We start from the raw sequence: 545612 nt of genomic DNA on the forward strand, positions 1-545612 counted from the left end.
GCTAAGCTGTGCAGGACATGGGCACTGATTCTACCCGCCCAAGCCTGGAGCAGAGAAACAAAGGAAGCCTCTGGAAGCTGAAAAAGGTCTACCAAGAGGGAGCAAGGAGAGGACTCCTCCATCTGCTCAGCTGGGGCTTCCATGGGCCCAACCCTCAAGAGGCTTCTGGGGTGGGTATCAGTGGTGGGCCCAAGGTGGGCTTGGTACCCACCAAGGCAACACTGGTGGGCTACAGGGAAGGAAGGGTCAGCTAGGACCCGTCCTTAACCCGAGAGAGAACTCCTGGGCAAAACAACCCCCTCGACCGCGATCCACCCAGCGTGGTCTTGTGGCACCGTGCCAGGTACATGTCCTGGTTTTGCCAACTTCCAGCTTTGTGACTTGGGGCCAGTGTGTGAACCCGCTGAGTCCCCTCCCCCACCCAGAGAACTGTGGAGCTATTTGGAGGAGGGAGACAGCTCTGAGTGCTGGCGGAAGTGCTCTGTGAGCCCGACGCCACGGCTGACACACGTCATCCTACTGCTCATAGCGACACTGCCAGGCAGACATTGCCGTGCCCACTTGCCAGGTGAAGAAACAGGCCTGAACATTTAAAATGTCATGGCCAAGGGCATAGCTGGAAAGCAGATCCAGACTCAAATCGGCAATTTCCCTGACTTCCCCAGGCCTAACAGGACACTGTCCCCTCAGGCATAGCTACTTGCTGTTTCCTCGGGGCCAAGTCCCAGGTCCCTGGGTTCACTAAACATCCTGCCTCCTGCCCACAGCTGTCCCGGTCTCCTCTCTAATCCTGCTCTGGCCAGCTCTCATCAGGCGAAGCGTGCCCTCCCGCTCTCCCTCCATCCAGACCCCACCCCAGCCCCATAGCCACCCCTTCCAGACCCGGGGTCCAGGACACAACCCAAGCTGGCCCAGTGTGACTCTGTCCTGGAACTTTTCTCCAGCCTACTGAGATAACACGCTCTCTCTTGCCACTAAAGTTGCCAAGCCTTGAGGGTGCAGTCAGGGGCTGCCAACCCAGGGGAAATATGCACAGCTCAGAGAAGGCGCCAGTGGGAGCCAGACGCCCTCCTGACATTGCGTGAGGACACCCAGGTGAACCAGTAACTCCCCCTTTTATCGTCGTACAAATGGATTTGAGTCGAGTTTCTCCCACTTCTGATTGCAAGAATCCCCATCCTTTGCAGGCCTGTTTCAAAAGCGCCGTCCTCCAGAAAGCCTTCCCTTGTCCTCCTGAGGCCTTGCAGACCTCACATGTCCCAAGTCTTTGCTCTCTATTTTTCTCCCAGCAGATTTTTCTTCCCAGGATTCTAACTCCTTGAGGGCAAGGCCCCTGCAGCAGCCAGCAGCGTGGGACCGACACAGGCTGCGATTTCTGGAGCGGCGGCCTGAGCTCCCTCCCACACGGATCGTCTCTGGCCACCCGCCCGTGGGAGGCAGGTGTCAAGAGCCCAGGTCAAGGTTTCCACGCAGCACAGCCATTTCCTAGCAGTGTCATCACGAGCGAGTCTCGGGTGCTCTGGGGCTCCCTCACCTGTCTGCGAGTGGAGACGATAATACTTGCCCTCTGACCTTGTGGGTAGAGCACTGGGACGAGTGAACGTCAGTTGACAGTGGACTGTGGAAAGGGCAGTCTGTCCGGCTGTCAGTCAGTCCGGGAGTCCGATTCCTGTCTTCCTAGCTTGTTTCTGCCTCCATCTCCCTGCACTCCCATCCTCCCTCTGAGAAGCTTCTACCTGGAGTTGGTGGCAGAGACAAGGCTGGGACCCATGCCAGCCACAGAGATGCCTGGCTGCCAGTTGGTTCCCCACTGACACAGCCCCTGCCCCCAGTCCCAGGCTCCAGCTACAAGAAGGTGGGATCGCAGCGGGAGGGCTCCTCCGTTGAGCTGTGAAGGACCTGGGGCTGAGCTTGTGGGACCCCAGGACCATCCAGCTGGTACAAAGGCTTTGAGACCAGAGAGGCTAGGGAACAGGCCCAAGTACACATAGCAGGGCTGGGATCTGAATCCAGGCCCCGGTTTGTGCTCACATGTGGCGTGTGCTCTCTCATCCAGCCCTAACAAGTCCACCTCCTGAGGGGTTCACTGCCCATTTCAGTCACAGACGAGGCAACAGAGGCTCATTAACGTCCCTAAAGTCAAGCCTAAAAAGTGGCAGAGGCAGGATTCGGGATGGGTCTGTTGGAATCCTCTTTCTAGCACACAATGTTGCAGCTGGATGGTGGACAAGGGGACCAGGGATACCCAGGGGGTGGTGGCTGTGTCCTCAGGGGCCAGAGAAGTAGGCATTTCCAGCAACTGGAGCGTGCCAGGGACCCCTGGGCACACCTGGCCAAGACACATTGCTCTGCCAGGACTGGCGCTGACTGTGCCAGACCCTGCACAGGCAGTGTGGGCAGGGTGGCCAGGCACAGCAGCCAGCCCGTCCCGAAGGAGAGTTCATGGCCTGCTGGCCACAGTCACTTGGTACCTCTCTGCCTCACGGGACAGAGGGCCCCCAGTGTCCCTCCCAAGCGGAGCCATCGGTGGGCTTACTGGCTTCATGAACACCTACTATGTGCCGTGAGCTGCAGTGCACAACCCTGAGCCTCTCCATTCTGGGGAAAACTGACAGGTAGGAGGGCCCAGGCCCTGGTTCTCCTGCTCCTCCGCAGACGGAGTCCTCAGAGGGGCCACGAGCTCCTGAGGGGCGCTGGGCAAGGGGGCCGCTGCTCCCTGTATCCAAGGCCTGGCTGCACCTACCTCCACACCCTGCCCTGGAGCCTCCCCCCCAACCCCACTGCCGGCTCACACCTGGGGTGCCATCTGAGCGGCACTCGTCCCATCCCAGCGCCCCCGCACAGCCCTTGGGGTCCCCACAGTTGCCTGTGGACCCAGCCAGGCGAGGCTCCTGCAGCGTCGGGCTGCACACCAGGAACCCTACAGGCCTGAGAGGAAGGCAGGACACACACAGCATCCTCTTCGCCCCCTCCAGCCCCGCGACAGGGCACAGGGTGGCGTTCTGACCAGCCTGGACCCCGGCCGGTCTCTGCCCAGGTGGATCCGCTGGCTCCTCAGCTGTGTGCCGGCGGCCACTGTGGGCCGGCGTGGTTGACGGGGTACAGCAGGGAGCCTCGCTGGGCTTACGTTCTGCAGGAGACCGTCACCAGGAGAAGGACAAACGGGCAAGTCCTGCAGCACGCCGGAAGGTGAAGCCTGCACGCCAGAAGGGGCCCGGGATGCCCGGAGCGCGGGGTGGGTGGGGTGGGTGCTGGCCAAGAATGGGTTTTGCTCCAGATCCGGGCTCCTCACCTCGCTGTGCAAACCACTAACCTCCCCGTGCCTCAGTTTCCTCACTGAGGTTAAAAGAGGGAAGCTAACGATAGGGGCGCTGCCTCAAAGGTGTGTGGGGATACGCGAGTGCTACCCGGAACGCAAGCATGGCACCGGCTCACGGTGAGCGCCGCAGGTGAGATGACACGGCGGGGGACCCGGGAAATGGGTCCCGCGCAGTCGGCCGCGCTGCCCCCCTCACTGCCCTCCCCCGCCGGGAGTGCTCACTGACAACCGCAGAGCTCACACCGCCGCCTCCGTCAGGCTGTTGCTCAGATCCCACCTTCTCCAGGGACCTGCCCTGACCTCTGTGTTCAGTGCCCCTGCTGCTCCCCAGCCCTGCGTGGGGCGTGGCATCAGCTGTCCCTGGCGGCCCCCTCCAGAGCAGCGGGTGCAGCCCGAGCCCCGGTCCCTGCCCACACCTGAGCTGAGGGCTGCCTTTCCCCCATTCCTGCCGGGCCAGCAGGGCCTTCCAAAACCGCAGGCCCAGATAAGAGCACAATCGAACCTGTTTTTCTCCAGGCCAGCTGGGGGGCTGGGCTACGGGGGGTGGGAATGGGGGTGCGGGAGGCCGCTGGCAGCACTCTGGCGCTGCTATCAGCAGCCCCGGCCCCTCCATTAGCCCCTTTGAAATTTACCCACCTTATCAAGGTGCGCTTTCCTTTCCGAACGGCTGCTGTGCCTTTGTGTCCAGCCGCTGCCTTCCGCCTGGGCCCAGAGGAGACCGCATCTGGGGGCAGGGCGGGTAGAGGGGCGGGAGAGGTGGGGGAGACCCCTAGGGAAGCAGGACCTGGCCCTCCAGCCCCTGCACCGCACACATGGACCCGGGGCAGCCCCAGTCGCTGCCACGTGGGCACCTCCCAGGCTGTCCTCCCTCGCGCCCCAGCACCCGCCCAAGCCTGCGGCGCCCCAGCCTCTCATCCCCTCTCAGCCGGACACAGCTCCTTCCGCTCCTCACGCCCTGTCCAGCGTCCTCAGCCACCCAGGCCTGCCACATGCCCGACCTTCCCTCACGTCACACCTTCAGCAAATGTTTATTGAGCACCTACTGCACGCCAGGCACTGGGGCACGGCGGTGAACAGGACAGACCAATCTTGCTCTCCCGTGGAGCTGACGTTCTAGCACTGGAGAGGGATGATAAATGAACACAGATAAGTAGGATATAGTGTCAGGAGGCGATAACTGCTGCTATGGGACAAAAGCAAAGCAGGGAAGTAGAATAGGAAATGTTGACAGCAATTTTAATTGTGTGTGTTGGGGGCGGGGGCTGGTGGCTGCCTTTTCAGGTGACATTTGCATCAGGACCTGAAGAAGTCTAACCCTCTCCCACTGTGGAGTTAGAATCACAAACACAGGAGGGCAGAGCCAGGAGATAGAGTTCCAGTCCAACAAGCTCTCTTTTGTACTGAGGCCCAGAGAGGGCAGCGAGCTGCCCAAGGGCACACAGCACAGTGGCAGCAGAGCCAGGCAGGAGTTGGAGCCCAGGAACTCTGGGGCCGGGCCAGGACCCTTTCCCCATTCCTGCTGCCCTTAGGCTGGGCACTGCCAGGGCCCTGGGCAGGACAGTTCTGGCCATTCTTGGGGTAGGGAGCAGGGGAAATGATCCGGGGGTGCAGATGTTCACAGCAATTTGACTGACTAGCTTTTGTAGCCAAGGATGAGGCCAGGACTTGTTTGGAGCTGAGAGTTGGGGCAGTGTCCAGAGGCCCTCAGGACGACGTTTCTGTGGAGCTGGAGAAGCCCAAGGCAGCCAGGCTGTGGGACAGAGCACGAGTCCCTGCTGCGCGTCCTTGGGCAAGTCATTTCCGCTCTCAGCCTCAGTTTCCTTTCTTGGTAAAAGAGGACCAAGGATCTCTTCTTCAAAGGGCAGTGCCCAGCACACAGCCCAGGCTCTGTCCGTGGTGGGCTCTCTCCTGAGTGGCCTTTCCGTCTCACTCTCGTCTAGTCTGTGGCCAGAGTTTGGGGCCATGCATTTTGGGCGTTCTTTAAAGGACCTCGGGTACACACTGGATGAACCATAACACCAGGTGTATGACACACACTTACCAGGGTCCATGTGTGGCCTTCTCTTAATTTTTAATAATATAACAAACACTGTGAGCCCACGGCCAACCCAAGGTCAAGATGATTACCAGTAATGTTACCTGTATCAACTCATTTGTTTCTCATGTTGATCCTACAGTTTTGACTCTAAACTGTCCCCACTTTCCAGATGAGGAAATTGAGGCATAACTGAGGGATCAGGGCATCCTCTCCACCGAATGACGCTGGAGATGCATTGGGCACGTTCTTCCCACTGACTCTTCCTGTTCTGGGTTTCAGGCAGACAGAGCCCTGGATGAGGATGGCATCATGTGACGCCACCCCACCCCTGCCAGCCCCTCTCCCCTGCAGGGCCCCACCTCCCACGCCCCTGCACCTGGGGTGGGGGCCTCGGCAGCAGCCTGCCTCGGCCTTCCGTGCTTCTCCCAGCCCCGCCGAGTAACGTCAGAGCTGGTGCTCCTAGCCACTCTCCGAGCCTCCATCCAAGCAGTGCCCAAGAACACATGAAAGAGATCAATAAATGGATGAATGAGTGAGGATGCTGGGAGGGGGAAAGGGACAATAAAAGAAAATCACAGAGCAGTTCTGAGAACTGGGTGTGGGGAGGGATGGAAGGTGGACAAGGTGGGACCCAGCACTGAAGGATGCCACTCTCGGGGAGGTCTGTGCCCCTTTGGTTGTGTTGACCTGACCCTCCGATGTTACTGCCCTTGCCCTGTCCCTGACCTGAGGCCTGCCCCACCCCCACGGTGACTTCCCAGACACAGCGAGGCCGCTGGAGTTCCCAGGAAGCCTCCTAAGCCGATACAGCTGAAGCTGCTCCGCAAGCCCTGGGCTGTGGGCGGGACACCTGCCGGGCAGCAGCACCCAGGAAGTGCCCAGTGCCCTCGCCTGCTGCCAGGAATGGGGCAGGGCTGGGGGAGGACTGAGGTTCAGATGCAACGCAGGTAAGTCAACTTACTTCCCCACAAGTGTGGGCTTGACCTGGATGGGGTGCTGGTCACTCCTGCAAATCTGCTAAAAGCTATAGACCCCCTACCTGAGCGCACGCGCGCGCGCACACACACACACTCTTACCTGAATGCATGCAGGGGCTCACAGAGCCCTTGGAATTGCACCTCCACAAACCCCAGATTAAGGGTCCCTGACTAAATCTTGGGTAATGTGTGAGCAAGACTGTTGGATTCGCCTCCAGCTACAGCAAGACATCTAGCATGCAGTAGGGTGCTCAGTATGTGCTTATTTAAACTGACCAACAGATATTATTTGATCAGGGAAAGAGCAGCTCGGGCAGGGCCATGCACTGGACCAGACGGTCAGAGTCAGGCGAGGAGCGTGGAGGGTGACGATGGGGTGTCACTCCACTAACACCCCTCCCATGGCTCCCCAATGCCCCTCGAGAAAGTACGAAGAGTTTGTGGGACACAGAAGGCCCCGAGTGACCCTGCCCAGTCACCCACACATTTTGCAACCTTGTGTGTTGTTGGTTCAGCCCTAGGAACTGCCAGAAGCGCTTCCCAACATTCACTTATTCTCACGTTTACTGAGCATCTTTATTGCATGCCGGGCTGTTCTAGACACGGGGATACAACCAAGAACAAATCAGGCCCTGTGTCATAGGGCTGACAGTGGCTCTTGCCTCCTTCCAGACTGTTCTACATGCCTCGTACGTCACTTTCAGAATCCAGCGTGGCCATCATCTCTAACAAGCCTTTCCAGGTCCTGCCGTCCTTGGGACCTGCGGCCACAGCACCCATCCCACGTTATGAAATAGTCCTCGTGGTCCACGTCCCGCACTGGGCCGGGAGTCCACAGACAGGGCTTTGTCCTGCGTGCCTGGCGTCCTGGCCCAGCACAGCGCCTGGCAAATAGCCGTGCGTGGAAAACAGGAACGAGCAGACGACGGAGGACTCGGCTGGGGCTGGGGCACCAGTGGGGAGTGGAGGGGACGGGGGCCGTGGCCGAGAGGGGTCTGGGCACGGCCCTGGGGAGGGCAGAGGGTGTGGGGCCAGGTTCCCTCCTCCTGGTTCCCGTGTGATCTGATTGCCCTGGGCAACCATGGCCACAGGCATGTGGGAAGGAGGGTCAGGGGAGGGGTGGCTGGGAATAGGATTTGCTTCCTGGTGCGGGGTTTCTGACTGCTCTCACCCCACCCTGCGTTCTAGTCAGGGGCCCCGCTCCCCCGAAGTGACTCAGGCCCTGTTAAGTGGGTGGGGGGTGAGGAGAGGTGGGCAATACAGACCCCCTGAGTCAGGGGATACTGAGCTCTCACCTCCCTGGGTCGGGACTTCTACCCCCAGCCCCACAGGAGGGGCTGAGACACGGCCTGCTCAGACCCCAAGACAGGCTCAGATAAAGTAAGGGTCTGCCTGAAGTCACGCAGCGGGGCCAGGACTGCACTCGTGGACTCTGCTGCCTTCATTCTCGGGCAGCACCTGCCCAGCTCTGCCAGGCCAGGGAGGGGAGAGGGCTTCTCTGAGTGTCCTCCCTCCTGATGGAGAGGTGAGCCAGGCCTGCCTCTGGGGGCGCCACCCAGCTGGAGATGAGCAGAGGCATGGCCCAGCCGCTCAGCCCTGGGGACAGAGGGCACCAAGGGGCAGCAAGGAAGGTTGGCAGGAGGAGATCCAGGGCCTCTCCTCTTCCCACTGTCCCAACCCCGTGACCAACATCCCCCCACCTCAGTTCCTTCACCATAGGGCTGCCTCTGTCCTTGAACTGCCACCCTTAAGGAGGGGAAAGGAGAGGGGGGAGGCAGAACAAAGGCTGGGGAGGGACCCTGTCATCAGGCAGGAGGGGACTGTAAAAATGGGAGGGATGCGAACCCAGTGCGACTCCCCTTCCCAGGACTACAGACCCTAGAGCTGAACTCGCCTCGTGATTCACTGTACAGGGATGCGATGGAGGCACAGAGAGGGAAGGGACTTGCCTGAGGTCACACAGCTCTGTAACTGCTAAGTTTATAGTGTTCTCTCTGAACAAGGCACTCTTTTATGCCCTTTACACATATTAACTCCTTTCTTTCTTAATATGAGGCACAAAGTGAGAAGGAGAGTTCAGTTTCCTGAACTTTTTTTTTTTTTTTTGAGAGTCTTGCTCTGTTGCCCGGGCTAGAGTGCCGTGGCGTCAGCCTAGCTCACAGCAACCTCAAACTCCTGGGTTCAAGCGATCCTCCTGCCTCAGCCTCCCGAGCAGCTGGGACTACAGGTGCGAGCCACCATGTCTGGCTAATTAATTTCTTTTTTTTTTTTTTTTTTAGTAGAGATGGGGTCTCACTCTCGCTTAGGCTGGTCTCAAACTCCTGAGCTCAAACGATCCTCCCGCCTCGGCCTCCCCGAGTGCTAGGATTACAGACGTGAACCACTGCGCCCGGCCTATATTAACTCCTTAATCCTTCCAGCAACCCTGTGAGGCAGGTGCACTATTATGTTGTTCTAATCTCTATTTTATAGATGGAGACACAGAGGTCAAGGGAGTTGCCTGAGTAACACAGCTGAGTGGGGCAGAGCTGACCGTGCACCAGGCAGCCAGGCCCCAGGCCTCGTGCATCACCCATACTTTGTCCCCTCTACCTATAGTCACCAAGTCAGAGTCTTGGTTTTGCCTTGGCTTCTGCCTGTTTGGCTTTACCTTGGTCTCTCATGGTCTCTGTGCCTTTATAACAATAAATATAATAATAATACTATTTGAATTTATTGAACCCTTTCTATGGTGCAGGCACTGCAGACTAATGCCTTTCTACTTATTCATTCTCTGCTTATTAATACTCATAATAGCCCTATGGAGTAGGTATCATAATCCCCATTTACAGCTGGGGAAACTGAGGCCCAGAGAAGTTAATTAGCTTGCTCAAGGACACACAGCTAGTAAGAAACAGCCAGGATGTGAAGCCAGCCAAGGCCAAGCTCTGATCACGACTCTGTCTTGCCTGTCCATGGCCAACCTAGATGAGGGGTCACAGGGTCAGTCAGTCCCAGGAAGGTTGTTCTGTACAGTCCCTTCCTCCACCTTTGGAGACCTCTTGCCACCTGTGCCCGTCACTGGACTTAGCAGCCTTGAGTGGCCCCCAGAAGCCACCCCGCCCCTGCCAGTGACCCTTAAACTCTTCCGCTCCCGGCACGGCTCCTACGTCATGTCAGGAAGGCCAGGGTCCCTGCGCCCAGTCTGGGACGCAGCTGGCAGCAGCTGCGGGAAGCAGGACCCGCCCAGCATCTCAGGTGTCACTCCCCAGCAGGCGAGGAAGCCCGTACCCCACCCTGCCCGGCTCCCTCCCTCAGTCATTCCCACTTCTTTACTCAGCGCCAGTTGTGTGCCCAGCTGTGGGCCCTGCCCTGGGAGCTCAGGCCTGCTGGGGAGCTGAGACCAGGGGCGGACGCAAAGACCCCGGGGTGGGAGGGGGGCAGCTGTGGGGCTGAGCGGAGGGCCAGGCCTTAAAGGCTGGGGGAGGAGCGAGGAAGGTGAAGGAAGGGAGCATGTGTTGAGCTCGGCGTGTCTCATCTGTGAAGCACATACATGGATGGGGTGGGCTGGACACCTTACGTGACTTCAGGTGGGTCCCTTCACCTCCCCAGCCTTGGTTTCCTCAGTCCGGGAGATTAACAACAGTGTTGACGCCTTGGTCGAGGTGGGGGACCAACCATGGCACTAACCCAGGGGCAGCAGAGAGCATGTGAGTGCCGTGAAGGGTGGGGAGGCCTTGGATGGCCTGCTGCTGGGTCCTCACAACAACCCATTTTAGAGACAAACTGAGGCAGGGCGGGGGGCGGTGACTCGCCCACAGCTGGGCAGTAGCAGAGCTGATTCCAGCGTGGGCCTGCTTGACCAGTCATCGCAGAGCATCCGGGGCCAGAGCGGCGGGAAGTCTGGGGACCAGAGGAGAGCTGGAGCTGGAAACCCTGCCCTGGCAAGGCCCCCGGCGGCCAGCCCAAGAGCCTGCACCAGAGGGATCAAGACCTGGCTCTAGCCCCACCTCTGCCTCCGACTTGCTGTGCAAACTCCACAGGTTCCTTTCCCTCTGGGTCTCCGGCTGGTCTTCTAGAGGCCAAGAGTTTGTATCAGACAGTCCGTCACAGGTCCCTGGCCGGCCCTCCCACCTGCCCCTCACTGCGTCTGCTCCCACCGCCGTCCCCAACACCGTCACACTGAGTGGGCCGGCTCTCTGCGTACGCTGTCGGCCTTCCTCGCCACACATCCCTGTGAGGAAGGTCTGGTCTCCAGATGAGGAAACAGACTCAGAAAAGGTACGTGGTCGGCCAAGGGCCCCCGGGGAGCAGGGGAGTGGGCAGAACGAGAAGCCAAAATCTCCATGCCGTGCCTCTCCTAGGTCGGCAGGGACCACGGGGGGGCTTGTCCTCCGGGCCCCAAAGACTGGGGGAGGGAGGTTTCAGCACTGGGGCTGCCTCCCACTCTGCCTCATGCCCACACGTCTCCCGGTGCTGCTCTCGCCTCTCTGGGAGCCTGGGGGCCGCCCGGTGCCGTCTTCCCACGGTTCAGCCCTTTCGCGCCACGGGGCTGACAGCGCGCACACGGTGGGTCACATCGCCGTGTCCTCTGCACTGCCCCGTCCGCGAGTTCCCTGGGCACCTCCACGAGCCCGAGCCCTGCCCTGCCCTTGGGGGGGGGGGGCCCTTCTCACCACGTGGACATCGACCTCACATAGATCCTACATTGTAGGCACTACCTCATTTCACACATGAGGAAACTGAGGCAGAGGGGAGGTTCCATCGCCTCTCAGCACAGTGAGAACTTGGGCTCCTCCCAACACACACGAAACAAAGGGGCACAATGGCAGACAGGCAGGCTGTAACTGGGAATGGAAGTGCACAGGGCAGACTCTCCCTGCCCGGGGAAAGCTGAGCACTCAGGGAGATCAAAGGTTCAGAGCAGGAAGCCTGAGTCCCTGCAACAAGGTGCTGGCGGGAGGCGGGTCAGGGTTGAGGCATTTGCTCATTCTGGCTCCTGCCTCCCAGGGCCAGGCACTTTACCCACCCCTCCCCATCCCCACCAACCCTGGGGCTCCCGTTGCACGGATGGGAAAACTGAGGCCCCAGCTCCATCCTCCAGGGCCCTCAAAGGCAAGGGGTATCTGGCCGAGGGGAGCCAGGAGGAGATGAGGGCTCTGCTTGCCCCCTGGGACCTCAGCTCTCCAGGCTTCCCACCCCTGCCCACCCCAGGAAGGATCACCCCTCCTTGCCCACACAGTAGGGGAGTCAAGGGAGAGGCCCGAGGCCGCCCTTCAGCTGGGGCCTCCCGAAGCATCCTCCCAGCCCTCTTAGCCAGCCCAGGAGGGGCCGCTGGTTCTCACCCCCATTTCAGAGGGAGAAGCTAGAACGCAGAGAGGGTGACTTGCCCAAGATCACACAGCTTACTGGAAGTGGGTCAGCTGGCCTGTCTTCAGATGGGGAGGAAGAGAGAGGAAGGAGGGGCGAAATAAAGGAGGAGGGAGGATGAGGAAGGGAAGGCGGAGAGGGTGGCCATGGTCTCTCACAGGGGCCTTGCCCTGGCTGTTTCCCCTCCCCCTCCCCAGAAAGGGGACCACCCAGCCCTGGCCCGAGCTGCTGCTCTCACACCTGGCCCCAGGCTGGGGGGAGCAGGAACGTGCTGGTGTGGTCTCAAGTTGGGTGTGGCCTCCTGGGAGGGGCTGTTTGTTCCCGGGCGGCCCAGGTTTGGACGGCTTTATGGTGCCATCTGGAAGATGAGGCACAGGCGGGCCTAGCTGGCACAGGACCAGGGCCAGGAGGGGGCACTGGGCACAGTGGGGAGCTGCCCCCCAGCTGTTGCTTGGCCCCCAGAAGAGGGCAGGGGGCCGCAGGTGAGCGTGAGTCTGGCACGGTCTGACAAAGACCCTGTGAAGCAGGAACCAGTCCCATTTCAGGGGTGAGGACGCTGAGACCAGCGGATCACCAAACTGCCCAAGGTCACACCTGGCCAGCAGTGGAACTCGGACTCAGGCCAGGTACGAGTGACACTGGAGGCCATGTCCTACCCACCTCTCAGCACTGCCATACGGTGCTGGGGACCAAGGGCAGGCCTGGAACAGAGGACCTGGCCCAGGTACCCTGAAACCTTGGGCAAGTCTCAACTTCCTTGGGACTCAGTTTCCTGTACTATAAGATGGGGATAATATACTACACCTTCCAGATAGATGGGAGAAAATTTGAGACTGTATTTGTGAACACTGACAGAAGAACAAAAGGACAGTAATCCCAGGGATGGACGTCAGGCTGTGTGGGAGGCGGCTGGTGATTTTTACCACGGGATTTATATGGCCTCACAGCGCTCACTGCTGCCACAAGCCAAAGTCCTTGCCTGGCATCCATGACCCTTGACCCACCCCCCCAACCACTACCCTCCTTCCCCTGGGGGAGTGGGAGCAAGTTCCCTCCCCTCCCTGGGCCTCGGTCTTCACACGTGTCAAGGGAGGGTGAACATTCTCCATGGTCTGTCCACGCAAGGCTCCGGGGAGCTGCTGTGTGAGAACACGCGTCACATGTACGTGGAAGGTGTCAGCACTTTGTAACAGCAGCATCCGCACCTTGAACTGTATCTCAGTGAGTGTTTCCTCCTAAGGGTCTCGGGGACAGTACGGGGAGAGACGAGGCCAGGGGCAGCAGGACTTGCAGAAAGAGACAATTTGGGGAGGCAGCTTGTGTCCTTTCTTCCTCGGCTCCCTGGGACAGCTTTCCCCACAAAGGGTGCTCAGAGGGTAGCAGCTGAGCCTTGGTGGCAAAAGGGCTGCTCTTCCCACATCTCTGGTTTGGGGGTAGGGCTGGCTCCCCCCAAGTCCGAGAGCTGCCAGGAGGGCCTGCTTTGGGGCCTGGAGGCGCAGGCCCTACCTCCTTTGGCAGACCTCACACCCAGGGCCCAGCCCACCAGGGAAGACCACTAAGAGGAAAACAGCCCTGAACCCTTGGCATTTGCCGGCTCTTGGGCCCAGCAGTTCCTCTTAACCTCAGTACTAGAGCAGGACTCGCCTCCACCACCTGTGACTTCTTCTTCCTTCTCCAGGCTTGGCGTCCCTGGGCCGAGGGCCCCAGCACCTGACACCTGCTCTGGAACTTTCCATCTGGAGCTGGGATCTGAGGCATTCTCACCTGCCCCTTGTGGGTCCACAGACCTGGGATTTGGGGCCACCTTCAGTGCATGTCTCCCGAGTGCCGAATGTGTTCCTGCTGCCCCCTGCCCTGATTTACCTTCTCGGCCCTCAGGGGAACCTGTGACGATTCCATTCAGGTTTGAGCCTGCGTGATGACTGTCTCCCTCCCCCATCAGAATGTCAGCAACTTGGGGTGGGGACTCGGCCTGGCTTGTTCATTGCTATGTCCTCAGCTCTGGGCAGTGCTGCCTCTCACGTCAGCTTCCCGGGGAATCCATACCTGCTTCCGGTCCCTGCTGAGGGGGAGGGGTGGTGGGCCGGGCAAGGCCCCCCCCTGCCCCGCTGATGGGCACCAGGAGCAGGCTGCTGTTCTGTGCTCTCTGCCCTCCCCCTTCACCTGAGGAGCCCTGGGTCTCTGCTGTCCGCAACCTCAGCAGGTGCTGATGCTGTGCTGCAGGCCTCTTACCTAGCTGGGGTGGGGGGAGGGTAGAGGGCCTCAGAGGTGGAGAAAACAGCATGAGTTTTTTAAGGCTCAGAGATGGAATAGTACAGGGCATATGTAGGGAAAAGAGTGCTAGTCGCCTCCCCAATATCTGTTTTTCTCCTTCCCTCTTATTAATGGAATTCTGATTTTCTTGGATGAAATAATGCTAGCATTCCTTGCAGATAGAAGGAATAAGTAACCAAGTTCTGGCCAATGGGATATATATGAAAATTGTTGGGTACAGATTCTAGGACAGTTCCTTCTAAAGGGGGCTGATTGAATCTTTCACTCGTCTGTGTCTGGCACTGGGATGTGATGACGAGCTGCAGCAGCCGCCTTGTGACCATGAGGAGGCTTTAAGGGTGGAAGCCGGCCCTGTACCTACCTTCAGAAAAATAAATCCCTGTCTTGTCTAAGCCACTGTCCTTCAGGCTGATGCTACCTGCAGCTGAACACAATTCCTAAGTGATTCAATAGGGTCTCTCAATATCCCCAGTATCTCCTTTTTTGCCCTCTCCTTTGCCAAGATGGTCTTGGGCGACCATTTCCCTTAAGGAGGCTTTTAAGAAGCAAAGCAAATGAAGGGAAGGGGATTGCCCTGGATATGGAGCCAACCCTGGGAAGAGGACAGGGGTACCCAGGACAGAGGTCCTCCAGAGACGAGCCGGGCCTGCCACTGAGTGCTCAGGGAGGGTAGAGTGTGAAGGGACCCAGGTTCAGCTCTCACCCACTATTCGCAACAGATTTGCGAACATGGGACATACAAGGCACATACAAATCTCTGGGAATGTCACTCCACCCTCCAAGTATACACGGCTAATATTTGAAAATGCTCCGCATTTGAAAACGTGTATAAACTATGCCAGGGTCTCCCCTACTGCCACCCCTGGCCACTGCATCCAGAGGGGATAAAGCCCTGGGTTGAGGCTGAGGCCAGCCCTGAGGTGAGGGTGGGCAGAGGCACTGCTGTGGAACTGTCAGGCCCTGCGGCCGGACCCGGGCTGGAGGACAGGCCGGTGAGGACACACAGAGGGCTCTGGTGGACAGGGCAGCTTCATCTAAGCCTCGTATCATGTGCGTGCAGAGACGGAGCCCAGAGAGGGTGAGTGGGCTCCTCCAAAGTTACACAGCACTAAGAGCAGGGCAGGTGCCAAAACCTGCATTGCACGAAATCTCTAATTGGCATTTGAATACAACAGGCACCTGCCTTTCTGCTTTGCTCTGGCTGTTCTCCTTGGCCGACATACTCCTCTCTCAGATATCCACGATAATCCCCCCTCAGCTGCTTCACAAACAGCACCTCAAACACCACCTCCTCAGAGCGGCCTCCCACCTAAAGTTGCACTTTCTCCTCCCCCTTTCTCATCCCGTTTCTCCCCGTCACTGTTCATCTGTTGACTGCACGCCAGCTCCACAGTACAGGGATGCTTCCTATCGGGCTCACTGCTGCGCGCCCAGCACCTAGAACACTGCTGGCACAAGGCAGATACGTGCCCAATACTTACTCACAGAACAAATAAGTGGATGTCAAGCTTTGCCACAGATGGAGGGCACGATGAAAATGCTTGGATGGCTTCTAGTGCAGAAGTGTCCCTGAATGTGTCCCCTGCCCGTGCACACGCTGTGCTCCGTGTGTCTTTCGTGTGTCCTGTGCCCATCGCCCCAGGGCAGGAGCCGCAGCTCCTGAGCTCACCAGAGTTCACTGACCCTTTATGAACCAAGACGCACCCTCATAAGAGTGTGGTTGACAACAAAGCTGAAATTTTCTCTGCTGTTCCCTTCATGGAAAAAACACAGCAGGCCCTTCCAACCCTTTGTGATCGTGGCCCTCTGTTAGTGTGAGGGCGTCCACACGCATGTTACTGGGTAACTACGTAACATCCTGGTCTGGAGTTGGGAGCTTCCAGTCTGGCTACTTCTTAGTTCGGGACTGTGGGACGGTGCCTCAGTTTTCTCACCTATTAAATGGGAATAACAATGGTACTTACCTTATCAGAGTAACGGCTCCTATTATTGTAGGTTGCTGACCAGGAAGGCACAAGTGGGAGCTCCTGGGGCACTGGAAACATTCTAGATCTTGACCTGGGTGACGGTTACACAGTCTGTGCATAAGAATGAGGTCATCAAGCTGAACCTGTAAGTTTTGTGTTCTTTACTGTATATAAATTATACATGAACAACAACAAAAAATTAGTACTTACTTCAGGAGGCTGTTGTAAGGAGGATGGAATAGAATTTCAAATATGCCTGACTTAAAGGAAAATTGAGTTTAAAAATGACTAGGAAGTATGAATGTGTGCATATGGGTGTGAGCTTCTGTGTGGCTGGTGTGAGACGTGACCCTGTGGGTGTAGTGGTGTGTCTGTCTGAACTAAGGTAATGCGTGAGCACCTGTGTGCTGTGTACCTATGTTCCTGTGTGAGCAGTACAGAGTGTCACAGGTATGTTAGATTGCATGCTTGTGAAAGGCTGCACGCACGTGTAGGTATACAGAGGGCTGTTTTCTAAACCTGCATGTTTTGCACAGAACAGGGCCTGAATCCTGAGCCAGCGGCCCTGGGATCCTGCTGTGCTCTGCATACAAGGTAAGACAGGGGGCGGCTGGCAGCGGGACATGCTCTCCCTATGCCCCTCACCCAAGAGGAGGCAGGAGACCAAAGGCCTGGATAAAGGCTCCCAGCTCCCCTTTCTCATAGCTACAACTTCTCAAAGATGCAAATTCCCCTAGCTCCATGCAAACCAGTCCTGAGAGCCAAGGCTGCCTCCCCTCGGGCCCAACTACCACCGGCTGCTCAGCTTGGGGATGGGAGCCAGCTGGAGTCAGTTCCTGTTTCCCAAACAACCACTGATTCTTTCTCTTCCCTGGGGGCTTTGGCTTTCCCCGCTGGCTCAGGTATCATAGAGAAAGCCTGGGAAAGACCATGGGACTTTGGGGAAGGCAGTGTCCTCTCATGTTTAAGGATGCTCCAGATGGTGGCTGTCTCGTCCCAAGGTGCTGGAAGGGGCCTGGCTCTCCCAGAGCTTCCTGCATGGCACACTTACTGTGGGCCCCACTCACAGGATCCTTAGCCTACCTGATTCCCCAGTGGTGCTCACTTTTACCATCTCCTAGGTCCTGTCTCCCCATCAGGGACATGTGTCTTTATCAGCCCTGGATGACACACATCAGGGGGCCCAGCAAGGGCCCAACACACAGACTTCCCTCCCAACTCACCCTGACAACTATCCTAAACCCACTCTCTGTGGGTACCCCCAACCCCAAGCCTTCACCCCCAGGGCATGGTTCCCTGGTTAGAACACACTCAACTATCAGAAATCTGAAATGTGTGGGAAGAGAGAGGTGGGAGAAAGCATGAAAGCAAAAGCTGGAGATGCTCAGTGGATTTGGGTGCCATCTGACACCAGCAAATGCCACCTTGGTGCCCACCTGTGGCCCTGGCCTTCATCCCTGGCTCTGATACTGATATGGGCCCTTGTGGGCAGCCAGATGCAGACGTGTCGGCCCCTGTACTCCACCCTCGGAAGTGGTAAACCACAGTGGCCAAACCAGTTCCCTGGCAAAGGTTTCTGGGCTGTCATTCTCAACTTCGGGCACATCTGTGACCCCTTACCCCTCTCCAGGAGCCTCTGCCACTGTCTGGGGTCTGAGCAGTGTCCAGCAATCAGGCCAGTCCCACACAAGGCAGGCCCACAGTCTCTCCTACATGCTTCATTTCTTCATCCGACACATGTGCACTGAGGGCCCACTGCATGCAGCCGCGGAGCACAGCCTCCTCTCCTTAGAGGAAATTAGGATCTCCCAGACCATCTTCCGGAATGGTCCTGTCCTGCATCCCAACTCCCACTCCAAACCAAGAAATATTCACAGGGCAATGGTTTGCTGGAAGTAAGAGCTGTGGTCCAGGGAGAGACCCCTGAGCAGGCTACGGATTTTTCGGACTCTGCCTCCCAAACATCCGGTGAGTGTCCCAGTCCCCTATCCTCCTCAGAGGCCCAGGCCTTGCCACATCCAGCGGGTCATAATAATATAACAATTGTCACCACATATCAAATACTTACCATGTGCCAGGTTTATGATGCTAAACATTTTTATGGTGGCTTTAATTCTTATGTCACCTCCGGGATAGAAACTCCTGGTTTTACATACTAGGACACTGAGTTTGAGTGCCTAAATAAACTGACCCGTCACGTAGCTGATAAGCAGCAGAGCCTGGATCAAACCCAAGCTTGCCTACCTGGGAGCAGAGAGCAGAAGCCACACTTGCCCTGGAGGAGTGGGAATTTGGAAAACATGCTTGCAGGGAAGGCCAGGCCAGGTAGTGTCCATCCTTTCCAGGTGAGGCCTGAGAAGTGTGGCGCCCTCTGCTGGCCTTGAGCACAACAGCTGAGGCGGCCACGTCCCAATAACCCTCATATGGCTCAGAGCAACCACGCGTGAGATGAGGATTTCCTCACAGCTCAGCTGAAATCCTTCCCTGGCCCTTGCTTTGTCCCACTGGCCCCCGAGTGGTGCTCAGAGGCACTGAGCGGTGACATTCCAGCCCACTAGGGATCTTGGGTGTCTTTGACTGTTGACCAGGGCTGGGGGCTCGGTGGAGGCAACCATGGCCCCCGCAGGACTTCTCTCCTTAGGCCCCCTCAGACACAGCCCCCCTCTTCTCTCACACTTCTCTCCCACAGCCCCGCAGGAGGTAATTCTAGGACTTGGGTCTCGGGCCCCAGACCACCCTTGGGGAGGACAGGACCACAGGAACCAATCTCCGACCTACTGGGGCTCTGGCTCTACTCTTCTGTGCCCTCACCACCTGGATCCGGGGTGGGGGCGCACCCAGCCCCTCACCTTATCTGCTGTGATCAGCCGGGAGAGGGCTGGGGCACAGGGGTCTGGGGACAGGATAGGGACTGCTAGGACAGGAGAAAGGTTAACTGCAACCATCAGAGCTCTGAGTCTGAGGAGGGGCCCTCTTGGTCAGAGAAGATCCTCACGGAGGGAGCTAGGGCCAAAAGCAGGCTTTTGAGGGAGTGCATGACTGATAAGGTCCAACTGTTAAGGACCAGTTTTACTCCTCTGATGACCTAAACCAGTCCCGAGGCTTTAAATTCCATCTCACTGCTGACTTCCCAGCCTTTCCCTCTGAACTGCAGCCTTGTATGGCCACCTGCTGGCCCAGCACCGTCCTTGGACGCCTAATGAGCATCTCACACTGAACAGGTCCAGAAAGGATGCCTGATTTCTCCCCTCAAGCCCACTCCTCATGTGCCTGCCTATCTTAGCTACGAGTGACTTAGACAAGTTACTCCAGACCAGTTAATCCAGTAAGTAGATTCTAGTTGCTCGGGCCCAAATCTCAGGAGTCATTTCTCTCCCCTCATACTCTACATCCAGCCGATCAGCAAATACTGTTGGCTCAATTTTCCAAATGTACTGAGGATTTGACCACTTCTCACCTCCTCCACTCACCTCACCCAGTAACCACCTTACTGTTAATAGTTTCCCTGTGTCTGCCCTTCCCCGCCTCCATCCCCCAGTTTATTCTCAACACAGCAGCCAGAGGGATCTTTCAAGGCATTCAGGTCCCTCCCTCTGCTCACAATCCTTCAATGGCTCCCATCTCACCCAGAGCGAAAGCCAAAGCCATTTCGGTCACCCCAAGGCCCCACATAAGCTGACCCACTCACCTCTCTGACCTCATCTCTTACTACTCAGGGCCTTTGCATTTGCTGTTCTCTCTGCCTGGAATGTTCCTACCCCAGATATATGCAAGACTTTGTCTCTGCATATGAATTAGGGCTTCCCTGCCCATCCTGTATAAAATAGCAATGCTCTCCCCTTCATCAGCACTCCTATCCTTCTTTGCTTTATTTCTCTCCATAGCACCTGTCACCTCCTGACGTGCTACACTGTGTTTATTGACTGTCTACTCCAACTAGAATGCAGCTCCGTGAGAGCAGGGGTTTTTGTCTCTTTTGGTCACTGCCACATCCTTAGCACCTTATTACCCGACACATAAGTGTTCACTAAATAAATGAACTGCAAAGGGGCAAGGGCAGCAGAGCTCTCCCGGGCTCGGCTGGGGCAAAAACTGGGAAGCCTCTATTCCCATAACCTTTTCCTCCTCCAGATACAGACAGAAGGAAGATTCCTCACAGAGGCTCTCATCTCCTTCCAGTGTCTCTAGCACACCACCCTCTCCCCATCTTCCTGTAGGCCGTTTCCTCCAACCCCTTCCCGTCTCCCCATTCTTTGGGTCTCAGCTTAAGTGTCACTTCCTCAGAGAAGCCTCCCGGACACCCCTGGACTAAGGTCCCCTTCTTCATGCTCCCCAGGAAGCTGCACTTCCACTTCCACAAGACTCATGACACTCAGAGGAGCTGGTCATTCATAAATCAAGCACCAGGCTTACCTGACCTTTATTGCCTCATCTGGATGGTTGTAGATTAAATGAGGTAATGCATATAAATAAATAGTTTTAATACGAGTTGGTCAATGGTCAGCCAATATTACCATAATTATAGTGGACAAACACTTGTAGTTTGTGACAGAAGAGCATCATACTAGAAATAATGTGAAGCCAGAAATCACAGCCTGAATAAACCCTAAGAAATGCTGAGGAGCCACAGCCCACACTTTTGAATATTACTGTTCTAGTTGACTGACGCTTCCTCAAATTCTAGTAGGTCTGGGCAACACACTGCTGGCAGAGCCTCACAGACTGGGTGGACTGGGTGGGGGTGTGAACCCCCTCAGGCCACGTCCTACCATCCTCACACGAAGTTCGAGTGCAGGGCCAGCGGCACCCATTCAGGCACCCATTCATCTCGGAGCTTGCTAGAAACGCGGAGTCTTGCCCCCAACCCCCAGACCTGTTATATTAGAATCCACACTTGAGAAGCACTGCCCCCCAGATCGCAGCATCTCAGAAGGCAGGGCTAAAAAAGATATCAAAAAAAAAATATTCATCTTCCAAGTTCTAGTTTCTAAACTAGTACCTCTTCACTTTACAGACGAGGCACCCGAAACTGATCGGTCACACGGCCTGGTCCGAATCCATTCTCCAAACACAACCCCACACACACTCGTCCGCCTGCTCCTTTCCCATCGGTGAAATCTGAGGCTACCATGAGTGACCTCCATGCCTATTCTCCTGGCAGCCACATAGGGCTGGACACCAGGTGGAGTCTGGGAAATGGCTGGGTCACAGCAAGCAGGTGAGGGAGGGGCCTTCTCAGGAACAGGGTGGGAAGCACCCAGGTACAACCTGAGCTGGGGCAGGGAGGTAGCTTGAGTGCCTGTTTGCTCTGCCAGGAGGGCTGGGCTTAGACCACTACAACTACCTCCCCCCATCTTGTAGGCCCAGCTGAGAGCCCCCTCCCTGTCACCTAGCCCCCGTGGGAATGGCTCGGGTCAGGAGCTACCATCAAACTTGCTCCTTTCTCCCAGGGCCTGGTGACTTCTTGACAGGTTACAGCCCCAAAGACAAACAGATTCTGCCAAGCAAATAACTGCTCGGCAGTGGGGGTGTTGAAGAAGGCCTGGGAGCAGGTCTGAGCTGCCAGAAGACACAGATGACAGGGTGGGAGCCCCTCCCCTGCCAAGAACAAACAGCTGTGGGCACTTGGAAGAAAGCAGGTGCACTAGCACGGTGGGGGCACTTGCCCCAGGGGTCTCTGAGCCAGTCTCCTTCACCTTAGGCTCTGTATTGGGCTGCTCTCTGAGAAAGTGTTGCATTCAGGCCCTTGGGGCAGCAGACCAGCTCTTTGTGGGACCTGTTTCTGTCATGCAATCTCTGGTCACAGGTTCCCTCACTGAGGGGCCTATAGGGTGGTGGCCAGGGGATCCCCTCCCCCAACTCCTGCACCCTAGATCCCCTGGCTCACAATCATCATCTAGAACACACAGCTTTTCCAGGCAGGGTGAAGGCCAAATTTAGGCATTTGTAGAAGAAAAGTTAGCTCTTCAGTTAAGTGAAAATAATGCTAGCACCTGGGAGGCCATGCCTGACTCACCCATTCAGCTGTGGCTCAGGCCACTGCCTTTCCTCTGCGATCTCACTCTCTTCAACACAGAGGGGTGATGACATGACCGAGGAAAAACTTGAGCTCTGACCTCTGAAGAGCAGGACAGATATGAAGGGACAGAGCCAGTCACCCCACCATTGCCCTCGTATTTGCCGTTTTTTTCTCAGGCTATCTGACTCCTGCTCAACGCTCTCTGAGCACCATGTAACACCTTCCCCCACCCCATCAAGGTCACAGGCTGTCTCATGTAAGTATGCAGGTTCCAAGTTTGTTTGCCAGCTGCCTGGCGTGTGGTCCCTACCTCTCAGGCTCCCAGTCCAGCTCACGAAAACCTACAATAAAACCAGAAGGAGCCCCCTGAGCACCCAGGAACTATACCTAACCACCATGGGAAACATAAGATACACTCCCTCTTCTAAATCTAGGATGCCAGGGGTCCAGAAGGGAATGAGTCCCCAACTCTGGCTCATCTGCCTTCCCAGCAGGAAGATGCCCGTGATGCTCTGCTTCCTTCCTATGGGATTCCTGTACTTGTGCTATGCACTGGACACACAGTAAGGGCCCAAACAATGCTTGCTAGCTGATCAACACTAATCTGTCTGGTGTTTCTTGCATGCTGGAGATAGAGTGGTGACCCTCAGAGGCATAGTGCCCTAGGGACCTACAGGTCATTTGAGTGCAGTTTCCTTACCTTTCTGGTCACTAGGCACATGACCCCATTATAATCCCAGGACTAATTTCCCAAACATATAATGAACCTCAGTGTCTCAGTTTTCCCATCTGCAAAAGAGAAAGAGCCAGAAACCAAAAAGCACATACCACAGAGCTATGATGGGCCATGCAGGTCACAGGAGGCTTGAGGGTGCAATAAAACTCACTGACACATATGAAAAAAATTTTGTGTGTGTGTTAATTTAATCATACAAATATTCATTTATACAGTAAGGAAAAACCTCCTCATCTTCGTCTCCTCCTAGGCACCGTGAGGCCCCACCGCAAACACCCACCCAGCTTGCTTGCTACACACACCACTGTCGAGGCGGAAGGGCAGCCACTGCCGCTCCTGCATTTACCCAAGGAAACCAAGGAAAGGCGGAGCGAGGCAGGGTGGGGTGGGTAATCAGCTTGCCCTTCTGAGCCTGGCAACTCTGCCATCCTCTCCTGCTGGGGCTCAGATTGAATTTGGGGAGGTATTTATTCTCATGCCCCCTTCCCACCATGGCCACCCTCAGGCCACACCAGCTGTTTGGTGAGGTTCTCTCCAGGCTGGAAGTGCCTTTGATGAACTTAAGGTTACAGCCAGGCCTTACTGGGGGAGAGAGGGCTGACAACTTCTAGAAAAATGCCCCAAATTCAACTGTCTCCACAGCAAAAAGAAAAAAGGCATGCACACATGCACACACATCCAAGCACACACACCTCACTCCATGCACACAGATACTTCCCAAGCCTGAGCCCCTGTCTCCCCAGCTGGGCTCAGACTCTGTCACCTAAGGATGGTGTCTGCCTCACCTCCTAGTGCCAGACACTGGTGGTCTTGCCCAGAGGCAGCCTGCCACGTGGTGAAGATTCTAAGAGGAGCAGGGACTACGGGGGCTGAGAGGTAGCCAATACCACCCCACTAGGCAGGGGAGCAGAGAGGGGCTTTAGGCATTGCTCCGAACCCATACTAGGGAGGAGGGGGAGAATGAAGGGTACTAATACCCTCTTGAGCCTGGGGAAGCCATGGGCCCCCACCCCTAACCCTACTCCAAGGCTTGCACTTGCTCTGGCCCTCTTGCAAGGAGCTCACCTTTCTAACGATGTGCACAGAAATGGTTTGTTCTTAGGAAGGAAGCCAAGGTGCTCAGGACATTTAACTTGCCAGGTGTTGATTGCCTACAAGCAGGAGGAGGAGCAGGATAATCTGGCAGGGCCAGACACACTAATGGTGGCCTATGAAATCCCTGCTGAATCAGGTCAGGGAATCCCTGCTGGGAAAACTGGCACCTAGTGTGGGGCAGATGAGGAAGCCAGGAAAGCAGGGGTTGTGAAGCCTCCCACGATCCTGCCAGGGGCAGTGGGGATGTGCTGCTTTGAGACTGCTGAGTGGGAAGAACAGCTGGGTATGTACGGGGTCCAGGGCGGCAGTGTCCCAGGAGATTGGCACCAACAGCAGCAGAAATCTGGGCCTAGTAAGGCCCTCAGACAAAAAGCCAACCTGAACCCTGTGGTGTGAGCACCCAGGAGGGACTCCCCTCTGCTCTGCTAGGGAATGGGGCACGCACGTGTGCATAGAAAGCAGGTATTCCAGAGTAAGCTCTAGTCTAGCCCCAGACCCAGCTGCTCTGCCCTGCTCAGCAAGCTACCTCCGCTCACCCTCAGGGCTTCTCCAGTGGACCAAAGTTCATTTCCCCTTTAATTTTTAAGGGGTGGGGAGGTAAAGGGGGAATTTCATACAAGCTTTTCTCCCACAATCAAGCTTTAAAAAACAATAGTCTCCAAAGAGGATGAGGAGGAACAAACAACACACATTTTTGGAACTCAGACACCCAGACAGAAACAGACAGGCAGGCAGACCTCACCCACACCCAGGCTATATGACCCCTTGCAGCCACTCATCACTTGGTCTGCCTGCTTGTCTCACACCCCTGGGGGGAGGGGGGTGTAATAACACACAGGTGACCCTGCAACCGCATGCTGGATCCATATCCCTGGCTCTCAAACCAACTAAGACTCGAGGGAAGGAGGGGGTGAGAAGAGAAGAGGGACTTTGCATATTCTTGTATCTTTGGCGGACAGCTGTTCTGGCCTGGTTCAAGCTTCCCATGGAGATATCCACAGCTCAGCCCACTCAGAATCCATAGGATGCCTGTGGGGACACCTGCCTGAGTAAGCAGTCAGCCAATGAGCCCCTGCTCCAGCTGGGCTGCTCCTTGCCCACCTCTTCAGCCGTAACCAAGCATTCTGATGGGGAGGAGGCAGGGGCAGTCCTCTCATTTCTATCTAAATGTGGTCTCCACGATCAAGTAGTCAGTGACTGTGGCCCTTCTCCATGACAAAGTCCTGGTTTGGGGCTGTATTTTCACACCTTAACAGCTCAGCCTCCACTAATCGGCTGTGAAAAAACCACAAAGGACAATTAACTGAAGGGAAATACAGGGAAAGGAGTTGTGTGACAACAGAGAAGCATGTGCCGCCGTCACGCTGGCCTGCTGCACACTTGCTGGTGAGCTACACCAACAGCCGGGCATGTGCACGGGGCGTGCACACATACTCTGCACAGAGGCACTGTTCCCAGAGCAAATGGGGAGCCGCTGCGTGAAGAATCCAAAAGAGCAGTAAGCATGATGGCATTTCTCTCTGCCAAGAGAAACATGGAAGAAAAGCAATCTGAATTGTTACAAGGGTGTGCAGAAGGACACCTCTCGACCTCAGAAAATCCCACGTCACCCGAGATCTGTCCTCAAGGCTTCCTCTGCTGGCCACACAGGGAAGTTTGGTCTTCAGAGAGGTTCTGGTGCTAACAAGCCACAGGGTTGACGAATACAAATGTCAAAGGTGTAAATCAACAGAAGATTAAAGAGAAAAGAGGTGATAACTCATTGGCTGATGCCATTAAAAACAAATGGGGTCAGAGATTTCTGGAGTCATGTGGCACAGCAGATGTACTCCTGTAGCACTGATCCGCAGAGTCCCCAAACATGCCACGCCAGCTTTTAACCTGAATCATTTCCAGAGCAAGCACTATTCTATAAAGAGTATGTTATCCCTTATTAAAAAAAAAAAAAAAAGTAGGGGAAGAGGAAAAAAAATTAACATGTGCTCAAAACTACAACCTCTCTGTAGGCAAAATAATTTTTGTTTAAAAAAATGGCTTTTTTCCCCCATTTTAAACTTTTTTTCCCTTCCCAAGTGACCTAAGGACTTGTTAGACTGACGCCTAATAAACAAAACCCAAGGTGGCTGCATGGATTTCTTCTCGGTAGCCTCAACACCATTCCTGCAATTTAGCATTCACACATGCATACTGAGTTTACTCAAAACTAGTCTGTTCTGCTTCTTCCTCTTCTTCCGGGATGGGGGGTCAGAGCCAGGGGTCCGTGCGATGTGGTCTGCAATCCAGAGGAACCCCTTGCCCCTCCCCCCCAGAGTCAGGCCTTCTGTCTTTTGTTAATTTTTCTTCTTGCTGACACCCGTTTAAGACTGGCCGAAGGGGTAAGGCCCGTGGAGCCCCTGGAAGAGAGTGAAGACAGTCAGTGATGGTAGACACAGCAGTGCAACTTGACAACCAAACCAAGTGCAAGAATCTACAGTTCCCAGTGAGCCAGAAGGAAACCCCAATGCACAGACAAGGACTCGGGGTTATCCTTGCCATACAAAACATTAGCAGGCTAAAGACACTACGTGTATCAAGTTGTTAACATTTCTCACTGAATCACACAATCCAAAGAGAGGGGAGGCTGGAGAGATATTCCCCATTTTTCAATGGTTAGATCAGTTGGCACCAACCTTTCTCCACCCAGGTCACAAAGCTTTCCTATTTCCTTTGCAACATCTCAACCTCTCTGCTAAAGATCCTCATATACCACTTTATGCGTCTTAATTTCAGATGTAGGCCGCTGCTACTGCAGGCTAACTACGTGTATATCAACAAGAGCACTGTAGTGGAAACAGCAACTACCTACTCAGCACCTAGGTCCCAGGCATGGTACTAGGTAGGAGCTTGTCCTACACTGTCTTTAATCCTCACCTCTGCCCTAAAGCCAGGTGAGTGTTACCAGAACTATTTCACTGATGTCCATTTTACTGCAGAGACTAAGACACTTGTTCAAGGTCACATGGTTAGTGAGAGGTAGAGCCAAGATTTAAAACCAAGTCTGATGGACTGCAGTGTTCTTCCTCCTCCCGGCTACACTGCCTCTGCCTTGACACATGAAAAGGTTTGTTTATTCCAACTTCTTATGCTGCTTGGCTGGGTGGAGGAGGCTTCATAGTCTTGCTTTCCCCTTAAGAATGAGACACTAAGATGTGCCAACACCAGAAGGAGCTACGTGAACACGCTGCTTGATGACGCGTGCTCCCTCTGCCCTCCCCCCATTCTCCTTGTCTGCGCTCCTTGATAGGACCCAGTCATTGCCAAGACATGGAAGGGCAAAGGTAACTAGCGACCAGCCTCACCAGGATCCTACACCCAAATTGGCCCAGGCAGCAAGGCCCCCGGCCCAGAGAGATCAAATGGGCACAGAGAACAGACACCTCAGCCATACCCATGACAAAAGACCAGAGGGGACTTTCCAATGCTTGACAACTATGTTAAAAATCCTCACTCTAGGCTAGGCACAACTTGGGACAGGGAGGCACAAGAATGACTGAGATTACATTTTCTATTAGTTCGATGGAATGTAGGCAGGGTCAGAATTGGATTGCTTTAAAAATGATACACCATTTTGAAAAGCAATAAAAGGGCTTGGTTGCAGGATCGTCAGTGATCAGAATCCCTTTTCAGTATGACTCTGTTCGCTAACATCGCCCCAGCATGGTACCTGGACCTTGGTAGATGCCACATAAATATTTGTTGAGTTAATCAATGAAGGAGGGCAGATATTTCTCAGACTACTACCTGGACTGTCAGACCTCTCTAAGTCAGGAATATTGGCCCTTTCAAACCCAAGGTTTTATTTTCCCTTGAATATGGGTAACCAGGAATCAAAACCAAGTTTTAAAGAGCTGGTTCGGCTTGGGGATACAAGCATCTGGGTCATGCCATCCATCTGGTCATAGCCTCCTAGGTCCCAGGAGAGGCTGGGCTGTCTGGAGGGGGTTAGCTGGACATGCACAACCCTCCCAGTTTCCACTGTAGTGGGATGCAGGACATGCACAGCTGGAAGGAGATGTGGGTTCTGATTCCAGCTTTGCACTCACTCACCGAGTTACCTTGGGTGAGGTCCCTTCCTCTCATAGGACCTTAGGTTCCTCCTTAAATCTTTCCAGACTTAAGGTTCTAGGAGTACACACAAGTGCCTGGCTCAGGAGGCTCAAAAACAGTATTCTGAGAAAAATGCTCTTTAGTCATGGTTAGGCCAGAGGTCAAGCTGCTAAGAATGGGGAACATGAGATAAAAATTTTCAGTGTTTTCCATAGAAAGCACTGAAATTGGTCTTACTTTTGGTTTTCCATATAAAGGCCCAAAGACCACAAGTATGTCACTAGCTGCTTGGTGGTATCACTAAACAAAAACATCCTGAGGTGGATTTGGAGGATGGGCAGGCCAACACTGATGGAGTATCAGCTAGGTGCCAGGTGCTGCAGTAGCACTTAGTATGTTCTCTTTAATCCTCACAGAGATTCACTGAGACAAGTATGATCTCCAAGCTCAGAGAGGTGAGGTAACCTGATTAACTGCACAGCACTGATGAATGGAGCAGCTAGTGTTTAAAATGCCAAAATGCCACATGCCTGCCAGCCCCTGAGCCATCCATGCCTTCAGCAGGCAACCTAAGGCTGCAACCACCTCAGTGGCTATAGTATCTACCCACTGAACCAAGTGTGGGCTGGGGCAGCAAAGGGCTCTCAGACTCCACTTTGCAGGGCTTGGTAGGGGGGGTCACATTCATCACATGCAGAAAGTAAAGCAGCTTGAAACAGGCTACTCTGACCCAGCACTTCCCAACAACAATCATTCATCCAGAATGACCCAAGGAAAGCTTAGATTCCCTTAAGATTTAGAACCAACACATGCTTAAAGTCTTTGTGCAGAAAAAAATGCACACAAAAAAACAAGAAAAACAAACAGCATTTGTTTTCTATGAAATATATTCCCCTTTACCCTAAATTTAACTGCTTGCTTTCTCGTCCAAAGCTCCACACACTTCATGTGGACCCTTATACAGCAAGTACTTGTGACTTGTCTGGAATACTTGGGGAAGGGAATACATGACTTAGCCAAGGAGCTGTTGTGGATTCCCATTTAACAGAAAAATAGAACAGGTTCTACGCAATTGGCAGAGAAAGAAATAAAGACGTGCATTTCCATATTTCCACTGGAGTGTCCTGGCCCTCAGACCATTCAGGGTGGCATTTAGCTTGTTATGGTTATCACTGATCCTTTATTTACTGACTGAGGTTCCATGCCTTTTGGGAAGAAAAATGCTACCTAATTCCCTTTCACCCAGAGAATGGCATATTGGAGTTGATGTTTAATTGGTGCAGAAAGGTGGCTTGGGGAAAAAGCTTTATTTATTTTCCTTGCCCCCAAATTAACTGCGATCATTTCAAGGAAGGGAGAGGAAGCCAACTCTATTTTGAAATCACTTTACAATCTAGACTCCCCACATGCAGGATTATAGGTGTCACAAGGAGATCACAGAACACGGGCAATGTAACACCAGTCATAGAGCAAAAGCCTGACAGAGATTGCAAGAACAGCTTGTCCAGGGTGCCCTGTGGCAGGAGGCCAAGCGGGAAGGGCCTTCCCTAACAGTGGGATGGAGGCACATTCAAAATGGGAGGCCCATCCACATTTCAGGTTCCAGTGGAGTTCCAAGACCTGGTGTAACAGGTTTTGGCGGCCAACCTCAATCCCAGCCTGAAAGTAGAGTTTAGCAATACAGATAACGTTCACTGATTCTCTTCTGGAGCCTAGCAACTCTAACTATTATATGTAGGAAAAGTAGATGCTAAATATTTTAACTAACCTGGCATCAATAATGGATCTGCTATAACAACTGAGCCACTGTGCCACCACTGAGGAAGAAAACAGGTAAGGGATAGATGCATCAGATGGTACCACAGAACCCTGAATTCAACTTTGACTCAAGCAAAAACCAAGGCCATCATGATTACAAAACCCAGAGTGAAAGCCACCCCCTCTCTATGAAGAATCATGTCCCATCACATAAGGACTAGCAGCAAGACTGATTTACCCATGCTAATAGACGGCATAAATAAACCCGGAAAAGAACTCCAGGTCTAAAGGCCAGTTGCCCAAAGCCTACCCAACTTGCGTAGAAATGAGTTTTCAAAGGCTACATTGCTTGGAGTAGTCCCACGTCTGCTAAGGGATAAGAGACTGTTCAGAGCCATAGGGGCTGAGGTGTTACCTGTCTTGCCTCAGCCTTCCCCGAAGCTTTGCACAGACCAGTTGTCACAGCTGTGAGCACTGGGATCTAAGTTAAACTTAGCTAGAGAGCAGGCGAGCCCTCTTAAAGCATGGAGGCTCCATGGTCACCAGCTAAGACAGAGATACCTTCCTGCTCACCAGTGTGGGGGATGAGATCTTTGCCTCGAGCCAGCTGAAAGATTACAGCAGTTGGGCCAGGTCCTGAACTGTATTTCCACAATGCAATAACAAATACTGCAGCCATTATTTGGCTGACTTCCTAAAATATTTTTTAGAGAGAACATTTATAGACATAAAAGCTCAGTCCCATCCATCACAATCTCCTGAAAGGACAATTTAAGATCTAATACTTATAATCCTGTCCTCAAAGCAAACTTGAAAATAACAACTGCCTCTCTGATTTGTTTTTCATGATAGTTTATAGTTGCCCCTGTGGAATAGCGAGAGTCACTCCTAGCCAGTGATTTTGTTATCACTGATCTTAAGTGAGGGTGCACCTGTAATATCTTAAGAATATTTTCTAAAATTATACAGAAGTCAAAATAACCTTTCCAAAAAGGAGTACTAAACATTTGTCACTGACAGAAAATATTAACTGTATGCCAATGTACTAAAAAACAGGCATTAGTTCTGTTTTAGCTGTTTTTTTTAACTTTTGATTTTTTTAAAATGCTTATTCACCAATTTTTCAGCAGTAGAACCTGTTCCTGACGCTTATTTCTGCCTTGTGCACAGCAGACTCAAGTATCGGTAAAATGAATGAATGAACTGTAAAACATGTTGCACTGGTGAGCCAGCTCTTCTTTTTCCCCCTTGTCCAATCCCTACTTGAGCAAACTCTCTGTTTTTTAATCTTCCAGGGGAAAAAAAGGCTAAAATTCCTAATGACACAGGATTCTCACTAAGAGGTTTTTGAGTTACTCTTTCTTTATACGAAAGCTTGTTTAGATAAACCACCACAACACAGAAACTTTCACATACCTGTCTTTATTTTGCTTTTATTTGTGATTTGATTTAAATAAATAAAAAGGTTCACAAAGGTTAATAAAAAGACAGGAGTGTTTGCTGCACGGCTGCGAAATAACATGCTCTCTCCTGGTGTACACTGACGGCAGCATCAGATAACACCACGAGGCCCTCCTTCTCCTTGTCATTTCCTGGGCCAGTCCTGGTCAGCGCTTTGCCCGCCTAGTGCTCCTTTTGTATCACTTATGTACACTGAATGCAAACACAGAAGAATACAGGGTTTAGTACTAAGTCCTGTCCAGATTCTGTGCCGCAAACACAGGCCTGGCCTGGCTGGCAAAGCCAGAGACTGCCTAGCCCCTGATCAAACCATTAGTCTCTCTAACTAGAAATGAAATGAAGTCTGTATTGGAGTAATAGGCAGGGCAATGGGCACTCTCTCAGGAATATGCAAACCAGGGACCTTTCCTTGGTGACAGTCAACTGCTCAGGGAGGCTTGCTGGTGGTATAGCAGAGCTACTTCAGCATGAAGGGGCTTCTGCACAGAATTTAACATTGCTGTTCAAGCCATCTTCATGTGACAGTCTTCCAAAATTCAAAGATATATTTGAGGCACTGGTGAAAATGAGCATCAGAAACAGCCAAGAATAGGGAAAAAACTTACTTTTATGCATGAGGGCAGATCACAGGGCAGGCTCACTTCATAGCCACCTAGTTGTGCCAAAACTGCTTAAAAGCTTAACTCAGTTATATTAATAAGTGTGCTAAATATATTTTTAAAGCCCTGTAAAATCATTTTTTTAAAGGAGACGGGGGTCTCGCTATGTTGCCCAGGCTGGACTCAAACTCCTGGGCCAGGTGAACCTCTCCCCTCAGCCTCCCGACTAGTTGGTACTACAGATTTGCGCTGCTGTGCCAGGCACGTAAAATCATTTTTTATACTGACCTCTGCAAGGAAGTTTTTCTGCTGCTCTTAACTTCTACAGTCCTGCTGGGGAATTTCTCATCCATCCATTCCTCCCCCATTCACCCACCCTTCCAACCACCATCATCCATCCCGCTCTCCTTCCTCTATCATCCATACTTTCATCCCTCCTCCCTCCACACGTCAAGTTCTACATGGAGATGGACAATCCTAGCTGAGTTTTGATGACTTCTTTCAGTAAAGACTGCAGAAAAAGCTATTTGATATCTGGAATTCTAACTGCAAAGATCTCATGTGATAGTAAGTGTGCTAGAATCGAAGTGGGACATTGGCAGACACAGCTCTCCCATGGCCATTTCCTAGGATAGAGGAAATTCCTAAAAGGAAGAAAAAACTGATAGAAGTCTCACTGGGTGGGTACACACAAACAAGAGAATCTTATCCAAGTTCCTAGCCATGTAGCCACTGGTGCTACACTGTGGGAGTTCTGCTAAGACATGGGCTGAGGTTGCTGGTCCTACTTCCTCTCAGAATTTCCATTGAGGCTCCTGTAGCCCTCTGTCAACCACCCCTTCCTTATAAGCCATCATCTCCCCTGTCTCTCTTAAAATTAATTCACAGGTGTCACCCTCTATAATGGCTGACTGATTGAGCAACCAGAATAAGTTGTCTCTCTTCTCTTTGGTTCCTTTCAGCCATATTTGGTTTCACCTTGCCATTTCCCTGCTCAAAAGCATTGTTGGCACTGTTTCCTTTCACATTAAATGTGAACTCTCCTTTGCTTGGCTTTCAAAGATCTTCCTCCAAAATTTACCCCACCCTCTTTAAGCACACCTCACTCACCACATCCAGGCTGGCCAGTGTTCCACGAACACACCCTGACTGTGGTTGCCTCTGGGCCTTCCTGCATGTGGTTCCTCTTCCTTCTAATTCAGTTCAAAGCCATCATCCATCAAGGTATCACTTTCTTGACTATTCCAAACCTTACTGCTTTCTCATTCTCCCAAATTCCTATGAGCACTTCAAAGTCAACTGGAACTCAACACACTCAATCTTTACGGGCTTTCATTTTTTCCTGTGGGCTAGTCACATCTATCTAATCAGACAGTAAATTCTTTGAAGACGGGGATTAGCACAAGCTGAGCACCCAGGAGACTAAATAATGTCAAAGCTACCTCTATGTAAAGCAAACAGTTTTAACTGACCCTTAGGCAGTGAAATCACAGCAAAAGGACCAAGACCCTCAAGCCTTTGAAGGGGAATGCCCACAGATTTGGAAAGGTTTCACTTTAAATTGAGCTCTAAGGAAGCCCACATCTTTCCCCTAGGTACCACAGCTCTTAATCTTACATCTGTGCCAATCCTGCTAGAATACAATGACAGCAGACTTGGCTGAGAACAAGTAATTTGAAACCTGAACATCTACACCAGGAGACAAAGTCTCACATTTTAAAATTAAACTTTGTCTATCTGAACCTATAATTTCACTAGTCTTACTTTCAGAACCTTCATCAGAAATTAAAAAGCTAAATTCAGAGTACAGAGAAGAGAGTAAGTCCTTACAGCCAAAATAAAATATGCTGGCAATCTTGGGAACATGAGCTCTGCTTCAGCTATAAGACTGCCCAGTATCAGAACAGTCTGAAACAATGTTCAAAGCCCCAAAGCAAACAAAATGGAGCTGAACAGCTTTGAAGCTGTTGAGGTACAAAAAGGAGAGTTCCTGGAGATACTTTTTATTCTCGGTCAGACAGTAGTGTTACAAACAAAGGACATTTTCTAAGGCCCATAGTGTTTGCTTAATTTATTTTTAAAATGCACACATGACCCATGCCAATGCAAACACCAACAAGGTTGGGAGGACTTTACTGGCTCCTCTGGGTTTTCAAAAGAGAGTCATCGTAACATCATCAAACCCAGAGTCTCTTGGCAAGACCTTCTGGTACAGAATGTGCTAATCTGCCAGCAAACTGGGGCAGGTTCCTCAGTTGCTCTGCGCTGTTTTCTCCTTGGCCACAAATTCTTTCGCAGCTCCTACAGATGAACAAGGAGGTCTCTACAACCAGACACTAAGTGTATAAACTAATAATATCTTCAAAGAATAGCCAACAAATTTCACTTGCCAACAAACCTCATTACAGTGTGGTCTAGAACATTAGATTCAAACTGGGTCCCTGAGTTCCAGACCATGGCTCACCCTCAATTTGCTGTATGAATGTGAGCAAGTCACTTATAATTTCCCTATTATTTTGTCAAATACGGATTGTAACTACAGGAGTCACAAGGGTGTTGTCAATTAATAAAAATAAATGCAGTAAAGTTGTTTTGGATAGTATTAATGTGAAGTGGTTTATGTGTTAGGTAGTATTAAGCTCAGTCCCTGGACCTCTTCTCTATACCAGTGGTTCAACAAGTGGGGAGATTATGTCCCCCGGGGGGCATGTGACAATGTCTGGGGACATTTTGGGGAGACATATGGGAGAAGGGGGGGTGGTATGAATGGTATCAAATGGGTAAAAAGCCAGGGATGCTGCTAAACATGGTATAATGCATAAGACACTGCCCCATCTCCTCCCCACCCCCAAAGACTCATCTGACCCAAAATGTCAACAGTCTTAGTCAGCTGAGAAACCCTGCCGTGTACTCACCATTTAGGGGATCACATCCAGTCTTACAGCATTAGATACCTCCCATGTGACATAACTCCCACATTTATATGTCTACCTAGACCTCTCTCCTACACTCCATATCTAACTATGCAACAGTCTGCTTAACACCTCCATTTGGATGTTTACAGAAATATCCAGTGACCCCAAGATGCAACCCTGACCTCTCCCACTTCTACCACATCCTTTCCCTCTCCACTGATGGCAGTTCCAATCTCTCTACTTGCTCAGGCCAAAAACCTTGGTGTCATCTTTTATTCTCTCTTATATCTCCTTCCAACCTATCAGCAAATCCTATTAGCTCTAGCTACAAAACAGATCCAGACCTGGACCACTTTTCTTACCTCTGCTGCCACCAGCCTGGTCTAAACCCCTCATTTTCTCTGCCTGGATGACTGCACTAACTTCACTATTGTTCCCCTGCTCCTACCCTGGTCCTCTATTTACCACACTAGAGCCAGGGCGATTCTTTTACAGCATGAGATCAGATCACACCACCCCTCTGCTCAAAATCCTTGAATGGCTCAGAGCAAATGCCCAAAGCTTTACAAGGGCCACAAAGCCCTCCACCATCTGGTTTCTGTCCTCTGACTTCTTCTCCTTCTACACTCCCTCTCCTTGCTCTGCTCCAGGCACTGGCCTCCTTGAATACAACATGCAACTTCTACATCAGGGCTTACACCACCTGTCCCTCTGCCTAAAATATTCTTTCTCCAGATAGCCTTTGCAGAAATAAAACTGAACTTTAAAGGAACAGTAGAACAGCCCCTAAGTATGTTTCAATTCTACAATACTCAGTATATTCAAATAGAGATTTTAAATTTAAAATAAGACCTCAGAGACTGTATCTTGTGGCCACAATCAAGGAATACAGGCAAGTTTTTTGTAACTTCAAGAGGTATAGGTGTTGCTGTCACAGAAGTCAGTTAACAGAAATTTCAATGTCAACAAAAATCCAAACGCAAGTGACTATGAAGGTTTCTATCTAAGGTATCTTTTCTCGTCCTGGAAGCTAGACAGAAAGTAGTAGCTTGTGGGGAGAAGGGGTTTAATAGCAGAGAAGTCACATAACATTTGGTTAATGACTGCATTGATCCCCATTTGAAATATAGCCGTATACTACAGAAAACCCATAGCTGTCGGTTGTTTTGTTTTGTTTTTGAGACAGAGTCTCACTCTGTTGCCCTGGCTAGAGTGCCGTGGCATCAGCCTAGTTCACAGCAAACTCCTGGGCTCAAGCAACCCTCCTGCCTCAGCCTCCTGAGTAGCTGGCACTACAGGCATGCACCACCATGCCCGGCTAATTTTTTCTATATATATTTTTAGTGTTCATATAATTTCTTTCAATTTTTAGTAGAGACGGGGTCTTGCTCTTGCTCAGGCTGGTCTTGAACTCCTGACCTTGAGCGATCCCCCTGCTTTGGCCTCCCAGAGTGCTAGGATTACAGGCGTGAGCCACCACGCCTGGCCTACAGCTCTGATTATTGCACTTTCATCAGACTGGAGTAGAGTATTCTTGTTATACCTGTCCTTTACCAGAGAACACAAGCTGGGTAAAATATCAAGGGACACAAATTTTCCTTCTAGCTTCTCTTTGAACCATCTTTAAACTTTCAAAGAAAAGCTCTGCATGTGCGAATGAATAAGAATCTGTGAGGTTTCATGGCAGTGGGAAGGTTACACTGGTGCCCTCTTAACACATCACATAACCATTAGCCCAGATGAGGACACCAACTATCTGCCTTTTGGTCAAACTCAGTGCCCTTGGAACTGAGCAATATGTTGGGCCCAATTCCACTAAGTCACCCCAAACTGGTCCCTTATTATTGTGTTAAACTTACTGACCACTTCAAAGTAGATAGTAAGATCTATAAGACATTTCATCTTCAGGCCCACAGAGCAAAATATTTGCCTTTCCCAAACCTCCTCCAATATCTCCTACTATTATTTCTAAACCCTCACTTGGATGGAGAGAAAGTAACTCTTCTATGTCTGAGTCAACAAACATAGCAGCAGGTTAGAAAAACAGCTAATTTCTGATGTAATCAAAGCAGACTGGCTCCTGCTCTAGCTCCAGATACAAAATGCTCCTACAGGGTGGCTGTCAGGGAAGGAAGGAGAGGCAGAGAGAGCGAGCGAGAATGAGCGAAAGAGTGCGTACATGGAAAGGGGCAGATGGCACTCAGCAGTGGCTGGTGCTGGAGGAGCAGGATGAATCTTCCCACAAAGATAATAACAAGTTTCTCCTTCTGAACCAGCACTCGGCAGAAGTAATATAGTGGCTCAAACTACAATCCAGTTTAAGGGAGGAGTATGTGACATAAACCAGACCCATTTTTTTTAAAAGTAAGAACAAAAAAAAGAGCCAAATAACAAAATTAATGAATTTAGCATCCTTTTCAGCTCCCCCAGTGTAAATTATTCCTTTAGAGAAAGAAAACAAAGCATGGGGCTGTCCTGAAGAACAGATCCTTGGTTTTTGCTCTTACTCCAGCTGTCCTGAATGAGATCATTTAGTGTCTTATTGTTCTGTAAAGCCTTCTTAGAAAAATTACTGGCACATAAGGAAAAGATGTCACTAATTTTAATAGAGCTTTTCTTTCTCCTTCCATACCTGTAAACTGTTTTTCATCATTCTCACAATGTCTAAACAGAAGCCACCCTGCCCCCAGAGGTGACTCAGAGTGCTAGAATTCACAGCAACACTAGCTTTGAGTCAACAGAGTTAGCACCCATCTTACCCTGACTGTTGGTCTTCAGCATCTCTTGAGTTAATCACATAAAAAAGGTTAATTGAAACAGCTTCTAACCTTCACCAGCACTTGATCTTACTGTTCACCTGGGACAGGTCAGCCACAACTGAGCTGACAACAGGGCCAGCTAATTTCTAACAAAAGCAAGGAGCCAGATTTATGAATCTTTGCAGCGGGTCAGCATATACTTATTTTTCTGACTCCCTCTGACAGCTCATACACAGGAAGGGGCCAGGCCCTCTGGGTTGTGGGATGCAGCTAGGGCAGGCACTCCCACCCAAAGCTTCTCCCCAGGGACAGAGCACTAAGTTCAGACAGCTTATGATTATTTAAGAGGAGCTGGGGAAGGACTCCAAGGTGTCCAGTTCCTGGCACTGACAGATGTGCCATTCTGTTGACATATCAACCCAGCCCTCATAGAGCAGGTGCTTACAGCAATCTTTTCATTTTATCCTACCAACCTTAGCAAGTTAAACTATAACTACAGAGGCAGCAGGAAACTATTCTACTAAAAGTGTGGTCACCAGCTTCCAAGAGCGTCATGTTCTTTCCCAACCTTGATGGCAGGCAGGGATTTCTTTAGAGTAAATCAAATCTATTGCCAACTCAGTGATCCCTGACACCAGCACATAAGGCACCCCTCCTACCCATCCAATAAAGATGGCACCTGGGGTGAACAGAAAATACTCCCCAACTCCAGAACCCCAGAGGTCTCTTTCTTCCTTTCCATTCATTCATAAACAAAAGGGTACTAATTTATTATAAACACCACATAGTTTGTGTACCCTGAGAGTTAAACAGTTTTTTTTTTTTAATTATTTTTAACAAATAAGAAAAGAAGTTACTACTTTAAAGAGCCAACAAACAGGGGATGCCATAGGCAATGCTCAGTTTACATTAGAGCTGCTTATCTTATTTAAACTCTGCCTCTTTTACGCCTTGCTGATATTGGTCATCAACTCAGTTCATGCTTTCCCTCAATACAACCTCTCCAGCCCAACAAAAGGATCTAGGGAAAGCCCAGGTTCACCTAGCAGCAAACACCTTTTAGTAATGGGGCACCTGGATTTGAATCCTAGCTCTGCCTCTCATTGGCTGTGTGATAATGGGCAAGTTACTTGGCCCCTCGGAACTTTTGTTTCCTCATTTAAAAACGAGATGACACATGTAAAGTACTTGGCAGCATGCCTGGCACACAGGGACAGTTAAAAAACAACCCTGATATATACCTGATCTCATCACTGTCAAGTATACACTTCAGAACCTCAAGCATGCCTGCCTTTAAAAATAAATAAATAAATCATTCTCAAGCCAAATATACATGTTTAGGATTATCTCTGCTTTTAAGGTTTACCTCTAGCAAAAATCTATAGATAGATGTCTACTCAGATCCATTTAAGTATAGTCCCCATTCTTTTCAAACTCAGTTGTGATTATTTCATCCCCTACTCCTCAGTGGAACACACTGAAACCAAATAAACCTATCTCCCATTGCCCATCACCCACACCTCCAGACCACAGGTCCCTTACTCATTCTGCCCTCAGCACTTAAACTATTCTCCATACCACCATCCTTGCTGTCTGTCCATCTTTCCAAATCTCACCCATCCTTTGAAAAGCCCTTTCCTTCAACTACATCTCCACTTCATCTCTGCCTTTTTAGCTCTTATTGCACCTCCCTCCCAGACATCATATTTTTTGAGACAAGGTCTCGCTCTTTTGCCCAAGCTATTGTGCAGGGGTATCATCAGAGCTCACTGCAGCCTCAAACCCCTGGGCTTGAGCGATCCTTCTGCCTCAGCCTCCCAAGTAGCTGGGACTACAGGTGCACACCACCATGCCTGGCTAATTTTTAAAAACTTTTTTTTGTAGAGACATCATCTCGCTATATTGCTCAGTCTGGTCTCAAACCCCTGGCCTGAAGTGATCCTCTGGCCTCAGCCTCCCAAAGTGCTAAGATTAAAATTATACATTTTTGACGGTGTTGTTCTCTACTGACCAAATTCATACTTCATCTTGACTGAACTGCTAATTTGCTTTGTGCATGTTTCATCTCTTCAACTGTACTGTAAACTCCTAGTGGATAGGGATCGCTGTTACTCTCTCGAGACTCCTAATGTACAATGTACACTGCTTTAAACAGTGCGAAGATGTGTTAATAAATACTTACTGATGATTATCTACACCCTATCCCATTCCTAAGGAGCCCTAAGAGGTAGAACTGACTCAACTTTAGGCAGAAATGCTTTCAGAGAATTTGCTGGATGCTTCATATAAATGCTTTCTAAGATTTTGCTTAGATTAAGGGGAAAAAAGGAAACCACAATTTCTCTTTGGGCTCTTAAGTTTCACATTTTCAATGCATTATAGTCAATAGTCTTCTTGCATATTATCTCTTATGGGACGCTTTTCTCTGTAGTTCTTGCAAATGCTACTTCTAAATGATCCTACAGAGTCCATGAAAATAATTAGGTATCATCCCATGAGTTCATCAACTTTAAGAAATACTTCAATAGCCTTACCACAGATCAGCTCTTCCAAAAGCAGCAACACTTGGTAGGACCTTAATTAAAGCAGGCAGAAAACACCAGCCCACCATACTCCCTTTGTGATAATTGTAGGCAATCATCACAGGGTCAGTTAAAAAGTGTCAGGCCCTGAAGGAGCGAAAACAACTAATGGGTTCACAACTCAGGGAGATGAGTGCAGTGTCCTGGAACACCAGCCCTCTCCTAAAACTACAACAATGGCTGAGCCAGATAGCTCACAGTAGGGTAAAGAAGCTTCCATTACAAAAATCACTGGAGTAAATGGTTTTCGTCTTCCCATTAAACTCAACTGCCTCCAGTTCCCCTTCTAACAAGGCATGCTTATAGCCTAAGGCTGGCTCATTTACAACCCAGAACAGTCACAGACTCAGGAGGGAGGGAGGGAAGGAAGAGAGGAGAGGAAGGGAAGGAAGGGAGAAAGAGAAAGAGGGAAAGAGGGAAGGAGGGAAGGAGGGAGGGAAGGAAGGAAAGAAGGGTGGAAAGGGAAGAAGGGAGGGTGGACAGGGAGGGAAGAAAGAAAGGAGAAAGGAAGGAAGGAATTAAGAAAAAAAACTAGAGAAATAGGAGCTTAGAATAAAATCTTTTATTTATTAGAGTGTTAAGATGTAAAAAGTTTTTCCTCAAATATAGGGAATTTACTCTTGCCAATTTACTTCTCTTGTAGCCTATACAACTAACAGGACTCCAAGAAAACCTTTTCTAATGACCATCCAATCAACCAATAAAACAATCCTTCATTGTACTACTACCACTGAATGAAGTCCCTCTGACTAGACAATGTGGAGAAAGAGGATTCACATCACCAGGTTTCTTTTCTCAAACCGTCACCATATAAAAACTAATGGTCAGAAAAATATCATTCTTGCAGAGAGCCACTTGCCCCTCAAATAAACATCAACTTTATTTTTTAAATTGAGGGTGAATGCCAACAGGAAGCAAGGAGAGACTTAACACTTTATATGATTATACAGGTGGGATGCTGGGCTTAATGCACAGTGTTAATCATCAGAGAAGAATGCACAGGAATGCTCACAGGACTCCGCCACATGAACCACCTACCACAATGAGCTGTCAGCATTAGGGCTTTATTCACCCAACCAAAACCAGTAACGAGGAACCACCATCACCTTAGCAGTGTGGAAGATGCTGTTTAATCAACTAGCATGGAGAGAAACAGATCAAGAAATCAAACACCTAAATGAATGTCTCACAATAATCAGAATATTTAAAATCATGGTTAACTCAACCAATAATTCTCTCACTTATTCCTCACATTTGAAAAGTCAAAATATAACTTAAGCCACTCTGGGTTGTGAGTGAGGAAGTCAATGGGCTATAATAAACTTAAAGGACATCCACAAGAAAACATGCAAACAGGGTAAATAACGTAAAAGCCCAACAACAATATTTAGGATAAATAATTGAGCTTGTCTTTTTCCTCACAAAAACAAACAAAAACCCCATCCAAAACCAAAAAACAAAGTAGGAACAATTTCCAAATGTGTGTGGTTGTTGCTCTAAGCTTAATATGTATTTGCAATGGAAGCATGGCTGATAATATTTTGACATTCTTTTTTTCTTTTAAATGCTAAAGGTAAAGAACTTCGCTCTTTCAATACCCAAACCAGAGCAGAGAGACAGGAGTAAATTATAAATGTGAATGCAGCAACATCCACGGGACATGAAGATTGGGGTGGGGGGGAGGGGAGAAGGGGTAGGCTTTTGCGTTGTTGTTGTTGTTGTTGGCAGGAGAGCTAAGCAGTCTTAAAGAACCTCCTCCGGGAGTGGCAGTGTTAGGATTGTAGGTTTTCCATGAAAAGGTATCACAATTCCCAAGGCCCACCACCTACCCCTTCTCCTCTTCTCCGAGGGCACCTACCTTACTGTAAGTCACTACTGATAAGTTGTTTGCGTGACTGCTGGGGGACAGATTTACAGAGTTCTGTGAGAGTCTATTCTGATCTTGCTCGGTTTGGTCAGGAGCAGGAGCCCATGTGTTTTTGCTGATCGAGTCGAACCCGGAACCCCCAGGGTCTTTTAAGTTGTTTTCATCTGATTGTCGGTTCTTTTGGGGAGAGGCAAACGGGTTGAAGTTTCCTTCTACCTTGCGATGCGGCTGTGTGTTGAACTCCGTTTCAAAAGATGACAGCTGCTGCGTTACTCCTAAAAGTCCACCCACCTCCACACTGAGAATCACCCAGATGACATCTGAAACAAAAAGGCAACTCGTATCAATACCAGCATATCCTTAGGGCCCAAGGCAGCCACCGCTGAAAACCCCAAATATCATCCAAACCACAGAAAGAAATGTTCTTCTATATGCTAGTTTTAAAAGCTTGCTAAAAAAGTTGTCCAGTACATTTGTATTGCGTGCATTTCTACATTTTTGCTAATGTCAAGTTCAAACTCTGGTATAAATTCAGTAGCGGTCTGTGGTGAAATCCACGAAACTCGGTTTCTGAAAAGCTTACCAGCTGATGCTGATACACAGCCATATTTGGAAATCATTATCCCAGAGAACAATGATCAATGGATAGAAACCTAAAAGTTACTGTTCCCAGAATTCACAGCTCTTTGTAGTTTTTGCTTTATTTTGCATGTGTTTAACTCAGAAAATTCAGGGCAGGCATAATTCTTGAGTCAAAAAATGCTTATAATTACTAAAATTGCAACTTATCAACTCCCCCCTCTTTTGGGTCAATTTAGAGTCCCAAAAGTGGTTGTATATTGTCCAAACTAGGACAAATGAGAGCAAAAGAGAGAGCTAGCTATTAATAATTACACCAGGACAAAAGTGTAAACTGGCACTAATCTAGACAAACTGGGAGATAATATCACCCTGGCTATTTTCTCAATATATACAATCAAAAGACACCAAGAATTTGGTATGCCTCAAACTTTCTAAAATAAACAATTTAATACCAACTTTGCTTTTCTGTAATACAGTCATGCACTGCTTGTTGACAGAGATATGTTCTGAGAAATGCATCATTAGGCAATTTTCATTGTTATCTGAACATCACAGAGTATATTTACATAAACCTAAATAGTATAGCTTACTACACACCTAGGATATATGCTATGACCTATTGCTCCTAGGCTACAAACCTGTACAGCATGTTACTGTAGTGAATACTGTAGGCAATTATAACACAATGCTTAGTATGTGTGTATCTAAACACATTTAAACAGGAAAGGTGCAGTAAAAATATAGTATAAAAGATTTTTTTAAAAGGGTATACCTGTATAGGGCACTTACCATGAATGGAGCGTCCAAGACTGAAAGTTGCTCTGGGTGAGTGAGTATATGTGAAGGCCCAGGACATTACCACACACTACTATTGACTTAATAAACACTGTATACTTAGGCTACACTACATTTATTTAAAAAAATAAAGTAACTGCGCTAATGTCACTAGGTGATAAAAATTCTTCAGTTCCATTATAATTTTATGGCACCGCCAGCATTGACTGAACCATCATTATGCAGTGCATGACTGTATAGGGAAACCCTACTTCTTCTCTGCACTGAAATCCTAAGTACTTTTTAAAAGATATCCCATAGGACATTTAGTCATAGTTCAGTTTCTGATTTCCTCAACTGCCAACACTAACAGTTCAAACAGAAAAATATAGTAGTGGTTCCCTTTGATCTTCAGTACCTCACTTCATAGTGAACAGTGGCATCTACACTCCTGCTGGAAGGTTTCAAAAAGCAAGCTACAGAAAGGCCAAGGAGCTTTTCATGTGTGAACCCTGCTAAAAACAAGTAAGAAAAATTGTCTAGGCGCCTAAATAACTGTTGAAAGGTTGACAGGAAAAGGCAAATACATTTCATCAGTTAGCCACCTGGAAATGTAGGTAATACATAAGCCTAGAACAAATATACTAAAAAAGACAGTGAAGGGAATTGAGGAAAACCCTCTTACGCTGTGTTCGTTCTCAAGTTTTAATGTGGGCTCTGTATTAAAAAGAGGAGATCTTAGAGTACCACATAGCCATAAAAACTCAATTTAAACTTACTGGTTTGGGAGCTCTGTGAAGAACTGGTCGTATCGGAGCAGTTAAGTCAGACCCTAGTAAGTGGAGATGTAGTGACATCTGCTGTTCACTCCTGGAATGAGCAACTCCCTCCGCCTCTGAGAGGCAGCTAAAAGCCACTCACTAGCAGCACCAGCATGACTCACACAAATGGGAATCCATTCCAGGCACATTTATCATCAAAGAAAATATAAATCCTCATGTAAACTAGCACCATAAAAGTTAAACCTCTCGATTTAACACTGTACATGCAATGTGCCACTTCACTTAGATCTAGGACAGTGCCAGGAATGGCGGGGTCAAAAGACTTGTGTTCGAGACTATAACTGAATCTCATAAACCAATATGATGTAGGCCTTAAAGAACAATCTGGTTGGGATCAGTGGCTCATGCCTGTAATTCTAGCACTTTGGGAGGCTGAGGCAGGAGGAGTGCTTGAGGCCAGAGTTGGATACCAGCCTGAGCAACATAGCAAGCCCGTCTCTACAAAAAATAGGAAAAATCAGTTGGGTATGGTGGTGCATGTGCCTGTAGTTCTAGCTACTTAGGAGGCTGACACAGGAGGATCACTTGAGCCCAGCCCGGGAGTTTGAAGCTGCAGTGAGCTATGCTGATACCACTGCACTCTAAGCCCAGATGACAGAGTGACACCCTGTCCCCCCAAAAAAAAGTTCATTTGTAAGCACATGGTAAGTTTAGCATACTCAGCTACAAGTCACATGCTTCTTTCTCTTAATCAAGAAACCAAATTCTTATGAGAAAGGTGTGTCTTATGAAAGCTATCAGTAAATAAGACTAATGACATTTTCCCCCCTGGCTTTGAGAACTAAAGTTTAATATAATTCACTGAGTTATAAAACTTTAATATAACTCACTGAGTCTTATCATATTTAAGCCTCCTCGCTCTCTTTGCTTTGGCTATTGCTCTGCACTGTTTACAGATTTTATATAATAGCTGTAAAAGAAAGGTCATTTGAGAAGCCACTGATTTATAAACACCAACAATAAATACCAGTTCTGACCCTCCAAAGTTATTACCATAATGGATCATCATGAATATGCCTTCTGCATGGTACAATCTCAGTCACCTAAGTATCACCTCTAGACCTCACATTCCAGAATGTGTTCATCCCCTGCATAATAATGGGTGTATTTTTAACCAAACAAATAAAGAGGTAAAGAAGGCCTGAAAAGCTTGTTTCATAGAGGTTGACCATTCCCAATTCTTACCAGAATGCCATAAATACTAAGGTAGGAACTGCTAGCCAGCTCTCTTACTATCTTGTGATAATAAAACCAAAACTGGAAGGGATCATCCAATGAAACTGCTTTACTTCCTAGATAAAAAAATCTGAGGCTGGGTCAGTGGCTCACAACTATAGTCCCAGCACCTTTGTGAGACTGAGGTAGGAGGATGGCTTGGAGCCAGGATTTCGAGACCAGCCTGGGCAACATAGCGAGACCGCATCTCAACAATGATAACAAAAAAATCAGACAGGTGTGGTAGCATGTGACTTTGGGAGGCTGAGGCTGGAGGACTGCCTGAGCCCAGGCATTTGAGGTTGTAGTGCACTACTGATTGTACCACTACACTCCAGCCTGGACAACAGATCAAGACCTCATTTCTTAAAAAAATAAAAAACAAAACAAAACAAAAAATAAGGTCTAGAGGTAAAAGTGACGGGCCGAAGGTCAGACTTCAAGGTAGAAGCAGACTGCCCAGCTCTTAGTATAGCTTTTTAAACTCACACCCATTTCTGCCCAACAGGAACTTGGGCACCCAAGTACTTGCGGAACTAAAGCTATGGTTAAGTCAGTCCCATTTCCCAGGCCACAGTATTAATATCTTTACCCATAGACATATTACCTTTGGCAACAATAATAAGAATGAGCCAACAGGACGTCCCAGATAGTAGCCAAGAAGGTGGAATCAAGTGCCAAACTAACACAATCAGGGCTTAGTAAGCAAATGGAGAACCTGATTTTAAAATGTCTGGCCTTAAGGTGATTTTTTGTTTTTTAAAAGCACCTGAGCCAGAACTTCAGAGCTAGAAAGTAATATAAACATTATCTCATTCAACTTGTCCCTTATTATTGAGGTATAAACTTCCTTTTGTAGAAATATATAATAAATTACTAAAGGGAAAACATAACCTTCTATTTATTTCTTTTTCTTCTAATTAAAAAAAAAATTTTTTTTTTTAGAGATGGGGCGTCACTATGTTGCCCAGGCTGGTCTCCTCGTCTCAAGCGATCCTTCCACCTCAGCCTCCCAAAGTGCTGGGATCACAGGCACGAGCCACCATGCCTAGCCTCTTTGTATTTCTTAAGCTTAAACTATCAAAAGTATAGAGTAAAAGGAAAATATTTTACTTAGAGCCCACGTCCATAATCTTAATGAATCACACTGACATAAAAAGACATCTCAGATTATGATAAGAATGTTAAAAAACATCTGCATCTCTAAAAGCTAGCATCACAGGTTAAATCTCATCATAATAAGCATAAACGTATATCCACAATTTGTCCGATAAAATAGAATTGTTAAAAATCAGTGCAATATTCTCAACTGGTAAATGTGTTTCTTGTGGTGCTATAGGTTAACAATTCTAAAAATACTGTACATATATACTGGGAATGAATAAGTAAACGGATGGTAGATGACAGGCTTCTCATTGTCCAAGAAGATATTACACATAAGCAAGAAAGGAAGGCATTCTAAAATGAACCCTGCGGAGGCCAGGCCTGGTGGCTCATGCCTGTAATCCCAGCACTTTGGGAGGTTAAGGTGAGAAGACCACTTGAGGCCAGGAGTTTGAGAACAGCTTTGGCAACATACTGAGACCCTGTCTCTATAAAAAATTTAAAAATGAGCCAGGCATGGTGGCGCATGCCTGTAATCCTCGCTTCTCAGAAGGCTGAGGCAGGAGGACTGCTTGAGCCCCAGAGTTCAAGGTTACAATGAGTTATGACTGTGCCACTGCACTCCAGCACGGGTGACAGAGCAAGATCCTGTCTCTAAAAATAAAAAATTAAATAAAATAATAAAATAAACTAAATAAATAAAATAAGCCCTATGGTATTGGATTAAAGTCAGAGACATCAATATAAACTCATGGTTAGCTTAATACACATTCTAATGAAGAAACACAGAAACAATTATAGATATTTCCATGCACAAAGATTAGTATGCATACATCTATTACCTAACTATTTGCTGAGAGGGCCTAGCAGTAATGACACCTCAGTAACAATGACCATAACCAGTGCCCAGATTCTGGTTTCTAAATACCATTCTCCAATCAATAAAAAGAGAACCCAGGCTCTTTGGATAAATGGCTGATTCCAGCCAGGGCTAGAGCACGGAAAATATAAAATGAACGTGGAGCATCCTATAGTATCAGCAAGCAAGTAATCAAAGAAAAAAAGGATAAGGGCATGTCACAGGGACATAGAAACCGACCTGAAAGAACTGCCTCTGTCCAAAGCTGGAACAATTTGAGCAACAAAATAATAACATAGTTTTAGATCATAACCCAAAGTATAAAATAAACGATTCCATAGTGATATACATAGATGACTAAATAAATGGAGGAGAAGAGACAAATTTCCTCACAGAAGAATTCCAAACAATTATGTAGATATTTCCGTTTCCAAGAGGTAGAGCTTATTTCTATACATTTCTCACACCCTCCTTAAGGGTAGGCTAGACTTAGTGATTTGCTTCCAAAGAATAAAGAAGGGAAAGGGAAAAACAGTAACCTTACAGTAGAAAAACCTGGCAAACACACTATTTAACCAAGTGATCAAGGTTAACATCACCAGTCATGTTAAGCAAATACCAGGTACCCCAGATACGGTACTTTACCTCTGTGGTATCCTTCCCAAAGCCCATAACATCTGTCTAATTATGAAGAAAGCATCAGACAAGCTCAGATTAGGAGACATTCTACAGGATATGCTAGTTTTCCCTAAAACTTTCAAGGGTCATGACAAACACTGAAAGACTGAGATTGTCGCAAGCCATAGGAGACTGGGAGAGACATGACAACTCTAAGTATAATGTGGAAGCTTAGAATGGATTCTGGAATAGAAAGAAGTCATTAGTGGACAAACTGGTGAAATCCAAATAAAGTCTGGAGTTAACAGTAATGTACCAATGTTGATGTCTTTGTTTTAACAAGTATACCATGGTAATGCAAGGTGCTAACAATGGGAAAAACTGATATGAGAACTCTCTATAATCTTTGCTACTTTTCTGCAAATCTAAAATTATTCCAAAATACAAAGTCTACTAAATTAGTACAGTTTTAGAAAATCATATTTTCAGAAATTAATTGCAACAGAGCCAACACAGACCACTCTATGGAGTGAATTGACTAGCCAAGGAAGAGTGTTTCCATCTAGTAAGGGGTGGAAAGAAGTTGCAGTAAGGCAGGGGAGAGGGGACCATTATGTGCTCAAGTTCTTCAGAAGCTTCAAAAAGACCATTTCATCAACTGTAGACACAGGCCAAGTTCTATCTGCAGATAAATGCTCCATTTTCCAGAAGATCAGTAAGGGCCAGTTAACAATCTTCAAACTGGGGGTACAGCAATGACTGCACAACTGAACCAACATCATCCTGATGTGGACATTGGGCTGAGGCTGCCTGCCCAATCCCAGAGACTGCCGCTGGCCAGCATAAGATGCAAGGAGAAACCGCTTAAACCAAGCAATAACCTGCTGTATTAAGAGGTTCCACTTGGTTCTGGGCATCCCAAGGGGAAAAGGCAGGAGACTTGGGAAAGTACCACTTTCAAAAGTTTAGTTTACAAAGACACCTCATAGTGGTTTAAGCTACAGCGAGGACTAAAATCTCGTAGGCTTCTGACCTTTACAGCAACCACTACTCTTCATCCCTGGGAGTTACAAGGCAAGAATACCCGGGCGTCGGGAGGCACAGCTGGCATTAGTCAGCATGCACATGAAAGATTACTGTGGAGGCCACCTCTAGATTTAGAGGTTGTGGATTCAAATCCTTTCTGAAGCTCAGTCCATCTTCAAAGCAGAACAGGAACCTCACATTTCCCCTGAGGATTAAAAAACAACAGTGGTATGGAGAAATAAATAGGCTGCAGTCAGCTACTAAGCTGCACCTATGGGCTTACATTTCATCTGTGTAAGAAAGCTGGGTATACCAGCCTGAGCAAGAGCGAGACCCCATCTCTACTAAAAAAAAAATAGAAAGAAATTATATGGACAGCTAAAAATATATATAGAAAAAATTAGCCGGGCATGGTGGCACATGCCTGTAGTCCCAGCTACTCGGGAGGCTGAGACAGGAGGATCCCTTGAGCTCAGGAGTTTGAGGTTGCTGTGAGCTAGGCTGACGCCACGGCACTCACTCTAGCCTGGGCAACAGAGTGAGACTCTGTCTCAAAAAAAAAAAAAAAAAAAAAAAAGAAAGCTGGGTATGTATCAGCTAGCTTCAGTTTAGAAGGCTTAAAAGAAGAAAGTCTGAGCATCCACAGCCTAGCAGACTAACACAAGGAGGTGCAAAGGTCAGTATTAAGAGCAGATCTTGACATCTCTGTGTCCCTCTCTTAATATTACCAAGGTAGCAGTGTGCACATATCACTGTGAAAAGAAGGCACTTCCAACTGTCCTTGCACTAATCTGCCTAGTCTCAACTTTTAGTCTGCATTTCCACATTATTTACTCAGCACAGTAGCCTTGTTCCCGTGACACATGCCCAGGCACTCACTGCATCTGTCAACACACCACCTACCTCAGCACTTAAGGGAGTAGAGACAGGCTCTAGCTCATCAGCTTCTCAGAGACAACTCCAGATTTCTAGGGCTTAGACGCCACAGACAGCAGAGTGACTGCTGAAGGACTGCCTCTACTCAAACTCTGTTCTCCTTCCCATTCTCACTCCCCGCCCTATCTTATCACAAATGTGCATTAGAAACTTGTTTCTTAGTATTTAGTATTATTCCAGGAATTTCCTCTTAAAATGCATGTGCCCCTCAAAGGAACATATTAAGCTACCTTAACCACATCATTAGAGGAACAAATCAGATCAACCAACGGACGCAAGTTTACAGAGCGGGAAGAGAAGCCTAAGAAAGGGCACTGAAAGGAAAGCTGAAAGAGAAATAAAAAAGCAACGATTGCTACTTCACAATTTTTCCAAATTATGCCCTATTCAAAAAACATGAGCTTTTCTCTTCAATGGAGGGAGGGAGTAGAGCAAACATTTAATCACTTATTTGCCTCAAGTTTTAGGAAACAAGAATCCCTGCTCCCCAAATCTAGTAAATCAGTGCCATGGAATTGAAAGCATAAAAACCTGTCTGGGGCTGGGCGCGGTGGCTTACGCCTGTAATCCTAGCACTCTGGGAGGCCGAGGCGGGAGGATCGCTCAAGATCAGGAGTTCGAGACCAGCCTGAGCAAGAGCGAGACACCCCCCCCCCACCTCTACTAAAAATAGAAAGAAATTATCTGGCCAACTGAAAATATATATAGAAAAAAAAATAGCCGGGCATGGTGGCACATCCCTGTAGTCCCACCTACTCGGGAGGCTGAGGCAGGAGGATCGCTTGAGCCCAGGAGTTTGAGGTTGCTGTGAGCTAGGCTGACGCCACGGCACTCACTCTAGCCAGAGCAACAGAGCGAGACTCTGTCTCAAAAAAAAAAAAAAAAAAAAACAAAAAAAACTGTCTGGGACTAAAAGATGAAAATCAGCTCAGAATGAAAAAGAAAAAAGCAATCCTCCCATTAATTGGCTAGGAGGACAGACACAGATAAGGACAAAGGCAAACTTGACAGGACAGATTATTTCTCCCAAGGTCATGCAGCAGCAGTAAAATGCTCTAATGACCCTTTTTTCATGTGGCTACTGTTTTCTTACCAGTAATGCTCCCAGACCTAATTTGCTATAGCCATTTATTACTGAGGATTCCCAACTGCTAAATTGCCCTTGCCTCACGATGACACCCAAACCCTAATTAATACTAGCTTCTCCTAATCCTGCCTCAGAAACAATAGCCAATCCAGAACTGACCCCCACATTCCTTAGAGCTTCCTCAGAATCCTTCAGTGAGAACGCAAGCCTTACAAAAGACGCTTCCCTCCTCCTTCCTGTTCCACAGCATGCCATAGTTCCTCTGGAGTGCTTTTCCTCACTGCACCGCATCAATTAAATCCAATTTTGTCAGACTATAGGCTTGTTCCTGGTGATCTTTGAACCTAGATGCCTTCCTCTCTTCCTCCTCCCAGCCCCAGCACCTAGATGCAGGGACTCCTACCAGTCTTCCCTCTTGTGTGACTGCCCTGCCCTAAAAAGGGCCCACTTGGCCTAGCCAAGAGCTGATACCATAAGGATGGAGAAGGGAAGCATTCATTCAATGATACGGGCATCAGAAAGGAGAGAGAAGGGGCAGCCCCAAAAGGATAAAGGAAAACCAGGAGTATATGGTGTTCTAGACGCCTAGTGACAAAAGTGTTTCAAGAACAGTCAATAATTGGGTCCAATAATTGGGTCCAATGCTGCTAATAAGTCAAGTCAGTGGAGGATCAAGGACAAATAGATGTAGCATCATGCAGGTCATTGGTCAGCTTGAAAAGAGCAGTTTCAGTGCAGTAGTGAGGACGGAAGCCTGAATAGAATTCATGAGAATAAAAAATCAGGAGTGGAGATAGCCATTATTGGCACAAAATTTGCTAAGAAGTTTCACTATGAAGGAGAGCAGAGAAATGAAGGGGCGAGAGGAGGAAAATTAAGAGCATTATATTATCTGTAACAGCAAGAAATTTAAAACAACTCAAATGTCCTCGAAGAGGGACTGGCAGGAAAAACAATGACACATCTACCTGAGGGAATATTCCACAGCCATAAAAAGGAATAAAGACTTCTGTTAACTTTAAAGAGTGATCTCTAGAATATATTAAGTGGAAAAAGATGTAGATCAATATCTATAGTTATGACACTTTTGTGGAAGAAAAGGGAAAATTTATATATGTTTGTTGGTATTTGCAAAAGGAAAAAACATTAAATGGATAAACCACACATGAATGAATACCTATAGCAGGAGGATGGAACTAGCTGAAGAAGGAAAGGGATACTTTTCTAACTATATCATGTAAAAGAGTTTTGAGTTAGGAATCAAAATGTTTTATATACTCAAAAAATAAAATTAGGTCAAAGGGCAACAGTAAAAATGGAGATAAAATTCCTAGGATGGTGATAGGCACAGGGTAGGGGCCCAATAAACAGCAAATTATTAATGCAGAAACACATAGCACCATAAGTGGTATTATAAAACTGGGGGGGGTTTTTTTTGGCTGGGCGCGGTGGCTCACGCCTGTAATCCTAGCACTCTGGGAGGCCGAGACAGGCAGATTGTTTGAGTTCAGGAGTTCGAGACCAGCCTGAGCAAGAGCAAGACCCCATCTCTACTAAAAACAGAAAGAAATTATATGGACAGCTAAAAATATACACATAGAAAAAATTAGCCAGGCATGGTGGCACACGCCTGTAGTCCCAGCTATTTGGGAGGCTGAGGCAGGAGGGTTGATTGAGCCCAGGAGTTTGAGGTTGCTGTGAGCTAGGGTGACACCATGGCACTCTAGCCCAGGTAACAGAGTGAGACTCTGTCTCAAAAAAACAAAACAAAACAAAACAACTGGGTTTTTTTGGGGGGGGGGGTTGGGTTTTTTTGGGGGGGGGTTTTTTGGAGATAGAGTCTTGCTCTGTCACCCTGGTTAGAGTGCAGTGGCGTCATCACAGCTCACTGCAACCTCAAACTCCTGGGCTCAAGAAATCCTCCTGCCTCAGCTTCCCGAGTAGCTGGGACTACAGGTGCGCACCACCATCAGGTGGAGAAAGGGTCTCACTCTTGCTCAGGCTGGTCTCAAACTCCTGAGCTCAAACTCAATCCTAGCCTCCCAGAGTGCTAGGATTACAGACATTGAGCCACTGCGCTCAGCCTATAAAACTGTTTACTGTGTTGCCCTGTTGGAAGTTAGAGTCACTGTTAGGGGTAATGTCTGATGATTGGGTATGTCTAACTTTAGCCAGAGGACAGTAACAATGACAGTAAATTAAAGGCAGAAATGACCTTCTTACTAACACGTTAACATCTAATGTTGCTAATTCAAAAATAAACTACATTGATAAGAACTTTAACCTTTGGTAAGATTGGACATGAACTTGTCAGTGGCCAACACATGAGGTAAGGAATACACAACACAACAAAATAGTAACTGGTTTTAAATCAATACATTACTTTACAGCAGTCTGCTCTGCAGACCTATCACCTGCATCAAGATCATGTGGGTTGTATGTTAAAAATAGATTCCTTGGCACCTACTGCAATGAACTAAAACAGGTTTAATACATAAAATTTAAGAGTTTTTACTGATACCTATAAAAAGAGGGGAAACAAACCAAATCTTTAACTCTTCTTCATTCATTAGTTTCATTGAACACAACAAATTTCTTACTTTAAAAATTCGAAATTAAAGGTAAAGAATTAAGCATTCAAATTAGCTGGGCATGGTGGTACATGCCTGTAGTCCCAGCTACTATGGAGGCTGAGGCAAGGAGATCACTTGAGCCCAAGAGTTTGAGGCTGCAGTGAGCTATGAAGATGCCATTGCACTCTACCCAGGGTGACAGAGTGAGACTCTGTCTCAAAAAAAAAAAAAAAAAAAAACAAAAAAAAGAATTAAGCATTCAACCAAGCTTTTTTGTAGAAACTGAATTTCAAGATAAGAAGTCACTGTTAATGAAGAAAAAGGTTACCCGCCCCCTCCCCCGCCATGAATTCCAGCTAATAAACATGAAAGAAATAACCACTTTGTAAGCTCTAATCAGGCAACAATCATCAATGGATGAAATCATGCAAAAGGTAGATTGATGAGGAGGACCTCTGCAACGGAGGGAATCAGGCTGTTATCTGAACTCTTTGATTTTAGCATCACTAAGAGCTAAATAATTTTGAACAATCAAAACACTTTTGAAAAAGAAAAAAGTTATTCCTGAAGTCAAAACTTATTACAATGCTACAGTTATCAAAATAGTGTGGTACTGGCAGAAAGACAGACGTATAGACCAATGGAAAAGAACCGAGAGCCCAGGAACAAAGCCTAACGTATATGGTCAAATAATTTCAACAAGGGTGCCAAGACCATTCAATGAGGAAAGAACAGTCTTCAAAAAACGATGCTGGGAAATCTGGATATCCACACATGAAAGAATGAAGTTGCACCCTTACCTTATACCATATGCAAAAATTAACTCAAAATGGATAAGGGCAAAAGCTATAAAAGTCTTAGAAAAAAACAGGGGAAAAGCTTCATGACACTGGACTTGGCAATAATTTCTTAGATATTACACCAAAAGCAAAACTAAAAACTGAACATTAAAATTAAAAACTTCTGTGCATCAAATGACACAATCAACAGAGTGAAAAGGTAATCCATGGAATGAAACAAAATATTTGCAAATCATCTATCTCATAAAGGTTTACTATCCAGAATATATAAAGAATTCCTACAACTCCACAACAACAAAAAATCCCAAATAGGCTGGGCGCAGTGGCTCACGCCTGTAATCCTAGCACTCTGGGAGGCCGAGATGGGAGGATTGCTCGAGGTCAGGAGTTCGAGATCAGCCTGAGCAAGAGCGAGATCCCTGTCTCTACTAAAAAATAGAAAGAAATTATATGGACAACTAAAAATATATAGAAAAAATTAGCCGGGCCTGGTGGAACATGCCTGTAGTCCCAGCTACTCAGGAGGCTGAGGCAGAAGGATTGTTTGAGCCCAGGAGTTTGAGGTTGCTGTGAGCTAGGCTGACGCCACGGCACTCTAGCCAGGGCAAAAGAGTGAGACTCTGTCTCAAAAAAACCAAAACAAACAAACAAAAAAACCCCCAAATAACCCGATTAAAAAATGGGCAAAGGACTTGAATAGACATTTCTACACAGATAGACAAATGGCCAATAAGCATGTGATACTCAACATCACTAATCACTAGGGAATACAAATCAAACCACAATCAAACCAGATACCACCTCACACCCATTAGGATGGCTACTATCCAAAATCAGAAAATAGCAAATGTTGGTGAGGATGTAGAGAAATTAGAACCCTTGTGCATTGCTGGCGAGAATGTAAAATTGTGGAGCTGTTATGTAATACAGTATGATTCCTCAAAAAATTAAAAATAGAACTGACATATGATTTAGCAATTCCACTTCTAGGTATACAGCCCAAAGAACTGAAAGCGGGGTCTCAAAGAGATACTTGTACATCCATGTTCATAGCAGCATTATTTACAATAGCCAAAAGCTGGAAGCAACTCAAGTCTCCATCTATGGGCGAACAGATAAAATATACTACATACATACAATGGAATATTATTCAGCTGTAAAAAGGAAGGAAATTCTGATACATGCTACAATATGGACGAACCTGGAGGAAATTATGTTAAGTGAAAATTAAGCCAGTCACAAAAGGACAAATACCATACAATTCTACTTATATTAGGTATATAAAGCAGACAAAATCATAGAGAGTAGAATAGTGATTTTTAGGGGCTGAGGGAAGAGGGAATGGAGAGTTACTGAGTTTTAGTTTTACAAGATGAAAAGCATTCTGGAGGTGGATAGTAGTGACGCTTGTACAACAATAAGAATGTAATTAATGCCAGTTAATTGTACACTTAAAAATTGTTAAGATGATAAATGTTACGTGTATTTTACCACAACTAATTAAAACAAAAATACCTGAGGCCCAGTGACTTTGTTACTTGTTGAAGGCCAATGAGTAATTTATTATGTGGTAGCATTAGAACTAGAAGTCAGATCTTTTTACTCCTGATCTAGTGCTTAGCAATGACACCCTGCAAAACTCCTGCAAAACTCCTGGTCAGTTTCAAGTGTTCCACCAACCAGGAGATAAGTAATACTTATGGAAACAACTTTTCGTGGTAGAAAAGATGGAAATACTAACATTCCAATAATTTAAACTTCTATAGCCAACTAATAAAGCATAATCTGAGAGGGTGATAGCACAATCGCAAAAACAGTAATATAGCATGAAACTACACTTAAGAACTTAAATTACTAATTTAAATTGCAAAGCACAATTATGTTTAAGGATAATGCAGGAAATCAAAATGATAGCTACAGCACATTAAGAACCAAATCTATGCAACTGGCATAAAATGCACAAATTAAAACTGTCATTTTAATAATCATTTTGGCATTAATGTTGAAAATCTCTTAAATATAACACTGGATTAAAAGACTTAACATTTAAAAGACTTAACATTTAAATATTGTCCATTTCATGTGCAAATAGAAAGAAATATGGCCGGTATTCCCACTCCTTCACCACTTCTGCTGAATTTCTTAATCTGTATGATTGGGACATACTTGGTACATCATGGTATCTGCAGTATTTTCATCAAAGGGCAATTTAAAATAAGATATTCATGCAAAAGTACTTCCATGGAAGTATTTAGTTCAATAACCAGAAAGTCAAATTCTGGACTAACAACTAATTTACCAAATTCAACTCCGAATGCCTTCATTTAAAAAAAAAAAAAAAAAAAAAAAAAACAAAACAGGCCAGGCGCGGTGGCTCACGCCTGTAATCCTAGCACTCTGGGAAGCCGAGGCGGGCGGATCACTCGAGGTCAGGAGTTCGAGACCAGCCTGAGCAAGAGCGAGACCCCGTCTCTACTAAAAATAGAGAGAAATTATCTGGCCAACTAAAAATATATATAGAAAAAATTAGCCGGGCATGGTGGCGCATGCCTGTAGTCCCAGCTACTTGGGAGGCTGAGGCAGTAGGATTGTTTAAGCCCAGGAGTTTGAGGTTGCTGTGAGCTAGGCTGAAGCCACGGCACTCACTCTAGCCCGGGTAACAGAGCGAGACTCTGTCTCAAAAAAACAAAACAAACAAAAAAAAAAAAAACCCATTCCTCTGGTACACAACCTTCCAAGGTAAGGTTTAAATTCTACAGAGCTTATGTGTTTGTTTTGAATAATTAAAAGCAAAATAACAAGATATAAGGCTCAACTGTCTTTTAAAAGAAACTCAAACCCTATCTTGGACATAATTATGAACAAAACGTGTAAAACATCATTTCTGATGGTTACATAATTTATAGTTACCCTTGGTGAAAGCTTGTGCTTCCTAGAAATCTCAGATAATACATTGTTAATTCTGCTCTCTCTTCCCCCTCCTCCTAAAAGAGGATGAGCTTTGTTTCTCACTTCAGGGAAACTGCTCCCATTCAACATCACAATCCTGGCTGGACCAATGCAAGAACTAGCAGAACAAATAAAATAGTAATCCGTTTGTTTTTTTTTTTTTTTTTTTTTTTTTGAGACAGAGTCTCACTCTGTTGCCCAGGCTAGAGTGAGTGCCGTGGCATCAGCCTAGCTCACAGCAACCTCAAACTCCTGAGCTCAAGCGATCCTCCTGTCTCAGCCTCCCGAGTAGCTGGGACTACAGGCATGCGCCACCATGCCCGGCTAATTTTTTTTTTTCTATATATATTTTTAGCTGTCCATATAATTTCTTTCTATTTTTAGTAGAGGTGGGGTCTCGCTCTTGCTCAGGCTGGTCTCGAACTCCTGAGCTCAAACAATCCGCCCACCTCGGCCTCCCAGAGTGCTAGGATTACAGGCGTGAGCCACCGCGCCCGGCCAAAATAGTAATCCTTCCCCTCAAAATTCTCTCCCAAGGGAACTACATTAGCTCCTCAGTCATCAAATTCACTGACAGAAGTCAGAATCAAAGACAGCAACAACGCAAAACTTCCTAAATGTCCCCCTTTCCTTTTTTTGCCCCCTACTTCTTCTTCACTATCTTTATTTCTTTGGTCTTTTCCAACTTTGCCAAGCACACAACTTGCTTCTGATTTCCATCACAAGCCCTTAACAGGCCAAAATATTTTCCTGGCTCAAATGTGAGCACAGAAGTTTGGGGGCATAATGCAGCACTAGACTGAAGTAGGTCTAGCAATATCTCACATATGGGTCCTTAGGGCTCCTCATATGGTCAATCTGGAAGTCTCAATTCTACAAAAGGCAGTCATTCTTACCACCTACTCATCTGACGCATGTGATGTGCAGAGCATACAGACCATCTCTTGATCAGACATGCTGTTAAGGTTGGGTGCCTTGAGCCATTACAGTCAGCTACTTGGTTCTCTTCCAGATGACCAGTGGGTGCAAATCTTCCTCAAACAGTATTATGGTCTCCAATCTATCTTCTACTCTCGCTCACACAGAACTCCCATTCATGCCCAAGTGCACTGGTCACGCTCAACCAGAGTTCATGCTTTTAGCCACTTTTGTTCAGTTTAGAAATGAAATGCCTTCTCCCTATCACCAATGTAAATCCAATTTAGTTAAATGATTGCATATTTGGGAAAGTCCTTCCAGCCCATTCTGCCAAGGTTATTATTTCTTAATGCTCATTACTTTTTCTCATTGAGAAGCGTTTTTTAATAGATTTTATTTTTTTATAGCCATTTTAGGTTCCCAGCAAAATCCAGAGGAAAGGACAGAGATTTCCCAGACATTTCTTCCCCCTACGTACATACCCTACCCGCCATCAACACATCACACCAACGTTAGGATTCGCTTTTGGTGTTGTACATTTTATGGGTCTGGACTAATACATATCAACCATTGCAGTATGATTTTATTTTATTTTATTTTATTTTATTTTTTTGAGACAGAGTCTCACTCTGTTGCCCGGGCTAGAGTGCTGTGGCATCAGCCTAGCTCACAGCAACCTCAGACTCCTGGGCTCAAGCAATCCTTCTGCCTCAGCCTCCCGAGTAGCTGGGTCTACAGGCATATGCCACCATGCCCGGCTAATTTTTTCTATATATATTTTTAGTTGGCCCGCTAATTTCTTTCTATTTTTAGTAGAGATGGGGTCTCGCTCTTGCTCAGGCTGGTCTCGAACTCCTGATCTTGAGCGATCCTCCCGCCTCGGCCTCCCAAAGTGGTAGGATTACAGGCATGAGCCACCGCACTGCGGTCTTGCAGTATCATTAACAATACTTTCACTAAACTAAACATCCTCTGTATTGTGCCTATTCATTCCCCTACCTGCCCCCAGCTCCAACAACAACTAAGCTTTTTACTGTTTCCATACTTTTGCCTTTTCCAGAATGTCATAGTTGGAATCATGCAGTACATAGCCTTTTTAGATCAGCTTCTTTCGCTTAGTAATGTGCATTTAAGGTTCTTCTATGTCTCTTTAAACTTAATGGCTTGTTTCTTTTTGTGCTGAATAATATTCTATTGTCCAGATGTACCACAGTTTATTTGTCCACTCACCTACTGAAGGGTATTTTGGTTGCATCCAAGTTTTAGCAATCATAAATAAAACTGCCATAAATAAATAACACCTGTGTAGGGATTTTTGTGTGAACAACACGTTTTCAACTCATTTGGGTAAACACCAAGGAGCATAACTGCTGAACTGTATAGTAAGAGTATGTTTAGCTTTATAAGAAACTGCCAAACCATCTTCGAAAGTGGCGGTAACATTTTGCATTCTCACCAGAAGTAACAGTTCCTGTTGCTCCAGTTCTCATTATCATTTGGTGTTGTTAGTGTTCTGGATTTTGATCATTCTAACAGGTATGCAGTGGTATCTCACTGTTGTTTTAATTTGCAATTTCGTGGTGACATATGATGGTGAACATCTTTTCATATGCTTATTTGCTATCTCTGTATCTTCTTTGGTGAAATGTCTGTTCAAGTCTTTGGCCTGTTTCTTAAATGGGTTATTCGTTTTCTTATTGTTGAGTTTTAAGAGGTTTTTATTTACTTTGCAGAACAATATTTTATCAGATGTGTCCTTCACAAATATTTTCTCCCAGTCTGTGGCTTATCTTCTCACTCTCGTAACAGTGTCTTTCACAGAGCAGAAATTTGTGAAGGGTGTAAGGTCTATGTCTAGATTCATTTTTTTGCATGTGGATGTCAAGTTGTTCCAGCACCATCTGCTGAGAAGATTATCTCTTCTCCAGTGTATTTCCTTTGCTCTTTTATCAGAGATCAGTTGACTGTGTTTCTGTAGCCCGTTACTGGGCCATTTTGTTCCACTGATCTATTTGTCTATTCTTTTTGCCAATACTATACTGTCTTCGTTACTGCAGCTTTATAATAAGCCTTGAAGTCAAGTGGTGTCAGTTATCTGACTTGATTTCTTCTTTTTCATTATTATGTTTGCTATTCTGGGTCTTTCGCCTTTCCAAATAAATTTATTTCACTTAACATAATATCCTCAAGGTTCATCCACGTTGCAGTTTATTGCAAAATTTCCTTCCTTTTTAAAGACTGAATAATATTCCATCTGTATGTAGATAGCATATTTTGCTTACCCAATCATCCATCAATGGACACTCAGAATGCTTCTGTGTTTTAGCTATTGTGGAATAATGCTATGAACATGAGTGTACAAGTATCTTCAGACCTTGCTTTCAATTATTTTTACTCCCTTTTTAATTGGTGTTAGCATAGTATATCTTTCTCCATACCTTTACTTCTAACCTGTATGTGTCCTTATAATTTAAAGTGGGTTTCCTGTAGACAGCATTAAAAAAAAAAGTTTTAATTTTACTTTCTGCCTTCACTTATTCATTCTCCAATGTTCTTCCTTTTGTAAAATTTTTCCTTTGAGACAGGTCTTGCTCTGTTGCCTGGGCTTGAGTGCAGCGTTGGCATCATAGCTCACTGCCACCTCAAACTCCTGGGGCCTTCCAAAGTGCTAGGATCACAGTCATGAGCCACTTTACCCAGCCTATAAAATTTCTTTTAACAATATTTGCAAGACAGGTCTACTGGCAACAGATTCCCTTGGTTTTTGTTTATCTCAGAAAGTCTATATTTGTCCATTTTTAAAGGATGATTTCACAAGATATAGAATTCTAGGTTGGTGGTTTTTTCTTTCAACATTTTAAATATTTCACTCCACTCTCTTCTCGATTGCATGGTTTTTGAGGAGAAGTCAGGTATAGTTCTTATTTTTGCTCCTCTATAGGTAAGATATTTTCCACCTCTGACTTCTTTCAAGACCTCTTTCTTTCTTTCTCTTCTTTCCTTCCTTCCTTTCTTTCTTTCCGAAGTTTAAATATGATATGCTCAGTGTAGGTTTTTGGGCATTATCCTCCTTGGTGTTCTCTGAGCTTCCTGAATCTGTGATTTGGTGTCTGACGTTAATTTGGAGAAATTCTCAGCCATTATTCCTTCAAATATTCTTTCTGTTCCTTTCTGTCTTTATTCTCCTTCTGTTATTTCCATTATGTGTATGTTTTACCTGCTGTAGTTGTCCCACAGTTCTTCAATACAGTAGTCCCCCCTTATCCGTGGAAAATACATTCTAAGACCTCCAGCGATGTCTGAAAGCATGGATAGTACCGAACCCTATATATACTATGTTTTTTTCCTACACATACATACCTATGATAAAGTTTAACTTAGAAATTAGACACAGTAAGAGTTTAACAACAGTAACTAATAATAAAATAAAATAACTATAACAATATGTCAACATCATGACTCTTGCGTTTAGGGCCATTAAGTAAAATAAGGGTTACTCGAACACAAGCACTATAATACCCCAACAGTTGATCTGATAACCAAGATAACCAAGTGACTGTTGAGCAGGTAGTGCATATAGTGTGAATATGCTGGAAAAAAGGATGACTCACATCCCAGGCAGGATGGAGTGGGATGGTATGAGATGTCATCACACTACTCAAAATGGCATGTAATTTAAAACTTTTGAATTATTTCTGGAATTTTCTATTTAATATTTTTGGACCATGGTTGACCACAGGTAATTGAAACTGTAAGAACGCAAAACTACAGATAAGGGGGGACTACTGTATTCTATATTTTTTCTAGAGAGTCTCATTATGTTGCCAGGTTGAACTAGAACTCCCAGGCTAAAGTGATCCTCTTGCTATGACTACAGGGCCATTGCACCCAGCTTGTTCCATTTTTTTGTTTTCGTTTTTGAGACAGAGTCTCACTCTGTCACCCGGGCTAGAGTGCAGTGGCGTCATCACAGCTCACTGCAACCTCAAACTCCTGGACTCAAGCAACCCTCCTGCCTCAGCCTTCCGAGTAGCTGGGACTATAGGCATGCGCCACCACACCTGGATCATTTTTCTTTTCTTTGTGAGACAGGATCTCGCTCTTGCTCAGGCTGGTCTCGAATTCCTGAGCTCAAGCGATCCTCCTGCCTCAGCCTCCCAGAGTGCTAGGATTACAGATATGAGCCACCACACCTAGCCTTTATCTGCTTTTATTCAGTCTTCTTTCTCTTTGCTTTTCAGTTTGGGAACTTCTACTGACATATCCTCAAATGCAGAGATTCTTTCCTCTGCCAAGTCTAGTCTACTAATGAGCGCATCAAAAGCACTCTTCATTTTTGTTAGTGAGATTCTCTAGCATTTTGTTTTCGTTCTTAAAATTTCCATCTCTCTGCTTACATTAACCATCTAACATCATGTTGTCTACTTTCTCCACTGAAGCTCTTAGCATACTATTTATAAGTTTTTCAAAAATTCCTGGTCTCATAATTCCAATCGTCCTGCCAAAACTGATTATAATGCATTCAATCTCTTCAAACTATGTGTTTTTGCCTTTTAGTATGCCCTGTTGAAAGGTAGACACGAGGTACCAGCTAAAAGGGATTGCAGTAAAGAAGCCATTGATAATGTAGTGGTTATGGTGGGAGGAGAGGGAAAACCTTCTATAGTCCTATGATTACTATAACTAGGTCTCAGTCTTTAAATGAACCTGTGCCCCTGGACTGTGAACTTCACCAGTATTTCTCAGATTTTTTCTCCCTCTTAAATAGGACAGATAGCAAGAAAGGGCTGGAACTGGGTATTTCTCTTCCTCCACAGAGAAGGCTAGAGCTGGCTGCAGTTGGTTTTCCCACCCCGCAGGTCAGTTAGGCTACAGTAGGTACTATTTTCCTTTTTTAATTTTTTTATTTATTGATTGATTAGAGACAAGGTCTCACTCTGTCACCCAGGTTAGAGTGCAGTGGCGCAATCATAGATCCCTGTACTCTCAAATTCCTGAGCTCAGGTGATCCTCCTGCCCCTGCCTCCTGAGTAGCTGGGATTATAGGTGCATGCCACTATGCCTGGCTATTTTTTTTTTTTTTTTTTCATTTTTTGTAGACATGAGGTCTTGCTATGTTGCACAGGTTAGTCTCGAACTCCTGGCCGCAAGTGATCCTCCAGCTTTGGCCTCCCAAAGTGCCAGTATTACAGGCATGAGCTACCACACCCAGCCCATTATTTGTCTTATTTTATAGGGGAACAAACTGAGTCACTGAAAGGTAAAATAATTTCCTAAAGATCACACAGTTATTATGTTGTTAAACTAGAAGTCAAACTCAGATAGTATGACTTCAGATTATATGCTGTTTCTCTATTGTCCTTCTTTAATAAAAAGAATGTTTAAGAACATAACTATAAATGAACCAAGTAAGTCATGTCTGTTCGTTTTTAGCTAGCAGTCCACATTCTGTTTTTGAGATGGCTAATACATTTAATTATCTGCTCATTATTTATATAACTTGCTCCATTCAAGCAAAAAGAAGTACCCACCCACAGAGACAGAAAGTACATTAGTGGTTGCCAGGGGCTATAGCATGTGAGGAATAGAGACTGACTGCTTAATGGGTACAGGGTCTCCTTTTAGGGTAATAAAAATACATTGGAACCAAATAGAGATAATGGTCGCACAACATTGTACATGTACTAAATGGCACTAAATTACACACTTTAAAATGGTTTATTTATTATGTGGATTTTACCTTGATTTGTTAAAAAAAGAAAGAATTATCCACAATAGTGTGGTCAATAGTAATCCAGTGGAATGGTATTAAACTACTGAAAACTGTATTTTTAGAAGTATTTAATGACAGACGGAAGGTTGTAAAATATTAGTGGGGGAAAAAACTATACTGTGTTATGTATAGTTTTTTGCTTGTTATATGGATACAAAAAACCATGTGAAAAATCATACATTAATAGTGTTCATATCTGGATGGCAGAGTAAATGCTTTCTTTTTTTCTTCATAGTTTCTGTATTTTCTATAATCAGTTATGTATTTATTTTATTACCAGAGCAAATACATTTTTTAAAGAATTTAATCACAGAGCTGGGTGTGGTAGCACACACCTGTAGTCCTCAGCTACTCAGGAGGCTGAGGTGGGAGGATCACTTAAGTCCAGGAGTTTGAGTCCAGCCTGGGCAACACAGTGAAATCCTGTCTCTAATTAAAATTTAACAAAAGAATGTAATCACAAATAACTAGTAAGTTTAGCAATGTGACTGATCTTAAAGTTCTCAAATAAGAGAACACACAGAAAAAGTGGGAGAATAAATTCAAATATTTCAATAATTACATTAAATGTCAATGGTCTAAACATACCAACTAGAAGACAGAGATTGTAAGAATGTAAAAAAAAGATCCAACTGTATGCTATCTACAAGAAACTCAATTCAGATATAATAATATATGCAGATTGAAAGTAAAAGGATGAAGAAAGATATACCATGTAAACACTAATCAAAAGAAAGCTAGAGTGGCTACATTCATACCTGACAAAGTAGATTTCAGAGCAAAGAAAATTACCAGGGAAAAAGTGGGACATTACAAAATAATAAATGGAGCATTCACCTACAAGACAACAATCATAAATGTTTATGCACCTAAACAACAGAGCATCAAAATAAACGAACTAAGAATTGATAACTGAAAGGAGAAACAGAAATCCACAATTGTAGTTGGACAGACATATCAACACTCCTTTCTCAGTAACAGAACTAGTAGACAAAAAAACCCAACAGAGATATAAAGGAATCGAACAACAGAATCAATCAGCTGGATCTAACTGACAATTATAGAACATTTCACCCAATAATAGCAACATACACATGCTTTTGAAGTATACATGGAATATTCACCAAGATAGACAGTATCTCCTGGGTCATAAACATCTCAACAAATTTAAAAGAAACGAAATCATACAAAGTATGTTCTCAACCAAATGGAATTAAACTAGAAACTAATAAACAAGATAACAGAAAAATTTCCAAATGTTTGGAAACTAAACAACACATTTCTATGTTATTCATGAGTCAAACAGGAAATTTCAAGAGAAACTAGAAAATATTTTGAGCTGAATGAAAATGAAAATACAATATTTCAAAAGTTGTGAGATGCAGCTAAAAGCAAGGCTTAGAGGGAAATTTATAATACTAAACATCTATACTGCAAATGAAGAAAGGTCTCAAATCAATGAACTCAGCTTTCACCTTAAGAAACTAGAAAATGAACAAAATAAACTCAAATCAAGCAGAATGAAGGAAATAATAAAAGATCAGAAATCCACAAAATTAAAAACAGAATAGAGAAAAATCAATGACACCAAAAGCTGGTTCTTTAAAAAGACCAATAAAACTGAGAAATTTATTAAGAAAAGAAAGAAAAAGAAGAGACACGAAACATCAAGAATGAAAGAGGGAATTATCACCAAACACAGAAGATACATTAAAAGGATAATAAGAGAATACTACAAACAAGTCCATGTACATAAATTCAACAACTTAGATGAAAAGGACCAATTCCCAGAAACGACCCAAAGTTACTCAAGATGAAATAGATTACCTGAATAGACCTATAACTATAAAAACTAACTGAATTAGTAATTGAAAACCTGAAAACCTCCAGGCCCAGATGGTTTCACTGGCAAATTTGTTAAGAGTAGTATCAATTCTAAAATTTTTTTTTTTTTTTTTTTTTGAGACAGAGTCTCACTCTGTTACCCAGGCTAGAGTGAGTGCCGTGGCGTCAGCCTAGCTCACAGCAACCTCAGACTCCTGAGCTCAAGCGATCCTCCTGTCTCAGCCTCCCACGTAGCTGGGACTACAGGCATGCACCACCATGCCCGGCTAATTTTTTTTCTATATATATTTTTAGCTGTCCATATAATTTCTTTCTATTTTTAGTAGAGACGGGGTCTCTCTCTTGCTCAGGCTGGTCTCGAACTCCTGAGCTCAAACGATCCGCCCACCTCGGCCTCCCAGAGTGCTAGGATTACAGGCGTGGGCCACCGCGCCTGGCCTTAAAATTTTTTAAAGAAAAAAAAACTGGAGCCGGGCGCGGTGGCTCATGCCTGTAATCCTAGCACTCTGGGAAGCCGAGGCGGAAGGATTGCTTAAGCCCAGGAATCTGAGGTTGCTGTGAGCTAAGCTGACGCCACAGCACTCTAGCCCAGGCAACAGAGCGAGACTCTGTCTCAAAAAAAATAAATAATAAAATAAATAAATAAATAAAATTGGTACAACATATTAGTTGGCATTCATAGAGCTGCAGTATCCAACAGAGCAGACCATTAGCCACATGTGGCTATTGGAATGTGGCTAGTAGCTAGAGCCATGTGTTCAAATGATAATATTTAGCTATATTGAGTTAAATAAAATGTAAAATTAAACATTTTTTAAAATCCTCAAATAAATCTTAGGTCAGAAATAAGATCTGCTTTATCATTTCTGATTTCTAAATTTAAAAGAGAAACTATAAAAATAAGCAAAAATGTCAGCTGAGCATGGTGTGGTAGCACATGCCTGTAGTCCCAGCTACTCAAGAGACTGAGGCAAGAGGATCCCTTGAGCCCAGCAGTTTGAGGCTGCAGTGAGCTATATGATTGCAACACTGCACTCTAGCCTGGACAACAGAGCAAGACCCTGTCTCTTTAAAAAAAAAAAAAAAAAAAAGGAAAAATGACTGTGAAGTGTGAAGTGGCTATTCAGCCAAAAGCCCACTCTAGAATTCAATTGCTTTCAAAAACATGTCAAAACAAAGTACAAGCAAAACTCTTAGAAATCATAAAAGGAAACTGAAGGACACTGATCACTACAAAGCAAAATCCAGAGGCTAGCAGGCTCACAGCATTTCTTTCTGGGGCTGAATGTCCAATGCTGACATTCCTTTGGTAAAGAAAGGAAAGCATAAGTTCTTTAAAGATAAAAGGAAAAAAGAGAAGAAAGATTTTGTGGGGTTTTTTCCCCCCAAAAATAAAGATTACAGAATGAACTAATTTCTAACTGAAAAATCTTTGCCATTCCAAGAGACAACCATTAAAGCATTATGTGGCTGGTATCAAACCATCATAACAGGCCAGGCGCGGTGGCTCACGCCTGTAATCCTAGCACTCTGGGAGGCCGAGGCGGGTGGATTGCTCAAGGTCAGGAGTTCGAGACCAGCCTGAGCGAGACCCCGTCTCTACTAAAAATAGAAAGACATTATATGGACAACTAAAAATCTATATAGAAAAAATTAGCCGGGCATGGTGGCGCATGCCTGTAGTCCCAGCTACTCGGGAGGCTGAGACAGGAGGATCGCTTAAGCCGAGGAGTCTGAGGTTGCTGTGAGCTAAGCAGACGCCACGGCACTCACTCTAGCCTGGGCAACAAAGTGAGACTCTGTCTCAACAAAAAAAAAAAAACAAAAAAAAAAACGCCATCATAACAGAACAGAATGCAATTTGCTTTTCAGTAAGAGATTACCCTCTTCAAAGATCCCCACCTTTTAACTACAAGGCTAATGGGAGGTTTTTAAAAATAAAGTTAGGGCTACATTCTGAGTAGTAATTAAGGAATGTAAACTGCATCAAAGACTAAAATATTACATAAAGTTTAAAAGCCCTACACATTGTTTTAGACACCAATCATCATTCTGTTAAAAAATAACCACACATTAGTTTTACAGTACATATCGATTATTTGAATGGAAGGTAATTATGCTGGCTTTCTTATTTATAAGAGATATGCTCTAGTCTGATCCAGGGGCAAGTATATACAAAAGCACTTACTAAAAACTCCCAACATATAATAATTCAGCAAAACCTTAAGAATTTCTCATCATATGCAAACATTTTTTATGAAGGGAAAATGTACATATCTCAATTTTATAAATCGTCTTACTTTTTTTCTTGTTTTTAATATTTCTGAAATCAAGATCAAACATATAATCAATATGTTCATTTAATATAATAGTGGCTCTACCCCTCCCCTGCAAGAAAAGTAATCAGTAAAACAATGATGCATATTCAAATTACTGTCACTTAAGAATCAAGGAAGTAAAGTTCTATTTATAAATGTTTTACTCTGACAGGGCTATATTCCCTAAGTAACAAACACTTTTTAACTAGATCCAGCCTAAGCTATAAGCCTTATTAATGCACATATAAAAAGGTAAGGATTATAGTTTTTTAAAAAAGTAAATTGTGCCTAAGTATTTTTTTTTCTTTTTTTTTTTTTTGAGACAGAGTCTCACTTTGTTGCCCAGGCTAGAGTGAGTGCCGTGGCGTCAGCTTGGCTCACAGCAACCTCAGACTCCTGGGCTCAAGCGATCCTCCTGCCTCAGCCTCCCGAGTAGCTGGGACTACAGGCACGTGCCACCATGCCCGGCTAATTTTTTCTATATATATTTTTAGCTGTCCATATAATTTCTTTCTATTTTTTAGTAGAGATGGGGTCTCGCTCTTGCTCAGGCTGGTCACGAACTCCTGAGCTCAAACGATCCACCCACCTCGGCCTCCCAGAGTGCTAGGATTACAGGCGTGAGCCACCGCGCCCGGCCTGTGCCTAAGTATTTAACCTTTAAAATGGCTGATGGTTTTATAACTATTTATTTTCCTTTTTAACAATAAGTATATTAATATTTTAATAAAGAATATTTGATTTCAAAAATTTTATACACACACAATTTAAAATCAGGCAACACTTTACTCCATAAAACAGAATAAGTGTCCCCTGATTTAAAAAAATTTTAAAGAAACTATCACTATTCCACTACTCCTTTATTCCAGACAAAAGATGTTTCTGTCAATAAAAGGGGTCTGGCTACCATAAGAAAGGTGTTGTTTTCAAATTATATTTTTGCCCTCTACCAAATCTTTTGATATATCTGTGTGTGTTTGTAGTCTGTCAAGAAGAAAACTAATTGTAAGGCAAAGAGCATTAGCACTAACAGCACACATTACTACTACTCTCAGCTGAATGACAAATAGTTAAAACCTTTGATGCTTTATTCCTGGACATGCAATATCTTGTTAATTACCACACTTTACAAAAGGATCACTATTTCACCTGATTTTTTATTTGTGATGGCCTGTTGCGGTTCAGGACCCACAAATCTGCACTTAGAGGCCAATCTGGACAGTATAGCCATTTCACATTGCCTTTGACTCACACAGAACTACCTGCACATGACCACCAAACGATCACCATCATCTGGTACAACCAATGGCAGGCTTCCTTCTTTGAAGCTGAAATAGCCTATCACCTCAGAACATAAAAACATTTTAGGATTTCAGATCTCATTTACATTTTGAAATGTCCCTTCTAAAACATTTCCCACAATCAGCTTAGGCTAGCATTTCTCTTATCAAAAATGAAATCTTATTTTCAAGGGCTACTCACATTTCTTTTCTTTTTTTCCTTTTGAGACAGGGCCTTACTGTTGCCCAGGCTAGAGTTCAGAGACATCACCATAGCTCACTGCAACCTCAAACTCCTGGGCTCAAGCGATCCTCCTGCCTCAGCCTCCCAAGAATCTGGGACTACAAGCTCACTCTACCAATACTGGCTAATTTTTAATTTTATTTATTATTTTTCATAGAGACAGTGGTCTTGCTATTGCCCAGGCTGGTTTCTAACTCCTGGGCTCAAGCGATTCTCCTGCCTTGGCCTCCCAAAGTGCTAGTATTTTAGGTGCACCTTGTCCATATTTCTGATATTAGAACTCTAGAGGTCAGAACTGAAACAGTGAGCATCTTATGGAGTATCTTCTAGAAGTAAATGAAATGGTCTTTTTGAGTTCAACATAAAAGAACAATGTTCTAAAGGTGGGGTTAATAGGCAAAAGGACAAGCGAACTGGGAGAAATGGCAAGCACAACAGCATCTAAGTATAAGACACTGTGGATTCTAGCATGAGGAAGTCTTTACAAAACCATAGCTTCTTTTATAATATGATCAGTCAAAACACAGGAGAGAAATAAGCAGGGAAAGTCCCACATTAGCTGGTTAGGGAGGACATGCTATAAAATGGAGAAACTGGAAGAACTTCCAAAAGTTTTAGGAAATAATTAATATGGCTCACATAGAGCACCCTAACACAGAGTTTCCTAACATGTGGAACATATTGTGGTTTGGGAGCTTGGTAAGGAGAGGTTCGTTTCTAAACTCTGAGAAACTAAATGAATAATGTATAAGTATTTAATCAACATGTGAAATGTCCCTAGGGACCCATGTGAAGTATTTAATAAGAACCACTTCAAGTGAGGAATTCCCCATCAGCACAAGATAACCAAATTATCGCTTGACCTTAGCTTACTTTACAGCTAGGATCCTGTGATTTAGAGGAAACCATTATGGTGCAGAAGTAAATCTCTCCTGTGGAATTCTGGAAGAAGGCACTCTGCTAGAAGAGAGGAGGCATGTTACTGTTGGTGCCCAGGCTAAAACAAGGACAACCACTCACGCTGCTTACTCCCTGCTCAGGGTTCAAGGTCCTATAGAACTGTTTATCTCCCAACAGGCAGGAACTCATTGGGGAACACTGATACCCAACTATCTAAGAGTAGCCCTGCCAATCTCACCCTAATGCCCACTCACTCTAGAAGTGGGGAAAGGGCTTAGGGACCATATACCACACACTCACTAAACCCTAACGAGTATCAACACCCTAGAGCCAAAGTTTCCTTCTGAACCCCATTTGGTAGTAAGGCCCCAATTAATCACAAAGATCATAAAATTAATTTTGTTAATTTACAACTATTGTGTATACCTAATTTATAACTTTTACTATAATAGATCTTAGGCAAATCACTAATTCTCTCTGGTCTTCAGTTTCCTCATCCACAAAATATAGCTAATATTTCCTTCATAAGGTAATTTATATGCAAAAAGCCCAATGCAATACCTGATACACAGTACTAGAATTTGCTAGTTAAGTACTAAAATTTGCTAGTACTTCCTACTATTTGCTTATAGTTGCTACTTAGAGAAAAGCTAAGAAGCAAATTTTATCTAAGAAGCTAATTCCTTTGGTGGGATAGTAAAGTCAGTAAAATGATGATTAAATGCTGGGGTTTAAAAATAAATCTGCCAAGAATCAGATACTTAAGAGTCCTCAACCAAGAGTTAAAACAATTTTTTTTTTTTTTTTGGAGACAGAGTCTCAGTCTGTTGCCTGGGCTAGAGTACCGTGGCATCAGCCCAGCTCACAGCAACCTCAAACTCCTGGGCTCAAGAAATCCTCCTGCCTCAGCCTCCCGAGTAGCTGGGACTACAGGCATGCACCAGCATGCCTGGCTAATTTTTTTTTTCTATGTATTTTTAGCTGTCCAGATCATTTCTTTCTATTTTTAGTAGAGACAGGGTCTCGCTCTTTCTCAGGCTGGTCTGAAACTCCTGACCTCGAGTAATCCACTCGCCTTGGCCTTCCAGAATGCTGGGATTACAGGCATGAGCCACCGCGCGCCTGGCCCAAGAGTTAAAAATTTATGTGGTGGTGGACAGTGTTTGTTGCCTGTATAAATTGGTGAAGCTACAGGTATTTAGTAGGAGGGGCCAGGGGTCTTGTAATATGCCCCACATAATGAACTATCCACACAACATGCCAACAGCCAGCACGCCCACTGGGAAGCTTGGAGAGAGTGCAACCAATCTAAAATGGGGAGGGAGGGTACCCACTTTGTAAAATATTAAATATAGCAAAAATTCCTTTTGAGGAAGAGAAATGGACTGAAACAACATAAGAGTTATTATAAAAACAAAGAGTGCCAGCCTGAGCAAGAGCAAGACCCTGTCTCTACAAAAAATAGAAAAATTAGCAAGGAATAGTGGTATGCGCCTATAGTCCCAGCTACTCGGGAGGCTGAGGCAGGAGAATAGCTTGAGCCCAAGAGTTTGAGGCTGCAGTGAACTATGATGACACCACTGCAATCTAGCCCAGGTGACAGCAAGACCCTGTCATTCATTCATACATACATACATACACACATAGAGTAGATTCTTTCTAGAGAAGACCATCTAAAGATTACAGAAGAGACCACCCTACCGAAAACAAACAAAAAGCAATCTTTGTTGTTAAAACAGAAAGATAAAGTACAGAGAAGATACCTAACTTGTCCAAGTTTGTGCCCAGGCAACCTAGTCCTACTACAGTCCATGCTCTTACTACTGTAGTATACTCAAGGAGCTAGCAAGCTGAGAATGAGCAGAAAAACCTGGGAAGAGCCAGTCATGGTTATTATGGCAGTTTATTTTTTCTCCATGTGCTCACACTTGTAGTTTTATACATTTATATACATATATATTTATTCTGTTAGTCATCTGACATTTCTGATACTAGGATATATTTTGCAATCAATAGTAATTTAGATTCAACGAAATACAGTAGTTTGTAAAATGCAATTAAACTCTTTACTTGAGCAGATAATAGTTTGCAAACTATATTCCACAGAACTCTGGAGGTCATCTCAAAGAAGGGTAGGGAAACATAGGCCAAGGAGGCCCCTAATTCAACAAAGCAAGTTTCATTTTTATCCTGTCCCTTTTTAGGAGGGGGCATTCATATACACTTAATCAAGGAAAAGATTCCATGGCTTAAGAAAAATGCTTGATCACTACAAAATCAGATGAATTATTAACATCCCTTGTAGCTATTAGATTCCACAAAGTCCTGAGAAACAACTTACAGACTATAAGATCAAGAAAAACTTTAAATTCTTTATTGTTCCCAAAACTAGTATACAAGGAATCTTCAAAATGTTTATGGAAACTGTGCGTTATGAAAAAAACTATGCGTGAATTTTGAAATTTTTTTTGAATCAAAACAAACTCGTACTAACTTGTTATAACATGTCAGAACTGGATCCAGTTTGAAGTACTAAGAAGGATAAGACATTAGTTTGAAAAAAGCCTCTATCAGAGCAACATGAATACTGTTGAAATTTTTTTTTTTTTGAGACAGAGTCCTGCTTTGTTGCCCAGGCTAGAGTGAGTGCCGTGGCGTCAGCCTAGCTCACAGCAACCTCAAACTCCTGGGCTTGAGTGATCCTCCTGCCCCAGCCTCCCGAGTAGCTGGGACTACAGACACGCACCACCATGCCCGGCTAATTTTTTCTATATATATTTTTAGTTGTTCATATAATTTTTTTCTATTTTTAGTAGAGACCGGGTCTCGCTCTTGCTCAGGCTGGTCTGAAACTCCTGACCTCGAGTGAGCCACCTGCCTCGGCCTCCCAGAGTGCTGGGATTACAGGCGTGAGCCACCATGCCTGGCCAAATTCTGCTGAAATTGAAGCAAGAACAAACATCATATTTATGGTGAAGCTGGGGGGAAGAATGTTGAAATCACTGATGCTTTATAAAAAGTTTATAGGGGCCAAGCACGGTGGTGCATGCCTCTAATCTCGGCTACTTAGGAGACTGAGGTAAGAGGATCTCTTGAGCCCAGGAGTTCAAGACCAGCCTGGGCAACATAGGGAGACCCTGTCTCCAATTAAAAAAAAACCAAAAACAAAAAACAAAGTTTATAGGGGCAATGCCCCCAAAGAAATCAGCAGTTGACAAATGGATAATTCATTTTTAAGAAGAGACAATATTGAGAATGAAGCCCGCAGCAGACTATGCATATCAATTTTTGAGGAAAAGAATTAATCTTATCTGTGCCCTGATTGAAGAGGACTGACGATTAACAGCAGAAACAATAGCCAACATCATAGACATCGCCACTGGTTCAGCTTATACAACTATGACTGAAAAATTAAAATTGAGGAAACTCTCCACTCAGATCCCAAAACCACTGTGCCTAGATCAGCTACAGACCAGAGCAGAGCTTTCAATGAAAATTTTGAACAAGTGGGATCAAGATCCTGAAGCATTTCTTTGAAGAACTGTAACAGGAGACGGAATATGGCTTTACCAGTATAATCCTGAAGACAAATCACAATCAAATCAATGGCTACCAAGAGGTGGAAGTGGTCCAGTCAAACCAAAGTGCACTGGTCAAGAGAAAAGGTCATGGCAACAATTTTGGGGGGATGCTCAAGGCATTCTGCTTTTTGACTTTCTGGAGGACCAAAGAACAATAACATCTGCTTATTATGAGAGTGTTTTGAGAAAGTTAGCCAAAGCTTTGGCAGAAAAACACACAGGAAAACTTCACCAGAGAATTCAATATAATAACATGCATGTGTATAATATTCATGAAAAAGGAGGGATGAATTCCTTAGGCTAGTGGGGAGAGTATGCAAGGAGGTAGGAGGGAGGGAGGAAAGGTGACTTAATCAGGGCCTTGAGGATAAGTAGGAGCTTACTGGAAGAAAAAGATATTTCAAGCAATGGGAAGAACATAAGCAAGGGCATGGTGAAGTGAAAGCATGCGGCATCTTCAGGGACTGAGCGTGGGTAAGTTAGGAGGTGATGAAGATGAAAATGAAAATAAAGCCAGACCAGGTCATGAGCTTGAAGTCCCATGCCAAGGAGTTTGGCTTCATTACAGCAGGCACAACACTTTTAGGCAAAGAAGAATGTCACATAAGCACTATGAGACACTTTTTCTAATATTAAAATTTTTTGAGACTAAAAATTTTTAAAGTTTCCATTGGCTCCAAAAAACATATATGATTACATTAATTCCAGGGCCCCTTGCGATAACTCCAAGGGTCCCACTGGCTTACAGTGATTAGGGCCACTGTGATTAAGGAAGACAGAGAGAACAAATGATGACTCCAAGATTTCTGGCCAGATCATCTCAGTGGAGTGCCAATGAGAAGGATGTAAGTTTTGTCTGGGAGATGTTAAAATCCAGAAACCTATAGGACATCTAGATGTTCTGCCCGTAAGGGGTTAAAACTTGGGTTTGAGGCTCTGAAAAGAGGACACAGCCATAGATATGAATTTGAGCAACACCACGTACGGTGTACTGGTAACAAGTAAAGCCACATGAGTGGATGAAGTCACTGAGCATGAATGGGGCCCAGCTCAGAATCTTGGAATCCCAGGGCAAAGACAAAACTAGACAGAGACAGAAAGAACATTCAGAGAGAAGGAGAAACAGGAGAGGTGTCATATGAGGCTAAAAAGTACACATTTCAAAAGACTTGTAGTATGGTGCCAGATGATAATTAGAAGGTTGGCTAGTTTGAAGACTGTAAAGAAGGTATTGGATTTAAAAATTGGGTAATCAATGATAAACTTTCATTGGCGAGAAGAGTGGGTAAAGGATAGATTAGATTGAAGAGTGAACGGAAGATATGGAAGAAGAGACAATGGGTACAGACCACTGTTCAATAAGTTTGTCAATAAAGAGAAGGAGTGAGATGTGTTGTTAGTTTGACAAGCAGTCAGGATGGAAGGAGTATGCACATTTTGTGCATTATCTGTTTTATATGACTTGTGTCTAGCAACTTTGAGAACAAGGACCGCCTTCAGTATTCTTACAGCACATACCAGATTATACAATAAAAACAAGAGCACTACTAAATTATACTTTAGAATGCAAAATATAATATCTCATACAGGTCACTAAATTTTACTTAAATTCCTAGGATAAAAGGAAGAGCACTAGACTGAACCAATTAGTCATTAAATTGAAATCATTTACTGCATGGGGTGTTTAAAAGAGGCCATGCCCTGTTATGCAATTCAACAGGCTCTGTGAGCAACACTGTGGAGATGTTCTATGATGTTACCTTAATTCCTTCACCCTGGGCTGCACAAGTACATACTCACCTCCATAGTAGAGTCCTGTAGCAGTGCACATCCGCCACTGTCCCTGATACATTCCTGCTCTGCTGGGGCTGCACATCTGGACGCTGACATCTGCAATCTCTTGGGGCTCTAGCGATCTCACCATCACCATGTTCACATGTCCAAATTGGTCTCCCCCGACATATTTAAGACAAACCCCTGGAGGCCAGGCCTCTGCCCCTGAGTTCAAGCAAAAGAAAAAAATGTTAGGCAATCAGTGGTCCTATGCCAGGTGCAGTTTATTATGAAACTGTAGAAAAGCGGCCTCTTTGTCTCACATACAGACGTAAACCTACCCACATATCCCTGAGTGATATGTCTCACAGAACTGATAAGAAGGAATTATCAGAATCAACATCTTCTGACCAATAGTCTAACCCTATGAGAATGCACATATGGCAAAAGCAAGGCAGTTTCTCAAGACAACACATATTTTAGATGATCCCCAGGGAAGGCCACACATCACACTGAATCTGTAGAACTTAAAAATGATATCCGTGAAGAGCCATGGAGATGAAGCATTGGCCTACATCTTTGGGAGACTGTTTCCTCTACCAAAAAGTCACATATATCCATTTCACTTGATTTTTAAGCTGTTGTTCAAAGTAAAAATATATCTGATTATTGCCAGATTTTCCATAGAGACAAGAAGATGAAACATACAAGGAGTAATTTGTATGGTATCATGCTCATTTTAAAATTGCTTTTTGTCTGATATATGACTTTTTTCCTGTGGTAACTGTAAAATACTCAAGAGCTCAAGAGACTCTGTGCAAATACAAAACAGAGGAGTAAAGTGAAAGTTTAGATCTCACGTTTAAACACTAGCGGTGAAAATATGAACAAGGGGATGGTTTCCCTTGATAACAACATCAATAAACTGTCGTCCCAGGAGCCAGGCACCAGCCAGAGGGGCTCATGGAAAGGATGGGAATGGCAATACAGAGAAATAGTTTTGGTAGAAAAGGAAGTGCCAAAGGTCTTATTGGTACCTATTCCTGTGTACCTATTTTCATGTGAACTAATTCAAAATAAGAAGCCTGGGTGTTGACTAGTTCTGATTACTCAAGCTGTATAGGTAGCCACACAATGACTAGATGTGATCTTTCCTGTGAAGTGTCTCTAATACACAGCAACTGATATACTCCTTTGTAACTACAGACAGGAACCTGTATATATTCTCTTTTGGAATATATACATTCATTATAAAAATTAATCACTGTGAAAAGCTGGACATAGCAGGACTCTCAGAATAGAGGATGGTTGTAATTTACCTCCCACTAGTACTCTAGGATGCCTCAGCTCCTTCTCTCAAAGTGCCAGGCTGGTGCTGACATATCTGATGGCTCACTACTGGAAAGGAACCAGGGAGAGAACAGCAGCCATAGTACTACTGTGGAAATCTCAGTTCCATTATGAACGATGCTCTCTGTGGCCCTTGAGTCTTAAAGGAGAGAAGCTGAAACAGTAGTTACCATGTTTTGGCATATCCTCTTTTTTAAAAAAAACCCCACCAAAGTGCCCTCTTAAGTTAACCCTATAAACGGTAACCACTGCTGGTAGAGAGGCTATGGATGACATACTGGCAATACATGCAAATTCTCTTTATCTTTCTGGGGCCTGGTGCCTGGCAAAAAGCATATTTGTCTTAGGTCAAGAAAAACAGTAGCTGGCATGAAGCACCCTAGAAAATGTCAGTCTCTTTAAAGACCACTGTCCAAGAGAAAAATTAAACTATTGTTATAGGGCTGAATTCACAATTATTCTTTAAGAAATACATACACATATGGGTAACAAGATAGTGTCAGTTTATGTGAAAATCTGAAAGTTTCTGTTTTTGAACTTATAAAAAAATAAGGTAAACCAAGACTGGACATGACCGTCCTGGGAAGACAACCACAAGCAGCTGAGACAGTTGGGACTCTTAGCTATGCAAAAGGGGAACACCGCTATAGTCCAGAGAAATTTAGTTGGTAAAACATCAAATGGGTAACATTAAATGATTTGGCTAGGGTCCTGCTCTTCTTGGTACTGCAGATACCTATTATGGCTCAATATGGTATTTGGAGAACCTCTTGAAGAAAAAAGTGGATGAGTTATCCACCATCAACTCTAACGTATTAATCTGCTTTAACAGGTGAAGAACCTATCATCTGCCTTCTGAGGGTTATCAATTACATATATATATAGTTCTTACAATCACAACTGTAGGTCAGAGTTATGTCAGGGAACTCTGAAAAGATCAAAGATACTGATGCTCGATAAAGAAAGAAGGGAAATACCAGTGAGCTGTTTGGACCACTTGACTAAACATACCTAAAATCTGGATTCAAGAAGTACAGTACAACAGGCTTCAAATTAAGTCTCAGTTACAAATTGGCTTAATGGAGGATAGATCTACCCAGAAGAAGAGAAAGACTAATCTGTGTTTTATGACTTTCTAAGTTAAGTATCACAATCAGGTGTATGACTAAGGCTGTGATTCTTCCGTTATCATGGAATATCACTTTATTTTAAAAACAAACAAAAAAAACCCCTGTTAAGTGGTAATTCTGAGATAGCAAAGAACATCACAAAAATCAAAAGTCCGCAGTCACAGAAAGCCTGGGATATACTAGGTATATGTGACTACAGAAACAGTTTGGACAGTAAGGAATATTCAAAAAGCAATGCAGAAGACAAACCTCAATGAAGATCTCCATTTGAACCCCTATGAGTGTGGAGACTACATTTCAAATTAAGCTCCACGAAAGCACAGAGCTTCATCAATCTTGTCACCATTTCTCTCCTGTACCTAATAAAGTGACTGGAATATAATAAAATGTGTTGAATGAATGAAGCGGAATTATCTTCTCTATAATGATACTGAAGAGAAATGTAGAAAGTTAACATTTTAATGAGCTAAAAGAAAAAGGGTGGAAATAATTGTTCTTCCTCATGTTATGTACCCAACACTTTATATTCACTTCTATGTAGGTCAAAAAGTAAAAATTACTCTGGATCAGTAAGCCCAAGCCAATCTCTCATACGACAATCATAACTATTTAACCAAAATCAGAGAAACACCAGGGTTATAATAACATGCTCAGCTCAACAACTGCCACAGCTGGACAACAGAGCATGGTGTTCTAACAACTAAGAAGTTATAAGTGTTGGTCAAGAGAATTCTGTCTACTCACATCTTTGGAAGGATGGTTTCAAATTTTTACTTTAACCTCCAAGGATTACTGTTCAGGTTTCCAAAGCTTCCAATACTTTTATACTGACAAAAGTTTAAATCCTAGAATTTTGCCCCTATGCTATTAAATGACTCAGCTCTGTGTTTCTGTCTGAATCTAAGGATTTAAAAAATATTAGGAGTTTCATTTTAAACAGTGTGTGACATTTACCTACTTTGGGGAAGCTGTTGGGACAGCTATCTGCAGTTCCCATCAGTCTCATCTGTTGTATATCTGAATGCCTGGCACACTTAAAACATGACATTAGAAAGTGCCATGAATCAGTTCTCCATGGCTGTAGAAAATAAAAAAAAAGAAAAAAACAGAAAGTGCCATGAAAATTATTATTTATGTAACTATTTCACTGGTACTTGTCTCTTAGGAAAGGGTTATGAATGAGAGTAAGAAAGCCGGATGGGAAACAGCTGAGGCCTGCTCTCCTGTGTTACTACTCTATTTCCAGAAAGGATTCAAGCCAGATTAGGATGACACCAAAGAACCTGAACACATGCATGTTATCCCTCTCTCTCTAACAACATGCCTATTACTCAGTTATGGTGGCCAGTTTCTCCTTAACCAAAAGGAAAACATTCAATTTATAGATATAAAACTACTTTACAACTCGTTGAACAATTTCCAGAAGAATAGAAAACCTATTAGTGCAAAGCACCTTGAAAGATAAAATCTCTAGCAACTGCTGCCCAACTTTTCATGAGATGTTCAGGTGCCAGTATGCCCTTTTATAGGAAGAAAGGCTGCAGACTCAGAGGCTGTTTTAAACTTCAGTTACAAAGCAAAAGCAGGAGGAAAAAGTGGTCAGACCCACCAAGAGAGACTGTTCTAAGTCAAGGTGAAAGGTAGGCCTCTTATGGGTTCTGATTCAACATGCTAACCATTATATATCTACCTCCCCCAAGCCCCATTTACCCAAGGAACTGTCTAAAGTGAGTTGATTTATCAAGAGGCTTTCTGAAATATAAAATGGTTATTCTGCAACAAGATGGTATTTAAAACATTTCAACAGTACGCTAACAACTCTGAGTATTTAAAAACACTAAGGAACTCACGGAAAACCAGACCATTTTCAGTGTTTTCATAAGTAGTCAAGGTACTGGCTTCACTTTAAAATAAATACATAAAACTTTTGAGTAAGTCATACTTCCCAAACAAACTTCACTCATAAACAAAATTGCACGTGTAGGTTCCAAAAGCATTTTTTGATCAGTAACACAGCAAGTTTTAGTAATTGAGAGAAGAAACATGATAAATAGAAGCTGAACTGGAGATTGTTTTGGTATTTTTAAAAGCAGGCAAAATTAAGAAAAGTGAGAAAGAAATTAGTCAAAGTAAAGAAAATCAGACTTTGAACAAGAATTTCAAGAAAAATAGAAAATATAGCTATCTTCCTTTGTTACCATGTGCCTCCCAAACTAACAATGCACCACTGCTACAACCAAAAAAGAAAGGGAGCTAATGAAAATTTTACAAAGCCACAGGTGTCCTGAGTCACCTACAACACTGGGTCAGTCCAGATTATGTGACACACTGAACTTTCCTCCAAGGGAGAGTTACTTCTAAATAAATGCCAGAAAAACTAAGAATAACAATTAGATTTGGTACATTAATTCTTTTATAAAAGGCTGGTATAGCCAGTCTTTCCCCACCATAAAGTATTGAATAAAAAGTAAACCAAGTCAATAAAAAGTCATTTTTACAGGTTTGAGTCCTCCAGAGTTTTATGTCATCTCACATCAAACTACCTTGCTAGACAGGGTACCTCCATACCCACATATTTTTAGCTAAATACTTTTTGACCCAATTTTCCATCTCTCAGAATTTCTCTGGACGTCCTCATTAACAAGGAAGTTAAAACACACTCAGTCAACATAAACTGTCATTCGATGGGACAAGAGATACTAAACCTACTCAAATAAAAAAAAAAAAGAGTCATCAGAAAAGAATTTAGTAAATAAAAGGTAATAATCAACAATTCTCAGACACATATTCAGATACTATTTTCAAAGAACTATGATTAACTTATTTCTAATTTGTCTTAAAAGAAACAGCAGTACCTCAAAACAATGTTTTTTGGTATTTTTTAAGCTAACAATTTCTTTCCCCTTCTAAGCAAATTCCCACACTTTTTACCCTATTTTTCAAAGTGGTATTAATTAATGTGTCAGATATCCTAATGAAATTTCATAGAGGATTCTCTCATCCTTGTGGTTACAAAGAAATGAGCTTTCAAAAGAGCAGATGCTCACAGCTCTTTCCAACTACCCTGTTCTATTCAAGGATATACCTCCCCTGGCCTGCTGGAAATGACTGGAAGATTAATTAGAGCAGAAATAAAATGATGAAGTAAAACTATACAGGTAGAGACAATACCCCACCACATACAAGTCTAGTTCCTAGTACCAAATGAATACTGGAGTGTGTTTAGATGCCACTATGTCATAGGTAGCTTAGAAGCATGAAACCTAAATCCTTCTTCCTATTCTAGAGCAAAGGGTATTTCACTAATGTTTGGTCATCATTCCAATATAAGAAAATTTGATATATCATGTGTAAGAAAAAGCTCAGAGTTACACAATCATATATATGAGCTAAAATATTTCCTTCTTGTTTCTTTTAACTATTAAGAAAAGAAAACCGGACAATAGAGCATTGCCCATTATACATAATACACTTACCAGAATTCTGGATCCGCCATGTTTTTATGAACTGAGTATCAGGAGGTATTGACTCCCCTTCTCCTATGGTGACATCTTCAACAAAGGACATAGAGGGCACACTGATGTTTGGGCTCTCAAAGTCATAATAGGCGCCAATTGCTGCTTGTAGGTTCCTACAAAAAAAGAGAAAAGGCAAAAGACTTCAGTCCTGTCCATAGGATATTATCCTAATTGTCAAACAAAAGGGAAAAGCCTGTATTTTAGGGTTTGTCCCAACCTGAAGCTCTTTAAAGCCATCTGTTCTGGCTGAGGAATAACAGGAAAAACACACTTGTATTATCACTTTCTTTCCAAGGTACCCACAAAGAAAGTAACAAATATTAGTACAATCAGCAACCATATGAGGAAATCTATTACCTACAGAATAGCAAGAATGGGTAAGGAAGTCAATTAAAAGAGAGCTCTTCTGTAACTGTGACTGTGGGATTCAAAGAAACCCCACTGTTTAAAATATTCTAGTTATTTTTTTGAAAAAGTAATATATGCAATGGTTAAAGAAGTTTCACACAAAGAAAAATAGCCATCTTATCTCTTCTTCCCTCAATACACAAACACACATAACTGTTCATACTACTTTCTTAAATTTCCTTCCAGAACTTTCTTATTGCATATACAAGCAAACATGATATATAGATATATTATTTTCCATTTTTACACAATTGGTACCATAATATACATTGGCCTTTGCTTTATTCTCTTAACACTGTATCTTGAAGACATTTCTGTCAGTACATAAATAATATCTACATTGTTTTTTACAGCTGTATCCATTATATAGATGTATCATTATTTATTTAACTTGTCAACTTTGATTCCAATCATTAACTCTTCCCTGAATAAGCTTAAGCACACCTCATTTTGTATACATGCAAGTATATCCATGTAATAAATTCCCATAAGTGAAATTGCTGAGTCAAAGGGTATATATTTGGGGTTTTAATAAATATACCAAACTTTCCTCAATAAAAGTTGTATACTAACGCTCTCACCAAGAATATAAGAGGAATGCCTATTTCCCTACTTCCTCATCATCAATTTCTCCAATATTTTGAATTTCTGCCAGTCTAATAGGTAAAAAAAATAATGTCTCAGTGAGGTCTTAAAATGCTTTTCTTTTAATATAAGGTTGAGTATCTTTTTACATGTTTAAAAGTAATTTATATTACAGTTTCTTTCTTGGAAGCACTATTTTCTAAATATTGTTGTTCTTTTTTACTCTAAACTTCCTTTTGTCAGAATGAACTACCAAGCACATAAACCAGGGTTTCCAATTGAACAGAATCACATGATTGACAGCTTGGTTGATCAGTGCCAGAAACCAAAGACCAAGGGGTTTAAGTAAGCTGTGTTCATTACAGAGATCAAAGAAACTGTTGGTAATTACATTAACTGCTTCTCTTTTGGTCTTACTCAAACCAATGACGTCATCCCCAGTTTCTACAGTAGACAACAACCCAAACTGCATATTTCTAAACATAACCCGACTATAAACCAATGGATCCAGTGGGCTGTTTTTAATTACGCATAAACATAGCACAATACAAGCTCTGACAGTACACAACTGTTCAACAGACAGGCTATTAACAGCAAATACTTTTCTGCTGGGGCCCTGCCTGCTCCTCCAGGTGTTTGCAGCTGCCAGAAAGGAAGGGTATATTTAGAGCAGCTACCTCAGGTCAAGCCTCATGCAATGGTGGCCTGTCATACTAGTAATGACTGGAATTACAACAACACCAACTGCCTTCCTATCGTATGCGTGCTTGATAAAATTTACATGGAGCAGAGCTGGGCCAGGGGCCAAACTGCACCTGTTTGCTTGACTGTTCCACACAAAGGCTTGGACTAAAGTCTTCTTGGCAGTTTCCTATCTAGCTAACAGTGATCCAAAGTGAAGGATATGTGACTAGTTAAACTTGGGGAAGTTCAGCTTCTACCATTCACAAACAGGCTTAGAAATACGTCTGGAATAAGCCTTACACTTAGGGATAAGGCATAAAAAGAGAGAAAAATAAGCCTAATTCGCAACTGGTTCTTTTGAGAATGTTTTGTAAAAGCTGTATGTGCACCTTTTTGTTAAGATAATTTTTCTGCCATAGGTTTCCAGCAAGTAGCCTGCTGAATTGTTTCCTGTTCACTTGGCTGTAAAATATGCTTGGGAAGGAAGAAATTATTTGTGCACTCAGGATAATTGCCAATTCTCGTCCCTAACCTGTGTCATATTTCACCCCTTGGCTCTGCCATCAGGACAGGATTTCAAGACCACTGCAGTAGGAGCATTTAACAAGTGGAAAAGTCAAGCTACCCTACTTAGGCAGATCCATCCCCCTCCTCAAATCTCTTTTCACACATTTCCAAGTTGTCCCATAGTTGAAGCAACAAAACTGCTTATTTGTACCTGTATTATACAGGTAATTCAGCCAGAGAAAGATTAAGAAACATTTTTAAAGCCCAAACTGAAACTGAAAGCAGTGAACTGGAATCCTGGCAGGAAGCTGGAGTGGAGGATGACAAAGCAAATTCATTTCCCAAGTACAAGGCAGAAAGTGGACTTTAGCCCAGTGGTGCTCTAACTAATCAGGTAGGTACACAGCTCCAAATGTGGGTACACAGTGAACTGGAGTTCAGACCATTCAGATTACTGCCCCACTGGGCCGAGTAGGAAGATCAAACAGCTCCAATTCAATGTCAAAAAAGCAGACATGACAGCATATAGTCCTGTTCAAAACAACATACTCAGCTATTATTAGCCAACAAGAAATTCTACACGAAATAGAGCTGGCTGAGGTGATGGGAAAGGGGAAACACTGACCCAGTATTCAGTCCAGTCTGAAAGTTTAAACTTTCAGGTTACTTCAATGTTCTGCTCAAAAAAGTTTTTTTTTGTTTTTTTTTTTTTTGAGACAGAGTCTCACTCTGTTGCCCAGGCTAGAGTGAGTGCCGTGGCATCAGCCTAGCTCACAGCAACCTCAAACTCCTGAGCTCAAGGGATCCTCCTGTCTCAGCCTCCCGAGTAGTTGGGACTACAGGCATGCACCACCATGCCCGGCTAATTTTTTCTATATATATTTTTAGCTGTCCATATAATTTCTTTCTATTTTTTAGTAGAGATGGGGTCTTGCTCTTGCTCAGGCTGGTCTCGAACTCCTGAGCTCAAACGATCCGCCCACCTCGGCCTCCCAGAGTGCTAGGATTACAGGCGTGAGCCACCGCGCCCGGCCCAAAAAAGTTTTTAATCTGATTTCAGATAGTTAAAAGCACCCTGAAGAACAGAGACAATCTAATAGTGGAGAAAAAAATGCACATGTTAAAGTGGATGGTGGTGATGGTTGCACAACACAGTGAATATACTTTGTGTCATGGTACATGTACACTTAAAATGGTTAAAATGGTAAATTTTATGTCATGTATATTTTACCACAATAAAAAAAAATTTTTTTAAAGAATATAATCTTTAGAGTCAGCACTAACCCTTGGCTGTGGGGCTTTGAACAAGGGGCTAAGATTTTACATCAGTTTTACTCATCTGCAAAACTGAGTTGATACCACCTATCTCATTATTAGGTTGGCTGTAAAGATTGCTGAGGTAATGTATTGTAAATGTCCTAGGTTGGCGGTCATTCATTCAACAAATATTTAATGAATGAGCATTTATTCCATGTGCTAGGCACTTGGCCTGGGGCCAGGGACAGAGGATAGCAAGACAGGCATGGCCCCTGCCTTCAAAGTTAATAGTCTAGTTGACTGCAGCTAACCAGGGACACCAAAACAAAGGTAACTCCAAATGCCTCTCACACAGAGGCTGTAAGTCCAAAGCAGCGTTTCCTATTTAGGGTGAAAGATGGGCATGGTGCAGTTTCAACTGCACTGACAATCAAGTTAACCTGAATTAGAGTAAAAGAATTTGATGACACTGACATGTGTTCCTTGATGAAATACAATTTTGTTCAGTCTTCATTTTATAGATGAGGCCACTGAGTCACTGACAGGTAATTTGTCCCAGGCTAGACAGTTAATTATTAGAATTTACAGCCATATCTATTCAAAAGCTATTCAAAACTTTTACCCAGAATTTTCCAATTATATAACACTCTGAACATCTGATTTTCTTAAGAACATATTAATTACCATTGTTAATTCTATAAATGAATTAATTGTAATCCCTTAGTTAAACCGAATTCTTAAAAGAACTAATCTTGCATACATTCATAAACACAGAACATTTATTTTTGTACTATGTATACATACATAAGACAGTAGATTACTGGTCTTATGAAGAAAACCATATACTGATTATACAGCCGGGGACATCATCCAAACATATGGGCGTAGAAAACAGTTAAGAAAATCAAAATTAAAAGAATGCCTGAAGTCTGAGTATTAGCTCAGATTCTCAGGGAAATAAAATTACATAACTTTTGTTTCCATTCTCTGAATAAGTAAAAAACTCAAAAGGACCCACATTATTTACGAGAAAAAGAAAACTATTCATCTTATTTGGACACAAATTGAAATAGGAAGTCAGAAAAATGATTGGATCCAGTCAGGCATGAACAATAGCAGCATTTTGGAGCTTCAAGTGATAGTAATTCCGAATCACAAGAAGGTTCCCTCACCTGTGGTGTGCCTATAATATTGCTACTAAGGCCGTGCACCCACCAGGAATCAGAAAGACCTTACTATCTCTGAATGACCAAAAAAGTACTCTGACTAAAGAAAGGTTCAGCAAAACAGATGTTCTTACTAGCTTTCCAACATCCACTCAACAGGAATCTAACATGGAAGACCAAAAAAGAAGGGCCGAACAGTGCATACTTACAACTACGGTCAATTTTATGGCCTAGGAAGAAACTGAGACTTTCATTAAAACAGAAAGATGACTGCAAGTAGGGAATGGGAGCTGGGCTAAAGACTTAATGTCAATGTTTTCAACCTAAAAATCAATTCATGGAAACTTTAATATGTGAAGACAGATAGGAAAAAAAAAAAACTGTGGAAGATTTCATTCCAAGGATGGACAAAGTTCATGTCAACACTTACCCTATTTTTAGAGCCCTATTGAATCCAAAACTGTTTCTTCTCTCTTCTTTTCCTGGCTATCTATTGATCCAATAATTTTATTACTTTTTGAAACTGGTCCTTGTAACTATCATCAGTAGCTACCTATAACTTTTTCCAAGCAGAAAATAAAAAATAAGCACTCTGCCATGAATAGGAAAAGTGGTGACACTATTCTATTAGGTTAATAACAGTGCATAGTTTTGTAGGAAAATGTCCTTTATTTTTAGGAGATGCATGCAGAAGTGTTTAAGGATGAAAGGTTTGATGTCTACAACTTTCAAATGGTTTCTAAATCTTTTTTTTTTCTTTATTGTTTTTTGGACAGCTAAAGAGGCCAAGAGGTTTTTAAATCTTATATAGAGAAAGCAAATACGGTAAAAATGTTAACCACTGTTGAATCTAGGTGGTATGAGGGCATACACTCTATGATTCTTCAAAATCTTCTGTAGGTTTGAAAATTTTATAATAAAAAGGTAAATGGAAAAAAAGAAGAAGAAGCCAGAAGAATGAGAAGGTGTCCTTTCTTCTGCCACTGGAATACGTTGAAAAAATTCAATGCACAGAATTACTATAACCATCTTAGAAACATCAGGAGACCTAATGAGGATGAGGCTGATATGCTGACAGTGATAAATCAGAAAAAGGGAAATAATTGCTGTGTCCTTGATGATGTAGTTGAACAACTAAATTAGGCAACCCCAGAGCAATCTTACCCTGAGTATTCTTGTTATTTGAGATAAGATTTGCTTGCTTGTTTTGTTTTGTTTTGTTTTAAGCAGATTCTGAGGACACAGCCACTTACACTGGCATTGTAAGAGTTTAGTTTCTAAGTGCCTTTGGCTAACATGTCAGGATCAATCTATTTTGCCTTTTTTAAAAATTGAGGTAAAATTCACATCATCAACAATTCTGAAGTGTACAATTCAGTGACATTTAGTGCATTCACAAAGTCATACAACCACCACCTTTCTTTAGTTTTAAAACTTTTTCATCATCCCATGCCTATTAAATAACCATTTCCCATTCCTCCTCCCCCCATCCCCTGGCAACCACTTAATCTGCTTCCTGTCTCTATGGATTTGCCTATTTGGGATATTTCATATAATAAGATTCATACAATATGTGATTTTTAATATATTCAAAAAGTTGTGGAACCATAAACAAATGTAACTAATTTTAGAACATTTCCATTACCTCCCCCCAAGAAAACCCAAACCCTTTAGCTATCACCCCCAATGTTCCCATTCCCCTTCCAACAATCCTAGGTAACCATTATATTTTGTGTCTCTATAGATTTGCCTATTCTGGATATTTAATAGGAGTCATATTAATATATGACCCTTTGTGACTGGCTTTTTTCATTTAGCATGTTTTCGAAGTTCATCCAGGCTGTATCATGTATCAGTATTTCATTCCTTTTTATGGCTGAGTAATATTCCATTGTATGTATATACCACATTTTGTTTATCCATTCATCTGTTGATGGACATTATGGTTGTTTCTACCTTTTCGCTATTATGAGTAATCACAAAAAACTGTGTTAACTTCAGTAAAGTTCTACAAGACAACACAATCCAATCCAGCCCTCTGGAGAGGAGACATGACACATAAGACCAGAATATAACTTGATTAAGCAAGCTCTTTCTGCCTAAAGCCAGAGATCTGAAACTTCTGAAAGTCAGATAATTAGATCCTTTGTTGAATTTCTGCAACTGAATTCTCTAAGCCACTAAGAAACTGTGAGACCTTGACAGCCCATTTCAAATGATTCCCAGAGCACCCCCTCCCAAAAACTGCCACCTTCTCCCTCATTATAAAGTATATCTGACAAAAACACATTTGGAGATGGAATTCCACAGAAGATTTGAGAATGCACCAAACTCAGAATTTTCCATCCACGCATGAGGCAGACACTTTTAAGCTGGAAAAATAAGCTAAGGGACCTGACCCAACTAACCCTAGCTATTTTCTCTAGCAATCCTAGGGACTAAAAAGTCTAATTATAATATTACTAGAGTTGGTTATTTATCAAAGGGAATGCCCCCATATGAAATGAAAAAGCAATGAATTAAAGTTTTAAGGGAGTTCTATCACTAGGAGCTTTTAATTATTTTATCCCTAGTCAAACCCTAAGTCTAGAAAGTAGCATGGTAATGAAAGGGGACAGCTAAAGCATCACAGCCTCCATAAAGGAACCAACTCTCATAGTGCCCCTACATCCCCTATGCTTCCTCGCAGGTACGCTCCTAAAGAATGTCAGACATGGCTGGGTACAGTGGCTCACACCTGTAATCCTTGCACTTTGGGAGGCCAAGATGGAAGGATTGCTTGAGGCCAGGAATTCAAGACCAGCCTGGGAAACATAGTGAGACCCATTTCTATATTACAAAAATTAGCTGGGTGTGGCGGCATGTGCCTATAGTTCCAGCTACTCGCAAGGCTGAGGCAGGAGGATTGCTTGAGCCCAAAAGTTCAAGGTTACAGTGAGCTATGGCCACTCCACTCTAGCCTGGGCAACAGAGCAAGACTCTGTCTCTAAAAAAATAAAATAATATCAGACATGGGGAATCTTTCTGTGGGCAGCCAGGCTAGACCTTCAGTCCCCTGCCAGTGAAATGAGTTAAGGGGAGACCATGATAAGACTTGCTGACTGTAGCTGATTGGCCCTGCCCTGCAGAAGATGGTATACACTCTGTACTCTTTCTGCTCGGATCCCCAGGGCTAAGAACATTGCCTCAAATGTAGAAGGTGTGAAATAAATATTTGTTGAATAGAAAGTTAGTAACCAAAATACAGTATTTTTCTTTTCTCTCTTTTTCTGGTTTCACTCTCACCATTTTTTACTGGGACTGTACAGTGAGGGGCAGGGGAAGGCAAAACAACAACAAAAAATAAATACTTTGGCCCACTGACTGCAGGATCATAAAAACGTGTATCTGGACTAATCGTACTAGAGAAAGCATAGCTATCACCCAAAGACCTTAAGCTGGTGGGATGGAGGACCTATGTATGACAAGTAATATTACAGATGGATCTGACTAGGGGTCATCTCTCATTGCGGAAGGGGATGAAAACATTTGTAGTTGTTATTTGTTTAAAAAATGCCCCCCACTTCCGAATAGGACTCTTTAGTAAAAAGTGAAGTTATTCCAGAGTTGACATGGAAGTATTCAGGAACGTGGAACTGGAACTGAGAAAGGGTTTCTCTCATAGTATTTGGCCTATAAACTACATATTTGGGAGCTCTGGACAGTTATGGTTCTCTACAGCAGAGAGACAAGACCACTGCAGACACTTAGATAAAACATACATTGAAAAGAAACCTGGATGTCCTGGTTCGTGGAGAGGCCACTGCGTTGGCGCTCTGGGACTTGGATCCTAGCAAAAAAAAAAAAAAAAAAAAAAAAGAAAGAAAAGAAAAGAAACCTAGGCCGGGCGCGGTGGCTCACAGCTGTAATCCTAGCACTCTGGGAGGCCGACCCGGGAGGATCGTTTGAGCTCAGGAGTTCAAGACCAGCCTGAGCAAGAGGGAGACCCTGTCTCTACTAAAAATAGAAGGAAATTAGCTGGACAACTAAAAATACACAGAAAAAATTAGCTGGGCATGGTGGTGCATGCCTGTAGTCCCAGCTACTCGGGAGGCTGAGGCAGGAGGATTGCTTGAGCCCAGGAGTTTGAGATTGCTGTGAGCTAGGCTGACGCCACGGCACTCTAGCCCCAGCAACAGAGTGAGACTCTGTCTCAGAAAAAAAAGAAAAAGAAAGAAAAGAAACCTGAAGGTATTTTGAGTCCTTGCTTGCAGTTAGTAGTTCCTGAAGCCCAAACATCTTCCTCTTCTTGGGTTCTGTGTAACATAGCAACATCCTTAAATACCCTCCCACCCCCACTTAGTATTACCTAGTTTGATATGAGTTTGTTACTTACAACATAATAGATCCAGATTAATTCAAAACTGTAGAGTCTGTTCAAGGAATAAAGTCTGAATGCCTGGTGCAAAGGCTATTAAAAAATGTAGAAGAGTAGCTGGAATGGTAAGTTAAAACTTGCTCAGATCCAGCAATTCCACTTCTGGGTATCTAAAAAAACTGAAAGCAGTTCTCAAAAGGAACACCCATGTTCATAGCAGCATTATTCACAATGCTCAAAAGGTAGATACAATCTAAATGTCTATCAAGAGATGAATAAACAAAATGTCGTGTGTGCGTGAGTGTAACTATGTGCATATATTGAATATCATTCAGCCTTAAAAAGGAAGGACATTCTGACACATTCAACATTTTGGTTGAACCCTGAGGACATTATGCTAAGTGAAGTCAGTCACAAAGGTTAAATGTTGTACGAGTCCACTTATATGGGCAATAGGGAATTGTTTAATAGGTATAGAGCTTCCATTTTTTGAGATGAAAAAGTTCTGGAGATCGGTTGTATAACAATGTGAATATACTTAACACTATGGAACTGTACACTTAAAAATGGAAATATGTGTATTTTACCACAATTAAAAAAAAAACTCAGATGGGACCAATAGGCTTCACTGGAAATTTGGAATTACTATTAAAAGGAAAGGAGAGCAAAGGTTTTTATTTAAAAAATTTTACTGAGGTATAAAATCTACCCAATTCATTTGCACAATTCAATGATTTTTAGTAAAGTTACACAATTGTATAACCGCCACCACATTTCAGAATATTACCATGTTTCAGAACATTTTCATCATCCTAATAATGTCCCAATCCCCAGAACCCATAAATATGTTAAGTTACATGGCAAAGGGGATTTAAGGTTGCTAATCAGCTGACCTTAAAATAGGAATGATTATCCTGGATTACCCAGATGAACCCAATGAATCACTTCCTTAAGCGTGAAAGAGGGACTGTGAAGAGAGAACCAGATAGATGCCAGTGAGAGAAGGTCCTAGCTTTGAAGGTGGAGAAATGGGGCCATGAGCCAAGGAATGCATGTGGCCCCTGGAGGCAAGAAAAGGCAAGGAAACAGATTCTCCAGAAGGAACAGAGCCCTGATGATACCATGCTTTTAGCCCAGTGAGACCCATTTCGAATTTCTGACCTGAACTGTTACGATAATTAAATTTGTGTGTTTTTAAGCCACATAGCTTGTGGTAACTTATAACACCAAAAAGTTAATATAATGGCTATACATTGTATTATTCTTTCTACTTTACTGTATACTTGAGAACATTCACCATAAAAAATATGAATATAAAGGCAGAATAAAGATTACAATTTAAATGGTGCCTTTTCTTTCTTTCTCCCCCCCCCCTCCCCGGGCAGAATCTTGCTATGTTGCCCAGGCTGTTCTCAAACTTCTAGGCTTAAGGGATCCTCCCATTTCAGCCTCTGTGTAGCTAGGACTACAGGTATGTACCACCACACTGGGCTCAAAATGGTGCTGAGTCATTTCCTTCATCATAACTCTTGCTTCCAAGAACTCAATTTTCCTTCAAAGATGCACGTTTAGAAATAACTCCCATTCTTGTTGCCCCCTGAATTTAACTGTCATGGATACTTCCTGAAATGGCAAACAATCGTTACGTTGAGTGATAACTGAAATTTTTGAAAATGCTGGAACACTGGCCCAGAGGAGACATGAAAGTGCATGATACCCAAAAAGTCCCAGAATGACAAACAAAAAACATAATTCAGACAAAGCTATCTTCATAAACAAAGTTTGTGGTTTACTGTTGTTCGTGAAACAAACTTTCAGACATGGTTTAAAATAGCAGTTATGAAATGATCAGGTAAATCTATAACTAAGCATGGCTTTCAAAAGTTTGTTTAACTAGCAGGGAACTTAGAATAAACCAGCAGTGATCACATATATTGTATCCTACAATCTGGTTAGAGAGCTATTTTCTAAAATATACCAGGAACTTTTGGTTTTGATATTTTAAAAAGGAAAAAGGTGCAAAACCCCCCAAAATTGTTAACCAACGTTCCATCCTTAAATTTAGTTCTTATTTCTGCATACAGAGATAACTGCATAGGCTTTAAAAAAGAAATACCACACACACTTCTTGCATATACCTTTGATTAAAATGCTTCACACCTGTCTAATATTTCTTGCCTTTGAAATTTCCTGATAGTGTGCTACAGGGACTAGCTTCAAAGTCTCTTCAGTTTTCTCTCTCCTAAAAAAACAGTACTGGCCATTCCATCAGCATACTGCACCTCCAAAAATGCACACTGAAGTACCCACCTAAGAGAAAATCTATAGCCCTATGCTATCTATCAATCTTATTCTCTCCTCTAAGAACCAAATGGTAAATAAACCTTCGCTAGATTGTGATAGATGACAAATACGGTATTACCAACACTACCAAATAATGCCGTATGGCATTTAAACTCTGACTCCCAAATCTATCATTCTGCAGCCAATCAATCTCCAAGTACTTTGTGGTTATATATGGCTGCTGCCTTCTGGTATACATGAGATAAGTACCTTTAAAAAGCTATATTCTTACAGCTAGAGTATTAAATTACATGGAACTTGGAAAAAGCATATGATAAAAGCAGATTTTATAATTCACAAACCTGAGAGAAAAGGCCCCTTTTTCTTTTACAAACTAATGACAGTATAAATATGTCAGATTGCTGTCATTTTTAATAATAACTAATCATTGAGCACAAACACGGGATATAACATTTAAAGAATATTTCCTGTAAAAAGTCCTGTTATACTTGCAAACAATCTCACATACTGTTAATGTTTTCATGTTCTAGGCAACCAATACTTCAGATGACAAGCAATCAGGTTTGAGACAACTAATCCAACTATGACATTTCTTATACGTTACAGAATAAAAGGACTTTCAAAAATATCTACTTTATGACACTGCATAATTACCACCATATTACTACTAAAAAAAAAAAAACCACAAAACCATCCAAAGATACATGAAAAAAATTACCCAATTTGGTGTACAAAGAAAAAAATATTAAAAACTTAGAGGAAAAAATCTTTCTGTACCTTTTCTGATTCTTCCTAAAAATCACTGGTCTCTTAAAGACAGAAAAGGAGTATAAATCCCCAAATAATATAAACATAGTGAAGGAGTTTATGTATTTCAAGCTTCACAAAGGACAAGGAGATCTCTCTGTTCAATAATCCTTTTCTAGATCCTATGTGGCTGAAGGCTAAGGCAAATACATTTAGGCTCACACCATTAAAATATACTTAAAAATGACTAACATTTTGCTTTATTCACCATAAAGTCCTTTCATAACTCTCATTTGATACGCTCCATTTAAAAATTAACGTCTTGGCTGGGCACAGAGGCTCTTGCCTGTAATCCTAGCACTTTGGGAGGCCAAGGTGGGAGGATTGCTTGAGACCAGAAGTTCGAGACCAGCCTGGGCAACATAGCAAAGCCTCATCTCTAAAAAAATAAAAATAAAAATTAGCCAGGGATGGTGGCTCATGCCTGTAGTCCCATCTACTCAGGAGGCTGAGGTGGGAGTCTTGAACCCAGGACTTTGAGGTTATAATGAGCTATGATGATGTCACTGTACACTAGCCTGAGCAACAAAGTAAGACCCTCTCTCAAAAATAAAATAAAACTTAATATCTTTACAGAAGAATACCAACAAATAAATGAAGAGGGAACAGCAAAATTAGACATTAATCTTTTTGCAACCCCCTATGCAATGATCAATTCAGGCAAGGATCATCGATACTAAAACAGTTGGGAGGAAGACTGTTGGGAAACAGGATATTCTCAGTCTCAGAGTCACCCCAACAGATTACTTATTAATTATACAGGGAAAAAAACAGGTGGACACCATCTTAACTAAATACTCAACTTTGGCATAGTCAATAACACAAATATTAATAACTAATTTGCCTCCTGATGTGATACAATGGAAGACACAGCATCATCTATGTATTATTTCCAACCAAAAATGTTTAAAACTAGCTAGGCACGGTGGCACATGCCTACAGTCTCAGCTACTTGGAAGCTGAGGTGGGAGGATCACTGGAGCTCAGAAATTCAAGACCAGTGAGATCTTGTCTCTTAAAAAAAGAAAAAAAAAATGTTTAACCTGAATCTAATCATGAGGAAACAATCACACTAATCAACAATATCGAACAGTAGGTCCTAACCTTTTTGGCACCAGGGACCAGTTTCATGGAAGACAATTTTTCCATGGATGTGGGGGGGAAAGCATGGTTTGGGGATTATTCAAGTGCATTACATTTATTGTGTACTTTATTTCTATTATCTTTACATTGTAATATATAATGAAATAACTATACAACTCACCATAACGTAGAATCAGTGGGAGCCCTGAGCTTATTTTCCTGCAACTAGACGGTCCCATCTGGGGGTGACGGGAGACAGTGACCGATCTGATGGGAGGTGGAGCTCAGGCGGTAATGGGAGTGATGGGGAGCTGCTGTAAATAGATAAAGCTTTGCTGGCTCACCCACCAACCATCTCCTGCTGTGTGGCCCGGTTCCTAACAGGCCACGGACCAATACTGGTTCTCGGCCAGGGAGTTGGGGACCGAAGGTCTAGAGGACAACTATCTGGATCTTAAAAGATGTCAATATCATAAAACACCCAAAAACTGTGAGGGAACTGTTCTAGAATAAAAAAGACAAAAGAGACATGACAACCAAATGTAACATGGGATCCCTGAGGGATTCCTGGATTTTTAAAAAAAGGAAAAAGTTTTAAAGGGCACTTTAGGGACAAATCAGATATTTAGATATGGGCTATATATTAGATAATACTATTATTTCCACATTAAATTCCATGAGGGTGACAATGATATTGCAGTTACAGAAGATGATGCCCTTGTTCTCTTAGGATGTATTTGCTGAAGGGCTTAGGGATGAAATATCACAATGCCTGTAATTTATCTCAAATGGTTCAGGATAAAAAATGAATAAAACCCACTGAGAGAACTCTCATACAATGTTGGTGGGAATATAGAGTAGTAGTTATTTTGGAAAACAGATGGGCAGATTCTTTAAAAGTTAAACACAATTTTACCATACAAATTAGCAATTCCACTGCTAGATATCTACCCAAATGAAATTTTAAAACATGACTACACAATGTCTTACAAGTGAAATGTTCACAGCAGCTTTATTCATAATAGCCACTAAAGTAGAAACAACTCAAATGCCCATCAACTGGCAAACGGATAAACTAAATGTGATATACCCATACAATGGAATACTTCTCAGCAATAAAAATGAATAAAATACTGATATATGCTAAAACATAGATGAACCTCAGAAACATTGTGCTAAGTGAAAAAAGCCAGATATAAGACTACATATTATATGATTCCATTTATACAAAAAGTGGAGAAAAGGCAAATCCTTAGAGTCAGACAAAAGATTAGTGGTTGCTTCAGGCTGGAAGTGGAAATGGGTTAACTGTAAATAGGCAGAAAAAATCTTACTGGAGTGATGAAATATTCTTTTTTTAATTATTGAGAGGGGGGTCTCGCTCTGTCACCAGGCTATAGTGCAATGGCACTATCACAGTTCACTGTAACCTCGAACTCCTGGGCTCAAGCGATCCTCCCACCTTAGCCTCCCGAGTAGCTGGGACTACAGGTGCACACCACTGCACCCAGTTAATTTTTCTATTTTTTGTTTTTAAGAGACAGTGGTCTTGCTATGTTGCCCAGGCTGGTCTTGAACTCCTGGCCTCAAGTGATCCTCCTGCCTCAGCCTCCCAAAGTGCTGGGATTACAGGTGTGAATCACCATACCCAGCCAGAAACTAGATTGAGGTGATGGTTGTGGACCTCTATAAACTTACCAAAAATCATTGAACTATACATTTTTAAATGGGTTAACTTGCTGTTTGTAAATTATACTTCAATAAAGGTACTTAAAATATGATAAAGCAAATGTGGCAAAATGATAATAATTGGTCAATCTATGTGAAGAGTATAGAGGTATTCATTGTGTTAGTCTTTCAACTTTTCTATGATTGGAAATCTTCAAAATAAAACGGTGGAGGATAAATCAGAATGAACTCTGCAAAATACACATATACATACCCCAAAATTAGTGTTTCTAACTGCAGATTACCTAGAGGAGGTAAACGACATAGCACAGCTCTTTACAGTTTTAGGGTTAAGTAACAGAGAAGCACAATGATCCCAAAGCCAATTTTTATTCAAGGATTTGATTAGCTAGCAATTTTTCTCTTCTCAGATATTATATTTTCCTAATTGTATAATAATACCATATCCATTGTAGAAAATTTAAGAATTAAAGTGAAAGCACAAGGAAGAAAATAAAAACTCTAATCCCATCTGGGCAAAGGAAAGTTATCTGTAACATCTTTGTAACCTGATCAGTTATTCAACTGGCATACCAAATTTTTTTTTATTTTATTTTTTATTTTATTTTTTGAGACAGAGTCTCGCTTTGTTGCCCAGGCTAGAGTGAGTGCCGTGGCGTCAGCCTAGCTCACAGCAACCTCAAACTCCTGGGCTTAAGAGATCCTCCTGTCTCAGCCTCCCAAGTAGCTGGGACTACAGGCATGCGCCACCATGCCCGGCTAATTTTTTCTATGTATTTTTAGTTGTCCAGCTAATTTCCTTCTATTTTTAGTAGAGATGGGGTCTTGCTCAGGCTGGTCTCGAACTCCTGACCTCAAGCGATCCCCCCGCCTCAGCTTCCCAGAGTGCTAGGATTACAGGCATGAGCCACCTCGCCCGGACCCAAATTTTATATCATATCCAAACACATAAATCATGAGAATGAAAAGGCAGAATAAAAACTTTTAGATATAAATCCAGGACTTTCTTTCAGCTTCCAATTAAAGATTGAAGGGTTTGTTTTTATAAGCATGGGGACCAAAAAAAAAAAAAAAAGATTGACTGCTAAATGCAAGCATTAACTTCAGCTCCCTCCCTAAACTCTCCCAAAATATAGAGATGGGGAGGAAGAAAAGGCATAAATTCACAAGACACAAGGACAAAGTGAACAAATGAGGGCACATTAGTATTGGTAAGTAGAGAGACAAGTAGTAAAATGACTTAGCTGACCTGCGAAAGCTGAATCCTCCTCAGCCAACAGTGGCAAAAGTAGAGAAGCAACCTAACTTACAAAGACGATCTCAGAAAGGTTCAGGAATAAATAGCACCAGATACCTTACAAGTGAGGGTAAATATAGAGACAAAAACAGGATACGTTATGCATTTGCCTAAACCCAATAGTTAGGCCTCAGATCCCCTAATATAGTCTTTTTTGGGGGGGGCGGGAGGGGGTAGTGGGAGTTCAAGTCCTGGCTTTGCTTTTTTTTAAATTTCAAAATATTAGAAGGGTATAAATGTTTTTGTTACATGGATACCTTGTATATACTGCATAGCTTAACGACTGCCCCACCCTGGAGGAAATGGGTGGTGCTGTGAAGCCCACAGTTAACAAACCCTACACTCAACAGTCATGCCCACAGCTTCCAATCCTCTTAGTGTCCTCCTCTTAAATAGAAATACATGGTCAAGAACCAACATATATTTAAGGTAAAAAATCTAACATGAAAGAAAAAGACTGAAGCCAACAAATAACAAAAAGTGATTTTAAGAAAACAATGCTGAGATCTCCCAGAAAACAGCAAACATTAGTCAAAAGTGAAAAGAGAAAAGATAATTAGGGAGCCAGACCAGAAGGTCCAATAACTGAAAAATAGGAGCTTGAAGAAAAGAGAACAGAGAAAATGAAGGGGAGGAAATCAAAGGATTAATTCAAGAAGTTTTCCAAGAACAAGAGGACGCATTTTCCAGACTGAAAAGGCTCACCAAAGCTGAGCACAATATATGAAAATACATGCTGAAATGCATCACCATCAAATTTCAGGACACTGGGGACACAGCAAAGTTCCCAAAAGCTTCCAGAGAGGAAAGAAAACAGGATTCATTCAAAGAACAAAGAATCAGAACAGCATCATATTTCAACATTACCGCTGAAAACGAAAGAAAAAGGATCAGTGCCTTCAAAATTCTGATAGATACATTTCCAACCTTAAAATTGCTACCCAGCCAAACCCAGGGTAGCAACTAAGTATCAGAGTAAGACAAAGATAGTTTCAGAATGCAAAAGGATCAAATTTCATCTCCCTTGCACTCAGGAAGTTAAAAAAAAAGGGGGGGGAGTCCAGGAAACAGGGGCTCCAACAAAGAGAGAGTTATAGAAAACTCCAGGGTGAAAACTGTGCAGCAGACCTAGAGCTCAACCAGTCTGGAACAGAGTAGGTCAAATGCTCTAGAAAGTAATTGTTCAAAAAGATAAAACTGCAAGAATACCTAAAGTGTCTGAACCTACTGAGAAGAGATTATACAGGTGCTGGGAGTTTAAAGATAACCTAGTAAAAAAAAAAAAAAAAAAAAAAAAATCTGAGGGACTGAACAAACCAAAAATCAATACAATTATTACCCTCAGGGCAGCAAAAGATTATGCAGAAAAGGAAAGGTAACCTAAGCACACTAATGGCTTAAGGGTCGATAGGCATTTAAATAGTTACAATGAGATTTGGCTGGGCATGGTGGCTGACGCCTGTAATCCTAGCACTCTGGGAGGCAAGGGTGGGAGGATGGCTTGAGCTCAGGAGTTCAAGACCAGCCTGAGCAAAAGCCAGACCCCCCACTTCTACAAAAAAAAAAAAAAAAAATAGTTGTAACAAGATTTGATTTAACCAAATTTCAAAGAACTAAAATGGGAGAACAGGAAATAGGGTGAGTGAAACTAACAATTACTATGTGCCACACACAATTCCAAATCTTTACACATATTTATCTATCTAATCCTCACATAAACACTGATATTGTTCTTGTGCTAGATATGAGAAAATAAGAGACACAGAGACAGAAAGTAACTTGCCAAAGGTTACACAGTAGCATACTAGCAGAGACTTTGAACTTTGCTCTTTACTACCACATTGGCTATTACAAAGAGAAATCCTCATCTCTCCGTGGAAAGTCAACAAATAATGGTTTAAATTAAAAAAAAAAAAAAATTGAGAGAGGTAAAAAACCCAAAAATCAGTTGAAAGGATTGAAGCCTCTGTGAAGTTAGATAAGAAAGAAGGTTTAGGATCCCTTGTTCCTTTTAACTATAAGTAATTTTGTTCCTTAAAGCTGCAGACCTACTTCACTCTGAAAACTATGTACATCTGGAACTTGGATAAAATGAAAATTAAAATAAGAAGAAAATGTACTTCTCTTAAAAAACACCTTTCAGTAAACACTAAAACTCTGACTTTAGCACTGAAAAACCAGACAAGCACACCAATGCAACAGAAGAAAAAGTACAAAAACAAACCCAAATATATAAGAGCATTTGAGACATGATAAAGATAGATAACATTTCAAATCATCGGGGGAAATGTGAATTTTTCAAAAAATGAGAAAATTGTCTAATCATCTGCAAAATATGTTAAGATATTGACTTCCCACCAAATCACCACATAAATTTCACCTATATAAAAGATTTATATGTAAATTATGTAATAATAAAGAAAACAGGAATATTTACATACCAATTAGGAGAACGATTTCTAAGCTTGAAATCAAAAGTAAAAATCAAAACAGAAGACTGCTAGATTCAATGTCATAAAAATTCATCAAAGAAGTGTCACATAGTAAAAATATTAACCAAGTTAAAAGACACACTGGAGGAAAAGCAAGAATTTAATAAGAAGCAATTTTCCTTAACATGCAAACAGCTCACATAAATCAATGAGGAAAAGACTAACAATGTGATTGGGGTAGAGGGGGAAACACAAATAAGTCACAAAAATATATAAAGTGCCAATACAGATATGGAAAGATATCCAACCCATACCTAATTAAGGCAAAACAAATTAAAATGAATACATTTTAACTCATTAGACCAGTAACAATGTAAAGACAGATAATTCTGGGGTTGCCTAAGAATGTGGCAAAATTCTTGTCCATTAACAAGAAAGTGGTTAAATAAAATATGGTCAGCTACAATGGAATACCATGCATCCATTAAAAAAAGAAAAAAAAAAAAAAAGGATGCTGTCCACAGCATACTGTGAAGTTTAAAAACCAAGTCAGAGACTAATAGTATGTACAGTATGATCTCATTTGTGAGTGTGTGGGGGAGGGGAGTTTAAAGCATGGGGGATGGTATAAGACCTTTCAGTGCATGACATGGTGCACCAACAGAACGTGCTCTCCCAGTTAGAAAAAGATCTTGACAAATGAAGTGAATGATGGAACTGAAATGGCCTGGCCTCAAGTCTATATTTAAAAGTATATCAAAGTTTGTTTTAAAGCATTACGAAGGAAAAAATTTCCCAACTAGGCCTAACATTGAAGACCTAAAGACAGCTATCAGGGACTGTTTTCATCCTTCCAACTATCAATATAGAGGATGGTTGTTTTTCAGAAAAAGGTGGAAGGAGGGACTTAAATCTGTGTGGAGAATGGAGGAAAGTACAATGATAACTTCTAAGTAGCACGAATAAGGACTCTGTGCCCGCTCTGATCAAATACATGCCTACAAAGGCATAGAATGTCTCTAAAACAATAGAACAATGACCACTTCTAGACAGTGGGATGAGAGCACAGGACCTACTATGTAAATTTTTCACATGAAATATTATTTTTAAGATTATACATCCAAATAAAATGTTAAAAAGTTATAGCACAAACAGTAAACTAGAAAAATATAACTTATAAATATCAATTTTTTAAATAACAAAGACCCCTAAAAGGCAGGAATATTTTAAAGGCAATTTTAAACTATGTAGAATAATAGCAATAAAACAAAATAAACTTCCATATGCAATACATGCTACCGTATGAACGAACCTTGAAAACAATACCCTAAGGCAAAAAGGAGCCAGCCACAAAAGGCTACATACTATAATACAGGGTTTTTTTGTTTTTTGTTTTCTTAACAGACAGGGTCTTGCTCTGTCACCCAAGCTGGAGTGCAATACATCATAGCTCACTGTAACCTCGAACTCTTGGCCGCCAGCAATCTTCCTGCTTAGGCCTGCCAAAGTGCTATAATTACAGGTGCAAGCCACTGTATCTGACTATACTGTATGTTTATATTTAAATAAAATATAAACCCAGCCAGGTGCAGTGACAGTCCCCACTACTCAGGAGGCTGATGTGGGAGGATCACTGGAGCCCAGGAGTTCAAGTCCAGCCTGGGCAACACAGGAAGACCCCGTTTCTTTAATAACAACAACAAAAAAAGTCTAGAAGAGACAAATCCATAGAGACAGGAAACAGATTGGTGGTTGCTTGGGGCCAGGAATAAGAGTGAGGACTGACCAAACTGGCACAACAAATTTTACTGGGGTGGCAGAAATGTTCTAAAGCTGGATTGTGATGATGGCTACACAACTTTATAAATTTACTAAAAATCTCGACACACTTAAAATATGTGAATTTTATAATATGTAAATTATGCCTCAATAAAGCTGTTATATTTTTTAAGTGGAAACAAAGGGCCACCACACTGATAGGATCTGCTTTAAAATACTGTTGTTCTTATGGAAAGAAAGCCCAAAAGGCAAAATATTAATGACTGAAATCTCAGTTGTGGGTATACAGATCATCATGCTTTTTTTCTAAAATAAAAATTTAAGTACATATATAAAACATAGCCATTACACAAACAAAAACAAACAAACAAAAACTTAAGATTTCACCAGCAATCAAGGAAACACAAAATAAAACAAGTAACAACTTTCACCTATCACACAAATCTACCCTTCAAAGATAAAATAATTCCTAGAAAGCAGACTTTTCTATTGCTTAACTGTTAAGATTAAATGATATATCCTTGTGGAGGTAATCGGGCAATGTTTATCAAGAACCTTCACAAGGGTATACCTTTGACCTACCAATTCCACTTCTAAGAATTTGTCCTAAATAAATACATGGGTTATATGTTACAATAAAAAAAGAATTAAGACTTCAGATCATATAAATAAAAGAAGAGAGAGAGAGATGTAAATAATTAGGCAAGTGAACAGATACTTATAATAGTGAAAAACAAACAAATCAATAAATGACTGCTTTAAGAAGTTACAGAATACTCAAATAATGGAATATTAGGAGTCATGAAAAACAGACATGAAAAGATAACTACAATATATTTAAGTGAAAAATAGGCTATAAAGCAATATGTGTATGATTATATTTTAATTTAAAATATATGTATACCTATGTATGCGAGTGTATGAACACAAACTAACAGCAGTGATTAGCTTTTAGTGTTACAAGTAGCTTTACTGTCTTTCTTAGACATTCCGAATTTTCTGGGTTTTTATATCCAACATTATTACTTTTACAATTGGGGGTAAAAAGAAGAAATTTTCTTTCCCAAAAAGGTAAACCTCTTTATGGAAAACAGACAAAAGACAAGTTCAGTCAACTCATAAAAGAAATACAATGGATTTTTAGCACATGAAAATACTCATTAGAAATGACAAAATACAAATTAAAACAAGCTCACATTTTTTACCTATAAAACTAAGAATAATTAATTGTAATATGCTGCATTGATGAGGTGTCAAAGAAATAGTCACTCATTACAGTAGTGGCAGAAATACAAATCAGTCCATTCTTTACGGGGAAGGCAATTTAGCAATTAGTATTAAGAGCATTAAAAGCCATGTTTATCTTTAGCCCAGCAATCCTTAGCCTAGCAATCTAATTCTAGGGATAAATTCTAAGGAAATAATTAACGATGTAAGCAAAGATTTAGCTAGAAGAATGTTCAATACTGAGTTTATATTGACAAAAATTTGAAAATAATCTACAGATTAAATAAAAAGGGATTATTCCATTCTATATTGATATAATGGAATACTCTGAAGCCCTTAAAAGTATGGAATTATATTAAGAACAGGAAAATGGTCATAAGAGATTAAGTGAAGACAGATTACACTATGTGTGTATACTGGGTTAAATAGTGTCCCCCAAAGTTCATGTCCACCCAGAACCTCAGAATGTGACCTTATTTGTAAGCAGGGTCTTCGAAGATGTAATTAGTTAAGATGAGGTCATACTAGATTAGGGTGGGCCCTAAATCCAACTAACTGGTATCCTTATAAGGAGGGGGAGATTTGAAGACACACAAGGAAGGCCTTGTGACTACTAAGGCAGACATTGGAGTGATACAGCTACAAACCAAGGAAAGCCAACAATTGACAGAAGCCACCAAAAGCTGAGGCAAGAAATGATTCTTCTCTAGAAACTTCAGAGGGATCATGGCCCACTGACACCTTCAACTTTGAACTTCCAGCCTCCAGATTTAAGAAAATATATTTCCGTTGTTTTAAGCCACCCAGTTTGTGCTATTTGTTATGGCAGTCCTAGGAAACTTCACTATGTATTAATATAAAATACAGCAATCATGAGCACAGACTCTGGTCCCAGAGTGCTTATGTCTGAAACCCATTTGTACCCATGAGACTTTAGGTTCAGTTATTTAACCTCTCTGAGCCTCTTTTCCTTTTCCAAAATAATGAAAATAACTGTATTTATTTTCTAGAATTATTATGAGCATTAAATTATGTATTAAACAAAAATCACTTAAAACAGCACCTGGAATATAGTAAATATCCTATTTGTAAAGCACACACACACACACACACACACACACACACACACACTCTACAGTATTGGAAGAATATACATACATCAAAAGGTTAACATTTTTATCTCTGGGTCCTGTATGGTGTATTTATTCTTTTGATTATTGGTACTTTATAACTTATCTGCAATGAGCATAAATAGTTTATGTCATAATAAAATACAATTATTATTTTAAAAATAAGGCAGTAGGCTGAGCACAGTGGCTCACACCGGTAATCCTAGCACTCTGGGATGCCAAGACAGGAGGATTGCTTGAGCTCAGGAGTTCAAAACCATCCTGAGCAACATCCGAGACCCCATGTGAAAAAAAAAAATTAGCTGGGCGCTGTGGTGCTTGCCTGTAGTCCCAGCTACTTGGAAGGCTGAGGCAAGAGGATCTCTTGAGCCCAAAAGTTTGAGGTGCAGTAAACTACGATGATGCCACTGCACTCTACCCAGGGCAACAGAGCAAGACTCTTTCTTAAAAAAAAAAAAAAAAAAAAAAAACATATATATATATATATATATATACACACACACAATTACTTTAAATCAGAGAAAAATAAATATACTATAAAAATAAAAATAAGGCAGTAGTTCCCTGTCAAAGTTATATGTAAACCCCATCCCTTACCCAGTGGTTTCCACTCTCAAGGCTTGTTACCAAAGTATTTTAAAAAATAAATAAAAAAAAAATAAAATTTACTTTAGAAAATAAACACTGACCAGAAGGCACTTTAGAAGCACATCATGTATCACTCAGTCAATCATTAGGAGGTGACTGTTCCGTACGTAAGAGGCTGCGATTCACCTAGCTCAAGCACAATAATTCAAGTGTGAACGCTCAGAAACACTTTATAGACGTGAAACTCAAAACACACTAAGAAAAAACAACTATTCTTTTAAAAGGTGGATCTTTTAAAACCCAGTACATAGTGAGGCTAAGCCTCTATATTTGGGAATAAACTGCTCCCCCTCCCAAGATATACATTAACTTTAGCAAATCATTAGAACACCCTTTTACTAAATCAGTTACTCTTCCAACAAGTGCAAAATGTACTAATTTCATCAGCACAAGGTGACTTAGTAAGCGTTAAACCTTTTCAGTGCATTTCAGTACTGTTGCATTTGAGTTTCCAAAAAGTTCATCTTAGAAACTGTTCTCTGACAGTATCACATAAATTCAAATGAGCTCACTACTAGATAGTTTACTAGTTTTAATAAAATTATATGTAATTACTAGATGAGAGTTTGTTGCCTAACAAGAAGGAATTTTACTGTATTTGAAGTGACCAAAGTCCACCACTGCACTGTTAATTGAAAAAAATATCTGTTTGATCAGCCTATATAAGTACCTTGACAACTTAATTCAGTTCCCACTGAAGCAAAGGAGGTATAAGGGTCCTGGTATCCACTAATCTGGAGAGGAAGGATAATTATTAACAGCAACAACCATTACTGTTAAAAAAAAATTACATATAATTTTACATATAAACACGTCCATAGAAAATTCTATGTATAATATACATGCATAGAAGTTTCTAAAAGGTATACAAGAAATTGTTAGCAGTGGCTATACCTGGATTTTTGCTATTTACTTTTAGTATAGAGGTTACAAACAAGTGGTTCAAGGACTATATCCTGCCTACAGATGTGCTTTATTTGGCTCACAGTGTTCTAAAAACATTTGAATTAATTGACAACATTTAAAAATCAGAACATTTTCCATAAAGTCTGTATTTCTGACTTCTCTTGAAAAAAAAAACAGAAACAATCTAAAACTGGGCCCCCATTTCAGCACAGCAACATTTGACTTAAGGCAAGTATCACTTGCCTCTTTATAAAAGGCAAGTGCTTTCCTGCGGACACATATTTCAATTGTCACCCATTTGGCATGCACAGGTATTTCAGTTTGCAAACTGTTTAGATCCTTCTAAACTATCTGAACTTACTATGTGCTTAGACGACTTCTTAAAGTTTTTCCTCAATGGAAAAACTGGCAAAGATCTAAGAGACCTTTAGAGAGCTTACAAAATGTTTCTGTCCATTCACATCTAAATAACTGTTACCTAATTTTTCTAAATAATAAATTCCCTCATAAACTGAATTACAAAGGATATGCAGTACAAAGAAATATGCCTGCAATGATGGCTAGATAAGGGGAGACCAATCTTTACATGGTCCAATTGCTTCCAGAAACAATATTCTTGGTGTTAGTTAAATATGAATTTGCTTTCATGTCATATAACTATTAGCAACATTTAAATCTCATGCCCAAATTAAATCTACCAAAAGCCCAAAAGGAGCTTAGTTTATAGGAGTTGTTTCTTCTAACAGCACTTGACTTCAAGAGTTCCACAAAAGTGGGGGGTAGGGGAGGGGATGGGGGTATGCCTACACAATGAGTGCATTGCGCACCGTTTGGGGAGTGGTAACACTTGAAGGTGCTGACTCGGGAAAGGGGGGTGGGGAAAAAAAATATGAAACTGTTGTTTTTAACTTGCATTGTTCACTTAATAATTTATCATGAATATTTCCCATATTATTTCATATCATTGTACAAGAAATAATGTATACATTATGAGGACATACTGTATCTAACAAGATATACTGTTAGACTCTTTGATTCTGTAAAATTAAATTGTTATTAATGATAAAAAAAAATAGACCTGTATTCAAATGTAAAAAAAATAAAAAAAATAAAAAAAAAAGAAAGTTCCACACAAACCAGTTCAATTTGCACTCCTAAGTAGAGCACATAACAAACATTTGAGGGAAAAAATGAAGACGTTAGAATAAATTTAGTTGAATAGAAAACTTCAGAGTTGAACAGATACCAACCTGTAGCGCCCTCTGAGGCTAATGATTTAAAACCAATATATGTTCAATATTGGTTTAGTGGCTATGGAAACAAACTGCTTTTCTATTCATTAAGATAATGTATACCCCTTTACAAAGATGTGTAGTTCTTACACTTTCTGTCCTCTTATCTCTTTATTTGTGCTCCCCAAAGTAAATTTTCACTTTCAAAAGATAAGTAGTGAATGTAGGAGAACTTAGTGAAGATTTCATTGAGGGAATAGAAACAGAGGTTTACATTGCATTTCAATGAAAAATAAAATTAGATACGTTAAAAAAAAAAAAAAAAAGAGTTCCACAAAAATTAAGCCTTTTCTCCTATCTACCTTCATGCATTACTTCAACAATGTTTACTGAGTACCTACTATGTACAAAGCATTGCATAAGATGCTCAGGGAGAAACAAAGGCTGTTAGGGGACATTGTCCTCTCAAAAGTGTTTGTATACACGATAAATGCTATACAAAAGGCAAGAGTGGAATTCAAAGAAGAGAGCACTACTAAGGACAGGGATTAGGATGCTAGTTTCAGAGAAACAACAGGATTTCAGGAGGAAGGAAGAACACCATTCTAGGTACTAGAAAAGCATTTAAAATTGGGGAAGCAAAAGTATATGTGGAAAGGAGCAACAGTTTAGTTTGAATGGGGCAGAGAAAAGCAGAATATCCAGTACAAGCATATGCCATGAAAGGTAGAAGTACGTAAACTGGGACCAATCTTGGCAGGGTCTTGAAAGAATGTCAACCCAAAGCTCTCTGTTCTTTATCTGGTAAGCAACAAGGCAATATTAGAGGTTTCTGAGAAAAGAAAGGCCTAGATCAAAGCTGTGATTTAGAAAGATTGGTCTAGTAGTGGTATGTCCATAAAATGGACTGGAAAACAGATGTGAAGAAAACAGATTCAGAGAGTATACCCATGTTATTCTGTTAAACTGGTAACATAATCTGCAAACTAAGGCAGTGGCAAGAGGAATGGAAAAGAGACAGGTTGGAGGTACACTGCCAAATCCAGTTGGAGATGAACTGGATTTGGTAAATGAACTGGGGTGTCCAGGACAGAGAGGGCTTTGGAGATAACTCAGCCCAAGACTAATGTCTGAGAATACTGGATCCATTAACGGAACAAGGAAAAGTCAAAAGAAAAGCTAGTTGGAGTGTAGAAAAAGATAAAGTGACCTTTTAAACACATCTAGTTTAAACATCCATAAGTTTTTTTCCCCCACCAGAAAACCCTGCACACTTTTCTGGCACAAATTTTAGAGAAAGTAAAGTATATATTTAATATAAGTAAAGGATATATTTAATGCAGAGTCAATGAGAAGCGAGTCCCAGAGCATAAATATGATCAAAATTAAGCTCCACAAAATGAAGTAGGCTGCTACCTCACACTATATGCAAAAATTAACTCAAAATGGATCAACAGGCCAGGCGTGGTGGCTCATGCCTGTAGTCCCAGTATTCTGAGAGGCAAAGGCAGGAGGATTCCTTGAGCCCAGGAGTTTGAGGTTGTAGTGAGCTATGATGACGCCACTGCACTATACCCAGGGCGATAAACTGAGACTCTGTCTCAAGGGGAAAAAAAAGGATCAACAACCTAAATGTACAGAAGTATTAATAAAACCATAAAAACTCTTCAAAGAAAACATAGGGATAAATCTTGATGACCCTGGATTTTGCAATGGATTCTTAGCTATGACACTAAAAACACAAGCAATGAAAAAAAATTGATATGTACTTCCTCACATTAAAAACATTTGTGCATCAAAGGACATTATCAAGAAAGTGAAAAGACAACCCATAGAATGGCAGAAAATATTTGCAAATCATATCTATAAGAGTCTAAAATCCACAATATATAAAGCCCACTCACAACTGAAAAACAAAAAAAAAACCCAATTCAAAAATGGGCAAAGACCTGGGCACAGGGGCACATCTTATAGTCCCAGCTACTTGGGAAGCTAAGGCAGGAGCTCAGGAGTTCGGGGCTGTAATACACTACATCAGCATCAATATAGTTGATTTCCCAGAAGCCAGGGGCCAGCAGGTTGCCTAAGGAGAGGTGAAATAGCCCAGGTCAGAACTGGGGCAGGTCAAAACTCAGGTGCTTATCAGTAATGGGAATGCACCTGTGAACAGACACTGCACTTTAGCCTGGGCAGCATTACAAGACTCCGTTTCTAAAAATAAATAAAAATTAAAAATCAGGTAAAGAATTTAAATAGGCATTTCTCCAAAGAAGATATACAAATGGCCAAGAAACACATAAAAATATGTTCAATATCATAAGTAATTAGGGAAATGAGAATCAAAATCATAATGAGGTACTACTCCATACCCACCAGTATGGCTATAATTTAAAAAAGGAAAATAACGAGTGTTGACAAGGATGTAGAGAAATTGGGATGGACTCTTGTACACTGACAGTGGAAATGTAAAATGATTCAGCCACTGTGGAAACAGTTTGGTGGTTCCTCAAAAAGCACAGAATAACCATATGACCCACTATCTATCTACTCCTAGATGTATACACAAAAAAACCATTCATAAAAACAGGGAGTGGGGCCAGGCATGGTGGCTCACACCTGTAATTCTGGCACTCTAGGAGGCCGAGGAGGGCAGATCATTTGAGCTCAGGAGTTCGAGACCAGCCTAAGCAAGAGCGAGACCCTGTCTCTATTAAAAAAATGGAAAGAAATTAGCTGGACAACTAAAAATATATAGAAAACAATTAGCTGGGCATGGTGGCACACACCTGTAGTCCCAGCTACTTGAGAGGCTGAGGTGGGAGGATTGCTTGGGCCTGGGTGTTTGAGGCTGCAGTGAGGTATGACTGCCCACTGCCCTCCAGCCTGGGGGACAGAGTCTAAACCCAGTCTCTAAACACAAATAATTACATAAAATAAAAGTTAATTTTGCCAGGCACAATGGCACACACCTGTAGCCCAGGAGTTCAAGGCTGTAGCCACTGCACTCCAGCCTAGAAAACCCAGCAAGACCCATCTTTATAAATATAGAATAGTTAATTTTATATGCTTACAATTTCACCTGAATTTTTTTTTAAAAATCATTAATATTCCAAACCAAAAATAAAAATAAGCTCCTTATCTTGTCACTCCTGATCTCACTAACTAATTCTACGCAGGCCAATCTTCTAGATGGCCTCTGCTCCACTTGCTCCTTCCTGGTTTCACTCAGGAAATATTTTCTAACTATAATATGCTGCTTTTCCATCAATTCCAATCCCCCAACCTTTTCAAAACTTCTAAGCAATTTGTCCACAGTGGGCACTCAATCTATTCTATTCAGTCCACTCCTACCTGTTCTGAAATTTTACACAGTCAATTCAGTATTAACATTAACATACGGATGTTTTCTCCTTATTATCCTTCAACTTTTCTGATAGTTTCAGATATATGAGTTTCCTATTGGAGGGCAAATTATAGGAGCTTTCCTCTGCTTCTGCATTACACTATGTGCTAGGGGTCTATCCAAACTACATTTGTTGAAATGCTGCCTGGTTGACAGTTTTTGTAGTTATGTGGCAGATGGATTTTGTATATGGGGAATGGGTGACGGGAGCTGGTAAAGAAACCATCTCTGCTCACCCTGGCTACAATGGTGATTAATTCTGACTTGATCTATAATTGGAAATGAAGGTCCTACAATAATGGCACAGTAAAAAGACTTTCTGCAAGACAGCAATGTACTTTTTACCATGCTCCTTTGAAAACTAAAATAAATTTGGCTGCACTATTTGTAAACTATTTTACATTATACCAAGAGTCCCAATTTGTATGCACCACTCCAAAAAAGAAGACCAAAAGAAGAATCTCTAAAGCAAGAACTCCCAACCTTCTTAAAAATGTAATAGACCGAATAACACTCTATCATTGTTAGGCAACCCTTCCATATCCTCTTCCTAAAACTACCGTTTGGCACACATTTTTTAAGGAAACCGGTATTAATATCAAGTTTTATCTGTTATAAAGGAACTCCTTCCTAGAGTCACACATATAATAAACTAGAGAGTGGATCAAAAACTCATTTAGCATAGGGGTGTCTGAGAAATGGATTAAAAACAGGCAGAGAAGGAACTGTGAGATCAGGTAAGAGGTACAACTCATTTTGACATCTAGATTCTGATTTCATATACCTTTATTTTAACCACCAGGGTGCCTCTGTACAATGCTGAGAAAGTCAATAGGACATTATATTTTACAAAAATGTTTTTCCCAAGTTACTTTTCTAGAAAACATCTGTTCTATCCATGATGGATACACGTAGTGTTCCAAAACATACACACGGCTCCCTGAAGAAATCTCAAGGTCAACCTAAGGTGTTGTAACACCAAAACTGCACAGCACTAGCCTAATGAATAAGAGGGAGAGAAATAGCCAATATTGTTTATATCCTATTAAAAGATATTTTATCTACACCTATACTGAGAAATAAAGCCAATACTAACTCCTAAATTAATGTCCTCTAAAAAATCTAGAAGTGTTATTTGCCTCTAGTCACAAAAGCTAAAGGACAACCCACACCTAACACATAAACAGAGAAAAATGACCGTGAGGGCCAGGAGTTTAAAATCTTATGTAACACTGAACTGTACACTTTAAATTCATTAAAATGGTAAATTTTATTATATTTTACCACAATTTTTTAAAAAATTGTATGTAAGCTCTCCTCTGATTCGTGTTGGTTTCCCCTGGAAATATACATGTAAACCAATTAGAGTACATTAAACAACACAAGCCCATTAAATTGAATGTGTTTAAATTTTAAATGGTTGAAAACTTTTAGTGATTTAAATTAATAGAAGCTTTCTGACCTCTTAAGGAAAGTGTTTATTAGATATTATCTATCTCCAAGGAAGACATAAGCAAATGAAAAAAGCTCAAATTGCAGCAAAGGAGATTTAGTTTTGACATAATTCTAACTAGAAAAGTAATTAAACATTATAATAAGGTATCATGCAAATCTCTGCCCTTAGGGATACAAGAATAGGATGGATTATCTTGGAAGGGTTAGATGCAATTCTGTAGGAAAAGTTGAAATAAACTAAAGAATCACTTAAGCCCATTTCCAGTTTTGGAATTCCAAGTTCTACATTCACAGCCCAACAGTGTCTCTATAAGACATTCCACCTATATAGAAAGTTATACTAATCTATAAGTCATTTGACTTTAGCTTCTGATACTGAGTTTACTTGTCACCACACCATTTACTCACTTTATGTACTCACTTAGGAACTAAAAATTGACTATTTTTGTTAAGAGGCAGGCTTACCAATTTCTAGCAGCATGGTTGCCACCTCAAGTCTAAACACTACAAACGTGCTCAAATGAAAACAACACTTGGTTCTAAATTAAACAAACACATATCTACACAATTTTGTCAACCTAAGACAAAAAAAAAAAAATCTGTGTTAACATGACAGACAATTTACAAGGCCAAAACGTTTAATTTAGTCATTTTCAATAATGACAACAAAAAAATTCTTACTTTTGAAAACAAAGGCATAATCTTTCCACCTAAAATGAACATTTTAGGAGACTCATGTTCTTCATTTTAAAATAATGATTTTTAGTGTACCACATTATTCTTAACAGTCATCAGACAACTGAATGGTGGTTATTTATTACAACCCAAAGCAGGCGCTGATGAAGCCACAGGAAGGTTATCTCCAGTTCAACAGGTTAACCACCACAGCAAATTGAGAGATTTTTTGCCAACCTGTACTAGGACTATGTTAACAGTTGCCAAAGTTAGAAATTAAATGACACTGGAAACAACACATATCTATTAGATGTTTACTTCAGCAACACACAAAATATTTTGATCAAGTATGCATGCATGCATGCATGTATATGTATATGCATTTACCTAGATTTCATTAATTATGAGGGGGTTTTTTTGTTTTTTTTTTTTTTTAAATCTGTCTAGATGAATTTAGCCAGGTCATCACAGGAATCACAATACAGTACTAGATTATGGAGCAAACTAGCTTTCATAAGAAACAAAAGAACAAGCCTTCCTGCTTTCAGTTCACAAATGATTTTTTCATTTTATAATCAAAGAAAACGAAGAACTTGCCTTCTACAGTCAAAACATAAGATAACGTGACTTAAAGTTGAATTATTACTTAATTGCCTGGATTCTTAAGAGGCTACTGACTTGCAACTTCTTTAAAACCAGAATACATTTTAAAATGGCTTACTCCTTTGCTCAGAAATGTATCTTGTTTTATACAGAATATGTCATCAGTATACATGTTATTCCATGTCTTTGAGCTTAACAGTATTTTATTAAAAAATTTCAAATAGAATTTTTATAATCCAACTATATTTTTAAGTTTTTTCTTCTTATCCACTCTGGGCCTCACCTATTCCTCACTTTCCACAACACCTAAAAACAATCTTAGGTGTTAAACATACACACCTCAAGCATATAAAATTCATTATACTGGTTTTGTAGCCATAATAATTGTACTAATAAAGACTGACTCTAAAGAACTAAAAACTTAGGGCAGCATTTAAATGGTCCAATTCACCAGGGGTGGGGAGAAATAATGATCCTCTCCTACCAAACTGGCAGCAACAAAATGCAAAGCTTCCTCTGCTGAATTAGTGTAAACAAGGAAGAAAAAGAGTCAGGGTGGGAAGCAAGCAGGCAAGAGAACTCTCCCCGAGATACAACTTTACTCCTGTATTTCAGAATAACAGCTCTTTGCAGTGTGTTCATAACCCATGTCACTCTCTAGTAACACAGTAGATTGGCTGGTAGTCAGAAAACTACAGTAGGTTATGTCCCCTGCCTGAGATCATCCTGACATAAAAATACAAGTGGAAGCAGGGCAAGGTGGCTCACACCTGTAATCCCAGGTACTTGGCAGGCTGAGGCAGGAGGACTGCTTGAGCCCAGGAGTTCAAGACCAGACTGGGCAACATCGGGAGACCCAGTCTCTAAAAATTTTTTTAAAAATAAAAAAATCAAAAGAAAATTTTTAAAAAGATACAAGTGAAGATCACAAGTGATTATTTAATTCTGAGGACTATTTCCTATATCCAGTATCTCAAAGAGTTTTCTAAACATCTAGAAATTCAATCCAACTCTTGCTATAATAATTGATCTTTTTAAAGATAAAATAAGACCCACCAAAGATGCTGCACAGGAAAAAAATTTATGTATCACCTTTGCTACAGTCACAGCTACTAGGCTCCCATTAATAGATGAGCATCATCCAGGATAGTGCTAGGTGAGGAGCGGGATAAAAATTAGGCTTGCAGCCTCTTTACTGGCATTGCTTGAGGTATTGAGTGGACATGGAATGAAGAGGAGGTTAGTTGTGCAAGTGATGCCAAGAGAAACAAGATTCCACATGTCAGGAGACTGAGTGCCCAACAAAGAGCAAAGGGCACTCACTCCATTGCTTTTTGCCCAAAGAAAGATTAGTTGCCTCACCTGAAATCCTTTCAAAGGCTAATCATGTCCACTCCAACCCTCACCCTGAGGGAACTCAACAACCCCCACTCAGCGTACAGGGGGAAGCTTTGCTTATCAAAAATAGCAAGTGCTACTTCCAAAGCCAAGAAACACTCCTTTTTGTTCGGATAGTCTCCCGCCCCAATTCAATCTTCTACAAAGTCTATAAGCCAAAAATACTTGGTTCCCAGCCTAAGTCAAGTTCTCCATTTTCCCAGACGTGTATCAACCCAATTTTCTTTCAGATAAACTCCTCTCCATTTCCACTGTTCTGGAGACCTTGCTCAAAGTTCCCTGGTTGAACCCTTTGCCCAGGGCTCCAGTCCCTTCAGAAAGTTCCCTCCCCTGAGATAATCTCCTTTCCCCCACTTTTCGTAAGGTTTTTCCGAAGCCCTGTCCTCCATTTGTAGATTTACTAATAGATCCCACAGCTCCCTGGTACAACTCTTCAGAAAGCGGTCTCCCTCACCACAACTCACTTGTCTTCCCCCCATAGTTATATTTCCTTTTCCCTGTCTATCCTCCGATGGAGACAGACACACACAAATGATCTGTTTTTCTCACCTCCTAACTCCCAAGTCTCTCCCGCGCCCCAGCTTCTTCCGCAGCACCTAATCTTCCCCGAGTTTCCTCCCAATTCTGTCACCCTCATCCCCTAACTCCAAACCCCAACCTTTTTTCCCCACTCCCCAAATCCAGATTTCCTGTACTTTTTACTCTTGGCCAACATCATAACCTCTTTCTCCCAGGTCTACCCCCTATGCCTCGATGTCCAAGTCTTTTCCCCTCTTTCCACGTTCCTCGGCCCCTAATCCTCGCAGAACCTCAGGAACTTGCCCCCCATCTCCTTTCTGCCCCTTCTGCTCCGTGGCCCCTAACTCTCCGCTAGCCCTGCTCAGCCCCCAAATTTCTCCCCATTATCCCAGGGTTCCACCACTCGCCCTCCCCGCACCGGGAAGGAGATGCCCCTCAATGCTCGCCCGGCCCGCTCTGCCGCTGTGCTCGGGTGTCCCGTCCCTTCCTTTCCCCTCGGGGCCCCGAGGCCGCTGCCAGCGCTGGCGCGGCGGGGCCGGCTCACCAGTTGGTCATGTCCAGGAAGAAGGCGCAGCCGGCAGGGTTGAGCTGGAAGCCAAGCAGCCTCTGGAACTCGGAGATGAGCACGTCCTTGTCGGTAGTGCCCAGGCAGCTGAACTTCTGCATCAGCTCCGGGTCCAGGTCCACGTCCATGCCCTCCATGGCGGGGGCCGGACACCCGCTTCCCCGCCTCCTCACAACCGAGCCGCCGCCGCGCCGCCGGGCCCGGGGACCGGGAGGGGGCCCGCTGCTAGCCGGCGCCGCGACCCCGCTCCTTTAAGGTAGGCCCCGGGCCTCTCACCGCCTCATAGGGGTAAACTCACTCAGCCACTCACTCACTCTCGCGCTCCCCCCCTCCCACCCCCCCCCAGCGCCGCCGCCACCGCCACCGCCGCCTCTGGCTTCTCCACCGCCTCCGCCTCCTCCCGCGCCGCGCCCACTGCGCAAGCGTCGCCCGCCTAGGCCCCGCCCCTTCCTCTCCTGGAGGCCCGCCCCTCAGTGGCGTCACAACCCCGTGACGTCTCCCGCGTGACCTCACCTCGGCGGAGCGAGGGGGCTGGAAGTGGGACGGAGAAAAGGGATGGCCCAGTGGCGGGGCTGCCTTCTGGGCAGACCTTCACCCCACCCTACTCCCGCCCTCAAGGGGAGGAGTAAAAGCCTAAAGTTGCGGGAGAAAGTCGGGGATTTTCGTCTGTAACAACTCCACCATTTTGCTGGTGGGGAAACTGAAGTCCCGGTTGGGGCACAGATCGTGGGAACGTCAAGTAGCAAAACGCACTGAGAACCCAGCCCTCCCAGCCAGCGTTTGCCCCTCGCGTTTGAAGGACTTATTTGGAGAGCCGCTTTCCCAGAGGGTTACTGCCTTAAAAGCCTTGGTTCCCAGCCACTCTTCATGATGATTACTACATCATTACTATTGGTGCTGTTTGTGTTACGCAACGTTAGCATCGTGTATCCGGAAAATAAGAGGTCTTGAAACAAACATCGAACACAGGTTCTGATGAAAACCACACATAATACTCCAACCACTCCGTCAGAAACAACCCTTTCAAACTAAAGGTGAAATCATGAGAATTTGGCATGCCTTGTTCTGTTTTTAAAATAGAAGGCCAAATGTTACTGTATGTATGGTACACCTGCCTCGTCAAGGTCTCATTTCAAGATGAAAGAATGGAAAAGGAAGCCCAGAGACCAAGTTGTGTACCCTCTTCTGTCAGCAAGTGTTTCTTAAACACTGCTAGGTCCAAGGTGGGGACTGGGGAGATAAGTAAGAAGATCTCCTCCCTTCAGGTAGCTCTCTCTCTATTTTACAATTACGAGAAGAAAGATCCAGAGAGCTAACGTGCCTTGCCCAAAAATAGAGAGCAGCAAAACTAGAACCCAGCTTTCTGATTCCTTATGAAGTATGTTTTCCACAATTTCAACAACAGACGTGGCTGGAATAAGTGACTGGTAGTGTCGAGGATGCCAGGAGGTTTTGGAAAGGGAAAGCATTCAGCCTCCTCTGTCTCACTATCAAGTAAGACAGTGGCTTAAAAAGCCTAGCTTGTAGGGTCATACACATTTGGGACTCAAATTCTTATTCTGCCAATTATTGGTAATAACAGTGCCTGCCCAGATAGGATTGCTGTGAGGATTAAATGAGGTAACAGTATTTAAACTCAGTACAATGCTCCACAAGAAACAATAATGGTAACTAGTATTATGTCTGTAAACATGAGGAGATGTCTATGGGATTACACGTGATACAAGTAAGCAGGGATTACTTCTTCCCCTTCTCCTTCTACTTCATTTCCCTTCCTGGTTCTCTATTAAAATATGAAATATATGCCCTTTCTGTTTCCAGGGAATTTTTTCCCCCAACATGACTGTCTTATGGGAAACACACACCTTAAACAGCATACAATAATAAATAATACTATGCATACTATACAGAAGTTATAGGCCGGGTGCCATAATCCTAGCACTCTGGAAGGCCGAGGCGGGTGGATCGTTTGGGCTCAGGAGTTCAAGACCAGCCTGAGCCAGAGCGAGACCCCCGTCTCTACTAAAATAAAAAGAAATTATATGGATAAAAATGTACATAGAAAAAATTAGCCGGGCATGGTGGCTCATGTCTATAGTCCCAGCTACTCGGGAGGCTGAGGCAGAAGGATTGCTTGAGCCCAGGAGTTTGAGGTTGCAGTGAGCCAGGCTGATGCCATGGCACTCTATAGCCTAGGCAACAGAGTGAGACTCTGTCTCAAAAAAAAAAAAAAAAAGTTATAAACATTTTCTAAGAAATTGTTCTTGGATCTTTAAGATCTATGTAGAAGTTTGGATCATTGCCACAACCTAATTTTGGGGTGGTCACAATGTTGGAATATTTCACTAATATTAAGGAAAACTCACTCTCCATCAAGGGTGAACACATGTTGTCTCGATCTTCTAGATAATGGACTGAAGAAACAGAAAAATTATAAAAATGTCAATATTAGAACTGAAAGGAACTGAGACTGTTTAGTCCAACCTCCCCATTTTACAGATGACGAAATTGAAACCGAGAGCGGGGAATTGACTCAACCACGCACCCAAGATCACACAGCTAATAGGGGGTTTCCAAACTCCCAGTCTAGCACTCCATCCACTCCACCCTGCTACATTCCCTTTATACCTTGAGTTCAGTTTGGGCCTTACATACAAAATAAACAAAAATTGCTGAGCACTACTCTCAGGAAGGAAAGCTGACAGCAGTATCGCAAAAGGGCTTCTAGATACCATCTCAGAACTACATCAGGGGATATGCTTGGAGCTGCCACTGCCTAGAATATGCCCAACATCAGCCGGTTTCTCTCTGAATTTCTTGGGCTGGTGTTCTTGTGTAAGAAATTTAAATGAATGCCAAATCCCATTTCAGGTGAGTCTCAGGGTTTCTTAAAGGAGTTAGTCCATTCTCTCATTTAGAAGTTGAGAGTCTAAGAAAAAAATGATTCATCTCACCAGGACAGCCCAAATTGCCTCCAGATCTTCAAGTCCTTAAGACATAGAATTGCGAAGGCCAGCTAATAATATCTGTGATTATGCCACAGCATAACTGATTCAGAGAATAAACAGTCCAAATAGACTTCAGGGTATACTTTATAATAATAACTTGTAGTAGAAACCTTTTAATTATACATCCAACCATAACTGCCCTACATAACTCTGTCCATTAGCCTCTGATGATTGAACCAAAAGGAGATACCTTATCTAGGATCAGTCAATCAAATTCTCTCTATCTCTTTCTTTCTCTCTTTCTCTTTCTTGCTAGAATTTGGAATTGGAATTCAGTGAGTTCCTGGAATAGGCCTGGGCTGTTTCCTTGAAAGTGAGTGATATGAATACAGGAACAAGGACCTATGAAAAGGAAATAATGTCCATCTACAGAAAGAGAACCATGAATCAGAGAGAAGCCAAGATGGGAAACCTGAAGGCATGAAAGAAAGAGTTTCCTGTCATCCTGAGGCTGGTGATTCTACTGTCCTTGGATTCCCATGAGATTCTCAGGTTCCATTCAAAATACATCATCTCCTGGATTAAGTCAAAGAAAGAATCAAGTCATAAAAAAGGACTTAAGAGGAAAATATAAGTGAATATTTGATTTCTGCATAAGAGTGGACTTCTTATTTTTAAAAACTATGGAAACTCCTATAGAAAAATAGCCACAACAACCAAAAATAAAAAAGCAGAACACAACAGGCAATTCAGAAAAAAAAGAAATACAAATGGTCATAAACATGTTGGGAGATTTATTAAGCCACTCATAGTTAAAGAAATGGGTTAAGCCAGGTGCACTGGCACACACCAGCACTTTGGGAGGCTGAGGTGGGAAGAATGCTTGAGTATAAATGTTCAATTCTAGCCTGTGCATAGTGAGACCACCATCTCTACAAAAAATAGAAAAATTAGCCAAGCATGGTGGAGCACACCTGTAGTCCCAGCTACGTGGGAGGCTGAGGCCGGAGGATTGTTTGAGCCCAGATGTTTGAGGTTGCAGTGAGCTATGACAATACCACTGCACTCTGACCAAGGCAACAGAGCAAGACCGTGTCTCAAAAAAAAAAAAAGAAGTGCAATGTCACTTTCACCTGTCAGTAAAAGGCAATTTCACACAATATTGGTAGGATTGCAGATTGGCAAAACCTTCTGGAGGGCAATTTGGCAAGGTCCATTGAAATTTTAAATGCATACACTGTATCTTAGATACACAGACAAATTTAAAAAGATGTGTATGTAGAAGAATGATCAGGGCAGAATTATTTGAGATGCTGGAAAACTGGAAACAATCTAAATGATTTTGATTATATTATACCACATTTAATCACTTCTCGGCCTTTTGGCTAAGATCAAGTATAGTATACTACATTTATGCTATAGAATATTATGCAGCCATTTTTAAACAAATGAAATAGATCTGTATGTACTAACATGAAAATATGTAGACTACTGACTGTTAAGAGAGAAACAAGCTGTTGAATAGTATATGCACTATATGTGTTTGTTTAAAAAGCATATGTGAGTGTATATGTTTATATATATATATATGTGGAACATATGCATGGCAAAATATCTGGGGAACTATACACCAATGGTTAAAGGAGAAGGGTTTATGGTAGGATCGTCAGATAGAGTACAGAGTTTCTGATTAGATATGAATTTCAAGTAAATAAAATTTTTTTGGTATAAACATATCCCAAACATTAACTGGTGTCCTGTATTTGTATTTGCTAAATCTGGCAACCTAAACTATGCAGAGTGTTTACTTCATTTTATTTTATATTAATATTTTTTGAGATCAGATCTTGCTCTGTCACCCAGACTGGAGTGCAATGGTGGGATCACAGTTCACTGCATCCTCAAACTCTCAGGCTTGAATGATTCTCTGGTCCGGTCTCAGCCTCCCACATGGCTGGGACTATACGTGTTCACCACCACCCCCAGCTAATTTTTTAATTTTGTGTAGAGATAGGGGGGCGGATCTTGCTATGTTGCCTGGGCTGGTCTCGAACTCCTGGCCTCAAGCAGTCCGCCTGCCTCAGCCTCCCAAAGTGTTTCGGGCTTACACTTGTGAGCTACAGCCCCCAGCTGAGAATATTTACTTTAATGTTAAGTTTCTATTTGCTTGAATTTTTACCAGGGGTACCTATTAACTTAGTACTCATTTTTTTAAAAGATAAAAATTTTAATAATATTTTAAAAATATCTTATGTTGGTAAGGTAGAATAATATATAGCAATTTTTAAAACACATCTTCGAGGAATAATTTAACGATATAAAAAATCCTTAACATCAGTTTTTAAAAGCTGCATCAAGGCTAGGCATGGTGGCTAATGCCTGTAATGCCAGCACTTTGAGAAGCTGAGGGAGGAGGATAGCTTGAGTCCAGGTGTTCAATGCTTCAGTGAGCTGTGATGGTACACCACTGCACTCCAGCCTGGGTGACAGAGCCAGACCCTGTCTCTAAAAAAAATAAATAAAAGCTACATCTAAACTATAAATACAATGCAATCCTATTTTTAAATATAGATATAATTCATTAAAATAAGCATAGAAAACAACTGGAAAGAAGTATATCAGACTGTTACAACCAATTATATCCCATGGAAAAATTAAATTGGATTTCTGTTTTTCTTTTTACATTTTTCTGCATTTACCAAAGTTTTGAGACCACGTATTTGAAAAATTTTTATCATAAAACTTGCCTACACTAATTCAGTAAAAGAAAAAATCAGGATATAAATTAGTATATTGTATGAACCTAACTATATAGCAAAAGATTAGAAATATTAATAATTATTAATAATTGTAATTTTCTTTTTTATTCTTTTCTGTATTTAAAGACACAAATAGGTCAACTTTTTAAAACTGGCTGATCCATTAAAAATAATGAGGCAGAATCTCTGTTAACATAGAAAAATGATCACAATGTGTTCTCAAAACCCAGGCTAGGCCGGGCGCGGTGGCTGATGCCTGTAATCCTAGCAGTCTGGGAGGCCGAGGCAGGCGGATCGTTTGAGCTCAAGAGTTTGAGACCAGCCTGAGCAAGAGCGAGACCCCTTCTCTACTAAAAATAGAAAGAAATTATATGGACAGCTAAAAATATATAGAGAAAAAATTAGCCGGGCACGGTGGCTCATGCCTGTAGTTGCAGCTACTTGGGAGGCTGAGGCAGGAGGGTCGCTTGAGCCCAAGAGTTTGAGGTTGCTGTGAGCTAGGCTGATGCCATGGCACTCTAGCCTGGGCAACAGAGTGAGACTCTGTCTCAAAAAAAAAAAAAAAAAAGAAAGAAAAGAAAAGAAAATAGGATGGCCTGCAGAGGTTGTCAAACATGAGCTCATTTTATTAATAATTCTTCACTTTCTCCCTGTCAAGAGAGAAATCTTATAAGCTGCAAAGCCAAGGATGCAGCTAATGATTAGATGGGCTATTCAGTTTAGGAAACAAAAGTCTGGGGCTTCTGATGAGCAAGGCTGAGTTGGGAAGAGTGGCCTGGAAAGAGAGCCCTCATCCTTATGCTGTGTGACTGTGGACAAATTATGCAGCTTCCCTTTAGACCTCCGTTTCCTCATCTCTGTATAGGGAACGCTGCAAATACATCACTAGAGTGGAGCAAAAGAATAAATCAAACAAGCAAAAATGTTTGGCTACAACTAGTATTTGCAAAAATATAACCACAAACCAAAATTCCATTCTGTGTTTATTTCCCAGGATTGGAGGTTTAAATGAGGTGGGCATAAGCACTTGTAAAATATTAAAGTATTATATGACATTGGGAGAGACAAGGACATACATTTCTATAAATAACTATAGAAAGGCAGGCAACCATGCAAAGCAGCATATGTTCAAGTGCCAAAGAGCAGTAGACAAACAGGCAATAGGACTTAGGAGGAGGAGAGAGTAGAGGGTGGGCTGGAGTGCCCAGAGATGCCTGACCCAGGCTCAGATGATTCTCCACAGGGTTTGAGGAGCAGGCTAGTAAGGGTATGAATTATAACAAAGTCCTTTAGGAGGTTTGAACAGCTCTAAGATCCTGGCTCTTTTTTGCTGCCTCCTGTTTTATGTTCTGACCACAAAAACATACCTAGAAGTAACTCTGGGAAAAGGAAATATAATACAATCTAAGGTGTTCTTGGGGGGTGCATTTTCCCTGAGAAGTGAAAAGGTTCAGCCCTCCACTTTCAACAACCACCTAAAGCAGGGTAGGAAAGGGCCAGAACCCCCACATTTGGGGTTTTTCCAGTTCCTCTACCCTGTTAGCCTACTCAAGAGATACACAAATGGGAGGGAACAACCCTTTGTACTATCTTTTCTCCTGGACAGAGTGTCTGATACCCTGGGTTTCTTTTTTCCTACTGTGGTGAATGGGACAATGTAAAAGAAAACCCGACTGTCTTTATCTCACATACTTTGGCCTAGATACATCCAGAATTAATCCGTTTCTTCTTGTCTTTTTTTTTTTTTTTTTTTCCCTCCTCTTCTTGACCCCTTTAGTTTACCAGAGCCAAAATATCTTCCAGGTAAATACAAACTTCTACCTCTCCCTCACATAAAACCAAAACCAAAACCAAAAACCCCATAGACTCTCTCACTTTATCATAATCATTTTTTTCACTCTTTCTACCAACTGGGTCCCTACGTGCATATCTTGCTGTCCATATCTCAGGTAAAGGTGAGAAAGGAAAGGAGAAAAAGGGGAGCAAACATTTAGTGAAACCCTCCAACGTGCCAGATGTCTATCACATTAAGTACTTGGATTATTTAATCCTCACAACAAAGTGAGATTGATATCATTATTGTTCCTGTTTACAGATAAGGAAATAGAGATTGAGAGTTTAAATACCATGTTCAAGGAGACACAGATGTTGAGAAAGCCAAGATTTAAGCCCAAGTCTCAGAAAGAAACCAGTACCCCCCTTTTTACTCCAGATTTCTTTCAGTTCTAAAGATTTTACCTTTTCATCATGTTCAGCCTAATTGTATTTTCTACAGAGCCATCGTCTCCTTCCTTTTTTTTTTTTTAGACACAGTCTCACTCTGTTGCCCGGGCTACAGTCCCATGGCGTCAGCCTAGCCCAAAGCAACCTCAAACTCCTGGGCTTAAGCAATCCTTCTGCCTCAGCGTCCTGAGTAGCTGGGACTACAGGCATGTGCCACCATGCCCGGCTAATTTTTTTTCTATATATATTTTTAGCTGTCCAGATAATTTCTTTCTATTTTTAGTAGAGACGGGGTCTCGCTCTTGCTCAGGCTGGTTTCGAACTCCTGACCTCGAGCGATCCACCTGCCTCAGCCTCCCAGGGTGCTAGGATTATAGGCATGAGCCACCGCGCCCGGCTGTTTTCTTCCTTGTATTGGATTTCTTTGATGATTTTTCAAGATCCTTTTAGAGGAGATGTGGCTTATAAATACTAATATTACTACTAATACCTTAAATTTATATAACACCTTATAGTTTTTCAACATATCCATATATTCTCTTGTCTCATACTTGGAAAAAAACAGGTTATATTGGTTTATTTTTAATAGCTTTCTTATTTTTCAAAGAATCATACATACTTGTTGTAAATAAAATCAAGAAATATAGAAAATTATAAGCCAGAACCATAGTGGCTTATATCTGGAATCCTAGCACTTTGGGACACTGAGGAGGGAGGACCATTTGAGGCCAGGAGTTTGAGATCAGCCTGAGCAAGACTAAGACTCCATCTCTACAAAAAATAGAAAAATTAGCTGAGTATAGTGGTATGCACCCATGGTCTCAGCTACTTGGGAGGCTGAGGCAGGAGGATTGCTCAAGCACAGAAATCAGAGGCTGTAGTGAGTTATGATCACACCACTGCACTCTAGCCTGGGCTACAAACCAAGACCCTGTCTGAAAAAACAAAAAAAGAAAATTATAAAAAAGTAAAAATCACCCTAAATCTCACTACCCAGAGATAACCACTGTTGCTGTTTTCAGTAAATATGTTTTTCATCTATCTCTCTGTTTGTATAATTTGCCCAAATGATATCATACTTTGCCTCTCTAGTGTGCTTTTTTTCACTCAGAGTATGTTGACAACAGCTTTCCACATTAATAAATATAGATTTTACTTCATTATTTTTAACAACTCGTATAGTGTTCCAATTTAGGGGTGTATTTTACTCAATCAGTCTCCTATTGATGGAGTTTCAGACGACTTCCAATTTTTGGTTGCCACAAGAAATTATTAGCCCCAATTTAAAGAGTAGAGAATTGAAGCTCCAGGAAGCTAAATGACCACTTCTTAAAAAGCCAGATCTGGAACTAAACTGCTTGGGCCAAGCCCTAGGCTTCTGAATCTGTTAAGTGTTCTTTCCAACTGAGCCACAGGAACAGGAAGCTGGAATTAATTTTTTTTTTTTTTTTTTTTTTTGAGACAGAGTCTCACTCTGTTGCCCAGGCTAGAGTGTTGTGGTGTCAGACTAGCTCACAGCAACCTCAAACTCCTGGACTCAAGGGATCCTCCTGCCTCAGCCTCCCGAGTAGCTGGGAGTACAGGCATGCACCACCATGCCCGCCTAATTTTTTCTATATATTTTTAATTGTCCAGCTAATTTCTTTCTATTTTTAGTAGAGACAGAATCTCTCTCTTGCTCAGGCTGGTCTTGAACTCCTGAGCTCAAGCGATCCTCCCACTTCGGCCTCCCAGAGTGCTAGGATTACAGGCATGAGCCACCATGCCCAGCCAGGAAGCTGGAATTCTTGACTTATGGTATGGACTTGACAATGAAAAATAAGATTTTTTTAGGCTAGGTGCATTTTTTTAATTTTGTAGAGACAGGGTCCCCCTATGTTGCCCAAGCTGATTTCAAACTTCTGGACTCCAGCGATCCTCCTGTCTGAGCCTCCCCAAAATGCTGGGATTACAGGCGTGAGCCACCACGCTCAGCCAAATTATATATTTTAAATGGGTGGATTTTATTGTATGTAAATTATATCTCAGCAAAGTTTTTTTTTTCCTGATCTTTTGGCTTTGTTACCATGACAGTGAGCTGCATGTGGTAGAGATAAACATCTGGCATAAATAATAAATGACTGTCAGTGCATGAATGACTACATTTTCTGTGTAGAAAGGATAAAAGGCACTCATCTTGTCCTTTCCCGCTAGCAGGATTTTCTTATCAGAAGAATTAATTGTCTACATGGACTTGACCCTGAGGAGAGAAGACACAGACCAGTCCTACATGCGGTGGGTGGTGTCGCTCAGGCTGGCCAGGAGACAGCTGGCTGTGGTCCTTGACAGTGGGTCCTTGGCAGGCATCTGGGTAGGAGCAAGGCCTTGGGGACACAGCCCTCCCCACAGCACACATTTCTCAAGGGCAGCCCTGCGTGCAAGGGTCACTTGTCTGCAGCCTTTGCCATGCCTCTGCACGTAGGAAAGCTGAAGGCTTCCCTGAAAAACAAAGCCTTTGTGTCAAAAATAGACTTTCAAGGAGAAAATTAAAAGCTGTTTCCTGAAGCTGGACAAAGACGAACAGTCCTGGAAAGAGAAATGCCTGGAAAGCCAGTTTGAATTGTTAAGGGCTATGGTAACAGGTAGTGACAACTCTCCACCTCAGAGGCCCAGCAGGATTTCACCCACTCGCTTGCCTCCAGCCTGCTCCCGTCTCACACCACAGAACCTCTGGGAGGCTCTAGAAAGGGAAAATCAAGTGCCGTTCAGATGCTCACCTGGTTAGGAATAACACAGGTATTTGCTTGCAAATCAAAACAAAACTGAAAGCCCTAAAGAAGAATCACTATAATTCAACTATTTGTAACTGATAATGGCAGCCTGCTATACAGGCATCTCCAAAAGCAAAATGTTGTTTTCTCCACAAAAGTGTGTGTGTGTGTGTGTGTGTGTGTGTGAGAGAGAGAGAGAGAGAGAGAGAGACAGAGACAGAATGAAGTGGAAAATGCCAAGACTAGAGAGAATAAGTGAATATTCCATTTCTTACCAGATCTCATATAGCCAAAAGGTCATGAGGTCCATGCTCAGCATACTCCTGACCTAACCCTGTGCGTATTCTTAAGCCAGTGTCTCAGAGTGAATTCCCTAGACTACCTATATCAGAGTCACTTGGGGAGAGGGGACTCGTTAAAACTGCCCATTGCTGGGTCCCAGACTCCTAGAATCTGAGACAGTGTGTCTGGGATAGAGCTCAGGAGCCACCACATGATTCTTATGCACACTAAAGTTTGAAGATCAGCCGGGCGCGGTGGCTCACGCCTGTAGTCCTAGCACTCTGGGAGCCCGAGGCAGGGATTATTTGAGCTCAGGAGTTCGAGACCAGCCTGAGCAAGAGCGAGACCCCGTCTCTACTAAAAAAATAGAAAGAAATTATATGGACAACTGAAATATATATAGAAAAAATTAGCCGGGCATGGTGGCGCATGCCTGTAGTCCCAGCTACTCGGGAGGCTGAGGCAGGAGGATCGCTTGAACCCAGGAGTTTGAGGTTGCTGTGAGCTAGGCTGACGCCACAGCACTCCAGCCCGGGTGACAGAGTGAGTCTCTGTCTCAAAAAAATAAATAAATAAATAAAGTTTGAAGATCATTACTTTAAACAAACACAGTTAATTGTTTATTGATGGTTTGCTCAATAGTCCAACTTGATTATAGATTAACAAATCAAACTTTTTTCACAGGCGTGTTTGAATTACATCTGCCTCAAGAAAAGCAATGATGATTTGGTGAAGAGAAAAAAACCACTAGATGGTTGAGAATGTAAATCCATACAATATTTCTGAGATTGGTTGCGTATGTATTAGAATCCTTCTAAATGCTTTGACCCAGATTTTCTATTCCTAGTTATGTATCCGAAGGAAATAATTTAATAAATGAGCTAAGATACAAAAGTATTTATTTTGCCATTGTACATAATAGTGAAAAATGTCTAACAAAAGGAGATTAGTTAAGTTACTGTGGTGCCATGCAATATATGTAGATCTGAATTTACTGACATGGAAACATATTTAAAATACATCATCATTCAAGAGAAAAAGAAGATTATATAACTTCTTTATTATAAATTCGTTTTTGTAAAAAAATTAAAAACAAAATTCAAAATGATAAAATATAAAATGTTACTGTACCCATCTCTAGCTGGTACGATTACAGGGAATATATATTTTTCTTCTCTGTAATTTTTATAAGTTGTTTTGAAAATATATATGTTACTTTTGCAATCAGAAAAAAGCAATAGGGTTGTGTACCTTTTGAATAAAAGGGGGCAGACCACTGAATTCCACGTTAGAAGATTGGATTAAAGTCCCAGATCTGCTTTGAAGTTCACTTTTCTTTTCTTTGAAATGAGACTGGTAATACCTGCCCCTAAGGGTAGTTGTGAGATAAAATGTGGAAATGTTTTGCAAACTATAAAATGTTTTATAAAAATAGTGGTCAGGCGCGGTGGCTCACGCCTGTAATCCTAGCACTCTGGGCGCTGAGGCGGGAGGATCGCTCGAGATCAGAAGTTCAAGACCAGCCTGAGCAAGAGCCAGACCCCCGTCTCTACTAAAAATAGAAAGAAATGATCTGAACAGCTAAAACTATATATAGAAAAAAATTATCCAAGCATAATGGCGCATGCCTGTAGTCCCGGCTACTCAGGAGGCTGAGGCAGAAGGATTGCTTAAGCCCAGAAGTTTGAGGTTGGTGTGAGCTTGACGCCACGGCACTCTAGCCCGGGCAACAGGGTGAGACTCTGTCTCAAAAAAAAAGGAGTAAAAAAACCAGATTTACTAAGAAATAAACAGCTAGAGTGTTAATACTGACAAAACTGTGTCATGTATGGTCATGGCATTGTGGGTCATATTATTCCTCTGAATTTATATTAAAACCATCTATGATTTATATTAAAATTCTTTTATGATTCTTAACATATGCCACTTTAAATCCTTTAAAAAAGATATCTAGCCATATTATCTCTCCAAAGTGTTTATACTCAGAAGGTATTCTACTGGAAATTAAACACCACCACCAAGAGTTGATTTAATGTCATTTCTAAAGATTATGCACGTAGCTCAGGATTGGGGCAACCACAGGGGCCTTGAAGTCTTACAGACTTGAGTTTACATCCCAGCCACGTCACCTACCAGCCTTGTGATGTTGGACAAATTAATTACCCATTCGAAGTCTTGTTGGCTTGCACCTACTTTCTATACTTAATGTGAGACTTAAATAACAGAATGTATGCATTAATAACACACTTATCATAATGCTCAACACATAGTGGGGTAGCAACAACATCTCACAAGATATTCCGTTATAGAAGATCTTTAGGAAGTATAACCATAAATGTTGATTTCCCTTTGGTAGGTGAAGAAACTGACAAGGTTAGTGAGTATTGCTGAGAGAGTAGAGACAGAGGACTGCGCATTCTTTACTGGGAAAGTGAAAATTGGGACAAACACTTGGCACAGCCACAATCTGGCAATATCTAGGAAAGCTGAAGAGGCATTTTCCTTTACATCCGAGTAATTCCATTTCTAGGTATATGCTCTAGAAAACACTCACATGTGGGTGCAAGAAGACATACAAGAATGTACACTGTAAGAATGCTTACAAGAGAAAAAAAATTGGAAACAATCTAAATGTCTGATAGGATACATAAAGGTGATATAGTCAGGCATAAATAAATTGTGATATAGGCATGAATGAAACACCTACAGCTATTAAACTGGCTGAACTAGTTACATGTGGCAACATGGGTAAATCTTAATACTATGAAGTTAAATGAAAAGAGTAGTGGCAAAAGGATACACACAGTATGATACCATTCTTAACAGCTTTATTGGGGTATAATTTATACACAAAAAAAACTGCACATATTCAATCTGTACAATTTAATGAGCGTGGACATATGCAAATACCCATGGTACCATCCCTACAATCAAGGTAACAGAAATAGCCAACATCTCCCAAAGTTTCCTTGTGTCTCTTTGGGTTGTATGTTGATTGGTTTGTTTTTGTAGTACAAACACTTAACATGAAATATACCCTCCTAATAAATTTTGAAGTGCACAATGCTGTATTGTTAACTATAGGCACAGTGTTATACAGCAGATCTCTAGAATTTATTCATCTAGTATAACTGAAACTTTATACACATTGAGGAACTTTTTAATAACATTAACAGAACATATGAAATAATAGTATATAATTTTTATGGATTCATATATATCAACTTTAAAAATAATAAGTGATATATTAATAAGTAATGGCCAGGTGCAGTGGCTCACGCCTGTAATCCTAGAACTCTGAAAGGCCAACACGGGTGGATCATTTGAGCTCAGGAGTTGGAGACCAGCCTGAGCAAGAGTGAGACCCCGTCTCTAATAAAAAAAAAAATAGAAAGAAATTATAATGGACAGGCCGGGCGCGGTGGCTCACGCCTGTAATCCTAGCACTCTGGGAGGCTGAGGCGGGTGGATCGCTCAAGGTCAGGAGTTCGAGACCAGCCTGAGCAAGAGCGAGACCCCGTCTCTACTAAAAAAATAGAAAGAAATTATATGGACAACTAAAATACATATAGAAAAAATTAGCCGGGCATGGTGGCGCATGCCTGTAGTCCCAGCTACCCGGGAGGCTGAGGCAGGAGGATTGCTTGAGCCCAGGAGTTTGAGGTTGCTGTGAGCTAGGCTGATGCCATGGAACTCTAGCCTGGGCAACAGAGTGAGACTTTGTCTCAAAAAAAAAAAAAAAGGCCGGGCGCGGTGGCTCACGCCTGTAATCCTAGCACTCTGGGAGGCCGAGGCGGGTGGATTGCTCAAGGTCAGGAGTTCGATACCAGCCTGAGCGAGACCCCGTCTCTACTAAAAATAGAAAGACATTATATGGACAACTAAAAATCTATATAGAAAAAATTAGCCGGGCATGGTGGCGCATGCCTGTAGTCCCAGCTACTCGGGAGGCTGAGGCAGTAGGATCGCTTAAGCCGAGGAGTCTGAGGTTGCTGTGAGCTAAGCTGACGCCACGGCACTCACTCTAGCCTGGGCAACAAAGTGAGACTCTGTCTCAACAAAAAAAAAAAAAAAAAAAAAAAAAAGATAAGTAATAAAGTCAGGATTCAGGATAATGGTTATCTCAGGAGAGAAAATGTAACAATTTTTCTTCTCAGGAAGGAAATGTAATAGAGAAGGAATATTTGGGAGGTCTAATTGCTTCTGCAATATTTTATTACTTTAAAAAATATCTGAAGCAAATATGGCTGCATGTTAGAATTACCTGTAAGGACTCAGATGATTGTTATATTATTCTTTATAAATACACATATATTTATATATATTTATGTAAGCAGAAAACATCATGTAGTACTTACTAGGTGATAGACACTGTTAGGTTCTTTACCTATATTAACTAATTTAATCATTTCAACAATCCTACAGGCAGTTACTATGATTATCCTCATTTTACAGATGAAGAAACTGAAGTACAGAGATTAGAAACTTGTCCAATGTCACATATCTAGTAAGTGATGATCCTGGAATTTGAAGACAGTCTGGCTTCAGAGTCTGATCTCTTAACAACCATACCCTACTACTTCTAGAAATATTGTGGTAATTTTTAAGTATTTCTGCAAATTTTTTTTTTTTTTTTTTTGAGACAGAGTCTCCGTCTGTCACCCCGGCTAGCGTGCAGTGGCATCATCATAGCTCACTGCAACCTCAAACTCCCGGGCTCAACGGACACTCCTGCCTCAGCCTCCTAAGTAGATGGGACTACAAACCCACACTACCATGCCCAGCTAAATTTTTCTATTTTTAGTAGAGACAGAGTCTTGCTCTTGCTTAGGCTGGTCTCTAACTCCTGAGCTCAAGCAATCATCACACCTCGGCCTCTCAGAGTGCTAGGATTATAGGCGTGAGCCAGAGCACGCCTGGCCTATTTCTGCAAATTTTAAAAAATAAAAAGAGGGCAGTACTGAGCAGGGGGTAAAATTGTCCAGCATTACACAGGTCAATGAAAAGGCAGTTCAACAATCATTCCTAACCTTCTTTTGGTTCTGTTAAGAAATACTTACCTGTGACTTGTGGTGAAAAGGAAAAATCAAACAGTAAACTGTGAGAAGACTCTTGAGACCTCAAGTATTCAGGAAATTCTCTGGAAGGCAAAGCAAAGTAGAATAATCAGTTCTAAGGATGAAGAGGGTTTTTCAGTTAGAGTCTGAACTAATAATCCGGAGGTTTTGATTGTTGTTAAATTATCACCTGCATTTGGCTTGGACTATTTGAATGGGCACATCCTCCAATGAGTCATAACCTACACATATGAAATAAAAAATTAACTCCAAGCTTCTTGCCATATTACAGAAGAGCAAAGTTAAGAATAGAAATCAAAATAATATCTGCCTCCAGATGTGTTGGAGGATTCTGCGTGTGTCTTTGCATGGGTCAGAGACCACTGTTGGTGGCTGACGGCCTCCTCCTCCATAGCTCTGCCTCTATGTTTCACCTCCCAGCATGGCTCTAAGGTTTGGGGAAACTGAAGACTGACAGAGGAGTGGCCAGTCTTATGAGGAAGAGAACCTTAATCCCGCAAGTAAAAAGTTTTAGGAGAACTGAACAGTTTTCAAATGGGTAATCTATTTTTTAATAATAGAAGGATATTTTCAGTCCTGTCATGTTTCGTGTTTTTTTTTTTTTTTTTAGGCAGAGTCTCACTCTGTTGCCCTGGCTAGAGTGCCGTGGCATCAGCTTAGCTCACAGCAACCTCAACTCCTGGGCTCAAGCGATCCTCCTGCCGCAGCCTCCCTAGTAGCTGGGACTACAGGCATGCACCACCATGCCTGGCTAATTTTTTCTATATATATATTTTTAGCCGTCCACATAATTTCTTTCTATTTTTAGTAGAGACGGGGGTCTTGCTTTTACTCAGGCTGGTCTCGAACTCCTGAGCTCAAACAATCCGCCTGCCTCGGCCTCCCAGAGTGCTAGGGTTACAGGCATGAGCCACTGAGCCTGACCCCTGTCACGTTTCTGAATTTTATGATTTTATTTTCCCTCTGGGAAGTTCCTGTGGGTACCTCCCTATTCCCACAAAAGACTGAATACCCCAAGGGATAAATCAATCCTTACATTTCTCAACAAGCCTATGCGATGCTATGATTTCCTCATTTTGCAGATGGAGACACAGGCTCAGAAAGGCAATTCTACAATGATGTGTACAAATAAGCATCAACCAAAATTTGGATTTCTGACCCTCACTTTTCAAATGAGACCTTGACTGTCATCCCAGTAATTCAAGGCGATGTTTACGAATGTAATTTATCTGATATTATTTCCTCTGCTTGACTCTCTTAATAATACGTCTTTGAAATGCCTTATGCTTTTACCTTTTGCATTACCTTTTTATTTGGAGTTCTTGCCTCCTAATTTTTGAGAGTTAAACATAGCAGTGATTTTCCCCCGAAAGTCTTTTACTCTTCAAACCACCTTTCTTCTGAGAAAAAACAAAGTTTCATTTCTGAGCTCCTCTCTAGGGAAGCCCCTTCAGGTCACACAACCACAGCTGGTTTCAAGCAAAGCTGTGCTGTATATCCCCTTCACTCATTCTGCCCCAAGGACATGATCACCTTGCCACCAAGTTCCCCCAAGGTTTTTCTTATGTACTCAAGTACTCTGACCTAACATCATGTGGATCGCAAGTGAGTCAGTAGAAACACTACAGAAGGAAAAGACACATTGCAGCAGCCTCTGCTATAGGTGCATCCTCAGACATTCAGAGTTGGAGCAAACTTCATGATTATTTGCTCTGACCTCCTCTCTAACATGGAGAATCCCATGGTGAAGAGACATTGAGTGACTTTTTCTTGGCCATGGAGTCAGAAGCATGCCTGAGCCTAAAATTCTGACAGTATATACAATTGCCTTGGTAAATTTCTCAAGTGATTCTCAATCAAAGGAAACGCCTAAAGTGTTCCACTTAGTGTTACTGATGTTGTTTGTTAACATTTTACTATGTAAAATCTACCAGTTAAAAATGATGCTTCTGTTGTATCCATATGAGGGAATATTACACAACCATTAAACGTTATGAGAATGATATTTATATAAAATATTAGGTTTCAGAAGTTTACCTAGGCCAGGTGTGGTGGCTCACACCTGTAACCTTAGCACTCTGGGAGGCCGAGGCGGGAAGATTGCTTGAGGTCAGGAGTTTGAGACCAGCCTGAACAACAGCAAGACCCCATAGCTACTAAAAATAGAAAAAATTAGCCAGGCATGGTGGCACATGCCAGTAGGCCCAGATACTTGGGAGACTGAGGAAGGAGGATTGCTTAAGCCCAGGAGTTTGAGGTTGCTGTGAGCTATGATGAGAGCACACTACACTCTAGCAAGGGTGACAGAGAGAGACTCCGTTTCAAAAAAAAAAAAAAACAGAAAAAGCTAACTAAAAACAAGTATGGTATTCTCCCACTTTTTTGAAGTATATGCATAAATATTTATAAATACTAGAATATTCACCAAAATGGTATTAAATTTTATATCTCTTGATGGTTGCATTATAGGTGATTATTTTTCTTCTTTTTGATAAACTATGTGTTCTAATTTTTCACAATGTACTTTTGAAAAGAATAGTTTTCTATTTTTTTTTTTTTTTTTGTTGAGACAGAGTCTCACTTTGTTGCCCAGGCTAGAGTGAGTGCCGTGGCGTCAGCTTAGCTCACAGCAACCTCAGACTCCTTGGCTTAAGTGATCCTACTGCCTCAGCCTCCCGAGTAGCTGGGACTACAGGCATGCGCCACTATGCCCGGCTAATTTTTTCTATATAGATTTTTAGTTGTCCATATAATGTCTTTCTATTTTTAGTAGAGACGGGGTCTCGCTCAGGCTGGTCTCGAACTCCTGACCTTGAGCAATCCACCCGCCTCGGCCTCCCAGAGTGCTAGGATTACAGGCGTGAGCCACCGCGCCCGGCCAGTTTTCTATTTTTTAAAAAAGTGAGACTAGGCAAAAGATTTCTTAAACAGGACACAAAAAATACCAAGTATAAAATAAATAATTGACAGGTTGAACTATATTAAAATTTTAAAATGCAGTTCATCAAAATACACCATTAAGAGAGTGAGAAGGCCGGGCGCAGTGGCTCACGCCTGTAATCCTAGCACTCTGGGAGGCCGAGGCGGGTGGATCGCTCAAGGTCAGGAGTTCGAGACCAGCCTGAGCAAGACCCCGCCCCCCCCCCCCCCCCCCCCCCGTCTCTACTAAAAATAGAAAGACATTATATGGACAACTAAAAATCTATATAGAAAAAATTAGCCGGGCATGGTGGCGCATGCCTGTAGTCCCAGCTACTCGGGAGGCTGAGGCAGTAGGATCGCTTAAGCCGAGGAGTCTGAGGTTGCTGTGAGCTAAGCTGACGCCACAGCACTCACTCTAGCCTGGGCAACAAAGTGAGACTCTGTCTCAACAAAAAAAAAATAAATAAAATAAAATAAAATTCCCAATAAGCCTATGTACCTTTTAAAATTCTTACTGCAAATTAGGTACACAATGAGATAAATATTCATTTTAAAAATTTAAAAGACTGACAATATCAAATATTGGCAAGTCTGTGGAGCAACTGGAACTCGAATATGCTTTTGGTGAAAATAAGTTGGTGGTTTTTCATTTATTTATTTTTTTCCCTCTTAAGAACTTCTCTTTTGGCCTTATCTCTGTGGTGCAGCTGGTGAACGCATTTGGCCGTTAACTGAAAGAACTTCTTTTTTCCTTTTCCAGAACACTTAGTGTCCAAAGAGGGATTGGTGGTTTTTCAGCTGCTTTGAAAAACTATTTGGCTGTGTATATTAAAGCTAAACCCATGCCTACCCTAGGACCCAACAATTTCTCTCCTGCATATATACCTAAGAGAAGTGATTGCTTATGTCTACCAACAGAAATTGACAAGAACATTTATAGTAGCCTTATTCACAATCATGAAAAACTGGAAACAATCTAAAGGCCAATCAACAGTAGAAAGGATAAATTATGATCTGTTCACACAGTGGAATGAATACTAAATACAAACGTGGACTCCTGCGATATGTAACAACAGGGATGACCTGCACAGACATAAGGTTGAAAGAAAAAAAGCCCAACACAAAAGAGCACATTCTGTGTGAAAACATTTACAAGACTGGCAAAATGAATCTCTGGTGATAGAGGTTGCATATTGGTTATCTGGGAAGACTGGGGGCAGGGGGTGATGGCTACAAGTGTGCCAGAAATGTTCAATTTAGGCAAGTTGATCTAGAGTTACACAGGGGGCCGGGCGCGGTGGCTCATGCCTGTAATCCTAGCACTCTGGGGGGCCGAGGTGGGTGGATCGTTTGAGCTCAGGAGTTCAAGACCAACCTGAGCAAGAGCGAGACCCCATGTCTACTAAAATAGAAAGAAATTATCTGGCAACTAAAATATATATAGAAAAAATTAGCCGGGCATGGTGGTGCATGCCTGTAGTCCCAGCTACTTGGGAGGCTGAGACAGGAGGATCCCTTGAGCTCAGGAGTTTGAGGTTGCTGTGAGCTAGGGTGACGCCATGGCACGCTAGCCTGGACAACAGAGTGACTAAAAAAAAAAAAAAGAAAAAGAGTTACACGGGTATATACGTGGGCTAAAATTTCATCAAGTGTACAATTTTCATACTTTGCTGTATACAATTAACCTTAGTTAAACGTTGTATTAAAAATTGGCCAGGCTTCCTCCCCAATAGAAGAGCACAATCAGGAGCTTTTCTCCCAAGACCATTCAGTATTTTCCTAGTCCCTTCACATTTTACTTCTCATGGGTGAAAGGATTGCTGATAGAGCATGAAAAGCTCCCACACAAACCTCAGATTCCAACTATAATCTAGCTACCTGTGGTTTGTAGTTAAGGGACTGGATTAGGTGTAATTTATACATTTATGAATATATACATATCACAAGAGGGGGAAACAAACAATTCTAATCCTTTGGATAAGAATTGGCACATACAACAAAACTGTTGAAATATGGCTCTTCTCTGGCACGGTTTTCCCTCAGCAAAATCGGGAGGCCGATTAACTTTGCTTTCCACGTTGTCTGCTATCTCTTTCTTTTTTCTTTTCTTTTTTTTTTTAAGAAACTGATGTTTATTTCCATCTTGCTTAAGAGCCTGTGGAAGAACAGCCTGGGGCCACTCGGGGGTGTTCCCACCCACGCAGTGTCCGGGCAGAGGGAGCCGCAGCCCGGGCGTCCGCGGCAGGCTGCGCGTCTGGGGGACCTGTGAACGGGGACACAGGCCCCCGCGCCCTTCACAGGGTGCGACCTCAGGCTGAGCCCCAGCAGACTCAGCGCTGGGGCAGTCCATTCACCCTGCGGTTCCTCCGTGGTCACAGCTGCTTCGGCGGCCTGCTCCTCCTTCTCAATCTCTTCCCAATCTCCTCAGAGGGAAAGACCGGGCGTGACCTCCCTCGGGAGTTCAGGGGGGCGGCGCCTCGCATGCGCAGAGCTTCCCAGGCCAGCATCCACCGGGCCGGCCCCGCGGGGGGAGCCCCTGTTGCCGCAGGAGACGGCGAGGTCCACCTAGCACAGCGAGACTGTGCTGCACAGAGCCGCGGTCGCAGGTTAGCATCGGAGGCCTCCGTGAGAGGCTGGTGGTCAGCCCTGGGGTCAGTGGCCACCAGCAGACGTGGCTCCCGGACTGCCACCCGAATCTGGTTAGTGAAGGTTCCAGGAGTGCCTCCGGTGGCAGCAGCAAACTTCAGCACAGCTCGCTGGCCAGTATTCCTGGAGGGTGTGACACTGACATCACAGGGTCCTCAGTGGCAACAATGGCACGAGCTGCCAGCAGAAGCTTCTCCCACGTCCTCTTCAGGTTTACGACGCACATACCATCACTTTTCCTTTTGTAGATGTACTGTTGCATTTGGAAGTCCAGGTTGGTGCCATCTAAGTGGGTTCCTGATGCAAAGAATCTGAGGACATCCTCCTCCTTCATTTGCAATACATCAAAAGCTCTGGACATGGCGATAGTTTCCCTTTAAGTTGCGGCAGGAATCCAGAACAACGCCATGTGGACCCCTCTCTGGGTAGCGGAAAGGCAGCTCTCTCTATCTCTTTACAGAGCTTGAACTTCCAGGTGGTCCTTCCTTCCCATGGGCCCATCCCATCCCCCATTCCTGCGCTGAGCTGAAGCATTAATGGAGCATTAAGGTGTTAGCTGGAAACAAGCCGGCTGTATTCTTTTCCCCAGGAGTGTTTGCATTGTAAAAGAGGACTTTAAGGACTCTCTGGACACAGATATTTATTGGGAAGAAGGGGAGGTTAGAAATGTTAACGAAAAAAAGCCAAACTCTGTAAAGTAATTTTAAAGACATTTACTCTGAGCCAAATTTGAGGACCATGACCCAGAGCCACACCCAAGAGGCCTTGAGCAACTGGACTCAGTGTGGCTGGGTCACAGTTTGGTTTTATACATTTCAGGGAGACAGGGGTTATAGGTAAAGTCATAAATCAATATGTGGGAAGCATTCATTTGTTTGACTCGAAAATGTGGGCCATCTCGGAGCAGGGGCTTATAGGTTATAGGCTGGTTTAAAAATTCTTTGACCTTCAGTCGGGTCCGGCAGCAGCTGCAGTGGCTCTCGTCTTCTCTCGGTCTCCTTGCCATCACTCTTTTGCTTCCGGAAACACAGCCTCTGGTGTGGCTGTCTCCGATGGCGTCATCAAGGTGTTCAATGACATGAAGGTGCGCAAGTCTTCGACACCAGAGGAGGTGAAGAAGCGCAAGAAGGCAGTGCTCTTCTGCCTGAGTGAGGACAAGAACATCATCCTGGAGGAGGGCAAGGAGATCCTGGTAGGTGACATGGGCCAAACTGTCCACGATCCCTACGCCACCTTTGTCAAGATGCTTCCAGACAAGGACTGTTGCTATGCTCTCTATGACGCAACCTATGAGACCAAGGAGAGTAAGAAGGAAGACCTGGTGTTTATCTTTTGGGCCCCTGAGTGTGCACCCCTTAAGAGCAAAATGATCTATGCCAGCTCCAAGGACGCCATCAAGAAGAAGCTGACAGGGATCAAACATGAATTACAAGCAAACTGCTATGAGGAGGTCAAGGACCGCTGCACCCTGGCAGAGAAGCTGAGGGGCAGTGCCATCATCTCCCTGGAGGGCAAGCCTTTGTGAGCCCCCTCCGGCCCCCTGCCTGGAGCATCTGGCAACCCCAGACCTGCCCCTGGGGGTTGCAGGCTGCCTCCTTCCTGCCAGACAGGAGGGGCTGGGGGGATCCCAGCAGGGGGAGGGCAATCCCTTTACCCCAGTTGCCAAACAGTCCCCCCACCCCCTGGATTTTCCTCCTCTCTCCATCCCTGACGGTTCTGGCCTTCCCAAACCGCTTTTGATCTTCTGATTCCTCTTGGGTTGAAGCAGACCAAGTTACCCCCAGGCGCCCCAGTTAGGGGGGGCCTGTATTTTTTTTAACAACACCGCTACTCCTCACCTGTTCCATCCCTTCCCATGCTGCCAACTTCTAACCGCAATAGTGACTCCGTGCCTGTCTGTTTAGTTCTGTGTATAAATGGAGTGTTGTGGAGATGACCCTTCCTTTTTCCTCTGGTCACAGCCACTCATGGAAGCAAGACCAGTAAGGGACCTTCGATTAAAAAAAAAAAAAGACACAAAAATAAAAAAAATAAAATAAAATAAAAATTCTTTGACTTGTAATTGGTTAAAGACATGAAGCTTTGTCTAGAGGTTTGGAATGTTTTAAGATAAGAAGTTGTTAATCGAAGACAAGCCACCAGACATATATTTGTTGTGTAAATTGAGGACCTACAGGTTGGTCTTAATACACTTAGGCCTGCTAATGGGTTACAAAGGATGTCCCCAAGAAGGGAGGGGGGCATGATGAGGCATGTCTGACCTCCCTCCTCCTGGCAGGCAATTTAGTTTTAGGATATCCCTTTGTGGTCCATTAAGTCAGCTGGTGTAGGGGGTGGGGGTGTGTGTGGGGGACCCTTAAGATTTTATTTTAGTTCACAGAAAAAAATAAGTTGCGTTTGAAATGATTGTCAAGTTCCCTAAAATTTCTACAGGAAATTCCAAGTAGCCCAGAAGCTTTTGGTAAACTGAAGTTTAAAATACCAAAGCAAAGCAAACCACTTACTTACCACCCTCTCACATCATTATCTCATTTGAACCTCACAACAACCCTGTGTGGTGGTGTAGGTCACTGGCCCTAATTTACAGACCAGGAAACTCACTGGCAAAGTTAAGACATTTTCATAGGGTTACATAAATAGAACTTAGAGGTCTTAGAACGTGAAGTTTGGTCACCTGATTCACAGCTGCCTTTCTCTTCCAGAAAAGCCTTTTACCAACAGGGTTTCCCAAACCATCATCCCCAGAACCATAGAGAGGGATTAAGTGCCCTTACGAGCAAGATTTGCTTCTGGCAAGTTCTTTTTTCTTGCCTTTTCTAGCTTTCTTTGTAGTCTTAACTTGTTGTATTGTTTCTCAACTGTTCAGAAGATGCTGGTGGTAACTGCAAACTACCACAACCTTTGATTTCAAATTTCCTCCACATATTTATTTTCATGCCTGGTCATGGGTGGTAGTGGTGGCACCAAGGGGTGACCTGGGGACAGCTTTAGTCTCTCCACCCACCAAGCCATTCTAAATAAACACACAATTTACATAGAAACAGTTCTAGGCAAATGTAACTTCATAACAATTTCCTGAATTTCAGAGTCCCCAAGATTCACAACTCGAAGGGGTATCATTTATGTGAAATATGTGAGGGATGCCCCCTGGAAATGTAGAATAAGGGGGACCTGTTTAAACACCTTCCAAAGAGATTGAGCCTCCTAAGAACCCCCATTATAGAAATTCTGGAGCTGCCTTTGGTAAGTGGTAAAAAAGCAGGACTTTCCAGGATCTAGCAGATACTGGTAGAAAGGAGTCAAGTCCACAGAGATCATTAAATTAAGGGGGAAATGGGACAGGACCACAGGTTGAGACAAGTAAGGTCCAGAGTCCAAGAGGTCAGAGAGTCATTCAACAAACACGGCAAAATTAAGCAGGGCCTAACATTGATCCTAGGCAGATGTTGTCTGGACTTGGTCTTGCATGGAGGGGAGAGGAGCTCTGAACCTACTTATGTTGATTTGAGCCACAAAGAAGTCACAGGCTTGCAAATAACTGCCAGAGATGCTAAGAGAACTTAACTATAAAAATGATCAAAAGTTGCATGGTTGACTAGTTTAAGGCTTCAGTAAAAGTTGCTATTTGTTTCAAGTGGATTCAAAATTTGATCTGGAGCCTTGAGTTTTTACTTAACTGTGTTCCCAAATCTGCTAGTTTATAAAAACCAAGAGAACGTGAACATCTACTAATCCAAAAGAGGATGAATTTGGCTCCACTGTCATGAATTGCATTGTTTGCCAAATTTGCTGAACTTATCAACTGTGGTCACAAACTAGAAAATTAAATAACCCTCTGTGTTGGTGGGCTGAATCATGGTTTGGTTGTGTGTAGGAAATGGAGCAAGGTCTATGCGGGCTGCAAGTCACAAATTCTGGCTCTAGGTCCCCATTCCCAGACGAAAAGAGACATTTCTATCCAGCAGAAAATAAATGGTCATGCATGACTCTTTGGGGGAGTTCACCCTACATTCTGCACATGGATCCCAATGTGCTGTTTCTCAGTTAAGCAGGAGGCCCAGGGTATCCCTAGTTGGGCCTCTTTGGACAGGCCTCAGTTGGGCTACCTTCAACTACTGCGGCATTGAGTATGGAGAAAGTTGTAAGCTCTGGACAACTGCTGGCCCTCACCTCCCCTGGACACCCCCTTGTCCTCTCCCTCTAAATTCCAGGGAATACAGACTCTTTGGCAGCTTAACTGGAAGTTTGCCAACACCTGTTGTTAAGAACAACAAGACGGGCCATCACTGCAACCCCAGGGGATTCAGGGATGCCTCCACTGCTCCCAAGCCTCTGCATCAAGGCGTATCTTGCAAAATGACACCGTAACCCAGTGTTTTTCACGTTATATCCTGCTACATGGGCCCTGCTCCAAGGCCTTGATCTATCCTTTTGATGAAACAAATCTATATTACATTGCGGGCAGAGAGCAAGGAGCAAATGGATACCACGTGGAAAGGTTTGGCATGAATACTCTCCACCACTAGCCAGGAAATTGATATAACTAGTACTGTAAGAGATGTGAGAAGTTGTATAATACTAATAACTACCATTTATTATTTACTCTATGCCAGGCACTATGCTACACATGGCATGTACCTTTTGTGCTTCATTTAGTATAACAAATCTCTGATGTTATCATCTCTATTTGATGAATGAGAAAACTTAGAAGAAGTTTAAATAAAATTTTCAAGTTTACATAGCTAGTATGTCAGAGTCAAAGTTAGGTGTTCACTGAACTGTTTTATTTTCTCTCTGAGCACACAGAAAGACTACATTTCCCAGAATGAAAGTGAGCTTATGTGATTGAATTCTGGTTCATAGAATGTAGATGTGATATACTCTATTTCTAGATTTAAAACATTCCACCCAAAGTTTCACTTTCTAGGCCAGGCGCGGTGGCTCACGCCTGTAATCCTAGCACTCTGGGAGGCCGAGGCGGGTGGATTGCTCAAGGTCAGGAGTTCGAGACCAGCCTGAGCGAGACCCTGTCTCTACTAAAAATAGAAAGAAATTATCTGGCCAACTAAAATATATATAGAAAAAAAATTAGCCGGGCATGGTGGCGCATGCCTGTAGTCCCAGCTACTCGGGAGGCTGAGGCAGTAGGATCGCTTAAGCCGAGGAGTCTGAGGTTGCTGTGAGCTAAGCTGACGCCACGGCACTCACTCTAGCCTGGGCAACAGAGTGAGACTCTGTCTCAACAAAAAAAAAAAAAAAAAAGAAAAACAAAGTTTCACTTTCTCTTCTTCATCTGCACAGTTGGAAACAAAGGACCCATCCCACCCACTCTTACCAAAGACAGAGCCTAGATCCCTGAGCAACTGCTTGGAGGAGAGCCACTCCAGAGAGCTGACTGGCTACATTGCACTGTAACGGGAACAACAAATAAACCTTTGTTCTGTTAAGCTGCTGACATTTCAGGGTTTATTCCTCACTACTCATAACCTGGCCTACCCTAAGTAATGCAGCTAGACGAGATGTAGCCAGGATTGGAGTGATTTGAGTGCAGGTCTAACTCCAGCTACTCTTAACCACTCCCTTACATCTAGCATAGGAAAATCAGAAGAGAGTTTCTGATCTCTAACTCTGCCACTAACCCTGTGTGGGATCTTGGGTGATTCACTTAACTCTTCCATACTTTCTTTTTTTCATTTGTCCAATGGGAATAAAAATATCTACCTTTCCGATCTCACATGGTTATTGCAAGAATCAAATAAAGCAATAGCTGTGAAATGATTTGGAAAATAAGCCTCGTCCAAATGTAAAGAAGTCTTATTGTCTAACCCATTTTCCTGACTCTGGTTAGGAATCTATCCCCTTGACTTTAGAAATGACATAAAAATTTATCCGTATATCACTATCCCTATTATTCCTAATACTTATCCTTTTGATAACTTTGGATTTTAACATAATTTTAAACTTACAGATGAGTTGCAAAAGTGGTACAACTCCCTTTATCCAGATTTTCTAATTGTTTATATTTTGCCCCATTTTACATGTACATATATTTCTGATTAAATCAAGAGTAAGTTGGAGATGCTGTGTGCTTTACCAGTTCAGAAGGAGTACAACCCTGCTAATACCTTGATTTCAAGCTTCTGATCCCCAGAACTGTAACAGAATAAGCCACCAAATCTGTGGTAATTTGTTACAGCAGCCATAGGAAACTAATACAGTCCACATTGAAATTCTGGCAATTGTCCAAACAGTGCCCATGTTACCTATTTCTGTTCTCAAGATAATATTCAGTTCAAGATCCTCCTTTACATTTAGTTGTCATGTGTTTTTAGTCTCCTCTAATCTATAACCATTCCTCAGCCTTACTTTGTCTTTCTCAACCTTGACATTTTTGGAAAGTATGGCTAGTTATTTTTCAGAATGTCACTCAATTTTTGTTTGGTTGATATTTCCCCATCCTTAGATTCAGATTATGCAATTTGACAGGAATATAATGTCATTTCAGGAGGTATATGATGTTGGTTTGTCCTAATATTGATAATATTGACTTTGATCACTTTGGTTAAGATGGGGGCTACCAGATTGCTGCACTGTAAGGTTATTAATTTCTCCTTTATAATTAGAAAGTAATTTTGGGGGAGATACTTTGAGACTGTTTCTCATCACACTTTAAACCTCAAGTTCTAGCCTCCATGATGATTTTCTAACTCCATTGTTCCTTCTATGCTTAGTAGATATAATTCTACTATAAGGAAAATGTCCTCCTTCTTCCCCATTTATTTACTTATTTATTTATTCATATCTTTTTTTTTTTTTTTTTTTAAGACAGAGTCTTACTCTGTTGCCCAGGCTAGAGTGCCGTGGCGTCAGCCTAGCTCACAGCAACTGGGACTACAGGCATGTGCCACCATGCCTGGCTAATTTTTTTCTATATATATTTTTAGCTGTCCAAATCATTTCTTTCTATTTTTAGTGGAGACGGGGTCTTGCTCTTGCTCAGGCTGGTCTTGAACTCCTGACCTCGAGCGATCCTCCCACCCCGGCCTCCTAGAGTAGGATTACAGGCGTGAGCCACCGCGCTGGTCTATTCGTTTCTTTACTAGACTCATGGACTTTTTTTTTTAAGACAGGGTCTTGGGCCGGGCGCGGTGGCTCACGCCTGTAATCCTAGCACTCTGGGAGGCCGAGGCGGGTGGATCGCTCGAGGTCAGGAGTTCAAGACCAGCCTGAGCAAGAGCAAGACCCCGTCTCCACTAAAAATAGAAAGAAATGATTTGGACAGCTAAAAATATATATAGAAAAAAATTAGCCAGGCATGGTGGCACATGCCTGTAGTCCCAGCTACTCAGGAGGCTGAGGCAGGAGGATCTCTTGAGCCCAGGAGTTTGAGGTTGCTGTGAGCGAGGCTGATGCCATGGCACTCTAGCCCGGGCAACAGAGTGAGACGCTGTCTCAAAAAAAAAAAAAAAAAAAAAAAGACAGGGTCTTGCTCTATCACCCAGGCTGGAGTGCAGTGGTATAATCATAGCTCACTGCAACCTTAAACCCCTTCCTGGACTCAACCAATCCTCCTGTTTCAGCCTCCTGCATAGCTAGGACTATAGGCATGTGCCATAATATCTAGCTAATTTTTTTATTTTTATTTTTTAGAGATGGAGTCTCACTATGTTGCCCAGGCTGGTCTTGAACTTCTGAGCTCAAGTGACCCTCCCACTTCAGCCTTCCAGTGGACATTTATATTATTCAATGGTTACCATCTTATATTTTTGATGCTCAGATTGTTCCAGATTTGGCCAGTGGAAGCCCCATAAGCTGGCCTCTGTGTTATTTTTGTATATCCCCAGCATTCTCTGGGTGCCTTCTTACTTTCTGTCATAAGAAGATATTTCGTATTCATCTTATACTTTCTCTGCAATGATCTGCTCTCCCAGAAGCCCTGGTTCCTTTTGTGGGAGAATGGTTTTTTAAAAAAAAGATCTGGAAGCTCAGTGTGCTGTCCAGGTGGAAGCTCACCGAGAGAGCTTCTGTAGGTTCTCTCAGTGGACAAAGCCAGGAAATTTGTAAAAAACCAAGAGTTCATCCTCTTCTAAAGCCAACATCACATAGTATATTTCTCTTCTCCATTTTTGTAACTCTCTTTTCCAACAGTGAGAATACTGGCTCCCATTACCTTTACTGTATTTTCTCATTTATTCAAGCCTAACCTACCAACTTGAGGTCAGTATTTACTTACAGGGGGTTTTTGAGGGGGAGTGGGGCACAGAGTGGACATGAGCTGTACAAATCAAGTGTACAAGTTGATGAGTTTTGACTAAAGTTGACATTCATGTAACCCACACCCTTATCAAAATATAGAACATTTCCATCATTTCCATTACCTCAGCAATTTCCCTAGTGCTCATTCCCAGTTGACAAAACAGACACAACTAATTTTTTCATTTTATTCCACCATATATTAGTTTTGTTTTTCTTGATCTTCATGTAATTGGAAATATATCATGTGTGCTCCTTTGTGTCTGGCTTCTTTCATTCAGCATGTTTGTACTCAGAAGTTCATCCATGCCTGTTCCTTTTTATTGTTGAGTAGCATTCCATTGTACAGATTCAGTTTTTTGTTTTTTGTGTTTTTTTGTGAGGAGGGGTGTTCAGTTATCTTGTTCGTTTTTGTTGAGACAGAGTCTCACTCTGCCACCCTGTATGGAGTGCAGTGGTGTCATGGTAGCTCACTGCAACCTCCAGCTCCTGGGCTCTAAGTGATCCTTCTGCCTCAGCCTCCTGGGTAAGCTGGGACTACAGGCGCCAGCGGCAGTGCCTAGCTGGGGGTTTATTTCCTCTTTCTTTTTGGTAAAGATGGGTCTCTCTCTTGCTCAGGCTGGTCTTGAACGCCTGAGCTCAAGCAATCCTCCCACCTCAGCCTCCCAGAGTGCTAGGATTATAGGCGTGAGCCACTGCGCCCAGCATGTATGGATTTGTTTAACCATTCTAGTTGGATGGCCACTTGGTTTGCTTCCAGCTTGAGGTTATTATGAAAAAAGCTTCCTTGAACATTCTTGCACAAGTCTTTGTGTGGACATATGTTTTCATTTCTGTTGGATAATTACTTAGGAGTGGAAATCTTGGGACATAGGGTAGTTGTGTGTTCAACTGTACAAGAAACTGCCAAACATTTTTCCAAAGTAGTACAATTTTTCATTCTTGACAGCAATATATGAGAGTTCTAGTTGCTTCATCTTTTTTGGGGGGTGGAGGGTGGTCAGGGTCTCACTCTGTTGCTCAGGCTACAGTGCAGTGGTGGGATCATAACTCACTACAGCCTCAAACTCCTGGGCTCAAGTGATCATTCCAAGTAGCTGGGACTATAGTCTCACACCACCACACCCGGTTAGATTTAAAAAAATTTTTTAGAGATGGGGTCTTGCTATGTTGCCCAAGCTGGTCTTGAACTCCTGGCCTCAAGTGATCCTCCCTCTTCAGCCTCCCAAAATGCTGAGATTACAGGCATGAGCCACTGTGCCTGGCCAGTTGCTCCATCTTTACCAACATTTTCAGTTTTCAGTATTTTTAGTTTTTTTTTTTTTTTTTTTTGTTGAGACAGAGTCTCACTTTGTTGCCCAGGCTAGAGTGAGTGCCGTGGCGTCAGCTTAGCTCACAGCAACCTCAAACTCCTGGGCTTAAGCGATCCTACTGCCTCAGCCTCCCGAGTAGCTGGGACTACAGGCATGCGCCACTATGCCCGGCTAATTTTTTCTATATAGATTTTTAGGTGTCCATATAATGTCTTTCTATTTGTAGTAGAGACGGGGTCTCGCTCAGGCTGGTCTCGAACTCCTGACCTTGAGCAATCCACCCGCCTCGGCCTCCCAGAGTGCTAGGATTATAGGCGTGAGCCACCGCGCCCGGCCAGTATTTTTAGTTTTTTAATTTTGCCATTATAGTGGGTTTGTGATGGTATCTCATTGTGGTTTTAATTTGCATTTCTATCATAGGTAATAATTTTGAGCACTTTTTAATGGAGTTTTTAGTCCATTGCATATTTTCTTTTGTGAAGTTTTTGTTCAAGTCTTTTGTCCATTAAAAACTTTTTTTTTTGGTCCTTTTCTTATTGATTTATAAGAGTTTTAAAAATATATTCTGGATGCAAATCCTTTGTGAAATAAATGCTTTACAAATATTTTCTCTTAGTCTGTGGCTTTCCTATTTATTTTCTTAACTATGTCTTGTATGAGCAAAAGTTTCAAATTCTGATGAAGTTTAATTTATCAAATTTTTAAATAACTATTGCTTTCTATGTCCTAGGAAATCTTTACTTACCTCCAGATTGTGAATCCTGAGTACTTTAAATTAGTGCTGGAATCAAACAGGCACATTTTTCTTCGTTAAACTCAGGGAGCCAAGAGGCCAAACAGACTTCTTTGGTGAGCAAATGAAGGATTTTAAAGGACACCAAAAAAAGGTTAGGAACAACAACTTGGGGTTCTCAGAACTAAATTCTTGGGTTGATTTTACTGCCTCCTTTTCCAAGCAGAATAAGCCTCACTTGTCATTGAGGGAACCTAAAAAAGTCATCAAACAGGCTGAATGACCTGCAATGTGGGCTGATCCACAAAACAGCCCTGCCCCTTCCCGCAACTGCAAGGATTTTGGCAGATTCGAGAGTGAGTTCAAGGGTGCTGGTTTGGGAGACGGCGTGTTATTTGACTCACTTCGTCCAATGACGAGTCTGTCTGCTGTAGAAGGCTATTTGCAGGGTGTGGTCCCACAGCGGCAGCCAGGACATGTGGTGTGCCCCTCCCACCGTGTTATTTTCTTTTTCTATTTCCCTTTTTGTTGTCTAGCAATTATTTACTTAATTTTAGAAATTTGTACAGTTTAAATGTCAACAGTTTGAGGGCCGGCGCGGTGGCTCAGGCCTGTAATCCTAGCACTCTGGGAGGCCGAGGCTGGTGGATCGCTTGAGCTCAGGAGTTCAAGACCAGCCTGAGCAAGAGCGAGACCCCGGCTCTACTAAAAATAGAAAGAAACTATCTGGCCAACTAAAAATATATACAGAAAAAATTAGCCAGGCATGGTGGCGCATGCCTGTAGTCCCAGCTACTCGGGAGGCTGAGGCAGAAGGATCGCTTGAACCCAGGAGTTTGAGGTTGCTGTGAGCTAGGCTGACGCCACGGCACTCTAGCCCGGGAAACAGAGTGAGACTCTGTCTCAAAAAAAAAAAAAAAAAAAAAAACAGTTTGAGGAAGTATACGGTGAAATATATCCCTCTCATCTCTATACTCCACAACAGATAATCACTGTTTTGAGTTTCTCGCATCTCCTTTGAGAGATTTTTGATGCATTTCAGAAGATAATGCAAATATGTAGTATCTCTCTTCTTTTTTATGCAAATGGTATCTACTATAAACACTAATCTGTACCTTGCTTTTTTCAATTAATAATGTATCTTGGAGCATTTTCTCTAATAGTATGCACATATACTTCTCATTGTTTTCTATAGCTGTATATTATTCTACTACATTGATGTCCCTTAATTTATTTAATCAGGCTCTTGTTGAAGAACATTGAATTTTCCAGACTTTTGCTCTTTTATTCAGACACTGCTTCAATGCATAACCTTGTATATATGTCATTTTGCACACCTTTAACTATAGGATAAATTCCTAGAAATGAAATTGCTAAGTTAAAGTGTATACACACAGGGAGTTTTGGTAGACACTGTCAAATTATCCTCACCAGGACTTGTTTCAATTTACACATATGTGTATGAGGGTTCCTATTTACCTATAGTCATGGTTATCCTAAGTGTTATCAATCTTTTAGATTTTTACCAATCTACATGATGAATGGTATCTCGGTGACTTTTAATTTAAATTCATCTTATTATGAGTGAGGATGAGTATATTTTTATATGTATAGTGGACATTTATACATAGTTCCCTTTCATTTGTACTTTTCTATTGAGTTGATGGTCATTTTATTATTGTTCTGTGGAAGCTCTTTATATAATATAGCCAACATCTTTTAAAAAGTCAGGCTGTTCTGAAGGTAGTGAGTTATCTCAATTGATAGCTCATAGTCAGTTGTTACAGCGAGTGGTCCCAAGGACAAACCGAGTGGCACATGGAGAGTCAGAGAATCAAGGTTTATTCGCCGGCAGGCTCAGAGGGGTCTCGCCACCAAATTCTGAGCACCGTCCATCGAATTTTTTCCATTTTTATTAAGTTGGGGTGATCCAAGCTCCGGGAGGGGTCTCAGGCGACTAATGCCCGCCAGGTAATAAGTTTAGTGTCTGCACAAGGCAATAGGATTAGTGTTATGCTGATGTGCCAAATGTTATGTCAGTGATATGCTAATGTACCAGGTGTTAGGTTAGTGACATGCTAATGTGGGTCCTCCGTGAGGGGTGGGGGTCTCAGGTGGTGCCAAGCAATAGATGGGAGTTTTCCTTATCAAGTTATGGATTGAACTCCTTGTTCTACTCTTTTTCTCCTTCTCACTACTGCACTTGACTGGTCTAAAAAAATAAAAATAAAATAAAAAGTCAATATTGCGATATAATTTACATACAATAAGATACACCTTTTAGTGGAACTGTCCTTTATATGTGGAAGGCCTTCCAGCTGGGGACTATATGTTGGTTATTTGAAGCACCTATCTGAAAAAATGAGGCTCATCTATTGCAGCAAGGGAGTCATTGGGAGCATTTTACACTTAGGCTGGGATTCTGAAGGTCTCGAATGTACAGGTAGCGTGTTCAATGGAAAGAGGGTAAGCACTGGACTCTGATTATTTGGGCTTAAATACTGTTTTTGCTGTGTATTACCTATGTGATTTTGTTCAGATTACATCACCTCTTTGGGTCTCAGTTTCCTTATCAGTAAAAAGCTTCAAAATCAAATCCCATCAGATAACATAATATAAGCACACTGTCTAGTGTTGACACAGACTAGGTGCTTAATAAATACTAGTTTCCCTTCTCTCAGAGTAAAAGCCAAGCCAGTAAAGATAACATGCCCTAGGGCAGCAAAATGGGGGTGTGTGTGTGTGTGTCTCATTCCCAGCCACAACCTCAGGTCCTGCTGGAGCATTAAGCCATATACGGGCCACTTATATTCCTGTTTCCAGCTTTCCAGCTTGGTACCCCTAGAGTTAGACTGAAAGCTTCCTGTGCTAATAAAATGGACTCAGAGAAAATATCATATCTAAGAAAAGACATTTCAAGAGTGAGTAATAGCTCCTTTTCAGCAAGGAGTTACTGAAAACCACCCTGCCAAACCCGTTCTTCTGCCTTGGTGATTAGTACCTGCCTGGCTTCCTTCTAACACCACAACCTGTTGGTCCAATAGCTTTAGATTATTAAAGAGGTTCAAAAAAGGGCATGCTCCCCAGGCCCAGGGACTCTGGCCTTTTCTATCCCCAGCAGTGAACTCTCTGTTTACTGTAAGGAAGGCAAAATGATCACAGCAGAACTAATGAATAGTTATTTCCTTCCCACTGGCCAGGCAAAGATGGATGGTGTCTGCTGCCACCCTGCAGGTGCCAGATGGGCATCCTCAATGTGGTCTTAGAGAGTTGTTCTCATTGCCCAGGCTGGGTGAAGAAAGCCTTGTCTCCAGGCACCCGTGGCCTTGGCAAGCAGCCTCCCAATCGATTTCACTTGCAGGGTACAGTGGGATGAAGATTGCCAGCCATAGTCATGAGTTCCCAGCCACAGCTACATTGACACCCACCTGGGAGGCCTGGAATGAGCTTTTACAACTGGTACCCTACATTCTGCTGTTGTTTCCAAATAGAAAGATCAAGTTTTAGCCTCTGAGTCCACTTCATGGCAGCAAGCTCTCAGTTCAAAACGAAAAGCTAGCGGGGAAAGCCACAACTGTATGACCCTCCCTGCAGGGGCATCTATCAACAGATCCACACTCTGGAAGCACAGTCAGAGCACAAGGAAAGTCTGCCTTTGGGATTCAGTGTCTCCCCTGCACTTCAAGGCCCTGAGGTTTGAGAATGGAACTAAGAACTGTGGATTCTGAAGACTGCCTAACAGATGGAGTTAGCAGCCAATCATGGCTACAAAGTGAAACTAAAATCTCTTATTGGAAGGGAAACGAAAAATATCTCTGAGTTCCACAGTTCATCTCCTGTGTGGCCCTGAAGAGGCCTGGAATGATTCCTGGACATGGTATTCAAGAGACCTGAGTTTTGGGTACCTATTGTTATTACCGACAGTCCCAGTGCTCTCCACCAATTACTGCACACTTACTATGTAGCGCTAAGTGCTTTATGAGAATTATCTTGATCAGCCCTCACAGCCATGTCCCTATGAAGTAGGTACTATTATTGCTTCCATTTTACAGGTGAGAAAGCTGAGACACAAAGAGGTTAAGCAACTTCCCCAATATCCAAGCAATAGCTTGTTGTGGTCTTGGAATTCAAACACAAGCAGTCTAGATCTAGAAGCTGTGCTCATTACCACTACATGTGCTGCCTCTTGATAAAGTTGTCTTACCATAGTCCTTATCATGTAATGCTATAATCCTTTATTTAAATGCTTATCTCCCACGGGAAACTTGATGGTGGGCACAATGTGTGCCACCATTTTATTATTGATAGTGGCCAACACAGACCTGAACACCAAGTGGATGCACAGTGAACATTTGTTGAATAAATGTTGAATAACTGAGTATTACTTTCTGTGTCTTGACATTAGGGAAAGGTAACGGAGAACTGAGGGAACATGTAGGTTACTATGGAACTAAGGACCCAAGTCCTCTGATGGAGACAATGGAAATTGCCACCTTAAACTGGCAGTTCCTTTGAGTTGGGTTTTGCAAACTGGGTTACGTATGACCAATGGACACAGCTGTACATACCATTTTTGGCCCAGGATGCTTTTCTGTACCTCTTCTTTGACATCAACACTCCCTCAAGTTTTTGGTACTGCTCCCTCACTCCCTGAAGTTTAAGTGGGACAGTCAATCACAATTTTCCACCCATCCCCAACCAGGGAGGACTCTTTTATTTATTTATTTATTTATTTATTTATTTCAGAATATTATGGGGGTATAAATACTTTGGTTACATATATTGCCTTTGCACTGCTCAAACCAGAGCTACAAGCCTGCCCATCCCCCAGAAAGTGTGCACCACAACAGGGAGGACTCTTGACCCAAACCTGGCTGGCCATTTAGGTCTTTCCCTGGATTTTGGAATTAAGAGTAATGGAAGTCTGGAGATATATGAGTCTGTGTCACCTGAGTACATGAAGGAAACCAAGCTGCAATGTGAGAGGTTAAGGCCAATGTGCAAAGAGAAGCAGATAAGCAGGGGTGAGCGATGGAGAGAGAAATATACCAAGTGACATTATTTGAGGTCTAGGTCAACTATCCCTGAGCATAAATCCACCCCTAGATGTTACAGCTTTCTGAGCCTTTATGTTTCCTATTTGCCTAAACTACTTTAAGTTGGTTTGTCACATGCAACCAAAAGAATATTTTTTAATAGAGTACCCTATATAGGGTTTCCAGATTGAGAAAAAAAGAATTGCATTGGGCATACTTATACTAAAAATTATTAGTTGGTTGTCTGAAATTCAAATTTAACTGGGCATTATGTACTTAACTGGCAACTAGCGGTGTATTGGCGATGTGCCAAACCTACATGACAAAAACACGAGTCAATTTTGCTGGAAGAATTTTTTTTTTTTTTTTCTTTTTATGAGACAGAGTCTCACTCTATTGCCCGGGCTAGAGTGTCATGGAATCACCTACCTCACAGCAACCTCAAACTCCTGGGCTCAAGCGATCCTCCTGTCTCAGCCTCCTGAGTAGCTGGGACTACAGGCATGTGCCACCATGCCCGGCTAATTTTTCTATATATATTTTTAGCTGTCCATATAATTTCTTTCTATTCTTTTTAGTAGAGACAGGGTCTTGCTCTTGCTCAGGCTGGTCTCGAACTCCTGAGTTCAAACAATCCGCCCGCCTCGGCCTCCCAGAGTGCTAGGATTACAGGCGTGAGCCACCACGCCTGTTCACGCCTGGCTGGTTGGAAGAATTTTTTAGGAAGGGATAAAGCTAGTAATTCAACCGGGTAATTTAAAAATATTGTTATATTTAAGAAACCACAGATAAGATATAAGTTATAATAATTAAAACAGTTGGTAGAGGCATATCAATAGACCAATGGATCAGACTAAAAAGCCCAGAGACAAAATAGAATATATAGAGGAATTTAGTATATGATAAAATTAGCATTTCAAATTAGTAGGGAAAAAAGATGGATTATTCAATAACTGGCACTATGATAACTGGATTGCTGTTTCTGAAAAGAAAACTTAGGTTAGATCCCTATTCCATATCTTACTTTAAAATAAATTTCAGGCCGGGCGCGGTGGCTCACCCCTGTAATCCTAGCACTCTGGGAGGCTGAAGCGGGTGGATTGTTTGAGCTCAGGAGTTTGAGACCAGCCTGAGCAAGAGCAAGACCCCCTCTCTACTAAAAAAAATAGAAAGAAATTAGCTGGACAACTAAAAAATATATATACAGAAAAAATTAGCTGGGCATGGTGGCACATGCCTGGTGGCAAATGCCTGTAGTCCCAGCTACTCGGGAGGCTGAGGCAGTAGGATCGCTCGAGCCCAGGAGTTTGAGGTTGCTGTGAGCTAGGCTGACACCATGGCACTCTAGCCTGGGCAACAGAGCGAGACTCTGTCTCAAAAAAAAAAATAAAAAAATAAAAAAAATAAATCTCAGAGAGGTGAAGGCCTGTTTATATATGACATAAAACCCAGAAGTCATAAAGATTTGTAAGTTTGACCAACATACAAGTTAAAAATTTTTTCATCATAAAAACCACCCATAATAAAGCCAAAGCCAAATAACAAATGGAAAAATATTTGCAAATCATATAACAGGCATAGAGTTAATTTCATGAATATATAAAGAGCTCTGTACAAATCAATAAGAAAGAGATGTGACTCACAATACAATAGACAAAGGTGCTAAGGATATGAAAAGGCAGTCTACATAGAAGGCTCTGCAGGCTCTTTTTTTTTTTTTTTTGAGACAGAGTCTCACTCTGTTGCCTGGGCTAGAGTGCCGTGGCATCAGCCTAGCTCACAGCAACCTCAAACTCCTGGGCTCAAGCAATCTTTCTGCCTCAGCCTCCCAAGTAGCTGGGACTACAGGCGTGCACCACCATGCCTGGCTAGTTTTTTCTGTGTATATTTTTAGTTGTCCATATAATATCTTTCTATTTTTAGTATAGCCGGGGTCTTGCTCTTGCTCAGGCTGGTCTCGAACTCCTGAGCTCAAGCGACCCACCTGCCTCGGCCTCCCAGAATGGTAGGATTACAGGCGTGAGCCACCGTGCCCGGCCTCTGTAGACCATTAAACATAAGAAAATATGCTCAACTTTATTCATAAGAGAAGCACACAGTAAAATTAAGGCCATTTTTTTTTTTTTTTTTTTTTTTTGAGACAGAGTCTCGCTTTGTTGCCCGGGCTAGAGTGAGTGCCGTAGCATCAGCCTAGCTCACAGCAACCTCAAACTCCTGGGCTTAAGCAATCCTACCACCTCAGCCTCCCGGGTAGCTGGAACTACAGGCATGCGCCACCATGCCCGGCTAATTTTTTCTATATATATTTTGGTTGGCCAGATAATTTCTTTCTATTTTTAGTAGAGATGGGGTCTCACTCTTGCTCAGGCTGGTCTTGAACTCCTGACCTTGAGCGATCCACCCGCCTCGGCCTCCCAGAGTGCTAGGATTACAGGCGTGAGCCACCACGCCCGGCAAGGCCATTTTTTTTTAAAAACAGAGTCTCACTCTGTTGCCCAGGCTAGAGTGCAGTGGCATTATCATAGCTCACTACAACCTTAAATTCCTGGCTCAAGCAATCCTTCTGACTCAGTTTCCTTAGTAGCTGCGACTACAGGCGTGTGCCACCATGCCCAGCTAATTTTTTGTTGCTGTTATTAAGACAGGATGTCCTTAGTTTCCTCAGGCTAGTCTTGAACTCGTGGCCTCAATCGACTCTCCTCCCTTGGCCTCTGAAAGTACTAGGATTATAGGTGTGAGCCACTATGCCTGGCCTGTAATATCATTTTTAATCTATCATATTGAAAAGATGAAAAAACACTGTCAAATGCAACAACAATGGGGGGCAATTTGGTATATTTTTTAAAATTAGAAACGCAAAGCTCTTCAACCCAGGAATTCCACTCCTAGAACTTTCTCCTACAAACATATTTGCATGTGTGTGAATTAAGAATGTACTGCAGCATCATTGTAATAGCAAGAGACAGGAAACAATTTAAGTGTTCATTCATAGAAGACTTATAAAATAAAAATTAATTTATTAATTTTATTAATGAATGAAATACTATACATCTCTAAACAGAACCAGGAAACGTGTTTGTTTGCATATGGGTAACCTATATCTAGAAAGATATGCAAAAAACTGGTAACAGGTGTGGCTGGGGAACATTTTGGTGCTTTTCTAATTTTACGCCATGTATATTTACTACCTATTCAAAAATATGTAAATAAAATATCTTGTAAGTCTAAAATACCTTAAACTGAAAAACATAGATGTGCTATGGAGTAGATTACAAACATTGTGAATTTTTAAGATATCCTGCAAGAGTTCAGAGGCATTTCAAGCTCAGGTGAGCACTTGGGCTTTTGACCCTAGACCCAGGGGAATAAGGGTAAAATTTGAGCTCTCTCAATTGTCTGGAATACTCAGAGAAAATGTGTGAAAAGCACTGCTTTACAAGTTAACAGGACCCTGGGGAAGGACCTGGGGGAGATGTCCCCTTGAAACTTGGAGGTGAGGTCATTCTCTGAGTATGTATATGAATCAGGTTCCAATCTAGAAAACAGAAACTACTCTTAAGTCTTTAAAATAGGGAATTTAGTCCAATTATCTCTGTGTTGGCAGAGATAAAAGGCCAAACAGAGAATAACAAAAATAGCCCAGCAATGAGTGATAGGAAGAAGCAACTGCCACCCTATCATCTGCCAGAAGGTGGAGTCGGGTAGGTCATTGGAGATAGCCTGATGTTGACGGGTGGGGAGGGGACAGATACTCTGGCTTGGAGGTGGGGCAGGCGGAAGGGTGTACTCTGGCTTTTTCTTTTCTTTTTTTTTTTTTGGAGACAAAGTCTCACTCTTTTGCCCTGGCTAGAGTGCCCTGGCGTCAGCCTAGCTCACAGCAACCTCAAACTCCTCGGTTTAAGCAATCCTCCTGCCTCAGCCTCCCGAGTAGCCCGGACTACAGGCACCCGCCACCACGCCCGGCTAATTTTTCTCTCTATATATATTTTTAGTTGTCCATGTAATTTCTTTCTATTTTTAGTTGGGCCCGGCGGGGCGGGGGGGGGGGGGGGGGCGGTCTCGCTCTTGCTCAGGCTGGTCTCGAACTCTTGACCTCGAGCGATCCTCCCGCCTGGGCCTCCCAGAGTGCTAGGATTACAGGCGTGAGCCACCGCGCCCGGCCTACTCTGGCTTTTTCCTTGGTCCCTCCAATCTCTAGAAAATGCCTCCTATTGATGGAACCCAGCAACTCAGCCTGGAAGCCAACCAGTACATGAGTGCAGGCCATGCAGACCTTCACGGAATCAGCCCTCCACTGCCATTTTGAAAAGAACAGGGGAAAGGTGAAGAATGGACTTGAAGGCAAAACAGACCAGGATCAGCACATATGGAAATGAGAAAAAAAACAAAACATAATTGATGAATCCATCCCCTTGAGTAAAATCAACTGAGGGTACCTGCACAAAGGTGGGTTTCTAGAACTGCAACATTAAGATCCTAACATTTTCTCCAAAATGTCCTTTATAGCCTGGTTTGTCCAAACTAGAATCTTACTCTGGACCATACACTACATCTGGTTTTGTCTCTTAAAAATATTTTAAACTAGAACAACACCTTTTCCTTACTTAGTAAAGGAAAGAGGCCAGTTCTTGTAATGTCCCACCTTTCGTATTTGTTTGTTGCCTTTTGCTTTTCTTTAGCTTTATCCTCTAGCCTGTAAACTTAATTAATCCAAGTTAAACATTTTTTAAAACAACACGTCATAGTTGATGGTGCCTACTTAATGTTGGCATCCCAGCAGGAGACACATATCTGGTTGTTCTGCTATTAATAGTGCACAAATTTACCACTGTATTAGGGTATATTAATTTAAAAAAACCATGAGGTTTATGTTTTCTTAAAAAAGGAGAGCTTTATTTCTTGTGAAGGGTTCTCTACCCGCATGGCCATTCTGATAGGCTTGGAAACACTACTCCAGCCACAAGCCAGGAACACGTGTTTCAAGGGAGAGATAAAAGGGGAAGGAATTTTATATTTAGTGGGGTGGCTAATTATACATATTTTACAAGCTATAGGAGGAGTCATGAATATTTATGAAGAGAAAACATGCATGTGTAATTGTGTTTTATAACTCCCATCCAGTCATGGCTGGGAACTCAGCAGTAAGCCTTTTTTCTGGGGTCTCCTTAATGGAGAGAGATTAGTTCAGTTAGTGGAGGAGAGTGGAGTTTAGGATTTTATTGTTAGTTCACAAGTGGTAAGAGCTTTCATTGTACAGATAGTTAACTTTCCCCTTGGACCAGGAAGTAATCACTGTGGTACTTACCCTTTTCAAAGCTCAGTTTCCTCATCTGAAAAGTGAATAAATAGGGTTGTTGAGTGGATTAAATAAGTTCATGTATTTAAAGAGCCTGGGAGATAGTAAACATTCAAATAAAGTGGCAATTATTATTTTTTTTTAAATTGTGGCAAGAGGTAAGCAGCATAGCAATTATTGTTATTTTGGCTGCAACTCTACCATCAGAAAATGTGGAGCAGAAGAACAAAAAACTTCTCCTCAGTTCCCAATCCCTTTCTAAAAGAGGGAGGCAGGCATTTTAGAGTCTCATAAAACAGGCTGGAAGTTTGGCCTTGGTGCTAGGACAGGTCATATATGTGGACAAGATACTTCTATCAATATCTTCCTATGTAATAACTACCATTTGTGGAGGAATTAGTATGTACAGACATTTTATTAAATACTTCAGAAGCATTTTCACATTTAATTCTTTCTTAAACTCTGCAAGTAAGAATTATTACCCATATTTTCAGATGAGGAAACAAACTCAGAAAGATTAAATAACTTGCCTGTGTAGGACAGCTAGGAAGCAGCGAGATGAGACTTGAGAAACTGAGGATTCTACTATCTTCTGGGGTTAATGAGACTCAAAAAAGACAGGATATGGAAAGAGGATTGCGCTTAGCTTTATTGCTTCAAAAAACCTGATTTCTCAGTTGTCACCTTCTAAATAAGCTTTCTCTGTGTTCTATAAAGTTGAATTCCTTTCTTTTCCGCTTCATTTTCCTCCCATAGTACTTTGCTCCATATAACCTACTGCTGAACATGTTGATTTTGTCTTTTTTTAGAGACAGGGTCTGGCTGTGTTGCCTCGGACTCCCAGAGTGATAGGATTACAGGCGTGGGCCACCGCGCCTGGTCCGTACTGTGTTGATTTTAATATATGTCTTACACCGTTACAATGTCAACTCCATGAGGACAAAGATTTTTGTCTCTCACTGCTGTTTTCTCAGCATTTATAGCAGCACCTGGCACATAACAGAGAATCATTAGAGATCTGTCGAAAGAATAAATATGCCCTTCCAGAAGCATCAAGAATCACGATTAGGTTGGGTGCGCGGTAGCTCACGCCTGTAATCTGCCTGTAATTTGTGAGGCCCTGGCAGGAGGATCCTTTGAGGCCAAGAGTTGGAGACTAGCCCGGGCAATAGCCATAACCGCCCCTCCCCGCCCGCCCCCCCGTCTCTGCAAAATAAATTAGCCAGTCAGGTGGCGCGGTACTTGTAGTCCCAGCTACTCCGGAGGCTGACGCAGGCGTATCGCTTGAGCCCAGGAATTTGAGGTTGCGGCGAGCTATGACGATGCCACTGCACTGCAGCCTGGGCGACAAAAGAGATCCTATCTCAAAAAAGACAAAAAAAAAAAAAAAAAAAAAATCAAAATTGAATGAGCGTGGATTGAACCTCGTAGGTACTCTTAGCACTCCTTCTCGCCCTCCTATAGCTGAAAGGAAGAGACGGAAAAGCCCGCCCCTCGCTCTGCTATAGGCGGCCAGGTCTTCCAAAGTCTTGGGGCTGCTCTGGTAGGTTCCGCAGCGTCGGCGCTCTCTGTGTGCGTCATTTCCGGGCGTCGCAGAACGGAGTGGCCAACGGCCTGGAGAGAACATGCCTAAGTGAGTAGGGTACCTGAAATCGGAAGGTGGTCACGGTTACTAATTGGCCCCATAGGGATGTGGGTTCTGATTCTCAAACCTCCGAGGGATAGGAAAAGATCCGGGAAAAGGAGGGAGGGAGGCCGACCGGGAGCTCTGGACACCCCTTTTCGAATGTGGAGGTCGACCCCGCTTAAGGCAGCAAAAAAAGCCTGGTTTATGTTAGGAGGCTTTATTTGACGCTTTTGAGTCGTGAGTAGGTTAGGTTTTTTATTTGTGTGGGTTTTTTGTTTGTCTGTTTGTTTTACCTTCATTGAACAGCACTTGCGTGGATGGACATCTATTAACTGGTTGTCATTTTTTGTTTTATGTCTTTTTAGGTTTTATTGTGACTACTGCGATACGTACCTAACCCATGACTCTGTAAGTGGCTTATTTTTTCATAGTTTCAAGAAGACTTGCGTGTAATAATTAAGCAAGATTTTTTCTTTTTAGGTTTAAGTTTGTGCTTTTAGCTTGCTGAGATTTAAAGCCTACTGCTTGGAGAAATTAATTGGAGGTGTTTATTTTTTACCCTTCTCGTAACTGTTTTCATAATCTGAGGACACTTGCAAGAGTTAGTCTTCCAGCAGTCAGTGTTTTCATCGGAGATCCAAATGAATAATGCTTTAGTAAATTTCAAGATGAAAAAAATTTAAATATTCCAGGAGAGTGTCTCAAATATTTGTTTGTGTCAAGTTATTCAAATGTTTGATTGATTAAAATGGGAAAAAATGCCTTGATATAAAAAAGTCCTTTGATTACAAACTGCTTGACAGATAACACGAGCTAAGATTCAGTGGTTTATTGTGTAAGTGTTCACATGTTTTTACATGTATCATTTTGTTTAATGCTCTTAATAAACCTGTGAGGTTAAGTACTTTTATTATCTCCTCTTTACTGAGGAGGAAACTGAGACAGAGTGTGGATAAATAACTGACTCTGGATGTGACAAAACCAGTAAGCTGTATAGAGCTGGAGTGTGAGCCCAGGCAGTCTAACTCCAGAGCTTCTATGCCAGCAGTACTTTTTGGTCTCAGGGCCCCTTTACGCTCTTAAACTATATTTTATGTTTTTTTTTTTTTTTTTGAGACAGAGTCTCACTTTGTTGCCCGGGCTAGAGTGAGTGCCCTGGCGTCAGCCTAGCTCACAGCAACCTCAAACTCCTCGGCTTAAGCAATCCTACTGCCTCAGCCTCCTGGGTAGCTGGGACTACAGGCATGCACCACCATGCCCGGCTAATTTTTTTCTATATTTTAGTTGGCCAGATAATTTCTTTCTATTTTTAGTAGAGACGGGGTCTCGCTCTTGCTCAGGCTGGTCTCGCACTCCTGACCTTGAGCGATCCACCCGCCTCGGCCTCCCAGAGTGCTAGGATTACAGGCGTGAGCCACCGCGCCCGGCCTACAGGCATATTTTTAAAATGAAAAATAGCTATTTTCTGAAAGAAATATTTATCATGAAGAATGGCATTGTTTTAGCATTTCTGCAAACCTCTGCAATGTCTGACTTAACAGAAAACAGCTGGATTCCTGGATTCATCTTTTTCTGCATTAAACTGGTTGAAGTATACAAGAAAGTTCAACCTAACAATTATATATTGTTGAAGCCTTGTTTGTTTGTGGTTTTTTTGTTCTTTTTTTTTTTGAGACAGAGTCTTGCTCTGTTCCCTGGGCTGGGACTACAGGTGTGTACCCTGCCTGGCTAATTTTTTCTATTTATAGTTGTCTGGCTAATTTCTTTCTATTTTTGGTATAGACAGAGCCTTGCCCTTGCTCAGGCTAGTCTCGAACTCCTGAGCTCAAGCGATCCTCCCACCTCGGCCTCCCAGAGTGCTAGAATTATAGGTGTGAGCTACCATGCCCGGCCGAGAAGCCTTGTTTGTTAAGTGTGAATATTCTTTAATACTTTATATTATTATTACATGAAAACTCAACACACGGTTAGTTGTAGTATGGAATCTGAAACCATTTCAAACTTTTCATACTGTTACGGTAAGTCCTGGCCAGGCAGGGTGGCTCACGCCTGTAATCCTAGCACTCTGGGAGGCTGAGGCGGGAAGATCGCTTGAGCTCAGGAGTTCGAGACTGGTGTGAGCAAGAGCAAGACACTGTTTCTACTAAAAATACAAAAAATTAGCTGGGCATGGTGGCACATGCCTGTAGTTCCAGCTACTTGGGAGGCTGATGCAGGAGGATCACTTAAAGTCCCAACTACTCACGAGGCTGAGGTGGGAGGGTTGCTTGAGCCCGTGAGTTCAAGATCAGGCTAGACAACATAGCTAGGCAACCCCCCTCTTTTTTTTTTTTTTTTTTTTGTGACAGAGTCTCACTCTGTGTGCTGGGCTAGAGTGCTATGGCATCAGCCTAACTCACAGCAACCTCAAACTCCTGGGCTCAAGCTATCCTCCTGCCTCAGCCTCCCAAATAGCTGGGACTACAGGCATGTGCCACTATGCCTGGCTAATTTTTTTCTTTATTTATTTTAGTTGTCCATATAATTTCTTTCTATTTTTAGTAGAGACAGGGTCTCATTCTTGCTCAGGCTGGTCTCGAACTCCTGAGCTCAAACAATCCGCCCGCCTTGGCCTCCCAGAGTGCTAGGATTACAGGCGTGAGCCACCTCGCCAGGCCCTAAATTATAACTCTTGATCATCTTAGATGGTAGCTGCAAGAGCCTAGCCAGTGATTTCTCTGTTGTCACTTCATTTAAAAGTTTTTGTAACACATGGTCAGGTGTAATTTAGTGTTAGTAGATTTGTGGAACATGTAAGTGGGGTGATTCCTTTTGATGAAATAATAGTTCTGAATATTGTTATAGATTGGCCTGGGAGAGACCTCTCCAATAAATAGGTACTTTTAGTAGCTAGTCAGTTATGGCCTATAGATCCCTAGTTCTAGTCCTTTTTTGGGGGTTGGGGGGATTCACCAACCCTCTTGTTAGGTAAAAACCCTGGTCATGATTTTCTGGAATTGTTAATGAAGGGGCTATGCCAGGAGTGGGGAACGTTTTTTATGTTGGAAGGCCACATTAATTTAGCTGTAATCAAAGAAGGCCGCATTTAAGAAAGTTCAATTAGAGATACTTAAAAATGTACATTATTTTGTAAAAATTTAACTACTATATACTTAATAATTTCAAAAAATGAAAAATATTTGTTAATTTTAAAGTTAACCTTTTAATGACTTTGTTGTGTTTGCTTTTTGTTGGAAAGCATTTGAATATTTGGTTGCAGCATGGAGGACTACAGTTTCAGTTGATCCTCTAGAGGGTTGGTCATCAGTCATTTCTGACCTAAAGGGCATCTCGATTTGGGTTAGGTAAGAGAATGTAGATTTGCAGCAAAAGCAAGAAAGCATTTTTCTGGCATGTTGCCGAAGGCGTGGGCGTTCTATTACAGTTTTCCATATTTCAGTTGGATCTTTTTTAGCATAAAACAATGACTTTAAAATGTAATCTACTGAGAGCTCAATCAATTCCACCTGTAGTTCTTTAGGTGCCTTGGTGATATCAACTAGGTGAGGCTGAAATGCTAATTTGAGTGTGACATCATCATTCTCAAAGTCAGTGAACCTTTCATAGTAGTCTCCAATTAATAGGTTTGTAAGAGCTGCATATTCTTCAGGTGATTTGCATATGTCATCCTGCTCATGAGTGACATTTGCTAACTGGGGAAATGTTCATCCAAAATTTGCTTTTTTTTTTTTTTTTTGACAAGTCTTGCTCTGTTGCCTGGGCTAGAGTATCGTGGCATCAGCCTAGTTCACAGCAACCTCAAACTCCTGGGCTCAAGCGATCCTCCTGCCTCAACCTCCCTAGTAGCTGGGACTACAGGCATGCACCACCATGCCTGGCTAATTTTTTCTATATATATTTTTATAGAAAAAAGTTGTCCAGCTAATTTCTTTCTATTTTTTAATAGAGATGGGGTCTCACTCTTGCTCTGGCTGGTCTTGAACTCCTGACCTCTAGCGATCCTCCTGCCTCGGCCTCCCAGAGTGCTAGGATTACAGGCGTGAACCACCACGCCTGGCCCAAAATTTGCTTTTGAAAGTGTTTTGAAAAGAAGTGTTTTGAAAAAAACTTCTTTCAAAGTGCTTGGATTTTTGGCCACATATCATATATAGATTTGGTTTTACCTTGCAAGGAAATATTCATGTCGTTTTGATTTGACATGGTACCACACAGAAATGCTGCATTCCTATAGACATCTTCTTTTAGTCATTCACATTGCCGATTCTGTTCTTCATAAAATTTAACTGTCTGTTCTCATAGAGATGAAATTTTGGCTAATAGCTGTCCCTGCGACAGCCAACACACTTCAGAGTGATGGGCCAAATCCACACTGAATACCTCTTCCTTCAACTTTAGCATGTTACGAAACTGAAACCGATGATACCCTGTTGCAATTTCAGGAATATAGTTAATAATACTTACAACTTGTTCCAAAGTGTCATTGAAAATAGTAGCTTTAGCACAGAGATTTTGCTGATGCAAGATACAGTGAAAAGAAATGAGAGCATCTGGATCTTTTAAAACTTTTTTTATCTGTACAATAAACCCTCCATGTTTTCCTGTCATGGAAGGTGCACCTTCTGTAAATACATTCACAAAATTTTCCAAGTTCCATCCAACTTCATGGCATTTATCTTGAAAGTTGTTGAAGGTATCTATTCCCTGTGTTCTGTTCGCAAGAGTACTCAAAGCAAGTAACTCCTCATAGGAAAGAAAATCTTCCCTTATGACCTGGATGAAGTATAAAGTTTGCATCAAGTTGGTAGTATCAGTTGATTCATCCAAAGTGATTGAGTAATTCATATTTTCCTTTTGAAGTATTGAATGAAGTTGTTCTGTTAAGTTGAAGGCTAATTCATGCTGCCAATCAGTTATGATTCTCCTTGAAAGGGCAGTTGTTGGTACTTTGAAACGTTATCGGGGTCTGAGCATCCTACAACTTCCATCAATGCATTCTTTCACAATTTCTACATCACTGAATGGCTTCCCTTTTTTCCCCAAGTATATAAGCTACTTTATAATTTGCTTCAGTGGCATTATTTCCAGGCCTTCTTGTTGTTTGGAATAGCTGTCTTTGCTTTTGCTTTTCATCTTTTAATTTGTATAATAGAACCTTTCACGTCTCTCCCTCTAATTTAAAATGTTTGTGGTCCTTATGAGTGTTATGATGCTGAAGAACATTGAATTTCTTTAATATTGATATTACAGTATCACAAAGTAAACAAATCATCTTTAGCAGAAACAAGATAATATTGCAATTGCCAATCCTCATTAAAAAATCTGTTTTCTTCCTTCAGTGTTCTCTTGGTCTTCTTTGATATAATGGGCTTTTAAGCAGACAGAATTAAGAAATACTGTTGAGCTGTACAACTATTCACAAATTCCACTTCAAACAGAAACACATTGCATGGTTGTCAAAAGCTGATAACAGACTGGCATACTCCACCCCCATAAACTCTCACCAACCAGCCTTGTGTGTTAGTGGCACCAGTCAAGAGGGGGAAGTTAGAACTAAATCATGAGTGTAGCAGCCATCAATTTAGCTGTTATGGCTTACTAATGTTCTAATTGTGCCGGTCAGTCTAGGGGGATTATTTTGTTGAAACTTATTTTATTCTTTGGTGTTTTTAATATGTTCATTTTAAAAATTATAAAAGAAGGACAAAAATGTATTAATAAAAATGATTTGTTCTGTAAAATTTGTATTCAATCAAAAGGCTGCCCTTAAGGACCTAGAAGGCCACATGTGGTTTCAAGGCCACAGGTTCCCTACCCCTGGGCTATGCTTTTCTACCCTTTTTTTGGTGTTGTATTTTCATATACCTGCTCATCATCTTGCTAATGCCAGAATTCAGGGAATAGAAGCGTATTTCTTTATAATAAATGTCTATTTATGCAAAATGTCAGGAACCCTTGTAATGTCATTCTGAAGTGATATCTAGAAAAAATAGAAAATTTCCATGGTGATCGATTTTGACCCTTCCCTGTACAGTGGACTTAGTAATATATGAAAACATTCAGTGTTGTAACTTTTGGACTTTGGTTCTTAGGCATGATTTTTTGTTAGGCTTAAGGTATCAGTGTTGTATTAGTGTAAGCAGTGGTTTGAGAGACAGGGAGCAATATTTTGAAATGTAGACTGTAAAAAGACAATCTCTTTTCAGTTGGCATTAGTCATGTCTGTTGCCTCTGAAGCAGTCATGTAAAGAGTGAGTATACCGGTAGTGAGATAGCCATGAGGAGCATCTGAATGAGATCTAGGTTCCAGGCTTTGATTTACTGCTTATCAGCTACATGTTTTGAGGCAAGTCTTTAATGATACTTCATGCTATTATTGCTATACTACTGTATAATTGCTACTACTGTATAGTAGAAGATAATAACCTTGTGATTTTTTTCCCACCAATTTTATTGAATTATTTGCATTCAATTAAATGCACACATTTTAAGTATGCAGTTCGATGACTTTTCACGTAATTACAACTTGGTGTATATGTTATGATACAGAATATTTCTCTCACCCCAGAAGATTCCCCTGTGTTCCTTTGCAGTTAGTCCTCTGTACCACTGGCCTCAAGTGATCTGGTTTTTAGGGTGACCAGGGGTTTATACCTTGAGTTACAACTTTTTGTGAATGGACTCTTACGGTATATATTCTTTATGTGTGTGTCTGACTTCTTTTCCTCAGCACAGTGTGTTTGAGATTCATTCATGTTGCATATGTCAGTGATTTTTTTGTTTCTGAGTAGTATTCCATTATGCCATGCACATGTGATTTTTATGAAGATTAATGGAGACACTGCTTGTAAAGTACATAGTGTTGTGCCTGGCACATAGTAATTGTTCAATAAATGTTAACTGAAAAAAGTTAAACATGTAGAGTTTAGTGTGTATCAGTTATACCTCAATAAAGCTGTTAAGGAAGAAAAAGATTAGTAGGCTAGAGACAAAGGTCTATAGGTCAGACACACAAAGAATATATGCTGTAAGAGTCCATTCACAGGAAATTGTAACTTTTTTTTTTTTTTTTTTTTGAGACAGAGTCTCACTTTGTTGCCCGGGCTAGAGTGAGTGCCATGGCGTCAGCCTAGCTCACAGCAACCTCAAACTCCTGGGCTCAAGCGATCCTACTGCCTCAGCCTCCCGAGTAGCTGGGACTACAGGCATGCGCCACCATGCCCGGCTAATTTTTTCTATATATATTTTTAGTTGTCCATATAATTTCTTTCTATTTTTTAGTAGAGACGGGGTCTCGCTCTCGCTCAGGCTGGTCTCGAACTCCTGACCTTGAGCGATCCACCCGCCTCGGCCTCCCAGAGTGCTAGGATTACAGGCGTGAGCCACCGCGCCCGGCCGGAAATTGTAACTTTTTTTAAAACCCCTGGTCACCCTAATCTTTATGTGTATAGAGTCTATTCTCTAGACCTATAGTCATTTAAGAACATATTCTTATAGACAGTTACTTAAATGTATATAAGCTATATCATGCAGCCATGGAATAGCCTAAAAAAGGGCATTAAAATGGCATTGTGGTCTAAATCAGGGGTTTGCAAATCTTTTCTTAAGGGCCAGGTTGTAATGATTTTAGGTTTGTGAACATGGTCTTTGCTGCAGTTACTCAACTCTGCTGTTGTAGAGAGAAGCCGTAGATAATACATAAATGAATGGATGTGGCTGTATTCCAATACTTTTTTTTTTTTATACAAAAACAAGTGGCTGGCCTATGGGCCATAGTTTGCCGATCCCTGGTCTAGATCAACTAAAGCTGCTAGTGCTAGCCAGGCTACCTATATCAAGGTAAAGTGTTACAAAATTTTTAGTTTTGGAAATTTGTTTCTATGTCTGATATGACCTTTTTGTTTTACAGCCATCTGTGAGAAAGACACACTGCAGTGGTAGGAAACACAAAGAAAATGTGAAAGACTACTATCAAAAATGGATGGAAGAGCAGGCCCAGAGCCTGATTGACAAAACAAGTATGTTTCAGGCTCTTGTTCTGATGTGTTAAAATGGTCCCATTCATTCTTTGTCCCTGTCTCTCTGTTGTTTTTCACAGAAGCAACTCAGTCTGAATGATAACTAGGAGCATTTAGACATCCTGAATGAAAGAAGTGGAGGGTCATTGGTTTCCCAGGGATATAGGAACACATTAGTTAATATTAATTACTGAGGATAGAGCAGTCAGAGATAGAGCAATCAGGTATTGGTTAGACTGGGAGGTGAGGCAGAGAAGAATGGAGTTGCCTAATGTTTGTCTATTGACATGGACCAGATTTATATAGCAAATTTATATAAAACCTCCTTTGTAGTGCTCCATAGTTTTTAGAAGTGTTTTCCTGTTGTAATAGGAAAAGGTAGGGGGTAGGTTTATGATTCTCTCCAAGTAGTTTGAGAGGCTTTATTTAGGTTTCTTAGTTGTAGTCCTGACAAAGAGAATTAGTCAAAAAGAAACTAAGTCATGTATAATAACAAAATAGCCTGAGTATGTTTTGGACCCCTGTTGTACATCATAGTCTTTTTGTTAATTAGGTGCATTTTATTGTTCTGGTTTGTTGGGTCTAAGGCACCGACAGAAGGAGATGTTGTATTTTTACTTTAGATCATGCTGGTGTATTTGAATCACAGCCTTTTAAAATCATTCATTATACCCAGCTGGCAGCCAAATGTGGACTTTGTGATGTGATTTTTTAAAAAAGCGAAACTATTGTGATACATTTCAAATAACAGAAAAACACAAGTTTAATGAAAGATATTCCCATTTTGCACCCCCCTCCCAATTTCTTACCACCCAGCTGCATCACTCTTGTTTTGTTTATACCAAGGTTCTCATGGACATTTACTTTATGCCAAGGTACTATGGACATTTAGTACAATTCTTTGTTTTGGGGGTCTATCTGTGCAATGTAGCACGTTTAGCAGCATCCCTGGCATCTACCCACTAGATGCCAGTACCAGCCCTCAGTTGTGACTACTATAAATGTCTCCAGGTATTGCCCAATTTTCCCGGGGGGGCGGGGGGGGGGGGGCGCCAAAATTGTTTCTGGCTGAGAGCCACTGAATATCTTCATTTGCTCCCTTTCTCCCTCCTGGATTATTATGGAACAAAACTCAGACATTTTCTCATTTCATGTGAAAAAATAAATTATGCTGTAATCTTTTTTTCCTCCTATTTGAAAAGATGTTAGAAATTTCTTGGCATTATAACATTAACAATATATTCTCTAGTTTTCATATGCAGCAAAAGAATTTGGGGTGAGTAAACATTTAATTGAGGAGAGGGGGGGCAAGCCCTCAGGGATACACCTTATGATGTCTGTGATTATGTCGACATTTTCGGAGCCAGTGGTTTAGTTTCTCCCTTTTCTTTACAAGCTATCCTCCTACACAGGGTGTGGGAGGGGTTTTTCTGATTGGAAAAGCACTTATTGGGTTATAACCCCTGAGAGAGCACAGGCTTTATTCAGAGGCATATGAGTAGCTTTTCATAAATCTCTGGGTCATTTTTTTGGATCTGATCCCCACGAATTGTCAGTAATTTGACCTTGTTCGCATTGATGGGGATGGAGTGGGGTGGGCTGCAGACAGCACTGAATTGGCAAGGGCTTACGTGAGGAATAGATTTTGTGAGTGTGTATTTTAATATTTATTTGTGACTGCTTTCTAAAACCAAATACAGATGAACTTCAATTTCTTTAGTTTTCACTTGGGCCTCGTATTATCTGAAAGAAAAACTAAAAGTTGATTGTATTGGACTTTTTTAAAGATCATAGTCTCCTTTAGGATAGGCTTTTGCTTTGAAATCTTTGTTTTTCTTCATCTCCTAGCTCAGTGCATTAATTTCAAAACTGATTAACCAATATGGTGTATTTTGACCCAAGACAGCACAGAACGGATAGAAGGAAGAGTAGAAAGTTTATAAAGCCTGACCTTTGGGCATGTATGTACACTATTCAAACAAAACTGCGATTGGCTTGAATTGATTATAAACCACATCCACAGATAAAGATGACAGCTTCTCTTTGGTGAAAGACATTGCTAGGAAGGAAATTTTCATTCCAATCTCCCATAGTTTAATTTAGCCATAGAAATGCTAAGTAAAAATAGCTTAAAGAACTTAAATCAGTAAACCAATTAATGGCAATTTTAGGTAGTGAATACCTAAAAATGATTTTAAAACTGTAGAGCTATGATGTAGTAACTTTAGATGAATGTTTGCAGGAATAAAGTAATTGGAACCATTAAAGATTTAAAAGAAAGCAGTTATTTTAGTAAATGGGTTGTTGAATTCTTATTCATCATTTGTTGTGTTTTTTCTCAACCTTATATCCAAAGCGGCTGCATTTCAACAAGGAAAAATACCTCCTACTCCATTCTCTGCTCCTCCTCCTGCAGGGGCGATGATTCCACCTCCCCCCAGTCTTCGTAAGTTTACAGTTTTTACTTTAAGGGCTGTAACTGGGCAGATTATTCTTTGATTATGTTAGATTATCTCACAGTTGGCTTTTGAATGAATACATAGTAATAGAAAACAACTTTGGTGGTATAATTTCTAAAATAACTTTAGAGTTAACTTTTGATTGCACTGTTACTAGGATATTGTATTTGTGGTGTCCCAAGTATTGGTGCAAGAGAAATTCAAATGGAAAGCTCAGAATGAACTTGCGATTAGATGAGCTGATACATGAATAGGAGTTGCTGAGTATATTAAAGTATTTACTGCTATGAACACAACACTGGAGGACTGAAATAGCTGATAAACTCCTCAGTCTTTCCCCTTATTTTCTAAACCACCTAACGCTGTAATACATACTTTGTGAAAGATGAGAATTGGATAGTTGAAGTGGAGCAGATCATAGGCCTCTGCTCTCTTTGAAAGTTTGTTGTTTCTGCATGGCAGATAGGAAGAGGTTGAGTACTGTACTGGGTCATAAGTACTTTGGCTCTCCTAGAAGGGTCCAGATTTGAAACTGAAATTGGAGACCTACACTCAGTCTTGTAAGTAATCATGGATGTAAATACAGAGAAGTAAGGTGTTTGTAGTAGCTATATACTAACGTAGGTTGACCACTAATGGCCTGCTAAATCTTTTCTGAGCTTCTCCCCTCCTGGGACCTGGTCAGGGCTCTTCCCACAGCAACTCCGAGGTCACTTCTCTCTCCTGTGTTCCACCTTTACTGGCTGGCACTCAACTCCATTATTTTTAAAAGTGGAATAGTTTGTGGTATGAATGTACCGTAGTTTACTTCACCATTTTCTGATTGTTGGATATTTAACTTGTTCTAAATTTTTGCAATTGTAAATGATACAGTCAGCCATAGCTCTGCATGTAAGTCTTTGTATTTCCAAAGAATCTTTTAAACCCAGGTTTTGATTTTTTAATAAAGGATCTAAAAAGGGAATGGTTATACACTGTTGGTGGGAATGTAAATTAGTATAACCTTTATGGAAAACGGTATGGAGATTTCTCAAAGAACTAAAAATAGAACTACCATTTGAGGGGCTGGAGGAGAAAAAAAAACACTACCACTTGATCCAGCAGTCCCACTAATGGGTGTATACCCAGAAGAAAAGAAATCATTATATCAGAAAGATACCTGTGCTTATATGCTTATTGCATCACTGTTCACAATAGCAAAGATATGAAATCAACCTAAGTGTCCAATGGATGATTGGATAAAGAAAAAAAATATATATATATATATATCATGGAATACTACTTAGCTGTAAAAAAGAATGAAATCATGTCTTCTGCAGTAGCATGGATGGAACTGGAGGCTGTTTTTTTAAGTGTAATAACTCAGAAACAGAAAGTCAAATACTACATGTTGTCACTTATAAGTGGAAGCTGAATAATGTGTACATATGGATACAGAGTGTGGAATAATAAACATTGGAGACTCAGAAGGGTGGATGAATGGGAGGGGGTGAGGGATGAGAAGTTACTTAACGGGTACAGTGTACACTATTCTGGTGATGGTTATACTATTTATAAAAGCTCGGACTTCACCACTCCATAATATATCCATGTATCAAAACTGTACTTTTACCTCGTAAATGTATCCAAATTTAAGAAAGGGGATCTGAAATTCCACATTTGTTGCTTAAGTTCATCAGGAGCTCTATAGAAGGTACAACTCCCCCCCCCCCTTTAAAATTAAAATCTTAGAGAGATATATATATATATATATATATATATATATATATTTTGAGACAGACTCTTACTTTGTTGCCCAGGCTACAGTGAGTGCTGTGGCGTCAGCCTAGCTCACAGCAACCTCAAACTCCTGGGCTCAAGTGATCCTGCTGCCTCAGCCTCCCGAGTAGCTGGGACTACGGGCATGTGCCATCATGCCCGGCTAATATTTTCTTTTTTTTTTTTTTTTTTTTTTTGTTGAGACAGAGTCTCACTTTGTTGCCCAGGCTAGAGTGAGTGCCGTGGCGTCAGCTTAGCTCACAGCAACCTCAGACTCCTGGGCTTAAGCGATCCTACTGCCTCAGCCTCCCAAGTAGCTGGGACTACAGGCATGCGCCACTATGCCCGGCTAATTTTTTCTATATAGATTTTTAGTTGTCCATATAATGTCTTTCTATTTTTAGTAGAGACGGGGTCTTGCTCAGGCTGGTCTCGAACTCCTGACCTTGAGCAATCCACCCGCCTCGGCCTCCCAGAGTGCTAGGATTACAGGCGTGAGCCACCGCGCCCGGCCTGGCTAATATTTTCTATATGTTTTTAGTTGTATGGCTAATTTCTTTCTATTTTTAGTAGAGCCGGGGTCTCGCTCTTGCTTAGGCTGGTCTCGAACTCCTTATCTCGAGCAGTCTTCCCGCCTTGGCCTCCCAGAGTGCTAGGATTACAGGCGTGAGTCACCAGGCCCGGCCTCGGAATATTTTTTAATCTGGGGAACCTGACTTCATTTTCTAAAGTTTTATGGCATGTGATTTTTTTTTGGATCCACTGTTATAAAAAGAAACAATAAGAGGTCTCTTGTTTCTGAATTTGAACCAGTTCATGCGCCCCTATTAGTTTTACTAAGAAGAGAAAATGTCAACATATAAGCATACTTTAACCACAGGCTCTTTTCTTTATTTCAGCGGGTCCTCCTCGTCCTGGTATGATGCCAGCACCCCATATGGGGGGCCCTCCCATGATGCCAATGATGGGCCCTCCTCCTCCTGGGATGATGCCAGTGGGACCTGGTAAGTTTGAATATCTTTCCTTCTAGTATGTTCCATTGTGTTTTAGTTCTCCAGTAAAATGGAATTCCTAATTAGCTATCTAAATGTATTTTTGCAAATTAAATTTGGTCAATCATTAAGGATAAAAAGATTCTTGAAAAAATTGGGAGAGGGGCCGAAAAAAAATATTTGTTTGTCAGTATAATTGGGTGATATCCAAGGATCTTGTCCTACTAAAAGCAAGATAGGGCTGCTTCTGTTTTTCTTCTTCTCCCTCCCTCCTGTCATCTTGCCTCATCCTGACTTTTGGCCATTTATAATGAATAGAAAGATAGATGAACTTGTTCCATTTGAGGGGTGGGAAAAAGGTAGATATATTTTCTCAGTTTTGATTTGGAGCAGAGCTACCTTCTGTTGCTGGTTTAATCTTGCAGGTTAACTAGACCAAATCAGTATTTGAAAAAGGCTGTAGGGCTGGTAGTTGGTTTTTTTATTCTGGAAGTGGAGGGGAAACCTTATACCTGAAACATTTTATTTTAATGTAAACATAAATGTTCATTAATTTGTAAATCTTCCTGATACCTGGGCAGGATCTTTGCTTTGAGAGTGAGTCCGCTGATTCTGACGCCTTATATTTTTTGCATAAACCAATAAACCATAACCATTATCCATCTTCTACCAACTTTAGTTTCATTTTTTTTGAAGTGGTTAGACACCTTGTGGTACAATCTATTAATAATAGTTCCCATCTTTTAGGATTATTTCTGCCTTCCAAATTTGTGAGCATTTTTGGGGGATGATTTGCCTCAGTTTTATAAGTATCAAGTTAGCTTTCCAGGAAACAGTTTTCATTTCACACTCATATTTTATTGGTTTGCAGAATAGATTATGTAATTACAGTAATAACTACAACTGACATACCCAGGTTTGGGAACAGATAATGACTGACTGATGCCTGTAACTTATCTGGAAAGACAAGGTGCAAAGTTACTAAACTAGCTTCCTAGCCAGTATTCAGTATACTTACTTTCGGTATCATTTAAAGGGGTAAAGAGAGTTCCTGCCTTACTGACTTGAACCCAGAACATAATCAAAATTATTTAGATGGCTTTAGCATCCTAAATCAGGGTCACAAATTCAGATTCCTAGAGAGGTTAGGGATGTGGTGAACTAGGGAATGCACAACCTATCTAAAGGAGGCTTCTGGAACTCAGCTTCAGCCTATAATTGACATTTGAGAATATAGGCTTGGTGTTGTCAGTTCTCCTGAGGTTGTTTTTTTGTTTTGTTTTTTAACCAGGATAAAATAAGATTGTGGGATTTGTGTTAAAATAATTGAGTAGGTGGTGGTGGGTGGGTAGGGATAGGAATGGGTGGGGAGTGTAGATAAACAAAGTTGGCCATGGGTGGGTAATTGTTGAAGCTGGATGATGGATACATGGATGTTCATTATACTATTCCTGTCTATGTTTGTATATTTCCATAATAAAAAGTTTACAAGAAATAGGGAATCTAGACATCTAATGAAATCCCAATGTTGGCAACTAATTCAAATTAAATCAGCTATGCAGACCAAAGAAAACAAGTTTTCAGGTGCCCAGTTGTTTTTTTTTTTTTTTTTCCCCCTGAGAGTCTCACTCTGTTGCCCGGGCTAGAGTGCCGTGGCGTCAGCCTACCTCACAGCAACCTCAAACTCCTGGGCTCAAGTGATCCTCCTGCCTCAGCCTCCCGAGTAGCTGGGACTACAGAGATGCACCACCATGCCTGGCTAATTTTTTCTATATATTTTTAGTTGGCCAGATAGTTTCTTTCTATTTTTAGTAGAGCCGGGGTCTCACTCTTGCTCAGGCTGGTCTCGAACTCCTGAGCTCAAACAATCCGCCTGGCTCGGCCTCCCAGAGTACTAGGGTTATAGGCGTGAGCCACTGTGCCTGGCCGCCCAGTTTTTAATGTTTGGTCTGTATCAGTTTCCTTGAAGAAATGCTTTTGAATATAGGTTATGTTAAACATGAGCCTTTATGTGGTATTTAGAAGTTTAGTATTATTCTCTGTTCCTGTTGAAATTGGTCTTAAAAAAAATCTGTACCTGTTGGATTTTGTGTCTTTGCATATAGTCGTGTTTCACTTTTTGTTATAAGGCTATATTCAGCTTTGAATATAGTTTTCTCTTGAACTCTTGAACTGCAAACTTAATCAAAATTATTTAGTTTAAAATAAATAGGTAAAATTTGATATTTGTAAAGAATATATGTAACATGAAAATTATGAGGCATAATAATAAAATGAATATCCGTGAACCTATCACCCAGCTGAGGAAGTAGAACATTATCAATTCCCTTGAAGCTGCCTGTGATCCTTTCCTACCCCTCTGCTTGCCCTCCCCTCCCTGGCTCATTTATTTGGCTGGTTTATTGATGGGACACGTAAAAAAATTAATAGTTTCTAATATGCATTAGAAAAATCAGATTTTTGTGTGTGCTAATTGTTATAAATCACATTATTGCCTATTATTTTTCTTGACTTGAGCTAAGTATGGTTACTAACAGGTTCTCAGCATGGGCCTCCTGCTCACCTTTCCTACAACTCCGAACAAACGCTTAGTGGTAAGATTGTCCTCTGTGCCTGTGTACATTCATGAAATAGCTCCTGGTCATATGGTGGATATAACTGATTAAAAGAGCTGACTGAATAACATGTGACTTAGTTGTGAATTTCCCTGAGTGAGAAAAAAGGTCAGTTTAGGGAACTAGTGTCCCTGGTGATTTCTGGAAAGCAGTCTATTAATAGTTTCCCCCTTACTATCATTAGATCATGATTTCCACATGGTTCTTGTGTTGACCTTTTTGTTTTTTGTTTGAGAATGTCTTAAGTAATTTACAGATGTGATGAATTTGTTGCATTTCTTCTGTCAAGTATGTCTTTTTTCCAGCATTTTGCAGGGGGGTGGCTACTTTTTTTTTTGTTTTTAATTGAAGTCCCATCAAACTCTCACAAATGGTATTTTCTGACTCCCTTCTTTTCCTTTTCTTTGTTTTGTCCTACAGCTCCTGGAATGAGGCCACCCATGGGAGGCCACATGCCAATGATGCCTGGGCCCCCAATGATGAGACCTCCTGCCCGTCCCATGATGGTGCCCACTCGGCCTGGAATGACTCGACCAGACAGATAAGGATAGAGGGGAGGTCTCTTTATGTCAGTTTTATATTACTTGTTCTGCTTCACCAGGAGATCATGGTGCCGTGACTCTGGATGTTTTCTTAACAGCATGATAAGGAAGACTTGCTCCCCCTTCCTATCAAAGAGAGAATAGTTTTGAAGGGAAGTGGAACCAAAAAAGGGCAGTTTTTGTTTGTATTGTGAAATGTGAAAATAAAATTGTCAACTCTTTTAGTTAAAAGTGTGTTCCCTTTTTCCTCCCTTCTGTATTCTGTGTGTATTATAAAGGAGATGAAACATTTCAGTTGTGTTTTTCTAGCCCATTCTCTCTTCAGCATGTCCTGCGTGGGATTGTTTTTCCTTAGCTGTATTGTGAATCTCTTTGAGCACCCTGCCTTTATTAAGTAAAGTTGTCTTGTGCAGGATTTTGGTAAATCTAACACTTGTAGAGCTTTTGTTGGTTAAAATAATAAACAGCACAATTGGTTAAATTTTCACATGACTAACACTTTGTGTAGTAAGTAGAAAGTTTTAAGTCTTTTATGCTGAAGTAGAGGAAAATACTTCATGTTGCCTGCATGTCAGCTGAGAATGGAGAATCTCAGCTTCTCCTTTCTCTTAGCTCTGTTCTTTCTTGGCCTCAGATAGTCGGAAAACTTTGTATGGCAATGATAAAATTATGCAGATTTCTGTGTTACAGAAGGTGTTTTTAGAATCCTGTTTGTTACATAACCAGGCAGTAAAAGTAGGATATTTTCAGGGAAGCATCTAGAAAGTAAGCCATTGGCACTGTTCATATTCAGTGCAGTGTAAAATTTAAATTCTTTCATGTCACAAGTGGGAATGAAAATTGTTATAACTGCTGGGGAGGGCAATTTGGCTATATTTATCAGAATTACAACACCTATGTCCCTTGACCTTGAGTTTCCGTGTCTATCAGTTTATCCTGCAGTTAGGCTTGCACATGTATGAAATGGTATGTGTGTAAGATTAAGCATTGCAGCAAAAGGTTGTGAATAACATACATGTCCAATGATAGTGGACTGATTTATCAAAAAGTTTCATATACTGTGCATGTTAAAACAGAATAAGGAAGCTCTATGTACTGATAGGAAGGGGTCTCCCAGATACATGTTGTTCTGCACCTTGGTTTAGTCACATAACAATGTGTTGTTTGCTATCCTTTATTTTTATTTTTTAACTTTTTATCTTTAAAAAACAATTTTTTTAAGAGACAGAGTTGCTATGTTGCTCAGGCTGGTCTCAAACTCCTAGGCCTAAGTGAGCCTCCCAACTCAGCCTCCCAAGTAGCTGGGACTGCAGGCGTGCAGCACCACGCCTAGCCTGCCATCTTTTTTTAAAGGAATTATCTGTATTTGCCTGTGTATGCACAAAGGTTTCTTCAAGGACAGATAAGCAACTTGTAATACTAGTTGCTCATGATGGGTGAAGTGGGTAGCTGGGGGAAAGAAATAAGGGGAAAAGGCTTGTAATCTTTTTATATCTTTTGAATTTTTGAATTATTACCTGTTAAAAAAAAAAACAAACAAAACAGAAACCAAACACCCTTGCCAACTGAGGTTAGGGGACCCTTTTCAAAATAAAGATTCTAGAGTTTGATGCACTAGATCTGGGATGGGGCCTAGGAAATTTGCTTTTTGGAAAATCTAGAAGATTTTGATTATTAGCATGTTTAGAAAACTCTTAGGATCTGTTCTATTCAAGAACATAACTTTATGTGTGTCTGTGTCTATACTCTTTAAAAGGTTTGTAGCTAGAAACTGGGAAATGGTTGTAGGTGGATTGCTTCTTTTCCTAGAAACGTGAATAATTTGAAGAGGGGCTAACTTTATGTACATAAACAAGGGGTTAAAAATAGAGATCCTGACATTTAAATGATTTTTTTATGAGACAAGGTTGTGCTCTGTTGCCCAGGCTGGAGTGCAGTAGTGGCACATTCATAGCTCACTGCAGCCTTGAACTCCTGGGCTCAAGTGATACTCTTGCCTCAGCCTCCAGAGTAGCTAGGACTACAGGTAGGCGCCACTATGCTTGGCTGATTAAACTTTCTTTCTTTTGTAGAGATAGAGTTTCACTATGTTGCCCAGGCTGGGGTCTCAAATTCCTGTGCTCAAGCAATTTCTCTTGCCTCAGCCTCCCAAAGTGCTGGGATTACAGGCATGAGCTTAATGTTTTTACACCCAGGCTTAAATGTTTTTATGCTGATCCTCCAGAAGTTGAATCAGCTTCCTCGTCTGAACCTTTGGCAGGACTATTTGTTGCTTTTTAATTTCTCATTCAGTCCCATCTTTTTAAGGACTTAAGTCTCGGAGAGTTTATATGTGTGACTTTTATAGCTCAGATTTGTTACGAAAAATCTTCTGCAGACTTAAGAGTTTGTTAGGGGAATCCTTGCCTACTGAGCTTTCTATGTGACTCAGCAAGTTTCCGGTTTGGATGGCTCTGTCAGGCTCAGGGTGAAGAGTGTATCTTTTGTGTATGCACAGAAAGCCCACAGATAGATACCTATTTAGGTTTTGTAAATAGCCTCAGGAATTTAGGAACAATCAAGGTCTTCCAAAAGGAAGCTTTTTCCAAAGTGTATTTTTAAGGTTGAATCTCCCTTCTCGAAATATTTCTAGTCTTTGAAGAAAGTATTTTACATGGTTTCAGAAAAACTGTAAGATGACTTGAAACAGTAAGATGACTTGAAAGTTTAACAAGCTTTAACTGCAATGAACAAAAGTAGGAACAAAGAGTTCTAAGAAGATTCTTTTTGTGTTTTTATCAACTCTTATGGCAAACTATATAATTCATCTAGTAATGAATGATTATAAGACATTTCCTTTTTTGCAGGCTGTGAAGAAGACAGTAGAATTTATTTACTGTTATAGATTTATGCCTTTAGACATCTGGTTTAATTTTAAAATATGAATGAACTATAATGTGAGAATTTGTATATGTACACACAAGAATACTACTAAATATCAAGAATTTGAAGTTAGTGGCCGGGCACGGTGGCTCACACCTGTAATCCTAGCACTCTGGGAGGCCGAGGTGGGCGGATCATTTGAGCTCAGGAGTTCGAGACCAGCCTGAGCAAGAGCGAGACCCCGTCTCTACTAAAAATAGAAAGAAATTATATGGACAGCTAAAAATATATATAGAAAAAATTAGCCGGGCATGGTGGCACATGCCTGTAGTCCCAGCTACTCGGGAGGCTGAGACAGGAGGATCGCTTGAGCTCAGGAGTTTGAGGTTGCTGTGAGCTAGGCTGACGCCACGGCACTCACTCTAGCCTGGGCAACAGAGTGAGACTCTGTCTCAAAAAAAAAAAAGAATTTGAAGTTAGTGTCAATGGGGGATAACATATTAATACTTGCTTCCCCCCCCCCTTTTTTTTCCCCATGCTGTGACTTCCATTTCCACCACAGTGTAATGGCAAAAGAGCCCCCAACTGATAAAGAAAAGTCACCCAGCACTGTGACCTTACTTCCTTTTCTGTGAGCAGATCTGAAGCCACTGTGAGTGCACTTAAAGGTCCAAGCTCTCATCATTTCCACTGCTAGGGCTTTTGATGGTTTGTCAAAATGCTAGTCCCCTTGATTCAAAGCTGCATGAGAAATAGGATCCTTGTACAGAAGCATAGGCTAATTTGATCATCCTGTATGGGAAAAGTCCACTGATGATTGTCTCAGTTACATAGAGTAAGTATTAATTGGAGACATTTCTTTACTTCCCAGTGAAACCATAGGGTTAGACCTTCTGGACAGAATCAAATACAGTATCTAGAATAGTTCATCAGACAAGGGCAGGAATAAGATAATCAGAAATGTTGCTTATTGTCCTTGCTGTTTGGGGTTTGAGAGAATTTCAGACTTACAGAAAACTTGTAAGAACTGTACAGAGAACACTTACAAAGCCTTTACTCAAATTAGCCTGTTGTTGGGTGTTAGCATTTTACCCCATTTGTTTTATTTGTCACTTCCCTCTACATAGGTAGAATTTTTGTTCCCTCAACCATTTCAGAGTAAATTGCTTATATCATTAATGTCATGCCCTTTCCCATAAATACTTCAGTGTGTGTTTCCCAAGACTAAGTATATCCTCTTACACAACCATGGTTCAGTATCAAACTTAGGAAATACAACCTTGATTGAATGATCTGCCAACTGTATTTCATTTTTGTTTATTGACCCAACAATGTCTCTGTAGTTTTTCTCCCTCTCCTGTATAGGATCCTCTCTAGAATAATTTACTGTATTTTTTTGTAGTATCTTAGTTTCCTTTAATGTAGAACAGTTCCTCAGCCTTTGTCTTTTATGACATCAACAGTCCCACCCCCTTTTTGTGATGCTTTTTTTTTTTTTTTGAGACAGAGTGCCTCTCTGTTGTCTGGCCTAGAGTGCCGTGGTGTCATTCTAGCTCACAGCAACCTCTAACTTCTGGGCTCAAGCGATCCTCCTGCCTCAGCCTCCTGAGTAGCTAGGACCACAGGCACGTGCCACCACACCTGGCTTATTTTTTCTCGTTTTAGTAGAGATGGGGTCTCTTGCTCAGGCTGGTCTCGAACTCCTAAGCTCAAGTGATCCTCCCACCTCAGCCTCCCAGAGTGCTAGGATTACAGGCGTGAGCCACTGTGCCCGGCTTCCACCCCCTTTTATGTAATAGAATATTCCTCATTCTGGGTTTGCCTGTTGTTTTCTGATGATTACATCTGGACTGTGGATCCTCAGTTATGCCCCCAAGATATTCCTTCTATAGGCAGCACACAGGGTCTGTCTGGCCCTCATAGGTATTAATTGTAATCACCCATCAAGGTGATTATCCAGTTGCTCCATACTTGTTCCTTTTGAATAAGTATCTTTCCCCTGGCTGCCAATTAAGAAAGCCCATTGACTTATGACCTCATCTAATGATAACACTTGTTTTTTATCTGTCAGAAATACCATTCAGAACAATAACACCTTGAGCATAGCATATGAAGCTAAGATCTCAAAGCATTTTTGAGTGCTTAGCCTTCACAGTGACCCTGAAAAATGGATCTCCTAATCTTTTCCTCCTTTGCTATGTCTGTGCATCATATCGTAGTACTTTCTGGGGTTGGTTGTTAAAAGGATAAAGGAGTGAAGGGTGGAACAAAGCATTTTACCTCTGTACTTGAATGCTACATTTTCCCTTCTTCATCCCTTTTATCTCAGGCATCAGCTGGTAGAAGTGAAGCACAGGAAGAGGGACAAGGGGGAGCAACACGGTAGAGCCTAGAGTGGCAGGCAGAAAGACATTACTAATTGTTTACCCTGGTATCGATAACTATCTGTAAAGTAATAGAACATGTTATTTTAAACTGGATCGATGGCCATGTGCAGTGAAGAACACATTTCTCATAACTTGTAGTTGGGTGAGGCCAGGTGGCAGGGGGGAGCATGCCTTTTGTCTGCCTTTTCTCTTTCCTTTGACCCTTTACTGTTGACTAGAATGTGGACATGGTGTTTGAAACACAAGCAACCGTATTGGACCATGAATTGGCAACTAAGGATGGTGTTAACAAGATCGAAGAAACCTAGGTCCCTGATGATTGAAGAGCTGCCATGGACCTTAGACTTCTTTTACATGAGAGAAAAAATAAACAACCTTTTTTTTTTATTGCAGTCACATATTACTTTGAATTTTCTGTTATATGCAGTTGAACCTAAACCTGAATGATAAAAAGAAGAGATGTTCATGAAAGAGAGTCATATCGGTGAACTTGCCCTGCTAGAAAAACTCACATGAGGTCTGCCACTCTCTAATATTGCTCTGAGTCCAGACACTATACTGATAGCAAATAAGACAAAATCTTTCTTGTTATGGTGCTTATATTCTAAAGAGGAAGTCAGACAGTTGACAAATAAAAAAATACCAGTCTTGGGTGTTACATGCCATGAAGGAAAGTAAAGCAGGTAAGGGGATAGGGAGTCCCAGATCAGGGGCACCTCTGTGTTGGAAAGAAGAAGGGAGTGGTAGTGGTGTGGGAGTCTGGGTACAAGCTTTCCAGGCGGAGGGACCAGCAAGTACAAAGACCCTCAAATGGGAGTCTACTTGTATTGGGGGAACAGTAGGGAGGCCAGTGCAGCTCAAAACAGACAACTAAAACTGTTGAGAGTGATGAATATGTTGATTATCTTGATTGTGGTAATGATTTTTCAGGTATGTGTATATGCCAAAACTTTAAAAATTACACACTTTATATTTTATGCACTTTATGTATGTGTACTTTATTGTGTGTCACTCATACCTCAATAAAGCTGTTTTTATAAAATCATAGCTACCACAATCTAGAAACTACCCCCAAGAATCCTTGCTGATATTAATAACATGTCTTTGCTACACAATCCTCTTGCTCTTGACTTTTACTATAAAATTATTTTTCCTTCTTTGCACAGTTGTCCTTCTTTGGACATTGTGTATGACCTCTTTGGTTCATATGTAACACAGCATGTGCAAATGAATGTTTAATCATGGGATAAGAGATGTGGCCATCCTGTCAAGCAGGTGAGAGAAGCTACTGGATCTGAAAAAATGGATCAGCTAGGTGTTTTGAAAATATATGATTGGGGAATATGACTCAGCAATACAAATAATAAACTATTGATACAACAACAACTTGGATGGATCTCAAGAGCTGATACTGAGTGAAAAAAGCCAGTCTGAAAAAGTCACAGACTTTTCCATTTATATAAATTACAAAATTATGAAGATGAAGAACAAATTAATAGTTGCCAGGGTTTAGAGATGGTATTGTGGGGCGGGTAGAGTGTGACTATAAAGGAGTAGCATGAGGGATATCTTTGTGGTATTGGAATAGTTTTATATCTTGATTATGGTAGTGGTTACATAAGTCTACACGTGATAAAGTAACATAGAATTATACAAACACCCCCCATTATCACCTTCCTGGTTTTTATATTGTACTACAGTTATGTAAGATGTAACCATTGGGGGAGACTGGGTGAAAGTTACGTGGGACCTCTTTCTATTATCTTCATAACTCCTGTGAATCTATACTTCAAAATAAAAAGCTTAAAAAAAAATCAGTGAACTTCCACTTCAGGAAAATGGAGTGTACTTTCCCCTGTTTGTACTGCATAGTACAACTAAAAACCTTTAACATCCCCACGTCAGTGGACATATTATATATTATATGTATGTATCAAGCATAAGAGTGAAAGGTAGAGAGAAGGCAGACCTATTAAAGAACTCAGGATCTACACAGCAACATGGTGAGTTTTGGGTGGTTTTGTTTTTTGTTTTGTCTCATATGTCCCAGACTTGGGGCTGAAGAAGTTGGCAACCAAGAAACATTGATAGGCATAGACAAAAAACACTCCAAGAGCCAAAGGACCAGGAAAGAGGCATTTTAGCAAGTAGGAAACTTAAGACAATAACCACTCTATGCCAGCCCACAGTAAAAGCCTTTACCCCATCCCCACCTAGGCCAGCAAAGGCCAAGTGCAGAGTTTTGACTTCCATCCTCCTGGGGCTGTGATGAGGTGCTCCAAACCCTTCTAGTTTGGTGTCAGAGAAGGCTTTGTAAGGAGCTGGGATTTGCATCCCCATCCAGCTATAACAAGGTGTTACCCCATCCATGAGTGGGGTAGTGTCAGAGGAGACTGGCCTTTCACCACTGCATAGTAGTAATAAGGTTGCCCATATCCCCATGTCAGTGGAGGCCTTGAAGGGATCAGTGATGAGGTACTCTGCCACTTCCAGCTAGGGAGTATTAGTGAAGGCCTACTCAGAAGCTGGAACTCCAAGCTTAGTCCTGCAGTACTGAGGAAACTCCTCTCTTGGGTGTCCCAGGAGGCCAAGTGGAGAACTTAGACTTCTGTTTCCACCTAACAGTACCAAGAAGGCACCTCCCCTTCTGCTGGACCAGTACAAATAAAAGCCAAAAGCCAGCAAAACAGAAGGTTTTTTGTTTGTTTTTTAAAGACAGGGTCTTGTTCTGTCACCCAGGCTGGAATGTAGTGGCACAATCATAGCTCACTGTAGCCTTGAACTCCTGGGCTCAAGCAATCCTCCCACCTAGAGCCTCCTGAGTAGTTAGGACTACAGGCTCATGCCACCATGCCCAGCTGATGTTTTTAAAATGTTTTTGTAGAGATGGGGTCTTGCTATGTTGCCCAGCCTGATCTGAAACTCCTGTCCTCAAGCAATCCTCCTGCCTCAGCCTCCCAAAGTGCTGGGATTATAGGTGTGAGTCACCATGCTCAGCCAGTTTGGAGAGTTTTACAATAAACACTCAATTACCGTACGAATGTACTGGGCATTTATCCCAGCAAAATGAATACTTATGCTCACACAAATACCTGTACACAAATATTTACAGCAGCCTTATTCATAATTGTAAAAAAACTGGAAACAACCCAGATGTCCTTCAACAGATGAATGGTTAAACAAATTGTGGTATATCCATATCATGGAATATTAGTAATAAAAAGGGATAAGCTATTAATACACATAACTACCTGGATGAATCTCCAGAGAATTATGCTGATTGACCAATACAATCCCCAAAAGTTACTTATTGTATGATTCCATTTATATAACATTCTTGAAATGACCAAATTATAAAAATGCAGAATGGATTCCCAGAGGTTAAGGAAGTAGTGGGTAGTGGAGGAAGATGGGAATGGCTATGAACGGCCAACTGAGTGATGGAAATGTTCTGTATGTTGACTGTTGATGTCAATATCTTGATTGTGATATTGTGTTCCAGTTTTGTAAGATGTTACCATTGAGGGGAACTAGGTAAAGGATACAGAGATCTCTTTGTATTATTTCTTACAATCTACAATCATCTCAAAATGTTTAATTAAAAAATATGTATAGGTTGCCTTCAGGTCCCTTTTGTCTTTATATACTTTGTATTTTTAGCATTAAAGGAAAAGATAAACACATTAAAACTGAAATTAAAAAAAATTTTTTTAAAGTGCACAGGCCAGGTGCAGTGGCTCATGCCTATAATCCTAATACTCTGGAAGGCCAAGGCATGCGGATCACTTGAGCTCAGGAGACCAGCCTGAGCAAGAGTGAGACCCTGTCTCTACTAAAAATAGAAAAAATTAGCTGGGCAACTAAAAATAGAAAACAATTTGCCATGCGTGGTGGTGCTCACCTGTAGCCCCAGCTATTAGGGAGGCTGAAGCATGAGGATCACTTGAGCCCAGGAGTTTGAGGCTGCGGTGAGCTGGGAAGACTCCATTGCACTCTACCCAGGGTAACAAAAACAAACAAAAAAAGCAGAAAGCAAACAAAAAAACCGCTCACACATTCAAACTGTTGATGAGAGTATGAACTCTCCTATTCCCTGGTCCCTAAAGGGCAAGATTTTTGCAAAACATGAGTTTTTGCATTCAACAAAATGACTCATTCATCAGGCACCATGATGCATTCAGTAAGGATGCTGAGAGTCTCTTTGCTGAGGTAGGTTTTGTTATACATAGCTGATTCACATGCCCAATCATCTCTGCTAGGGTGCTCCAGGAAGAGAAGCCTGAAATGCAAGAAATTGCCCTGAGGCCCCCTGTGGCCGACAGCTGAATTGGGAAAAAGCAGTAATGGCTAATAATGCTGGCAGGAAACTTCTTCCATAGGCTCTATTGGTCTGTATTCTGGTGAGAGGAGGGCAGAGGGACAAATAGTGATAGAGTATTCAGTCCTATTGGAGGGGAGTGGGTAGTACAGCACCTGGGCCAAGGATGATTTGCTTTCCTTTTAGGTAATATTTTGGGGACTTCTGGGAAAATTTGAACTTATGACACAGGAATAAACAGAAATGCATGACTGTTGTCTGTTGATTATTTTATATGGTTGACCATGCTTAGATTATCTCTGAAATCAGGTAACAATTGTTTTTGGGGGAAGGGGCCCGAATGGCTGAGGGACAGGGGAGGAAGGGAGACTTACAGTTGTATGCCTTTGATTTTTGTATTATGTGCATGTATTAAATATATTCACAAGAATGAATAAGACTTCCTTTAAGGCTGTCTCAGAGTGTTTTTTTTTTTTTCTTTCTTTCAGGTTTTTGCCTAAATATTTAAGTCCAGATAACTGCCACCTTTTCTTTTTTGCAACTGGGTCTACAGGTTTCCCTGGCATACTTTTAGGTGTATCGATGAAATAGAGTGGAAATAGCACTGGACTGGGAGTCAGAACACTTGGGTCCTCATCCTGCATCTCATAAATAGGTAACCTTGGGAAAGCTCTTATTTCCCTGGGCTTCCGTTTCCTTATTTGTAAAATGAAGAAGTCGATCTCTAAAGTCCTTGGTAATTTTAACAACTTGCCGTTCATTTTCTTCTGCCCCCCACATTTGGGAGGAAGTGCTAATGCAGCGCACGTCTTCGGTCTTCAGTAAACATTTGCCATTGGTTAAGGAGCCAGAGCGGCACGAAGAGGCTGACGAGGCGCCCCCCTCTCAGTTCTGGAGCACAAAACCCTCAGCAGCCGGCCGCAGTGGCGCGTTTGTGTCTCTTCTCCGGGTCTGTGAGGTCCTTTAGACTACTTTTCACTCCGCAGCCTGATTCCTGGAGTAGAGTCGGTGCTCAAATAATTAGTGAATGCGTGAGGGAAACAAATGAGAAGTGGAGCCTGCCATCCGGGAGCCGCGCAGTTATCTAATGAATTTCTGCAAAAAGTTATTTAATAAATGACCACGATGCCTCAAGGCAAGGCGACTGCCGAGCGTGAACCTCGCGCAGTGCGGAGGAAGGAAGGAAGCCTTCCGACTTCTCTCGCCGGGAGGCGGGCCGGCGTGGGGGGCGGAGCCCGTCGGCTCGGGCGCTGCGCGCGCCCCCGCCCTCGCCGCGCGCGCCTCGGGCCCCCGCGAGCCCGGCCGGCTGGCGGCGCGCGGTCTCCGCGTCGCTCTGGGCTGGCGGCCGCGGCGCCGCGCGGGTGGGTGGGATCTTGGCGGAGCTCCAGGCGCCCGGGCAGGGGCGAGAGAGCGCCATGGCGGCTGCTGTGGCGGCGGCGCCCGCTGCCCACGCCGCGGCGAGGTGAGAGGGTTGCCTCTTCTCCACGACTGAGGAGGCCACGGCTGCCCGCCTGCCTTCCACGCGGGCCGCGGCTCCGGCATGGCCGGGATCATTAAGAAGCAGATCCTGAAACACCTGTCCCGGTGAGAGCACCAGCGCCACCCCCGGCTGCCCCGGGGCCCTGCCTAACCTTCTTGGACCTCCTCCCTTACGCCGCGCTCGGGCCCGGCCTCCCTCTCTCCAGCCCCGCCGGGACTGCGTGGCGGCCCCTGCCTCAACTCGAGCCTAGACAGCCTCCCCCCGCGCCCGCTGCGCCAACCGTTGTCACCACTCCGTTCCTCCCCTGCCCAGGGCCCTCCGGTACAGGGCTCTCCTGCCCTTGGACCGGTGCCCCTAGACTCCCCCCCGCCCCCCAGCGCCCCCCTGGACTTTTTCCAGAGGGCTCTCCTGGCTTGCTACCTCCAGCCTCAGTTCCCACTCCTCGGAGCAGGTCACGCCGTCCTCTGACCGTCTCTCCGAGGCCCCGACGCAGCCCACCCTTTCTTTCCTGTTCCTGCTATGTTCCCTCTGCCTCCTCCCGCGTTTGAACCCGCCGCCCCTACCTGGGAGCCTCTGCCCGCCTCTCGACCCGCCCCAGCAGCCGCTGCACTGCCCTCCTCTCCCAGATGCCTTCCCCTTGCCCCTTCTAACCGTGCCACCCAGTCCTTCATAGCCCATTTCCCCCTCGGATTTCCAAGGCCGACGCTGGTCTTCTCTTTCCCAGAAGAAGCTCCCATCTCCTGCTCCTCTTCTGTCTGACCCTGTTGCATCGCCCTTGAAAAAGCCCTGCACCCAGGGCCATTCTCCTGAACTCCTTTCTCCTTTGCTTCTCTTCTCATTACACAGACTAATTGGAGAAAGGTCATGAGAGTTGGGGATAAAGTTTCAGCAACCTTCCCTTTAAGATGATGTGGAGGTTTTTTGACAGCCTGTGAAAAGAACCAACAACGTTCACTTCTGCTTTGCAGTCTTTTATTAAGCAATGTTATGTCGCTCCGTAATTTGGGGGCATGAGGGGGTTGGCGGGCAAAATAGTTTTCAGGTGTAGCTTGGTGACTGCTAGCGCCTGTGTTACAATTGCAGGTTGTCAGAACTGGTGGCCGCAAACATTGCGAACTAGGTTTTCACTTAGCTTTCACTTCTTATGCCAGGCTGGAGTTGATGATGGTTAACACCTTAACCCGCCTTTGTACCTCAAGTAATGAGTGATCCAGGGTTTCCATCCTCAGTGGTCAGTGGTTTTTGGAAGGTGTTGTGTGTGTGTGGGGGGAGGGGCAGGGGAGAAGATGCCAGTCAACATAGGACACCTAGGCACTGGTATATCTTTCTGGGTCCTCTTTTTCTTTTCTTTTCTTTTTTTTTTTATTTAGACAAAGTCTTGCTCTGTGGCCCGGGTACAGTACAGTGGCATCATCATAGCTCACAGCAACCTCAAACTCCTGGGCTCAAGCGATCCTCCTGCCTCAGCCTCCTGAGTAGCTGGGACTACAGGTCCACACCACCACACTGGGTTGATTTTTCTATTTTTAGTAGAGATGGGTCTTGCGCTTGCTCAGGCTAGTCTCAAACTCCTAAGCTCAAGTGATCCTCCTGCCTCAGTCTCCCAGATTGCTAGGATTATGGGCGTGAGCCACCGCGCCTGGCCTTTTTCTGGGTCTTCTTATGGCATGGGTAAGCCACTGCATCCCCTTTTCCTGGCTGACTCTCTGGTTTATTTACTGTTACTTTGACCTTAGACATTAATCAGTAATTAGATTCAGATACATCTTTTGTATCTAATCATCACATTGTAAAAGAAAAAGCAGATTGGAGGCTGGAGTTGGAAAGTGCCTTTGGACTCTTTACTTGGATTAACCTAACACATTCTTTCTCAAATATTGTTAATCTGGGTGTTCTGTGAGTCTGGTGGTTCTGTGTAAAGATTTTAAAGTATTTGGGGCATGATCAAAGATTGCAGAATGGGACAGAGAATTTAACCAGAGGAAAACTTTATTAATTTGAATGGACATAGAATTTTAGGGTTTAGAGATGATTTCACCTGTCATAGCATTGTGTTTAAGATCTGATTTACTTTCTTCTTCTCTGGTATGGGGATAATAGTACCTACTTCAAGGGGTTATCATGAGGGTTACATGAGTTAATATATGTAAGGACTTAATACAGTGCCTAGTACATAGTAAGTGCCCAATAAGACATGAGCTTATAGTTATTTTTTGGGCCACAGCCTGTGTGACAATTTGATACAAGCCATAGACCTTCTCTCTAGAAAAATCCATATGTGCAAACAGGTAATTTTTTAATATAGTTTGGCAGGGAGGAGTTACTAAATCCCCACAGCACATGTCTGAACCTCTCAAGGCATCTTGGAACTAGGTGGTTAGTCTTTGATCTAGTTCAATACCCCCCTCATTTTATGGCTGAGGAAACTAAACCTAGAGACGATAAGTGACTTGCCAAGTTGCATAGGAAGGTGTGGTGGTGGAAAAGAACTGAGCTTCTTAACTGGCACACTTTCTCCTATAGCACACACATTCTGTGTACTCTTCTGTGAATGTAGTTTTTAAATAAAAATTTTAACAGTATATGCTGACACATTTTTAGTGAATCCTTGGTGAACAAAATATCTTTTTTAGATGAAGTAGGAATAAGTATGACAGACACTGGGGGAAATTTCTGATTTTCTCCGAATTGGGCAGGGGACTGAGGAGGAGGTGGAAGAGGTTGGTTATGTTACAGCTGCAATTTCAGGGTTCCAGGAAGAGGTGCTAGGATATGAGTCTGGTTGGGGGAAAGGCCAGACTCCTGGGGCCTTTGTGTTTGTTTAGTTTGGGAAAGCTACCTAATCATGTATTACCTAATCTGTGTAGTCTGCACCACACATACACGGCTGGCCTGCCTGGGGAGGACTATGGCTCTGTGGCTTGTTAAACCTGATGGGAAGGAGGGAGAAGAGAAGGTATACTGAGTTACTGTGCTAAATTGTATATTATAGGTGTTTGGTAATTACTTGTTGCTAATGATGAAAGTGCCATTTGACCAGGAAGAAAATGTCCTATAGCAGAGAGGATAACCCAGTGACTTTCATATTATGTCTAATTTGGGGCATGAAGTTTTTCAGATAATAAAGTGTCTTGTTGGAATGCATTCTCCTTATTAGTATTTTGGGAAACAAGATTTGGGGAGAATGGTGTTCAAGATGTTTTTCTTAAATGCCTAGAGTATGGGCCAGGCACTAATCTGGGCACTGAGGGAAAAAATGTAAATGTCTTTTTAAGGCTTTAACCCATGGTTTGTATGACTACTGCTTAATACATAAAACTTTAATGTACAGTATTCATTTAAATAGACCTTGGAAAAAACCTTTATTTAGAAACACAAAGTAATCATTCATGTAAAAATATTCAAAAATCATTTTCCACTAAATTAGGTTTTTCTTGTTTTAGATCACCTTAGCTAATAGCCTTTCATTATACAAGTAACATAAAATTATAATTGATTTTTTTATCTATCTTTTTTTTTTTTTTTCCAATTTGAAGCCTTTGGAATAAAATTATAATTGATTACAAAGAAAGTCAAGGGACTGTGGCTAACGGAAAGAGCATGGGCTCTGGAGCCAGACAAGCCACACTCACCTTCCAGCTCTGTCACTGATGAGCGGGGCAGCCTTTCTGAACCTTAGTTTTCTTATCTGTAAAATATAAGAAGAAGGAAGAATAATACATATATAGCAGATTTTGTGGACAATTAGAGATACAGTTTTTATTACAGTGCCTGACATGTAAGTAGGTGTTTAATAAAGAGTAGCTATATAACATGGCCCTAGAAGTTAGGGACACTGTGACACTATGAAAGCTAAAACCTGACTAGCTTTTTTTTTTATTTTATTTTATTTTATTTTTTTTTGAGACAGAGTCTCACTCTGTTGCCCGGGCTAGAGTGAGTGCCGTGGCTTCAGCCTAGCTCACAGCAACCTCAAACTCCTGGGCTCAAGCGATCCTCCTGCCTCAGCCTCCCGAGTAGCTGGGACTACAGGCATGCGCCACCATGCCCGGCTAATTTTTTGTATATATATATTTTAGTTGTCCATATAATTTCTTTCTATTTTTAGTAGAGCCGGGGTCTCACTCTTGCTCAGGCTGGTCTTGAACTCCTGACCTCAAGCGATCCACCCGCCTCGGCCTCCCAGAGTGCTAGGATTACAGGCGTGAGCCACCGCGCCCGGCCCTGACTAGCTTTTTAGAACCCCATGAGGAGTCTTAGTTATTTACTCTAAATGACTGCAGGAAATGTGAACCTGAGTGACAGAGACATGGCTGACAGACAGGATAGATACTTTGAAAACGCAAGTATTAGGTGAAATTCAGAGGCATAGATTTCCGAATTTCTTTTGGAGGAGAAAAAGAGAGACTTACTGTAAGCTCAGCCCTCTTAGTTTATGATCAGTGCCTCCACTCCTCACTCATCATCCTGGAGAATCTTAGAGATCATCGAGGCCAGCCTCCAGTAGACAGTGAGGAGCTCTAAGCTCTGAGAGGCTAACTACTTATCCAAGGTCCTTTAAGGTGGAGGTTTGTAGGACTAGTCTCAACTTCCAGATCATGTCCTTTTACTCTAGGCTTTAGTTATTATCATGTTCATTTCCCAAAATAATTATTTCGTGCAATTTCTAGTAACAGTCAACCACATATTTCTCTTTTTCCCTTTCTCATTTTCTTGTGTTGCTTCAGAATAAAGCACCTTTATTTACTTAGCAAATATTTAATAATAGACAACTGTGCTAATAAGCTCTTTACAAGTCTTATGATGATTTAATCCTCATAATAACCCTATGAGGTACATATTAGGCTCATTTGGTAGATGAAGAAATGAGGCCAGAAAGATTAAATAACTTGCCCAAAGTCATAGCTAGTAAGTTATAGAAGTGAGTGAGATTCAAATGCAGTCATTTGATTCCAGAGCTGTGCTCTTTAACCTGCTGCTATAATACCTTTTATCTATTGAGTGTTTCAAACTGAACATACTCATGTCACCAGCATTCACCTGAAGAAACAATATTACCAGCACCCAAGAAACCTCCCACGCCACCTTGTTCCTCCTGTCTGTCATTACTTCTACCAAAGGGTAACTAACAACTGTTCTGATTTCTAATAGCATAGATTAGTTTAGTCTGTTTTTGTTCTTTATATAAATGGAATCATATGATATGTATGCTTTTATGTTTGGCTTCTTTAGTGCAACATTATGTTTGTGAGATTAATTCATATTTTACATCAAGTTGTAGACTCCATTTTTTTATTGCTGTATAGTATTCTATTATGTGAATATACCTCAGTTTATTTATACATTTTACTCTTGATGGACAGTTGGATAGTTTCCCAGCTTGGGGCCATTGTGAATATTGCTACTAGGAATATTCTAATACTGTAGTCCCCAACACCCGGGCCGTGGCCCAATACCAGGCCGTTGCCTGTTAGGAACTGGGCCATGCATCATCACCAGAGCTCCGTGCACCTCCCACCCCCACTCCACGGTGGAAAACTGTCTTCCATGAAACTTAGGAACCGGGCGACACAGCAGGAGGTGAGCGGAGGGCAAGCGAAGCTTCTTCTGTATTTACAACCGCTCCAGCCGCTCCCTTGACCCCCACTCCGTGAAAAAATTGTCTTCCGTGAACTGTTCCCTGGTGCCAAACTGCTGTTCTAGTACGTGTCCTTTGGTGAAGATATGCACATGTGTCTTTTGGGAATATAGAGTAGAATTTCTGGATTGTAGGATATACACATGTTCAGCTTTAGTAGATATTGCCAGTTTTCCAAAGTCTACGTTCTTGACAACATTTTGTATTTTTCATCCTTTTCATTTTAGACATTCTGGTAGATGTGTTTTTAAATTTAATTTTTTTTTTTTGAGACACAGTCTTGCTTTGTTGCCTAGGCTAGGGTGAGTGCCGTGGCGTCAGCCTAGCTCACAGCAACCTCAAACTCCTGGGCTCAGGTGATCCTCCTGCCTCAGCCTCCCGAGTAGCTGGGACTACAGGCATGCGCCACCATGCCTGGCTAATATTTTCTATGTATTTTTAGTTGTCCAGCTAATTTCTTTCTATTTCTAGTAGAGACGGGGTCTCGCAAGAGCTCTCGCAAGAGCTCAGGCTGGTCTTGAACTCCTGAGCTCAAACGATCCACCCGTCTCGGCCTCCCAGAGTGCTAGGATTACAGGCGTGAGCCACCATGCCCGGCCCTAAAAATTTTTTTACTTTATATGTGGTAAACCAGATAGACACTTTATTTTTATTGCCTGTCCAGTTTTTAAGTTATGAGGTATTTGAAATTTTAGTCACAAGCAAATGTCAGAAACTTGAAAACATAAGGTCTTTTTTGGAATAATGTTCAAATTATTAAGGTACAATGAAAATAATCAGGATTATTTCTAACCATTAACCCCATAAAATTTCTTACTTGGAATAGATGAGATGCTTAGCCTGCTGTCAAAATAACAATTGTGTACATAAAGAGAAAGGAGGGGCTGTTGTCCATCCAGACGTTGGGTTTTTGTTAAATATTTGGTCTTAAGCCTACCCTGGATATTAAATAGTTTCATTCTTGTCTGTAATCTTAGTACCCCATTGACATAGTGTTTCCTCTTTACTAAAGAAATGAAAATTTATATTGCATAGCTTTTCTATCACAATCTTACACATTTCCAAGGGTGATTTCCTTTTATAATAAAAGGGTTGTTTTGTGTCTTAAAAAGAAACGTTTAAAAGCAATAAAATTTTCAAGGCAGTACTGTAGTATGTATTTGATAGACAGCAGCTTAATATGTGGTTCATAATAATGAAAATTACCTGCTTTAAAATTGATTGAAAAGTATGTCAATGCAGCAGAAAGAACCAGGCTTTGGATTCCAAAAGGTGGCTGTGAATTTTGACTCTGCTGCTTCTAAGCTAGATGTTCGGCAAGTCTTTTAGCTTCTTGAAGTTTTAGTTTCCTCACCTCACCTTGCCCTCCTATGTGGGAATAATAGCACATAATGTTGTTTTGAGGGTTAGAAATAAGGTATAAAAGTGCTTGATCTTTTTTTTTCTTTTTTTTTTGAGACAGAGTCTCGCTCTGTTGCCCATGCTCGAGTGCTATGGCATCAGCCTAGGTCACAGCAACCCCAAACTCCTGGGCTCAAGCGATCCTACTGCCTTAGCCTCCTGAGTAGTTGGGACTACAGGTATGTGCCACCATGCCTGGCTAATTTTTCCTATATATTTTTAGTGTCTGGCTAATTTCTTTCTATTTTTAGTAGAGACGGGGTCTCGCTCTTGCTCAGGCTAGTCTTGAGCTCCTGACCTCGAGCGATCTACCCACCTCGGCCTCCCAGAGTGCTAGGATTACAGGCCTGAGCCACTGTGCCCAGCCTAAAAGTGCTTGATCTTAAAAAAATACTTAGTAAACAGTGACCATTACTATTTATCTTTACTTATTACAATTGCTTAAGGGAAATTAGTGTCAGTTTTTGGAGATAATACTTTTTTCATCATTTTCAAGGCTGTACCTTGAGATTAATGCTTTCTCATTGGTACTTGAGGAGAGAATACTTTTCATCATCTTCAAGATTGTCAGTTTTTGAAGATAATACTTTTCATCATCTTCAAGGTTGTGTCTAGAAATTAATGGTGTTCACATTGGTGCTTGAGGAGAGAAGGAACTAAAGGATATTTATCATTTTTCATATCTCAAGTCATACTGTAAGGAGGTAACTTTGACCTCAGTATAGGCAAAATAGCTGAAAGGTATACACTGGGTTGGGATTTACTTAAGTAGAGTCTAAGATGATAACATAATCGTATAATCATATACTGTATTCTTAGAGTTAAAAAATATTAGAGGTCATTTAGTTACCCTCACCTAATACAGAACCTGGTTGAATACTAATCTGTGACTATGGCATTAATCACTGAAAAGAAAGGTTCTTTTCATCACAGCTTAATTCCCTATACCCACTGTGGTGTGGCCTCCACAACAGCAGGGATTGTGCCTGTTGGCTTCTTCGAAACCAGAGAGTTTGAGGATGCTTTGAGTGGGTGAAGTGGGTACGGAAATTTGTGGAGTAAGAATGTGTGGTTGGAACTCAGAGAACCTTAGACTTGAGGAGTAGGGGTGTAGGAGGGCAAGGAAATCTGTTTCAGCCAGTATCGTTAGGAGGCCTTTTGTCTCTGTGTAAGGGCTAGTATTTACTATTGGTTCTGAACACAGATACTGAAAAACATTTTCCAGTATTTACAAGCAGTAGAATCAATCAGTATATACTAAAGTGTAAAAGTAATTTAACACATTAGTAATTTAGGTAAAGGGTATCTACTTGTCATAAAGATAAGATATATTATAAAATATTTGTTGGATTGACTTTGTTGTTTCATTTGCCTACATCAGAAGTCTCTTTACCTGTATGCACAGCCTTTGTAGTGCATTGGTTATATGTAGCTTGGCTGTTAGCCCATCATTTAAAAATTATAGAGAACATTGATAAGATAACAGTGTATTTAAGTCTGACTTAATGGAAGTGCTGTATTCCCAAAATTTACTTCTAAGCTTGAAATTTGGAGTATATGGTCCAGTAGAAATAGTGTTATGGCCGGGTGCAGTGGCTCATGCCTGTGGTCCCAGCACTTTGGGAGGCCAAGGCAGGAGGATCACTTGAGGCCAGGAGTTCAAGACCAGCCTGAGTACCACGGCAAGATACCATCTTTATAAAAAATAGAAAAATTAGCTGGCATAGTGGTGTGTGCCTGTAGTCCCAGCTACTCAGAAGGGTGAGGCAAGAGGATCGCTTGAGCCCAGGAGTTTGAGGTTGCATTGAGCTATGACGATGCTACTGTACTCCAGCCCAGAAAACAGAGTGAGACCCTGTCTCAAAAAAAAAAAAAAAAAAAAAAGGATTATAATTTTGAATAGTTTCCTAAGTTAGCCCACAAAAGCCACAGTGGATTTGTTATATAAGCCTACTAGGTGGAGTTCTGGGTTTTGGTTGTTAGGGAACTATTTGAAGGAGTTGTGGGGAGGTAAAGGAGAAGAAAAAGAGTATTTTCTTTCTTTCTTTCTTTCTTTTTTTTTTTTTTTGAGACAGAGTCTCGTTTTGTTGCCCGGGCTAGAGTGAGTGCTGTGGCGTCAGCCTAGCTCATAGCAACCTCAAACTCCTGGGCTTAAGCGATCCTCCTGCCTCAGCCTCCCGAGTAGCTGGGACTACAGGCGTGCACCACCATGACCGGCTAATTTCTTCTATATATATTTTTAGTTGGCCAGATAATTTCTTTCTATTTTTAGTAGAGACAGGGTCTCCCTCTTGCTCAGGTTGGTCTCGAACTCCTGACCTCGAGCGATCCACCCGCCTCGGCCTCCCAGAGTGCTAGTATTACAGGCGTGAGCCACCGTGCCCGGCCAGAAAGAGTATTTTCTTTCTCATTTCTTGGAGTAAGATCCTTCAGATGATTGTATCTCAGCAAGGACTGTTTTTGGTTGTCAAAGTGATTGAGAGGTGCAAGCAACATTTGGTGAACAGGGAGCCATGTCCTGTAGTGTACAGAATAATGTCACATAAAGAAGCATTTTCCCTTGTCCCTTTTGTCTTTTGAATGTTGTTAAATGTTTACATAGGTGAATTACCTGTTTAGATCATTTGAGCCTGGAATATAACAATGTTTTACATAAAAACAAAATCTGAAGTGAATGTTTCAAGGCTACAACTACCACGAGGGAAGATTGTTTTGAACTTTACCAAGAGTTTTTCACCATTTTGGAAAATGCTATCACTCTTGGCAGTGCCATTCATGGTATTGAAGTCCTCAACACAATAAGCTTGTATATGTCTGCATTTGTGGCTGTCCTAATCTCAGTAATTCCACATACGGGTGTAAGCATCTGACAACTCTGCCTGCTAGCGCAATGATGTTGGAACATTTGCATATTGAAGTATAAATGATTTTATTATAAATTATTTTCCCTTTATAATATACTTTGGATATTTTATTTTTTCTTGAAATATGTATATAAGTAGATTATATTATATATAAAAATCATTTTAGTAAGTAAAAGAGGCATTGTAAAATAATTGTTAAAAAAAGGAATTGAGTTTTTTAGGGTTGAGAACCACTGACTTATGTGAAATTTCTTTTGTATGAAATTTTAAAACAGCTACATTTTGTTTCCCTCCTTTGTACGTTCTCTCTTCCCTGCTTTTTTTTTTTTTTTAAATTAAAATTTTAATTTTTGGTAGAGATGAGATCTTGCTATGTTGCCCAGGTTGGTCTCAAACAATCCTCCCACCTCAGTCTCCTGAAGTGCAGGGATTATAGGTGTAAGCCACCTTGCCTGGCCTCTTTTCCCTCCTTTCTGACTCTTTCCCACCTCCTGAGTTTCTTCTTTTCATGCCCCTGATTGCTCTGATTCTGCCCTCAGCCCTCTGCTACCATAACCCCACCTGCTCAGGCCTGTGTGCTCTGTTTCCTTTACTTCCTCACCAGAATTCGCAATTCTCTAAGTCACTACAGTCTCCAAACCTCGGGCAGCGGCCCAGTACCAGGCCGTGGCCTGTTAGGAAATGGGTAGCCCATCACTGCCTGAGCTCTGCACTACCCTCCCTGCACCCAGGACACCCCCTCCCACCTCACCCTGGTCCTTAGGAGAATTGCCTTCCATGAAACTGGTCCCTGGTGCCAGAAAGATTGGGGACCACTGCAGATTTCAGCTAAGTCAAGGGGAAAAGTATAGAACATAATTTGGAGCAGGAATGCTACCAAATAAATGACCAGCTCTAATTCAGGGAGTATGTCCTACAGGGTCAGCTCCCCTGAGCTACTCTTACTTTCACAGCTTCTGAATCTACAAATACTCCAAAAGATATCCCGGTTTGTTTTTGTTTGTCCAGAATGGTTTCTGTTGCAGTGACAGTGGGGCCAAGAAGGGGGTCTGGACATCAGCTTGTGATAAATAAGATTCATTTGAAAGGTAGGAGTTCTAATACGTAGAAAATCCAGATAAGAAGAGAATAAATTCATCCAAGCTGACTGCCTCTGGCATCTGGTTTGGGTGCTTTCCCAGGCAGTGCTGAAAACATTTGTTTCCCTTTTCTCAGAGAAATCTGTTTTCCCCTCCCTTCCTTCCTTCCTCCCTCCCTTCCTTCCTCCCTCCCTCAGTGGTTTTTAACTTGGATAAAAGTAGGGGCTGCAGTTCAGCAACATATTTCACTTGAGAAGGTGTCTTAACAGAGGTTGATACGAAGTTGGAGGCCTGGCACTGTACTGTCGTGCGTATATCCTTTTGCCCCACACTGTCTGCCTTCCTTTCAGGCAGAGTTGGCTGTGGCTTCTCAGTCCTCTGGAGCCAAACAGAAGCAGTTTCTCAATCTCTTTGAGGAAAGCCTGCTGCAGGAAAGTTGAATACACAGCTATAGGTAGTGTCTCAGCTATTCTCAGATGCCTGGGAAAGGCAGTTCAGGGAGTCTAGCCTTTCAGGTTGACTCAGACCCTGAGCTACCCTTGAGGACTCTGTTTTTGAGACCATTTATTCATTAAATTTTTTTTTTGTATGTTTTATGTGTTTTTTCCCCATCTGCTTTTTCTGAGGCCATATTCATTAATTCTTTAGGTAAACATTTATTGCCCACCTACATTGTATGCCAAGCAGCAGGAACTGAAAGACAGTGAGACGAGGTTTCTGTTCAGGGACCTAACTGGCTATAGACCTGTAACCAAAAAGCCCAGTAAAGCATTAAGAAGTATCCGTGGAGTTGGGGATGGGGCGGGGTGGTACAGACAGAGGAATAAAAGTGATGCCAGATGGAGGGAGCTGTGCGAACAATGGCACAGGGTGCATTTAGGAGGCTGCCTGTGGTTCTGTATCACTAGACTGTAGGGTTTGAGGGTGGAACACAGCTAGAATTGGTATCAGAAAGAAAGAGAGAGGTAATCCTAGAGGCCTTTTGCACTATGCCAAGACATCTAGATAGGCTCTGGTGCCTTCAGTTGCTACTGCCTTTGACCTGGGTCTGAGGCAACTGGAACTTCTCCAAACCTCTACATCTGTGATGACTTTTTTTAAAAGTCAGAGAGATGGTATGGGGTAGTTAAGGTTGCAAGTTCTTGTGCCAGACTGCTGGATTTTGAATCCTTCTTCTGCCAGTTACAAGCTCTGTGACTTGGACAAGTTTTTAAAACTTTTTTATGCTTCAGTTTCCTCATCTATAAAATGGGGATAATAGCTTCTCTCAATGAACTCACATCATGAGGCCATTGAGAGAAATAATTAAAAATATATAGGACAGGCGCAGTGACTTATGCCTGTAATCCTAGCACTTTGGGAGGCTGAGGCAGGAAGATTGCTTGAGGCCAGAAGTTCAAGACCAGCCTGAGCAACATAGTGAGAACCCCAGGTGTGGTGGCATGTGCCTGTAGTCCCTGCTACTGGGGAGGCTGAGGCAGGAGCATTGCTTGAGCCCAGGAATTTGAGGTTGCAGTGAGCTATGATGATACTACTGCCTGGGCAGCAGAGTGAGACCCTGTCTCAAAAAAAAAAAATTTTATACATATATATATATATATACATCGTGTGTGTGTGTGTGTGTGTGTGTGTGTTTAGAACAGTGCTTGGAATAAAGTAAGCAATTATTAAATGTTACCTATTATTTTAAAAATAATTCCTATTTTCAGAGCAATATCATCTTTTTTCATTTTTCTTTTTTTTTTTTTTATTTTTATTTTGAGACAGAGTCTCGTTCTGTTGCCCGGGCTAGAGTGCCTTGGTGTCAGCCTAGCTCACAGCAACCTCGAACTCTTGGGCTCAAGCAATCCTCCTGCCTCAGCCTCCCGAGTAGCTGGGACTACAGGCATGTGGCAGCATGCCTGGCTAATTTTTTCTATATATTTTTAGTTGTCCGGTTAATTTCTTTCTATTTTTTAGTAGAGACGGATCTTGCTCTTGCTCAGGGTGGTCTCGAACTGCTGACCGCGAGCTCCACCTGCCTTGGCCTCCCAGAGTGCTAGGATTATAGGCGTGAGCCACCGCGCCTGGCACCTTTTTCATTTTTCTTGGATGTTTTATTGTAAAAGCTTACAGAAAAAGCTTTTAGAATATATTTCTTTTTCTCCTTTTTAAACACCTTGCGCACCTTCTAATTATCTCTAATCAGAAGGGCGTGCCTGCTACCTCAGCCTCATAGAGAAATTTATTTTCATGTTTACAGATGACATTTCTTAAACCTGGTTTAACCTGTCTGGTTGATCAGACATATTAGAGTTGGTTTGCAATGTGTGAAAGAATGTGGATGGATTGTTGAATAGTTTATTCCACCTATTTGGCAATTATCATTTATTTGCTTTGTGTTATTTTCAAGTCATTCAGTAAACATTAATTGAGCATCCTTATCCCAGACTTTTTGTTTGACACAAACTAAATGACACAATTCTAGCCCTTAAGCAGCTCATAGTCCTTAGGGTTAGAGATCTTTGTTTTTATTTTAAACTCTTTTTTGTATCCTCCACTCCTTTATATGGTTTGAACCCACAAACTCTAGCCAGCTGAATGTCCTGCTCTCTTAGGTATGTGTTTATTGACTCATTTGTCCAGGGGAAACAACTCTTTTGTTTCACTGTTCAGCGTAAATCATAGCTCATTTTGAGTAGTCTTTGCCTCTGAAAGTAAGTGTACATGTTGGTCAAAATTAGATCCAGTTCTGTTCAGAAATTAAGGATGGCCTCAGTGTATTATGTAGTTTTCCTTTTTCCTAAGTTTCCTCCTTGGGCAATTTTCAAAGCTCAGATAATCTACATGCTACACTTCTCTAAATAGCTGTTTGAGGCAGTAACTTGGAGAAATAGTGACTAACCAACAATGCCTGTTAGTGGAATAGGCCTTCCTTTTCTGAGCACTGGCAAGTGCATTTTCACTTTGGGTAATCCAGAGCCTGTGGTATGTAGGTTTTAAAATTAGAAATGTAATATTCAGATTTAATCAATTGCTGCCCTTGATGCAAGTTTGGGAATTAGCAGAAATAGAAGTAAGAAAATTAAGGGGGAAAGTTAGGATGACAAGAAATATTTCTAACAAAGTGAAACATGCCAAGACTTGAGTCACGAGGTATAGTATCTTTAGGACCAGTGTAGGGAATGAATCTGGGACCTAATCACTATGGGAGATGAATGGTCAAAGAATTGAGAAACAGGGTAGAGGGCAGCTATCTCTGAGTTACAGTAGGTGAGAGGCTCTAAATCCTAATTCCAGAATGATCAATGAAAGGGTATCTAGTTAGGTGATTAAGACAGTGCAGCCATGAATCCAGGTATATAACAGCCAATTAGATGAGTACAAGGTACATGTCTTATATACGTTGACCCCTGCGAGTGGGCCAGGTTTCAAGTATTCAGTTCTAGGAAAGAAGACTGGTGCAACCAGACAGGGTATTAGGGCTTTAGCTAACCAGGCTAGGTTTTAACAAGGCTTCAGGCTTAGAGGAGGGAATTAGAATGTTTAGCAGGGCTACTGTTGAGAATTAAGGAAAGAGAGTCTCTGTAAAATCCTTGTTCTTTCAACTGGCCCAGCATTGGGATGGGCAGCGGGGTCTGTGAGCACAGTCTATGAGTGCTGCAAGTCACAAACTATACAATGACCATTGGTGAGGAAAATATGTGCAGTTACAGTTGTTCAGAATGTAAGTCAGTATCATGTCTATGAGGGAAAATTTGGAAATATCTGTCAAAATGGGAAATGTAAATTCCACTTCTGTGAATCTGTCCTATGTAAGGAATCAAACAAGTGAGAAAACCTATGAGACTTATTTAATGTAGCATTGTACTAATTAAGTCATTGTAAAAGAAAAATTAGCAGAGACTTTATTAAATACATTATAGTGTATTCATATAGGGATGTAGTTTGTAGATAACTTTCCTATTATTGAAAAGCATTAAAAAGTTTGACAATATAAAATATCCGAGATATATCTTTATTTTTATTTAAAAATAAATGTAAGTGTTAGAACTTATTAATTATATGGACTAATTCTATTTTATACATCTATCTAGAGATATAATTATAGTCTTCCCTTAGTATACCTGGGGAATTGGTTCCAGGACTCCTAAATATGCCAAAATCCTTGTGTGCTCAAGTCCTGCGGTTGGCCCTGCAGAACCCACGTATACAAGAAGTTGGCCCTCTCTACGTGCAGGTTTTGCATCCTGGGAATACAGTATTTTTGATCTGCCTTTGGTTGGAAAAAAAATCCATGTCTAATTGGATATGCACAGTTCAAACCCACGTTGTTCAGGGGTCGTCTGTACTTCTATGTAGCGGAACCTGTAATTTTCTTTTTATACCTCTTTATATCATTTTAATTTTTTATAAGTATTGGTACTTCACTAGCAGACCCAGAGGATGACTTACCCATCTATCATGCTGCTCTGAGAGGGTGCATTTGTGCATATCTGGTCATGTGTTTTTTTTTTTTTTGAGACAGAGTCTCGCTCTATTGCCCGGGCTAGAGTGAGTGCCATGGCGTCAAGCCTAGCTCATAGCAACCTCAAACTCCTGGGCTTAAGCGATCCTACTGCCTCAGCCTCCCGAGTAGCTGGGACTACAGGCATGTGCCACCATGCCCGGCTAATTTTTTCTATATATATTTTAGTTGGCCAGATAATTTCTTTCTATTTTTAGTAGAGCCGGGATCTTGCTCTTGCTCAGGCTGGTCTCGAACTCCTGACCTTGAGCAATCCACCCGCCTCAGCCTCCCAGAGTGCTAGGATTACAGACGTGAGCCACCGTGCCCGGCCTGGTCATGTGTTTTTGGTAGCTCATCATGGATGCCTCTTGGAGAGGATATAAAACCAATGAAATCCAGTAGAAAAGGGTTCTACTTCTAAAAACAGAAGAGTATATTGTTTCAAACTAACCTTCTCACAGATAACAATTATGGATTTGGGTAAAATATGTAAAAAATACCTTTTTAAAGGCATTGGAAAATGATCAAATCAGACAGAAACTACAGGGAACTTGAAAGATGGGAACTGCACTAGGTAAAATTATGATTTATATGGCTTTTTGCCTGAGAGCACTCTCCAGTTTCCTTGGTGGTTGGTGATTAGATCTCAAACAAAAATTTTCAGTCTCACTGGCTCAAGGAGTTAGAGGATGGAGTTTAGGGCTAAAGTGGGGAGGGAATCTCGGAAAGGAGGGAATAACAGAAGGGGGAGCCCTAAAATCTGCATCTGAACTCTGTACAGATCCTTGACATGCATGAGGGAAGACTCCAGGGAGCATAGACAAAGCAATAGTTGGAAAGCTGGAAGAATTGAGCTGAGATTCAGCTGCTGCTTACTGCAGGGGAGACAGAGTTTAGAGTATGAATCCAGCCAAGTTAATTGCCCAATAGAACAAAATTCAGCCTTCTTCAGAGGAAGTTGACAGAATCCAGAGTCTCAATAATGTCCAGTATATAATAACAAATTACTAGATGTATGGTGAAGGAAAATGTTTTTCACTGTCAAGAGAAAAGCAGTCAATAGAAATGGACCCTTGAGGCCGGGCGCGGTGGCTCACGCCTGTAATCCTAGCACTCTGGGAGGCCGAGGTGGGCGGATCGTTTGAGCTCAGGAGTTCGAGACCAGCCTGAGCAAGAGCGAGACCCCACCTCTACTAAAAATAGAAAGAAATTATATGGACAGCTAAAAATATATATAGAAAAAAAATTAGCCGGGCATGGTGGCGCATGCCTGTAGTCCCAGCTACTCGGGAGGCTGAGACAGGAGGATTGCTGGAGCCCAGGAGTTTGAGGTTGCTGTGAGCTAGGCTGACGCCACGGCACTCACTCTAGCCTGGGCAACAGAGTGAGACTCTGTCTCAAAAAAAAAAAAAAAAAAAAAAAAAAAAAAGAAATGGACCCTTGGATAATTCAGATCTTAGAATTACCAGGTAAGGACTTGTAAAACAAACTTGGTTTAATACAGGAATAGATGGAGAATCTCAGCAGAGAAATGGAAACTATAAAAAACCCAAATGTAAAATCTAGAACTTAAAGGATAATATCTGAAACGAAAAATTTATTGGACTTGCTCAACAGCAGACTGGAGATGGCTAAGAAAAGGGTCATTGCACTTGAAAACAGAGCAGCAGAAATACCTACTTTGAAGAATAGAGAGAAAAGATAAAAAAACAAAGACCAACAGAGCCTCAGTGACCTGTGGGTCAATACTAATATATATGTAATTGGAGTCCTAGAAGGAAAGGGAAGAAAATAAGACATCTGACAGATTGTATTTTCCAAAGATGGCTGCAGCAATATCTACCATTCTACATGCTCTTCTATTGGCCGTATGGCTATGGTGTCTGGCTTGTAGCCAGTAGAATGGGGTGAAAGTGACACTTAAGCTACATGGAACAATCACATATGCAGTTAATATGCCTAAGCTTAGCCTTTGAGACATTCCAGCCCAGGGGCCATCCATGTGAGTGAAGAAGCCTCTAGATGATCTCAGCTCCTAGCTATTCATATCTTCCCAGCTAAGGGCTCAGATATTATAGATCAGAGAAAAGCCATCCTTGTCCCTTGGATGAATTTCTAATGCATAGAATCCATGAGCTTAATAAAATGCTTATTGTTTCATGACACTAGGTAGGAGGGATTCTTATACAGAAGCATGTAATTAAGGCAAAAATATCGAGGAAATAATGGCTGGCAACTCTGTAATAAAAAGACAACCCAATTAAAAAATGGGAGACTATCTGAATAGGAATTTCTCCAAAGAAGATATACAAAGGAGACCAGGGCAGTAGCTCACGCCTGTAATCCTAGCACTCTGGGAGGCCGAGGCAGGAAGATCATTTGAGATCAGGAGATCAAGATTAGCCTGAGTGAGACCCTGTCTCTACAAAAAATAGAAAAATTAGTCAGGTGTGGTGGCGTGTGCCTGTAGTCCCAGCCACTCTGGAGGCTGAGGTAGGAGGATTGCTTGAGCCCAGGAGTTGGAGGTTGTAGTGAGCTCTGATGAGACAACCGCACTCTAGCCTGGGCAACAGAGCAAGACCCTGTCTCAAAAAAAAAAAAAAAAGATATACAAATGACCAAAAAGCACATGAAAAGATGTTCAACTTATTAGCCATCGATGAAATGGAAACCAAAACTACAATGAGATGCTACTTTACACCCACTGGTATGGCTGTAATAAAAAAGACAGATAATAACAAGTGCTAATGAGGATGTAGAGAAATTGGAACCCTCAAACGCTGTTGGTAGGAGTGTAAAATGGTGCAGTGACTTTGGAAAGTAGTCTAGCAGTTCCTCAAAAAGTAAAATGCGACATTACTATTTAACCCACTGATTCCACTCCTAGCTGTATACCAAGAAAAATAAAAGCTTATGTTCACACAAAAGCTTCTACAGGGATGTCCATAGCATTATTATTCATAATAGCCAAAAAGTGGAAACAACCCAAATGCCCATCAACTGATGTGTGGATAAATAAAATGTGGTATATCTATACAATGGAATATTATTGGGCCATAAAGAGAAATAAAGAGCTGATACATGCCACAGCAGGGATGAACCTTGAAAACATTTTGTTAAGTGAAAGAAGCCAATCACAAAAGACCATGTATTATGACTCCTATTATATTAAATATCCAGAATAGGCAAATCTATACAGACACAAAATAAAATATGGTTGCCTAGGATTGGGAATGTTGGGGTGATAGCTAAAGGGTATGGATTTTCTTGGGGGAGGTAATGAAAATGTTCAAAAATTGGTTATGCTATGGTTGCACAACTCTGAATACAGTAAATATCATTGAGTTGTACACTTTAAGTAGATGGATTATATGGTATGTAAATTATATTTCAATAAAGGTGTTACATGGTAGGGGAGAAATAATGGCTGAAAATTTTTTTAAGTTTGGTGAAAAAAAGATTTATAGATCCAAGTAACTCAGTGAACTCTAAGCAGGACAGATACCAAAAAAACTACACCTTGGGACATAACAGTCATATTGGTGAAAACGAAAGATAAAGAGAAAAATTTGAAAGCAGCTAGAGAACAATCACATAAAGGAGAACAGTGGTATAAATTAATGGTTGACTTCCCATCAAGAACAACAGAGACCAGAAGACAATGAGATGACATCTTTAAAGTGCTGAAAGGAAGAAATTTTCAAAATAGAATCCTATATTACGCTAAAATGTCCTTTAACAGTAGCAGATGAAATAAAGACATTTTTAGATCAATGAAAACTGAGAAATTTCTGGTAGTATTACAAGAGAAACTGAAGGAAGTTCATGTTGAAGAGAAATGACACCAGATGAAAATTTGGATTTGCAGGAAAGAATGAAAACACTGGAAATATAAAAGACTATATATTTTTAAGACCGCTTACTGTTTTGTGCATCTGTAACATATGTAGATGTAACATTTATGGCAACAATCGCTCAAAAAATAAAGGGCAGTAAATGAACTATACTGTTTCAGGTTCTTACGTTTTTATGTGAAATAGTATAATTTTAACTCCAAGTAGATTATTACAAGTAAAGGTTACATATTGTAATCTCTAGAGCAGCTATCCCCCAACACATACACACAAGCAAAGAGTTATAGGTAAAAGCCCGTAAGATGAAATACAAAAACTATTAAATTAACCAAAAAGAAGACAGGAAAGGAGGAAGAGAGGAACAAAAAGGATGTGGAAGAAGCAGTATCAATGATTACACTAAATGTAAATTGGTTAAAACTCCAGTATAAAAGCAGAAATTGTCAGATTATATAAAAAAAGGATAGACACACAAAGACTGCAGTAAAAAGTTATCTCTTGTGGTTCTTGCGTATTTTTATTTTATTTAGGGCAATACTGTAAACCTTGACTAACACCATGGGACCCATGTGAAGTGCCACTAGTGATGCTGGAAGCACTCGCAAGAAGCAGAGAAAAGTCATGACATTACAAGAAAAAGTTGAATGGCTTGATGTGTACCCTAGATTAAGGTCTGCGGCTGCAGTTGCCCACCATTTCAAGATAAATGAATCCACAGTCAGGACCATTGTGAAAAAAGGAAAGGAAATTTGTGATACTGTCTTGCAGCTATGCTAGCGAGTGTGAAAACCTTGCATTTTTTGCAAAACAAATATGTGTTAATTGATTGTTTTTATGTTATCAGTAGGGCTTCCAGTCAGCAGTAGCCTATTAATAGTTAAGTTTTGGGGGAGTCAAAAGTTACATGTGGATTTTTGACTGCACAGGGATCAGTAACCCTAACCCCTGCATTGCTCAAGGGTCAACTGTATACTGAATACCACAGAACATTCCTGGGAGAAGTTAAAGAAGACCTAAATAAGTATACCATACTTTGAATATATACCATGTTCAAAGACAGGCTGATTCGTTAATATGTCATGTCTCCCTAAATTGAGCTATAGATTCAATGCATTTCCAATCAGAATTTCAGCAGGTGTTTTTTAAACAGAAATTGGTAGGCTGATTTAAAATTTTATATGTAAATGAAAATGACCTAGGACAGTTAATATAATCTTAAAAAAGAATTAAATGAAAGAATTCATATTACCTACCTTCAATGCTTAAAATGAGGCTACAGTAATAAAGACTTTGGTATTGGCATAAGTATATATAGATCAGATGAACAAAATAGTTCAGAAATGAACTACTGTATGTAAATTGCATCCTAAATAACACAACAGTTTAAAAACTCAACTTTGTAAACAACAAACACAAATTTAATTCTTTTTTTTTTTTTTTTTTGAGACAGAGTCTCACTCTGTTGCCCAGGCTAGAGTGCCGTGGCGTCAGCCTAGCTCACAGCAACCTCAAACTCCTGAGCTCAAGCGATCCTACTGTCTCAGCCTCCCAAGTAGCTGGGACTACAGGCATGCACCACCATGCCCAGCTAATTTTTTCTATATATATATATTTTTAGCTGTCCATATAATTTCTTTCTATTTTTTTTTTAGTAGAGATGGGGTCTCGCTCTTGCTCAGGCTGGTCTCGAACTCCTGAGCTCAAACGATCCGCCCACCTCGGCCTCCCAGAGTGCTAGGATTACAGGCGTGAGCCACTGCGCCCGGCCAGCAAACACAAATTTAGAGTGAAAGAGAATTTTTTCCTAAGAAAGGCCTATAATCTTTTCATGTACAAGTTTTGAGAGTAAAACCTGTTAGGGTAAACCTCTAAGATTGAATGGTATATTTTATCAGATTATCTGGGATGGAATAGTGTTAGCTATATTAGTGATTGATATGTTTTGTTTGGATGATGAAGGGAATCCTGCTATCTAAACCAACTGCCTCAGAGTTCTGTTATATTTTTGCTTAAAGAGAAGCCTGTAGTGTGGCTGAGCAGTGAAAATACTTCTACGTAGATTTGGGTAGTAAGCTTAGAAGCTAAGGCCTTGGCTGTGGGAATCCCCTCAGGAAAAAATCATGAAGGAAGCAAAGTGTGTTTGTGGACCTTTTTCTCTCTCCTAGAAGGGTTCAGTTTCTGTGGAACCTGGAGCAGACTGATTATTGCAACCTGTTGACCCCAGTATTAACAATAAAGATACTGAATTACAGGGGGGCAGGGTACTGGGAGAGTTGAGTGAATGCTGGGTTAAGTCTCATTTCTGTCATTTACTTAGCTCCAGCTTTACCACTGGCTAGCTGTGACTCTTGGGCAAGTCATTTAACTTTTTGGCCGTTTGTCTCCTTATTTGCAAATTATAGATTTGGACTAAATGATTATTATTTTTTTAAAGATTCCTTGTAGCTCTAAAATTCTGAGGATCTGCAAATCTAAGAATTCTCACTTCCTAACATTGTGGTACATTTTCACAAAGATGTCTGAGAGGGTTTCTGTGTTGTCTCTTTGGCAGATTGCAGTCCTCTGGCAGAAATGAGACTTGATCAAAATCTGTTTTTTCAACTTGATTTCATCTTAGCTTCTACATTTTGTAACAGTAACAGATGGCCAGAAAATGTTTTCCCACATGCTTGAAATGGAATAAATAGCAGGCTGCCATTAGCCTTTTTAGCCACCCTTGGACTTTTGAGTGATAGCATCCTCAATTAGGAAATGATGAATAGAGTTTGTGCCAGGGACTGTGGGGTAGAGAAAGAGAAGTATACAAGATGATGATTCTCACGAATTAAATGTTTGCTTGCAACTTGTGAATTTAAACTGGCTATTGATGATGACAGAATAGTTGGTTTCATCACCACCTTGCTGCAGCTTAACCTAGTCGTACTCCATTATGGGCAGAGAGTTTGAGCTGTTTAGATGATGAGAGAGCTGAAGCAGGAGCCTCTTGTGTAATTCTCACAGCAGTGGTTTCCTTGGTTGAGCAGACCTCTATAAACCTTCCCCACAACAACTGGGCCCATAGATCACTGTTTTTTAACCTGTTCTTTGTTATTGCTATAAAATGCAGGCAGAATCATTTAAAGAATTCTTACTGCCGTTTTTGAGAAGCTAATAAGGTGATATCCATTTTATGTTGAATCCTCAAAGTAAAATGATAAATGAAAAAGTGTCTATATGTTATAGCATCATTATTGTCACGGGAGAACAGCTCATGGTGGCCCAGCAGACCTGCCTGTACCATCAGTAGTTCTTAGAGTGTGCTTGAAGAACTCCTGGTTGTTTGGTGCTGTTCTGCTTTTGATGATGACTTGCATGTATATTATTTAATCATAGGCTTGATGACACACTACCCTCTGGTCTTTTGTCAGCCTCTTGGTAGAGACTGGATGTCACTGCTGAAATGGTGGTGAATTAGCCCTGGACATACTAAAGAAATATTTTATTAATTTGATTGGGTTGTTGAAGTACAGAAAGGTTTTCATGAAGTTACATTGTAAGTTTACCCAAAAAAATTAAATGTATTTTTTTTTTTACACAGTTTAAGCAGTCTATGGTAGATTGTAAAAAGGGAAAGAATGTCCTCCAACCATTTCTTGGACAGCTTATAAATTTATTCTGTGCCAGGTATGTTTTGCGGAACTGTTTGTAATATTAAGGGAAGGTGTTAGTAGAAGTGAACACCGGTGAGCACACCTGGGTTCACATTCTGACTCTTCCTTTTCCTGCCCTGTCACCTGGGGTAAATTCCTTCACATCTGAACCTCAGGCTCTTCCTCTGTATAATGGGGATAATAATGCATATCTCATGTGCGGTATTGCAAAGATTAATAGAGATAATGTTATTCAGAGGCTTCGTTCAGAGCCTGGTGCAAAGTAAAATGTCATCATTATCATTAGTAGTTTGGTTTGGCTTGTCCAGGTCAGAGGATGAGGCTTTTCCTCACTTGTGTGCAACAATAAATTGTTTAAAAAGTGACCTTTTTTTCTTTTTTTTAGCTGGCCAGAGGATATTGATCTGGTCAAGCCTTTGTCAAAAAGACATTTAGTTACTTTAAGTTGTGTCCATCTCCATACTCAGTGGTGGCCTACATAAAGATGTTAAGTCAGCATTCTTGTGCATCCAGGTAGAGTAAAAATGGGAAAAAAGTTAAGAGGGATTGTGTGAACAGGTAGAGAGTGAAGCGCATAACCTCTGTAGAGATTCTCTTCTCCGATAGTCAACATTATATAATAAAATGAAGTTTATCCTCTCACTTGCTTATTCTTCTGTGCCCTTTTTCTTTACTGTTCTCCCTCAGTCCCTTACCTGGAAATTTGAATGATTACTTTTCATCTGGGGCCTCAATATTTTGGGGCAGAAAGACAGATGCTTCTGGGTTTTGTGCTTTTCCAGTTCCTATGTGCTAGTGCTGTAGACGATGGCAATGTGCCAACAGACTGCTGAGCCAGTCCTCACTGAGGTTAGTTTCCAGTCCTGTCTGGCTTATGTTACACACTTGCAGTTATTTCCAAGACAATTAGAAACTTCAGTCTACCAGGTTATCATCAGGATGAAGTGGGGCACAGAGTCCTCTCCTCCACAGAGCTTCCCTGAGGGAGTCAGTATTGTCATTTGCCAGTTGGCAAGGCTACAAAGTTCAGAGAACTCTGCTGGTTACCTATTTAGACCTTTGGTTTCCATTTGGTTGGCCTTGCCTTTTCCATCTTGATTTTGACTAGCTTCATTGATAATTTTGATTCCTGTCCTTGGTTCTCTTGTGAACCATTAGTACTAGAGAATACAAAGGATGAAAATTTGTTCTTGGAGCCAGGGTGGGATATAATGGGAAGACTTTCTGGGGAACATTAATTCAGTTTTAACCTTGTCCAGATTTCAGTATCTAGCAGCCTGGGTGGGAAGGATAGAAATGGGCATGGTGAGAATCGAGACTGTTACACTGAGGTAGAAAGATAGGTTTGGGGGTTGTCTCCTGAAGACGGCCTGAGTCCTAGGATGATGATGATGTAAGCCTCCTAAACCTTTCTTTCTTTCTTTTTTTTTTTTTTCTTAAGATAATAATTTAAACCTCTTCAAAAGGTAGAGAGAAGTAGGATCCAGAAATAATAAATGATTACTATTTATTTGAGTACTTACTAAATGACAAGCATTTAATGTATGTTAGCGCTTTTAATCCCCTCAGCAGTCCTGTGAGATTAGTTAACAGTTTGCCTAAAGTCACAGCATAAATGAGAGAGCCAGGTTTTGAGCTCAAACCTGTGTGCTTAATCTTAACCATCAGCCACAATAAGAATATAAGTTGAAAACTTCTTTGTTCTTGAAGAGTGGATTAATGCATCTCTTTTCCATCTGTCACCTCACTTTTCCCTTTCTTGAATTATTTTAGCTGATTAACTGAAACCCAAAATTAAACCATTCTTAAACTTTAAAAGCCAGAAGAATCACATTGAGTTTGTTAAAAATGAAGATTCCTTACCCCGCTTTACCATTGTGATTCAGCGTCTAGTGTATAGCCCAGTAATCTGCATTTTAAAATGAGTTTACCAAAATGGTTCAGATCCATGTGATCAGAGGACCATAGTTTGAGACACATTGCCCTAAATACTGGCAAGGTTAGGACGAAATGTAATACAATCTCATATACTTTTTTTTTTTAAGGCTTGAAAATACATTTATATGGTATTGTAAATATAGTTAGATTTTGTAAAGAGCACAATGTAGAGATTAGATATGTAGTACTTAATCGTATAATGTCAGTGCTAACTAGCGGTATAACTTATTCTTTACTGTGTTTATGTTTCATTTTATATGAAGTATGTTCCTCCTTTTTCAGAAAAGTGCTCAGTCTGAAAAAGTCCATATCACTTTTTTTTCTTTAAAATGGCTTTTTATGGTAAGGAAGAGCAGCTTATCTTAGTGGTTCTCAGCCTTTTCTCCTCTCCCCTGCATATCAGAGGGATCCTGACTCTGTGTGGCTCACTCCTGCAAGAATGCTCAGCTGTGACAGGGAGGTGGGGTCTTATCAGAATCTGTGGGGGAGAAGAGGAGGAGGCACGTAGTCTTCAAAACTAATTTTATGTCTGTTAAATAATTCTTATTTTTAAGACTAGTAGTATTTCTGGTGGATGCCCTGCCCTAATTTCTGAGTGGATGTGGTTTCCCTGAGCACTTAAGAGGCTGAGGCAGGAGGATTGCTTGAGCTCAGGAGTTTGAACCAGCGTAAGCAAGAGTGAGACCCTGTCTCTACTAAAATTAGCTGGGTGTGGTCACAGGCACCTGTAGTTCCAGCTACTTGGGAGGATGAGGCAAGAGGATCACTTGAGCCCAGGAATGTGAGGTTGCAGTGAGCTATGATGATGTCACTGCACTTTATCCACGGTGACAGAATGAGACCCTGTCTCAAAAAAAGGAAATTGGAAAAAACGGTAGAGGAAGGATTGCTAGAGTAGTAGGAGGAAATAATTATAATATTTTATTTAAATATGTAAGGGACTTGAAAAAGAAAGCCTGCTTATGCCTAGTGATTACAGACAAAGTTGAGTGTTGTTTTCTGCTTTCCCTTCCTTCTCTCAGGACTGTGTCTCTTCAGAGCTCTAGAGGCATGCTGTCTTTCTTCACTTCCTGTTGTTTCATTTGTTAGGAAGTTTTTAGATGGCCTGCTTTTCTCTTTGACCAGTCTCTCATACCAGTCCTATTTCCTGGTATGTAGCTGTTCCTTTCAGGAAAAGGAATGAGAAATCCATTTCTTTCAGGAAAAGAAGGAATTCTTTTCCCCCTCGATGGCAAGTTAGTTTTCAGAGGAAAGGAGCCATTTATAGAAAGCTTGTCTTTTTGGTTCAGAGACTAAAGTTAGCTCATATTTAGTAAACATTGATGTAAAAATTTTTTTTCTAGTGAATTAAAATCATTAAAAAATGTGTAAGGGTCTGGGATTTTATTTTACCCTACTTAGAAGCTAATAATTAGCTGTTACTATTTCATGGATGCTGGCAGACAGCACAAGACTCCTGGATCAGAAACAGAGGACTTTGTTATCACAGCCTGTTATTAATGGCCCAGCAAGCAGAATAAGCATAATGTTTGTATCAGTTTTCCTTGTCCCCTGAAGTCCTATGGGAGTGACATGAATAGGCCCAAATGGATGCCTGCACATGTGTTATAGGAATGGAACACTGAGCTTGAAGAATCTATTGCTTTTATATGTAAATGGAAAACAAGGCCATTCTCTGTCCTGGTGGGAAAGATTACTTCATCCCTCAAAGCTGTTGTCTGTAAATGCAATCCTGAGAAGTGGCCTGAATAAGGAGTGGTTAGGGCCATGCATTTGTTGTTGAAACCACAGCAGGATTTCCATCTAGGTCCAGTTGATCCAATGAGACAATGAGGATTACCAAGGAAGAAAGGAATTTTTAATACGACAGACTCTTATCTGGAGAACAGGAGAAGCTGCCTCCAATGCGGCTCTCTGACTAATGGAGATCATGAGCTTATAAAGGAGGGGCCACATGCCTTGGGGCAGGTTGTGGTGTAACTAGCAAGGGGCTGTGGTGCATTGGGGGAAGTTGTGGGAGATGGTGGATCTTGGGGTCAGGAAGTCTGCCCAGTGGCTTTCAGAATCTCAGCTCCTTTGTCTTGCAAAAAATCCATCATTTCTGGGAAACAACTCAAAAACTGTTGTTTCCAGTAGTGTTAAAAAAAATATAATGGCTTGCTTCCTGAGATATCCTGATCTGTTCCCCTCCCCTACTTTTATTTGGACCATCTCTTGTCTTCATTTCTGTTATCCCTATCTCATTCGGTTTTGATTCTTTTCTGTGTGTGGGTCCTTTCCTAGGAAGGGACTTTGGAAGGTTAGTTTCCTGAGTTTATAGGGGTAGACTGCTCCAGCTCCTTGGGCTCTCACTAGGGATCCCTTGCAGTGGACAAAACCCCTCCCAGTTTCAGTTACTGTTCTCAGATTGGCCCACGTTGCTTTTCATTTAATACTTACTGGTTGTCTTGGCTCTTCTTAGGTTCGTCAGATGCCCTTTTGCTTCCCTCTACTTTGTTCTAGACAGCTGCCTATAGCACTCATGTCTTGTGGCTGTTGATGGTTTTTTCCCACCTGTTTGTATATGGAGATTTATGAGGATACTTTATCTTCTGTTTTGTTTTAAATGTTATCCATGGACTTTCTGTCTGGCTATCTAGTTGCTCTGTGTGTTTTTATGTTCAGATTCAGCAATATTATATCAAAAGGCTAAGTTGTCACTGCTACAGCCATTTCCCCAGGATCCCCATTGTAGGTTCTTGAGCAGGATAATGACATAATCCTAAGTGGAAAGATAGGTCTTACCTAACATCTTACATGTTGTAGAGACAGTATTAGTTATGGCTGGTCCAAGTGCAGTGGTGTTTACAACTAATTGATTGCAGCCACTTACAGGTATCTTAGTTTCTTCTCCATTCCCACTGTTTCCCCTGACTAGCCTTAAAAAAATATTTTGTTCTTTAATGTTCTCTTTTCTCCAAATTTAGCAGTGTTATTGGCTATAATGCCCATTTAACAAATTGCCCTGGAAATAATAGCTTCTTACCATCACTCTTTTCAGGTTCACTAAGAATCTTTCCCCGGACAAAATCAACTTGAGCACTCTGAAAGGGGAGGGTCAGCTGACCAACCTAGAGCTGGATGAAGAGGTTCTACAGAATGTGCTGGAGCTGCCCACCTGGTTAGCCATCACTCGGGTCTACTGCAACAAGGCCTCCATCCGGGTGAGAATGAGGGTCAGGGTGCTGCTGCTGTCTATGGTCAGCAGGCCTGGCTTTCTGAGGGGCAGCTCCCACAGCCCTGATACTTTACTTTCCTCTTTCAGATCCAGTGGACAAAGTTGAAGACACACCCAATTTGCTTGGTAATGGCCTTTCTTGATTACAAGTAATCAAATGGGGGAGGCTGGGATAGGCTTTTAAAAGATAGGAGAGAAGATGATAGGCTGACTCTTTTGGGAGTGGTAAGTGCTTCTTTATGGCCCTGTGAGCTTCTCTCTGACACAGAGTGATTATTGTCTGGGCTTATTCTGGAACTGCTGTGCAGTATAGGAATTAGCACTGAGACACAAGACTCAGGACTCCTGAGTTGTTTTTTTGGACTTTATATAACATTTTTTTTTTGCCTAGACTCTACTCTAGACTTTGCTATTTTCCCTTGGAATCATGTCAGAGGAAAAATTAGAAGTTTAGCTTATTTTGCCTGTTGGGTGATTATCAGCTCAAAGCCCTTCAGGAACTGATTGATGCATATCTTTATCCCAAAGACTGGAATCCCCAGAAATAGTAGCATCCCTGTAACTTGGATTTGTGTTTTGTCTTTCTGCTATGAGCTCATCGTATTCTTGTCATGGGGTTCCACTGCTAATGGAAATTGAATGGGGAAGATGAAGCCTCTCTTTGCATTTTAGTTTGTTCATTCATTCAGCAAACATTTATTGTCTGCCCGCTGTGGGTGTAGCACGCAACTAGGCACAGGAGCACAGAAATGAATAAGATTCAATCTATGCTGTCTTCCTTTGTGCTGTGTGTGTTTTTATGCAGATGCTTAGCTTTCCGTGAATTTTATTTTAGTGTCTGGATAAGGTAGAAGTGGAGATGAAGACCTGTGAGGATCCTCGGCCCCCCAATGGACAGTCTCCCATTGCTCTGGCTTCAGGACAGAGGTTAGTTGCTTTGAGCTCTGTTATTTCCAGCGTATTAATTGTTCCAGTTACCCTTTTAGTTAAAAAATAAAAATTTTTATTATGGAAATTTAAAAACATATACTAAAGTAGAGAGAGTAGTATAATGAACCCCTATAAACTTAAGATCTAACTTCAACAATTATCAACATTTTGCCATTCTATTTTTATCTTTCTCTGCCACTTTTTGTTTGTGTGTATGTGTGTGTGTTTGTACACTTGCACTATAGTACTTGAAAGCAAATCTCAGATGCCATATGATTCCACCTGTAAATATTTCCATATCATGTGTCTTTAACACACATGGATTGGAAATAAAACAATACTACTCATATTCAAAAGAATTAACAGAATTCCTTAATATTATTGAATACCTATTTCATAATCAGTTTTCCTGAATTATTTTTTAACAGTACAGTGTGGATCAAATGAGGTCCACACTGTACATTTGGGTGATAGGTCTTTTAAAGCTCTTTAATTATATATAGCTCCCAGCACATATTTTTTAATATACCATTTATTCTTTTTAGAAATTAGATAATTTTTTCTAAAGAATTTCCTCTCGTTTTGTATTTTGGCTGATGATATCCTCAAGATATCATTTAAAATGTTTCTCATTTAATCTGGTAATTAGATGAAAGGCTTGACCTGATTCAATTTTGCCCTTTTTATTTTCTTGGTACTTCTAAGGGGTGAGGGATCTCTCTTTGGCCTCCTTTATAAAGGCATCAGTCCCATTCATGAGGCCAAAACCCTCATGACCTAAATACCTTCTAAAGTCCCCGTCTCCTAGAACTGTTACATTGGGCATTAGGTTTCAACATATGATGGATTTTGGGGGGACATAAACATTCGGATCATAGCACTGAGCAATATTCCATTGCGCGGATATACAATTTGTTGATCCATTCACTTGTTGATGGTCATTTTATTTCCATTTTTTGGCTATTGTGAATAATGCTGCTGTGAACATTCATATACAAATTTTATGTGATTGTGTGCTTTTATTTCTCTTGGCTAAATACCTAGGAATCGAATGGTTGAGTGGTATGGTAGGGGAAGATTTAACTTTTTAAGAAACTGTCAAACTTTTGCAGAGTAGTTTACTATTTTATATTCCTTTTACATTTTACAACCTTTTTTTAAAATTTTTATTTTATTTTATTTTATTTTTTTTTGAAACACAGTCTCACTCTGTTGCCCGGGCTAGAGTGCTGTGGCGTCAGCCTCGCTCACAGCAACTTCAGACTCCTAGGCTCAAGCAATCCTCCTGCCTCAGCCTCCCGAGTAGCTGGGACTACAGGCGTATGCCACCATGCCCGGCTAATTTTTTCTATATATATTTTTAGTTGGCCCGCTAATTTCTTTCTATTTTTAGTAGAGACGGGGTCTCATTCTTGCTCTGGCGGGTCTCGAACTCCTGACCTTGAGTGATCCACCCGCCTCGGCCTCCCACAGTGCTAGGATTACAGGTGTGAGCCACTGTGTCTGGCCCACTTTACATCCTTTTTACCTGCTTTTACTTTTTATATCTTTTAACCCTGAATTTACATTTAATTTTAAAATATTTTTTGTATGCTATACCTTTACAGTCATTATTCTTTTTAATGTTTAGATATCCCTATCTGTGAGCTTTTCTAAGTGAACTCCTGTGTCCTTTTGACAAGACCCCGGTGATATTCGTACTTTTTAAACAGAACAAGATGTTTGAGGCTTCTCTTAGACATCTTTCCTCTAGACCTGAAACCAGACATTTCTCCAAGGATCCCTGATTCCTTTTAGAGAAATGCTGTTTAGAGGCTATCATCTGGACAAAATTGTGTTCATCGAGTTGTTATTGTTTTAAGGCCTTTTTAATGTCCACTGGTGGGAAAAAGGTATTGTTAAGAATGAGAAAAATCTTGACAATATCCTGATACTTCTCAGTTCAAATAAAAGAGTTTTGAGTTAACTTTTTGGATTTAACATTGTGGGTTTTTTATTCATACACTGAATCTTGATTCATAACAAAAATAACAAATGATTTACTTTTTCAAATTTCAAAGAACAAAAAAACTAATATAACTATCAATAAGATTATGGAATGCAATAGATATGTGTATACATGAGTTTTAACCTTACGATATGTCGCATTTTGTGATTTACTTTTTCAAATTTCAAAGAACAAGAAAACTAATATAACTATCAATAAGATTATGGAATGCAATAGATATATATGAGTTTTAACCTTATGATATGTCGCATTAGGGGTGTATGGTCAAAATACTGTGGTGTTTTTTTTTGTCTTTTTTGTGTAAGACAGGGTCTTGCTCTGTTGCCTTGGCTAGAGTGCAGTGATGTCATCAGAGCTCACTGCAACTTCCAACTCCTAGGCTCAAGCCATCCTCCGGAGTAGCTGGGACTGCAGGCGTGTACCACCATGCCCAGCTAGTTTTTTTATTTTTTGTAAAGATGAGGTCTCGCTATGTTGCCCGGGCTGGTTTTGAACTCCTGGCCTCAAGCGATACTCTCACCTCAGCCTCCCAAAGTTCTAGGATTATAGGTGTGAGCCACCATGCCCGGCTTCAAAATACTGTGTTTTAAAATCACTTGAAATCATTCTTTATATGGTTGAATACCAATTTGACATACAGAAAGGCTCATTTGTTTGAGTTTATTTTTAATTTTTAGACTGTTTTAAAATTTATTTTCAACTATATAAAATTATATAGTTTTGAAGTTAAAACTATAAAACAAGGTACATTATATATACTGTATATGTATTTGTATTGTCACCACCCCCTTCCTTACACAAAGTATAGCATATAAATACTTTTTCCACATTGCTTTTTTCATTTAAAAGTATTCTGGAGATCAGTCCATAGAAGTATAAAGAGATGTTCTTTATTAATTTTTGTACCTGCAGAATAAGTTTATTTTATGGAGACACCATGGTTTATTTAGCTAGTTCTCTAATGATGGATATTTGGATTATTTCCAAGTTTTTTGCTGTTACAAATGGTTCAGCAATTAGTGACTGTGTTCATAAGTCACTTAGCCAGCATATTTTAGGAAACAGCTTTATTGAGATATAATTGACATATCATAAAATTGATTCATTTGAAGTGTACAATTCAGTGGTTTTTACTCTATTCACTGGGATGTGTAATCATGACCACAATCAATTTTAGAACATTTTCATCACCCAAAAAGAAACCCTGTACCTATTGACAGTCACTCACTCTTCATTCTCCCCTGCCTTAGCCACTAATCTACTTTCTATGTCTATTCTGTACATTTCATATAAATGGAATCATATACCATGTGGTCTTTTGTGATTGGCTTCTTTCACTTAGCATGTTTGCAAGGTTCAGTCATGTTGTAGCATGTAACAATACTTTGTTCCTTTTTGTATCTGAATAATATTCTATTATATGAATATACCACGTTTTATTTATTCATCAGTAGATGGGTATTTGGGTTGTTTCTCCTTTTTTGCTAGCATGTTTTGGGATAGAGTCCTAGAAGTGGGACTGCTGGGTTAAAGGGCAAATGTATGTGTAATATTAATAGATACTGCAGTGTGGGAGAGTTCTCCTTTTCCCAGAGCCTTGCCAATAGCGAATATTGTCAAACTTTAAGATTTTTGCCTAATCTGATAGATGATGTGACATTTCAGTGCAGTTTTTTGTAAGTTATATTGAAGTTTAACATACTGAGGTACACAAATCATAAGCTGAGTGATTACTTACAAAATTACATCGAGAAACAGACTACTTCCAGAACCCAGAAGCCTCCTGTGCTTTCTAATCTTACCCCCAAATATAACTTTTATTCTGGTTTCAAACATCATGGATTAGTTTTGTCTGTTTTTTTTTAAAGTTATGTAAATATAAATGTATAGAATGTCATTTGTGTCTAGCTACTTTAGTGCAGCATGTTAGAGTCATCCATGTTGTCACGTATATTTGTAGTTCATTAATCCTTATTACTGTGTAGTATTCTATTACCCGATTATGCCACAATTTATTCATTTTGTTGTAGATGGACATTTGGTATGCCTCCAGTTTCTGGCTATTAAGTATAGTGTTGGTATGTAGAACTATTCTCTGTCAAGACTGTGGTGGTTGATACATGACTCGACAAATTTGTCAAAACCCATCGATCCATACATCAAAGACTATGCTGCTATGAACATTCTTGTACATATCCCTTGGTGAACATATGTACACATTTCTATTTTATATATACCTAGCAGTAGTCTTGCTGGGTTATAGGCTGTACATAGGTTCTGCTTTCATAGATACTTCTAGACAGTTTTCTGTAGTGGTTGTACTGCTTTTCCCATTGGTAGTGCATAAAAGTTCCAGATGCTCTCTATCCTTGCTAGCACCTGGTATTGTCTATCTTTTTATTTTAGCCATTCTGATGAGTGTGTAGTTGTATCACATTATGATTTTAGTTTACATTTTTCTGATGATTGATTTATTGGCATTTTGGTTATCCTCTTTCATAAAGCACCTGTGTAAGTGTTTTGCCCATTTATCTTTTAGGTTGTTTGTCTTTTTCCTATTAATTTGTAGAAGTTCTTTTTTCTGGAAATAAGTCCTTGGTTAGATACATGTGTGGGAGGTATCTTCTACTTTGTACCTGGTAGAAGATATCTATCACTCTTGATAGGTTTTTGTTGTTGTTGTTGAATAGAAATGATTGATTCTTATGTAATCCAATATATCTTTTTTCCTCACTGTGGTTAGCACTTGTATCTTGTTTAAGGAATCTTACTATCCTAAGACATGAAGATATTTTTCTGTGTTTTCTTCTAAAACCTTGATTGTTTGACTTTTCACAGTTAGATCTCCAATCTATTATGAAACTGATTTTGTTTTGTTTGATGTGAAGCAGAGGTCAATATTATTTTCTCTTTATGGATATCTCCAAACTGACCGTGCACCATTTATTGAAAAGGCCATCTTTTCACCCGCTGCACTGTCATTTTTGTCATAAATAAATCAAGTGAGCCTCAATGTAGTTTTGATTTATAAGTGAGCTTAAACATCATTTTATGTTTAATATCTATTTGCATTTATTTTTCTTTGAACTGTCCATACTTTGTCCCATTTTTATTGGGCTCCTTGGTCTTTTTCTTCTCAGTTTTTTGAAGTTCTTTATACATTAGGGATATTGGTCCTTTGTGATATAAATTGCAAATATATATATTTTTTTCAGTTTGCATTTCCAGACCTCCTTTTTGTCTCTTGTAATGAGAAGTGATTTCACCTACATGACAAGAATTGCTGTATTTTCCACATCTAGAGGGCCTTTAAGATGTCCTTTGTTCTTCTCCCTTTGCCTTTTCTGGCCTCTCACTGTGGAAATATAGCTGTGCTCTTTGGGAAATACAGTTGACCCTTGAGCAACACAGGTTTAAACTGTGTGGGTCCAAGAGGGTTTTTTCCCCACCAAATGAGGATAGAAAATACTGTGGGCAGGAGGGCAGGGTGGTGGTGGTGGTGGTGGTCAGCAGAAACCATATACTTGGAAGGCCGATTTTTCCTGTGTGTGTATACATATACATGTACATATACATATACATATACATGTTACTCAGGGCTGACTCAGGGTTCCTCAGGGCTGACTGCAGACTTGAGTATGTGTAGATTTTGGTATTTGTGGGGTGGCAGAGAGTGGTGTCTTATAACCCATCCTCCTCCCTGCCCCCCACACCAAGAGACAACTGTATTTGGCAGAGTAGAGGTGGGACTGTTCTTGAGTAGATTTCACAATATTAAATGTCTTACTCTAGCCTGGGCCACAGATCAAGACCTTGTCTCTAAAAAGAAGGAAAAAAGAAAACTTCCTTACTCACTTGCCTGTACTTCTTTTATCTTTCCACTCCCTTTGCAGAGTATGCTTCGTCTTTGAAGATTTTACAGAAACCTTGTATCTTCTCTCTGTAGTTATATCTCCTTTAACAGACAAAATCTAAATATTTATTCAGGTAGTTTGTGGGCTATAAAAAGATTTATCAATTTATTCTTTCCAATAGGAGGGAGATTGTTTCTAGGTCAGCCCTTTTTCTTTTATTCCATTCTTTAAAAAAATAATTCCTATTAAAAAGAGTACTGTAGGCTGGGCACGGTGGCTCACGCCTGTAATCCTAGCATTCTGGGAGGCCGAGGCGGGTGGATTGCTCAAGGTCAGGAGTTCAAGACCAGCCCGAGCAAGAGCGAGACCCCGTCTCTACTAAATATAGAAAGACATTATCTGGCCAACTAAAATATATATAGAAAAAAAAGCCGGGCATGGTGGCACATGCCTGTAGTCCTAGCTACTCGGGAGGCTGAGGCGGTAGGATCGCTTAAGCCCAGGAGTTTGAGGTTGCTGTGAGCTAAGCTGACGCCACGGCACTCACTCTAGCCTGAGCAACAAAGCGAGACGCTGTCTCAAAAAAAAAAAAAGAGTACTGTAACTGGTTGCAGTGGCTAATGCCTATAATCCCAGCAACTCAGGAGGCTGAGGTGGGAGGATCACTTGAGCCCAAGAATTCAAAACCAGCCTGGGCAACATAGTGAGGTCTTGTCTCTAGAAAAATTAGCAGGGGATAGTGGCACACACCTATAATCCCAGCTACTTGGGAGGCTAAGGTAAGAGGATCACTTGGGCCCAGCCAAGCAAAACCTGGGCAAAACCTTGCAGTTGGTTTGTGAAAATCCTACTTGGTGATGTTCTTATTGTTATTAATACAATTAATATGGACAAATTAATTCTAAAAATGTGGATTAAATGAATAGAAGTCAATAAATTTCATTTTGCATTAAATTTTTCATTAAATTAGAAAGGATTGTTTTGTTTTTGAAGTTTTTATTCTATGTTTGTAATAAAACATCACGGTCTCGGAAAAAATTGTGTCAGTCAGTGTGTTAAACTGATGTCTTCTGGTGTAAAGACTATGCAGAAAGTCTCACACGATTCTGATCCTTGGTGTACCTTATTTGTTGTAGTGAATATGGCTTTGCTGAAAAGGTGGTGGAGGGGATGTTCATCATGGTCAATTCCATCACCATCAAGATTCATTCCAAGGCCTTCCACGCTTCTTTTGAATTGTGGCAGCTCCAGGGCTACAGTGTCAACCCCAGCTGGCAGCAGAGTGACCTTCGCCTCACTCGCATCACTGACCCCCACCGAGGAGAGGTACCAGCCTGTCATTGTCAGGGGAGAGAGTGGGGGGATTCAAAGTAGGACTGATTCTTAAAGGATATTATTCCTGCCTTTGGGGTTTTCTCAAATGTCCCCCATTCCTGGGAACCCCAGAATCCTTTCTGTTCAGTGTTGCTGCTGCATCCTTTCCTCACTTACGGATCTCTGAGTCGCTTCTTCCTGTTGTCAGGATCCCAGCTGAGAATGGTGGGCGTCTCTGCCTTGCCAGTGCTTTTCCCTTGGTCTTCCTGCCTCTTGGTTAATTTCATCCACAGAACTAAGGGATTTTACTTTCACTCAGGTTTTAACATTTAAGGAAATAACTTGGCAAACACTTCGAATTGAGGCAGATGCTACAGACAATGGTGATCAGGAGCCGGTAACCACTCCGTTGAGGCTTATTACCAACCAAGGCAGAATCCAGATAGCCCTTAAGAGAAGAGTGAGTATGTTCTCTGTCCTCATGAAAACGTCTATCTTTTGTTCTCCTAGACACCCTGGGAGTTGGTATTCTTTCATTATTTGGCATATTATTGGCCTCTGGAATGACAGTTGAAGTGGGAGGGCCTGCAATTCAATGTTGCTTGATATCAACGAGTAAGAGAACATTTCCACCTCCCTGTTTGCTTAGTTTGGAAACCATGTTTTTTTTATCTATTTGTAGGGTCACTGACATAGGCAGCTGACAGGTAACTGTGGCTGCTTTTTGTTAATTAAGCAAACTTTAGTAGTTTTGTAAGAAATTGGCTTTCCACAGTGCTTGATGCTTTCCTTTCACATACTAGAGATGGAAAAGCCACCTCTGAAATTGATTGGGCATCAGTCACTTTGAGGAGTTGGAATGACACAAGGTGATAAACCCCATGTTTTTTGTGGCCCACCCCCATAGACCAAAGACTGCAACGTGATAGCCTCCAAACTGATGTTCCTGTTGGATGACCTGCTCTGGGTGCTAACTGACTCACAGCTAAAAGCTATGATGAAGTATGCAGAGTCGCTGAGTGAAGCCATGGAGAAGTCAGCCCAGCAAAGAAAGAGCCTGGCTCCTGAACCTGTACAGGTTAGAGACAAAACAGACACCCTTGGTGGGGCTAGGGAGACAGTAGGCCAGACCTAACTTGTACTAATGTAGGTGGGATCTAGACTTTATCTGGGGGAATTTTTTTTTTTTTTTGTAGACAGAGTCTTACCCTGTTGCCCGGGCTAGAGTGCCATGGCGTCAGCCTAGCTCACAGCAACCTCAAACTCCTGGGCTCAAGCAATCCTCCTGCCTCAGCCTCCCGAGTAGCTGGGACTACAGGCATGCGCCACCATGCCCGGCTAATTTTTTCTGTATATTTTTAGTTGTCCAGTTACTTTCTTTCTATTTTTTAGTAGAGACAGGGTCTCGCTCTGGCTCAGGCTGTTCTCAAACTCCTGACCTCGAGTGATCCTCCCACCTTGGCCTCCCAGAGTGCTAGGATTACAGGCATGAGCCACCGCGCCCAGCTGGGGGAATTGTTATTTACTTCTGGGAGTTCATAGGCTTTGCCTGCACCTCCCATTTTTCATTTATTCTGTTCATGGGGTACCCCCAGTGTGTTAGGTATGCAATGTGAACCACTGGAGAGGAAAACTGGAATAAGTTCTTGTTCCTGTCCTTTTTTTTTTTTTTTTTTGAGACAGAGTCTCACTCTGTGGCCCAGGCTAGAGTGAGTGCCGTGGCGTCAGCCTAGCTCACAGCAACCTCAAACTCCTGAGCTCAAAGGATCCTCCTGTCTCAGCCTCCCGAGTAGCTAGGACTACAGGCATGCACCACCATGCCCGGCTAATTTTTTCTATGTATATTTTTAGCTGTCCATATAATTTCTTTCTATTTTTAGTAGAGATGGGGTCTCGCTCTTGCTCAGGCTGGTCTCGAACTTCTGAGCTCAAACGATCCGCCCACCTCGGCCTCCCAGAGTGCTAGGATTACAGGCGTGAGCCACCGCGCCCGGCCCTTGTTCCTGTCCTTGAGGCTCTCACTGTCTTGAACAGTGGACCATAAATGAGTTATTACAGTCTGGTGTGACTAGTGCCAGAGTAGAGGTAAACACTCTGCCATGAGAGCACAAAAGAGGCATCTAACTACCCAGACTGAAAGAGAGCAGTTAGGGAAGACTTTCTAGAGGAAGTGTTTTAGCATCAGTCAGCTAAGTCCTGGTGGGCGAGAGCTTGAGGGCAATTCAAACCTCAGAACAGTGATCTGACAGTTACTAGGCTAATTATAATTAGGCTTTTGGAGTTTGGGTTATTTAGTTGGGACAAATCTAAGTGATCTACCAGGCAAACATTTATGAGAGGCAAGGGGCATCTTCCTAAACTGTGGTTTTATTCAGGCTATACTAAAGCTTAAAGCCTGTAAAGGAGCCTCTCAGGGTCTGGACTTCTTATTTTTCTCTCTATGGTGTGTAGATCACTCCACCTGCTCCCAGTGCCCAGCAGTCCTGGGCCCAGGCATTTGGTGGCAGCCAGGCCAACAGCAACAGCAGCAGCAGTCGCCTCAGCCAGTACTTTGAGAAGTTTGATGTGAAAGAGTCCTCCTACCATCTGCTCATCTCCCGCCTGGACCTGCACATTTGTGATGATAGCCAGTCCCGAGAGCCAGGTACCCCACGAGCCTGGGCTGGGTGGTCCGCATCATTGTCTAGCTCTGGGGAAAGCCTGGAAATGAAGGCTTTTTTGCAGAGATGCTGTGGAATACTGTGGTTGGTTTCCCTTAATTACAGGCATTCTCGGGCCTCAGCCCTCCTGTGGTTACTTTGAGGCAGTGCTCTTCAGCCCTGAGGATGCAGTAGAACCACTTCTCATACTTAATAAAATACAGAAGTTGGGCCTCTCCTCAAACCTTACTAAATCAAAATCTTCAAGAGTAGAGTTCAAGTAGTGGCAGTGTGAACTTTTCTCCCCCGCCTCCCCAAAGTCCCTTGGGCAATGCTAATACTTGCCAGAGGTTGAGAGGTTACTTACTTACTGGAGTAAGATTTTAGGAAAGTTAATTCAACTATAGGAAACCTCAGAATTTTTGGATTTTTGAGTCATTTTAAATATTTATAGTGTATAAATGTGCTCTTCCCATGCAGGGGAGGTTATGCTTGTGTTCTTGTCATATTCCGAGCAATTGGTTTTATATACACATACACATTTATTCAGAATGAAAAAAAGTAATTGACTCATTTCTTTTCTTTATGAGCCTGGGGGAAATCGCTTAACCTCTTTGAGTTTCCTCATTTGTGAAATTGAGTTAAACCATATCTTAACTCATTTACCTCAAAGATCGAGTTAAATCACATCTTATTTATCTCAGTAGTCTCAAATGAGATAATATGCTGAATTTGGAGGATTTTAATTATAGGCAAATATTAAGTATTATTACTCTGCTGCTTGTTTTTTCAATATTGTCTCTATGTTCCTTTTTTTTTTTTCTTCTTTTTTTTTAGAGACAGCATCTTGCTCTGTTGCCCAGCTAGAGTGCAGTGGTGCAGTCATAGCTCCCAGCACTTGTGAACTCCTGGGCTCAAGTGATACTCTCACCTCAGCCTCCTTCACGCATGTGCCACCACGCTCAGCTAACTTACTAAATTTTTTGTAGAGACAGGATCTTGCTTTGTTGCCCAGGCTGGTCTCGAACTCCTGGCCTCAAGTGATCCTCCTGCCTTGGCCCCCTAAAGTGCTGGGATTACAGGTATAAGCCACCACGCCCAGGCTTTGTTGTTTCCTTTATACTCCCCTTTGCCACCAGCTCTTGGTTTTGATGCTAACATATGGTAGAGTTTTCTCTTGCTGCTTTATCTTTCCTGAAAGCTGTGTTTGCTTTTAATATTAAATAAGACCTAGACTCAGTTTCCTTGGGAGACCTACCGGTTCTTTTCTTCCTGGGGCTGCTGAGCAGCTCTGCCTCTCCTTCTTAGCAACTCCTTGGTCTTGAAGTGATTTCAACCCCTCTCAGCTTTCATTCTGAGAGAGAAGAAGCGAGCAATGACAACATAAAGATTGCCTTTGCCACCACAGGAGATAATTTGCCACCCACTCATTTTAGAAGTTCATTACTAAAACAATTATTATTTTGTTTGGTTATTTCTTCCAAATGTTACCTAAAGGCTTTGGGTGTTAGTTAGTTTTGTTTTTAATCCTTTCAGAAGTCTTAATTAAGAGTACATTATTGAGAGTTTTATCCTATTGCCTCATGGGGGATGTATAAAACTGTTTTCCAGTGCCAGGGTCCTATAATTCACACTAAGATATGAATGACTAGCTGTACCATTTATTTATTAAACTAAATTAATCTACTTGGTGGAATTTAAGGATGTTTTAGATGAGCTATTTTAAAATATGGGGCTAATTCCCAGCCTACCATATCCAGGTGTGGTGTATTACTTTGTGAAGGGGCAGAGAACAGGTAGAATTCTTATAACTTTGACTCTTCCCCTTGGGTTTGGGGAGAAAGAGAAAGGGAGAACTAGGTGGTACAGAAAGGGCTTTAAAATTCTCTGGAGTTGTTCTGTCCAATACAGTAGGCACTAGCCACATGTGACTATTGGGCACTTAAATGTGACTGATCCAAATTGAGATGTTGAAACGTAAAATACACATTGGGTTTCAAAGATATGGTACAAAAAAATGTGTGAAATACCTCAGTAATTATTTTCATATTGATTGCATGTTGAAATGATAATATTTTGGGTATGTTGGTTTAAATAATACATATTATTAAAATTAATTTTACTTTAAAAAAACTTTTTTTCATGTAGCTACTAGAAAATTTAAAATTACTTATGTAGGCTGATCATGGTGGCTCACACCTGTAATACTAGCACTCTGGGAAGCTGAGGCAGGGGGATCACATGAACTCGGCAAGAGCGAGACCCCGTCTCTACTAAAAATAGAAAAAAATTAGCCGGTCATGGTGGCATGTGCTTATAGTCCCAGCTACTTGGGAGGCTAAGGCAGGAGGATCGCTTGAGCACAAGAGTTTGTGGTTACAGTGAGCTATGATGACATCAGTGTACTCCAGCCTGGGTGACAGAGCGGGACTCTGTCTCAAAAAAAAAAAAAAAAAAAATTACTTATGTGCCTCACATTGTATTTCTTTTTTTGTTTTTTGTTTTTTTTGCCATGGGGCATCACTGTGTTGCCCCGTTGATCTAAAATTCCTGGGCTCAAGCGATTCTCCTGCCTCAGCCTCTGGAGTAGCTGGGACTACAGGTGTGTGCCACCAAGCCCAGCTCACATTTTATTAATATTTTTATTAGGTATAATTGCTCTAGAATTCTCTGTCCAATATGGTAGACACTAGCCATGTGTGGCTACTTAAATTAAAATTAAAATTAGTTCTTCATTAGCACTAGCCACATTTCAAGTCCTCAATATAATATATAAACCATAGCACATGTCTATCATCACAGAAAATTCTTTTGAACAGTGCTGCTCTAGAAGCTACTTGAAAGCTACATCTGCTGCTTTTTTTATTAAGAGATATGATAGCTGGGATCTTGGGACTGCTGACTAACATGTGCTCACTGATCGCATGGTGTTAGAGGTAAAATAATTAGAAATTGGATGGGTCATTGGGGTCAGCTTGGCTTGAGGTGGGACAACACTGTCTCTTAAAATCAAACTGGATCAGCTTAGACTTCAGGTTTTAGAGGGAAGGTTGGTGATTGATGGTGAAAAGAGTTATCACCTGCCTTTTAAAAGTTGTTTTCTCTCAGTATAAAGCCTGTGAGCCAAAAAATTTTCTTATCCCTCCCCCATCCCCTTTCCTTCATAGGGATTCCATTATATTTCCCTGCACTCATTTCTGTGGTGTTTTCTCTCATATTTATTGAACATTTGCTGCTTACAAGGCTCTATGATAGATACACTAGTAGGGGACAGGGTGGAAATACCAGAATAGTGTGGGTCAGACAATACACATTTGTAGAAGAAATAGTTCCTGCTTTTACAGTTCTTGTGTCTAATTGGAGAGATATGATAGAAACATGGAAAGTTCATTCATTTAGTAAGAATTAAATGTAGAGTCAAGATAAACATAATGCAATATTTGACTTATTGCTAAAAATTCCAATTTACCTATAATATTCTATATGTTTATTTTATAACATTGGTGTTTGTGCAGTATTTTTAGCATTCCGTGGTACTTAGTATGTACAGTATATAATGATTGTCTAATATCACAACTTTAGCTCTGAGGCCAGGATATGAAAGGAAATAATAGGGGTTCTTGTTTTTTGGGAATCTGGGTTGTACCTCTTCAGGTGTTGTGCTGAAGGACGGCAACACTAGTATTAATACTGTTAGGGTTGGGGGAACCAGTCGTTAAGTTTGTAGAGTGTGTCTGTAGGAAAGCTTGAATTGGAATTCCTGAATCCTGAGTTTTGCAGTTTCTTTTGCCTTTCTGAAAATATGGCAGCCATTTACAGAGATAGTGGAATATACTTTTGTTTGGGTCTTTTAGAGCAGTGGTTCCCAACCTTTTTGGCACCAGGGACCAGTTTCATGGAAGACGGTTTTTTCATGGATGGGGTAGGGTAGAGGTGGTGGTGTGGGGTGGGGTTTCGGGATGATTCAAGTGCATTACATTTATTCTGTATTTTATTTTTATTATTATTACATTGTAATGCATAATGAAATAATTATACAAGTCACCATAATGCAGAATCAGTGGGATCCCTGAGCTTATTTTCCTGCAACTAGATGATCCCATCTGGGGGTGATGGGAGACAGTGACTGATCTGACGGGAGGTGGAGCTCAGGCTGTGATGAGAGCAAAGGGGAGTAGCTGTAAATGTGGATGAAGCTTCACTCCCTCTGCTCACCTCCTGCTGTGCAGCCCAGTTCCTAACAGACCACATACCTAAACTGGTCCGAGGCCAGGGGGTTGGGGACTGTAGTTTTAGAGCATGTGGGTTAGCTATTGTAACCCAAAAGTAGAGGGCCTCAGTTTTGCAACTCACCTGATATCAAGGCCTTTGAGCTGCACTGTGTTATTAGCTGGGCTTTACAGCTGGCCCTCAATAGGAGATTTAAGTGCTCCAGGTGATGTTTTGGCTGTTCCTTCCACTGCTGTTCACCTGTATTTTTCTTTTATAGGTGTCTCTGCGAACAGACTCACAGGCGGTGCCATGCAGCTTACCTTCCGCAAGATGGCATTTGACTATTATCCGTTCCACTGGGCAGGTTAGGAGAATTCTGTATGGGATCAGTTCTAGCATAGCTCAAACTAGGGAGAGCAGATTCCTGGATTTATCCCTGACTGCTCAGCAGGAGGGTGCAGGGGATTGCAGCATATGCTCAGAGAAGCGTTGGGATTATCCCTTTTCAAGAGGACATCTTCTGGAAACCTACAGGGTCCACTATTGATTCTTTATTAGTGATGAGAGGAAGTGGGAGGGGAGTTGATGCCTGAGATGTTGCTGTTGATTCTGTTCTCAACCCTTCACTCCCACTAGTTTCAGAGCCTTTCCAGTAGTCCATAGTCAAAGATGGCAGCAGTCAGCAGCTGGCCTTTAGGGAGCCTTAGGGGGAAAAATCACATATGGAATCCAGAACTTCCAGAGAATCCTGGATTGGGGGTGAGGAATCAGATTCTGAACTATGACTATACTGACAGAAGAGAAAATTGGAATGTTGGATCATGATCTTGGGCTAAAATCTTCTTGCTTCTTTGTTGACTAGGTGATAGCTGCAAACACTGGGTACGGCACTGTGAGGCCATGGAGACCCGAGGACAGTGGGCCCAGAAGCTGGTGATGGAATTTCAGAGTAAAATGGAGAAGTGGCATGAGGAGATGGGCCTGAAACCACCCTGGCACTTGGGGATAGACTCTCCCTTCCGGAGGAAAGCAGGTGGGTTATGAGGAACTGGAGGGCTCCAGTTGCTTAGCCTCTTAGATTTATCTTTTTTAAAAAATTAATTAGTTTTTTTTAAAGAGAAAGGGTCTTTCTCTATAGCTCTGGCTGGAGTGCAGTGACATGGTTATAGCTCCCTGCAGCCCCAACTCCTGGGCTCAAGCTATCCTCCTGCCTGAGCCTCCCAAGTAGTTATGACTACAGGTGTGTGCTACTGTGCCCTGCTAATTTTTCTTTTCTTTTTTTTTTTTTTTTTTGAGACAGAGTCTCACTCTGTTGCCCAGGCTAGAGTGAGTGCTGTGGCGTTAGCCTAGCTCACAGCAACCTCAAACTCCTGAGCTCAAGCGATCCTCCTGTCTCAGCCTCCCGAGTCGCTGGGACTACAGGCATGCACCACCATGCCCAGCTAATTTTTTTTTCTATATATATTTTTAGCTGTCCATATAATTTCTTTCTATTTTTAGTAGAGATGGGGTCTCGCTCTTGCTCAGGCTGGTCTCGAACTTCTGAGCTCAAACGATCCGCCCACCTCGGCCTCCCAGAGTGCTAGGATTACAGGCGTGAGCCACCGCGCCCGGCCAAATTTTTCTATTTTTTTTGTAGAGATGTGGTCTTGCTATGTTGCTCAGGCTGGTCTTGAACTGCTGGGCTCAAGCAATCCTCCTGCCTCAGCCTCCAAAAGTACTGAGCCACCTCCTGTAATTATTATTTTTGAATAACCAGTGGAGATAAAGCAATGGACTCACTAATTAGCCCAGTGTATCTCATGGAGAGACATCAGTGACTTTTCCTTATGGAGACCTCTTTATCCCCAGGGATAGCTGCAATGTTGTAGAGAAGTTGTCATCATCTCGGTTCAGTAGGATGTTGCCTTTGTCTTAGGGAGAATATAGTTTTTTATTAATAGTTTCATCCAGGAGCTAGACATGTTAAGCTTTCTTCCTACATGCAGTATTAATAATTTTAGGAGGCCGGGCGCGGTGGCTCACGCCTGTAATCCTAGCACTCTGGGAGGCCAAGGCGGGTGGATCGCTTGAGGTCAGGAGTTCGAGACCAGCCTGAGCAAGAGTGAGACCTCGTCTCTACTAAAAATAGAAAGAAATTATATGGACAACTAAAATATATATATACAAAAAATTAGCCAGGCATGGTGGCGCATGCCTGTAGTCCCAGCTACTTGGGAGGCTGAGGCAGTAGGATCGCTTAAGTCCAGGAGTTTGAGGTTGCTGTGAGCTAGGCTGACGCCACGGCACTCACTCTAGCCTGGGCAACAAAGCGAGACTCTGTCTCAAAAAAAAAAAAAAAATAATTTTAGGATTTTTACTTTCCTAATTCTGTTAATAATGAGAATTGAATCTATCTGATTCTCTTTCCCACCTTCTTACTTTTATTTAGATTCTCTCTCCAGTCCTCGAAAGAACTCCCTTGGGAGAAGCTCCTCTCAGAATCGACAGGCTTCCATTTGGCCTCCAGCATGGAATCGCTTGCGCTCTAGCTGCATGGTAGTACGGGTGGATGACCTAGACGTCCACCAGGTGAGGACATGAAGCAACATGGTTGGAAAGGGGTGGAACAGTTCGCTTGGAAGGCATCTGGAACAGTATGAACAAAGTTGTTGAATTCAGGGACTGTTTACCTCACTTCTGGGTAGGTTGTGCTTCTTTCTGAGCATGGCTGCTGAGATCAAGACTTGAGAATTCTCCCAGTTTTCCTCTGAATGCCCTGCCTCCCGCTGAAAAAACTAACTTGTGGATAGTGTGAGGCAGGTGTGAGGATGCCTGGAATATGTTCGAAAGGCACTGTACTCCCTGTGACAGACTTTGGAAGGATGGTAGTGGCCTTATATTTCCTAAGCAGAAATGGAGTCCTATTCTGGGTATTGCTATAGATGCTAACAGTAAGTTGTGATTGCTTAGGTTTCTACAGCTGGACAGCCAAGTAAGAAGCCATCTACACTCCTTTCCTGCAGTCGGAAACTCCACAACCTACCCACTCAGGTCTCTGCCATTCATATTGAATTCACAGAGTATTACTTCCCAGATAATCAGGAGCTTCCAGGTAAGCACCTGGGCTCAACATTGCTTCTGTCTAGCTCATGCTTTTCATATTGTCAGCCTTGGAGTCACTACTTATATTTTCATTTGTTAGGAATTTTAGGTGTTTGAGTTAATTTAGCACACCCTTGTTAAAAACTCTGCCCTGTATAAATGTATATCTTTGCTCTCTTGATAATAACATAAATATTAGGTAGTAAGAGTCTACCTGCTGCTTTGCATATGATGATTCTGCTTTTTTCTCTGCTTTCTAGTTCCTTGTCCCAATCTCTACATTCAGTTAAATGGTCTGACGTTTACTGTGGATCCTGTCAGCTTGCTCTGGGGAAACCTCTTTTGCCTGGATTTATATCGCAGCTTAGAGCAGTTCAAAGCTATCTACAAGCTGGAAGATTCAAGCCAGAAAGATGAACACTTGGACATCCGACTGGATGCCTTCCGGTTGAAGGTAAGGGAGAGAGTCAGACTTTTGTCACCTGTTGGTAGCTACTGCTACATTTTTCCAATGGCTATAATCCATGGTTCTGTTCTGTTTGGTGGAAGTAAGAAAACGGTTTTACAGCCCAAATGGTCTTTCACACGTGTATTAATAATGGGGTGCTGAGATACTCAGATGGCCATTCTGAATTGTGTTTCATTTTCTCTCTTAAGGTGAGCTTCCCACTGGAGAAGAGAGAGCAGGCAGAGTTGCATCGTCCCCAGGTCCTTGTCTTTTCTGCATCAGGCATGATTGCCACCAATACACGTCATGCTCCACATTGTAGCTGTCCGGACCTCCAGAGTCTCTTCCGGGGTTTTGCTGCTGCTGAGTTCTTTCATTCCAATTATGATCACTTTCCTAAGGTTTCAGGTGGCTTTAGCCTTCTGCACATGCTTTTTTTGCATCATGCCTTCCAGATAGATTCCCACCTGCTTCAGCCTAGCACACTCCCTCCCCAAAGGCCTAAGGCTTCCCAGGATCTCTGGTCTGTCCACTTCACCCAGATCTCCTTGGACTTTGAGGGAACAGAGAACTTCAAGGACCATACCTTGAACTTTGTGGCCCCCTTCCCCTTGTCCATTTGGGCCTGCCTACCCCTCCGCTGGCAGCAAGCCCAGGCACGCAAGCTCCTTTTGGCCTCAGAGGGGAGGCTGAAACCATCAGCCAGCTTTGGCAGTCCTGTTCAGTCTGAGGCCCTTGCTCCTGACTCTATGTCTCATCAGAGGTCAAAGACTGAGCATGATTTGAAAAGTTTATCAGGCCTTACGGAAGTCATGGAAATTCTGAGAGAAGATAGTAGTGTTGTGGACAACAAAGGGGCCCTGACAGAGCTGGAGGATGCAGCGGATGTTCACATGCTTGTACACTCCCCAGCCCATGTCCGCATGAGGCTCGACCACTACCAGTACTTGGCTCTGCTTCGTCTGAAGGAGGTGCTGCAGGGGCTTCAGGACCAGCTGGCTAAGGATACACAGGCCATGACTGGGTCTCCCCTGCAGAACCAGACAGCTTGTATTGGAGTCCTCTTTCCCAGTGCTGAGGTGGCCCTGCTTATGCATCCTGCCCCTGGGGCTGTTGATGCTGACTCTGCAGGTTCAGATAGCACCAGCCTCATAGGTTCAGAGCTATCTCCTTCAGAGGATCGGGAACTGAAGTCTGATGCCTCCTCAGACCAGGGACCAGCAAGCCCTGAGAAGGTCCTGGAGGATAGCAGCATTGAAAATCTGGATGGTTCCCAGGAGAGGCTGCATAGCAGTGAAGAACTGCATGACTCAGGTCCACTTGCCCAGCAGTTGGCAGGGAAGGACCACGAGGCAGTTGAGTCCCTACAAGCCAAGAGACTGAGCAGAGCCCAAGCCTCCAGCTCACCAGCTACGTTGAAGCCCCCCGCTGGCAGGGATGCTGCTGTGAATGGACAGGGCGAGCTCATCCCTTTGAAGAACATCGAGGGAGAATTGTCAAGTGCTATTCACATGACCAAGGATGCCACCAAGGAGGCTCTACATGCCACTATGGACCTCACCAAAGAAGCTGTGTCTCTGACTAAGGATGCCTTCAGTCTGGGCAGAGATCGGATGACCTCCACCATGCACAAGATGTTGTCCTTGCCCCCATCCAAGTGAGTGGTTTTCTGCCTCCTTCAGTTGCCCTGTCTCTTCCTCCTACTTCTGACTATTGGGTTTTTTTTTTTTTTTTTTGGTGAACAGTCTCACTCTTTTGTCCTGGCTAGAGTGCCGTGGTGTCAGCCTTGCTCACAGCAACTTCAAACTCCTGGGCTCAAGCGATCCTCTGCCTCAGCCTCCTGAGTCACTGGGACTACAGGCATGCGCCACCATGCCCGGCTAATTTTTGCTATATATTTTTAGCTGTCCAGATCATTTCTTTCTATGTTTAGTAGAGACGGGGTCTCGCTCTTGCTCAGGCTGGTCTCGAACTCCTGACCTTGTGTGATCCACCCGCCATTGTGATCCTCCCACAATGCTAGGATTACAGGCATGAGCCACCTCGCCCGGCCTGACCATTGGGTTTTAAAGCCTCCGCTTTGTGTACTTTTAGATGTAGTCCAGGAGAATGCATAGAATGGCCTATTTAACAGGCAGTTTTCAAGCCAACATTTATTGTTTCTTATAATCAGATTATCTCCTCTTTCACTGATTTACTATTATTGCTACAGATATGTTATACCAGAATAATAATACCTGGCATCTGTATAATATTCTTTTCAGTGGGCTTTTGTGTAATTTTTTTGTTTGGTTTGATACTCACAGCAGCCTGGTAAGGTTGCTTCAGATGTTTGTATCTCCAGTTTATAGCTGAGGAAACTGAAGCTTCAGGAAGGATGAGCGCATGGATCCTCTATCTTGTAAATAGAAAAGCTGGGGCTTTGGACTTGCTCTTTTTGGTACCTTGTCAACGTCTCCAAGAATAATAGAGAAGGAAGAATTTCATCCATTCATTCAACAAATATTTTTTGAGCCCTTACTGTGTGCTGGGCTTTGTGTCAAGTACTGGAAATGCTAAGTAGGTAGTTAGCAGAGAAACACAGAAATGCATGTCAAAAGAGCAGAAAAGGCATCCCATGGATGCCTTGTGGTTTTAGGAAAGATAATGAAGACTAAGGGAAATCTTTGCTGGGACACCTTGTGGCTTAGAGACCATGGTATGAAGATCAGTGTTTTTAGAGCTTATGTCTAAGTGGATTGGCATAAGTGGGTCTCTGGGCAATGCCTGTGGGTACGCTAGTACCTGCTGTGATAGATAGCCAAGGACAGAGGAGAGAGGAAGACTTACAGGGGTGAATGGTATAACATAGCGGTCCCCAACCTTTTTGGCACCAGGGACCAGTTTCATGGAAGACAATTTTTCCACAGACCGGGGACAAGGGGGATGGTTTTGGGATGATTGAAGCGCATTATGTTTATCGTGCAGTCAAACCTCTCTGCTAATGATAATCTGTATTTGCAGCCACTTCCCAGCGCTAGCATCACCGCCTCAGCTCCGCCTCAGATCATCAGGCATTAGAGTCTCATAAAGAGCACGAAACCTGAATCCCTGGCAGGCGCAGTTTACAGTAGGGTTTGTGCCGCTGTGAGAATCTAATGCCGCCACCGATCTGACAGGAGGGGGAGCTTCTGTGGTGATGCGAACGGTAGGGAGCAGCTATAAATACAGATGAAGATGAAGCTTCTCTTGCTCACCTGCTGCTCACCTCCTGCTGTGTGGCCGGTTCCTAATAGGCCACGGACCACAGCCCAGGGGGTGGGGACTGCAGGTATAATACTAGCTAACATTTATTAAGTGCTTTCTGTTTGTCAGGCACAGGCACTGTCTTAAATACCTAAATATTAATCCACTTAATTCTTGTAAGAGCCCTATGAGGCAGGTACTAACATCACTCCCCATTTTACAGATGAGGAAACTGAGGCTCAGAAAGGTAAGATACTTGCTTAAGATAACACAACTTGTGAGTGGTGGGGCAAGGACTGAAAACCTGGACTCCTAATCAACATATGTGCTGCCTTTTCTAAATGGAGATGAGTAAAGGAGGTGGGAAAAGAGGAGAGGTGAAAAAGAGAAAAGAAAGGTGTGTGGGCCAGGCACAGTGGCTCATGCATGTAGTCCTAGCACTCTGGGAGGCCGAGGTGGGAGGATCGCTCAAGGTCAGGAGTTCATGACCAGCCTGAGCAAGAGCGAGAACCTGTCTCTACTAAAACAATAGAAAGAAATTAGCTGGACAACTAAAAAAAAAAAAAAATATATATATATATATATATATGTATATGTATATACACACACACACACACACACACACACATATATATATATATAAAATTAGCCGGGCATGGTGGCACATGCCTGTGGTCCCAGCTACTTGGGAGGCTGAGGCAGGAGGATTGCTTGAACCCAGGAGTTTGAGGTTGCTGTGAGCTAGGCTGACGCCACAGCACTCTAGCCAGGGCAACAGAGTGAGACTCTGTCTCAAAGAAAAAAAGAAAGGTGTGTGAAACGAGCTCTTTTGAAACATCAGCAGTGACTTGTTTGAGGAGCCCAGCAACCTCAAACTCCTGGGCTCCAAGCGATCCTCCTGCCTCAGCGTCCTGAGTAGCTGGGACCACAGGCATGTGCCACCACGCCCGGCTAATTTTTTCTACATATTTTTAGTTGTCCAGCTAATTTCTTTCTATTTTAGCAGTGACTTCTTAACTGCCCAAGCCAGTGGCTTTTTCTGTCTTCCTTCTCCTGGACTCCTCTTTGACAGTTTACATGGCGGATCAGTTCATTCTGAGCATTTGTAACCCTGCCCAGTTACTCGCACTTCTCTGAAGGAGTCTTCTCTTTTTCCTTGGCTGCACTCCTCTTCCTTTTATAAATGTAAACGTTCCGCAAGGCTAGACTGTACATATTCTGATCACTTTTGTCTTAATTTTAATCTTTTAAATTATAAAAATGGCCTGTGCTCATTCAGTTGACTGTGCAGGAAATAGAGCAATAAAGAAGATATAAAAATTACTTGTAATGATACTATCTACAGATAACCATTATTTACATTTGAGTCTATTTTCTTCCAGTCTTTATGTGTCTATGTGAATGCTTGTGTGTGTTTATTCATATAATATACACAAATACTGTTTTTATAAGAGGATTATATTATTTCTACAATGTTGCATCCTGCTTTATTCACCTAATATTTTGTGACTATTTTTATGTTCATTAGGTATTTGAATACATGATTTTTAATTGCTCTATTGTATTCTAGCAAATGGAGGTATCAATTTATTCATTCATTCCACTATCTGGGGGCACTCATTTAGTCTGTTTCCAGTTTTTCTCAGGTAGGACCAATCTTGTGTTAAATGTGTTTATTTTTGTGAATGTTACTTTTTCTGAATATTGTACATATCTAAATCTTTCTTTCTTTCTTTCTTTTTTTGAGACAGAGTCTCACTCTGTCACCCTGGGTAGAGTGCAGTGAAGTCATTATAGCTCACAGCAACCTCAAACTGCTGGGCTCAGGTGATCCTCCTACCTCAGCCTCCGGAGTAGCTGGGAGTACAGGCACCACGATGCCGGGCCAATTTTTCTATTTTTTATAGAGACAGGATCTCGCTCTTACTCAGGCTGGTCTTGAACTCCTGAGCGCAAGCAGTCTTCCTGTTTCGGCCTCCCAGAGTGCTAGGGTTACAGGCATGAGCCACCATGCCTGGCCTACATCTTTCTTTAGAATAAAAACTTATAAGTGAAATTATTGGGTAAAATGCTATAAACGTTTTTAAGATTCTTGATACATTTGCCAAACATTGAGGTTTGTATCAAGCTACGCTTTTTAATATTTTCTGTCTAGGTTATTGTATTGGTCTCCCTACTTCCACTATAGTCTATATTTTGAGTCCTGTCTTCCCTGCCCCACCCTGCTCTTCATTTAAAACTATCTGCTAGACCTCGCTCCACATGGATCTCCTAGGAGGGCCTCAAATCTTATATAAAATAAAATTGCTTATTCCTCCCCAGATCAGTTCGTTCTTCTTTTGATAATAGCAGTCTCCTACTCTTTCAAGCTCTACATTTTCACTCTTTTTCTCTTACACTTGTTTGTCTTGTTCTCACCATGATTCTTAGATCAGTGGTTCTCAAATTTGAGTGTACATCAGAATCATCTGGAGGGTTTATTTAAACGTAGATTGCTGAGCCCTACCCCCTAGACTTCCTCATTCTGTAGGTAGGGGGTGGGGCCTGAGAATTTGCATTTCTAACAAGTTCCCTGTTGATGCTGATTCTCCTACCAGACCACACTTTCAGCACACTGCTCTAGGGAATCTCACATAAGTTTTTCCTGTCTTTTCCCAGATGTGGACTATCTTAGTAAACTATTAATTGATTTCTGCATTGGAGGTCTTTTCCTTTCCAGCTTGTTTGAAAAAATCAGATCAAACTTCCTAAAACACAAGTGTGACCTTGTTATTTTCCTACTCCAGGACCTTCAGGCTTTTTCCTGAATTTAGTTTGAACTTCTTAGTGTGGCATAATCAATTATGATATATCCATATAGCACTTTACAGTTTTCAAAACACTTTAATATATAATCTTGTTTTCAAGATTTTCTATACTCTGGCTGTAACCCATGTGGTAAAGTGAAAAAACATTAAGTGGGAAGCTAGGAGACTTGGGTTTTTTTAATTTCACCTTTAATTGTGACCTTGAGTCAGTTTCTTTATCTGTAAAATGGGAGGGTAGGAGTAAAAGCTTTTATAGGTTTCTTTTCACTGTGTTGTGCCTTTCTAACTTTATCTTCCATTGCCCTCCCCAGCAAAACCTGTGCTTCCTCTGGTCTGAGCTACTTTCCAGTGTCTCTGTTTGTGGCTCTGTGCCTTTACATGTGCCCTTTCTTCCCCTTAGAGTACCCTCTTCCCTATTTCTTTCACAGTCTTCAAGGACTACCTCAAATGCCGTCTCCTTCCATAGAGCCATTCCTGGTCCCCTTTCCCTCCTCCTTTTTCTTCTTCGATATTGTCTAGCCTTTGGCTTTGTGCCTCTGTCCCTCTCTTATGGGATGTGTGACTAACTCCCGTATAATGTTATGCATGTATAAACATCCCTTCTCCTAATAGATTATAAGTCGTTGAGAACAAGGGTTGTTTTATTCATCAAATTATCCACCCCTCACTCCTGCCTCATGCCGAGTATGGTGCCTTGCATACGGAAGCTGTTTAGTAAATACTTGTGGAATGAATGCAGGTGGTTTCAGGTACCATTCATTAGCACCTCTGCAGTGGTTAGCCGGTCTCTTTTGTGTGTGGGATGATCTTGACTAACCTTGACATTTAATGTTGCTATGGGAGAGCTGTTTATGCAGTTAGAGATGCTGGAATAAGAGGATTCAGAAAGGCCATCAATTGAAAAATGACTTGATCCCTTTATAGCAGGTAATAGGTGATAATGTCAAGGTTTATGTTCACAATAACTGAGCTCAAGGGAAATGGTGTTGGAAGGGAGGGTACAAACATATCTCCAAAGCCACATTTGTGCTTTTTGTTTTTGTTTTTGTTTTTTAAACAGGGAGCCTATGGCCAAGACAGATGAGGGGGTGGCAGCCCCGGTGAGTGGAAGTGCTGCCCGACTCCGATTTTTCTCCATGAAGAGGACGATATCTCAGCAGTCATTTGATGGTGTCTCATTGGATAACAGTGGCCCTGAAGACCGGATTTCAGTGGACAGTGACGGCAGTGACAGCTTTGTGATGCTCTTGGAGTCTGGTATGTGGGAGCAGAGCCAGGCAAAATTGCAGAATTCCAGAAAGGGTTCTCTCTGCTGCCTGTATTAAGACTGGCAGGATTCAAGAGGAGCTGAGATTTGACAATATAGACTTTTTCTTAACGAAAACCAAAAAAAAAAAAAAAAAAAAAAAAAAAGTTTTAGTGGATTTGTGGCTCTGGTTTTATCTCCACATCCTCTAGATTATTGGTTAATACTTTTATCACAGGAAGAGATTCAAACCAAAGGAGAGAGTGCTAGTCTTATAGCCATGTAATTCCCTCAGTAGGATTCATTTCATGGTTGGTATCAATAGTGAGTGTATTTGTTGCTTTTTTTTTTTTTTGCCTGTGTATGTTATTGTTGGAAAATAACTAGGGGAATTAATCACCTCTGAAGTTACACTAATGGTTCATTTAGCTTATTGAAGTAGAAACCTATTAAATGATTCCTTAAGAATAGCTAAAGAGAGGCCAGGTGAGGTGGCTCACACCTGTAATCCTAGGACTCTGGGAGGCCAACGTGAGAGGATTGCTTGAGGTCAGGAGTTCTCGACAGCCTGAGCAAGAGCGAGCCGGATGTGGTAGCATGCACCTGTAGTCTCAGCTACTGGGGAGGCTGAGGCAGGAGGATTGCTTCAGCCCAGGAGTTTGAGGTTGCTGTGAGCTATGGTGACGCAACTGCACTCTACCCAGCGCAGACAGAATGAGACCCTGTCTGCAAACAAAACAAAACAGAACAGAATATCTAAAGAGAGAATGCAGTGGGGTTTGTTTAAGAGACGGGATCTTGCTCTGTCACCCAGGCTGGAGTGCAGTGGCTTGATCATAGCTTACTGTAACCTTGAACTCCTGGGCTCCAGTGATCCTCCCACCCCAGCCTACTGAGTAGCTGGGACTACAGGCATGAGTGCCACCACGCCCAGCTAATTTATGTTTTTGTAGAGATGGGGTCTCACTGTGTTGTCAGGATCATCTCAAAATCCTGGCCTCAAGCAATCTTCTTGCCTTGGCCTCCCAAAGCTCTAGGATTGCAGCCATGAGCCACTACATTCAGCCCTTTTTTATTTAATTTTTTACTGTCAAATTATAATTGTATTTATGTGGCACAATGTGATGCTGTGATACATGTATACAATGTAGAGTTTTTTTGAATCAAGCTCATTAACATATGTATCACCTCAAATACTTATCATTTATTCCTCCTAACAGAAGCATTTTTGCTCTTGATCAACATCTGCCCATCCCCTTTCCCCCTACTCTTTCTGGCCTCTGGTAACCACCCTTCTGCTCTCTGCTTCTATGAGTTTGATTGTTTTAGATTCCACATATAAGTGAGAACATGCCTTTCTGTGTCTGGCTTCACTCAGCACAATGTCCTCCATGTTCATCCATGTTGTCGCAAATGACAGGATTTCCCTCTCTTTTAAGGCTGGATAGTATTCCATTGTGTATATATACCACATTTTTGTTGATGGGCACATAGGCTGATTCCATAATTTGGCTGTTGTGAATAATGCTGTTGCAAACATGGGAGTGCAGGTATCTCTTCGATATACTAACGTCAAATCCTTTGGATATCTACCCACAGGTGGATATGGTAACTCTGCTTTTAGTTTTGTGAGGAACTTCCATACAGTTTTCCATGATGGCTCTATTAATTTACGTTCCCACTGACAGTATACTAGGTCTCTTTATCCACATCCTTTTCAACACGTTATCTTTCATCTTTTTGATAAAAACCATTCTGATAAGTGTGGGGTGATATTAATGTTTTTTAATTTTTTTTTTTGAAACAGAGTCTTGCTTTGTCACCCAGGCTGGAGTTCAGTGGTACGATCATAGCTCACAGCAGCCTCAAACTCCTGAGCTCAAGCAATCCTCCTGCCTCAGCCTCCCGAGTAGCTGGGACTACAGGTGTACACAACCGTGCTCAGCTAATTTTTCTATTTTTTGCAGACACAGAGTCTCACTGTGTTGCTCAGGCTGGTCTTGAACTTCTGGCCTCAGTCCTCCCACCTCGGCCTCCCAAAGTACTAGGATTATAGGCATGAGCCATGGTGCCCAGCCTGTTTTGTTATTATTTTATAGCTTCTTATGGAAAATTTCACATATGTATAAAAGTAGACAGAATTAAATAATGAACCCTCATATACCCATTACCTAGCTTCAACATGAAGAACTCATGGTCATTCTCATTTCGTATACACTGCTGCCCACTTCCCTTTGTCCCATATTATTTTGAAGCGCATCCCAAAGATATCCTTTTGCCCATAAATATCTTCAGTTATGTGTTGCTCGAAAATACAGACTTAAAAATTTTTTTTTTTTTTTTTTTTTGAGATAGAGTCTCACTCTGTTGCCCAGGCTAGAGTGCCGTGGCGTCAGCCTAGCTCACAGCAACCTCAAACTCCTGGGCTTAAGCGATCCTTCTGCCTCAGCCTCCCGAGTAGCTGAGACTACAGGCATGCACCACCATGCCCGGCTAATTTTTTCTATATATATTTTTAGTTGTCCAGATAATTTCTTTCTATTTTTAGTAGAGACGGGGTCTCGCTCTTGCTCAGGCTGTTCTCGAACTCCTGACCTCGAGCGATCCTCCTGCCTCGGCCTCCCAGAGTGCTAGGATTACAGGCATGAGCCACCACGCCTGGCCAAAAAATTTTTTTAATTGTGGTAAAATATATATAAAATTTACCACCTTAGCCATTTTTAAGTGTACAGTTCATTGGCATTAAGTACATTCTCATTGTTGTACAACCATTGTTGTACAAATCTTACTTGTTGATGTTCTTGTTACAATTAATATTGACAATTTAATTCTGAAAACGGGGATTGCATTGCATGTAACTCATGCACACTGTCTATCTCCAGAATTTTTAACATCTTGGAAAACTGAAACAGTATTTGTTAAACACTAATTCCCCATTCCGCCTCCCTCCAGCCCCCGCAACCACCATTCTACCTTCTGTCTGTAAATTTGACTACTTTAGGTACTTATATAGGTGGAATCAGACAGTGTTTGTCCATTTGTAATTGACTTATTCCACTCAGTATAATGTCCTCAGGGTTCTCCTGTGTTATATAGTATGTGTCAGAATTTCCTTCCTTTTTAAGGCATATAAATACAATGTTCCATTGTATTTATATACCATATTGCAGTTATCCATTCGTCCATCGATGGACACTTGGGTTGTTTCCATTTACATATTTTTTTAATGTGACCAAATAACCATTATTATGCTTTAAAAAATTAACATTTCCTTAAATTCATTAAATATCTAGTCTTTAAATTTCCAGTTGTCTCGTGAATGCCAGAAATATTTTGTTTTATTTTTATAGTTGTCATTGCCTTTAGAGGTTGGATTTGAACAGAATATTTTGAATTTTGAATTCTTTTGTCATCTTTCTCATGCAGAGCCTGGTGCAGAATCTGTTCCACCAGGATCTCTTCCAACTGTCTTGGATGATGCTGGTGTTCAAGGGAGCCCTGTTGTGGATAATTATGGCCAAGGGTCACCAGAGGCCAACAGTTCAGTTTCACCCAGTGGAGAAGACCTCATCTTTCACCCGGTCAGCTGCTCTACTTTCCTCTCGGCAGAGAGTGGGCTCTGGACTGGAAGGTTGGGACTTAGAACTAAGAGAATCTTCTTCAACAGGTCTCAGTTCTGGTCCTGAAGGTCAATGAGGTGTCTTTTGGGATTGAGGTACGTGGTGAGGACCTGACGGTAGCCCTGCAAGCAGAGGAACTGACCCTCCAGCAGCTGGGCACCGTGGGACTCTGGCAGTTCCTGCATGGACAGTGCCCGGGTGAGGATGGCGGCCATTCCAGGAGAGCTGGTGGGATTTATCTAGTGTAGCCACAGCGTAACTTGTACTTGTCACTATGCTCTAAGGGCAGCTGCTCTAGTGATGAGCCTTTGGTCCTTCTCTCTAGCAGCCATTAGGGGGAGGAAAAACTCTACTGAAGTCTCTTTTTGCAGGGAGCCTCCCAGAGCTTTCTCTGGGGCTTTGCGTTCACTGTGCTGTTTTCCGGATTCACTTCCCAGCTACTCCTTGAGCTCACCCGTCACGGCAGTGTCCACTTCTTCATCTGTGTGGCTGCTAACGTAAAACGCTATCTGATCAGGGAACTTCTGCCATTTAGATACAGTCCTTTGATGTGAATTATCATTTATACTTTAAAAAGATGACAGGCAAAATCTGGGTTTACATTACATGCTTCACTTAAAAAATTAGTTTTTAAAATATTGAATAGATACTAAAGAATACTTACAAAATATATGTAAGGCATAACATGATAACAATACAATGAACCCATGTACCCACCACCTAGTGTAATAAATACAACAGTACCATTGCCTTTGACGTTCCTGGGAGTCCCTCTCTTGAACCTTCCTCTTGTCTCTCACCTGTCATAGGTAATCCCTATCCTGAATTTTGTATTTATCATTCTCTTGCTTTACTTCATAACTTTTGCAATATGTTTGTATTAATGTATTGTTTAGCTTTTCAGGTTTTTGAGTTTTTTAAGTGGAATAATAATTTGTATTATTTTGTGATTTGCTTCTTTTGTGTAGCATGGTATTCTTTAACACATTAACTGCCATGTGAGTTGTATTTAACTCATGCTAGGGCCCTGTGAAACAAAACTCTATAGTTGGTTTGTGAAAATCTTACTTGTTGACGTTCTTATTGTTACAGTTAATATTGACAATTTAATTCTAAAAATGTGGATTGTGTTGCATATAACCCATGCATAGAAAACAATAAAAAATAACAAATTAGAAATGATCTTTTTTTTTTTTAATAAGACACTGTGGCTCCAGGGAGAAAAATTTTTTTTCTAGTGTGGCAGTTAATGTGTTAAATTCTTCTAGGTTATTGAGTTAGCTAAAATTCATTCCTTTTCACGGATATATAATATTCTATTATATAAGTATACTTCTTTTTGCTTTTTAAAAACAGCTTTATTGTGATGTAATTTGTATAGCATAGAATTGACTCATTTTAAGTGTACAATTTGATACATTTTAATAAATTTAGAGTTTTGTAACCATCACCACAACCTAATTTTAGAACATTTCCATTACCCTTAAAATATCCCTTGTACCTATTACCCTATTTACTTCTTAAGTCTATTCTGAACAGACATTTGGGTTGTTTCCAGGTTCTTTGCTATTTCAAATAGGGTTGCTGTGAACATCCTTGTACAATGTCTCCTGGTATATATGTTCGAGAGTTTCTCCAGGGTTATATTCCTGAGGATATAATTTCTAGATCTTTAGGGTAGGTACAGCTTCAACTTTACTAGGTATTGCCAAATTATTTTCCAAAAGGATTGTACCAATTTATAGTTCCACAAGTATGTAAGTTGTTCCCTATCCTTTGCTACACCTGAGATTGTTTTATATGGAGTTTCAGAGAGTTTAGCATAGATCCTGCTTGGCTTTATCAGTGAGAGATGAGAAGACCAAGATTTGGAGAAAGGCAGAGACATTCAAATTTAGTAGAATTCAGGGTCTTATGTTTTAATGGGCTTTTCCTTGGCCATCAGCCCAGTTCCTCAGATTTATAAGATCAGCTTTTTTTGGTCCTTAACCTCTTCTCCACCTTGAGAGGCATTATTACAGAGTAGCTCAGCCTATGGACTTTGCGGTTAGACTGCCTGGGCCAGATCCTATCCTTGCTACTTATTATTTGTGTTACTTTGGGAAAGTTATTCTGTGACTCAATTCATTCATCTAGAAGATGGGAATGTTGACAATACTTTTGGCATAGGGTTGTTATGAATATAAAAGATATGTAAAATGCTTAGGAAAGTCCTTGGCTTTTAATTAATTAATTAATTAATATGTTTTCCTTGTCGTTCTTCACAAAGGTACGTGCTTTCCAGAATCCTCACCTTTGAAGAGGGGCCACAACAGGCCAGCTGTGGGCCTTCGCTTTGAGGTGGGGCCTGGTGCAGCAGTGCATTCCCCGCTGGCCACGCAAAATGGTTTCCTGCATTTCTTGCTTCATGGCTGTGACCTCGAGCTGCTCACCTCGGTGCTCAATGGCCTGGGGCCCTTCTTGGAGGATGAGGAGATCCCGGTGGTAGTCCCCATGCAGATTGAGCTCCTGAACTCGAGCATCACCCTAAAGGTGAGAGGAAGCTTTGGTTTTTGCCCTGGACTTTGTCAAGCAAGGAAGCAGCTTGCTTGACAGCTATTTGCCTCTTCCCTTGTCACTGTAAAACGTGGTGAGGATCAAGTGAGGAGATGCGTAGTAGCATTCCCTGTCAGTGCTCTAGTGGTATGTAAATATGTACTGGGGTGAGGACCATGTCCCTGACCCAGCCTCCTCTTTGGCGTGCAGCCTTACCACGTGCAAGCCATCAGGTTGGCACTCACTCTGCAATGAGAGAGACTCAGGCCTCTCGTACCTTCCAAGGATGTGTGGAGAAACAGTGGCATAAAACTGCTCTCAGGTGAATGGTAGCAGCATGCATTGCATTACCTAAATTGCTCTGAGCCGTTGGGGCGTCATGTGATTTCCCTGTTTCCTGCAGGATGATATTCCCCCCATCTATCCGACGTCTCCAGGGCCTATCCCGATCACTCTGGCCATGGAACATATTGTGCTGAAGCGGAGTGATGATGGTGTGTTCCACATAGGCGGTGAGTCGGGCTTATCAGCCTCCTGGCTCCTCTTTTTTCTCCTATAAGTGAACAGGTAACAACTAGGAACTGTCTGGGAGTTGACAGCAGTTTGTACTTAGAACCTTTACTTTTCCCCCCAGCTGCTGCTCAGGACAGACCATCGACTGAAGTACCTAAAAGTGAGAAGAGGCCACCCCCCAAAGAAGAGATGTTTCTTGTGCCCACAGGAGAGGTTTTTGGACAGCAGGTGAGGTCATAACTGAAGAGTATCTTCCTGTAACCTTTAGGGGCTGTAATTGTGAAGCTGGTAAAACCCAGAGTGCAGGAAAGGTTGCTTGTGCTGTGTGCATATGGGTGGTTTGGTCTCCTGTCACCCAGTGGCAGCTTCTAGAAGTGCTGACTAGAGGATGTTAAGTTAGCAGCTGGTGGGGAATGGTTGCTGATCACATACTGTACCTGCTGATGAACTCTGGAGGGAATTAGGCTCTTAGAAAAGACCTAGTTGTTATATGGTAATTCTATGTTTAAGAAAAAGAAAAAATGAAAAAAAAGATCTAGTTGAGTTTTCTTAATCACTAAGCTAACTTGTGGGTTTTTCTGCTTGAATTCTTCCTCCCTGTTCCTTTTAGTAACTTTTGTTGCAAAGTGGTATTACCATGTTCATTAACTGTGAACTATTTATTGTTCCTCAGGTGAAAGAGCTTTCTACCCTACAAAAAGAACTTATAGAAACTAAACATGCATTGGCCAATGCCAACCAGGATAAAGAAAAACTTCTTCAGGAAATTAGGAAATATAACCCCCTCTTTGAGCTCTGACAGCAGTGGCTCAGCCTGAGCCGAGGAGAGAAGAGATCACCAGCAACAGCACCACCTAAGACAGAAGGCACCGTCCAGCGTGGGATAAGTCTGCTCTGGAAGCCAGGGGGACTGGGGAGTGCTCGGTCGGCTTACGTGGGTGTGCTTTCTGCTAGCCGTTCTAACGTGGATGGCGGCCAGGGCAGAGCGTGACCACATCCCAGGAGACTGGGGCCTGCTCTGTGTCTGGTTCAATCATCGTGTCTTGCCTATATAAAGCCTGTTGGCCCACTGCATACTAGGTGGAATCTTCTTGACACTGTAGGGCCATTTTAGCTCATAGTTTCATGGCAGGGACATTTGCTTCCTTCACAGCCTGTGTGAACAAGCGAAAGTACCCACCTCTTCGGTCACCCAAAGAGCCACCAAAGATTCCGTGTCCCAGAGCTTCCCGTAGCAGACCTGAAAAGTCCTTGACCTGAGCTTTGGCCATGGTAGTGGAGTGGAACAGGAAATAGTCCCGCACAGGCGGGCAGGAGAGACACCAGAATAAGGGAGACCTGGACGGTGCCTTTTTTGGAAAGGGAACCAAGGTCATAGCATCCTGGCTGATATTACAATCAGATTTTTCAGAGTTAAGCTTCCTTTCTGTTATACTTTCATCATTGTATGCTGTGGTAGGAAGTAAACAACAATAGTGACTCAGCCATATCATCTTTCCCCTCTATAACACAATTTATTTGAAATTAAGAGAAAAGTACTCATTCTGAGTGAGGTTGAGAGTATGAAGTGGGAGAGATCAGGAGGGGAGCTTGCTTCCGAGTCTTGCCTCTCTGCCACAGGCGTACCTGAGAGGCTGCGTCTTCCGTCTCCATGGGGTCCCTGGCACACCTGCTTTCCCAGCGCTAACTTTCTACCAGTGGTCTCCTCAGCCCTTGGTGGTTTGGGAGCCGAAGATAGTTTAAACTTTAACATAAACATCTCAACCTGTTGCCTCTCACTCCCCTCTATCACTGTGTCTTTTTAAAATCATGTACTTTTAAGACTTAAGTAAAAAACCCAAACCCTTCAACCCAGCTAGGTTTTGCCCCCTGCCGTATAAAAGAGCGATTTTCCCCTTCTTTTCCTATCTAATTCTTCTCCAACACTGTACCTGCATTCATATTGTCCTGTGATTAACTTCAAGATGTGTTGATTGGACAGAAGTTCATTAGCTAACTCACCTTTACATGGTAAGACGGTAAAATAGTTATTTAGTGAAGTCACTAAAGTCTTGATCATATGTGACCTATTGAAGAAAAGGTAAAAAGTTTTCTTTTATGGGAAATCATGCTTGACTTGCATACTACAGTGTGTGTGTGTGTGTGTGTTTGTGTGTGTGTGTGTGTTTGTGTGTGTATGTGTGTGTGTGTGCGTGCGTGTGTTTTAAGAGATGGGATCTCTCTGTCACCCAGGCTGGAGTGCAGTGGCGCAATCATAGCTCACTGCAGCCTCGGACTCCTGGGCTCAAGTCATTCTCCTGCCTCAGCCTCCCAAGACCTACTCCAGTTTTATGATGATAAAAAGAAACATGCATTCATGAAGGAACAAGATCTAATTTTTTCAGACTTTTAAAGGACTTTTGTCAAGTTTTCTTCACTAAGGCAATTTTTAAAACACCAGTTGGGAGAGATTGTGGGAACTTGTCATGCTTAGGAAACAGAGACTTAGGAATAAAGAAACGTGTTTTTGGAGAGAATCTTAATAGGGGAGGTTACTGAAGAGTTGATGCTTGGTTCAACCTTATTTAAGATTTTTATAAATGACCTGAAAGTGAGATTTTACAATGAAATAAAATTGTCACTATTTGCAGGCAGTGAAAGGTAGATCAGAAGAGATTAAAGAAACACAAAACCACAGAAGAGTCATAACACGCAGGGCTGTGAATACTCAGAAAAGTGACAGGTGAAGTTCAGCATGTAAGTGTAAGGCAATGTATGTATGGAAGAATCACCAGCTGACGTGGCAGCGGGCTCTGCGGGAACTCGGGAAAGAGACCGCGGTATTGCTGAGAGGGAGGAGGGATCAGGGTGCTGCTGTGGCACAAGCCTGACTGCCCTCCAGCCGCCATCAGGAAGGGCTCGGCTCTTGGAGGCAACACAGAGAACGGCGCTTCATACAAAATCACGGTTATGTCTTAACCAAATCATCTGTGTGTTTCTAATGACCTTATTTACAAAATATATGGTGAAGGCTGGAAAGGTCCAGAGAACAGCGAAAATTATCAGGGGTCAAGGTTCTTCCATGTGAGGTCACATCTTTATAATGTAGACTCTATTCTGCAAAGGTGAAAGCGGACAGGAGTGTTTGATCAAATATTTAGTCAAGAGCAAGGACCTGGTCCTGAAACACTGGCTCTAGGGCTCTACCTCATAGCCTTAGGTAAAAGAAAGCACTTCTCATAGCAAATCAGAAACTTAGCGAGTTCATTGTCCAAGAAGAGGTGCTAGCAGAATCTTTGCACGATGGCCTCCCGAAAGGAATGATAGAAAAGTAGGGCTACTTGGTTATATACAACTGAGAGGGTAACTACATCCCTTCACAAGTTACTCCTTCGGGCTTCTTTAAAAAAGGCGAAATGTTGAACTGAATGAATCACTGGTCCTCTCAAATATGACATCCCTAATGTTCTTGGAGTGGGGAGGAGGAAGAGCCAGCCAGTAGCTGGAAAATAGAATTATTCAACCTTAGGCCCACCTCAATTGGTTTAAAATCACATTCTGATTCTCTTCCCATCCCTTCCTCCGCCACCTACCATGTATCCCTTTGGTATCCTTCCATGCAGAGAAAATGCCTAACAGGAATTGCTGGGCATACCTCTACCGAAGCTCATACTTGGGTGGGGAGGCAGTAGAAACGTATCTGCCAAAGTACCGAGGCTAATCCCCTAATGGCCAGAGCTCAGTCAGCTTTCTGGGCTCTCTGAAGGAGTCTGGGGCTCTTGTCCATGTGACAAATCGAGCCCTAGAATTTCTGAGTTTTCCTTATGTGACAGTTTTGTCCATTGTGTCTTAAAATCCCTCAGGAAATGTGGGTAGGGGTCATTATCCCATGGGATTTTTGTAAAAATCAGCCTAGATAATTTCATACTCCTGTTCATTGGGGGAAGAAGACTTTTCTGTAATGAAATGTGAACTGGCGGTAGTCCTCAGGGTAACTGTAAAGGAAAATAATGGAAGGGAAGCATAGTAGTATCAGCCCTTTTGGACTACTTACGATTTCTGCCTTGCAGCTGCAAGACTCTGAACAAGAAATAACAATACCTCAAGAAAATGTCTGGAGGGATAGTACCACTGTTGCACAAAGACGTCAGCCACTGCACGTTGCCATTTTCAGCTGTGAAGCCTTTACAGTTATGTATTATCTGTGATTGTCTAGATTTGCTGTTTACACGGATGTACTGGGGACATGCTGTAGTGTGTGTGGACTACAGTCTAAATCCTCTCTCCAACTGGGCTGCCGGGAGGCTATCAATCTCAAATTCTGTTTTCAGCTCACTGGAATAATTTACCTAGTTTCCCTAACTTAAGACAGGGGTGGGTTCTAGTCACAAGATGGCTGCTTTTTACCATATATTTTGTCTGACCCTCATTTTGCCAATGGCCTCAACCTTTATGCCCCCTTTTTCATGGTTCTCAAAAGAATGGTCCCTCTGTGTGGAATATACAAGGGACAAACACCACCCCTCACATACCCTATAACCTAAATGCTTCCTTTGAACTCATTTACATTAGTTTCCCCTTTAAGCAGGGGGGATAGTGGAAAGAAGGTATTAATAGTTTGAAGTATTGCCATAATTATGTGAGAACTTTCCATTCCAAACCTGTACACCAGCGGTTTTTTTTTTCTTCTCACTTAATACTTGCCTAAACTTCTAAAATCAGTGAAAGTAAAATCAGAAAACTATGGAAACAACTGAACTTTGCTACAAGCTAGTATGATGACATGCGGTTATTTGAGATCTGTAAAAACTGTCATTGTGATTTATCAGTCATTATTAAGAGCTGCAGAGAGAATCTGGTGTGATGCACTATCTTTTCAGAGACTAAGGCCTTCACCTAGTTGTTTCCCCACCTTCTGCCGGAAAAGGAATATTCCTGTTCACCTCTGGGAAGGTACAGATAACAGTGCTATTATTGAATGGGGATTACTTTCCTCATGGCACAAGGGGAAACACTGCTGTATAACCGCAACAGTGAGGCTTTGCTAAGTGGCCAGATTTAGAATTTGATTTTCAAGTTTCAGCCTTATTCAATATCTCTAATTGCAATAGGTATTGTTCGTTTAACTGTTAAAAAAAAAAAAATTCCTGTTAGAGCTGAGAGAATTTCCTTTTTGTCGGTTTATTAGTTTTTGGTCAAGATTTAGACTGAGCCTTATAGCATTTCTTTGTGCAGCGCCCCACGCGAGTGTCTTTTCCATCGGTTAAGTATATGTTTCGAGCTATGAGTTTTACTGTAAGATACTTTATAAGACAGTTTTGCCCAACTTTCTGTATCCAAGATGTTTCCCCCACTCAGGGTGCTAAACAGAATTGGAATCTTTACTAAGAGATGCTCAGGAAAGCTTCAGAAGAGAACAGGTTCAAAACCCTTCTCCCTGTGACACTGAATGATAGAGATGAAAGAATTCTTGGGGATTGCCAGTCATATACAGTAGCCTTATTACTGCTAATCACTGTCAAAAAAGGTCACTCTTTTCCCGTCTATTTAAAAAAAACAATGAGAATGTATCTAATGAACTGAATCTTGGTCAGTACTGGGGAAATTTTAATGTTGCAATATCTAATCAAACTTTGAGTGTACTGGTTCTGTGAACCATCTGAAAAAAAAGCAAATTAAACTTATTAAATGAAATTGGTTGTGGTATATCTGTTTATAGGAATCTGAAATATATGGGCTTTTACTGTGCTTGAACTGCTCATTTTAAATTCATTTATTTCTTTTTTTTCCTATATAATTTGTGACTTTAATGAAGTGTTCTTTTATGAAAAAAAATTAATGGTTCTGCTACTCAAATTTTCACAAAAAAGCCAAGACCAATTTTACTGGGACATCAGAAAGCATAAGGTACTTATCTCCATTCCAACCAGCTAGCCAGAAAATGAATACACATGTGGCAAGTTGGGAAACAGTTTAATGATCACTCACTAAAACCCACAGGGGAACCCTAAATGCTTACAGGCACAAATCATTCCACTACTGCTGCTATCACGGTGTCCTTCCTGGCAGAGTATCACAAGTCAACAGTTTCTGGTTGTTTCACCTACTTAAAACCAGACATAAGAAAGAACCTGTTTTAGCAACTTCAGGCTTCGATGTGAAACCATCAAAGCACTCTTGGAAAGGTTTTCTCTCTCTGAAAGAAGCTCTCCTGTCCAGAAGACGGTTAAGGCCTGTGTACCTTTCTTCCAGCTAGCCAAGAGACAAATGTCTCAAAATGTCCCAAGAGGTCCCAAAATTAGTCAAGACAAGTATGAAACAGGCTGCATGCCTTCTAGACGTGCAAATAGTAGAGTTCTGAGAAAGACGTTAAAATCATTATGGAATCCTTGGAGTACTGAGATACTAAAGCACCAGTGCAGAAAGTCTCATTTAACAGGAAGTCTGGAACCAGCACTTCTGTCAGTAATACGCCTTTCTAGACTTTGGTCTAGAAGAAGATGATTTTTTTGTGCTTTGAGTTGGGGATTTGTCCCTTTGACTTTAACCTTCGGACAGCCTCCCTCATGTGTTTGGGTTGTAGCGGTGGCATTTCTCCCCACTTCTCACACACGTCCAGTGCTAAACAGGACAAAGAGAAAATTTCATTATCACACCATAACTTACTAATCACATAATCCTTTCAAGTCCTGTAATTCTCATTAACGCTTAAGCTTGCTAAGGAAATAAACCAAGACGCTTTTCCTTTTTAAGTGAACGCTAGAAAATGTATCATGTTAGCTTTAGTATAATATCTCAGGCTTTATCATAGGCAACAGTTTAAAACAAATCTGCTTAAAAAAATAAAACATTTTATCAGTTAGAGATTAGCAATGGGAAGCAGCCAGGCTTTTTACTAAATAGAGGGGGCAGTTCCCCGGGGTCACAACATCAGGGACAACTCACCATACCACAGAGGTCAGCCCCAGTGATTGCTTTTCTTTTATCTTTACTTTTGGCGTAGAAATGAGCAAAGTCCACTGGAGAATATACAAAGCCTGCTGCTGTTTCCCTGAGCTGAGGACAGGAATCAGGGGAGGGGTATTTCCCAGATGGTTCCTTTCCCGCCAATATTGAAATTTCCAAGGAACAATGGTCATGCTGTCCTGAGTACAAGACTACCTACTTGGTCAACTTCTAGTGCAAATGGAAACTCCCACAGGTGCTTTAATAAGTTCCGTAGTATAGATATTCTTAAAAATAAGACCACTACAGGTATATCCAGTATTTGTAACCAACACTACTCACCTTCTTCCACCACTTCCCCGACGAAAACCTTGGAAATGCCAGACATAGCAATAACAACATTCTGAGACACAGAGGTGCCAGTGATGGACTGGATCAGCTTGAAAGGAGGACAAAGACAGTGATTAAGATAGTCAAAGACTAGCTTTGGAACATAGTACCAATAAATGAGCTTTGCACAGAAGAAGTGTTTACTAAAGGCTGGATGCTGAAATTGGAACTATTAAAAGAGGATTCAAGTGTGTCATGACTTACTCTGTATGTTGAGACCCTATCCCTAGTGTATAAAACTAAAACTGGTTAGATAATTGAAGGGCATGTTATTTTTATTTTCTTGTCTAAGTAATCCACCAACTTGCCTAATACTCACTTCAGAATGCCCAGACATAGCTCGAATCTGGTTTACTCTAATATATGATGGAAATACAGTGTGGTGGTTCACCCTTACCCTTTTAATGGCTGCCTTAGGGAAAGCTGACCGGCGATACATTTCATAACGGTTCAGCTGCTCCTCAGAAAAAGAAGAAACCAGGATTCTAAACAAAGATTCAGGTAATTAAGTTGGCTTATAAGAATGAATACTCAAAGATACATTTTTAAGTCAATAAAACAAGTCTCAGATAATTAAAAAATGAATTCATAAGAGGTCAATGTCATTAGGCTTGGTGCTTATGAGGAATGGAGATAAAACATTTCTACTCTAAGGGAACTTGAGAAAAAGTGAAATACCACTTCCTTACTTATTAAGAACAAAAACTTACACAACAATGTTGCATTACTGTACCATACTACATAGACTGTGTTTTCAGCATTAGGCTGTCTTCTCCATAACTTACTGCATTTCACCTTGATGGTAAAAATGTAATATATAAACATATTCAAACCAGTTGTTTTCAACATTAATAGATTTAGGGGGAAAACATTTGCAAAATATATGGAAAAAAGCTAACAATCTTAAAATTAATTCTTTCAAATAAAAAATATGGCCATATCAATTTTAGAAGATGAGCAAAGAACATGAACAGGAAATTTACAAAAATACCAATGGTCAATCAATATAGATGAAAAAAATTACCTTTCATTATTAACTGAGGAAATCATAAACTAAAACAAGGTAACATTTTTCATAAATCAGATAACCTAAAAAGGAATAGTATTAGTGAAAATGTGGAGACACAAATGCATCCATGTTGGCAGGGGGTGAACTGGAATAGCTTTTTGGAGAGGAACTTGAAAACATGTATAAAAAGCCTTTGAAAGTGTTCATGCTGTTTGAACTACCTAATTACACTTACAGGAGTTTGTCTTAGGAAGTAATGGACAAGTATGCAAAGATGTCCCCAAAGATATTCATCATAATTTTGTGAAAAGAAAAAACAAACCCAAGCAGAACAGCTGTAGGGATTGGTTAAATTATAGTTCATCCATATAATGGGATATAATATGGCCATTAAAAATTATTTATTGGCATATTTACTGACATGAAAATATTTAGCTATACATATCAAATATCTAAAGGATTTTTGAAAAGGTATACACCCAAATATTATACCCAAATACATATAGAGTAAACTCTGGGTGGTGGGTTTATGCGTAAGTTTTTCTATTTTTCTGTATTCTCTGAATTATTTGGAATGAGCCCACACTACTTTTGTAATGAGAAAATATCATAAAGGGTCAGGCCCAGTGGCTTATGCCTGTAATCCTAGCACTCTGGGAGGCCAAGGCCAGAGGATCGCTTGAGGCCAGGAGATTCAGACCAGCCTAAGCAACACAGTGAGATCCCCATCTCTACAGAAAATAGAAAAATTGGCTGGGCATAGTGGTGTGGGCCTGTAGTCCCAGCTACTCACAAGGGTGAGCCAGGAAGATTGCTTGAGCCCAGGAGTTTGAATTTCAGTGAGCTATGATGACGCCACCATACTCCAGTAGGTGCGACAGAGCAAGACTCTGTCTCTTTTTTTTTTTTGAGACAGAGTCTCACTCTGTTGCCCCGGCTAGAGTGAGTGCCGTGGCGTCAGCCTAGCTCACAGCAACCTCAAACTCCTGAGCTCAAGCGATCCTCCTGTCTCAGCCTCCCGAGTAGCTGGGACTACAGGCATGCACCACCATGCCCGGCTAATTTTTTCTATATATATTTTTAGCTGTCCATATAATTTCTTTCTATTTTTAGTAGAGATGGGGTCTCGCTCTTGCTCAGGCTGGTCTCGAACTCCTGAGCTCAAACGATCCGCCCACCTCGGCCTCCCAGAGTGCTAGGATTACAGGCGTGAGCCACCGCGCCCGGCCAAGACTCTGTCTCAAAACCAAAAACAAAACAGTATTTGACATTTTTGAAAAAAATTATTTAATTTTATTTGTACATGTATAGAAAATATCCTGGAGAATATACATAAAAATATTAGCAGTGTATATCTCTTGGTGGCAAGGTGATATTTTTTCTTTTTACCTATTTACATTTTCTATGCTACAACATAATGTATTAACTGTTTTATTTTCTTTTTGAGTTTAAAAAGAAAATTTTAAAGGCCAAGAAAATTTTATTGAATTTGTGTGGTCAAGTTAGAGCCTTGAAATGGGGAATGGTAAGAAAGTGACTTACTGCATCTTCTGAATCTCATCTTCATCCACTTTCTGCTTCTTTTCTTTCTTTTCTTTGGTATCTATTTTCAGTTTTTTGGCTGCAGGAGTAAGTAACGATGAGTCTTCTCTTTCAACTGCTGTTAAATCTGAGACATCCTGACTCTTGAGCTGGGAAGATGAAAGAAACCCTATTATATATTTGGCCTACTTTCTAGGCATGGGCAAGGTATAAAGATATCATCCTCACCATCCTCATTACAAAACAACAAATCCATTTATTGAGTAGTCTTTTGATTGTAGGCACTGACTGTCCCACCAGGTATAAGATACAATCTCTCTCCTAAAGGAAGATTATAGTTCCGCTGTGGAAAGAAAACCAGCCAAATAATCCAGTTTTCCAGTTCAGCTATGATTACAAATCCAACATATGTTTACAAGGGCAATGAAATGCCAAGGATCATGAAAACCACTCTCCACGTGGGCCCACTGTTCTGATCTCATTCTGTAAAGGGGATGTCAGCAAAGTCCTCTCCATCCAGTCAGCTATTCTGCCTCCAGATCTATAGGTCTCTTCACTGATGATGATTGCACATGGAAAGGAGGCCCATTCTCATCAAAACGGTGTTTCATTCAATTTGGAACTTTTAAGTGAGTTTCTCACACGTAGTGCTCTTTTCTTCTTATCCTTCAATCCTACCATATCATGCAAATATTTCCCATTAGTAGACTGAAAATTTTTTGGAGATAGGTTTGTCTCTTATTATTTCTCTCTCTCTTCCATCAGCAATTATTTATTTATTTTTGAGACAGAGTCTCACTCTGTTGCCCAGGCTAGAGTGCCGTAGCGTCAGCCTAGCTCACAGCAACCTCAAACTCCTGGGCTCCAGCATCCTCCTGCCTCAGCCTCCCGAGTAGCTGGGACTATAGACATGCGCCACCATGCTCGGCTAATTTTTCTACATATATTTTTAGCTGTCTATATAATTTCTTTCTATTTTTAGTAGAGACGGGGTCTCGCTTTTGCTCAGGCTGGTCTCGAACTCCTAAGCTCAAACAATCAACCCGCCTCGGCCTCCCAGAGTGCTAGGATTATAGGCGTGAGCCACCATGCCCGGCCTTCCATCAGCAATTAACACAGTTTGACTCATGGTAAATGTTTAATAAATGTCTGTTTAAACGATAAAAATCAAATTCAAACTTTATTCCCTCCCAACTTAATATGGAATCATAACTATACTATAAAACTCATTAATGAGATTTGTTTCCCTTAAAGAGGAATTCAGATTTAAACTCATACAGGAATATGGGGGGTAGGTGGGAGTGAAGGTATTGTATCTTTGACAATCTTTTCAATTTCTTTCTAGCTACTGATTTATACAAGTTTTCTAATCTCTTTATGCTTCAATTTTGGTGATTTATATTCTCCTAAAAAATCATTCATTTTTCTTAGATTTTCACATTTATTTGGCCTAAACTTGAACATTAAATTTTCTTATAACTTTGAAGATTTCCATATCAGTGTCTGTTTTCTTATTTGTAATGTTGTACATTTACATTTCAAATAATCAGTTCTTAATTTGGTCATTTCTTATTTTTTTAAGCACTAATTCATTAGTATCTACTTTTATCCTTATTAACTCCTTGTTCCTATACTCTTCTTGTTTCTTTTGTTCTTTTTCTGGTTTCCTGAGTTGGGTGCTTATTTTCAATATCTTCTCTTTGTTAATAAAAATATGTAAGGCTATGAATTTTTTTTTTACTAAATGAGGCTTTGGTTAAATCTCATAGAATTTGATGTGGCCTGTTATAATTTCTACTTTTAAGAACTTATGTTTTTCTCAATAGATGCTGGTGTGGATGCAGAGAGAAAGGAAAGCTTATATACTGTTGGTGGGACTGCAAATTAGTACAATCCCTATGGAATACAGTGTGGAGATTCCTCAAAGAAATAAATGTAGAACTATCATTTGATCCAGCAATCCCACTGCTGGGTAGTAACCCAAAGGAAAAGAAGTCATTTTATCAAGAAGATACCTGCATTCGAATGTTTATCACAGCACAATTCACAGTTGCAAAGATGTGGAATCAACCTAAGTGCCCATCAATTCATGAGTGGATAAAGAAAATGTGACATATATGTGCACACACACACACACACACACACACACCATGGAGTACTACTCAGCCATAAAAAGGACTAAAATAATGTCTTTTGCAGCAACCTGGATGGAACTGGAAACCATTATCCTAAGTGAAGTATCTCAGGAATGGAAAAACAAACACCATAGGTACTCACTAATAATTGGGAGCTAAACTATGGGTACACATGGGCACAAAAAGATATAAAGGACATTAGAAACCAAGAAGGGGGGAGGAAGGACAAGTGATGGATAAAAACTTACCTATCAGGTACAATGAACACCATTCTGGTCACAGGCATACCAAAAGCCATGACTTAAGCATTATACAAGGTATCCATATAACAAAAACATTTGTACCCCCTTAATATTTTGACATAAAAATAAATGAATAGTAGAATTTTTGTGTGTGTGGCTGGTACATGATCAATTTTTAAAAGTGTTTCAGAAGTATCACAATTTTATCCTCTGTTGGGTGCAAATTTCTATATGTAGGGAGCTCTCTAGTGGACTAAGCTAATTATTCACATCCTTTCTGTCCCTGAGAACCGTTTTAAAGTTTCCTTTTTAGAAGAGTTTTGTCACATTTTTCTTTTTCTACAAGTTCTTACTTTACGTTTTGATGCAACTTTATGCTCTGAAAAGCTATTTCTATCTAATGTTCACACCATGATCTCCTAAGTCGCTTCTAGCCCTAAGACCCCAAGATTCTACCTCTAGAGATGGAACCCAGAGAACCTAAGATTCTCATCCATGGCTGAAGCTGAGCTAGGCAACACTGTTGAGCTCTAAGGGTGGTCACTGATGTTTTTATGCTATAGAAACCCCTGGACATTAGCATCCAGGTCACTCATAGCAATTAAATGTCCCAGCAGGGTAAGAACATGATATAACCTGGAGCTCCTTCAAAATCACCCTTTGATAGATCTGGTCGATTTTGCCGCCTATAAAGGCAAAAGTTGTCTTACATGGTATCTAAGAGGAACCATATTGCGGTGAAAGGGCTACTAGGAATCCTGGATAATAGCTCTTGCCCTAAGTCTCAGTGTGACACTGCATTCCAAGTTCCTCACCAGGAAAACCAAAAAGCTGTTTAAAACTCCCTAGAAGTAGCTTTAGTACCTAAAGGGAAGAATTAAAAATATTAATCTAGTGCTTGCGTCTCTGGAACCGCACTAGCAGTAGAGTTCTGTTTTGTTGTCCCCTCCCTATCCGTTCAAGATTTCAGATGTAGAGGGAGTCGTGGTGAGTTCGAATTCGCAAAGCTTGGAAAGGACTCATCAGGAATCCCGGAGAGCATCCAGTAACACAATCTCGGTGTACTCCTCCAACCTCATCAACACATCTCTTCCTACCTCGCCTTCCTCCACTGCAGCTTCTTTCAAGTCCGCATCTCGGTCTCCGTCAGTTTCCTGTGGGATCCCCTCCGTATCGGTGGCTCCCGGGTCCCCGGGAGCAGTGACCGTTTCATCTGGCTCCCCTGTCTCTCCACCTTTGTCCGTGGGCGACTCGCGGGCATTGTCCATTTCGGACAGGATTGGAGGGGAGAGGAGATTACAGCGATGTCAGATGCGCTAGCTCCGGATCCCGAACCGCACAGCCGGCCAGGAACTTACTTCCCGCCGTCGCGCAGTGATGACATTGCCCCTACGGCTCCTCGGAGGGGCCAGTTTGAGGAGCGCGCAGCGGACTTGAGGGCTTCGTTTTAATTTTGGTTTGGTAACATTGGAGAGAGGGAAAATTGGGCCTGCGAATTTCAAATTGTGGATCCTCCTGCCCTGGAAACAGCATTTGTAAAGGAGAGCGGTTTTGTTTACTAAAGGACTTCTTTACCCTTTCCGCCTTTCTAAAAATGCAATGTCAGTTAACCCCTTCCTTAACCCGTTTCTCAGACAAAAGTTGGGGGACAGGGGAGAAAACTCAGTTCCGTTGAATGCCAGTGTCGTGGAATGCGGCTACCTGGGATTAGAAAACTTTCAGGCAGGGACTCAACCTTGTATATTTCAACTAGACAGAGACCGAGGGGCTGTGTTTACACTGAATTGCCAGCATTTCCCTTCTATTCCTCAAGTACCTTAAAAAAAAGTTCTATAGCTTGAGCATAATGTATCCAGTCCATTCATCCACTCCACAACTATCGACCGCCTACTTCGAGTTAGGAGCAGTTCTAGTGCCAGGGAACAAAACAGACACAGTTTCTATCCAATTAAATGATTTTTCCAGTTCTGCAGTACTCAAGATTGGGGTTGGTTTCATAAACCCGACTTTTTATGTTAGTTTGGTGATCTCATCAAAACTAAGAAGAAACCTACAGAGAGGGCGGTCTCTCCTTTGCACGTTTTTCTTTAACGAGCCATTTCTTTAACTGGGATGACAAAGTGGCGAGGATATTTCTATTTTAAAATTTTCCTCTCTTCTCTCATTGAGGTACTAGGGGGAGGGCGTTTTATTCACTAGGTCCCCGCACCTAATACATATTTGATTTTGCATGCTGAAAGGAAGGACTTGGAAATTTAGGTGCGCGTTACCACATTTCTCTCTTTGTTTCTGCACCGCTTGGACCCGTTACCGTATTTCCTGTCCCAGGAGCTCTCAAAACCTTTGGAGAAGGAGAGCGCGTCGGAAGGCGCGTACAGGTGGGCACTGTTTGTCCCCTTCCACCCACAATGGGGGTCCACACGGCGGTGCCCCTTTACCCCCACGGACCTGTCTCGCCAGAGCTAGGGCCACCTGCGCTTGTCTGCGGAGCCCCGCCCAGCTAGGTGGGCAAGGGGGCGGGGCGCGGGGGCGCGGTGACGCGCGACGCCAGATCCCGGAAGTGACGCGCTGGTGGGAGGGGAGGGGGAAGGCGGGGGGGGAGGGGGGTGGTGTCCCCGGCCGGTTTGGGGGGTTCGTTGCCCGGAGACGGAAAGTTTGGGAGCCCGAGCAGGCTTGGCTGCAGCCCGGGGGAGGGGGTCCAGAGGGCGGCGGCCCTGGGGATGGGGAAGGAGCAGGAGCTGTTGGAGGCGGCCCGCACCGGGCACCTCCCGGCGGTGGAGAAGCTGCTGTCCGGGAAGCGGCTCTCCTCTGGCTTCGGGGGCGGCGGCGGCGGCGGCGGCTCCGGGGGCGGCGGCAGTGGCGGCGGCGGCCTGGGCTCTTCCAGCCACCCGCTCTCCAGTCTGCTCAGGTGGGTACGCGTTGGGGCTGGGCCGCTGCTTGGAGACCCCCTCCAGCCCGCCCGTCTCTTGGATCCCCAGAGGTCCGCGCTCCTGAGACCGGGCAGGGTGGGCTTGTGGCGTGCCCCAGGGAGCGGGCGGGCGCCCGCGGGGCAGGGACCGGAGGCGGCGCGGGTCCGGGTCCGCGCGGCGCCGCACTCTCCCAGTCTCGCGTCCTGACCCGGCTGCGAAGAATGGTGGGAGTGCCCAGGTGGCAGCCTTCGCCGCATGGCACAGCCCGCTTCCCCCTCGCTCGCTCTAGGGTGCCAGCTACCGTATCTCACCAAAGCCACTATAGAGCAAATATATATATTTTACGTATTCGTGTAAAATCTCCCTCACCTCCTGCAGAAACTGCCATGCCTTGCAGAATCTCGCGGCTCTCCTGGAGGAAATTCTGTTGATTCCTTTCTCTTAGGAACTTGGAACCTTCCACCAAGCTCTGCAGGATTTGGCTTTTGTTTGTATTAAAATTGTCTCTGGATTTATCACGTTCAAGGTGTTCCTCTTTGAGTCTCTCTTGTGCTTGAAGCTCAAATTGTAGCTCCTTGTCGTGAATCTCATTGGATATTCATCAGGGGGCTTATTCATTAGGAAATAAAGGTTTAGAAAGACTTGTTTAGGAAACTGAGGGATGCTTTAAACTTTCCCAAGGTCTGTTGTTAAACACTTGAACCTGGGGCTGTAAGAATTGAGGGGAGAGATCACTTTTTGTGTGGCTTGGAAGGAGGATTGGGGTGCTTTGTCAGTGTGAGTTAAATGTGTCGGTTCAGCAGTGTTTTCATAGCCTGTTTTCTTTTCCTTCCTTGTTCTTTTGAGGTTTTTAAGAAGTGGAAGTTAATTTAGAAATGGCTTCGTTAGCTTTTGTTCCCCATTACTTTATATAACTTCAATTTGAGCTTGGACCAAAGAAATCTGAGGCCTTAATAAATTGTTAGGTCTTAAGCACTGAGTGCCAACCCAGGTCTCTTTATAGGAAGATTTAAAAAAGACATATGAGAGAGGAACCCTTCCCAGGAGCTACCCTTGAGGAGGCAAAAACCGGTACTGTTTGCTGCTGTTTCTCCAGCCCCTTGAACAACACTGGCTCATTGTAGGTACTCAAGATTTGTATCAATTAGCGAATGATAAATTTCTCTTTCTTTCTTTTTCTTTTTTCTAAAAAAAATTTCATTTTCCAATAGTGGCTGAAATTAAGTTTGCAGGTCTGATGCACGTATGAATTAAAAAAAATTTCTAAATAGACTGATGGTGATACTTGCTGTACTTTGAACAGTTCAGAGAACAGAGACATCATTTAGGCATGGGATGGAGGTCAGGGCTTCCAGAAGGTGGAGGACTTAAGCTGGCCTTGAAGGGTGTGAAGATTTGGGTAGATGAAGTATGGTGGGAACATTCCAGGTGGACATCCCATGATCAGAGGCACAGAAGTGAGAAAGCAGACTGATTGGGTGTTTGTGGGGCACTAGGAGAAGAACTTCCTGCCTGGACCCTTGAGTGGTTGGGCGTGATAAAGGTAAACAATTATGCATGGGTACACTTCCATCTAGCAGAGTGACAGTTTTTCTCACGTTTGTATTCCCAGTCCCCAGGTCAGTATCTGATGACTCACAGGTGTTCAATAAATGTACATCGAATACATGAATTGGGTTCTGAATCTTACCTGGATTACTTTGGCACTATGCAGTTCTGATGTCTGAGAGGGAAAGACTATACAAGTTTGGAAATGCCTCTGTCTGTAATGAGTTGATGATGTAGTATTTGGAGATTTTCCAGAGATACCTTAATCCCTAGCATATCCTGCGTAAGTGAGTAACTTTCACATGTTTCCCTCCTTGAAGTATAGGTCAAATTATTATTAATGCTCTCACTCAGGGACTGTTGAAATTCTTCTGAGGATTTAACTACCATAGAGTTAGTAAGACTAGGAAATCTATTGAGCGCAGTGTTTTTACTTTTAGCCTCCTGTTGATGTGTCCGGTCTCTGCCATGAAGTGTGGGTGGTGTCTTTGTTCCCCGGAGTTAAAGAGCTGACTCCTGAGTTGCTCCTGTGTCTGCTGCAGAAAGGGTAGATGCCTAAGAGCTTCCCCAGCCTCTCATCCCTGTGACTCCTGGGGGCAGGGAGGATCTGCAGGCACTAGTTACACTAGGTGTGTCATTAATTAGAGGTGACTCTGGTTAAACCTAGTGAAAGATTTTGGAGCAAATGAGATCATTCCTAGGTCGGCATGTTCTCCCTTTTTTCGTTTGGAAATAGTAGAAGGTAGGTCCCCTATGTCCCCAATCCCCCTTCCCTGCTAAAGACCCTGGATTATTTAATGAGCGCTGTGGAATCATAGCTTCAGATTTGGCCTTTGTATTAGCTGCCATATCCTGCCCCCACTTGTACTGCCAACTGCAACCTGCCTTTGTCCAGGGGTTCGGGTGACGAAGTAAAGCTGGCAGGAATAGAAGCTTACAGCTGCAGTGGATATAAATGTTCCACACTACATGTATGTTTGTCTATTTATCTATTTATGATCACCGACCCCCCCCCCCCCCCGCCCCAATTCCATGAAGGCTTTGTGCTTATTCTTAAGCTACAAAATGTCCCCTTCCCCTCACCCCATCCCTTATCTCTTACACTGCTTGGGCTTAGGTCTTAACTTCTTAAAGTCCTTCCTGATGACCCTAATACACACAGATCTCTCAAGCTTCTACTTCTTTGGGACATAGCATCTGTGGTGTACTTTGCTTGCCTAGCTTTCACAGTTTATCGCTTTGGCCTGTCAGTAACGTTTACATATATTATAGTAACTCTCACCTGTTGAGACCATACCCGAGCGTCAGAAAGACAGCAAAGATGTCTACCGAAAAAAAAGTTGCTATAAACTTCATGTTCTTCCGACTTTCCTTATTTACTGTACGTTTATTTAGAGGCAGTATAGCATTATACTTAAGACCACTTGTTCCCAAGTCAGACTGCTTGACTCACATTCCACCGCCACCATTGACTAGCTGCTTGATGTTATTCAAGTGAACCACTTTGATCCTCAATTTTTGCATCTGTAATATGGGGATACTATTATCTGCCTTACAGGTCTTATCTTAGATAATGTGTGTAAGGAACTTACTGTAATTCCTGGCACATTCTAAGTGCTCAATGTTAGCCATCCTCAGTTCAGCACATACAATTTTGCCACGCACCTGCTCTATGTAAAGTACCATGCCAGACACACTTTGAATGTGTTCTTATATGTTTGGGGATCTGTCTTCCAGGCCATGGCAAATTAGAAACAGTATATAAGAGAGAGGACCTACTCAGGCAGGCACATGAATGTCATTGATTTAACAAATGTTTACCCATCATCTACTTTGTGCCAGGCCAAGTGATTGCTAGATGTACTGCAAAATTTATCTTAGACCTGGCATGTCGTAGGCACTCTATCAGAATTAGCCCCCCTCTTTATACATGGTCTGTTCCCTCACATAGTTTATAGTAGTATGATATGTCTGTGTGACAGATTGACAAAAAAGAGATAGAAAAAGCATACAAATCTAACATAATTTTTCCTATTCGAAGCTATATATAGCCCTACACATCTAAGTAGGCCCCAAGCATCATTGTACTGCATCTTAGTGCTATAATTTATGTTTATTATGACTCCTAGCCATCAAATAGAGATTAAAATATGTTCAATATGGCTTGTTAATGAAAGTAGGAAAAAGTATAAATGTTTTAGTTTTATGTCCAAAATGATTCAAATATAATTTTTGTTACTTAAAAGGATAAGCAATAGATTACCTAGAAAGTGTAGTTATCCAAAATGTCTAGTCTTACAGAGGTTCTGGGTTGCATGGATTGTACTGTCTCATTTTCTAGTTGTTTAATGGATGCATTCCTTGAGTCTATAGCTTGGGAGCTTGGCATAGGCCCTGTATTAAACTTCTTAACTTATGGCATTTTGTAGCCCTGGACTCATAGCAGGTACCCAAACTCTCTATCATATAGAGAGTTTGCTGTTTAGAGTTAGAGTGAAACTACTGATTTCTAGGAATGCAACTTCTGTGTGAGAATCCAGTAAGATTTGAGTTAAAAGTGAATTCTATCAATAAAAGGCCAAAAGATCCAAGAAAAGGAAATGTTAAAAGAAAACTGATTATGTAATAGCTTAAAACTATATATTGAATTTTGGACTAAATACTGATGTATGTGCATAAAAGGTAAAGTGAACTCCTTAGGATTCAGAAACACAGAGAAACTAAACCAAAGATCACAGCTGTGGAGGAGATTGTGTCATGGTTTAGGAACATTCTATACTTAATTTCTCAAGAACGAGAAGAATGAATAAGAAAAGAGGAAGTCAGGGAAGCTTGCTGGAGAAATCTGAAAATTTATAGACAGTAGCCATAAATGTGGCTATAGGCTAGTTTTCACTCTGCCATTTTGTGAAAAGAAAAAAGAAAAAGAAGACTGTCCCCAAACAGACATGAATTTCCCAAGATATGAAAACGTTCTCAAACAAGGAATGGAGAAGGAGAGTTTTTGAAAAATGGACCTCATTTTGAGGACAATAACAGGTTCTCCCAAATCAGAAGATATGACAGTTTTTGTTTTTAGACAAAGGGTCTTGCTATGTTGCCCAGGCTGGCCTCAGACTCTTGGGCTCCAGTGATCCTCCTGCCTCAGGCTTCAAAGTAACTGAGACTGTAGGCTCAAGCCACCATGCCCAACTAGACTTTTTTTTTTTTTTTTTTTTAAGAGTGGTTAGCATAACTGTTCTATTGACATGATCCTTTATTCACTCCCAGAATGCATCTGTAGCTTGGAGATTATAATGGCATGACAGCTTTTTCTCATGCCGACCCTTTTACTTTTGCCCTCTACCGTGCCCAGGTTTCTTTTGACAGTGTCTGTTTTGAGCAAAATGACTTTAACATCCTAAGGAAGAGAGCAACATTGACCATATAAGGATTGTAGAATGGAAGGGCCTGGAAACAGGATCTCACGGACTTGTCTGATCTAAGTTCCTGCTCTTCTAAGAGTATGCAAAACCAAAACCAAAATATAACTCTATACTAGAATAACAGTTTTCTGGATCTTCCACTAAAATACCTTAATTAATTAAAAAGAGTTTTTCAAGAACTTCTTAAAATAATCCTTTTAAGTATGATTCTGTTGGGCTAGTAGCCCTGTTCCTTTAGTTTGGAATTGGTGTACGTACATTTTTGCTTTCTCTGAAGCAGACTATGGTTCCCCTGTTAAAAAACAAAATGAAACAAAAAAAGTTGACATGCCTGGAAATGACTTCTGTGGTGGTTACTTTGTATCTAAAAATCTAGAGCGTGCCTAATCTTAAACTTAGTAGGACATTTACTTATGGTAAAAGATAATTTATAGGAGTTTAATAAGTCAGTGGTCTCCCTTTTTCTGAATTCACTTGAAGTTCAGTTTTTACTGTCTTAGTTACAAAATTAGAGACAAGGAAACAGTGAAACAATTTCGTGATCCAAAGAATTTGGTTTGTATCCAGTCTGCTTCAGCATGTTCACTTGTCACAGGAGGTTGTTGTCCCAGTGAAAGTTGCATCCTTGGCCAGAAAAAATTTCCCCCTTGGTTTGTTCACCCCAAACAGCTGTGAATTTTGGTTTGCGAAAAGGAAGTCCAGGCTATTTCTGCCTTAGTGTTCAGTAGGGAAAGTAAATTACTAGGTTTTGTAGTCCAGAGACACCAAGGAAACCCCAAAAGTAGACAGTGGGGAGTTTGTTCTTGGAAAAGTCAGGCTCTTCTGTGGGTAGGAACTTGGTCTCTTTTTTGGCGCGCCCTCAGAAAATGTTTCCCACACTGATTTCCAAAAGATTACTGAGAGATTTTTCTGTGGTATAGAAAATTATATTGTATAATATGTTTCATTCGTAGAACATCTTCAAATAACTTTGGTGTGGTTAGAGTTAATGGTAGTAATACTAGAAATTATATGGTACGGCTTCATATTTATCCTTTCTCAGTAATTTGTAGATCAAGTTTGTTTGGTTTACAAATCAAAAAAGAATTTTTAAAACAAGTCAGTTATATCTGCTTGTGATGTTATTACCACTATTAAAAATGGTGGAGGTGATCCAGGAAGCAGAACTGCCTGCCGGCTTACTTAGGTGGTGAGCGTATAGCACGGCAGCTAAGGGTCAAGCTCTGACCCAGTTCTGCCTGTGACTTAGGCAAGGTAAGTAACTTCTCTGAGCCTCTGTGTCTTCATATGTGTAATGGGCCTGCGCTGGTACCTACCTTCTAAAGCAGCATGAGATGAACTACAATATGCAAGGCATATAATGCCTGTACATGCCAAGGGCTTGGTAAACCTTGGCTGCTAGAATCATCTGATGGGAGCCAGGTGCTGCCACCCTTGATGAATGAGAATGATGATCTCGTTTGTTAAGGATGTATTTTTTATTAATGTTGCCATTTTAAAATTTATAATAATTTATAGTAGAAGCTCCCAACCTTTTCGAGTATGAAGAGTCCCATTTTTAAAAGCCTAAAAAATGATAATAGTGGCAAAGTTACAAACCAATCTAGGTCCACAATCCTTTGTTTGAAATCTTGGGGCCAGAGATATTTTGAAATCCAGAATTTTTGGGTTGTTGGAGAGTGATATTGAGCCCCCAGTGGGATTCTGGCAACACCCTGTCACAGTATGTGTCTTTGGTGAAACCTGTAAATATTCACACTAAATGGGATAAGTATGAAGCAGCTTCATATCGGTTGGGGTCAGGTTTTGCAGCTAAACAAGTTTGCCACTAATTTATGAGAATATATTTTCAGAGCTTTTTGGATTTCTGAACTATAAATAAGGGATTATAAACCTCTGTATTGTAGAAAAATTGCAAGACACATAAATACACAAAGAAGAAAAAAAATCATTTATAATTCCACCACCTAAAGAAATGAATTATTATAGTTTTGGTGTACATACTTAGTCTTTTTTCTGAGCAAACTTTTTCTTTTTTTTTTTCTTTTTTAACAGAAATGACATTGTTCCTTACATACTTTGTCTCAAACTTTCACTTAATATATTGTGTACATTTTCCTATCATTTTTTATCCTGCTCAACGTCATTTTAAGTGGATAAGTAGTATACATAGTGTAGATGAATTATAATTAACCCCTTTCCTGCCATGGGACATGTGTTTGTTTTTAGTTTCTGCTATTGGAACAGCTCTGTGGTAAACATCCTTGTAGATAAGTCTTATGCGCATTCATGCTTGCAATGTTTTATATACTCAGTAGGGTATTGGGGTACTTTGAATATTCAACCATTGCAAAAGCACATACGTGCAGTTGAATTTGAGCACTCATAGTTCTGAGGCCCCTTACAATCCTGGGTTCTTCTGATTGGGATGTAACATACTGATCTAGGGCCACTAAATGCTGCTTATTTTCAGAAAGTTACCTTTATGCAAGCACAGGGTTTTTAATGGTCAACTGAGGGCCTCACTGGTTCTTTTTCAGAGACAAGATGTTAAGAAGAGAGAGGGCTGTTAGTAATACAAATATATGCAGTATGCTCCAAGCACAATGAAATAGCTTTCTGTTGTTGTTCTAACTTTTATCATGGGAAATTTCAAACATACAGTTCTTGGAAGACTGAGGCGGCGGCGTGTCTCTCCCTCCATGTGATGAGGTCCAGCCTTTGTCATGGCCACACACTGCGCTTATCCCTACCAGTGGTGACTAGAAACATGATATGGGGAGATTAGTCAGGCCCTTTACTGTGACTGGGAAAGCAGCTCCAAATGTATGTCCCATTAATAATACTGCCAGGAAGGCCCAGGCGGGAGGATCACTTGAGATTTGGAGTTCAAGACCAGCCTGAGCAGGAGCGAGACCTCATCTCTACCAAAAATAGAAAAAATTAGCCAGGCACGTTGGCATGCACCTATAGTCCCAGCTGGTTGGGAGGCTGAGGCAGGAGGATTGCTTGAGCCCAGGAGTTGCAGGTTGCAGTGAGCTATGATGACGCTACTGCACTCTAGCCCAGGTGACAGAGTGAGACTCTGTCTCAAAAAAAAAAAAAAAATACTGCCAGTAGTCAGCATTTGTTGAGCATTCATTGATATTGGATTAATAGCATTAATTTTATATTTGGAGGGAATTATTAAGTGCTTGTCCTTACTAGGATTAAGAAAGTATATTTTTTATTACCATTTTTTCTTTTGTGGATATTGTGACTCTCAGCTTTGCAATGTCTAAAGTCAGATTTCCTAATTACAGTTCCTTCCAGTTGTAGACAAAGTTTAAAATCTTAGGCGTGTTAATTTTTTTAAGGAACATAATTTATTTAAAAAAATTGGAGAGACTATTCTTACCTGTGAAAAGGTAGAAAAAGTGGTATTGTTGTTTGAGGCATCAGATTTTTAGGAAACACAAACTAGTGTATTTGGAAGTGGCATTTTAATCTTAGGCAAATCCTTCTGAAGGGGAGGTCTGCCTGCACCACAGTCATTTGTCCACATGAACCAACCCGTTGAGTTTGTTTTCCTTTCACTCAAATAAGCATTTTTTGTAATTTTCTTTTCAGTTTCCCCCACAATCCATTTCTCAAGTTATTTTTCCTTTGAAATTGTAGTTGAGACCTACTTATAAGAAGTATGATGGCCAGAATAGGTTACACAGCAGATCAGTTCAGGGATGTTTACCTGAGTCACTGGAAGATTCTTAGACTTTCTGGTGTTTGTTTTTAGATCTTTAACTCTTTGATGGGCCTGGGGAGGAGCCCTAGTCCTGGCTTTGTAACTATCCGTATCACGCTCACCACTCATCCTCTCATTCGGCCTCATGAAGTCTGTGCATGGACTTTTGCCCTCTTTGGATCCAGCCACCTGATTCTTGCTTCTTCAGGTTGCCCTACAGCCGAGATAAAACTGCAATGCAAAGCCCAGCCCTTGCTGTAGTATTTGAAGTAGTTAACTCACAACAGCTCAGAGCTATTGCTACTGCCGGTGTTGTATTAATAGGTGGGTGTGTACATGTGTCTTTGGCGTCAAGGGGTAGTGTCACTTATTGAGTGCTTAATACTTTGGGCCAAGAACCTTACGTCTGTTTTTCTCACTTTACCTGCTGAATAATTGTTTTTTTGTTTTTTTTTTTTTTTTTTTTTTTTTTTTGAGACAGAGTCTCACTTTGTTGCCCAGGCTAGAGTGAGTGCCGTGGCGTCAGCCTCGCTCACAGCAACCTCAAACTCCTGAGCTCAAGCGATCCTCCTGTCTCAGCCTCCCGAGTAGCTGGGACTACAGGCATGCACCACCATGCCCAGCTAATTTTTTCTATATATATTTTTAGCTGTCCATATAATTTCTTTCTATTTTTAGTAGAGATGGGGTCTCGCTCTTGCTCAGGCTGGTCTCGAACTCCTGAGCTCAAACGATCCGCCCACCTCGGCCTCCCAGAGTGCTAGGATTACAGGCGTGAGCCACCGCGCCCGGCCCGATAATTGTTGTTATTCCCATTTTACTGATGAAGAAGCAAAAGTTTGGAGAGTGGTTAAAGTGACTAGCCTAGGGCCACGCAGAGGAGTCTGTGACTCCCAAACTGTTGCTTGTACAGCACTGCGTATGACTGCTGGGAGAACTCAGTCTCTTTGGATGAGATTTAAGCCATCACTTGCCATATGTTTAGGTAAAATTTTATTGAAAAGATTAATTAGGAATTTATTTATTTTAATATAATAGTTGCTTTTATAGCAGTTACTTTGTGCCATACACTGTTCTAAGCACTTAACAAATATTAACTCATTTTGTCCTCATGGCATTTCTTGGGGGATGGCGCTGTGGTACTGCCATTTTACTGACGGGAAGCTGAAGCACAGAGAGATCAAGTAGCTGGCCCGAGTAGTGAGCTAGTAAGTGACAGAGCTTGGTTTTGAACCCAGGCAGACTGGCCATGGAGTCCTTGCTCTTAGTTATTATGCAAGTGGGAGTTCTTCCTTTTGCCCAAGAATGTAACACAAAATCCTTTTGGAACATTTTGACTGCATAAAGTGAGGTAAGCTTATTATTATTTTTTTAAAAATCATTGGCAATTTCCCTGGAATATAGGAAAGTTAGATGAAGGGAATGTTTTTAAACTTGTGCCAAATGATATATTAGTTTAGAGAATATAGGGTAATACCCTGCAGTTCATGAAGAGGAAAAAGCCTCCCACATTGCTTTTTTTCTGACTTTTCTTTTAGAAAATTCTCATCTTTCTCTCAAGCACGTTCCTGCATTCATGAATTTTGCCTGAGAAAATTCAGCTCCCTCTCCCCGCAGTTCAGAATGATAAAGATTTGTTGTGGACACGTGGACTGCCAGGTGCACTACCAGGGCCGGAGTGTGTGCAAGGGAAGTGAACCTTAGCAGTTGGCAAGAAGCCAGAAGCTTGTATATTTGAAGTTATTTCCAACAACTGCTACAACTCTTTTTCACGGTTCTCTCCCCTCCCTCATTATAGTTTAACAACCAAATTTTGCTTTCCAAAATAATAATTAGTTTGTCCATAAAATGATTGGCAGAGAGTATTATCTGGCTGGTTCAAATTGTGGGATGGGAAATGTTACTTTCCATAATCCTTGGGGCTTTAATCTTCCCAATTTTTCCATACAGGTATTAGTGTCCATTTTACCTATGAGATTCAGAGACATAAGTGACTTGCCCAGGACTGAGGTTTTCTGTTGGCAGGGCCTGTAGGTCTATTTTATGTGGAGATCATGGCTACCAGAAAGATGTCTGAGTCTCTGATGGTAGAAGTATAAGGAAAAGATAGTATTCTAGCTAAGTAGCTCCAGAAATACCTATGGGTCCTATATACTTAGCAGTAATAGAATAGCTCTATTACTTTTTTACCTATGAATGAAAATACCTCATATGTTGAAATTGGCAGAGATTCCAGATTTGTTACTTTTTAATCTATTGCCATCTCCATAATTGTATGTTTAAGACCCAGCTGGGGAATAGCTTTCTTGCTAGTCACTAATCAGCAGTCCCTTTCCCCATCTTTAGCAGGCCCAGAGCAGACTTTCAAAAAGGTTTTTAAGTAAATGACCCAGGATTTATTGCTTCACTTTAAGTTTTTTAAAGAAAGAGTGTAAAAGAAATCAGGATCAAGTACTTTTACTAATTATGTTTTGTTAACCAAATTAATAGAGCTGTCTTTTTTTTCCCCCCGAGGCAAGGTCTTGCTCTGTCTCCTGGGTAGGGTGCAGTGGCTTCATCATTGCTCACTGCTTCAAACTCCTGGGCTCAAACCATCCTCCTGCCTCAGCCTCCCAAGAAGCTGGGACTACAGGCAATCACCACCATGCCTGGCTAATTTTTTTATTTTTTATAGATACGGAGTCTCGCTTTTGCTCAGGCTCGTCTTGAGCTCCTGGCCTCAAGCGATCCTTCTGCCTCGGCCTCCCAAAGTGTGCTAGGATTACAGGCGTGAGCCACTGCACCCAGCCCCTCCATGTCTCTTTATCAGTCAAATCATCATGTAGGAAAACATTTTCTGATGAATTGAATCGGCTGTGAGTTTGGGCCACAAGTCTGGGTCTTTGAAAAAATGTGAATGCAGTCATTCTTTATATCCTTGGGGGATTGATCCCAGGATCCCCCTCGAGGAGACCAAAATCCCAGGATGCTCAAGTCCCTGATATATTTCATAAAATGACATAGTATTTGCATGTAACCTATGTACTTCCTACATGTACTTTAAATCATCTCTAGATTACTTATAATACCTAAATATAATGTAAATGCTATGTAAATATGTATTGTATAGGGAATAATGACAAGAAGAGCTTGTACATGTTAAATACAGATACAACTATTCCTTTTTTTCCCCCAAATATTTTTGATCCACAGTTGGTTGAATCCACAGATGTGCATAACCCATGGATATGGAGGGCTGACTGTATTATCTAATAACCTAATAACCACTGTTACTGGCACTCCTATAATTTTTAAAAACTATTATTTTTACACTTCTGTTGCTCAAAAATTATCTGATTTTCTTTTGGTGATGAAATAATGAGGTTATTGGAGTCATCAGATGGTGAATCTTGCTGGCATCAATTTTTCTCGTTATCAGCTACTGGGCCTCGTGAAATTTTGACATCTATAGGCTTAACTGACTGCTTTTTGACATTGTTTTGATTGTGATTCACATTATTTTAACCTCATTCATTGGTCTTTGGCTTCGTGTGGCCATCTGGATTTGAATGGAACAAAATCTTATCTCTCCCTCTTTCATTGATTTTAATTTTAGTCTTTTATTCGATGTGTAGATAACTGGGTGAAATCCTTAAGTTAAGGCTTAAATTTGTTTTTGTCATAGTATTTTAGCTTAGTCTAGGTCTGTCTAGATCCCTGGGGTCTGGAAATACATGCATCTTTTTCAGGGGTGGAGGCCCCGTGGCCTGATTTCAAGATTGTTCTTTTTTTAAGCACCAAAGGAGGCAAGAAAAGCTTCATCTTTCTCTGCTGCACCCCTTTTAATAAAGGAGTTATTCTGTAAAATTTGGACTCAGTCAAAAGGGCGCACTTAAGGGCCAGGAAGGCCACATGTCACCTTGAGGCCGCAGGTTCCCAGCCCTGTGAGGAAAAGTTGTCTCCAGGAACCTTCCTCTCTTGGAGTGCTTTGGAGAAGAGCAGGGGAGAGCAGTGCCCTCGGGGGTCTCCCGCTAGTCCTACTTCAGCCGCCCTCTACCTGTATGATCTTGGGAATAGTTTTTACTTTTCCTGCATCTCAGTTTTCCCATCCATTTAAAAAAAAGAAAAAGGCAATGTTTTTAGCATTTCCTGGCAGGGGCCTGAGGAAGGTCCATGAGCACGTCTTTAAAGCAGGTGCAGTCAGACTCGGGAAAGGAAATACTGATTACTGTCCTCTTACTATGGGCCAGCACACGCGCGAGGTCTTTTATATACTTTGGCCAGAGGGTAGGTCGGACGAAGAGGAGGTTTGTCTCCTCCTCCCATCTGTGTGAGCGTGAGTGGGCAGTTGCTCTCTCTGCCCCCGACGTTTTCATCAGCAAATACTGATTAGTGCCTAATCACTGTATGTTATCCATAGCACTGTAGGAGATACTTAGGAACACAAAACTTGACAACTGTCCTCAGAAATTGGCCTGATTGGAGCAAAAATGGCCCTGTTGGCTCCTTGGTTGATTCCAGGACTGGGGCAGGGAAAGTGAAAAAGAGGGACATGTCAAAGAGCCACAGAAGCCAACCTGAAAGAACTCTCAATAACCAAAGCTGGAACAATTTAAAATAAATAGCAGTAATATTGGAGTATAAACCAAAGAATAAAATAAATATCTATGAGTTCGCAATACAGTTGACTAAATAAATAAATAGGGGAGAACAGATAGCTCTTTCTTACAGAGGAATTCCAATTAATAAAAGCAGAAAGAATGAGGGAATAGAAAATCGCCATTAGCATACCACAGTAATAATTGCCGTCGGCAAGCTGCCAGTGAAGAATACAATTAGTGAGTGAAAGCTTAGGGAGAAACAGAGTATTTGCATGGCCTCAAAGTATCTCCCCTAAAATATTTACTAATTACTATGGTGGTTTCAGCCCATGTCTGCATATTCTTTGGTAGTCCCCTCTCCAGGAGATGGAATTTAATTCCCCTCCTAAGTGTGGACTAGACAGAAAAATAGTAACTTTATAGTGGAAAAACCTGCCAGACACTACTTGCATCAGGCGATTAAGGTTAATATCACCAATGATTAGTCATGTTGATACCACGTACTCCCTGATACCATGTGATGAGAAGGACCCTTCACCTCTGTGTTCTTCCCCCAAAATCCATAACCTCAGTCTAATCATGAGGAAACAGATAAACTCAAATTGAAGGACATTATACAACTGCGGTCCCCAGCTCCTGGGTCTCAGCCATTACTGGTCAGGAAATGGGCCACGTATCACCTGAGCTCCGCACCAACCTCCCACCCCGCATCTCTAGTCCGTGGGAAAATTGTCTTCCATGAAACCGGCCCCTGGTGCCAAAAAGGTTGGGGACCGCTGTTCTGCAAGATACCTGAGTAGTACTCTTTAAAAGTGTCAAGGCTGTGAAAGACAAGGAAAGACTGAGAAACTGTCACAGACTGGGGACTAAAGACACATGACAACTAAATGCAATGTAGGATGCTGGAACAGAAAAAGGGTGTGAGTGTAAAAACTGGAGAAATCTCAACTAAGTCTGTAGTTAAGAATATTGTACCAGTGTTAATTTCTTTCTTTCTTTTTTTCTTTAACTGTGGAAACGCTTCATGAATTTGCATGTTATCCTTGCACAGGAGCTATGTTAATCTTCTCTGTATCGTTCTAATTTTAGTACATGTGCTGCTAAAATGAGCACTAATTTCTTAAGTTTTGATCAATGTGCAGTCGTACCTCTCAGTGTATGTGGGGGATTGGTTGCAGGACCCCTGCACGTACCAAATCTGCACATACTCAAGTCCAGAAGTCGGCTCTGACGAACCCATGTGTACAAAAAGTCGACCTTCTGCTTGTGAAGGTTTCACATCCTGCAAATACTGTATTTTTGATCCATGTTTGGTTGGAAAAAAAATCTACCTATAACTGGACCCACACAGTTCAACCCTGGTTGTTCAAAAGTTAGCTGTACCATGGTTCTGTAAGATGTTAACATAGGAGGAGGCCGGGTGCGGTGGCTCACGCCTATAATACTAACACTCTGGGAGGCTGAGGTGGGAGGATTGCTTGAGCTCAAGAGTTTGAAACCAGCCTCAGCAAGAGCGAGACCCCGTTTCTACAAAAAAAAAAAAATACAAAAAATTAGCTGGGTGTGGTGGCACATGCCTGTAGTCGCAGCTACCCAGGAGGCTGAGGCAGGAGGCTCGCTTGAGCCCAGGAAGTTGAGGTTGCTGTGAGATGGGCTGATGCCATGGCACTCTAGTCCAGGTGACAGAGTGAGACTCTGTCTCAAAAAAAAAAAAAAACCAAAAAACAAAAAACATAAGAGGAAGCTGGGTGAAAGAGGTATGGGAATTCTTTGTGCTGTCTTTGCAACTCTTCTGTAAGCCTAATGTTAGTTCAAAATAAAAAGTAAATAAGCAAAGGCCCTATTGGGTAATGGCTCTGGACTCAAACTGCCTGGGCTCAGATCTTGTCTTTGCCACCTACCAGTTGGGAAATATAAACAACTGTAATTTCTCTGCTTTAGTTCTCTCATCTGTAATAATAGAACTTCTCATATAAGGTTGTGTGAGGATTAAATGAGGTAGTGCATATAAAGTACTTAGAGCAGTGGCTGGAATATAGTAATGTCAGTTGCTAATATTATTAATATTTATACAGAGGAAGTCTAGCCTCCTTTTAGGTACTCAGCCATTTAGCCATAGGTATACATAGCCAGTGCTCAGGGAGTTCGGAGGAGGAGATGGTAATGGGGTAGAGTGGTCTGGACACCCCTCCCCTCCACCACTTACACCCTTAGGAAGTGGGGCCCTGCCTTTGAAGAAAGCCAGAGATTTAGATAGCTGATAGAAGATTGGTGTGGAGGAGGGTGGGGGACAGCGGGGGCGAAGGCAGAGGAGCTAAAATGGGAAAGACCTGTTTGCCCAGCAGAGCATAAAGCAGCCATCCAACAGGAGTCAGTGGAGGTGAGGTTGGTAGGGTTGGCTGGTACCAGATTGTTGTGGGATTGGATGCTGGCTTGGTAGTTTTCAGACTATCTCTAGGCTTGAGAGAAAGAGGGACACGATTCAAACAATTAAAAAAATGGTTTCAGTCCCAACAGGTGTGCTTTGAGTATTTGTTGATTGAGAAAATACATTACGACAGTGATTATGAAGTCAGTAACTCCCTGAAATAAATTTGTGTTTTATTAAATATGGTAGCTTCTCTGTACCTTTGGGACGTTGTAATACATTATTCTATGAGACATTTATTCTGCTTACTGCCAATACTGGGTTTACGCGTGCATTTGCTTACCCTTTACAATAACACTGTGATCCCAGGGCAGAGTCATTGCTTTAGGTCTACAAACATACTTTGACTTCAGAGCCTTGTCTTTTGGGCTGTCTTCTATCACAGGGGGAGTGTGTTTCTTTTGTTAGTGAAAACAATTATCGAAGTATAATTTATATACAGTTGAGCGCATAGATATTAAGTGTACAGATCACTGTATTTTTAACTACATATACATCTGTGTAATCATCATGAGGATAACATTCCCAATGTCCCAGAAGGCTCTTTTGTGTCACCTCCCAGCCAAAAGTGCCCTCCTTGAGGGCCCACCTCTATTGCCGTAGATTATTGCCTGGAAACATGTTTCTTTTTTTCCGCTGTGCAGTACAGTGGGGTGGGAGCAGGGCAGGGTCTGTATGTGTCAAATACTACACTAGACACATTCTCAGACTTAAATAAATTCTGCCATAAAACCACAGACCTAGGCTTATGTAAATTGTCTAAACTCAATCCCGTCTCATGGACTCCAGGGTAAATGTTTTTTCTGTTACGCCATGCTATGTCTGACATTTGCCATACTTATCATTATCATTAATGGAAAGTCACCTTAGACTCATCAGTAGTTTACATGGTCAAAGACCAGCAGTTACCTTCCAATCCTAATCTAAGTGCATTTAAATGGTCGGAAGAGGCCGGGCGCGGTGGCTCACGCCTGTAATCCTAGCACTCTGGGAGGCCGAGGAGGGTGGATCGCTTGAGGTCAGGAGTTCGAGACCAGCCTGAGCAAGACCCTGTCTCTACTAAAAATAGAAGGAAATTAGCTGGACAACTAAAAATACGTAGAAAAAATTAGCCGGGCATAGTGGTGCATGCCTGTAGTCCAAGCTACTTGGGAGGCTGAAGCAGTAGGATCGCTTAAGCCCAGGAGTTTGAGGTTGCTGTGAGCTAGGCTGACGCCACGGCACTCACTCTAGTCCGGGCAACAAAGCGAGACTCTGTCTCAAAATAAATAAATAAATAAATAAATATAAATAAATAAATGGTCAGAAGATTTTAGCATAACTGTCTTGGGAGGTAGGGGGAGTTGTGTTCATTTGAAACTGTAGGACAATGGCAGTTTCTTGGTTTAGTGAGTGCCTTGTTTGTGCCAGATTATGTGCTGGCCCGTGGAGTTACAGAGAGAAAAGACATTTCAATCCGAGCCTTCCAGTTTTCTGATGGGGGAGGTAGATAGTAATGTGATGAGTGCTACAAAACAGAGGGATGCTGGAACATGAGGGAGGAAATAAGGGAAATGTTCCTCCTAGAGGAGATGAGGTCTGAGTGGAGTATGAGCGCTAATACGAGTTGTACAACGAAGAGGGAAAGAGAGAGTTGTTCTAGGCTGGAGAGAGGGTACAGCATGTGCAAAGGATGGATGTCTGGAGAGCGCGGCACACTGAGAGAATTGCGGTAACTGCTGGGTAGGAGGGAAGTGCCTGTGTTAAGGAGTTGGATTTTACACTAATGATGGATTCGCAATTTAGGAAGATCACTTCAGATTTTTGGGAAATGGATCAGAGGGGTGGAGATTGACTAGGAGTACAAGATGATCAGGGACCCAGTGGAGGTGGTACCAGTGGGTTAGAAGACAGACCAAATTTGACAGATATTTAGGAGGTGGAATCCACAGGAGTTGGTGACTGTTGATTTGCAGTTGTGAGGTTGATCTCTCCTATAATTCTGCATCTAAAATACGGTATTACAGTGTGAAAGGAAGAGTGGGGTTTTGTGGAAGGACTGGATTTTTGTAATTCATAACCAAAATGCAATACTTTTTCCCTTCCTTAGTGGAAGGGTAGTATTTGCTTTAGAACAACCCCATTACTTATTTTGGTGTGCATAGGAGTTTGTAGATGAAGGCCTGAGTTGTATGATAATTTTTTTTTTTTTTTTTTGTGTAGGCCCATAAGTCAGTCTTTTGGTTTGTTTTAATCTCCTTTTGTTTATCATGGTGAAAGCTAAATCTCCAAATGAGTATTCCCGCAGAGAAGACCTATGACCCTTGTACTGAGTGGGAGCTAGTGATATGGAAAGAAGAAAAGGCAAACCTTAACTCCTTTCAGGATTTATGTGGTTATTTATTTACTGACAAGTGTGCAGAAAGCCAGATTGACACTTTTTGTGAAATGGAGTATAGTTTGGATTTGAAGGGTTTGATAAAGTTTAAAGTTATCCCTGCCTTTGCCTTGGCCTGTGCTCTGCTGAAATGAGCTCCTTCTGTGTGCACAGGGTAACTAACAGTGGGGAAATCTTTACACTGGCAGGGCGATTACCTGGGTGCCTAGGGCTTCCTCACTCAGGCTGAGAGTCCAGGCCCTTGGCTGTGAGGACGTCTCCTCGCCAAGCTCAAGGACTGTGCGTACGACTGAAAACTTCTAGGAAAGGCAAAACAAGCTCCTATTGCTTTGGGATTGGCAATGTCTGGAGTCCTAACCCTGAGTGGTCATTACAAAACCCAAAATACACCCTGTATGCCGGGAGGAAGCTTTTCTCTCCAGCCAGCCACAATTTAGTTATCTGCCTGCGCAACTCCAAATTTCCTGTTACTGTAAATCCTTGACAGTTTCAAATGAAGGACGGTGGTATGTGGGGCAGAGAATCCTTATTCAAATGATTAGAAGAGCAATGGCAGTGTAGCTACAGTCATGTGCAATAAAACTACAGGATACATTTGTTGCCCCTGAAATCTCTATATAGAGCTCTGAGCCACCATGAGCTCCTGCTATTCCAGTTTTCAGGTTGTGCTCAGGGACTGTTAATGTTTTTGAAGCAACACAAGTTCTTACTTACCTAGGGCTGTTTGTTTCAGCATTAAGTTTTTAGTGAACAAGCATGCCATCTGAACAACAATTTATGGAAGACGAGCATGTGTGACCTCAGTTCAGTGTTGTGATGAAATCAAACACTCATAATTTGACACCTTCAGTGATGTGCATGATCGTTATTGTGCTGCATGGTAATTAGGTAAACTGTTCATATAAATAACTATAGTATTAATTTATATATGGCCAAATCAAATTTTCACAATTCTTGTTTATTAATTTGTTGGTTCTCCAGCATTTCTAATTAGCATCCCTGTCGGCAGTTTTCACTGATATCTGTGTAAACTCATCCTCCTCACTTGCCTACTCTGGTTGTCTTATGTTAAAACACCAACTCTAGGGCCGGGCGCGGTGGCTCACGCCTGTAATCCTAGCATTCTGGGAGGCCGAGGCGGGTGGATCGCTCGAGGTCAGGAGTTCAAGACCAGCCTGAGCAAGAGTGAGACCCCGTCTCTACTAAAAATAGAAAGAAATTATATGGACAACTAAAATATATATACAAAAAATTAGCCGGGCATGGTGGCGCGTGCCTGTAGTCCCAGCTACTCGGGAGGCTGAGGCAGTAGGATCGCTTAAGCCCAGGAGTTTGAGGTTGCTGTGAGCTAGGCTGAGGCCACGGCACTCACTGTAGCCCGGGCAACAGAGTGAGACTCTGTCTCAAAAAAAAAAAATAAATAAAAAAATAAAACACCAACTCTAGGTTCTCCTCCCTAGCGGCCCCTTGGAGGGGATTGGTGGTCCTCAGCCCCATTCTCTCTCACCAGCCAACCTCAACCCCAGAGCAGCTCCTGTGGCTTTTCCCTGATCCCAGGCGTTTTGGGAGTCTGGGGTCTTCAGGGAGTTGGGGCTCCAGACCCTGAGACTGGGTGGCCTGCCCCCAGGGGTGGGACAGCATACTGTGGGGATGAGAGGCCTTTTCACCTCGGAGAAGGAATTGGCAACATGTTTTATTTAAGAGTACTGTAGAGATTGAAATAACTGAAAATTTCTCACCCAACAGGTAGTAAGGATGTTAGTAGACATTTATTTATAGAACTTTATTCTAGCACAAAGTTGATTTTAGGTTTAAAAAGGGGTGTACTAGTAGCAGGAATACTTTGATATCTTGGTTAGAGAATCATTGAAAAGAAAATGACACATTTTAGATTGATTGAGAACCAAAATGGATTTTGAGCGACATGTTTGAGCTGCTTTTGTGTATCTCTATGGCATGCAGTGATAGGTGGTACAGTGGTGGTTAGATGTGGAACTTTTTACTGTGGCCCTGCGGGCGGTGTGTGCATTGCCTATTTTTATTGTGGTTAACCTGACCCACCATTTGGTTCCTTAAGGCTGGGTTTCTGTATCTGTATTTTATGAGAGCCGTCAGCCTCTGCAGAGGGGAGCTTCATCCTTTCTTCAAATGTTTACTGCGTTTCTGCTTTGTGTTAGGCCCTTTGCTAGGAGCCAGGTACAGAGAGATGATCAAATATCTTGACTTTAAATAGTACCTTTTGCATTTACCTCTTTAGTCTCATTTAGCCTCACCGTCCCTGTGATATGGAGAAAGGCTACTCATGTGCCCACAATACAAATAAGTAGTCACAGAGAGATGAACAGACTTGTTTAGGGTTACACTTCACAATAGTGGCTGAGTGGATGCCATAGTGTTTTGACCCCCAACTATTCACTAGTTAGGAAATTATAAATGAAATAGTTTTTGAATCTAAACCTAATCAACCAAGAAGCATGGCATCTACCCAAAGAAGTTTATGCAGACATTTAAAAAATTCATACAAATGATTCCTAGATTGGACTACTTTATGAAAAATAAAAAATTAATATCAGGTAATTAAAAACATCAGAATTTAAATAGTGTTAATGAAGGATTCATAGTTTACCCCATAAAAATATTCATCATTTAGTAAATTACCATAGTGAGCCTGGAAGAAGTCTTCACGATTTGATTTATATGGTGTTTTCAGGAAGACACTGTACAATGTATTTTTAAATTGGTTTGGAAGGTAGTGAGTAAGATATTTCTAAGGGTGAGGAAGAGACAGTTTTGAAAATTCTGTTAGTCAGTACTGAGTTGACCAGGGTAGGGGAAACAGAGTTAAGGTAATATGTTGGTGCATTTTCTTGTGCACCTTAAAATCCTACAGGGCCAGGGGGGATGCGTGGGGAAAAAAAAAAAAAATCCTATAGGGCCCAGTAACCATTTTAGGTTTATTTTGTTTAAAAAAAAAAAAAAAAAGGCCCATGGGTTCCCTGTGTTATTGACTCTTCAGTTTCTGAAGAACTTTAGAAGGAAAATTTCCCCATGAGCAAAGTGAGAAGAGCATTAACATTGTACGTGGACACCCAAAACAGTGTTCCCTGGACACAGGCTCTGAGTCTGGGGAGCGGCCCGTGGGAGAGTTGTTTCTTCCTGGGGAGGGCTTCTGGGAGCAGCGGCGAGAGGGCGCAGCTTCCCTGATGTGGTGAAAGAACGTGGACTTCAGGCCTTGCTGAACTGAGGTGATTTATTGTATGACCTTTGGCAAATTGTTTCATGCATCTTTTTTTCAGCTGTAAAATGAGGTTATATTTTATTCTAAAATAGGATTTTAGGCTACCATGTAAGTAGAAGATCCTGTTTGTAGTAGGAAGTATTAGCTAGCTCTTCATACATATTTATTTCTAGGGTCATTTTACATCTGTCTACCTCATGGGACTGTAAAGTCCATCAGGGCCGAGGCTGTGTCTGTCTGCTTTGCTTTCTCTGTATCCTGCCCCATGTAGCACGTGAGCTCAGTTGGGTACTCAGATACCTGGTGAGTGAAGGAGTCCCCATAATTCGTATTGCAGCTATAGGGAAAAAATGTAGACACACTGCCGATAAGCACAGACCTGTATTTGTTAGCATCTTGGAGTTTCAGGCCCATGTCGTCTTTTTTTGCTAACAAGTTACGGTTGAATTTTTATATTCCCAGGATTTCCAGAGGCTTCTCTTCCTTTCCTTCAGCTTGATTGATGAAAACGTAATAGAGAAGTGAAAAAAAGACTCATTGTGTTTTCATTTTGAGGTGGACCAGCATGTTCTTGAAGCCCTGATCTCTGAGTCACTCTGTTGTTTGGGGTTCACTGCTAGTTTAAGGCAGAGCTGGCTCTCTCTCTTCCCATCTTCTCAGAGAAGGTATTTGGTTCCAGATCCGAGCTGTTTTCCTTGTAGCCAGTGAAAAGCCTCTGAAGAATTTGGGGGTAAAGAGGCATCTTGTCTGCATCTTACTCGTTAACACACTGAGGAAAGTCTGGACGGAGATTTGTGAAAGGATGAGACCAAAGTCCCAATCACAGTGCACTCCTCAACAAATATGGCCGAATTGGAGTTAGAATGTTCATTAATGTGAAAATGAAATTACTTTAGATTGAGACTGCTGCTTCCTCTGTGTTCTCAATGGAGCCTGCCATGGAAGAAAAAGTAGACAAAATGCTCTCTGTAAAGCCTCTATTTTAAGAAGAATGATTCAAAGATGAACATAGGTCCAAGAAATTTTCATCAACAAATAGAAACTGAATTACCAGGTTTGCCAGATGTCTCATTTTAAAGAGATTTTCCCTCATTTGGTCTCTTGTAAAAGTCTTGCTTTTGCCACTGAAATATGCTCTGTCTCATGTAACTTAAAAATAAAAGTTTCAGAATGTTCAGAGTCCCGTCTGTGTAGGGTTTGTAGTTCTGTGTGTTAATAGTTCAGCTGGGAATTGTATTATGTAAAAATAAGGACAAAAATACCACATTATCGGACTACAGAGTTTTGGGAAATTTCCGTAAGTTATTTAGCATACTCGATCTTGGTCTTTCACTCAGCATTTATTGAGCACCTCCTGTGAACAAACACTGCCCCTGTTCTCTATGGCAGCAGCAATGTGCCTTAATGTGGTTGTCCCTCATTAATGTCCTACCTTGTAGTCATCCTACCTTACATGGTGCAATAGGGTAGAATGGCTAATATTTGGGGGAGGGGCTCTCCCTTTTACAGTTAAAAACACAGGTCCTTCTAATGGGCTGCTGCTGCTGCTGCTTTTTTTTTTTTTTTTTTTTTTTTTTTGAGACAGAGTCTCACTCTGTTGCCTGGGCTAGAGTGCCGTGGCGTCAGCCTAGCTCACAGCAACCTCAAACTCCTGGGCTCAAGCGATCCTCCTGCCTCAGCCTCCCGAGTAGCTGGGACTACAGGCATGCGCCACCCTGCCCAGCTAATTTTTCTATTTTTTGTAAAGACAGGGTTTCACTCTTGCTTGGGCTGGTCTTGAACTCCTGACCTCAAATGATCCTCCTGCCTCGGCCTCCCAGACTGCTAGGGATACAGGCATGAGCCACCGCGCCCGGCTGGGCATTTTCTTTTTGGGGCAACATAAAACACTCCTGCCTCTTCCTTTATTTGGTCCACCACTAAACCCTCTCCCAGCACCCTTTGCAGGCCTCCATGGGGTCTGTGTACTCACCCAGGGGAGAAGAAGGCGGCTGACTTTAAGGACCTTTCCCTCTGCCCCAGGCTGAGCTACCAAAGGAGAAATGGGAGCAGGCCCTTGGCTGAGTGGAGAGGCTCTTCCTGTGTGGTTTGTGGAGAGGCGGATTTGACTGGAGATACAGTTAGACATCAGTTTTCTTTGGCACTTTTCATGTTGGTGACCTCTTCTCTTCAAAGCCAACCAAGCTCCACTACCTCTCAGTGTTCCAAATTACCTATCAAAATTCCTGTAATTGTTGTGTAGCTAGATCCAACTTGGTGTAAGAAAACCAGTTTTTGTAAGAGAATTCACATTAAAATGCAAATGAAATGGTATTCTGCCCTGTCTTACTCTGTCCGTCAAACTAACCAAAAAATCTGATGGTGTGATGTGGGAAAAGATCTTTTTGAGTAGAGGTTCTTTGCTTTCTTCCAACTGGGAAGAGAGGAAGGGACACCCCGCCCCTATAGAATCGGCTGCTGACTGCTGTGTGTTTCCTCCTTGCTCGTTGGCCTCTTCTCTGGCCCAGATGGGCCTCACCTCTCCGACCAACCGCAGCTGCCCCGCTGAGGGAGATGTAGGTGTTTCTGTTCTGGCCAGGATCACGACAGCTTGAGAGGGTGGGGCTGTGGGTAGGGGTTGATAAGCAACTTTAGAGCTCCCGGATTGTACAGTCCCTGGAGAGAGGAAGAGGCTGTCTCTTGTTACCAGCTGCCCCTCCTCCCACCTGGTAGCACACACACAGCCTCTTCCTAAAGAGCCTTGCTTTTCCCTCCTCAGTTTTTTGTTTTTGTTTTTGTTTTTGCCTCAGGCTCACTCTAGAAATATTTTTCCTGTTCCTCATTCTGCCCTGTCTGCTACATCCCTAGGACTAGCCCCTACTTGTTCCTTCTAGAAACTGAGTTTAGCCATTATTGAAGTCAAAGCATTGAAACTTTGTAGGTGTGAAACACCTTCTGGTTGAAAACCAAAGGGTGTAGAGTTCCATGCAGGTGTGGATCGGTGAGTCCCTTTTGAAGGCAGGTGTGACTTTGGAGAGGTCGTGTGTGTGTCGTGGTTAGAAATATGGGTTCCGGTGCCAGCTGGTCTGGGTTCACATGCCAGCCCTGCTTAGGAGTAAGTTCCTTAGCTACGGTTTTCTCGCTTCCAAAATGGGGATAACAATAGTATCTACCCCATGCAGTCATTGTGAGGATCAAAGGAGATAATCCACAGGAAGATGTTTCCAGCTGCTTCTGGCACATGGTATGTGCTTATTAAATGTTAGCTTTGTAACTGTCATAGGAAGTAAAGCTACAGGGCTGTTATTAATAAATGGCTGCCAACAAGTTCATCCCTAATGCACTTGTGTGGATTCTATGTAGAAAATTATGATGAGGAAAAGAAGTCAGCAAAAGGTATCTCAGGATCAGTTCCATAAAAAGCCATCACATTTAGCATGCTTTCTCCAGATCTCCTTAAACATGGCCACTAAATCTGTTTTCTGAATTCTACAGTCTCATTACAAATATTCAGTTGCCTACTGATTTGGAAGTAAAAAGCTGACTGCAAGCATGAAATTTTTTTATTTTACAGAACACCATGTAACTAACATATAGCATATTGAATGTGAATTTGACTGGTTACTGTTATGTTTTGAGCTGTGTATATACTTTTAAACACTTGATCCTGAATAAGTGTCGTTATGGTTGGTAAGTTGTAGGGTTTCTAGTTCAAAAAGTTGGAAATTAGTCCCATGTGAAGGTTCCTCCAGGAGACTTGTTTCTAAGAGAAAATTAAATATTGACTCGGAGCACCTTTTCAGGATGGTGGCTTGCCTCGAGTCCAGACTCCTTACTGTGTCTTTGAGGCTTCTGCAGTCTGGCTCACTCCTCTTTCTTCGGTGCTGTTAGCTTTGCACCGGATGCTTCATCATTACTTAATTCAACAAATACTAAGTGCCCTCTCTGTGCCTGCCGAGGTGCTATTTGCAATTCTGAACCTGGGCCCACTCTGCCTTGCATCTAGACCTCTGCACATGCCTCTGTGACTCCAAAACTTCCAATGCTCTGACCGTTGACAGCATCTGGCCTCATCTTGAAAAAGGCAGTAGGTGATAGCTAAGCACCTAGTCTCTGGAGTCAGGCTGTGTGGATTCAAATCCCAGCTCTGCCACTTGCTAGCCATATGGCCTTGGGGAAGTTTCTTAGCCTCTTTGTTTCACCTTTAAAATGGCAGCAATGTGGAGATACCTTAAACAGATTCAAGTAGACCTACCATTCCATCCGGCAATCCCATTATTGGGCATCTACCCAGAAGAACAAAGTCATTCTATAAAAAAGACACCTGCACCCGAATGTTTATAGAAGCACAATTCACAATTGCAAAGATGTGGAAACAACCCAAATGCCCATCAATTCATGAATGGATTAGCAAAATGTGGTATATGTATACCATGGAATATTACTCAGCTATTAGAAATAATGGCGATATGGCATCTCTTTCTTTGGTTCTCCTGGAGAGAGTTGGAACCCATTCTATTAAGTGAAGTATCGCAAGAATGGAAAAATAAGCACCACATGTACTCACCAGCAAACTGGTTTCCCTGAGTGCACATTTGGGAATAACACCAACTGGGTATCGGACAGAGGTGGGGGCTGGGGGGAAGGGATGGGTGTATACCTACTTGATGAGTGCTATGCGCACTACCTGGGGAATGGACACACTTGAAGCTCAGACTTGGGGGGATGGGGAGGCATGGGCAATATATATAACCTGAACTTCTGTACCCCCATAATGAGCTGAAAAAATAAATAAATAAAAATGGCAGTAATGATAGTAGCTGTCTTACAGTGTTGTTCTGAGAATTAAAGGAGGTAATCCACAAATGCACTTAGTATATTCTTTGCAATAGTAGTTTTCTCGGCAACTGTTAATCAGCTATTGTTATCATTTTTGTATGTCACTTCCTGCAGGAAGTCTTCCTGATTCTGCTTGTGAGGGCCCTTCCTAATTACTCCCAGAGCCTATTCTATAACTCCTGCCGTTGCATTTATTGTGCTGTATTTTAATTCCCTGTTTGCTTGTTTCTACCTACTTCTAGACTGCGAGCTCCTTGAAAGTAGGGAAGGTCTTTTTCTTGGCCACAGTCATAGCTCCATTGCTTGGTAGACTGTGTTTCCTTTCTCCACCTGCTTAAAGATATTAGAGTAGGTAGTTTTTTGTTTGTTTTGTTTTTTAAGAGTTCCTAATCAAATTCCTATTGATTTACTGATGACTGGGTCTGCTTGCCTGTTTTGTCATGAGCCAAGACTTTAAACTAGTGTTTCTCTGTCTCCTAATTAGGGCAGTTTTTAAAGATGTACCAAAGTATTTGGAATGAAAAATGCCATTCATTTAGCCTCCTTTATGTGAGGCATTACATTTGACTCTTTGTATACATTCTCACTGAAGTCAACCTCAACTCCTCCAGGTTAGGTGCTAATATAGCCATTTAGGAATTATGTAAAGTGCTCAGAGTCATTCAGCTGATGTGTCAGAGTTGGGCTCCACACCTGGGTCTGTTTGGCACATACTGTTTTTCTCCTACGCTCACTGCTTTGCTGAGGACTTGTTGGCTGACTGGTTCTCTGCCCATAGCTGCTGTCCCAGGGCCTGACTGCCTTTTCTCCAGGGAGCTGTACAATTATACTTCGAATGTGATCGTTAAAGGGATTAATTCTTTCTGCTGGGAAGGTGCCAGCTATGGTCTTATATTGTGCAATTGCAATACTTTAATAGCACAAAACGAGACTGTCATGCAGACGTATAGGGATTATGGACAAACGCAGCAGGCATTGGAACTTTGGGGTGGAGAGAGCTGAGAAACATCTATTTTTATACTTCATTTCTTAGTTTGTCCAAAAGTTAAAAATAAAATTAATTATGCCTCCTAGGCCACCTGGATCTCTGATTGGTATGGAAAATTTACACAATGTATCCAAAAGATAGTCTATGTCAAGACTTTCTTTTGTTTTTTTTTGAGACAGAGTCTTACTCTGTTGCCCGGGCTAGAGTGCCGTGGCGTCAGCCTAGCTCACAGCAACCTCAAACTCCTGAGCTCAAGGGATCCTCCTGTCTCAGCCGCCCGGGTAGCTGGGACTGCAGGTGTGCACCATCATGCCCGGCTAATTTTTTCTATTTTTAGTTGTCCAGCTAATTTCTTTCTAGTTTTAGTAGAGACGGGGTCTCACTCTTGCTCAGGCTGGTCTCGAACTCCTGAGCTCAAACGATCCACCCGCCTTGGCCTCCCAAGTGTTAGGATTACAGGCGTGAGCCACCACGCCCAGCCTAAAATTTTTATTATTAAAAAAAATTTGGGCTGGGTATGATGGCTCACGCCTATAATCCCAGCACTTTGGGAGGCTAAGGCAGGAGGATCCCTTGAGGTCAGAAGTTTGAGGCCAGCCTAGGCAACATAGCGAGACCCTATCTCTACAAAAAATAAGGCATGATAGTGCCTGCCTCCTGTTGTCCCAGCTACTCAGGAGGCTGAGGCAGGAGGATTGCTTGAGCCTAGGAGTTGGAGGTTATGGTGAGCTTTGATGGAGCCAGAGTGAGACCCTGTCTCTAAAAAAAGAAATTTTTTTTTTTTTTTACAGACAGTGTCTTGCTCTGTCACCTGGGCTGGAGTGCAGTGGCATCATCATAGGTCACTGTAACTCAAACTCTTGGGCTCAAGTGATCCTCCTGCCTCAGCCTCCTGAGTAGCTGGGACTACAGGCATGCACCGCCATACCTGGCTAATTTTTTTTTTTTTTTTTTTTTTAATTTTCTATGGGAATAGGGTCTTGTTATTGCTCAGGCTGGTCTCAAACTCCTTGCCTCAAGTGATGCTCCTGTCTCAGCCTCCCAAAGTGCTGGGATTTACAGGTGTGAGCTACCACACCCAGCCAAAAATATTTTTTAACATAGGTATGTGGTGACTTATATTCGCAAAAAGCCTAAGTATAACTTGAAGCTTTCTGGTCAGAAGATGGTAGAGATAATGACTTATTTTATCCAAACAACTGTTATTTGGAGTTTATAACAGCATGAACCACAGAATCTTGAGGTTCTTTTTGCGAGGGGTTCTGTCTACTCAGATGTGCAGTTTCAGTATTGATAGTAACTTTTGGCCAGTAAAAGAATCAGGAACTTTTTTTGATAAACAAATGAAAGGGCATTAAAGGTTTGTGAAGACTCAGAATGAATCTAAATGTTCTGAATAAATCGATACCCTCCTCCAGGTTGTTATATGCAGATGATTGAAAGCATTGTTCCTCAGTGTTTCCAATGTGGATTATTCCCCTTTGTCTGTTTGGGACATCTTAATTGACATGCTCTTTTGATTCAGACTCCGAATACAAGAGTAAATAGGGGGCAACAGCAACTAGAATTGCACACTTACTATATGTTAAGCACTATGCTGGTGCTTTACGTATAACTCACTGAATCCTCACGAAGCCGTATACATTGGTACTATTATCCCCATTTTACAGATGAGGAAACTGAGGCAAAAGAGTAACATGTCTGAGGTCATAGAGCTAGTGAATGGATGAGTGAGAATTCAGTCTGGCTTCAGAGTCTACATTGCTAAATACCACATTAGGGCTGGAAATGTCCTGAAAAATTTAGACATTTTGTAAACCTAACAATTCAAGCGGTTGTTTTCTCACATTGTTTTGATCGTAAACATTGCCTTTCCACCTCCATCAGCACACCTGGCTTTGCATTTCAGCCATTTTCCAGAGGTCAAATTTGTCCTCGTAGGATGAAGACTTCCTCCACACAACATGAAAGCCCCCGTAGCTCTGTGATTTGTCCTAATGGAAGCTGAGGTAGGTTCCACTGTGAGGGTGACAGAGAAGGAGGGTCCAGAGCGCTGAGCCCTGAGCATTTCCTCATCCCGGGGCAAAGCCAGAGAAGCTACCACAAGAAGAACCACAAGAGCTGAAGAAGGAGTCTAGGAAGACCGTGATACAGTGGTCAAGAGAAAGGTCGGTCAGCCTTGTCACGTGCTTCAGAGAGCAAAGAAAATGAAAACAGAAGTTGGGTTTGGTGGTTGAGTGGTCCCTGACCTTTGAAAGCCTGTGCCACTGAGGTGGGGAGAGCCAGTAGTTGCCCAAGGGGCTGTGCGGTGTGAATGGGTAGTGAGTCTACCGTCAGGGCAGTGACTGACTTCAGAAAAATTAGGCAGTCGGGAAGCACTGAAATAGGATGGTAGCTGGAGGGGTACTGGGGCCAGTGAAGCTTTTTGCCTCCGTTGAGAGATCTGTTCTGACCATATCTGAAGGCAACGCAAGACCTTGATGGCAAGGGAGCAATTGAAGATTTCTGGAGTAATGTTAATGGTTATCACATATTGAATGCTTACTGTGTGCCAGGTACTGGGAGAAGCACATCGTCTATTCTATCTTATTTACTCTGCATAGCAATCCTGGGAAGTAGGTAGTCAAACCCCCTTTTACAGATGAGGAAACAGAGGCTTAGAATTTAAGCATCTTGCCCAAGCTCAGACGGCTCTATTAATTTATATAGTTTTGGCATTTTTTTTTTCTCAGAGACAGGGTTCTCACTCGGTCGCTCAGGCTGGGGTGCAATGGTGTGATTATAGCTCACTCACTGCAGCCTCAAACTCTTGGGCTCAAGCGATCCTCCTGCCTCAGCCTCCTGAGTAGCTTGGATTATAGGCATGCACCACCACGCCTGGCTAATTTTTTGTGTGTTTTGTAGAGACGGGGGTCTCACTGTGTTGCCCAGGCTGGTCTCAAACTCCTGGCCTGAAGCAATCTTCTTGTTTTGGCTTCCCAAAGGCTGGGATTAAGGTGTGAGCCACCATGCTTGGCCTAATTTATATAGTTTTAAACTGAGGTCCGTCAAGTTACATCATAGATGTAATTGAGTGAGCACATTCTAGGGGAGATGGAGCCTGGGAAGAGAAGTGCCTTTCTTCCTCTGAGACCAGAAGGAAGGATTCCTGAATTCAGATGGAGAGAGGAAGGAAGATGGGTCAACTCTTTGATCCTTATTCAAGTGCATGTGTTGTGCCCGGTATCGGGCTCCGTGCTCTCCTCCCCCGTTGGTACTACTCCCTGCCGCCCTCACTGCTGCATACAGAAAGAGCTGCAAGCTGTTTGAGGGATGTCTGCACTTTTTTCTGATGGCCCAAGTCCTCTTGCAGAGGGAGGGGTGTCAGAAATCGAGAGGAGCTTTCAAAAAAACCAACTGTGTTGACATTGAATACACTGGCAATGTTGGCTTGGCCCCATGGCCTCCCAGCATCTATTGTACTTGGCATAGAATAGAGGGATATGTGTGTGTGTGCATGCATGTGTATTTTTCTTTTCCCTTGTATTTATGGGTATCAATATAAACCAGCCAGCCAGGTCTATGAAGTCTGATGGAAGTTGGTCAGGGTCTGATTTTTAAATACATTTGTCCTTTAGCTTTTCTTTCAGCTATCTTCAGGTTTCTAGTTATCACGCACTGATAGGTCCCAGAGACCTGAATCTTACAGCCCTCAGGACCCACTATAATCCTTATAAAATATTTGAAGATTCCTACACATTCTCTACTCCAAAAAGCCTCTACAGTGGTGAGCATAGCTGCCTTCCCAAAAGCTTCTGCAAATGTGTTTTCCTGTTTTTTTCATGCCTTAACCCTTTCTGAAGAAGACATTCTTTGGGGGTAACTTGTTTAGTTTGAGTTTCATATTTCCCTGCAGTACTGCTCTTTCTTTATGTGGTTTAGCAACGAGCGGCGTAGGGGCTTTTGGATTCCAAATGGATGGCTCCTGCAATTTCAAGAAAATCTTTGTGAAATGATAAAGGAGGTAGAGGAGGAGACAAAAGGACCAGAGAGACAAAGGCAGAGGAATCTAGTAATATATTTATTCATACTACCTGATTTTAGGAGAGTCTTAATTGCCTCTACTATCACTTTTATTTTTCCTGCCTAATTATATAGATCTTTTGCCTGTTTATTGTTGAAGAGTAATTTGTTAAAGTAGGCAACTCAGCAGTTACTGTAATATTTATTTCTGTTGGACTTTCAAGTGTTCTCATATTTCTTCTTTAAATTAATTTGCAAGGAGACTTAATTCTTAGTATATTACTGGTCTGTATTAGCTATAGTTTCACATTATTCTTTTGTTTTTCTCAGAAGCTTTGACTAACTTAGCAGGCTCTTGCTTTCTTTCCTACCCTCTGTAAATGATTTTTTTGTTTTTTTCTAAAGACAGGGTCTCACTCTGTTGCCCAGGCTGGAGTGCAGTGGCTCAATCATAGCTCACTGTGTATCTTGAACTTCTGGGCTCAAGTGATCCTTCACATCTCAGCCTCCCAAGCAGCTGGGACTACAGGCGTGCACTATCACGCCTAGCTAATTTTCAAAGTTTTATGTAGAGACAGGGTCTTGCTATGTTGCCCAGGTTGTTCTTAAACTCCTGGCCTCAAGTGACCCTCTCGCCTTGGCCTCCCAAAGTGCTGGGATTGCAGATGTCAGCCACTCCTCCTAGCCTGTAAATGATTAGTTTTTCATAAAACTCATTTGTTTTGGACATTTCATAAATGCTCTTTTATTATGTTTTTCTCCCCAACATAAGGTCATTCCTCCCTGCAGTTTCTGCTCATTGAATGGCTTTCCTAAAGTCCTATTTGGGTATTGACATCAAGGGTGATGGGGAGAGGAGTCTGGTTAGGCCCTGGCAGTGAGCAGAAAATGAGCATGTCATTGGGCCTTGGGGCAAAGACCTTCATACACTCTGTATGTGAAAGAAGGGTAAATTGGGGGGTCTAGGGGTAGCTGAGTAGGAAACTTAGAACCTTTCTAGAGAAATAGTTGAGAAAGCATGAAGGAGGCGTAAGTGACAAGACATGGAGGAAGGGCCTTCTTGCCAGGAATTAGAGAATCTAGTTCAAGTAACTTTGTCAATAGAATCCTAGGGAATGGTGTGTGCGGTTTGAGAAAATGGGGAAAAGTAGTTTCAGCCTGATATTGGATGAAGGGAGGGATATTCTCTGGGATTCAGACCAAAATGAGCTTTCTTTAGTGTTCAGAGCAGTGATTCTCAACTGGGGCAATTTTGGCACCCCCACTCCGAGACATTGACAGTGCCTGGAGATGTGTTTTGGTGTCACACTTTGGGAAGGTGGGTGCTACTGGCATCTAGTGGGTAGGGATGCTGTAAATTTCATACAATGCACAAGACAGCCTCCCACAGCCAAGAATTATCTAGCTAAAGATGTCAGTGGTGCCAAACTTAAGAAACTCTGCTTTAGGGAGCATCTTGAGGGATTTTCATCAGGAATGGAATTAGGAAGTAAAACTAAAGGAGGCTATAAAAGACTCAAGTCTCATTATACGTATTACCCTATCCTAAGCTAACGTGAAGTAAAATTACGACTAAGATTGGATTTGTGTAATTCTCGGTCAGGGATGGTTTGTATCTTCTGATGATCACAAATTATAATACAGAAGCTTTGACGTTCCCAGGTACTAGTGTGCCACCCAGTAGAGGACACGGGTGAGGGATGCTCACCCACGAGAAGGGCATGGCATTCTGAGGTCTTGGACTTTCAGGAGTACACCCCCAGTCTCTGGGTGGCAGCAAGGGAAACAGCTGTGGTAGCGGGTAAGCTCCTTGAGGGCCACCCTCGGTTTCCCTTGACCATCCATGCCTGTGTTGGCTTGTGTTTAAGGAAGAAGGAATCCCCCAGAAGCTTCTTGAGAGTACTCTGAAAGTATAGTGTTCCCAATCTCTCTTATTCATGGAGTTCCCAAAATGGAACCTTTGGAATTGTTTTATGACCTCTTCTAATTTGTCATGCAGTTGATTTGAATACCTCATTGTAGAATCCTAGACCCCTGGGCTTTGGACTTTGAGGTGCAAAGTATGCAGACAAAGACAAAGTGTGTTCTGTCTCTGTACTTGAGGTGGATTTTATACTGGAACATTCACATTAGTTATTTAAAAGGTGCTATGGCTCGTTCACAGCCTTGTTACACCGCTGCCCCCCAACCTCCCAGGAAGAGAAAAGTTCTTCCAGCTGCTGCTAAACACCAGAACCCGTCCCTGCTCGGGGGCTTGACCTTGCTTCCTGTCTCCGGAGTATGAGGTGGTGGGCAGCTTTGGGGCTTGGCTGTAGGGAATGTAGGCATGGGTCCTGCTATTGAGTAAATTATAGTTACAGTGCAGTATGAAGCAGTTCATAATTATTGTATAGTGGTTAGGAGTGTGGGCTCTGGCACCAGGTTGAATCCTGGCTCCAGGATTTTCTGCTTTGTGACCTTGGGCCAGTTAGCCTTTCTGTGCCTCAGTTTGTCCATTTGTAAAATGAGAATAATTCCATCTGGTTGTTGTAAGGATTAAATAATCATAGAACACTTGGGATGGTGTACTAAGTGTTCAATAATGTTATTACATAAAATGGAATGATGCAGAGTATCAGCGTTAGAGGAATTCAGACATGGAAGAAGTAAGTCGAGGCAGGTGTGATCAGGAGAGGCTTCCTTAGTGGGGCTCAGACTGGGCTGAAGGCTTGAGTCACGCTAAGAGCGCAGTTGGAGCTGGTGTGCCAGGCAAGGGGAGCAATGTGCAAAAGGATGCAGAGGGAAGAAGGAACTTGGTATGTCCAAGAAGCTGTAAGGAAACTGACTAGGATAATGGGAAGTTAAACTGGATACATCGTTTGGAGAATGGGAGGAGGGTGATATTGATAAATAGGCACTAAAGATTAGTTTTTATAGAGGGGCACTAGGGGACTATCTGGGCCACCAGGGATTTCTAAGCTGTGGAATGAGGAACTGGGAGTCCAGGCAGATGAGTCAAGCATGGATTTACAGGGTGGTTGAAGCGAGGAGCAGTGACAGGAGCTGGAGGCCCAGGCAGGAAGCTGTCCTGATAGTTTGCCACATTTGGGTCTGGACTCAGCGATAGCCACGGAAGAAAGAGGGAAGGGGTAGGTGTAGGTCGTGTTTTAAAACAGCACTGTACATACAGGATTTGGTGACTGATGGAGGCACAAGGGAGCCAAGTGCAAGGTGACCTGAGTCTCCAATCCTGCATAAATGCCTGTGTAAAAAACTGGTGGCTGGAGGTAGGGGAGGAGCAGGTTCGGGAAGGTTTAGTGATAAACAAGAAAGCAATTCCTTACTTACCTCTTACAACCAAGAGGAGTCCCCCCGTGAGGGGGCCCCTTCCCCAAACTGAGGTGGCTTCTTTTGGGCCACAGTTTGAATCTAGGAGCGGCAGGCAGGGCTGGTATCCCCCGTTCACCGGCATCCGGCTCCACACGGTCTGGTCCATGCAGCCCCCACGTGTGGCACTTGCTTGTTAGTGGCTACTGCTCAACTTTCCTGCCAGTCCCCTCAGATCCTCTTGAGCCACAGGCTTTTCAGGGTATCTGGTGGGGCTTGGGGTTCAACTCAGTTTTCCTTCCATAAGGGAACCTCTTCCCATCTCCATCTTCGTGAACCACAGACTGCTGCTATTTCAAATCTCCGTATAGTCCCCCTGCCTAAGCATGCTTAGGCACTGCTGCTGAATGCTTTTGAAATTACAAAGGAAGAAGCACAGTGGAAAAGAGAGCAGCTTTTAGAGCTCCAAGCCTCATAGGATCATCTGAAAAGACTGAGATTTTCATGCTTGGAATCCCTCTGTCAGGAGCACTCTGTCACGGGGAAGCTCTGATTTTACGATGAGCAAGAGCCCTGGTTTCCCCCAGGCCACGGCTTTTGCCCGGCTTCTGAGTAGCAGCATAATCACAGCGGAGTGGATTGGGGTAAGGACCTTATCCGTGTTTGCTTTGTGTCACACACTGTTCTGATACTTTAATCTTCACAACCACTCCTATGAGGAGGGTACAGTTGTTACCTTATTTTGCAGATGAGCAAACTGAGGCATGGCGTGGTTAAATTAAGCAGCTTGCCCAGAGTCACACACCTAGGATTGGCATGGCTGGGATTTGAGTCCCGGCCCTGGGGCTGTCTGCCACTGTGTTTCTCTGTCTCCCTTCAGGTGGCGGGAGCCACCATTTGCAAGATGGCATTTTCTCTTCCCTCTTTTTAGTTGTATGGAAGATGTTGTTTTAGGAACATCACATGGTAACATAAGAGGGAGCTTTTTTTAAGTCCCATGGACCTGGTTTGAACACTGGTTGTGGCCGCTTATTAGCTGTGTAACTTTGGGCAGGTCACTTGACCTCTTTGAGACTCAGTTTTTAAATCTGTGTAGTAAGGATAAGACTTATGATGAAAAAGTGAGACAGTTTATGCAAAGTGCCTAGAATTTAGTGGCTGCAGGGTTTGGGGCTAGTTATTTAATTTCCTCTGTAAAATGAAGATACATACTAATGCCTATGTCCATAAAGGCTTTACTATAAAGCATTTGGAGTAATATCTAGAATGTAGTAAGTACTCAGAGCACTGTTGGTACTGACAGGCTTTCAGTACATTTTTGTTGTGGTGATTGTTTCATTTCGTCCTGTTTGGTAAGATTTCATGTACTATTGACTCTTATAAGCAAAAGTACCTTGCACAATAGGGGCTTGATAAGATTATGATAAATGAACGAATGAATGTATTCCACCCATGTTTGATTGCCCTGTTTAGCAGCTATCTGCCTGGAAAAGCTCCCATTTTTCTCTAGCATATTTGCAGATGTGCTAGTGGGTGACTTGGCTTGCCTTCCGTTCACCTGTGTGTAGTTTGCCTTACAGATATCTATTCTAGCAAACCAGTTTTGTTTTTTATCATTGTCATTTGGAACATTTAGCCATCTGCTACTTTGCTTCAATTTTTTTTGTTCTTGTTTCTTTATCCTTTTGAAATATTCTACTTTCTGCCTTTCTTTCCCTCCCTCCCTCTCTTCCTTCCTTTTCTTGACAGAGTCTCACTCTGTAGCCCTGGGTAGAGTGCAGTGGTGTCATCATAGCTCACAGCAACCTCAAACTCCTAGGCTCAAATGATCCTCCTGCTTCAGTCTCCTGAGTAGCTGATACTACAGGCACATGCCATGATACCTGCCTAATTTTTCTATTTTTAGTAGAGATGGGTCTCATTCCTGCTCAGGCTGGTCTCGAACTCCTGAGCTCAAGCAATCCTGCTACCTCGGCCTCCTGGAGCGCTAGGATTATAGGCATGAGCCACCACGCCTGGCCGATTCTACCTCTTCTTTCTTTATTGTGAAGCTCATACTGATTAACTGAGAGAGTGTGTCTGAGACCAGTATCCCTAAAATATCCTATTTATTTCCTCCATACTTCTGGCTTATTCTCCTTGTCCCTGCTGTCTGACTTCGGAAATTCATGAATGGGATTTTTCTTTTATCTTTTATCCATAGGTAGCTCCCTCAACCCCTTTGGAATCCAGAAGACTTATTTTATTAAACAAAAGGTTTTGGTCTTCTTCCTGTTATGCTAGTGGGTAGTTTCTAATACAGGAAGTTGGTTTTCACATCTCATGTGAACATTTCCCAATGATTCGAAACTCTCTTCCAGTGTATTGGAATATTCATAATTCTGTTTTTAATATTGGTCTTTTTTTCTCATTATTTTAGGGGGACTTAGCAAGGGGCGGTAGGTGTATCTCTCCTGGGCTGTGTTTGGAAGCTCAACAACATAAGCAAATAAAGCACAGAAGGTTGGAACATGAGAGAAGAGCAGCTTTGGCAGGAGGAGAGGTGAACGGGCAGTCCACGTGGTACTGCTCACCCAGGCCGTGCAGCCCAGCAGAACAGCTCCCGCCCAGCCCGCGGCACACGCTCTCTGCGACCTGGGCAGGCCTTCTGTCCTCCAGATCCCTTTTTGTGTAAAGAAGGGTGCTAATGCTCACTGCACAGAGTTGCGTGAGGGTTGAGCGAGACGTCCTGTGGTGGCCTCTAATTTGTCTTTCCCCTTCCTTTGTCTTTTCTTTCTGTTCTGCTTGTTTCTGAGAAGCCAGTTCCTCTGCTTTTGTGCAGTTCCTCTCGTGGAAATTATCTACAATTTTGCAAACTTGGGAATCACCTAAGAAGTATCATTTTGCCACATTCCCATTTATCACAGTCACAGATGTTGCTGGGGCCCCTTCCTAGTTGATAAGCTGCCCGTCCAAAATGACACTTCTTCCTTGTTAGCTTTGGCTGAAGGAAGGGTTTCGTGCTTATCTCCAATAAAGGCTGTTTTCAGTGTTGGACCTTCATGACTTCTTAGCCTTGAGGGTTCCCAGAAGCAAGTTTTATCTTTATATAGAGGACCTTCCCCCCCCCCCATCCCTTCTGCCTTTTTACTCCCTACAAACGGCATTACTTCATGGAGCCACAGTCTTAAGTAGTATTTAAGTCTTAGAAAACCTGAGTGACTCAAAATGGTTAGAGGAGGGAAACTGCTATATTTTTTGTTCCAGCCAGTTGAGGGCAAAGGACGAAGCCATTTTGCCTAGTTCTCTTTCCTTCATTGAGGAAAGTCCCCTATAATCTATGTGCAGGTCTGAGAAAATTCATGCTCAGATGAACATATGGGTTGGCGCAATAAATAGCACCCCTTTCTATGAAGGGCACTTCCAAAGACCTACAGGGCAGGAAAACACTTCCCACGTCTGGCCACCAGCTGTGTAGGGAGAACCTTACTTCCATGTTGTAGCATGTTTCAGTACTTTTTGTTATTGCCAAATAATATTCCACTATACTATATTTTGTTCATCTGTTCATCAGTTAATGAAAATTTAGGTTGTGTCCATGTTTTGGTTATTATGAATAAATGCTACTTCAAACATCCACACACAAGTTTTTGTGTGGATTTATGCTTTTATTTCTCTTGGAGTGAATTGCTGAGTTACATGGTAACTTCATATTTAACTTTTTGAGGACTTGCCAACTTGTTTTTCAAAGTGGCTGTGTTGTTTTACAGTCCCACCAGCAATATATAAGGTTCTGATTTCTCCACATTCTCTCTGACGCTTATTATTGTTTGTGTGTTTTACTTTAGGCATCCTCGGTAGGTATAAAGTGATTTTTGATTTGTATTTCCCTCATGGCTAATGATATCGAACATCTTTTCATGTGCTTGTTAGTCATTTGTATATCTTATTTGGAAAGATGTCTTTCAAATCCTTTGGACATATTTGAATTGGGTCATTTGTCTTTTTATTGTTGCATTGTATGAGTAGTTCCCCTTTGAAAGTTGTTTGGCAGTCTGGAATTTAAATGTCTGTTACTGATCATTCTGTCACGACTTTTGTGGACAAAATGTCATTGACTAAATAGATTTTTTGAAATCAGTTATTAGTAATGGAAGCATAAATATTTTAAATGCAAGGTGGCAGAGGGGTAATGCATAGAGCGATGGGAAGAAGGCTGTTTTGGATTTATATGTGGAAAACTATATCAGTGTTCTGGAAGCAACTGCCTTCCTTCAAACACTTGACTTCCTGGGATATTATACCAATGTGTGGTTTCTTCCAACCCTTTTGTAACTTTGACATCTTCCAAAAGAATAGTCAGGGCTAATGCCTTTGAAAAAATACCAACAAATTATATGGCATTGATGCAATTAAACATGATTTTCACTTGAGAGTCTTGTGATTTTCTTTGAATATGGCAGTCAGTAGCCAGTATTTTAGGGCTGCTGTTCCAGAAATTGTGGCCCTAGACCAGGGTACCATGGTGTTAGGAGGATTGACTTGGAGAAAGGGAGAAGAATTGAAGAACCAATCATCTAACTGTATATGTTAGGGAGTTGAAAGCTATGTTTTTTCTTTTACACTCTACAAATTGAAGCATTTTCCAGAGAGCAGATGAGGAAGGAAGCCCTCATTTTAGTTCCCAGGATGCTTATAACACTAGATGAAATTGGTTTTTTAATCACTGAAGTCTTTGAAGCTTGCCTAGAGCTTGGTTAGCTTTAAATTATTTTGGTATTACTCAAGGACCCTGTCTGGTTATTGTCTATTTTCTCATTTGCAGTTACATTATAGTGCAGGCGTCTTGCCTACATCCCTTTCCCTGGAACCTTGTGCAAGAAAAAAAATCTTTGCAACTTTGCCTCATAGTAAGTGTTGGAAACTGGGCTTCATGACAAATTGGCTCTGAACCAAGCTTCCCTTGCTGTTACACATGTGAAACCTGTTTCTTTTGGCTAAGGCATTTAAAGAAAAATTTGTCTACGTCTCAGCTAAAACAATCCTGTCTTATTCCTCTCTCTTCACCTCCCACCCCACCCCCAGCCTATTTTCCTCCTCTTCCTTCCCATTTTATTTTATAAGACTGCTGTGGACCACTTTTTGTAGTTATTTCAAATATCAGCCTGCTCAGGTTTCTTTTTTCATCTGTTTTTATTTCCCTTATTAAAAGCAGTGGCCATGTGAGGTTATTCGTATTTACTGTAACATAAGAAAATATTCTGAGTTTTGTCCATTGGACATGCTTAGATTTGACTCTATTTTCATGCTTTCCTGGACAGGGATGGGCCAATTTACGTTTTTTAATGCCCCATCTTCAGAATCAAAAATGGGACTGCCCTGGTGTTAGTTTGCATTGAAAACTGCTGAGATGAGATGTAGAGCTGGGACTTGCTGATGTTGTTGGACTTTGTACTTAAATGGGAGAAAGGGAACTGCTTAAAATATTTGGGCTTCTCTTTCCTGTAGCTTTAGTTGTCTCCCATCTTTAAACCAAATCCTGAAGACATAACATTTTAACTTAATATATATTACTATTAATAAAAGACCCAGTGAGTAAAATACACACCAGCTTTATAATATTAAAAGCTTCGTTGATACTTCCCATGTCTGGCCACCAGCTGTGTAAGGAGAACCTTGAAAGAAAGAAGGCACAAGTAACTCATTTTAAATATTCCTCTGGCCAGGTGCGGTGGCTCATGCCTGTAATCTCAGCACTTTGGGAAGCCAAAGCAGGAGGATTGCTTGAGGATAGGAGTTCGAGATCAGCTGGGTAACACAGTGAGGCCCTAACTCTATAAAAAATTTAAAAATTAGACAAACATGGTGGCACATACCTGTCATCCTCGCTACTGGGGAGGCTGAGGTGGGAGGATAACTTGAGCCCAAGAGTTCTAGGTTACAGTGAACTATGATTGTGCCACTGCACTCTAGCCTGGGTTACAGAACTAGACCCTGTCTCTAAAAAATACAATAAAATAAAATTTTTATTTTTATTTTACTCCTGGTTAAGTGGTGATGAGATTAGCATGTCTCTAGCAGCTGGTAAGGGCGTTTCAGGAACTTCCTTCAGCGTGTGTAGGCCCCCTAATCTGTAGTGTGCAATGAAGGACTACGCATTATGCCAGCCAGCTCTTACGCCCAGTGCAGGAATTCAGGCAAGGGCAGCAGCGAAAGCAGGGTGACCGCCACTGCTGTGAGGTAGAGACTGCAGAGGGGACGATCCTGGCCATGCCTGTCTCACAGTGGAGGGTGCCTCTGCAGGGCCCCTTTGCCTTTCAGCCGATGGGGACTCTCAGATCTGTGACTGTCAACGGGAGGCTGGCGACGTTCCTTCAACTGCTGATGGCTCAGGATGTAGTATTGAGGTCATTATCCACAGATTTTCTGTGTTCCTTCCAGGCTGAGGGGAAAAAATATCAACTCTTCCTTCAACTGTTCATCCCCTTCCACTGCCAAGCCTTTTGTCAGACTGTCACAGTGCCTAGAATATGTTTCCTTCCTTAATGGTAGAAGGATAATTTCACACCAATCCTGGGTCTTCTCTAAGTCCCACAATACATCTAATGTAATGTACATCTAGTGTCTAATACATCAAAATAGGGACGGGGTGCTAGTTCCTAACGATATTCCGTTCCCTCACTTTTCATTCACTCCATCCACAACGTGTATAGGACTAATGGCCCCTTTGCTCTCAATTCATGTGAAATAGATACCTCCTGGCACCTAGATAAGCAAATTCCTTGGAAGCCAAAATTTTATAAGACACTATCCTTGTTTGAAATATAAAGCTTAAGACTAATATGTAGTTTCATCTATTCAGGAAATGCTTTATCCAGTACCTACTATGTGCAAGACACTGCTGGATACCAAGCAGATACAAAGATGAATCTCACATGGATGAACCTTGATTCAAGAGGCTTAGAGTGTGGAAAGACACATACATATTACATACATACTTGTGTATATATGTACATACATAAGGTACATATTACATCACTTTTTACTCCATTATTAAATAGATAAAGTACAATGGAAGTTCAGAGGAGAGAAGATAGTCCTTTTGGATATGTAGTGCTAAAAGGCTTTGGACTTTGGAGTTAGAGTATCTGGCTTCAAATCCTGTTTTAGAATTTACTGTAGGGCCTTTGGGCAAGTTATTTTATTTCTCTAAGGCTCTGTTTCTACATCTGGTAAATAGGGACACACACACACACACACACACACACACAGTAATAAGTACCCAAGTACCTACTTCACAAGGTAGTTGTACAGGTAAGGCCATTAGCAGAGTGCTCGACTCATGGCAGGCCTTGCTACTGTGGCTGGAGAATCAGAGATGCTATCGTGGAGGCTGTGGCTTTTGAAGGAGAAGGAGAATTGAGGCTTGGGACAGTGAGGAGAAGGGTAGATGAGGAAGTCAGAAGAAGCCGTGCATGTTTGAGGAATAGCTAAGTTTTGCTGAATCATTGGTGTGTAGGGGGTGGTATAAAGGAGTAATAAAGATAGTAAGATCGGAAGAAATAAGTTGTGGCTCATTCACACAAGGCATCAAATCTTTCATTGCGTCATTTTGACCTCATTCTGCAGGTTGGAGGGCACCACTGGAGGTTTTGGAGTGGGCTAGTAATAATCAGACTCTGGCATTAGGAAGATTCATCTGGCAATAGTCTTCAGAGTGTCTGTAGTGAGGAATCTTATTTTAGGACAAGGTCCTGAGCACCTGAACTGAGTCAGCCAACCTCATAGCCTTTACTGTTCCCTGACTTGGTCCCATTTATATCATGGACACTTTGTCATTGAATTTCCTAGTACACATCGTTTTAAATGATGGTTTCTACATCCTTTTCTCCCACCCTACCCCACATCTCCCTCTGTAGTGACCTCTCTTCCCCTTAGGGCACCAATTATCCTGTTCTTTTCTTCCCTCCATCTATGCTGGGCTTGTCTAATATGTCATTTATTCATGATTAAATGAAATTCAGTCAAAGCAAATGCATTATTTCTCATCCATTTTAAAGCATATTTTAAGCCATTTATTTTTAATTGCAGTTTAAAAGGCTTTTCTTTTCCTTAGAAGAATTTCAAGCATCAAGCAGATTGGGAACGATCCTTTTAGGCCTATTCAACTGGCCCTTAAAAAATCTTATTTAGGCTCTTTTGGAATAAGAGGTCAGGGGGAGTCTCCAGTATCTTTCCCAAAGAGAGCTGTCCTTTCCCTTGAGGAGTGGGGTGAAATTGCTGTGTGGAAAAGGCCATGTCATTGCTCCCCTGCCCTGGCACAAATCATCTCGTTCCTCGTGTACATAGATTTCTGCCCCTCAGTGAATAAATGCGTTTGTCACATGCCACTTACGGCCACAGTTCTGTGCTGTGCACGTAACCAAGCACACTTATTCTTCCATCCCTTCCCCTAGAAGTCTGTTCTATCACATTTGAATTTTTATTTTTTACTTAGTTGTTTTGTGATTTCCGGGATACCCCAATGGCTCCTACATTATTTTTGTTTGTTTTTTTGTTTGTTTTCTTCTCTCTGAGTTTGGAAGAGTCTTACAAAACAAATGTGTCTTTGGAACTTATCCCATAAGTAGTTATAGCATTAGAGTATTAACTGGTCATCCCAAGAATTATGAATTTTTGTTTTAAAAACATTTGATTTTAGATTACATAAGGGCTTAGAGCACTGATTTTAGGCTCTTTTGGAGGTAGCATTTAAGGGGTGTAAGGGAGCCAATTAACGAATACCTCTAGTTGTTTCAGAAACAGTTAAAAACAGTGAAATACAGAGTCAGACAGATGGAGATAGAAATATCACCTTTATTATCAGTAAAGGTGATTGACAGTTGTGGCCTCAGTCTGCAGCCAAATGAGCTCCCTAACATGTACTACCGGGAGTAGCAGACTCACAGACGGTGACTGGCACAGCTGTCCTAGGAGCCCTTCCCTGTAGGGGCAGGCCCTTTCCCTCACAGGATGGATCAGACCAAAATACATGCTTCCTGCAGGCAGGCAGTGGGTCTCTCCAGCAGCTTCACTGGAGCGATCTCACAAGTCTTCTCAACAAATGTACTTAATTTGATCCTGTACATTTCATCAGGTTTGTGGAATTTGCTTGCAGCTCTTGTTGAGTCAGTGCATATGCATTCAATAAATATTTTTATTGTGAACTAGTGCAGTTTATTTTAGCAGTATTATGATATGCACTGTGGTGAAGTAATTAGTTGCCTTCTGCCATTTGCTTTCAAGTAATTGGAAATAAGAAGTACTTGGGAATATGCTAAGGACAGTTAATGCTTTTCATAAACAGTAGTCACATGGCATTTATTATTGGTTTCCTCGTTCTGCTTAGAAATATCTGTAAAGTAGATGATGGTGCAAAAATCAGCCACAGTAAGCTTTGAAGAGTCAGGACCATTTTCCATTTCTGTGGCTTTTCCACATCTTGCTCATCTAAGAAATACGATTGCTGCTCCCTGCCATCGTGGGCAGTGGCTGAAGCTTTGGAGGAAGCGCTACGGTGCAAGCACAGTGAGTTTTAGTTATCTTGGTCCTGGCTAGGTGGCCAGTAGTGCTCTCTATTTCCAGAGTTGGTTTCTCAGGGACTGTTCACTTGTCTTTCTGGCCAAGAATAGTTGCAAGATAAGCAGCTATGTGGATTTAAGAACAGAGTGTATTTTGCACTGTCTGATGAGTACATTGTGTCTCCAAAGTTGAGATTCCACATAGTGAGCTCTGGAAAACAACTGCTGGTAAGTTCAGAAGATAATGGAAAGATTAATTATACATTCCTTATCTCACTGAGCACTGTGTTGACTGATGTAGTTCACTGACCTGAAGATGGAACCAGGAAGTCTGGAATGTGCTGTTTCACGTTGTTTCTCTTGGAAAATGTATTTAGTCAACGTGCAGTGTGTTCAGGGTGGTATACTTGGTATAGCCTTTGTCCTTGAGGCACCAGTGGGAGTCTGCATGTGACACACATGACCAGGATGAGAATTTGGAGGAAAAATAGAAATGAGAGATAATTTAATTTGCGTCAGTCTATATAATTGAGAATTTTTTTTTTTCTGATGATTTTTAGTAAGATACTCTTTTCTAGATGTTTCATAGAAAATCAAGCGAACCAAGATTAGGAGTGCTATTGATTCTAACTCTTCTAAAACAAAAATATCATTTAAAAATTATTAAAATAATACATCCTCATGATGAAAAGGTCAAGCAATGTCAAAATCTATACTGTCTCTTCCTTCAGTCCCTCTAACAATTTTATGTATATTTTTTCAGATTTTTTTCCATGCATATACAAGTATATTTCATGTTTGTTTTGATGGTGATACATATTCAGCAACTTGGTTTTCTTCCACTTAATATATTATTGATATTAATTAATTGAGGAATTTTTATGATGAATGAGTGTTGAATCGCAAATTTTTTTAATCTAATGAAAACTTTTATCTAATGGCTTTTCTTCTTTATTAATGGTAAAGACTCTGGAGAGGGGACGATCCTGACTATGTCTGTCTCACAGTGGTGGGTGCCTCTGCAGCCCCCTTTGCCTTTGCAGCCGATGAGAACACTCAGGTCTGTGACCATTAAGGGGAGGCTGGTGAAGGTCCTCCAACTGTGGACGGCTCAGGGTACAGTATTGGGGTCACTAGCCATCAGATTCTCTGATGTTCAACACTCCTGACATCCCTGGAATAACTTTAGTCAGTTCTTAAAATTGACAGCTGCTCATTTTAAAGACATTTCAGGATGTCGCAAAGCAGCAGAATGTGTGATCTGGGCTAGGAAGCCTGAGAGGGACATGGTCTAACTTGTGCTGGGCATGTGACTGACCACGCACTGTATGGAGCCAGAGGAAATTGTATCAGAGAGCCAGCACCTCCAAGAGCTGTTCTCAGCGTAGTTGTTACCGTTCTTAGAGGTGATATTATTAATAAGAGGTTAATAATATCATTGGCCTAAAAAGTTTTGGATTCTAAGTTATATTGTGTTAGTTATAATCTTGAGGATTATATATACTGAGGGGTTTAAAGTGCTTTGGCTATCTTTAATCTTGGCGACTTACTGTTTCATTTCCATTCATAGTTTTTCGAGGGTAGCTTAGTAGTCAGGTGGAATTTCTCATACCATTCCCCAATTAAAATATTTGCTTTTCTTTTGAACATTAGGCTAAACCTTGGCCATCTCTCATTTCTTTGAGGAAGTGAAAGTTTTCTCCACTTTACCAGCTTTGTAGAACAACTGATTAACTTGGTAGTGCACAGTGGAGTAGTTGGAGATTTGCTATGAGCAGTCATCACAAGTGGCCAGAGCTTGAGTTGCTTGGCTTTAAGGGCTAGATTTGAGGTCAGTAGCTTAAAAGATGTGATCTGTTGGCTTCTAGGAGCTAAGACAGGAGTTGAAACATTTAGGTTTCATGCTCCCAATTTGAAGAGTGAGTGAGTTGGTAGGTGATCTTTACAGTTTCTTTTAAGCTCCATGAGATTTTGATTTTGTGTGAATGTACCTACTTCTCTTAGACTGATCCCTCAGTCGGGACTGAAGCCCTGTTGGACTGAAGCCTGCAGACAGGGCGTATAAAGTTTTGTTACTGACTTGTATCTAAATTGTGATGACCTTGTTGGTTCATGCCTCTTTTCATCCTCATGCTGATTTTTCCTTCCTGTGTTTTGGATTATATGTTGTGCGTTGTTACTTCTGTCATCATTGTTTACCTTTAGGGAGTGTGGGGTTTTTTTATAGACTTAATTTTTTTAGAGCAGTTGTAGGTTTATAGAAAAATTGCTCACAGAGTACAGAGAGTTCCCATATACCTTTCTCTCACCTACTCCTACAGTTTCTCCTGTTATTAACATTTTGCTTGTGTTATATTAACATCTCGAATATGTGGTATATTTGTTATAATTAATGAGCCAATATTGATATGTTGTTATTAACTGAGGTCCATTAGTTTTCACTCTGTGTTGTGTCGTTCTATGGATTTTGACAAATGTATAATGTCTTATATGTACCATTACAGTATCCTACAGAATAATTTCACTGCCCGAAGAATGCTGTATGCGCCATCTGTTCATCATCCTCCCCATCCCCTGAACTGCTGGCAGACGCTGATCTTTTTACTGTCTCTGTCGTTTTGCCTTCACTGAAATGTCGTGTGGTTGGGATCGTACAGTATGTAGACTTTCCAGACTGGCTTCTTTCACTTAGTAATACGCAGTTAAGATTTCTCCAAGTCTTTTTGTGGCTTTGATACCTTATTTCTTTCAATCCCTGAAGAATATTCCATTGTATGGATGGATATGCCACAGTTTGTCCATTTACCTATTTGCAGGACATCTTGGTTGCTTCCAAGTTTTGGCGTTTATGGATAAGCTGCTGTAAACATTTGTGAGTGAATTTTGGATGTAGACATAAGTTTTCAGCTCATTTGGGTAAATACGTAGGAGCATTATTACTGAATCATATAGTAAGCCTATATTTAGTTTTGTAAGAAACTGCCTAACTGTCTTTCAGCGTGGATTTATCATTTTGTACTCCCTCTCAGCAATGAATGAGAGTTCCTGTTGTTCCACATCCTTACCAGCATTTGGTACTGTGTTTTGGATTTTAGCCATTCTAATAGGTATTTAGTAGTATCTCACTGTTGTTTTAATTTGCAATTCCCTAAATGACATATGATAGTGATAATCTTTTCATATGCTGATTTGCTACCTGTGTATCTTCTTTGGTGTGGTGTTTGTTCAGATCTTTTACCTATTTTTAAATTGGGTTTTAAGAGTTCTTTGTATACGGTCTTCCCTCAGTATACACGGGGGATACCGAATATGTACATACTCAAGTCCCACAGTCAGCCCTGCTAAACCCACATATATGAAAATCAGCCCTCCGTATACACAAAGTTCCCATACCATGAATACTGTTTGGTTGAAAAAATCTGTGTATGAGTGGACCCGTGCACTTCCAGCCCGGGTTGTTCAAGGGTCAACTGTATTTTGGGTATATTAATATATCCTTTATCAGATATGTGTTTCTGTGAAGGTTTTCACCCAGTCTGTGGCTTGTCTTTTCATTCTCTTAACTGTTTTTCACAGGGAAGTTTTTTAATTTTAATAAAGTTCAATATACTGATCTTTCTTTCATAGATCATGAAAGTTGGTGTTATATCTAAAAAATAATTTCCAACCCCTAGATCCCCTAGGTTTCCTCCTTGGTTATCTTCTAGAAGTTTTATAGTTTTGCATTTTACATTTAGGTCATTTTAAGTTAATTTTTGTGAAAGGTATAAGGTCTGCCTAGAATCATTTTTCTGTGTGTGGATTTCTGGTTGTTCCAGTCTCCAGTTGTTGGAAAGACCGTCTTTTCTCCACTGAATTGCCTTTGCACCTCTGTCAGAGATCGGTGGTTGACTGCATTTGTGTGGGTCCATTTCTGGGATCCCTGTTCTGTTCCACTGATTTCTTTGTCTGTTTTTTCACCTGTACCATACTGTCTTGATCACTGTAGCTTTATACAGGCAACAGGACAGGCACACCTCATCTTAATGCGCTTTGCTTTGTTGTGCTTTCCAGACAGTGAGTTTTTTTTTTTTACAAACTGAAGGTTTGTGGCAACCCTGTGTTGAGCAAGTCTGTCGAGCCATTTTTCTAACAGCACGTGGTCACTTGTGTCTCTGTGTCACATTTTGGTAATTATTGCAATATTTCAAATTTGTCCGTTGTTATTACATCTGTTATGGTGATCAGTGATATTTAATGTTACTGTTGTAATTGTTCTGGGGCACCGTGAACTGTGCCCATTTAAGATGGCAAACTTAATGGATAAATGTGTGTGTTGGACGGCTCCACTGACCAACCGTTCTCCAGTCTCTCTTCCTCTCCTCGGGCCTCCCTGTTCTCTGAAACACAGCATTATTGAAATTAGGCCAGATAATAATCCTACAATGTCCTCTAAGTGTTACAGTGAGAGGAAGAGTCACAGAAATCTCACTTTAAATCAAAAGCTAGAAATGATTAAACTTAGTGAGGAAGGCATGTCAAAAGCTGAGATAGGCTGAAAGTTAGGCCTCTTGTGACGAACAGTTAGTGAAATTGTGAATGCAAAGGAAAACTTCTTGAAGGAAATTAAAAGTGCTACTCCAGTGAACACTTGAATGATAAGAAAGCAAAACATCCTTATTGCAGAGGTGGAGAAAGTTTTAGTGGTCTGGATAGAAGATCAAACCAGCCACGACATTGCCTTAGGCAAAGCCTAATCCAGGGCAAGGCCCTAACTCTCTTCAATTCTGTGAAGGCTGAGAGAGGCAAGGAAGCTGCAGAAGAAAAGCTTGAAGCTAGTGGACGTTGGTTCATGAGGTTTAAGGAAAGAAGCCATCTCCATAACATAAAAGTGCAAGGTGAAACAGCAAGTGCGGATTTAGAAGCTGCAGTAAGCTATCCAGAACATCTAGCTAAAATAATTGATGAAGGCAGTTACACTAAAGAGATTTTCAATGTAGGCAAAATAGCCAAATATTAGAAGAAGATGTCATCTGGGACTTTCGTAGCTACAGAGGAGAAGTCAGTGCCTGGCTTCGAAGAACAGGGTAGCTCTCCTATTAGGAGCTAATGCAGCTGGTGACTTTAAGTTGAAACCAGTGCTCATTTACCATTCCTACAATCCTAGGACCCTTAAGAATTATGCTAAATAACCGGGCATGGTATCTCACACCTGTAATCCTGGCACTCTGGAAGGCCGAGGAGGAAGGATCACTTGAGCTCAGAAGTTAGAGATCAGCCGGAGCAAGAGCGAGACCCCGTCTCTACAAAAAATAGAAAAATTAACCAGGTGGGGTGGGGCGTGCCTGTAATCTTGGCTACTCAGGGGGCTGATCACCGGAGCCCAGGAGTTTGAGGTTGCAGTGAGCTATGACGATATCACTACACTCTAGCCAGGGCAACAGAGCAAGTCTCTGTCCAAAAAAAGAAAAAAAAGAATTATGCTAAATCTATTCTGCCTGTGCTCTGTAAGTAAAACAACAAAGCCTGAATGACAGCACATCTAGCACATGTTTATAGCATGGTTTACTGAATATTTTAAGCCCACTTTTGAGACCTACTGCTCAGAAAATAAGATTCCTTCAAAATATTACTGTTCATTAAAAATACACCTAGTCACTGAAGAGCTCTGATGGAGCTATGGGGAGATTAATGTTGTTTTCATGCCTGGTAACACAAAATCTATTCTGCAGCCCATAGATCAAGGACTCATTTCAACTTTCAAGTCTTATTGAAGAAATACATTTTTGTAAGGCTATGGCTGCCATAGATAGTGATTCCTCTGATGGATCTGGGCAAAGTCAACTGAAAACCTTCTGGGCAGGATTCATCATTCGAGATGCCATTAAGAACATTTGTGATTCATGAGAGGAGGCCAAAATCCCAACATTAACAGGAGTTTGGAAGAAGTTCAAGACTTCAGTGGAGAAAGGAACTGTAGATGTGGTAGAAATAGCACAAGAACTAGAATTAGAAGTGGAGCTTGAAGATGTGACTGAATTGCTACAGTGTCATGATAAAACTTGAAAGGATGAGGACTGTGTATGGATGAGCAAAGAAAGTGGTTTCTGGAAATGGAATCTACTCTTGGTGAAGATGCTGTGAACATTGTTGAAATGACAACAAAGGATTTAGAATACTACATAAAGCAGCAACAGAGTTTGAGAGGACCGACTCCAGTTTTGAAAGAAGTTCTACTCTGGGTAAAATGCTATCAAACAGCATCACATGCAACAGAGATACCCTTTATGAAAAGAACAGTCCATTGATGTGGGAAACTTCATTGTTGTCTTATTTTCAGAAATTGCCACAGCCACTCCAACCCTCAGCAACCACTACCGCCCTGCTCGGTCAGCAGCCATCGACAGTGAGGCAAGACCCTCCACCAGCAAAAAGATCATGACTTGCTAAAAGCTCAGGTGATCATTAGCATGGTTTAGCAATAAAGTATTTTTAAACTAAGGTATGTCCATTGTTTGTTTAGACATATGCTGTTGCACATTAGTAGATTATAGTATCGTATTAGCATAACTTTTATATGCATTGGGAACCCCCACAATTTGTTTGACTCACCTTATTGCAATATTTGCTCCATTGTGATGCTCTGGAACTGAACCCACAATACCTCTGAAGTATGGCTGTAATAAGTCTCAAAGTCCAGTAGTGTCAGTCCTCCAACTTTGTTCTTCTCCATCAGTATTGCGTTGGCAATTCTGAGTCTTTTGCCTTTCCATATAAACTTTATTTTTATTTTATTTTATTTTTTCAGACAGAGTCTTGCTTTGTTGCCCGGGCTAGAGTGAGTGCCGTGGCATCAACCTAGCTCACAGCAACCTCAGACTCCTGGGCTCAAGCAATCCTACTGCCTCAGCCTCCCGAGTAGCTGGGACTACAGGCATGCGCCACCATGCCCGGCTAATTTTTTCTATATATATTTTAGTTGGCCAGATAATTTCTTTCTATTTTTAGTAGAGACGGGGTCTCCCTCTTGCTCAGGCTGGTCTCGAACTCCTGACCTTGAGCGATCCACCCGCCTCGGCCTCCCAGAGTGCTAGGATTACAGGCGTGAGCCACCGCGCCCGTCCCCATATAAACTTTAGAATCATTGCTTGATACTTTATGCAGCAGATAAAAAAAATTTTTTTTAAACCTTTAGAATCAATATATTGATCGGTGCAGTGGCCCATGCCTGTAATCCTAGCACTTTAGGAGGCTGAGGTGGGAGGATCGCTTGACTCCAGGAGTTCAAGACCAGCCTGGGCAGCATAGCAAGACCCCATCTCTACAAAAAAATTTAAAAATTAGCTGGGTGTGGTGGTGTATGTCTGTAGTCCCAATTACTGAGAGAAGGCTAAAGTGGGAGCATTGCTTAAAGCCAGGAATTCAAGGCTGCAGTAAGCTGTGATCCTGCCACTGCACTCCGCCTGGGTGACAGAGTGAGAACCTGTCTCTTAAAAAAAAATGTTGATATTAGCAAAATAACTTGCTGAGATTTTTGATTGGGATTGTGTTGAACCTATAGATCAAGTTGGGAAGAACTGATATCCTAATAATAGTAATAGACCTTCCTATCTATGAACATGGAATATGTCTTCATTTATTTAGATCTTCTTTGATTTCTTTCATCAGTTTAGTAATTTTCCTTATATAGATCTTGTACATATTTTGTTAAGATTTATATTAAATTATGTCATTTTTTTGATGTTAATTTAAGTGGTGTTATGTTTTACATTTCAAATTCCAGTGCATTGCTGCTATATAGGAAAGCAATTGACTTTTGTATATCAACCTTATATTCTCTAATCTTGCTATCGTTGCTTAGCTCCTGGAATTTTTTTGTTGATTCTTTATGATTTTCCACATAGATAATCATGTCTATCATCTGTAAACAAAGGCAATCTTACTTCTTCCTTCCAAATATGTATATTTTACCTTTTATTTCCTTTCTTTTTCTTTTCTTTTCTTACTGCATCAGCTAGGAGAATTGCCGGTATGATGTGTTGAATAGGAGTGGTGAGAGGGGACAGACTTCTCTTATTCCTGCTCCCAGGGGGAAGGCATCTAGCTTCTTACCGTTAAGTGTGATGTTAGCTATAGATTTATTTGTAGACTTTATCAAATTAAGGAAGCTTCCCTCTGTTCCTAGTTTTCCTGAGAATTTTTATCATGAATGGGTTTTTGATTTTGTCAAATTTTGGTTTGGGTTTTGTCAAATTTTCTGCATATATTGGTATGATTATATGATTTTTCTTCTTTAGCCTATTGACATGATAGATTATATTAATTGATTTCCAAATGTTGAACCAGTCTTGAATACCTGGAATAAATCCCACTTGTTTTGTGGTGTATAATTCTTTTTGTACATTGTTGTATTTGATTTGCTAATCTTTTGTTGAGGATTTTTGTGTCTGTGAAATGAGAGATATTGGCCTATAATTTTCCTTTCTTGTAATGTCTTTGTCTGATTTTGGTCTGATGCTGGCCTCATAGAATGAGTTGTTAGGAAGTGTTTCCTCTACTTCTGTTTTCTGGAAGAGATTGTAGAGAATTGATATCATTTATTTTTTATTTATTTTTATTTTTTTATTTTTTTTTATTTTTTAAAATTATTTTTTTTTGAGACAGAGTGTCGCTTTGTTGCCCTGGCTAGAGTGAGTGCCGTGGCGTCAGCCTAGCTCACAGCAACCTCAAACTCCTGGGCTTAAGCAATCCTACTGCCTCAGCCTCCCGAATAGCTGGGACTACAGGCATGCGCCACCATGCCCGGCTAATTTTTTCTATATAGATTTTTAGTTGGCCGTATAATTTCTTTCTATTTTTAGTAGAGACGGGGTCTCGCTCTTGCTCAGGCTGGTCTTGAACTCCTGACCTCAAGCGATCCACCCGCCTCGGCCTCCCAGAGTGCTAGGATTACAGGCGTGAGCCACCGCGCCCGGCCTCATTTATTTTTTAAATGTTTGGTAGAATTCTCCAGTAAAACCATCTGGGCCTGGTGCATTCTGTTTTGTAAGGTTGTTAATTGTTGATTTAATTTTTAAAATACATGCAGACCTATTCAAATGGTCTATTCCTCCTTGAATGAATTTTGATAGGTTGTAACTTTCAAGAAATTGGTTCATTTCCTGTAAGTTATTTCTTGAAAGTTATCAAATTTGTGAAAATAGAGTTGTTTATAATATTTTTTTATTATCCTTTTCATGTCCATGGGACCAGGAGTGATGGCCCCTCTTTGTGATATTAGTAATTCTCATCCTCCCCCTACCCTTTTTGGCTAGCCCAACTAGATGTTTAGCAATTTTATTTTTTTCCAGAGAACCAACTTGGAGTATGGGATTTTAATTCCTATTATAGTTCAGAACCATAATTTCTTGGCTTTGAGTCAGTCTCTAAATTTTCACCAGTAATTGCTATACATATATATGTATAAAGGCATAAGTATTAAGAGCTAATACAGAAATACCATTAAAACTTTTTAGAGTCTAGGCTGAACATAGTGGCTCACGCTTATAATCCCAGCTCTTTGGGAGGCCAGGCCAGGAGTTAGAGACCAGCCTGGGCAACATAGCAAGACCCTATCTCTATAAAAAATTAAAAAATGAGCCAGGCATAGTGGCACATGCCTGTAGTCCTAGCCACTCAGGAGGCTGAGCTGGGAAGACGACCTGAGTCCAGGAGTTTGAGGCTGCAGTGAGCTGTGATTGCGCCACTGTACCCCAGCCTGGGTGACAGACCGAGATCCTGTCCCTGGAAAAAAAAAAAAAAGAAAAGGAAAAAAAAAAAAAAGACTTTTTAGAGTCCATAGATTTTCTAAGGCTTTCTTTATCAACAGAATAGTTATATGAACCAACAGTTAGTTAAATCTACCAGATCATTGATTGACCGTAGGTGGTGAACAGGAAAGAGTGGTATAGACTTAGGAGTCAGGCCAATTTGCATGCTGGCTCCCCAAGCTGACTATGTGTCCTTAGACAAGTGACTTCACTTCCCTGAGTGTGTTAAAATTTGTAAAATGCAAATTCTTTTTTTTCTCCCCTCCTGCAAAGTCTTATTTTAATATTTCATATGAAAAGTAGCGTTACTATATAGTAGATATCTAGTATGATAGTACATACTAGACTCTATTGTTATTGTGCTTCTGAGATATATCTCTTAGACTCATTGAAAGATTTCTGGATTTCTTCGTACTCTAGGCCATTAGCAGGTAGTAGGACTTTCCTCTTATTCTTTGATGTCTGAGGCTGTATTTCTTCCCATATAGAGTTTTGGTTGTAAACTACTGCCTCTTGACTTGTAAATTTAGTATTAGGGAAGCAGAAACGATTTGTGGGAAAGCCCTCTAGTTTGGGAAACTGTTTCCTTTATAACCCTCATGATCAAGTCTTTTATTCCTCAGTTGGAAGATGTTACACATAGCATGGCATTGCTTTTTAGCCAGGTGTTTGCCAAGGTTCTTAGTCATCCAAAGTGAGTGCTTATTTTTGAAAAGATTCCAAGGACAGGGTACTGGGTGCTTTTGAGAAAGCTAGAAAAAGAATTTGGCAAATAGAGCAGATTTAGGAGGTTGATTAAATACAGATTTCAGTAGAGGCACTGAGACAGACTCTGGGAGTAAGCTAAATTTAAACATATTACAAATAGAGACAAAGAAAGTGAGAAAAACCTGGAATTAGTTAAAGCCAAAGTTTTTTTTTTTTTTTTTAATGTTCCAAAGTAAAATGCCCTGTTCAGCTGTTTTCACTAACGGAAGTTGCAACTAAGTGGCTATAGTGCTTATTACAAAATTATGGAGAAATAACTTTAAAAAATTAGTTTAAGCAGAAAAGCTTTAAGGCAGCAAAATTTGATCTGTATAACTTGTAAGTATGTATTTTCAGAAATGTTTCCTTCAAGAACTAAACGTAACTTTTAGAAAAGAAATAATCTGCTTGTGGAAGTCACTTTAGCTACATGAAGCTAAAGCAGAGGAGGTTACTAGTAAAAGGATCCTGACAAGGGGGTAGTTCCTTGTATCCTGGGTCTCTTGATTCAGAGTAAATGATGGCACTTGAATGAGAAGTCTTTACCGTGGACGAGGTGCCAGGCAGGCCAGAGAGTAGCTCCCGCTGGGGGATCCCTCGCTGTGCCTCAGTCCTTCTAGGTGCTCTGGCTTCCTTTGCAAACCCTGTAGACTTAGCTTCAGCCCCATTCCTTTCCGCTGACCTCTCAGTACCAAACCATTTTTTGCACCCAGATTGAGAGACTTACCCAAGAGGGAAATGATTCTGAGCTTTAACAATTAGACTGCTTATCAGTCTGCTTGGACTTAAAATTCAAGACTCCTGGTAGGTCACTTCATGAAGAGCAGTAAGGGGAGAAAGGCAGGGAAAATGATCAGAGGAGAGCCGAGGACAAGTGTCATCTGCGGAAGTAAAGAGGATTTATCCCAGGCGTGGTGTAGTGACAAGAGCATTTCACTGGGAGATAGGAGGCCTTGGTTCCAGCCTGGCTCAGCCATTTACTAGCTGTCCCTTCACCTCACTAGGTCTCAGTTTCCTCATCTGTAAAGTAAAGGTTTTGGACAAGATGGTTTTAGGCACTGGGAGTAGAGAGATGCAAGCCAAGGGCCCTGCCATTAAGGAGCTCATTGTCTGATGAAGGAAAACAAGCTTGTTGTAAACAAATAAAGGAAACATTATAAATGTTTTAAGTAGGCGTCTATAAAGAAGAGCTGTGGACATAGTTAACTCAGCCTGGAAAGTGGGGTGACACTTCAGTGGGGCTTTGAAGAATGTTTGAGATTTCACAAAGATGAGGATGGGGTGGGTTGGTCGGAGTGAGTGGTGTTTACAACTACTTGATCATAACCAGTTACAGATTCCTTCCTCTGTTCCTTCTTCAATCCCACTGCTTCACTTGACCAGCTTTAAAAAAAAAAAAAAAAAGATGGAGTGAAGCAGATAGATGCTCAGGGTGTATTTCAGAGTGTGGAAGGTGGTGGAGCCAGAAAGGTACCGGGGACGGATGGGGAGGTCCTTACCTCATGCCAGGCTAAGTTTTCCTGTGTGTGAGAGAGCCATCTAAAGCTCTTACGGAGGAGCAAAGCCTGACTGGATAAGCATTTTAAAAGTCAATAGTGACAACATGATAGAGAATGTTTTTTTGTTTTTTGTCTATGGAGGAAGAGACTTGAGGCGATCAAGATCATTTTGGAGGTTATTTCAAGAGTAAGACAGTGACTTTGGAAATAGAGGAAGGGACAAATTCGTGAGCTGTTTTAGGATATAAAATATCTAGCATTCTGTAACCCCCTCTTGACCCATTCACCTCCCCTAACCTCAACCATTGCTTAAACTAGTGGTATATAACTTAGATGCAATTCCTACCTCTTCTAAAATCCACTGGCCTTTGAAATCACTGACCCATTTGGTCTCCTCCCCTGGGGACAGGTACTGAAGTCTTTTGGGCAAGCTTGTTCTTAGCCTTTATAACTGAAGAGCCCCATTCAGAAGCAATGGGGAGTAATTAATGTTCATCCTCCAGAGGCTGGAAAAATGAAGGACCCTCTGGAATAGATCTGGCTTCACTTAAAAAAAAAATGTGTGTGTTGTATGTTGTTAAGGAAAAAATTAATTCTGATACCTCTTAAAATGGTAAGAAAGACCCTTTTCAAGGCTGTTGCAATTAAGCCAAGTGCGATGGCTCATGCCTATAATCCCAGCACTTTGGGAGACTGAGGCAGAAGGATACCTTGAGCCCAGGAGTTCAAGGTTACAGTGAGCTATGATCAGGCTACTGCTCTCCAGCCTGGGTGACAAAGCAAGACACTATTTCTATTTAAAAAAAAAAAAGAATACTAAATACTGCAGCAGGGGAAAGAGATCAGGCTTCACTCCAAATATGACAAGGGCAAGTGGGGATTTATAGCCACGGAGCAAGGTGAAGGGGTCAGTGGGTGGAAAATTACTTAAAGGAGACTTCAAGGGTAGGGGGATTCCTGCTAAACTGATCTGGCAGGATTCTTGCTGAAGGCAGGCCAAAGACTTAGACGTCAAAGGTGGGGGATGAGGAACTTGATCATATATCAAAGGTAGGGGACTCTTAAACTTACTTAGCAGGATTCTTGCTAAAGCTGCGCTGGACAGGCAAAGAGAGAGGGTGGAGTAGGGTAGGCGCAAGGTCAGGGCCTAGTTGAAAAGAAGGCTCAGAGGAGCCTAATCTAAAGTTTAGTCTTTGCCAGTGGTGTGTTTCATTACAAAGGTAACCGAAGCTTCACCTTTCTAATCTGTCTTAACAGTTTGGTATGTGGCCTTCCATATGTTTGTATAAGCTTAGAAAAATACTCTGTTCCTACAGAAATGAGATCATACTTTGCATACTCTTATGCAGGTGCATTTTCCACTTCATATATCTTAGATGTTTTTTCATGTCAGCACACACACACTGGGCTCATTCTTTAGAATGCCTTGCCTCACTTCAGATACTGTTTATAAAAAAAAAAACTGGAAATAATTTACGTTTTATATTTTAAATTATTTATGCTTTACTTTTACATTATATTATAAATTACTTCTAGTTTACAATTGTTTTACATACATCATCCCATTTATTTCGTAAAACATTTCTCCAAGAATGGGGATAGGGCAGGTAATATGTCCATTTTACATAGAGGTTAGATGATTTACTAGAGATTATGCAGCTAATATGTGTCAAGTCCAGGATTCACACGTGTCAGTTGCATGTGTGAAAAAAATTTAGATCTTTGACATTCAGCTTATATATTCACCACATTCAGAATACTATTCTTGTCTGTGCCACTTTGGGACATTTAGGAAATACATGTGGTGTGGTAGGATCTAGAATCTGAAAATAAATTTCATTTGAAGTGTTTATCCCTTTTATATGTATCATTAATCTCTGTATTAAAAATTCTCATCATTTTAATTTCCTCAAAACAACAAAATAATCATCTTAAATACCTTAAGATTAAATGATTTCAGTCAGCTTATATCTGTCATTATAAGTGTTGATGCTTTCAATAGTTACCTTAAGCAACAGAGTTTGTTGGCTAATTGAATTTCTGGAAATGTTAATGGAAGTGTTTCAGTTAACTACCTCTACTCATTTCCCTGCGGGACCCATTTCCCGCCTAGAACCCTTTGCCTCTCTTCTCAGTATTCTTTATTGGTTTGCTGTGACCCTGGAGAGAAAGAAAAAGAGCAAGACAGGCACAGGATGAATGAGAGGTAGGGAATGTGAGGTAGGGTGGAAGTTGAAGAATAATAGCTGAAGGGAGTTCGTCTTATTCAGGAATGAGAAAAACAGTGAGGAGAAAATCCATTTTTCAAAAAGCTGTGTAGCACAGTGGTTAAGATTTTGGAGTTAAACCCAATGGCACCCCTTCCAGCTCTGTGACCCTGGGTAAGTTATTTTACCTCCATCCTTGCCAGTTTCCTAAGGTTTCCTTATGGAGTTCTTGTGAGAAGTAAGTAGTGGGTTATTTAATTCACTTAAAGTATGCTCGGCTCGTAGCGAACATTTAATATATGTTAGCTGTTATTTCTAGGCCTTTTATATGCAGAGTTCCAAAAAAGGGGTTTCAAAGTCTGGAAGGAGTAAAGTGACCACATAATGTATTGTCCAGGCCGAGATACTGTTAATGTTGTAATTATGCTGTTAATAATTATGGGGCAACATGTATAAGCCAGAATTAATGATTTCCCTAAGGTGGAGGTATCTGTGCCCCCAAATGTGTGAATGATGAAGGCATCTTGTCTTCCTACCTCAGCTCGTTTAAGACTCTGGACTTTGACAAGCCAGGGAGCAAATTGTTCTTAAAAACTCTTTGACAGACAGATACTCACATACTTACTCACTAAATCACAGAAGAAATGTTGTTTTTTCTTTCTAGGTAATAATATGTCTTAGAGTGATATGAGTCCGCACAAATATTTAGTAAAATTTGTGCCGTACTGTTTACCCAAGGAATAGAAGAGGATATTTGCGTTCTTATAGGTAGTTTCTATCATCTAAAAAAATAATTGTGCCATATCTTTCTTCACATAGCTAGGCCCCCTCATGCCTTTAGGTGTAGGTTTCTCATATCTGTTGCGCTCTCAGAATGTGCCAGGTGCAGTGCTTAATTGGCAGTGAGGATACAATGGTAAACAAAAGGTGTTTGAATCTGCCTCGAAGTTGCTTGTGGTCTAGTAAGAAAGGCAGTCAAATAGTGACACAGAGCTCCAAACTGTGGTCTAGTAAGAAAGGCAGTCAAATAGTGACACACAGAGCTCTAAACTGGTCTAGTAAGAAAGGCAGTCAAATAGTGACACACAGAGCTCTAAACCGTGGTCTAGTAAGAAAGGCAGTCAAATAGTGACACACAGAGCTCTAAACCGTGGTCTAGTAAGAAAGGCAGTCAAATAGTGACACACAGAGCTCTAAACCGTGGTCTAGTAAGAAAGGCAGTCAAATAGTGACACACAGAGCTCTAAACTGTGGTCTAGTAAGAAAGCCAGTCAAATAGTGACACAGAGAGCTCCAAACTGAGATCGTCGTAATGAAGGCAGAGTACAAGGAGCTCTACAAGTAGCTCATGAAGAGCTCTGCCTGGGCTGGGAAGGTAAGGAAGAAGTTCCCTGAGGAAGAGAGCTTTGCTCAACACTGAATAGGAGTTGAAGAGGCAAGATGGGATGGGGACCTGGGGAGGAGGCGGGAGGAGGCGGGAGGAGGCTTGGTCTTCTAGGAAAGAATTCTGTATAAGGAATGCAACAAACTGGGAAATGTCTGTTTTAAAATCACCATGGCTCCAGACACTCTTCCCCTGTTTGCAATGCCATTGCATCCCTTTTTCTTGATAATGGAATCCCATTGTTCCATCATCATGCTCCAGCAGCGGTCCCCAACCTTTTTGGCACCAGGGACTAGTTTCATGGAAGACAGTTTTTCCACGGACCAGGGGTGGGGGGTGAGGAGGATGAGGGGATGGTTTCAGGATGATTAAAGTGCATTACATTTATTGTGCAGTCAAACCTCTCTGCTAATGATAATTTGCATTTGCAGCTGCTCCCCCACACCAGCATCACCACCTCAGATCATCAGGCATTAGATTCTCCTAAGGAGCTCGCAACCTAGATCCTTCACATGTGCAGTTTACGGTAGGGTTCGTGCTCCTATGCGAATCTAATGCCCTGGTGATCTGACAGGAGGCAGAGCTCAGGCGGTGATGTGGGTGATGTGAGCCGTGGGGAATGGCTGTAAACACAGATGAAGCTTTGCTGACTTGCCGCTCACCTCCTGCTGTGCAGCCTGGTTCCTAACAGGCCATGGAAGGGTACTGGTTTGCAGGGGTTGGGGAACACGGTGCTACAGTATAATTTTTTGTTTCCATGTCTCGGAGTCCTTTAGGGCAGGGACTTGGTCTTACTCATTGTAAGATGCATAGAATAGCACAGTGGCTTTCCCCTTCTTCCCTCTTTCCACAGTGCCAGGTGCTGTGTGCTTGCTGCTTGGGAAGGTGGCAAAAGACAGGCACGGTCCCTGCTGTCACGGAGCATGCACTTTAACAACTGTATGTTTTGCTCAGTGAGTGAATACATTGAACGATTTATACTTAGAATCAGAATTTTGAGCTCTGGAGACCGTTTTCATGTAGTTCAGCAGTTCTGTGCCTTCTTTGCAGTTATGAAACAAAACGGTGAATGCTCAAGTGTTCAGAAGCCATAAGGTAAGTTGAATCAAATAAGACAAGGGCCCCCAAAATAATGGTGCAAATCATTGGGAAAGTATGGCTTGTAAAACTACGGTATACATGTTCGTCTTCATGAACACACATTAATTACAGCAGAGAACTCCTGTAGTGGTATTCACTTCATACTCCTCAGGTTGTCATGTCCACATCCATATTGGAATGACGGTTTCACTCCGTACTCTTTTACGCACTGTTCACCTTCCACCTTCCTGTTGCAGGTGTTGGTAGGGAGGCAATACCTCACGTGCCTAGGATAGCAGGAGTAGCAGTCGTTAGAGCGAACGTACAAGGAGGTGTGAGACAGTCCCCCTCTCAAGGAACCTGCTGATTTGTGTGTGTGTGTGTGATATCGTGTGTGTCCGTGCAAATTGCTGACAAGAAACAAAAGGGCTGAGAACAGCATGGCGAGAAGAGCAACACCAGTATGATATAACCAGTATATTTATCCTGAAGATAATTGTCCTTGGCAGGACAGAGGGAGGAACTCCTTGCTGGCTTGGTGGAATAAGGAGGCTATTCTCCTAGTTTCTTGTGTGAATTGTGTCACACACGTGGTCAAAGTGGGCCATTACCTTTCCTGCTTGTGTCTTTCTCTCCTGTGAGGGAGTAAACTTTTCAAAGTCACTGCTTTTCATCACATGCTTGAAACACAAAAGCACATGGCCACAAAACCCCCAGGTTGCCAGAATTACACATTTCATAGTTGACAAAGGCTCATCCAACCCATCCTGTAGCGTCAGAATCCTTTCTGGATCATTCCCACCAGGAAGGCCTTTTATGCACTCCTGGTGCCCTTCTGGAAAAGCAACCATTTCCAGTTGTTTCCTCCTTATTTCTGATTATCAGGCTTCCGCTATTATTTCTTTATTTTTATTTTTTTTTTGAGACAGAGTCTCACTCTGTTGCCCTGGCTAGAGTGCCGTGGCATCAGCCTAGCTCACAGCAACCTCAAACTCCTGGGCTCAAGCAATCCTACTGCCTCAGCCTCCTGAGTAGCTGGGACTACAGGCATGCGCCACTATGCCCAGCTAATTTTTTCTATATATATTTTTAGTTGTCCAGATCATTTCTTTCTATTTTTAGTAGAGACGGGGTCTCACTCTTGCTCAGGCTGGTCTCGAACTCCTGACCTTGAGCGATCCTCCCGCCTCGGCCTCCCAGAGTGCTTAGGCTTACAGGCTGGCCTGTACTGTTCATTAATTGCCTCTCTTACAGGTTTTCTCAGTTTTCTATGTCCAACTTACTTTCTTCCCAAACCACAACCATGCTTTTAAATCCCTATTCTTTTTTTATATCCTAGGCAGATATAGAGTTGATCTTGTCAGTTTCACTTTCTCCTGCTGCCATACATCCCCGGGTTCCCTGTGTTCGACAGATGCGGCCAGGCCTGGTCATTCTCGAGGCCTCTGCAGGGCAGGTTCTCTCGCCGTTTCCTGGAGACCCATCTTCCTCTTTCTTGGTTTGCTCATTTGTTCGGTAGAGCACATCCTCCAGTCATCTCCTGATTAAAGGGTGTGTGGGAGGTAAAATTTGAGACCCCACGTGTCTTTATTCTCTTTTTATACTCAGCTGATAATCTGTCTGCTGTAGAATTGTAGGTTGGAAATCATTTCACCTCAGAATTTTGAAAGGATTACTCTTTTGTCTTACAGCTCCAGAGATGCTATTGAACATTCTGATGCCACTTAGTTCTTTGTATACAAGCTGGTTTTTCACTCTGGAACTATGTTTTCTTATCCCATGTCTTCTAAAATTTCACAATGGAACTTGGGGTGGGTCTTTCTAATAATTTTTTATTATTCTTTGCACTGAGCACAGGATAGACTCTTTTAACTGGAAGTTCAAGGAAAATTTCTTATTTTTTTGATGATTTTTTTCCCCTCCTTTTTCTCTCTTCTCTCTGGAACTCTCACTCTTCTAATTTTCTTATCTTTCCTATTTCCCGTGTCTATCTTTGGTTCTACTTTCTGATTTATTCAACTGTATCTTCTGGCTCATTATTTGTATTTTTATTTCTATTATTAATTTGAATTTCTAAGAACTTTTCACTGATCTTGTTTTTTCTTATCCTGTTCTTATGTGATAATAGGTTTTTAATTTTGATGTTTTATTTGGCCTGATGTCTCTGTTTCTTTGAGTCATTTCTTTCTGTTTGTTTTGTGCTCTTTCATGTTTAGGGCTTTTTTCAAATATCTGGTGATCCTTGGTTGTCATTTGTATTTAAGCATGAGACACTAAAAAGCTGATTGGATGTTTTGTAGAGAGGTGGAAAGAGCTTTCCAGAGATGGGCTTTACGTAATATGAGTTATGGAGCAGGAACCCTTCCTACCCACCCCACCCCCCATATTATTGGAGAATCCCCCAGAGTCAGCATCTGTTGAACTTGGTTTCTCCAGGAAAGAATCTTGAAACTTTCTGTTTGGGAGTGGGGGGGCCTGCCAGCATTCTGGAAGCCAAAGGAGTCAGGGGGCTGGGATCTTGTCCTTCAAGACACAGATTCATTCAAGGCCTCTGTTTTCAGTACAAGGCCTCTCCCTGCCTTCTGTTGTTCCTCATGTCCCCAAGGCTAGAGCCTGTCTGATTCTTTACAGATAAATCTACCTTCTCCTGCCTGGGTGGAGGAGTAATTATCTCTTGGCTGTGACAGCAGACCTGGTGGTCTGACACTTCATTATACAAAATTTGTATCAAGCCCTGGCTTTTAGCCCCTCCTCATCCCTGACCGCCTCTGCCACCTGGTGCCTGTAATCCCTGCGCTTTACCGAGGGTGCGTGTGTGAATTGGCATCCCCTTTCCTGGATGCAGAAATTTACTGTTCTCAGCTCTGCTAACTTATATACTTTTTATCTTTCAAAAAAGGTTGACATTTTATGTTATCTTCTCACCTGTTCCTTTTGCCCTTTTTGTTTGATTTTACTCTTGTTTTAATGGTGTTAAGGGGGGAGGAGAAATCAAGTGTGTGCTAGATTTTCCCAGGTAACTCTTTGACCCTGGTGGGGGTTTGGTATCTGATTGTTTCATGTCGGTAAGTTTTGTCTTTCTCTAAAGGTTGCAAGCTCCTTTGAGAGTGGGGATGATTTCATAGGCTCCTTGCATCTCTCCTTTTACCCTTAACTGTTAAGTATGTGAAAGGCATTTTAGTAGGGATATGTCAAATTCATTTGAGTAAGATGAAGTCTTTTTTAAATTAGACTGATTTGGGGCAATGTTTTTGTGTGTTGGGAAACTGCCAGCCCTTCCTGAGGTTCAGAGATAAATCTGACTTTGCAAGGATAACCAAAAGAGGAAAACAGCGAAGGCCCTTGGCAGAAAAAGGCTGATGAGACAAACTCCTATTTAGACCTTATGATTTAATGAAGAATTGTTGGAGAGCTGCCCAGGACCTCCCCTGCCCCTCAAGTTCATTTCCATTGCTCCCTTTTCACAGAGTCTGCAGCCAGGAGGCCCTTTCTGACTTGGTGCTTGCTCTGAGAGGCTTTGACCTCCTGAGAACTAATGCAGGAGGAGACCCACAGAGCTGCCAGTTGTTTTCTCTCAACCTTCAATGTCAAGGGCCTGGAGAAACTGGAAGAAACATATACTAGAAGTCAAATGTGGGACTTTATTTCAGTTCTTATTTAATTAGCTCTATGATGATCAGCAAGTCATTTGAACTTTAGTTTTCTTACCTGTAAAATGGAAATAACAGTATCTATTTTCCTACTCTATAATATAGTTGTAAGAGTGAAATGTGGGTAACGTGTAAACATTTGAATATTGTCATTTTAAACAATTTAGTTTATCACCGTGGTGTTCTGGACCCTCATATCAAGGGTCCTACTGACCCTACTGACTGGACATCTACATACGGGAGTCAAAATTCATTTCAGTCTCACAAATCCAAAACAAAATTCCCTCTCCCTCCCGTCTCTTCTCCCCTACTTCGTGCTACCACAATCACAAAACAAAGCAACCCTGGTTTTCCTTCTGAATTTACTCCCACTGTCCACTGAATTGCCTAGTTGAAACACCCCCCAGTACATCCTTTCCTGCATAAATAGTTACCAGATCTCATCTTTTTTATTGAATCTGTCCTTTTTTTCTCTATCCTCCTTACCACTGCCATCATGAGGTACTCATTTCATGCCTGAATTGTTAATTTCCAGCTGGGTGGATCTAGTCACACACTTCTAATCTATCATCTACACAACTGTTCAGCATAATGATTTAAAAAATTTCTGGACTGGGTGTGGTCACTCACACCTGTAATCCCAGCACTTTGGGAGGCTGACGCAAAGGATCACTTGAGGCCAGAGGTTTAAGGCCAGCATGGGCAACATAGCGAGACCCCGTTTCTACAAAAAATAAAAAAAATTAGTTGGGTATGGTGGTGTGTGCACCTGTAGTCCCAGCTACTCCAGAGGTTGAGGCAGGAGGATCGCTTGAGCCCAGGAGTTTGAGGTTGCTGTGAGCTAGGCTGATGCCACTGCACTCCAGCCTGGGTGACAGAGCGAGACCCTGTCTCAACAAACAAAAAATTTCTGAAATATGTCAGGCTGTCACAACAGTATGGTGAATAACAAATTGACCATCTGAATGCCCACCTCCCAGCCCTCAACAGAAGGATTTTTCTAAAACATAACATCTGATCATTCCCTGCTTGAAACTTTTCAGTAGCAGACAGGACCCTTCCTGATCTGGCCCTGCCTGCCTCTTCGATCTTGCCTTCCCCATTCTTCCACTTGCATGCTCCAGCCACTCACAGTTGCTTGTAGCTGCCCCACTTTGCTGAGACTACTCAGGGGACGTTGAATTTAGATGTTGCCTCTGTGTTTCTCCTGCCTGGCTGATTCTTCCTGCACTTAAAGGCTCAGCTCAAGTGTCTCCTCTTCTGTAAAGCCTCCCTATTCCCATTTCCCCTTGGCCTACTTTATGTACTTCCTTCCCAGAATGTCTCACACTGTGTAGTATTGTCATTTGTTTACTTCTCTGACTTCCCCACTCGGCTCAAGGGTGGGGACTATCTAGCACCCTGGCTTAAACATTTATTGACTTGAACTGGATTGGACACTCTTCTGGCCCATTGAGATGGCATTACTTGTCTGTGTAATGTAAGCAATAAAGTGGCAGGACAACCACGTGGCGCACCTTTACTGCCAGCAAAGAGCCACTTTACGGTATCGTTTGGTCCAGAAATCTGATCCTACAGAGTAGTCACACATGAAAGTGGGCTGGGCATAGTGCCTGCCACGTATAAATATACAGCAAGGTTTTTTGTTTGGTTTTTTTTTATGAGACACAGTCTTAGTCACCTGGGCTAGAGTACAGTGGTGTCATCATAGCTCACTGCAGCTTTAAACTGCTGTGCTCAAGTGATCCTCTTGCCTCAGCCTCCTTACAGGTAGGATTCAAAGGCCACAGGTTGGCTGAGCATGGTGGCTCACGCCTGTAATCCCAGAGGTTTCAGAGGCCGAGGCAGGAGGATCACTTGAGACCAGGAGTTTGAGGCCAGGAGTTTGAGACCAGCCTAGGCAAAACTGCCAGACCCTATCTCTATAAAAAATTTTAAAAATTAGCCAGATGTGGTGGCACACGCCTATAGTCTCACCTACTTGGAAGGCTGAGGGAGGAAGATTGCTTGAGCCCAGGATTTCAAGGCTGCAGTGAGCTATGATAATGCCACTGGACTCCAGCCTGTGCTACAGAGCAAGACCTTGTCTCTAAAGCAAAAACAAAGGTCCTCATCAGTCATATGTCATATTCTTCCTTGCCTTCTATAGTATCTTTAGATGCCATCTCAAAACATAGGTGCCTCTGAGGCACAGAGAGACAGGCTTGCTGTGCTTCAGCACACAGAATGTTGAAGCAATTGAGCTGTTTTTGACATACCATAGACTTCTCAACTCTAATTTTGTTAAACTGGCTCAAGCTTCTAGAAGTTTCCATGAATGATTTAAGTCCTGGGAAGCCCATCAAGTAGAATTTACAGATGCAGGGATGGTGGTTTGGAGAATTAAGTGAATTGTCCAAGGTCAAAAACTGACAAAGTGGCAGAGGCAAAGTTTTGAAGTCAGCTTGCTAACTGCCCAGCCCACATTCTTAACCTGTTATAGGCTTTATAGTTTCACAACGCACCCTTGCTGTGTCTGCTCTGAGACCCATTGAGAGGGTTTGTTCTGCAAGTCAAGGGTGGCCATTGCATTTCGGCACAGTCTGTACAGGTTACATTTTATTTAGGAACCTCCTGGACTGTGTTTTTAATTTTTTTCCTGGTTCTTTTGGTACATTATATTTTACTTTTGATTGTTGGTGAGCAGCCTTTTGGTGCTTATTGTTTTAGAAAAACCTAATAGGACAGCTCTGATAGGGAGGAAGACCTAGATGGTAAATAGCTCTTTTCTTGAGCTGCCAGAAAGGAAGAAACTTGGGTGGAGGGGATGTTACTACCATCCTGTCTGAAGCTAAAATTCCAGACAGGGAGATTATAGTTCTCCATTTTCATTAGGTTTTGTTTAATATATTCCCTAGTCCTTAAATTTCTAGATGGGCCTTTGGAGGAGATGGTAGGTAGAGGGAAAGGGTGGGGAGGGGAAGGCTTTAGTGGTTGGAAATGTTACATCTTTCTGTAGGAAGGTCCCTGTCTTTTTTCCTTATCTTTTAAAATTGTTTTGAGGGAGTTTTAGTCCTGGCATAGGATATCCAAACTTAATCACCTTTAAACCAGACTCATGGAGGTAAAAGAAAATAATGAAGGGCTTGCTCAATCCTTCCTTTAATCAAAGGTTGTTTAGATCTTAGTTTCAGGATTACTTTGGGACCTGGACTGAGATGGCTGAGAGATACTGGAGTCTAATGGAGTAATAAATCGATTGCCAATAGGCCTGTACTCTTAGCTGCTTTACCCAATTGGTATGTCCTCTTGCTCAGCTCCTGTTGGTTTATTCTAGTCATCTACTGAATTTTGCACAGCTTTGTATTATTGCAGATTTACTTCATGTTGTCATTCCAGCTATATCACAAAGTTTTGGCCAAATACCAAGAGCTCCATAAATAGAAGTTTTGGATCTGCCACTGATTTGGTATGTGATTTGGAGCAAGTGATTGGTTTTTAGATTCTTAGTGTCACCTGTTTTATAATAAAGTGATGATCTGTTGTCTTGTGTGGCAATTTGAAAGTAAGTGTGAAAACTGTATCTCCTAGATTTTCCAGATACATTTCACTTTGCACCATTCTGATCCATCGTCAGGCCCAGTAGTATAATTTTTGGTTTCGAAAATGAGGTCAGGGTGCAGTAGTTCACGCCTATAATCCCAGCACTTTGGAAGGCCAAGGTGGGAGGATCACTTGAGCCCAGGATTTCAAGACCAGCCTGGGTGACATAGCAAGACTCCATCTCTATAAAAAATAAAATTAGCCAAGTGTGATGGTACATGCCTGCAGTCCCAGCTACTTGGGACTTGAGCCCAGGAGTTTGAAGCTGCACTGAGCTATGATGACACCACTGTACTCTAGCCTGGGGTGGCAGAGCAAGACCCCGTCTCTTAAAAAAAAGAAAAGAAAAGAAAATGAAGTCATTGTACAAGTGTGACAAAGAGATAGAATTGCTGTTAGTTCCTTCTCTGGAAAGTGCTATAGGAGTCCAGGCTTACTGGAGGGTGGGCTGTCCGATGTGCCTCAGGCTCATCACCTTTCTCTTCACCAGCCTTAGTTGATATCAAAGCACGTATATCCTATTTTTTAAAATTTTTTAAATTGAGAAGTAAAAATTGTATTAATTTATGTTTTGAAATATTTATACATTGTAGAATGGCTGAATAGAGCTAATTAACATATGTATTACATCACATGTCTTTTTTGTATGTGTGTCTTTTTTTTAAAACCTATTAGCGGCCCGGCGCGGTGGCTCACGCCTGTAATCCTAGCACTCTGGGAGGCCGAGGTGGGCGGATCGTTTGAGCTCAGGAGTTCGAGACCAGCCTGAGCAAGAGCGAGACCCCACCTCTACTAAAAATAGAAAGAAATTATATGGACAGCTAAAAATATATATAGAAAAAATTAGCCGGGCATGGTGGCGCATGCCTGTAGTCCCAGCTACTTGGGAGGCTGAGGCAGGAGGATCGCTTGAGCTCAGGAGTTTGAGGTTGCTGTGAGCTAGGCTGACGCCACGGCACTCACTCTAGCCTGGGCAACAGAGTGAGACTCTGTCTCAAAAAAAAAAATAAATAAATAAAAAAAATAAAAAAAAAACCTATTAGCAATTTTCAAGAATACGGTATATTGTTATTAACTATAGTAACCATGTTGTACAATAGAGGTCTTGAACTTCTTCTTCCTCCTATCTAACTGAACATCTCCCCCGCCCCAAACCCTGGTAACTACCATTCTACTCTCTGCTTCTGTGAGTTCAACATTTTTAGATTCTACATATAAGAGAGATCATATGGTATTTGTCTTTCTGTGCCTGTCTTATTTCACGGAACTTAATGTCCTCTAGGTTCATATTATTACAAATGACAGGATTTCCCTCTGTTTGAAGGCTGTTATTCCATTGTATATATATACACCATACTTTCTTTATTCCTTCATTCACTGACAGACACTGAGGGTGATTCCATATCAAGGCCATCATGAGCAGTGCTCTAACATGGGAGTGCAGATTCCTCTTTGACATACGGATTTAATTCCCTTTGGATAAACCCCATAGTGGGATTGCTAGAGTATGTTGTAGTTCTACTTTTGATTTTTTGAGGAACTTCCATGCTGTTTTCCATAATGGCTGAACTAATTTGTGTTTTTGCTCACAGTATGAAAGGGGTCCCTTTTCTCCACATCCTTGCCAACACCTATCTTTCATCTTTTATTGTGGTTTTAACTTGCATATTCTTGATGATTAGTGATAGTAAGCATCTTTTTGCATTCCTTTTGTCCATCTATGGGTCTTATTTTGAGAAATGTCTGTTCAGGTCCTTTGCCCATTTATTTATTTATTTAATTTTTAAATTTTTTAAATTTTAGAGACAGGGTCTCTCTGTGTTGCCCAGAGTGGAATGCGGTGGTGCAATCATAGCTCATTGCAATTTCAAACACCTGGGCTCAAGTGATCCTCCTGCCTTGGTTTCCCGAATAGCTGGGATTACAGGCCACCATACTCAGCTTCTATTTTTCTTACTTAAAGTTTATCTTAAATTTGGTTTTTTGTTGTTGTTGTTTGAGACATGGTCTTGCTCTGTTGCCGTGACTACAGTACAGTGGTGTCATCGTAGCTCACTGCATCCTGAAATTCCTGGGCTCAAGTGATCCTCTTGCCTCAGCCTCCTAAGTAGCTGGGACTAGAGACACGCACCACCACACCCAGCTAATTTTTAAATTTTTTGTAGAGACGGGGTCTTGCTATTGCCCAGGCTGGTCTTGGACTCCTGGGCTTCAGCAATCCTCCTGCCTCAGCCTCCCAAAGGGCTAGGTAGAATTACAGGCATGAGCCACCACACCTGGCCTATCTTAAGATTTTAAACATAATTATCTACACACTCATTAAAGTCACCCATATACAACTGTTTATTACTGACATTTTGATGTATTTTTTTGGTCTTTTTTCCCCTATGCATAGATTATTCCCCCCTTTCCTTTAAAAATTATTATTATAAAAGCACTACATGAACAGATTGTCATTGTAAGTGTTTTAAACAGTGTGGTAGAATACAGAGCACTACTAGAAATTTTCTCTTCACCATTCTGCAGTGTCCTCCAACACACACATTTCCTGCCCCAAAGGTAACGATTGTCAACACCTGGTGAGTGCTCTTCCAGTCACCATCCCTGTACAGGGGTGTGTGTGTATATGTACGTTTATAAAAAGGGGCTCATATTCTCTGTATTATACAATGACTTCTTTTTTCACTTTGCTGTAACACAGTATGTCTTTGAAAATATTTCCATGTAAGGACGTATAGGTCTAACTTTTTCTTTCCTTGCTTATTGTTGTTAATGGTTATGTAGTATTTCATTTTATGGGTAAATCTAATATTTTGTGGCTTGCCTATTGATAGACATTAAGTTTTAAGTTTTTTACTCTTATGGTGAAGCAGTCCTGTCCAAGCATATGTCTTTGTGCACATGTACCAGTATTTCTGTTGGATAGTTGCCTGGAAGTGGAATTGCTGGCGCAAAGTGAATGCTATTTTTGGTTCTGATAGATGGTGCCAAACTGTCTTCCCAAAGGAATTCACCAGTTTAAACTCTTACCATTGGTGTTTAAAAGGGCTTGTTTTCCTGATCTTTACAAACATTTGATAATGTCATTATTTTCATTTTTGTCAGTCTGACAAATGAAAGGTGGTATGTGTCTTAATTTGTATTCTTCTAGATTGTGTCTCTGTAGATCTTTCCTTGTCTGCTTTCTACCTTTTAGTAATTCTTCAACATTGCCAGTTACTTGATGACATCTTTTTTATTTTCTTGGGGTGAATCTATATGTTTCTCTATCTAATATCTAATATCTATCTGTTGGTGTAAAGTGGGGTATCTTTTCTGTCACTTCATAGAACTTTAGGCAGGAGATAGAGTAAACTTGTGCCCTCAATCCACTATCCTGATAAATTTCTCCCATAGATCCTTTCTGACCCATAACTATACAGTATTTATAATTTTTTTTTTTTTTTTTATTTGAGACAGAGTCTCGCTCTGTTGCCCAGGCTAGAGTGAGTGCCGTGGCGTCAGCCTAGCTCACAGCAACCTCAAACTCCTGGGCTCAAGCAATCCTGCCTCAGCCTCCCAAGTAGCTGGGACTACAGGCATTTGCCACCATGCCCGGCTAATTTTTTCTATATATATTTTTAGCTGTCCATATAATTTCTTTCTGTTTTTAGTAGAGATGGGGTCTCGCTCTTGCTCAGGCTGGTCTCGAACTCCTGAGCTCAAACGATCCGCCCACCTCGGCCTCCCAGAGTGCTAGGATTACAGGCGTGAGCCACCGCCCGGCCCTTATAATTTTGTTTCATTTTTCTCCATAATGTTATACTCTGTTTTCCGTCTTATTACATAGCAGTGTAACTGGCATATGATATTCTACGCTGTGTCCAGACTGTAGTTATCACAGTAATTTCCCTATTGATGGCTATTGCCAAAATTTTATTGTTATAAATAATACTGCTTTCAACGTCTGAGCATAAAGAGTTTGGGCCCAGATGGTTTTATTGGTGATTCTTTATAGTATTAGTGCTCTATGTCAATGCATTCTGAATATAGAAATGAGTAAACAGCTGCCCATCTGATCTTTAACCCAAACCTAACATTGAAACCACACAATTACAATAGCATAAAAAGCAAAACCATTAGACCAGCTTCAGTTATGAGTATAGATGTGAAAATACTGAGTAATATATTCTCAAGTAGATACTCTGAAGGAGAATTTACCAACGGGGCCATAATGGATAATGACCAAATAAAGTTTACTCCCAGAATAAAAGAATGGCTCAATATTAAGAAACCTATTGATAATAAGATATTAGGTCATAAAATGTGAAAAACTGTGATTATCTCCATAGTTGCAGAAAATGCACTTAAATTAACTATGTCTAATAACACTTTTGGAAAAAGAATAGGATACTTCCTTTACATGTTACAGAGTATCTACCTCAAACCATTATACTTGTTCTCATTAGAAGCAGGGACAAACAGGGTTACCCTCTGCTACTTAATATTATTTTAGAAGCTCTGGCTGATGCAGTAAGGTGTGAAACAGAAACAAGAATTAAGGCTTTGAGGATTAAATAAGGCCATATTTGACTTCCCTAGTATGGTATTTCTGAGTTAAAGACAGTCAAATTATAGACTCTGATTTTTTTAAATTACTAATAAGACATATTTACAAAGGAAAGACAGAGTTGTCTCTTGCATCTTCAAGCACGTGTCCTGGTGTGTCTTAAATCCTGATCCTTGCTGACTGAATCATCTAGACTATCTGCTCGGTACTGAGGTCTCTCTCAAGCCTTCAGTCACCAGCATAGGGTGGGTGCTCAGTACCTGTGACTGGCCGAGTGGTTTGATTCTATGATATTTTTGATGACCTTTCAATGAGCTATTTTTGCAATCCTGGGGGTACTCAGAAGTATGAGTCCTAGGCTGAGTGAATAATGACGTTACAGATGAGAAGGGTATAGAAGAACAGGCTCTACAATGATGGCACAGTTGTCTTGACACTTGACTCGTTCAGCAGACCCCGTGTACCCTCAGCGCTGTGCTGTTCTGCAATGCGTAGCTGCTGTCCTTTATCAGGAGTCACTCGGAAGTAACCAGTTTGGTTAAACACCACACAGAAATCTTTTCAAAGTAGCTAGCTGTCTCTAACATTGGTTTGTGACTTCAGTCTGTGAAATCTCTCTTTTTTTTTTCCGCCCTGATAGCATGTGGAGAGGTCCAAACGTGAACTGTGTTGACAGCACTGGCTACACACCCCTGCACCATGCTGCTCTGAATGGCCATAAGTAAGTACTGCTGTGCTGCGCTCCGGCCCCGCCCTGCAGAAGCAGGCCCTTGGGTTCTCTCGTTCACTTCCTGTAAAGGTTTGCTAAGCAGTGGCACCGAGAACAGAGAAAAACAAACCTAAATTCAGTCCCTCCAGAATTCCTGAGTCTCTCTCCAGTGTATAATTTAAACATCCTTCCCCACCCCACCTTTAGCCAAAGGTTAAGTTTTAGCTTTTCTTTTGCTTGTTCTTTTCCCCTTTAGAATGTTCCAGTGCCACACGATGAAGTAAGTATGAAGATCAAATCTGGGGCAGCCAGAACATAAAGGGGCTGGAATCTATTAGGTAACTCACCCCTAGATAAACTGAAAATAGACTGAGTAGTCATGAGAAACTTGTCTTCTTTTAAAGTAGTTATTTATTTCCTCTGTCTTCTTGCCTACCATTCTTTCCTCATAAAATTAGCCCTGTAGACAAGAGCCATTTTTAAAAATGGGAAAAAAATACATAAAATGGCCCATGTAATTATCTTAAGTATAGAGAGGTTATTAGGAATTGGGTGGGATTTGTGTGGAAATTTTCTGGAGAAGGTGTGCGTTGGAGTTGAGAGCAGGCATAGGCCTACATCCCTGGGGTCTGCCCTTCCAGGGGCTCGGTAAAGGGTAAAGGGCGGGCGTGGAGCACAGTGAGTGGCTTTGCCAGGATGTTGAAGAAGGAAAACCAGAGTGTAACCAAATAGAGGGTGTTAAAGAAAACAAAGTACGATAGGAGATAAGCAGTAGGAGTTTTGTTTTTACAAGGAGGGATTATTTGAACCATTTTAGATTTTTCTGAGCAAGGAGCAGGGCCCTTGCCACCTTGCTGTGTTGCTTGTCCAATATTTGGCCCGGCCTGATTGACTCCAACATGCCAAAAAGAGGCAGAGGTTGTTTTCTTCAACCTTAAACTTTCCTAACATACATTGAATGTATCATCAAGTTTCTATAGCCATCTTAGATAAAGCTAAAAAGAAATCTGTAGCGACCTCTCCTCACTTAAATAGTGGGGTAACCTGAATTAAAGTGAATCTTGAACTTAAATGACCGTGGTTTGTCAGCCAAGTTCATCTCCAGATCTGTCTTTATTTACAGTGGAGAGTTTCTTTGACCCCATGTGCACAGGGATAATTATATACTTAAGTCTGTTAAATTAGAAGTATCACCAAGAAGAAATCCAAGTCCTTCTTTCTGGTGGCATCAGATGATACCGTGTGTGTCTGGCTTATATTTGCACACAACTTTTATTCTGCTTTGCCTCTCTGCTTTCTGCTCCCACGTCTCCAAATGCTCTGAAGAATGTGGTGAATGATGATATTTGTCTTGTGTGACTACTTTTATGCAAATTCTATCCCTGAATGCAGTTTAAACGACACAAAAAAGGAAACATTGCAAGGTTTCAACTAGGAGTCCAGACATTTTCAAAGTTGAGGAAAACAGATTATCAAGAAAGTCTAAACAGGGAGGTGATGAGTCAGCGTAGCATGGCTCAAGATGGTTCTTTCCTGCAGATCATATTGGGCAGGAAAAAAAAAAAAGATGGTTCAGCGTCCTATCAGCAAAAAAGATGGTTCAGCGTCCTATCAGCAGCTGTACAAGTAGCTCATGGAATAAAAGGAACAGCTTGGGCTATGCGCTCAGGTGGAGACAGGGGAGCCAAATGAGATAGTATCTGTAAAAGGGCTTTGTGCTATACAAATGTGAAGAGCTGTTAGCAAGAGACACTTAGGAGTTCCGCAAACTCATGATTGATTTTTGCCTTCTAGGGATGTGGTTGAAGTTCTTCTGAGGAACGACGCGCTGACCAACGTGGCTGACTCTAAAGGCTGTTATCCTCTGCATCTGGCAGCCTGGAAAGGAGATGCCCAGATAGTGCGGTTGCTCATCCATCAAGGGCCTTCACACACCAGAGTCAACGAACAGGTCGGAAGGAAGGGAGGTTTTTCTCCCTCCATTCAGCTGCAGCCAGACCTGGCAGCCCTATCACTATCTCAGTCCAATAGCTGAAATCTCAGGGAACCGGCTCTTCCATACCGTAACTGTGACTCTCCTCTTTCCAGTTTTACTCCCCTTAGTGTTTTGGGGACAAGTAATACTGCAAGGATGCATTTTATATGCATTTGACTCATGCAGACTTGGAATAGCACTATAATAAAAATAGACGTCTATAGAAGGCCCTTTGTATGTGCTTATCAAGCCATATCAAACCCAAGGATATGAAGGGCTAACTGTACTCACTTTATGTGCAAAATTTTAAATAATGCGAATCCTTTAAAATTGCATAGTCAGTTTCAAACTTGTGGGCTTAATTAATTGTAAATTGTGCTCATGCCATCGACATGGCCATGCAGCTTTCCCTGTGTTTGTCCGCACTGTGAGAACCATGCTGTTTTACATACATCAGAACTTGCAGAAGCGGAAGTACGCACGCTAGTGCTGAGAAATGAACTCACAGATCAGAAACACGTGAGTGGAGGTCAGAGGTGATTCTGTGAAATGAAAATCATTTCCACGATGTCCTCTGATGTTAATTTAAGAGTGAACATGCTTTGAAAAAGCAGAGATAATTGTTAGAAAATCAAAAAGGCAGCATTTGGGCAAAAATAACCTTATAATGGCCATGGATTTAGGTACCCTGAGAATGATCCTTCTCTTCTTCACATTTATTCCCTTGAGAAAATTATACTTGAACTGTGCAGGTTTTAGACAAGCCTCTTATAACTCCCTGTCATTTGGGTTGGAGGTCCTGTGCCAGTGTGAGAGGAGATGGGCTTTCCTCACCTGACAAGCCATTCTTTTTCCTCTCTGCTCTGAACCAAAGCAGGTACTTTTCTCAGTTGCTTGGTTGAGGGAGATGCTGGTCTTTCTCAGTAAGCTTAGGACTATTTTCCTAAGGACTTTGCCAAGAGGAGATTGTTAAGTTACCTGTAGGGTTAGGTCAAGGTTTTTCTTCAAAAAATAGGAAATCATCCTGGCGAGTCCATCTGTCAACAAGAGCCATGCAGTTCTCATTGAACTGTTAAGAGCATGACTTTGATTCTGAGAAGGACAGCTTCATTCTGAGGTGTGAGAAAATTAAAGTAGTGCTCCCAAATCTCTCCATTGGGAGATTGTGTGTACATAGCTGTTAATCAGCTTCCCTTCTCCCTTTTGGGCTGTATTTTCTGGGTAGGTGAGCAATAGGCATTTAAGATCATCAATGAGGATATTTGTTTATAACATTTGGGAATGAAAATTGTCTCTTTAGAACCTAAATGCAATTTTACTCCTCCTGGCTAAAGTGGTCATTTCTCTTCTCTGGAGGAAATATATAATGAAATTTGCTTGTAACTAATAGTCTTCAATGTTGAAAAAAACTGGTCACCCATTAAAGTCCTTCTCATTTAAGAAATTTTCAGCAACCATTTCTAATCCTGTCTTTGTTCACTTTTGCCTTGGAACACAGCTGCTTGGAGTTTTGAGCCACTTGAGTGTGCTAGCTTAACCTGCTCACAGCTGCCACCTGCCTGGAGTATCTGTTGATAGGTGGGACACCAGCCCAGTGCCTTGAGCATCCGGTGGGCAGGGGCTGGGCAAGATGTCTGCAGTAGCTTGAAGAACTTAATAGATCTAAGTAGTGGTTATGACATTGATTTATTTAAAAACAATGAGCGTGGTTCCAGTTGGATGCTTGCATTAAAGGGGGGTAATGAGTGAGGTGCCCTGGAGCTTGTCTTCCCCATTAACTTCCCTTGGAGGCATCCAGCAGGCAGATCCAAGCTGTTCTAGTGTCGGACCCCCACGGGGCTGTGTATTGCTTTGATATATTTTATCCATTTTATCGTCACATTTTCTTTTCCTCTCCTTTTTGTAGAATGCTCTTGAGATCAAAGAATTCAAAAAGTACGGCCCCTTTGACCCTTATATCAATGCCAAGGTGTGTACTTTGCTGCCAGGATTTCTCTGCATCATTTCTCCAAGCTGCGCCTCCTCTTTGGCCCTCTCTGGCTTCCACTCTCGTCCACTCAGGCTCTCCTCATCACCCTAACTCTTGCCTGCATCAGCCCATCTGCTTTTGGCTTGTCTGGGAATGGGAAAATGCAGCTGCAGTGGGTTTTGATTTTATTTTTAAAACCCATACTAATTTGGGAAAGGTTGGGTGCTTTTTCTGGAATATCTGAAGTGGCAGGAATGAGGAAGTAGAAGGGACCGTATTATATGCTTAAATTACTATTACGATTTTTAAAATCATTTAAATTTTTAAAAACACAGTTAAAAGGTGTCAAACACATTAGCTTACTTTTTAATAAGCACAGAAAAAAATGATCAAATTGTGCTTCCTGGAAAGTTTACTTTATGTCATTTGAAATTGAATCTGATTTTCTTTCAGGTTTCAATAGCTAATGGTGGCGATATGGGGGAAAGGAAATGGGTGACTCCATTTTATTCTTGTAAAAACTGTTGCTTGCCTCTCCCCTCTTTTTCTGGAGTTTGTGTGTTCCTGCCTGAGGCTTTAAAGCTGCAGTCCAGTGTCTCCAAGCTGTTAGCATCTCTCTCTGCTTGATCACTCTTGGCCCACGCAGGGCTCTGAAGTGGGAGATGGTGTTGCAGGAGCAGGCAGGGCACTTGCCTTGAGCCTCCCTCCCTGTGACACGGGGACAAGTGTGGTCTGATAGGCCTGGGGATGTCTGTCCCTCAGGCCCTCACCACTTCAGAGCAGCAAAGCCTGTGCATTGGGTGGCGGTGTTTCCTCAGTGCTCTCACCTGCTTTTCTAGCTGGGAGATTTTACTCTGAGGAAGCTTGCTTTTTGGCAATAATCTGAAGTTTGCTTGAGACAGTGCATTATCCACATTAGCTGCCTTTTACATGCTCTAAATATAGCTGCCTCAGGAAAGGGAAACATACAGCACTTCTCTGTGTTTCCAAACCCAAGGCAGATACTTCGTGCTTTTCTTTGAGAAATATTGATTTAGCAAACAAAGCTCCCTGTGGGCTGGGCCTTGGCGGCCCTTTAGATTTTCTTCAGCTGTTGGGCCATGATAGTGGAGAAGCAGTTTGGCCTGAGGTGGTGGAACACTTCAGCTCTGCTTCGGCCCACTCTGTAAATTCTGTTTTCTAAGCTTCCAGATAGGAAGACACTCTTACTTAGTTGTCTTTTTTTTTGTGGGAGGTGAGTAGAGCGTTGGAGCGGAAAACGCACAGGTTACAGGCTTTCACGTCAGACCTGAGTGAGACTTCTGGGCTGACACTTACTGATTTTGTTCCCTTAAGTGAGTTACTTGATTTCTCTGAGCCTCAGTCTCCTCTGCTGTAAAATAGGGTACCACCATCTACCTTGCTGGATTGTTTTGGAGTTTAAATAAGATAATGTACATAAAGTAAAACTATCTGGTAACTAGCAATATTTGAGATTCCTAATTCTTTAAAGTGTATATAATGTATTTCTGAAAAGGCATTTTGGAATCCCTTGTTACTGGGAGATGATGCTTAATGAAACATTGCTGAATTAGTCTATATAGGGTTTCCTTTTGTGGGGAGGGACCTTAAAGTGATTATTTTCCCACTCAGTTAACTTATAAAGCTTTGATTAAAGTATAAGACTTTGAGTTTGTTTGTTTCCTTCTTGAGACAGAGTCTCGCTTGGTCACCCTTGGTAGGGTGTAGTGGTGTCCCTTATAGCTAATTACAACCTCAAACTCCTGGGCTCAAACGATCCTCCTACGTCAGCCCCACCCCCACCCCGAATAGCTGGGACTACAGACACACGCCATCACGCCAGGCTAAATTTTTCTATTTTTGATAGAGACAGAGTTTCACTCTTGCTCAGGCGGGTCTTGAACTCCTGACCTCAAGTGATCCTCCCACCTCAGCCTCCCAGAGTGCTGTGTGAGCCACCATTCCTGGCCAAGACTTTGGTTCTTGAAAGTACATTCTTCTATCTTTTAATTTTGCACACATAAAAGCAAATGAAATATAGTAAGAATATTCTGTCTTTGGAAATTCTGCCCTTTGCCTTTTTCCCTATACCCTGAAAGGCCAAATGATGCAAACTATGTTCAGGGATAAAGCTAGATTCTGAGAATGCAACCCTTCTTGAACTCATTCAAATATAACCTTCCTAGGTTTTGTCCTGACTTAGTGGATTTTCATTGGTCTGGGTATGTCTAGAAATTGTTTTTGATAAAGTGCTTTTGAGTGATAAGTCCCGTCAGGCAGCTGTAAAGATTAAGATGTCTTTTTTTGGAAGTATAGGTGGTTTTCATGAGCTTTGATGTTCCTCTTCGACATTTGGGACATTTCATTTTTCAACAAGTCAATGTGAACCAGCCAAATGTAAGTCATCCTTAGCTAAGGTAAAACTATGAAAATTGTTCATTTTCCCCCTTTTAAAACAATTTTAACTTAGTATGAATATCATAAAATGAGCAACGGTCAAATTACTATTGGGGAAGATCTATTTTTTTTTTACACTTAAAAATAATTCAGTCTTATAGCTGGAAGGGACTTAGAGTTTTATCTAGATTAATTGTCTCCAAATGCAGTCAGCTTGTCTGGTTTCATCAGAATCACCTGGCAAGCTTTTAAAAAACTTTATTTTGAAAAAATTTCCATCTTAAAAAAAGTTGTAAGAATAGTACAGCGAACTGCAGTATACTCTACTTGTTAACATTTTGCTACATTTGGTTTTTCTCTTTGTGTGTGTGTGTGTGTGTGTGTGTGTGTGTAAAATTGTAGCTGATGAACTAATTGAGATTAAGTCACAGACATTTTAACTCTTTAACCCTAATTATTTCAATTTAGTATTAACCTAAATCTCCTAAGAATAAGAACATTCACTTATGAAAACCACAATACAATTATTAAAGCTAGAAAATTCAACCTTTTTTTTTTTTTTGAGATACTATCTTGCTCTGTCACCCTGGCTGGAGTGCAGTGGCATCATCACAGCTCACTGCAGTCTCAAACTCTTGGGCTCAAGCTATCTTCCTGCCTCAGCCTCCCGAGCAGCTGAGACTACAGACATACACCACCACGTCTGGCTAAATTTTTCTAATTTTAGTAGAGATGACATCTCGCTCTTGCTCAGGCTGGTCTTGAACTCCTGACCTCAAGCCATCCACCCACCTCAGCCTCCCAGAGTGCTAGGATTATAGGCGTGACCCACCTTGCACAGCTAGAAAATTCAACATTGATACAATATTGTTATATAGAATCCATGTTCAAATTTTACCAATTGTCTCAAAAATGTTTTTTAGAGCATTTTTTTTTTTTTCTGGTCCAAGATCCAATCCAGGATCATACATAATGTGGAAGAGTTTCCTCAGCCTTTCTTAGTCTTTCATGACATTGACATTTTTAAGAGCATATAGGCTCGTTGTTTTGTAGACTGTCCGTTAGTTTAGCTTTGTCTAACATTTGCTCAGGTTATACATTTTTGGCAGGAATGCCACAGAAGTGATGTTATGTCCTTCGTAGTGCATCAGATCACAACGTGCTGATGTCACTTTGTCTCATTCTTGATGATGAAATGAAGCTGGTTTGAGAGCCACTGATCTAGGCCAGCTTTCCACCCAGAGCAGGAATATTTTTCCTCTATTGACCAAAAGATGGGCCATTTATTCCTTATTTTATTCATTTGTTTGTTTTTCCTAATAACAAAACTCATTACCCCTTGGTAGCCTGTTTTTGGATTCCATTGATTTTCAGTTTCTTAAGTTTGGTTGACATCTGTTCCTAAACCTTCCATTTTTTGGTCAGAGTTCTGCTTTCCAGAGCATTATAGAGTAAGTCTAACTCTTCTTTCACATAATGGATTCAGTTCTCATGTTTCTCCTATGTTATCTCAATCTCAGTAGACCCAGTTTTTCCTTTCTTTCCAATTATGATATGGTAGAACCTATACCTTTGTTGCTGTCGAGAGCTGTAGGCTAGGTATCCCTAACTTAGGCATCTGTCAACAGTGGATAAGTGTACAGTTGGGCTATATAATCTAAGCACTGGGAGGTGATGGTCCTGAAATAGTTCCAAGAAGAGAAAGGCCATGGAAATGTTTCTGTACAATTTTCTACTGCCCGTAGTTTATGCATATATATATATATATAATGGGTTTATACATTGAGTGGAGTCTCCAGATTTAAGGGGTACACATAGGAATCCCTACTTAGAAGGACTGACCATAGCAAGGAAAAATGTAAGTGGGTTGCAAGATGGGTAGGAATGGAGAGTTTGTGCAAAGGCTTTAGGGAGAATCTGGGTATTGCATTTCAGTCCCCTTCTTCAGTCCGGACTCATAGTAATATGATTCTGGGAACTCTTGAGGTATTGTAAGCACCTGTGATATGATTTGGAAGGTGTGAAAGGGAGAGATTCCAAACGATGAGGAGTTTGTGCTTCTCCTTAGAATACTTCTCTTTCCCTTGGGTCCATGAATCAACACTTCATAATAGTTTCCTGGGCCTTACCCTCTGAGGTGCTACCTTGGCAAATCTGAGGTTGGGCCTCCTACTAGTTATTTTTAAGGTCCCATCTTCTATGTAATTCCACAATGAAGCTGGTTTAAGAACCACTGATAGCTTCTGCCCTGACAGTTGTCAGGCTCAAAGGAGAAGCAGTACTAAGAGCTCATTGTGATGGCCTGTGTTCAGTGGTAGAGAGATGTGGTCACCACAGACAGAAAATGAGTGTTATTGTTACCAGACTATGTCTGGCAAGACTGAAACCTAAGTAAGATGCTCCCTACCCCGTGCATATCAGCATAGCTTTCTGCAGAGATGTGGTTAGACCATTTTTAACACAAGGCAGGAAATTTACCAGTAGTACTCAAGACCTGGCCTTTAGCAGGATAGCTTTGTGGCAGCTGCCTTCATTTTGGCAAAAAAGAAACAGAGAAGACTTTTCTTTTTCTTTTCTTTCTTTCTGACAGGGTCTCACTGTTTCGCCCAGGCAGGGGTGCAGTGGCACCAATTATAGCTCACTGTAACCTTGAACTCTTGGGCTCAAGAATCCTCCCACCTCAGCCTCCCCAATAGCTGGGACTACAGGCGTGTGCTACCACGCCCAGCTAACTTTTTTTTATTTTTTGTAGTGACGAAGTCTCACTATGTTGCCCAGGCTGGTCTCAACTCTTCACCTCAAGTAGTCCTCCTGCCTCAGCCTCCCACAGTGCTGGGATTATAAGTGTGAGCCACCTCACCCAGCCTTTTTGTTTTTTTTCTTGCTGAATGGTTTAGAGTTTTACGGTTCTTCAGACCCTAATGGCATACTTTTTATAAAATCAAGACAAATTATTCTGGTTTTGGGGAGACAACTTGGATATAAAAGAGACAGTAGTATTTGCTTCTGAATAAACAGAAGTTTTTCTGGATTGGTGTTTTAATAAGAATAAGCTGACTTTCTTGGCCCTTGCTGTCACACTAACCTTGAGATGTAAAATCCAAAGAATCCTCTTAAACTTCTTTGGGTTGCCACACAGCCCCAGAATCGCTTTACAGAAAGATCCTGTGAGCTTTTGTGGATGTAGCTGTCCTTTCATCATGAGAAAGTGAAGTGACAAGTCTAAGTTTGCTCAGGAACTCATGCCATAGTTTAATAGGAAATGGACATTCTAAATGAATGTTCCATGAGGTTTGTTTGGCACAGGGAACCTCAGGGAGTTGCTTTCTGCCCAGCGTTCCCCTTGCTCCAGACTTTCAGGTTGTGGTGGGACTCGCAGCTGGGGGCCCAGTTGTGTGGCGGGTGGCCATTGCGACAGGCCGTGTTCCGTGGCCGGGGAAGGCTGTCTGCACCTTCTTGGCAGCTGCCCTCTTTGAGCTGTGTTTGAGCTCCGTGCAGCCTCCTCTGCATCTCTGTTTATCTGTGTGCATTTATCTTTGCATGTGGCTCCTGCTTCCACCTTTTTCTGTCCTTATTTCATTTTTAAATTTTTCTTTGCCATCATTCTGGCCTTTTGGAGCCTTGCTCCCAGCAGCTCTGGATCTTTCTGGTATACTTGGTATAGCTGGAAAAAAAATGATGCAGTCAAATGCCAAATCAAAAGCAGATGGAATTGCATGCATGTTTGGGTAACTCCTAATCTGTTACTTTTAATGTTATTAATAGAATTAAAGCAATTGTAGAAACATTTAATTTTTGACCAGTGAAAGGTGCACAGTATTGACTCGATGGACAAACCCTCTCTTAAGCTTTGTTTCCCAAAAGTAACAGAAGCCTCCTGAATAAATTCAGGAATCTCAAAATCTTGTGGGAGAATTATTTTCATTTAGTGCTTCTCAAAAGGGAGAGGTCATGGAAATAATTTTATTTCTCCTCTAATTATACGTTGTCAATAGTAGTAAAAGAAAAGGCACAATTGGAATGACTAACATTCTGCTTCTGATGGTTGATAAAGCAAAAAATTCTCCCATTTTATCCCAGATTCTGTCTTTAGTTTGAAACAAAATTGGCATTAGAGGACCATGGGGTTATGAGTTTGAATCGATGACAGTGTTACATTTGAATATTTTGCACCTCTCATACAAAACATTCCAGCGTCTGATTGCATCTTTCTTACATGAGAAACCCTTCCCTGAGCTGGCTGCTGTGTTAATGAAGTAGCTACTGCATGCCTCGGTCGGTGCAGGCTCCTGGAGCTACGCCGTGCAGTGCAGGGACCCCCGTGCCCCTGTGGCGGAGCCCGAGTGCTTCCCTGCCCTGGAAATGGCTGTTTGGCTGATACCCGAGGGTGATTTTTGGTGCTCTGCTCTGTTACTTTCATTGTTGGCTGATTGATTTGCATGTAAGAAACTACACAGATGACAAACTTTTTTTAAAAAGCTTATGTGTGAGGCAGTGGATGGCTGACAAATCCAGAATGGGAACCACAGGGTTGAATGAGTATAAATTGTTGTAAAACCACTTGAAGTTTAAAATGCAACAATGGCAGTGATATTATTGGTATTCATCTGTGCCAGGGCTTCTACCAAGTGTTCACTCTCCTTATAATCCGGAGACACTTCCTTCGTGGCACACAGGGGACTGCCATTGCATGGGAGATGACTGCTCCCCTCTTGCGGTTGCTGGGGAGGATGTGGCTGACTGGAGCAGTGAGGCTGGTGTGGGGGAGTACGCCTACATTCTCACTCATATTAGTTCCCGAGTATTGCTGCTATTTTTTCATTGGAATTTCAGTGGTTTTACATGTGACTGTCCCAGTCAGGTGCCAGTGTTCCAGTTACCTTTCTGACGTGATCTACTTGTTGACCCTTTAGAACAATGACAACGAGACGGCCCTGCATTGTGCCGCGCAGTATGGCCACACGGAGGTGGTGAAGGTGCTCTTAGAGGAGCTAACGGACCCGACCATGCGCAACAACAAATTCGAGACACCTCTGGACCTGGCAGCACTTTACGGGCGACTGGAGGTGGTGAAGATGCTCCTCAATGCGCACCCCAACCTCTTGAGCTGCAACACTAAGAAGCACACCCCTCTGCACCTGGCAGCAAGGAACGGCCACAAAGCCGTGGTCCAGGTCCTCCTTGATGCTGGCATGGACAGCAACTACCAGGTAGCAGGGTGGGGGGAGGCGCCTCCCAGGCTTCAGGGGACTCAGTTTGGAAAAGACACAAGACCGTGCTGCTGGGCTGTGTTCTTTATTCAGCACGTTTCACATCATGTCGCAAATGCTTCCATTCTGTGACTCGTTTTAACGTGAAACTTTAGAAACAAATGAACTCCCCCAGTGAGTCTGTTTTTTTGTTTCTTTTTGGGGTGTAATATGTAGTCATTAAACCCCGAAAAGAAGTGCTTATGGGCTATCCCAAAATTAGGAAAGTTTCATTATCTTCCTTTACGTGTGTTCCGACTGCCACCATTTAACACCTCCAAGGTCTCAGGGAGTCGACGCTGCCCACAGGAGACTGAGCCTTCCCGTTCAGATGAATGACTCCCTGGGCCTGGCGTTGACCAAACGGCATTTGATGTGCAGGTGTTTTTCTTCCCTTCTGCTTGTCTGCTCACTGCTCCTTCCATCCAGGAAGGTAGAGTTTTGAGGAGTCTGACCAATAGGTGGCTCCAAGAGTAACCTTGTCATCATTCACATGTGGCCTGCTGGTGGCACACACACAGCCTTGATGTGTGGGCCACAACTGTGGTTTTGGAATCCATACAAGAAAAGTTGGAAAGATAATGATAGAGGGCTTTGTGTGGTTTATTTTATTTTGTGTCTCTTCTCGTCTCTGTCCCGTTTGTCGTGTGAGGCCACGCCAAACTGTTCTGATGACATCCTGCTCTGCGCTCTCGTTTGCTTTCCAGACGGAGATGGGCAGTGCTTTGCATGAGGCTGCTTTGTTTGGCAAGACCGATGTGGTGCAAATCCTGCTGGCTGCAGGTGAGAGGTCGGCAGCGCTCTTGTCTACACAGCATGCCAGGGTTGGGATTGTTTCTCCCTAACCTCCCCAGAGGAGGATTTTTGCTGGCTGCATTTTGAACCCAACATGTGTGTCTCCACTGGTTGATTACAAATGTGTCAATTGTTCTTGAATAGCTGGATTAAATGGCTTTGGATGAAACATGTTGGTCATGCTGCTGGGATCCTTAGGTGTCCTTGAATTTGACCTTCTTGTGGCTGGCTTGAAAATGCTTACCCCCCTGGTCCACCTGGTATGCCTTTCTAGGAATTGATGTCAACATAAAAGATAACCGTGGACTGACTGCTCTAGACACTGTCCGGGAGCTGCCTTCTCAAAAGAGCCAGCAGATAGCAGCACTAATTGAAGGTATCTGTCCATCTCTGTGTCTGGGTGACCAAGGGACACACTAACCAAACCTAGGCATTTGTATTTGGTGCAGCTGTTAAAAAAATTTCTTCCACGTAGATCATATGACTGGAAAAAGAAGTGCAAAGGAGGTGGATAAAACTCCCACACCCCAGCCACCTCCCATCTCCAGTGTGGACTCCATGTCACAGAAGTCTCAGGGTAAGGTAACTCTGCTCTGCCAGTAAAGGGGCGCTCAGCTTGAAAAGAGTTGAACATTCTTGGGCAGAATGGAAAAATCTCAATTTAAATAATTTAGGGGGTTGTGAGTAGTTAAGTTTATCTTCAGTTTATTTTTTTCCCACTATATGGAGTTTTACTGGACATGGCTTAGGCCTTTCCCTATGGGCCTCTTCTTTCCTACTTTATTTTTTTGTCCACTTTTATAGTTGGTTCTATGAGATCTATCCTGGGATGCACAGTAGAGACGATCATCCCAGGGTGAATTCAGATCTCTGTGAAACCTGTTTCGAATACGCGGTAGTGCCTTGCACATAACTGACCCACAGTAAATATTAAATGAGGGCTGTGCATGGCAGATTTTGGTGGTGTCATTTGGCAAACAAATGTGGTCTGTATGCAGGTGTAGGCAGTCCGGCCTCTCCGTCATTAGTCAGGATCCACCTTTTTATTAATAGATTTATTGAGCACCCTTTCGGGTCCTCAGTATAATGAACGACGAAGACAAAGACTTACTGACACTTTTCCCCAAATATAAATCACAATAAAGAAGGCTAGAAAAACAGAACAAAGCTAAAAATGAAAAAGGGAAAGGAATTTTCCAGAGGAGTGCGGAGATGTAAGGGCCAAAGTGTGCCCAGCCTGTCTTCACTGTGGATTCCTTGTTTCCCCCCAAGCACTTTTTTTCTTGATTTTATAATCTGCTAGTAATGGGCTTAGTAGTTCACTAAACTCCTAGCTTTCAAGGATTTTACATTTATGATTTTGACTATCTGAAAGTGACCCAGAGATGCCTGGTCTCTAACAGTTAGTAATTTTGCAGAGCCCGCAGTTTGGACGCAGGTGTTAGCTGGATCTCTGAGGGTGTTAGCCAGCAAGGGAGGCCGACAGCTGCTCAGCGCCTCCGTCTCGGAAGGGCTGTGCTGTCTTCCATCGTGCTTGAGCACATAGAGGCTCGTGTTAAAGAATTTAAAGGATTGCTTAAGTTTTCCGGTTATGTGTTGTTGCATTTTATGGGTTAAGTCTACGCTATCATGGTGTTGAGGTATTTGGGGATTTTGAGGTCTTGGGAGGTATCCCTTATAGATGTCAGGGTTTTCCATATTGAATTAGAGAAAAATCTGTTCAGATCTCAGGGTATAAAGAACAGCTGAAACTCTTTCTCCCTGTCCATGGAGGAAAATAATCATTTTCCTGCTCCGGGGTGGTGTTAGAATTCAGGTGGCGGAAGAGGCTTTGGGCCGCTGCAGTGGTTGGAACCCAAGATTGTGCTCCCCTTTTATTGACTCTCTTGCCCTCCAACCTCCCCTTCAGGTGATGTGGAGAAAGCAGTGACTGAACTGATTATCGATTTTGACACAAATGCTGAAGAGGAGGGTCCCTACGAGGCGCTGTACAACGCTGTCTCCTGCCATTCGTTAGACAGCATGGCCAGCGGGCGATCATCTGACCGAGACTCCGTGAACAAGGAGGCTGAGGCAGCAGGAGCGAAAGCTGCTGGAGTGAGGCCGGTGTGTGGCCCGGGCCCTGGCCCTCCTGGGGCTGTGTTGGCTGCTGCCTGTACGGCGGGGGACGGGGGGCGGGGGGGGGGGGGGACACTGGCGGGGAGGGCAGTGTGACCTGGTGCTGCTCCTGTGTCAAGCGCCTGGGGCCAGCTCCTTCTGCTCTTCCTCACGGGGCTCTGCCACGTCTCTCTCGCTCAGGGTGGTAAAACTACACAGACCACGTTGAGGAAGAGTCTTGGTTTTCCCAATTTCAGTATAACCAGTTTGCATCTTTCCATTACTCCGTTGGCCTTAGAGCAAATTAAAGGATTTTATTGCTATTTAGCCTTAGTGCTGCTTTTGCCTTTGAGATCTTTGCTATGTATCATCTGTTTTCTCTCTGGAAAGCAGAAGCATACAGTGAAAGAGGCTCACCAAAATGATTTCCTGCCTGCTCCAAGTACATGCTCACGTTCCATTTGCCCTCGAGGAGTTCCCCGTTTGGATTTGGGCACGTTGTGTATTCAGCAGAGTTGTAGCAAGGCTTAAGCAGATATCGTATTTATTACTTTCTGGTGTTCTGGTTTTATCCAAGTGTAACGCCTCTGGCCATTGAGCTAACAGGATGAGAACAACTCTGAGTTTTTTCTTCTCAAGGCCCACCTTCCCATCTTACTGCTTCTTTCTCTAGCACAGATGCTCCTCACCTTACGATGGGGTTACCTCCCAGTAAACCCATCATTAAGTTGAAAATATCATAAATCAAAGATGCATTTAATGCCAGAGAGGCAGTTCAAATCAAACTGGGGAAAAATGCATTTAATGCACCTCACCGGCCGGGCGCGGTGGCTCACGCCTGTAATCCTAGCACTCTGGGAGGCCGAGGCGGGTGGATCGCTCAAGGTCAGGAGTTCGAGACCAGCCTGAGCAATGAGCGAGACCTCGTCTCTACTAAAAATAGAAAGAAATTATCTGGCCAACTAAAATATATATAGAAAAAAAAAATTAGCCGGGCATGGTGGCGCATGCCTGTAGTCCCAGCTACTCGGGAGGCTGAGGCAGTAGGATTGCTTAAGCCCAGGCGTTTGAGGTTGCTGTGAGCTAGGCTGACGCCACGGCACTCACTCTAGCCTGGGCAACAAAGCGACACTCTGTCTCAAAAAAAAAAAAAATGCACCTCACCTACTGAATGTCATAGCTTAGCCTTGCCTACCTTAAATGTGCTCAAAACACTTACGTTAGCCTTGGGCAAGATCATCTAACACAAAGCTTATTTTATAATAAAGTATTGGCTGTCTCACATATTTCGTTGAATACTATACTGAAAGTGAAAAACAGAATGGTTGTGTGGACACTGGAAGTATGGTTTCTATTGAATGTGTATCACTTTTGCACCATTGTAAAGCTGAAAAATTGTAAGTCAAACCTTCATAAGTCAGGGACCATCTGTACTTGCTTTAACTTGCAGTCTTATACGTTGTCCTCAAGACCCCTACCCTCCCTTCCTCCCCAGGGTTATGCTGTGAGTCTAGACCTGAATCGCTGATCCCCCTGACCTTCCTTCCTGCAGTGCCAGGCAGGATAATTTGAGGTTTTATGCACTGCCCCTTAGCTAAACTGGCCGTTGCTCTGACAGATTCTTGGTGCTGACCCCATCTTGGAACATATTTTCAGGTATATGTTATTTCTCCTTGGAGAGGCTGGCCTTTCCTTTTTCGTCTGAATCTGGCTTGTGACCATTTTGATGATCTTTTGGCCGTTAGGTAATTCTTGGTCTTTTTAGGTGTGCCTGGGGAGTGGCTGGTGATTCTTGGAATGTTCTTTTTAGTTAGGCTCCTTACCCTATGCTACTCTGCCCTGAAATGGTCCCAACATTTTAGTATGGATCTTGGAAAGGCCCACAGTCTGCTGGTAGCCCACCAGAGTGGGTGTCGTCAAGCACTGTGACAAAACTCCTCGTGAATAGTGAACTCAAGTACCTCTGCTGAGCCCCACTAGCATAGTGCTTCTATAGACTGAGCTAGTTTTTGTCACTTCTTTCACTGTTAGGCACAAATGATTTAAGCAAATGCAGCTGTGGAGGAAGGCCTTGCTTTAATGGGTATTTACAGGTGATGTCCGTTAGGGGGAGCTGGAGCCTTTGCAAAAAGCGGCTCAGGGTTGCTGAGAATAACCGAGTTCCTGTGATTGATTTACACAAGTCTCTTTGTTCCATCCCACTCTAGGAATCAGTCTCCTATGGTCTTGCTAAGTAGAAATGGATGCATATTGGGGTGCATGCTTTGCCATTTTTAATTGTGTGTGTTGTGGCTGTGCTGTCTTCCCAGTCCTTGGTAGTTAACTATGGCCAAGGGACTGTTCTGCGTCTTAGTAAACATAGTGGATGGTGTTTCTAAATCAGCTCTGTACTTCCGGGCCCCTACTCCAAAGTTTTCACACTAGAAAAAAAGAGGCTCACAGGTACTTCTGTTTGCTGCCAGTGTCCCTGGTGATCACTTCTTCCATAAAGGGCTTTCATATTGTTCTTTCTAGGCCTTTTTAGCTTTGAAAAAGTTCCTAGAATGGGCCTTTTGTTGTTGTTGTGGTTCATTTTGTTTTTCTTCAGCTACTGTGTTCCCAAGGTTGGCTTACTGGTGAAGGATATGAGCCTGCTCCTTTTGCTGTTCCCTTCCTTACAAGGTAACACTGGGACCAGGTTCCTGCACTTCCAAAGCAAAGAAGGGTGGGAAAAGTGGAACCTAGTGGGAAATCTGATCCAAAAAGTTTTGTTTGGCTTGAACTTACAGACCTGTTTTGAAGCTGTTGCCATTGGGCATCTACCCAGTTCCAGGAACCATGGGAATGACCAACTTATCAAGATAGAATACTGAACAGTGAAGCATGTTTTAAGAGAGAGATCATGAATGCTAAAATGCTAACTCTGGTAGCTTCTGAAACATCTTTCCTTGTAGATTTCCCTGAGCTCTTGTATAACTCAGCATTTACCTCTGTCCTGGCTTTCTGAAATCTTACCATGCTCCTGTTTAGCAGCATGGTAAGCTAACCTTCAAGCCAGGGAATGAGCCTACACATCACCTTCTGTTTCTGACCCCTACTCCCTTTGGCAGGAACACTGATTATCAAGCATGACCAGGGCTTTGGAATATAAATGATGCTAAAGCTACTGCAGGTGTAATGGCAAATCTCTCTTCAGCTTTTAGCAGGTTTCCTTCTCCAAGATCACTCTGTGTATTCCTGAAATTGTTTGCCTATGATCTATTAATAATGAGTCCAGTGTCTCCTTTTCAGTGAATTTCTTGCTCTAGGGCAGGGGTTGGCAAACAATAGTCAGGAGCAGCTACCTGTTTTTATAAATAAAGTTTTTTTTTTTTTTTAACATTGCCACACTCATTCATTTACATATTATCTGTGGCTACTTTTGTACTACAATGGCAAAGTTGACTGCAAAGCCTAAAATACTTACTATGTGGCCTTTTGACACAATCACTACTGCAAATAGACAACCTACAGAATGGGAGAAAATATTTGCATGCTATACATACGATAAAGGGCTGATAACCAGACTCTATAAAGAACTCAAGCAAATCAGCAAGAAAAAAATCAAACAACCACATTAAAAAGTGGGCAAAAGACATGAACAGCCACTTTCCAAAAGAAGATAGACTAATGGCCAAAAAACACATGAAAAATTACTTAACGTCTTTAATCATCAAGGAAATACAAATCAAACCATAATGAGATATCACCCAACTCCAGTGAGAATGGCTGCTATCAAAAAGTCCCAAAACAATAGATGCTGGTGAGGATGCAGAGAGAAAGTACACTTATACACTGTTGGTGGGACTGCAAACTAGTACAACCTCTATGTAAAGTAGTATGGAGATACCTCAAAGAATTAAAAGTAGATCTACCATTTGATCCAGAAATCTCACTACTAGGTATTTGCCCAAAGGAAAAAAAGACATTTTATAAAAAAGACACTTGCACTCAAATGTTTATAGCAGCACAATTCACAATCGCAAAGATATGGAAACAACCCAAGTGCCCATCAATACATGAATGGATTAATAAAATGTGGTATATGTATACCATAGAGTACTACTCAGCCATAAAATAAAAATGGTGATCTAGTATCTTTTATAATAACCTAGTTGGAACTGGAGATGATTCTTCTTAGTGAAGTATGGCAAGAATGGAAAAACAAACACCATATGTGCTCAATACTAAATTGGAACTAATTGATCAACACTTATATACACATTTGGAAGTAAAACTCAAGCGAAATCAAGTAGATGGGAGGGGGGAGGATGGGATGGGTGAATTCACACCTAACAGGTACAATGCACACTATCTGGGGGATGGGCACACTTATAACTCTGACTCAGACTGTACAAAAGCAAATTATGTAACCAAGACGTGTGTACCCCTGTAAAGTACTGAAATTAAAAAAAAATACTGTATGTCCTTTTAAGAAAAAGCTTGCCAGTCTCTGCTTGAGAGCAGACAACTGAATATTCCTTTTTAAAATGGGCTTAGATGAAATAGGATTTTCATATACTAATGATATATAATGCGTATTATTGAAGGAGACAACCAAGGATAAGAGATCAGTTTTGAGCTTTTTGCTAATAAATGGGGATAGACCTGTATCAGAGCATTAAAGTTTGACGAGGAATTGATGTTTTTGTTCTTGATTACTTTCCTCATTATTGCCTCAATACCTTTGGTTTGTTAGAACTATTTCACAAGTTGATTCTTTTGATCTTGTGTTTCCTCTTTTTAGAGTATACTGAACATTGAGCCACTGATTTTCCTATACTAAAGTTTTATGTATTTGTGAAGGACGTTTTCTAACAAGGCAGTTATGTGTTTTCAGTGCTGGCATTTCTCACTGTGGTCTAGAATGTGAAAGAGGTGTTTATGATCTGTGCCGCAGACATCGAAAACCATGGAGCGTGCTAATTGAATTGTGTATGTGTGCAGAGTTCTCTATCTGTTCAGAGACTGAACCTTGACTTTAGTGTCTCAGGGGAGTTCTTTACATTGTTCTTTTCATTTCCAAGGGCTAAGGTAAGGGTAAGCCAAAAAGTTAGATGCTTGAAAAAAGAGATAGTAGAAATAATTTTTTTTTCTCTTCTGCAGAGGGAACGTCCACCGCCTCCAGCAAAGCCACCACCCGATGAAGAGGAGGAAGACCGAATAGATAAGAAGTATTTTCCCTTGACAGCTTCTGAGGTAGAGGGTTGAGGGTTTATTCCCGTCACTGAAATTTGAGTTTGTTGGAAAGTGCATTAATGTGTGCTCAAAGAAGACTTTGCTTTCTTATCACCTTTTGGATTGTAAATTTGTATTGTGTGTGCCAGTAATCTGGAACAAGGCCTTCAAACTCAAATACTAAACAAAGAATTTTAATATAGCTCTCTAGCAGACAGGCCAATTATTGATCTACCATACCAAATGGAAAGTGAAACACGCACATTTTCTCCTGGCTCCAATAAGCTGAACAGTCTCACTTTTTGCATTTATACCTATGTTGTCTTTTGTTTGTTTTTTGTTTTTCGAGGCAGATCCTTGCTATGTTACTCAGGCTGGCCTTGAGCTCCTGGCCTCAAGAGATCCTCCACCTCAGCCTCTTGAATAGCTGAGATTACAAGCGTGCGCCACCAAGCCCACTCTACCTGTGTTGTCTCTTGATTCAAGATACAGAATCTCCCTAATCAGTGTTCTCTAGACTGTGCCACAGTAGCAGGTTTTGGTGGTTCTGCCCCAAACCTCTTAGTTCTGTTTTTGCATTTTCCCTGTGCATTTCCCATGAAGACTCTACACGAGAACAAATGTGGATTAAGTCATGAAGATTCAATTAGAAAAGAAATAGGAATTATATGGGATAGGCAGGCAGGAAGATTCAAGAAGGTTATTTGAAAATAATAGTCTACCTTTTAAAAAAGAAATGTTATCATGGGGCAAATAACTCAATCACTTAAGTGTGTGAAGAAAATTGTTTTCCTTGATCTTTTGCCTTCAAAATGCTCCTTTAACACTTCCTGCTATTCAGAGAATGTATTTATGGAGTATTTATTCAAAATATTATATAATTTTAATAGTTATTTTGTAGCTCATTCAATGCCCTATTGTTCTCTAATTTAAAAATCAGCTGATATAAACCAGTTAATTAAGTCTCATCACTTTATCCCTAGAAGTCTTAGTTAATAATTTTTTACAGTATTGCCATGGACCATCGAGACAGGTTCTTTTATTCAATATAAACACAACGGAACCAGAAGGACGGCTTTAGTTTAACAAAATGTATAAATATGAGGAAGCCGTTTTTAAAATGTAAAAGTCAGTGTTGGAGATAGGGGAAGATGTCTGTGCTAGGTACAAATTCTGTCCTTATTTATTTCTGTCCCTTAATTATAAATACTTAATGTCTCAACTGAGGGTCTCTAGAATTGCAGCCTTCTATTATTACCTCTGAGTAATAATACATTGAGTAGATACAAGTGCATGTAGTAAACCCCTATACCTTTTTATATAAATAGGCGTTTGTTTCATTACTCCCTTTTTTACAAGGAGAAACTTAGTAATATGAAGCATATTCAGTTAGGGCTGTGTCTCTGTGAATGCCTTGTGCTGCCTCTTTAACAAAGACTTGAATTAAAATTCCTAGTGCCCAAGGATAGGGGCAAGGCTCTTAAAGAAATACTGTATTGTACTCAGGACTTTCTATTCTCCCAAGACTTTCTAAAGCGTACAGCTTGGCAATAACACAGTGTCAAGAGGTGGGGGTGGGAGTGGAGGAAGAAATCTCTGTCTTACTCTTCTAGATGGGAGAGTCTGAGATATATTTTCTAGAACTTGCTTCTGAATAGCCTGGAATTCTGGATCAGTTGGACCAGCAGAGTTGGTATTTGGAAGACGGTGAGAGCCCTGCATTTGCTTATTTGCTGGTGATTATAGGTCCATGAATGTAGAGGTAATAAGGCCTGGGTCATTATCCTTTTAATGATTCAGGCGTATTTTGTTCATATGCTATAGTTTGAGTGGATAGATCTTCTCTAAAAGTGTACTGATTTTTTTTTTTTACTCTGTGATCTTTCACCATCTTTTCTTATACTCTCAAAACTTTAATACCCTAAACCTCATCTCTCAGGAGATACTGGCGTCATCAAACTTAGGCTTTTGTATTTAGCAAGCAATCTGCCCCAATGTTTTTATCCCTATTCCTGGGGCTTGTCCTTGTCAGGTGACCCATAGAAACCTTTAGGGGAAGCTGGAGCATGCCTGGCTCTAGGAGAGCTTTTAGATTAATGACCTGATCATGAAACTGGCTTTAAAAAATTAGACACGTGCACACACACATGCTATTTAGATGTTTTTGTCCCACCAAATGGGCTGCCAGCTGCATCAGGACTGACTGCAGTCTTCCCTCTGTTCAGATATGCTAAATGTTCATGGAGACTGCAGCTGCTGTGGTATCTCTTCCCGGAAAGCTGCTCACACCCCAGCTGGACATTCCACTGGTCACAGTTAGGTGGTGACTGCTCATAGCTTTTCTCTGCAGCAGAAATGTTGCTTTCCACATAGCAGAAAATACATATATTTTGGCTTTGATTTACTGCCAGCCCTGGAGGAAAGGGGAAAAAAAGATTAAGGAGTAATTTAGTAAAGAGCAGAATCCTTTCTGTTGAAAATCAGTTATTGCCATATTCACTATGACATAGGGCTTCCTGAGTGGGAGCTGGGACGGCTCAAAGAAAAACAGTTTATTGCTTTATTGTGAGATTTTAATCCCATAGCTGGGAGGGGCCAGCACCAAGAAGAAAAGATCACCCTAATTCTTGTCTGGCTATTAGCAGGGGACTCTCATCAGACATCTGAAGGAGGGAAAGGGTTCTAAATTGGATGCAGAAAAAAAACGAAAGGTAGAACAAATGAGGCCAATCAGGTGCAGAATCAGGGGAGTTGAGTTTTATGGCGGTGGCTCTGTGGGAAGCTCTCATGGAACCTTGGGCAAGTCTCTGGACCTCTCTGTGAAGCAGGGTTGTCATCTGCAAATGAAAGGGCTGGAACCAGGTACTCTCTAGTTGTGACTGTGCTGGTGAGGGTCCCTTCCAGCTCTGATATTTGATGATCTCTGCTTCCATTTTCCTGCGCAGGAGCCAGGCACGGAGCGAACACAGGTCCAGTGGGCCTGATTTGCCAGATGGGAGTTATCAGCCCTTGAGAAGAAAGGGTATTATAGGCTGGGCATCCAGGCTGTCAATTCCCTGCCTCTCAGGGACGCATGCCTGGGGCTGCATGCGAGCTCTTGCTGTGTGCAGAGCACTCACCCAGTCAGATTTCCAGGGCCCTGCATAAATGATAGCTATGGGCATGTAGACCTGCACAACACAAATTCCTGCCTGTAAAGCCAGTGGTATTAAGTTGACACAGTGTGAACTGCCTAATGGTCCCTCTTTTTTCCTTAATTGTGTTCCTAAAGAGGCCAGGAATAAGTAATAGGGGCAAATGGATCATTGTAATGAAATAGCTTTTAGCTTCCAGGTAGCTTGCACTAAGTGGAGGTTCCTGCTGTGCTTAGCAGAATTTTGAAAAGAGACTATCCTTCTGCCTTTAGTGTGGCAGCCTTGTTAACAAATAGGAGCTGCAGTTTTTCTTTAGTCTGAGGCTGCTAGAGTCCTTGTCTCATTAGGCCGTAACACAGTGGGCTCTGCCTTGAAGAAGCAAAAAAACCCTGGTGAATCACAAACTTGATGCATTTCCAGTGAGCTGTGGGATGTGTCAGCGTGGGAGGAGGTTTCTCTGTATGCCACAGAATCACATTTATAGGGTTCCATTCATTGTGTTAGGTGGAATTGGGAATTCCTCTCACTCCCCCACCCCCTTATTCATAATACATTACTTGTAGCCAAATTGCTCAAAAAGATCTTGTGCTTTGGTTTGCTCTTCTCATAGCTTAGTATTAATGCTAGCTTATTCCTATTCTACCCGGAAACACATTGGACTCTTAGGACAGCTGCACCAGAATTACCTTCTAAAGCAAGGATCTCCATTTTCTCTTTCAGTGTGGCCGTGGCATTATCCATGCTGTTTCTGGCTGGGTTCGAGGGAAAGCGTGGCTACTCTGGTACTATGACTAGCTGTGGCCACCAGGCCCTCAGGTGACCAAAGCCTCATAGTTGTCAGGAGTAGGAGAGTAGGAGGCAGTTCTGGTTTAGTTATTTCATCAGAGACAGTTGGCTGCCTGGATTAGGGATTTCTTAGTAGACAGAGCTGTTTTTTCCTTACTGAAATTCAAACGTTCTAGCTACTTGACTCTTCAGAGCAGAGATTAGTGGAAGTAATTTAAAACCGTTGTTATCATAAATGTGGTAGGAAACCAGCTTTTGGGAAATCATTGCCTATAACCCCCAGGACCTCTGAAGAAAGCCTCACAAAAATAGAAATGGACTTATAGACCACTTGGTTCCTAGTAAATGTCGAACATTGAGGGTCAGTCAGTCATTTTGGTTCCTCCTGAAGAAAGTGGGAAGGAGTCCAGCCTTCGGATAGTGTATGTGCATCTTGGGAAGGAAACATGGAGAAGGCTGGCCTTTATGATGGAGAATGGCTAAGAGCTGCTTGGGAGGTATTATCCACAGAAAAGAGATCATGTAGACCAGCCTTGTCCCCACGTCCCCAACCTTTATGGCACCAGGGACCAGTTTTATGGAAGACAGTTTTTCCATGGTTTTTGGGTGATTCAAGCACATTACATTTTTTGTGCAGTCAAACCTCTCTGCCAGTGATAATCTGTATTTGCAGCCACTCCCCAGTGCCAGCATCACCGCCTCAGCTCCACCTCAGATCATCAGGCACTAGATTCTCATAAGGAGCTCGCAACCTAGATCCCTCCGTGCACAGTTTATAGTAGTGTTCATCCTCCTATGAGAATCTAATGCCGCCACTGATCTGACAGGAGGCAGAGCTCAGGCGCTGATGCGAGCAATGGGAAGTGGCTGTAAATACAGATGAAGCTCCCTGGCTGACTGCTCACCTCCTGGTGTGCGGCCCAGTTCCTAACAGGCCACGACTGGTACCGGTCTGTGGCCCGGGGGTTGGGGACCGCAGATGTAGACCACTGTGGACATGGGAGAAGCAAGGGAAAGAAGGATGTTGGATTTCACTTAAAATTTTTGACAAATAAAGCGAGGCAAAGAAAGGGGAGTATTCTGTTCAAAGGCCATTGAGATTTGAGGTACAGGTGTATATCCAGAAAGGCAGTTGTGACTTTATGTGACACTTGAGTTATTCACCTTCTCTTCCCTGCCTCCCTTCCTCTCAGTTGAAAAAGGAGCCAATAATCTCAGATTTGTTCCCCACCGCCTGTCTTACTTTTAGCCACGTGCATGAGATGCACCGGTTGTTTCTCTCTCTTAGGTCCTGGCCGTGAGACCCCGGATACAGGGGAGTGCAGCCAGGGAAGAGGATGAGCACCCTTATGAGCTGTTGTTAACGGCAGAGACAAAGAAGCTGGTATCGGTGGATGGAAAAACAAAAGGTACATTTCCCCCCAACTCCTCAGCAGAAACAACTCCAAAGGGATTTTGCAAGTGTGTGATCCTGGGTGGAAGGGGAGGATGATGTAGCTATGATGTTCCTTGGGTGGGGCGGCTGGGTTTCAGTTGGGTGGGGACAGTCTGGGGTGGGGAGTGCATTGTAGCTTTTGTTTTCAATACCTGAACTGTATGCCCTGGGCTGGAGTTGGCCGCCATCTTCATCACGAGAAGCAAGGAAAAGGTTAGATCAGACAAGGTGATAACTGTGGGAGGAGAGACCGCCAGTGCTGTGGCAGAGATTGATTTGGGGTCTCAAATCATAAACCCTTGAGTTAATGCTGTGGAAAAATAAGCCCAACAAGTCAGTCCCTTTGGGTTCAGGCTGACAGCACAGACTCTGCTTTTGAGTCCTGACCTCAGAGTGAGAGGCTCCTGGGGAGGGGCCCGTGATTGGCTGCCACCCCGTAACTAGAGTGCTCTGTCGCCTTGGCCTACTTTCATTGCCTCTGCAAAATTCAGTTTCCTCTGTAAGGGAGTGAGTGCTGCAGTACTGAGATCCAGCCCATCGATGTAAATGCAGTCACGACAGAGGTGAGTGTGCACTGCTGGAGAATTTGTGTCAACCCCTGTTCTCCTAAGGAAGAACAAGAAGGGGCAATGCAATTCCCACTGCGGTTTTAAGGAACTCTTGCGGCCTTTCCCAGCTCTCCATAACTTGCAGGTAATAGGTCCTTTGTGGGGTATTAATGCCTCCGTTCAACCCTAAGACAGTCCGTGGTTCAGGTAAGAATGGGGGATGAGGTGTTTTCCTTTGAAATATCCTTTGCTAGACCTGTCAGAGGGTAGGGGTGTCAAGACGTACGCATGTGTGTATGACATTGTAGACCTTATTTTTAATGGTCCTATTTAAAAGGTTTTCTTTTCTGGCATGCAGAAACTTTGTGGTCATTTTCATAGTAGTTTTTTTGTTTTATTTTGTATTTTATGGTTTCCATTTGGAGCTGTTAAAAAAGTTATAATTTAGATATGGTAAAAGTTATCCTTTTTTTTGTATACAGTTCTGTGAGTTTTAACAAATACAGTTATATAACTGCCACCACAATCAAAATACAGAATAGTTTCATTACACAAAAAAATTTTCCCATGTCCATTTCTGGTCAGCCCCTCACCCTTCCCTAATCCTTGGCAACCACTGCTGTGACGTCTGTCCCAATCGTTTTGCTTTTTCCTGAATGTCACATAAATGGAATCATACAGTCTATAGCCTGGGGACTCTGGCCCCTTTCACTTAGCATAATGCATTTGAAATTCATCCATGTTGTTGCATATACCGGTAATTTGTTCCTTTTCATTGCCGAATATTGTCCCACTGTATGGATATACCTCAGTTTATATCTAGGGACATTTGGGTCATTTACAGTTCTTGGCAATTACAAATAAAGCTACTATCAACATTCACATACAGGCAGGCTTTTGTGTGACCATAAGTTCTCATTTCACTTGGATATTATACCTAGAAATGGGATGGCTGGGCCCTAGGAAATAATAACTTTATAAGAAACCACCAAACCATTTTTCAGAGTGGTTGTACCGTTTTACATTCTCATCATAGGACTTCAGTTGCTGTGTGCATTCTCCTCAGTGCTTAATGTTGTCAGGTTTAAAAAATTTTAGCCATTCTGATGGGTATATAGTGATATCTCATTAATGGATTTGGTCTATATTTCCCTAATGGCTGAAGATTTTAACATCTGTTAATATGATTTTTGCTATCCTTCTATCTAGGGAAATGTCTATTCAAATCTTTTGCTTATTTAAAAAAAATGCTTTGTTTTCTGATTATTGAGTTATGAATTCTTTATATATTTTAGATACAAGTTCTCTACCAGATATGTAATTTTCTCCCAGTTTGTGACTTGTCTTTTTATTCCCTTAATAGTGTCTTTTAAAGAGCAGAGTTTCTTAATTTTGATAAAGTTCAGTTTATCCTTTTTTTTAATGGATAAGGTCACAAATATTTTTCCTTATTGTTTTTTCTGGAAATTTTATAGCTTTAGGTATTACATTTAGACCTATGATCCCATTTTGAGTTAATTTTTGAATATGATGTGAGGTATGGATCAAGATTCATTTTTTTTTTACATACGGATATCCAATTGTTTCAGCCCTATTTGTTGAAAAGACTGTCTTTTCTCCATTGAATTGCCTTGGCAAATTTGTTATTCTTTTTTCAGAGTTGTTTTAGATGGTCTAGTTCCATTGTCTTTCAAATTTAGATTCAGCTTGTTGATTTCTACAAAAAGTCCTGCTGGGATTTTGATTAGGATTGCATTGAATCTATATAGCAGTTTGGGAAGAACTGTTAACCTGTATTCAGTCTTCTAATCATGTTGGTAGATTTTTAATTAAAACATTTAGAGAGGGTGGAGTAGAACACTAATGCTGTCTCCAGTCATTTGATAATAAATCATACTGAAATTAACCCTTAAAGAACAAGCAATTAATTTAATGCTCTGAAAATGGTTTTTAGTGAGGAAAGAATCTTTAGCATTGGAGGGAGATTCCAATTCTTTCTCTTTCAGATGTTTCATCTGGAACCACTTGGTTCAACCTTTGGAAGAAAGAAAAGGGGAAAGTCAGACAAACTTCATAAATGGGGCTGGTCTCCTTGGCTGCCAACTGCCCTTGATAGGGATTTTCTATCCCCAGGTCTAGAGATCTTCAGGTTAAGAAGGGAACTACCAAGGAGGACTTAGGACCTCACATCTGATCCTCCTTTGCTTTGGTTTCTTCCAGCTCTACAGTATTGGGCTAAGTGTTGATAGTAGATGGTGTAGGAAGCAGCTTTAATTGAACCACAGCCTGCGGCATGAGCCTGTCTCCAGGCTTGCTGCTTGGACCACTCAAAGAGCTTTCAGACAAAGGGATTGAGACATTCAATATGAAAACGGGCTCTGCCAGTTTCTCAGAAGCCCTGCCTGTCCTGGCAGCCTGGCAGGAGAAGCTGGCCTGGAAGGAATGCCTGCCAGGGTTGGTAAAAGTGAGGTACAACAGCAGACCACGTTGTGGGTTAGTAAATACTAAATCTTTTCGGCTTGTCCGTTAATGTCATTAACTTATGCAGCTTTTATGAATTAATTGATTAGCGTTCCAAAGTCCGTGTTCATGAGACTTTCAGAGCTTTTAGCCCCTCTTTAATATATAATTCACGAAACTACATTGTGAGGGATAAGATGGGAGATCTTTTTTAATTTTTAAATTATATTAGAATATGCTCACTGAAAAGAAAAAAGCATTCAGACTTTACAGAAGTGAATGTAAATATGATGCTAAGGTTCTTCTCACCTCCCTGCTACTCAGTTGTGGAAATAACCATTTTGAACGTGTGATGTACGCTTTAGGGCCATTTGCCGTCTTGGTACACAAGTGACTACATGAAATTCTTTTGTTTGTGTTTAACCTAACAAGGGATCATATTTTACAAACTGTTTTACAAACTTGTTTTTTGTCTTACCTTGTCTATAGATCATGGATACAATTTTGTTATGATTCTTAAAATCTACTTATTCTTTTTTAATGACTGTTAAATATCCCATAACTCATTTTTCTATTCTCCATTTGATGAATGTTTAAGTTGTCTACAGGATCTCTCTGTTACGAATTATGCTGCTGTGGACATTCTGTACGCATGTTGCTACATGCTTACAAGAGTACTTCTCTGAAAGAGATTGACGAACGTAGAGCTCGCCGGTCAGAGTGTGCATGGTCAGATCTAATTGGTGGCGCTGACTGCCCTCCCGTAGTGGGGAGAGGGCCCCTCTTCCCCGGACCGTCACCCGCACCGTGTGCTGTCACTCTTTACTGTTTCTCACCAGGACAAGCAAAAAAAGTGTCTTTTGAGATTAGCATTTGCCTAATCTAATGAAATCGAGCATTTTATCTCATTGATTAGTGTTATAATATTTAGTCTCTGAGTTAGCTATCTTTTTTCTTTCTATTTTTCTAAATGGAAATGAATGGTAGTGGAAATACTTTTTATAGCTACCTATAATATTTGGCCAAAGTGGTACTCGGAGGAAAGTTTATGTCTTAAAGTCATTTGTTAAAAAACAGGGAAGATTAAAACTTAACCAAAAGAAAGTAGCAGAGTACTTAATGAGAGAGTATTAAGGGATTATTAAAGAGACAAAAGCAGACGGTATACTTCACAATACTTTATGGTATGCATGTCATACTTTATGGTTTACTTTGTGATTAACATGTTAAAGAAAGCAGATATAATGAAGTAAAGAAACCAAAGGAGACTTGATCATTAAAATGAAAATGTATTTTTTTAAAAAAAGATTTCTGACCGTTCTGATAAAGGGAAGAGAAAAAAACCACTACATGTAGGAATGATATAAAGTGTAAGCACAAATTCAGAGATTTTAGAAATTAACAATAAGAGAGTTCTAAGCCGGGAGAGTTGGGGTCCGTTACCGTGCCTGGTTGAAGCGGGTTGCCGCGGCACCTGTGCCTGCCGACCAGGAGTGCTGACGTCCCGCCCTGCGCAGGGCAGCCCTGCAGAGGGAAGAGCTTTCCCGCCCAGAGGTGGCGTCTGTGCCTACAGAAATGACAAACACTGACAGAAGCCGAAAGCTTTAATACATCCATGAAGTAGAAAGCCCATCCCCTCCAAAGAGATGCTAAGCCCACGTAGCTTTGTGACAGTTTTATTAAACTGGGTATTCCTGTTACTTAAATGGTTTCAACTATAGAAAAAGTCATTATTCAGGGCAGGCGTCACCGAGAGCAGTGTTTCCCATTTTGCTTAGCATGGTCGTCTGTTTCTGTTCAGGGTGGGACTCTGCTCACTGGACACTCTGGACGTATGACCACTCAGAGAAACAGTGGACAACTTTCCAGGTTTGACAGCACGTGGGAAAGTAGCCAGGAGCTCTAAAAGCCGTATTGTTCTCTGTGGTGCTTTTTTATAGCATCCACTAATAGCATTTGGATCCAGGTGAAGTGGTACTTAGTGGCGACAATGATGAATGATTATCTGAAGACAGAGATACATGTGGACCCTTTGGCATGCAGCTACACTTCTGAGGTTTTTTAGGTTTAAGTCAGTGTTCCTGAGAGCTTGCCTTTGGGTCTTTGCGCAGTTTGTGCATGGGCATGCAGACCTTAATCCTTTTAAAGGGGAAGAAACTGTTGCTTTAGCTTCTCTACTCCAGCATCAGAGTACCAGTTCATTAGCCTTTGGGGAATTCTATAGTGTAAATCTTGGCTTTTCCATTTGCCAGTTTAGGATTGTGTTTTCTCGGGAGTGTTTTCATTTGGAGTCCCACTTTCACTGTTGGTTTAGTGAGATTTCAGAAAGAAGAGAAAATAGGTACCTATGTTCAATCTACCATTTTACCTAAAAGTGCAGGCTAGCTTTTTTTAAGAGACAGGATCTTGCTCTGTTGCCCAGACCAGAGTGCAGTGTTGCAATCATAGCTCACTGCAGCCCTGAACTCTCCTGGGCTCAAGTGATCTTCCTGCCTCAGCTTCCCAAGTGGCTGGTACTACAGGTGTGGGCCACTATGCTTGGTTGTTTTTTTTTTTTTTTTTTTGTTTGTTTGTTTTTGGTAGAGATGGGGTCTTACTAAGTTGCTCAAGCTAGCCCTGAACTCCTGGGCTCAAGCGATCCTTCCACCTCGGCCCCCAAAGTGCTGGGATTACAGGCGTGAGCCACTGCACCTGGTCCAGGCTAACTTTTTAAGGTAGATGGCAAGGAATAAGTTTGGGTGCTTTTCCCAAAGGCAGAAAATATAAATGAGACAGTTTAACAAGCCGTTAACATGGATGAACCTTGAGGGTATTATGCTAAGTGAAATAAGCCAGTCATAGACAAATATAGTATGATTCCATTTACATGAGATACTTTGAGTAGTCAAAATCATAAAGACAGGAAGTACAGTGGTGCTTGCCAGGGGCTGGGGGGAGAGAGGAATGGGGAGTTATTGTTTAATGATTATAGAGTTTTGGTTTTACGAGATGAAAAGAGTAGAAAATCTGAAGGAATTGGCAAAACAAAACAAAACAAAACAAAAAACAGCACTTTGCCTCTCACCTTCTTGCATTAGAGGAGCTTTTGCAAAGAGCCCTGCTGTATAACTGCTTTCTTCCTATCGATTTATGTTTTGGAGTTGGAATAGTTCACTTTTCTTTCCATTATGGAACAAGTCCAAGCCTTGTGAACTGCACGTTTAAATTTCTTTCCACCAAATGTGTCAACATCCATTTATATACATATGTGTACATGAGACATTGTAAAATAATCAAAAGAGGGCAGAATATGTTAAATTGGTAGAATAGAATTCCACGTGATAGGCAGAAGTAAGGAGAAAGGAGAAGGCACTCCAGGCAGGGGGCGTGGCGTAAACAGCAGTGAGCTGATGGGAGAAGATAGAAGGGAGTTTGGATAATGGTAAGTAGTCCAGTTTGCTGGAACAAAGGGAACTTGTCATGGAGTATTGGATCTCCAGTGTCACTCTTTATTCCAAGAACAGTACAGTGTTGTTGAAGCTCTTTGAATAGGGTGACAGGATAGCAGCCATACTTAAAGAATACATAATTGTGGACTCTTAGATTGCTTAGGCTGGGACAAACTAGAGACAGGGATACTTTAAAGTCAAGAGACTTCAAGGAGTCTCTTGAAGGTAATTAGAGCCCAGTAGGAAGCTATAGGAAGGAGAGTAGGAATGGGAGAGATACTGAGGAAGTAGAATTAACAAGACCATACAACAAAATGTGGAAGAATGAGGAGAGGGTATTCAGGATGATTCTGAGGTTTTGAGCATGGTTAATTGAGAAAATTGTGTATCGCTAACAGAAATAGGGAATTGAGGGAGGGGCACAGTTGAAGGAAGATATTAAGTCCAATTTTGAATATGTTAAGGTGTTTTAGGCACCAGAGAATATCCAAGTTTACTCCATAAACACTTGGAAATGTGGGTCTGATGTTCGAGAGATGTTGAGATTAGAAATACAGATTCATGAGTCATCCAAATTGAGGTGATGGTTAACATAAAAGAGAATCAGTTGCTGAAAGACTAGAGAGATGGAAGAAGTCAAGAATAGAACTTGTATTTAGAGGCACAAGGGGAAAGAAACACAGGAAGAAAACTAGAATAATGCAGTTTCTTAGAAGCCAAGGCCGATTGTGACAGAAAACCCAAAATAACTGCAGTTTAAATAAGAGAGATGTTCAGAGGAAGGCTAGGTGGCAGTTCATGATTGTCAAGGACCGAGTCTCCTTCTGCTGTCTCATGGTTCAAGGTGGCTATTCAAGTTCACACCATCAGCATGAAGGAAGAAAGGGGAGACGGACACTTTAAAGACAGCTCCCAAAAGTTACACATACCACTCTCACTTATAACCCATTGGCCAGGACTTGGTCATGTGGTTACACCCAGCTACAAAGGAGATGGGAAATGTAGTCTTTATTCTAGGTGGCTGTGAAGCTATCTAAAAACCCCACAACCAAGGAAGAAGGAGAGAGTGGGGTATTGGAGGCAACTGGTAAACAGTGTTCATTGATATGTCTAGAAGGGTGAACACTAGGAAAAGTGTTAGGCAATTAGAAGGCCATTGGGTATATCCTAACTAGGGAGATAATGTCTCTGAGATAGGTGGGAAAAGAGGAAATTACCCCCAAATTTTGACATGGCATTGAGAGTAGCAGTAGGAATTTTGATCTAAGTCTTCTCAGGAAATTCGTGTGATTATCCTCCAGGAGTACAGGTGCTGTGGGTAAAGATGATGGTTTGAAAAGAACAGAAAAGATGAGGAATTGGTCTTATAATATCATAGTTTTCAAGAAATGTATAAAAGGATTGCTGGGCCCGGTAATCAGGCTTGCATTTGAATTCTTGCTCTACCACTTATTGGCTGGTGACCTTTATTTAGGGAGTCATTTAACTTCTTTACGCCTCAGTTTCTACATTTAGAGTAGGGATACTAATTCTTACCTCATGGTTGTGAACATTAAAAAGAAAATGCTTGGCACAGTGTCTGGCACAGGACGACTAGTACTTCATAAATGGTGCTGTCGGAAGCCAGCTGAGTTGGGTGAATTGGTAGAGGATTCAGCCAGTTGTTTCTTGAGTATTTAACAGGGCTCAACATTCCAGCAACTGGAGATGAGAAAGCAAATGGCTGTGATGCCCAGTGCTGAAACTGGCAGAAGATCAAGGGGAACAAAGACAGCAAATGTGCTATTAAATTAGGCATGGTTAGATATCGTGGCTGGTTGGAAACTAATCCAGGCAAAGCTGGTACATTGAAAAATAGGGAAGCTTAGGGGGCCAGAGGTCCAGTGATTGGCAGTGAATAGACTCTTCGGGAGGAGTTTAAGGAAATGGGGGAACCATAAGGTTATGAGGTGATTTGGACCAAATCAGCGTGGAACAGCCTTACGTCCCAAAGCTGGGCTGCACCTGTGGACACCAAGGTGAGTACAGATGCTTCCTAGTCTGAAGATTCTCCACCATGGTGTTACATGTAATCCTGACCCAAACTTGCAAAACTTCTGACCTTCTCTGGCATTTGAGTTTTATTCTGCCTGGTTAACAGGGCCACTTGAAACCAACTGTTTGGACTCCTTTGCAGAGTTGGGAGGAAGGAAACCAACCTCTGTGTACAGTGTTAGCATGATGAGCTGAGTTCAGAAATGGCTGTAAATGGAAAATGATGACAATGATAGCAGCTGTCATTTACTGAATGCTTCCTATGGGCCAGCCACTGTGCTGAGTTCATTTACATTGATTATGTCATTGTATATCTCAAGACAAATCTTCAGAGTGGGGGCTATTTTTATCCATGTTTAATAGATGAGGAAGAAGAGGTTAGGTATTAGAGCTGAGGCTTAAGCCCTAGTCTGGCTGAGTCCAAAGCCCGGGCTTTTACCCATGAAGCTAAAACCGTTTCATCAGAAGCCCTGCTGCTATTCTTTATATCATAGAACTGGAAGGGACCTTGGAGAGGTCATCTAATCACAGATTCAAACCCTACTGAATCTCAGGACCCCAGAGAATACATTCCAGCCACTCATTTTTTGAAAGAGACCTAGAGAAGAAAAGTCACAGGGCTGGGACTACAACTTGGGCCTCTTGAATCCCAGTCTGCCTCTTGTTCTGTTTCTCAGGTTGCTATGGACCAGAATGGACTCTCAGTCTATCTGTCTTATCAGATCTCAGTCTTCAGCAAATGTCTGCATAACCTGGTCAGGACCCTCCTTCTGGGGAAAGCATGGTGACCCTCTAAAAGCAGCCAGGTACTTAGGCATTCTCCTGGACATACGTGGTTTTTGTTGCTCACCATAGTGACTAGGCAGTTGGAGGATTCCAGTCCTAATGGAACAGAGAAAGCAGAACAACCTGGGAAACTGGGTACCAGCCTTCTGGGTCTGAGGGTTGATTTGAATAACTCCCCACATGAGCTGCATTTTTCAGCCTTAATTTAATGGGCAGAAGTGACTGACAATGTGTAAATGTTAAAATGTTATTATTCAAAGCCCTTGAGATCCCGTGGATCATAGTGGTAATTAAAATGCAACACAGAAGACCCCTTGCTTCAGCAGCTCACAGGGTAAAAGGGAAATGAGTAAAGATCGGAAGTGGCTGGTGTGTCCTATTCGGTAGAGCAGCTGGCCTTGATGTACGGGAGGGTCAGAAACGGCCTCCCTCTCTGTGTACTGTCACCTCCTTGTTTGTCTCCTAGAAGGGCAGACTGTGAGCGGGGCAGAGGGCAGTGTGGGGGAGTGTCAGAAGCTGCCTAGGTGCCCAGTGGAAGCACAGTGATTCCCATCGGAAGGAAGGCCTCAGGCCTAAGGGTCCTCTTCTGCCACTCCACTGGTCCCAGAGAACTTTCGTGTCTCTGCCTTTTCGAATGTATTTCTACTTCTCTTTTTTTTGTTGTTGTTGAGACAGAGTCTCACTTTGTTGCCCAGGCTAGAGTGAGTGCCGTGGCGTCAGCCTAGCTCACAGCAACCTCAGACTCCTGGCTTAAGCGATCCTACTGCCTCAGCCTCCCGAGTAGCTGGGACTACAGGCATGCGCCACTATGCCCAGCTAATTTTTTCTATATAGATTTTTAGTTGTCCGTATAATTTCTTTCTATTTTTAGTAGAGACGGGGTCTCGCTCTTGCTCAGGCTGGTCTCGAACTCCTGACCTCGAGCGATCCACTCGCCTCGGCCTCCCAGAGTGCTAGGATTACAGGCGTGAGCCACCGCGCCCGGCCTCTACTTCTCTTTAAGCCTGGCAAGGTCTTCTTCTTCAATAACCAACTCAAAAGCTATTCCTCTGAGAAGCCTCCTAGTTCAAAGTAATCATGCTTTCCTTTCTGCCCACGGTGCTTGTGGTTTATGCCTTTCTTTAAAGCATCTATTAGGCCGGGCGCGGTGGCTCACGCCTGTAATCCTAGCACTTTGGGAGGCCGAGGCGGGTGGATCGCTCGAGGTCAGGAGTTCGAGACCAGCCTGAGCAAGAGCGAGACCCCGTCTCTACTAAAAATAGAAAGAAATTACCCTAGGCAACAGAGTGAGACTCTACCTAAAAAATAAAAATTAAAAAATTCTATTAATTTTTGCCTTCTAATTATTTCTATATATGCCAGTCTCTTCCAGCATCACTGAGGCCAACTTGCTGTCTTCATCTTTGTGTCATCTGAGTGCCCCCTGAAAGCAGATACTTTGCACATGCTTATTGATGGAATGAGTGGTTATAGTGACAGTTTGGGGCCTGTCTCAGTTTCTCACTTCAGCCCTTTCACCATGTTACCTTCTGTACCTTCTTTCTGCTGTTGAGAGTTATAAGGATGAGGAAGGTAATGGATGCTTGTAAAGTGCTTTATATCTTTTTTTTTTTTTTTTTTTTGAGACAGAGTCTCACTCTGTTGCCCAGGCTAGAGTGAGTGCCGTGGCGTCAGCCTAGCTCACAGCAACCTCAAACTCCTGAGCTCAAGCGATCCTCCTGTCTCAGCCTCCCGAGTAGCTGGGACTACAGGCATGCACCACCATGCCCGGCTAATTTTTTCTATATATATTTTTAGCTGTCCATATAATTTCTTTCTATTTTTAGTAGAGATGGGGTCTCGCTCTTGCTCAGGCTGGTCTCGAACTCCTGAGCTCAAACGATCCGCCCACCTCGGCCTCCCAGAGTGCTAGGATTACAGGTGTGAGCCACCACGCCCGGCCGTGCTTTATATCTTAGAAAGTATTTCCATGTACATTGTCTTTGATCCTTGGGACAGACCTGTGAGGAATAGGGAAGTAGTTGATCTTACCTGTGAGCAAAGTATGTTGTGATTGATCCTGCGTAGAGGATAATAACAACTGTTAGTATCTATTGAGAGCTTTCCATGTGCCAGGCATGGTTCTTAATGCTTTACACATATCATTTAATTCTCACAACAGTCTTATGAAATGAGAATACTAAGGCACAAAGTTGTTAAGGAATTTGCTCCAGATCTGCCACTTGGTTAGTATATATTGTTAGCACTTTGTCCCTAAGAGATTTTATATTATCCTGACTTTGCAGAAGGAAGAAACCATTGATTAGTTTTTTCCCACCCATTGATTTGCTAAGAAATAGGTCTTAGCCTTGAATATAGTTTTCTATGGGAAGAGAACACCAGCTTATTAAGATCCTCAGGCTCTTAGATCTCAGCAAGCTTATCAGATACCAAGGTGTCTTTCCTAGGAATTGCCTGGGTGAGTTGTGTAACTGTAAGACTCCCTTTCCATCACTTATACTTCACAAAATCTTGGTAGATTGTGGTTTCTGTAATGGGATTATGACCCTCAGAGATTCTTCCTCTCTACATATTTCTTTCCTCCATAAGTTTCCATTTCTTCTTTCTGCCCACTTCCTTCCCCCGGCATCTGTTGGTATTGAGCTCTTGGCATCTGTCTCTCTTTCTTCATTGATAGCGTGACTGGGTGGCTGTTTGACAGGGCCTGCATTGTCAGCTCCCACAGCAGCAGTCAGAGCATTCTCTGTGGCCTGGGTTCTGAGGTCCACCCACGCAATATGATCCAGGCTGTGATGTTTTTCTTGTGTTGCTAGAAGCCCCTCCGACACCCCTCCCCCACCAAATTGTTAAATATGAAGCTGATGCAGAGAGCAGAAGCCCGTGCTCCTGTTACCCAGGTCCTGTTCTTGCATTCAAATGGAGTCAAAGGGACATTGCACCTTGGGCAAGGATTTATAGGAAGTTGGCCATTAGAATATCATCCCAGAGGTGGCAAATTTTGTAGCTCAGTTAGTTCTCCCCATCAGCTTCTCCGAGGAAGTGTATTGGCCTGAACCACCATTAGGCGGTCATATGTCATCCTCTCTGTGGCCCCACCATGCAACACCACCGCATAGCTTTGTTCCGTCTCCCAGCTGTTGTGTGTGATATTCGTAGCTGTGAGTCATGGCTTCCCGGGGCCTCAGTTAAGCTGTATGGAACTCTTGTGTACTCGCCATTTCTTCTTCCCTGGAGAAATGATTCAAGTCATTTAGGGCTTGTTCATTGCTCAGGTCCTGGCCTTTGGGGTGCTGGGTTTGTGAGCTGGAGGTGTGAAAGTCGTGAAACAGTCAAATATAGAGGAGGGAGATGCCAGAGTTCATGCTTCTGGGCTCCTGTGGATAAGTAATCAGAGCAGTAAAGTGGAGCTAGTTGGCTGCCCCGCAGCAGCCTCTGCAGACTTGCCAAAAGCCGAACAGACTGTGGAGCCGGAACTGCTCTTCTGGAGAGGGTGGGGTGGATGGAACCGCGTCCCTGCTCAGACCTCAGGGAGATGGGCTCGTTGGGAGAGTTGGTTATTGGGATCCTTCCTTAAAGGCCGTCTTGAAAGACACTAGCGTCGTGCCTAGGCGATGGAGACTGTGCTTTAGAACACCCCGTTTATAAAGTGCTGCTCATTTTGCACCCCTCCTCACCCGACTGCCCTTTTCAGTTGTGGAACTGAGCTTCAGGAAGGGGCCTCGCGGCTGCAGGCGTGTGATGGGGCAGAGTGGGTGCTATGCGGGCAGCAGCAGGAGGGGCACCCGGGCGGGGCTCTAGCGTCCCTGAGGGGGAGCAGTCTGCCATCACAGCATGGTGCAGACTAGGATTCTCATCACCATCGTGACCTTAAAATATTGTGCAGCCCAACCCACTTATTTTAGTCACTGAGGCCCAGCAAGATGAAATCACTGCCAAGGCCACACAGCTAGAGAGCAGCACAGCCAGGACCAGAGCCAGACCTTCCGCCTCCTAGGTTAAAGTCTTCTCTTCCAGCACCTTGCGCAAACCACTAAAGGGCTGTGGGCCTTAGATTTCTCATCTGTAAAAGTAGTCAAACTCAACCCTTTTGATTCTAAGATTCTCTGATCTCATGAAGAGTTCTTGGGAGCTTTGGGCAGACTAGGGAATCATTGGTGTAGGTACCATAGACTTCACTTACACAGAAGATAAAGTTGAATATTAACTTTGGAATGTGAATATAGTGTTGTTATGTCACCCTGATGACGTGGGTTAAAATCTTCAACGGGACTGAGTTCATGCAAGGAAAGCGCCTGGGTGTCCCCGTGTGGTGCTGATGTTAGACTCTGATTTGGCCAGTTGTTTGCGCTGCTTTGGGGCAGAGGTATTTGAGTGTACAGTAGTAATTGGCCTCATGAGCTAGTAGTGTCAGATTTCTGGGATGTTAGGGAAGTCTCAAGAGAACTGCAAATGTCTTCTGGCATTGACAAATTAGACCGTTTTGTTTTCAGTGGATCAACTAAGGTTAAACTTAAACAAATATCAGCAGCTGGAGGCTTTGGAAAGAGCGAGATGTGCACATTTTCAAAAAAAAAGAAAAAGAAAGTCTGTGCTCCCTGAGGAAGGAAGGATGAGGCGTGGAACTCTGAATGGCCCCCTCTGAGGAAGGAAGCAGTTATTCTCTGCTGTTTTGTTTTGCACTTTCAGTTAAGGAATTCCAGAAGTTGCAGGTTGTGGATCATGACCTCCATTTTTTTTTTTTCCTCGGTTGCTGCTTCCCAGAGGAAGGGAGGGCGGGTGGCTCTAAATAACACTTTGGCCTTTATGGAAATGTATCAGATGTTCCAGGAGCGAGTCTCACTTGCTCGTGCTCGCTCTCTCGCACGCTCGCTCTCTCTCTCTCTCACTTCTCCATGTCCACTCACCCTGTCCTCACTGTGTCCTTTCTGTAGGATATAGTTAACACTCTTCTCGCCTTATATAGCAAGGTCTGGTCGTTAATGTTAACAGAAATCTTACAACAGGGAAGGCTGCCAGATAGCATTAATCAGGCCAGTGTTTGGAATTTCATAAATTCTCTGACTTTGGGGACAAATTGAACATTAAGAACAATACGAAAACTGTTTTCTTCCCTCCTCTTTCTTCTCTCTTTTCTCCCCCCTCCCTAGCCTATCCAGCTTCTCTCTCTTTCTCTCTGTTTTCAATTCCTATGATTTGCTGTACGCTCACTGCATTGGAACTTTGTTGATTTTTGCCACGTTTAATTTTTTATTTCTCTGTCTCTCTGTCCACTCCAAGACCACAGGCGGAGCAGCAGCAGCTGGAGCCAGGACTCTGCGGAGCGGCAGGACGGGCAGGTCCCAGAGCAGTTCTCAGGTCTCCTCCACGGCTCCTCCCCAGTGTGCGAGGTGGGGCAGGACCCTTTCCAACTGCTCTCTGCCACTGGCCAGAGCCATCCAGACAGTTCCCCCCAGCAGGGCGCCTGCCACGAGGCCAGCATGCAGCTGGAGGAGACGGGTGTGCATACTCCTGGAGCCCCCCAGCCCAGTGTCCTAGACCAGAGCAAGAGAGTGGGCTACCAGGCAGGCCTGCCCACCACCAACAGCCGATCACACCCTGAAACTTTGACTCACACAGCATCTCCGCGCCCTGGTGGTGCTGAAGAAGGAGACCGGAGCGGGGCCAGAAGCCGAGCCCCTCCCACCAGCAGACCCAAAGCTGAGCTCAAACTCAGCCGCAGCTTGTCCAAGTCTGACTCTGATCTCCTGACCTGCTCACCCACGGAGGACGCTACCATGGGGAGTCGGAGCGAGTCCTTGTCCAACTGCAGCATCGGGAAGAAGAGGCTGGAGAAGTCGCCCTCCTTTGCCTCGGAGTGGGATGAGGTAAGGCCGATGTGACGTCACAGAGAGCTGGGCTGGCCAGGGTGGCCACTTCTACCGTAGCTCCCCTGCGTGTGGACTCCTGGGACCAGGATCTGAGCCACGGTTGCCCTGGTTCCTTCCCACTGTGACTAGCATGTTTTTGACAAACCGCAAGGGAAGGCAAGCCCCAGGTAGGCTGGGGCATAGAAGTCAGGTTCATTAACGGTTAAACTTGAGGGTGGAGGCCCCGGCAGAGTGGAGCTGAGGGAGGGGCAGTTTCTAGCAACGACTAGGAACTGTTTGGATCCTGTCAGCCCCACCGAGGGAATCATGCTCACCCTGAAGATGCTTAGAAGAGCTGGAGTTACTCCCTAGGAGTCATTTGGGAGGAAGAGAGAAGATCCAGGGTTAGCTGGGAGTTGGGGGGTGGGGAGGGTTTGAGAATGGTAGGGCTTGGGGAGAAGCTACAGAAATGGGATCAGAAGGGAGCTTTTCTTTTCCCTGCTTCTCCAAGGTTATTCTGTACTGTGTTCCCCTGAAAGGCCAAATGCTTCTTCCAGCAGAAGTGTCCTTGCCCATCCCACATTCCCGGGTTGGTCAGGCAGAGGGTTAGGTGGTTCAGCAAACAAAGATTAGTGAGTAGAAAACATTTGGAGTCAGAGGCCCAGGTTCCTTTCGTAAGCATTGTTACAGAACAGTTACAATAGTTGTAAAATATTTGTACCCAGATATTTTTCAGTGACCTATGGCATGTCTTACTGGGCAGAAGAATGTGTCTATCAAAGATTGGTAAACATCCCAGGAATGTTAAAGTACCACCCTTGCAAGCTTCTTGCTGGGAGGAAGCTGCCTTTGAAGTGGCGTGGGTCTGTCTCCCAGGAACAATTTCAAGAGACGCATTTAGCCCTCCGAGAGGAGGAGAACAGTACAGCTGACATGTCCATCTGAACAATCTGTAGACTTAATGCCCTACCCAACTCTATTTGGGCTGCTGCTGCAAAGCTATGTAAACCAAAGCCAATCCCATTTCCAGTGTGGGAACAGGGCAGGGCTCTTCCAGCACTATCTCCAGATAAGATGAGGCTTAGGACTCTGATTAGTCAGAGCCAGAGGAATCCTGTGCAAAAGAAAATTTTCATTGCTTGGAAAATAAAGATTTAGTGAGCCTGTACTAGATGCAGCCTCTAGTAGAAAATCGCTATGACCGAGATACCTGGGGGGAGGGGAGTGCCTAGGAGATTACACACAAGGTATGTGGGTTTGTAGAAATGTGTGGTCTACCTTTGTTTTTCAAAACAGAGTTGTACTAATTTGCAGTCAACTATAGGATCAGGCAGTTTAAGCCTTAGGATGAAGATAAGTGCAATATGCTCTGAAATGACAGGAGAGGTTAAGAGAGAAAAACATCAGTAAGGGGGAGTGCAGACAGGAGGTGTGAGAAGGCAAGAAGTCACTTCAGAAAGGATCACAGAGCAGTGAAATTTGAAATTTGGAATTAAAGGACCAAGTATTATGGTTAAAACCCTATTAAAACTAGTGGGATGAAGAAAGGTGGCTGAGAGAACGGCATGAGCAAAGGCGTGGCGTTGGGAAGGCTTAGGTCATCTGGTTTCTACAGTGTGTTGAGTGTGCATGGCGAGAGTAAGAAATAAAAGTGGAAAGTGAGATTTGGACCACATAGTGAGAGGGCCTTGAGCATGAGGCCAAGAAATGAGTACAGTCAGCCCTACTTATCCATGGGTTTCTGCATTCATGGATTCAACCAACTGCAGATCGAAAATATTTAAAAGCAAGAAACAATAAAAAATAACAATACAACAGTTAAAAAAAAAAAAACCCCAAAATATAGTATAACAACTATTTACATAGTATTAGGTATTTAAGTAACTAGAGATGATTTACGTATAGGGAGGATATGCACAGGTTATATGCAAATACTATTCCATTTTATATCAGGGACTTGAGCATCCACAGATTTTGGTATTCACAGGGGTGCTAGAACCAGTGCCCCCACAGATACCAAGGGATGTCTACTTGATTTGATGTCAAGGCAGTATCTCAGAATCCTCCAAATGGGCTGGAAGACAGCTTTACCACGCTCATGAATTGCCTCTTCTTTATAGCTCCCTCTCCTGAGCATACCCCCGCCCTGAGAGGTCAGTGGTGCTGGGTGATTCTTCACCGGATATTTATGTCCTGTTAACATGCAGCATTGCCAGGCAGTCTTATGGGCTCCACCATTTCCTCCTGGAGAAGAAACACGAAATCACCCAGGCAAAGCCACGCTTAATGGACGTTGGCTGTGTGGGCTCATAAGCCAGTTGTCTCTTTGCATCTTAATGAGAGAAAGTACATGTGCCCTGCAGGCGCATACCATGGACCCAGGGAGTATTTCGAGGTATTGCTGTTGTGGGCCAGTTCTGTGGTGTGGGTGACGTGCTGGGTGCACTGCTACATTTTAAATTTGAAAAAATTTAAGGCAATCGAGGTCTCATTGGAAAGAATTCAGACATTCAAGCTTTGCTTACACAGTAAACATTAACAGCACCCTGTATGTGTAACCCTTCAACATTGTTTTTGAGTCATCTTATACTTGGGTTTTGTGGCTATCTCTATCTAAAGAGAAACTTCAGAAGTGTTTTCCCCAGTGATTGGCCCTAAACCCAGGGCTTTGGCAAGATTTCCTCAAATGGGCTGGTAGTTAATGACCGCTCCCCACCCTACCCCTGGCCAGTGCCTGAAGGCTGCTTTGCCATATCCTGTTCTTGCTGATTTTTTTTCTTTATTGTCATTAGACCCCCAGGAGGTAGAAAAAGCTGCTCTGGGGGAGCCTGGGCCCAGTGTAGCTCCTCACTCTAAGGCCTGGAGATGGGGTGGGGTGGAGGGGGCAGGGAGCTGGGCAGCCCGATCAAGTCGCTGTGAGTTTCTCGTGAGTCTCTGCCAGGCTGCTCCGAGAAGGCAGTGCAGGGCAGTGGACGACTCAGGTCGGGAGTGAGCAGAGCCAGCTCTGAGCCCCAGCTGCACCGCCTGTTCCACTGTGGTGCCTGCGTGATGAAAGGGGTGGCTTTGCAAAAATAACAGGGAAATACTTAATCCTACAGTTTCCCCAGTAATGGTTAAAGATCAATCCTATGAGGTACCCTACAGGAGTTCTGTTTTGCACAACTTCTGAAAAGAGTCCCAGTTCTTATTTGTGACACAGGCGGTCAGATCTGTGTTTCAGAGTGTTCTACCAATTAGAGATGTGTTTACGTGTCTAGCACAGTTCCTGGCTTGCATAAGGTATTGACTGAATGGTAAATATTAGTATTATTGTGCCTGGAGCTTGGAGAAAGAGTGGGAGCTGAGGTCTGGAGTGTCTTCAGACCGTAAGAAAGGCAGAGTTCGTTGCAGGCCGTCCTTCGGTGTTGGGTGGTGGCAGAGTGACTGGGAAGCAGTGGAGTTCAGGCCCTTCCACGGGTGCTCCTCCTGCAAGGCTCTGCCCCACCACAGAAACGGAAGCGCCTACCCAGCCTGGGAAAGTAGGGCAGGTGCCCCGCCTTGTTCTTCTTTGAGAAATTAACAAACTTTTCTGCTTACCTCTCTGAGAGGAGAAGAGAGGTTAGAGAGAAATCTGCAGCCATCTCTTCATTTATTTTTCAAATATATTCTTCTGCATAATGACCAGCAGTGACTATTTGGTTGGTTGGTTGTTTGGGATGTTCTCTAGTTGGGGAACGTGCATTGCTAATCGATTTGGGAGTCTTTTTCTCCAAATACAGACTGCTCCTTACAGTGGCTTAACGCAGCCCTTGTTGAATTACCCTGAACGAGATGACTTCTGAAAGTTGGCCTGGTTAAGGTATTATCCATTAGTGACACAAGCATTCTCCCTATTTTCTATTATATTTTTGGTAACAAAGAAGTGACAGAGTTGGCCTTTAAAAGAGCTCAGCCTAAGAGGAGACCTGAATCCAAGCTTCGGTAGATATTTTCTGTGTTTTCCAGGCAAGTCAAAGCACTCTTTGTTGTCTTAATGATACCTAGAGCATAATAGAAGTTAAACTGAGAAACTGTACATAAATAAAACTTTAGAAATATATTGTAAGAAGTAGGAAAAATCACCTGCATCCCTCTATGCACAGTTAACCTCTGTTAACACTTGATATATATACACATTTGGGGTCTTAGTATATTTATTGATTTATAATTTGCTTTTCTTATGTAATTATGTTGTAGATATCTTACCATGGCAATGTCTGTAAAAGATATGGATTCAGATCTTCATTCTAAAAGGCTTAGTATTCTGTTGTGTGGCTACATCATATGGTCGGTTGGTTTGTTGTTTAAGCTGTTTTCCAATCAGTAGATACTGTACAGGGTATCTTCCACCTGCCTTGCAGGTCCAGGGCCTACCCTTCTCTACCTGCCTGTGTGTCCTGCATTAATAGGTCAAGGGAATGTTGGATTGGCTGTGTCCCTCTGTTGACGGCCACCACTCCTGTGAGGGGCCTTCTCCCAACAGCTCTTCTCTCTGGGTTCTAACAACCCGTCCCTCCCTTCCTTTGACCCTTCTGGCCTGAGGCTCCTTGCCGTGACTAGTTCTCATCCCTTGTTACTGTTCCCTGCACGTTATCCAAACCTGTATAAATCATCCCCTTATTAAGCTCCTTCAGTTGCCCCATTTAAACGTGCCATCTTTTTCCTGCAGGGACCCTGAGTAACGCAGCCATCTTTAGCACTGTTTTTATCAACTTTAAGCAAGTGTAGATGGCCATATGCTGGAGTAGTAAACATGGCCCTAGTAAGTAAATTGTAAATGATCTTCGTTTGCAAATGAACCAGAAGGCTTATATATTTAGGGTGCTGAAAAGTAGGAGAAATTCATTCTTTAACTTGAAGCAGAGAGCAGAGTAGGAGCCACAGCAAATTTAGTTTTGCTGTACTGATGTAAACATTCCAAATAAAAATATCTAAATTAAAAAAAAAAGAAACTTGAACCTTTCCCACTTCCAACTATAGGAAAGAAACCTGTTCTTCCTTCCACCACGTTGGCAGTGTCGTCTGCATTTCAGTTGTGTGCTCCTGTGTCAGAACCTCCGCACACACACAGCAGCAGCAAGTAACGCCTGGAATGAATCCCTCGTAAGAGCAAAAATAGCTTTCCGGTCAAACCGTGGTTTGAATGTACAGAAAGTCTGGGGTCAGATATGTCTCTGTCATACCTGCCTTTGAATGGGGTTGAAGTTTATGAAATAGAAAACCACGCAAGGCCTCTTGTCTAGTTAGCATAAACATTTGAGTCATTTAAAACTTGGCCAAAGGCTTAAATGATAAATTTGTGTTTTGTAATCAGCTTTCATAAATATTAAACAAGTGGGAAGTGAGTGAAGAGCAGGGACATGCCTTGTGTGCATTTTGTACAAGCTGAAAATAATTTCTGGTCAGGGATTCTGGAATTGTCCCGGTTTTGTCTGAAATAGTAGCTGAGGGGACCCTTGGCTCTTGAATCCCTTCTTGAGAAATGAAGTGGCAGCAGCTGGGAGGGGACCCTTCCAGACCAAGTCCCAGATGCCTGCCCTTTCCAGGCTGTCCCATTAGAGGCATGATGTCATCAAGAGAAGAGCTGATTGGTTCAACTCCACAGAGGCTTTGGCTGCTTTTAACCCTTGGGGGTTAGGTGTGCAAGAAGAAGAATGACAAAGATGTAAAATGAAGAGATTTGAGTTTCCACTGATAATCACTAAATTTCCCACCCACATTCTGCAGTGTGTATTGTTCTTCATTATGTAAACAAGCATGCTGTGTGGCCCTTTTTGCTGAGCAAAGCCTACTCACTCTGAACAAGAACGTGGCATTCTTACCTCTGGGGACAGACTGGAGTCTGGAATGTTACTTCTGGGTGTACATAGGAGTCACAACTTTTGTTCTAGATGAAACACCCCTTAGATTTCTATTGGTTTTAGGTGGTCTGGTAAGATTGAGGTATTTTGTTCATATTATAAAATAATCTCACTTATTTTATAGGCAGTCCCCTTTCTGTCAGATAAAGCAATTTTTTGTTAGCCTAGATTAAATACGTATGCATTTCCATGGCCTTGATGCTAGCAGAAGAAATACCACAGTGTTGTGAGTGAGCTACGGTTAGTCTTGGCGCTGCAGTTAACGTGGTGAGAAAGCTGGTGTGTTCAATGCTCCCCCCACAGCTGTCCCTTGCCGGTTCCTTGGTGCCATCATGCCACTACCCGGACAGCATGGTCCCTTGGTGACATCATGCCCCTTGGTGCCATCATGCCCCTGGCCGGACAGCACGGTCCCTTGGTGCCGTCATGCCCCTTGGTGCCATCATGCCCCTGGCCCAACAGCACGGTCCCTTGGTGCCGTCATGCCCCTGGCCAGACAGCACGGTCCCTTGGTGCCGTCATGCCCCTGGCCAGACAGCACGGTCCCTTGGTGCCGTCATGCCCCTTGGTGCCATCATGCCCCTGGCCCAACAGCACGGTCCCTTGGTGCCGTCATGCCCCTGGCCCAACAGCACGGTCCCTTGGTGCCGTCATGCCCCTGGCCCAACAGCACGGTCCCTTGGTGCCGTCATGCCCCTGGCCAGACAGCACGGTCCCTTGGTGCCGTCATGCCCCTTGGTGCCATCATGCCCCTGGCCCAACAGCACGGTCCCTTGGTGCCGTCATGCCCCTGGCCCAACAGCACGGTCCCTTGGTGCCGTCATGCCCCTGGCCCAACAGCACGGTCCCTTGGTGCCGTCATGCCCCTGGCCAGACAGCACGGTCCCTTGGTGCCGTCATGCCCCTTGGTGCCATCATGCCCCTGGCCCAACAGCACGGTCCCTTGGTGCCGTCATGCCCCTGGCCGGACAGCACGGTCCCTTGGTGCCGTCATGCCCCTGGCCAGACAGCACGGTCCCTTGGTGCCGCCATGCCCCTTGGTGCCATCATGCCCCTGGCCCAACAGCACGGTCCCTTGGTGCCGCCATTCCCCTGGCCGGACAGCACAGTCCCTTGGTGCCGTCATGCCCCTGGCCGGACAGCACGGTCCCTTGGGGCCGTCATGCCCCTGGCCGGACAGCACGGTCCCTTGGTGCCGTCATGCCCCTGGCCGGACAGCACGGTCCCTTGGTGCCGTCATGCCCCTGGCCAGACAGCACACTGGAAAGTGTGGGTGTTGGGGGGCAGGCGCAGGGGCCTGGCCTGAAAGGTGCCCTCCCTGCTGCTGCCACTTCACTTCCCGCCAAGGGGCCTGGGAGCCCCTCGTCCTCCCGCGCTTTTGTGCATTTGTCTCTTCTCCTGATTTCCTCCTTGCTGCTGTCCCTGTGTTTCCTCACCCTGTTTCCTCCTTCCCTCTTCCCCTTTGCTCTTTAGCTCCTCTTTTCTCCTATGCTCTTCTTTGTAATTTCTCCCTCATTACTTTCCTCATTCATTCTTCCTTTCCATTCTTATTTTTACGGGTGGGATCAAGGATATGCTTTCCCTGTAGCCGTGCCCTCTCTGTCAGAGGGATTCTGCTTTTCTCTTTTTACCGTTCTTGCCAGTGTGGTGTTTGCCCACGTTTAACCTTCTGCCCCCGCAGTTTTAGCACTCAGCGTCGGCAGGCCCTCACCGGCCGCCCGCCCCGCCCTCCAGTGACCTGTCTGGTTCCATTTGGCCGCGGCAGAGGGCACCGCCAAGCACCACCGAGGGCTTTGCAGCATTGGTGAAATTGCCAGCAAAAGGAAAATTTCCTTTTTCTCCCCTTTTTTGTTTTGTTACATTTTGTCTTTTTTGACTCCAGCCTGGTCGAGGGGCTGGGTAAAAGCTTAGGTGACAATGAATGTGGGCGAATAGATAAGAAGGATTTGATCTTTATTCCATTGTGTACAAAGGCTGAGAATTACAGAAAGAAACATTTTCTGGGGTATTCTTTATGCTTTGGTTCTGGTTTTGTATCTTCTCCTGTTTTTCAAGTAACAGCATCAGTAGGATACAGACTGAGTGGTTTTATATAATTTATGGAATATTGGTTCATCTTATGTTATTCTAAGTAATTGCATCTGAGAAACAGTAGAGATATTTTTACATAATCAGTAATAATATAAAATTGAAGTACATTTTTATTACAGTTATTCATTCATTCAGCTGATTTGTTAAGTCCCTGTTGTGTTTTAGGCAGGTTCTAAGTGCTAGGGATATAGCAGTGAACCAAACAGACAAAACCTCTTGCCCTCATGGAGCGGACATTCTAGAAAGCTAGAGGGGAACCGAGGATTTAAAAAGAATAAATACGTAAAATTCATAGTATGCTAGTGGGTGATGGGAGTGCTATGAGAATAGTTCCGCTAGGAAGAGGGAGAGAGGGGACGGCGGAGGTGGCAGTTGGGGAGTCAGCCAGGGAAGGCTCCCTGGAGGAGGAGCAGGAGCAGGCCAAGCAGGCACAGGCACGGGGCAGGGAGGCGCGAACAGGGCTGTTGGGCTGCTTTCTTTTCATTAATTTCTCCTGTTAGAGAAATTTAGAATTCCATCCTACACTTACATTGTCTTACAAATCTACCTTACAACTTCTGACCTCCTCTCCCTTTCTCTTTAGCCATGAATGCCACCTGCTGCTTTTTTCATCTTGGTTTTTTCCCCTGACTTTTTTCTTTTAAACAGTTTTTTAAAGCTATTGAACTAGAATGAAATCTTATTTTCTAAGAATTTCTCACACTTGACCATTGTCCTTGTCATCCCAGGCAGGGATCGTTGGGTGAGCGCTGGCAGAGGGGCTGGATTCTCATTGTCTCAGGAAATACACTTCTGTGAGCTCATCACTTACTCAAAGCAGAAATAAAATTTTAAAACCAAGATTATGAAGCAAGGGGGAGGGAATCCAAAATCACTGAAGATGGCCAGGAGTCTAGAAAGCCGGAGATCCAGAGAGAGGACAGCTGACTTGGTGTCCAGGGACCTGGGAAAGGTGACTGGGGGCTGTGGGCACCACTGTTTGGAACATAGAAATGGTGCTGATGTCCTGAAAGAGCACCTACCACAAATAATTTGCCCTGATGAACCTTGAGTACTTCCTCTCAGCAGCCAGTTAGAGAGTGAGATGCTGGTGGCCTCTCTCTGCCTGAGTGGACTTAACGGACATCAGTGTACAGGGAGCTTCTTAGGCACCAGATATGAAGGTATCTGTGCGTGTGCCTGCGTGTGTGTGTGTGTGTGTGTGTGTGTGTGGATTGCAGAGAAGTTTAATTTGTTTAGAGATGTGCTACGTGGTCACAGTGGCAGCTAATTAATTACCTGGCTAGATAGTGGGGGGCAGGGTTTTTATTATATAAGACACCAGGAAAGCAATTAATCTGGACCTCACTTGGGCTTCCTTTGGAATCTGTGACCCTCAGAAATAACATAGAGCTGTTTTCTGGAGCCCGGTGTTAGGCCAGCTTCCTCAAAGATTATGCTGTCTAACCTCAGCTCTGTGTTTTCATGGAAGGCAATGCTCCCTGCCTAGGGTACCTTTACTGTCCCTTGTCCTGCTTTCTTTCCCATAGTTGCTCCCTTTTGATGCCACCAAGTAAGTAGCCAATGGATGAGAATGCTTCTGGCCTGTCGATGCTGGGCAGGGCCAAGACACTGATCACGTCTTTCCCGGGCATCCTGCTGTCTTGCTCACGAGCTCTAATGACCCAGACTCTGGCGCCACAGGGCCCACCTGTCCATAACTCAAGGCGGTCTGTTTATTTGTCCGGACAGGTGGAAAACTGCCTATGCTCACTAGGGACCTACAAATGACAATTTGTCTGGCAGTCTGTTCTTGGCTGTCCTGATTTAAACAGGCAGGAAGCTGTTGTAAACTCAGCTGAAATGCTGTGGTTTGTGTAAATGCTCTGGTTCCTTTCCACTTTGGATCTAGTTATTTTCAACAGAACTTCCAAAAAAACCATGGGAGTGCCTTGTATCCATTATTCAGTGGGCATGCAGGCCTGGGTTTTGCTGCCAGAGAAACAGCTTCCCTCACTGGCAGCCGGAAGGTAGATAATCCTGGAGAAGTTTATCCTCAGGGCTGGCTCAGCCTTCTGTGCTGGCCCAAAGGACAGTAGAGACACGTGGACTTGAGTGAGAGGCTGAGGAGTGGCTTCTTGTCTTCACGCTGTACGTCAGTGGAGATCTCCCAACCCCAGTGCTTAGTCTGTTTCTGTGCCCTGAGAGGGAATATTTGTTTTAACCCCCGTATCTAACTGTATATGGAAACCTAGGCAAAGCTAACCCTAGAAATGGAATTTTTATGCCCTAGGTAATACCTGAATATGGCTGAAATTTTAAAGGTACCAAAGACTATACAGTGAAAAATAAGTCTCCCTCTTTCCCTGTCTGCCAGACTCTCAGTTCCTCTCCCCAGTTTTTTGATTATCCTCCCAGAAATATTCTGTGCATATATAAGCATTTCAGACATGTTAAAGCATATTTTTAAGAGAAAAAATAGTACTATCTCATACATACTGCTCTGAACCTTGCTATTTTTCATTTAATAGCAGTTTTTTGAAAACCATTCTAATGAAGTACATAAAGAGGTTTCTTTTTTATTGTTCATAGTATCGTATGGTATGCATATAATGTCATTTATTTTTAAAGTTTTCTGTAGATGGACATTTTGGATGTTACCAAGCTTTTACTGATTAAAAGTATTGTTGTAATGCAAATCTTTGTACAGAGTCATTTTAAGGTAAATTTCTAGAAGCTGAACAGCTGCGTGAATGAGTTTGTACATGTTAAATTTACTCCCCCACCCACGACATATACAGAAAGCCTATTTCTCTACACCTCACCAACGTGGGGCTGGTCGGCCCTTTAAATCTCTTTTTGGTTAATAGATTGGTAATTTTATCTTGGTATAGTTTTAAAGTATGTGTCTCTTACTATGAGTGAGGTTGACATCTTTTCATATGTTTAAAAAACACTATTTTCTTGGTTCTTTTTCTTTTCTGTTCTCTTGTTTTTGTCAAATTGATCTATTTCAATACTAATTTGTAGCTCTTTATGTTTGAAGAGATTAGCCCTTTGTGATGTGAATTGCCTTTTGTTTTATGGTATTTTGTAGTTTTTTAACATGCAGAAATTTAGAATTTTTATATAATTAAATCTATCAATCTTTTCTTGAATGACTTCTGGAGTTTGTGTCCTAGTTAAAAAAAGACCTTCCCTACTCTAAGATTGCAAAAAAAAAAAAAATTATTTCCTTCTAGTACTTTTATGGTTTCATTTTTCAGGTTTAAATCTTTGTTTCTTCTGGAATTTACTTTGACATAAAGAATGGTAAGCATTCCATTGATTGTTAGGAACAATTTGATCTAGCTCTCTATTTGATTCTGCTTTCCAGGTGAGGAAACTAAAGTTTTGGGAGCCAAAATGACTTTCGTAAGGGCTCGGGGTTGATAAATGAGGGAAACCAGTTGGAGCAACGTCTTTTAAGTCTTAACAAGATTGTATTTAGAATATATTTAATAGGTGAGCTAAATTTTTGTTTTGGCATTAGTTAGCAGTTCACTTTTCATTTCCTCTTGTTTCAACCCAATTATTGCAGCCCGATCCTACTTTCCCCCTCCAACTCCAGAGAGATAATTTGTCTGTGTGTACGAAGGAAAGCAACTTGGGAAAGGGGCCTCCTGAGAGAAGCATGAGTTTCCTTTTCAATCTTTTTTTTTCAAAACAGGTTCTCGTTTTGTTGGCCAGGCTGGTCTCAAAATCCTGGGCTCAAGCAATATTCTCGCTCAGTCTCTGGAGTACTGGGACTACATATGCAAGCCACCATGCCCATCCTTTTTGCCATTAAGACTCAAACATTCCTGCCCTTTACTGCTATCCAAAATGGTGGGTTGTTAGGTTTTTCTTCTGTGACTTGCAAAGTGTGGTGGTGATTTCCAGCAAATTCTCAAATCAAGAATTTGGGGAAAATCTTAGTTACCATCTAGTCCCACTCCCTTATGAACAAAACCACTTTCATGATCTCTAGAAATGATCTTCCACCTTTTGCTTAGAAACCCTCGGTGAGGGTGACAGCCCTCTGCTGTCTTCCATTACTTCTGTGAAATCTTTTCTTAGTTCCAGCTGAAATCTATGACTTGTGCCCCATCGGTTCTGGTTCTTTCTTCTGGGGGGGTCGTGCACCCTGTCCTCCATAATGGTTGTTCCGATATTTGAAGCTGCAGTTATGGCCTCCCACCCTCAAACCTTCTTGCTTCCTTGCCAGGCACCCCAGTTTCTTCTCCCTCTCCTCAGATGACTTGTTCCCAAACTGCTTCTGTCCTGGCCGTTCTCTGAATGTCCTCTTGAAAGTGTGTGGCATCATTACAAATGCTTGCACATGGTGTACATTGCACTGTACATAACGATGAGATTTTACTTGCCACATGGCACCGGATAATGCTTCATCAAGCGGTTTCGTGCATCCTACTTTCCTGAAAAACTAAGGGCTCAATCTGTCCGTGAGCCCAAATCAAGGACAGTGTGCATGAGGCTTCCAGAGCTGCCACACGCCCATCAGGAAGCCATACCGAAAGCTGTTTTGTGGAGTGGAGGTTCTTGTTTCCTTTTGAAGCTTCCTCCTGTGATTTCTGCCTGGGAGATGTGACTCAGCCTCTCCCCCATTGTGCTTTTTGGCAAAATCAGTGTAGGTTTTCCCAGTGTCCCATCACGTAACAGTGGCTACCTACTCTCCACCTAACTGCATAAGTGTCCTGCTCTGGGCCCATGAGTCTTTCTCAGGCATTTTCTTCCAGCTACATGTCTCACCACGACCTTAATTTGAAGGTAAAGATGCTTTTGTACCAATTTTTTGTTTGAATTCAACAGGACAGATGAGGATTGGGAAAGTTTGTGTTGTAGAAATGACCCCAAGCCGGCCGGGCGCGGTGGCTCACGCCTGTAATCCTAGCACTCTGGGAGGCCGAGGCGGGTGGATCGCTTGAGGTCAGGAGTTCGAGACCAGCCTGAGCAAGAGCAAGACCCCGTCTCTACTAAAAATAGAAAGAAATTATCTGGCCAACTAAAAATATATATAGAAAAAATTAGCCGGGCATGGTGGCGCATGCCTGTAGTCCCAGCTACTCGGGAGGCTGAAGCAGTAGGATCGCTTAAGCCCAGGAGTTTGAGGTTGCTGTGAGCTAGGCTGATGCCACGGCACTCACTCTAGCCCGGGCAACAGAGCGAGACTCTGTCTCAAAAAAAAAAAAAAGACCCCAAGCCAAGCCCTGTTAAGGGAAGCTCGAGCCCTCATGTGCCCTTGACTCCAAACCCTTCCTCTTCTCCCCATCGTGTGTCAGTCACCAAGGTTTCTCCCCGAATCTCTCTCCTCCTTCCCCCTCCCACTCACCTTCCTAGGATCTCCTCAACAGCTGCCACTCAGCATTCCCCTGTGTACCTCTGGGCTTCTCCTCTAGTGCATCTGGCTTGTGCTGCCTTATCGTGTTGCTAAAATATTTCCTATTACCCTCCTCTGACTAAACACCTTCCTTGGTTCCCTGTCACTGCAGTACAAAGTCCAGACTCCTCAGCCTGGAGTTCATGCTTCAGAGAATGACCCTGTGGCCCACCTCTGTAACTGGCTTTCTCTCTCATCTTGGACCTTATTTTTCTGGCCAGTCAATCCCTTTACTCACTGTTTTCCTCTACAGTTTGGATTATACTTGTGTCCCTACTCTGATGGCTTTCTCGTTTCTTTTTGTTGACGTTCCACCCTTTGTTAAAGGCTCAGTCAGTCACGACATTTATTGAGAGCCTACTGTGGCTTGGCCTTGTTCTAAGGGCCGGGCCTGCAGAAATGAAATCATAAAGTTAACACCCAGCTTTTGAGGGACTTACAGTCTAAAGGGAGAGATGTTAAACAAGTACAAGCAAAAATATTATCACAAATGAAAATAAGCGCTCGTGAAGAAATAGAGCAGAGTGCTGTGCAAGGTGGGAGATGGGTGAGCCCCACGAGGGACTGGCAAGAAGGCCCCTGTGTGCGGCCAAGTGCAGTCAGGCTTAGGGAGACCAAAGGAGTTAGCCTGGGGTGCAGAGATGGGGTGGGGGCCATTGCAGGGAGAGGATGGGGTCAGGTCTGCCCTAAAACTTGCCTCCTCACGCTTGAGATCGCAGAGCCGCCTCCTCAGGCACCAGGCGGGCACCTCATGCCCTGCTCATCTTGCCTGTGCACGTGGCCCAGCTCCCCCGCCAGCTTTGGGGGCCTCTCAAGGGTGGTAGCCCAGGTCGTTTTGACAAGCCCTCGGGCTTCCCAGCCCAGAAGGGACACTTAGAGGTGTGAGTGAATGACTGCGCACCTCAGAAGGATATGGGATGTCCTGAGTCCTTCAAATGTCCTGGTCTCTCCGAGGACTCAGGGTTTGGATTGCTAAAGACCTTTCTCTTCTTGAGGGAGATACAATAATTAGATCCTTTTCCTTCACCTCACCCTTAAATTTTGAATTTTATTTTCTTTTTCATTCTCTAGTAATAAGTAATAGCCCTTTTATACCACAACTGAGGGATTCCAGAGTATTCAGAATAGTTCGCTTCACAGATAGGAGCACAGAAATTTACAGGTTTCAGGAGAGGTGTGCTGCTAATGTTTTATGAATTTTTTTTTTTTTTACCTAATTTGATAGATTAATCTGCCTCTACCTCATTTTTTAAAATTTAAAATATTATTTTACTGAAATGTGGTTTAGAAAGGGGGATTAAATTTGACATTTATTTATTTATTTATCTATTTATTTAGAGATAAGCCCTTCTATACTTTTTTTTCCCTAAAATATTAAGGGGGTACAAATGTTTTTGTTACATGGGTAGCTTTTGTAATGCTTGAGCCAGGGCTATTAGTGTGCCTATCACCCCCAATAGTATTTATTGTACCCGTTAGGTAGGTTTTTGCCCCTGCCCCATACATAAAATAGTTAACATTTATAAGGAATGTGAAAATAGAAGCCCCTGTAATAATGTCACGGTGCCTGTTAATGATTCTTTCTGCTTTCAAGTATCGTACAGGTAAGTCAAGAGTAGAAATAGGTTTGGCCGGTTCTTGGCCCCTAATCTTTTAAATTAGATTGAAAGTAGAAAAGAACCAAACCAGATATGGTATATTTCAGTTAGACTATCAGCTCCTGCCCAGGTAGCTCCGTCTGTCCCCATGAGTCCCCGGAAGGACTTGCTGCAGCAGAGCAAACACTTAACTAAACAAATCCTCAGCTGGGTCCACGTGTTTAAAGCCATTTATGGGCTTTATAGGCACTTACTCGATAGAGCAGAGTTAACATCTCAGACATACGATGCTGGTGGGATTAATTTGGTTAAAGAGGAAATTTTCCAAAGCCCGCTTTTTTTGAAAATCAGAAGTATTGCTGCTGATCCAGAAATAAGTTCCTTGATGAGTCTCCCCTGTTGGGGCATTACCCCAGAGGTCTGGCCATGCTCCAGTTCAGATAACACTGTTTCTCTGTGCTAAATTCCTCCTGAAGGGTCAATCAGATTTGGCCTTTTTTCATCCTGGGCAACAACTCAAGAACTGCCAGTTTCTGACACTGGAGCTTGGTGATGGATGCATTTGTTTCACTGCTGACAAAGATTTCAATGTAAAATCTCCCATACCCTTGAGGATGGAAACAGAGATTAATCGCAGTGAAGAACGAATCTATCGGTCCTCATGCAGAGATGCATTCGTGTCTCTCTGTGCTCTGCAAAGGGTTCACTGCCCCAGGTGGATGTGAGCAGGCTGGATCAGGCTGGATCAGGCCCCGTTCCTGGGAGAGAGCTCCACTAAGGTCCTTATTTGAAGTCATCAGTAGTGTTAACACTCTCAGTTCCTCTGGTCTGTCATTCCACAAAGCAACGTCATTGTCATTCCACAAAGAACACCCACCAATGCTGGGGCTCACCCTGGACCCTGGATGTGTCGGTCTGCTGTGAGTTTCTCAGACGTGTATTAATTTGCTACCTTGGTATTCCTTTTTGTGCTTAGTTTTGCTTTTTCTTTTCCAAGGAACAGAATGCTTGTGTTTATTTCCCTGCAGTGGTCCGTTGCCAAATGTGTATCAGCTTTTGTGGGTAGTTTCTATTTTGACATCACACTGAGTGTTTTGGTTCTTTTCTCTCTGAATGTTTGTTTCTCTGTCTGGAGTCAAACCCGAGACACATTTGGAAAGTGAATGGTTTCAGACCAGCTTTCCTGCAGTTCCTGGCCCCATCCAGCCCTGTTTCTCAGGGACACAGTAAGTGGCACTGGGGAGGACAAGCCGACCTGTAGGTCACTCGTTGACATCAGTCAGAGTGTCTGAAACAAGTGAATTGGGTCCAGACCAGGCCTGTGGGAAGTTCTGTCTGCATTTGGGGAACACCACGTACCTCTGTCAAGTTTGTGCTGTGTCCTTTATTTGCTTTAGTTTAGACAATGTCTCTCACTTGTATTAATTAAAATACATTTCCAAGCCTTTGTGGCCTTGTTATTACTGAGGCCAGTATCATTGCATCATTTGCTAATTTTTGTGTAATAAGGTAATTGTGTCTATATTTCTTCAGTGTTGAGCTAGAAAAAGGAAATGAAACATCGTAAATCTGAGGTGAGCTTGGTCAGAGGCAATCAAATCTACAGAAGTGAGTCCAAAGAGAGGAAGCCTGAGCTGAGCAATGATTGATACCTGTGACATCACAGAAGGCTAAGCACAGTCTTGATCCTGAGAACTGGCATCCTGAGCTAAAACACAGACGCAAAAACTTAAAGGAGGCGTTTTAGAACAAATGAAGGAAACGGCTCACTTGACGCTGGTGGTAATAAGCCTGCGGGACTCATTACCCTGCGAGCAGGAGGAAAGTGTTGGCTTGGGAACAGTCTCGCCCGAGTAACGGGCACAAAGGCGCTGGCTGGCCTCCCGGAGCCCCGCTCCCAGCCGCACTGCCAGCGGCTGACCAGGCTGGCGGACCCGCACTTTACTTTATCAGCAGGTATTTACTAGGTGCCAGTTATGTGTCAGGCATGGTGCTGGGTGCAGGACACAGAGCTAAAGGACACAATTCCTTCTCGGAGGGGGCTTCCGTGAGGGAGGTTGGGTGGCTCCTAAACTCTATGTCGAGGGGGCTTAAGAGCAGCAGTCTGACGGAAAGTCGGGGCTGGGTGCTTGTCTGAATGGTGTGCTTTACTGTTTCCCCCTAAGTTTTATGTGTTAGACCAACAAGAAGAGTTTCCTCAATATGCTTTATTTATCATGAAGTAAAACTGAGAAGATGTTATACAGGAGGCTGAGCTTATGGCTGGGTGAATGTGTCCCAGCCTCTTGGTCCCTCCTTGACACCGCCATTGCTGGCCTCTGTCTCCTCCCGTTTAACCCTCTCGTCACACTGATGTGTGGGTCCTGGGGCAGGTGTTTGTTGTCACTGAGTCCCTTAACTGAGTTGTGCCTCAAGCCTGGCCGCACGCTGATCGGAGGGGCCAGCCCGGGACAGTCAGAAATCAGACAGCCTCGCTTCTCCTCTCAGTTCCGAAGCTGATTTGTTGGTCACCCCGGGTATCAGTTTGTCTGTCTGTAAAACAGAATCAAACGAATGTTTCCTGCAGGTTCCCTGCGCAGTCCGGAAGGTCAGTGCCGGTCGGCTTGGGCCCCTCCGAAACACAGAGCAGTGTCATCAGTGACTGCCCTTCACAGGTGGCTGCCCCGCCTCTCTCCACTCGCCTCCTGCTTTACATTCAGAGCAGGGAAGCTGTTAGCACAAGGTTCATTTGAAACCCCAGTTGAGGAGGTTATCATAGCATCCATAATTCTAGTGAGCGGTTCTAGTTTTCCCTTCAGCAGTTGGAGTGATTAAGTGTCGTAATATATCAGGGGAGTACCAATTATGAACATGGATTTCATGCTGGGTGCTTTTACATTCTTTGGTTGGTATTGGGCATAGTACTAACTTACCTTGGCAGCACCTTTAATTGGGGAATTCATTGAATTAAATTGCACTCTGCCCGGACAGAAGGGTCTCAGGGCCAGGACCGCTGCCAGGGCTTCACCTGCCCTTCACAGTTGGCCTGTTGGGACTTCTAGGACCTTACTCACGTTTGACATCATGCTGCCCACACAGCCAGGCAGAATATTTTTGCTTTGAGCTGTGATGCTACTTTGATTTTCATTGTAAAACATCAGAGCCAGAACGTTTCCTAAATATGAGTTCTCTCCTTTATAGTTTAGGAAATTGAGGCCCATAGAATACGTGACCACCTTTGACAGCACCCAGAGCTCTGTCGCCTAGCAACATCTTTGGCACAGACTGGGTGCTCGATACCTGCTTGTTGAATAAATGAGCAAACCCAGGTCTCTTGGGATTTGTTTGAGTAACAGAGTGACCGAGTTTATACCTTTTTTGGTTTAAACTGTCAGCATACCGAATCTGGTTTGGTTCGGTGACTGATCTAGAGTCTTAGAAGATTCCACTTCTTTTCTTGAAACAATACACAGGCGGTTAACCTTCGTGTTGCTAATGCCAACTGGAAAGTTTAACCCTGTAGTTCTCCCTTTCTCTTATTTATAGTACTTTATTTATTTATTTAGAGGCAGAGTCTCACTCTGTCACCTGGGCTAGAGTGCCATGGTGTCAGCCTAGCTCACAGCAACCTCAAACTCCTGGGCTCAAGCAATCCTCCTGCCTCAGCCTCCCGGGTAGCCGGGACTACAGGTGCCGCCACGCCTGGCTAATTTTTTCTATTTTTTGTAGAGACGGGGGTCTCACTTTTGCTCAGGCTGGTCTCAAACTCCTGAGCTCAGGTGATCCTCTCGCCTCAGCCTCCCAGAGTGCTAGGATTATAGGTGTGAGCCACCAGGCATGGCCTATGGTACTTTCAAGCAGTGGTTCTCAAAGTGTGATTGCAGAATGGCAGCATCACCTTCCCCTGGGAACTTGTTAGAAATGCAAATTCTCCCCTCCTCCTCCTCCTCCAGGCTTCCTGAATTAGAAACTCTGGGGCCAGGGCCCAGCCATGTTTTAACAAGCTCTCCTGGTGATTGTCATGCAAGCTCGGAGCACTAAGTCCCAACGGTGTTCCCTCTACTCATGAACAGACTATGCAGTGTGAGCACCCAGTTATGAACACACAGGAACCGAGCGTAGGGTTGCGTAACACTAGCAATCAAATAAAATTTAATGCAAGTTTTATCTGACACATTTAATATATACGTAGTAGTTATTGTGCCAGTAGTAATTAAGCAAATGAAAAGTGGTTCATATAAATGACTATAATGGGTATTACCCAGGCAAATGAAATTTTTATAGTTTTTTCCCCTATTAGCTTTCTAGTATCTGCTAGCGGCCTTACTGTTGGTGATTTTTCTCATTACAGAGATGTACATTCTTCAGACACTCAACGGAGATACACTCATCCATATTTGAAATTCTGGGTCTAATTTCCCAATTGTTGGGGGTTTCCTGTGACCACCTATCTTAGGTTAAGTTCCCTCAAAAGCAGGATTTGAATGCAAATAATTTTATTTGGAGTGCCATCCAAGGAAGCACTGATAGGGGAGTGGGGGAGTGAGAATGAAAGGAAGGAAACCAATGAAGGGTTTGTTATCAAGCAGGTTACTAGTTGGGCCCTGGGGCTCAGACCTGCTGGGAGACTCAAAGTTACTTAGGGTCGAGGGAGCAGGGCTGTTTATCTACCACTTTCACTCAGTGTGGATGAGAGCTGCTCCCCTAGTGGGCGCAGGGGCAGGACATTAATCCCCTTCTATTCCCACTTCCATTCTACCCAGTGTACAGGCCTAGAGGGCTCTGGTGGCCAGAGAAACTGCTCAGAGAGTCGCAGGTGCTGGATGGAAACTGGCAGATCGGTGGTCTTGGAAATGAGTACCAAGAGCACATAGACAGGCACTGACAGCGTCTGCTCTACCCCCCATCAGTGGTCTCAGGCTGAGGCTTCTCAGGCATTCTTATGTGCACTGTCCCCTGTGCCAGGGTCTTTGAGGAGCACCACTGCTGTCTTGGCACAGGAAGGGCTTGCCCCTAAGGTCCCTGTTCTGGAGGGGATGTGGGCAGGCAAGCACTCGGGATCCGAGAGCAGCTGCCAAGGATGGTGGCAGGAGACAGGGAGAGGGCGCCGTGGGAATAGGCTCTGGGTCTCAGTCGGGCCTGGGGGAGGACAGATGGAGTGAATGAAAAAACCTGGGGCGTATAGATGGCTGGCTTCGGGTCTCTTGGCTCTGGTGGAGGAACAGAGGAAAGCAGAGAGTTCTAGACACTGGTCACTGGTCACTGGTAAGAGGCAGAAGCAAAACTTAAATTTCTTACGAGTTTGCCGCTTCCTCCAGCTCCAACCCCCACTCTCATCCTGTCCCACTGCTGTTTTCCAGTCTCTCTAGGCAGCAGAGAACTGTCAGAAGCGACCAGGGGCTGGGAAGAAAGGGAGCTTTACCCAGGCCTCCCTCTGGGTGCGGCCACCGCACAGTGTCTGCTTGCCCTGCTGGGGAGGCTGGGATGTTGCGTTCTTACCGAGATCATCTTCACACAGTTTTGACTGGTCCACGCTAGAAGGAGAAAATTAAGGACAGTGAGGACTGTTGTGGTGCTGGTGGTGGTTGGTTGTCAGCTGCCTTTATTCTGATTCTGTTCATCCTTTCCCTTTTGTATATTGATACTTTAGTTGTCCTTTCTTTTATAAAACAAAGGGATAGTGTTCATGTTAATTTCTAAATATTTTTTTCTTTATTCAAATTTTTTGTTTTGAAATACTTATAGATCCACAGGAAGTTATAGAAACAGCACAGAGAGGTCCTTTAATCAGTACCCTTCACCCAGTTGCTGCCAATGGCAATATTTCACATAACTCTAGGACGATATCGAAGCCAGGAAACTGACATTGGAACAGTCCACAGAACCTTATTCCCATTTCACCAGGTGTGTGTGTGTGTGTGTGTGTGTGTGTGTTTGTGGTTCTGTGCATTTTTATCATGTTCATGTAATCGCCACCACAATCGAGATTTAGAACTATTCTGTCATCACAAAGATCCGACTACCACCCATCATGTTAATTTTAAAGTCTTTATCTGACATGATGAAAAGTTCACAACCTTATAACATTCCCATTCCTCCCAATGACGGGGAATAAATGGCCCACAGACTTGCCCAGTTTGGGGCCCGCTGCCGTGTGTCTCCCGTGGGAGGGGGCAGTGCAGTGCTCTGCAGAGACGCCGTTCCCCGGAAGGAGGCAAGCGTGTGTCTCTCCCGGGGATGTGGAGAGGGGAGAGTGAGCAAGCTTGATTTTCCTCAGGTCCTTTTCCTTCAGGGTTCAGCGCTCTGGAAGCTAAAGCGTTGTATTAGTCAGCTCAGGTGCTGTAACAAAATGCCATAGACCGGGTGGCTTGAACAGCAGAGATTCATTTCTCATAACTGTGGCAGCTGAGAAGTCCCGGATCACGCTGCCAGCCAGTTTGTCTGCGGGCTGTAGAAAGCTGCCTCTCACTGTGTCCTCACGTGGCAGAGAGCCAGCTGTCCCTCTGTCTGTTCTTACAAAGCCTACCTCATGTCTTCATCTCACCCCAGTTACCTCTCAAAGGCCCCCTCTCCAGACGCTTTCGCATTGGAGGGCTGGGCTTCAGCACAGGAATCTGGGAACACAATTCAGTGCATAGCAGGTATCTTCACCAAGGGCTGTTCCGTGTTCTGCCACTTCCCCAGTTGCAAAATCAGTGGGAAGTCTGGGCAGAGGCAATAAGCAAGGTTTCGGCCCTGCATTGCCAGTCTTGTTACCTCGGTTAAATTATTTAACCTCTGCGGGCCTTAGTGTCCTCACCTGCGAAGCTGAGCGATTCATGTGGGTGATAGCTAAGGTCTCTGCTTGCTGAATCTGCAGCTTTCTGCCTCCTGGGCCCTCGTCCTCCTGTCCTCTGTTTCCACTGGCGTGGTGGTGAGAGCCCAAGGACTGAGTTTGTTGGTCCCTGTACCAGCTGTTCTCACTTATTCCCACTTCGGGGAGCAAAGGGGGAAAAAAAGGTTAGAGGTTTTGTACTTCACAGTTTTGACTAGAGCCATCCTGTTTATTTCCAACTGTGTAGGAGCATATTTGAGATTCTGATGCATGTACGCACACAGACACACATAGCCTGAGCCCAAAGATGTTTGAGAAAAACAAGTCCCTTGTTGATCACTTCCTGCAGACTGAATTTACGCTCTCTCTACAGCAGTTAACTATTGCTCAAGCATTTGATTCTACAAGAGGTAGAATCTTAGAAGACGAGGTTCCTGTACCCCAGTTAACAGTGGAGCCGGGAAGCCCAGGCTGGGACCCCTGACCTTTTGCCAGGGACTCTGGGGTCCCAGTAAGCTTCCCCTTCAGCCCTTCTTCTCTCCCATAGACCTCAGGGATTGGTGCCCCTGTTGGTGCCGCCTGTCCGTGCTCTGTCCTCCCTCTTTCCTCTTAGCCCAGAACTCGGTGGGGAGGAACAAGGCTTTCCAGTGTCTCCCCAGTTTTGCTATATCTGAAATAGGCACACAGTCCCCACTTAAGATTTTATTGCTTGTTAAAACAAAAATGGGAAATTGAGAGGTTTACAGAAAATAGCCAATAAATAGCCGACAATGGGGATGTTAAAAAGTTATGAGAAATGTTAAAATAGTTGTCCTGGGTTTTAGTCAAACATTAATAAACTAGATCCTTCCGTGGCTCCTCTGACCCATCTCTGTAGGTGGGTCTTGAGGCTGTAGCTCCCACTCCTTTTCTGAAGGGCCCTACCCCTCAGGCATACATACAAAGCCCCTAGAGAATAGTTCTTGGCAGGGAGCAATGCTTACGAAATAGCTGAGACCGGTAGGTTGTGGTTGCCCTGGATTCTTCGTGCAGGCTGACGCTGGAGGTGATTCTTTGAAGGGTGGGTGGCCCAGGGGTCTCCCAATGCAAAGGTCTCACAGAGTGGAGAGGGTCGTGTGGCCATCTTTTTTGCCTTTCCTCTCCCTGCATGCCACTTTTCTTGATGTCTTTCCTGAGAAAACTCATGTACTCCATAACTGCAACTTGCAAGACTCCCCTGCCAATAAACCCAAGAGTGTAAGTCCACAGGGCCTTTCCTAGGCGGGCAGTCTTCACTGAGCCTATTTTGAAAAGGCTGTGTTCTTTCTAGTTATCCCAAGTGGTTGTATAGTGACATGACGTTTACTCCCAGCTGTTGCGTGTTGCTGCCCATGTAGGGAATGGGTTTTCTCGGGAGTCCTCACACTGCCAGCCCAACCAGAAGCCAGGGCTTGTTGCTTTCTGTTTACCAGCACCACTGTTTCTTCAGATGCTGGGTCTTTCTATGGTCTCCCAGTTTGTCACCAGCTAAACGGAGTCCCTTTCTCTGAGCTTGTGTCCCAGAACCTATTGGACTGCCTCGGGGACATCAGGTTGTGCTCCTGTCCACTTTACCTAGGAAAAAAAGATGGGAACTTGTATTGTTTAGGAATATTGACGTAGATGACGTAAATTAAAAAAAAGCAAGAGAACAACAGTTAATTCAGTATGGTGGTGGCCTTGGAGCAGGGAAGAGGGGAGGGTGATGCCAGGAAGGGCATATTCTATTTCTTAAACCGGGTGGTTGGTACGGGGATGGGTCATTTATTGTTATGGAAATCACAGTATTATAAAAATATGTTCTTTGGAATTTAAGAAACATTTCTTTCTTTCTTTCTTTCTTTCTTTCTTTTTTTTTTTTTTTGAGACAGAGTCTTGCTTTGTTGCCCGGGCTAGAGTGAGTGCCGTGGCGTCAGCCTAGCTCACAGCAACCTCAAACTCCTGGGCTCAAGCGATCGTACCACCTCAGCCTCCCGAGTAGCTGGGACTACAGGCATGCGCCACCATGCCCGGCTAATTTTTTCTATATATATTTTAGTTGGCCAGATAATTTCTTTCTATTTTTAGTAGAGACGGGGTCTCGCTCTTGCTCAGGCTGGTCTCGAACTCCTGACCTTGAGCGATCCACCCGCCTCGGCCTCCCAGAGTGCTTAGGATTACAGGCGTGAGCCACCGCGCCGGCCTTTCTTTCTTTTTATTTATATTTTTTTCCCAGATGGGGTCTGATTCTGTTGCCCAGGCTAGAGTGCAGTGGTGCAATCATGGCTCACTGTAACCTCAAACTCCTGGGCTCAAATGATCCTTCCACCTCAGTCTTCTGAGTAGCTAGGATTATGGGCACACGCCACCATGCCCAGCTCATTTTTCTATTTTTTGTAGAAACAGAGTCTCGCTTTTTTGCCCAGGCTGGTCTTGAACTCCTGGCCTCAAGCAATTCTCCCACCTCAGCCTCCCAAAGTGCATTTCATTTTTTTAAAGTCCTTCTGGTTGAGGTTAGCATGAGGCCAATATAAGAGATGTTGACACAGGAACTTAGCAGTGAGGCAGTGAGGGTGCAATTGGGGAAATTTTAGGTGGAAAGATGCCACACGTTTGCCGACGGAGCCACCACTTTCCCGCTCTCATTTCCTCTTCGGAAAAAAAATCTCAGATCCAAGAAAGATGTATGTCCTAAACATCCCCCTCCCTAAGAATCAGTTAGGGTGTGACCACTTTAAAAAGTCTTTGTGTGTTTTTCCGCTGGGTATCAACTACGCCCACCTAGTGCGCAGTGCCTGGTAGGAGCAGAGTGGGAACTACAGAAGAAGCTGAAGAGGCGTGCACGCACGTCGAAGGACTAGGACCCATCCTCGGAGCTCATGTGTGTGCGGTGCAGCCCGCCTGCCTCTGCTGCAGGAGTTCTGAAGCAGAGGCCTTCGATGCAGCCAGTCCACAGAGGGTGCTGACATGGCACCTGCGCCCATCAGGTGCTTGCTGCGTGCCACCACCCTGCCTGGTGTCATTGCATGTAATCCCCATAGCATCCTGTAAAGTGGGCATTAGCATTCTGCTTTACAGACGAGGGTTAGGCAGGTTATGCATTCTGCCAAGGGGACAAACCAGGGCAAAGCTTTGCTCTGACTCTGAAAACTTTCTTAGACCACACACACCATGGAAGAGCACAGGTACCTGAACGGGTCCTGGAAGGCATTGCAGGGGGAGGAGTTAGGCGGCTGCAGAGGAGGCACGGGCCTGGCAGGCCCGAGCTTGAGCTCCCCAGGAGCAGCGGCAGTGTGGCTCGGAGGGTGGGGAATAAGTGGAGTCACCATCAGGCCTCCAGCCAGGCTCAGGCGTCCCAAGTGCAGTCCTGTCCGTACTCCTTAGCTCTGCTTTCTTACCCTGAAAATAACTGTCTTCTATGTACCTGTCATTCCTGCAGAGCATTTCCATGTATCTTACCCTCCACGATTATATTTGGGGACATAAGGATGTTATTTCCATAATTTTTTGTACTCCCTGATGGGGTTGCAGGTGGGGCCGTATACACATTAGTTCCTAGCTCAGACATTTTCTTTTGGAGGACCTTGGAGCCCTCGAGCTTCAGTTGCTTTTGCCTCTCTGCCCCACGGTCTGCCAGGGTGGGTAGGAGGACCGTGTTTGGCGGGAGGGTCTAGGTTAACTTAGCGACCTGACTCTGTGCCCCCAGCTTGAGAACTGGGTGGGCTGAGGGCAGTTCCTGTTCGCCGCCTGCTGTATGCAGTTGAATGGAAGCTGGAAGTTGCCTTGCGTAAGGAGGTGGCCTCTGAGTGGACAGACCGTAAGCGCCGGTGGCTCGCTAAAGCCCGTGGTCTGTGACCTGGAGATCACACAGCCCTGCGGCTCGGCCCTGGGTGGAGGCAGCAGTCAGCAGAAGCGTGAGGCATTGTTCTAACAGGAACTGTGATGGGGAAGAGGGCGGGACTGAAAGCATCCGGGAGTCACCTAGGATTGTTCGCCAGCCCTTAGCGGAGACGCTTCTTAGGAAAAAGCAGCCAGACAGGGGTTCTGTGTCTTTGGGATTTCAGACTTATTTGATAATGCTGGTGGTCTGCGAAGTTCTGTGGAGCAGCTGTAGTACTGGTAACAGCGGTCACAGCAGCTGTCTCGTTCACCAGGTGCCGCCACCAGCTCCCCGCAGGGGCTGTCCGCAGGTCCGCTGTGCCAGCAGAAGCCTCTCACCTGGCCACTTGGGATGGGGTTGTTTGGTTAATTACAAAACCCTGTCAAAGGAGGAAGTCATTTTTAAAAGGAATACAAACATTTTAATTTACTCCAACTGGATATATGCGCATCCCAGTCTTTCGCTGTGGCGCCAGGGCCTTTTCTTTCAGTGTGGACCTGCTCATTCTGAGTTCCCTGTCCTCTTTTTGTTACACGAACCACATCCAGAAAACACCGTTGACTAAAGTTTCCAGTTGGTTTCGTAAAAGGAAAGCCAGAATTTAGCCACTTGTGAAGCAATCTGAGTATAGAATTCTTTCAGAATTTTTTACAAGTTATTTCTCCAGCCACACTTAATTCAAGAGCACATTTTTAAAAATGACCTCATGATTGCATCTCTCCAGAAAATCTACTTGGTCACAGAAATAGCTCTTTTGCATTTGTTTCATCATTTATGTAATGTTTAAATTTTCTATTTTCATCAACAAATATAACCATCCTAAGCAGTTCTGGGAACGATCCCAGCTGATTCTTGGTAAGGACAGCACTGGGCAGGTGGGAGCAGAAAGGCACGGGCGTGCGAGGGCGTCCTGTGCCGTGGCTGTGAGCGTCTGTGGACCTGAGCGCGTTGGTGTCATCCACTGCGGGAGTAGACGGCATGCAGTTGGCTAACTGGCAGGATAGTTAAGTGGAGGTCATTAACAGACTTGCAAGCCAGGTGTTGTTATCCCTGTTACAGATGACCAAGCTGAGGCTGCGGGCTGCACGCACCTAGCTACCTTGCTCACGGTCGGCTGCCAGCTGATTCCACAAACTCTGCATATTTCACCACCTGCCAACGCTGCCCTGTGGGCGCCAGCTCTCTCTGAAGTGTGAGGGATGGCGACAGCACCAAGGCCTCCAGTCCTCACCCCTGCGCCCTCGCCTCCCTTCTGTGTTGTCTTAGTTCCTCCAGGTTCCGGCTCCAAGAGCTGCCCTGCAGAAAGGCACCTCCCTCACATGAAACATTTTGTCCTGAATGGAGAAGCCGCCTCCAGCTGAGTGTCCAGGAAGTGAGCCATTGTTCACACACCATGTTTTAAACATTTTCTGCCAGAAGGAAGCCCTTTCCCTCTGGTTTACCTTTAAAAAAAAAAAACACATACACACACACACACACACACACACACACACAAAAAAAAAGAAACCTGGGTTTTGATTAACTTGTTTTTTAGGTAGAATTCTGTTTACCTTGGAACCAGATGAATGTGAATCCTGAGTGCAAGCCCTTTCTAATCTCTATAAACTGAAAGGGAGTTGGGTTGTGTGCATCTGTAGTTTTACAAGGACTGCAGATGTTTCCTAGTATAAGCAAGGTTTGCATCTGGCCAGGCGGGTTGCAGTACAGAGTGAAAAGTAAATGACTATTAAGCTCAACCCTGTTTTTCTAAGGACTTAATTTGAGAAGACTTCTTAGTACCTTCTGCTATGGCCCTGGGAAATAGCAGGGACTAAAATCTCCCAGCAACATGTGCAGTCATTGCCTTTGGAAGAGGAACAGATCTCACCATCTGTGCTTACAGCAGCAAGAACCTTGTCTTCTAGGATGATGTCATTCAGGGAATGAATGAATTGCATGAAGACCGTGTGTCTTTTAGGCAGGGCACAGTTTGCTCGAACTTTAGTCGTAATAAATTAACTGCTCATTAGAGCACCATCTGGAAACTGACGACTGCAATCAGACTTCTGTACAGTCTCAGATCTTCACAGCAGTCCTGTGTTGGTTTCTGTGTTTTGCCTTTGAGGAGACTGATGCTTAAAGAAGATAAGTCAAATCATTTTCCCATAACAATGATCCCATGAATGAAGGACTTTTTCACACTTTATAAAAGAGGAAATTGAAAGTCAGCAAAGTTAAGTGACTTGTCCAAGTTTCCACAACTAATTAAGTAGCAGAACCAGAATTTGAACATGGGGTTGTTGTGGGGGGTTTTGGGTTTTCATTTTTCTTTTTTAAGAGACAGGATCTTGCTCTGTCACTCAGGGTGGAGTGCAGTGGTGTGATCATCACTCACTGCAGCCTCCAATTCCTGGGCTCAAGCAATCCTCCCACCTCAGCCTCCCAAAGTGCTGGGATTACAGGTATCAGCCACCACTCCTGGCCAGGTTTTTCAATTCAGAAATCCTCATTCTTTCCACCCTTACACACTGCCTCTCCAGTGTTCTCAGTCCAACATATTTGAAATTCTACCCTGAGCTTTAATAGAGCAGAAGCTAGGCTGAAACAAGCTGGACGCCATGAATTAGGTAGATAGTGAATTGGGCAATGGCCACAGATCGTTAGCTGTGACTATGGCCATGACTTTGGTTTTCTCTTTAAAGTGGGAAGAATGCTAGCTCCCCCTCAGGGTGGTTGTGAGGAAGAACTGGGTCACCGGGAGAACAGTCAGCTGATGTTCAGTGCAGTGAGGACTGCACTGAAAGAAACCCGGAACCTAACAGCCCTGCAAGGCCAGAGTTTCAACATTGGTGACTACCAACAGTGCTTTCCAAGGAGAGGGTCGGAGTGGGAGTGAGAGTACCTTGCTATTAGTGCCTGAATTCAGTTTTCAGGAAAGATGAATAAGCTTTCAACACAATCTACACACCTATACTTCTACAAAATACTACATACAGTATTTTGAGGGTGTGTTTTGTTTCCTACTATAATTGATTTCAGCCATTAGAGCATATAAACGTACTCTACTAGCTAAGTATTCTAATGTGCTGCTTGCCATGCTAAAGTAACTGGCTGACGTGGGGATCCATTTCTTTTGAGTCTGATTAATAAGAGCCAGTGTTCCAGGGTCTCTTCGTCATTGGGAGCACTGAAAATTGAGTTCGGACTGTTGGGCTGGAGTTGGCCTGGGCCCCAGAGCAGAGAAAGCCAGACCACGGCACAGAGCTGTGCTGAGAGCCCTCCACCCAGGGAGCTTGTGACAGGGAGTGGCGGGGAAGTCAGCTGTCCCACACGCCTTTCTCTGTTTTCTTGGCCTGTCAGGCATGTCTTTGCTTATTAGCATGTGGAGCAGAGTTCATGACAAGTGAAACTCAAACCAGTATTGATCTTAAACAATTTGTTATTCTCTAAAAGATTTGATCCTGAGATTTTTTTTTTTCCAGCATTTGATTCTGGGAATTTTCAAAGTACAGAAAACCTGAAAGACATGAACAGTGATTGCCTGTGTATCCATGACATAGGGCCTACATTCTGTAGTTAGCATTCTGCTGTACTGGCTTCGTCTCTGTATCCATCTGTCCACCCTCAGTCCACCCAGCAATCCATGTTATTTTTTGACGCATTTCCAAGTTAAGTTGCAGACGTCAGTACATTTTATTCCCAAACGCTGCAGTGTACGTATGTGTCATTAACTAGAGTTTAATATTTGTATATAGGTTTTTGAGGAGAGGGAAGATAAAATTTATACAAAGTGAGATGCATAAATCTTAAGTCTGCCATTCCATGAGTTTTGACAAATACATGTATTTGTGTAACCCAAATTCCCAGGATACAGAATGTTGCCATCATCCCAGAAAGTTCTCTCATGCCCTTCTTCATCAGTCCACACCTAGCCCCCTCCCCTGGCACCCTCTCTTCTGGTATTTTTCCACTATAGATTAGTTGTGCCTGTTCTAGAACTTCATATAAATGGAATCAATGCAGTATGTGCTCTTTCTGTGTAAGTCTTCTCTGAGAGATTTCAACTAGTGCCTTAAAATGAAGTTTGGGGACTTTACCAACTTCATTTATCCATCTTCTTCCTATCTTATTATACAAGTTCAGAGGTAATTAGGAGTGGCAAAGTACAGGAAATCTCAAGGCAACTGATGGATCCTGATAATGTATTTGTATTAAGTATATATAATTTTTTTTTTTTTTTTTTACATCTTAAGCGTATGTAATTTGATGCTCAAAATTCTACATCTGACTGCGCTGATGTTACAAGACAGGTATTCCCCTGTAGAATCTGAGGAGCTGATGGCTGTAGGACCCCTTTCCCTGGCCACCCTGCCGAGGAAATTGATTCTCCGTGTGAGTCTAGGGTGTGTTCTTGGGGCTGGTTTTATCACTAGCCAGCCTGCCGCTGCAGTGCACTGTAATGCAAGTCACGCTGTGAAAGGGCTAGACCGAGGGCAGGCGACTTGAAGGCTGGTGGTGGTGCAGGAAGGACCGAAAGACAGGTTACCCGGCCTTTCAGATAACCGCAGCCTTTCCGAGCGTCCTGCACCTGCCCCTCCCATGCCTTCCCCTCCTCGAAGGAAAGTAGACTGCGTACATTGGACCAGAACCCAGATACGTCATCCTCATTAATCTTTTAGATTCTTGTCCCACTTATTAAAGCCAGTACTTGGCACATAACCCAGAGTTATGTGGCAAGCAGTAATAAAGGTAATTGGAATCTAGGTCTCCCAACTTTTTCCTTCTTTCAGCAGTTTCTTGGGGCTTTGAGTAAAAGATTGCCTCTATGATAGGCTGTTCCGGTGTGAGGAGGTCACTCAGCAAGTATTGTTTCCACGCATTTCCCTTCTGTCATACTCATGGCATGTCTGTGTATTTCCTTTCTGTCAAGTTGCAGGTTTGGGGCGCAAGTCCCGACCTTTGGGTCAGGAAAAGGGCTAGCTAGTAACACTGTGGGTGTCAGGTGCTTTGGCGATGAAGACCCAGTGTCACGGAGAGGTGTGGGGGAGGCAAAAGTGAGGAGGGCCAAGGGGAGCGAGAGAGTTAGACTGCAGAAGCCAGGCATCCTCATCTTCCTCTCTCCACCAGTCTAGCCTGGGCAAACACAAAGGACAGGGTTTGACCGGCACCTTTGTCAGTAAAGGACAAAGCACCTTTTAAACAAAACAGTTCTCTTGTCTCTTAGCCTAGTAGGGAAAGGGGGATTGAGAAGGAAGGTGACAAATGTGAAGGGACTGAGGGGACAACAGTAAACATGGTAACAGTCTGAGTGCCCCTGTGATGAGGCAGCGAGAGCAGAGGCGACAGCCTGCTCTGTGGAAAGCAGTTCCTCACTGTTAGCGGAGCTGCCATGTCTGCTGTGCCTTGGGGAGGACAGCCCGGGCTTTGGCAGAGAAGATTCATTCCCCTCCCCCACCCGTCCTGCCTCCCTCCTGCAAAGGCGGTTGACAAGGTTAGAAAATCAGGACAAATAATTTACTTCAATCCATCTTTGTTTTTTCTGAGGCCTTGTGCAATTCGGTCTGGGAGGAGAAGGGAAAAAATTACCCAGGCCCTGGTCGGTGACCCTTTTTCAGATGTGGAATCAAAGCCCACTCTGGGCCGAGAGGCAGAGGACAGAGATGGTGATGAATTCTTATGTGGTTTCTGGGCCTGCGAGTGCAGCTGTCAGCAGTCTTTAGGGCGCCTAGCACAGCTCAAGGAATCAGTTTTGACGTCAGCAGTCACCTGATGGGAGGGCGCCGAGCATCTGGTGAGGCTGCGGGGGTGAAGGCTCGGTTTCTCAGCCCTGTGCTCTGGGAGTGCGGAGCTCTGTCCGAGCAAGGCCGTCCAGCCAGAGGAGAGGGTCTGCCACTTAGTGCCCCTGCAGCAGGAAGCAGGCTGAGCTGCCGATGGCACTTGCCAAAAGTGAAGACAGCGCCATCAGTGGGCAGTGCCCATGGAGTAGAGCTTTAGTTTCCCCGCTGAAAAATGGGACAATATGTTTGCCTGGCAGTAAGTTGAGGCTCTGCAAGATTGCTTAGAGAAGGGGCTGGCTGGTAGTTTTGAAGTGTGTAAACGTACATAAAATCTTAGGCCCCCCAGCTAACTGAATGGACCCCCCCCTTGGCTAAGGGGACCTCAGAAATGCCCTAAAGCTGAGTTGCTGGCTATGAGAAGAGAAGTCAGACGTGTCTTGTCATGCTCCTTCCCTTCTTGGAGATGTCTTTTGAACTCATTAGGAGACCTAAGGCTGTGCAAGACAAACCTTAAACCACGCCTGCACATCATCAGTGTCCTGAACAGATCGCCTCAGTCTGGGTACATGTCAGGTGCCTTGTCTCTGATTAACAGATTTCCTTATCTTAATTTAAAACATTCCAAGCCTTTAGACGAAGCTTCATTTCTTTAACCACTCATGAATCAAAGAATCTTTAAACCCTCCATAACCTGTAATCCCCTGCTTTGAGATGTCCCGCCTTTTAGGACCAAACCAATGTACACCTTCCATGTATTGATTTATGGCTTGACTTGTAATTCCTGTCTCCCTGAAATGCATAAACCAAACTGTAACCCAGCTACTGCGAGACCACTTGCTCAAGGTTTCTTGGGCGTGGCTCTGTGGCCCATGGTCTCAGGACCAGAATAAACCTCTTTAAATTATTTTAGAGTTTGGGTTCTTGTCCGTTGACAAGTGTGAAGTGCTTTGGGGGAGCAACAGCTCTGTGCCAACAGCCCAGGGAGGTTGGAGAAAGATGAAAATGAGGAGGGAAGGAGAGCTAGAGCATCCACACTGGTCCAGAAGTAGTGAGAGCGTTGGCTGTCCTTCCCTTTTCCTCTGTTAGTGTGAAAGTGATTAGTGTATTCGTGACTGGCCCGGCATGGGCATTTAATAGATGGTAGCTGTTACTATTTGTCGCCAAATCCCTCCAGTGTGCCAGCTCTGTACAAAGCACTGGCTGGGATCTAAAAGAAGCACAGTGTGAAACAGGGTCCTTAGCTGTAATGATTGTATAATGTCTCAGGGACACACGATAAAACAGTTAATCAGGGAAGTAACAGTGCAAAGCAGAGTGTGTTGTTTCTGGACCGCTAAGGTAACAAGCATTGGGAGTGAAGGAGGAGAGGTAGACGGTGTCTCCAGCCCTATGGGCCAGGCCCCAGGGGACTGCTGTCTGTTTTCCAACTGGTGCGGAAATCCTAGGGCACAGACGCCTCCTCAGGCAGCAGAAAGGGAGTAGAGGCCTCCTGAGTAGCTGGGATTACAGGTGTGCACCATGATGCCCAAGTAATTTTTCTATTTTTATAGAGACAGGGTCTCACTCTTGCTCAGGCTGGTCTCAAACTCCTGAGCTCACGCGATCCTCCCGCTTCAGGAATGTCTGTTGTCAGGAGCCAACTCAGTTGTTGGAGGATTGCAGAGGCATCGCCCCTCGTGGTCCCATTCATACCAAAGGAAAGCAGGAAGAAGGTGATTCCTTTCCCATCCTCTTCCACATGGGGCCCCAAATGAGAGCCCTAAACACAACCTTTGCTTCTAACTTGTTCCACCTCCTGGAAGCGAAGTTTCCCACGGGCCCTGGAGCCAAGTTGCACAGAAGCTAGTGGTCTCTCTGCAGACTGCCTAGGCCTAGCACACTGTCTGGCACACAGAAGACCCATCAACACTTGGAGTAGGTTTTCTTCCCCCTCCCTCGACGACTCGTCTTCATTGAGAAGACTGGTGTCATCCGCGTGGCTCAGCAGCCTGGCCGTAGAGCAGGGAGGCCTCTCCACGTGCAGAACCAACCCTACCTCCTGTGCCAGCCCGTGGGCAGCCAGGGTCCTGGGGTCGAAAAAGCAGATGTCAGATGGCCAGAGCAGAAGTATCTCTAGAGTCTGTTTTTGTTTTTGTTTTCAGCCGTATGGGGAATATGTTTTATACAGCCTGGGGTAGGGGAGTCCAATTAGACTCATCCTGAATACTTTCTGAAAATGGAACATTTCCAAGTCTTTTTTGAATATAGGAGTCCATTATGGCGATAATTGTCAAGTCCTGACCTTAGATTCTCTGTCAGTTCGTGAAAAGTATACTATTAAAGCATGGCCTTTTCCCATTTCTCTCTAAAAACGTCAGGGAACACTAAACTGTGCCCTTAGGTTATATTCCACCTGCCTCTGTCTTCCCCTGAAATGCAGAGCGTTTCTGGGAAAGCAGCCTAGTCAGATTGTTTTCTAACTCAAGCCTAAACGGTTAAACTGCACCAAATGTGTAGATCAGAACGATACCTGCTGCGTCTGACCGCTCTTCTTTGTCTAGACTGAAGTGATCGTATTTCCTCCCTGCTGGTTCTGGGCCAGGAGGGTGAGGCCTGGCGGGAAGAGCCCCAGCTCCTCCCATCTCCACAGCCCCAGGCGGCTCCGCCTCGGTGCTGGGGTGGGACCTGCCAGGCAGTGCCCAAACGGGACCTCTTCCCTGCCGCGGCCGCGTCTCCCCTGTGCCTGAGCTTCCAGCAAGGCAGCTTCCAATTGCTAAGGGAGGAGTTCTGGCTTACGAGATGTCAACACTGCCGATTACCCTGAGCTCACTGTGGACTAGAATCCTCTCAGCCTGCTGTAGCTATGGCAGTTCACAGAACAGTAAAACATGCTTCCTGGTTGGGGAGCATCATTCTGAGCGTGTCCGTTAGCATTTCCCAGCTGGTCCCACACCTGCCCACCGCAGAAACCTGGGCTTCTGCTGGCCAACGAGAGGGTGACTCCCGGGCAGACAAGCAGGAAGGAGTGGAGCAGAGAGGCAGCAGGGGTGTTGCCTCTGCGCACTCTGATTTCAAGAGGCCCTTTGGCAAAATTTCACAAATTGCGCAGCCAGGGGATGTTGATTGGACCATCCAGCTGGGGTGTCAGGTGATTGTGATGATAACGAAATATATAATGCAGATGACCTGACTTTATTTCAAAGGATACCTTAGAGTCACCCCTCCCTTTCAGCCCTTTCCACCTTGGCCCTCTGCAGGGCTTGGAGGACAGCTTTTTCATTGCCGGCCCTAAATAAGTAGAAGCTACACTTTCATTCATTCGTCCATTAGGTCGCCTGTTTGCCATGAGCCACGTCCGGGAGGTGGAACGGTGGATAAATCATGCTTGCGGCGGTGATTCTCCCACTGCATGTGGGTAGAATAGATCTAGAAGAATACGTGAGAAACCTGTTACACTGGTTGTCTCCAGAGAAAAGAACTAGGCAACCGGGAGAAGAGTAAGGGAGACTTTTCTCTGAATAACCCTTTGTATCTATTGAATTTCGAATCATGTGGATGTATTACTTTTCAAAAAATAAATGTAAATAAAAATATTTTTAAGACCTTAAAGATAGATTTTACTAGGCTGGAGCATTCAGAGGACAACAGGGAAACAGAAAGCAAACTAACCTTTTATTGAGCATCTACTGTGAGCTAGGCCTTCAGCTAGATGCTTTATGTATGTGCTGTCCTTAATCCACATTACCCTATACAAGAGGCAGTGTATCTATCCCCATTTTTGTGCATTTAAAACGGAGGCCCTGGGGGGTGGGGCGAGGGTACTCGCCTGTCTGTCTAGGCCAGTCCCTCCTGTACCATGCTGTTTGCTGAAGGAGGCGGCAGTTGAACAGGGTGGGGCCAAAGAAAGGGGTGCATGGAGGGGAGGGAGGGGTATTTTCTTCAAGGGGCAGTGCGGCCCTGCTCTGGTGCTGCCCACCCCCTGCTTCCGATGCCTGTCGCTGGGCTGTTGGGGCCTCTGAGTAGAGACCCACCCACAGTTTGCCCCACAGTCAGAGTTGTGTTTCTCAGACGTAACAGGCAATTAGCTGCCGGCCAGGCAATTAGCTGCCGGCCGCAGGGGGAGAGGTGGTGCTTGCTCTGCGCTCTTTGCTGGGTGTCAGATGTGCAGCTTTGTCTGCCAGCGGAAGGCTGGCTGGAGGATTGTTTTTCTGATTGTCAAACCTCCGCTCCTTACTTGCACTTAGAGGAAACAGTGTCCAAGCCCTGGTACAAAAGGTCCTCTTTTCATTTCTTTGGAAAAAGAGCAGTGAATGAGCTCATTATCACTGCAACCCTAAAAGGGGGAGGAGGGGAGGGAGAGAAGGCGGCTCCTCCTCACTGCCTGGCCCTGCCCCTGGCCAGGTTTCCTGGAGTGGGGGGCTTGGCTCTGGCCCAGAGTGAGTGACCAAAGCCAGGTGGCTGGGACAGGTGGTCCATACAGGGGGTAGTGCTGGCGGCATTTGGATGCTTGGAGACTGGCTCTCTGCTGTGGTCCAGAGGGAGGGCGAGTGTCTCTGCCCCTCTCGTCCCCTGAATGTAGAGCTCCGTCCAGGACTGCTGGCCTCCAGGGAGCAAAAAGTCTTCGTTCAGGGTCATGTGCCGGCATCACCTTGGTTCCCAAGAGGTTCCTGTGTGTAGGCACCCTGCTTGTCTCAGCTCTCGAAATGGCCCTCACAGGCAACCTCAGTTGTCCGTTGAGTGCTTATGATTTGCCAGGTGCTACTCTAGGCACTTAGGGTATAGCATGCAACAAAGCTGGCGAAAAGTCTCTATTCGCATGGCATTTAGATTCTGGTGTGGCCAGGGAAATGGGCCAGGTCTGGCCTGCTACTGCACCCTGTCCCCAGTCTCTGCTGGATCTTGGAGAAGCAGATCTTGGGGGAGTGATATAGACATGGCTTCAAAGAGAGGCTCTTTGGCATTTCTGGCCCCTAAGCCTGGACTGTCACCATCTCACTCCTGGGCTCGGGCCAGAGAAGGGTTTTTCTAGATCTGAACAGCAGGGTATTCTGGAACCTTACAGGTTGGTGCTAGACCTGGGAATCTTCTAAAGGAGACCTGGAGGTCAGCCTCAGTGGCACTCATGGTGAGCTGCCAACGTTTACCTCAAGCCTGACTGCCTGTCCTCTTTGTTCCTTTCTTCCATTTCAGATTGAGAAAATCATGAGTTCTATTGGAGAAGGGATTGACTTTTCTCAGGAACAGCAGAAGATCTCAGGTACTGTACCAGGCAGCCGTTCCCGCGGAACACAGCCGTCGGGCGCGTTCTGGCTCGAGTCCCCCTGGCGCCAAGAGGGTGGGAGCGGTCGGCCTCTGAATCTCCTAAATCTAGATGGCCCCCCTTGCTGTCACTTGTAGAGCCATGACTCCGTTTACATATTGAGGGGGAAGTCTACAACTGAATTTTAGGCTGCCTATTAGGAAAATTTTTTTTAAATGAACAATTACCATTTATTCATTATTTTTATAAATGTAAGGCATTCTCAGATTGGCTTAAATTGGAGTGCGCCTCCATGTTGGTCCCCCCAGCTTCCGAGGTGGCTCTGGCACTAACTTTTCGTGAGGATGTGGCTCTCGCTGGCCTGACGCTCGGCAGTGGCAGAGCGCTGGGTTCGAGCCGTGGCCGCAGACTTCCAGCTCGCGTCCAGCCACTCTGCCCTTCTCTCCTTGTGTCTGTTCCTCCATCAACTTGGCTGCTACCCGTTGTACTCTGTATCTTGCTACTTTGCCCGTTCTTTTCATTCTAAGCCCTCGGAGTGAGGTCTGCCTCTAAAACGGGGAACAGGGAGGCCGTCTGAACCGATTTCCCTGAGAATAGGATCGAACTGTGCTACGTTCTCAGATGAAGAGATGTGCTTAGGGCGCCTCTCAGAGCAGCTCTCACACCCCTGCCCCCAGGCGACTGAGGGAGTCCTGGCTTCCAGTCTAAAGGCAGCCCAGAGGGAGCCGGCTTCTCTCCTCACTGTGAAAACGCCTCTCTGCGCTGAAGGGGAGACAGTCCTCGCTCACTTGGGAGGCTCCATCCAGAACTGACCTGTCAGCCCCAAGTGGCACCTCTAGTTCCTCCGTGGGCTTCTGTGGCGCTGGCAGGAAGCCTGACGGGTGGCCTTGAGTGTGCACATCGGGGAGAGAGGAGCTGCTGAGGCCATGGGCTGAGTGGGGAGCCTAGGCTCTGGAGCCTCCCAACCCTGGGTTCACACCCTGGCTCTAGATACGTACATGTCTCGGCAAGTTGCTTAATGTGTCTGACTACCCCTCGCCCCCCCAGTTCTCCATCCACAACCTTTGGATAATAGTACCAACCTCATAAGTTTGTTGTGAGTGAGTACTGCATTGAGATATTTGAACTAAAGAGGTGCTCAATAAATAGTAGCTGAGCTCATTTATGCCCATGAAATCATTACTTACTCATACCAAGAAACCTAGAGAGCAGGGGCTTCTGCTCCATGGCTCTCCCCGCACTGATCTTCAGTCTTGGTTCCTGGAGCCAGTGTCCGTCCAGCAGCCGCGTTTTCCTGGTTCTAGCAGAGTGGGCCGAGCTGGGTTTGGTCCGTCCTTGCCAGTCTTGGATTATGGTGGAGTCTGCAGGGGGGCTCTTCTGGCTAAGAGTTTGTGGATCTGTTTCCAGGCAGCTGCTTGTACTCAGTCGAGTGATCTCACACTCTGTTGCAGTTCGCAGGCTTTCTTCCAAGGGCCAAGTGCTTTTTGGGGGTAGATGTTCAGGACTGAGACAAACAGTGTTGCCATTTTCAAAGCTGTGCTTTGGGGACAGTCAGGGATGGGATCAATGGCAGTCAGTGCAGTGGAGGCCACTTTCTGCTTTCCTGTCCCCCTCTATGTCCACAGAGCAGGAGCCAACATCACTTGCATGCGCTTGAGAGCTTTGAGTCAGAAGCAGGCCCTTCCACCTTGGATTGGCAGCACCTTGGGAAGAGCCCTTCTCCTTGGAAGTGTTAACACTGAGCTCTTCCCTTGCCACTGTGGTCCCACCCCCCAGTTTTTGCCCCTCATGAGCCCATATGAGTGGCGAGAGGTGGTTTGTCTATATCCCTGGGTTTCTGGACCCCAACACACCGTCTTGTTTTAGTATTCGTTTTGTCGAACCATCCGCCATACCTCGGCTTAGGAAAGTCGGGAGAGCGCACGTGCAGGGGCCACCTAAACGGAGCGTGCATCCTCCCGTCCTGCAGAGCGCCAGCCCATGGCGTCTGTACCACTGCCAGGCCGCGACGCACGGAGAGGGTGGGCTCAGACCTGCCCGTGAATCTGTCTGGTGGGCCGGAGGGGGCTTTCCCCAGGACCTCAGTGAACACCATCTTCAGCTCAGACCAAAATAGAATCACTGTATATTTTGATGGCTCAATATCAGGGTTCAGATTGTCCTTGGATTTCAGAACTGGGGAGAAAAGACCTGGGCTCTGGGATTGGCAGCCCCCTCCAGCAGGCCCTCCTGCATCAAGCCTGATCTTGTCAGCACGACTGGTTTTCAGAGGGTCTCCAACAAAAGGCCAGACCACAGCATTGGAGTCCCAGTCCTGTCTGGGGGCCCTGGGCCCCTGGGCTGCCAGCCCTGGATCTGGCTACCTGAATCCCAACAGATTTTTTTGACAGCTAACTCATCCTTCTGCCACCTCCCACTCTCAGGAGTCCAGGAAGGTGAGCCTTCCCGCTGGCCAGGCCACTGTGGCTCCTTTCAGGAAAGGCACGCTCTGTCAAGCAGGTGAGAACTTGCTTGGCTTTCTTTGCTAAAACCAGCGCATTTTGGGTGTTGCCCAGCTGTGAAATGCAGGATCCTTCTGGGGCTTGATCCCCTGTACACTGAGCCCTCTCTGCCAGTGCCCGTCTGGAGCCTAGTGGGGTGCAGGTATCTCCCAGCAAATTGAGAGAGTGACGCGTGTTCCTGGATTTTGTCTCTGTACACACGTTACCTTGTTAGTCCCTCTGCAGCTGTACTTGGGATTTTGTCCTGGTCGCCCCTGTCCTTGTCCGTTCATCCTTCAGATGCGGGCTCTGGGCATGGTGCTCCCCTGGGCTCTAACAGGCCCAAAGAGAAATCTGTCCCAGGTCTTTTGGTCTGCCCACCTAAGGAGCAGCAGGTGTAGCAGCCTCATTTCATTGCCTGTTTTTGTGATGGAGAAGCATGGTTGTTCCTGAAGTGGTGAGTGGGGGTCACTTACCTGTGTGGGCTGCGCCCTCTCTCCCTTCTCCTGGCTGTCCTAGAAACTGTTGGCCACAGCCATAGGGGTGGTCCCTCCCTATTCTTCCTGATAAGCTGTTTCCAGCCTCTTGAGCTGGAGGTAAAGTTTCACATCTCCACCTTTCATTTGCATTTGTATCAGCCAACATCAGATATTGGGAAATCTGTCATTTAGCTCTGATGCTACAGCTGCTGTCTCCTTCTCCCTCAGCAGCAAGAGCGGCAGTAGCTTCTGCTCTGATGTGATGTCCGATCCGTGATGTATTTTCCTGAGCTTGGAAGGGGGGAGGGTGGGGAGGGGAGGAAGGGGAGGGCCAGACATGAGAGTGAGCAAGGACCGTGGAGCCGGCAGCAGGCAGCGCGGAGCCCAGGAGCCTTTAGACAAAGCACTCTGCTGCAGCCCTGTGAGCGCACACATCCACCGGCGACGGGGAGGATCCCAGCTGCCCGGCTGGGGGATTGCAAGCAGGAATGAATCAGCAGCCAGGGACACTTGACTTCATGGGCGCACAGGAGCCCGCTGCTTAGGCTCCTGGAGCAGACGTCCCCATTCAAGGGCAGGGGAGCGCATGTATCCCCCAGACTCGGCACCTTGGAGCGCTGCTGCAGCGTGCCATCCGGAAGGCCACCCACGTCCCTGGCCACCATCTGTGCTGCAGAGGACAGAGGACAGGGGTGGAGGCTGGCACAGTTGGGCACCAGGGTCTCTTAGATAAGCAAGTAAGTTGGCATTGTCCTGCTCAGAGGGGCAGAAGGTACCTGGGAACGGCAGAATGACTCTCACCGTGTCAAGAGTTCACTGGAGGTGATGTTTTTATAGTTGGTTCTTCTTTTCCTTTCCCTGCACCTCTCTTTCCTGCCTTTCTCTTTTTTCCTTCTTTTTTCTGTTGTTGCCCACGAGAACCGGCTAAGTAGGTGGGGTTTAAGGCATTCAGTTTAGAACGTCCAAGGTCTGCCAGGAAGAGCTGAACTTTTGTCCTCCCTGCAATCACCACGATCCCTGTCCCGACCGAGGAGCATAGCAGAAGAATGACCCCCTTCCCCACTCATCCTGAGAGGAGAACGTCGAGACGTGGAGCGCTGGGAAGACTGTTGCTGTCTTTGTCCCTCAGCCAAGGAGCACCGCGCCGAATGTGAACAGACTCAAGCTGCTGCAGCTCGGCTGACAGGGGACCACTTCCTTTCTCTGTTGTCTGGCTGGATTTTGTCTTCTTTAGCCAAGAACTGAGTCTGCCTGCCTGCTTCCCCCCTGAGGAGGCAGGCAAGTCACAGAAGCGGCCACTATCAGAAGAGAAAAATGCACGCCCAGCCCCCGAACACCAGCCAGGGCTGGGAAGACCACGCTTCCGACAGCACGCCGGCCCTGGAGACGCCGCGCTCGCCGGCCGCCACGGTCTAGCCGTGGACGGGGCCCCTGGCCCGCTGGCCACGCAGCCCGGCGGAATGCGATACTGCCGGCCCAGCAGAGCCACAGCTGAGCCCGACCCCCGAGCTCTGGCCCATGCTCCCCACTTCGCTCCTTGCTGTCTTGAGCCTCTGAGCACAAAGGGCCCGTGGCCATGGTTTGCCTATTCCGGGACTGCTGGGGGAAAACAAGTAAAAGTCTCTTTTCTCCGCCTGCCGTGTTCTGTGCTGCTTGTGTTGCATGTGCTGGGGCCCTGTGAACAGCCGCCACTGCTTCCTTCCCGGAGTCCTCGGTGTGTGCCTGTGTCCCTCAGCTGCATGGAGATGTGTGCTCTCTCCTGACCGGTGTGTGCTGCAAGGTCGCAGAGCTGCCCCTCGCCACGGCCCGCAGGGCTCCCGACGTTGCATGGAGGAGAGGAGCGGCGGGCCTTGCAGGCGCTTAGGCACCCCCCCGGCCCCCTTTAGCGCCTGTGGGGACAGACTTTCCAAAATACCTCAGTGTGAACGCTGATGAGGAGTTGACCCAGAGACTGTTGGGGGTTGGCTTCCCCCCGACCAGTGGGCAGAGGTCGTGCATGTGCCGCCGTGGCCCTGGAGCAGCTCAGACCGAGGGGGTGTGAGTGGGCGGCAGCCACCGAGGCTGGGCCGTGAGTGGACAGCACCAGGCAGTCCTGTCCTTGGCCTGTACACGGAAGAGGAGCTGCGTGTCCGCTGCTCTCTGGTCTCTTGTATATAGTTTGGCTGCTTTATGGTAATGACTATGATGTGGCAATGCCATCTGTCCTCCTCTGAGTGCCGCTGCTACCGCCTTAATGGTTTTTCCCTTTTCAAGCGTCTGCCGATTCCTCTCTCGTCAGGTTCGCGGACGCTGGAGCAGAGCGTGGGGGAGTGGCTGGAGTCGATTGGGCTGCAGCAATATGAGAGCAAGTTGCTTCTGAATGGCTTTGACGATGTCCGCTTCCTGGTAAGTGTCTGCGGGCCTCCTCGGCAGCTGGGCGCTGCTCAGCGGAAGTGTCCCTCCCTGGCCTCCCTCTGGTCCGCCGGAGTTTGCAACAGTACGTACACTCGAGTCCCAGGGAAGAGCTAACTGAGGTCACGCAGATACCGGGGAGTCAGTGGAGCGTTGTGTGCCTTTCCAAACCCTGCCTCGCTCTCCCTCTGCCCTGAAACGGTTCTGGAGGGAGAGGTCTGCACCCTGGGAAGGAGGGCCCTGAGTCAGACCTCTGCCCCTCTCTGGTCTCCCTCTCGAGCCTCAGACCCTGTGCTGTACAGTGAGGCATGAGGACAGCTTGTTCTGAGCCAGACTCCAGGAGTTTTGGTGGCAAGGACACCAGGTGCCCTGTTGTGACTCCATATCCAATTAAGGCTAGATGCCAGGAGTTTCCTTTATTTCCCAGAACTTTGTATTCAAATGAGTTGTCACTGAAGCAGGGAGCCTTGTCTCTGGCAAAGGCCTCTTCCCTGCCCAGCCAAGGCCAAGTGCCTGGGGTGGAGGCCAGAGCTGCACAGCCCCGTATACTCATGGCCTCTGAGATGGCCCAGAGAGGCTGAGTTGGTGGTTTGGGATTGGTTGCTTTTCTTTTTTATTTGTAGACATGGGGATCTCACTGTGTTGCCCAGGCAGGTCTTGAACTCCTGGCCTCAAGTGATCCTCCCGCCTTAGCGTCCCAAAGTGCTGGGATTACAGGGGTGAGCCACCGCACCTGGCCTTGGTCGATTTTCTGTATTCTCTTGCAAAATGCCAGGGGTTAAAAAAAGAAAGAAAGAAAAAGAAAAACTAAGGTGTCTTTCCTCTGGCTCTCTGTGGAGTAGAGACCCAGCTAGGACCCTGGGCTTAGGATCCAGTGTTCCCTCTGTCATTCCAGAAAGTGACTCAGAGCAGGATGCCTGTCACTGTCTCTCTCCGGGAGACCTTGCGTACGTTTGGGCTGGGCGGTGGCAGCACATCCAAGCAGTGGCTGAGCCAAGGGCCTCGGCTCACCTCACAGCCAGACGGGCACCCTAGGAACAGGCGTTTGACGTTGCGGTGACACCCACGATAGCTGGCACTTACTAGTGCTCACTGCGTGCTGGGCGCCGTTCTCAGTGGCTTGTAGGAATTCGCTCGTTGAATCCTCCCAGCAGCCCTGAGGTGTGTGCTAATGTTATCATCTCCATTTTCCAGACGAAGGAAATGAGGTCAGCGTGGTTAAGTGGCTTGCTTGGGTCACACGGCCAGTGGCTGGCAGGGTGGAAAGTGCATCTGGTGCTTTGGGTTTCGGGGTCATGCTTGACCACAGTGCTGCACAGGGAGCAGATGGAGCCACCTGTGTGCTTTAGGTCACCTTCTTACTCGCGTCCTCATGGAAGTGAGGTTTGGGTTCATCTAGCCGTCCCTGCCCGCCCTGCTCCTCCTCGTGTCCTGAAGGGCTGTTTCCTGCTCTCGTAGTCCCCGGGCACGCGGGCCTGAGTGGATGCTGGGTCGCCGCTCTCTCTGAAGCGGATCTCCCTAACCTGTGCCCATCTCGCTCTGCGTGTCGGTTGGGGGCAGGGGTCAGAGTCAGCTCAGAGCTGCCATTGCCCGTCCTGTGTTCCCCATGGGGGCTCCGTGGGTTTCCCACTGACGACTGTGTCTGCAGCCTGCCCTGTGACTGGCCTGAGGCTGCCAGGAGGGACGCTGGCTGCGATAACCCACCTCCCCTAGGGCCAGCTCCGTCTCCAGGGCAGACAGTGACTTCTGCAGCAAACCGCTCTTCCAAAGCTAGCCTTGGGGCAGTTATTTTTCAGCTTGAAAAAAATCTCAAGTTTTAAAATAGTAATTTATTTTTCTTTCTTTTTAAAAGTTAAACTGAGTTTATTTATGGTTCTTGTGACCTAACCCCTGACTCACCACATTCCTTGGGGAAGGAGGACACACCCAGGGTGGAGGTGGGAGCTCGGGCGGCAGGCGGGATCCAGGGCGGCCTCTGGCTCTTAGCTCACCCCTTCATCAGACCGGCCACCAGGTCGGCAGGTAGGTGGTCTTGGACCACAGACTCTCCGCCTCTCTGGATGCTGATGCTCTAGAGGCTGAGCTCTTGACTTCTCACCCCTCCTGCTGATTTTGGAAAGGGTAAGGTTCCCACCCCTCGAGTAGCCCCAAGGCGGCCTAGAACTGTTGAACTGCCACTGCCTGGGCTCCCAGACCAGAGCGCAGTGTGGGCATTTGGGGAAGTGTGGCCGTGGGCCAAAAGTCCACACACGGCACAGGGCGTCTGTTCCTGCACTGGAAGGACCCCCATCGAGGGATGCCAGCAACTCAGTCCTTCCGGGGGCTTTCTCCGTTATGGCTGGTGGCCGGCAGGTGTGGTCTGTGTGAGGAGGAATGCTGAGTACACCACAGCTGAGCATGTCACTTCAAATACCGAGAGTGGCCTGCACGGCATGTTGGGTAATTGCACGTGAATGGCCAGATGTGCTGTGAGTCTAATTATGTTCCAGAAAAGAAGAAAACACATGAAGGGGAGCATTTTTGTTATTGAAACATTCCGTTGTTGCATGAGGTATAATTTATATCACATCAGCTACAGTGTATCCCCATGTGGTTTGGTTTTCAATAGGCTACAAATGTTTCCCTGGGTTCTGAAATGCCCTGGAGACTCTTCTACAAGATGCACAAGTAATTCCCAGGAAGCCAGGCGTGGGATGTGTTTGGAACATCTAGAGAGTGAGGCTGTTCCACAGGCAAGGTGCTGCGGCGGGATTTCCCTGTGACAGGGTCCTGTGAGCTGCTGGAGAGGCGTGCAGGACACCTGTGGGTGCCACACAGCTCTCTCCCAGGGTGCAAGGGACTTTACCGTCATATGGTCTAATCGTCCTTTCTGTCTGAATCCCTTCCGGATATTTTCTGTCATGGTATTGTTAAGTGACGAGGGGTTCGCTGAGCACATTCCTTGCATTGCTCCGGCTCATTTCAAGCTTGTTTTTTTTTTTTTTTTTAATTTCAAAATAATTGAGGGGTACAAATGTTTTTGGTTATATGGATCGCTTTTGTAATGCTCAAGTCATGGCTACAGGTGTGCCCATGACCCAGATAGTGTTCGTTGTACCCATTAGGTGGGTTTTTGCCTCTCCCCTCCCTTTTCTCCATTCTTTATGTGGGAGTCAAAATCTGCTTCTTTGTGGCTTCTGTCTTTGGTCCCAGGTTTAGCTTTTGGGACCACACAGAACACAGTTAAGCCCTTCCGAAAGTTGAAGACCTCCTGGGTCCTGTCTTGTTGAGACGCCACATCCTCTTACACTGGGCTCTTCCTCCTCTGACGGGGTGACTGGGCCCCACCAGCCGGCACTGCAGGGCGAGCTTTGTCCGTACTCTCTTGCCTGCAGGCAGAAAGGGCCTTTAATCTGGAAGGCCCAGGGCAGTGGGGGCTGCCACATGCTCCCTAGGCTGATGGGACTGACACCAGACCCAGGGGGACAGGCAGGGGACTGTGGCTCACACATCTGCCGGCCAGCCCGCCGCACTGGCTCCTGCTTCATAGCCAGTTCCATTCGCACCACAAATCTTGTCCACAGGAAATGAGCTTTCTTGGGAGAAGGGAGGAAATGCATTTAATCAGCATGGAAGGAAGGTAATTAGTGGTTGGCAAATGTGTAGCTCCAAGTATGCCAGTGCAGACCTTGGTATCTCAAGACTCAGCTTGACCTCCCTTCCTCACAGAAGTATTGATTAAATAACCAATAGTGGTCCTGATGCTGGAGTGCCACAGCAGACGTTAAATACATGTTTTGGCTGGCTGAGCGCAGTGGCTCACACCTGTAATCCCAGCACTTTGGGAGGCCAAGGTGGGAGGATTACCTGAGGACAGGAGTTCAGCAGCCTGAGCAACACAGCAAGACCCTATCTCTACAAAAAATTTTAAAAATTAGCTGGGTGTGGTGATGTGCACTTGTAGTCCCAGCTCCTAGAGAGGCCAAGGCGAGAGTATCGCTTGGGCCCAGGAGTTCAAGGCTGCAGTGAGCTATGATCACACCACTGTACTTCAGCAACAGAGAGAGATTCTGTCTCTAAAAATACATGCATAGTGTTTGGTTTGTTTAGATTTGGGGTCTCGTATGTTGGGCAGGCTGGTGTCAAACTCCTAGTCTCAGCAATCCTCCTGTCCCAGCCCCTCGAGTAGCTGGGACTACAGACTTGAGCCGCTGGGCCTGGCAAAAAACAAGTTTTTAAAGAATTTCTGATGTGGGGAAATGTTCACCTTGTAGTGTTGATTGAAGAAAAGCGAGACACAAAAGTTCATGGAATACGATCTTAATTTTTGAAAAAGAAAACACCTGTGTATAGGAGGTACGGCGAGTGAGCCAGGCGTTTTCTGTGGGCATCTTGGGAAGATGCGAGGTGCCTTCATTTTCTTCTTGGAGTGTAATGGATTTTCTCCATTTCCTACTGTGAATGGATGTGAAATCAGAAAAGCAAATAATGTAGATGTTTTAGGGAACTTTATGGTCCATCTGGGAAAACAAGGCACATAAAGCCATAAAAACGATAGACCGGCCGGGCGCGGTGGCTCACGCCTGTAATCCTAGCACTCTGGGAGGCCGAGGCGGGTGGATCGCTCAAGGTCAGGAGTTCGAGACCAGCCTGAGCGAGACCCCGTCTCTACTAAAAATAGAAAGACATTATATGGACAACTAAAAATCAATATAGAAAAAATTAGCCGGGCATGGTGGCGCATGCCTGTAGTCCCAGCTACTCGGGAGGCTGAGGCAGTAGGATCGCTTAAGCCGAGGAGTCTGAGGTTGCTGTGAGCTAAGCTGACGCCACGGCACTCACTCTAGCCTGGGCAACAAAGTGAGACTCTGTCTCAACAAAAAAAAAAAAAAAAAAAAAACGATAGACCGTCCCAGCGTTAAGTGGGAGGTGAGGCCGGCGAGCGCCCCGCACAGAGTGGGGGCAGGGCCGGTGTGCAGGCGCTGCCCAGGGGAGCCGCCGGGACGCCTGCCCCATCTGTGCAACTTTGAACCCCTGGGTTCTGTTCTCCGTCCGGGGGTTTCATAGAGGCTGTGAGACTCGGAAGGTCAGCAGGAGGGGGCAGGCGGGAGGGGGCTGGAGGTAGTGAAGGTAGGGCCCCGGCCAGGCGGGAGAAGTGGGCTGGGCCAGACCCCAGGGCCTCGAGCCTCTTGTGGGGGAGTCCCGAGGTCTCTGAGCCCTGGTGTGAGGGGCGTGGGTCTCCAGTTTGTGCCCCTGGAATGGAGGCACACCGTGGCGTTCAGGGCATGCGTAGGAGCCAGCGTGCGGCAGGCGGCCGTGACTCGGGGGGTGGATAAGTGAGAAATGGACGCGAGTCCGGCAGGGTCTCAGGGTGGGCCAGAAGCCCGAGTGGGGGAGGCCCTTGCTGCCTGCAGCCAAGCCCTGCTCCTCCCGTCGGTTCCTTCTCCGCAGGCTCCTGCCTCGTGGCAGGTGGGCCCCACTGTTCTCCTGTCTGTCTCTGAGGCTGTGCGGCGCGTTCCCACGTGTGGGAGGGAGATGGCAGGTGAAGACGGGCTAGCGCAGACGGGCCGAAAGGCATACGCTGGGCCGCGATGTCCTTTGTTGGCTTCTATGAAACTTTCCAACTAGGTCCCCGAGCCCCTGAGGTTCCCTGTCCCCGTACTTGCTCCTCACTCTGCAGCCCCCTAGGCCAGCCTCACACGCCCAGTGGGGCTTGTGGCCTTGCTTTCCTTCCCTGTCCCATCCTGCCTCCTCATCCCCTCCTTGGATGTCCCTCCCTTTGCCGCCTTCTGTCCTAGGCCCAGGGGGGTCACTGCCAGCCTGAGCGAGGTGCCACCCAGTGCCACTGTCACTCACAATGGTCAGTGCCAAGACGTCCCCCTTGCCAGCCTTGGCCCTGCCGTCTCTTTGCACAGCACTTTATGAGTCGACTACGGTGTTGGAATTGTCTGTGGGCAGCTGAAGGAGGGCCTGACGGAGGAGGACCGTGGAGCGGGGCCTGGAGAGGGATATTCTTAGACGGTGTGGGTCCTGCCACCTGGACTAGCTAAGTTCTGCTAAGAACTTCACTCCTCCGTATCGCAGGAGTTGATGCTGCTGGGGGCCTGCCGGTGTCTGCCAGGCCCTTGCTTGGTCTCGGGAGCCTGGCCAAGGGCAGCCCTTTTACCTTGAGACAAGGGTGCAGGCTCGCAGCCAGTGCAGGTGTTCAGGGTGACGGCAACCAGAATTAGAAGCCCAGCTCTGACGGCCCCAGGTACTGCTCTGGCCTCCTTCAGTCCCCTTTATAGTAGAAGGAAGTTTGAGAACTTTTTTGAACGCCTGTTTTCATGCCTGCTAATTTGACCGACTGCGCTCTAAGATGGAATTGGACTGGCTGACAGATCCTGTTCTGTCACTTCTGATTGCCGACATCTTGGTGTGAGTGGCAGCAGAGATGTCTTCCCTGGCACCTCACAATGTCTGTAGTCACTTGGCCAAGCCCCCTCATTGTACAGAATGTACAGAACATGAAGCCCAGGGCCAGGGCAGTGGGGCCTGTGTCTCTGTCAAAGCCGTGGACCTCCTAACATACCAAGTGCCACTTAAAATTCAGGGGTTTGCAGGCAACCCTGAAGCCCCTCCCGGGGGGTCCATGGATACCAGATTCAGGGCCCTTGGATGAAGACAGTAATTTGCCCATGTTGCTCCTCAAGCAGACTGGAGCCAGGACTAGAAGCTAGGTCCCCTGGGCTTAGAGTGGTACCCTGGCCTCCCAGCCTGGTCCCCACACCCCTTTCCCAGGAAGGCACTGCCTCCTGCCCAGCATGGCCCCATGAGGTCGGAGCCTGGTGCAGGGGCCGGTCAGGCTGGGCGAGTGCGTCACTACCGGGGTGGTCTGCTTAGGCAGCCCATCTGTCTGCCCGCTCTGTGTTGGGAGCCGTTGTACAAAAGGCTGGGAAAGGTGCTGGCAGGCGTTCAGCAGGAAGCTCTGCACTGGCCTAGGGGCCCACTGACACCCTTCTGGCCTGTGCAGCCACTGCTACAGCCTGGCCCATGGTGGCACGCTGTCTGTGAAGCTGGGGGCAGAGGTCACAGTTACATAATCTGGATGCGGAAAGCTCAAGAGAAGAGTCAGGATTCTACTTAGTGGCAAAGGGAACCGGACCAGGAGTCGGGACACCTGGGTTCCCCTCCAGGTCCCACGTGACTTTGCACAGGTTACTCTGCCTCCCTGTTCGTCCTGTCACAGGAGATTTCATTTGACCTGCTTACTTCATGGGGGCATAAGCTCCAAAGGAGACACATTGTTATGTGGGTGATGCGTCATGTCGGAGATGGCAGCCAGCCATTCCTGTGTGTGAGCAGGTCGGGTGGCGTTTTCTCTGAAACAGCAGGCGAGCCGCCATCTTTCTCTGCAGGAAGCAGAGGTTGGCTTTGTCTCTGCTTGTGGTCCTCAGGTCCAGGAGGTAATGCTGTTTTGTGTGGTCTTGGGACCAGGCCCTTTCACCAGGCTGACTTGGGCCCTGCAAATCTACACTGCTGATTTGGGGGTGACTGTGGCACCTTGACCTCAGCCAAGACCTCAAAGAGGAAGGCGTTTCGGGATGATGGGCAGGAGGTGAGCGGGAGGGTTGCGTGTGTGCCCACAGGGAGCACAGGTCAGAAAGGGGGTGCGTTCGTGAAGCTGGGAAGTTTCCCAAGCCCTCGTGCTGTTGTGTCCATCCGTGAGAGCCCTTCTCGTGACGTGACAGGTGGACAGGGCCTCCAAAAGCCACATGTTGAGGCATCAGGAACGAGGAGTAGGTAACACTTGCTTCTCCCTGGTGGCTGTCACCACTAGGTACGTTTTCTCTCTAAGGTGAAACCTGGGCTAGGTGCAGGGCAGTTAGGGACGGAGGGTGCTGTGAGTCACACTGGGTGCTCCTGGCGCCAGCCCTAAGGCAAGGGAAGGGCATGTTTGGGGCCACTTTGGAAAGTTCTGTCACAGAGTCCCCGAGGAAGCAAACAAAGGTGGGCTCAGCCAGGCAGCGGTGAGCAGGTGAACAAACACAAGAGCATCATTCAGCACCCGATTCCTGCCAGCAGTTCTGTGCATGACACTGTGACATTTGGCATTTAACCCCACGAGGCAGATGGTTCATTCCTGTTAGCAGGTCTTGACTTCCTAAGAGCTGGAACAGCTAGCCCAGGATTGGGACCCAGTTTTTTTTCCTTTCTGCCACAGCTGCCTTGCATTGTCACGCCACTGGGAAAGCGCTCACCCCTCGGCGATGCGGGCAGGTGTGCTGCAGGGAGCGTGGCCTCTGTTTCTGTCACCGTTAAGCTCTAGGGGCCACAGCATTGAGTGTCAGAGAGCCCCGCCCCTCCTCCTCGTCTTCTGCCCCTTCTCCTGGGCTTCTCCCTGCTCTGCCTGGGCTGGCACTCTGGGTTGGGATGAAGAGGGCACTCCGCTCTTCTCTGTCCACCCGAGAGGGCACACATGTGGCCATTAACACCCCAGCCTCAGAAGTTGGTCCCTGCTGAGACCCAGGACCTGGTCTGTTTTTTTATTTGTTTTGTTTTGTTTTTGTTTGTTTTTGAGACAGTCTCACTCTTTCATCCCGGCTAGAGTGCAGTGGTGTCATCATAGCTCATTGCAACTTCAAGTTCCCGGGCTCAAGCTATCCTGCCTCAGCCTCCCAGAGTGCTAGGACTACAGGCACAAGCCACCGTGCCTGGCCCTGGTCTGTGTGTTGTGCCCTGCACCCCAGATGACCGTGCCGAGTAGCACATTCTGGGGACTGCAGAAACTGCCTGCAGTGGCAGCTGCCAGCATCAGCAATGACTGGAGGAAGCCTCAACATCCAGTGGCAGGTTAAATTACCAGAGTGCTGGAGAGTGTGCAGTCGCTGCAGAAATTCATAAAACACAGTTAAGAATGGGGAAATATTCCCATGCAATATATGGATATGTGGAAAAGCAGGTTAAAAAACTATATATATTCATACTACAATCCCGATTTTGCTAAAAATTTCTGTCACCAGGCTGGAGTGCAGTGGCGTAGTAAACATAGCTCACTGTAACCTCAAACTCACGGGCTCGACTGATCCGTCTGCCTCAGGGTCCCCAGCAGCAGGGATCACAGGCACATGCCACCATGCCTAATTTTTTAAAAAAATTTTTGTAGAGATAGGGTCTCACTGTGTTGCTCAGGCTGGTCTCAAACTCCTAGCCTCAAGCAATCCTCCCTCCTCGGCCTCTTAAAGTGCTGGGATTACAGACAGGAGCCACGCTCCTGGCCCCAATCTTACTTTTTTAAGAAAATCAATACGCTTAGAAAAATAGCCTTCTCTTTCCCCCGAGGTAATAAATTTACAGGTGTCGTTTACATTTTTCTTTGTGCTTTCTTTAGTTTCAAAATTTTCTACGATAAACTTGTATGCCTTTTGTTCTCGGAAAAAGAATATTTTAATGTGGGGAAGAGATAGAGGAGGGGCCCATTGGAAATCCACCACATTCTTGAAGGCAGAGATAGCACGAATGTCACGTTGGACCAGCCCGTGCCAGGGAAGCTCTGGGGAGAAGGGCAGGGCGGGGTGTGCCCCCAGCGTCATCTGCCTGGGGTTTGCTAATGAGCTTTGGCCGCCCCTCCCTGGAGCAGGCAGCCCCACAAGGCAATCTAGCCGTGGGTGTGGCTCCTTCCCCTGCACGCAGCTCTCCCCTCCTCCTCCCGCTGTCCCTGCCCTTGAGTGGAGGAATCAGCTCTTGTGGCCTTAATTTGCATTTTCTGGTATCTGCAGGTTACACCCCCCCACACACACACACACCCGCCTCCCCTGGCGGGAGTGTCCTGTCCCAAGGTGTCCTGCTCCTTGAGACCCAGAACGGAATGGGCAGTGCAGGGGGAGGCACCTTGTGTTCGAAGGACCACAGCTCCGTCCCAGTCTTTCTACCCATAGAGAGATTGCACCCTTTGCTTTTTGGTGACTGACGGCAGGCAGGGGAAAGGCCCAGGTGACAGAAGAGCGAGGCAAGCCGAACGTGGAAGTTAGGCTGGGGGCGCAGTGGGCCGAGTGTGACGTCTGAAGCCAGAGTCCAGGCTGGCGCTTCCCTGGCCGTCAGAATCACTCTGCTGCCAGTGTCCAGTGGCCTGGTTTAGGCAAAGGTTGATCATTGGCAGTTTCAAAACTGTTCCAGTTTCGAAAACTTTGGGATTTGGCTTTGAAGGGAAAATGCTATGTTTAGATACATTGTTATCCCTAAAGTGAGTTTATTAGACTTTTGTTGAACCTTGCAGATTAGAAGTGTGCACTTAGTGCTCAAAGATATATTCAGAGGCACGGTGTTGGTATGTATTAAGTCCAGTTGTTGTTTTGTGACCATCACAACTACTAATGGACCCTGGAAGGGTCTTTTGGCTCATATCAACTACTGCCCCTCCACTCCATGGCCCCAGGATCCAGCCACAAGGCCCAGCCCCCACTTCCCTGGCTCTCCTGGGCAGAGGGAAGCAGGTGGAAGGGGAGCACCATCTCCTCGAGGGGACAGACAGCAGCCACAGTGTAAGCAAGCGTAAAGATGTGTCCAGAATGCTGTGTGTGGGGCCCCGGCCCTGCCTGCCTTGGGGAGTCCAGGGCAGCCTGACCGCAGGGACCTCTGACCTGAGTAGCTCTGGGGTGGGGGTGGGGCGGTAGGCATGTGCCTTTACTTTAACGGGCTTTCTGGAAACAGTGCCCTGACACGTCCAAAACGCAGAGAGGTTCTGACTGTGGGAGTGCATCTCCGACTGAGGGAGCAGAACCAGATCTTCGCTGTACGGGGGGTTGTGACAGTCACAGCTGCCACACCATGTTTTCTCTCCCACCAACTTTTCTTTTAGAGACATCGTGTGGCTTTTGACCACAGAGAAGAACCTATATGGGGTGAGTGTAGGTGGATGGGCACTAATGAGACACTCCTGCCCTTGACATTTTTTAAAAATTTTATATATTCATATATATGTGTGTGTGTGTTTGTGTGTGTGTGTATATATAATTTTTTTTTGCCCTATACCTTGGGGACAATACTGCCGTTGACATTGTCTCCCTCGGATGACTTTCAGAGCCCCTGGCTTGTTTGTCAGTGTAGACCATTGAGGATACCCGTAGGCTGGAGCTGGCCAAGGACATCTCTGACCTCTGGCCTTCTTGGCTGGGAGGGGACACTCTATTCCTGACAAACCAATATGGCCTTGGGGTTTTCCTTGGCTCTCCCAGGGCAGTGACTTCATTAGTTGGCCAAAAATCATTTGTGCCACATGCACTCTTAAACATCTATACAGGGCTGTGCACAGTAGCTCACACCTGTAATCGCATCACTTTGGGAGGCCAAGGTGGGAGGATCATTTGAGGCCAGGAGTTTGAGGTTACAGTGAGCAATGATGGCACCACTGCACTCCAGCCCGGGCGACAGAGAGAGATCCTATCTCAAAAAAAAAAAAAAATCTACAGGCACTGGCAGCATCTCCCCCGGCACCTGGCAGCCTTGCCCTGCACTCTGGATTGCTTTCTAGCAAGGGCTGGAGGTCGAGCATGTTGGAAAGTTTGGGCTTTGGGACTTACCCACACTGCCCGCCTGTTGGGGCCTAGATTCCCAGCTGGTAGGGTGGAGGGGTGGGGTTGGCCAGCCCCAGGAGATCCCAGCTGACTTTGCAGTTTGCTGGTACTCAGGCCATTCAGATCACCAGAAAAAGAGCACTCCAATGTGGTGCCAGGGGTCCACTAAACATCCCCTGGTGGAGGGCTTGTCTTTCTCTAGGAGAGGCTGAACTATCCCGTGGCCTTGGATCTTAGCGATGGGTCGGACAAGAGACCTTGCTTCCCCCTGGCCAGGCTCATCCGCCGCTGCCGTGTCCTTCCTTGTCCCAGGTGCCACCCTGTGCCGGGTGGGCAGAGCACAGGCTATGGGCATGCATTGGAGCTCCTGTGGATCGTTAGTCCCGGGTCTTAAATCGGCTTTCCTAACAGTGGCCCCTTTGCCAGGAAATGGCTGAGTCCCGTGTGCCTGCAGACGAGCCCCAGACAGCGCCCTGCAGGGCGAAGCTCGGGTGGCCAGCCTCGCCTTGCTTCAGTTCTTCCCCTTGGCACTAGGAAAGAGGCGGCTCTGTGAACTGAATCTAGCAGGGACAGGGCTGTGTGGCCATAGGCACTTCCTTCTCTTGCGGAACCTCAGCTTCCGCTCATTACAAAGTGGGGCAGCTTCCCTTTACCTAGAGCCCAGCGCTCCCCTGCCTGCGCCCTGCCCCGGGGTGTCCCTCGGCTGCGCTGCCCTTGACCCCCTCTGCGCCACCCTTGACCCCCTCTGCACCACCCTTGACCCCCTCTGCGCCCACTGGGCTCTCGGCCTTGCCCACTTAAACCACCGCCTGTGAAGCCCCCTGGCTCTGCCATCCCTGCAGGCCAAGGCGGAGTGGTGGCAGGAGTGAAGTATGGAGAGTGGGGTGAGCACAGAAGGAACGGTTTTGTTTCTTTTCCCTCACACCAGCCCTCACCCCAGTCCTTCAGAAATGATCTGAAAAGACCAAAATTGTAAAGTCAGCAGCATTGACTTCGGCTATTCAGCCTTTTCTTTCTTTCTTTACGTCAGTGGTGTCCTCTCCAGACACACGTGTCCTTGGTCATTCAGCAGAGCCACTGAGCATGGACAGTGCTCCACGGTGAGCAGGTCTGTGCAAACCTACCCCAAAGTCTGAGGAAGCTGAGAGGCGACCGAAGAGGCTGCCATATCCGGTTCCTTAGAAAGAAACATGTGGGGGCCACATCCCGTGGCTGCGAGGTGGGATTGTGGGTCCCTGCGCCACTGGCCGGCAGCCCCAGGCCTTACGTACCCCAGGGAAGGAGTGGGGGGGCAATCGGGGTGGACTCAGAGAAAGGCAAGAGTGTTGAGTCTGCCTGAGGGCAGGACCTCCGGTAACAGTAGGTACCCCAGAACAGGGGTTAATCGGAAGTTAACATGGCGGATAGCATCCAAGATGGAGTTGCTGTGGCCTCCACAGTCAGCACGCCAGGCTCAGCATGAGGTAAGCAGCAGACACACAGAAGCCTCTGCCCTTGTGGAGCCTCCCGCAGCCCTGCTCATTGCCCTGCCCCGTCAACAGGGCCAGGCGCTGGGGGCAGACCAGTGCCGAGGGAGACGGGGGCTGAGGCTGGGCCGGGACAGCCCTGTGACCCTCAGCAAGTAACGCAGAACAGCCCTGTGTGTCCTCTACCACTCCCAGAGGTTCCCTTTCTAGATCTTTGTCACTGTTGAACGAAGACCCTACCTGCAGTTAAGCAGAATGTTGAGTGAGATGCCTTCAGGGAGTCGGACATTTTCCTTCTCCCAGAGTCACACGGTCAGGAGGCTCGGAAGGTATTCAGAGCCCTGGGGAGCCGGAGAAAGCTGAGCAGAAGGGAGTGAGGGTCCTGCAGCACCCCTCCCCTCTAGCCAGTTCTCGAGTGCTCCCCCGCCCCCCGGGGCACGGTTCAAGCTACGACCTTCGCTGGTGGGTAGAGCCCTGGGACAGATGCTGGTGCAAAGGAGAAAACGCTCCAGTGGATTCAGCCAGTGGAAAGTAAAACTAGTTACAGCTGCCACGGCAGACACTTCTCCAGCGCGCCTGATCCAGGAAGGGCCCCAGTACCGGCCGGGTGCGACCCTGTGGGCACCCATCACACACAGCGGACCCGCCCTGCCCCTCACTGAGCTCGCAGGCCGGGCTGGCTGTGGCTCGGGCCTGGGCCCACGTCCTGCCCCTGCCTCCCTCACTGCAGGCCTTGGCTTTCCCGTCCCCTCGTCTCCAAAATGAGCAGCGATATGTCTCCAGGGACCCACTCAGCTTATGAACTGGATTCTGTACCTTTAAAAAGAAACACTGTCCCTTCCCCCAGAGGTAGAGAAGAGGTAGAGGGGAGGGGACTTCCATGGGAGGGACATTTGTTCAAGATGCCACCCACGTGATGTGGTTCTGTGGGAGGTGAGGCAGCGGTGAGGCAGCGTTGTTGGTCGCACCGTGCTGTTCCCTCAGACCTGTTCCCGGGCGGCTGCTGCCTGCGCCTTCCGCGCTTGGCGCTCATCTTAGCGGACCTAGTAGGAGGAGCTTGGCCCATGACTTTGGAGTTTGTCAGATGGGGGTTAACAGTTCCTCTGCCACTTACTAGCTCTGTGACTTTGGATAAGTCAAGTTAGCTCTCTGAGCCTCTGAGTTTCTTTCTGTATAATGTGGATGATTCCTATCACAAAGGCTTAGGGGGAGTATTTTTTCAGGTGAATGTAAAGCCCCCGGCCCAGTGCCGGGACGTGGCTGGGACCCAGCATTGCTGGCTCACATCTTTGCTGGGAGCCGGGAGCAGGTCCCATGTCACCTCCCCTACAAAGCCCAGCAGAGGGTGCCCCAGGTATTCTTGTTATGTCCAAAGCTCAGTGACCCTGAGACCCACTTCTTGCCACCCTCTCCCCTCGAGCTCTCAAAAGCAGGCTGTGGCCAAGAACGCAGGCTCAGGAGCCAGCCACCAGGGTGCCATCCTGGCTCTGCCACTTGCACAGCCTTTTTCTTATCTGCAAAGTGGGGAGCAGTAGAAACACCTACCCCGTCTCCACTTCCTCAGGGACTGGACCCAAACCAGGCCAGGCCTGAAGACTTGTTATGTGCTTTAGATTTCACTTGGAGGGGTGAGGCTTTTTTATTTTTTATTTTTTTTTTCAGACAGAGTCTTGCTCTGTCACCATGGCTAGAGTGCCGTGGCATCAGCCTAGTTCACAGCAACCTCAAGCTCCTGGGCTCAAGCAATCCTCCTGCCTCAGCCTCCCGAGTAGCTGGGACTACAGGCATGCGCCACCATGCCGGCTAATTTTTCTATTTTTAGTAGAAATGGGGTCTTGCTCTTGCTCAGGCTGGTCTCGAACTCCTGACCTCAAGTGATCCTCCCGCCTCAGCCTCTGAGAGTGCTAGGATTACAGGCCTGAGCCACCGCACCCAGCCTGAGACTTTTTTTAAAGCTAAGAAAATCTCTATTAACTGAAATGCTTAGACCAATGGACTGTTTTACTTTATGAGCTTTCTAATTATTAACTCACTAAGAACTCAGAACAGGGCCTTGCATATATAGTGAGCTCTCAGTAAAGTTAGTGTGGTAGAAGGTAAAGTAGAAACCCCTTCTTGTGAAGGGGTTTCTGAAAGGCCATGGGCCATATCTCCCTCAGTAAAGAGGGTGTGGTTTTCTTACCCTTTGAGGGTCCGTAGCACTAGTCGCCACACAGACCAATCCCACAGAACGAGCTATGGCCAGTTCAGGAATTGGGAGGACCCTGGACTGCACCTGGGACATGCTCTGGCAACTGTTTGCTTTTATTTTTTGTTTCCATTCCCCTCTCTTTGCTCAAAGCTGCGTACGGCCCCCACTCCTATTCTCTGGCGTCTGGCTAACGAAGGGCCTGTCTCCAGTTGGATCTGGTTTTCCTGGTTGTCAGCCTTCAGCCTGGCATTCGTGTTACCCTAAAAGCTGGGGGGGGGTTATGAGTGAATGTTGGGGTTCCAATAGGAGTTCCAGAAATGACTGGGGTGCTGTTCTCGGACGTTCAGTCCCTCTTGGAGGTTCGAGCTTGGTTCAGATCAGTCCTCTCACTCAGGTGTCCTCATCAGGTAGAGCGCCTGGCAGGTGGCTGCCTCCCCTGCCTCCCCCATGAGCAGACACTACATTTGTCCCAGGGTGACTGCAGGAACTGTGTGGTGACCTCTGGGTTTGGGGTTGACTCAGGAGCTGGCCTCAGACCTGGAGTGGTGCCCAGGTCTCCCTCGTGCCCAGCGAGGGGTGTGCCTGCAGCCTGGCTTTGGGGCTCTGTGGAGCTTATGGCTGGCAGTGTCCTCTGTGGGACGGTTCATGTCACTGTGCACAGGCTCTGGGGAGGCCCCTGAGGCCAGCAGTCACTGCAGTTCTGCTACAGAGGGGGCCGCCAGGTAATGGTTTGCATGGGCTGGCCTGAGTTCCTTAGCTTTCCCACGTGTAAAGTAATACCCACCTCAATAGAAAAGGCCCAGAAAGCGGCCCGGACACACACAGGAATTTCAGACACCTCAGAGGTGATTCCAGATTGGTGGGGAAAAGGCAGCTCGTTCAAGAAATGGACAGCTCGCTGCCTGGAAAAAAATAGGCTGGATCCTGACTCTTAAACTTTACTTCAAAATCAATTCCAGGTGGATTAAAGATATAATTGTAAAAAAGGAAACTAAAATTACAGGAAATGGCCGGGCGCGGTGGCTCACGCCTGTAATCCTAGCACTCTGGGAGGCCGAGGCGGGTGGATCGCTCGAGGTCAGGAGTTCGAGACCAGCCTGAGCAAGAGTGAGACCCCGTCTCTACTAAAAATAGAAAGACATTATATGGACAACTAAAATATATATATACAAAAAATTAGCCGGGCATGGTGGCGCATGCCTGTAGTCCCAGCTACTCGGGAGGCTGAGGCAGTAGGATCGCTTAAGCCCAGGAGTTTGAGGTTGCTGTGAGCTAGACTGACGCCACAGCACTCACTCTAGCCCGGGCAACAGAGTGAGACTCTGTCTCAAAAAAAAAAAAAAGTAAAAAATTAAAATTACAGGAAAAAATGTAGAAGAATTTTAGAAACAATCTTGGAGAGGGAAAATCTCTCCAAGCCTGACAAAACTGCAAAGCTCTATAAGAAAAACTGGGCACGTTCAGGTATAAAAATTAAATTGCTACATGAATAAAGATAACATAAAAAGTCAAAAGATAAAGGACAAACTGGAAAAGCAAATATCCGATCCATGCTACAGATAAAAAGTTAGTTTTCTTGCTATGGAAAGAACTTCTACAGATCCATACAGAAAAGACCAGCAACTCTGCAGAAAAGCACGCGAGGAGCGTGAGCAGGTTGTTCCTGCCAAAGGCGCTCGGCTGCCCCGAGTGCGGCAGCAGGAACGTGCCAGCAGCCTGGGGGCTAAAGCCGGCTCCTCAGGTACTTCAGTGTGTGACCTTGGCAGGGGACCGACGCTCGCAGGGCCTCAGGTTCCTCAGCTGTATGGTGGGGATGACAGCAGTCCCCATTGCCAAATGGCATGGCACGTGTCCGGCGCGTGGGGTGGAGAGGTGCCGCGTAGATGCTTGATGATGGAGTGTGAAGACGCCCAGCCTCACCTCTGGGCGAGACGACTTGACTCTGATGAGAAATACGCAGCCTGCGGCTGGGGTTACAGCTGGCTCACGCCCGAGCAACGTAGGGAGACCCCATCTTTACAAAAAATGGGAAAATCAGCCAGCTGTGGTGGCACACACGTGTAGCCTACTCGGGAGGCTGAGGCAGGAGGATGGCTTGAGCCCAGGAGTTTGAGGCCACAGTGAGCTATGATGATGCCACTGCGCTCTACCCTGGGCAATAGTGAGACTCTGTCTCAAAAAAAAAAGAAGAAAAAACCTGCAGGTTGAAACTGCGGTCATAGACTGTTTCTCCGCAGTGTTGGCGACAGTGTGGGGATCTAGCGCTGGCACTGAGGGCAGCAGAAATACCTGTCAGAACTTTGAATTCCTACACCCTTTGAGGAAGCGGCCTAGAAATGACGCACATTCAGGGCCGGGTGTTCCCGCAGCACCGTTTGCAACAGCAGAGCCGGCGCCCGGTGCTGGGGGCTGGTCAGATAAGCTATGCTATACCCCTAACCCGGGTGATCATGCAGCCTCATATGCTGGTGTGGCACAGCCTCCTGCATACGTCGAGTGGTAAGAACAAGGTGTCCAGCAGCGTGGGCTGGAGGCGCATTTGTGTGAAATGGGCTGTGCAGGCGTCCGTGTGCCCAGCTGGACTCCGGGGGCGTCCAGGAAGTGGCAGCAGTGGCCTCTGGGCGGGGCTCTGCGGCTGAAGGACGGGGCAAACCCGTGCGTTTTCTATCCTACGCCATACTGTGTGTTTCTAAGTTTACTCTGAAAATAGCTGTCTCGTTAGCAGCTTATTCCATTTTTTAAAAAAAGAAAAAAAATGGAAATACTTGTCTCATGGCTATGTGAGTAGTGAGAGCCCCCTCACAGGTGCCAGGAGGGGAGTGAGGAGTGGGCTGCCTGGGTTCGCAACCTTGGCTCCACGCTAGATATGTGACCTCAGGAAATTTCTGACCTCAGCGTGCCTCAGTTTCTTCATCTGTAAAACACGAATTAAAAGAGACCCTAATGCGCAGGGTTGTGAGCATGAAGCGAGAGAGTCCGTGGGAAAGCTCCGGCACGCAGTAAGCAAGCACTCGGCCAACGCCAGCCAGCTCCATCGTCCCCATGGAGCTCAGCGCTGTGCGGTGGGGACTCCGTGCACCTCCCCACCCTCAGCTGCTCTGGCAGGGCCAGTGGAGGGCGACAAGGACTGCCCAAATTGGGCTCCGCTCTAACCCACCTTCTCCCCAGGCCAGGGAAGCCTTTGGCCAACAGAATCTCCCCCTTGAGGCTTCTTTCCTCCTTGGGGTGAGGCTGGCTCTTTGGGGACCTGCCTCTGTCACCAGCTGCCTGCCAGAGGTGGTTGTGACAGCCTTGGAATGGGAAAATCACATCTGTGAGGAACCTTAGGAGTAATCCACCAACCGGTTCTTCATCTTGGGTGGTCGTGGAACCTGCTCCCCAGAAAGATGCACGTACACTCGGGTGGGCCGGGGTACACTCAGGTGGGCCGGGGCATGCGGCCGAGCCTGGGCATACAGTGCCCCAGCTCCCTGGGAGCCACCCGGGGGGAGTGGGCAGTCCGGGCAGATGTGTCTCCGCACCCTCTCGGCGCCGTGGCGAAGGGGAAGAATTTGGTGTGGGGGCCCTCAAAGGCCGACCTGATGTCCTCCCTTCTGCTCTCAGGGGTCTAACGTGATGGAAGAGCAGGACCTGCGGGAGATCGGCGTCAGCGACCCACAGCACCGGCGGAAGCTGCTGCAGGCCGCACGCTCCCTGCCCAAGGTGACCGCCGGCAGCCTCGGCCTGTGCCAGAGCCAGGGCCATTCCCCAGCACGGCCGGGACTGAGAACGGGGAGGGAGCTTGGCTCCGGCGCGTGCTGATCATGGCAGGGGTCTGCCCCTCATCCTAGGAGCCCCTGTTTGCTTCCTGGCTGACCCCTAAGGCCTCTGGAGGGTCAGCAGGGCACTTGGGCCATGAGCACCTTGCAGGGCTCACGAGGGCGGTTCCTGGGGTCTGCCTGGCTCTGGAGCCTGGTGCTCATGGCAGGGGGGTGGGAGGTCTCTCCTCGCTCACTCAAGCCCGCTCGTACTGCCCTCTGGCAGCAGGCCCTCCAGGCGGGACGGCAGTCTTCCCTGGGGAGCCAGGAGCTGGTAGGCTGAGCCTCTCCCCTCGACTGTGCTGGTGCTGAGCCCAGTGTCCCCTTGTCCCTTCACCTGCCCAGAGCCTGGGAAGCACCTGGGCTCACAGGCACACACCATTTTCTTGTCCCTGCAGGCCCATGACCTGGTCAGAGCACAGGGTGGAGGCCTTCCGCAGACCCTGCTCCCCACCTGGCCTTACTGCGAGGGCCATTGTCCCCAGACCAGGGCTGCTCCGGCAGCTCCCACCTCCCACCTCCCAGACGGGGCTGAGCCAGAGCACTGACAGAGAGGGTGTGTGAAGGGAGGGACTGGAAGGTGCCAAGGACCCCAGGCCTGCAGGGCTCCTGGGGTCCTCATCCTGGGGGTGCCAAGATATCAGTCCCACCTCCCTCCTTGCCCCACAGGTGAAGGCTCTGGGCTATGACGGGAACAGCCCGCCTTCCGTGCCCTCCTGGCTGGACTCGCTGGGGCTGCAGGACTATGTGCATTCCTTCCTGGCCAGCGGCTACAGCTCCATCGACACTGTGAAGAACCTCTGGGAGCTGGAGCTCGTCAACGTGAGTCCAGCCTCTGCTCGGGCCCGGCCCGGCCCCTCCTGCAGTGGGAGCTTCCCTCAGTCACAGCTGGCCCATCAGGGAGGTCCAGGGGCTCAAGGGGGCTGTGGGCCCATCGGCCACCTGACTTCTCCCCTCTCCCCTCTTCTTCCCTGTGCAGGTCCTCAAGGTCCACCTGCTTGGCCATCGCAAGCGCATCATCGCCTCCCTGGCAGACAGGCCGTACGAGGAGCCGCCCCAGAAGCCCCCGAGGTTTTCCCAGCTCAGAGTGAGTTGGGGAGTTGGGGAGGGGCGAAATGTTTGTTCTTTGTATTTTTAGGAATTAAATAGAATTCGTGAGGAGCCTTCAGAGACAGCGTGACCTCTGTGGAATAGGGGAAAACAGCCCCTCCCCTCTCGCGTTGTTGGGGCCGAGTCGGGCCCTAGGCCCAGGTCAGGACGGCCGCACAGGCAGTTTCGTCTGTAAATTACATGCCACCGTTCACATTCAAAGAAGCTTGAGATGGATGCAGCTTAAGTAGAAAATAAAATGTGGGGAAAGTAGGAAAACATACACGGACCCCAGGCCTAGCTAGGGCTGTGTCTGGGTGTTAAACCCAGCTCTGTACCTGGGCCAGAGCTCGGGGGCAGGAGGGCCAGTAGTTTGAGGAGTCCCCACTTCGGGCAGCCGGCGTGAACCTGAGTCAACCCTTGGAACACATGGCGAGGACTCCCAGCCTCTCGGGCCCCTCCCCAAGTCTTCTGAATCAGAATTCCTGGGCTGGGGCAGCTGAGAGAGCCTGCATGTTAAAAACCTCACGGGTGCGGTGTTGCTCAAGCTGGGTGATCCCTGCCTGCAAAAATGGGTGAGAGCTCTCAGGTCAGGGAGAGCTGTCCCCCTCTACCCGGGATGGCAGCAAGAGCCGCCGCTCCCCGCAAGGCCTGGCGGTGCACCGGGCTCCTGCCAGCCTCGTGCCATTTAGTTCCCCAGCAGCCGCAGAAAGTGCGCACTGTTTTGTCCTTTTCCAGAGGGGAGCTAGGGCCCAGCCTTGCTCTGGGAACACATAGCTGACATTCAAGTGTGACAACCGAGGAGCCTGGTTAGTGTTCCTGTGAGACGGTGGCCTCAGGGCGCCGACTGGCAGGACTAAGCTCTTCCTCAGGAAAGCATTTGGATTTGGTCATGCACAGAGGCCTGCGACAGATTGTGACAGATGATTTTATCTCTGATAAACGTACAGGTGGCTCCCCTGCCCTATAACCATTCCCTTCTCCCTGTGGCTCTAGGCTGGGGCGGAGGGCACTAGTAGAGGGGACAGATACAGGGGGCAGCTGCCCCGCAGGATGGGTTCTCAGGGCTCCCTGGGCTCCAGGAGGGATCTGGCTGCTTCCACTGTCACTAGGCCGGGCCGGCTGCCTGCATTGCCACTGGGCTGACGCCTGCGTGCTGTTGGCTCCTCACTCCCTGCCACTTCTGTCTCGCTACGTGGCTGCCTGGGACCTGCTGACACCTATGGCCCAGGGACGGGGCCGCTGGGTTGTGGGTTCTACCTGGACTTCTCCCCCTACAGTGCCAAGACTTGCTCTCGCAGACGTCATCCCCCCTGAGCCAGAACGATTCCTGCACAGGGCGGTCAGCAGACCTGCTGCTGCCTCCTGGGGACACTGGCAGGAGGCGCCATGACAGCTTTCACGACCCTGCCGCACCCTCTCGAGCAGAGCGCTTCAGGATCCAGGTGGGCAGGAGGGACTGCGGCCGGGGTCCACCTGGCTCCTCTGGGCAGGACAGGGCCTCTCAGGGCCACCTGCTGCCCCTGTGCCCAAGCACAGTCGGGCTGGCATGGGGTCGGGAGGCAGACACCGGCCCGCTCCCCTGGTCCCCACCCAGCCCCCAGGCCTCCCGGGGCCTGGATGCACAGCTCACTTCAGCCGTGGGCTCCAGCGTTGTGGGTGGCCTGGACCACCCTCCCTCAGAAGTTCGGATCCACCGTCTCCTCTCCCACTGTAGCCTCCCCCGTCCAGCCCCGCGGGTCCCTGCTGGTCCCACAGCCCTCGGTGCTCTCCGGCCTCCTTACCCGGCTGGTTCCCCAGAACTGCCTTCTCTCCCGCCGCGTAGACCCACAGCCTTCTCTTCTGCCTGCCCAGCCCAACTGCAGCCCAGATCAGACCTGTCCTTCCTGTTCCACGTCCACAGCCCTGGGGTGGGCGCAGCTGAGCCCCCCACGCTCCGTGGCACCACCTCCAGCCCCTGCCCACGGCTGACTCCCTCGCTTTCCTGGCTCGCCTTCGCAGGGTGTCGCTTTCAGGGATCCCGGATTTACTCACGACCTGCCTGTCCTGCCTCCTGCCCTGCACAGACCCTGGCCTTGTCCCTTGTCCCCGTCTTGGCCTGTTGGACACGGGCTTGGCAGGTGTCCCTCATGCCCCTCAGGGTGAACTTCAGCTTCACTTCTGCTTGTTTCTCTAACTCACGCTTCTCATTTCTGGCCTCTGGGCACTCCCTTTACCTTTCCACAAGCACAACCGTGAATTTTAAAAGATTTTAAAAACACATTGTCCAGCAGTTCTAATTGCTGTGTACTGAGAGGCTCTTTGCACATTGCTGGGAACGGAAGTCCTCAGTGTTTCCCGAGTCTTTCCTCCTACCAGCCATGAGTACGGACCCCCAGCATCTCACCTGGACGGCAGAGCCCCCAGCTCCTGCCAGAAGGAGCTATTTAATAACGCACCCCGAGCCCGGGCACGACCCTGGCTCCCACTGTGAGGACACTCCAGGCCCTTGAGTGGAGAGGCCTCGGGGCCTGGCTCCTGCTGCTGTGTCCTTCGGGCCCCTCCCGCCACCTCTGAGCCTCACCCCAGACCCCACAGAGCCTTGCAGACGGAGCCTGCTCTGGGTGGGGCCCTGCTTCTCTGCTCCCCGGCGTCAGCAGCGCCTCCCCTCCACCGCAGTGCGTTTGAACTGCGTGTCTGCCCCTGCCCTCCCCACCCGCCCATGGAACTCGTTGAGGTCGCTGGCTTCTTCACCCCTGGGTGCGAGAACCAGACGGTGAGCCTGTGAGCTCCTCTGGCGCAAGCAAGCAATGACCAACTGCGGGTGTTCTGCAGGAAGAGCACCACGAGGCCAAGCTGACCCTTCGGCCCCCCAGCCTGGCCGCGCCCTATGCCCCCGTGCAGAGTTGGCAACACCAGCCAGAGAAGCTCATCTTTGAGTCCTGCGGTTATGAGGCCAATGTGAGTTGCTCCTGCCCTCCCAGCACAGCCAGCCTCCCTGCTCCCTGCCCTTCCCGCTGGGCCCCTGCAGCCCTGAATCCCAGCAGACTCGGACCCTCTGCAGTCCCAGGCCCAGGGCTCGGACGCTGTTCCCTACTCTTCAGCCATTCTCAGCAGCAAAGGGGACGGGGGCTGGGGGAGGCCTCTGGTGGGCTTAGCCAGAGAGGAAGATGAAGGGCCTCTCCAGCTGGGACAGAAGGGAGGATCACTGGGAGGGGTAACCACCTGATCATGAGACAGTCCCAAATTGGTTGGGTCACCCCTGCACGATAATGCAGGGCTCCTAAGCCCGACCCCTGCTCGCTCCCGCAGTATCTGGGCTCCATGCTGATCAAAGATCTGCGAGGGACAGAATCCACGCAAGACGCCTGTGCCAAGATGCGGGTATGTTGGCCCAGTCGGGTGGGCGGAGCGTGCTGTGGGGGGCTGGCTGGCACAGAAAGCAGCGCGGCTGCCCAGGCCCTGCCACACCACGTCCGAATGGGAGGGAGGCCGGGGCTGTGGAATCCCAGGAGGCCCAGCCCCGAGAAGGGGCATTCACAGGGCCACCCCTTCTTTCCTGCAGAAGTCGACTGAGCACATGAAGAAGATCCCCACCATCATCCTGTCCATCACATACAAAGGTGTCAAGTTCATTGATGCCTCCAATAAGGTGTGTTTCTCACAAGGACTGTTGATGGGAGAGGGACCCATCTCCCTTTCAGAGCCACGGGGCTCCAGGGCGAGCAACCCGGTGCCCTTTCTCCTTCCTTATCTCCCTAGAGGGTCCCTGGTCCCCTTTTATTACTTCCTGTTTCCACCACCTCGCCCAGGTGCTTATCGCTCATCTGCCTGCAAAACCTCATTGCTGGGTGCCAGCCACCAGCCCCCGGCCCTGCCGAGACAACGGCTGTTACCTTCCTCGGTGGGGGCCCCACTGGCCACCTTGGCTGTTCACAGGCCTTCCGTGGTGTGAGTCCCTCAGTGAGCAAAGGACTGCCCCCTTGCACCGCTGCCTGGGACCCACCTTCCTGAGCCCCTTCCCCTGCCCCACCCTGGGAGGAAGGTGGGAGGGGCTGGAGAGCACGCGGTTGGAGGTGAACATTTCACTGCCTTAGTTGCCATGTCAAGGGTGGAGACCCCAAAGCTAAATCAGGCAGGGTTAGACACTGCCGCCACCTCCACCAAACAGAAGTGAGAAGAGGCAGTGTGGGTTTGGCTAATGCCATAGGCTGAGACAAAGAAAGAACGTGACGGTGAAAGGGTAGGTGGTGCCAGAGACACGCCCGAGCACTCCGGGGATTCCAGAACACTCCTTTCCCCAGCAGAACGTCATCGCTGAGCACGAGATCCGGAACATTTCCTGTGCGGCCCAGGACCCGGAAGACCTCTGTACCTTTGCCTACATCACCAAGGACCTGCAGACCAGCCACCACTATTGCCACGTGTTCAGCACCGTGGATGTGGTGGGTGGGGTCCCGGGCGGGTGGGGCACAGACGCAGGGCGTCCCGGCCCCTGGCTGGCGCGTGGCAGTCGTGTGGCTTGTGAACGAAGCCTAGCAGCTCCCGGGCCAGCCCCTCACACGGCGATGAGACTGAAGAGGGGTGCAGGTGGCAGGTCGGTCCAGGGTGCTAGTGCCAGGGGGTTCGAGCTTTCATTTATTTATTTATAGAGATGGGGCCTCGCTATGTTGCCCAGGCTGACCTCAAACTCCTGGGCCCAGGCGATCCTCCTGCCTCAGCCTCCCAAGTAGCTGGGACTGCAGGTACAAGCCACCACGCCCGGCTTTCCAGCTGTTAGTTGAGTGTTTCTTAGGTAAGGCAAGGCCTCTGTCTCCCATGGCTTTCTGTTCGTCAACCCACTCCCCAAACCTTCAGCCCAGAGTTTCCCTGAAATGCCCTCTACGTCCCTCTTAGGGGCAGCAGTGCCTCCTTGGCAGGAGGTCTTTTTCCCTCAGATTTCTGCTGAAGCTAGCCCCTGGGTGCCGCCGGGCCGAGGCGAGTTCGTGCTCACTCAGCTGCCCACGGGGGTGGACGAGAGACGAAAGCCCCCACGGCAGGGATTCCGTCTGCCCTGCGATAAGGCCCAGCGGTGGCCCTAGGCCGTCTCCTCACCCCACAAGGAAGCCAGTGTGTCTAGGTCTCTGCTGCCCTCAGGGAAAATAGCTGTTTCCAGAATCTCTGTGGCTCTTGGAACACAGCTCTGGGCGTTCCCCGCACCCCCAACACCGTATACAGCCCAGCCTCCCGCTTGCTCGGGCCAGCGAGGCTCAGGAGCCTGGGCTGTGGCATCAGATATTCCTGGCTCTGCCACTTGCTAGCTGTGTGACCTTGAAATGTCACTGCTGCCTGTTTCCCCATCTGTACAAAGGGCAATACTGTGTGGTCGCCCTCGTGGGGCTGCACAGCCCTCAGAGCTGGTGGCAGTCATGTGCTCCACATAGTCCGCTCTGCTGTGACACATGTATGTGCCTGGTGACCACCTGCTAGCTAGAACCACATGGCGAAGGCCATAGGTTTATGGAGAAATGGGGTGAGGGACACAACACTCACGAACTTTGTCAGTGATACATTAAAAATAAAAGATAGGAACTTAATAAAAGCAATAGCACCATTTTATTCATAAAATGGTTAAGAAATAGCTAAATGCTCCAGTGAGCATGTCACGCTGTCTCAGAAAGCCCTGCACTCGGCCCCCAGAGCGCGCGCCTGGCCTCCCACAAGCCCACCCGCCACCAGCCTGTGTGTGAGGAAGGGACAAGGACCTGGAGGGGGAGAAAGGACAGAGAACAGGAGGAGCAACAGCAAGTGGGCCCACAGGAGGGACACATGCGTGGCCTGGTGGCATGGGAGGGTCACAGCTCTGTGCTGCTGGGAGCTGGGGCAGCTGTGGGGAGCTGGGGGAGCTGTGGGGAGCTGAGGCAGCTGTGGGGAGCTGTGGGAGCTGTGGGGAGCTGGGGGAGCTGTGGGGAGCTGGGGGAGCTGTGGGGCAGCTGTGGGGAGCTGTAGGAGCTGTGGGCAGCTGTGGGGAGCTGGGGGAGCTGTGGGAGCTGTGGGAGCTGTGGGAGCTGTGGGGAGCTGTGGGAGCTGTGGGGAGCTGTGGGAGCTGTGGGGAGCTGTGGGAGCTGTGGGAGCTGTGGGGAGCTGTAGGAGCTGTGGGAGCTGTGGGCAGCTGTGGGGAGCTGTGGGAGCTGTGGGGAGCTGTGGGGAGCTGTGGGAGCTGTGGGGAGCTGTGGGAGCTGTGGGGAGCTGGGGGAGCTGTGGGGCAGCTGTGGGGAGCTGTAGGAGCTGTGGGAGCTGTGGGGAGCTGGGGGAGCTGTGGGGCAGCTGTGGGGAGCTGGGGGAGCTGTGGGAGCTGGGGCAGCTGTGGGGAGCTGGGGCAGCTGTGGGGAGCTGTGGGGAGCTGTGGGGAGCTGTGGGGAGCTGGGGCAGCTGTGGGAGCTGTGGGAGCTGGGGCAGCTGTGGGGAGCTGGGGCAGCTGTGGGGAGCTGTGGGAGCTGGGGGAGCTGTGGGGAGCCGTGGGAGCTGTGGGGAGCCGTGGGCAGCTGTGGGAGCCGTGGGCATCTGTGGGAGCCGTGGGCATCTGTGGCAGCCGTGGGGAGCCGGGGGCAGCCGTGGGGAGCCGTGGGCAGCCATCGGGAGCTGTGTGGCAGGTGTCGGGAGGTGTTGGTAGGTGTGGGCAGCTGTGGGGAGCTGAGGCAGCCGTGGGCAGCTCTGGGGAGCTGTGTGGCAGCTGTGGGGAGCCGTGGGCAGCTGTGGGGAGGTGTTGGCAGGTGTGGGCAGCTGTGGGGAGCCGTGGGGAGAGCTGTGGGGAGCTGTGGAAAGGTGTGGGGAGGTGTGTGCCGTCAGGGGACTTGCCTCAGCTGGCAGCAGTTTCTGCATCTACCTAGTGTCTCTGTCAGACGAAATCGTGAGTAAGGAGACCAAATGTGTTTTGCTTGAATTGTTCCTCCCAGTACCAATTGTGTTGGAACAGATTTGTGTTTTCAAAACAAGTGTTCTCTTGTTTCCTGTCCGGATGTCATCTGTGCCAGTGCTCAGGGTGGGGTGTGAGGACAGGAGAGAGGGGATGAAGCTGTTCCTACGCCTCACAGGCTCACGCGTGCTGCTCTGTTCCTCCCAGAATCTGACGTACGAGATCATCCTGACGCTGGGACAGGCATTTGAGGTGGCCTATCAGTTGGCCCTGCAGGCCCAGAAGTCCAGGCCGATGGGGGCGTCTGCAGTTGAGATGATTGAAACAAAATCTTCCAAACCGGTGCCTAAGCCTCGGGTCGGCATGAGGAAATCCGCAGTACGTGGCCCCAGTCGCCAAGATTGCCCACCTCCCCGGCCCTGGGATTGGACGGCTTGGGGTGGAAGCCTCCAAGACGAGGAGGGTCCCCCCCTCTTTCAGGCAGCCGGCCCCTCGGGGGCAAAACTCCTAACTAGCTCCCCCACGCGGCCCGGGCCCTCCCCTGGACGGGCGGCCACCCCTCTGCCACCAGAGCCACTGTCCCCACCCTTGTCGAGGGGCTGCAGAGAGCCGGCCGCAGGCAGCCCCCAGTAACCGTGTCGTCCCCGTGTCTGTGTCTGCTTTGCTTCGCACCCCAGGTGCCGCTGCCCCCTGATAGTCGCTGTTGTTACTGTCACACCTGCACCACCCACCGTCCGTCCTACCTACCGCTGCCGTCTGTTAGTCCTGGAGTCAAGGTCCTTACGCCTCCTGCTGTCTTGTGTGTCAGTCTCCCTGAAGTGACCGTGAGCGTTCTTAGGCTCTGGTGGCCTCTGCCTCTGCCTGCGTGACATTCTTTTCTCCTCTCCTGAGATGCCCTCTGCCCTTCCCGTGTGTGCTTTAGCCCTCTCTGTTCTTCTGTCGTGTGTCCTCTCTCCAGAGGTGTGGGGTGACTGCTGTCTTGCCTCAGGGCGAGCTCCCTGGCCCCACCAGAGGGAACCAAGGCTTGGAGTGTCTAAGCCTCAAAACCCCTTCCCGCCCACCCTGGCCAGTTTGGGGCTCAGAGCAGGGGGCTCAGGAAGGGCAAGTTTCCCTTAACTGAGCAGCCCCAAGAAATCCCTGGGTGGCCTCCCAAGAAGCTCCAGGGAGGGTGACAGTCCCCACCCCTCAGGGTGGGCTCCGGCGCTGCCTGGGGTGGAGGGGCGTGCTGGGCCCTGCTCGCCTCCTGCCCTGGTGCACAGCCCCCCTGACTCTCACTGTTCCCTGTTGGCAGCTGGAACCACCCGATACGGACCAAGATGCCCAGTCCCACGCCAGTGTCTCCTGGGTTGTGGACCCAAAACCAGACTCTAAGCGGAGCCTCAGCACCAAGTATGAGACCACTATCTTCTAAAACAACCCACTCCCTGTCTCCACTAGTCTCACTGTGCCTTTGCCACCCAGTCCTTCTGCTGTCCTCAGCTCTCTTCTTCCAGCTGCTGGCGCCAGGGCCCCACCTCCGCGGGGACCCGCTCTGCTCCTGGCAGCAGCTCTAGACGCTGCACTCGTAGCTCTCGTACCTAACGCCACTGAACACTGTGAATTCTCCCCCTTGGGCTGAGGACAGCTTGGGGGGGTGAGTTGCCTTTGAGGTGGGCACCAAGAGGGCTGGGGGCCCAGTGGCATCCAGGAAGCCCCTGCGGCAGGCACTGAATCCTGAGGGTAGGGAAGTCTTCGAGCAGAGTCCAGACGGCACCACTGATAACTCCCGAGTGGGCCGGGCCCTGCGGTCCCTTCTCCTGTCTGCTGTACTCGGCCACGGCTGGGTGCCGCCGCCAAGAGCTGTCTGTTTCACCTTTGCTGACACAACCAACCACTGTGACCACCCAGTGCCAGACCCCCCAGCGCTATGCCCATAGCTGGCCTGCAGCCCCGCCCCGCCCTCCTCTGCTGCTCTCCGGTGCTGGCCTCACTCTTGTGGTCAGGCCTTGTGAGACCCTGAGCTCAGTGACGTGGCTTGACCAGGGACAGACTGCTTTCTGTGAGGGCCCGAGGCCCGCGCCAGGCCCTTGGGCACATGCCGACACCAAAGTGTGGGGCTCTGAGCGTCTGGACACCCACAGGCTGGCTCCACTCGGCGGCTCTCTCAGTCCCGATGGGCCTTGCATTCCAGGGAATGGGGTGGCATACATGTGGCTGGTCCCCCGTGTCTTCGCCGTTGAGTCACAAAGTCTGGAAGCCCCGGGCCTGGCTCTGGAGTCTGGCTTGCCGAGGAGGAAGGCCTGTGCCCTGTGCGCACAATGCACCTTCTTCCCTCAGAACAGCTGCCTGAGGACGGGGACCTGCGCCAGGCAACTTCCACTGTTCTCCAGGAGCTGACCCTTCTCCGCAGAGTGGGATCGGAGATAGTGGCCCTTCCCTGCCCAGCCTGCCGCAGCCTCCCGCCTGCTCTGAGAGGGGCCATGCCGCCTGTCCCCCGCCCGCAGCTCAGCAGCTGGGAGGGTGGAGTTGAGGCTCTGGAGAAGCCCCGCATTCTCTCTGCGGGCAGATCAGTTTAGACGCAGGAGACAGGAAGGAGGCACTTCCGGTAGGAAGCAGTGCACGTGTAGCATAGTCCAGAGGAAAAGCCAGAAGTTATGGCAGTTATTTTGGAGCTGAAACCCAAGTTGATAAACCAGGGCGGGGCCTGCCTGCCTGTCCTTGTGCCTTCCTGCGCAGACTCGCTGGGCCAGAGGCAGCAGTGGGCAGTGGGCTGCGGGTGCTCAGAGCAGGTTGTGGGTACTCGAGGGAGGCTGTGAGCACCTTCTGTCCTGCTCTGTGTTTCCTTTCAGTTTCCTGCACTTTCTGCAGGCCCTTCGGTTAACCCTTTCCTCCCCCGTTGTTTGCTTCTGCCAAGCTGAGCCACTGAGGAACCACACTGTGCTGCGGAAACATAGCCGCGGGGAGCACAGGCTCCTCCCACCGCCACCGCCGCCTCACCTGCAGCTGAGAAGACCCAGGCCCCACCGCCGGGTAGGACCTCCTTTCAGCTGCGCGGCCTGGGCCTGCCACCGCCAGGTCTTGCAGGTGAGCCCTGCCCTGGCTGCAGAGAAGCACTCCAGGCCTCTGGCAGAGGAGACTGGAACTCCGAAGGGTCGAGAAGTGACTTATTCAGAACATGTTTTTTTTTTTAACAGAAAAAAATCTTTTTATAAAATGAACTTTTAACACTTGGCTCAAACCTCTAGGTTAAACTGCCAGTCTTTAGACAAGTGGCCGTAGGGTCAGAGGACAGGGGAACTGAAATGGTCAAAAGGCCAGTGTGTGCAGCCCCCTGTCCTCAGGATGGGACCTTGGCCCTGCAGGGCTGAAGAGCAGGCAGTGGCCTGTGGGTGAGTTGAAAGGAGCAGGCTCGGGGGCAAAATCAAGTAGGCTGGTGACAGTCTGCTTTCCAAATTCAGCCAAGCTAGTTGCCGTTCTTCACGAACTGCCCAACTTCTTGTCCCTGTGCAGAGCTGGACAAGCTCCTCAGTTAGGAACGCAGCCTTAGAGGCACCTGGGCAAAAGCAAAGGCTTCCAGTCCGTTCCTGGGCTTCCGGATGTGAAGGTCCAGTGGCCAAATGGAGACGAGGTGCAGTTTCTGGTGCCGTCTCTCGCCTGTTGGTGGTGAGCGCACCGCCCTGGGCGGGCTGGCCCGCAGGCTCTCTGGTGACACACTGCCTGAGGTGCGCCACAGAGAACAAGCAGCTTTGTTTTGGGCATTAATGGGTAGGTCAGCTGAGATTGCTACTTGCCAGTTTGTGATTTGTCTAATCAGGTCTGTGTGACTAGGGCTCGTTTTGATTCTCTGAATTATTGGTTTGATTGTTATATTCTCAGCTGCTAGGCTCATCTCTGGGTAGGTGTGGAAAAGGTGACAGTCCATTGATTCTACTCCAGTGTGGCCTTCAGGGAGGCTAGTGTCCTAGTGCACCACTGCTTGAAGCTTCCTGCTGGCTTGCTTTGCTTTTAAAAGTAACGGGTTGTGTTCTTCCTCCTGGACCATAACAGAAAGGACGGAGCTACTTCCTGTGGTGTTGCGAGGCAAAGCCAGTCAGCTGCGCGCCTAGTACCTCCCAGGGTAGGGAGCGGAGGGGAGCGCCTCCTCCCACGGGTACTTCAGCAGGCCCCCTGCCTCCCTGGCACGGTTCATTCTGGTCTCAGGGTGAATATTCCAGCCTCAGCAGCGCTGCTCTTTCCCAGCAAAGGTTATGAGTTTAAATCCTTTGTTGCTGTGTGTGCAGAGAGAGTACTCTTGGGCCCATTCACAGCCCGTGGTCGGGCTGGGCCTGCGGGCGGTCTGTCTGCTGGTCTGTCTGCTGAGCGTCCAGCGCAGCAGGGCCTGGGACGCAGCGGCCCCCTGCGGTGGAGGCAGGCTGTGCTCTGCTTCTTGGTACTGAACTAGGACCTGGACCCCTTCAAGTTTTATTTCATTTCCTGCTTCTTTCGGGGCCTGTGAGGATTCCCATGAGCTAACACTGTACAGTATTCAGCCCCTGCTTTCTTCCAGAAGCTGACCAGGAAAGCTAAAGATCTAGAGTAGATTGTGCTGCTTCTGCGGCCGCACCTGTGCCGGTGCCTTCCTCCTAAGGAGGCCAAGCCACATCGAACCGGCCTCTGCTGGTGGACGGTAGGTCCAAACACAAAGCTGTACAGACACTACGATGAGTTGCTCAAGCTGTCTTTTGTTTTTAGATCATACATAGGTGTTTCTTCCCCTTGAAGCTGCTATATCTTCTTTATTTATTCAGGGTGTTTTCATTTTGGCAAGCCTTGGCTAGTCTGCTCTGGCTCTGAGTTTTGTTTTAAGATTGGTTTATTTCTGAATATTCAAGGAAGGAAAGTGACTGGATCTTTCTTTTCTACTCCTCCTCTGGGGCAGGTACTTTCCCTTCCCTAGAAAGGTTATTGTAACTTTAAGGACAGGCTTCAAGCGGAAAAGCCCCTAATTTTGCACTTACTCTAAGTGCAGGTCATGCAATGTGGCAAGCCCTGTTGCTGCGTGTCTGAACTGTGAAGGAGCCCGTTTCGGTGGGAAACTTAAAATGGGTTCGTGCCCATCCCTGGCCGCAGGCTCCTTGCTGTCCTCTCCTCTTCTGCTCGCCAGCTGCTCTGTGCGGTGGGACTGTCCTGACAGGCTCTGCATTTGCGATGCTCCGCACCCCTCTGCGGCCGCCAGCCTTACCTACCGGGGGCAGCTCCTTGGGAAGCCTTGGGTTTGAGCAGGCAGCAAGCACAGCTGCAGTTGTCGTCGAGACATTAGAAAACCAGTCTGAACTTGGTCTGCTTTGAGATGCCCAGGCCTGTAGAACGCAGCTCACAAAAGTGTTGTTGCTAATGGTGTGGCAACGGGACCGAATTGTAATAAAAATGTTATTTAATCTTTGTCTCTGTATTTTGATACTTGAATGAATTCCCCTTTTGTTTTACTGTACATATAATTGTTAATCTGTCTGATTTTGTCTGAATTATAAACATCTTAAGGTACCAAACATAACCAATCTGTGCAACAACATAGACTGACCTCACTACACAGAGAGTGTAAATATTCCTGGGCTTCCAGCTTTGGTTTTGTTATTTTCATAACTGTACAACTTAGAACAGCCCGAATTAATAAATGAGAAGCGACATAAAACCAGCCTTGTTTGTTGGAGTCTGTGCATTGGAAAGCGTTGACTGCTTTCTGGCAGAAGCGTGGGCACAGGCCAGTTCTGGGTTGGTAATGAGTGTGTGCTCTGTTCGGCCGCGATGGCAGTCTGGGAATTCTGCTCCCTCTTGCCCCCGCAGCAGTTACAGCTCCCCCTGTCCCGGTGCAGGGGCCCGGCCATTCACCTTCCTCTCTTTGGGGACATCTTGTGAATACCAAGCAAGAGCCACGTTCGAGTTGTTGCTACGTGTGCATGTCTGCATCGTGGTCTGGCTGTGTCAGTCCACAGACGTGTATTGGACATCTGTGTGCCAGGCAGCACGGGGGCGTCTAAAGCTGAGAGAGAAAATTGTCTCCTTTCAGGAGCTTAGTGTGATTGTGGAGCTTAAGTTCTGCACATAAACAACTAGCCACCAGCCTGAAGCCGCACGGAAGCCACGCCGTGGTAGGGGTGAAGGGGGCAAGGGGTTCCCCCAGGACCGGGTGGCGGGGAAAGGAGGGAGGGTGGGACTGAGCTGGGATTTAAAGGGGAGAGTTTGGAAAGGCACAGGTAACAGTAGCGCCTTCATCGGCGGAGCACCTGTGTTCCCAACTCGGCTAGAAGCTTTAGCAGCAGCGTCTCCTTAGCCCCACACCTCGCTGGGCAGGTGTTATCACCGCTATTCATAGAGAAGGGCCCGGGGCCAGCAGGAGGGACCTTGGGGCCCATCTGGTCCAGTGGCTGCAGCAGCCAGAGCCACTGCTCCCAGGGCTGCTTCAACCCCACCTGCCCGGCAGTGAACACTCCTATTCATGAGTTTCTGTGAAATCTTCCACTTTTTAAAAGGGCTTTAAAAAAGAAGATCACTGATCTAGTCCAATACTCAGTTTATTGGTGAGGAAAACAAGGCCCAGACAAGGAAAATGATTTTCTCTTGGCCAGCGAGCTAAAACCCAGCTTGTTACTCCCAGTTAGGGCTTCTTAGGCCACACTACATTCAAACCGGGAAAGCAGACTGAAGCCCGGTCGTGGAGGGCCTCACATTCCGGACGACGGGGTCCGTCATCCTCACACCCCGTTGCCCCCCTGGCTAGGGCGTGCTTTCCTAGGCAGAAGAAACGTGGTGGCCAGAAGAGAAAGGTCTGGTTATAACCAGTGTCACTGCTCTACTAGAACAGGGTACCAGGATACAGTGCCACTGTCATAATCCCTTTTGGCGCCACCTGACACGTGAACGTCTTACTCTGCTCAGCCCCAAGAATGCAGTGCTGATGGTGCCCTGGGGGGCGACGGGGGGGAGCCACAGACCAGTGCGCACTGGGCGCCCGGGCTTGCTGTTCTGAGCCACAGGCAGCGCTCTGCCAGGCCACGTGGGAACCAGAGCTACAGGGAAGGGAGAATGGAAAGACGGAGGAGGAGGGGATGGGACGCGCTCGGCAGCCCTGCGTCCGTCCACATGGCTCTACCCCGAACCATTCTCCATCTCCCTCCAACTCTCTAGACAGTGGGGGTACACGCTGGTGGCCTCAGGACCTGGAGGCAGGGAGCACTGATCTTAGAGTGGAGGGTGAGGTACACCTCCCTGCCCTCTTCCACTTGCTCCTCTCTCTTCCCCTTCGGGGGCTTGTTTCTGTCACACTCCCCTGCGTCTTTTCAGCCCCACCCCCACCCCCGCTGCCTTCACAGTGCTCTGGTCCAGGCTCCCAGGGAGCTGGGCCATCACCATTGCAGGCTGACATAGATCACCCTCCGCAGTGACCAGGCTGCTGAGGAGGAAGAACTTTGCAAACGGGAGCACTTTCCAAGGCAGCACAAAACGCCCTCCAGTTAGCCATGGCCACCCCTGGCTTCCTAAACCTGGAGGGTATCCAGGTCCCACCCAAGTCCCACAGACAGGGACAGGCAGACATACAGTATGACATGTAGTTCAAACTGTGGCTCACACGGCACCAGTTATCAACAGCAAAGGAAAGCAGAGATTTGAACCATTCCTTGCTCTACACAGCCTCTAGGACCCTGAAACTTCTTTTTTCAGGATTCAGCTGTTAGGAACACTATTATAAACAAGCATTTACCAAATAAAAAGAATTTCCCAATACCATGAAATATTTATTACCCACTAAATGGAGCTGGGACAACTGGGTAGCCAAGGGGTGAGGGGGTGCAGGGAGATTCCTATTCCTACTTATGCCAAAATAAAGTGCATATGGCTCACATATTTAAATGTAAAACAGAAACCTCAAGGCTACTCAAAACTAGAAGGGGAGACATTTTTTCTCATAAGCATGGTATGAGAAAGGTCTTTCAAAACGTGTTATAAAACTCTGAATCTTTTTTTTTTTTTTTTTTTTTTTTTTGAGACAGTTTCACTCTGTCACCCAGGCTAGAGTGCAGTGGCATCATCATAGCTCACAGCAACCTCAAACTCCTGGGCTCAAGCGATCCTCCTGCCTCAGCCTCCCGAGTAGCTGGGACTACAGGCATGCGCCACCACACCCAGTTAATTTTTTCTGTTTTTTGTAGAAAAGGGGTCTCGCTTTGGCTCAGGCTGATCTCAAACTCCTGGCCTCAAGCCATCCTCCTGCCTCGGCTTGCCAAAGTGCTAGGATTACAGGCGTGAGCCACCGTGCCTGGCCTGAATACACTTCTTTTAAAAAAGATATGTATGACAAACCAAACATTTCTGCATAGCAAAATGCACCATTATGAAAAGGAAACAATCAAGAAATAACAAGGACATGTAACAAGGACAACTTAATAATAGCTGTCAAAAGTAAACTGGCAAGTAGATGTATTTTTCCCACTAAGTACAGTTAAAGCCCCTAGTGGAACCACCGATGGGCACAGACAGAAGCCCAAACAAAAACCTACTTTCCCAAGTCAAAGGATCAGGAAAGGAACAGCCTAGCAAGACGGAAACTTCTGGACAATAACTGCTCTACTCTAGCCAAACAGCACAGAAAACACTGTGGCCCACCCACGCCAGCAGAGGCCAGTTTGGAACCTAGACATTTTCCCTTCCCAGGCTGCAGTGAGGTGCCAGCACTTGCCACTGAGATGGTGTCAGGGGCGGCCTAACGGAGAGTCGGATGTTCGCCATCATCCAGTGGTGATGAGGCTGCTCCCAGCTGGGAGCCAGTGGGACTCACAGGGGCGCGGACACTCCCCCCACCCAGGCAACCCAGCAGCAATAAGCAGCCTCCCACTTCAGGTGTCAGCGGAGGCCAGGTGAGGAAGCTGGACTTTGACCCCCATCTGGTAATAATGAGGTGATGTTTCCGCCTCCCTTGCTGAGTAGGGTCAAAATCAGCTAAAATAGAAGGTATAAATAAGATCGAGTCTCAGAACATAAAACGAAAATGTCCAAGTTTCAATAGAAAATCACTCATCATACCAAGAACCAGAAAAATCTCAACCTAAAATTTAAAAGGCAATCAACAGACATCAACACCAAGGTGACAAAGGTGTTAGAATTATCTGACAAAAATTTTAAGGCAGCCATGATAAAAGTGTTTCAACAAGCAATTATGAACATACTTGAAGCACATGAAAAAACTGAAAGTCTGAGCATAGAAAAGATATTAAGAATCTAATGGAAATTTTAGAACTGAAAAATACGATAACCAACACAAAAAGCTCAGTAGATGGGCTCGAGTAGAGCGGAAGAGAAAAAGAAAATGTACAAACTGGAAAATAGAATAGAAATTGCCCAGTCTGAAAAACAGGAAATAGACTGAAAAGAATGAACAGAGTGTCAGGGACCTCTGGGACTGTAACACAAGATCTAGCATTTGTGTCAACAAAGTCCCAGGAGAGAGGGAAAAGAGTGGGGCTAATAAAGCACTCAAAGAAATAATGCCGGAAAACTCACAAAATTTAGCATCAAACAAACCTAAAGATTCAACAAGCTGAGCAAACCCCAAACCAGATGAACCCTGTGAAATTTATCAGATTTAAAATAGAGTCACTTGTGTTTTAAAGAAGAAGAAAAAAAAAAAACAACAACACATGACAAATAGAGCCAGGGAAGGCTATGAAGAGAGGGTTCTCATGCATAAATGCCTGATAATAAAAACTATTACAAAAGACTGCAGAACCACAACCTTGCATAAAGGCCATTGCAACCTTACATAAAAAAAATACTTCTGCGAGGACATCTGTTCAGCAACTGACTGTCCAACCCCAGACTGGCACCACCCTTGTTACTGAGCCTTGTAGCCAAGGGTGATTATTTCAAAACAATTACGTAATCCTCATTTTTCCTTTAAAAACTTTTGTCTCCCATTACCTCCTTGAATACACATAGTTTACTATGGCACACATATTCCCACCCCAATGCCCTATCCCTGAATATGTACCATCTTCTGTTAGAGAGCCGCTGTTGTTTAGGCTGACATAAGTGGTGTCAGAAGTGGGACTGAGGCGAGCTCACTTTGGAAGACTCGGTGGCCCCTGGAGTCCAGTGCAGGGCTGAGTGAGCCCTTCGTGCTCTCCGTGTCTGTGAGTCACAGTCGCCGCCCTGGTGAATCCGCTCTAGGATTCTCAGACTCCCTTCCTTCATTGAGTTGTGTTTTACTTTATTTGAGATTTGTTTCAGTTATAAGTCTGCCTTTAAAAAAGGACCTTAAATCACTCCTGGATGGTAAAAGACTTTTGTCTTTGCTGGCAAGAGGTATCTGATATAAGGACAAATGTCCTGGTTTCTACAGAATTTACATTGTGTCTCTGAAGCATGTCTTTTCTGGTGAATTTACTTTGGGTTCTTTCTGTATACCTAATTTGATATTTTGTTTAATCTGCATGCCCGTGCTAACATTATTGTGAGGACTCTGATTTTGGTTCCGTTTTGGTTTGGTTATATGCATGTGTAAATTATTTAGTGCTTTTCCCTTGCTTGTTTCTGGAAATCTTCCAAGAGCAAAAACATCCTAAATGGTGAGCATGACTGGACGGCTAATTAAAAGCCACTAGGGAAGTTGCCAAGGTCTAAAACACTAGTCCAAACTCTTGACATTCTCTTACAGGATTTATAGGATTTTCTTTGCTCTCAAGAAATTAACAAGAAATGGAATGGGATTCTCAAACATTAAGGCATGCCAGGTTTTCTGGGACTCCAGCCAGCTACGTAATATCCCCCATTCTTACACACATTTTTAAACTGATGGGCAAATTACATCAAGGAAAAGTCAGAGCTCAATGGTCTTTACTCAAACTCTCTCGGAAAGAAAAACCAAACACCTGTAACTATAGAGTTAACATATAGAGTGTTCTAAGCTCTCAATTTTTTTTTTTTTCCTGTCTACTTTGAATCTGCTGACTTTTTTCTTATTTTCCTTCTTTTTTTTTTTTTTTTTTTTTGAGACAGGGTTGAGCTCTGCTGCCCAGGGCTAGAGTGCATCATAGCTCATTACAGCTTTAAACTCCTGGGCTCAACCGATCCTTCTGCCTCAGACTCCTGAGTAGCTGGGACCACAGGTGCGTGCCACCACTCCCAGCTAATTTTTTCTATTTTTTGTAGAGATGGGGTCTCATTTGTGCTCAGGCTGGTCTCAAACTTCTGGCTTCCAGCAATCCTCCCACCTCAGCCTCCCCAAATGCCAGGATTACAGGGGTGAGACACTGCACCCAGCCTAATTTTTTTAATTTTGTAGAGATAGGGTCTTGCTATGTTGCCCAGGCTAGTCTTGTCCTCCTGGCCTCAAGTGATTCTCCCACTCAGCCTCCCAAAGTGCTAGGATTACAGAAGTGAGCCACCACAACCATCCCAAAAGGATTTTCTATACATTTTTGGCAACTGACCTAAGAAAACCAAAGATTCTGTTTTATCATGATAAGTGCCTGTGTTCTCTTTAATTGGATTTTTTGATTACATAGGAAAACTGAGATTTGAAAAGGTTAAGGTTTTTACATTCATGTAACTTTCCCTATTGCTTTTGAAGTCTTTTAATTATAATTCTGGTTAAATTAATGACTACTACTTTACAGCAACAGTCCCTAACCTTTTCAGCACCAGGGACTGGTTTCATGCATGACAATTTTTCCACAAATGGTCAGGGATGGGGGAGGAGGTGGAGCTCAGGCAGCTATGCGAACGATAGGGAGTGGCTGTAAATACAGACGAAGCTTCGCTCCCTTGCCTGGCCTGCCTGCCGCTCACCACCTGCCGTGCGGCCCCCAGGTTCCTAAGTTTCATGGAAGACAACTTTTCCATGGATGGTGGAGGCGGGGTGCAGAGCTCTATGGCCCGGGGATTGGGGACTGCAGCTTTACAGTGACCCGTGATCCTGTTTTGATCAAGTGTTTTATACCTTTCGGCATCTTTGATGAGCTTCCCCAAGTTATGTCTTTTTGACTTAGAATTAAGTTTGGGATTTTCCTTTTGAGCCACTGGAGAGCATCAAAGAATGTATCTCTCATCTTGTAGAGCTGTTAAATGATTAGGCTTATTTGGTAAATTGTATGGGAAACATTATCAAATGACAAGTGATGCTAGATCTTCTTTCAGTTACATTTATGGGCAAGTTATTGATATGCATGTTCCAAAATTATATAAAACTCTTAGAAATCTAACATGTCGTAGGTCTTAATTCTGGTTGTATTGTATGCCAGAAAATAGCCAGATTTCCTTGTCAATTGCTGGCTATAGTGAACTTCCATCACGTTTTTAACCATGGTTATTCTAAGTGTCTGTCATCCATAGTTGTGATTTTTCTCTACTAGGACATCTGTAATCAAATTCATGGAAAAGACTCTAACAAGTACTCTTAAGTATAGATTTCAAGATCAATGTACTGAATAAAATTTTTTCAGAACTCTAATGAAGAAACTGATGAATTCATGAAGCTGCTAATCAAGATGAAGGAGAACAAAAATTAACTACATGAGACTAAGTAACTGATGAAGATAATGTTTTTATTTTATTTGAAACATCATTGGTTGTTTCCGTAAATGTTTTATTTTCCAGATTTAAGGAATTTTTTTCTCTTAAGCTATCTACACTTTATTTGTGAACAAAGGTGGAAGCATTTTCTTTTTCTTCCTACTTGACAGCTTCCAAAATTCAGAAACTACTTGTATTACCTTTTATGGCAATATGGTTATTTTCATAAGTTCAATAAAAACTTGCTCTTTATAGCAGGGTGCAATCGAAAACATTGGTTATAGTACCAAGGCTTTGACTGGAATATCATATTTGAGAATGTACATAGAATGCCTGGCTTGAAGTGTTCCCAGCCCTACAGTGAACAAGTAAAAGTTGTCACTTCCTAGCAGGCCCGGGAACCTTAAGACTGTAGGTCAAAGTAAGGTCTGCCTTGGTTTGGCTTCTTAGCCTCAAGAGGTAGGTATGTGTGTATTTATAAGACACAGAGTTTCTCTATATTGCCCAGGTTGAACTTGAACTCCTGGGCCCAAGCAATCCACCTGCCTCAGGCTCCCAAGTAATTGAGATTACAAATGTGTGCCATTGCACCTAGCTTCAATAAGTTCTTAAATCTGAGATTCCTATGTGATCAATGTTGACAGAAAAAGTTATAGTTCTAAAGAAAAGCTATAATATACCTGTTATTAGATTATAGCTCTGCTCAATATTTTCAAGTTCTTGTTATCTGCCTATAGGCTAGAACACATCCTAAAATCATCTAGATTGCTCCAGTCTAAATTTCTTTAATGGACTTACTAAAAACAGGAATTGTGTTCCTAAAGCCCTATAAAGCTGAAACTAGATGAATTTTAAGGAACAAGTGTCATGCCTGAAGTATGAGCCACACAAAAAGTTCACCAAACCATGCAATGTCATAACCAAAAACATTCAAACTGCAAATCAGGATGAGAAGTTGATGTTTTCACACTGTAGACAGCTTTTCTCAAGATGTTAGAATAAGACTCCCTACATAATCAGACTCTTAACTCTCTCTCTCTCTTTTTTTTTTTTTTTTTTTTGGAGACAGAGTCTCACTCTGTTGCCTGGGCTAGAGTGCCGTGGCGTCAGCCTAGCTCACAGCAACCTCAAACTCCTGGACTTAAGCAATCCTTCTGCCTCAGCCTCCTGAGTAGCTGGGACTACAGGCATGTGCCACCGTGCCCAGCTAATTTTTTCTACATATTTTTAGTTGTCCAGCTACTTTCTTTCTACTTTTAGTAGAGACGGGGTCTTGCTCTTGCTCAGGCTGGTCTCGAACTCCTGACCTCGAGCAATCCTCCCGCCTTGGCCTCCCAGAGTGCTAGGATTACAGGCACAAGCCACCACGCCCGGCCTCTTAACTCTCTTAATGCTTACCGTTTTCACCTGACAGGGTAATGGTCATTTGATTTCTTCAACTGGTTGCCTTTAAGCATGAGTTCATGGCTCAAAATCATTATGCAAACTGGGATTGCCATATTACTATTAATTTTACTTTGTACTTTAACTTTTTAAACTTTGTATATTACTTGTTAAATTTTTGCAGAAGTACAACGCCTGGCAGAATATGTTCCTAACCAAAAATGCTGATCCAGCGCTTTGAGATGATAGCAAGACTAAGGAACAGATAAAATTGAATTTAATAACAGACTCCAGGTAGACTTAACCTAGGAACCACTCCCTCAAACCTCCTTTGTTGCTCAAATGTGGGCAAAAGGGTTTTGCTTTTCTTTTTAAGAAATAGGGTCTCAGTCTATCATGCAGGCTGGAGTGCAGTGACACTATTATAGCTCACAGCAGCCTTGAACTCCTAAGCTCAAGTAATCCTCCTGCCTCAGCCTCCTGAGTAGCTAGGACAACAGGTGCATACCAACATACCCAGCTAATTTTTTAAAATTTTTTGTAGAGACAAGGTCTTGCTATGTTGCCCAGTCTGGTCTCAAACTCCTGGCTTCAAGCCATCCTATATGAATATATATATATATAGAGAGAGAGAGAGGATTATACATCATGACCAAGTGGAGTTTATTCCAGGGCTGCAACTTTTGACAAGGCTGGTCAAAAGCTAAAGATCAATCAATGCAATCCAACATAAAATCCAACAAACTAAACATGAAAACAAAATCACATAATCATTTCAATTGATGCATAAAAGAGTTTGACAAAATTCAACACCCATTCATGACACTCTAAGAAAAATGGAAATAGAGGGTGAATAATAGCTCCCCAAAGAGGTCCACATCCTAATCAAAAGGACCTGTGAATATGTCACCTTATGTGGCAAAAGGTACTTTGCAAATGTGATTAAATCAAGCATCTTGAGATGGGGAGATCATCCTCAATTATCTGGAAGGGTCCAATGCAATCACAAGGGCTACTGAAGGAGGGAGGAAGGAGGGACAAAGTAAGAGAGGAGGTGTGATGACGGAAGCACGAGTTGTAGTGACATGCTTTGAAGATGGAGGAAAGGGAGACCAGTCAAGGAATATGGGCAGCTTGTAGGACCTGGAAAAGTCAAAGAAACACTTTTTTTTGGTAGTAGGCTGAATAATGGTCACCTAAAGATATTAGGTCCTAATTCCTGGAATCTGTAAATGTTACTGTATTAGTTTCCCAGGGCTGGTGTGACAAAGCACCACAAACCAGGTGGTTTAAGCAACAGCAATACATTTCTGTTTTATTTGAAGGCTAGGAGTCTCAAATCAAGATGTCAGTCAGGGCCGGGCGCGGTGGCTCACGCCTGTAATCCTAGCACTCTGGGAGGCCGAGGTGGGCGGATCGTTTGAGCTCAGGAGTTCGAGACCAGCCTGAGCAAGAGCGAGACCCCATCTCTACTAAAAAAAAATAGAAAGAAATTATATGGACAGCTAAAAATATATATAGAAAAAATTAGCCGGGCATGGTGGTGCATGCCTGTAGTCCCAGCTACTCGGGAGGCTGAGACAGGAGGATCCCTTGAGCTCAGGAGTTTGAGGTTGCTGTGAGCTAGGCTGATGTCACGGCACTCACTCTAGCCTAGGCAACAGAGTGAGACTCTGTCTCATAAAATAAAAAAAAAAAAAAAAAGATGTCAGTCAGCAAGTCTGGTTCCTTCTGAGGGTTGTGAGGGAGAATTTGTTCCATATCTCTCTTCTAGCTTCTGGTAGCCTCCGATGTCCCTTGGCTTGTAAATGGCATTCTCTCTGTCACCACATCATACCTCTGCATGTGTCTGTCTCTTCATGTGCATTCTTTTCGAAGGACACAAGTCACATTGGATTAGGGGCCCATCTAATTCCTGTATGAATTACTATATCTGCAGTTACCTTATTCCCAAATAAAGTCACATTCTGAGGTACCGGGGGATAGGACTAACATGAATTTTGCGGGGCAAAACAATTCAACCCATAGCAGTTACCTTATAAGGAAAAGGAGGCCTTCATACATAATGATCTTGAGGTGGGGAGATTAAATTGAATTATCTGGGTGTACCCTAAATATAATCACAAGTATTCTTATAAGAAAGAGTCAGAGGGATAGTTGATATTTACAGAAAAGAACCATGTGATTTCCATGTAACCATGGAGCCAATACTGGAGTAACGTGGCCACAAGTCAAGGAAAGCCAGCAGCCACCAGAAGCTTACAGAGGCAAGGAACAGATTCTCCCCAGACCGTCCAGAGGACGTATGGTCCTGCTGACACCTTGATTTTAGCCTGATGAAACAGATTCTGATTTCTGGCCTCCAGAACTGTGAGATAATAAATTACTGTTATTTTAAGCCTCCCAATTTATGGTAATTTGTTACAGAAGCCGTAGGAAACTATTCTGTTCCTAGAACCTCAAGAAGGACTTCAGCTCTGCCTGTACCTTCATTTTAGCCAAAAAACAAACAAACAAAAAAAAAAAAAAAAACCCCAGCATTTTGGACTTCTCATATCCATAACTGTAAGTTAATAAACTTACATTATCTTAAGGCACTAAATTTTTGTGTCTGTTATAGTAGCAATAGGAAGCTAATTCAGAAGGGAACTTCCTCAACTTGATAAAGAGCATCTACAAAAACCCTACAGCTAACATTACATTTAATGGTGAATGACTGAATGTTTTCCCCTCAGACTGGGAATAGGGAAAGGATGTCAGCTCTCACCAGCCTTATTAAACAAAGTGCTGGAAGTTCTAGCCTGTGCAATAAGGCAAGAAAAAGAAATAAAAGACATTCATATCAGAAAGAAAAACGAAAAGAAAACTGTCTCTATTTGCAAATGACATGACTGTCTATGTAGAAAATTCCAGGGAATCTACAGAAAAAATTCCTAGAGCTAATAAGTGAGTTAAGCAAGGTCATAGGATATAAGATAAACATAAAAAAATCAATTGTATTTCTAGGTTAGCAATGAATATATGGATACCATACATAAAAATAAAATACTATTAAGGACAAATATTGCAGATTCCACTTATATGAGGTATCAAAATAGTCAAACTCATAAAAGCCACAGAATAGGATGGTGGTTGCCAGGGGCAGTGGGGAAGAGGAAATGGGGAATTGTTGTTCAATTGGTATAAAGTTTCAGTTATGCAAGGTGAATAACTTCTGGAGATCTGCCGTATAACGTAGTACCTATAGTTAACAATATGGGCCGGGCGCGGTGGCTCACGCCTGTAATCCTAGCTCTCTGGGAGGCCGAGGTGGGCGGATCGTTTGAGCTCAGGAGTTCGAGACCAGCCTGAGCAAGAGCGAGACCCCATCTCTACTAAAAATAGAAAGAAATTATATGGACAGCTAAAAATATATACAGAAAAAATTAGCCGGGCATGGTGGTGCATGCCTATAGTCCCAGCTACTCGGGAGGCTGAGACAGGAGGATCGCTTGAGCCCAGGAGTTTGAGGTTGCTGTGAGCTAGGCTGACGCCACGGCACTCACTCTAGCCTGGGCAACAGAGTGAGACTCTGTCTCAAAAAAAAAAAAAAAAAAAAACAATATGGTACTGTACACTTTAAAATATGTTAGGCTACATCTTTTTTTAATGATTTTTTTTTTCTTTTTTGAGACACAGTCTCACTCTGTTGCCCTGGCAGGAGTGCAGTGGCATCATCATAGCTCACTGCAACCTCAAACTCCTGGGCTCCAGCGATCCTCCTGCCTCAGCCTCCCAAGTAGCTGGGACTACAGGCATGCGCCACTGTGCCTGGCTAATTTTTCTATTTTTAGTAGAGATGAGGTATCACTCTTGCTCAGGCTGGTCTTGAACTCTTGACCTCAAGCAATCCTCCCACCTCAGCCTCCCAGAGTGCTAGCATTACAGGTGTAAGCCACTGCACCTGGCCTTTTTAAAATGATTTTTAAAAATCATTTTTAATTATTATGGCTACATAATAGTTGTATTTATTGATGGGGTACATGTGATGTTTTGATACAGGCATACAATGTTTAATAATCAAATCAGGGTGATTGTGGTATACATCACCTCAAGTATTTATCATTTCTTTGTATTAGGAACATTCCAATGCCACTCTTTTAGTTATTTAAAAATATACAATAACTTTTTGTTGACTACAGTCACCCTGTTGCGCTATCCAATACTAGATCTTGTTCATTATAGCGATATTTTTGCACCCATTAACCATCCCTACTTTATCCCCTCATCCCCACTACCCTTCCCAGGCTCTGGTAACCATCATTCTACTCTCTATCTCCATGAGATCCATTGTTTTAATTTTTAGCTCCTACATGTGAGCAAGAACATATAAAATTTGTCTTTCTGTGCTTGGCTTATTTCACTTAATATTCTCTAGTTCCATCCATGTTGTTGCAAGTGACAGGATTTCATTCTTTTTTATGGCTGAATAATATTCCATTGTGTATAGGCTTGCCTTTGTTTTGTCCCCCTCAGAGCTCTCTCAGGAATGGAGCAACTTCCCAAGTGGTGTCTGTCAAAATATATACACCACCCATGGCCACCTGGGACAAGGACAGAGGATGGGGCAAGCAGCAGACAGACCTAAAACCCAGAAAGAGAAAGCTAAGGAGGAAGACACATAGAGGAATAAGGGCTTTGATGGGCTCTTGCATATACTGGAGAATCCAGACTGCAACATGCATATCCAGGGCTGGATGCATGCTCAGAACAGACTTAAGGGGACCTAACATTGCACCTCTGATCTTTGGGCTCCAAGGAAGCACAAAGTAAAGGCCAAGGCAGAGTTGTAATAAACCTGGCTAAGCACTGAAGGAATGTCCCAGCTCAGAGCCAATCTGCAAGTCTCAGGAAAGTTTTTATTCTTTCTTTTCTCTCTATAAGCATTTAAAGAAATTTCTGTCAGTGAACACACATGACAAAGAATACAATCTTTGCAAAAAAGTCACTAAATGGATGACTATAACCCACAACAAGCAACAATAGAAAACCCTGGAGGGGGTATTCTGATTTCAAGAGTTACTATATTATAATATTCAAAATGCCTGGTTTTCAGCAAGAAATTACAAGACATACAAGGAAATAGGAAAATATGACCCATTCACAAGAAAAAAGAATTTGAGAAACACTGCTCCTGAAAGCCAAGACATTGGACTAGACGAAGGGTTTAAACCCACTGTATTAAATGTACTCAAAGGGCCAGTAGAAACTGTGGACAAAGAACTAAAGGAAACCAGGAGAATGATGTTTGCACAAATAGAAAATATCAATAAAGAGATAGAAATTATAAAAGGGAATCAAATAGAAATTCTGGAGCTGAAAAGTAAAATAGCTAAAATGAAAAATTCACTAGAAGAGTTCAAAAGAAGATTTGAGGACACAGAGGAAAGAATCAGTGAACTTGAAGATGTAATAGGTCAATTAAAATGTCCAGTTTGAAGAGCAGAAAGAAAAAGGAACAGAGTCTAAAGGGCGTGTGGGATACTGTCGAGTATACCGACTGCTTGTTTTGCAGAATTGGTAACACTGATCCTAAAATTCACATGGAAATACAAGGGACAGCCACAACAATCTTAGAAAAGAACAAAGTTGGAAAACTCATATTTCCCTATTTCAAAACTACAAAGCTTACAGTAATCAAAACAGTGTGGTACTGTCATAAGGACAAACACATAGACCAATGGAATAGAATAGAAAGCCCCAAAATAAACCCTCATACGTATATATGGTCCATTGATTTTTGACAAAGGTGCCAAGACCATTCAAAGGGGAAAGGTCAGTCTCTTCAACAACTGGTCCTTGGAAAACTGGATATGCATGTGCAAAAGAATAAAGTTGGACCCTTTCCTTACATTATATATAAATATCAAAATGGTGGTTTCTCAATAAATTAAACACAGATTATCATATGACTTAGCAATTCTACTCCTCGGTATTTGAGTATATGCTCAATAGCATTGAAAACAGGTGTTCAAAAAAAAAGCTGGTACAGAAATGTTCATTATGCCATTATTCACAAAAGCCAAATGGTGAAAACAACCCAGATGTCCATCAACTGATGAATGGATAAACAAAATGTGGTATATCAATACAATAAAATATCATTTAGCCATAAAAAGGAATGAAATACCAATACATCTAGAACATGAATGAATCTTGAAAACTAAGTGAAAGAATCCAGTCACAAATGATTCTATTTATATGAAACACCCAGGGTCAGAAAACCCTGACTCAGAAAGGAGATTAGTGGTTGCCAGGAGCAAAAGTGAGGCGGGAAAGGGGAGTGACCGGTTACTGGATGGGATTTCCTTTTATGGTGATGAAAATGTTCTAGACTAGACAGTCGTGATGGCTGTACAACATTGTGAATGCACTAAATGTCACAAATAGTAAATGTTTGCTTTTTGTTTTTTTTTTTATTTAATGTATTTGTTTTTATTGTTTTCTTTTTTTTTGTAAATGTTATGTATATTTTATCACAATTGAAAATATAAATATATATATGTAAATTTTAAAAATTCCCTCAAACCAGTGAGCTGGATTGAATGCAGCTATGTCCTTGTTTAGGGACAGGATCCCTGTCTCCTCCATGTGGAAGCACAAGAAAATCAACTCAAAATTTCTAATAAATTAATCATTCCAGATTTTATTTATGAAGCAAGATTCTATTGTCAACCCAGTGTGTGCACCCACCAACCAGTCTTCTTCACAGGAATCCCTTCAGAGCACTTTTGCCTCTAAGATGATGCTTCTAAAATGTGGATTTTTTAAAAAAATCCAAATTAATAGTTGCAAATCAGAGAATCCAACTAGGCAAGCCTCACTGTTTACTAAACAAACCATTTCCTCTGAGTTTCCCCATCCTGAAGTTGTCTAGTTATAATATTGGAAACTTTGAATGATCCAGGCCTTCCAGCTTTTCTAGTCATAGTAAAAGTCACACTCTGTTGACCTAGCTATCACCCACCTAGGATCTACCCTCTAAAAAAAGGAATTCAATTAGGAGGAAACTCTGGGCCTGATGAACTCAAATCCTCCTGCTGTTCTTCTAGATTAAGTGTGTTATACTCAGCTCCTTCCATCTCCTGAATTGGTGAGAACATTGTCTTTTTTCACCTTGACTTGAGAACACATAAATGAATTTCCATTTTCTAAATCTGAATTGAACATTTCCCTCATTTTAGCCATAATAGTTGGGGCTGGTCTGCTGCACTCAGCCTGAAAATGATAGGTTGGAGCTCTGCAATCTCAGGAGACAAGCCCAGGTCTTTCCTAGAACAACTCTCATTTGTGATGCCAACGAGAGCTCACAACCACAACTGCCCAGACTGGAAATGGGAAGGACCGGAGGCTGCTCCACCTCTGAGTGACCATGTCACCTCTGTCAGGACGCGCAGTATGTTTTAAGCTTAGAGATGAGGGAACAAGAAACTTACTGGGCTAGAGAACAGGACAGGGATAAACTTGATCCAAGGCAGTTCCTGACAAAACTGTCCAAGCCCGAACTCTGGATAACTTGCGAGAGAGCACCCATGAACTCTGAAACTTGCCCTTACCGGAACGCCTGCTTGCAGCCAGCACCCATTCCCGTCCAGCCCTAGCACCACACAACAGAAGAGGAGGCTGATGCTTACTATTACTGACTTGCTGTTGCATCGTTTGAAACCCTCAGGAGGACGTGGTCCTGGAAATGAGCTTTCTATCTTCTTTCAACCATGTTCTTCCCTGAGCTGAATTGGACAAAACATATCTCCGAGCTGACCTGGACAAAAAACAAAGGCATCCAGAGAAGCCCTAGTACTCACATTTTGGATAATTTCAGAATTCTCACAGCCCTCAGAGAAATGCTCCACCTTTAGAGAAAATAATGCTAGCACCTGGTGTCCAGGCTGCTCAGCTCTGCATGTTGACGGGAGCACATAGCCAGAGAAAAGAAAACTGAGGGCTTGTTGACTTCCCAGCTAGTTGGGGCTGAGCTCATGGGGCTTGGTCTCAGCTGCATCACAGGAAGAATGGAGGTTTTCTTGCAATTCAGAAGTTTATTAGTGAATGAGTGTGGGCCAGTTGGTGTTTACATCTTGATCCCTACAGCCCTGGTGTACTGGCTGTTGGGAGGTTGGTGTGGGGATTCATTGCTGTGCTGGTCACTGGTGATGTTACCCCAGGAAGATGATGGGCCTCTCTCCTGGGTCCAAGGTGCCAGGGCTCTGAGCCAGTGCTTTCAGAGAGACTCCACTTTTGTTTCCAGTGCCTGGGCTGGGGAGGTGAGGGTTTTTAGGATCTCAGTGTAGTAGGGGCCAAACACCTGCTGATTGTGATAGGTCACGTTGACAAATTTTTGGCCCAGTTCCGCCAGCTCTGCCTCAATGAGAGTAAGGCCTCCAGGGAGGTCTAGCAGAGACCTCTGCACACCAAGAACCAAACAGCATTTGAGAAACAAATGGATCCGCTGATCTGTGAGCAGGAAAAGACAGGAGAAAAGAAAGGGCAAACAGATTTCAGCGAGAAACATTTCCCCTGGACTCCACTCACCACATTCTGAGTTAACTGAGATATTCACCAAGCTGTCCACTCACCTATAGATAAGGAGGCTACTGTCTAGCTCTCAAGGACAAAGCAAAGATCAAAAACTAGTGGGTAAGTAAATTTCTTACTATTCAAAAGATTGTCTGCGTAGCCATCAGTTAGATCCTAGTGAGCATCTGGCATCACAGGAAGATCTTAGAGTGATCCTTCAGATGGCTAAGGTTAGGAGCCAGCTGGCCGAGCTCACAGCCTCCATTCCAACATAGAGGTAGGGGGGTCCCTACTATGGGAACATGTCTTCCAGCCTAATTCAGTATCAGTTTCTTGTTGGGGAGGGGAATGTCAAACGTCTTGGGCTGCAGTCAGAGAATGACCAACCAGTACGCCAGGGTGACTTAATCAGGTTGGTTGGACAGTATCCTACACCTAGAAGTCATGAATTCCTGGTGCAAATCTTCCTCAGAACCATAGAGTCAGTCTTTATACTGAAATGGATATATTTTCAATCCAGCATTTTGAAAAAATTAAAGGCTATACAGTGACTCACCCAATGACCATGCCTTATTTGGTAAATGGTTGCGTAACTCACTTCCAGGGTTAGGATTTACCTCTCTCCCCAGCATTCTCACCACCTCATGAGCATGCTCACCAATGACACTGCGGACACAGTTCTCCTTCTTGGCAATGTTCTGGAGCTGTCCTATCAGAGATGCAGTATTGTCACTGCTCAGAGCAGCAAGGCCCATATTCTTGAGGCTTTGATGGATTTCCTGAGATACCTGTTCACTCACAGTCAGCATAGCCTCCTCAGGCCTGGAGCATAAAAAAGAGTAAGCTGGTACCCACCAGGTGGCCCTGGCAAGGAAGCTCCACACCAGAAGCGAGGCCCACTTGAAGGAGAATCCCAGCCACCCTCCCCACCTCCGACGCCCAGCCCCTGGTAGGCAGCAGGGCCCAGTGGGCAGCTACAATGTCTTCACTATAATCCTCAAGATACCAACGATTCTCTATGTTACCACGTTCTATTCAGGAAACAAGATAAACTATAAAATCAACTCTGGGACGGCATTTAGTTCTGTCCTTGGATCTACTCAGCATTCTTTAGTCCCATGGACTTTTTAATTAATGAATTTATTTTGGGGATGGGGTCTCACTCTGTCACCCAGGCTGGAATGCAGTGGTACAACCATAGCTCACTGCAGCCTTGAACTCCTGGGCTCAGGCTATCCTCTCCTCTCACCTTGGCCCCTCAAAGTGCTGGACTACAGGTGTGATCCGCCATGCCTGGCCCTTTATTTTTATGTATACATTTTTAAGACTTGCTCAGGCATTTTCCATGGTCATTTGTCCTAACTCAGAAATTATAATTACAAACCCAGTCTTCTGATTCCTCTTTTTCCTTAGGTGTGGTGGCCCACACACAGTGGATGTTCAATCAGTATTGCTGACTGACTGACCAACTCCTGGATATCCGTAAGAATACCAGCCCTCCGTCACCTACTCAAGCAGATGATGACTCCTCTGTGGGGGCGGCAAACTGCCCCCACACTACCCTTTTTGGAAGAAAGTTTTATTTTTCTTTGTCTCGAGCCCCAAGACCACTTATGGAAAGAAACTGACAATCTTTGTAGATGCTTCCAAAGGGCCTCCTGTGGTTTGTGGTAGACAGCAAGCGATCAGTCATTACCTGCCTATGTCCTAAATACCTCATAGCATCTTGTACTCTAAAAAAGATCTCTGCCGCTTACCTGGAGTTAAAGTCCTCCAACAGGGATTTGGTTATGCGCTTCAGTTTATCCACAAACTGGGGTGAGCCAAATAAAACACTGCCAGAGAAACTACTGGCCACTAGCAAGACTGAGGCCAGGACAGTTAACTGGTGCAACTGGGACTCCAGCTCCTGCAGCCGGGTTCTGTCCATCAGCAGGGTCTGGGGACCAGGGAAGAACAGGCTGTCAGGAAACGAGGGTCCTGATGGAAGCCCTGCATACAAAACAAGGCAACGCCCCCAGACATTCCTACCTCAGGGAACTCTTCATTTTCAGGGTCCCAGAGAAGGAGGTTCAGGAAGCCCTGGGACAGCACCATTGAGGGGCTGAGGGGCTCTGGGTTGTTAGCTGCTTCATTTGGAGAGGGGCCGGCCACACTGGGGGAGTCAGGCATGTCAGGGCAAGTCGGAGGTGGCATGGTGAGGTCTGCTGCTGCTTTGGTCAGCCATTTGGTGGTGTGATTGAGGAGGCCTACGGCAGGGAAAGGGGTGTGTAAACATCTTCAGCATTTTCATGTCTGAGGCTTTAAGACCAAAGTTCTTTTCAAGATAGACTCTTGGCCAATAAATAAATGATTTAAGAGCCTTTCTGTCTTAAATAAATGTTCCTTCTCTCTCCCTTTACCTGAGGAAGAAACTTTCTATTCCTACAAAGAGACAGAATACTCTCTAACATCATAAAAGTCAGACCCAAAGTCATGTCTTCCCACTCCTGCCCTCACGTTATATACATACTAGGCTGCTCATTGAGTTGTTCCTGGAATTTGGCCCGTTCATACTGGATGGAATGTTCCTGCAGGTGGGGTTGAAGGCTCTGGATAGTGTAGTTCACCATGTCCATTTTCATGAGGCCCAGAACCTGGAAGATCCCCCTGACACACGGGGGAAATAAAATATTTATACTATGAAAGGAAATCCAGTGAGCTGGAAACCCAAACAAGGAGTCACTAAGTCACTATATTCTAGAGTTAGGAGGGGCCTTAAAACTAGTTCTACCTCCTACATTTACAGAAGATGACACATAGCCCAGGATCCAAGACCCAGGTTGAATTAGGTGAGTTAGTAGCAAAACTGGGAACAGTAAGTCTCTGGACCTTAAAGCCTCTGGTCTAGATCCCTTTTACTATGGTCATTCTGTTGATTCTTAAAAAGGGCAGTCAGTGGAAAGCAATAAATTATCATATTAACAATTCTATTTGGAAAGTGGTATTATAGGTGATGCTATTTCTGACTAATTGGGCCACGTTTTTTTTCTTTTTTAACTTTCTGAGTCTTGGTTCCTATAGCTGTGAAATAGTAGGGATAATCTCCCATCCCTGCCCCTCACAGTGTGTGAACTGGGACAAGAGAAAACCTGGAAAAGGGATGTTTTAACTCCTTGAATAAATAATTATGTATTCTAATGTCTTATTGTATTATATGGGGGGCCAGACCAATCTAAGGATAACCAAAGGCCCTGTGAGGCGATCTTTGGAAAAGAAAGGCCAACAGACCAGAGAGGAGAGAAGGAGTGTGGTCGGGTCTTCAGTGGGGAAAAACTGGTAGAGACAACGGCTATAACCCAGTGTCTGCCCCAGCTTTTCCTGGCCCAGGGGCTGCAGCAGGTTTCAGAGGGCAGGGATCAAGTCTCACACCTCAGTAACTGAGCAGGGTCTGTAACGTGTTCTAGTTTCTGCAATGCTTCGTCTCGAACCGGTGCACACAGCAAAGTCATCATGTTGAGAATGTACTTAGAGAGGTAAGGGACATCCAGGGCCCCATGTTCTGCTTTCTGCTTGAGGAAGTCCATGTCCAGAGCTTCTTCGATCTCAGTTTTTAGGCGGTTCTGGCGTGGTAACAGCAGTGACAGCAAGATCTACCCAAGAAAGAAAGTCAAAGAAGGAGTTGCATTGTGTTTAGAGCCCCAAGCTCTCTGCAGTGGGCAAACCCTTTAGCTAAAGACATCCCAGCCTATGTCTTTTAGGGATCAAGAAGTTGGGTCCCCAAGTTTCCTGTACAATATTATTTACCTTTGTTTAGGGGCCAATGATAATTTAAGGCTTAAGGGCATCAATTTCGGCACTAGTTCATCTAATAACCCACTTAACAGGATTTTGTTTCCCGTTCTGCCAAGTCGAGATTTGCTGATTTGTGTGAAGTACTTGGATTGGTTCCAGTGAATCAGAAGATGAAGCCATTACCTGGCCATTTGGGGCTCCTTACAACACTGAACCAACAGGGTCAAAAAAGAGTTACTCTGCTGGCTGGAGTAACTGATCCCAAGTACCAAGGATAAGCTGGATTGCTGCTACACAATGCGGGCAAGATAGACTATGCCTGGAACCTAGGAGATTCTCTGAGGTGCCTCTTAGAATTTCCAAGCTCAATATTAAAGATTAATGGAAAACCACAGCAAACAAACAAGAAGAACAAAACGTTTGAGGACTCAGACTCTTTGTCAATGAAGGTTTGGGTCACTGCAACAGATAAAGAACCATAACCAGCTGAAGTTCTGGCAAAGGACAAGGGAAATATGGAAGGAAGAGTGGAAGAAGGACGCCATAGATATCAACTATAGCCTTCTGACCAATTACAGAAACAAGGACTATAAATTTTCTCTTTGCTTGTTATAGGTATGTTTATTTGTATTTGCTAACCACTTTGTTCTTCCTCCTCCTTCCCATTATTGTTTTATATACAGCTTGTTGGAATTTAACTTTGCAATTTAGCCTTTAGGTAACAGAATATTCAACAAAACTGTGACTGAATTTGAGGAGCAGCCAGTGATGGATACCACAACTATTTGGGCCATGTGTCTCCTCGTTTGGGGAGAGGATGAAACTTGACAGACGGACGGCTATTTATCATTAGGCAGAAATAGAGTTCTCTTCAGGGATTCAAATGGTGCACATAGAAGCTGAGTAGCCAAAGGAGTGACTCTGCCATTTATGAATATATTGCTTCACAGCTCCAAATCCACTGTTCTTTTCTCTGCTCTGTGAAAATGGAGCTAAGACCTTTCGATATCTTTCCAAGATGACACTATATATATATATATATATATATATATATATATATATTTTTTTTTTTTTTTTTTTTTTTTTTAAATAGAGAGCGGGTCTCACTCTGTTGCCCCAGCTGGAGCACAGTGGCACAATCATAGCTCAATGCAGCTTCAAACTCCCGGGCTCAAGCCATCTTCCCACCTTGGCTTCCTGAGTAGCTAGGACTATAGGTGCCCACCAAGGTGCCTGGATTTTTATTATTATTATTTTTTTTTTTGGTAGAGATGGAGTCTTGCTATGTTGCTCAGGCTGGTCGCAAACTCTTAGCCTCAGCAATCCTGCCTCAGCAATCCTGCCTCAGCCTCTCAAAATACTAGAATTATAGGCATGTACCACTGTGCCTGGCCCCAGATGGTACAAATTTTAAGCTTTATCTGTAGAGGGTGTTATTATTTAGTTTTCTGTGCTGTATAACATATTGTCATCAACTTAGGTTAAAACAACACATACATTTATTATCTCACAGTTTCTGTGGCTCGGGAGTCCAGGCACAGTTTAGCTGGGTCCTCTGTTCAGGGTCTCCCAAGGCTGCAAAGTGTTATCTGGGCTGCATTCTCATTTGGAAACTTCACTGGGGAAGACTCCATTTCCAAGCTCATTCAGAGTCACTTCCTTACAGCTGTATGCTTGAGGGCCCCAACTGGCTGTTGGCTGGATGCTACCCCCAGGTCCTAGAAGCCACCTGCAGTTCCTTTCTATGCAGCCCTCTCCATAGGCAGTTTACAACACATTTGTTTGCTTCCTCAGGGCCAGCAGAAGAATCTCTCCTCCCAGTCTGCTAAGATGGAGTCTTATATGATGAAATGTAATCATGGAAGTGATAGCCCATTACCTTTGCCATATTCTATTGGTTAGAAGTGAGTTGCAGATCTCACCTACACTGAAGGGGAGAAGATACGAGGGTGCAGATCATTGTGGGTCACCTTAAGGCGTGTCCACCATATACTACAAAGACATTGCAAAGGCAAGAGCTTCTCTTCTGTGTTCTGGCATGCACACTGGGCAGGCTCCCACAGTGTGTGTGGCTTCTCCAGTGCTTGGCTCCCGCAGTGCACAGTGATCAGCAACGCACATTAGGCCAGCAACTTCCCCTGGCACGGCCATGCCCTCTCAGATGAGGCCCTTGGGTGTTCTATCTCAGCCCCGGAGTACGGTGGATGAACTTTAGATCTGATATTCCAGGATTCTTTAGAGTTCTCTTTACTTCTTACTAGCTATTCCTTCATTTCTCTAATTCCTTGTTATAATAATTTTTATATTAAACCTTCCCTGTTCAAATGACTATGTGATTTCTGTCTACTGATTAGAGTCTGACTGATTTATGAGCCATGTTCAGTTAAGATTTGCTAGCCACTGACACTCCAATGAGCTGGTGATGTCTAAGAACTTTATTTCTACAAATGGAAGGTCAGACACTCACCTCTTTAATTTCTTTCAGAAGTTCAAGAGCACAGCTGAAGTCAGGGGGAGCTCCTGATAGTTGCTCTTTAAGATGGTCCCAAAAAGCATTGTGCATTGTCTCCTTGACCTTGCCTTCCAGACTGTAAGAGGGTTAAATGATACCCAAAAACTGTTACAGGGTCATAATCTCCTGAGCCCAGACAGCATTTGATATGGTAAAATAGCATTACACTGACAGGAAAAGGCCAGGAACTACGTTTGAAATATAGCAGAGTTGAATAAGCTAGGATTAGACTTGGATTTCAAAACCATCAGCAAAACCTCTCAGAAGGGTTCCTTCTGATTCCAGAGCAGCCCTCCCTCTGCAGTAGGAAGAACCCTGAATGAAGAGAGGTCAGGCTGAATTTTAGCACTAATTGTCTATGCAGCATAGATGTATGACTTAGTCTTCATTTAGGTATACATATAGCATTGAACTAAACAATCGTTCATTTACTTATACTCCTAAAATCTAAGAAAAGATTTTCCTTCTTTGAAAATACCTGGATGTCCATAGATATTTCCGAAGCAGGAGGCCTAAAACTGAATTTATCATCTTCTCCCTCCAAACCTGTTCCTCTTGTATTCCCAATCTCAGTGTACTACCATCTACCTAGTTATGGGAGCCAGAAGGATGAGTCTTTTTTTTCACCTTAAAAAAAATGCAAGAAGCAAAGGCAACACAATGTAGAAAAGAGGATCTTTCAACAAATGGTGTTGGAACTACTAGGCATCCACATGCAAAAAAATACATCTAAATGTAGGTCTTACACTCTTCACAAAAGTTAACTCAAAATGGATCACAAACCTAAATGTAAAACATAAAACTAAAAAAGTCCTATAAGAGGCTGAATGTGGTGGCTCACACCTGTAATCCCAGCACTTTGAAGGCTAAGACAGGAGGATTGCTTGAGGCCAAGAGTTCGAGGTTACAGTGAGCTATGATCGCAGCACTGCACTCCAGCCTGGGTAACAGAGCAAGACCTTGTGTCTAAAAAACTAAAAATAAAAAGAATAAAAAAAATCCTAGTGAAGATAACACAGGAGAAAATCTAGGTGACCTTGGGTTTGGAATTGACTTTTTGGATAAAACACCAAAAGCATGATCCGTGAAAGAAAAAATTGGTAAGTTGGACTTCATTAAAATAAAACACTTCTGCTCTGTGAAAGACAACATTAAGAGAAAAAAAAGATAATCCATAGATTGGGTGACAATCTTTGAAAAACACATACATGGTAAAGCATATATATCCAAAATATACAAAGAACTCTTAAAACTCAACAATAAGAAAATGAAAAACCCAATCAAAATGGGCCAAAGACCTTAACAGACATCTCACCAAAGATGATATATAAAACAGCAAATAAGCATATGAAAAGATGCTCAACTTCATTTGCCACTAAAGAATTGCAAATTAAAACAGCAATTAAGATACCATTACATACCTATTAGCATGGCCCAAATCAGAACACTGACAACAACAAATGCTCATGAGGATGTGGTACAACAAGAACTCTCACTCACAGCTAGCAGGAATGCAAAACGGTACAGCCACTCTGGGGAAGACAGTTTAGCAATTTCTTACAAAGCTAAACATATTCTTACCATTCAACAAGCATGCTCCTTGGTATTTATCCAAATGAGTTGAAAACTTCTGTCCACAAAAAAACTGCACACAAATGTTTACAGCAGCTTTATACGTAATTACCAAATCTTGGAAGCAACCAAAGTGTCCTTCACTTGGTGAATGGATAAACAAACTGTCCATACAATGAAATATTATTCAGTGATAAAAAAACATGAGCCATCAAGCCATGAAAAAACATGGAAGAACCTTAAATGCATATCACTAAGTAAAACAAGCCAATCTGCAAAGGGTATGTACTGTATGATTCCAACTACATGACATTATGGAAGAGACAAACTTATGGAGACAGTAAAAAGATCAGTGGTTGCCAAGGGTTTGGAGGTAAGAGGAGGTATGAGTAGGTGGAGCACAGAGGACTTGTAGGGCAGTGAAATCACTTTGTATGACACAGTAATAGCAGATACATGTCATACATTATTCAAAATCTATAGGATATACAACACAAAAAGTGAACCCCAATGTAAACTATGGACTTGAGCTAGTATTAATAATAATATATCAATTTTAACAAATGTACCATACTAACACAATACTAACCCCCTTCTTTGGGGGCCAGGCACGGTGGCACGCACCTGTCCCAGCTACTCGGGAGGCTGAGCTGTGAGGATCGCTCGAGCCCAGGAATTCAAGGTTATCGTGAGCTGTTATCACGCCATTGCATACCAGCCAGGGTGACAGAGTGAGGCTCTTTCTCAAAAAAAGTAAAAATAAAAATAAAATAATAGGGGAAACTGCATGAGGGAGTAGAGGGGTGATGTGGGAACTCCGTATTTTCCAATCATTTTTCTGTAAACCTAAAACTACTCTAAAAAAATAAAGCCTATGAATTTTAAAAAGTGAAATTACAGGAATTTTCTCCTGTGAATGTTTATTTAAATGATGTCTCTGACCTACTGAGCTAGACCAATAAGAAGAAAAAGAACCATTTGAAAATTCTGAGGCTTTATCTAGTCATTGCCAAATAGTTATTGGTTTTCTTGAATTAAACATCCTTCCTCAGGCTGGGCACGGTGGCTCACGCCTGTAATCCTAGCACTCTGGGAGGCTGAGGCGGGAAGATCGCTTGAGCTCAGGAGTTCGAGACCAGCCTAAGCAAGAGCGAGACCCCGTCTCTACTAAAAATAGAAAGCAATTATCTGGACAGCTAAAAATATATATAGACAAAAATTAGCCAGGCATGGTGGTGCATGCCTGTAGTCCCAGCTACTCAGGAGGCTGAGACAGGAGGATCCCTTGAGCTCAGGAGTTTGAGGTTGCTGTGAGCTAGGCTGATGCTACGGCACTCTAGCGCAGGCAACAGAGCAAGACTGTCTCAAAAAAAAAAAAAAAAGAAAGAAAGAAAGAAAAGAAAAGAAACAACCACACATAGTAGCAATGCATACTCCTTGTAAAAATAATATAAGCAATACAAAGGTAAATAAAACAAATAGCCAAACTTCCTCTCCCAACATATAATCTGAATCATCAGAGGTAACTGACTATAATCTAATGGTCTAGTGTGTACTAGAATTGTTCTTAACTCCTGTCTCCTCATCTAATTTATCCAATCGATCATAAAGTTCCACAAATTCTGCTTCTTCGATGTCTGGAATCCATCCCCTTCTACCATCATTTCTTACTATTAACAGGTCCCCCTGCCTCTAGTCTTGTCCCTTTTTAATCTGTTTTCCACACTGCCACTGATTCATTCTAAAATCCACAATTTTTCTACGATACAATTCTGATCCTGATGCCATGCTCATTTAGAGTCCTTTTGGGGACCAGGTGCAGTGGTTCATGCCTATAATCCCAGCACTTTGGGAGGCCAAGGTAGGAGGATCACTTGAGGCCAGGAGTTCAAGACCAGCCTGGGCAACACTGCAAGACCTTAACTCTACCAAAAAAAAAAAAAAAAAAAAAAAAAAAAATTAGCTGGACATGGTGGCATGTGCCTGTAGTTCCAGCTACTTGAGAGGCTGAGGCAACAGCCTGGGCAACAGGGGAAGACCCTGTCTCTGACAAAAAAAAAAAAGTCCTTTGGGGCTTTGGGGGCTCCCTATCACCAGCAGGGTAAATGGCCGCTCTTCTCCAATGTATCTCCTCACCCTGTGCTCAGTCATATCAAGCTATTAGGTTGGTGCAAAAGTAATTGTGGCTTTAGCATTGACATTTGTCATTTGATATTGGAATGCATTCTTTTTTTTTTTTTTTTTGAGACAGAGTCTCACTCTGTTGCCTGGGCTAGAGTGCCGTGGCATCAGCCTAGCTCACAGCAACCTCAAACTCCTGGGCTCAAGCAATCCACCTGCCTCAGCCTCCCGAGTAGCTGGGACTACAGGCATGCGCCACCATGCCTGGCTAATTTTTTATATATATTTTTTTTTAGTTGTCCAGCTAATTTCTTTCTATTTTTTTAGTAGAGACGGGGTCTCGCTCTTGCTCAGGCTGGTCTTGAACTCCTGAGCTCAAACGATCCGCCCGCCTCGGCCTCCCAGAGAGCTAGGATTACAGGCATGAGCCACGGCGCCCGGCCCATGAAATACATTCTTAAATAAATGTGGTTATGTTATACATCATTTTTTTTTTTTTTTTTGAGACAGAGTCTCACTCTGTTGCCCGGGCTAGAGTGAGTGCCGTGGCGTCAGCCTAGCTCACAGCAACCTCATACTCCTGGGCTTAAGCGATCCTACTGCCTCAGCCTCCCGAGTAGCTGGGACTACAGGCATGCACCACCATGCCCGGCTAATTTTTTTTGTATATATGTATTTTAGTTGTCCATATAATTTCTTTCTATTTTTAGTAGAGACGGGGTCTCACTCTTGCTCAGGCTGGTCTTGAACTCCTGACCTCGAGCGATCCACCCGCCTCGGCCTCCCAGAGTGCTAGGATTACAGGCGTGAGCCACCGCGCCCGGCCGTTATACATCATTTTAATGCACATTTCTCACTTTATTTTTTTGCTAATGACTTGTTACTTGCTGTTTATTTCATATTTATTTTAGACTATGGAAATGATGTTAGACAAAAAGCAAAATCAAGCGATTTTCTTATTCAAAATGGGCCATAAAGCAGCGGAGACAACTTGCAACATCAACAATGCATTTGGCCCAGGAACTGCTAAGGAACGTACAGTGCAGTGGTGGTTCAAGAAGTTTTGCAAAGGAGATGAGAGCCTTGAAGATGAGGAGCTCAGTGGCCGGCCATTGGAAGTAGACAACAACCAGTTGAGAGCCATCACCGAAGCCAGTCCTCTTACAACTACATGAGAAGCTGCCAAAGAACCCAACGTTGACCACTGGAAAGGTGAAAAAGCCCAGTAAGTGGGTGCCTCATGAGCTGACCAAAAATTAAAAAAACCGTCATTTCGAAGTGGTCGTCTTCTCTTCTTGTATGCAACAACAATGAACCATTTCTCAATTGGATTTTATGTGCAACGAAAAGGGGATTTTATACGACAACCAGCGATGACTAGCTCAGTGGTTGGACAGAGAAGAAGCTTCAAAGCACTTCCCAAAGCCAAATTTGCACCAGAAAAAGGTCACAGTCACTGTTTGGTGATCTGCTGCCAGGCTGTTCCGCTACAGCTTTCTGAATCCCAGTGAAAGCATTCCATCTGAGAAGTGTGCTCAGCAAATCCATGAGATGCCCTGAAAACTGCAACGCCTGCAGACGGCATTGGTCAACAGAAAGGGCCCAATTCTTCTCCACGACAACGCTCAACCGCACGTTGCACAACCAGCACTTCAAAAGTTGAACAAATTGGGCTACGAAGTTTTGCCTCATCTGCCATATTCACCTGACCTCTCGCCAACCTAATACCACTCCTTCAAGCATCTCGACAACATTTTGCAGGGAAAACCCTTCCACGAGCAGGATGGAGAAAATGCTTTCCAAGACTTAGTCGAATCCCGAAGCACAGATTTTTACACTACAAGAATAAACAAACTTATTTCTCGTTGGCAAAAATGTGTTGATTGTAATGTTTCCTAAAGTGATTAATAAAGATGTGTTTGAGCCTAGTCATAATGATTTAAAATTCACGGTGTGAAACCGCAGTTACTTTTGCACCAACCTAATACTTGTAAAGAACACACCGTGTTCTACCACCATTCTGTGCCTCCATGTTGCTTCCACTGCCTGGAGCATCCTTTTCCACTGATACCACCTGGAAAGCACCTATTCATCATCTAAGATTCAACTCAAGTCCTCAGAGGCAGAATCTTCCACTATCGGCAAATCTTCCCTGATCTTCCTTAGGCAGCCAGGCAGGCACTCTGTTAAACTCTCTCTATATGCACAGCTAGGAGTGAACTTATCAGTCTCATCAGTTGTTTTATGTTATTCAACTGTCTCCCCTATAAAAGCTTCTTGACAGCAAAGACCATGCCTTATTTATCTTTATCTATATCTACCCCTAGCACCCAGCATTTTGCCTGCCACACAATAAGGACTCAATAAATGCCTGGTACATGAATGCTTGAGCATGGGATTTCCCTTAGAAACCTACTATTATAATTAATTAACATCATTCTATGTGCCCAAGGTAAAGCCAACTGCCCAATAATGGGTAACCTCAAACTCTCTCAACCTTTTCCCAATATAATTTTTTGTATCACCATACTAGGAACCCAGCTCTGAATAGTTCTATTTATCTCCCCTGCTTCATTTCTCCCTCTCCATTTCCTCTACGTGAAACACTCCTCTCCACGCCCCTCAACAACTGCCTCACCATCATCTATAACAGACCTTCACTCTCCCAGTTTCATTTTTCTCTCCCCACCTGACAGCAACGAACATACCAACCAGTGAGAGAGATGCTAGGAGATCTGAGTTTTCGGTGAAAACCTGTTCCTGGAGAAACTGTGCTCGGCATGGACACCTGTTAGCATCAGGCAAGAGCAAATCAAGGAGCACGAAGACCAGGGGAGCAACTTGTGACAGAGAAAAGACACTTTCATAACAGATTCCTTGAAGTGGCCAAATAAAACAATGTAAGGATGCAAACTAATCACAAGTTGCCATTATTTATCTGTCTGTTGGTGGGAAATTAGAACAGTTTTAAAATGTAAAATCTGGCACTGAAATTTACCCACTTAGTTGCCAATAAACCAGCAGAGCCAATTCCTTTCATACTTACGAATGGTTCTCATTTATTGCAATGTCAATATAACTAAGAAGAATCAAAACAGAGCTTGATGGGGATAGGGAAGCATTATTTATCAATAGAGTTCAGATCCTGATAAATAAATTAAGCTGATTTATGAAGGTGTAAAAACCCAAGTTTTTTTCAACCCAAGAGTTGAAAACACCACTAACAGAAAATCTTATTATCTGGAAATTGGTTCCAGGACCCGCCCCCCTTGAATACCTAAATCCACAGATGCTCAAGTCCCTGATTAAAAAATAGTGTAGTATTGCACACTCCCTTATAAACTTTAAATCATCTCTAGATTATTTATAATACCTAATACAATGTAAATGCTATATAAATAGCTGTTATACTGTGTTGCTTTTTTTATTTGTATTGTTTTTTGTTACTGTTAAAATTTTTTAATGTTTTGATCCACATTTGGTTGACTCCGTGTATGCAAGGGCCAACTGTATTGACGTCCTTGTGTCGTCCCCTCCCCTTGACTGTGGGCTGAGTTTAATGACTGGCTTTCAGCAAACAAAATGTAGATGCGGCAATGGGATGTCACTCCTGAGATAAGGTATCAAAAAGACTATGTTTTCTGTCTTGAACCCTCGACTCTCTCATTCCCTCACTCTGAGGGAAGCCAGCTTCCGTGTTTAGAGCTGCCCTGTAGAGAGGTCCATGTAGCAAGGCTGAGGGAGGCTCTGAACAAGAGTCAGCAGATTGACTGCAACCTCATGAAAGACTATAAACCAAAGGCACACAGTTAAACCATGCCCATCTTTCTGACCCACAGAAATTGTGACATAATGAATGTTATTTTAAGCTGCTAAATTCTGGGGTGATTTGTTATGCAGCAATAGATATCTACTACAGGCTACTTCCTCCAAGTCTGCCAGAGAAGGCCTAAATTCCACCCTATTTATTCCGACTATTGCTGCTTTGGTTCATTCGCTGGTTAAATAACATTTTCTTCTTCAGATACTAATAATTACAGTTATTACTCTTCTGTTTAAGTTGTTGAAACTTCTCAAATTCAAATACTGATTATATTATCAAATAAACATGCATAGTCTGATCAGAAGACATTAGTGCTAAGTAAATATGACAGGATGAGTAAAATGGAGAAGAGTCTATACCTGCTTGGAGGTACAATCTTCTCTTCCATGCGGTAATCATGATTCATCCCACTCTTGTTGCTCAGCTTGGGAACTTCGTTAACTGTCTCTGTCAGAACTGTGACAGAAAGAACTTATAATGGACAACAATGAACCCACAGAAGTCTGAATTTTTATTTTATTCAGAGTTCACTCAAGCTAGTGGCCCCCAAATTTAGAGTCATCAGACTTATCTTACACAGACTCACTCAACCATTTTAGTTATTTATGTTTTCTGAACTTTATGCCCCATGATAGTGCTAGAAACTCTCAGAGTAGTCCAGCATGGGGAAACAGAGCACAAAGAGCTAGTGTATAAAAAATAGAGTGAAACTGATTAAAAACATTTGTCTTAAAAAGTAAAATCATAATTATAGTAGCAAAGAAACAATAATTTGTGATTTGCAAAAGTAAATATTTATCTAAGGATATTAAAAGTCCACTTTCCTCTTCTGCCTCTAATGCTACATACAATGAAAGCTAAATTCTCCCTACAGATAACACTCAGATGTTATTGAATAGTGCCAAAGTCATTTGGTCTTCTAAAGTAGCAGTTTCCAGATTTTAGGATTTCACAGACTAATAAAATTTCCAAAAATTTTAAGCAACTGACAACGTGCCAACTTTTTGTTTTGCCAAGTATGGACAGTGAAACAAGGAATAAAAAAATCCACTCTACCACCACCGAAATCATCATTTCATAAAAAGGAAATACAGTTTAACCTCCAAAAAAGCAGAAAGGAAATATTGTCAAAATAAAGAACAATCCTTTAAATTCAATCAATACAGCTTTAGGAAAACTCATTACAGTCTCTTTATATAGTAATTTCATTTTGCTGAACATTACTAAGAATTTTGTCACAGACCAGCACCAGCATTTGGCAAACACTGTTCTAACTTCTTAGTACAGGCCCATAGTACAGCTGATAGCATTCTCACATAATAGGTATATATGGCAGTTATAATGATTACTTGGTATAAAAAATGAAGTTGCACACAATAAATCATATTTTCTCTCTCTTTCAATGAAGCTTCATAATTTGGCCTCAAGCTGTGAAGGGGATTTAGAGGAAGTAAGATTGGCCATGAGTTGACAATTATTGAAGCTGGGTGATGCATAAATGGGAGTTCATTATATTAGTTGCTCTACTTTTATAAATGTGTAAGTTTTCTATAATAAAAAGATTAAAACGTGTAAAAATAAAAAATACAGTTACTGTAGAAAAGAGGTTACATAGGAGAATGCCCTTGTTCTCAGAAAAATACATGATGAAGTATTTAGAGGTAAAGTCGTAACTTTGTATCTTCCACAAAGGGGGGAAAATATATATATATGGAGATAGAAAAACCAATATAGCAGAATATTAACAATGTGGGCATTCACTATTTTTTTTTAACTTTTCAACAGATTTGGAATATTTCAAAATTAAAAGTTACAGGGATTGTAGACCTTTATCAAAAATCCACTGGATCCCTGCTTAGGCAAACCAAGGTGAACTGATCCTTAAGTAGATGGTTGAAGTTCCCTTTGTTTTATACAGCCTCTCTGAAGTCTTTAGTTCTAGCCAAAATAGCAAAACACAATCAAATATGTAAATAGACTCACCGTTAATTCACTAATGCTAAGTGAGAACTAAGAGAAAAATCTCTAAAAAGAGATTGAGTTACGACAGCTTACTGAAGGACTGAAGGAAATATACGCTGAAACACTTTCCAACTACAACAAATCCAAGTCCATAGCCTGCATTGACAAGACTATTTTGTTGCTCAAAAGTAACATAGCACTAAGCAACTCCAAAACGGTTCTAAAATTCAGGAAAGAGGAAGACTCAAAGAGAAATCAACGATAAAACGTAACTAAAATAGGTTTTAAAAATCCAGAGCCCAAGGACAAAGAAATTTTCAAATAATACAGTAATTTAATCAAATCAACCTAATACATAAAATTTCAAATTTATTTTTTTAAGAAAGGATTTGGCTATTCATTTTACTGAGAGTTGTTTCATCTATGGATTCATTTAAATAGCCGCCTCAAGAACTTAAATTGTATTTACAAAAAAATTGACTTTCACCCCACATCAGGTTTTTCTCTGTCCAATATGCGCGGAATATGCTGCCATTCTGTTAACCAGCAGCGACCCCACGTGGCCACAGGAGAAACAAATCTGATTCAATTTAGCAGCCGGGCCGAGAACCAATTTCTTGTATTTAAATCTTCAAGAATTTTAGCTCAGGTTGTTGCATGTACACAGCTCTTCAGACTGATGACTGGTTGAGTTCCCTGGAGATAATTATAAGAGAAACGCAGCAGGAGTCCCAGTGAGATTGGACCTACCACGATGTGGGGAGGAGACCTCGTGCCCCAATATGAACACAAAAGAACCTCTACTACAGTACAGAGCTAAAGAATATGAGCCCAGGGCAGTACTACTTCTTGAGTCAACAAAAAACACAATTCCTTTCCGGGATCATTTGGGTCTTTTAAAAATCGACCCCAGATATCTGCCATTTTCCACCTACAAATTCAAAACACAACAATTCAAATGCCTTTGAACTGACTCAGCCTCGAATTTTGTCAGATTCAAGTAATCACATTGGATCAATTCTTTCCCCAGGACCAGACTCTCTGAAGACCTCTGGTCAACAGGGGGCCTAGGGCCTGTAAGTCAAGACGGTGGGGGAGACAAGGAGAAGGGCAAACAAAAGAGGGGGAAGGCCAAGAGAGAAAACTTGGCGGGTGAGCGGTCTGCGGGTCCCCTGAACAGCGTTGGAGCCCGGGGCAGTGGGTTCCTTCCAACGGGTCCCACCCTCCCTCGAGGGTGGCCAAGGGGACTGCTGGACCTACGCGCAGGGGGGTCCTCGGGGCCGCTCTTGTCTTCCTGAGTCGGTCCTGACGTTTCAGGCTTGCAGGACCCGCTCTCTGCATCGCCAGGGTCCTTCGGGGGCACGTTCTCCTCGACGTCCGGCATTTTGCTGGTGGTATCTGGGCTGGGGAGAAACGGCGCGCTGTGGGCATCGGGGAAGGGGGCTCCGCAACCGCCAAGGAGGGCCCTCGGACCCGGCCTGGGGGCGAGGGGCGGGTGAGCCGCTCCAGAGTCTGAGTCTCTCGGGGCGGGGAAAGACCGGGGGCAAAGGAGCCTGGAGGAGCAGGGATGGGGGACCAGAAAGAAGCCGAGTGCTGGGCCGCAACGAGGAAACTGAGGTCCGAGGCCCCTTCCTCCCCCACCAGGCGACCCCCATTCCCGCAACGCCCACCCAGGCCCGCGCCCTGCCCCTCACCTCCTCCCCCGCCGCTGGCCACCCACTCTGGATCGGCTCCGCGGCCCGGCAGCCTCGCGGCCCGGGCTGTACCACCGCGGCGGGGCGGCGGCATGGAGGTGAGAGGCCACCCGCGCGCACCCCAGCGCGCGACGCCAGGGGCGCCCGGTGGGAGAGTCCGGGATTTGAAAACAAACCGCCGCGGTTTCCAGGGGCAACCGGGCAGGGCACGTGCGGGCCCCGCCGCGCCGGCTGGAAGCTGCAGCAGCTTGTGCCTCCGTCGTCAGCTCGAAGCCTCCCAGGCCTCTGGTGACTTGGTCGCTGCGGCCCGTCCCTGCCGGTCACCTCCTGCCCCCCTCAAGAACGATCACCTGGGTCTACCTAGGGGAGGGAAGGAGCACTGTTTGTGGTTTTTCTTCAGCCTGTTAAGCCCAAGAAACAGAACCACACCCAGGAGGGTCGTTTCTTCCGCGCATCCTGGGCACGCTGTGACAGGCGGCCCGGGAGGGCGCGCTCTCACCGTACGGACGTGGAAACTAGACTCCTGGCGCGGGGCTGGTCGGCGGAGGAGCCGTGAGGGCTGCCAGGCAGGCCAGCTTCTATTCAGGGTCTTCCCACTGCCTTCTGGCCCCAGCTCGTCTGTGGTGGCCCTCCTGCCCCTTGACTCCAGGTCCCCAGCCTTTCTTGCTTGGAGTCTGCTCTGTCGCCCCAAGAATGATGTGAAGAAATGGAGTGCCCCCGACCGAGGGAATGAAAAGAAAGTTCACCTCCACATTCTCCCATCCCTCGGATCACTCTGACTCGATTTCTTACCACAAAAACTTACTTAAAAAAATAAAAATAAATAAAAATAAAAGTATTGCCTGTAAGAAACTCTGCCTTGACTGAGTTCTTATTACAACCCTTGCCCCATTAGCGTGGAGTGTGGATGTTTCTTGCACGACTCACGGGTTTTGAAGGGGAAAATTATGAAGAGACCTGAGAACATTTCTACTTTAAACAGTTCATTCTACTGTGAGGTCCAGGTGGATATGAGGGGAATGGCCTAGTAAAGTTACTGTTTACCCAGAGAGTATCTCAAACCGATTAAACCTTCTCCTTCCTCCTTCTCGCCCTCTCCTGGTATTTCCCTCAGGGATGTCGACTGTGAAGCAGGCTGGCCTTCACCCCAAACCCACCAGAAGTGGGAGGAATTTGCACGGTGACTTCAGTAGAGCGTTCAATGGAATATGACGCTTTGTGTTACACAGAGAGATAGTTAGGCCTGGCTGTTGATTCCTGTTTTTTAAAAAATCCAGAATTCTGTCTGACATTTTTATTTCTGGCAGAAATTTTCCAAAATAACACCAGTTTGTTTCCCCCACAAAAAAAAAAATGGCATTGTTGTAAAACTCTCCCTACTGATGTCTGAAATTTCTCTAGCAGTTCAGTCACATATATTAAATAGTCTCTTTAAATGTCCTCTTAATATCCAAATTCTGTGGGAGGGTCAGTGGGAAGAAACAGCAGTGCAGAAACTCACGGTATGGTGGGGGGGACTGAAGCCAGAAGAGAAGGCAAAGGTGGAGGTAGCAGAGAAAGACAAAATTAGAGTTTTCCCAGGGTCAACCCAAGTACAGCATTTCATGATCTTTATCATTAATAGTTATCAGAACCAACCAAGCAAAAGTTAGAGGTTGAGGGGAATAGAAAGATGATGTGAGAGATACACCCTTCTTCTCTTTGGGGTCTTAGTTAATAACTGATTTTTGTTTAATGGTTTACAACATACTTTTACATCACAAATCCTATGCTCTGCACACAATTCTATTCAATAGGTAAGGCAGGTATTATATTGGATCACTTAATAGGTGAGCAAACTGGGGATCAGAGAGATTTCAGGGAGTAACAAAAAGTCACAGTAAGCAAAGTCTTGACTCTTGATTATATGCTTTTTCTTAATTCACACCACTTCCCTTTCTCTGGCTGAGAAGCCATATACACACAAGAAAATATAACTAACATATAATGGCACGGTTAGTACCACGGCTAGGTGTACAAACGAGAAGTGCTTTCTCCAAGAAAGGGTGAGAGATCTTCCCCAGGTATTTGGACCAGTTCAAGCTCAGCCTTCAGCCAGAGTTCTAAGTAAGATTCTGTAACTCATTTGGTCTTTGGAGACAGTCTCTTGTTAGGCCTGGCTCTCCCTCAACCTTAGAACCCTCTCTAAACTCTCTTAATGGGTGAAACTGGATTTTCTACATATGTCCATTATTTAGCAGGAATGCCCCTCCTGTAACTTAACACCTTTACCCTACTAAAGTGCACATACCTCAAAAGACCCATAAAGCAAGTATTCCTCAAGCAACCTAAGAGCAGAAATAAAGGCCCTGTTTCCTCTCACATTGAAGTATGTCCAAATCTGTCCATCTGGGGTTCCTTTTTTATACTAAGATGTCATATGACTTTTATCTTCTTTTCCTAATGTATCTATGTTTGTTTTAATACTAAAGTCGATTTCCCCTCCTCAAATCTTTGAGTAGAATTCTTGTCCCAGAAGGAAGGGCTTCCTATACTTGGTGACATACCTCAATATACCCCTGTGGGTACCTACATCCCAGTTTGAGAAGCAGTCTATGGTAATTTCAGGCCTGCAGCTGGAATTTTGCTACTCTTCAACCACTTCCTCACGTATGAGAGCTTTAACACAAGCCCAACAGTATGACTATTCTCATTTGTTAAATACTATTCTGTGTACACTACCCCACAGAAGCAAATTACACAGAAAGTCAGTCCTATTCACAAAGACATTCTGAAAGAGAGGTGGATAAATTAAAGATATGAGGGAAATACTCCTAGGTGGCTATAAGAGATACAGAATCACAGATTTTAAGGGTAATCCTGGATATACATTTGCTTGCTAAAATAAAACAAAAAGGAAAAAAGAAAAACACCTCATTTTACAAAGAAACATCGTAGGCTCAGTGAGGTTAAATGACTTGGCTAAGGTCACCACCAGTTTATGGAAAATTCAGGACTAGAACCCATATCTCGGTCTGTTTACTCCATGATGTATGGGGCTATGCAAGAGTAAAATCTAATACCGTAAATAAATATTTACATTTCCTAAAGAAAAATGTAAATGATAGGCCATGGAATGGAAAAAGTGAGGGATGAAGTTAAATAGAGGCCAAGGCTGCAAGTATAGTGGAGTATACTGGAAGATAAACAGTCAACTAAAGTGGTAGGGACACGTAAATACAGGGTGGGGCATTTAAATGGAACCATTTGGAGTCATGTAAACTGAGACTGACTTCATTATAGCCTCCCTTACAGTACAGAACCGCACGTCAAAACTATTTGCTTTAGTCTTTTGACAAATGTGTTTTCTTCACAGAACCCAAGAGGAGTATGAGAAGGGTGAGGTAATCTGGGGGCATTCTGGCCGTGGCCCTTTGAAGCTCAGGGTGAAGTGTGATGGATGGGGAAGCCATTACAAATCTTTAAGAAAAGGAGCCTCAAAGCAGAAGACAAAGAAGATTCTGGCAGCAGCATTTACCGCCTACTTCTCCAGCCACATCTCACTCCTGAGCAACACTTAAGAGGCTTCGCTCCTTCCTACCTCAGGGTCTTTGCACATGCTCTTCCTTCCATGTAGCATGTTTCTCCCTGCTCTGACAACCTCCTTTCACCTCCCTGATTCCTTCTCATCCTTCAGATCTAGCTTACAAGGCCTAATTTCCTCAGAGAAACTTCCATGGCCCTTTGTTAGCTTCTCTCAATACCCTGTACATTTTCGTCATAGCAGTCATAACATTTTGTAATCATGTGTTTGTTTGCATAATTAAACTTTGTTGAAATGTCTAACTCTCCCATGAGACTGTAAGCTTTCTCAGAGTAGGGACTGTGCATTTTATTCACAGCATTTTGTTCCACTGTGCCTGGAACCCAGTAGGTGCCCAATGAATAACTGTGGAGTGAATGAGCAGGGTAGACGGCAGTGTTGGAGGAGTGACAGAGAGTGGGCACTGCTCCCCCTACACACCCAAGCAGTCAGGCAAGGTGTGTCTCTCTGGACCCAGTCTCGATTACCAGGGTCTGTCTTTCTCTTTTTGTCTCATAGACTTACAGACATGTTTTCTCTCTTTCTGTCTCTCCTCTGTCCTTAGCTTCCCGTGACAGCCTTTTGAACTAGCAAAGACAACATCTGAGAGAAAAGGAAGGCTGTTTAGGGCCCTGTGACACTGGGGTTTCCCCCCAACCGGAAGGTGGCAGCTAGGGGCAGTGGCACCATGGGAGTAATTCATAGAGGCAGGTTCCTGGATGGAGAAGTTTCTCTCTCTGCAGAGCAACCCAGGGTCAGCAGCAGCCCAAAGCCGTGAAAACTGACTTAAAAGTCCTCCTAAGAGCTGCATCTTTTGAGACCCCAAAACAATCGCGCCTTGTGCCCCAGGACACGGCGCAAGTTACACACTTAAAGCAGTTTCCACAGAACCGCATTCAGTTGGTTTTAAACTCTGGGGAAAGCTGGCAGCCTCTTTGTGGGTTTTTTAAAAAACTAGTTAGAGGGACAATTAAACCTTTATGGGTCCCAGAATGTACCTATGCAGACATAAATAAGGAACATTCTTCACCACTGGAGAATCCACTTTCTGGCAAGAGATATATTTTTCTGCCATCACAGGACAGTGTTGAGCTCACGTCTGAGAAACTTTCTCATCAGGGCAGGTGACAGGGGTCAGCATGAGCAGCGTTGGAACTTTGACCCTAGTTTGGCATAAGCCCTTTCTCAAAGTGGACCCCTCACAGGCCTCGGGCTTAGCTGGTCTTAAATAAATCACATAAACTCCCAAAGCCTTTCCAGAAAGCTGCCAGGATTTTAGGCCAAGAAAACTCATCTTGCTCCCTCCTTGTGTTACTTTGGGCCAAAATGCTCCATTTGTCAGAGTACTGACTCCTTTATTCCCAGTCTTACAACACAATACAATGCATTCACATATTACAGTGCAGTGTCCTTGAATGGTCTGGATGGGTTTTTTTTTTTTTTTTTTTTTTAAATCCAATAATATCATTAAATACACCAGGGGGCTCTCTTTTTAAAGGAACTTTGGAATAAACTCTTTTGTTAAGTGAAGCAGTCTTTTGTGAGGCAAATCATCAGCCTCCAATTTGTTATCCAAATCTGAGATTTCACATAGATTTTCTTAAACCAGGGTCCATTTTAGATGGCGGCTGTGCATTTTTTAAAATTTTTATGACTTTGGTTAAGACGAGCTTTTCCTGAATAGACATTATTCGGTAGAGATGAAGGAATCTCAAACACTTGAGAAATAAATCAGTTTCAATCATTCGTGTCATCCATAATTCTCTAGAACCACCAGCCTAAAGCAAAGTATAATGGTCTCCTGACAAAGGCTCCAGCTGCATAGATTCAAGGGCCAACCTATTTGAAGTCCATCACAAAAGAAATGCATGTGCTTGGAGTTGGGGGGGGATGTTTTGTACATTATTGTAGTTTTTTTTTATTGTGGCAAAATACATAGCATAATATTTATCATTTTAACTATTTGTAAATATACAATTCAGCAGCATTAAATAAATTAAATTCACAATGCTGTGTAAGCATCACCACTATCCATACGCAAAGCTTTTTCATCATCTCCAGCAAAAACTTTGTGCCCATTAAACAATAACTCCCTTTCCCCACTCCCTAACCTCTGTTCTACTTTCTGTCTCCATGAACAGAGAACAGTTTTACACTCCAGTTTTTCTTTGGGGCTTTTCCCCTTCCCACGATGTTGTGGTGGGAGAACCAGGAAAGTTGTGGCCATCCTTTTTTCACCTTGTAGAGCCTTCCTGGTGCCCCTTACCTTCACCAACAGCGTGTCTGAGAAGAAGCTGGAGCTCATTTGAACGGTTTAAACTTTCAGAGGGGCTGCAGCCCCCAGCGAGAACAAAAGGTCACTGGGTCTGAGTCTCTGTTATAAGCTCAGGAATGGCAGGAATTTTCTGACTTCAATGGTCTGAGTAAATGGAACGCCATCAGCTAGATGGCTGTTTTGGTGTCTGAAGCCTATGTGGACTCCCTTTAGTGCTGGTCAGTTGCAGAGTTAGGCACCTGAGATCTTTCGGGGCTAAGAGAGATGGGAATGCAAGAAGAGACAAGGAGGGCCCTCTTGGGCACCCTCCAATTCCATGTGATGGAATTTCTCATTGAAAAACACTGGCGAAACCACTCATAACCCCTGCAGAATTTACATCTCTTGTGCCCATTTGTGGCTGACAGAGGCACACTCAGAATGACTCACAGACTTCTGTTTAGGTTTTACTTTGCTCATAATGCTTGCAAACTCTCTAAGGAGCTAGCCTCCTCCACCTTCCCACCTCCACAAACTCGGGAGACTCAGCTTATGAAAACTCTGATTTGGGGTTGTTTCAAGAACTATTTGGGGACTCTCAGCCTCCCACTCCCAACCCTGGGACTGTGAGCCTGCCAGGGGCCCTTAGGACAATGGTGGCAGGGTGATTCCATGGCTCAGAGAAACAGTGAACCATGGGGTGATGGAAGGAGAATCACCTTGAAAGGATGAGGTCTGGCTTCCTTCCATACCCACTTGCTGGTGACCCCAGGCAGGTGACTGCACCATTCTGGCCTCATTTCTCTCCAGTCAGTTGGAAGTGCCCTCCAACCCTGACAATTTGTGTGTATGGAAGGGCGGGAAGCAAGGCTTTCTGATGTCTGGAATTCTTGAAACAGGGAACGAAGTCTTGTGTTTCCCACAGGTGCTGACACTAATGGAAAGCATGGCTGCAAGGAGGAGGAGTAAATCTGGGGAAAGAGGAAAGTGGACGGGTGTATTTTAGGACAGATGGAGAACAAAGTAAGTACTGGCTGGATCTTTACAAGGAATTGTTCAGGAGGCATCTGGACACAAGCAGCTGGAGTTAAGAAGAGAGATTGGGACTAATTGATAAGAATGGAGTCAGGAGTCATGGTTAGCAGAAGAAATAGTAATAAGAATACCAGCAACACATATCAAGTGCTTAGTATGCTCCAGGCCCTTGGGGAGCCCTCCACACAGATGTGCGCCTATAATTCACACAACAATTCTATGACAAATATGTTGTGTTTACACCCACTTTACAAATAAGGAAAACTTACATATCCCACCTAAGGTCATACAGCAAGCAAGTGGTAAGACCAGGTGCTTGAACCCAGGGAGTCTGACTTCAGAGCACTGACCCATCTTTTACATCGCCTCCTGAAACCATGGGGGTGGAGGAGAATGGGAGAAAAGAAATAGTGGTGGAGGACAGAACCTTGACCAATACCGGTAAGAAAGTACTTCTGTTCTTGACTAACTGCAACCTAAAATCAGATTCTGAGATGAAGGTGTGGGTCAGAAACAGAGAACTATCCAGGTGTATCCAGTGATGTTGGCGATTGGGTTGGCTCTGCACAAATTAAGTAATAATGGCACTCAAAATACATTGAACACTCATTATATGCTAGGCACCATACTAAGACAGCTTCACATCTATCATCTCATTTAGTCCTCTCACAAATCCTACAAAAAGTGTATAGTGTCCATTTTAGAGGAGAGGAAACTGAAGCTCCAGGAGCTTCAGGGATTTACCCAGCTGGTAGGTCTCAGAGCTGGGAACTCAAAGCCAAGCCGTGTGCTCCCACAGCCGGCTCAAGCGCTGCCGCTCCCAGGCAGCCTTTCCTGACTGCCTCTCTCAACGGACGCGGAGAGAAACACCTTGACATTTCTGACAGGTTTGTGTAAAAGTTACTCCCTTCAAAGTAGTTTGTACTTAACACCAGTATTTGAAGTCAGCGCTTCTGGAAGTTGCTAAAGGGTTATAGCCGCCCTGAACTAATGTTTATTATGTGCATATTCGACTTAATTAAGCCCAACTAAAATAAAGCGGCACCTCTTAATTTTGGGTCCCTGAGGCAGGCCAAGCTCCTTCCTACGGCGCCCAGCTCCAGGGAGACGTCTGATTGGTCCAAGGGTCTCATCTCCCTTACAGTGATTGGTCAGATAAAAGCACGTGACACAAGCCAAGTCCAGGGAGAGGTCAACGAGGGGCTTCCGGCAACGCTCTTCATCACTCCTCACGCTCCCTTTGGAAGCTGAGTCCTTCTTGCTCTAGACTTTGTCCCGCCAGGGAGGCCGTCTTACTACCAGCCTCGCTACCCAGAGAGAGGCAGGGAGCCCCTGAAGCCCACCCTCTTGCCCGAGATTCGCTGGCACCGAGCCAATACCTTCCTATTGCTTAAGCCGGCTGGTTTTGGAATGCTCGCGGCTCCCCCACCCCGGCTGGGATATCGGCACCATGAAGGCAGGAACCCTGCCTGTCTCCGCTGCTGCACCCCCGCCCTATACTCAGCTAGGCACAGAGAGATACCTTTTTATATAGTTCAATGAACAAGTGAAGCCATGAATGAACCTGATGTAGGCTCAGAGGCTGGTATAGCTGGAAAACACTTTTAAAATTATCTAATCCAAGTCCCCCCCCCTCTCTTTCTCTCTCTCTTTTCTGCTCTATAGTGAGAAAAGAAACAGGAGTTGCTATGTTAGAGAGTTAATAGTAGTTGTCCCTCTAATTAGGGCAGACATCCTCTAGTGCCCACAAGGAGGATCTCTGTGAGGCAAGCATCCCAGAGGGGCTTTGATGCCATGGCCGGTCCAAGTTGGAGAACAAGACAGGACTTGGCCTCCAGGCTAAATGAAACTTCAGCATCGGTTGATGATACGAAATGGAGACTTGGTAAGAAAGATACAAAATTTTATGTTTAGCATTTCTTTTTAAAAAACAAAAATACAACACATTATCTTCATAATAGTTGCTTAATGTTTAATATTGCCTGGTCTTGATGAATAAATTATGGGAAATACATGGCTATAACTTTATGGGCCTTTAGCATGGAGAGCTCCATCTGCGTCCCTCTACAGACCTAGTGCTAAGACTACCTGCAGCTTTGTTTGCTGGGAATAAAACTCTCTAAAAATCCAAAATGGCAAAATGAAAGGCACGAAGCACTGGCAGATTTCACAGCTTCCTTACATAGCATGCCATAGCTAGTCTATCCTGCTTTTTACAAAATATTTTGGTTTTTTTGTTCCAGACATCCACATTCCACACAGAAATATTTTGTTTCTTTTAAAACCAACTCTATTGAGATATAATCTTCATAAATAAAATGTGCCAATTTTATGTGTACATTTTACGACTATTGCAAATATATATACCCACATAACCACCACCACAGACCAATAGAATACTTCCATCCTCCCACAGTTTTCCTTGTGCCCATTTGCAGTCAATATCCATCTCCTTATGCTAGGACCCAGAAACCCATCGATCTACTTCCTGTTACTACAGGTTAGTTTTATCTGTTTAAAATTCACATAAATGGAATTATACAATATGTAGTTGTATAATCAGCTAGGGCTGCCATAAAATACCACAGATTGGGTGGCTTGGGCAACAGAAATTTATTTTCACAGTCTGGAGGCTGGAAGTCCAAGATCAAGGTATCAGTAAGTTTGATTTCTCCAGAGGCCTTTCTTTTTGGCTTGCAGACAGCTGCCTTCTGGTTGTGTCTTCACATGGCCTTTTCTTAGTATACACACATGCTTGGTGTCTCTTCCTCTTTTTATAAGGACACCAATCCTATTGGATTAGGGCCCCACCCTTTTCACCTCATTTAACCTTAATTACCTCTTTAAAGACCCTATCTCCAAATGCAGTCACATTGTAAGTAAGTGTTTCAACTTGTGAATTTTGGGAGGGACACAATCAGTTCATAACACTAGTCTATTGTGCCTGACTTAGCATAATGTCTGTGTGATTCATCCATGTCATGGCATTTATCAATAGATTGTTCCTGGCACATAGTGTATGCTCTATAATTGTTTGCTATTATGATTTATATTTACACAGCTATGTCCCACAAGATTAGTAGACCCTTGAGGACCATGGCCATGTCTCACTTACGTACTCCACCCACCCCCAACCTGGCACTGAGAAGGAGCTCTGTGCATATTTGCTGATAAGTAAGAAATGCAGATGGGGAAATTAAACACTGACCTGCTTGTGCACAATAGAGCTCCTCAGTATATGTTTCATCAATTTGAATTAAATGTTTATCCATATATATATATTGAATTTTAGCAGTTCTTTGCGCTTTAGTTTTGAATGAGTTTATTTCATATTTTCTAGAGATAAAGATTTATAAGAGGAAAGATAAGAACAGAAAAGAAGTTTTTATTGCTGAGTAGTAGTCCATTGTATGAATATACCACAGTTTATCCTTTTATCTATTGATGGATATTGGGTTATTTCTAGTTTTTGACTGTTATGAATAAAGCTCCTGTAAACATTCTAGTATATCTTTTTGCAGACATATATTTTCATTTATCTTGAGTAAATACCTAGGAGTAGAATTGCTGCATTATATGATATGTTTAATTTTATAAGAAATTGTCAAACATTTCTCCAAAGTGGTTGTACCATTGTACATTCCCACCAGCAGTATATGGAAGTTGCAGTTATTCACATCCTTACCAACACTTGGTATTGTCAATCTTTTTAAAAAGCCATTTTAGTATGTGTGTAATTGTTCCTCATTGTGGTCTTAATCTGAATTTCCCTGATGACCAGTGGTTGAGCATCTATTCATGTACTTACTTATTTGTTATCCAGATGTCTCGTTTGGTGAAGTATCCGTGCAAATCTTTTGCTTATTTTTCTAAAAAAGACTTTTTAAAAAGCAGTTTTAGTTTCACAACAACATTGAGAGGAAGGTACAAAGATTTCCCACGTACTTTCTGCCCCCACACATCCACAGCCTCCCCCATTATCAACATCTCCCACCAGTGTGGTACAGTTATTACCATTGATGAGCCAATACTGACACGTCATGATCACCCAAAGTTCATAGTTTACATTAGGATTCACTGTTGGTGTTGATAGCTTTGGACAAACATATGATGACATGTATCCATCATTATAGTATCATGAAGAGCACTTTCACTGCCCTAAAAATCCTCTGTGCTCTGCCTTTCATCCCCTCCCCAACCCCATCTTTCTTTAAATTGGTATTGGCAAAGATGTTCATAGTATTCCCTTATAATATCTTTTTATACTGTGTAAAATCTGAGAGAAGTGAAGTCACTTCTCGTATCCCTGACATTGATAATTTGTATTTTTTCTCTTTTCTCCTGATCCATATGGCCAGACATTGATCAATATTATGATTTTCTCAAAGAACTAGCATGTGGCTTCATTGATTTTCTCCATTGTTTTTCAGTATTCTGTTTCATTAATTTCTGCTCTGATATTTATTATTTCCTTTCCTCTGCTTACTTTGGTTTTCATTTGCTCTTCTTTTTCTAGTTTCTTAAAGTGGAAGCTAAAATTATTGATTTGAGATCTTTCAAGTACTGCTTTAGTGGCACCCACAAATTTTGACTTGTTGGGTTTTCATTTTCATTCTGTTCAAAATACATTCTGATTTCTCTTTTGTATTTTTTTTGACCCAGGGATTATTAAGAAGTATGTTATCTAGTTTTCAAATATTTGGGGATTTTCCAAGAATCTTTCTGTTATTAACTTATAATTTAATTCCATTGTGGTGAGAGAACAATTTTTTATAACTTGAATCCCTTTAAATTTATTGAGACTTGTTTTATGGTCCAGAATATGGCCTATTTTGGTAAATGTTCTTTGTGCATTTGAAAGGAATGTACATTCTGCTGTTGTTGGATGAAGTGTTATATAAACGTCACTTAGGTCAACTTGATTGGGGGGTTATTCAAATCTTTCATACTCTTGCTTGTTTTCTATTTACTAGTATATCAGTTATTAAGAGGGAGTATTGAAATCTCTGACTATAGTTAAGATTTTTTATTTGTCTTTGCAATTCTGTTTTTGTGTCATGTATTTTGAAGTTCTGTTATTAAGTGCATGAACTTTTATAATTTTGATGAATTGACTTCTTTATCATTATGAAATGATCTTCTTTATACTTGGTAATAGTCTTTGCTCTAGAATCTACTTTGTCTGAAATTAATTAGCTATTCCGTCTTTCTTTTGATTAGTGTTAGCATGGTATATTCTTTCCATCCTTTTACTTTTTAACGTATCTGTGTTTCTGTATTTAAAGTGTGTTTCTTATTAGCACCGTATAATTTGGCCTTGGTTTTTTTATCCAATCTGACAATCTCTGCCTTTTAATTAGAACATTTACTTTTGTTTTTCACTCAAAGAAATATGTAGGGGGGTTGTTTTATTTTGTTTTAATTGTGGTAAAATGCCATCTTAACCACTTTAAGTATACAGTTCAGTAGTGTTAAGTATATTCACATTATTGTGCAACCAATCTCTAGAACTTTTTCCTCTTGCAAAATTGAAATTCTATACCCATTAAACAACTTCCCATTTCCCCCTCCCCCAGCCTCTGGCAACCACCATTCTACTTTCTGTTTCTATGAGTTTGGCTGCTCTAGATACCTCGTATAAGTGGAATCATACAGTGTAGACCATTTACTTATCATGTGATTATTGATAGGTTAAGTTTAAGTCTATCATCTTCTCTTTGTTCTATATTTGTTCCATTTCTTTTTCGTTCCTTTCTTTTCTCTTTTTCTGCCTTCTTTTGAATTAATATTTTTTATGATTCCACTTTGTCTCCTCTGTTGGCTTAGTAGCTACAATTCTTTGTTTTGTTATTTTGGTGGTTGCTTCAGAGTTTATGGCAATATATCTTAGCCACAGTCTGCCTGCACTTCATGTATAATATAAGAACCTTACTCTAGTATGCACCATTTCTCCTCTCCTGACTTTTTTGCTCTTATTGTAATACTTTTTTACTTTTTCACGTGTCATAAACTCCAAATACACTTTTTTTATTTATGCGGTCAATTATCTTTGAAAGAGATATAAACAGTTTTTAAAAATCCTTTGTATTTACCCATGTATTTAGCTTTATTCCTTTGGACTGGTCCGTGTTTCCATCTGGTATCATTCTCCTTCTGCTTGAAGGACTTTCTTTAGCATTTCTTATGATGCAGTTCTGTTGGTGATGAATTCCTTCAATTCTTTTGCGTGTCTGAAAAGGTCTTTATTATATCTTCATTTTTGAAGATATTTTTGCTGGGCATAGGATTTAGATCGAAAGGTTTTTTTTTTCTTTCAGCACTTAAAAATCTTCCTGCTGTTTTCTCACTTGCACTATTTCCAATGAGAGATCTGCTACTATCCGTATATTTGTTCTTTTACCTCTGGCTGCTGCTATGATTTTCTCTTTATCAGATAAATGGAGCAATTTGAGTATATGTATATTGCTATAGTTTTTCCCAGTTTCTTGTGTTGAGGGCTCACTGAGCTTCTTGCATTTGTGGGTTTATAGTTTTAATCAAACTTAGAAAATTTGGGGTCATTATTTCTTCAAATAATTTTTCTATATTGCCTCTCTTTGTCAAGGACTCCAATTATACATATGTTAGGCTGCTTGAAGTTGTCCTATAGTTCACTGACGTTCTTTTTTTAAATTTATTTTTTCTCTGTTTTATTTTGAATAGTTTCTATTGTTATGTTTTCTTGTTCATTAAAATTTTCTTCTGCAATATCTAATCTGCTATCACTCTTAGCCAGTGTAATTTTCATGTTACTCATTGTAATTTTCATCTTACTCATTGTAGTTTTCATCTTACTCATTGTAGTTTTCATCTCTAAAAGTTCATTTGCATCTTTTTCATGTCATGTATGTTTTCAACATATGGAATACAGTTATAATAACTGTTTTAACACCGTTGTCTGCTAATTCTAACATCTTTGTCAGTTTAGGGCCAATTTTGATTGATTGGCTTTTCTCCTCATTATGGGTCATATTTTGCATACCTAGTATTCTTTGATTAGATGCTTGATATTGTGAATTTTACCTTGTTGAGTACAGGATATTTTGGTATTTCCATAATATTCGTGAGCTTTGTTATAGGACTCTATTAGATTACTTGTAAATAGTTTGATCCTTTTGGTCTTACTTTTTTTTTTTTCCATAAGGTCTCATTCAGACACCCAGATTGGAGTACAGTAGTGTAATCATTGCTCACTATAATCTTGAACTCCTGGACTCAAGTGATCCTCCTGTCTCAGCCTCCCCAATAGCTGGGACTACAGGTGCATGCCACCATGCCCAGATAATTTAAAAAATTTTTTGTAGAGACTGGGTCTCGCAGTGTTGCCGAGACAGTCTCAAACTCCTGGCCTCACACAATCCTTCTGCTTGGCCTCCCAAAGTGCTAGGATTATAAGAGTGAGCCACCACCACACCAGCTGGTCTTACTTTTGGGTTATTAGGTGGGACCAAAATAGTGTTTAGTGTAAAGGTAATTTTTCCCACTACCAAAGTAATACCCTTTTAAGTATTTTACCCAATGCCCCGTGAATCATGAAGTTTTCCAGTCTGGATGGTGGGAACAGACCCTGTTCCCAGCTCTGTGTGAACACCTGGGACTATTCTTTAATCCTTTTAGATGATTCTTGCCTAAGCCTTGGGTAGTTCCCTCACACTCATGGGTCAATAATGTCTGATAACTTGAGGAAGACCCTCTTCACATCTCCAGACCTTTGTGCAGCTCTCTCCTTTCTAGAATTCTGTCCTGAAAATTCTAGCCACCTTGGTCTCCTTGGACTCTTAGCTCTGTCTCTTTGACTCAGAGAATTTGCTGAGCTCTGCCTGGTTTTCTTTTCCTATGCTGCAGCCTGGAAACCCTCATAAGGCAGCAAGCTGTGGGGAAATTGTAGGGCTCACCTTATTTGTTTTCCCATCTCTCATTGCCTGAAACAGTCTTGAAAACCATTGTTTGTTTCTTCATTAGGTGCATGCTCTCTCTCTCTCTCACTCTCTCTCTCTTGTTCTCTCTCTTTCATTTCAGGAAGGAGAGTAAATCCAGTCCCTATTACTCCATCTTGTCTGGAAGTAAAAGTCCTTTTTTCTCTTCAAATTCTTCCTTATGCTTTGTAACAACTAGAATAGTGCTGGGCACAGGGTTGATTTGTTTATTGAAAGCTTCTTGAATTAACTCCTCTTTGTAAGTAGCAATACCCATGCAAATGTTTGTTTAGAAATTCAATTGTAGTTGTTTGGGCTTTTTTCAAGTTCATTAACAAATTATTGTAATTCTTACTCAAATGAAGACTAAAATGATTTGTGAAATTGCATGGAGCCAGGTTTTAAAATTTTTGATAACATGCTATATGGAAATGTTTTTGCAATGCTTGCTTCATTTCACCTTTAGTTACCGATTTTATTTATTTATTTATTTATTTTTTTTTTTTTGAGACAGAGTCTCACTTTGTTGCCCAGGCTAGAGTGAGTGCCGTGGCGTCAGCCTAGCTCACAACAACCTCAAACTCCTGGGCTCAAGCGATCCTTCTGCCTCAGCCTCCCGAGTAGCTGGGACTACAGGCATGCGCCACTATGCCCGGCTAATTTTTCTATATATATATTTTTAGTTGTCCATATAATTTTTTTCTATTTTTAGTAGAGACGGGGTCTCGCTCTTGCTCAGGCTGGTCTCGAACTCCTGACCTTGAGCGATCCACCCGCCTCGGCCTCCCAGAGTGCTAGGATTACAGGCGTGAGCCACCGCGCCCGGCCTAGTTACCGATTTTAAATTGTTTTCTAACACATAGAAAATGAAAAATACAGGGTCAGCACATCTACAGCAGAAAACACGTTTATTGTCACAACCAGAGTCTCCTGAATGCCTGGCACATAGTAAACACTTAGTATGTGTTTAAAGAATGATTGGATGAATAGAACAGTTTTGAGATAGAATACTTTTTACTTCATCAAACAATATAATTTTATTTCAATATCTCCTAGCTTTTCATTTTACAAAGTGAAGCTCCATTCATAATAGACTCGTGCCTCTTCTCGTCTCTTTACAATGTGCTCTGTTGGTCCTCACTTTGTAATATTGTTTTGTCAGATGAAGTTAACACAAGTCCATGTTTCCTCCTCCAGGCTAACATTCAGATTTGGAAATCCTTTTTTTTTTAGTGATCAAACTCACCAGACAGATTTGGAAATCTTAACTGAGGAGATTTGGCTTATACTCTTGGAAGCATCGGATTTGCATAACACTTTGACTTCTAGCTTAATTCTTGTGGAATCTCGGGGCTCTGGCCCCTCGGCTCAAGCTCCTCACTCCTCTCTTATGCCTTTCTGTGACCCAGCCAAACCTTGTACATTCTTCCAGCCCAGCTTAAGCTTTCCTTCCTCGGTGAAGCCTTCTCCCACCACAATGATCTTACCCTTCTGCCTACTCCTTAGAACTTAATTGTCTTTTCCACTCACTTGGTACCTAATCGACCATACTGCCTTGTCATACCCTTTGTGTTTATGTGGGAGCATCTGTCTCAACCAGCTTGTAATCACTTTCAGAAGGGAGGCCCAATACGCCGAACACAGTCATAATAGTAATAGCAATCACCAGCATTTGTGTTTACTATGTGCCAGGCCCTATTCTAAGAGCTTTTTATGAATGACTTCAATTAATCCTCACCCCATGCTAAGGAGGTAGTGCTGTTACTATCCCACTTTCCAGATAAGGAAGCAGAGGCCCAGGGGAGTTAGGTCACTTGCCCAGGGTATCTAGCAGAGCCAGGATTCAAACTCAAGCATTCTGGCTCCAGAGCCTGAGCCCTCAACCCCTACACTCCACTGTGGCACATGGGGGTACAGTAGTTGCTCAAAAACAACTTTGTTGAATGAATGAAAACATGGAGGCTTGATCTATGCAGGAGAAAAATCTCCAGAGGAAGTCCTGTTCTGTTACTCTCACAGCTTTACTGTTTCCCATTACTACTTGTACGTTGTTGCTGTTGTTTCAGGAGCAAGATCCTGTGTGGTCCAGCAGGAAAGAGAAAGGATAGGAAGTGAGGTGCCTACACACCTCTCCTGCTTTCCTCCCTTGCAGGTTGGGCAGAGAGCAAGTTGGGGCAGTCCTCTTCCTGCCACCCCCTTGCTCTCAGAGCCAGCCAGCAAACTGCAGCAGGGAGAAGCAGAAAGGAGGGTATGGGGGTAGCAACATCCTCAGGATCACTGCTTTCTGGGGCCCTTGCCTCCCATGGCTCAGTCATCCGGATGTTCCTTTAGCTTGCCGGAATTTGGCCGGATTTACAGAGATAAGATCAATCTGACCCTTAATTCCTTAAATGTAATTTATGGGCTTGCCTCCTGTGTGCCGCAACACGTCTGGCTATCCGAAATCTGGTAATTATTTATGTAAACACAGCATCCTGCCTTTGTGGATTATAATTGGACTTGAACAGCAAGAAGCAGGGACTTACACAGTTGGGACTGAACTGAAACCCTCTTTTTCAAAATAGTCACCCGCGTCTTTGCAATCTACCCTGTGGCTCATGGATAGCTCTAACCAGACCAAAAAAACTGTTGTGTTTTTTTTTCTCCTCCTCTAGCCGGCCCCGACAAATTTATTCCCAAACACCACCAGGTTTTGTAGGTCCTCTCAGAAGATGGGGTGAAGATAGCCCAACCATCTTGGCTGGACTCTGGGTGAAGACCTCCCCGGGGCGAAGCCTCCACGGGTCTCCTCATTGTCTATTGGAACATAAATTTTACACCCCACTAAGAATAAACAGAATTAGAAATTTTATGCTGTTTGGAAAAGAGGAGAGGTGGTTGCTGAAAGAGAAAGGTCTTTGCTTTTTATTCATGCTTCGAGTTCCCCAGGAGTCTTTGCTGTACATACACACGCGAGAGCCAGGAGGATCAGGGGGAAGAAAATGAGCTGATTGAACCAGATGGTTCGGGAAGCACTCCCAGGAGGCCACTGGGATGGAGGAATCTGCATCTTTAAATAACATTAATTTCTGAAAGGCCCAAATTGTTTCCTAAATTACTGCACTGAACTCTTACTTTTCACCTATTTTTGTGACACCTCTCCTGGTTGAAAGCAGGAGCTGCCATTTTCTGATTAACCAGCTTTGGAGAAATTCCTCATCCTGGTGCAGCTGGTGAGAAAATCAGTTTCCTAAAGGAAAAAGAAATCGTTAAGAATCAAGGTACTTTGAAAAAAGGACTTTAGGCAGAAACCACCACCCCTGGGTGATCTGAACAAGCCACCAAGATCTAATGCCAGCTGAGACACTCATTTCCTCAGTGGCCCGGGGCAAACCACTTAACCTCAGTTTCCCCATCTGTAAAACGGGGTTAATAATGCTTACCTGCTGCAGGAGTGCCGTGAGGCTTTAATTGGGTAATGGCTGTGGAGCTCTTTGATGTAGTACTTTTATTAACTTGCAAGGGATTCCCTGAGGCCAGAAAAAAGCAGTTAAACCCAAGAGAGAAGAAAGGCATTGAAAGGAAAGCAAAGCTCAGCTAAGCATTTCACCTCCAGCTCCAATTTCAGAAGGGCAGAGTCCAGTTGCTCCGGTGTGTGGAAAGCGTCATGGCTGGGGCTGGGGCTGTTTGAATGGCATTTGGGGAGGGAGAGACTGTCTCAGAAGGAGCTTGGCTTTCAGATTGTGGAGGGCAAAGGTAAGCAAATAGCCTTGATCAAGCCATGATCATTCTTTGGCCCACTGAGCTTCTTTTCTAAGAACCTTCTCCAGTAAGAGAATTACTTTGGTGTTAATCCAAGGTCCTTGGAATTGAATTTAGAAAGCCCTCACCTCTGGCATCCTGCTTCCCGACAATTAAGTAGAAAACCCCAGGTCTGGCCTCTAGCCAGGATTCCTTACCAGAGGATTGGGGGGACAGCACCAGTCAATGGTCTGAAAACTGGGGCTTTTTCCAAGTTCTGCCACTCACAGCGGGGGAGGCCAACCTAGACTGCTAGGCCAGCTCTGTGCCTCAGTTTCCCTCTCCATAAAAATAATTTTAATCAGACGTCCTTCCTTTAAAGGCCCAAATAACTAAGATTTGGAATGTGAAAGCACACTAAAATTATAAAGCACTCTCAAAGTGCTTTATAATTCAGAATAAACCCCTACCTTTCCTTCAGTAACTTTAAAAAAAATCAGTTCTTTGAATAATTGTACTCCAAGTCAACTCATTCAGTATGAGAACCGCCATTCTCTTCTTTCCTCCTCTTCTCTAACTTTTGATTGCCCCCCAACCTTTTGGGTGCCCGCCACGCAGTCAAGGTTACAGAGCATCAGATACATGGACACAGCCCAGTAGGGTGACCGACTTGGCCCTGTTTGCCTGGGGACTGTCCCAGTTTTAGCTCTGAAAATCTTTTGTACCGGGAACCCTTCCTAAACTAATCCCAGGCAAACTGGGATAGTTGGTCACCCAGCCACGTCCTCTGGCTGGTTGGAAAGTGCTGGTTCCAGTTCCTGACAAGCAGTTATTGCCCCACAATAGGCATGTCATGGAAAAAGGTGTGCTGCAGTGTGGCAGAGGAGAGGGAGGCTTATGACCTAGTCTCTCATTCCACTATCTGTTGACCTCAGATCAGACGTGTGGTCTCAGTTTCCTCACCTGTAAGGGGAGGAGCTATGATGTGATGCCTTTTCACCTTTCCTCCAAGAGAAATGGCTGCAAAGACATGCCCAGCAACTAACTGCCCAGCACCGGAGGGGATGCTGCACGGTTACAATGAGAGGCAAGTCACACAGCGTGGGGACACACTGGGGACCAAAATCCACCTCTGCTTATGGGATTCGGCTCCTTGGTGCCCACCAAGTCCTTTAATGCCCTTTCTTTGCAAGAAGCAAGCACATGGCTGGGAATACGTCAGCCCCCAGCTAACAACTGTGCATCATACATATCTCTTTAGGTCACTTTTCTTCCTAAAATGGGCACAGTATACTGCTGAGATCCAAAACTTTACTTTTCTAAGGCTGTGTTCAGTTCAAGTTTAGCAAAATGAGCACTGAGTCCAAAAATTAAAGCAGTTTAAAAGACCCACTGTTTCCCCATCATAATTATTAAGCTATACATTTTTAGTGTGGTTTTCTATACCCCTGCTTTATTATATTAACACAGTATAAAGGTTTTCAAAAACCTGTTAAAGGAAGTAGAATTATGTTACTGACACATGTTTTGTCCTCCTTGTCCAGATTCTCCAGTTGAACCACTGCCTGGATGTCCCCTTTGTCTGACCCATGTAGGCAGAGGAGATAATCAGCGCTGGGATTATTTTGGTGGGGGGAGGGGCTTGCTCTTTTGGGGTCGATCCTTTTAAAGTGCCCTTGACAGGCGCTTATGTTAATGAAAACGGTCTTCTCCTGACAGATCAGAACCTGGCTTTTATAGCATTAAAAACAAGTAATTTACATTGAGAAGAAATGGGATACAATGATTGAATCAAAGCCGCCCTCAGCAGCCTCCCCCCTCTCTGCCCATCTGAAAACAGCCCTGTTTCCATTTCACCGCTGAGCTCAGCCTCCCTGCTCCAGATGTCCAGACCTCGCACTCTATAAATCGTCTCTGCCCCTGCCCTGGAGTTGCTGACTATATGTATTTTTGGGCCCGGCATTAATTCCCTCATCCTTGGCTGGTGACATTAAGATTTGTAACTGATAGAATGTGTTTTTAATGTATTTCCTGCAGGTTACTATTAAAGAAATCTAATTTTTCTGAACTTGCAGAAGGTTCTGCTTCCATTAAAAAAAAAAAAAAAGTATTACGGGAAGAATTTCCCCGAAGACTCCAGATGGACCGGACAGCCAGAGGGGTCTGGGGCTCCAGAATTCTCTGCTTAGCTCTGCCACTCACTCTTCCTCCTCCCACCCAGTCTGATCTCTTTTTGCGCCTTAGTTTTCCCGGGTATAAAATGAGGATAAATATTTGTCTGTGAGATGAGGGTGTTGTAAGGATTAATTGGTTGGTGCTTCGGGAAGCCTTTGAAGATGAAAGATGCTCTCTGCAGATGCTAAGTAAACTCATAACGTGTCTGGCTTTAATGAGCCAGGTGAAGCCAGTGGGGATGGCTGCAGCTTAACTGTGCCCAGTCCAGGGCCCACCTGCATGGGCTGGACTGAAACCAGGGTGGAGCTGCCCACTGCTTCCCTGGGCTTGAGCCCACCAGTGTTTCCCCTGGCTCCTGGCACAGGGCCTGGCACACTGGTTCTCTGGAAATATATGCAAAAGGACTGCATCAGAATTTACCCAGCCTCTCATGTCACAGAAAGCAGGGCCCCAGACTCCACAAAGCGTGCTCACTGCTTCTCATTCAAGACATGACTTGGGCAGGTTACTTAATCTCTCTGAGTCTCAGTTCCTCCTTTGCCAATGGGGTAGTCAGAGTCCCTGTCTCGTAGGTTTGTGCTGAGCACTTGCTCTATGTCAGACACAGGTTCCAAGCACTTTACACTCATGAACTTGCTAAACTCTCACACTAATCCCGTGAGGGAGGAACTATTGTTATCATCCCCTTCTACAAGTCACAAAACTGAGGCACAGAGACATTACTTGGTAGCTCACCCAAGGCCCAAGTTCTTAAGCGCTAGCTGGACCACTGCTCACAAAGTGAAATACTGCCTGGTTCGCTTAGCAGAGCACTAGGCACATCATAAGTGCACAACAGGCAAATTCCTTGAGGGCTTCTCAGACTGTGTCTGATTCGCCCAGCAGTGAAGAGATGTCCCGTGGGGGCGCAACACAGGACAGGCCCTGAGAATGCAGGAGCCAGGAGGGAAGGGACCAGAGCTGTGGAAGGATGCCAGGTCTGTGTGCACCGAGCCACTGTGCTGGTTTCGTAAGGTATGAGTCTGGGCCTGTTCAGGGTGACCACATCTGGGACCCGCGCTACTTTGTCAAAGGTTTTTCATACCTAATCATGGTGCCTTAAAGACCGTCTGAGCTATGAGGTTTGAATGCTGAAATATGGGAACTCCTGGGATGGTGCCATGGCTTAAGGGGGAGGTATCTTGAAGGTATGGGCTATATTGCTGCTATTCCAGGCAATCAACAAACCAAGGGAGCAAAATGAATCAAAATACATTAAGACTCTGGCCCAGGCAAGTCCGTGTGAGGAGCCAGAAGAGAGACCGAGGTCCATGGAAGACTGATTTCACACCCCAGCACTGTGACATCACAGCCCAGCCTCTGACACAGGAAAGGAACCAGCTGAAACGTGGGTTGGGGAAGCCTCTGGTCAGAACAGAAATATCTTCAGCAACTGCTGCCGATGATGGAAGGGGAAATGGAATTTTGTTTAAATATTATGTTGTTTTGAAAAGTCTGACTAATGTGAAAGTCCCTATTTAAAAAGGAGTTGACTCTACATTGAAATTGGTTGGTGTTTCCACACCCACATGTTGACTAAGGCCTTGAAAAACAAACTTCCTGGTAGATCCTGATTCAAATCACCTGGGAGTGAATGCTTCGCGGTGCAATCTGTGAGCTGTGAGCAGAGGGGCCGAGCCAAGAAAAATCCTGTGTCTGTGTTTATGAAAAGGCAAACAGGTCCCAAAAGGCAGCCCGAGTCCTAGCTGGCTTTGGCACATGCCCTCCAGGAAAGAGCACAGGGATGCGAAGCAAGCCGAGCTCAGCATCTCTGGGACCCAGCGTGCCCGTTTGCAGAGCCCTTCTCAGAAACACAGAGGACAGGGGAAGAGGGCAGGGGACATGGAGCCTTCTCTTACCGAGTACCCACCAAATGCTGCGTTATTCATTTGACCTTCTGCACAGCCCCATGATGCATGTGCAGATTAATATCATAACGTCCGTTTTCTCCATGTAGAAATAGGCTCGGGGAGTTTAAGCAGGGTCACCTATGTCCCTGTTTGCCCCAGAGACTTTTGGTTTATGCTGTCCCAGCATATTAATAATAGCTTTTCCCTCCATCCTCATAAGTGCCCCCGCTTGGATGATACATTATGTGGACATCCTAGGTCAAGTGAATTGCCTAAATTCACCCAGCTAGTGAGTGGCAGAATTGGGATTCAAACCCTGGTTTTCCTCTGCTCAAACAGCTGACCTGGGGGAGTTCCTCCTCATTCATAGTAACAAAGCCGGTTCAGGGGTGTGATCTGCAAAGCCCGGGCAGCCCTTTAGGAGCTGTGTGCCCGCTCCCCTCCTCTCTTTCACTCAGGTCCCTCCAGCCTGTTGGATTGTCTCTGTGCAGGAAGGAGCACACTGGTGGCGTCAGTGCTCAGCAGACAAAACATTCACCAACAACCCCCCTTGGTGTGTTTGTTTTGTCTGCCGAACACGTTTCTACCAGCTCCTCCACGATAAAAATACAACAACCGGCTTCTCCATCTGGGCCACCGACCTGGCTCCTGAGCCCTAACCTCCAAGCTAGGACCACCTGGGCCCACCCCACTAAGAGGACCCCCTTTCCTCAGAAGACTACCGTGGGGCCAGTCCTCAGCTATCCTCCCATGACCTCTGTTTCTCCAACACTTGCTTCTGAGACACAGTCAGGGTTTGTGTGCTGTCCCAAGTTCCTCTGCGACATCTGTGTGTTTTAGAGCCACAGACCTGATCCAGTCCAACCTCATTTTTACCAGTGAAGAAACTCCAGTCCAGAGAGGTCAAGTGACTTGCCCAAGAGCATAGAGCTGAAAGTTGAAGCATAAGACCAGACCTCCTGACTCTGAAGTGAGTAGTTTCTCAAGCCATGTTCTCAGTTTGGCCTGAGGCCACTTGGTAGGGGGATACCCCGCCGATATCTGGAGAAGTCCTTCACATGATGATCCTGGGATGCCAGCGTCTGCTTGAACCCCCTGAGCCCATCTGCTAAAACTTCAGGGTTGGCAGCGGAGGCCTTCATTCAACTACCCACTGAATTTAGTTGCCTGCCTCCCTGCCAGGTGGCTATGCACTGACACCCCTAAGGTCAAAGAAGTCACTACTTCTGAGGCAGCCACTGTCTTCAGACAACGAGCTGCTAGAAATTCCTATCATTGACTGGAAGATGGTTTCCTTTCACCCTGCAGTCTTTGTTCTTCCCAATGACCCAATGCAAGACAGGGCTGATCCCCTTTCTCCCCACACCCTTAAAATAGTTGAAGATTCACAACTGCTGCTCTTTCTTGATTGTTCCTCATATGATGTTGTTTTAGAATGTGCATTTAGAATGCAGACTAAATGGTCAGACCTGAGGTTGAAGCCCACCTCTGCCTTTTATCTGCTGTGTGGCTTTGGGCAAGTCTCTTAACCTCTCTGAATTTCAGTTGGCTCATCAGAAGTATGGGGAGATCATGATTATTAGTGTTTACTTCATTAGGTATTGTGAGGATCAGATGAGAGTTCCTATTACTGGCTAGATCCAGTATCTGGAACAGTAAGCACTTATAAAGGGGAACAATTAATATTCTCACTTTTCATCAACTCCATACTATATTTCTCTAAATACAGCACCAAAGTTTCAGTTTCTCTGGAAGCCATGTCACATGACTAACTTTTACCGTCAACTAAAACGCATGTCCCCTTTTCACACAGCTGCTAACATGTCTCACCCCTAACCTGTCCCCCCACAATTTTGTTTTGCTTCATTCTCTCCCTCCTTGCTTGCAGCTCCCCAGACTCTATTTCTTCCTATTAGACGCTGCCTGTCTTTCTGGCCCATAGGGACTGTGCTTTTGGATCTGAGACTTGGAGACCAGGGGAAGACGATAACCATGTCAAAACCACAAAGGCTCAACCATGTGAGGCTCCAGCCTGCCCCTTTTTTCTTTCCCCTATTTCGGGTCCATAAAAGCCTGCTCAGCTGCCCAATGAGGTGACCCCTTCGAGCCTGACTGGCTGTGTTGACACTCCACGGGCAATTGTCTGCAGAGGAGCCCTTGTGCCGCTTTTGAAGTTCAGTGGAGTGAAGTGTAATCTAAGTGAGCTGGAACACGTTTTGATAAAGCAGCTTCCATGGCCAGGGGCCTCCTTTTGGCAAAGCCATTAACATGGGAAGCCGAGCTGGGCTGGGCTTTCCTTTCTGGGTCCTCCAGCCCTTGCACCGGCCTTTGATCACAGGGCATTAGGATTTTGGTGCTCAGAGGATAGCTCAGTCTAACCCCTATCATTCACAGATAAGGAAACTGAGGTCCAGAGAGGGGAAGTAATTTACCTGGGCCACATAGCTAGTGAGGTGCAGAACCAGTGCTGGGACTTTTGTCCACACTGGCCAGGCCCCCCTTGAGCTATACAAAATGGTAGGTGGTCAGGGAGGAAAAAGACAGAAGCGGAAAGAACAATGCAAATATGGAAGAGGGAGGAGTCAGGTTCCCTCCCTGGAGGATGCCTGGCTAAGTACTCGCAGTCTTTTCAAAGCATGTTTGCATTCTTGGTCTCCACCGAGTCTCAAAAAGCTGGGGGAACTCATCAAGACTGCTGTCGTGCTGATGGGGAGTCCACTAGAAAGGAGACCTGCCCAAGGTCTCACAGGGCAAGACGCTTCTGGGGGAGCATTTTGCCCTGGAAAATGGCTTTAAGGTCACTTGGATAAGTGGCTAGTAATGGAAACAATCTCATGAGGTGGTTGTGAGGATTAAAAAGTGCTTAGAATAATGCCTTGTAGGACTGGCTGCCATCATGACTACCACCACCGTCACCATCACTGCCACCACCACCACCATCACCATCACCATCACCGCCACCATCACCACCACCGCCACCACCACCATCACCATCGCTGCCACCATCACCACCACCACCGCCATCACCATCACCATCACCACCGCCACCACCATCACCACCACCACTGCCACCACCACCACCACCATCACTGCCACCACCACCATCACCACCGCCACCACCATCACCACCACCACTGCCACCACCACCATCACCATCACTGCCACCACCACCATCACCACCACCGCCATCACCACCATCACCATCACTGCCACCATCACCACCACCACCACCATCACCATCACCATCACTGCCACCATCACCACCACCGCCACCACCACCACCACCATCACTGCCACCATCACCATCACCGCCACCGCCACCATCACCATCACTGCCACTACCACCATCACCATCACCACCACCGCCACCACCACCATCACCATCACTGCCACTACCACCATCACCATCACCGCCACCATCACCACCACCGCCACCATCACCACCACCGCCACCACCACCATCACCGCCACCGCCACCACCACCACCACCATCACCATCACCGCCACCATCACCATCACCGCCACCACCGCCACCACCACCACCACCATCACCATCACTGCCACCACTGCCACCACCACCACCACTGCCACCATCACCACCACCACTACCACTACCATCACCATCACCACCACCATCACCATCACCACCACCGCTACCACCATCACCATCACCATCACCACCAGTTGGCTGTTTTTCTTATCCACCCTCAGTGCTGATTCAGCCAGCACACTTCCCTCCCCTCTCCTGAGGAGAAAGGAAGGCTGCCCTAGCAGAGGGTGGCCTCATACCTGGGCTTCTTGCACGACTCTAAACCACTGATCAGGGGGCCTTAGGAGCACTCCATGGAAATTCTGGACCCCACAGTGGAGGAGACCAGGCTGCATGTCCTAAGGTGTCTGGCCTGTCCTCTGGCTCTCTAGATGCCCCTCTGAGCTTCCAGAGCACTTGAGGAAACCACCTGTCTACATGTTCCCCCTTCCTGGTTCTCTGAGGAGGCTTCCCAAGAGGGAGGCTGGAGAAGGGCTTCCCTCACTCCTGAATCCCAGCAGATCCCCCAGAATAAGACATATGTCCAATTCCCCACTGCCTAAGTGGGTGGCAGGAAGGCAGAAGGGACCTGGTCTTTCTTTTCAGCCTTGGAATCTCTGTGTGCTGCTTTCTGGCAGCAGGTGGTTCTCCCTAATTATGTCTTGCTAAGGGCGATGTTAGGATGCACTGGCATTCCTAGGGATTGATGGAGTGGAGAGAGCCCAGAGCCTGCTGGGAGCCTCAGGAGACCCTTTCCATAGATGATCCACAAAAGCTGAGTGTTCACAGTTCATCTTTTTGTATGTTCTACATTTGACTTCTTAGCTTCATCTTATCATCTTAGCTTTTTGAGGACAAAATTCAAGGACATTTTCTCTCTGGGAAACTCTTCCATAGCAACTATCAGCTGATTTTTCACTGTGGACAAAAAGAGATGGATCAGTTCTGAGCTGGTCCTCTCACTTTGCTGCATCCTCGCATTTCTCCCTCCATCCTTCCCTCCTTGAGTGAGTACTGTGTCTCAGACATCATGTTGATCAATGAACAGAGACAAAGAAGACAGAGTCCCACCCTCAGGGAGCTCCCTCGTGGTAAACATTAGACCTCATACAATGTGGTGGGTGCCATCACACAGTGGGCAGGAGAAGAGGGAGCCAGTCTGACCAAGAAGGACATGGTTAGGGAAGGCTTCCTGGAGGAGAAGATATCTGAGTAGAGTACTGCAGTGGGGCTCTGAGCCAGCAGACATAGGGGGTTTGGAAGGATGTTAAGGCATCGCAGCCCAAAGGGCTGCCTGAGCAAAGGTGCATGAAAGAACAGACAAGCCCCAGGACCAGCAGGAGATGAGCAAGGCTGCACATGGGGTGTGAGGGGAGTAGAGCAGTGTTGGGCGGAGACCAGAGCAGGGCTTCATGTGACAGATGATCCTGAAGGCAGTGGCATCCTTATTGGAGGTTCATTTTTAAGGTCTGGCAATCAAGGAACAACATACTATGGGGGGGTCTTTCAAGCCTGGGACTGAGTCCTGGCTCTGTCCCTGCTGTGTGATGTGGACAAGTCACTCAACCTCTCTGAGCCTTGGCTTCCTCTTCTGGAAGCACAGGAATAATGGTCCCCCGCCTGTAGAGTTACTCAGAGAGTTCACAGAGGCCCCTAGCATAGTGCCTAAAACAGGAGGAGCCCCAAAGAGGCAGGGTTAGTCATTCACTCCTTTATTCATTCATGTTCTCCCCACTTCTTGTATCAGACTCTAGAGCCAGGAAAGGAGGGGATAAAGTCATTATGCTAATAGGACATAGGTTTGGCTGCTGTGACAAAGGCCAAAATAACATTGGTTCCAACAAGATAGGAGGTTATTTCTCTCTCACATAGCAGTGTAAGCATGAGCAACAGGCTGGATGTGGTGGCTCCACATCACTGGGCACCCAGCTCCTTCTCTCTAGCGGCCCTGCCACCTTGACACACAGCTTCCATTTCAGGGCCTGAGGCGGCTGCCCCAGTTCCAGCCACTGCATTCACATCCCAGTCAGCAGGAAGGAGAGACAGGAAGTAGAGGGCCTGCACTTCCTGTAAAGGCATGACCCAGAATTTGCACACATCCACCCCTCTGAGTGGTCCAGGTCCTGTGCCATTGGCCAGAACTTTGTTACTCGGCCACATCTGGCTGCAAGGGATGCTGGGAAATGTGGCCTCTAACTCGGTGACTCCCACCCCCAGGGGACCCTTGGCAATGTCTGGAGATATCTTTGGTCACAACTGGGAGGGTGGTTGGTGGCAGGTAGAGGCCAGGGATGCTGCTAAACATCCTACAATGCACAGGGTGGCCCCCCACACAAAAAAATTATCCAGCCCAAAATGATGGTGCCAAGCCTCAGAAACCCCACTCTAACTGGGCAGCCAGAACTCGGTGGATCTCTTGCAAAACAAACGAGAGAAATGGAAAGGGGGACGACCAGCAATTTCTGCCATAGTTACATACACTAAGGGTTACACAATTGACGAGGATTAAAATGATATCTTTTCCCAGGAGTATCTCTCCCCAGCAGGGATCAAAGCTTTAAGTCAATGGGGCTTCAAGGACTATCACGAATTAGCCCGCAAGACAGACAGGATTGTGGCTGGGCAGTCCTGAAATCTCACCCCCTGGGTGGGCCACCAGAGCCACTGGGAAGGCCAGAACCCACAAGCCTTCCAGGGCGACGGGGCCTCACAGGTGGAGTTCATAGCCTGGCCCTCCAGCAGGTCGCCTTCCAGACGGTTTTCCTTGAGACAACTTGGGAACTTTTGAAACCCATTTCTGACTGGTTCTGTTTTCCAAGGTGGTGAAATCTAGGCTGGGCAAAAAGGAGGGTGAGTGATAAGGGGCCTTAATTTTCAGGAAAAATACAACAATAAAATGTGGGGGGTATTCGCTAAATGATCCTGAAGGCAGTGGCATCCTTATTGGAGGCTCATTTTTAAGGTCTAAATTACTTGCCTTAAACCCCTGCATGAGAAACTGGCCATCACAGGGGAAGAAGGATTTGGATGTATTTTAAGAACTGTCTCATTGCCACCCTATTCGGCTTAGCTTTCTCAATATCTATGATTTATTGGACATCTACAACATTCCAGAAACTGTCCTTAGCACGTTATGGATATTATCTCCTTTAATCTATCAACCCCATGAAAAAGCTACTGTTATCCCCCTTATGCGAAGAATCAGAGAGATTAAACAATTTTCCCAAGGCCACACAGCTAGTAAAATGCAATGAGGCTAAGTTTTGGCCTCAGGAATGTCTGGCCCTAAAGCTCATGTTCTTCCCACAAGCAGCTCTTTATCTGCCAGGACAGCCAAGTGGGGATCTAACCTATTGTTAAATGTCTGCACCTTCAAGGAAGGAAGTTCGTTCCATCTAGGTTACTGGCTCTATTGTCTCACCCATAAACAAACCTCAGTCAGGGGATAAATGCTGCAAAGAATGAAGTCATCTACCCTTCAATTTCCAGCTGAGAAAGCAGGAGCACAGAGGGGCCAAGTGCCTTGTTCAAAGACACACAGCAAGTCAGAAAGTAACTCAAAAGCCCTGCCTCCCTCTGCTCTAACGAATAAACAAACAGCTATGGTGCCCTGTCGATTTTGCCAGAAAAACTGAGCTGTTAATTTGGGAAAGAGGTCCAGGAGAGGAGAAACTCCAGACTTTCATAGCTGTGGGACTGGGGCCTGCACGGAGGAAACCAGCCAAGGAAGAAGAGTTGTTTTTGCCGGTAGGAAGGAAACAGCAGTGACTCAAAGACACACGTGCTCCAAATCCATTGAGCAGAAAGGGCCCATTTTTAGATAGATGCTCTTTTGAGCCAGAACCACACCCAGTGCCACAAGCTGGCATGTGTCAACAGGAAGCCCATCCCCGCCATGCATCTTCTGCTCTCTCCTGCTCGCTGCCAGCGGTGACTGCTGGGGGCCAGCGGGAACCAGAAACAAGGGGCTGGGCCACCAGACAGAAGGAGCCAAACCCAGGGAATGACCTTCACGCCTCTGAGGAAGGCAGTTGTGTCCAGTGGCCAGGACCTCAGATTTTCCCAGGCCTGGTCTACCACGAAGGGGCCTGAAATAGCTCTGAGGTTCTGTGCCCACGAGGCTGGGAGGGCAGGGGCAGGACTGCGGGCGGCGGGAATGAGCACAGCGCCGCTTTGTTGGGGAGGCAAGGAGCTCTGCCTCCACCAGACTGTGCCACCTGCCAGAGACACAGCTGAGCAGAGAGGCTGGCCCATGGCAAGGCTCAGCTGACAGAGCAAGACATTTGTCAGGCTGTGAAAAATGGTGCCGTGAACCTGAAACAAATCATGAGAAGAACACTCAGACAACCCAAATGGAGGCCAGTCTACAAAATGACAGCCTGGACTCACAAAGCCAGCATCAGTCCCAGTAGCCAAAGCAACCCAAGGGCCCATCAACCGAACGGGTAGACAAAGTGTGGTCTGTCCAGATAGTGGAATATTATTCAGCCACAGAAAGGAGTCAAGTTCTGATATATGCTACAACATGGATGAACCTTGAAAACATTATGCTGAGTGAAAGAAGACAGTCACAAAAGACCACATGTTGCATGATTTCGCTTATATGAAATGTCCGGAATAGGCAAATCCATAGGGACAGAAAGTACAATAGATGAGTGGTTGCCAGGAGCCGGGGTGGGGGAAGGGAATGAGAAATGACCGTTAATGGGTTTGGGGTTTCTTTCAAGGATGATGAAAATTTTCTGAAATTAGACAGTGGTGCTAGTTGCACAACTTGGTGAATATACTAAGAAACCACTGAATTGTACACTTTAAAAGAAGAGATTTTATGGAACGTGAATTATATCAATTAAAAAAGTTTTAAAAGCTTTATAACTAAATACAATGTGTGGTCCTTGATTGGACTCTATATACTGGAAAGAAACAGCTATAAGGGATGTTATTGAGACAGGGACATTTGAAAAGAAACAGTGTATTAGATGATAGTATTATATCAGTGTTTAATTTCCTGAATTGATGATGGTGCCGAGGTCGTATAGGGTGATGTTCTTGGTAGCTATATGCTGAAGTATTTAGAGGGAAACGTCATGATGTCTGCCACATACTGTCAAATGCTTCAGCATGTACAGCTGTGACAAGGCTAAATAACTTGCCCAAGGTTGTACAACTAAGAAGAGACAAAGTTTAAAACTTAGATACTGTTTTATGTAATGGTCAAGAGCATGGGCTATGGAGCCAGACTGCCTAGGCACCCATGCAGCTCTGCCCCTTACCAGCTGTGCAACCTAGGGCAAGTTACTTAACCTCTCTGTGCCCCATTCTTCTGGGAATAATGGTAACCATAATAGTATCTACCTCCTGGTGTTATAGTATGAGTTAAAATGTGAAGCCCTTAGGACAAGGCCTGGCACACTGAAAGTGGTCTGAATGTGTTTGGGGAAAAAATCTGCAACCAGGCCCCGCCTCTCTAGCAGAGACAGACTTCACGCTGCCGCCTCCCTGGAGAGACTGTGGAATCGCAGAGGATGCTGGGATAGAGAGCCAAGCAAGGGCCACGTGTCTAGCGGAGGAATGATAGGGGAGCAGATCAGAGAAAGGGAAGGTGAGCCACAAGAGGTGGGACCGCAGAAGTCAAGGCTAGGGGACATGGCGGGTGGGGGCAGGAGCGGTGAGTGACCTGGCCCAGAGAAGTCACACAGGTCAGGACTGAAGCAAAGGAGAGAAGACAGGCTTAGGGCCTCCCCTGGTCTAGCTGAGGAGACAGGAGCACACAGAGGGGACTAACAGCATCAGGGGCAGGACTCCCGGTCCCATGCTCTAGCCCTGCTAGGAGTTCTCAGAATGTGGCTTTTGTTGCTATAGAAATGAAAAACACCTGGATTCTTAAATGATGGGCATTATCAAAATGTTCTTTGAGGAATTATCATTGCTTTCAATGCATTCAATACTTTAACTCTCCTCCACATCATCCCCTGCCCCATAAATGGGAAGTTGTTACTGAAATATCATCGAATGTTTATCGTTTCTTACAAGGTGCTGAGCACCATGCTAGGGAATTTACAAAACCCAGTCAAGTGGGTTCTATTTCTATTCCCGTTTTGCAGATGAGGAAAATGAAGCTTAACAAGATTAGGGAGTTTGACCAAAGTTGCAGCTAATAAATAACAGAGATGGGATTTAAACTCAGGGCCTTCTGGCTGCGGAGGTTGTACTATTTATGCTGTACCGGTGGTTTCCGGAGTGGGGGCTTGCGCATCAGGAGCTGAGCAGGAAGTAACATCAGAACATCTGTTTATTGTTTATCTCATCCTTTTTAAATCTCTATTTTTTAGGCAGGGCTTATAATTTATCCAAAACATCAGCCCAGGAGTTCGTGTGTATTGCACACTGTACAGGGTGGCTACACCACAGCCATTCCCACTCCCGTTTTCCCATACTCCTCTGTGGCCAGTGAAGCCATGTGCCCAATGTGAACACTGAGCCATCAAGGCACATTCACCAAGGGTTTCTGAAAAAGGCATTTTGCATCTTAGAAAGGGGACAGGCACCAGAGCATAGCTGGCTGGCACTGCCACGGCCCCCCATTTTCCTGCAGAAAAGGCAGATACAATATTAGCACGTGACTTTGAGGGGACAGACTTGAGAACAAAAGCCAACACACCAAGGATGGAGGAACGTCAGAAAGCCAGAGAGAGCCTAGTCCTTAATGACACTCGTGATCTGATGAATAAACCTCGGGCCACCTTCCCCTTGACATCTTTTTAAGTACCAGTCAAGGTCCTCAGAGATTTAGCCACTATTGCCTGGGCTTTCAGTTACTTGCAGTTTCACACATCCAGACTGACTGATAGGAATGAGTCTATTATTCCCAAGTCGATAAACATGCATCTATTAGAGGAATATGCTCAAAACTTTTTACTGGTATGGGTTCATGTGATAGGGATCACAAAAATATGGACCCTGGCATTTTCTGCTGTGCTTTGGGGTGTGGAGGGTGTGGGTGAGTAGGCCCCAAGTGATGAACTCTGTCCCACCCTCTGGGAGGCTGGGGGAGGGGGGGGAATTGGAAGTTTGTAAACTGGTCCTCAGGAGAATCGAGTATGTGCAAACCACTGGGTGCCTGGAATTCTCATGTGTGCTCCCATCAGTTCTGCTTGGCTATCGGCACTAACAGAAGAAAGCATGTCAAGTGTTAGTTCGCATTCCCTAGAGCTCTAAGCAGGTTCAAGGGAGCGAGAAAGGTACCATTCTGGGATAGCTCTCGTGTCCCAGGTCCAGCAGGTACAAAATGCAAGAGCCGAGAACTATGAGGAGAGGACCCCCTGCCTTCTGTGTGAGCAAGTAGGAAGGGGAGCAGGAGAGGCTGTTTCTGCTTTACTATCCTAGTGTCTTTTTCCCCAAATTCACCTCGTGGTCCGACATAGCTGCTGAGCTCCAGCTACTACATCCGAATCCTAGGCAATGAGGAAAGGTAAAAAGGATCCCTTCTTTCCACTCCTTTAAAGAGTTTTCCTGAAGTTTCTGCTCACATATCACTGTCTGCAAGTGAGGCTGGGATTTTTCTTTTGCCTGGGAACAACGCTGCCGTGAATGAGACTGAGGTTCTGTTGCTAAGGAAAGAATGGATTTGGGGTGGCCACTAGTACCCTCTGCTCCAGCCTCCAAAAGCAAGAGTCATTTCTGGTCAGAGGAGAGAAGTTGGGACCAGAAATCAAAAGACAAGCTCTAACCTTTATGACGAATCCATGACCTTGAGGAAGTCCCAGAGCCTCCCTGCGCCTCAGCCCCAGAGAGAGGGCCGTGGCGGGGTCAGATGAAATCATGTTGAGAAAGGGCTTCCTAAACCAGAAAGCACACTTGCTATGTCAGGAATTATTGTTGCCGCTGCTGCTATCAGTAATGCTAAGAGCAGCTGGCCGTTTGCTGCAGGGAGAGAGGCAGAGAGCCCAGAGGCAGAAGGGGGATGGCATTTACTGGGACAAGCAGGAGGAGGAAGGAGATGCTGCTGCTGCTTCAGTCTGTTCCCCCAGCGCCCCATGCCCACGTCATGTCAAAACCTGGAGTCTGGCAAAGGTCCTTGCTGCCCGCGTCAGTGCTCAGGGCCCCAGACAGGCAGGCAAACAAACAGCGCTGCGGGGGAGGCCCAAACACCCAAGGGATAGGGGCAGACCTCCAGGAGCAGAATCCAAGTTCTGGGTCCCCGCAGGGCCAAAATAACCTGCCGAGTCAACCGGCCAACACACTGGTCAAGCCAGTGGGGGAGAAACCGAAGCCCCAGCCAGATCTATTATTTAGCAGTTCGTCATCAAGCAAAAATAAAAATTATCCCCTCCCCCCCCACCCCAACCACAGGATTGCTTGGTGTCAGGAGTCACCTTGGGTCAGCCTGGGCCAAGTCAATGTTTTGGATCCACTTTGTCCACAGCACCCAGAGGCATCTGAGAAGGTGGACACCCAGCATCGGGGGAAGGGGCAGCTTCTCCTCCAGGCCCCCAGGTCCTGTGTCCTTGGCAGCAGCGCCCCAAGGGGCCACAAACAGCCCTTCTCCGACTGAGGGAAGTGAGAGGGCTCAGTGAGAGCCCAGGGGTGCACCTGAAGAACTCTGATGACACAGGCCACCAACAAGCATTTGCTGAATGCCTCCTGAGTGCCTGCAAGCCCAGGGCCAGGGTGGGTTTCTGTTCCAGCGGCTGTGAGCTCTGGATCGGGGCCTCTCTTGGTGCCGGGGTATCCCATTCCCCTCCATGTCCCCTCAGTGTGAGCTGTAGAATGTCTGCCGTGTGGAGTTCAAAAACTAATTGGTTGCAGCTCGTGGAGGCCTGGGGGAGGGGCAGTACGCACGGAAAGCAGTGCAGAGAATTCTGAGTCTTGTTTGTAGTCCCTTTGGCTTGGCACAGGTTAAGCGTGTATAAATCAGGCTTCTGTAGCTTTATGTTCTAGTTCACCGTTCCCTTCACTCAAGACTTGAACCAGAACTTTTTAAAAAATATGTTTTGTGGAAGTAAACATATACAAAGAAAAGAACACACATAAGTGCAAAACAGCTTGGAGAGTTTTCTCAAAGCGTACACGGCCAGGTAACGGCATCGCGACCCAGAGGCAGAACATTGCCAGCTGAACCCCACCCCCCACCCTGAGTGCCCCTTTCCACCGGTAACCCTATGCTGACCTCTACAGCACAGGTGAGTTTTGCCTTTTTAAACTGTGTGTAAATGCAAGCATACAGGATGGCCCCTTTGTGTCTGGCTTCTTGCACTAACATCATGTCTGTGAGACTCACCTGGATTGTTGTGCACAGTTGTCATTTAGTGTCACAACTGCGTTGTATTCCAGATAACACTTCATCCCTGCTACTGCAGATGGACATTCGGGCTGTTTCCAGTAGGAGCTATCACAAAATTGCTGCTAAAAACACAACTTTGTTTTCACAGTTTCCACAACCTTCTTTTTGGAAATTTTTTCTATTGTGGTAAAATATGCATAATATAAAATTTGCCAATTTAACCATCTTTATGTGCACAATTCCGTGGCATAATTCCATTCACGCTGTGTGCAAACATCACCACTATTTCCAAAACCTTTTCATCGTCCCAAACAGAAACTCTGTATCCATTATCCATTAAGCAACGACTCCCCATTTCTTGGGAACCTCTAATCTACTTTCTATCTCTATGAATTTGCCTATTCTAGGGACCTCCGTGCAAGTGGAATCGTACAACACATGTCCTCTTGTGACTGGCTTCTTTCACTTAGTCTCATGATTTCAAGGCTCCCCCATGTTGCAGCATAGATCAGAACATCATTCCTTTTTATGGCTGAAAAATATTCCACTATATGGCGGTACCACATTTTGTTTATCCATTCATTTGCTGATGGACACTTGGGTTGTTTCCACCTCTCGGTTGTTGTAAATAATGCTGCAGCAAGCACTGGTATTCAAGTATCTATTTGACCCATGGCCTTTTACTGAGGACCTGCTGTGTGTCACAAGCTGAGATGGGTACTCACCCATCCATTAATAGACTATCATGTGAATGAAGTGGGATTATTATCCCTAGGCTACAGATGAGGAAACTGAGGCTCACAGGAGCCAAGGAACTTTCCTAGAGTCACAGAGATGACCTAAGAGGCTGAGGCCGTGGCTCCCATCTTGACCTTTTGACCCCAAGTCCAGTTTCCATTACCCCCGTTCTCTCTTGCAACTCTGGTCACAGAGGAAGTTAGAAGGTTTTGGTTTACGAGCTAGCTCTTGCTTTAGTTCCAGGTAGAAAATCTTTCCCTTGGAGCCACTAAACCTGGGCTTATACTCTCTGGAAGCATTTTCCTCTCTCCTGGCAAACAGCCCAGGACAAAGGAAGAAGCGAGGCGTCTCAGCCCCCTTGACTCAGCCCTTAAACTTTGTGCTCTAGTTTTTTGTTTTGTTTTGTTTTTTAAGCTACAAGTTTTGTCACACCTCTGCCCTCCTGTCACCAAGCCTCCTGAGCCCAGGGCTCAGGCTACATCTCTAAGTTTCCTTGTTGGTTCAAAAATACAATATGTGAGACCTAATTTGATTTGTATTCAGTGATATAGGGAGAACCACTGGACCCAAAATGTCCTCTTTCTCTGCCCTGTCACAGTCAATTTTGGTGAAAGACACCTACTGTGTGCTGTGTCGCCTGCGGTTTTGCTCTGGGAAGTGGCCACATGTCCCTGAGGGAGGCAGGACACAGGCAGGTGGAAGCATAGTGGTCGAGCCCACCAGGCGGGGTGCTGCGGGCGCGGGAAGGCTGGCGGGGTTCAGGAGGAGTTTGTGGCTGGGGAGCCCGCAGCTGGGGCCCTCGTCACTCCCCATGCCAGTGTTTTTTGAGTGCCAGGCACCGTGCTAGGCCCCAGGGAAGGAGCCACGGACGCAAACCCCGAGGCCTGCCCGTGCTCCGCCGTGCGACAACCCGTGCAGTGCACAAACGCTGTGGCGCCGGGCGTGCGCTCCCAGACCGCGCAGGCAGCGGTGGCCTCTGCGCCGCCGCCCGCCGGGTGGGGCTTTGGGCCTCTCCCCAGGCTTCCGGAGAATCAGGGTAGACGCGGCGGCCGGATCCGAGGTCGCCCCGGGGCGCCCCGCCGGGGTCCCGCCCCTGCCTCGGCCCGCTGTCCCCGCCGTCCCCACGCCGCGCCGGCCTCCCGGGGCTGACAATGTGCCTTTCAGCGGCCGGCGTCTGCTCCGCTCGAGGTGAGGGATTCCGCGCCCGACGAGGTGCAGCTGCCGCGCGCCCGCAGGCGCCGGCCCCGCCGCCTGCCGTGACTCACCGCCCCGGGCTCGCCTCCCGGCCCGCGCGCCCCAGGGGACCCGGAGCCGCGGCCTCCCCGGCTTGGTAACTGCGTTTGCTTAATGTTACTTTCAACGTGTACACACACATTTCTAGATGTTGCATGAATGCATACATTGGATCATATCACACACAGTTTTTGTCTGTTCCTTTTTCTTTTCCTTGATTCTTCCTTGGCCCCACCTCCAGGTAAGCCCTACCGAGAGCCTAGAATGAACCCTTCTGTCATTCCCAGATTCATAGAAACATGCAAACGTCGCTCTATACGTTTACCTATACACCAATGAGATAAATGGGATCCTGTTAGACATTTTCCTTTATCTTTTCTCATTCATTAATACCTCATAGGAACTGGCATGGTTGAATAGCTTTTGTTTAAGAATGATTATTATTTACATACAATACAACTCACCTATTCTAAGCGTTCAGTTGGATGAATTTTGGCGATTCTATGCCATGGTGTAACCACCACCACAACGGACAGTTCCCTCAGCAAGGCAGATCCTGTCTCCCCACCCCTGCCGCCGCGGCGCTAATCCGTTCAGCCGTCTTGGTGCTGGCTGCATATGATCCATGGTGTGGATAATTTATTCAACTGCCCCCTTCTTACAGGCATCCACTGTTTCTAGTTTTTTTGCGACTGTGAGCAATGGTGTGATAAAAATCCTTGTCACGTATCTATATGTGCCCAGAAGTTAGATTGCTGGGCCGAGGTGTCCCTGGATTTAATTTTAGAAGGTATTGCAGATTGCTTTTGCAGAAGGCCTAACCATCCATGTCCCTGCCAACAGTGAGTGAGGATGCTTTTACCCCCGTACCCAGAAGCAAATAGGTGGCACAGCCCTTGGTGATTTCTACCGGTCTGCTGAGACCACCCTGAGGTATCTCACTGTTACTTTAATTTTTACTTCCCTGACCTCTTGATGAACTTGAGCATCTTTTTATCTGCTTGGTGGCCATTTGGCTTTGCTTTTCCAGGAAATGCAGCCTTTTGGTACATCTTTCTTTTTTTTTTTTTTTGAGACAGAGTCTCACTCTGTTGCCCAGGCTAGAGTGCCGTGGCGTCAGCCTAGCTCACAGCAACCTCAAACTCCTGGGCTCAAGCGATCCTACTGCCTCAGCCTCCTGAGTAGCTGGGACTACAGGCATGTGCCACCATGCCTGGCTAATTTTTTCTATATATATTTTTAGTTGTCCAGATAATTTCTTTCTATTTTTAGTAGAGACAGGGTCTCGCTCTTGCTCAGGCTGGTCTGGAACTCCTGACCTCGAGCAATCCTCTTGCGTCGGCCTCCCAGAGTGCTAGAATTACAGGCGTGAGCCACTGCGCCCGGCCTCTTTTGGTACATCTTTGGGTGATTTAAACAAAAATTCCCCTTCACCTAGAATGGCTGGGGAAGGAGGTGCTCAGAGTTAATGGAATGGTCTCATTAATGGAGTTCTCTTATTTGTTATACAGAATTATGAGCTTTCAAAAGATGAGAGCATAAGCAGATACATGCAGTAATAGTATGAGAGGCATGTGGAGAATGGAGAGTGGGCTTTGGGGGTCACATACTAGCTGTGTGCTATTGGGTAAGTTACCTAACCCCTGTGAGTCTCAGTTTGTTCATCTGTGAAATAGGGATAATGAGGATTGTCCACCTACCTCTTTATGGGTGTTGACAAGCTTGGCAGTAATTTATGTAAAGAACCTGGGGCATTGTAGGTAGTCAATAAATGGTAGTCCTTATGATAAGTATGGTTTAGACTTTCTTCTGGTGGTTAAACAGGCCTTTCAGAGGCCTAGGGTTGGCCTGAATGTCAATCCACATTGCATGGGTCTGGGCGAAACTGGGATTGTTTCCTGTAGGCCCAGTGATCAGATTCATAGAAACCAGGGTTCCACTATTCACATTTTGGGCTAGACAATTCTTTGTTGTGAGGGGCTGTCCTGTGCTTCGGTGGATGTTTAGCAGCATCCCTGTCCTCTATCCACTAAATGTCAGTAGCAAACAGGCACACACACACACACACACACACACTCCTGTTGCAATGATCAAAAATGTTCCTAGACCTGGCTAAATGTCCACTGTAGGGCCAAGTAAGCACTCAAAAAAAAAAAAAAAAAAAGAGTGGGGGGATTGATTAATCAATCAATCAGTTGATATACACTCAGCTTCAGCTGAAAACCACTGATATAAACTCTCTGGAGGAAATTTCCTGAGAGTTTATACAACAAGAAGAGGAGTCCTTCCCAAGCCCCTGCTCCCTCTCCCCAGGGCGGCCCCTGTTCCTCAGCTCCCAGGATTCCCAGAGTCTAAAGAGCAGTCAGATCTGAGCAGGGTCTAAGCAGGGCCCCTCAGAGTCGGGGGAGCAGATGGGAGGTGTCTTCCCTTTGGATGTCCTGGAGACGCCCAGCCTGGGCACAGGGGAGAGCCGGGCCTGGTGACTTAACAGGTGCCCTCGGGAGCTCCCCAGAGGTAGGAGCTGCCACGTGTGCCTTCAAAGGTCCAACAGTCAGACTGGGGGGCTGGGCAAGCCAGGTGAAGTTACATGGAGTGGTAGGACCAAGGAGGTTTTGTCATTTTTCTTTTGCAAGCTGCTCTTCCCCCTCTGCCCCCAGGCTCAGTCCTGGGCTCTCACAGACGGTGGTTTTAACTCTTACCTCTCTGTGGCAGACCAGAGTATCTGTGCTCATCCCTCCCTTCACGTATGTTCCACTCCTCTGTTTCAAATAGGATGGTTCATCCTCACTGCAAACTCTCGTGCCCCTAAACACAGCTCCTTACCTTTCCCTCTGATTGGATTCAACAACTATTTATTGGGTGCCTTAGCAAAAACTGATGGCTGCCTCCCACTGTGGGTCTTTCCCTTCTTCGTTAGTAACAGAGCTCTGGACAGCACATCCAACTAAAAAACTACATTTCCAAGCCTCCCTTGCAGCTTGGTGTAGCAGCCATGTAACTAAGTTTTGGCAAATGTCAATAGAGTGGCAGCAGACTTCTAAGAGGGTACCTTAGAAGGGTGGGGAGCATATACCCTTTTTTTCTCTTCTGTCTTTCTTTCTCTCTTTCTGGAATGCAGATGTAACGAGTGGAACTCTGGTAGCTATTTTGGGCCATGAGGAGAATTTGAGGATGACACAGCAGAAAGACAGAAGGATCCCAGTGACTGTGAAGCTGCTGCCTGAGCCCTGGAGCTGCAGACTTTGATATGAGAGAAGAAGCCCTGTGTGTTTAAGCCACTGTGACTGGCCCTTGTTATTAGCAAACAAAGCCTAACTGAGGCAAGTGGCCCGTCCCAAGTCCACACCTCCATTTCTGCCATTCTCCACTTCTCCCTGTTTGCAGGCTGAGTGCTTTGGATTTGCCCTTGGTTCATCATTGATTCTTATTTTGCCAGCCAGTCAGCCGCCGTGACCTGTCAGTCCTCTGCATTAAGTGCCTCCCGAAGCCACCTGTCTTTTCTTCCACATCCTCCTCAGCATGGTGCATAACAGGGGGCAGGATTCAGAGACATGGGGAACAATTGTCAGGGATGCCAGCTGGGCCAGGAGACAACACCAGGGGCAGGCCTGGGGGTGGTTAGAGTTGTTTTATCAGTTAGGACTCTTGTTTATTCTATGTACCCAGCACTATCCCTGGATAGGATGCATAGTAAGCACTCAGAAAAAAGATCTGGGAGATTGATTAATCAATCAATCAATTGATTGATACACACACATATACATATATTAGGTTATTAAGTATGGACTGTCTGATTTCCTTAAGTACTAAGTTTGACAGTTGATATCTCTGACGTTTCAGTTTGACACTTCACGTTTTTGTTTTTGTTTTTATTGCTAAGGTACATCCTCCTTTCAAACGCACATTTTGGCTTGTGATTATCTTTCAAATTTTTTTAGAGCAATTTTTGTGAAACCATGGATAAATAAAAATGCGTGTTATTTTTTAATATGAATTCCATCATGGAACCCATGCAGCGCAGACGACTCAAAATATCAACAAAGTGTTTGGGAAGGATGTGGCTAATGAACACACAGTACTTCGATGGTTTGAGAAGTTCCGTTCTGGTGATTTTAATCTTGAAAACGAGCCACGTGGTCGACCTGAGACCAAGGTGGATAATGATGAGCTGAAAGCTGTAATGGAAGCAAATCCATCTCAACACACGTGTGAATTAGCAGAAAGGTTTGATGTTACTATTCCAACAATGTTGGACCATTTGAAACAAATGGGCAAGGTAAAGAAGTTGGATAGATGGGTACCGCATGAATTAAACAAGCATCAGAAGAGAAATCTTCTCAAAGCTTGCCTTTCTTTGCTGTCATGACATAATGGCAAACCATTTCTATACCATAATGTTATATGTGATGAAAAATGGATTCTTTTTGACAAGTGCAAGCATTCAGCACAATGGTTGGATAAAGCTGAAATGCGGAAACACAGTCCAAAACCGACTGTTCATTCAAAAAAGCTAATGGTGTCTGTTTGGTGGTCCAGAGCTGGTATTATCCACTGTAACTTCATGAAACCTGGTCAATCCATAACAGCAGATGTCTACTGCAACCAACTGGACAAAACGATGAGGATGCTTGCAATTAAGCAGCCGAGATTGGTCAATAGAGACAGGCCAATCCTCTTGCAAGACCACATGTCACAAAAAACAACGCTGCTCAAACTACAGAAGCTAGACTTGGAAACTCCCTTGTCATCCACTGTATTCACCAGACCTAACACCAACTGACTCCCACTTCTTCCAGGCTTTGGACCATTTCTTGCAAGGAAAAATACTCAATTCTCAACAAGCTGTGGAAAACGCCTTTGATGATTTCATCACCATTCGCTCTCTAGGCTTCTTCGCTGCTGGCATAAACAAGCTACTGTTAAGATGGCAAAACTGTGTCAATAGTTTAGGCACATATTTTGATTAATTGTACTGCTTCTTGTTTGAGACATAATAAACTTTTTATTTGAAATCGGACATTTCATTTTTTTGCCATCCATACACATACACATTACCTTTTGTTACAGAGACACCAGGTTACAAAGAAAACCCTCAAGAGTTTGCTGTTGATTTGAGCCGTGTCACTTGTAAGGACAAAATATGTATGTGGTCAGCTTGAATCCCAAGCCCACGACTAGAAATAAACTAACCCCTTGTTGAAATCGCACAGGAAACCTGAAGGGAGGTGGGGGAGACGGTGGCAGGAAAAATGCCTGAGATCTTACACAACTTGTGCAAACAGAATGACGGGGCCGGGCAGCCCGGGGAGTCCAGGAATTAATAGCACCGCTGAGGCTCCGGGGCTCCGGAGATGGAGCTATTTAAAGTCAAGAAATGTCATTTCCACCCACAGAGGCTGCCCCGGTTGCGTTATCCTTGAGCCTCTTCAGCCTCGGTGTTCTGGCAGCCTCCTGGCCTGACCTCCCAGTGGCGGGACCACGGGGCTCATGGCCAACCTGTTGTCACTGCTCTGTGGGAAGGGGGCTGACCTTAGCTTCTCCAGGTTCCTCCTCTTCCTCCTCTCTGCTCAGGTCCCAGGACAGGCTGAGTGGACACTCAGAGCCCAGTTCATCCCTCTACAAGGGCAGCTGGGAGCACCGAGGCTGCTGTCCGCACAGAGAGGCCAGCCAGCCCAGCAGGGCTGGGGGAGATGGGGTCTAGAGTCAGAAACCCTTGTCCCACCAGAATCATGGCCTTGTCCCGCTGTGTGCTAAGGCTACTTGTTGCCCTTTTGGGACCCCCATTTCCTGCACTGGGAAATGAGAGTCTTCCTCTCCCTGCCCTATTTCTGGGGGAGGCCACAGGAGATCAGAGAAGGGGAAATCTTTTGAAACTCTAGGAAGAAAAGCATCATAGAAATCCAGGTGTTACCTGCAGCTTCTCCTCCCCTCCCTTCTAGGCAAGGTAATCCAGGAAAGCTTCCCCCAGAGACCAGATGCGTTTGAAGTGTCAGTGGGCCGCAGGCCGTGAGACAGAGCCATCCAGCCCATGCTCCTGGGGGCCCAGGCTCGTGTCTTGCCAGGCACCTAAGGCGAGAACTTCCTCACATCCTGTCTGCTCTGATCTTATGTATCTGCTCTGGCTGATGTTGCTGCAGCTTAGTGGAGGTGGGGGACTTTGAAACCCAAAGAATGTGCCAAAACCAAGTCTGCCCTGCAGGTGTCTAATGCCTGGGGATTGCTGGGCTTGTTTCCTGAAGCTGAGGCCTGGCCAGGAGAAAGCACAGCAGCGCACAGCAGCGCTAAGCTAAACTCGCGTTTCTAAGGGAGGTATAATGAAATGCCAGGGACTTCCCAGCCTGAAGTCTTCCTGAATTCATCGCTGATCTTGTCCAGTGCTACCACCCGAGGGATAAAAGGGAGCTAAGAAATGTCTTTTTTTTTTTTAAAGGAAACAGCAGTGGAAATGAAACCTTGCAGGACTTCTCTCCTAAGCTCCCTTCTCTTATCATATCTTGGAACTTGCCTTAAAGGCAGGGATGTATGTCCTCATTTGATTTTGTAATTGAAATAGTCTAGACACACTGAAAGGTATGTAGCAGTTAGAATAGTCTAGATTATGCTGCAGTAACAAACAACCCCGCTGTCTCAGTGGCTTGACACACTTGCTTCTCGCTGCTGCTACGCATCCTTCGTGGACGATCAGCGGGCTGTGCCCACTGAAATCACTCAGGGACCCAAGCTAGTGGGACAGCCGCCATCCCAAACACTGTCAGAAGCAAAAGAGAAATCTTCAGAGTCTCAAAAGGCAATTAATGCTCTAGCTCACAACTCACTAACCAGAACTAGTCATGGGGCCCTTTCCAACCGTAGGGAACCGGGAAGTGCTATCCTGCCAGGCGCTTAGAAGCGAAGGACCCACCAATGCTTGGTTAGCAACAGTAATGATGGCTACAGAATAAAGAATTACACCACAAACACCGTGTTCCCGCCACCACCCAACCTAGGAAATGGCGCCTTGCCAGCACCGGGGAAGCCCTCTGTGTACGTCACTCTGTCACCTCTCTCTGCTCCCCGCACTGAGGCAACCATGCTCCTGAATTCGATTTTATCATTCCCTGTGTTTCTCTATATTTTACTATATATTTCTCTATATTTACAATATATAGTATTGTTTTGCATGTATTTAAAGACCATATAAGTGGTATCATACTATATATATTCACCTGCAACTTTCTTTTTTGATCGACTGTATGTTTCTGAGAGCCACCCGTGCCGGTGAGTGAAAATGTGGTTGATTTCGTGCTGTATGTAGTGAATTGTGTGACTACCACCATGTCCACCATCCATATAGGTTGCTTCCAGCTTTTTGCAATTACATACAGCACTGCCATGAACAGTCCCACGCACCTGCAAGAGATAGCTCCTCCAGAGCAAAGACTCAGGAGGGCGTCTTCCATCTGATGACATATTGCCAAACAGCTGTCTGAAATGGTTGTGCCAAGTCACACACCATCAGCTGCGTGTAGGCTTTCCAGTCTCTCTGCATCCTTGTCATCACTTGGTTCTGATGAGTGGGACACCCCCCTACCACGGTTTTAATAAAATCAAACTTATAAATTCAGTTCATAAACACTCATCAAACACCATCTGAATTCCAGGCACACCACTAGGAGTTAAAGATAATGAAGAGGGGTAGGACTCAGTCCCTGCCATCAGTGAGCCTGCAGTCTGGTAGGCAAGACAGACGCACTCACTTAGGAACCATCAAAAATCACCCCATTCTGCTACCCACAGGTAACCACTGTCTTCTTTTTTAAGGACATGCTCAAAAGCTCAGAACAAGACAAAGAAGCCAGGTGCTTGGGCAGTAGGACGGGGCCCAGCATCCAGGAGCCCAGACACCTTGAACCACAACTGAAGCAAGGTGGTTAGAACCCTGGCCCAAGGGTGGTGGCCCATTAAGCAGGAACCACTGCCACGTAGCTTCTGGAACAGGGTTCTGGGAGGCTCAGAGCAACAGCCATGGATAATAGTGTCCCTGTATTCAAGAGGTCAGCAAGAAGCCTTCAGTTCTCAAGGTGAGCAGTTGGCAAGACCAGGCAGGGGGCAGGTGTATAAGGGAACTGTAAGCACAGCAATATTAGTGATGGTAATAGTCATACCATATTAAAGCCATCCTGCAGGACAGGTGGGGTGAGGAATCCAGTGTGTCTCCTGGGGTTCAGACCTGAGCCACTGGGCAGGAGGACCAAGTTAGAGGCGAGGGCAGGGAACAGAGAGCTCTATTTTGGCCCAGTTGTTTAAGGAGCCGTGTCAAGCTGGCCATTGGGTATGAAAGCAAAAATGGGTCTCAGCTATAAGCTCTGGGTACAGCTTAACTCAGTAAATTGATCCACAAATGCATGTGGAGGCCAGGTATCGGCAGGATGTGACCCCAGATTCTGTAAGGGATATGAAAACTTTTTTTAAAAACCACCTTCATCAAGATATAATTCACATAGGCTGGGTGCGGTGGCTCACACCTGTAATCCTAGCACTCTTGGGAGGCCGAGGTGGGAGGATCTCTCGAGGTCAGGAGTTCGAGACCAGACTGAGCAAGAGTAAGACCCTGTCTCTGCTAAAAATAGAAAGAAATGATCTGGGCAGCTAAAATATATATATATATATATATGTGTGTGTGTGTGTGTGTGTGTGTGTATAAAAAATTATCCAGGCATGGTGGCGCATGCCTGTAGTCCCAGCTACTCGGGAGGCTGAGGCAGGAGGATCACTTGAGCCCAGGAGTCTGAGGTTGCTGTGAGCTAGGCTGACGCCACAGCACTCTAGCCTGGGCAACAGAGCGACTCTTGTCTCAAAAAAAAAAAAAAGATATAATTCACATAAAATAAAATGCAACCATTTTAAGTGTACGGTTTGATGAGTTTCAATAAATGTATACACTTGGATAAATACCACCATGATCAAGATACAGAACATCGATAAGAAAACTTGTAAGATCCCTGCCACTTCCCTCAAGGAATCCTTCATTTGCTACAAGATATAGATACAAAAGAAAGATAGTCAATTATACAGTGAGCAAAGCATAAGTTTCAATAATTTGCACAGGTATGAGAGCTGGGGTCTGGAAGAGGCAACCCCTTGGAAGCACCTGGTCCCAATGCACGCACACTTGGGGCCGGAGGTCTCCATCTCTCACAGACGGCAGGGGGAAGGCAGGCCAGGCACCACAAGACTTGCTTGTCCCAAAATATTTCACTGGCCTGAAATGCCACCATGAGTCACTCCTTTGGTTTAAAACATTTGGTATTCCCCCAGAATAGCCATATTAAAATGTACATAAATGACCTAAGAGACAACCTTTGAGGTGTGTGGCAAGCCAGTCCTCCACTAACATGAGCAGGTAGAATCGGTTATCAGATTCTGCCACCTCAGGTGACAAAAATAGAGCAGCTGCTGGACCCTCTCATTTCTCGCGCCCACTTTTTTAACTAGTGAGAGAGTGGTTTCCTTCCTTTAGGACATCTCAAATGACTACACGGAGGCAAGCCCCATAGGAAAGTTTGAACATCTATTTTGATGGAGAAAGGGCATGGATTTTGTCAGGAGAATGAGTTCAGCAGGGGGCTGGGAGAAGCCCAGCGTGGGGGCGGGGGTACCCAACGTCTGCGGCATTGAGGCACGGAAGGTCAGGACCGCAGGAGTCTCCCCTGGAAAAGAAAGGTCTGCAGAGGTAGGAAACTGCTTCCGTCAAACATGTGAAGGGCGGTTGTGAGGTAAGAGGATTGGAATAGCTCCAGGAGGCCTAGCTGGGAGTAGGGTGGGGAAAGCCAGAAGGTCTCAGCTCAGCATGAGGAAGAACTTTCTTATGCTCAGAGCTATCAGGTGAAGGAATGGGTTGCCCCAGGAAGGAGTAAGGTCCCCATCACTAGAGGCACAAAAGCTGATGCCAGACACCCCTTAGCAGGAATTCAAGCTCTTAGGTCCCCTCCATCACTGAAAGTCTCTAATTGGTTAAGAATCTCACAGCCAGCCCTTAAGAAGTCCCAAACCGACAAATATGAGTTGAGCAACTGCTTGGTAGAAGGCACGGTGGGGGCAGGGGCAGAGCCAAAGAACAAAAGCCCTGGTCTGTGTCCTCCATCCAGCTGGGCAGACGGTATAGGGCAGGGTGTGTTTAGAATCACAGAGGGATACATAGAAAACATACACTTTTAGAGTTCAGAAGCAGAAGATCTTGCCAAGGGCTAGAGTAGTCCAGGGGGGCTCCAAGGAGGAGGTTGAGATGAGAACAAGCCCTGAGAGATACTTCAGAATTCAGACAGGTAGAAAGAAAGGGGCGCGTTCTCTGAGGGGAGAAAGGTGTGGGCGAAGGCCGGGAGGCTGGCTGGAGGGACGGAGTGTGAAGGGCTGACCGGGGAAGGCGGACAGTGAGCCCAGGGGGCCGAGGGCAGAGCATGGAGAGGAAGCGGCCCTGGGAGGGACGGGGAGGGCCACCAGTCCCCAGAGGAGAGGGGAGGTCCAGGGTGCCCACTCGGGTGCGAGGGCGCGGCGGGGGCGGGCGTGCCCACCCCAGTGTGTGCAGACCACCGGGCACAGGGCCTCGAGAACGCCTCTCGCGCCTCCCCCAGCCCCGCCGCGGCCTCTGTCCCCCTCAGGGCAGTGAGCGCGGGAGAAAGACGGGAAAACCCACAAAAATCTTCCAAACAAGACAAATATGTGGTGCAGACAAAAGCCGTGCTGGGTGGGATGAGGTTTCGGTTGCTCCCCTGTGGGGCGGTCCCATCAAAAGTGGCTTGTGGCTGCAGAAAAATGCGTCATCCCCTGCTCTCGTGGGGGCTTGTTGTCTTAGCTACCCCCAAAAAAGAGCCCCAGCTGGGGGCTCCTGTGGTGAGGGAGCTGGGGGGTCAGTTGCTGGCCCCCAGGTCACCCACACCGCCCTGCTCACTCCTCAGCAGGGGGTTCCATGGCTTCCCAAGGAACCAGGAACCCCTCTTGGGGGTGTCGGTGGGGCCATTTTAAGCTGTCCCCTTGTTGCAGTTCCTGGACTTCCTGGTGCGTGGTGAGTGTCCAGGGCACGGCGGGGACGGGTGGGAGGGTGGCCTCTATGGCCCCTCAGAGCCCCATGAGAGTGAGGGGGTCAAGTGGTGCCCCCAGTAGAAAAGTCAGATGCCACCGGAAGTCCCTCGGGGCGGGGTGCAGCGAGGAATGGGGGAGGGGACAGAAGCTCTCCGCAGAGCTCTGTCTCCCTGGTCCCCTGCCCAGCCCACACCCCACCAGCTCTCAGGCCCCTGGGGTTCACGTTCCATTTCTGCTCCAGTTCCACGCCTGTTAATGGCCATTGTTCTGTGGAGAAAGACAAAAATGTTTTCAGTTTAGAGGCATTGTTTGGACTTTCTCTCCTCAGGCCAAGGCTGCAGACGGAGGCGGGTTGGTGGCCCCAGGCAGGAGAGGCTGCACTAGGGGAGGGCAGCCTGGGCGAGGGTGAGCGGACTTGTCTGTCTGTCTGTGCTGGCTGGCACAGGGACAGCCCCCGAGAGAGGCCAGCCCTCTTCTGTGCTCAGCCCCACCCCTGCCACTTTAGCTCATGTTTACTTTTCGGTTGAGGTTCCCCCACTTTGGATGAGTAATTCTCTCTCTCTGGGCCTCAATTTCCTGACCTGTAAAACGAGAGGGTTCCAAGGCCCTTCCTGGTTCTATGCCTCTGAGCATCAACTCCCATGTCACAACTGCGTAGAATTTGGCCAGTGGCTGAGTTGGCCGCCACCTGGGCAGTGGGCTTTGAGAGGGGAAGTACCTGCCCCTGGCACCTTAAATACCTTTTGACCTATTTTGTAATCGGGAATTCCATCATTAGAGAGTCACTCCTTTGGGGCTATTTCAAAAGCCATTTGCAATGAAAGGATAAGTGGCAACACCTTTTAACACTGACTAGGAATAATCCTTCATTTATGTGTTTTTTCTTCATGGCATTGAAATCATGTTCAGATATATGATCTCACTTGGGGCTACAATGACCCGGGAATCTGTTAACCTTTGGTAAGTTAAGACCCCAGAGGCTGTGACTCAAGATAAGAACCTGGACACAGGTGGCCTCCTTCCACAGAATTACCTGCATTTTAACAGAGCAACATCTCAAGGATAAAAATAATCACAAAGGAATGCCTCTCTGGTGGTGGGAATTGGAAGCCCTGGGACACCAGGCAGGCAAAGCTGTGTGGGGTGACTGGGAACGAGGATGCCATCCTCCAGTGGCCAGTGGCTCTGGGTTTGCTAGACCCCCCATGGGGCAGATCTGTATGGGCAGGTGTCTGGGTTCACAGGAAACACCTGGAGAATAATCCCAGGAGGGCAACAATGACATGGAAAGCAGAGTAAGGGAGAGTGCAGAGGTAGGACTAAGGGGCTGAGAGGTCAGGGAGGGTTGGGGCTGGACGAGAGCTACCACAAAACCTGGAAGGCTAAGGAAGGTGGCCATGGGAAGAAGGGTGAGGGAGTAGTGATATTCGATGTGGAGGGCCACCCAAACAAAAATCTTGTGGCTTGCGGGTGCTGGGTGGGGGCATTTATTTGAAACTGGCCTATAGTAATTGGAGACCAACCCTGGAACAGATCCCATGTCCATGATGAAAAAGAATGACCATTTATCAGGGCTTCCAGATCTTAGGTGTTTTCCGTGCATTATCTTGCTGAGCCTTGAACTATCCTACAGGTGGATTTTATCAATCACAGTTTACAGAGAAACAAGCTGAGATTCAGAAAGGGCACAGAAACTGCCAAAAGTCATATGGCTAGAAAGTGACTGCGCTGGAAGTGAAACCCTAGTGAGTTGGGCTCCAAAGCCTACCCTGCAAGGTGATAGCCATCTGCTAACACTGCCTTCTCCCTCTCTCCGGAAGAGCGTTCTTGCAGCCTAAAGAGCATCCTTGCTATTTCCTACACAGGCAATTCTTGACCATTTATTTTTTTATTCATCAAGTAGTGAGTGATAGGGGTTCTTCTCCTGCCCCATCTTAGTGCTGGCCACAAGAGAAAGTATCTCTACGTGCTACAGGACAGTAAAGTTTTACCATAAAGGGCAATATAATAAATATATTTCAGACTTTTCAGGCCATACAATCTCTGTTGTAACAACCCAGCTATGGGGAAAGCAATCATAAACATTATGTAAATGAATGGACATGACTGTATTCCAATAAAACTTTATTTATAAAAACGATCAGGCCAGATTTGGCCCTTGGTCCATAGTTTGCTGAACTACACGATCAGGCTAAGGAGGTTAGATTTACATAGGTGGAAGGGTTACGTAACAGGGCATGGGTTAAATGACAGGATGAGTATCACAGACAAAGGAGTATGGGCTCCCAGATATGCTGGCAGTATCCAAGATGTGGTGAGCATACCAAGAACGTATGGCATTTCCATGTTGGAGAAGAGGGGGAGGTGAGAAATGAATGGCAGGCTGGGGTCATATTATGGGGGGGTCTTTGAATACCAGGCTGAGGAGATTATGTAGACTTTGCTCTCAGGAGCAGAGGTTCACAATAATGTTCCCCCCACTGGGATACCAGGAAAGTGACATTCATATGTGAGACTTATACCTAAGTATACTCCGGAGATGAGCTGTAGCAGAGATAAACCAGGCTTTGGGTTCCAGGGAATTTCCTATGAATGAGTTTATATTTCCAGGAAGATATAGAGTCCTACCCCACCACACCATTTTGAGGTTAATTTCTTATGTTCATGTTTTGTAGACAGAGAAAATGGCTGATATAATATCTTTTTTTTAATTTCTTGAGTATTTCTTTTTGTGAATGCTAAAAATGTATTTGAAGAAAATATGTCCTCTCAATTTGTTGAGTATAATATATACATTAAAGTTTATTAATTATGTTACTCAAATCCCCTATTTTCATTATGACTTTTGTCTACTTAACTCATAGATTTCTGAGACAGGTTTGTTAAAGCTTTTATCCATGAACGTAGATTTGTTCATTTCTCTTTGGTTTCTATCAGTGTTTGCTATATATATGTGTGTGTGTATATATATATATATATATATTTTTTTTTTTTTTTCCCCCTTGAGGCAGGACCTTGCTCTGTTGCCCAGGCTAGAGTGCAGTGGCACAATCATAGCTCACTGTAACCTCAAACTCCTGGGCTCAAGCCATCCTCCTGCCTCAGCCTCCCAAGTAGCTGGGACTACAGGTGTGTGCCACCATACCTGGCTAATTTTTTAATTTTTTGTAGAGTTGGAGTCTTGCTGGGTTGCCCAGGCTGGTCTCAAACTCCTGGCTTCAAGCAGTGCTTCCACCCTGGCCTCCCAAAGTGATAGGAGTACAGGCATGAGCCACCAAGCCCACTGCTTTTATGTATTTTGAAGCTGGGTTGTTAGGTGCCTAAACAATCATAGAAATTATATATTTTGGAAAATGTCATGTAACTTTTATCAGTATATCTCATTGTTTTTTTTAAATGCTTTTTGTCTTTGGATTCCATTTTGTCTGATACTAATATACCTGGTTTATTTTTGTTACATTAGCTTGGGATATTTCCCCCATCTGTTCATATTTAAAATGTTCTTGTTGATTGGTTTCAATACATCTGTGTAAACAGCATATATGAAGCAGGATTTTGCCCTTTAATGGGGGAATTCTCTTCTACATGTTACTAATGATATTTTTAGATTTATCCTGTCATTTTATTTTATGCTTCCTCTTTACCTTGTCTTCTTCTTCTCTTTTCCTTCTAAATTTTCTCTGCCCTTCCACTTTCTAAATTCACTCTAATGATCTGAAATTGATTTTCCAATTCTCTCTTCTGTTGGTTACCCTTAAATTTAAATCCTACATTCTTTAACTTATGATTTTCTATCAATGTCTAGAGCTAATCAAGAACTGTTTCTCCCTTAGCATGCTTTAACTTTCCTTCTCTTCCCCAACTCGCCACCTCCCAGGTTGAGATCATCTCGGTAGATTATGGCTCCAAATTGTTGTTTTTAAAATGTTTACATTATGCCTCAATAATTATTTCAACTTCACTAAAAGTTTTACTGGTTTCTTTGTTCACCACAGTTTCGGCATCCCACGTCTTCCTCTTTCTTGAATTTACTATTTTTTTATTGAAGCACCTCCTCTGGGAATTCTTTAAAGAATATGAGGGTGACGAACTTTCTCCTTGTAAAGCAAAAAAAAGTCTTAATTTTCCCCTCCCACTTGAATATTTCATTTCCCTTCAGAACCTCGGAGATAATGTTCCATTGTCATTTAACATCCAGTCTGATGCCAATTTAATATTATTCTATTGATGACCTGCTTTTTTCTCTCTGGAAGCTTCTAGACTTCTTCTTCTTCTTCTTCTTCTTTTTTTTTTTTTAATCTTTATTGTTCTGAAATTTTACTATAATGTGTCCAGGTTTGAGTCTTTTTTTCTGGAAATGGTAAATCTAATGATTAATTTCTTTCTTCAGCAACTGGGAAATTTTCTTTTGTTAGCTCTTAAATTATTTCCCCCCTTCTGTTCTCTGAAGTCCTATCCTTCTCTAATGCCTATGTCACAGATGGCTCTTAATTTTTTTCTCTCAGACTTTCCATTTTTTTATCCTGTTTACTGTGTTTAAGGAGACTTCCTCAGCTCAATCTTCCTAATAACCGGATCATTAAACCCCTCTCAGACCATCTACTGAGTTTCAAATTTCAGTTATCAGTTTTTAAATTTCTAAGATCTCTGGGTGATTCTTTTTAATGGATTTAATATCATTTTTCATCTCTTAAAGATGATAATTATATACTGATAAACTGGTTTTTTTGTTGTTTGCTTTATTATCTCTATTTCTTATGGAATTAACTGTTCTATATGTTTAGATCTGTGCTAACCAATACAGTAGCAGCTTGCTATTTAAATTTAAATTAACTTCTCCAGTGTATGTTTTTGTCTGCTTTGTCAAAGACCAGATTGCAATATAATGATGGTTTTATATCTGGGTTCTCTGTTCTGATCCACTGGTCTAGGTCCCTGTTCTTGTGCCAGTACCATGCTGTTCTGGTCACTATAGCCTTGTAGTATGGCTTGAAGTCTGGTAAAGTGATGCCTCCTGGTTGGTTCTTTTTGTTCAAGGTTGCTTTGGCTATTCGGGGTCTTTTCTGATTCTATACAAAGCATAGAATTATTTTTTCTAGATCTGCAAAAATGATGTTGGTACTTTAATGGGGATTGCATTGAGTCTGTAAATCACTTTGGGTAGTATAGACATTTTAACAATGTTGATTCTGCAGATCCATGAGCATGGTATGGTTTTCCATTTGTTTACATCCTCTGCAATTTCCTTCCACAGTGTTTTGTAGTTCTCCCTGTAGAGGTCTTTCATCTCCTTGGTTAAATATATTCGTAGGTATTTTATTTTCTTTGTTGCTACTGTGAAAGGTATTGAATCTTTGATTTAACTGTCAGCTTGACTGTTGCTGCCATATAGGAATGCTACTGATTTGTGCACATTGATTTTGTAACCTGAGACTTTGCTGAATTTATTTATCAATTCCAGGTATCTCTTGGTAGAATCATTGGGGTTTTATAGATATAAGAATCCCTATTCAACAAATGGTGCTAGGAAAATTGGATAGCCACACATAGAAGACTGAAACAGGATCTGCACCTCTCACCACTCAGGAAAATTAATTCATCATGGATACCAGATTTAACCCTAAGGCATGAAACTATAAGAATTCTAGAAGAAGAGGTTGGAAAAACTCTTATAGATATCAGCCTAGGTAAAGAATTTATGAAGAAGATCCCAAAGGGAATCATATCAACAACAAAAATAAATAAATGGGACCTGATTACATTAAAAAAGCTTCTGCACAGCTGAGGAAACAATCAACAGAGCTAGTAGACAACCTACAGAATGGGAGAAAATACTTGCATGCTATACATCCAATAAAGGGCTAATAACCAGAATCTACAAAGAAACTCAAGCAAATAAGCAAGAAAAAAATCAAACCCCATTAAAAAGTGGGCAAAAGCCATGAACAGAAATTTTTCAAAAGAAGATAGACTAATGGCCAACAAACACAAGAAAAAATGCTCAGTGTCTCTAATCATCAAGGAAATGAAAATCAAAACCACAATGAGATTATTCCTAACTCTAATGAGAATGGCTTTTATCAAAAAGTTCCAAAACAACAGATGGTTGCTGGTGTGGATGCAGAGAGAAAGTACTCTTATACACTGTTGGTGGGACTGCAAACTAGTACAACCTCTGTGGAAAGTAGTATAGAGATACCTCAAAGAACTAAAAGTAGACCTCCCATTTGATCCAGCAATCCCACTACTGGATATTTACCCAAAGGAAAAAAAGACATTCTATAAAAAAGACACTTGCACTCAAATGTTTATAGCAGCACAGTTCACAACGGCAAAGATGTAGAAACAACCCAAGTGCCCATCAATAAAATGGATCAATAAAATGTGGTACATGTATACCATGGAGTATTACTCAGCCTTAAAAAAAAAATGGTGAACTATTACTGTTTGTAACAACCTGGATGGAACTGGAGACTATCCTTTTAAGTGAAATATCACAAGAATGGAAGAACAAAAACCATATGTACTCACTACCAAATTAAAACTGACAGATCAAGCCTGTGGGAGGGGAGAGGAAGGGATGGGTAAATTGCCACCTAGGGGTACAGTGCGCACTATCTGGGTGATGGACACACTGTAACTTTGACTCAAACTGTACAAAAACAATTCATGTAACCAAAACATTGGTACCCCTATAATATTCTGAAATTAAAAAATAAAAATTAATTTAAATTAATTAAAATTAAATTAAATATTTTGTTCCTTTAGTTGCAACAGCCACGTTTCAAGTGCTCAATAGCTACATGTGGTGTGTGGCTACATATTGGACAGCTCAAATATAGAACATTTCCATCATCACAAAAAGTTCTACTGGACATTATTGGCTTAGAGCTACTCCCTGTTGTGCTTTGGTTTTCCTTAAATTTTTGGTGATTCTTGATGTTCTGTTCATCCTTATTTTGCAGCTTTCTGTCCACTGCAGCCTGTCCCTGGTTATTGAGGGTGGGAGAGAGAGGAGTGGCCTTCTGGCAGCCTTTCTCCCAGCTCGGGCTCCCAATTCCTCTCCCGAGGGGTCTGCAGCTACGTGCAGTGCTGCTCACCTCTCTAGACCCAGCCCCAGGGGCTGCCCACTGCTGCCAACTGCTGAACACACAGGCACTCAGGACACCCCTGGGACTCCTCGGATTTCCTTGAGTCTAGTCTGTTGTCTCAGGCTTGGAGTCCCACAGCCATTCCTCCCTCCACAGCAGCCTTCTCCTTCATGGTTTCGCTGTGGTTTCCTCCACTTTTATTTCTTTATAGCTTTGATGCTGTTTATCTTTATCTCTCAGGAATGCAACATTCCTGATCTGCTGACGGTCCTCTCTTGTTTTCTCACACTACAATAGATTTATTATTATATTGGTTCCAATCATTTTTTTTCTTTTTTTTTTTTGAGACAGAGTCTGGCTCTGTTGCCCGGCCTAGAGTGCCGTGGCGTCAGCCTAGCTCCCAGCGACCTCAAACTCCTGGGCTCAGGCAATCCTTCTGCCTCAGCCTCCCGAGTAGCTGGGACTACAGGCATGCGCCACCATGCCTGGCTAACTTTTTCTATATATTTTTAGCTGTCCATATAATTTCTTTCTATTTTTAGTAGAGACGGGGTCTCGCTGTTGCTCAGGCTGGTCTTGAACTCCTGACCTTGAGCAATCCTCCTGCCTCGGCCTCCCAGAGTGCTAGGATTACAGGCGTGAGCCACCGCGCCTAGCCTGTTCCAATCGTTTTTCTGTCATTTTGCGGATTGGGGCAGGAGAGAGGGTCATCTGCCTGCTTGACCCAAACTTCAACAATGCCTTTGTATAAGCATCACACTGCTCCTTGTACAACACACATTTCACAGCTGATGGTTGAAAACCTGACGATCCCCAAATTTAGACAGGTGCTGGGCTGGCTGCATCAGAGTCCCCTGAGTATCCATGCGCCCCTCTCCTGGGGGCTCTGAATGCACCGCCCTACTTGGGGGTCATCGGCCCAGCGCACGGGAGGGGTGGGGAGAGACTCAGGTACTGGAGCTTGGCCGCCTGCTCCGCAGTGCTCGTGGCCGATGCTCAAATGCCCAGGCCACTGTCTCTGTGAGTGAAGGGGACACGGGGTGGGTGCAGAGATGGGGAGTCTAGGGGATTTCTCTCTCTTAGGACTGAAGGAGGATGGGAAATTGCAAAACCCGTTGGGGAGAACTGAAGGACAAGAGAGATACAATGAGTACAATTGAATGGAATGGAAATGAATGATCGCTGCAGGCCTCTCTCCCTCCCACAACGATATCAACTCTGCAAACCCCAGAGATCAAAATGGGGCCAGAAAATTCCCACACCTAGAGATTTTTTTTTTAACAACTTTAATTGCTATTCTAACTGAGGGGCCCAACTCCAGCTTTGAGGAGATATATTTACTGGTTAGATTTGCAGTAATGATTATTATTGTTACTGTTAAGAAGAATACACTCATTGTCTGCAGTGAGTTCACAGTTCTGCACAAACATGACCTCATTTCTCCTCTGAACGGGGCAGGTATTGTTAACTCTGTTTTTAAAAGAAGGACACGGAGGTCCATTGTGGTCCAATGCCTTGAGCAAGGCCACACATCAAGAGAGGGAGGGAAGATGGAATCGGGCCGCAGGCCTCTCCCGTTTGGGTCCCAGGGCTCTTTGTGCTGTTCTAGGCTCACATGTCTGGTCAGTTCCTCGACTTTCCTTATGGTCGCAGGGCTGGTTCCAGGGAACCAAGGGGATCAGAGAAGTCAGGGTCCCCTACATCAGATACCAGGGTAGGAATAATCATTACCTTTCAGTGACTCAGCCAAGTCCAGACTCCAGACTCAGCAACCAGAACCTTCCCTGGTTTGGCTGCAGTTTCACTAGGCTGACTTCCCTCCCCACCACCTCAACGATGCAGGGGACTCAAGTGCTTCACCCTCTGGATCCACTCGGACTGAAAGCCCTGTTCACACCAGATTTGTCCTCCTGCCCCATGACAAGCTCCTGCTGCCTACATGTCCCTTGGGTCAGCGGTCCCCAATCTTTTTGGCACCGGGGACCAGTTTCATGGAAGACAATTTTTCCACGGACGGGGAGGGGGTTGAGGGCAGAGGCAGAACTCAGGTGGCGATGGCAGCGAGGGGAGCGGCTGTCCATACAGACGCAGCTTCGCTGGCTGTCCTGCCGCTCACCTCCTGCTGTGCGGGCCGGGTGCCTAAGTCTCCTGGAAGACAATTTTCCACAGACGGTGGGGGGTGGGGGACGGGGCTCAGGCGGTGATGCGAGGCTGGGTTCATAGCAGGCCACGAACAGGTACCCAGCTGCAGCCCGGGGGTTGGGGCCCGCAGCCTTGGGTTAATCACAGTACATTTTGGCCACTGCACTGTTCTTTGGGCCTTTGCTTCTGCCATCCCCTAAACCGTGTCCCAGAACACCCTCCACCCTTCCTACCCAAGCTTCAAGCCTCAACATGCCGAAGAAACCTTCCGTTGGCCTTGCAGAAGAGTCGCTCTCCCTCCCTGAACCCGTACTCATTCATTCCCCAGATACTCACTGAGGGTCTCCCAGGGGGCAGGCAGCGTGGGAGGTGATGGGACTCTAAGAGTGAACAAGCCAGACGTGGTCCCTGCTCTCATGGAGTTTACAGTCTAGCTGGGGGAGATGGGAAAACAAAAGTAAATAATTCAGTAAGTCACATATTTACAAGTCATCATAAGTACCTATGAAAAGGCTTCCCACTAAATTCCAAAGAAATTAAGGCCTCAAAAACATATCCCAAATCTGCCACGTGGCTCCACCTCCCGGCCTGTCCAAGAGAGAGCTTGGCTTGTCTAGGTGCATCACAAAGGGTCATGTGGCTAAAGGGTGACGGTGGATGGGAGCAGAGGGGCGCCAGACGGGGCTGGGAGGGAGGCCAGGCTGACTACACAGGGCCTCGGAGACCCCCAGGCTGACTACACAGGGCCTCGGAGACCCCCAGGCTGACTACACAGGGCCTCGGAGACCGCGGGGCAGCTGGATTTCATGCTCGGAGCGATGGGAAGACGCTGGGAGATGGTAACCAGGGAGTGACGTGAGCTGACTTGTGACAGAGATTCTCAGTGAGGCAGAGGGCAGGGGACGTGGGGGGTATGATTTTTCTCCCCACCCCCAGGGGACATTTGACAACGTCTGGAGACATTTTTGGTTGTCACAACTGCGGGAGGGGAGCTACCGGCATCTAGCAGGCAGCGGGATGCTGCCAAACGTCCTGCAATGCACAGGACAGACCCACCACACTGTCAACAGTGCTGAGCTTGGGCATCCCAGCTGTAAGATGACCCTGGCCGCTGTGTGAGGGACAGATCCCCCTCAGGCCCCAAGAGTGGCATTAGGGAAACCACCTGGAAAGCCATTTCAATTAATCCCATATAGCTATTTCGTTGACCTGCCTGAATTTCTCTTCCTGTGTCCCAAACCTCATCCTCCCTGCTTTGGGCTCTCTGCCTTCCCTTGGGTGACAGCCAGCCAACTGGGCCCACTCATCTTCCAAGAAGCCCCCTTGCATTTTAACCAGGGCCTTCTGGAGATCATACCGTAACCCAAAAGGACAGCCAGGCTGGCCGAGCAGAGGAGGAGTCATGCCAAGGCATCACCGCAGAGGCCACCTGCTCTGTGGGGGAGGATGTGGGGTAACAGAGACCAGCTCCAAGTGTGTCCTCTTCCCCCACAGTCACCGCCGGCCCTTGTCATGCCAACTGCTGCCAGCTCAGTGCTCTTCTCCTCCTTGACCTCCCGAATGCTGGGGCCTGTGTGGGCAGTAGAGGATCTGGGCCCCGGAGGCACGTGAGGCCCTGCACTTCCAGCGAGGTCATGAGTGTTTACACCAGCACGGAAACCCATCATTTACAGCCTTGGCATGTAAATCAATACACAGAGCCCTCAAGGGGCTCTCCTCTTGGCCCCTCCCCTCCAACTTGAGGTTGGTTTTAAGATTTAGGAAAGACATGATTGAGTTGTGGTGACAATGGGAGGTCTGGGGATGAGGAGATGTCTCCAAAGAGCAGGGGACGGTACCTCCTCAGGGGCAGGGCTGGCCAAGCAGATGGTTGGAGGTGGGAGAGTTTGTTTCCTGCGCCCCAGTTACGGACCATTCTTCTTCCACTAATATACAGGCTGTTAACCTTTTGGATGTGTAGGGGGTCTTAAGGAAATGTTGAGGAAAGTCACAGAAAACCTCTCTCTGGAAACATGAATACCAGGGACAAAGTTTGTATACAATTTAGGAGACTCCCAAATTCCCTTGAAACCTATGTGACAATAAGAACTAATTCACACCAACATGTAAATGACTAACAAGATTCAGTATATTTCCATTTGATTAGGGAGTAAAGCTCTTAAACCAAAGGAACTGGAGCTCTTACTAGAGGAACTTCTCTACATCAGTGGGCTGAGACACATTCTAAAGGGGATGGGAAAGCACCTCCTAACTTCAGAAATGTCTACCTCTGCTGTACCTACACATAAAACTGAGTTAGGAAGTAGGGAAGCTGCAAAGGGGGGAAGGGCAACAGAGGGTGTTCTTAAGCTAATTTGGTATCAGAAGGTCGCCTGAGACTCAATGGGGCTTGTTTGGACCTGGGTACCAGATATTCCTGGTCAGCCCAGAGCATCTGATCTTGTTAATGAGCCAATAAAAATTAAGGGGACAAAGGCCAAGCCCTGGCAACTCAAATGAATCTCCTCCGCAAGAGGGAGCAAACTCGTAAAGAGTTGTAACTGAGCAAATGGAGGAATCCTTGGGTTTCATTAACTTTAATAGTGCTCGTTAGGTTGGCTTCTAAGGGCTGTGGACAGGAGCGAGAAAGCCAGACTCGTCCTCAGGGCTGGGGAGCAGACCGGCTCTTGTGGACGCCCCCTGCATACCCCAGCGCCAAGCTGGAAGCCACTGTTCTTGTTACCCCCGCAGGCTCCCCAGCCCAGCGCGACATCCTGGCTACACAGGCAAGGAGCCCGGGCCTCAGGGACTAATTCTTTCCTGCCAGAGTAGGGAAAGACAGGGACAAAGAGCTTGGAGCAAACCATCTCCACGCTTGGACAGGCCACCTGGCTCTGGGCAT

The 545612-nt window shown here is 44.1% G+C and overlaps 6 protein-coding genes, 1 non-coding gene and 2 pseudogenes across 21 annotated transcripts; 4 read left to right on the forward strand and 5 right to left on the reverse strand.

Annotated features, from left to right (window-relative positions):
• Window positions 1-22852: 22852 nt before the first annotated feature.
• On the reverse strand, window positions 22853-116227 carry ILRUN (inflammation and lipid regulator with UBA-like and NBR1-like domains). 2 transcript variants are annotated; one of them, XM_069487585.1, is made up of 5 exons: window positions 115892-116227; window positions 81755-81909; window positions 75826-76023; window positions 41793-42121; window positions 22853-26167 (listed from the first exon to the last, which is right to left on the reverse strand). In XM_069487585.1, the coding sequence occupies exons 1-5, from the start codon at window positions 116047-116049 to the stop codon at window positions 26132-26134; spliced, it is 876 nt and encodes a 291-aa protein (XP_069343686.1). In that variant the 5' UTR covers window positions 116050-116227; the 3' UTR covers window positions 22853-26131. The 2 variants fall into 2 exon arrangements, with proteins under 2 accessions (XP_069343686.1, XP_069343687.1); XM_069487586.1 differs by lacking the exon at window positions 75826-76023.
• Window positions 116228-126107: 9880 nt separating this feature from the next.
• Window positions 126108-137881, reverse strand: LOC138395661 (small ribosomal subunit protein uS2-like; annotated as a pseudogene).
• A 654-nt stretch (window positions 137882-138535) lies between these two features.
• On the forward strand, window positions 138536-139519 carry LOC138395390 (cofilin-1 pseudogene; annotated as a pseudogene).
• A 20219-nt stretch (window positions 139520-159738) lies between these two features.
• Window positions 159739-176609, forward strand: SNRPC (small nuclear ribonucleoprotein polypeptide C). The gene is made up of 6 exons (XM_069488653.1): window positions 159739-159784; window positions 160144-160186; window positions 167685-167793; window positions 170150-170239; window positions 172910-173014; window positions 176038-176609. Exons 1-6 carry the CDS (start codon window positions 159777-159779, stop codon window positions 176160-176162), a joined length of 480 nt encoding a protein of 159 aa, XP_069344754.1. The 5' UTR covers window positions 159739-159776; the 3' UTR covers window positions 176163-176609.
• A 34957-nt stretch (window positions 176610-211566) lies between these two features.
• BLTP3A (bridge-like lipid transfer protein family member 3A) lies at window positions 211567-249438 on the forward strand. The gene is made up of 21 exons (XM_069488512.1): window positions 211567-211574; window positions 215160-215322; window positions 215424-215462; window positions 216172-216263; window positions 223265-223454; window positions 223762-223902; window positions 224350-224520; window positions 225894-226086; window positions 230571-230657; window positions 231156-231326; window positions 232725-232864; window positions 233246-233387; window positions 233638-233831; window positions 234035-235482; window positions 240918-241114; window positions 244530-244684; window positions 244771-244921; window positions 246993-247255; window positions 247662-247770; window positions 247893-247999; window positions 248445-249438. The coding sequence occupies exons 1-21, from the start codon at window positions 211567-211569 to the stop codon at window positions 248568-248570; spliced, it is 4287 nt and encodes a 1428-aa protein (XP_069344613.1). The 3' UTR covers window positions 248571-249438.
• A 4269-nt stretch (window positions 249439-253707) lies between these two features.
• TAF11 (TATA-box binding protein associated factor 11) lies at window positions 253708-261591 on the reverse strand. 2 transcript variants are annotated; one of them, XM_069488227.1, is made up of 5 exons: window positions 261111-261591; window positions 257637-257785; window positions 255483-255570; window positions 255038-255134; window positions 253708-254371 (listed from the first exon to the last, which is right to left on the reverse strand). In XM_069488227.1, exons 1-5 carry the CDS (start codon window positions 261279-261281, stop codon window positions 254241-254243), a joined length of 636 nt encoding a protein of 211 aa, XP_069344328.1. In that variant the 5' UTR covers window positions 261282-261591; the 3' UTR covers window positions 253708-254240. The 2 variants fall into 2 exon arrangements, with proteins under 2 accessions (XP_069344328.1, XP_069344329.1); XM_069488228.1 differs by lacking the exon at window positions 255038-255134 and having other exon boundaries at window positions 254259-254371; window positions 261111-261352.
• Window positions 261592-262638: 1047 nt separating this feature from the next.
• Window positions 262639-450785, forward strand: ANKS1A (ankyrin repeat and sterile alpha motif domain containing 1A). Of its 5 annotated transcripts, none has more exons than XM_069488647.1 (25): window positions 262639-262921; window positions 336019-336099; window positions 337882-338038; window positions 339969-340031; window positions 347342-347638; window positions 348385-348460; window positions 348747-348848; window positions 348948-349049; window positions 350382-350578; window positions 355694-355786; window positions 360974-361094; window positions 375654-376240; window positions 412781-412847; window positions 418088-418194; window positions 436992-437090; window positions 437855-438007; window positions 438165-438272; window positions 439555-439719; window positions 441089-441214; window positions 441566-441637; window positions 441819-441905; window positions 442561-442698; window positions 445356-445526; window positions 445826-445924; window positions 446440-450785. In XM_069488647.1, the coding sequence occupies exons 1-25, from the start codon at window positions 262734-262736 to the stop codon at window positions 446557-446559; spliced, it is 3576 nt and encodes a 1191-aa protein (XP_069344748.1). In that variant the 5' UTR covers window positions 262639-262733; the 3' UTR covers window positions 446560-450785. The 5 variants fall into 5 exon arrangements, with proteins under 5 accessions (XP_069344748.1, XP_069344751.1, XP_069344750.1 ...); XM_069488650.1 differs by lacking the exon at window positions 445826-445924 and having other exon boundaries at window positions 446440-446537; window positions 448042-450785; XM_069488649.1 differs by lacking the exon at window positions 339969-340031 and having other exon boundaries at window positions 442558-442698; window positions 446440-446537; window positions 448042-450785.
• LOC138396130 (U6 spliceosomal RNA) lies at window positions 277203-277309 on the reverse strand. Its single transcript, XR_011235609.1, has one exon. It is a non-coding gene; the product is annotated as a U6 spliceosomal RNA (small nuclear RNA).
• Window positions 450786-467116: 16331 nt separating the features above from the next.
• Window positions 467117-484773, reverse strand: TCP11 (t-complex 11). 9 transcript variants are annotated; one of them, XM_069487712.1, is made up of 10 exons: window positions 484634-484773; window positions 481771-481882; window positions 473851-473971; window positions 471021-471241; window positions 470383-470529; window positions 470122-470258; window positions 469641-469858; window positions 469367-469548; window positions 468268-468431; window positions 467117-467546 (listed from the first exon to the last, which is right to left on the reverse strand). In XM_069487712.1, exons 6-10 carry the CDS (start codon window positions 470231-470233, stop codon window positions 467314-467316), a joined length of 909 nt encoding a protein of 302 aa, XP_069343813.1. In that variant the 5' UTR covers window positions 470234-470258; window positions 470383-470529; window positions 471021-471241; window positions 473851-473971; window positions 481771-481882; window positions 484634-484773; the 3' UTR covers window positions 467117-467313. The 9 variants fall into 9 exon arrangements, with proteins under 9 accessions (XP_069343813.1, XP_069343814.1, XP_069343812.1 ...); XM_069487713.1 differs by lacking the exon at window positions 470383-470529 and having other exon boundaries at window positions 481771-481867; window positions 484634-484763; XM_069487711.1 differs by lacking the exon at window positions 470383-470529 and having other exon boundaries at window positions 484634-484763.
• Between the last annotated feature and the right edge of the window lie 60839 nt (window positions 484774-545612).

The sequence above is a fragment of the Eulemur rufifrons genome, chromosome 15, assembly GCF_041146395.1.
Source record: "Eulemur rufifrons isolate Redbay chromosome 15, OSU_ERuf_1, whole genome shotgun sequence".
NCBI lineage: Eukaryota > Metazoa > Chordata > Mammalia > Primates > Lemuridae > Eulemur > Eulemur rufifrons.

Bases quoted from the DNA above. Each gene is read 5' to 3' on its own strand.
- ANKS1A (XM_069488647.1), top strand. From the start codon at position 262,734: ATGGGGAAGGAGCAGGAGCTGTTGGAGGCGGCCCGCACCGGGCACCTC. The intron at 437,091-437,854 runs GTGACCGCCGGC...CTTGCCCCACAG, and splicing joins CCGCACGCTCCCTGCCCAAG to GTGAAGGCTCTGGGCTATGA. The intron at 441,638-441,818 runs GTATGTTGGCCC...TCTTTCCTGCAG, and splicing joins ACGCCTGTGCCAAGATGCGG to AAGTCGACTGAGCACATGAA.
- ILRUN (XM_069487585.1), bottom strand. From the start codon at position 116,049: ATGGAGGGCATGGACGTGGACCTGGACCCGGAGCTGATGCAGAAGTTC. The intron at 81,910-115,891 runs GTGAGCCGGCCC...CTTTTTTTGTAG, and splicing joins TTCCTGGACATGACCAACTG to GAACCTACAAGCAGCAATTG. The intron at 42,122-75,825 runs GTGAGTATGTAC...TTTTTGTTTCAG, and splicing joins TACAGGACTCTACTATGGAG to ATGTCATCTGGGTGATTCTC.
- SNRPC (XM_069488653.1), top strand. The intron at 170,240-172,909 runs GTAAGTTTACAG...TCTTTATTTCAG, and splicing joins TCCACCTCCCCCCAGTCTTC to CGGGTCCTCCTCGTCCTGGT. The intron at 173,015-176,037 runs GTAAGTTTGAAT...TTTGTCCTACAG, and splicing joins GATGATGCCAGTGGGACCTG to CTCCTGGAATGAGGCCACCC.
- TCP11 (XM_069487711.1), bottom strand. From the start codon at position 484,757: ATGCCGGACGTCGAGGAGAACGTGCCCCCGAAGGACCCTGGCGATGCA. The intron at 471,242-473,850 runs GTGAGTGTCTGA...TTTCTTGGGTAG, and splicing joins TTCTGAAAGAAATTAAAGAG to ATCTTGCTGTCACTGCTGTT. The intron at 469,859-470,121 runs GTATGTATATAA...TCCCTGCCGTAG, and splicing joins ACAACTCAATGAGCAGCCTA to GCCTCCTCAATCACACCACC.
- BLTP3A (XM_069488512.1), top strand. The intron at 235,483-240,917 runs GTGAGTGGTTTT...TTTTTTAAACAG, and splicing joins TTGTCCTTGCCCCCATCCAA to GGAGCCTATGGCCAAGACAG. The intron at 247,256-247,661 runs GTGAGAGGAAGC...TGTTTCCTGCAG, and splicing joins ACTCGAGCATCACCCTAAAG to GATGATATTCCCCCCATCTA.
- TAF11 (XM_069488227.1), bottom strand. From the start codon at position 261,281: ATGGACAATGCCCGCGAGTCGCCCACGGACAAAGGTGGAGAGACAGGG. The intron at 257,786-261,110 runs GTAGGAAGAGAT...TCATCTTCCCAG, and splicing joins CTGCAGTGGAGGAAGGCGAG to CTCAAGAGTCAGGATGTCTC. The intron at 255,135-255,482 runs GTAAGGGTGAAC...CCTCCTTTCAAG, and splicing joins CTAAGGCAGCCATTAAAAGG to CTGATCCAGTCCATCACTGG.